At 42.5% G+C, this 542,483-nt stretch overlaps 14 protein-coding genes and 3 long non-coding RNA genes across 44 annotated transcripts; 5 read left to right on the top strand and 12 right to left on the bottom strand.

The window, feature by feature from the left end:
* Positions 1-3,155: 3,155 nt before the first annotated feature.
* slc35d3 (solute carrier family 35 member D3) lies at positions 3,156-7,778 on the bottom strand. Its single transcript, XM_029678836.2, has 2 exons — positions 6,814-7,778; positions 3,156-5,291 (listed from the first exon to the last, which is right to left on the bottom strand). The coding sequence occupies exons 1-2, from the start codon at positions 7,247-7,249 to the stop codon at positions 4,432-4,434; spliced, it is 1,296 nt and encodes a 431-aa protein (XP_029534696.1). The 5' UTR covers positions 7,250-7,778; the 3' UTR covers positions 3,156-4,431.
* Positions 7,779-8,482: 704 nt separating this feature from the next.
* Positions 8,483-38,810, bottom strand: pex7 (peroxisomal biogenesis factor 7). The gene is made up of 10 exons (XM_029676871.2): positions 38,477-38,810; positions 38,122-38,179; positions 37,837-37,990; positions 37,532-37,609; positions 37,305-37,416; positions 28,571-28,677; positions 28,052-28,165; positions 19,672-19,727; positions 14,216-14,318; positions 8,483-9,501 (listed from the first exon to the last, which is right to left on the bottom strand). The coding sequence occupies exons 1-10, from the start codon at positions 38,580-38,582 to the stop codon at positions 9,421-9,423; spliced, it is 969 nt and encodes a 322-aa protein (XP_029532731.1). The 5' UTR covers positions 38,583-38,810; the 3' UTR covers positions 8,483-9,420.
* A 2,274-nt stretch (positions 38,811-41,084) lies between these two features.
* LOC115139458 (hairy/enhancer-of-split related with YRPW motif protein 2-like) lies at positions 41,085-44,224 on the bottom strand. The gene is made up of 5 exons (XM_029676870.2): positions 43,984-44,224; positions 43,549-43,627; positions 43,270-43,353; positions 43,032-43,113; positions 41,085-42,512 (listed from the first exon to the last, which is right to left on the bottom strand). Exons 1-5 carry the CDS (start codon positions 44,064-44,066, stop codon positions 41,839-41,841), a joined length of 1,002 nt encoding a protein of 333 aa, XP_029532730.1. The 5' UTR covers positions 44,067-44,224; the 3' UTR covers positions 41,085-41,838.
* A 6,108-nt stretch (positions 44,225-50,332) lies between these two features.
* Positions 50,333-54,675, bottom strand: LOC115140499 (uncharacterized). Its single transcript, XR_003865240.2, has 3 exons — positions 54,625-54,675; positions 54,384-54,509; positions 50,333-52,092 (listed from the first exon to the last, which is right to left on the bottom strand). It is a non-coding gene; the product is annotated as an uncharacterized LOC115140499 (long non-coding RNA).
* A 39,240-nt stretch (positions 54,676-93,915) lies between these two features.
* Positions 93,916-98,841, top strand: hddc2 (HD domain containing 2). The gene is made up of 6 exons (XM_029678835.1): positions 93,916-94,025; positions 94,223-94,344; positions 94,542-94,644; positions 94,747-94,815; positions 98,089-98,227; positions 98,335-98,841. The coding sequence occupies exons 1-6, from the start codon at positions 93,954-93,956 to the stop codon at positions 98,466-98,468; spliced, it is 639 nt and encodes a 212-aa protein (XP_029534695.1). The 5' UTR covers positions 93,916-93,953; the 3' UTR covers positions 98,469-98,841.
* Positions 98,842-106,881: 8,040 nt separating this feature from the next.
* LOC115139457 (tumor protein D53 homolog) lies at positions 106,882-123,515 on the bottom strand. Of its 20 annotated transcripts, XM_065026370.1 has the most exons (14): positions 123,329-123,515; positions 122,856-122,935; positions 122,486-122,572; positions 121,958-122,017; positions 121,208-121,234; positions 115,286-115,401; positions 114,424-114,572; positions 112,666-112,767; positions 111,884-111,916; positions 111,286-111,300; positions 110,698-110,712; positions 110,466-110,504; positions 108,765-108,825; positions 106,882-108,231 (listed from the first exon to the last, which is right to left on the bottom strand). In XM_065026370.1, exons 3-14 carry the CDS (start codon positions 122,568-122,570, stop codon positions 108,100-108,102), a joined length of 834 nt encoding a protein of 277 aa, XP_064882442.1. In that variant the 5' UTR covers positions 122,571-122,572; positions 122,856-122,935; positions 123,329-123,515; the 3' UTR covers positions 106,882-108,099. The 20 variants fall into 20 exon arrangements, with proteins under 20 accessions (XP_064882442.1, XP_029532726.1, XP_064882441.1 ...); XM_029676866.2 differs by lacking the exons at positions 122,486-122,572; positions 122,856-122,935 and having other exon boundaries at positions 123,329-123,511; XM_065026369.1 differs by lacking the exons at positions 122,856-122,935; positions 123,329-123,515 and having other exon boundaries at positions 122,486-122,751.
* Positions 123,516-128,082: 4,567 nt separating this feature from the next.
* rnf217 (ring finger protein 217) lies at positions 128,083-157,857 on the bottom strand. Its single transcript, XM_029676848.2, has 6 exons — positions 156,820-157,857; positions 136,975-137,196; positions 136,476-136,640; positions 135,320-135,521; positions 134,043-134,114; positions 128,083-132,350 (listed from the first exon to the last, which is right to left on the bottom strand). The coding sequence occupies exons 1-6, from the start codon at positions 157,729-157,731 to the stop codon at positions 132,274-132,276; spliced, it is 1,650 nt and encodes a 549-aa protein (XP_029532708.1). The 5' UTR covers positions 157,732-157,857; the 3' UTR covers positions 128,083-132,273.
* Positions 157,858-160,433: 2,576 nt separating this feature from the next.
* Positions 160,434-339,566, bottom strand: nkain2 (sodium/potassium transporting ATPase interacting 2). Of its 2 annotated transcripts, XM_029676846.2 has the most exons (7): positions 338,353-339,566; positions 256,674-256,811; positions 251,563-251,643; positions 197,251-197,451; positions 176,471-176,531; positions 164,863-164,944; positions 160,434-162,995 (listed from the first exon to the last, which is right to left on the bottom strand). In XM_029676846.2, the coding sequence occupies exons 1-7, from the start codon at positions 338,404-338,406 to the stop codon at positions 162,986-162,988; spliced, it is 627 nt and encodes a 208-aa protein (XP_029532706.1). In that variant the 5' UTR covers positions 338,407-339,566; the 3' UTR covers positions 160,434-162,985. The 2 variants fall into 2 exon arrangements, with proteins under 2 accessions (XP_029532706.1, XP_064882439.1); XM_065026367.1 differs by lacking the exon at positions 160,434-162,995 and having other exon boundaries at positions 164,859-164,944.
* A 35,619-nt stretch (positions 339,567-375,185) lies between these two features.
* On the top strand, positions 375,186-408,525 carry trdn (triadin). Of its 5 annotated transcripts, none has more exons than XM_029676837.2 (19): positions 375,186-375,616; positions 377,357-377,566; positions 380,047-380,085; positions 384,272-384,328; positions 385,513-385,644; positions 388,492-388,518; positions 390,110-390,136; positions 392,413-393,729; positions 403,095-403,133; positions 403,266-403,331; positions 405,350-405,394; positions 405,556-405,597; positions 405,851-405,895; positions 406,200-406,238; positions 406,348-406,401; positions 406,655-406,711; positions 406,894-406,941; positions 407,973-408,237; positions 408,484-408,525. In XM_029676837.2, exons 1-18 carry the CDS (start codon positions 375,598-375,600, stop codon positions 408,173-408,175), a joined length of 2,466 nt encoding a protein of 821 aa, XP_029532697.2. In that variant the 5' UTR covers positions 375,186-375,597; the 3' UTR covers positions 408,176-408,237; positions 408,484-408,525. The 5 variants fall into 5 exon arrangements, with proteins under 5 accessions (XP_029532697.2, XP_029532698.2, XP_064882437.1 ...); XM_029676838.2 differs by having other exon boundaries at positions 375,186-375,639; XM_065026365.1 differs by lacking the exon at positions 380,047-380,085.
* A 1,508-nt stretch (positions 408,526-410,033) lies between these two features.
* LOC135574683 (uncharacterized) lies at positions 410,034-414,316 on the top strand. The gene is made up of 3 exons (XR_010465561.1): positions 410,034-412,130; positions 413,467-413,517; positions 414,280-414,316. It is a non-coding gene; the product is annotated as an uncharacterized LOC135574683 (long non-coding RNA).
* A 19,089-nt stretch (positions 414,317-433,405) lies between these two features.
* Positions 433,406-456,871, bottom strand: clvs2 (clavesin 2). Its single transcript, XM_029676832.2, has 5 exons — positions 456,450-456,871; positions 455,526-455,700; positions 441,179-441,289; positions 440,654-440,874; positions 433,406-436,481 (listed from the first exon to the last, which is right to left on the bottom strand). The coding sequence occupies exons 1-5, from the start codon at positions 456,836-456,838 to the stop codon at positions 436,388-436,390; spliced, it is 990 nt and encodes a 329-aa protein (XP_029532692.1). The 5' UTR covers positions 456,839-456,871; the 3' UTR covers positions 433,406-436,387.
* Positions 456,872-470,489: 13,618 nt separating this feature from the next.
* Positions 470,490-481,230, bottom strand: smpdl3a (sphingomyelin phosphodiesterase acid like 3A). Its single transcript, XM_065026975.1, is given in 5 exon segments — positions 470,490-473,307; positions 474,348-474,472; positions 475,024-475,201; positions 480,990-481,108; positions 481,227-481,230. Coding segments are annotated over 5 exon segments (729 nt in total). The 3' UTR covers positions 470,490-473,004.
* Positions 481,231-483,934: 2,704 nt separating this feature from the next.
* On the top strand, positions 483,935-486,672 carry LOC115140496 (uncharacterized). The gene is made up of 4 exons (XR_003865239.2): positions 483,935-484,038; positions 484,868-484,924; positions 485,504-485,713; positions 485,909-486,672. It is a non-coding gene; the product is annotated as an uncharacterized LOC115140496 (long non-coding RNA).
* A 3,226-nt stretch (positions 486,673-489,898) lies between these two features.
* On the bottom strand, positions 489,899-491,525 carry fabp7b (fatty acid binding protein 7, brain, b). The gene is made up of 4 exons (XM_029676831.2): positions 491,365-491,525; positions 491,062-491,234; positions 490,684-490,785; positions 489,899-490,186 (listed from the first exon to the last, which is right to left on the bottom strand). The coding sequence occupies exons 1-4, from the start codon at positions 491,435-491,437 to the stop codon at positions 490,136-490,138; spliced, it is 399 nt and encodes a 132-aa protein (XP_029532691.1). The 5' UTR covers positions 491,438-491,525; the 3' UTR covers positions 489,899-490,135.
* Positions 491,526-492,928: 1,403 nt separating this feature from the next.
* pkib (protein kinase (cAMP-dependent, catalytic) inhibitor beta) lies at positions 492,929-515,311 on the bottom strand. 3 transcript variants are annotated; one of them, XM_029676828.2, is made up of 3 exons: positions 515,157-515,311; positions 494,945-495,104; positions 492,929-493,736 (listed from the first exon to the last, which is right to left on the bottom strand). In XM_029676828.2, exons 2-3 carry the CDS (start codon positions 495,075-495,077, stop codon positions 493,654-493,656), a joined length of 216 nt encoding a protein of 71 aa, XP_029532688.1. In that variant the 5' UTR covers positions 495,078-495,104; positions 515,157-515,311; the 3' UTR covers positions 492,929-493,653. The 3 variants fall into 3 exon arrangements, with proteins under 3 accessions (XP_029532688.1, XP_029532690.1, XP_029532689.1); XM_029676830.2 differs by lacking the exon at positions 515,157-515,311 and adding an exon at positions 509,374-509,487; XM_029676829.2 differs by lacking the exon at positions 515,157-515,311 and adding an exon at positions 502,645-502,785.
* Positions 515,312-521,909: 6,598 nt separating this feature from the next.
* On the top strand, positions 521,910-532,159 carry serinc1 (serine incorporator 1). The gene is made up of 10 exons (XM_029676827.2): positions 521,910-522,027; positions 523,021-523,182; positions 523,515-523,708; positions 529,438-529,517; positions 529,622-529,759; positions 529,902-530,071; positions 530,185-530,275; positions 530,381-530,525; positions 530,859-531,083; positions 531,217-532,159. Exons 1-10 carry the CDS (start codon positions 521,989-521,991, stop codon positions 531,353-531,355), a joined length of 1,383 nt encoding a protein of 460 aa, XP_029532687.1. The 5' UTR covers positions 521,910-521,988; the 3' UTR covers positions 531,356-532,159.
* hsf2 (heat shock transcription factor 2) lies at positions 531,626-536,161 on the bottom strand. 2 transcript variants are annotated; one of them, XM_065026363.1, is made up of 12 exons: positions 535,964-536,161; positions 535,369-535,477; positions 535,155-535,282; positions 534,915-535,039; positions 534,734-534,809; positions 534,506-534,567; positions 534,332-534,413; positions 533,955-534,064; positions 533,610-533,867; positions 533,332-533,434; positions 533,163-533,219; positions 532,869-532,940 (listed from the first exon to the last, which is right to left on the bottom strand). In XM_065026363.1, exons 1-11 carry the CDS (start codon positions 536,054-536,056, stop codon positions 533,163-533,165), a joined length of 1,203 nt encoding a protein of 400 aa, XP_064882435.1. In that variant the 5' UTR covers positions 536,057-536,161; the 3' UTR covers positions 532,869-532,940. The 2 variants fall into 2 exon arrangements, with proteins under 2 accessions (XP_029532684.2, XP_064882435.1); XM_029676824.2 differs by lacking the exon at positions 533,163-533,219 and having other exon boundaries at positions 531,626-532,940; positions 535,964-536,160.
* Positions 536,162-542,483: the final 6,322 nt, after the last annotated feature.

The following is a 542,483-nucleotide window of genomic DNA, read 5'->3' as shown; positions in this document are numbered from 1 at the left end:
CCGAGTGACTCTGCGCCCGCAACATAGCTCCATGGTCCATTCTCTGCTGAGTCGGAAGCGCCCCCTGGAAGAGGCCCAGCTCTCCTGCAAGGCCGCACGGAACTCAGCAGGGAGGGGGACAGATGGAGAGTCATCACTGTCCACCAGTTTGATGTCCAGTGCAGTGGCTACCCGAGTGAGTAGGCTCCTGATGACCTGTCAGCCCCGCTCATGGTGGGGAACAGTGCCAGCATCATCCCCCAGGAACAGCCTATCACTGGCCAACAGGGAACAGCTGTCGTCGCTATTGAAGCTATCAACCTCCTGACACAGGGCATGCGCCCTCCATTCAAGGGGATTCCAGCGGTCCGACTCCTGCCCCCGTTCAGGACTGGCAGCAGATGGGCGGTGGCTCCAGCCACACTTACTGGTAGGGGTACTGGGCCCAGTAGAGGGACTAACAGCTTGCTGGCACACCACTCCTGAGGGAGGGAGCTCATTCCCAGGTGAGCCCGAGCCTGGCCGACCCACTTGTGCATGGCCTCCAATCACGCCAGGCGCAGGCGTTCTGAGAACACCACACAAAATAGGCATCCAGTAGGGCGCTCCACCGCCCTCTCCACGTGGCTTAAACCCAGGCAGTGCAAACACGAGGTATGCAGATCCCCAGGGGGGATGCCTACATCACACTTGCCACAAAGGGAAGCCATAAGCTCAGCCAAGCCAACAAGGCCATGGAGCAGGGGTCCGATGCCCTGGGAGAGCTTATGAAGTGACCCGCTTGGAGGAATAGGAACCCGGTGAGGGATAAATTACCCAGTACCTCTGCAAAATATGGGACCCGTGTGGGAAAGCAGGCAGACAAACAAACTGCAACCAGGTAATGGATTTGATGTATTTGTTTTACGCCAACTGCAATATTACCTACCGGTTTAATATCCAAGCAGTGAAAAAAGCACCATATGATGGAGTAACTCCGTTAAGGAACTCCAAAGTGAATGTCTCAATGTAGTGGAAAGCCCACCACTCTACTCTTACACTCTGCAGGTGAAAGAACAAGAAAAAAGACCTGCAGGGTAATCAGCAGAGAACAGCATGTTAAAGCAATTCACAACACACACATAGAACAAGTCAGTCGGCAAGTTGTGTAAAATAAATTATAGTTTATGGCAGCAAGAGCCACCATACTAATGGATGCACACAGAGTCGTAGTGTAACGCTAACAAAACCACGGGTGGAAAATACAGATCAACCGGCGCAGAGAGTGGAGCGCTCAAAAGGAGGGGCTGGCCATATGGCCAGTTTCTCCAGACTGCAAACAGCCAGTGAGTATACTTCCACGCAATATATTACACTTACCAGTGACTTACCAAGCAAACTTCAGAAAGTTTGTACCTCAAACCATACGGACGTCCGCCGAGAAAATGAAAGAGAACGTGTGTCGTCGCCATGGGGTCTATATAGGGGCGGACCCCAGCCGTGACACAGGTGTACAGGGAAGTAAATCTGTAAATCCTCACCTTGGATGTATCCCTCCGCTGCGGAGTGATACCAATATATTGGAGTGATCCAATATAGTGAAACAACCAATGGTGCGGGCAAGGTACCAATGGAGGGTACTAGGGATGGCAGGATCATTTTTCCTGCAGGAATGGAAGGGCTGTTGTGGTACAGCTGTATTCTAAGTTGTTTCATCTCCACAGATAACCTCCGCCCTCTCTTATTACTCTGCACACTGCAATGTAGTTTGAAGTAGTCCTTTAGATGTGGAGGTAGTGACTCCATGCCCTCCAACATTGGATCTTATTTTGTTCTACAAATTATAAAGAGTATATATGCATAATGAAATCACCATATAATTGTATAATCAATCCTACTGTTGTCTATTAGAAGTCAAAATGTGTGTTATTCCAATCTTTAAGATGACGACGTACTTGGTTTTGATGGCTCTTAGTCTTGTGGCATGCCTGCTTTGCATTTGGCGGTTGTTTTTGTGTGATTTTAACAGCTTATTTTCCAGGAACTGTATTCTCTTAAAAAAGTAACATCTGTGATATTTTTGTTTCAATGTGGATGTATTATTATTATTATTATACTGTAGACCTCCTTCAATTGGATGAAGGCCCCCTCCTGCATGACAACTGTGGTACATGCTGCTTCCTTTGACACCTGAGCTTCCTGTATGCTCGTGAGGATGCCTTCTACCACCTCTGTCACCTGACAGACCACCTCCTGCAGACCACCTGAACTAAACTCAGCATCTGCTGCTTCTTCTGCTGGAGCTGGGTCTACCCTCTCTTTCTCACCTAAAACTCATATATCTGCTTCCCTGTCCTCTCCTTCAAAAATATACCAATACTTTATACCTGTTCAAGACTTTATACCTACAAACTTTGTAGTTGGCTTACTTCGTTCTAGACTATGCCTTTCTAGATCTGTTGCAGATTGAGGGGGTGGATTCCAGCTATTTATTCTGGTAGGTACTGCCTCTGAGGACAGTGTCTTCCGTGAACCCGTTTGAAAGAGACATTTTTACCAGAAAAGTTCAGTATCATTTCACTGAAATGTATTTTATTGACAAAGATAGACAGTACCTTAATCAGAATAAAACACTCTTCAAAGTGCTCGTCACACACAGCATAATGCCCTTTCTTCAGGTCCTCAAAGGACTTCTGCAGACTGATGTCCCTACGCCTGATGTTTCTCAGCCATATCTTCCTCCTGAATAATTGCAATAGCGTGTAATGTTCAATCTCACATTTATTGAATTCACCAGAAATTGTGTCATTACAGGCTTTGTTTTCCATTTTATGGAAATATGACTCTCTCTCCCCCTCTCTCTCTACCATGGCATTTCTTAGTAAAATACTTCCAGTAAACTTTTTGCTAGCAAAAATGGGAAATGGGAATGAACGTCTCCTAAAAAGATGGCATTTTTATTAAAGTACCTTTTGCTTATCACATAAATGAGGATGAGACAGAGGCTGTGTTGATGGGCAGGCCAACATTAGAAAGTGTAGCTGTATGGTATGGATTGTATGGAGAATCCATGCAGATTTGGTTAATGAGGTGTTTAACTATCACTCTGTGATTGATTCCACAATCAGTGGTCTACATAGAGAAACACCTAGATAACATAATTGAAAGTAGACAATACTGGAGTGCAGCAGACAATCCAATGTTGAATATTGTTTAATTCAAAAACCACTCCGATGTGTGCATGTTGTTTCCTTTCCTGTACATTTGTCTGAATTCATCTCTATTTCCCCCCAAAATGAGAGGATGTGGAAAAAACTCCCCCTTTTCTCAATCAGAATCGCCTATTTATTTATTTTTTTCCCCTGGTCTATCTGTACTTCCAGAGTCCCACTGAAGGATTTCAAAGGCACTTTGGGATGGATTTTCCTGCAGCTAAAGTGCTGACTGCAGGCCTCTTTCTGGTTGGTAAGGGGGACAGATTGCTCACGCTTCTCCCTCTCCTCTCCACTGCAGGTACTCTGGAAGGACACAAACATCCTCTCACTGCATGCATTTAGATAAGGAAGTATTCTAAAACATGCTGGAAAATGCATTAGCTTTCAGATATGTATACAGTATTACTTTGAATCACGACACAGGAATCCTCCTTGGGGGTGATGTGAAATAGCTGTGTTTTCTTCAACAGCTCAGATCTTCTCTACGGGAATTGTTGTGGTTTACTTTGACTAATGAGCCATGTGTTCTGTAGAGACAGAAGTAATTCTCTTTCCAATCTAATATTGACATTAAGGATCGATGTGGTCTACCCATAATGATGTCCTCACAATCTGCCCCTGGGAGACGCTTTCAGTACGCCTATATAGCGTTGATAATAAGTGAACCTTATCACAACAGCTATCTATTGTTGGTAATTCAAAAAGATTCCTCAATGGAAAGGCAATATGGCTAAAACAATTACCATGCATTTCACTCAAATGGTTTTATCCTAAAGAAGAAGCCAACTTCCCAGTGGAACAGTTTCATAAAAATGGTTTAAATTGACTTTGCATTGCTCATGCAAATGGCAGTTGCTATTGCTCTTCACTTGCCAAACATCACAATTCATGGACCATACAGAATCAGGACAGGCAGTAACATTACGTGCAAATAAATTATTCATATTTTTTTATAACATGTCATAACATATCAATTTCAACCTTACACGATGTACTATCAATTATTCACCTGTTATTAATATGACTGATAAAATCAATATAAAACATTTAAACAAATGTATAGTCAGTATTTTTATCCAGTTCATATGAACATTCCATCTTCTTAAAAATATTTTTTGCTTCCATAAGAGCATGTTTGCCCCCCCAAAAAAACGATCTCAAAACATTCATCAGTGTGCAATGTCAAAGCAGTCTTACAAACAAATAGAAACATAAAGGACTGACAAAACATGCATCCTTTGAAAATAGAGATTCCCCATCAAGGGCTCTGCACCTCCATATTATCTATTAAGGTGTCTTTCTTGAAGAACTTCAGGTTACGGATGGACCTCCACACCCCCACGTAACTGTCACTCACAGACGGGCTGGCCCGGTTCTCGCTATGGAAGGCCTCTCTCTGGAGTTCTACAAACTCCATACTGTTGCTGGTGTCTTGAGGTGGGTAGTCACTGAGGCGCTGATCATTGAGTAGGTGCTCCTGTGTGGGGATAGATCCTTCGATCAATCCTCCGTCAGACCCTCTGCGACCATTGGGCAGGGGCTCCAGGTCTCCGTTGGGAGGCTTCTTCTCGATGTAAGGCTGTCCAGGCAGACTCTCGTCCTTGCTTTGCTCCTCCAGGTCCTGGTAGAGGGTCTTCCTCCTGGTCTCAAAGTACTTGACGATACAGTAGGTGATCGAACCCACCGTGTTGACCACCACGCCGGCCACAAACAGCCTGGTGGGCTCCACGTCGCTGAAGGCCACCATGCCCACTGTGATGGTGGCGATGCTCTTTACCACGCCCACGAAGCTGGTGGTGACGGCCGAGTTGATGTAGGTGCACTGCAGCGTGGTAAAGTTCATGGCACAGCCGATGAGGATGCAGATGGAGAAGATGCCAGAGATGAAGGGGTTACTCCAGCCCGTGTAGCTCCACATGTTGATGGAGTCCATGCTGACGATGGAGCAGATTAAGAGAACTGGGGAGGCCATGATAGCGATGGAATACTGGGCCGTGAGGGGGCCATATTCACTGTCTATGCTGGTCTTCTGGATCAGGACCAGGTAGGAGGCGTGGATGATCACAGCCAGGACGCCCGTCACGTAGCCAAACGGGTCACCCGTCACGTCACCAGACCCTGAGTTAACACAGACACCGTGTCACAATAAGAACCGCAGTGGTGAGAGAACAGCAAAAGAAAATACGCGATTACTTTTTTTTCTCAAAACGTTCTTATGTTCAAAAATTATCCCGTGTTTAATCAGCTCTCTGAGTGTTAAATATAACACTTTTTCAGTCTATATGGGTCCACACTTTACTAACACTTTGCTTAGAGCTAATGCTATTACTCTCAGTGTTAGAGAATTAACCCCTGTAGTGTTGTAGTAACTCGTTTTTGGGTGTTGCTTTAACACTGTAGGGTGTAAAGCCGTATTTGCATATTTCCCAGTGTGCCTTTCCATGAATTGTGGAGTTACCAGTACCATCCATGACTGTGTTTGATAGTGACATGGTTATTGCATTCCATGGCATTCAGTCCTGTAGCCTTCATCAAGTCAGTGCCCGTGTGAATATGTTATCATTGAAATTAAACTCTTTATGGCAACACATTACATATATCATAAGACCTTACTTTGACGGCCTAGATTTACCCTAACGCAGTGGTCTGAAACTCCTTGTTTGGAGGCCAAATCAGGCAAGTTTATGCTGGCTTGCAAAGTGATATGTAATTCCTATTGGAATCTATCCACAGTGGTATCCACTTTCTATGACCATGATATCCAACAATTTTAACTTCTAATCACCTGCAATCTGCATTCAGAATGACTGCCAAGGTAAGGAAGATTGCTCAATGAGACTACCTAAACCATCTAAACTGGAATAACCATCTCAGTAACGGGTGTGATAAGTCCAACTCCACAGATAACTCTTGAATCAAGTCTAGACATTTTACACTGAAAACCCAACACTAGGTAACACTGGCCAATTTGCGGTGCGGATGTAATGGCTCTTCTGAAAGTTATTATAAAGTAGTGTGCAGACATCTTTAACACATCCGATCCATATGATGGCGCAATGGGGACAGAGTAAGGTGGCGCATTTTCCTCACAGTATCAGCAACATTTAGAACTTCTGCATCTGTATACTTTACAATGGCACCTTTTTAGAAAACAGGAATCACTTTAACTTGTTTTTTTGTGTAATCCACAGTAGGCAAAAACTGGTTGAATCAAGTTTCCACGTCATTTAAAAAAAAACGATATACATATGTGATGACATTGAATCAACGTAGAAAACTGATTGGATTTGCAAAAAGTAATCAACTGAAAAGGGAATTTTGATTAAATATATATATATATAAATCCAATGACATAGTGACTTGTGTTTTACTTGAACTCAAGTTAGTTGAGAACTCAACCAGACTTAAATCACAACAAAACCTTGAAATGACGTCTGTTCCCAGTGGGCAGGTTGGTGTATTTCTAATATTGGCTCTAGGATGAATTATCGCTTGTATGCAGTAATTTGAAGCCCATACACTCACCACTTTTAACTGCGTAATATGCACCATATGGATAGGCAATTTAGAATAAATCATAATGTTTCGTTCCTACTTAACTTGATGTATAAGTATAATATAATAATACGTGTAATTTTACCAGCTAATGCTGCTCCTCCGGTAGTGATGAGCACCGCCGTTATGACCCCCACTGATGGGGTTCCGTTCTTCAGAATGCACACGCCGATACCCAGGGTGGCCAACGGTAGACAACGTTTGAAAACCACATACATGGGTAGACTCAGTCCTCTGAGAGACCATAATGTCAGAGTGGACTGTAATGTGGACAGAATACAAACACTTCCGAAGACTTTGGCTAGTTGAAGGCTGAACGGGGGTATGTCTACTTTTCCCAGTCTCCTTAGTATCTCAAGTGTAACCGCCGCCAATGTGCTGGTGAGGCACTGGATGAGAGTGAGGTAGTTGAAGTTATAAGTCGTGATGAGAAATTTTAGCAAAATGTTCAACGATCCCGAGAAAAATCCATGAGCAACAGCGACGGAGATACCAAGAAAACGACCTTTACAAACTTCCATGGTTGCCTTGAATTTCCCTTTACGCAAGAGCAAGGAAAATAACGGTGAGTCCTTATTGTGCGCTCAGTCCCTTTGAATAAAGTGTATACTGTACAGCCTTTCTCCTTGAGAGCACAGCTGTAAATGTCCAAGTTATTAATGTCAAGAAAAAAATCGATTGCAAGCAGGACCTTTCAATACAACAGGGTCCGTAAAACAAATAGAGGCTGGTCCCAAAACGTTGAAGATAAAAAAGCTTGGGAATGTTGACGCAAATGTTTGAATATGCGTATTTCATCAATTAAATCACCTTTTCTGTTCGTGAGGTTCTAGCTTACTTACTTTGGTGTCACATGCTGTTGGATACAGCACAGAGACTGCGAGGTGAGCTGTTGTGAAAGAACTAAACTACAGTGCATATGGGTAAACCCGACAGTATATTACCTCTAGAACAGAGCTGCATGAGCGCAACACTTGAGCGCTTAAGTTGCCACGTTGAATAACACATTTGCCGCAACTGTGGTTGGTTGCCTTTTACCCACAATAACGGACGTAGGAACCAGCCTACTTACTTTGAAGGACTTTACCAGTCTGTTTTATTTACATATTGCAGTCCTCGGACCAATTACAACGCTTTGCAAACGCATGAAATCGGCGTAAATTAGACTAAATTGTAGTGCCACGATGAACGGGGACCAGGGCACATGGACCCAGTTAATTTTCTTCAAGGGACATAACGTTTTATATAGTGTTACCTCAACCATGCATTACTGTCTCTGATGTATTTGGAAAAAAAACCTCTTCTCTGTAGATTGATTTTGACCACGACAATTCAGCTTCCAGTGTGAAAAATCCAAATGATGGAGGATCATTAAAATAAAATAGGCATAAAGTTAGTATGTTTCATGATTAAATCGCATTTGAAGCAAAGAAAGGCACACTCTGTTTATATATTTCCCTTGTAAATTTTCCCATGTCGACCAGTAGGAATTATGTGTGATAAGAATGCATCCAGTGTGCTTGCAATTTAGTCCATAGCGCTAAGCAAATCTTGATAAGACAAGCATAAAGAAACCAAAACAAACAAACACTAAAATAAACGTAGCCCTATAGGCAAAATAATAAACCGGTGAAAGACAATGACTTCAGACTATATGCAAAAAAAGAAGCAATAGCAAAGAAGATTGTAAAATACTAATTCCAAGAGGGTTGGAGCCTATTTCAGATTGGTGCAATCAATGCCAGACAGCTCGCCTGTGTGCAGTCACTTTTATTATGAAATGTACTCACACAGAAGAAAAAAAAAAAACGGTCTCCAGAGAACATTTGGTTCAGGCCTCAACAGCCTTTATTTTGTATTTAACCTTTATTTAACTAGGTAAGTCAGTTAAGAACAAATTCTTATTTACAATGAAGGCCAAACTCTAAGGACGCTGTGCGCCACCCAATTGGTCTCCCAATCACGGCCAGCTGTGATACAGCCTGGAATCGAACCAGGGTCTGTAGTGACACCTCTAGCACTGAGATGCAGTGCCTTAGAACGCTGCACCAATCGGCAGCCCAACTCATATGCATAAAGCAGCATAAAGCTGGGATTGATGAGGGCTAAATTAGGGCTCTCTCCCCTCACCTCTCCCACCAGGGCACAGAGAACATTCTGTCAGATTCATGACATTTACTTTGATATCCATAGAATGAACATTTTAATGCAATGGAAAGTCTGACAAGATCATGGATAGAGTTCAAGCCTGTGTGTCGAGTTATATGGCCAGGTTTGTTTCTCCTTGGTCGAGGACGCAGAGAAATTAAGTAAATAATCAAATGCATTTCAACCTCTCACTAAATCAGTACACTATCACTAAATACACCAATATGACCATACATTCTACCAACAATAAGGACAAACAGCAGATCATCAGGCATTTTGTTGGCACGTGTTTGAGTTGAGCAACCTTCATATAAAACTCTCTCTCTCTCTCTCTCAGAGGGGGAGGAATCCCCGCTTCCCCATCTGTATTCAGACTCTGTTGTGTGTGCGGGCTAGGATGACGCGTTCCCACAGCCCCCCTTTTAGTAGAATCATTATTAAAGCCGCAGTGAAGCTTTGGCAAACGCCACGGCCATGATTGAAACCCACTGCCGTCCTAAAAGTCCTCTCTCCTCTTCCTTGCGGCAGGGCAATTATGAGCTCTCTACCGTGCGCTAGGCGGAGGGGCAGCCAGGCATAGAGGTGTGTAGATTTTCACCGTCTCATCCCAGGAGCAGTCCACCACCTGTGGACACAAAGACAGATTGCACGAATCAAAATTAGATTCCACGTGATCCGAGTGATGGAGATGACGTCCTCATGTGATTTCACATGATAAGAAAATGTGTCTTTGTTGGGTTTCAGACTGGAGTCAGACAGAGGACTATGATATATTAGGATGCATGTGACTTGTTGTATGGTCAGTCACATTCATACAATGGGCGGGATTTCAGAGTTGGATGGAGAGTGTCGAGGGTAGTTTTGGTCCATAATTGTCTGCTGTTCCTATAATAGCAGTGAACATTTTATGGTGTCTAGGTGTGTCACTTTTTTGTTGTTCAGACAGAATTGCACATACTGTTTAGACATTTTCAATATTACTCTGTATACTGCGAGTGCAGTATCTGAGTGGAGATTGGCTTTTCAAGCAGTCATTGCATTGACGCCTCAAAAGGCGTTAAAGTGCTTTTTCAACAATGTGAAGACATGTTTTTGAGCCTTAGTGGGGTTCGTTATTAGTTTGAACTCTATCAGAAGTACAGAATGTCATGGTTATCAACTCAATTACACACGGTCCACTTTCATTTAGTCTTTATAAAGACAATAAAAATGCTATTCAATAGCATGGCAAATTGATCAGGGCTTTTTAGCTCCACAGACCGAAAGCTCCGTGGTACGGCAGTCAAAAAAGTCTTCACACACGACAAATTATATACTGGCCTATCTGTCCACATATATTTAAATAAAAGGCTAAGTTTATTTAGCTTTTATGAACAATAAAGTATGGAGGGTCATAAAATAACAAACACGGTGCTATAGATTTCTGCCAGTATGATTTAGCTCTGAAGAAATATGTCTCCAACAGAGCGCCATACTTCATTTAGCTCTTTCCTCTCCTCTCCGTACCTTGGTGGGAGGGGGGGGATTCATTATTCTTGAGTACTACAGAGGAGAATCTGCCTCACTGCCAAGCAGACCAGCCCGTGACTCAGCCATTGAAGGAAAAAAAATGGCCTCCATTAATTACTTTACTGAAAAACAAAGTGAAAGCCACAGAGAGGCCAGCGCTGCAGCAGTCTGGAGGGTAAAAGAGGAAGAGGAGGAGGAATGACCTCTGAGGGGTGTCCCTGTCCCCAGTCCCTGCTGGGTGGCAGAGAACGGAGAGGTCCAATCCTATACTTCAACTTTCTCCAAAACCGGATTTCTCCAAACTATTCTAGGGGAGGAAAACTTTGAGTCTCTCCCTGAATTTCGTCTGGATGTTAGAATATCTGTCATATTCTCCCCTCTGTGATGTATTACCCCTGCCTGGCATCCAAGCAGCTTAACTCCTGCTCCTCTGTAAGGAGCTGTTAACATGTAATTGCTGCAGTTTGGAGGGTCTATGCAGGGGAGGCTGCTGTGCTGTGTGTTGTGGTGCGCTTCACAGCACAACAACAATAGAGCTGGTCAGAGGCTAGCACAACCTGGAGAGAGGGGATCAATCAGACACGTGTGACTGCATGCAGCATTAGTCTGTGGGAGGGTGGGGGACCACTCTGCACATTAGCTGGGGTGAGGGTAAGGGGGTGTGTGCAGTGATGTGCTGTGTGTTGGCAGAGGGAGACAGTTGGGGGCTGTACTGTAGGAGACTTCCAGTCATGTGGAGACTGGAGAGGGTAGTGGGCTGTGTCAAGGCTGTATCTTCTTGGCATGTTGAGATGGAGGTTGTGTGCGTTAGCCTACGGTTTATTCTCTCTACTGGTGGGGGGGCGGGAGAGAAACACTGCTGTAGGAGTTTTCCCCCGCTCCGATACTGCATGCTCCCTCTTCTTGGCACAGGTAACCGTACCCTCCTGCACCCCCGCAGGTTGGCAACAGACAAACCTGTGCCTGAAAAATAAATTAGGAAAAATTGATGCTTGAAAAAATACACTTATCACAACAAATTGGTTGGAGTGCCAAGCAAGCTTTTGTGTAGCTGTGCTGGGTAGGCACGACTTCCATTGGTTTGCAGTAGATGTGCAACTGGCAAACATCTGCCAGAAAGAGATTTTCAGCCCCCAGACGAGTTTGGCTCAGGGGACGTCATCATTCATAATAATTAGAAGCGGGGTATCTGAGTAATTTTGATTGCTGTTCCAAGTTAAGGCATATCCTTAAAAAATGTTTACATTTACAGAACTTTACGGGGGTAACTGAAATTATGTAAAGTACAAGACCTAAATGGATGACTGAGATACCATACCCACTGCATAAAAAGAGAATGTTAAATGCCATCTACTTTTCTACGAAATGTACTTCTGCCAGAAGAAGGGGAAAAAAAGACTTCAAGATCATCCTCAAGGTAATCCAAAAAGGATATGCTGACACAAACATTGAACAAATATAGGATGTCTTAGTCTAATTCCTTTACTAATATATGCACAGTTGAGATATCCTATATTAGTGTGTGATGTAGGTGGAGAAGTGAACTGTGCAGTAGTTGATTGCTGTTATCTGAGTCACAGCCTGGCTGTGATGTCTCACTGACAGTTCTGACCTGCTGTCTTTCATCCATCACTATGTGCTGACGTCAGGCCTGACTGTGGAAACTACCGTTCAGACCCCGCAGACTGCACCACAGGCAGCCCCCTGTGTGTGTGTGTAGGGTTGCAAAGCTGAATGGTCATTTACTAAAGCTACCGGAATCTTCAGGAAATTTGGTAATTAACAGAAAATGTATACATTTTTTATCGTAATCTATCGTAACTATGGTCAAAATATTACACCAATGGTAACACCAATGGTATTCACTAAGTTGATTTTTTTAAAATATTTTTTTTTACAATAATATACGGAACAAAAATATAAACTCAAGATGCAACAATTTCAAAGATTTTACAGAGTTATAGTTCATATAAGGAAATCAGTCAATTTAAATAAATTCATTAGGCCCTAATCTATGGATTTCACATGACTGGGCAGGTGCGCAGCCCCCACAACATGATGCTGCCACCCCCATGCTTCACGGTTGGGATGGTGTTCTTCGGCTTGCAAGCCTCCCCCTTTTTCCTCCAAACATAACAATGGTCATTATGGCCAAACAGTTATATTTTTGATTCATCAGACCGGAGAACATTCTCCAAAAAGTACGATCTTTGTCCACATGTGCAATTGCAAACCGTAGTGTGGCTTTTTTATGGCGGTTTTGGAGCAGTGGCTTCTTCCTTGCTGATCAGCCTTTCAGGTTATAGGTTACGATATAGGACTCATTTTACTGTGGATATAGATACTTTTGTACCTTTACTCCAGCATCTTCACAAGGTCCTTTGCTGTTGTTTAGTGATTGATTTGCACTTTTCGCACCAAAGCTTCGAAAGTCATTTCTTGCATGGAATAGCCTTCATTTCTCCGGACAAGAATAGACTGACAAGTTTCAGAAAAAAGTGCTATTTTTCTTGCCATTTTGAGCCTGTAATCAAAATGCTCCAGATACTCAACTAGTCTAATGGCCAGTTGTATTGCTTCTTTAATCAGGACAACAGTTCTCAGCTGTGCTAACATAATTGCAAACACGTTTTCTAATGATCAATTTGCCTTTTAAAATGATACAACGTGCCATTGGAACACAGGAGTGATGGTCGCTGATAATGGGCCTCTGTACGCCTATGTAGATATTCCATAACAAATCTGCCGTTTCCAGCTACAATAGTCATTTACAACATTAACAATGTCTACACTGTATTTCTGATCCAATTTGATGTTAATTTTAAATGGACTTTTTTGTGTGCTTTTCTTTCAAAAACAATGAAATTTATAAATGACCCCAAACTTTTGAACAGTAGTGTGTGTGTGTGTGTATATATATATATATATATGTTTTACAGCTTTGTCATTCTTTATTTAAATGTTTTCTTATTTAATAGGTGATAAAGCCACACAGAGGACTAGATATTATTCGACACCTGTGATCATCTGAAGTACCCTAAAGGGCCACTAGATGTTGTGTGATAGATTACATCAAATCCTTGAAAGATGCCAACATTCTGGTAGTTTACTGGTCAACTTTGAAAGTTTTCAGGAATGTGGGTGTGTTTGTTCGATGTGTGTATGTGTGTGTAGATCCACAGGCTCCATGGACACTGTATACCCACAGTCGTGTTTATGCCAAATTGTGCGTGACATTTTTTCCCCCAGAGAATAATACAGGAAGGCTATCAGCGTCATATGAAAAATGACAACCCCAGTAATGACTAGTCTTTACAATAGAGCTTATTACATCCTATCAGTCAATTTTCCAGTCCTCTCAGGCTGAACAATGTAAACAGCCATGAGAGACCCAACAGTAGAGGCTAGGTACGGGTTAGGAATAAGAAGAACTGAGAGTGACATTTTCAATTATATGGCTCCTCAGCTAGATTGATAGCTGGACTGATATCAAACACTTTGTGAGGGAGAATGTGATGCTGGCTACTGTAATGCAGACGGATAGATAGATAGATAGAACAGCACTGCAGTGGACTTTATAAGGATACATTTACTCTATGCAACGGTTTTCTTCAGTACAATATATACCTCAGGAAAAGGCAGAAGTAGTGTTTTCTCTAAGTGAACGTGCTGGGCCTGCAGGGGTAAGTGTCCACTGTTGTGTTATGTCGCTGTGTCGGAACCCCTAGAAGCGTTTTTCCCCCACAGAAGTTGGGTCCAATGGCTGAGCTCTGTGGCTGAGATAAATACATGGACCAGTGCGATGATAGTTAGACAATAGTGAGACAGACCTGGTTGGGGATTTGCAGATTGAAGTCCAGGCCACAGACGAACTCTGAGTGGTGCTCCAGGGTCTCCAGCAGCGGCTGCTCGGTTCTGGAGTAGTCCCAGAGCCTGTGGAAGCAGACGCAGCCGAACATGAGGCAATCCCACTAATTGAAACGCCGTTTCTCCCCTTCTGACGCCCGGCGATGGCTCAAAGCCCTGACGCAGCGCGCGCCAGACTGAACCACTTAGCAAATGTAATTAAATGATTTCTTTTGAAAATATTCCGGGCCTATTTATGTGTGCCAGGGGAGTCAGTCATTTAGAGTTATTATAGAAAGAGAGCTGTTAGTGCCAATCAGCAATAGGCCTCTCCCACACTGCAACTGCATTGTGGGTCTGGAGCCCATTGGATGTTAACAGGTAGGATTGCATTCAAGAAAAAATCCACTTAGACCATTAGAGTCAAAAGGAAATAAGAGGTTTGCGGAAGCAATGCGGATGATGAAAACAAACTCGGAAATTAGCCTCGAAAAATAAAATATGTGTTGATTGTTCTCTAGTCTAAATGATACATCGGTGTTCAACAGAAGAATAAAACAAATCCACAAAGAGAACAAGGCTGTTAGTGTCTACAGTATGTACACTATATTTTCAAAAGTATGTGGACATACCTTCAAATTAGTGGATTCGGCTATTTCAGCCACACCCGTTGCTGACAGGTGTATAAAATTGAGCACAGCCATGCAATCTCCATAGAAACATTACTAAAGAGCTTAGTGACTTTCAACATGGCACTGTCATAGGATGCCACTATTCCAAGAAGTCAGTTTGTACAATTTCTGCCCTGCTAGAGCTGCACCGGTCAACTGTAAGTGCTATTATTGTAAAATGGAAAGGTCTAGGAGCAACAACGGCTCAGACGCGAAGTGGTAGGCCACACAAGCTCAAAGAACGGGACCGCCGAGTGCTGAAGAGCGTAATGTGTAAAAATCATCTGTCCTCAGTTGCAACACTTACTACCAAATTCCAAACTGCCTCTGGAAGCAACGTCAGCACAAGAACTGTTCATGAAATGGGTTTCCATGGCCAAGCAGCCGCACACAAGCCTAAGATCACTATGCACAATACCAAGCGTCGGCTGGATTGGAATAAAGCTTGCCGCCATTGGACTCTTGAGTGATGAATCATGCTTCACTATCTGGCAGTCAGACGGACGAATCTGGGTTTGGCGGATGCCAGTAGAATGCTACCTGCCTGAATGCACAGTGCCAACTGTAAAGTTTGGTGGAGAAAGAATAATGGCCTGGGGCTGTTTTTCATGGGTTTGGCTAGGTCCCTTAATTCCAATGAAGGGAAATCTTAACACTAAAGTATACCAGTCATTCTAGACGATTCTATGTTCCCAACTTTGTGGCAACAGTTTGCGGAAGGCCCTTTCCTGTTTCAGCATGACAATGCCCCTGTGCACAAAGCGAGGTCCATACAGAAATGGTTTGTCAAGATCAGTGTGGAGTAACTTGATTGGCCTGCACATAACCCTGACCTTAACCCCATCGAAAACTTTTGGGATGAATTGGAATGCCGACTACGAGCCAGGCCTAATCGCCCAAAATCAGTGCCCGACTTCACTAATGCTCGTGGCTGAAGTGAAGCAAGTCCCTGCAGCAGTGTTCCAACATCTAATGGAAAGCCTTCCCAGTAGAGTGGAGGCTGTTATAGCAGCAGGTAGGGGGCCAACTCCATATTAATGCCCATGATTTTGGAATGAAATGTTTGATGAGCAGGTGTACCACCCCAATCACTTCAAGAGTAGTGTCAGTAGGACTCATCTCCATAACTCACACTCAGTACGTTTCTGTGGGAACAAACAGTCAGATCCAGGCCCAGTGGCGACGCGCTCTAGCTCAGGTACTGTAGATGGCTCTCCTTCTCGTTCCTCCTACAATACCCAGCCAGCGTTCCGGCTAATTGAGGTGAGGCAATATCCTGCTCTAATTAGCCCTACAATAACAGGTGGCAGCGGCCAGCGCATCGTTTACCTTCCGTCCCAACACTCCTGAATGAACAGAGCCCACCATGGCAACACAACCTCACCTAGCGCTGTGAATCAAAGAGGACACCTAATCTCATGTAAACACCAGGACCTGGTAGAATTCTAAAGACACCCAAACGTAACTTGGAGTGAGTAAACAGAGGCCTGGGATGAGGTCTATTTTACAACAGGTGCAATCGCCTCTACCCAGTCCCATGCCTGTAATGAATGGACAGTACATAGGAAAACAAACCTTTTGTTCAGCAGTGCCATGACGATCTAAGGAAAATCATTTCCGTTGATTACCTTTAAAGCATAGGTGATCGATGCAGTGCAGTGCTAGAAATAATTACCTGGTTTCTTCACGTAATATGACACAACCCCATGGCTAAACACGCTCCACATCAAAAACAGTATTGACCTATGAGTTTACCCAGTCATATGTACATAGAGTTAGGCTATTAGCTCTGTAGGCTAACGTGGGCTTGAGTTGCACTGACAATTCTGGTTAAATATCCGTTCAGTAACCAATATCATATATAAACCTGAATGATAACTGCTAATTTCTCCCAAATGTGTACAGGCCAGCACAACATAATTGGGTTGTTACATGAAAACAGTGCCTATGATATTTTAACTAGAAATTGTGCGCCAATATTGAATTTTAAAAGACTGTTATATTAAATGAAGTGCCTTTTAATATAGACCATATGGAAAATTATATAAATCATAAATATAAATAAATATTGGTAAAGTGCCAAAATTCTGCATTTTGACATGTCCCCCAACCATGTGTCACTTCTAGGAATATTTTAAATCCAAAAATGTCTCCAAGTTCCATCATTGTATAGCCTTAGTTTTTTTGTTGCTTTGACAAAGTCATTTCTGAAGATTATTATTTATTTTTATGTGATTAGTGATTCATTTACGTCCCTCAATTGGGAGGCAGGTAGCCTTGTGGTTAAGAGCGTTGGGCCAGTAACCGAAAGGTTGCTGGATGGAATCCCCGAGCTGACAAGGTCAAATGAACAAGGGAGTTAACCCACTGTTCCTAGGCCGTCATTGTAAATAAGAATATGTTCTTAACTGACTTGCCAAGTTAAATTAAATTTAAATTTAAGGGAACTTAAAACATTTGTTTTGTGAAGCTTGCATTCAATTGCCACTTCCCTTTGCACACAATAAGCTTCCATTCCCCCTGTCAAAAGGGGATTTGTGACTGATTTCAGAAGAAATCGTCAACTCTGTTACTATTACTTTATTTGGCACTTAATAGGCACTTTTTTAAAAATAACCTCTTGAGATGGGAGAATGTAAAAATCAAACTTTTTTTTGACCAAGTTACACTTCTCAAAAGTCTTGAGGCTGAAATTCTGTGAGAGACTCATGATCCTGCTCTGTGTGTCTAGGCCTATAAGAGCACAGAGGCACCAGTGTGGGACAAGGGCTTGTAAAATATACAGAGAGGGGCTTTCCCATAGCCACTGACTTTCACATGACATCGGAAACAAAAAGCCAAGTCAAGGGAAGTGAAGAGTGAACAGCAGCTAGAACAGAGATAGATAGTTCAGGTAGGCCTTCAGCAAATAGTATGACAGTAATCCAGTGAAGGCAATGCTGAAGAAAACCTCCCAAAAATGACTCATTCCGATCAGTGGCAAGTGTGTTACTTGCATAACATGGCATAACTTTCTGTCAGACAGATGCAGCCAAGTCGTCAACAAAGAGACCAGGTTCCCCACAGAGTCAGAGAAAAACTGTGTTTATCCAAACACCAAGAATAGAATTTAAAAAAAGAGTGTTTATTTTTTTCACACGAAAGCAATTGACTCGATTTCGGACTTCAAACAACAAGATAAGGCTGGCCTTGGAGGGGCCTGAAGAAGCCTGGTGTCGCATAAAATGTCTCTGTGTAGTCAGCGATAGTTTCTAATGAAATACACCACCACAGTAATCTGCCTGAATTAACCAAGGCAGTCTTGCCCCAGGCCAGATCAATAAAAGTCAGGTTGGCACTGGTCCAAACCTCAGCAGCCAACCAGCCCACTGAACACTGCACTGCATTGCACACTGCACTGTAAACAGCACCAGGTAGCCAAGCAGTTAGAGCGTTGGGCCAGTAACCGAAAGGTTGCTGGTTTGAAAACCTGAGCCGACATGGCCTGTCGATATGCCCTTGAGGAAGGCACTTAACCCTACTTTGCTCCAGGGTGTCACACTACGATTGGTGTCCCTGTAAAACAACACATTTCACTGCATCTATGCAGTGTGTGACAATAGAACTTGTAGAGATACAAGACAATAGCGCTGGGAATTGCCAGGGACCTCACGATACTTAGGTGCTGATACGATATGTATTGTGATTCTCACGATTCTATACGTATTGTGATCCGATACTGTGATTTTATTGCCATTCGACGTTCCAAACACATTGCTCACCATGTCTGCTGCAGAGAGACGAGAGAGAACCATGAGAAAACAAGATTTGATCAGTCATGGAAATAAAAGTGCTGAAAACAAATTGGCTCCATTTTTTTTTTTTTTTTTTAAAGATGGAGAACAAGCTATGAAGGAAATATACTGGTTTTGGTGCAGGTACAGCCAACTAGTGCAAAACAATACGACGTAGCATCAAAAATAAATGTCCCGATATGTAACTGTATCAATTATTTTCCCCCATCACTACAACCTTCCCTCTCTTTGGAGGACCGGCGATACCTAGATCTTAAAGGGCCGATACAGACACATTACCTACAACCCAACTTCCTGCATCAACCTCAACAGGCATCATTAACATTATTCAAATAGATCTAAGGTTGGAAAAAACTGGAGGAATAGAATAGGATCTCAGTACAGGATAGCATAGGACGATTTTTAATTCTGTCTCAAGGAATGATTCTAAAAGACGACAGCATACACAAAAGTGATTTATGGGTCATGTTGTCGCTGCTCTGATTATGTGAGGGGGGGGGGTATGTTGGTGGATGCATGACACTAAACAACACACCCTTGACTGACGGCATTGTTTGGGAATTAGGCTCACATATTCAAACTCTGATATGGAGAATACGCATTGCCAAATAAAAATAAACCAGTCTACCTTGAAATTACAGATTTTATGACCCTACTCAACATAGTACGATTGAGGTTGGTATTTCCATTGCTTGCATGTATATTTTACACATCTTTATACAGACCTCTCAAACACGAGTGTTCCTGGAGGTCAATTCTTTTAAATAATTCAAGGTGATTGCCCTTCTTCCAGGAAACAGTATCATCTAGTGATCACGCTTCACTGACTCCAATGGGTTTTAGTAAAGGTTTCACAAATGAAATCTTGTTTATGGCGTTTGTCTTTAAACATTGTTCATGCACAGTGGGATATTATTGCTCAGTTTGCATTACAAGCTGAACAAGAATGACAGAGTCATGATTAGAATGTCTTACCTGACTGTGAAATCATAGGAACAGGAGGCCAACACGGTCTGGTTGAATGGAGAGAACTGTGGGAAAAGCCACAAGAATACGATATAAACTTTAAACTGTTAAACTTTATTAACAGCTGAGGGATAGGGTGACCACATTTAAAATACCCAAATGCGGGACAACGGAATGATTTTGCAGTACATTCGCCGGACAGTGTAGCCTACATTAATAAAAATACACAAACAAAAATCCCTCTCCCGCTGCACTGAGCAAGCTGATCGAATGACAATTAGCCTACTCTACTGCCGTGCGCAAAATTTGGTTGTGTAGAAACGAAAGATTTTATGAAAATATGGGAATATTTGGCAAAGGAAACATTTCTGGTTGGTCTCTGGGAATGTACAACAGTTAGGAAAGGAGACGTTTAAAAACGACATGAAGTGTTGAATGAGCAACTAATGAGCAGGGAGAGCCTCACAAGTTTAGCTGAACTACCTTATATATTTCAGTCTAAAACAGCTATTTACTTACCTTTGTAGCTCTTCGTTACGAGCATGCTTTTTGTAAGTAGGTAACTGTCCTCTCCAAGTTCAGCTGAAATTTTGCCCGAAAGGATTTGACAAATGTGATTGGCTGACGATATGACATTGGCCTACGTCTTGACTTGCTCTGCGCAGAATATCAGATCTCAACAACGATTGGAGAAGTATTTTACCACATCCTTATGATACAGTTTATTAGGTGCATCACACCGTTCATGAAAATGGTTTGTTCCTACAGACAGTGAGTAACGTGGCTGTGGCTTGCTACACAAAGCAGGCAGACGGGCATCGTGGCATTCAGTTACTGTTCCATTGAACATTAGAAATGGTCCAACGAGTGACCTGAGCGTGGAATGATCGTCGGTGCCAGGCCCGCTGTTTCCAGTATCTCAGAAACGTCCGGCCTCCTGGGCTTTTCACGCACGACTGTCTAGGGTTTACCGAGAATGGTGCGACAAACAAAAAACATCCAGTCAGCGGCAGTCCTGTGGGCGAAAACAGCTTGTTGATGAGAGAGGTCAAAGGAGAATGGCAAGAGTTGTGCAAGCTAACAGGCAGGTCACAAACAGGAAAATAACAGCGCAGTACAACAGTTGCATGCAGAACCGCATCTCGGAAAGCACAACGCCTCGTTCCTTTGCAGCAGACAACCACACAGGGTTCCACTCCTATCAGCTAAAAACAAGAAGAAGTGGCTCCAGTGGGCAGGCGATCACCAACACTGGACAATTGAGGAGTGGAAAAATAAATTATATTTGTTACATGCACCGAATATAACAGGTGTAGACCTAACAGTGAAATGCTTACTTACAAGCCCTTACCAACAATGCAGTTAAGAAAAATAAGTGTTAACTTCTTCGAGATAGGGGGCGCTCTTAATTTTGGGATAAAAAACGTTCCCGTTTTAAACAAGATATTTTGTCACGAAAAGATGCTCGACTATGCATGTAATTGACAGCTTTGGAAAGAAAAAACTCTGACGTTTCCAAAACTGCAAAGATATTATCTGTGAGTGCCCCAGAACTAATGCTACAGGCGAAACCAAGATGAAATTTCATACAGGAAATGGTCCAGATTTTGAATGCGCTGTGTTCCAATGTCTCCTTATATGGCTGTGAATGCGCCAGGAATGAGCCTGCACTTTCTGTCGTTTCCCCAAGGTGTCTGTAGCATTGTGACGTATTTGTAGGCATATCATTGGAAGATTGACCATAAGAGACTACATTTACCAGGTGTCCGCCCGGTGTCCTCCGTCGAAATTATTGCGTAATCTCCAGCTCCATGCGCGTTTCCATTTTCTTCAGAGGAGAAAGTCAACTGCCACGAATGATTGATCATCGATAGATATGTGAAAAACACCTTGAGGATTGATTCTAAACAACGTTTGCCATGTTTCTGTCGATATTATGGAGTTAATTTGGAAAAAAGTTCGCATTGTAATGACTTAATTTTCGTTTTTTTTTCTTACCCAAACGTGATGAACAAAACGGAGCAATTTGTCCTACACAAATAATCTTTTTGGAAAAACTGAACATTTGCTATCTAACTGAGAGTCTCCTCATTGAAAACATCTGAAGTTCTTCAAAGGTAAATGATTTTATTTGAATGCTTTTCTTGTTTTTGTGAAAATGTTGCAAAAGGCTAAGCTTGAGAGCTAATATATTTATTTCATTTCATTTGCGATTTTCATGAATAGTTAACGTTGCGTTATGCTAATGAGCTTGCGGCTATAATTACACTCCTGGATACAGGTTTTTTTCGTAGCCAAACGTGATGAACAAAACGGAGTGATTTCTCCTACACAAATAATCTTTTTGGAAAAACTGAATATTTGCTATCTAACTGAGAGTCTCCTCATTGAAAACATCTGAAGTTCTTCAAAGGTAAATTATTTTATTTGAATGCTTTTCTTGTTTTTGTGAAAATGTTGCATGCTGAATGCTAGGCTTAATGCTATGCTAGCTATCAATACTCTTACACAAATGCTTGTTTAGCTATGGTTCAAAAGCATATTTTGAAAATCTGAGATGACAGTGTTGTTAACAAAAGGCTAAGCTTGAGAGCAAATATATTTATTTCATTTCATTTGCGATTTTCATGAATAGTTAACGTTGCGTTATGATAATGAGCTTGAGGCTATAAATAGGATCCCGGATACGGGATTGCTCGTCGCAACAGGTTAAGCAAAAAATAGATAAATAAAAAATTCAAGTAACAAATAACTAAACAGCAGCAGTAAAATAACAGTAGCGAGGCTATATACAGGTGGTACCGGTAAAGAGTCAATGTGGGGGGGCACCGGTTAGTCGAGGTAATTGAGGTAACATGTACATGTAGGTAGAGTTAAAGTGACTATCCATAGATAATAAACAGAGAGTAGCAGCAGCGTAAAATAGGAGGGCAATGCAAATAGTCTGGGTAGCCATTTGATTAGCTGTTCAGGAGTCTTATGGCTTGCAGGTAGAAGCTGTTAAGAAGTCTTTTGGACGTAGACTTGGCACTCTGGTTCCGCTGGTTCCGTGCGGTAGCAGAGGGAACAGTCTATGACTAGGGTGACTGGAGTCTTTTAGGGCCTTCCTCTGACACCGCCTGGTCCGACGAATCCCAGTTCTTGTTGCGTCATGCTGATGGCAGAGTCAGGATTTGGCGTAAGCTGCATGAATCCATGGACCCATCCAGCCTGGTGTCAATGGTACAGGCTGGTGGTGGTGGTGTAATGGTGTGGAGAATGTTTTCCTGGCACACGTTAGGTCCCTTGATACAAAATGAGCAATGTTTCCATGCCCCAAAGAATTCAGGCTGTTCTAGAGGCAAAGGGGGGTCTGACCCGGTACTAGATAGGTATACCTAATAAACTGACCACTGAGTGTATATCTTGTCATAAGCGCAACATGACTGCAAAAGAAACAGGTTGGAAAGTAAATTCTCATCAAATGAATGGGGAGTCTGACTGAAACAAGGGTCAAATCGGCCTTTCTTTGTAAATTAGTGTTTTAATTTGTTGATAAAATGCAACACATGATTGTTTGGTTGCGGGTCAAAGGGCCAAAATGCGGAACTGTCCCACACAATCCGGGACAGGTGGTCACCCTGGTGAGGGGGAAATTGTGTGTGTGTGTGCCAGCCACACACACAACCATGACAAAACACTTTTACCTTTACACATCTTTCAAGTTTGGGCTTTGATGTTGTTAAATGAAAGCAATCAAATCTCTGCTCGTATCTACAGTATATTACCTTTCCAATATGGAAAAGCACAAGGGATTTGCCAAGCGCTTTTCCATTTACTTTGAGCACTCTTTTCAGTGTCCTTCGCAGACTTTGCTGATATGCTGTATTTGTAACATCACATAGACTTGCAGCCTTAAGAAAATCTATACCTGATGGCAGGGTTCACAAACACACTGGAAATCTCAAGATGAGGTCCACTACGAACACCTTGCATCTATTGATTACCCATGCATGCTAAAAAGCTGTCCTGAAAACACTGGACTTCCTGATGGTGTTGTAGCTAGCTCCAGCTGCTTATGTGATGTTAAATGTGTGTGGCAGGGTGATTCCCCATTGTTAAGAGGAGTGAGAATCACATGGATCATGTGATGAGGGGCCAATGAGGTCTAGAAACCTGCTGGGCCGTCTGTCGGGGGGCTGGGTGAAGTCAATTCTGTTTAATCTAACTAATTGGTGGTTGTTAGACTGGACATGGTAGCTAGGGCCCGTCGACCAACCCATCCAAGCATCCAACCCACCACCTCTCTCTCAAAATCCATTAAAAAGATCTTGGAGGAGAGAAAAAAAAATCTATAGCTGTCACCACAGCAGGACCTGTGAGCAGGGCCAGTGTACTGCAAAGCTGCCAAGGATCCCATCAGACCGTACTGTACTGTGCTTGTTAACTCCATTCAGCTAAGTGCTTTGATCACACCAGAACCATCTTTCCAGAACAGGTTGCTAGGCAGGCAGGTAAGGGAGGGAAGCTGTGCTGTCGAGTATTGCTGAGCTGGTTCCTGCTTCCAACAGCTGGCAATTAGCTAACATCATTTAACACAGTGGAAAAGCCTTTTCTTGGAACTGAGAGGATGGTGTAGGGCTGGATGATATGGCCAAAATATATCGTTTATCTCATTTTTGACGGTATGACGGTATTTCATCTGTTCTAAATATACTTCATAAGTAGTGAGTGACCCTGGGGTGGCAACAAATACATTCTACGTGGTTTCAAGTGGTTCTCTCTTCTGATTGTAAAACAATGTTCAATCAAACTTCAACCACAAATAATTTTTTTGCATTTATCTATTTCTGCATTTCCTTCACTCGTGTGTTATCGTTTCCACACCGTACCACGTCTGTTTCTTCTTTCTATGCCTCTATTTAACGGAAAAAAATCACTTTTCCTTTATCATAATAATTATGGTCCTCTATAGACGAGTTGTCTGACAATGTCACGAAAATGATGCGCATGCGTTGATGGGGACGGAAGCCATGCTTTGTTTACGATTCTGAATCGTAAGCTAGCAACAATGACAAGAAACAGCCATGTGGGGAATCGTAAGTGGCTCGTTTCAGCTAGTTTTATCTTGTTATTGATACCATGTCTTGTTTTGAGGTGTTTTGACTGATGTCATGGCAATGCTTATATGGCTCAAGTTTGCTAGCTAGGTAATCAACAACTGTAACAACGTATTTGAGAGACAACAAGTGCTAATTGTGCAACTGTATTTGTTTTCAATAAACATTTGGAAACAAAATAAAGTTTTATTTATTTATTAACAATCTAAGCCAAACCTGTCTGTTTTGCCCCATAGTTGCGCACGCGTCGGTTTTGTTGCTAAACAAACGACCTATCTATGACCAAGTATTTTCAATGGAGTCGATGGCAGTTTCTTACTTCATCACCAGGAGCATTGTGCCAATTTCTACCGTGCTTTTGGCACCAGCACCAGCACTGCATCACGAGCAAGATTCATGGCAAAAAAAGTGCATTGTGCGCACATTCGGCTAGCAGCTTGTTAGCGGTCTCTTACTGGTGGTAAGAACAGTCTATTGCCATCATTTTTTATGAGTTTCATCACTCAGTTATTACATTCATACATTTAACAGCATCAAGTTCCTCGGTGTCCACACCGAGGAACTTGATGCCCAAATCACTAAAGACTTAAAATGGGCCAAACAATGGCCTCCCGAGTGGCGCAGAGGTCTAAGGCTCTGCATCGCAGACCCGGGTTCCATCCCGGGCTGTGTTGTAGCAGGCCACGACTGGAAGACACATGAGGCGGCACACAATTGGCCCAGCATTGTCCGGGTTAGAGGAGTGTTTGGCCGTCCGGGATGTCCTTATCCCATCGCGCTCTAACAACTCCTTGTGTTGGGCCGGTGACTCGTGTTGCCAGTTGTACGGTGTTTCCTCCGTCAAATTGGTGCGGCTGGCTTCCGGATTAAGCGAGTGTGTCAAGAAGCAGTGTGGCTTGGCAGGGACGTGTTTCGGAGGATGCACGGGTCTCGACCTTCACCTCTCCCAAGTCCGTACGGGAGTTGCAGCGATGGAACAAGACTAACTACCAATTGGATACCACAAAATTGGGGAGGAAAATGGGGTAAAAAATGATGTACAAATTTGTCCAAACATACACAGACATTTGTGAAGAAGGTGTGACAGTTCCTCTTCCCCCTCAGAAGGTTGAAAAAGTTTGGCATGGGCCCTCAAATCCTTAAAAGGTTCTACAGCTGCACCATTGAGAGCATATTGACTGACTGCATCACTGCTTGGTAGGGCAATAGCACCGCCTACGATCGCATGGCTCTACAGAGGGTTGTGCGGACAACCCAGTGAATCACTGGGGCCGAGCTTGAACAGCTTCTATTGAACAGCTTCTATCCCAAAGCAATACAACTGATTTCAATGTTTGCACTGTCTCTATGCACACTCACATGGCCCTACACACCCACACAGTCACTCCAACACACACACTCTGTAACGGCTGTTGGTGGCAGAAGGTGAGGACCAAGGTGCAGCGTGGTACGAGTTCATGTTTGTTTATTGACACTGAACACTAAATACAAAAATAACAAAGGGAATAACCAAAACAGTCCCGAAAGGTGAAAAACACTAAACAGAAATCACCTACCCACAAAAACCCTGTGGGGAAAAGCTTGTTAGCAAACTATAGTTTTGGCAAGTCGGTTAAGACATCTACTTTGTGCATGACACAATACATTTTTCCAACAATTGTTTACAGACAGATTATTTCACCAAGGCCTATATTCAAACTCAGTGCCTCTTTGCTTGACATCATGGGAAAATCAAAAGAAAAAAATTGTAGACCTCCACAAGTCTTGTTCATCCTTGGGAGCATTTTCCAAACGCCTGAAGGTACCACGTTCATCTGTACAAACAATAGTACGCAAGTATAAACACCATGGCACCACGTAGCAGTCATACCACTCAGGAAGGAGACGTGTTCTGTCTCCTAGAGATGAATGTTCTTTGGTGTGAAAAGTGCAAATCAATCCCAGAACAGCAGCAAAGGACCGTGTGAAGATGCTGGAGGAAATGGGTACAAAAGTATCTATATCCACAGTAAAACGAGTCCTATATCGACATAACCTGAAAGGTCGCTCAGCATGGAAGAAGCGACTGCTCCAAAACCACCATTAAAAAGCCAGACTACGCTTTGCAATTGCACATGGGGACAAAGAAAATACTTTTTTGAGAAATGTCCTCTGGTCTGATGAAACAAAAATAGAACTGTTTGGCCATAATGACCTTCGTTATCTTAAGAGGAAAAAGGGGGAGGCTTGCAAGCCGAAGAACCCCATTCCAACCGTGAAGCACGGGGGTGGCAGCATCATGTTGTGGGGGTGCTTTGCTGCAGGAGGGACTGGTGCACTTCATAAAATAGATGGCATCACGAGGTAGGAAAATTATGTGGATATATTGAAGCAACATCTCAAGTGATCAGTCAAGAAGTTGAAGCTCGGTTGCAAATGGGTCTTCCAAATGGACAATGACCCCAAGCATACTTCCAAAGTTGTGGCAAAATGGCTTAAGGACAACAAAGTCAAGGTATTGGAGTGGCCATCACAAAGCCCTGACCTCAATCCTATAAGATGTGTGGGCAGAACTGAAAAAGCGTGTGTGAGCAAGGAGGCCTACAAAACTGACTCAGTTACCCCAGCTCTGTCAGGAGGAATGGGCCAAAATTCACCTAACTTATTGTGGGAAGCTTGTTGAAGGCAAAACAAAACGTTTGACCCAAGTTAAACAATTTAAAGGCAATGCTACCAAATACTAATTGAGTGTATGTAAACTTCTGACCCACTGGGAATGTGATGAAAGAAATAAAAGCTGAAATAAATCATTCTCTCTATTATTCTGACATTTCACATTCTTAAAATAAAGTGGTGATCCTAACTGACCTAGGACAGGACATTTTTACTAGGATTAAATCTTGTCGCCAGGTCACCTTACCCCTATACATATCTACCTCCATCACTCCAGTATCCCTGCACATGTAAATATGGTATTGGATCTGACTTTTTCAACATTTCCTGTATATAGTATGCTTGCTTACTTAATAACTTTGTGTATTTCATATTTCCTATTCTTATTTCTTTTTTTCAAGTAATACATTGTTATTGATTATCCCATTGTTGGGTATTGAGTTTGAAAGAAAGGCATTTCACTGTACTTGTGCATGTGACATTAAAACTTGAAACTAACAAACCAAATATTGAAATACCGTTATGTAAGGTCAATTAAAAATCCAAACCGGTCCGTGCATCAACAACGGTATATAGTAAGATACGGTTTACCGCCCAGCCCTAGTATGGTGTATGGGTGAGAAGGAATGCTTCATTACCTTTACTCTTCGTATGGCGTAGGAATGGCCTCGTAGGCGTGACAGAGGCTGCCGGACATTCCGTAAGTCCCACACACACAGGCTACAGTCCACTGCTCCGGTTACTATCACATTCTGAGGACAGCCCAGACAGAGTGGGTTAAACAAGTATCCCAAACGTACATACTGTACTAACACAGGCATGTTATTAACTGTAATTATAATTAGGGGAGATTCATATTCATCTTTATGGCAAGAAATGCTGAAGACCTTTTACAACCTATAGAGGTCTTCTCACATATAAATATGCAACATCATTCATAACAACGACAGTGAGGCTAGTATATGGCAGAGGTGATTGTACAGTATCTCTGTTCTCAATTCCAGGATGGGTTTTATTCATGGTTGAAGCGTTGGCATTTTAAACCTAAATGTCTTTAGGTCCACTTCATAAACTCCTGCTTCCAAGCGTCAAATTAAATGTTTTGGGTTGAGGTTTTAACAGTGGGGGGGCTGTACTGTAGTAAAGTACCTTGGTACCTGATCGTATTTGCACCAGTCACAGCTGAGGATCTCTGCCTTGTGGGCTGGGATGGCCAGCCTGCACCTCCCTGTCTTCACATCCCACACTCTCAGTGTCCCGTCCCCTGGTGACAAAAGACAAGACTAGATTCAGGGTTGAAAGGGTCACCATGCTGTTCTAGTCATGACTCACACTTCCACAGTTAACTGTACCCACACTCAGCCTCCCTCCCACAATCTACCACAGGGTTTTGGACCATAACGCTCATTTCAAGGGCCACCTCTCCCTCCACAGAGGAAGGAAGGCAGGCAGGCAGCAGCCCCCATTCCCCCTGGCTCATCCTGGATCAGGTACAGGACCAGGGACATGGGAATGTGGCCCTGCCTGCCAAGGGACTGCGACACTCATCGGCACAACGACAGCCAGATGGAAGCATTTTAAGAGGGTCTGGGCAAGATGCTCTCACTATCCACCCACCCTCCCCCTCCATCCCCCTCCATCCATCCATCCATCCTCCCTCTCCTCTTTCTTTAACACACACACACACTCAGACCCAAGCTGGAAGGGGCTTCCTGGTGAGATTGTAACAATGGGTTTTTAGGCCACTCCCTCTGCAGTCTGCAGTGAATGACCTCGGCCGGGTGTTCAGTGTCTATTACAAGTATCAATGGAAACCTGCTGCGTCAGCTCCAAAGCCTAATGCCAACTTCACACCATTTCACCCTATACAATTCTACACTACAGCATAATACTACACTACAGCATACTACAATACAGCAAAATCAAGGTTTACATTTCAATGTTTTTTGCATTTCCCATCTAGTCATAAATCTACAGCTTAAATATGAATCTAGAGGCTTAAATATTATGATTAAATACTTTATACCTGTACATACAGGTATTTTAATTGTACCTTTATTTAACTAGGCAAGTCAATTAAGAACAAATTCTTATTTTCAATGACGGCCTAGGAACAGTGGGTTAACTGCCTGTTCAGGGGCAGAACGACAGATTTGTACCTTGTCAGCTAGGGGATATGAACACTCTAACCACTAGGCTACCCTGCCTCCCCAAAGTATAAAGTGTTCAATACATGTTATTACTGTGTATTCATTTGTGATATTTGAAATTAAGACTTATTTTTCAACTCTGCCATTTCCATTGGAAATATGTTTACATACTGTATCAGCATTGGATTAATGTGGTTTGAAAGAAACCCTCTAGACATTCTATAATGAATAGGTGGTCTATTCAAGCAAAACACTTTTACAGCCCCATGCCATTTCCATGGAACACATATCTTGCAGTAAAGCTGGGACAATAAACCCTCAATTATCGACATTTTGCTGACATTGTTCAGTACGATAAGTAGCCCGTACTAGAGAAATGTGAAGTTTGAAATGAAATACGTTTGCTAATATGGGTGATTGTTAATGTGACAATTGATTTTTTAAATTTAAACTAGGCGAGTCAGTTAAGAACAAATTCTTATTTACAGTGACGGCCTACCCCGGCCAAACCCAGACGACGCTGGGCAAATTGTGCGCCGCCCTATGGGACTCCCAATCACGGCTGGATGTGATGCAGCCTGGATAACTTGATGGCTACAACCATCAAACTAGTAGTAGTAGTTTAAAAGATAATAAAATAAAAACTGTGGAGCATATTAATGTTATAAATATATTGTTCTATTTATAGTTATGTCATCAATTTAGGCGATTTATCGCTATATGGATTTTTGTCCATATCGCCCAGCTCAAGCTTGCAAGTCAACATAAGGTCGGGTAAATGTGGTTTGAAATATGTCCAGTCATTCTGGAATAAAGAGTTGGTCTGTTTGCAGCAAAACACTTCCACTAATTAATCTCATTGATCTGTGGTCATCCACTTGGAAGAGCAACTCATTTCATTGTAAAGCGGTGTGGAGCCGGTTACAAGGCATTGCCTTAACTTCTTTGGCATCTCTTCTGTGAAGTCCATCTAATTCTGTGAAGTCCATCTAATTCTGTGAAGTCCATCTCTTCTGTGAAGTCCATCTAATTCTGTGAAGTCCATCTAAATTTGGAAAAAGTCATCCAAATCTAGGTGAAATACGTGCATGCACTGCATCACAGCATTATGCTAAACCACATCGCTCTCAATGTCATGGAACACTGGTCACTTTAATGTTTACAAACCCACTTCATATGTATATACTGTATTCTAGTCAAGGCCTGTCCTATTTAACTATTGCTGTACATATACCATTCCATCCTACGTATTCTACAGATGTACTAAACTGAACAAAAATATGAACGCAACATGTAAAGTGTTGGTCCCATGTTTCATGAGCTGAAATAAAAGATCCCAGAAATGTTCCATATGCACAAAAAGCTTATTTGTCTCAAATTTTGCACACATTTTTTTTACACCCCTGTTAGTGAGCATTTCTCCTTTGCCAAGATAACCCATCCACCTGACAGGTGTGGCATATCAAGAACTGATCAAACAGCATGATCATTACATAGGTGCACCTTGTGTTGGGGACAATAAAATGTCACCCAACACAATGCCTCAGATGTCTCAAGTTTTGAGGGAGCATGCAATTTGCATGCTGACTGCAGGAATGTCCACCAGCGTTTGCCAGAGAATTGAATGTTAATTACACTACCATAAGCCATCCTGATAGGCTGGGCCTGGCTCCCCAGTGGGTGGCCCTGGCTCTGAAGTGGGTGGGCAGGCTATGCTCTCCCAGGCCCAACCATGGCTGCACCCCTGCCCAGTCATGTGAAATCCATGGAGGCCACTGTGTTTTTGGGGACCTTCAATGCTGCACACATTTTTTGGTACCCTTCCCCAGATCTGTGCCTCGACACAATCCTGTCTCGGAGCTCTACGGACAATTCCTTCGACCTCATGGCTTGGTTTTTGCTCTGATATGCACTTTCAACTGTGGGATCTTACATACAGTGCATTTGGAAAATGTTCAGACCCCTCGACTTTTCCCACATTTTGTTACAAATGTATTTAACATAAAGAACTGAAATATCACATTTACATAAGTATTCAGACCCTTTACTCAGTACTTTGTTGAAGCACCTTTTAGCAGAGATTACAACCTCGAGTCTTCTTGTTATGACGCTACAAGCTTGGCACACATGGATGTGGGGAGTTTCTCCCATTTTTCTCTGCAGATCCTCTCAAGCTCTTTCAGGTTGGATGGGGAGTGTCGCTGCACAGCTATATTCAGGTCTCTGGCTTAATTTTTGCTTTGACATGCACTGTCAACTGTGAGACCTTAAATAGACGGGTGTGTGCCTCCCCAAATCATGTCCAATCAATTGAATTTACCACAGGTGGACTCCAATCATAGCAAAGGGTTTGAATACTTGTGTAAATAAGATATTTCTGTAAGCAAATGATTTAATACATTTTAGAATAAGGCTATAATGTAACAAAATGTGGAAAAGGGAAAGGGGTCTGAATGCTTTCTGAATGCACTGTATACACACACATGGTCAAAAGTCTGGACACACCCACTCATTCAAGGGTTTTTCTTTCTTTTGTAAATAAAGAATTGTAGAATAATATTATTCTACATTGTAGAATAATAGTGAAGACATCAAAACTATGAAATAACACATATGGAATCATGTAGTAACCAAAAACGTGTTAAAAGGGTGGATTCAAAGTAGCCACCCTTTGCCTTGATGACAGCTTTGCATACTCTTGGCATTCTCTCAACCAGCTTTACCTGGAACGCTTTTCCAACAGTCTTGAATGTGTTCCCACATATGCTGAGCACTTGTTGGCTACTTTTCGTTCACGCTGTGGTCCAACTCATTCCAAACCATCTCAATTGGGTTGAGGTTGGGTGATTGTGGAGGCCAGAATATCTGACACAGCACTCCATCACTCTCCTTATTGGTCGAATAGCCCTTACACAGCCTGGAGGTGTGTTGGGTCATTGTCTTCTTGAAAAACAAATGACAGCCCCACTAAGCGCAAACCAAATGGGATGGCAAATCGCTGTGGAATACTGTGGTAGCCATGCTGAAGTACCCAAGTGTGCCTTGAATTCTAAATGAATCTGTCCGCTTTACGTTCCCATTAACGAAGAGAGGCAGCAACTCACAGACTAACTCCCACTGTCACTCCTATTGACTGAAACCACTGCAGAAATGAATTCCTTGATGGCTTTTCAGGACGCAGCGGAACAAAAAAAACGTTGCCAATTACGAAAGTGAATCACGGCGAAAGGGAGGAGATTAATGAAAATTGTTAAAGAGTTTCTGAGCGATTAGTTAGGTCAATATTCAGTGGTTGGGATGACCTAGATGCTGGTGTTTGATAGCAACTTTGCTTTTTTTGGTTCGCTCAGGGCTCGACTCACATTTTTAATTACAGTGAAATGGATCCATGGTGGAGATTGCAGCCTCACAAAGCCACTTGCCTGTAAAGCTCTCCTTCATCCCTGCCAAGATGCTGCAAGCAGGCAGGGCTTGTCGCCGTGGCCCATCTTGGAGGAGCGAGAGAGAGAATATGGGAGTTCCAGATAAGCACTAATCAGCAAGTGTCAGCATTGTGTGCCTCCCACCATCCCATCCCACCCCCCCCCCCGGGGATGTTGAGCAGAGGCTGTGTACGTTTTGGTTCTACAAAGCTGTATTTATATTAACATTCAATAATCAAGGAATTGCATTCAATCTTGCACCATTCGATCAATTATCAGTTATAAACATGTATTTGTCTTCTTGATATGCTGCCTGCAGCCTGATCTATTTTGCCTGTGAGCACATGACAGACAGTTGTTGGTCAGAGCACATGTCCATAGTCAGCGGAAGAGCGCGTACTGTATTAATCCTGCTGTAGAATTCATTACAGCCAGCAGGTGAAACAAACAACCCAAAAAATAACGAGTCACTCAGAAAAACTAGTCATGACTATCGAGTGAGTAAAAAGAGTCATTCAAAAATAACGAATTGTTCGTGAACAGCACATCACTTACCCACGTGTGGCTGCTTTTAAGGAACACAGCTTATATAATATAGAAAACGCAATCATCCATTTATATGGCACTGATATATCCCTAAAAAACCTTGCCAATCCAGAGTTTGCGTAACCGAGTGTGGATTTAAATACTGTGCTTTTGAAAAGCTGTAAGGCAGCTTTGACAATACGCAGTTCTGGATCAAGTGTCTAACTGCAGGTTCTGGCTTCTGCGGGTGTGGGGTTACCACCAGATCTCCCTCACGTCGCATCTATTACTATGTACCCCTGCTGAGGCAGCATCCTGCAAACCTCTCTCTCCCATCTCCTCTCGCATCCCATGGACCAATACAGCTGTGCTGTGGGATCTGTGTGCATGCCTCACAGCCCTCCTATTGATTTTCACCCACTTCTCATTACCTGCTTGGTAACACTTTCAGTGTCAAAGGTTTTAAAAGGAAAACGGGGACCTTCCATCAACACTTCGCTGTGTTATCATAGCTAATGGCTCTCGGGGTAGGCTGCCTTACTGAGCGAGATGCAGAGAGCGAAGGATAAGATAACCTACCAGGGTCTCTGTGTGTGTGTGTGTGTGTGTGTGTGTAGTGGTGGGGTGAGGGGGCTAGCCCCTGAAGCTAGGTAAAAAATGTCTCACACACTAAAACCATTGTCTTCACAATTATTATATTGTTCTACTGTGCCCCCTTCATGGCAGATCATTGGGGGATCATGTGCAGTGTATATTAAGGAAGAAAGACGCAACATCATCGTGGGGTAAAAATCTGGTACATTTGACCAGATGTATCATATTTTGATATCAAACCAGCGGCGATCACCAGAACAGATATGATTATGTGATTTCAGTCAATCTTCACATACACTGAACAAAAATATAAACGCAACATGCAACAATTACAACATGTTTACTGAGTTGCAATTCGTAGAAGGAAATCAACCAATTGATATGAATTCATTAGGCCCTAATCTATGGATTTCACATGATTGGGAATACGGATATGTATCTGTTGGTCACAGATACCTTAAAAAAAGGTAGGGGTGTGGATCAGAAAACCAGTCAGTATCTGGTATGACCACTACTTGCCTCATGCAGCACGACACGTGCTTCACATACAGTTGATTGTGGCCTGTGAAATGTTGTCCCATTCCTCGTCAATGGCTGTGCCAAGTTGCTGGATATCGGCAGGAACTGGAACATGCTGTCGTACACGTTGATCCAGAGCATCCCAAACATGCTCAGTGGGTGCCATGTCTGGTGAGTATGCAGGACATGGAAGAACTGGGATATTTTCAGCTTCCAGGAATCGTGTACAAATTGCTATGACATGGGGCTGTGCCTTATCATAGTGAAACATGAGGTGATGCGGAGGATAAATGGCACAACAATTGGCTTCAGGATCTCATCATGGTATCTCTGTGCATTCAAATTGTCATCGATAAAATGCAATTGTGTTCATTGTCCGTAGCTTATGCCTGCCCATACCATAACCCCACCAACACTATGGGGCACTCTGTTCACAACATTGACATCAGCAAACCCTTCGCCCACATGACACCATACACATTGTCTGCCATCTGCCTGGTACAGTTGAAATCGAGATTCATCTGTGAAGAGCACACTTCTCCAGCGTGCCAGTGGCCATCGAAGGTGTGCATTTGCCCACTGAAGTCGGTTATGATGCGAGCACACAGAAGAGCTTCCCCGAGACAGTTTCTGACAGGTTGTGCAGAAATTATTTGGTTGTGCAAACCCAGAGTTTCATCAGCTGTCCAGGTGGTTGGTCTCAGACAATCCCGCAGGTGAAGAAGACGGATGTGGAGGTCCTGGGCTGGCATGGTTACACATGGTCTGTAGTTGTGAGGCCGGTTGGAACGTACTGCCAAATCCACAAAAATTATGTTGGAGGTGACTTACGGTAGAGAAACTAACATTCAATTGTCTGGCAACAGCTCTGGTGGACATTCCTGCAGTCAGCATGCCAATTGCATGCCCCCTCAAAACACAAGACATCTGTTGCATTGTGTTGTGCGACAAAAGTGCCCCTTTTAGAGTGGCCTTCTGTCCCCAGCACAAGGTGCACCTGTGTAATGATCATGCTGTTTAATCAGCTTCTTGATATGCAAAGGAGAAATGCTTGGCAAAGGAGAAATGCTCACTAAAAGGGATGTGCATATGAAAAGCTTTTTGTGTGTATGGAACATTCCTTGGATCTTTTACTTCAACTCATGAAACATGGGAGCAACACATTACATGTTACGTTTATATTTTTGTTCAGTATAATTCCAACTCTTACAAAGGTAAATATACCCTCTATCAAATCATTGTTATTCATGATCTTTTAAACATATTTGACTAGTAATAGGCGTACAGCATTCCCTTATAAAACTACATTTTTCTGATACATCTGTAAAAAGAGAGTAGATTCATAAACCGATAAACACCCTGGTGTTTAACGTTGTGTGTGTTCAATTTCAGTTTCGCACACAGAAAAATGTTAACATTGATACATGAACCCACTCAACCCAGTGAGCATATTTTGGGCAATACTTGAACACTTAAAATTTTTAACAATGTCCTTATGACGTCCCATGACAATTTTTTGCGTGCTGGGATAGTACAATGGATTCACATCTTCTCTTGCGACTACTGAACTTTTCCCTGGCTGAACACTGGAACACAGCCTGTAGGCTATGACAAGACGGCCCCTTATAAAAGAAAGTTATGGCAGAGCAAACAGAGCCTGGTTAATTCTGATATGGTCTCCACAGACAGGCTCTGATACCCATCAGGGCCCAAGACTTATCGGCGGTGACAAACCCTGTTAGCACCCAGCCCTAGAGTGCTGCGACTGGAAACTGACTGAGAGGGAGGACGCTGTAGGCTAAACCGCTCATGTTTAGATGAGATCACAGTGTGGCAACATGTATCTGTTTTCTAATAGAAACAATGTCATGTTCACGAGCAGCACAAGAGCACTGTAGGTCGCATGATCCAGATAATTGATGGAGATAAGCGCTCATGCTAAATGCTAAATGCAGGTTAAGTCCATTGATCTTTTGTTAAAGTCAATTTGTTAAGTTGTAACATACAAAACCTCTTTTCTTTGAATGTTTCAGGAGCACAGAAACTGTGGACAGTGCTTCATTGGCCCTCTAGCATAATATAAACAGCAATAATAATGAATGTAGGCCTTAACCTTTTAGAAGCATAAGTTACTATATTCTACTCTATAATTCAGAATTGAACAATAAGAAAATACTTACTATGAAAGGCTACAGCTGTACTGATTAACAGCAATTGTATACTGCTTCAGAGGCAGCGCGCCAGACCAGTGAATCAGAACTAGAGCTTTAGTGACACCATGTGGTTATGGTGAGGCATTACAAACAATTTCTGGATTAAAAAAAAACCTGATTACAAATCAAATCCATTTTTATTTGTCACATGCGCCGAATACAACAGGCAGACCTTACCGTGAAATGCTTATTACAAGCCTTTAACCAACAATGAAGTTCAATAAATAGTGTTAAGAAAATATTTACTAAATCAACTATAATAAAAATATAATAAAAAAGTAACAATAAAATAACGAGGCTATATACTTGGGGTACCGGTACAGAGTCAATGTGCGGGGGAACAGGTACAGGTTAGTCGAGGTTAATGAAAAAGTCACAAACCTTGTTCGACCTAAAGAATTTAAATTCTACTTTAACTAATGAAATATCCAAAGCATTAGTGACCAAGGGAAGTGTAACTGTACTCACCTGATGCTGAAGCAAAGCACCCTGGGATGTGAGGAGACCACAGTGTGCTGTAGATGACCCCTTCATGACCCTGAAGGGTGCAGAGCGACTGGCCGCCACGGCTGAGATCCCACTGTTGGAATAACAACTTCACTCATAAAACAAAGCCATGCGATTTTTCATCCAATCCAGTTTGACGATCAGTGTGTGTGTGATGCCAATACTACCACCGCCATTTTGAAACACACCACTTTGGCTGTGCGGTCCCATGAGCCTGACACCACCAGGTTCTCCTCCCGGGTCTGACTCCAGTCTACAGAATAGACCTGGGAGAACAGGAAGTCCATCAACTAAAACTAGACTAGCAGCAAATGTGTCACATAGGATAATGCATGGACCAGTCGGCTACAGTGATAACATTGTCCTTTAGTAATTATACTGTACTTACAACAGTATTACAATGACGTATTGTAAGTTGGAACCCTACAATTGTATGCTTATAATAGTTACATTGGTAATATGATGATAAGCTCATGCAAGGTAACAAGCCCACCTCTTGTGTGTGCTCTTTGAGCACCTGCAGTGGCCCGGGCTGGGGGTTGGCTGTGTCCCAGACCTGCAGAGACCCGTCTCCTCCTCCCGTCAACAGGATATGCTCATTACTCTCACTCCACGTCACGTCAAACAGACCATCATTCCAGTCAAAACTGCATGAGACAGAGGTAGCAATACGGGGAGAGGATGCATCAGCGTAGTTGTTTGAGTGACTGCTGAATGTGTGATGCACTGTTGTCAAACTGTGTCAGTATGAGAAATTCAATGTTGGAAAGTAGATTACCTTTTCACGAGAGAGATCCCGGTCTCGGTCTGCTCCAGCACAAGCAGTGTCCCACATCCTTGAGAACACACGCACACTTCATTAGAATGAATGCAAGTAAGCATTGCATTAAAGTGCAACAAATTCTTGGTTTCATGATTACACTATGGAACCTAGCTAAAAACAATGGCTGTCATATTGTAATCGCCGACAGTAACCCACAATAAATACACACTTGCAGTCTCGAAACTCTCAACCCGTCAATCACAATGTGACATTTACCTGAGCCCTGCTCTTCGATTTTGTCGTGACGAGATTAATTTATGAAATAGTCTACACAGATTAATTTATGAAATAGTCTACACCGTTTATTCACCTGCAATCCCATAATACTGGGATGTCGCACACGCCAACCGTGTTGGAATAAACGGTGATATCTCCACTGCATAGCCGTGTCGAGCTGGGAACTTGAACGTCTTCATAACCTCTCAAGTTGTTTGGTGAGTTGTACTATGTCACTGCCTCGTCAAACAGAGCAACACTTGGTTGTAATGTTTAACCTGCCCAAAATAGTTGCGTGCGCGCATAGTTTTATGAAAATACAATAGGCTACACCGTAACAAAGCTTTATTAATCAGGAACGCAAACATATATTGTTAATAAACATTCATCTCTAGTGTATGGTCTCCACACTTCCTCGTTTGCGAGATCACCACGGAAGAACAAAGATCACAAGCCTTCTGATTGGTGAGTGATTTTTTGCAAGCTCCTCATTGGTCGAATGGCTTTGAGCACTGATTTACTGATCCCAAATCAGCCCTTGTGTGATTTTTAAGGGGCTTCGATTAACCTCACCCGGGTGCCCTGAAAGAGTGTTTGCCCGGGTAAAAGTTGATTGTATTTATTTTGGAACCGGTCTGACTCCCAAGCGTGAGCCAGGTGCCCGGTTCGAAGCACTTGGCGAAGTCGGCACAAAACAAAGTGACGTAAGAGCATGTGGAGTAATGAGTAGGATTGCTATTTAGCTTCATCTGCCTTCCCAATGAAAACGAGTTAGACAATTCAAACATGTATTTTATGGAAAAGAGATATAGCCTGTGTTTATGGACGATGCACCATGCTGACGATGCACCATGCTGCCTTGTTGACAAAATGAACAAGCGGCATTGATTACTGTTCGATTTGAGTGGGAGCTCCTCCCTATCGTGTTTCGCCCAATGACATAACGGGTCTTTGCCTGGTACCTCACGGTTCAGCATAATCGATACCCCCCCATTATGAGCAAACGGCTGAACACATACTGAGGCTACAACTTTAATAATTGTATAGAATCTAGTCATATATATTTTTTATTATCTTGGTTCTCTATGGTCCAAATTCATGTCTATGGATTGGATAATGGATATCCAATGGTTGAATTAACTTCATCACAAGGTGGCGACATTGCCGTGGGTGTCTGTAATCACTCACTTGAACGTATCAACCATCTTTTACTTTATGTCATTTAAATAATATTATTTGTCTCCTGTAGTGTACCATTTCAAATGGTTAGGTTTCTTGTTTTTTGCTTGGTAAACTTTATATGGTGTGATAAAACTCACTGAAAATAATCACAATGACTATTTTAATAATTCAAGAAAAGTCACTTGTTTCAACTTGATCACAAATGTTTAAAATGATAATAACAATTGTATGACTTAGATCATTTTGTTGAGTGTTCGGCAATTCAGGTTTGAAGTACAAAGTTAGGTATTTAGGCCTCCTTACCTCGGCTTCATTTGAAGATATTGAAATCCGTTGAGTTATCGATGTGATTTTTATTTTTGGCGCATAAACTGATAAAAATATTGTTATCAGGCTACGCGGCAAAAAAAGGGCACATTGATAACCGAGAGATGATGCGTAGCGTCGGACACATTAAACTGATTCAAACAATTTCACAAAATAACCATAATCATATTGAATCGATAAACATCAGATGTAATACATTCTAAAAGATGATGATGAAGCCTACTAAAAGGTGTGCAGACCAGCCCAGGCTAGCCCACAGCATCCGCCATTTGACGTTTCTGTGGTTCATGTGCGCCTTTGATTTATGACAGGACTTCAAAGCGCTCGCCCCGGCGTGAGAACCAGTCCGGAGCAAAGCATATAACCCGCGGATTTATGACCGAGCGCTGTTCCCATGATTGTCGGTGGGCAGCATGCGCTGTTTGTCGTAATCCCCATTCACTTGGAAATGCTGATACTTTTTCTTTTAAGGAATTGAATGGTGTGACAGTGATTTACTAATGTAAATCTTTCTAACAGACCCAGGATAAAGAGAGTGGATTAGGCCAGCATAAAGATCCATCTTGGGAGGAGTGACCAAAGTTGTTTTGCCTTTATACTTCTGTTCCAAACCAGCGGTTTGTCAGGGCTGTTGATACCCTGTATTCGCGTTGACAAGTTCTTTCTCCAAGGGAGAAATGGAACCAGACTCTTTACAGATTCTATTTTTCCCCCTTTGAATACCATTAAGCATTGCCATAAGCTAACCAATGCAATCAACTAGAGGTGCAGTCTAAAAGTGACACAACAGTCACATGAAATGGATATATTTTAAAACGTCAAGGTCTATATGTCTCTGTAGTAGATATAATTACAGAATAGGGTGAGTTTTTGATGGGAAAGGCTAGAGACATTTTGGTGACTGATTTACAACTCTGTGTATAGGCTACCAGACAGTGCCAGACGGTGCCAGTTATGCAATTATACTTATGTGTGTCTCTCTTAGGGAGTTTTGTTTTGTCTCAAAAACAAATAACAGGAAAGATGAATATTTTCCCTCACCAAAAGACTGAACATATACTTTGTGGTCTTCAATTTGTGACTTGTAAAAAAAAAATAAAAAAAAGCTTTTAATATGGTACTATAGTATTGGCAGTGGCACACACACTGGTTCCATTGATCTGTGGTGAAACAAAGAAGAATATACTCGTGAGTGGCCAAATATAAAATAAAAAAAGTTTAATCAGTGACATCCATAGAGGGCTGTTTGCAAAGAAACGGTTATATAAAAATACAAGTTATACTAGTATCATTCAACTCCAGTTGGAACTGGGATGTGATGTGTTGTTTTTGTACAGTCTAAAGAAAAAAAGCTCCTGTCATGTTTCCAGCAGCAAATTGAAGTGCATCATACCAAATATGTCTTCCTCCATCTTCAATATAGCTTCCAGTTCATCTAATATTCATACATATTTACAAACGTGTTAGTTCATGGATTTGAGTAGATACACACTACATTGATTCATGTGTTGACTTATTATATCCAAAACCTGTGGTTCTTCCTCCAATGTCCTTCATCTGATTGATTGGAGCAACTCCAAACTAAAGACACTGCTTTGTGATTGTTAATCACACTATTTTCCACCAAGAGTTGACATTGAAGCAAAACAAAACTTCTGCTGGATTTCGTTTCCATTTCTCAAATTCTGAAAATATTGCTCATTAACAACGTGAATTAAACAGCCAATGTTGGGGAAACACGTGCTCTAAAGCATTAGTATATTTTAAGTTGATCTAATTATTCTCTCTCTCTCTCTCTCTCTCTCTCTCTCTCAAATGAAATAAGCTGGTGGAATAAAAGTCCATGGACACAAAAAAAAGCCATAGTTAATAAAACAATATCGTTCCTCTATCTGTATGGTGTGGATGGCCTCCAGCCACACTGAGACCTTGTAAAAGTCGAACACTTTAAAAGGCTCCCACTTCTGTTCCCCAAGGTCTGTATGGTTTGCTGCTGCCCTCTCGGTCTCTGCTCTGCTGTGAAGTGGATGTGGTGGAAATGGAGGGGCACACAGCTGAAGCTACCATAGACGCTGTGCTGCTCACACTGTGAGGTGTGAAGATGGGGAATCCTCCGGGAAAGGACAGGGGGAAAGTCTGGGCCGCAGCAGCAGCGGCCGCCGCGTGAACGGTTGCCGAGAGCGACAGGAGGGAGGTGGAGAGTGGGGGGACGCAGGGTGCCACGCTGCCATTAGAGGGCGCCCTGTGAGAAGAGTCAGTGTGGGCGAAGGTGGCTGTTAGTAGGGCCGAGCCGCGCTGGGGCACCTCCACAGACAGTCTGCTGGTGGCGCTGTCTGAGGAGGGCAGTCCACTCTGTTGGAGGAAGGCGGCAGGGAGGGGGTGGAAGGCTGCGGCCCAGTGGTGAGGTGGGAGCACCTGCTGGTGGTGTGCCATGGATGAGGTCATGGCAGCTGCCTCCCTCTGAGACGCGCAGGTGCTGAGGTGGGAGACCAGGCGCACGCGCAGTGGGTCAATGCTGTCTAATCCCTCCACAGAGCTCAGGTACCTGGCTACCTCCGTCAGACACTCCCTGAAGCCCACGCTCATGAAGTCCATAGCCAGGGAATGGGCATCAAAATACCCTAGAGAGACAAACAGACAGAGGAGTGACAGTGAAAATATGAATGCCAAGCAACTATAAATGCTGCTGGTCCCTCTAACAAGCTGTAATGTAGCCAGCAGCTGCTGATGGGATTGAAGACTAAATGGTGTGGGATGGATACACACTGGTCCCCTAGGCTGACCATTAGGGCTCCGGCTGTGCCTCCAGGCATAAGCTTAACAGTCTGGGATTGTGCTGGGATGATTGTATGTTTGTTTTGTCTCCCCAGTGCACCCGTTTTTACACTCGCTGGAAACTCCAAACAAACCACCAACAGGGCAGCCTGTGAATGCAGCCTCCTCTCCTCCCACGGATTTATGAAAGCAAACACAATGCAGGGTCAAGTGCTCCTTTTGTCCCAGCATCGCTTTCCCACGAGTTCAACCCTGCCATTAGCATTGATTTCCACTCCTTTAATCTTGTCAAAGGGGTCTGCTTGCAAGGATTTCACTACACAGTATGGCAGAGAGCAGTTAGAAGCAGCCAATGAACTCCTTACCTTTACCGCCAGTGGTCTGCAGCATCTTTAGGTGATCCACTGTCATCTGCAATATTTCGGCTTTCTCTAATTTGGCAGAACCCTGCAAGGAGCAACAGGATGTATGAAGCTTAAAACTCTCAGAACTTTTGACGAATAAAAGACAGACAAAATGACCTTATCTGTTATTGTTTTGATGAAAATGAAACTTTTGTGTAAGTTCCATTTGGAAATCAGAGCGGATATAATTTAAACTCACTTGTTTTTCAAATGCAGTTGGAACAAGTCGACGTAACTCTGATAAACTATTATTGATTCGATCCCTCCGTCTCTTCTCGATGATCTGGGATAGACAATTATATTATTGCATACTTGAAAATATAACAATTCAAGGCCTAATAATAATACTAATAATGTTAACAATAACGTGACAATAATGAAATACATGTTTAAATAATAAGTAATAAATAATACAGTAATGAATAATAAGCAATACATAATAACAATGATGGTAATAAACTACTCAATAAATAATTACCCCTCTTCGTTTTTTTCTTGCCATAACTTGGGTTGTTGTTGTTGGGGAGCCACATCTAATAAATGATCCATTGCTGTGCCTGTATGGGACAAACATAATCGATATGTTTTACTCAAAATAATATTTTTATTTTGCGAATGAGCAATTATCCAAACCACACAGTTTACTGTGTGTAATGTATGCATAAAACACTCATGTAGCCTGCACTGATCAAGCAAGAGTCTCCTATATATTCAAAATACATTGGAGAGAATTCTCCAAAATTGCCTGGATGTGTTCACGAACCACATATCAAGGTGAGAATTTGCACTTGTCACCTGAAGGTTGACACCAGAATAAAACGTTTTCTCAACTTAAAGTTTCATCAACGTTTCCCATGTGGCGCACAAGCGGAAAATGTGACTAATCTAACCCAAATCATTTTTATGAACTTACCCAGAATAATTATTCTCACTGCCGACATCAATAGTTTCATCCATGTCGCTGTCAGAAGTACTATCATCACAAGGCCTTTTCATGGTGATGGCGAGAGTATGTCTTTACTAACGTCTCAGTGGATCGGTGCGCGGCCAGGTAGACTGATGACTGGTGCCTATACAATTCCCTCTGTACAGCTTTCCCACGAACCGTTGGAGCCTCATTCACTGATGCAGGGCAGCGTAGCCGCCTACGTCCTGCTTGGGAACACCCACAGTAGAAAAAACACGCCCCTAGCCACTGAGCAATGACGAGGGAGAAGTTTGTGCCGCGGCGCTGGACCAAGTTCCCTAGATAATTGGCTCTGCCCAATTTTAGTCGGCCTACTGTTTAAAACACCCGCGGGCTGCGAAAAGCGTGAGAAACTGTTTACAGCAACGCGTACTGTGACAAAACATACACAGGACATAGCGCACTGTGTCAACCATAACAGAACATATATATACGGCAGGGAATATTCAATTAGTCTACAGTAGCAAAACCGTTAAATGAACTTGAAAAAACGAAGCAAAAATAGTGAATGAAAGAAAAATGTAATTCGTCTAAAGAAAGATAACAATAAAAACAAAATATAATATTCATAAATATGTTAATGTTGGTGAAATCCTTAATTTTCAGTGAGAAATGATTTCCTCTGAGAAACTACTCCCACCTCTCCCCACCTGAAACCTATTCACCATGACCATGTCATTCCCCAGTTATAGGCCTATATGGAAAGATATAGTGATATACTTTGGAATAATGTGTTGAATAGTTTTCCAAAATAACCAGAATAAATGTATTTTCATAATTGACCACATTAGTCTATGAACATGGCTGACAAAGGGGTGGTGTGTTTGAGAGAAGTTAGATAATCATAGGAAAGTTTTAAATGGTGAAACTGAACATCCAGACCATCAGCAATCCTAATCTGCCCCCAAGGAGTGAAAGGAAGGAATGTCTATCTGTCTGTAGTGTGTATGACATCATGGACTTGCATGGAGAATGTCAAGAGTCTACACCTGGTCTTGAACTGAAATTGTCTACTCAACATCAAGGACTATAAAAAGAGTCGATTGAGACATGGAGGAGCCAAGAACATCTCATGTGAGCTTTGGGGAAAGAGATTTTCACGCATCTGAATCATCTGTTCAGAGATATGCCACTATGGCTGCGTTTACACAGATAGCCCAATTCTGATCTTTTTTTCCCCACTAATTGGTCTCATGACCAATCACATCAGATCTTTTCACATCATAACTTTTTCAGAGTTGATCTGATTGGTCAAAAGACCAATTAGTGAGAAAAAAAATCTATGCCTAAATCTATGTCTATGCCTAAGCCTATGGTCCAAAGCAGAGATGCAACAGATAGGGAGTGCTGTTTGGAACTGAATAAAATACATTGGGATGAAGATCAAATAAAACACAACTTGAACAAAATAATTACATTGTAAATATAATTGAGGATACACACACACAGTTGGATGCTCAGTTGGATGCTCCAGCTGTAGTTAGTTTCCTGGGTTAAACAGTGAAGACAGTGCATTGTTTGGTGCACAACCCCCCCCCGTCATGTGCCTAACCCCTGGTGGTGGGTAGCACAGACTCCCAGGCAGCCTGCCAGTGTGATGACTCGTTCCCACAACTCACCGCACTGCAGTGAAACCCAATCGTCGTGTGAGATGCAGCCAGGAACACAGGCTGGGCTGGTGTGACAGGGAGGTTACCGCTAGCCAAGCTTCACACCCCCCCCCCCTCACTGCCGACACCGCTGCTCTTAACTCTATTCTTCACATTGTTTGTGTTTGTTGTTTGCCCAATTGAACCCACATGATCTAAAAGCTTATAAATGCACCACTTCCATAATGGACCTGGGCAACTTTTGACCTTTCACACATTCATTTATTTTTCACAACTTTGTTTCAACAAAGAGGTGGTCTCTTTGGTGGGATCTTTAGTGAACAGGTTGTTTTTATTTCTGTTTGTGAAATACATTAATAAATAACTTCAACTTAAGTCAAACCACACTACTAGAAGGAAAGTACTGTATCTTAGTAAAATAGTACAAAAACTGAGCACTCAAAATTATTAAAAACATTTTTCTCCCTTATTTCTTCGTATTTTGTCTCCTTCTATCGCCATCAGTGATTCAAATGCTACAGTGGATTTGCACTGTGACCATGGTGTCCACACTCTTTACCTCTTCTCTCTTCCTCCTGGGTCTGAGAGGCTGGTCTCTACTCCCTCAGCTCACTCATCCACACCCACCTTCCGCTGAAGATAGGCCAATTGACCTGTCAGCACCCTCTCATAGCCCAGTGCCCTGCACAAGCTCTCTCAGGTGTGACCCAGGGAATAGAGGAGTAATTAAAACATGTGCTGTAGTCCCTACTGGGACTTTCCCTACCAATCCCTCCCATGATGAGAGTTATCCGTACAAGGGATTTCAAACCAGTGTGTTACTGGAAATGTATTCCTTTAACATGTTTAATGACTAGTTGTAATCAAACCCACCACATTTATCTAAGGAAATCTATAACATTAGAAGGTCACAAAGACCCTTGCAGATGATTTCAAAGGCAGTTTCGATATTATAATTTGCAACACAGGTGGCAAAGTATTAGACAATTCATTTCACGTGTCCTCCAAATCCTCCAAAACAGGGTAAATTGTTGAACATTTACTTTGCCAAAAGGGGGATAAAACTTCCATCTCCCCCACCTTAATCTGTTTGTTTTCACGTTCCATCCTTGGGAGATAGAAAACAAGAGCCACTGATTAAAACCCAGGACATGACTTGAAAACATTAGTTGAAATATGTCTGCCATCGTCGAGTCTCCTTGACGATGTCTTGAAACAGTATGTCTGGTGTCACCTCTTAGAATAGTCTGAGCATGAGGCTGGTCCAGCCTTGGGCGACTTGCGCAAAGGCATAATGTACTGTGTGTGTGCATGTGCGTGCGAGTTTATGAGAGGGAGAGACTGTGTTTGTGTGTGAAAGAGAGAGAGTGTGTGTGTGTGTGTGGAGACTGTGTGTACATGTGTGTGTCAGTGTGTGAGAGAGAGTGTGTGCATATGTGTGTGTGTGTTGTGTGTGTGTTTTTGTCCTCCATTCCCATGCAGGAAGTAGAATTCTCGTCGTCCCAAACATACTTGCTCCATCCTCCACCCTGCCCCATGCTCCAGCCCCTGCCCTGTGCCATGCGATGGGGCCCCGGTCCCGGCCCGGTGTGCCATGGTATCAGTGGTTCCCAAGGCTGCCCAGCCTGGGAAAGGCTGTGTGGAGTCGTTCCAAAATCAGCATTACATGCATTATTGTTCTTACCCTCCCAGAGTCCCCAGCACACAATGAAAACAACAGCCACAATATCAAGCCCTCCTCCAAACACAAGGCTGCCCCTTAGTCACCTGCGAGCTGCCTTCTTCAAACAAAGTTAACTGCTTCATGGTAACAGACGCCGTTACCGGGGCCTCCACTTCCTGCGCTCTCTTTTCTTGGGCTTAGACAAGGACGGCCCCTCTCGCCACTCCCAATATGAGTGAAAAACAAGTGGATTTCTTACAGAATGTGCAATAGGCTACAGACCTTGGATCTACTGAGTAAATCCATTACGTATTAAGGGAACTTAGAGCTGTGCCTGTATCATTACTTTATTATTATATATTTTTGTATTTAAACTTTATTTAGCTAGGCAAGTCAATTAAGAACAAATTCTTATTTACAATGACGGCCTACCAAAAGGCAAAAGGCCTTGGAGGCTGGGATTAAAAATACAAATAAATATAAGACAAAACACACCACGACGAGAGTAACACAACACTACATAAAGAGAGACCTAAGACAGCAATATTGCATGGCAGCAACACAACACAGCATGGTAGCAACACAACATGACAACAACATAGTAGCAACACAACATGGCAGCAGCACAACATGGTAGCAGTGCAAAACAGGGTACAAACATTGTTGGGCATACAGATTCAGCCCCATAAATGGTCTACTAATATTTAAAGGATTTTATTCTGGGTGTTTAGAACAGTCTGAGACCAATAAATGAATCCGTCACATTTCAAATCAAAACATTAGTGTATATCATTACAACAGGTTTGCTAAAACAACAATCCAGTCCTATCCAAATAATACAGACTCTTCCTTATTGTTGTCTAATTTGTCAGAGACAAACGGCCCTCTGTTTATTTTCCCTGAGAGTGGGAACGAGCAGTCACTGTGACAATGCCCTGGGCGGGCGGACTCCAAACCTCTTGACTCCAGAGTCATATTATAGGCCCATTATTAGTGTTTAAGGTCACAGAGAGACAAGCAAGTGCATCCTATATCAGGAAGCGCTGTGCGTCTCAGGAGTGAAATAGTTGGCTTTTAGCTGGAACGGCGGCCGTGAGTCGGATATCCTGGGAAGCGAGAACATGGCAGACGGGGTCCAGGCGTCGTACAGGCCAACGCTGGAACAAAACGGCACAGAATAATAGGTCCCTTCCTGCCATTCACCCTGTCACGCTGCTGTATTTCTGTCAGGCCTTTTAAAAAGCAACACGTCTGGAGTTCCCCCTCGCAGGCACACGCTCAGAGACTCTGTCCAGCAGCCCACAAATCATCCCCCATTCTAGATTGACATCTCCAGATAAGGTGTGTCCAGAATGCATCCTTCATGCATGTTCATACCCAGAGAAGTCTAATGCTTGAGGACGGGTACATTCACTTATCTGGTGTTATAATGTTTTTTAGCAGTGAGAGAGCTTTGGCATCCTGGTGGAAGAAGTGGTATAGAACATATTTATAGACATATTACAGACAGGTTGCTCCACTCCACTGTTTCTATTTCCTGTCTAGTGACCTGAGTTTCCTGTCGGGATACATGCTTTAGGAAGTATTGGGTCTCCCTACTATGTCTCCAGACCCCATTGTCCATTTCACCTTTGAATTGTAGTGGCATCCCTTGCCAAAATTAAACATTTACGATGTTCTTTCAAACTTAAAAAAATAAGTGTTGTTTTTACCACTAAAAGAAGGGAAGGGACAACAAATGGATTATTTCTGATCAAATAACCTACGACCAGTCCCACTATGCTGTTCAATGTTCCTGGTAAAGGTTGCCCAATGGGGATGCACACACACACACACACACACACACACACTGGAGGGACTCCCGTGGTAAATGTGTAAAACCAATTATCAGCTGGGAGTGAGGAAGTCATCAGCCACACATAAAATGACCTGACCACTGTGAAATTGCGGCAGGATACAGCAGTTGTCTGGCAAAAAGATACACTTTTACCTATGGCTTCAGCCAATGAAACTACCTTCCCAATAGTATTCTAGTCTACTACTGTGGTTCACAGGAGAAAACGAACCAAGAAACCAGTAAGAGTAACAGATACTGCCCCCCTCCAAAAAAACACACACGTGCATACTTTCTTACACTTTGTTTGATCTTCAGAAAGTCAAAAATAACCACGACTGTTAGTGCAGAATATATTAGCTAACTTTTGTTATGCAAGAGGTATAACACAGGCATCCTAGTGAAAACACTGTCTGTGTTCAGGGTCTCCAGACAATTGCCTGACTTCTCCCCTCCAGCGCCCAGTCCCAGCCCTAGACAGACCATCTCTCCTTGGGGTGGGTCTGGGCCCTCTTGACCTGGCCCTGAGGAGCCACAAGGCTGTCCAGGAAGGAGCTCTCAGCCAGACGATATCAGGGCAAGACCTGCTAGAGCCACAACACTGATACAGCCGGTCACTGGCTCCTGATAAACAATGCTAAATATTGTTGTTATGGGCTGTGTCCCCAATGTTCTATCACTGTCTTTTCTTCCACTTTGAAGGATGCCTGTGAAATTACAATAAGCTAGTGTTCACACACTGGCGAGTGCTGCGGGTTTGTGATGAGTGATAAGACACCCGTCTGGTGTTCAACCTTCCCAAGTTCTCTCACGTCACCCCGCTCCTCCGCTCTCTCCACTGGCTTCCAGTTGAAGCTCGCATCCGCTACAAGACCATGGTGCTTGCCTACGGAGCTGTGAGGGGAACGGCACCTCAGTACCTCCAGGCTCTGATCAGGCCCTACACCCAAACAAGGGCACTGCGTTCATCCACCTCTGGCCTGCTCGCCTCCCTACCACTGAGGAAGTACAGTTCCCGCGCAGCCCAGTCAAAACTGTTCGCTGCTCTGGCCCCCCAATGGTGGAACAAACTCCCTCACGACGCCAGGACAGCGGAGTCAATCACCACCTTCCGGAGACACCTGAAACCCCACCTCTTTCAGGAATACCTAGGATAGGATAAAGTAATCCTTCTCACCCCCCCCTTAAAAGATTTAGATGCACTATTGTAAAGTGGCTGTTCCACTGGATGTCTTAAGGTGAACGCACCAATTTGTAAGTCGCTCTGGATAAGAGCGTCTGCTAAATGACTTAAATGTAAATGTATAAGGATGGGCATTGATGTGTCAAAAATAAAAAAGTTTTATTGTCAAATTCACCGGATAGGTGCAGTGAAAAATGATGTTTTACAGGTTCAGCCATAGTAGTACGGCACCCTGGAGCAAATTAGGGTTAAGTGCCTTGCTCAAGGGCACATCAACAGATTTTTCACCTTGTCGGCTTGGGTATTCTAACCAGCAACCTTTCAGTTACTGGCCCAACGCTCAAAGAGGTCTGAAAATTCTAAACCAAAAACATAAAACTTTGTATTGACTGCAAACACACCTGAATACTTTCAGTTGTCTTTTACAAATGTTTTATGAAACATAAAACAAGAATATGATAAATATCATAAGAAGCAATAACAGTTTCCATATGACAGCAAAAAATCTAGAAGTCTAGCTGCATCATGGGAATGGCCATCTATTTCAGGCCAGACTTGAGATGAACTCTATTCTAACTCAAGATGAGTTTTTCACGGTCCCCCATCACTTTGGGAAGACCCTACAGCTCTACACCTTATCTTCTATGGGATCAGTGTTCTGTCCACGGGACGGTTGAGCTAACGTAGGCTAATGCAATTAGCATGAGGTTGTAAGTAACAAGAACATTTCCCAGGACATAGACATATCTGATATTGTCAGAAAGCTTAAATTCTTGTTAATCTAACTGCACTGTCCAATTTACAGTAGCTATTAGAGTGAAAGAATACCATGCTATTGTTTGAGGAGAGTGCACAATTTTGAACATGAAAAGTTGTTAATAAACAAATTAGGCACATTTGGGCAGTCTGATACAACATTTTTGAACAGAAATGCAATGGTTCATTGGAGCAGTCTAAAACTTTGCACATACACTGCTGCCATCTAGTGGCCAAAACCTAAATTGTACCTGGGCTGGAATAATACATTATGGCCTTTCTCTTGCATTTTAAAGATGGTACAAAAAAAATACAAAAGAAAGGTTGGTTTTCTCTTTGTATTGTCTTCTACCAGATCTATTGTGTTATATTCTCCTACATTCCTTTCACATTTCCACAAACCTCAAAGTGTTTCCTTTCAAATGGTACCAAGAATATGCATATCCTTGCTTCAGGGCCTGAGCTACAGGCAGTTAGATTTGGGTATATCATTTTTTTTAAAGCGGCGTATCCTTATTATCAGAGATAGGAGCTGAAGAACATTACTACCATACATGCTTGACCTCTGCCCCTTCTCTCTGGTTCTCTGTTCCCTGGCAGCTCGGTCCAATCTACCCCAACTACTGTGGCTAATCTCTGGGAGAATGTGACAACAGAGGGGTCAGCTCCCTTATCGGGGCGCGTGGGGGCGGCTGGGGGGTGGCCGGGTGCTCGCAAGCCCCGATCACCCACACGTCCAGCGGTTCTTCACACACTCAGCGCGGGAAACACTGGGAGGGGCAGCTGTGGCTGTAGAGGCCCAGGCTTGGAAAATACCTGTCATCAACGGGCCTGTGAATCACCCAGAAGAATCTAAGGCTGTTCACACTGACCACCGCAGAGAGACGCAGGGAGAGGAAGAGGTGTTCATGACGTCTCCCAGATAGCCACTGCTCTTTCCCAATGGGCTGGCAAATAGATATCACGTGCCTGGACTAGGAGGATGTATCACCCTGTATGAGAAAAGTACCTGGAAATGAAAGGAAAGAAAAACAATGATTTAAGGTTTAACTACTTTGACGTCAAGGCCATTTTTGATTATTCAAAAGTCTTTAAAGTTGCTTTAAAAGAGGACTTAGTTCTGTTTTATCATTTAAAAGACCCTAACCCTAGAGCAACACTCACGCAATAATGGCTTGATTGTAGATAGCATGAATGATTTATCTGTTCATTTGTTCCTGTTGAACGTATTGACCAGCAATGCTTACCTCATAAAAGGATATGGGACCAGAAGATTAGTGGCCCCATGGAATAATCTATTTACATGATCTCAGTGAAACTTGGGCAGTGAATGGACCTGGAAGTGGCTGCCCATTGTTAGACCGGGCAACAGGATAAGCTGACAAATCTATGAGGCATAATGGCACACTCTATTCTTCTTATTGACTAAACATCTGTGGAGGGTTAACTGGTAGAGAGAAGTCCATGGGACCCAAGCTGGCTGCCCAGAGGTGTGCTGCAGCCCTGTGTGCCTCCGGCGCCAAGCCAATGGCCGTCGCTGCCATTGTTCGTAACCACGCTCTTTGTTTTCCTGTCGTGGATCTGGTTGCTGGTCTTGGTTCAGGTCCACTGATGAAGACGAAGCCACTGCCCCTCCTCTCTCCCAGACTGTAACCTGACCGGGTCTGACTGCCAAGGGGACAGAGTAAATAACGGGCGGTGACAGAGTGCTGGCACACCACACAGAGGGGCCTCAGTGTGCTCTGAGTCCAGGCCAGGCTCAAGCCAAGGCCTGTAGGGAACGGGACGTGTAGGGTTAAGAGAAGGTCCTCTCTTCACCGGCACTATGGGACCACTCTACTGACCTGGCTGAGAAAAGACTAGAGGCTATCAGCACTCAGCTCTCACTTAGACAGATATTAGCACCGATAATGATAATGTGATCTAATGTACCCACAAGTACAAAAGGGTAGTGTTCAGTTTTTTTTTGTGGCTATTTACCCTCAATTAAACCCTTTCCCTCAGAGATGAGAGTCCAGTAGGGTGGAATGGGGGGGCTTAGTCAAGGTTGTCATATCTACCCACTGCAGTTTGAGATGAATGACAATGGAGGGGAACGGAAGCCGACTCTTGACACGTTTCATGGCTTCTGCACTTCTCAGAACAAGACTGTTTATACTGGGCCCAGAGTGGATGCTTCCACACATTCATGACCTCATATCCTGCATCACATTCAGCTAGTTCTCCTTCACACTTCTTCTTTCTCACCTAGCCTCCTGTTGTGGCTCTGGTTTTGTCTCTGTTTGGAGGCTGTAGTCAAAATGGTTGGTATAATGGTAAAACTGGGCCCCTTCTTGGTTTCAAGCAAAGATCTGGTCCAAAAAGCAGATAATACGTTTTTCCTCTCACAACTTGCCCCTTTGAGATGGAAATTAGGGCTGGTTTCGTGAGAGCCAGTAGTGTTGGCAGAGCAGGTGCCAGTAGCCACCACACACACACCGCCCACACAGCCTGCGCATGGCTTTAATGTTTTAAGATCAGGGGCCCTTGACCAAAACTACCATTTGAAGTAACACTAGAAAATAAGTGTTTGATGTATGAAACAACACTCCTCTCATCTGAAATGCCACTTTTATGTCCCAGCCTACTTATTTGTTCTCCCAATGGACTTTGGTGTTATTGCTGTTTCTCATTTTCTGTGCACAAAGCAAGATAGCCTACTTACTGGATCAGGCCCTAAAAATGACAAAAGGAACTTCTTTTACATTGGCAATGTTGAGAAGTGTGGGAGAAAAATGTCTGAACATGAGGTTACAGACACTTGTTGGTCATTTGATAATTGCTGTGTATTTCCAGTCCTACTTGTTCATGTCACACGGGTCAGACACAGACCAAACGGATTGGTTTGTGCTATTGGTTTGTGCTACTGGAAGACAAACTGTGTGAGAAAGTACAATTGTAGAAGAAACATTGGGGAATTTGTACAAAGATGAGATTTAACATGTGTGTTCAGTTGACCTTTTCAATACTCAACTGCAAACCCAATATGAACAAATTAACATCCCTGAGTGTCAAATAACTCTCCAGTAACACTATACTCAGTTTTGGGATTGTCACCATGATGTGTGTGTAGTGTGTTGTGTGTGTGTTTATTGTGTGTGCCAATCATGACCAAGACTAATATTTCCTGACCCTCAGCGGAGGTCTGAGAGAGAGGACAACGCTCCTGGGGAGAGGAGGGGTCATGCGTGAGTGCGACCCGGATGTGGTAGTGGGGCTCTAGGGTGGAGGTCACAACCCCGGGTCTTTGAAGTGGCTCACCTGGGTCTGTGCCGCACACTCTGACGCCTCTCCTCCCGCCTGTAACCGGGGACAACCTGCCACGCACCGCCACCCACAGGAAACATGGCCTCCCCAGGAGGTGGTCAGGGCAGGGGTCACACGGACCTAACACAGGACACACATAAACACATCCTCTAAGCTGTGACATTTTTATGTCACTGGGAATACTTGTGGGTTACTGGATATTATGCGCTCTGTAACTTTTTTTTATGACTCATACTTCAAATTGCACTCAGGGTACCCACGGAGCCTGCAGTTGATGTCAGACACTGGAGATGGGTAAAAATGAAATAAGTAAGAGAACATAAATTCAAGTTTGGTTATTGTTTTTATGGGACCAATATGTGGTATCACATTTTAAGGTATGACCCAGATGCAGACAGTGTTGAAGAAACAACAGTTTATTCTTTAAACAGGGGCAGGCAAACGACAGGTCAAGGCAGGCAGGGGTCAATAATACAGAGAGGGTGTAAGACACCGGAACAGCAGGTGGGCTCAGGGTCAGGTCAGGCAGAGGTTGGTAATCCAGAGTAGTGGGGCAAAGGTACAGGCAGGCAGGAATGGTCAAAACCGGGAAACTAGAAAACAGGCACTAAAGCACAGACAGGAGCAAGGGAAAAACGCTGGTAGGTATGAACGAACAAAACGAACTGACAGACAAGCGGAGAACACAGGTATAAACACACAGTTGTAAATCTGTTCTATAAATCTTCCTCTGCAAAGTAATTTTCAGATTGTAAATAATTCATTTCCAGTTAATAACCATTACACTGCGTCGAGGCAAATATTTTCAATTGACATTGCACATTAACTTTTGATCAAACCTCTGTCTATGACCCCAGCGCCCTGAGAACAATGCCAGCCAGCTTCAGACATCACAGTGGGCCGTTGAGCCCCGGAGAGACGTGGTGCGGTCGGGAGGAAAGGCATGGAGCGGGGAGGTGGTGGTGGCAGCGGAGCTGTGTCCACGGCAGTAGGGGGGTTATCGTCGCAGGGCCGTTGGGAAAATAATAGCCCCGAGGTAGACCGCGGCAAACAGGAAGGGTGTGGACAGGATCCCAGTGCAGCTGCTGCGCCGAGCGTCGTCTGTTCCCACAGTCTTTGATGTGCGGGCACACAGTGCTCTGTGCCATGAGATAAACACTCTGAGAGAGCTGGTTTGTTTGTGTTACACATAACTCCTTAATGAGATGTGCCCGGGCCAGCCGCTGGCAGCCTGTGAGAACACCAGATGGGGGGAGAGAGGGCGCGTGGGCGGCAGCAGGGCAGTGGGAAACCTGCAGGGATACCGCAGCCGACCTTGTGCTAATTGATCATTGACAAGGATGCCATTGATTGCTACACGCCAATGGTATTTGGGTTTCTATACTGCCATTTCCCACCAGGAATCCGGGTTTCCTCTGTCACATTCCCTTGGTTGTCTGTGAACTGTCTTTCTGTAGGGTGATACTATAAGAAACAGGCCTGCCGCCTACGCCTGCCGCCTATTCCTTGCAGAAGTTATGCATTTTGTAGCCCACAGCTGAGCCTACATTATTCTCCTCACAGCTTGGTCCTCAAAAACTCTACAAGTCAAGGCTACACTGTGCCAAAAATACTTATTACAGGAATAATTATTACACAAAATAATGATTTTTTAAAACTTGTTTATTACCATATTAAATAGATAATATATATAGGATTTAACCAAAGAAGCATCCCAGAAGGGGACAGCTGGCCATGTTGGTAATTTCATGAGCATTTCTATTATTTATCCAGTAGTCATGCACTTCCTTTGATGTCATTATGAGTTTTTCTGAACTACTGTCTAACACTTGAAGGAAAAGCCTCCTCTGTCTTCCAGTGAATGTCATTCCGCTCCTGTTTTAGGAGACAGTGGTTGGAGAGAATCCCTTTCGTCCTTTCAGACACCCCATAAAACATTAGACTCACCTTGGGAATTCTGAGTGCTGAGAAACTCTGTGGTATCAAATGGTCGAGGCAGACATTCCTCTGTGGGCTAAATAAAGTCTGGGACACACTTTCTCAGAGTCAGAGGAGACTTTGAAGTAGCAACAGAGGTCCCAGCGTGTGTGCGTATATATATATATATATATATATATATATATATATATATATATATATCCCATTACACTGTCATTGCCATGTATGGCATTGAACTTAACTCTGATTTGGATATTTCCAAAACATCACAGGTGCCATAAAAATCTCTGCTATATCAGTGTATTTCAAACATAACATTTTCCCAAACTGTGTTCAAGAGGGCATTGGCAGGGGTCAAAGGTTAATTGTAATGGGTGTAAACCTGTGTGTTCAATATGTGCTGAGCTGTGAAGCTTGTATGAGTAAAATAAATGAATACATAATTATTGTCACACACCGGATAGGTGCAGTCAACTGTGTTGTTTTACAGCAGGGGTGTCAAACTCATTTCCATGGAGGGCCTAGTGTCTGCAGGTTTTTGTTTTTTCCTTTCAATTAAGCTCTAGACAACCAGGTGTTGAGAGTTCCTTACTAATTAGTGACATTCATTAATCAATCATGTACAAGGGAGGACCAAAAACCTGCAGACACTTGACCCTCCGTGGAATGAGTTTGACACCTGTGTTTTACAGGGTCATCCATAGTAATACGGCGACCCCGGAGCAAATTAGGGTGAAGTGCCTTGCTCAAGGCCACATCGACAGATATTTCACCCTGTCGGTTACTGGCCCAATGCTCTAACCACCATGCTACCTACCACCCTGAGAGAGGGGAGAAAGGGTAGAGCCGGGAGCATTGAGGGTGGTCAGTCAGACGCCTGGGTCAATCCTCATCAGTCACCTTGTACCTCCGTTCCAGGCTGACAGCCTTCTGAAGGCCCCGCCGTGCCACACTTGTAGTCACATGTGATTGGGGCCCTTGGGGACCGGCTGTTAATAGTGTCAGGGCCAGTACTAATGGAAGCCTGGTCAGCACTGTAACGAGCTGCGTTCCTCCTCACCCAAACTGAAAGGTCAAATGTTCACACCACTCTATGAGCTGGCATTTACCCATCTGTCCACACCTGAACCGACTGCTGCTCCATGAACAGCATACCACCCCACCACACGCCCCCGAACCCATCCCGATTTTAGACTTGTACTCTCATGCCCTTTCTGTCTTTTTCTATATCACTGTCTGACAGAACTTTGGTGGCCTAAATCTCTTACTGTATCTCATTTTAAAGGTAGAAATGAAGTCTGCATTTCTGAAGTCTGTGTCTCTTTCTTTGTCCTTGCCTTCAAAACAACTTTACGGTCGATTTGGCATAAGTTGCTGAATGTGAAGAGGTTTTCGCTTGTGACCCTTTTTGTGGTCTACAAAATAGACAACGTCTTCTGTGAGTCATTGTTCTGATCTATTTATAAAGCGGGAAGGGAGAGAGTGGTGAGAGACAAACAACAACTGTGGTCCCTAAGGTACAGCTGTGACCAACCTTTCAAAAGACTTCTCAAGAGATGCTACATTACCCTGTAATCAAGCTTTGGCACTACTGGGAATAATGTAACACTAACATTTGTTTTGACTATCCATCACAATACAGCAATAGTAAGAGCTCTAATGGTTTTGTTTGCACTTGGTTCAACAAGGTGCCCATCGTTTGAAAGATGTAATATATGAAGATATGCAAGGCAATAGAAACATTGATGAAGGCTACGAGGATGTCATGTTTTCTCATTCAGTGAGACACTGCTTTGAGTATAACAACTATGTGGTTATACAGGATATGGTTATACCTTAGGGCCAATACAGCAGACAGTCACAAAGCAAGACTGTTTTCTCTTGTCTCTGATTTGTTATTATAATGAAATCAGAATTATTCATTACAGATTACCATTGGAATGAAGCTTTTGGCTCGCTTCTCTGCATCTAAATATTTAAATCTTTCAACGGTCGGTGATGGTCAATGATAGAAGTGTGTAATTCTGTCACGTTTAATGAAGAAAAGGTTGATTACCGCAGTTCATGTGACTGCATCACTGTCTTTCAGGCACGTACAAAACATCAGCCTACTTAGTGAATCAGGAGAGGATGGGCACAATAGGCTGAGCTCGTCAGCACAGCTACTGATTATGCAAAGTGAACCAGCTACTTACACGACTCCCCCCTTTATTAGTGCGACCTTTGTCAGAGCACGTATTGTGGCCGCCTAACCCCACACGTTCCAGAGATGGCATCGGAGGGGCGCAGGGTGCGGAATATGAGCTTCAGCACATTCCCCAGAAGAGACAGGGGTGTGGGAAAGACCTTGATGGCTGTGCCCCTCCCTGGATCAGCTGACATCACCCTCCTCTTTGCCATGTTTAATTACTGAATTACTGATACAGTTTCCATTGATACAGGGTCAAGATTTTGGGAAAGTCCCCAAGACAAGAGTTCAGAACGTGACCAGAGCACAGCTCAGACTCTGGGCTGCAATTGCTCTGATTGTGCTCTTTCTAATTTATGCTGCAGAGCAAATAGAAAAGCCTTTGTAGCTCGGAGCCGTGTTTCAAAATCAGGTCCCACAAAACGGGACCACCGTGCAGAGTGAGACATTACTGCAGGGTCTTTTGAAATGGGTCTTATGAAGTGGTTGAAAAGGCTTGATTAACTTCTCCCCCTTGTTTCATTTCTAGTTTCTCCTTTCGTTGGCTCACAATGGCAGAATTAGTGGTAGCGTTTGCATAGTATTCATGAATTTGTAATTGAAGTTGGGTCGGAGCTTCCAATGAGATCTTGTCGACTGACAAAAAAAAACCAACATAAAGTAAATCAAGAGAAGTTTAAACTAAAGTTTTACTTTACAATATCATATTGTACTACCATCTTTGAGACATCATTCCATTTGATTACTTAGTGAGACTGTCTAAGACACTCAAAATGTCAGACACTAAGTCCTTAGTTTTAAGAAAATGAAAAACACAAACAACAATTATAGTTGTGGTGCAGACTGCAGAGTGAATTATTCAATTATTGCATTCATTTAGTTAAACCTACTTACATTGCTATGACTGATACAGAAGAGTTGGCACTCATCTGAAGTGCAGTTATCAGGAGTTGACTGTAGGCTATCACAGAATATGTAGCACAAACCTCCGGGGGAACTAACTTAATGTTGGCCCTATATAGGCTCCAGGTACGCATCTGTTCAGCCACCTGTTGAATATTTAACTATGGGAAGCCCAACGTGAGATGGGCCCCATGTTTTCTGCCTGTTTCCTTGGTGACATGGTTGTGGCAGGTTGTTGGATAGGACAAGGCGCCATTTCCAGCACAACACAATTAGGGTGGCACGCTGAAGCAGATGAGGTCGATAGGAGTGATGGTAATTAAATGTTGATCACACCACCTCCGTCTCAGTCAGCAGCCAGGAACTCTAACATAAATGTATCCCTGTGTTGCTTTGCAGAGTTAGGAAACACAAATGTCCACCCAGTGATGACAGCCAACATGCTGGTATAACCACTGACATTGTTTTCACAGTGCAATCAGCAGGATTATTTTTTTTAGCATGTAAATATTACACTCAAATACAGTATGCAGCTGTACAGTACCTGGTATTGCTGCAAGTACAGTACTGTGAATATCACAGAGATAAAGCAACGTATTAGAGGCTATTTATCCGTTTAAAATGTATCATGTAGCCTGTAGTTCTATACATTTGCCAAGTTACATGTGTCTAATTTGATCAGTTGACCTCCCCAGCTACATTTAGTCAGACAGTTTGCAGTATTTGTACAGTACATCACTATCCCCACAAAGAACAGGTTATTTATAAACTCTTAATGACTTTCGTCCACAGTTATCTGCTGGAAGAGATGTCTGGTCATTCAAATGAAACCCTAAACCTGATGTTTATCCCATCACTCAGGAGGCCTGGGAGTCACAGTTTAAGTCACTGTGCTAATGTATTGCTGGCCCTGCGCAACGCTTACATACTGAACACAGACCTCACATCAACCCTACAGACTTGGACAGCTGCTCCTGCTTACACATTGACATTGTACAATGGCATTTTGAAATAGGGATTTATTTAGCCAAATACACCCCCCCCCCCTCCTTCAAATGTAATTTAATTGTCTGAGAATAATTAAACAAAATTAAGGTCGAGTATGGATCTACTGTATGTTTACTGTTTACATTTAAATTAGGACTTCAGGTTGTTATCCAAGGCCAGAGTTATTTTGTTGTGATGCACTTTACTTCCAGGTCAGTTTTAGTCCCAGACACGCTCTTTTTTCTTCTTAAGATTTAGAAAAGGACTGAGTGAAGTGTGAGATAGTTTCACAGCAGTGTATTTAGAGCAGGCAGCCAAACAGAGTCCGGGCACACTTGAGGATGTCAACGCTTGGCAGAGGAAGAGACGTCTCTTCAGGTGGCTGAGGGGTATACCTGCAGATGAAATCTCATCAGACAAGCACCAGCGAGAGAGGGGTAAGAGGGGGAGAGAGAGAGAGAAAAAAGAGTGAGAGTGTGTGAGAGAAATAGAGACAGAGAAATAGAAAAGAAAAAAGAGAGAGAGAGCTGAGTCTCCCTCCAGGGCAACTCTCCTTTGAACTGGGCCCTGTCTGCGTGCTGACTTCCTATACTGCCCACTCCTTCACTGCCAGTTTGGCAGCACTCTCCTCTCGCACCATGCTCAACATCACCAGCAAATTGATTCTGGCATTGTGTGGAGAGGGCCAACGCCACCTGCGGCCATTCAGACCTGCTCTGTTCTCTTCCCACTGAGGAGTGCTTAAGTGGCTGTCGCTGCTCCGTGACTAATTCCCAGTGTGGACGCAGGAGAAAGTAAGCGAGAGCAGGACGTAAATGTGTGTGTATGCGTGTGCGTGCATGCTACCTAAAGCATGCAGGTCAAAATAAATAGCTCTGATGGCATGAGGTCATTTCAATCAAAAGCACAAGTGTCTTCATCGCTTCAGTTGAAAGCTGACCTCAAGAGTTTGGGACATGGTCATGGACGAGGTTGGAAGATGGACACGCTACTTTTTCGCCAATCCCAGTCCTACAGTCTGGGAAACTGTGTTCACTGTGAAAGGAGACCTTCATAAATGCCATATCTCCACTATTCCCATCACATCTAAAAATAAGTAGCATGAGAAGTTGTGGTTATTGGTGACTTTCATCCACACAGACAATGTTGGATCACTGTATGAGAGACAAGGTTTACTCTTTAATTGAATTACCATCTTGACATTCGTCTTTGGGGTTCTGGGAGTTCAGTACAATGGTTCTGTGGACAGTGGCCAAGTCCTCTGGACATTTTTTTCCACAATAGAAATTCATTGGCACCAATATTGGATTTTTTTTGCACCACAATTCATGTGAAAGTGATGGTCAAATCTAAGCAGAACAGTTAATGTAAGCGCACTACTTTAACACACAATTGTAAATCTTAGTCCTGGCAGTAGTGATATACACTACCGTTCAAAAGTTGAGGGTCACTTAGAAATGTCCTTGTCTTTGAAAGAAAAGCATGTTTTTTGTCCATTAAAATAACATCAAATTAACATCAAATTGATACAGTGTTTTTTCTTGTTTTTCCCCTTTTTATTAGTAGTTATTAGTAGTTACTATCTTGTCTTATCGCTACAACTCCCATACGGGCTCGGGAGAGACGAAGGTCGAAAGTCATGCGTCCTCCGAAACACAACCCAACCAAGCCGCACTGCTTCTTAACACAGCGCGCATCCAACTCGGAAGCCAGCCGCACCAATGTGTCGGAGGAAACACCGTGCATTGTGTCGGCATCGCTGGTGCCCGAACCCAGAGTCTCTGGTGGTACAGCTAGCGCTGCGATGCAGTGCCCTAGACCACTGCGCCACCTGGGAGGCAGTGTAGACATGGTTAATGTTGTAAATGACTATTGTAAGGGCAGATTTTTTTTATAGGCGAACAGAGGCCCATTATCAGCAACCGTTACTCCTGTGTTCCAATGGCACGTTGTGTTGGCTAATCCAAGTTTATAATTTTAAAAGGCTAATTGATCATTAGAAAAATATTTAGCAATTATGTTAGTACAGCTGAAAACTGTTGTCCTGATTAAAAAAGAAATAAAACTGGCCTTTAGATGAATTGATTATCTGGAGCATCAGCATTTGTGGGATCAATTACAGGCTCAAAATGGCCAGAAACAAAGCACTTTCTTCTGAAACTCGTCAATCTCTTCTTGTCCGGAGAAATGAGAGGAACTGAAGAAATTGCAGAGAAACTGAAGATCTTGTACAACACTGTGTACTACTCCCTTCACAGAACAGCGCAAACGAGCAAGAGGACAAGTATATTAGAGTGTCTAGTTTGAGAAACAGACACCTTACAAGTCCTCAACTGGCAGCTTCATGAAATAGTACAGTGCCTTGCGAAAGTATTCGGCCCCCTTGAACTTTGCGACCTTTTGCCACATTTCAGGCTTCAAACATAAAGATATAAAACTGTATTTTTTTGTGAAGAATCAACAACAAGTGGGACACAATCATGAAGTGGAACGACATTTATTGGATATTTCAAACTTTTTTAACAAATCAAAAACTGAAAAATTGGGCGTGCAAAATTATTCAGCCCCCTTAAGTTAATACTTTGTAGCGCCACCTTTTGCTGCGATTACAGCTGTAAGTCGCTTGGGGTATGTCTCTATCAGTTTTGCACATCGAGAGACTGAAATTTTTTCCCATTCCTCCTTGCAAAACAGCTCGAGCTCAGTGAGGTTGGATGGAGAGCATTTGTGAACAGCAGTTTTCAGTTCTTTCCACAGATTCTCGATTGGATTCAGGTCTGGACTTTGACTTGGCCATTCTAACACCTGGATATGTATATTTTTTAACCATTCCATTGTAGATTTTGCTTTATGTTTTGGATCATTGTCTTGTTGGAAGACAAATCTCCGTCCCAGTCTCAGGTCTTTTGCAGACTCCATCAGGTTTTCTTCCAGAATGGTCCTGTATTTGGCTCCATCCATCTTCCCATCAATTTTAACCATCTTGCCTGTCCCTGCTGAAGAAAAGCAGGCCCAAACCATGATGCTGCCACCACCATGTTTGACAGTGGGGATGGTGTGTTCAGGGTGATGAGCTGTGTTGCTTTTACGCCAAACATAACGTTTTGCATTGTTGCCAAAAAGTTCAATTTTGGTTTCATCTGACCAGAGCACCTTCTTCCACATGTTTGGTGTGTCTCCCAGGTGGCTTGTGGCAAACTTTAAACGACACTTTTTATGGATATCTTTAAGAAAGGGCTTTCTTCTTGCCACTCTTCCATAAAGGCCAGATTTGTGCAATATACGACTGATTGTTGTCCTATGGACAGAGTCTCCCACCTCAGCTGTAGATCTCTGCAGTTCATCCAGAGTGATCATGGGCCTCTTGGCTGCATCTCTGATCAGTCTTCTCCTTGTATGAGCTGAAAGTTTAGAGGGACGGCCAGGTCTTGGTAGATTTGCAGTGGTCTGATACTCCTTCCATTTCAATATTATCGCTTGCACAGTGCTCCTTGGGATGTTTAAAGCTTGGGGAATCTTTTTGTATCCAAATCCGGCTTCAAACTTCTTCACAACAGTATCTCGGACCTGCCTGGTGTGTTCCTTGTTCTTCATGATGCTCTCTGCGCTTTTAACGGACCTCTGAGACTATCACAGTGCAGGTGCATTTATACGGAGACTTGATTACACACAGGTGGATTGTATTTATCATCATTAGTCATTTAGGTCAACATTGGATCATTCAGATATCCTCACTGAACTTCTGGAGAGAGATTGCTGCACTGAAAGTAAAGGGGCTGAATAATTTTGCACGCCCAATTTTTCAGTTTTTGATTTGTTAAAAAAGTTAGAAATATCCAATAAATGTTGTTCCACTTCATGATTGTGTCCCACTTGTTGTTGATTCTTCACAAAAAAATACAGTTTTATATCTTTATGTTTGAAGCCTGAAATGTGGTAAAAGGTCGCAAAGTTCAAGGGGGCCGAATACTTTCGCAAGGCACTGTACCCGCAAAACACCAGTCTCAACGTCAACAGTGGAGAGGCGACTCCAGGATGCTGGCCTTCTAGGCAGAGTTGCAAAGAAAAAGCCATATCTGTGACTGACCAATACAAATCAAATCAAATCAAATTTTATTGGTCACATACACATGGTTAGCAGATGTTAATGCTAGTGTAGCGAAATGCTTGTGTTTCTAGGTCCGGCCGTGCAGTAATATCTAACAAGTAATCTAACAATTTCATAACAACTACCTTATACACAAGTGTAAAGGAATGAATAAGAATATGTACATATAAATATATGGATGAGCGATGGCCGTGCGGCATAGGCAAGATGCAGTAGATGGTATAGAGTACAGTATATACATGAGATGAGTAATGTAGGGTATGTAAACAGTGACTCGGGTGGTTGGGGTATGGTGGGGTATGGTAGTAGGTTCCAGTGGCACAAAATTGTGTCAAGAACTGCAACTATGCTGAGTTTCACACTCAACAGTTTCCCCTGTGTATCAATAATGGTCAACCACCCAGCCAACTTGACACAAGCATTGGACTCAACATGGGCCAGCATCCCTGTGGAATGCTTTCGACACCTCGTAGAGTCCACCTTCAGGCATTTGGAAATTGCTCCCAAGGATGAACCAGACTTGTGGAGGTCTACAATTTTTTTACATAATTTGAGTCAATTGGAGGTGTACCTGTGGATGTATTTCAAAGCCCACCTTCAAACTCAGTGCCTCTCTGCTTGACATCATAGGAAAATAAAAAGAAATCAGCCAAGACCTCAGAAAAAAATTGTAGACCTCCACAAGTCTGGTTCATCCTTGGGAGCAATTTCCAAACCCCTGAAGGTACCACATTCATCTGTACAAGCAATAGCACGCACAAGTTTAAACACCATGGGACCATGCAGCCGTCATACCGCTCAGGAAGGAGACGTGTTCTGTCTCCTAGAGATGAACGTACTTTGGTGCGAAAAGTGCAAATCAATCCCAGAACAACACCAACGGACCTTGTGAAGATGCTGGAGGAAACGGGTACAAAAGTATCTATATCCACAGTAAAACGAATCCTATATCGACATAACCTGAAAGGCCGCTCAGCAAGGAAGAAGCCACTGTTCCAAAACCGCCATAAAAAGCCAGACTACAGTTTGCAACTGCACATGGGGACAAAGATCGTACTTTTTGGAGAAATTTCCTCTAATTTGATGAAACAAAAATATAACTGTTTCGCCATAATGACCATCGTTATGTTTGGAGGAAAAAGGGGGAGACTTGCAAGCCAAAGAACACCATCCCAGCCGTGAAGCACGGGGATGGCAGCATCATGTTGTGGGGATGCTTTGCTGCAGGAGGTACAGGTGCACTTCACAAAATAGATGGCATCATGACGAAGGAAAATTATGTGGATATATTGAAGTAACATCTCAAGACATCAGTCATGAAGTTAAAGCTTGGTCACAAATGGGACTTCCAAATGGACAATGACCCCAAGCATACTTCCAAAGTTGTGGCAAAATGGCTTAAGGACACCAAAGTCATGGTATTGGAGTGGCCATCACAAAGCTCTGACCTCAAGCCTATAGAAAATGTGTGGGCAGAACTGAAAAAGCATGTGCTAGCAAGGAGGCCTACAAACCTGATTCAGTTACACCAGCTCTGTCAGGAGGAATGGGACAAAATTCACCCAACTCATTGTGGGAAGCTTGTGGAAGGATACCCGAAACGTTTGACCCAAGTTAAATAATTTAAAGGCAATGCTACCAAATTCAAATTGAGCGTATGTAAACTTCTGACCTACTGAGAATGTGATGAAAGAAATAAAAGCTAAATAAATAATTTGCTCTACTATTATTCTGACATTTCACATTCTTAAATAAAGTGGTGATCCTAACTGACCTAAGACAGGGTATTTTTACTAGGATTAAATGTCAGGAATTGTGAAAAACTGAGTTCAAATGTATATGGCTAAGGTGTATGTAAACGTCTGACTTCAACTGTATAAGGACCACAATGGAAATAAGTCCCCAACATTATTGTGCAATCCTGGCCACTTCTATCAATCTTTGTGTATATACAGTACCAGTCAAAAGTTTGGACACACGTACTCATTCAAGGGTTTTTCTTTATTTTTTACTATTTTCTACATTCTATTTTCTGCACTGTCAACTGTGGGACCTTAAACTGACAAGTGTGTGCCTCCCCAAATCATGTCCAATCAATTGAATTTAACACAGGTGGACTTCAATCATAGCAAAGGGTCTGAATACTTATGTAAATAAGATGTTTCTGTAAACAAATTATTTAATACATTTTAGAATAAGGCTGTAATGTAACAAAATGTGGAAAAGGGAAAGGCGTCTGAATGCTTTCTGAATGCACTGTATACACACACATGGTCAAACGTTTGGACACACCCACTCATTCAAGGGTTTTTCTTTATTTTGTAAATAAAGAATTGTAGAATAATATTATTCTACATTGTAGAATAATATTATTCTACATTGTAGAATAATAGTGAAGACATCAAAACTATGAAATAACAGATGTGGAATCATGTAGTAACCAAAAATGTGCCAAACAAATCTAAATATGTAATATTTGAGATTATTCAAAGCAGCTTCACCTGGAATGCTTTTCCAACAGTCTTGAAGGAGTTCCCACATATTCAGAGCACTTGTTGGCTGCTTTTCCTTCACTCTGCGGTCCAAATCATCCCAAACAATTTCATCTGGGTTGAGGTCGGGTGATTGTGGAGGCCAGTCATCTGATGCAGCACTCCATCACTCTCCTTCTTGGTCAAATAGCTCTTACACAGGCTGGAAGTGTGTTATTGGTCATTGTCCTGTTGAAAAACATATGATAGTCCCACTAAGCGCAAACCAGATGGGATGGCGTATCACTGCAGAATGCGGTGGTAGCCATGCTGGTTAAGTGTACATTGAATTCTAAATAAATCACTGATAGTGTCACCAGCAAAGCACCCCCACACATCACACATCCTCCTCCATGCTTCACGGTGAGAACTACACATGCAGAGATCATCCATTCACCTACTCTGTGTCTCAGAAAGACAAGGCGGTTGGAACCAAAAATCTCACAATTGGATTCATCAGACCAAAGGACATATTTCCACTAAAATCCATTGCTCGTATTTCTTGGCTCAAGCAAGCCTCTTCTTCTTATTGGTGTCCTTTCATAGTGGTTTCTTTGGAGCAATTTGACCGTGAAGGCCTGATTCACGCAATCTTCTCTGAACAGTTGATGTTGAGACGTGTCTGTTATTTGAACTCTGTGAAGCATTTATTTGGGCTGCAATTTCTGAGGCTGGTAACTCTAATGAACTTATCCTCTGCAGCAGAGGTAACTATGGGTCTTCCTTTCCTGTTGCGGTTCTCATGAGCCTGTTTCATCTGGTTTTTGCAATTGCACTTGAAGAAACTTTCAAAGTTCTTGAAATTCTCTAGATTGATTGACCTTCATGTCTTAAAGTAATGATGGACTGTTGTTTCTCTGTGCATAGTTGAGCAGTTCTTGACATAATATGGACTTGGTCTTTTCCCAAATAGGGCTATGGGGGTGGCAGCGTAGCCTAGTGGTTAGAGCGTTGAGCGTTGGATCAAATCCCAGAGCCGACAAGGTACAAATCTGTCGTTCTGCCCCTGAACAAGGCAGTTAACCCACTGTTCCTAGGCCGTCATTGAAAAAAAGAATTTGTTCTTAACTGACTTGCCTAGTTAAATAAAGGTAAATAAAATATATTCTGGATACCACCACTACCATGTCACAACACAACTGATTGGCTCAAATGCATTAAGTTCCACAAATGAACTTTTAACAAGGCACACCTGTTAATTGAAATGCATTCCAGGTGACTACCTCATGAAGCTAGTTGAGATAATGCCAAGAGTGTGCAAAGCTGTCATCAAGGTTACTTTGGCTACTTTGAAGAATCTCAAATTTGTTTAAAACTTTTTTGGTTAATACATGATTCCACATGTGTTATTTCATAGTTTTGATGTCTTCACTATTATTCTACAATGTAGAAAATAGTAAAAAATAAAGAAAATCCCTTGAATGAGTAGGTGTAACCAACCTTTTGACTGGTACTGTATGTATTTTTTTTACTGACAAATAAAATCAATCAATCAATCCAAATTGTGTAGCGGTCAATTGATGAATGCAAATAGACATCTGTTACAAAACACCAAAAAGTTGAATGACATTTGGAGATTGTCAAACCAAGCCTTCGATATTTGGTAAGCCTACAAGGTAGGGAAGGCTGTATTTTCTGTTTGTCCAGATTGACATACTCTTGTTATGTGGGGTATATTTTCTGTATACTGAAGGAGCTAAGGTTCATCATCATCTTAGTGTAATTATACATCTTGAACCAGCAATCCATTTCGAAAAGGACAAAGCAACAATCCTTGAAGAGACAAAGCCAAGTGATATTATTTGTGCTGATACTATATATGACCTGTCCTCATTTAAGACCACACACACATACACATACGTGCGCACAAACTCAAACACACACCCGCGTGCGTGCACACACACACTCACACTTTCCCTCTCCCTCACTACTTTGGTAGTTGGCATTACAAAGGCAGCATAAATCAGGCTCAGTGTGTTCCTAAAGAGCAGCTCTGCAGCAGTAATGGGGCTCTGACAGTGAGGAAGCATAACAACCCAGCTGGCCTTTTCCTCACATGTCAAAGGATCCAGCCGTGTTGGAAGCCAAACCGTCTGCTAGCTGCCTGCGCTGTAAGGCCATTCTAGTCTGTACAGGAATGTAAAAGAGTGTGGATTAATCAGTGGCCGCCACATTGCTTCTTTCACCTTATCTGTTATCAAGCCTGGGCTGGGTCCTTTCCCCTGCACGTTTGCCAGATTAAATAATGTTGGAGAGCAGTTATGATTTTTGGGTGGGGGACTTTGTGACAAATGGATCTCATGGCATACTCAGATCATTCATTGTACGTCTGATCTGGGCACCACCCGTCAAAATATATCCAACATTATGACCCTTAATTAATGGTGGCACGCACCTTCATGCTGAGAAGTGATCGGTCATGGAGTAGAAAACAATGTTACAAAAATATCACTGTTTTACTATATAAGGCATTACATGGGTCCAAATGAGTTTTTCCTGACCACAGGGTTTGACCAGGAAAATCCTGACCCGACAGTATATAAGATACATCATTTTACAGTTAGGATAACCAGGTTCCCCAATGGTTATGGTGAGTTTCTTTCTCCGTGTGGTCGCCAGTCTCTCCCTGTACTGCGTAGTGCGAGTCCTCTAGTACTACAGCAGCTCTTTCCCTGACAATGAAAACATTGAGAAATCTCTGTGGCTTGCTTTCCTTGCTCGTTGGGATAGAGGAGGATAATTGTACGTTACCCAATGAAAGAGAGTTATTCATTTGACAAACCAACAGGAAAAGTGGTGGGATGCCATAATGTAAATCTACAACGCCGTAGTGGCGCGAACATTTCCCCACGAGAATAAATTATCTTCCCGATTCTACTTGGGCTTGTTTAGCTAACATTGCCACCTTTAACCAACATCATCATTATCTTGAAGCCACAATGAAACATAATTAAACATCATTCAGTTAGAATATGGACAAAGTAAATGCAATGTAGAGAAAACGCCAAGTGCTATTTCTCTCATTTGTGCCGATACTGTATATGACCGGTCCTTCTCAAGACCACACACAAGAAGCAATACTCATACCTAGATCACACACACTTTCAACTAGTCTACTGCCAGCTTGACAACATTATAGGTGCACCTAAATTAGGTGCAGCTAAATCCTCACAATGTAAGCCTGCCAATATACAGTATGTTGACAGGTTGTCAAACATAAATCAAACCATTTCAGGTCATAATGGCTGTGTTTACAAATGCAACCCAATTCTGATCTTTTGCCCAATTATTGGCAAAAGATCTGATCTGATTTGTTAAGAGACCAATAATTGGGCAAAATATCAACCAATGTACACTACTCACAAACCCACAGTGCACACTGAACATTAGTGTGAATCCACAATACATCCTCAGTGTCTTTGGTGACATTCCTACAAATGATAACTTGTGGCATCCACTATATTTATTTGAGGGTGATTCCACGCCAGGAAGACCTGAAAGTATTTTTGGGTATGTCAGATTATTCTGACAATTCTTACATCGAAACTTCATTGGGAGGAAGGATGCTTGATATGCTTTCTACATTTGTATCACAAACCGGTTTTGAGAAAGTCATGATGAATGTGACAATTTTAGGCCCTTTTTGACCTATACATACCTCTCTATGATCCGTGAACCACACATGATACAGACAACATCTTGGTATCATTATAGTGTGCTCTAAATGATGGAGTATGTCTAAATTCTGAAATGAAAATATCCACATTATTTTGAATATATCCAAAGTACCCTTTTTGATTTATTGTTTGGAAAAATATACTTTTCAATTCAGTACACTTACATTTTTGAAGACATGACTAATTTTATACATAGAAATAGACATTATAGGTCATTAACCAATCACATTCAGCAAATCACCAGCAGAGTTCCCTTTTAATCAATTTTTGCATTCACTGTGTTGGTGGTGCTCATTTAAAAGATCATAACTTCAAAAGTAGCAGAGCACCCACTCTGGAAATGTGATGTACTTGTAGAGTATATTGTTTTGTTTTTTAAATCACAAAGGGTACTTTTTAGCTATTCATATTAATATTTTTAATGTTGAATAAATGAATGTGAAAAATTGTATTTCAGAATCTAGACATACTTCAAATTTGAGAGAATACAATAAGGAGTATCATGACACCAAGATATTGTCTGTATCACGGTTCACGGATCATAGGGTCTTACAGAGGGGTGGGCAATCATTTTGGCTCGAGGGCCACATCGGTATTTCAAAATTCAGTGGAGGGCAGCACTGATTTGTTTTAGAAACGATTTGTTCGTCAAAAGCAATTTGCACTCGCCATGGGGCGACGCACAAATTGGCCTAGTGTCGGGAGGGTAGGTAGGAGCACTAGCGACTCCTGTGGTGGGCCGGGCGCAGTGCACGCGAACCAGGTCGCCAGGTGCACGGTGTTGGATGCGCGCTGTGTTAAGAAGGAAGCAGTGCGGCTTGGTTTCGGAGGACGCATGGCTTTCGACCTTCGTATCTCCCGAGCCCGTACGGGAGTTGTAGCGATGAGACAAGATAGTAACTGCTAACAATTGGGGAGAAAAAGGGGGCTGAAATTGAATTTTAAAAAATTAAAAGCAATTTGCAGGCAAGAAAAAGGGCAGTTATTTGAAAATATTATAATTTATTTCAATAAATAGGTTCTTTGTCATTTCAAAATAATTTCTATCTAGTTTTAGACATTCAAGATTGGCCTGGAGTATTTTTTTTACCCAAAATAATAATTATTTTTCAACATTTTATATTTTTTACTCAAACCTCCCGCGGGCCGGATTGAATGGGCCCAGACCTGGTTTTACAGGAGACGTGTATACAGTGCCTTCAGAGAGTATTCATACCCCTTGACGTGCCAACACAAAGAGGTTGAATACTTATTGACTCCACATTTTGTTGTTACAGCCTGAAAAAAAACATCTCACCAATCTACACACAATACCCCATAATGATAGTGAAAACATGTTTTTGTAAATGTATTGAAAATTAAATACAGAAAGATCTAATTTACATAACTATTCAATACTTTGTAGAAGCACCTTTCGGTGCGATTACAGCTGTGAGTCTTTCTGGGTAAGTCTCTAAGAGTGTTCCACACCTGGACTGTGCAACATTTACCCATTATTCTTTTCAAAATTATGAAAACTCTGTCAAATTGGTTGTTGATCATTTTTAGACAACCATTTTCAGGTCTAGCCATAGATTTTGATGTAGATTTAAGACAAAACTGTAACTCTGCCACTCAGAAACATTCATTGTCTTCTTGGTAAGCAACTCCAGTGTAGATTTGGCCTTGTGTTTTAGGTTATTGTCCTGCTGAAAGGTGAATTCATCTCCCAGTGTCTGGTGGAATGCAGACTGAACCAGGTTTTTGCCTGTGCTAACCTCCATTCCGTTCATTTTTTATCCTGAAAAACTCCCCAGTCCTTAACGATTTTAAGCATACCCATAACATGATCCAGCGACCACTATGCTTGAAAATATGGAGAGTGGTACTCAGTAATGTGTTGTATTGGATTTGCCCCCAAACATAACACTGTATTTAGGACAACAAGTGAATTGTTGTATTACTTTAGTGCCTTGTTGCAAACAAGATGCATGTTTTGGAAAATGTATTATTCTGTACAGGCTTCGTTCTTTTCACTCTGTCAATCAGGTTAGTAGTGTGGAGTAACTACAATGTTGTTGATCCATCCTCAGTTTTCTTCTATCACAGCCATTAAACTCTGTAAGTGTTTTAAAGTCACCATTGGCCTCCATCCAAAGTGTAAATAATAACAACACCAGGCTCAAAGAGATATTCAATATCTGCTTTTTTTTACCCATCTACCAATAGGTGCCCTTCTTTGCGAGGCATTGGGAAACCTCCTTGATCTTTGTAGTTCAATCTATGTTTGAAATTCATTGCTCGACTGAGGGACCTTACAGATAATTGTATGTGTGGGGTACAGAGATGAGGTAGTCATTCAAAAATCATGTTCAACACTATTATTGCACACAGAGTGAGCCCATGCACACAGAGTATTACACACCGACTGAGTTAGTGCACCGATTGAGTCCACTTGTTCAGCACATTTTGACTCCTGAACTTGCAGTATTTAGGCGTGCCAACACAAAGAGGTTGAATACTTATTGACTCAATACATTTCAGCTTTAAAATGTTTTAATAATTTTGAAAAATGTAGAAGAAGAAACATTTACATTTAATCCATTTTAAATTCAGGCTGTAACACAACAAAATGCAGAAAAACGTCAAGGGGTGTGAATACAAATGTAAAAACCATGTCAAACATCCTTCCTCCCAATGAAGTTTCTATGTGAGAATTGCCAGACAAATCTGAGATACCCCCCCCCCAAAAGAATTGGGGTCTTCCTGGAGTGGAATCGCCCTTTGCACACATATTGAGCCAGTGTGTTTGAGCCCTCTAAGGCAGCTTGCTGACTCCTGTTAGTTTATTCTGACTGCTAGCCAGACAGTGTGTTGCCTTGGCCCCTCAGTGAAGCCCGGCTCCCACTATGGCTTGTGCATAGTCTCTCTTGCTACCCCTTTTTAGTCTCCCTCTTCTATTGTACCACAAACTCAATGTCCTCTATTCTCACCTCTTCCCATGTAATGACATCTGTAGAACAGGTCTTGAGAATGAGAGAGAAAAGAGAGGAGGAGAAGAGAGGGAGGAAATGAAGAACATGAAGAACAGAATGAGAGGGAGGCACAGTGTGAGAAAAGAGGGGGAGTAGAGAGAGGAGAGGTGTGGAGCTGGCAAGGGGTTAAGTGCGATGGGTTGGGAGGAGGAGGAGAGGGGGGGGGGTCATGTGAGAGAGTCTGCCTGTGTTTGCTGTCCTCCAGGACGCCCTCTCCCCCAACTCTCTCCTCTCCCCATGACCATTCTCATGGCTCCCCAGCCTGCGACTCCCAGGGAGCAGGGCCGTCCGTCAGTGACTTAAGCTGCCCCTCCACCCAAATCACAGAGGCCTTTTTGTAACAGGGGCCCACGCCTGTCACTCGCATTCGCTCCCCTCGGACACGGTGCAGCGGCAGCCCACTGAGGTCGTCCCCGGGGCATGGATCAGGTGACATTCCCACTGAAGCTCCCTCCACGGCTTGCTGCGCTCCCTGCACGAACAACAGCATTGTCTCTGGAGACACACTTGCTTTCTCCCACAACACACTCTCTCTTTCTCTCGCTTTTTGAAAAACAGACACACATGCAAGCAGACAGAGACTGGCTTAAACATAAACACACACACACACACAAACACTGCAAGCTCCTTTTCTAAATGAGAAAATAGAAAGTATATTTAGAAAATCTCCTCATCAAAAAGTATATTTTTATTGGAATCTGTGTCTCCAGCCATCCAGATCCTTAATACGTCTGGGAATCTTTCAAAAATGTTTTTAATCTGCTTCTGAATGACAGTAAATGTAGCCAAATTAACTAAATCAGAGACCCAGCTATCTTGATTGACTTCCTATCTATTAAGTTTTTTCTGGCTTCTTATTCTGTGAAATTCTCCCATGTTCATGTGAATGGGTAGTGGCGAGGCGGCCAGGCGCTATCTTAGGGTAAGCCCTTTGAGCCAGGACCCTGGGGGACAAATGGGACGGGTAATGCCATCCCCATGGGCACCCAACCAGAACCAGACCCTCCCTGTACATGAGAACACTGCTCCTTCTCCCTGTAGTGTAGGCTATCAGAATACCTTAGCGTCTGGTGGTTATTACAGGACATGGCCATCAGAGGAGGCTGGTGGGAGGAGCTATAGGAGGACTGGCTCATTGTAATGGCTGGAATGGAATAAATGGAACGGTATCAAACCTATCAAACATATGGAAACCACGTTTGCCTCCGTTCCAATTACTCCATTCCAGCCATTACAATGAGCCCTTCCTCCTATAACTCCTCCCGCCAGCCTCCTGTGATGACCATGCACAATACACAGTGATGTGTGCTTTACAATCAAGTTAAGCATTGCAAATCTTTTATATGATTTCATAAGAGATTTGAAGAAATTCGTATTGCTTTATTACGCAAACCTCTCAATTCGGTAGAGCAATGTTTTTGTGTCCTGGCCTCATGGGGAGCAGAGAGGCTATGAGATGCCCTTTGGTCCAGATGATCATTTATTAGATACAGCTGCCCTCTCACATCTCTATCTGCATTAGTTCCACAGCTGACCGACCTATAGATACAGTAGCTGCACACCGTAGCATTGCTGGAATCCAGGCCAGCAGCACACAAACACCCCTGTAGAATGACTAGACTAGGCCATGGTATTACTACTGTACTCTTCACACCATAGACACTGAACTGTACGACACCAACCCAATGCCCCAACCAGGCCTCTGTCAGGCCTCCAGGTATTCATGGACACATTGACCCTATGGTGAAAAGCATGCATGTCCCATTCACATATGCTGACTCATGGTGTTCCATGCCATTTTGAACGTTTCATAACTTCGCTTTGCACTACATCACTGTTGCCCGTTGCCATGGCACTAGGGCTGAGGCTAGGGCCTGGGGCCGGAGAAGCACAATGGCCCTCTAAGTGAGCACGCTCAGAGCCCTTCCCACTGTTGTGCAGGGTGATCCCCTCGGCTGATACCAGGCGACCCCTCCACCTTCTCTCACCACTATCAAGATCTGGAAGCGTTTCCACGGCACTTCGGTTCCCACATGGCTTTGACACACACTTCCTCTGTTCCACTGAGACCTACGCCCCTACTGCCACCGCATACAGCCACAACATACACAGCATACAGCCACAGGCCAGGCCAGGGAAATGGGGGAATGCCAACCTGACCAGCAGAAAAGGTTGCATGTTTGCAGTACATTTGGGTGCATGTCTATGCTATGGCACGTGGCAGAGGAATTGCCCAAGACATTGCTCTGAGAGAGACTGACTGTCAAGAAGGTCCATAGATTTGTGTTTGCAATTAGTGCAAGAGACAAATCATTCATGAGAGACTGGAGAAAATGAAGCCGTAATCCTATTCATTAGTTTTAGAATATGTCCCTTGATATTGGAAATGGTTTTGTTGTGGAGTTTCAATTCTCATTTCCCATACTAGCAGATTGATTCCTTGTGTGGGTGAGTGGCTGATAGAAGAAACACAATTTGAATGGATCTGAGAGAACTGGTTTGGAGAATCTTGAAAGGAGCATGGTCTTGTGGGTGAGGGAGAGACAGAGAGAATAACATAATATAAAAATGTCTCATTGATGTTGCTTGTTTTGATCTGAAAAAGTATTTCAAAGTGCTACAATAGAGAAATTAAGACATTAATTTTGCCTTTCAAAATGTCAGTGTTGCAATCAAATCTCTAAACATTAAAGTAACTGCCCAACAAAAATAAAAACATTTAAAACCTCATATTCTTGTTGCTCATACCCAAATAATGTTAATGACTCGTCCTTTACTTGTAGTTGTGGCCAAAGCATAAATTAGAGAAAAACCACTCAGTCAAACAAACCCTTTCAAAAAATGCTTGAAATTTGCTTTGATGATGACATCATTCTCTTCGGCCGAGACAAGCCCATGTGTGATTGGTCCAACAGCTTTTTCATTTTTTTTTTCAAATTCTCCGGTGGGGAGGATCCTTCTTGAGACTTGGGAGACATGGTCTCAGTAGGGCACACATAAAAGGAAAATAGAGCTCTTTGGCCAAGCACATATCAAAATCCACAAAGAAATGGTTAATTGGCAACAAAATCAGTCTCCAGACTTGAAACCCATTGAAAACATCTGGTTTGAATTGGAAAGGGCAGGATTCTGTATGGAGGAATGGTCTAAGATCCCTCCCAGTATGTTTTGCAACTCATAAAACATAGACACAACTCCAGAGTGCACAGTCCACTGCACCAAGATCTGCACCCTCGTCAGTCAGCGCCTCGACTAGCAATAGTTAAGGCGACTCTCACTCCAATTGTGGAGCCACACCCAGTTGCTGCCATGGGGCCTGTTCTGGATGCCGTTGCGGAGTCGTCCTAGTGGGGATCCTCTGCTAGTCGAGGCAGACACACGGGTTCGACTGTCTACTGCCTTGGAACCACAAAGTCTCCACCTGCCTCTCCCGCTCCTGGCCTGGAGCCCAATCCAGCGGTGGATGCTTCACCTGCTCCTAAGATGGAGCCACAGACTGCAGCTACTGCAGATGTCAAGTACAGCCAGGACATTGGGGCCTCTCCACCCCTGCCTGCCAGCACCGTGCGAGTTCCAGCCCCGAGGGTCCTGCTACCTCCAGGCCTTTCAGACCTCGCCTCAGGGGACCCGCCAGACATCACCCCGGGTGACCCAGCAGAAGTCCCCCTGATGTTGCCCCTGACCTAGATGTCCAGTTCCCTGCCACCACGATAAGGTCACAGTTCCTTTCCTTTCTGGTAGGGTCAGAGTTCCATTTCCTCCCGGTAGAGTCAGAGTTCCCTTCCTTCCTGGTAGGGTCAGAGTTCCCTTCCTTCCCAGTACAGTCAGAGTTTCAGTTTCCTGGCTACCTGGAAGGTGTAAAGTGTCCAGCCTTTGAGTGTCCTGCCCCTCAAGTAGGTCCAGTGTATCTAGCCCCTGTGGCCTTCAGCCTCCTGCCCTACTAGGTCACAAGTTACCTGCGCTAGGCCCTCAGTCCCTAGCACCAGGTCCTCAGTTGTTCTAGCTGTTCTAGGCCCTCAGTCCCTAGCACCAGGTCCTCAGTTGTTCTAGCTGTTCTAGGTCCACAGTCTCCTTGTAGACCCTAAGTTTGCTGCTCTGACAGGCACTAGGTATCCTACCAAGCTAGGCCACACTTTTTCTTTGCCGTCAGGTCTGCAGTCTCCTGCAGGGGTTGTTTGGAAATTAAATAATGAGACAAGAGTCATTGATGCGAATAACCACTGTTGTTCAGCACATTGCAATACATATGGGTATATCAAGCACACCGGTAAAAACACTGGTGTTGGGAGTAATTAACATTTACCAATGGATCTTACACCAATAACATCTTCCCTTTTATAAAATAGGACAGGAGCTGTCAATTCACTAACAAAACAAACCTAGTAATAATATTCAACATTAACAGTTTTTTCCATGTATAAAATAAACAACACATTTTGATAGTCTGTTCACTTTTTCCATTTTTGTTTCTTATTTTAAATATATATTTTTGTCTCTGTCTGTCAACAATCTATAATAGAAAACCTACAGATTCAATATTTTACGTGGCTGGGACAGTCGCCCACCGCGTGAAAAAACGGGGCTTTCCTGTGAGGACTGCGGGGATCATGCACACGTGTGTCACCTGACTGTCTGAGGGGAGTATTAATGGGCAATGGAGTGTCCACCCTGTGTTCCCTGGCTCTTCGCCCAGTGCCTCAGGCAACCCCTACAACCATCAGGGTTCTGAGTAGGTGCTGGCTCAGCAATCCAAAGGTCAACCCTGTTCCGACAATACAGTGATCCCTTCACTTCGACCAAGTAGGAGTGTGGTCCGAATTTCTGCACACAGGATCTGAGTCTCCAGAGGCCCGTCCAGTCCCCTGGTAGTGGTTTCATCTGCACCGCTTCACCCAACCCTGAGCTCAGGTAAATCCTTTGCTGATTTGTCATTGATAAACGTGGACACCTGTCTTCTGTGATGAAGCTTTTCCAGCACGTCTGTCACCACACAGAGCTCCAGGAGAGTGTTGGCTACTGGCAGAGCTGTTTTTAAGCGCCGTGCCATGAGGCGCTGGGCCAGGCTGCTATTCATGCCTTCCGGTGGGGTATTGCGCCACTGCAGGACTGTTTTTAAGGCATCCTTTCACTCTCACAGAGATTCTTTGCATTGGGTGTCGTGGTGATGAGGCGACGTGCTCAAATTCCCATTCTGCAGCAAATGTACACAACTCAAAGCAGGATTATTGGGGTCCATTATCTGAGATGACCCTTTCTGGATGTCCATGGTGAGCAAACTGAGCCTTGCAGCGATTGATCATTGTCTCTGCTGTGAGGTCGGGGAGGAGGTCAATCTCGTAGAAGTCTGAGTAATGATCGACAAACAGAAGAAATTATTTGCCACTGTGCTGAAAGAGATCTAGACTTACTATCTGACAGGGGTGCATTGGTAGCTCATGGGACATCATTGTTCACTCGCTGTAGCTCAATGGTGTATTAATTGCAGATTGTGCATTTACTGACAAAGTTTTTCATATCACTCTGTATACCTAGCCAATACAGTGTGTCACGTGCTTGTCTGTAACAGGCCTCACCTCCAACGTGACTTGACTGTACACACGCCAACAGTTTAGGGCGCAGGGACCGGGGAATAACGACTCTCTGACCCTTGAATATTACCTCACTTTGAACACTGAGCTCCTCTTTGACTGGCCAATATTCTCTGACGGCTAGCGCAGTTTCTTCCTTGCAGTCGGGCCAGACCATCCGAATCACAGACCTCAATGCCTGGAGGTGCTTGTCCCTGTCTGTGTGCTGTCTGATTTGTACAAGGCACTGGTCCGTAACAGTGAGGTAGTCAGTCTGGTGGATGTGTTCAACATCCACTTGCTCTGTTCGTAAGCTGCACATTGTGTATTGTTCATTCATGGAGCGTGTGTGTGTGCCTGATGCAGAAGCCCTCCTGAGCGTGTCACTCACATACATCTCCAGCCCTGGCTTATGCACAGCCTTGAGGTCGTAGCTTTGTAGAGCCAGTAGCATGCTCTGCAGGTGTTTCAGGGCGTTCAGGAGAGGCTTGCTGAATATAGCAATAAGAGGCTTGTGATCTGTCTCTGTGGTAATGTTGTTGCGGCCGTACAGGTAGTGGTGGAAGCGTTGGCATGCAAACACAATGCCGAGGCACTCCTTCTCTATCTGGGCATAGTTCTGCTGTCTGAGTGAGTGTCCTAGAGGTGAATGCCACGGTCTGGCCCTCCACCATGAGGCAACAGCCCAGTCCATATTGGCTCGCGTGACGCTGAATCGTGGCAGGTTTTGACACCAGCAGTTTGTGCTGCTTTCGCTGATACACCTCTGGAGCCACGGAGACACCAAATGGAAGCTTCAACCACCTCTTCCTGCCCCAGGGTGTCCAAAAGGTGGTCATGTCGCTGCTGGGCTCGTCGAGCTTGCACTGCAGGAAGGCATCTCTGGTGTTCACGAGCGTGAATAACTCTTGTAGAGCTTGTAGAGAACATCCTCCAACGTGGGTATAATGTAATGTTAACGTCGCAGAGACCGGTTGAGTGTTTAGGATAAATGCATTTCCGTAGCTTGTCTGGTTTCTTGACGATAACCATATTACTTATCCAGTCTGTGGGCTCAGTGACGGATGTGATGTGGCCATCTACTTCGTATTTGTCAAGCTGAGTTTTCGCAGCTGCTTTCATGGCCACTGGTACATTGCGGGGTGCACACTATACAGGCTGGATTGCTGCGTCCAACTCAAAGTGGACTTCGCCGGGAACTGACTCGACCGGTGTGTTGAAGACCTCGTGGTATTTGCTCAGCACTGTCTCTTTGCACAGGGGCCCAGCCTGGACTTTTGTCTATAGTGTTAAGGTCTGCTGTGATGGTGAAGTTAATAAGCCCGAGGCTCTCGCATGTGGACCTTGAGAGTAATGGCTGCTGACTAGTCTCAACTATTTCAAACTCAAGGGTGTGTTTCTGGCAACGCACAACACACTCTGTCACAAACAGGCCTAAAGAGATCATCAACTGGGCTGAATAGCTGGCATTGCTTGTAGAGAGACAAACCACTTTTTTCCTTTGGCCCTCACTGCACCTATGCATTCACTGGCATATACATCATTCTCAATGCTGTTGTTCCGTTCATCTGTGTTTGTTTCAATTGAGTGCACTTTACCCTCCTTTCTCTTGCTTTTCATGCAGACCCTCGCAAAGTGATTAGCTGTACCACGGGATTTGCACATTTTCCCATAGGCTGGGCAGTGCTCTTTTCCACATCCATGAGAAATGCCACACTATCTGCACGTATTGGGGCTGTCTATTGCAGAGTTGGCTATAATATTAGCATTAGCAGTGGCAAAGGGGATTTTATTTATTGGCTGCCTGAATGTAGCATTGACATTGTCCATATTTCTAGCTCCATGGACCTTATCCGTATATCAGTAAGCTCTGCTGCATGGTATGTCTCCACTGCCAAGACCAGTCTCAGGTCACGTTCTCTCAGCAAACGTCTGCGCTTGCCCTCATCATCTATACCGAGCACTATCTTATCTCTGATCAGTTCATTTTTTAAAAAGCACCATATTCACATGTAGCTGCCTTTTCCCTTAGCCTGGTGACAAAGCTGTCAATGGACTCCCCGTCCTCCTGTTTGCAACAGCAGAAAACATAATGCTCGTGGATAACATTCTTTGCTCGCTTAAAGTAATGTTCAAGAGCATCAAGAACAGCTTTTGCTGTTACCTTGCTGAGCTGCTGTTAGGTTCAGGTTGTGTTTGTGTACGTGTCGGCATTCAACTATAATTATAGTCCTCAAAGTGGCAGTCACTACATCATTATCGTATTCCAGAAGTCCCGCTAGTGCACAGTCCTCCCATTCACCTCTGAACGTACCCCAGGTGGAGGGGAAATGTTCACTGCCGTGTTTATCCGATGCTAACAACACTGAAGCTAACTGCTAAATAGCAAACTTACTGTAGCTAAGGTTAATTCCGGTTAAAGGAAGCATTTTTTCACCCATAACATGGGTGTCAATAACTTTGACCCCTCAATTTGAGACAAAATATTATTACTTGTTAATACAATCTTTACCTCTGAGCAATCATACCAGTATAAAATAAAACTGAACATACAATATAGTTCAGGATTTGAGTGATTTATTTCATACAGTAATTTTTGCTCATCTTCATCACGGGTGTCAATCATTTCGGACCCCACTGTAGGTAGCAGCACTGGCAAGCTAGCTAGCTAGCTTCACGACTATCTAGCTAGCTAGCTAACAACAACAGTATCAGGAATATAGTGACAAATGACTCACGCTTGTGAAATAATCTGTCTGCATTTTTTTGCTGTCATAGTAAAGTGCCCTAGTAGTTCCATCATGCGCCTCCAAATCCTGACCGACTCCATACTATTTGACCTGACAGGCTTGGGAAGTCTGCCCCGGTGCTCCCACGTGGGAGCTAAACATCCAAGTGTATGCACGTCTAATTGACTGAACTATCAAAATCAGCTGTTTTTGACATGTATACATCCAAAGTATTCCTAACAAGCCAAGCTGGGTCACAGAGAAAAGCAGCTTTTTAACATCCTTAATTCTATTTTTTGGGAACAACATCTATTTAATTATTATTCTAATACATTTTAGGTAATATTTCATGGAAAACCTGAATCACTAGACAAATATTTTACGAGATAAAAAATGTCTGCCAACAAAAAAACATTTGAAGTTAACACAACAAACACTGGTAAAACAAAAGATGGGAATTGACAAAGAGAAAGAGGGAGGGGAGCAGTCAGTGTCATAGGAATACAACCTTATTAGAGAGTGAGAGAAAGCTCACAGAAAAAACGGAGCTCGCTGCTCATGCCAATGATTTAGTGCTATCATTCATCAGGCGAGAGAGGGCAGGCGAGAGGAGGTGGTGGGTGTCTTGAGGGGGATGTAGAGACTTGACATGGAGCTTGAATACGTATTGTGGTCCTGCATGACTCAGTTGGTAGAGCATGGTACTTGGACTGCCAGGGTTGTAGGTTTGATTCCCAGGGCCACCAATACGTAACATGTATGCACGTATGACTATAAGTTGCTTTGGATAAAAACGTCTGCTAAATGGCATACAGTGAGCTCTAAAAGTATTGGGACAGTGACAATTTTTTGTTGTTGTTTTGGCTCTGTATTCCAAACATTGTAATGACTATGAGGTTAAATGCAGACGGTCAGCTTTAATTCGAGGGTATTTTCATCCATATCGGGTGAACCGTTTAGAAATTACAGCACATTGTGTACATAGTACCCCCATTCTAGGGGACCAAAGGTATTTACTTACAAGTTCAATTACATGTGTATTTAAGTAGTATAAAGTTAAGTATTTCATAGAACTGACTACATCAAGCTTGTGACTACAAATTTGTTGGATGCATTTGCTGTTTGTTTCGGTTGTGTTTCAGATTATTCTGTGCTCAATGGAAATGAATGGTAAGGGCGCTATGTATAAAAAGTAATTTCGAAATGGTTGATGAATGATTTGGATGAAAATACCCTCAAATTAAAGCTGATAGTCTGCACTTCAACCTCATAGTCATTGTATCATATCAAATCCAAAGTGCTGGAGTACAGAGCCAAAACAACCACACAAATGTCACTATCCCAATACTTTTGGAGCTCACTGTATATTATTATAATAAATAAAGTGCTGTCGGAAACAGTGATGGGGGCTGAGCAGGCAGGCAGGCTTGGTTGGGAAGTCATGCCGCTGGGCTGCCGGTGCCGGGTGCACGGGGCGGCGAGCAAGCAAGGAAGCGGCGGGTGCTGAGAGCCAAGGGGGAAAGGCTGCATCTGGCCTCTAATGAGCCTTTCAGGACCAGCGACGTTCTCATCAGCTCTGTTTGTTTTCACAGGCTGCTCCGTGTTGACTCACACATTGTTTTCCTTGGTCGGTCTCACCATCATTCTCAGGCTCTAGGCCCTTTTATTTATTAAGTGACTGCCCTTTTTTTCTCGTCTGGGGCGGCGTGGACAGGCCGGGTTCTAAATATAACATATTTTCCTTCTCTATTTCACTGCGACCATGCAGGGCCCCTGGCTCACAGCGGCCGGCGAAGCAGCACAGCACAGAGGGGAGCTGGGGGAGCAGGGGGCCGCTTCCCATTGCTTTAACCTCCCCCTGGCTCCCCTCCAATGAGAGCAACGCCGACAGGATATAGTACACACACTTCCTCCATGTTTTGTGTGTGTGTGTGTGTTTGTGTGAGAGAGAGAGTTTGGCTTCCACAATACAGACAATGCATCATACTGTAATTCTTCTGTTATAAAGGAGACAGCTGATTTACTGTATTTTTGAGAACTATCATACTAAAGATCAGTATTCCTTCCAGAAGGATAAATCTTCATATTATTTTGAAGTATTATTTTTAAACCAGCAATCCATAAAACAATATTTATACTGAAGTGTTACAAGTCAGAGGTGTGGACTCGAGTCACATGACTTGGACTCGAGTCAGACTCGAGTCACAAATATGATGACTTGCAACTCGACTTTGACTTTAACACCAATGACTCGTCACTTGACTTGGACTTGAGTCTTTTGACTCGACCTGACTTGATTCCCTCCCTAAGTCCAAATATGAAAAATTGTGCTATTAAAAACAGTGTGCAGCGCATCAACTCTTCATTTAACGGATTACAGTTTGAATCGGACAGCAGCCAATCAAATTGTGCCAGCTGAAAAAAAGTTGTGCGTGGCAGTGCAGAGGAACGTCGGGGGGTGAATTCAGTTGGAGCCCCTGGAAAGATGATACCCAAAATTATTATTTTCGGATATAAAGAAGACGCTGTATCAACAAAAAATGGATTGCAATTTGCAAAATATGTGGGAAGAAAATTACAGACGGAGGCGCAACAATTTCCAACCTTGTTTCGACATTTGAAGCTGCACAAAGAACAGTAGTCGTGGCTAATATAGCCGACAGCTATAAAATGTATAACTTTGCTAACGTAGCATGTAGGCTAACGTAACTTTAAATCAATGAGCCTCCACACAGTCAGTCAGTGCGGGAACGTGATCATTGCACCAAAGATTGAGCTACAACTGGCTAGGCAGTTGGTAGCCTAAATCCTGCCTGATTCTACTGCTGTTCCTAAAACCATTGACAGTTAGCCTACTGTAACCACACACAGAGTGTGTGTGTGCTAAGGTTGGGCGATTGTGTACAAGCCCACATCGCCTGATTGCGCCCCATAGCGATCTTCGACAGTCGATCACTATTGGGGGGATTCTCATGGCTACCCATGTATTTCCATGGAAATAAAACGTTTGAAAAGTAATAAATATATAGATATATTTTAAATCATTCATGATTTGCGTAAATGTAATACTAACTATTACTCTTGTTAAAAATATAAAATTGTATTATGTTTGGTGAAGAGCACATTATGACTTTATGACTCGAAAGTCAAAGTTTTGTACTTGGGACTTGATACTTGTCAATCTTGACTTGAGACTTGACTCGGACTTGCCTGTCTTGACTTGGGACTTGAGTGCTAAGACTTGAGACTTACAAAACAATGACTTGGTCCCACCTCTGTTACAAATCATACACCACATGTATTTTGGAGGGACTGCATGTCAGCTTATGAAATAAAGCTGAATCTTTTTTCCAAATATGGTATAATTATGACACCTACTTTTATCTCCATGCCTGCTTCCTTTCACAGCAAGCATTGCTGAGATGACTGCAGTACACCTGGTTACTATATGTCATCGGTGGTCCTTTATCGTACAGTTACAATGAATGGCAGGTCCATTATGATCAACAGTTAGCTTCTGAGCAGAGCAAATATAGACAGTTACAGATTAAGACTGTGAACTTTCACCTGGCACATAACTGAAATTCTTGAAATATCTTTATGCCAATCCAAATGTGACTATCGTGTACTTAGTCGACCCTGTCTTTCTTTGATGTCCCCACAGGGTTTTTAAATAGCAAGTTGGCGGAGTTATGATAGTTAGAAAGTTATGTAAGGGGAATTTTCCCACTTCCATTTGATCTCTTATTTAATTAAATACAAAAGGTGGTTACACCCACAGACTGTGAAACGATAACGTGCACAGCAGGGCACCCAAATGAAAAGCTTCGTTATCAATTAAGATAAGTCTTGATCATTTTAATGACCTAATTTGGGTGAATTCAAAGGAAAAGCTGGAGCACGTAGACACACTGACAACAACGTTTTCACAAATATTGTAGAGATGCTTATCTGGAAAACTTTCTCATGACTTTATCCTTTAAATAGCATGTATGGTTTTATGTTCAGTATAATTAACATATTGACAGTGATGACTTGCAACAGTAATTTCCTGTACTAATTCTGACACAAGATGGTTGTCTTTCTGGGGGGTTCTCCCATCTCCACAGAGGAACTTTAGAGCTCTGTCAGAGTGACCATCAGATTCTTGGTCACCACGTTGACCAAGGCCCTTCTCCCTCGATTGCAACTGTTAAATGATCCAGTTTGGTAAAACTCCTGCTTCCAACACTGTTGTCACCTCAGCAGTGGATATTAACTGGGGTCATCTATTTAGCACGGTTTGAAAAAATAACAAGCCTGTGACTTGTGGTCTTTAAATTGTGCTTTTGGTATGACTTTCACTGCCATAACTCCTGAGCAGTGATCCTGAAATGCTAACGCTAGTTGTTTTGTTTTTGTGGCTCACGGCAGGAGCTCCTTTTGATGGTGACAGATGGAACGCCACAACAGTTTGAAAAGATGAAAGTTGTTCCTGCGACCCTATAATACACCCTGAATACCCATTCAGGTTGTCTGCACAGGGGGCTCCGGCGCTGTTCCACACTTTGTTATCCAAGGCTGCTGTTCAAATGTGAGAGAGAGACTTCAGACGGTGTCTGATTCAATGGTTGCAGTCGCCGGCAACAGCGGCCCATTGGGCACACACCATCACATGCTCGTAGGCTAAATCGTCATGACCTGAGATTTCACCCACCCTGACTTCCAGCTCCTTTTCCCAGGCTACTCTGACTGACTGACAGTCCAGTCCCAGCTCTAATACCCAAAGTCCCCACACTGAGTCCCCCTTCTTTTTTCCAATCTCACAAATGTTACCCAAACAGCTTTGTTCTTTTAAAACTACAAAAAGAGCAAGAGAAAACAGTACAAGTAGATAGATTAGCCAGTTACGCAACGGGGCCGGTGGCAGTAGCCAGCCAGCCAGTCAGCCAGCTAAGCAGGCCGTGGGTACCTACGGCAGACAGTGGCGCTCTGTGTGTGCAGCCTGGGAGGAGGCATGGTGGCAAGGGGTGGTGAGGGCTCTCTCTCAGCAATCCAGAGGGCTGGCACTGTGCTTGGAACAGGGTGATCTGGCGGGGCTGGAGCCGTAGGACCAGAAGCCTCCTGGCGCTATGTTCGGCTACCTCTCTGTCCCTTTATCTGAGACGCAGAGTTGAGAAGTGGGTCACCCACGGCCAACAGAGGTAGAGTTAGTTACAGACAGGCCAGCCTATGTTTTTACGTACCTTTGTGGGGGGGGGGGGGGGGGGTTGGTCCTCAGAGTTGAACATCAACATTTAGGTGTAAAGTTTAATACAGTACACAACATCAAATAATTTGCATTTTGTATCCATTTCAAAATGGATAAATCCTCTGGAATTGAAGAGCACTGGATATGCTTAGAGAGACATGAGAATATTGGAAATAAGAATGAACAAGTTTCAAAACAACACATCAACAACAACGGCTGTAAACAAAACATCCATCACACTGTACTGAAGTGCCACAAACAGACTCCGTAAATCCTTTTGTTCTGAGGCCCATTGGTGTGATGGTGTTGGGCTGGGTGTTGCTCCCTCCGAGGTATTCAGTGGCACAGGCACAGCCCACTGTGACGCATCGCACCCCACAGAGCAGCTGAAAGGGCTGCTTCGTAAGACCAAATGCAGGGTTAAACGTCCTGTCACACCGCCAATAAATCTAAAAACAATCACTCTCCCCATTCAGTTACCAGTGAATAACAACTCCTAACTACGCCTGGATAGAAACAACAACTTGTTTTCAGTTTCCGATGGATGATTATACATGTCTATACTCCTTCTTGGAAAATACAGGGTTAAAAAAGATATACAGAGTATTTGGAAAGTATTCAGACACCTTGACATTTTCCACATTTTGTTACGTTACAGCCTTATTCTAAAATGTATTCAAAAAATAAAAATCAACATCAATCTACACACAATAGCCCATAATGACAAAGCGAAAACCATTCTTTAAAAATGTTTGTCAGTTTATAAAAAATTAAATAATTTTAAATAAGTATTCAGACCCTTTGCTATGAGACTCGAAATTGAGCTCAGGTGCATCCTGTTTCCATTGAGATGTTTCTACAACTTGATTGGAGTCCACCTGTGGTAAATGAAATTGATTGGACATGATTTGGAAAGGAACACACCTGTCAAAATAAGGTCCCTGACAGTGCATGTCAGAGCAAAAACCAAGCCATGAGGTTGAAGGAATTGTCCATAGAGGTTTGAGACAGGATTGTGTCGAGGCACAGATCTTGGGAAGGGTTCCAAAACATTTCTGCATCATTGAAGGTCCCCAAGAACACCTCCATCATTCTTCAATGGAAGAAGTTTGGAACCACCAAGACTCTTCATAGAGCTGACCGCTCGGCCAAACTGAGCATTCGGGGGAGAGGGGCCTTGGTCAGGGAGGTGACCAAGAATCCGATGGTCACTCTGACAGTGCTCCAAGAGTTCCTCTGTGGAGATGGGAGAACCTTCCAGACAACCATCTCTGCAGCACTCCACCAATCAGGCCTTCATTGTAAAGTGGCCAGATGGGAGCCACTCCTCAGTAAAAGGCACATGATTTTGTCAAAAGGCACCTAAAAGGACTCTCAGACCATGAGAAACAAGATTATCTGGTCTGATGTAACGAAGGCTGAACTCTCTGGCCTGAATGCCAAGCATCAGATCTGGAGGAAACCTGGCACCATCCTTACGGGGAAGCATGGTGGTGGCAGCATCATGCTGTAAAAATGTTTTTCAGCGACAGGGACTGGGAGACTAGTCAGGATCGAGGGAAAGATGAACAGAGCTTAGTACAGAGCGATCCTTCATGAAAACCTGCTTCAGAGTGTTCAGGACCTCAGACTGGGGCGAAGGTTCACCTTCCAACAGGACAACAACCCTAAGCACACAGACAAGACAACGCAGGAGTGGCTTCGGGAATGTCCCTGAGTGGCCCAGCCAGAGCCCAGACTTGAACCCGATCGAACATCTCTGGAGAGACCTGAAAATAGCTGCGCAGTGATACTCCCCATCCAACTTGACAGAGCTTGAGAGGATCTGGAGAGAAAAAACTCCCCAAATATAGTTGTGCCAAGCTTGTACTGTCATACCTAAGAAACCTTGAGTCTGTAATCGCTGCCAAAGGTGCTTCAACAAAGTACTGAGTAAAGGCTCTGAATACTTAAGTAAATGTTACATTTCAGTTTTTAATTTTTAATAAATGTACAAAAAAAAGTTTTTGCTTTGTCATTATGGGGTATTGTGTGTAGATGGATGAGGGGGAAAAACGATTTAATCCATTTTAGAATAAGGCTGTAATGTAACAAAATGTGGAAAAAGTCAAGGGGTCTGAATACTTTCCTAATGCACTATACGTATCTGTTATCATAACCTTTTGATAATAAACCTATCCTTATTTGCCAACAATGTATTCTCAAATGCATAAATACAACATTTTATGGACATTGCAAGTTCCACCTCCCTCCTCTTTCTGTAAGTGAACTAAGCTGTGCTTTGGGCCTCCTCAATGAGCCTAACATACTCAGCCTCTCAAAGTCTCTAAATCAAAGGAGAGGAGCCATGAATTACAATGTCCCTTTCTTCCTCCTCTCCCAGAGAAGAGAGGAAAGCCATGTGTGAGCCCCCAGTCAGTCCTCTTCTCCTCTCCTCCTCTCCCAGTAAAATACAGATTTCCCCCGTCTTTCCCTGTGAACTCTGTTTATGACCGGCCGAGGTCGCTCACTTCAAGGCAGTGCTTTGCTCTTTTGAGGTGGAGTCAGCAGTGTTGCTGGGTCTCATGTTTCACCTGCCCTGGCCCTAACCTCTCCCCATTCACATGGCCTGCAGGGACACAACCCTCCTCTGTCTTACAGACTCTCCACACAAAGAACTGACAAAGCAGTGCAAGTGATGCTATTTGCCACCATGGTTTTCCACAGCAGCGTTGTTGTTGCTGGTCGCTGACTGGAAGGAAGCTGCGCTCTGGCAAACAGCATGTTCTGACACCCAGAAAGAGCAGTTTGGGGGTTCCAGGGCCTGGGATGTATTACCTGTTGCCGAGGTAACCCAAGCAAAAAGGATGCACACTACTTGATTGAATTCTTCGTGCGGCCCTCCTGGCCAGAAGTCTTGTCTATAGCCTGTTAGTCAGGCATATCTAAGTATGCTTAACATGCCAAATATCACATCAATAGATCGAGACCAGACACAACCTGCATTTCTGACATTCTCTGGTTTAATCAACCTTTAATACCACCTTTAGGTTGTGAGAACAGAAAATAAATAAACACAAATGTAAAATATAAGTTGATCCAAATGGAACTGAAATTCATCACAAAATATGACTAAAATGCCACGATCATAAACTAAAATCAAATAGGAAAAAGATTTGTGAAACTCTGAAGTGTGTTACTAATTGTGTCTTCTCCCTGAGTTTAGGGGCCTGCTCTTTACTATGTCACTCAACAACAGTGGCTAGATCAGTAAGCAGTGATATAGATAGCAGAGTAGCCAGCCAGGGAGGAAGACATGGGGGATACAATAATAGCCTGGTGCATGGAGCAAGTTCTCGGTGGTCTTCAACACGCCCAGCTGAGTGATGCTCACGCGTGCGCTCTTCGTAAACATCCCCCCGCACGCCAAACGCAAGGCGGTACGGCATTCTCACGAGAAACTAGTCTGCTGTGTCCCAACGTCCAGACAGCCTCTACGTCACCACCTCTCTCACCGAGAGGATTCTCAGGATAACCAGAGAGCTGCAAAATCCCCCTAAAGATTTCCCAGACCATTATTAGTGTCAGGTCCTAAATTTAGAGCCACTAGGGTCAAACTGAGGAGTCAAAGGTTAGGAGGATGTCTTAAAAGCCCCAAACCGTAACACAGCCAAAAAGCTCAAAATAGAGGATGGGACAACGCATTAAGAGATAAGCAGTCTGTAGCTAGCCTAGCTGTCCCTCTGGTCAACTGGCTGGGTCTATTTTCTATCCCACAGAATAGAGGATGGATGAGAGGAAGGAAATCCTTGTTTCCTGTAAATAAAGGGAGGAGTGCAGCAGCTATCATTGTTTTGACAACATGATTAGAGTGGATGTTGTTCTTGTCTGACAGTCGTCACATTGACCTATAAAGGTAGTCTTTCTCTACATGCCCTGGGGTAAATTGGAATCAGCCACCCGTTGGTTTATGAGATTCGTAGCAAAACTGTAGGCAGATGAACGGCTTCTTGACTAACAGGAATGCAGGCAATGTTTGAATGATTTCACTGAGAAGGGTTTAGTCTGACCTGAGAACTTGTTCCATCTTGAAGATGAAACCACACTCAGGGGGAACAAATGGCACTCTGTCAGCAGCTTAGAAATCCAACGGCAATGACTCAGAAAGGTGAACAAAATAGTCTGCTTTTTGAAGCATTATTTCTCAGGGTCATCAACCCATTCCAATGTTGGGAACAATTACAGATATGAGCTGACTATAGTCTATCATTTCAAACATAGGCATTACTATACAAGGGAAACAAGAGTTGTCTGATACTTAAATTACTGCTGCGCTACAATCCACATAAAAGCTGACGTTGATGGTCACATCATCCAATAAACCCATTTGACCCTCAGTCGTGCCCCAGAGAGAGCCCCTTCCAGGTCTGTATTGTCTACCATGCCCCCAAATAGGGTGTCTGCCTGGAGGAAACCATGTGGGGAGGAAGTGTGGTGGCACAGGTAGATGAGGAAGTGAGACTGTCCGTGTCTCCCTGACAGGACACACACACCCTGGATATAGCATTTACAACCCAGAAGGGAGGAAAAGACCCATATCCTTTGCCATCATCATGATGAAATATAGGCTCACAGCTGCTTGGTTGTAAAGATCCTGAGAGACACAACTTAAGGAGGGCGACATTTTGTGGGGTATTCTATGTCCAAGTGTCGTGGGTTAAATATTTGGCAACAATTTAGAACACAAAAATCACAATATCCCACCAGATATCTCACCTGTCTCCCCACTCTCTCTTTGTAGCTCTGATATGTAATGTATTGATGTTTGGTTTGGAGTAAGAAGCCAGTGATGTAATGTGAATGGAATCCTAATGTTCCTGTAACAGACATATTGTATGCCTCATCATACGTGCCAAGGCCACAACTTCTAAAGACACAGGGGAAACTAATTTAACAGCTACAGAAGGACAGTCAAAATACTCTACACTTTGTAAATATTTTGAAATGATGAACACACTATCGGTAATTTCTACAAATGAATCTATCAAACAGATAATTCCTTTAGAAACTTTCTTAGTTCTTACACATTTGGGGAAACTGTGTATAGGTCAGACGTCATAATGCAAAGTTAAAGGCATTTCTGATATTTTTATATATTTTTATTTTACCTTTATTTAACCAGCAAGTCAGTTAAGAACACATTCTTATTTTCAATGACGGCCTGGGAACAGTGGGTTAACTGCCTGTTCAGGGGTAGAACGACAGATTTGTACCTTGTCAGCTCGGGGGTTTGAACTCGCAACCTTCCGGTTATTAGTCCAACGCTCTAACCACTAGGCTAGAGATTCCTGATATATTGTTTAGAAGATTCATTTCCTGGGCATTAAGCCAAACTTAATGGGCCAGTGTAGTCAAAAACATGATTTTCCTGTGTTTTATGTCCACATTATGTGAAATTGTGAAAATTATAATAATGCCCTTTTAGTGTAAGAGCTGTTTGAAAAGATGGAGTTTTGGTCTGCCTGATGACATCACCATGCGGTAAATGACATAATCGACCAATAAGAAAGAGTTTCAAACTTCTCTGCCAATAACAGCTAAGAATAAAATGTTGTTGATTTTTGACCATTTTAAGTAGAGAAAGAAAATCATGAAGGTATATATTTATATTTCCACATTATGTGAAATTGTGAAAATGATAATAATGCCCTTTTAGTGTAAGAGCTGTATGAAAAGATGGAGTTTTGGCCTGCCTGATGACATCACCATGCGGTAAATTAGTTAAGTGAATTTTGACCATTTTAAGTAGAGAAAGAATATCATATGAAGGTACTTAATTGTTACCCAGAAATGATTTGATATTGCGATAAAAACTGCTGCATAGAGTACCACGAATGAGTCATAATACCCATAAAACCTAGCGGGAGATTAATTATATTTATAACATATAAAACGCAGGACAATATCAATATATTTGTATTTACCCCCCAAAACGAAATGCGAATTAGCTGCTAATGTGGCTATCATAAAGAACTACAAGTGCCATGATGATCTGGACGAGACTGCCGAAGAGAGGCAAAGGTAAGAATCTCTGGATTGAGCTAAATGTACTAATTAATAAATTGGCTAAATTTCTTTAAATTGACAATTCTGTGACCTGCCTTGATAACATTTTAAATGGACAATTCTGTGAACTGTCTTGATAACATTTTAAATTGACACAATACCTGTTAGCAAAGGTGTCAGCTAGAGATGTCAGCTAGAGGCGTTATATTGTTAACATTTAAAAAACGTTATTATAATTTTGTTTTTTTTCACTTTTATTTAACCAGGTAGGCTAGTTGAGAACAAGTTCTCCATTTACAACTGCGACCTGGCCAAGATAAAGCAAAGCAGTGCGACAGAAACAACAACAACAGTTACACATGGAATAAATAAGCGTACGGGCAATAACACAATAGAAAGAAAAGATCTATATACAATGTGTGCAAATGGCATGATGCCTTTTATGTGTTAAATGTAATTCATATTCAAATAAACAATCTGCACATAATGTCAACTAGTATACTAGGCCTAATAAGACACCAGTTCTGCCAGTGCTGGGTTTATGGTTTGTGCATAGCCTTGTTTATGATGCCATCTATTGGCAAGATTTGAGCATTGCACACATTTCTGGCCATGCTTTTATTTACTACCGGTTCGACAAGATATCAATGGCCGCCTCCATAAACTCCGACAGCATGAAAAATATGTTGCAATTTATGAAACTTATTGGGCAACTGAAAGTAAGCCATTGATTACGATAAGGTTTATTTAACGACACTATTCACGTGATAAAGCACAATTTCAACCCACGTTGGTTTACATGACGTCAATGAATAGTATAACTTACCCTACCTTTTTTTGTCAATGAATAGTATTACTTACCCTACCTTTTTTATGGCTGCTTTTTGTCAACAATTTCTTTACCCCCATCCTGCAGCGCGTGCCACGGACGGGCTGGGTGTACAGGAACGTGAAACAGCCGGAGAGTGTGTCTGACCACATGTACAGAATGTCCATGATGGCTCTGACGATAGCAGATCACAACGTCAATAAAGAAAGGTAAAGTTGTTCTGTACACTAGCTCATGTTCAAACTTCAAACATCGCAGCTGTAATACAATTTGTTATAAACGTTGCATTATTTTCTTAGACTTTTTCACGCTTAATTACTAGGTAAGGCCTACAATGAAGTATTATATTTGATTCAGGTCTTTATGGAATCATTTTTGTAATGAATTACATACATTTCTCTCGTAGGTGCATGAAGTTGGCCTTGGTTCATGACATGGCAGAATGCATTGTGGGTGATATTGCACCTGCAGACAACGTTAGTAAAGCAGAGAAACACAAAAGGGAAGAGGTAGGTTATTCTTATAAATCTTCCATGGTGTCAAAAGGTAGGATATTGTAGATTTGTAAATTCCTCTGTCATTGGCTGATATTTCTATCTGTCCTTTCTCAGGAAGCAATGAGGCACCTCACTGGTCTTCTCCAGGAGGGATTGAGGAAAGAGATCTATGAACTCTGGGAGGTCAGTCACAGCTGTTTTCCACTTTGCTACATTCACCTTTATGTGCCTGTAGTATGTGTTTTTCTTCTCATCTCTCCAATCAACCAGCGGTTAAATTGGTAATTTGAGGTGGTGGAGCGCTATCCCTCCACATCCCTAATGCTAGCCTCTACCCAAATCCTACCCCTACCTTCATGTCCACACCCCAGCGCCACCCTAACTGTAATCTCCACTCTTAGAATTTTTTTTGCTATCTAGAACCTAAAACGGTTCTTTGGCTGTCACCATAGGCAAACCCTTTGAAGAACCATTTTTGGTTCCAGGTAGAACTGTTTTGGGTTCCATGTAGAACCCTTTCCACAGACAGTTCTATATGGAACCCAAAATGGTTCTACCAGGAACCAAAAAGGGTTCTCCAATGGGGACAGCTGAAGAACCCTTTTGGAACCCTTTTTTCTAAGTGTAGTATCAACCACAATGCTATACCTTCATTTCCAGACCACAACCTTTACGCTAATCTCGTTCCCAGACACTTCTGCCCAAATGCGCAAATAGTCTAGTGGACTAACATCAAACTTGGCCTTCGTTATCATTAGTAAATACAGAGAGCCATGAGAATCTCCCGGTGCATAGGCATTGGCGCAATCATCTCCCACAACACCTTCATCATAACCCTTCCTTGTACGTGTCTTGTGCACCTCAGTTTATATTCCGCCTTGGAGACATGTGATTCACTAAAATGAAATGATTATCAACATTTTTCTCAGTAGGTCACGCCCACAGAATTCTATCGTCACTCCCACTAAGGCCGTTGAATTGTTGATAACCCAGGCTTATAAGGGCAATAGGTTACCCTAACCTTAAAGTGGAACTGACAGCATTTTAGCAACATGCAATCATATTTTTGGGAGTTTAAATTTTGTTTTATTTTTAATAATTGTATTTTACCCCTTTTTTCTCCCCAATTTCATGATATCCAATTGCAATCCAATAACGATCTTGTCTCATCGATGCATCTCCCCAACGTGCTCTGGAGAGGTGAATGTCGAGTAATGCGTCCTCCGAAACATGACCCGCCAAACCATGCTTCTTAACACCAGCCCGCTTAACCCGGAAGCCAGCCACATCAATGTGTCGGAGGAAACACTGTTCAACTGATGACTGGAGTCGGCCTGCAGGTGCCCAGCCCGGCACAAGGAGTCGCTAGAGCGCGATCAGCCAAGTAAAGCCCAACCGGCCAAATCCTTCCCTAACTCAGACGATGCTGGGCCAATTGTGCGCCGCTCTATGGAACTTGCAGTTTTGGCCGGTTGAAACGGCCTTTGAACGAACACAGGTTTGTAGTGACGCCTCAAGCACTGAGATGCAGTGCCTTAGACCGCTGCGCTACTCGGGAGGCCCCTCAACATGAAATCGTATTAAAATGTGTTCATATACACCCCCAGGAAATATATGACTCTTTTTCTTTCCTGACAAGCGAGCACTTAGATATGGTCATTTCCACATTTTCATAAATTCTTAGAAAGGTGGGGATACCTAGTCAGTTGTCCAACTGAATGTATTCAACTGAAATGTGTCTTCCGCATTTAACCCAACCCCTCTGATTCAGAGAGGTGCGGGGGGCTGCCTTAATCGATATCTACGTCTTCGGCACCCGGGGAACAGTGGGTTAACTGCCTTGCTCAGGGGCAGAACGGCAGATTTTTTACCTTGTCAGCTCAATATTTGGAAATGACGTATATGAAGACATTTGTGAAAATTCTATAACAATAAATATAGAGTGTGTAAACTGCCATGCGTTTGGGAATGTAATCGTAATTGCAGTAAATAGAACCTAATAAAAACATCTCTCGTCCAGGACAGGAGTCAACGCAGACCGGTGCATCATAGCCAATCTGACCTTCAGAAGGCCTTTATGCAAATAAGCCATTTGCTGTGTGTTTAGTAGCAACAGCGCGACTTTAGATCATTAGAACACATTCGCCAAAAGCCACAAAATACACCTGAAAGGATTTCTGCAAATATGTAAATACTATGGGAGTCCTATTACATTTGGGAACTTTTCAGTCCTTTTGATCAAACAACCATGAAACGGTATGCTCTATCCCTCAGTTATGCACATCAGCAACAACGAGATCAGCAACTAATGCTAGCCAGAGCGAGATTAACTAAAATATAGGGAACATTAGATAAACTCTCTCAAAATGTAAGCTTGTTGGGCATCAAAATTGCACTAATGATGGTGGAATAGTTGCCTGCTCGTCCTTCTGCAACTTGCCTGCCAAATGCGTGCTTATCCCAACCTACTTTTTGCCAACTGAATGGGTACTTGCCTGCCTGCCCATTTGATCAATGCAAAATACATTTGATTGACAAATAGATAAGTGTTCAGAGCGCACACTGCACATTTGACACTGGAGGCTCTGGCCGAGGAGTAAGTAGGGTTGATCCGAGCGTTCCTCACAATGGCAGTCAAGCACCCAAGCTAACTGGCTAAATTTGGCTAGCTTGCTAACTACTTCCAGACACAAATGAGAAAACACCTCTCTGACCCTCGCCTAACCAGTTCGGCACAGTGATGCCGAAACGTTGGTAAATACCCATTCAATTGCTGGGAGTTTATATATGGAGTGTGCAACTTTCTTTATTTTGATAGTTTATGAATTATATTAATCATGCATTGAACTGCATCAATCTATTCTGACAACAATGCCTTAGTGTACGTCATGGAGTCAAATAGAGCCTATTTGGAAAACCTCTTATAAACTTGGTTTTGTAGCATAAACCCGGGAATTTGATATGTTTGACTGATATTATGATTGTCTGTTTGTTTCATATCTGCAAAGTAGTTAAAACGCTGTCAGTTCCACTTTAACCCTAGCTTCATGTCCACAACCTGGCTCAACCCTAACCCTCAACCACAACTCTAATCCTAACTTCCCTACAGTGGAGGCTGATGAGGGGAAGACGGCTCATAATAATGGCTGGAACGGAGTAAATGGAATGGCATCAAACACATCGAAACCATGTGTTTTATGTATTTGATACCATTCCACTCATTCTGCTCCAGCCATTACCGCGAGTCCGTCCTCCCCAATTAAGGTGCTTGCCTAAACCTAGCTTCCATAACCCTTACTCTATTTGGCATAATCCGAACCTTGGTTTATCCTACTTTTATGATTCTACTTTTTATCCTACTTTTCTCTTTAAACGAAGGTGCCTGAGCTGCAGCTCCGGGTAGCTCCAGCTCAGTTAAACCACTGCTCAAACCCCTCCCACACTGTGTGTCCCCAGGAGTACGAGAGCCAGACGAGCGCTGAGGCTAAGCTGGTGAAAGAGTTTGACCTGCTAGAGATGATTCTGCAGGCCCACGAGTACGAGGAGCTGGAGGGGAAACCAGGCAGGCTACAGGAGTTCTTTGATTCCACACAAGGTAGATACTATATCTCATTGAACCTGGTAGTGAGGGCTGATGATCGGCTCTATGGGCTATCTAAAGGTGGTGTAATTTTTGCTTTTTAAAATCTCCATCCACCTCAGGCCGATTCCACCACCCAGAGGTAATCCAGTTTGTGAAGAGTCTAAATGAAGAGAGAGCTGGTCACTTGGCAGCTGGAGGTGATGGGTCGTCTGGGAGCTCAGAGTCCAAGAAACCAAGAACCGACTCCTCCTGACTTCAACATTTCCACTGAATGATGCTACACTCCGCTTGTGTCAATGATGTTGTGGTAGCCACTGTTCTAACTGATCCTCACACGACGTGGTAGAATGTTGTCATGGAAACCTGGTTCTGGTTGGTGAGTTGTAGCCCATCTTTTGCTATCCTTGAAAACAAATGTGTGCCCTGTTTTACTCCCAAAGTGCTAATTTTATTTGACATAGATGGACAAGACTTTGAAAGTAATTTGTCTATATTGAACGTTTCTGGATGTGCACATTTCGTCTGTACAATTCCTGTGATGTATCAGAAGATGCACCTATTTTGTTTTGAGTTGTTTGACCACTTAAGCTGTGAGTCTTCATTAAAACCATTGGTTATAATTATTACGTATGGCTATAACATTATTTATTTGAGAGAATTCCCGTAGGCCTACATGTTCGAATCAATATAAACTGCAAATACCTTGGGCTCTATTTTACCAAACCTAACGGAATGGTCAGTCTAGACACTGGGCGGTTTTATGCATCTCTAAAGCATGGCTAAAATAATGTAGGCCTACCTGCAATACATAGATACACTATATATACAAAAGTATGTGGACATCCCTTCAAATTAGTGGATTTGGCTATTTCAGCCACATCCGTTACTGACAGGTGTATAACATTGAGCACACGGCCATGCAATCTCCATAGGTAACATAGGCAGTAGAATGGCCTTACTGAAGAGCTCAGTGACTTTCAACGTGGCATCGTCATAGGATGCCACCTTTCCAATAAGTCAGTTTGTCAAATTTCTGCACTGGTAGATCTGCCCCGGTCAACTGTAAGTGCTGTTATTGTGAAGTGGAAACGTCTAGGAGCAACAACGGCTCAGCCGCGAAGTGGTAGGCCACACAAGCTCACAGAACAGGACAGGCGAGTGCTGAAGCGTCTCTACTCGGTTGCAACACTCACTACCGAGTTCCAAACTGCCTCTAGAACTGTTCTAATTACATTTTATTAGTCACATGCACCGAATACAACAGGTGAAATGCTTACTAACCAACAATGCAGTTTAAAAAATATATGAATAAAAGTAACAAGTAATTAAAGAGTAGTAGTAAAATAACAATAGCGAGACTATATACAGGGGCTACCGGTACATAGTCAATGTGCGGGGGCACCAGTTGAGGTAATTGAGGAAATATGTAAATGTAGGTAGAGTTATTAAAGTGACTATGCACAGATAATAACAGAGTAGCATCGGCGTAAAAGAGGGGGCGGGCAATGCAAATAGTCTGGGTAGCCATTTGATTAGATGTTCAGGAGTCATATGGCTTGGGGTAGAAGCTGTTTAGAAGCTTCTTGGACCTAGACTTGACGCTCCGGTACCGCTTGCCGTGGGGTAGTAGAGAGAACAGTCTATGACTAGGGTGGCTGGAGTCTTTTACAATTTTTAGGGCCTTCCTCTGACATTTTACATTTACATTTAAGTCATTTAGCAGACGCTCTTATCCAGAGCGACTTACAAATTGGTGCGTTCACCTTAAGACATCCAGTGGAACAGCCACTTTACAATAGTGCATCTAAATCTTTTAAGGGGGGTGAGAAGGATTACTTTATCCTATCCTAGGTATTCCTGAAAGAGGTGGGGTTTCAGGTGGCTCCGGAAGGTGGTGATTGACTCCGCTGTCCTGGCGTCGTGAGGGAGTTTGTTCCACCATTGGGGGGCCAGAGCAGCGAACAGTTTTGACTGGGCTGCGCGGGAACTGTACTTCCTCAGTGGTAGGGAGGCGAGCAGGCCAGAGGTGGATGAACGCAGTGCCCTTGTTTGGGTGTAGGGCCTGATCAGAGCCTGGAGGTACTGAGGTGCCGTTCCCCTCACAGCTCCGTAGGCAAGCACCATGGTCTTGTAGCGGATGCGAGCTTCAACTGGAAGCCAGTGGAGAGAGCGGAGGAGCGGGGTGACGTGAGAGAACTTGGAAAGGTTGAACACCAGACGGGCTGCGGCGTTCTGGATAAGTTGTAGGGGTTTAATGGCACAGGCAGGGAGCCCAGCCAACAGCGAGTTGCAGTAATCCAGACGGGAGATGACAAGTGCCTGGATTAGGACCTGCGCTGCTTCCTGTGTGAGGCAGGGTCGTACTCTGCGGATGTTGTAGAGCATGAACCTACAAGAACGGGCCACCGCCTTGATGTTAGTTGAGAACGACAGGGTGTTGTCCAGGATCACGCCATCACCTGGTATAGAGGTCCTGGATGACAGGAAGCTTGGCCCCAGTGATGTACTGGGCCGTACGCACTACCCTCTGTAGTGTCTTGCGGTTGGAGGCCGAGCAGTTGCTATACCAGGGTGCAGCTGTAAAACCTCCTCCCTATCGGCTGTCTCGTTGTTGTCAGTGATCAGGCTGTTGTGTTGTCTGCAAACTTAATGATGGGTTTGGAGTCGTGCCTGGCCAGTGTGGAGTGGGTATAGGGAAAGGGCAGTGTGGAGTGCAATATAGATCGCATCATCTGTGAATCTGTTAGGGTGGTATGCAAATTGGAGTGGGTATAGGGTTTCTGGTATAATGGTGTTGATGTGAGCCATGACCAGCCTTTCAAAGCACTTAATGGCTACAGACGTGAGTGCTACGGGCCAGTAGTCATTTAGGCAGATTAGTTTAGTGTTCTTGGGCACAGGGACTATGGTAGTCTGCCTGCAACATGTTGGTTTTACAGACTCGGACAGGGAGAGGTTGAAAATGTCAGTGAAGACACCTGCCAGTTGGTCAGCGCATGCTCGTAGTACACATCCTGGTAATCCGTCTGGCCTTGTGAATGTTGACCTGTCTAAAGGTCTTCGACCTGCATGAGAGCACCAGCTGTTCAGACTGTGTGATGTGGAGGATCGGCTGCGGAGAGCGTGATCACACAGTCTGAACAGCTGGTGCTCTCATGCATGTTTCAGTGTTACTTGCCTCGAAGCGAGCATAGAAGTAGTTTAGCTCGTCTGGTAGGCTTGTGTCACTGGGCAGCTCGTGGCTGTGCTTCTCTTTGTAGTCTGTTATGGTTTGCAAGCCCTGCCATGAGTATCTGAGCCGGTGTTGTACAATTCGATCTTAGTCCTGTATTGATGGTTCGTCGGAGGGCATAGCTGGATTTCTTATAAGCTTCTGGGTTAGAGTCCCGCTTCTTGAAAGCGGAAGCTATAGCCTTTAGCTCAGTGCGGATGTTGCCTGTAATCCATGGGTTCTGGTTTGGGTATGTACGTACGGTCACTGTGGAGACAACGTCATCGATGAACTTATTGATGAAGCCGATGACCAATGACTGATGTGGTGTACTCCTCAATGCCATTGGAAGAATCCTGGAACATATTCCAGTCTGTGCTAGCAGAACAGTCCTGTAGCTTAACATCTGCTTCATCTGACCACTTTTTTTATAGACCGAGTCACTGGTGCTTCTTGCTTTAATTTCTGCTTGTGAGCAGGAATCAGGAGGATAGAATTGTGGTCAGATTGACCAAATGGAGGGTGATGGAGAACATTGTACGCATTTCTGTGTGTGGAGTAAAGGTGGTCTAGAGTTTTTCCCCCCTTTGGTTGCACATTTAACATTCTTATTAGAAATGTGGTAAAACGGATTTAAGTTTCCCTGCATTAAAGTCCCCGGCCACTAGGAGCACCACCTCTGGATGAGCGTTTTCCTGTTTGCTTATGGCAGAATACATCCCATTGAGTGCGGTCTTAGTGCCAGCATCGGTCTGTGGTGGTATGTAGACAGCTATGAAAAATACTGATGAAAACTGTCTAGGTAGATAGTATGGTCTACAGCTTATCATGAGATACGCTACCTCAGGTGAGTAAAACCTTGAGACTTAAATATGTACGTTGGGAGCTTCATGAAATGGGTTTCCATTGCCGAGCAGCCACACACAAGCCTAAGATCACCATGTTCAATCCCAAGCGTTGGCTGGAGTGGTGTAAAGCTCATCGCCAATGGACTCTGGAGCAGTGGAAAATATTCTCTGGAGTGATGAATCACGCTTCACCATCTGATGGACGAATCTGGGTTTGGCGGATGACAGGAGAACACTACCTGCCCTAATTAGGGCTGTGGCGGTCATTAAATTTAGTCAGCCGGTGATTGTCAAGCAAATAACTGCCAGTCTCAAGGTAATTGCCGTTAATTAACATTAACACATTTTGCATCTCCTGGATTCCACACACAAGTCACTGATGTAGACCTTTGGAACATCTACAGTCTAATAAATCCATCACAATAAATCCATTATTTATTTTAGACAGGTCTAAAGAAACATGATATCAAGAAAATGTAGTCTGTTTCGGAAGAACAGAATAGCATACTCTCGAGTTGTCCTGATGCTAGGCCCTGATCTGGTATATGCCTGTGGGCTACACTAGTTCATTTAGCCAACAAGATTTGCTTAGATCTCTGTGGCATTATTTTTACATTTTATAGTATGAATAATACAATTAAACAAATAAAACAGAAAGGATATTTTCTCCAAAGTATTTGAGGGAGTTCAACAACAACAACAAGCAGGACTCACATGATATTCTCCAAACACCCCACAGGGCAGACATCCCAATTATTCGCAAAAGGAAGCGACGCAGAGGACGAAGAGCCAGATGCCTCGTCCGGACCGGACCCGCAGAAGGCAACTAGGAAAGCTGCCGTTACCGTCAATATTACTCGCCAACGTGCAATCATTGGACAATAAACTAGACGGAGGTACGATCACGAATATCCTACCAACGGGATATCAAAAACTGTAATATCCTATGTTTTACGGAATCATGGCTGAATGACGAAATGGATATTCAGCTAGCGGGATACACGCTGCACCGGCAGGATAGAACAGCACACCTGTAAGACGAGGGGGGGTCTGTGTATATTTGTAAACAACAGCTGGTGCACAAAATCTAAGGAAGTCTCTAGTAGAAGTCTGAAGTAGAGTATATTGTGATACATTGCAGGCCACACTACTTGCCTAGAGACTTCTCAGCTATACTTTTCGTGGCTGTTTATTTACCACCACAGACGGACGCTGGCACTAAGACCGCACTCAGTCAGCTGTATAAGGAAATACGCAAACAGGAAACCACTCACCCAGAGGCAGCGCTCCTAGTGGCTGTAGACTTTAATGCAGGGAAACTTAAATCAGTTCTACCAAATCTCTATCAACATGTTAAATGTGCAACCAGAGGGAAAGAAATTCTAGATCACCTGTACTCCACACACAGAGACACGTACAAAGCTCTCCCTCGCAATCCATTTGGTAATCCGACCACAACTCTATCCTCCTGATTCCTAAAAAAAGTAAAAAGATTTGGCATGCGTCCTCAGATCCTCAAAAGGTTCTACAGCTGCAACATCGAGAGCTTCCTGACTGGTTGCATCACTGCCCGGTATATGGCAACTGCTCGGTGGAAGGAAGGCCCTAAAAATTGTCAAAGACTCTACTACCATTTACATTTACATTTAAGTCATTTAGCAGACGCTCTTATCCAGAGCGACTTACAAATTGGTGCGTTCACCTTAAGACATCCAGTGGAACAGCCACTTTACAATAGTGCATCTAAATCTTTTAAGGGGGGGGGGTGAGAAAGATTACTTTATCCTATCCTAGGTATTCCTGAAAGAGGTGGGGTTTCAGGTGTCTCCGGAAGGTGGTGATTGACTCCGCTGTCCTGGCGTCGTGAGGGAGTTTGTTCCACCATTGGGGGGCCAGAGCAGCGAACAGTTTTGACTGGGCTGCGCGGGAACTGTACTTCCTCAGTGGTAGGGAGGCGAGCAGGCCAGAGGTGGATGAACGCAGTGCCCTTGTTTGGGTGTAGGGCCTGATCAGAGCCTGGAGGTACTGAGGTGCCGTTCCCCTCACAGCTCCGTAGGCAAGCACCATGGTCTTGTAGCGGATGCGAGCTTCAACTGGAAGCCAGTGGAGAGAGCGGAGGAGCGGGGTGACGTGAGAGAACTTGGGAAGGTTGAACACCAGACGGGCTGCGGCGTTCTGGATGAGTTGTAGGGGTTTAATGGCACAGGCAGGGAGCCCAGCCAACAGCGAGTTGCAGTAATCCAGACGGGAGATGACAAGTGCCTGGATTAGGACCTGCGCTGCTTCCTGTGTGAGGCAGGGTCGTACTCTGCAGATGTTGTAGAGCATGAACCTACAAGAACGGGCCACCGCCTTGATGTTAGTTGAGAACGACAGGGTGTTGTCCAGGATCACGCCAAGGTTCTTAGCGCTCTGGGAGGAGGACACAATGGAGTTGTTAACCGTGATGGCGAGATCATGGAACGGGCAGTCCTTCCCCGGGAGGAAGAGCAGCTCCGTCTTGCCGAGGTTCAGCTTGAGGTGGTGATCCGTCATCCACACTGATATGTCTGCCAGACATGCAGAGATGCGATTCGCCACCTGGTCATCAGAAGGGGGAAAGGAGAAGATTAATTGTGTGTCGTCTGCATAGCAATGATAGGAGAGACCATGTGAGATTATGACAGAGCCAAGTGACTTGGTGTATAGCGAGAATAGGAGAGGGCCTAGAACAGAGCCCTGGGGGACTACTACCACATGGCAAGTGGTACCGGAGTGCCAAGTTTAGGACCAAAAGGCTTCTCAACAGCTTTTACCCAAGCCATAAGACTCCTGAACAGGTAATCAAATGGCTACCTTGACTATTTGCATTGTGTCCCCCCCCCAACCCCTCTTTACACTGCTGCTACACTCTGTTTACCATATACGCATAGTCCCTTTAACTTTACATTCATGTACATAATACCTCCATTAGCCCTACAACCGGTGCCTGCCTATAGCCTCGCTACTGTTATTATTCAGTCTTTTTACTGTTGTGTTTTATTTCCTTACTTATCTATTGTTCACCTAATACCTATTTTTTACTTAAAAATTGCACTGTTGGTTAGGGCCTGTAAGTAAACATTTCACTGTAAGCTCTGTTGTATTCGGAGCACATGACAAATAAAATTTGATTTGAAATGTTGCACAACGTGAAGGGTTTTATTTGATTTTGGATGACATTTGCATTGATGTCAGAGTGATTAGAGTGACAATAGAGTGCTGGCAGTTAGCACGTTTGGTGGGCTACTAATGACCATCAGAGCTTGGAGAAGCCTAATTACTGCGACTAAATGGTCACATGGAATTTGACTGCCATCATGACTCATGATCGCCGGTCTGGCGGTAGTAAAGTGTCAACTATAAAGTTTGGTGGAGTAGGAATAATGGTCTGGGGCTGTTTTTCATGGTTCGACCTAGGCCTCTTAGTTCCAGTGAAGAGGAATCTTAACACTACAGCAGCATACAATTACATTCTAGACAATTCTGTGCTTCCAACTTTGTGGAAACAGTTTGGGGAAAGATCTTTCTTGTTTCAGCATGACAATGCCCCCATGCACAAAGCGAAGTCCATACAGAAATGTTTTGTCGAGATCGGTGTGGAAGAACTTGACTGGCCTGCACAGAGCCTTGAACTCAACCCCATCGAACACCTTTGGGATGAACTGGAATGCCGACTGCGAGCCAGACCTAATCACCCAACATCAGTGCCCGACCTCACTAATGCACTTGTGGCTGAATGGTAGCAAGTCCCTGCAGCAATGTTCTGACATCTAGTGGAAAGTCTTCCCAGAAGAGTGGAGGCTGTTATAGCAGCAAAGGGAGGACCAACTCCATATTAATGCCCTTGATTTGGGAATTAGATGTTTGACGAGCAGGTGTCCACATACTTTTTGTCATGTAGCGTAAAAAGGGAAAGTCAGCTCACTGTTTTGCTCTTATCGAATTTGATAATTTAATAAAGCTTTGGCGATTAAGATTTATTCCAAGCTGTCTCACCAGCCAAACACAGCCTTTTTGGACGGTCTTACTTGTTGACATTGGGCAGGACAAAAAGAAAACAGCCTTCATTGAGAGGGGAGGCTATGCTTTCTTTTTAATAAAAGAAAATGGGGAAAAAACATTAGTGTTTTATGTTTCTAAATATTAAGTATACAGGCACCAAATCACATCTTGTTCCATGCGCATATGGGAAATGTGCGGCACGGCTGGATAGGCTGCGTTTCCGCTGTCAAAATTCATGCCATAACCAACTGTGTTACCGCTAAAACCAGATTTTGGTTGGTCTTAAATAGGTCTGGATAATGCCAGTGGCCAGTTTTTACATGACGACCTAACGTGCGTTTGACACTAGTGCTACCTTAACGCTAGCCGAAAATAGCGTCTCACATGTTCCGTACAAAGGCATTAGTTTAAGTACTTGAGTCAATGGGATGCTATTTGTCAATTACAGTACATTTCAAAATGTGTTTGGGCTGTCTTAATACAATTGATGTGTTCTTGAGTGTTTTGTTTTAGTAGATTAGTACCATGTAATTTAACTTATGGTATTTATTTCAATGTCATAAAATACGACAAACGACCGTAGATTGGTTTGCAACAAATTGTTTAATAGTCATACTGCAAAAAACTGTTTATTCATAGTGTGTTATAATCTTACTGGGATACAGTTTTGTTTAAAAAAAAGCAGAAGTTGCTAGACTACATTTAAGTCATACTTACAGTAGTGAATGCATACATTTTCATACTCCCCCACCCCCCCATACTAGTCCCCCATGAGAATCGAACCCACAACCCTGGCATTGCAACCGCCATGCTCTACCTACCGAGCTACACAGGACTGCACAGGGACTATAACAACTGTTATTAACCTTTGGGTATTACAACAGTCACATTCAGGAGAGGGCAACTCTGCTGTTGACAAAACGTAGTCAAAATGTCTGAAAACATTATCACCTAAATGTCTGACAAACGTCTAGTCACAATTAAGTTAAAAACCACAGCAACCGAGAAAAATCAACTTGAACAATAAACACAAGGAGAAAATCATTGAACAAAAGTTAATTCTGTAAATAGAAAACCAGCTGTTTGGTCCATTATTGAAGATTAGCAGTAATAAACAGAAGAAATAACCACATTTAAAAATAGACATTTAATCCCACAGTGTGTCAAAGCATCTACACTGCCTGACTGCTGTGATAATAAGTATAATTTAGGTCCGGATTTAGGAGACCCCATCAAGGCTCAAGTGCAAACAGTGCACAGTTGGAATAAAGGAGATATTAGTGTGATTCATCGGGATGACAGTGTATTCAGTAGATTTTCAGCACGAGGCCTTACTTTGGTCCCCATTTACAGTGCAGTATAGGCCTACAAATCCAGTACTTGCAATTTCAAGTATTAGTATTATATAATTCCCTCCCCCAATAGTTTTATGTGACTGTCCACTCTTGGAAAGTAGGTGTCATCATGAAAATGTTGTTTTAGTACTGGGAAGAAAGTCACTACTTTTTGTTTATCAAATACATTGATATAAACGGAACACATTTATTTTTTATTAAAATACAAAAGGTAATAGCTGTATTCATAGTAATAAAATATCAAGGGCAGGAGTGCTTTACAGATTGGAAACACAAAGGCTAAGAAGCCATTAGATAATACACATGTGTTGGTACTTGATGTGGCTTTGGATAGATAGGCCTACTGTTTGTCATGCTCTCCTCATCAGGTAATGTAATGTGGCCACTGGGCCAGTGAGGGGCAGTAGAGTGCTAATCCTGGTCTGGGAGGTTGTTTCAGGCTCTGGTCTAGCAGGTCCGCTCATGATCACTGCTCTCAGACAGGTTGTTGCTGGGGGTTTCTTGGGCACTGGCGTGGGCGGCTGAAGACAACACCTCCTCAAAACTCCCTCCACCTCCTTGGCTTCCTACCTTGGTCTGCTCCAAATCCAAAACAACCACAAATGCATTGGCACACAAACGCACACAAAACAACATTTTAATATAGGCTATTGTCGAGAATCTGTTTGAACTTTCAGCAGGGTTGTTAGAAACACCAGAGATTACGACATCAGGCTCAAATGCGCACATTCAAAGTGGAGCAATTGTTCTCCTGAGGGTAGTGTTTAACCTCAATTAGCTGAGCTGTAAAAATAGCCAAAAGTTTTCCTGAGCTAAAGGAAGTGAAGCTTAACAAGAAAGACCTCCATAATGTTTACTCCCTTATATTGAGTTTACTTAGGCCGGGATTCAATCCGATTGTTTTGTCCGCAAACGTGCCATTTAAAGGTCAATTCAGATTGAGCCGAGACATGCAGCGTTTACCGTGAATGTGTTCCTCTGCAAACCCGGGAACATTGCCTTTAATACGCGCATTGCGGACAAAGCACGCTCGGATTGAATCCCGGCCTTACTTCAACATTACTTAAATCTGTCATTGCTTTGACAGCAACATGTGTTATGTCTCACATTACCTTTATGTTGGAAACGGTGCTTTCAACCTTCTCCTCAAAGGACTTGAAACTGGGAGAGTTCCTAATGGGATGAAAAGCAGTTCAGTTTCATGCAATACTATTACTTTAGTATACAACATGTATGTTTATATCTATCTGAGCCACCATACTGTACCTGTACTTTTGTGTACACTTATTAAAGCTTCCTGTATTTACAAGTGCTCTGCTAAAGCGGTCTGTATTTACAGTACTCTATTAAAGCGGTCTGTATTTACAGTGCTCTATTAAAGCGGTCTGTATTTACAGTGCTCTATTAAAGCGGTCTGTATTTACAGTGCTCTGCTAAAGCAGTCTGTATTTACAGTGCTCTATTAAAGCGGTCTGTATTTACAGTGCTCTATTAAAGCGGTCTGTATTTACAGTGCTCTATTAAAGCGGTCTGTATTTACAGTGCTCTGCTAAAGCAGTCTGTATTTACAGTGCTCTATTAAAGCGGTCTGTATTTACAGTGCTCTGCTAAAGCGTTCTGTATTTACAGTGCTCTGCTAAAGCGTTCTGTATTTACAAGTGCTCTGCTAAAGCAGTCTGTATTTACAGTGCTCTATTAAAGCGTTCTGTATTTACAGTGCTCTGCTAAAGCGTTCTGTATTTACAAGTGCTCTGCTAAAGCGTTCTGTATTTACAAGTGCTCTGCTAAAGCGGTCTGTATTTACAAGTGCTCTGCTAAAGCGGTCTGTATTTACAGTGCTCTGCTAAAGCGGTCTGTATTTACAGTGCTCTGCTAAAGCGTTCTGTATTTACAGTGCTCTGCTAAAGCGTTCTGTATTTACAGTGCTCTGCTAAAGCGTTCTGTATTTACAAGTGCTCTGCTAAAGCGGTCTGTATTTACAGTGCTCTGCTAAAGCGGTCTGTATTTACAAGTGCTCTGCTAAAGCGTTCTGTATTTACAGTGCTCTGCTAAAGCGTTCTGTATTTACAGTGCTCTGCTAAAGCGGTCTGTATTTACAAGTGCTCTGCTAAAGCGGTCTGTATTTACAGTGCTCTGCTAAAGCGGTCTGTATTTACAGTGCTCTGCTAAAGCGGTCTGTATTTACAGTGCTCTGCTAAAGCGGTCTGTATTTACAGTGCTCTATTAAAGCGGTCTGTATTTACAGTGCTCTGCTAAAGCGGTCTGTATTTACAGTGCTCTGCTAAAGCGGTCGGTATTTACAGTGCTCTGCTAAAGCGGTCTGTATTTACAGTGCTCTATTAAAGCGGTCTGTATTTACAGTGCTCTGCTAAAGCGGTCTGTATTTACAGTGCTCTGCTAAAGCGGTCTGCATTTACAGTGCTCTGCTAAAGCGGTCTGTATTTACAGTGCTCTGCTAAAGCGGTCTGTATTTACAGTGCTCTGTTAACAAAACACTGGGAGAAGTCCTGTATGCCTATCAGTGTTATAGAAAGGTCACTTTTTCTAGTGTTACGATTCCACACGTTTATCTTTGGATAAACAGGTCAGATAGCTAGAAATGCATGAATCTTCTCCTGATGATTGCAGCAGGATATGCCAATGTTACAATGCAAGCCTGCTTCACCTATAAATTCTGAACCAATACCAATTCTACTCACAATGCTTACAAACGCTCAGCCTTAAGACAACGAGAATGGGTGGGTGGCTAAGGACTGGGATCTAGTGGAGGGTTAAGTCTATCACTACACACAAAGTAGGCTACACACAATTACCTCATAACGGGCATGCTCATTGAGTGGCGGATAGAGTAGCTGTCCCAAGAGAGCATGGCCCAGGTAAGAGAGGAGTTAAATCATTAACATGAATTTCCAGACAACAGAAATCACACACGCAATCACACATGTACGCACTCACACACACACACACACACACAGCAAGCACTCCCTCTAGTCTACAGTAATTCAGCAGGGCAACTTTCTAGGCATTTCTATAATGTAGATTTACCCATCATCTGATTGCCTTAAAAAAAATATAGAGATATTTTAGAGGAATCTAATGGCTTATATTGTAATATGATACATGTTCTTAGACAACTTTTGTCATATCGTATCGATGACTCATTCATGTGTATATGACTAACAACTTCTACAGAGAACTAGCAATGCTACATCCACAGAAGGTACAAAAGAGAAAGACAAATAATCTAAAAACTGTAACTATACTGAGCCGCCCACAAGTAAAACATGCTATGGTCAACAACAGTCAAAGTCATGCATGCCTACTGGTCAGTGTGCTACAGATCTGAGGAGTTCACTGAGGTTTACGTGTATACACATTCACACTAGGTTATGATGTGACTGCACTGGAACTAACTGTGTGTCTGACTAATCAAATCAAGGGATCCCTGGAATTGATCCCATTCAGTTGGTAGTCATCTTCTTACCATTATATCTTAAATCCCACTCATATTTACGTAAGCAATGGCCTTTGTCCATCTTCTGACTAGTTTCAGTGCAGTCACTGCTAACACGCATATCTGACTCTAAATCAGAGGTATAATACAACCAATAACACCAAAACACAATTTCTTACCCAAGTGAATTTGATCTTTGGATGCATAGAAAAGGATGAAGAAACAAAGACATTTAAGACATTTGTCCTGACATTATCGAGTGTCCTACCAACACTTTACATTAGGCTACTTCATTTTGGAATCACGACAGAGTTTAATTGAACTTCTAGTCAAGAAAAGCCAAATTCAAAGATCCAGCGCGGGCACACACTTCAAACACACAGTTAACCAATCATTAAATCATCAAAGCTCTGGTTATCATGCCATATACTGTATATACTGTATCCTTACAGTACTGTATACACTATGCATTAGAATGCAAACAACCTGCAGTCTGTAAGTGTAAGGGAGTCACCCAAGTAAAGCCCACAGCAAACTTCACCCCCAGGCAACATACTGTACCTTGCTTCTCCATGGTTCCTCATAGCTAAATGTTTGGTTTAGCATATTTCAACCAATGCAAGTCAGCCAGGGCACACCTTTTTTATTTCACTGGGCAACATAGTGAACAGGGTTCATGAAAATAACGTGTTCTACTGTATTTTCAATTCACACGAATAGTCCACACAGGGACAAACTCATTTGCATGCACACACACATGCACACTAGGTGGCATACCTTCTGGGATACATTAACTCAAGGCCAAACATGCTGCAATACACAAAGGAATATCTATTTGTCTCTCTGGATCATTGTTCAACGTGATTTTATACATAACGTTGGTTGGTTAATACACTTTTATAAACCTGCGGTGGTGAGTCTTTTGTTATTATCATGCAATAATGATGACGACATTAAAATAACAAAACAAAGACTCTGACACGTCTACAATACACACTAAATGACATGGACAGACATAACAGTAAATCACAGTTTTTCTTTGTCATGGCTAGTCTGAGTATTGTATTACTAGTGAACCCGGGGCCAGCTGTCTATGATATGATAGCTCCCCAGTGGCTGAGTGTGCCCCTGCAAAGCCAGCATACAGGCCAGCAATGGATCTCCATTGTGCCACCCTGCCCAGTCAGAACTCTGGGTCTTCAAGGCAGAGAGTGGTCAGCAGACACCCAGAGGGTTACTGACCCCCCCCCACTCCAGGCCCGCATCCAATCTGGCCTGCAGAAAGCTGCTTACTCTGGGCTTATGCAACATAAACATGCCCCCTGCAACAGACTGTCTGGGTCAACCCCAGCAACAATTAGGATTGGGCACACGACAGACTGGCTGCAGAAAAGTGGAGATGAGGGAGGAGGGTGGTCATTCTGACTGGAGGCCACTTTGTATTCTGTCTCAATAGCTGTAGGCTAAAAGATGTAGTCGTAGTGTAAGGCTTCAGTTGATTGGATATGAAAGATGTTGATGTTGTTGTGTGGTTGCTATAGGCACCAGTGACACTGTACCTCATATCCCCAAACTTCCTGCTGATGGCTGTTCCCAATGTGGTGAAAGCTGCTGACGTTTTCTGCCCTGCCGTGCTCAACGTCTCCGACGTCTTTTTGTACCTGGACAAATGAAAAGACAAGACAGTGATTATCAAAAACAGACATGACACCACAGGACAGCCACACCTGTTCTCTTCTTGTCCCTGTCCGGAGCACTGTTCACTCCACACACACGGATTAGTTTCCATAGTCAGAGCCGGAGCCAGGGTGTAACTGATACTCCAGCTCAGTATCACAATCAGTCAGGGATTCATACATCTATAAAAACAGGATGAGGGGAGCATGGCACAGATAACAAAGACTCAGTGTTTCCCCATGTTTTAACTCCTATTGATGCTGCAAAATCTCTGGGAAACAGAGGAGCGCATCGCTTTGATTATTTGTACAGCTTATACCACTGTTAGGGCACTGGCCTACAAAGAGAAGCCATTGATTTTCCTCTTTATTTTCTAGTTCTAAAAGCCTGCTAGTCTGCAGAGTGCCTGGCTTCCAACCTCTCACATCCCCAGCCCCTAGAGCCCGATTACCTCTCAGTGCATTACACACAGACTGCATGGAAACCTAAGAAACTCCTGCACTTCCCTGAGCACCAGCCCATGCCATCACCTTATTGGATTTGAGTCCTTCTATTTCAAGACAAAGAGCTTACTGCATTTGTGAGATGCATTAAGTGCAATGCGTTAATCTGGCTAACGCTTTTACTGTGGGAGGTAATTCTGAGAAGAATGTGGTCCGCCAGCTCACTTAGGTACTGAGTCTAACTAGTGTGGCGCCTGAAGTGAGAAAGACTAGAGAGAGAGAGGAGAGGGAAAATAAAAGAGAGAAGAAGCCCGAGAGAGAAAGAGAAATATTGTCACCTAACATCAACTGATGCCAACAACAAACCACACTGACAATAGATACAGCTCGGCCGTTATGACGGAGTTGCTCACCTCCTTTACACTTGGCCCTGTTGCCTTGGTTTTGCATTGGTGTCGAGACTGGAGATTGAGGAAGTGTGTCGTGGCATTTACACAGTGGAGGCCCATTCTTCTCCTCTCCCTCCAGCCAATGATCTCTCAGCACCACCAGATCTGCTTGACCCTAGCGGTTTGCAGTTCCCCCTCACCATGGTAACGGTGATTGGAGAAGGGTGCTCTGCCCATTTGAGTGCCTAGTTAAAGCGTGACTCTGGTAACTGAATAGCTAGGGACATACAAGGCCAGTCTGCAGACGCAGGCAGAGACGGAGGACTGAAATCTAGGCATATTGTATAGCTGTTCACTGAAAATGGCTATATACACAGTACTGACCTATATGAGCCTGAAGCTGCTGCTTGTTTTTACTGGCTTTCCCCCATGGATAGATGTGTCCTGGTCCAGGCAGCCAGCACTGTGCTGCTTTAGATGTCACATCACCATTAGGCCGCTTGCTCCCTGTCATTATCTGCCTCAATGAGCCCGATCAGACCGGATCAATACATTCATCACTCTGTGACACCCATAAAGACAATCTCTGGTGACAGGAGCAAAACATCTAGAGGGCGCGAGTGCTATTTCTCGCTTTCCTTCCCAAATGCCAAACGTAGGCACTGTCTCTGAGATAGCCTTTGGATGGCAACAATAGGAGTCTAGTTGAGATTCCCCCTCCCCCCGGCTTTATGCACGCCGGCGTGTAACATATTTGATACCTGCCACTCAAGCGTAATACACACAGCGAACGATGTTGGGTACTCACGCAGTGGAAGTCTGCATGTCATACCAGCTCCTGTTGAAGTTCTGTTTGAGCTCACTGAGTGGTGTTATCCCCAGTTTGGCTTTGAGGTCTGAGTGGTGTTTCTCTTTGGAGGCCAACACTTGCCTCAGGGTGGAGATTTCTTCTTCTAACTAGAGGCATAAACATAGAAAGAGAGGAGAGAGAGAGAAATAAAGACATGAGAGATATAGAGTAAGAGAGTGATGCTAATTTCCCCTAGGGCTTAAGTATTCCAAATTAATTATCCATAAAGCAAATAAGGTAACACATGGACAAAATGTGTTATATCCCACTCCTTATCAGCAAATAAAGTATAATTTCTTGGATGAAGCTTACTATACTACAAATGGCTACAAAAGGCAATTTCAGCTACATATACGGGTTGGTAATATAACTATAATAATAATATGGTGGTAAATTGAGGGAACTGAAGTACAGAACACTGGCTCTTCCTTAAAACACAGTATAGTGCATTTGGCCTGAGGTCAACACCAGGGGAAACAACAGTGATGAAGAGTAACAACTGTCAACCCAAATCCTAATTGATGCCGACTCATATTATGCAAAAAAGCTCTGCTGCAAGAGCTGCCAAGATTTACATAACTCATAATGCCCTCTACTTCCGCTCCTATTTCCAGTTAATATATATCTCTCTCCCGTGGCCCAACACAGTTTCCCTATGTGAGAGAGACCAGTGTACCAACTTCTTAACAATCTGTCCCCTCTAAGGTTGAACAGAATGTATCCATCTCCAAGACAGCGCTTCCTGAATCCAACTCGATCAACATGCTAAAGCTAAACATTGAAAAACAGAGCGGTGAAAAGTGCTGACGAGAGGGACTACCTTAGTGAGTTCACTCAATATTTCCTCCCTCTCCTCATCGGTCACAGTGTTGTAGAGGTCCACTTCTGACACCATTTCTTCATCTACTTCTGTTAGAGGCTCTGGGTCCAGCAAACCTGAGGAGAGATAGACGATTAAACACAAAACAACCCCCAAAAGTCTGAAGTGTTCTTACTTACAGTACCACTCAGTCAAGGGTTATTCTTTATTTTTTACATTGTAGAATAATAGTGAAGAAATCAAAACTATGAAATAACACATATGGAATCATGTAACAACCATTCTCTCCACCAGCTTCATGAGGTAGTCACCTGGAATGCATTTAAATTAACAGGTGTGCCATGTTAAAAGTTAGTTTGAGGATTTTATTTCCTAATTAATGCATTTGAGCCAATCAGTTGTGCTGTGACAAGGAAGGGGTGGTATACAGAAGATAGGACTATTTGGTAAAAGACCAAGTCAATATTATGGCAAGAACAGCTCAAATAAGCAAAGAGAAACAAACGACAGTCCATCATTACTTGAAGACACCTTTTAAAGTTTCTTCAAGTGCAGTCGCAAAAACCATCAAGCGCTCTGATGAAACTGGCTCTCATGTGGACCACCACAGGAAAGGAAGACCCAGAGTTACCTCTGCTGCATAGGATAAGTTCATTAGAGTTACCAGCCTCAGAAATTGCAGCCCAAATAAATGCGTCAGAGTTCAAGTAACAGACACATCTCAACATCAACTGCTCAGAGGAGACTGCGTGAATCAGGCCTTCATGGTCAAATTCCTGCAAAGAAACCAATACTAAAAGGACACCAATAAGAAGGAGACTTGCTTGGGTCAAGAAACACGAGCAAAGGACATTAGAACGGTGGAAATCTGTCCTTAGGTCTGATGAGTCCAAATTTTTGATATTTGGTTCCAACCGCCGTGTATTTGTGAGACGCAGAGTAGGTCAAAGGATGATCTCCGCATGTGTGGTTCCCACCGTGAAGCGTGGAGGAGGTGTGATGGTGCTTTGCTGGTGACTGTCTGTGATTTATTTAGAATTCAAGGCACACTTAACCAGCATGGCTACCACAGCATTCTGCAGCGATACACCACCCTATTTGTTTTTCAACAAGACAATGACCCAACACATCTCCAGGCTGTGTAAGGGCTATTTGACCAAGAAGGAGAGTAATGGAGTGCTGCATCAGATGACCTGGCCTCCATAATCACCTGACCTAAACCCAATTGAGATGGTTTGGGATGAGTTGGACCGCAGAGTGAAGGAAAAGCAGCCAACAAGTGCTCAGCATATGTTGGAACTCCTTCAAGACTGTTGGAAAAGCATTCCAGGTGAAGCTGGTTGAAAGAATACCAAGAGTGTGCAAAGCTGGCATCACAGAAAAGGGTGGCTACATTGAAAAATCTCAAATATAAAATATATTTAGATTTGTTTAACCCTTTTTTGGTTATTACATGATTCCATGTGTTATTTCATAGTTTTGATGTCTTCACTATTATTCTACAATTTAGAAAATAATAAAAATAAAGAAAAAAAACCTTGAATGAGTAGGTGTGTCCAAATCTTTGACTGGTACTGTACATATACACTGAGTGTACAAACATTTTCCTAATATTGAGTTGCACCCCCTTTTGCCCTCAGAAAAACTCCATTTGTCAGGCACGGTCTCGAAAAGTATCCACAGGGATGTTGGCCCATGTTGACTCCATTGCTTCCAACAGTTGTGTTAAGTAGGCTGGATGTCGTTTGGGTGGTGAACCATTCTTAATACACACGGGAAACTGTTAAGTGTGAAAAACCCAGCAGCTCTGCAGTTCTTGACACACTCAAACCGGTGCACCTGGCACCTTCTACCTTACCCAGTTCAAAGGCACTTAAATATTTTGTCTTGGCCATTCACCCTCTGAATGGCACTCATACACAATCCATGTCTCAAAGCTTACAAATCCTTCTTTAACTTGTCTCCTCCTCCCCTTCATCGACACTGATTGAAGTGGATTTAACAAGTGACATCAATAAGGGATTATACCTTCCCCCTGGTCAGTCTGTCATGGAAAGAGGAGGCGTTCCTAATGTTTTGTACACTCACTGTATTAGTGGAGAGACAATCACATAAAGTATGCTTTTGCAAATAACAGAAGAAACTCAGGCACCCATTCAAATCGTCTAACTCGAAGAGATGATTCAGGCTACGGCAAGACATAACCCCCAATCTGTTGCCATCGTAACACGACCACAGTACGGACAGATTTAACCTGAACGCCACCCTCCATCACTGTGACAATGGCAATATTCCCACACGTTTAACGACCACCTTTAGAGACACCGACTGTAATTATCTACACTCGAGCTTCCATTTCCAATCCTCGGTTTATTTTTATGCATGTAAAGCTAAGATATATTCTGGATAGTTTAAAGAAAAGTCATGCTTATCCCCTTCCATAAGGCCACCAGTTGTCTGCTAGAGTAACCGTCCTGTATGTTGTCTCTACTTAAAACATTCATTAATCAATGTGTATGACTAAATAGGAGCACAAATCTATTGCTTATTGTTTTTTTATTACTTTGTTTTCTTTTCTTATATGATTTTATATATATAAAAAAAAATATTCAGGGGGAATATCTATTGCTTATGGAACCTAATGGTGATCTAATTACATGACAATATGTGTGTGTGTATGCGTTTGTGCGTGCATGTTTCCAGTTACAATACAAGCGAAAACAGACAAACAACTTCCTGGTATGTGAAGCACTGAGTGTCTGATCAATATCTGACTGACGAAGTAATGGCCAAAGCCCCGGCATGGTGTACCCTCAGCAGATTAAATCAGCCATTAATAAAGTGAATTCGAACTCAAATTGGGAGTATAGCTTTACCCAATTTCTGCCTAATTTTGTGTAACTTCAAATGTCTGTCCCTACAACCATTAGTCTCTTATAACTGCATAATATAATATTACAGTAAAGAGACTCTGGCTTTAAATTCTATACTAGGCTACAGTAATACAACTGGGTGAAAGGCTCTGAGCTTATGATACTATTTCAATCACCAGCAACATATATCCAGGACATAATAACATATTATAAAGTTGGTGGTTCGAGCCCTGAATGCTGATTGGCTAACACCCGTGGTATATTAGACCGTAATAAACGGGTATAACAAAACATTTACCCCCCCCATTATTGCTTAAATATAACATGACATCTAAACCTAAGAGATGTTACTGAGCAGGGACCAGCGTCCTAAGATGACCGTAGGTAGGGGATGTTTTTGTCAAGACAAAGAGGACAACAAACAAGCAGGAGTCACATCTTTGAGGCCTGGCCTCTCATTACATCAGCAGATGATTGGAGTGGCGTGGCACAGAGCTTGTGATGCAGTTTGGCCACATAACCCAATCACTTTCTCATCAGAAGCCTTTGGAGAGGATCCCTTCGCTTGGAGCCCCACCATGTACACAGTATACATTCTCGCACTCTTCATCACTCTCTTCTCTGTTGTCATCTTGCCAGGCCTCAGTGACTCTAATAGTAGACGTATTTTAATAATAATAATGATAATAATAATAATAGCCTGGACTTGTCTTTTCCTACTTGCACTGTGTTGATAGCTATTTTATTGAGGAAAAATGTACTTACTACGATTGTGATATGTGGTTGTCTCACCTGGCTATCTTAAGATGAATGGACTAATTGTAAGTCACTCTGGATAGGAGCGTCTGCTAAATGACTCAAATGTAAAAGTTAATTACTCTACGACTTTATCCTATTTCTCTAGAATGGGACAAGTTCAGTTTGAACAACTGTTTCTATGTTTTCACTGTGGTGGGTTAAGAGTGCGTTGCCTAGCAACTTCCCATGCAGACGAGCAAGCCCAATCATCATCATTGATTGAATCCTTGTGTTGTCCTTAAGGCACTTCAATCTTTCAACACCGGGCTGACTCATTTTAAATGAGCAAACAATCCCCGTCTTTACCTTAGAGGACCACAGACAGTATACACACACTCGTACAAAAGTGATGTTGTTTGTGTTGCCAATGTGAGGTTCCATCCATCAGCATTGTTCCTGGGGCACTGAAAGAGGTCCCTATGATACATTAACATTGGCTCAGGTTCATTAAAAAATCTATATGGTAATCAATATCAAAGAGCATTAACAGGAAACCATGCAGGCTTGACTGGGGCGGCAGGGTAGCCTCGTGGTTAGACCGTTGGACTAGTAAGGTTGCAAGTTCAAATCCCCGAGCTGACAAGGTACAAATCTGTCGTTCTGCCCCTGAACAGGCAGTTAACCCACTATTCCTAGGCAGTCATTGAAAATAAGAATTTGTTCTTAACTGGCTTGCCTAGTTAAATAAAGGTTAATTTTTTTTATTAAGAGTGGGTTGATGGGCTCGTGACTTTCCTTTTTGACAACATGTCACCTGAACATCATATTATTGGTACACCGATGACTCTAAACCTCACCCCGGCCCCGCCCCTCCCACGCCTCAGTCTGATTCAATTAACCATCACATACATGGCTGAGGGAGAGAGAGAGAGAGAGAGAGAGAGAGACTCTGGCCAAGGAATAAACACAGAACCACACCACAATCAGTAGGGGTTCAGTAACACTACATTAACTCTCAAAAGGACACCCATCCTCGTTTTCTCTCTCTGATTTGGGAATCTATTTCAGATAATCTGAGGCCCCATCCAAAAAATGGTATTGTCACATTCCGAGTCCGGGTCAGCTGGTCTGGGTTGTCTGAAGTCATTTGCCGAGTCTCGCCCACAACGTTGTCCTGAAAGTAGGAGTGACTGTGGCGTGACAACTCATCCGCACCCAATTCACACTCATCATACTCAGCAGCACAGGGGCCAGAGCTGGAGAAATACACTCTTTTTCACATGCTAGGTTCTCAAAGGCATCATTGTTTTTACTCTACAACCCTTATCCACAGATACAGTCGTTAGCAGTGACGGCTAGCCTAGGGTTGTTCACACAAAATCAGTCATCTGCGTGGAGACCTGAGAGTAACCTAAATGCGAACTGAGATGCCTGCCTCTCACACTGTGGCTGCTCTAGCCGTGCTAAAGTCTCTGTCATCCAAGGTAAACTATCTGGCTATAAGTGATGACATCACAGTGGGTGTCTCTCAAAGAAGAAAAGCAGGTTGTCTTCCATTTTGATGACACATTTACTGATCCTCTCTCGCCTTGTACATAGTAGCACTCTCATCTCATTATGGACTATTATCACCCCTCTAACTCGACGATGTTCAATGAGTTGACTCATGCAGTAAAATGACCTGCATTCTGTACTGACTGAGGAAGCAAATCCTATAAGCTTAACAAAGTGTGTCAGACTCAGCAGGCAGCAAACACAACTGGAAATGTTACTGGAAATTATCCCCAGTCCCCTTACCAATAACGAGATCGCTCATAACCATGGTAAATAAAATGTAGCATTTAGTAAATAAACAGATTAAGTTATCTGGAAATTAGTTCCTATTTTTGCTTCCATTTTAGGCCGTCATCTTGGCCTGTTACGTCATTTCTGGCCTGGCTGTAGTAATCAGTGGGATTTTCCCCTCGGATTATCCAACTAGATTTACCAAAGTCCTTCACCTCAGCCACGGCAGAATTAAGCAGTGCGATATCTAGCGAAGTCAAAGATCCCATTTCAGATAGTCCTTTGACTGCAACTTCATCAAATTGTTGCTCTCAAACGCATCGTTGGAATTAACACTGTCAGGGGTGTTTTTGTCCAATTTGTGGAGGGGCCAAAGTGTGGTGAAAGTGAGTCAATCATTCATTTATTCATTCATTCCCTCACAATAAAGAGACATATTTAAACATGAATCAGGGATACTGTATACTTCCACATCACGTGAACATTTCTGTGAAGGGCAGTCAGCTAAACAGAGAAGCAAGCATACCTGTCCTGAGATGTCCTTGTCCTCTCTCTTCATTTGGTAGCAGAAACAAGGGGGAAAGTTTACATTCCTTTAATGAAATGAGTAATAATTGATCAAAATAGATAGGCCTATGCTACTTTGTCCGGGGAAGTCACAAGTTCTAAACATATAGTCTATGCCTATAACATGTTCATACCAAGAGAAGAAATGCTGTAAAACAAATGTCCCAAAACATTTCTATCACATACGCAGATGAAAAAAAAGTTTAAAATCAGAGGCGTTTCATGCTTTGCCTGATGAAGTTGACCCTTGTTAGGCAATTCATTTACAGATCCTTTGAGGTTCTATGCGTACAGGGAACATTTAGTAATTGGAAACACCACAAGACCCAAAACATTCAGCTCAAACACAGCATGCAACTGATTGCAAGAGAACTGGAGTATTCTAAAATGGGAGTCTGTCCATCTACGGAGCCAAGAAACATATCAAGAGGACATTGGCCTATTTTCTGGTTCAAATTAATGGATATAAATCCAAATCATTCTATTTATCGGCACATGCTATTACAATCCTGAAAGTATAAAAAAATATGCAATTGATGCTGCACAGGTTTACTGTTCCAACGTGGGCCAGAAATACTACAGCTACTGTAATACTACCAATAACAGGGGAAGTAGTCTAGTCTACAGATCAAAGGCCTGTCACCTTCAGGTTGCAGATGCACCACAAACCCACTGGGCATAACCCACTCATCTGAATATGAGGTCTTACCCCATTCCCCTGCACCATCGCTCAGTACACTAGAGTCGCTCAGTACACTAGAGTACAACTCTGATGACGATGCATTTGATGTCCATTAGGCAATGAATGGGGTGAAATACAAAATAGTGAGTTACACATAAACACAGGAGCGCACACACACGCACACAATTGGTGTATAGTGTAGGTTACAGTGTTCATTCAGGCTGACTGTAAACCTGATAACCTGAGGTTGATAAAAAACAATGCCTATACCTTGTTTGAACCAGAAAGTTGATTATAATAGCCAGTGTTCAACTGATAATCTAGTGTGCACAAGTTAAGACAGCAATCTTGCTATTTGGATAATAGGGCCAACTACAAAGAAAGGCTCTTCAAAGCAGAATATCTATGGTCACAAGATTTCTATTATTTGGTCAGGTGGTCACGGTGGGAAGGGAAAATAAGTGGCCTTGAGCCAGTCATGGTTTGCAAAATATATTTGAACCTAACAGAAGGACAGAGCAATACTACATCCAAATGAAGATGATGTTTTATTACCATGTTGCAATGATGTTACACATAGAGCTCGCCACCTTGTAGTCCTAAAACCGGAAAATATGTTACCTCTGGTTCTTTCAGCCATTCCTATGGAGAAAATGAACCAGGGAAAGAATAGGGTTGTGGGATAAATGTAGAAAATAAGGTCTGAGGTTAACACAGGCTTAGGAGATGTTATATGTTTTGTTCTATGATATAACAATATCTGTCAGTTAAAATTATCTTTGTGAATTAGTAAGCCTTTATGTGCTTTATTAAATGACATAAATGCTTCAAAAATTTAAAAATAATAAAAAAGTGAAGAAAAATAAAGACCATCTCATTGAAAAAAAAACGTATAAGATCTCCTAAAACTGTGTTTGCCACAGACCTTATTTTCGGCGTTTATCCCAAAACAGCATTCATTTTCCCCATAGGCTTTGTCCAACGAACCATGGCGGAGTTTAGTGCCTACAAAAAGATGGCATTACTAATGCTCTCTATTGGACAGAAATGAAACGTTAACCACGTGCTCCATTAAGTAGATGCGTCATGTGATAACTGGTCGAAAATGGCTACTCTATTGATACACTTTTGTCTTTTGAGGTAGAATTTATTAAAAGTTTACACTTAAATTTCACCTACCAAGACTATCACATATTAAAGTTAAACTGTTTAATAAGGTTATTTATATATATTTTTATTAAGATTAAGGCAATCAACTATGAATTCAGTAACAACAGTTTTCGTTCATCCTGTAAATAACAAATAGGCTAAATATACAATTGAATAAATGCAACAACAAAAATCCATAATGTGTAACATATTATTATACATTTTTCGAGAGCTTGAACGCTCACTCACCCTGTTGTCTGGTCTCCATTCGAAGCAGTGTGATGCAGTTGGCTACTTGAAGTAAATATGAATTGTTCTTCTGAAACAACGCTTTAACGTAGATACAGCAGCTCACTGCTGCACTGTCAGACGCCAATGTTTACGCCAGTTCCTTCACTGTCAATTACGGCACCGCCTCCATTGGCGGGGCTTCCAACATACACCAATGGCGGTGTGCTCAATTACTGAAACAGCGTTGTGACGTCTTCAGAGTTCAAATACTCTTTCGTGTCGAACTAGGCACATGATTTAGACTGATGATGCCAAATATGCAATATGTTGAACTATATTTCTTGACAGAAAAACTCAAATGTAATCTTAAAATACTGTCAGTTTCATGTACACTTAAATACATGATTGCCCAATGTTTCCGGTGGAGTGAAAGTGTAAGGTTTCCAAGTTACTTATTTAGGCTAGTTTGGGTAGTTTCATTACAGAATGCAACGACGCCACCTGCTGATACTTTGTGATTCTAGGCTTTGAGAATATCTGACCAATTTACACCCTCGTCTGTCAGAGCAGAAAAATTATGCTGAATATATTCACTATCTAAGAAGCAAAACATTTGATAGAATGGGGCGGCAGGGTAGCCTAGTGGTTAGAGTGGTTAGAGCAAACTACCTTCCATCCAGGACACCTACACCACCCGATGTTACAGGAAGGGCATAAAGATCATCAAGGACAACAACCACCCGAGCCACTGCCTGTTCACCCCGCTATCATCCAGAAGGCGAGGTCAGTACAGGTGCATCAAAGCTGGGACCGAGAGACTGAAAAACAGCTTCTATCTCAAGGCCATCAGACTGTTAAACAGCCACCACTAAACATTGAGTGGCTGCTGCCAACATACTGACTCAACTCCAGCCACTTTAATAATGGGAATTGATGGGAAATGATGTAAAATATATCACTAGCCACTTTAAACAATGCTACCTTATATAATGTTACATACCCTACATTATTCATCTCATATGCATACGTATATACTGTACTCTATATCATCTACTGCATCCTTATGTAATACATGTATCACTAGCCACTTTAACTATGCCACTTTGTTTACATACTCATCTCATATGTATATACTGTACTCGATACCATCTACTGTATCTTGCCTATGCTGCTCTGTACCATCACTCATTCATATATCTTTATGTACATATTCTTTATCCCCTTACACTGTGTATAAGACAGTAGTTTTGGAATTGTTAGTTAGATTACTTGTTGGTTATTACTGCATTGTCGGAACTAGAAGCACAAGCATTTCGCTACACTCGCATTAACATCTGCTAACCATGTGTATGTGACAAATAACATTTTATTTTATTTTATTTGACTAGTAACCGAAAGGTTGCAAGTTCAAATCCCCGAGCTGACAAGGTACAAAATCTGTCGTTCTGCCCCTGAACAGGCAGTTAACCCACTGTTCCTAGGCCGTCATTGAAAATAAGAATTTGTTCTTAACTGACTTGCCTAGTAAAATAAAGGTAAAATAAAAAAATATATAAAAAAGATAAGACTCAAGATATCAGTCTTTCAGATGCAATGCACCATTCATCTTCAACTGGAACTATTGATCATTCATTCTTTTTTCCATACATTTTTACAATACAGCCAATTTGGACTTTGGCCTGCTAATTTCCTGCAATTCTACATGTTTTGCCATGACTTATGCCAGGTTCATATGATATCTGAGTGAGAGTAACTAACAAAATCAATGGGGGCACCCTAGGGGTCAGGGCCCCTGGGCACGTGCCTTGATTACTATAAGGTTTAGATAGCTGGCTAGACTAACTTACCTAGCAATCTATAAAATGTTTGCTGACATGGGCTAATTGAGTGACTGTCAGTGACTGGCATAGCTGCTGATGCACTACCACATTCTGAAATTGCACGTTGTGTGTTTTATGATCTACACTACATGACCAAAAGTATGTGGACACCTGCTCGTTGAACATCTCATTCCAAAATCATGGGCATTAATATGGAGTTGGTCCCCCTTTGCTGCTATAACAGCCTCCACTCTCCGGAGAAGGTTTTCCACTAGATGTTGGAACATTGATGTGGGGACATGCTTCCATTAAGCCACAACAGGATTAGTGAGGCTGGGCACTGATTAGGCCTGGCTCGCAGTTGGAGATCCAATTCTTCCCAAAGGTGTTCCATGGGGTTGAGGTCAGGGCTTTGTGCAGGCCAGTCAAGTTATTCCACACCGATCTCGAAAAACAATTTCTGTATGGACCTCACTTTGTGCACGGGGGCATTGTCATGCTGTAACAGGAAAGGGCCTTCCCCAAAATTGGAAGAACAGAATTGTCTATAATGTCATTGAACGCTGTCACATTAATATTTCACTGCATTGGAACTAAGGGGCCTAGTCCGAACCATGAAAAATATTCCCAGACCATTATTCCTCCTCCACCAAACTTTACAGTTGGCACTATTCATAAGGGAAGGTAGCTTTCTCCTGGCATCCGTTAAACCCAGATTTGTCCATCGGACTACCAGATGGTGAAGCCTGATTCATCACTCCAGAGAACGCGTTTCAACTGCTCCAGAGTCCAATGGCAGTGAACTTCACACCACTCCAGCCGATGCTTGGGATTGAGCATGGCGATTTTAGGCTTATGTGTGGCTGCTTGGTCATGGAAATCCATTTCATGAAGCTCCCGACGAACAGTTATTGTGCTGACATTGCTTCCTGGAACTCGGTAGTGAGTGTTGCAACCAAGGACAGGCGATTTTTACTCGCTACACACTTCAGCACTCGGCGGTCCCATTCTGTGAGCTTATGTGACCTACCACTTTGTGGCTGAGCCGTTGTTGCTCCTAGACATGTCCACTTCACAGTAACAGCCCTTACAGTTGACCGGGGCAGCTCTAGCAGGCCAGAAATTTGACTAACTGACTTTCTGAACAGTGGCATCCTATGACGGTGCCACATTGAAAGTCACTGAGCTCTTCAGTAAGGCCATTCTACTGCCATTTTTGTCTATGGAGATTGCATGGCTGTGTGCTCGATTTTATACACCTGTCAGCAATGAGTGTGGCTAAAATTGCTGAATCCACTAAATTGAATGGGGTGTCCACATACTTTTGTATATACTGTATAGTGTATCTACAAAGTTGAGACCCCGACTTACTTCCAAAACAAACAAAAAAGCCGATTATACCGCTTATGCCTAGAAACAGCACTGAACACATCTCCCTCAAAGCAGCAGCTGCTCTTTTCAGCTCTGATGTGTTTTTGAAAAACCTTGCATTCTGAAGCCGTAATCTTTCCGTGAAAGTAATTTCAAACGGATTTTAAAGATTAAATGTTTCCCTGTCTTATCAAAACACCATATGAAATTCTGTAATTCACTGGGAGTTTTAATATGGGTGTGCTTTATTTCATGCTGTACCAGGAATCAGTGTGGTATGTACTAGTACTGGTAGCTGAGCTCCCCTCTGCAGCTCTGCCAAGTCTTATTCTGTCTTAGCTCTGTCAACAGGATGTCTGTGTCAGCTAGTATGAAGACAGAGGAGCACAGCCCCACACCATGAGGACATCAAGGCAACATTACAGAATGAAACAGGAGGCAGGATATTCAATTGACTGAATGGAATTTTCATTATGATTAACAATTATTCAGATCACATTGGTTTATTATTGTGAAATGAGGCACTTGCATCGGGCAGAACAGCAACAAAAGCCTATATTACTACTGTATGTAATATTGCTAAAGCATAACCACTAACTACAGGCAATTCTCATTAAATGTGTTGTATATTTCATAGCTTTTTCAGCTCTGCTGAGCCTCTGTGTTGTTGAATTAGTTTGATATGGAGTGCTGTATATTTACACAGCTGTTCACAGCATTCTAATCACACACAATAAATCAGATGATCCCGATTGGAAGGAAGGAACCAGCTGGGAGCTGAGTCCACAGCCACAGAGCTTGGCTGTTTGAAGGCCCTGTTATAACTCCTTCCCCATCCCCCATGAATCCTCCTCTTGACCTGTGGGTCCATAACCAGCTAGAAGTCATGACTCACTTTCTCAGTGGCCACCACAGCTGCAAGGTCAGCTGATCCCAGAGCTATGTATTGCTGAGTAAGCACTGGCCCCGGTTAGGTCACATGACGGTTGGGGAGCTGCATGTGCATCCCAAATGACACCCTATATACTGTAGTGGTCGACTATAGGCCCTGGTCAAAAGTGGTGCACTATAAAGGGAATAGGGTGCCATTTGGGACTTATCCTGTGTCTGTCCATCCAGGGTAGATAGAGTGGACAGGACAGATAACAAAACAGCTTGGCCGGGCTGGTGTGGTGTAGGCTACTCTCCGAGGGGGCAAGCACTAACGGAATTAAAAGGTGATAATGTTTCTGTAAAAACAACTTCTGAATAGGACATCTTTGTGGATGGATGGAATGGGGTTTGGTCAGGGAGGGAAGGGCCAGAGATCTTTTAAAAACTATACATCACAGTTGGTAAGTGCAAGACAGTGTTTTTTGTTGAGCCATCAATTGGTTTACCTGGCTTAATACAGGAAGAAGGTGGATTATTATAACTCTTTTCTTTAGGAGGTAGATCAGCTTTAATATTGCATATCTATAGATCGTAGCTTCCATCAATGTAATTGTCTGCATCGTGTCCAATTCCCCAAGGTTCATTTGTTGATTGTATTGCCTTTGACGTGATCCAATAAAAACAATTGTTCACACAAAAAAAAGGACATATGTTTTTGGCATTTTAACCATCACTTTTTAATGACTCCACAATTACATCTGACACAAACAGCTAAACGTGAATGACATGAACTGTGAAGATAGTGGTGCAGCAGCACAGAAGAACCACAAACAAAAGTAGAATACAAATCTGTGCCTTTGATTTTCATAAACCAACCAATACATGAAAAACGACTATTGGTGTTGTTGTAGCTTTAAACTACTAGATAATTGACATCTACAATGGGTAGATCAGGAGGAATTGACCATTTCAGTTGTGCAAGCTACAGACGTTTTTGGAGCAGAGATGAGACCGTCAAGCCTATATCAATGATCTTTGTAAAGGCACCAGTCATATTGTTATGGTAACCAGGCCACAATGGCACGAATAGGGGCTTCAGCCAGCCGATAAGCCCCCTGGCGAGTTCAGAATGTCAGAGGTGGATCCTCCACCTACCCAATCCGATGTCAGATTAAAACACTAAAAGTGGCATCAAACAATGGCATCTTAATATACAGTTGAAGTTGGAAGTTTACATACACCTTAGCCAACTACATTTAAACTCAGTGTTTCCTAGTAAAAATGCCCCGTCTTAGGTCAGTTAGGATCACCACTTTATTTTAAGAATGTGAAATGTCCGAATAATAGTAGAGAGAATCATTTAATTCAGCTTTTATTTCTTTCATCACATTCCCAGTAGGTCAGAAGTTGACATATATTCAATTAGTATTTGGTAGCATTGCTGTTAAATTGTTTAACTTGGGTCAAACGTTTCAGGTAGCCTTCCACAAGCTTCCCACAATAAATTTATTGTGGGCGAATATTGTCCCATTCCTCCTGACAGAGCTGGTGTAACTGAGTCAGGTTTGTAGGCCTCGTTGCTCGCACATGCTTTTTCAGTTCTGCCCACAAATTTTATAGATGATTGAGGTCAGGGCTTTGTGATGGCCACTCCAATACCTTGACTTTGTTGTCCTTAAGCCATTTTGCCACAACTTTGGAAGTATGTTTGGGGTCATTGTCCATTTGGAAGACCCATTTGCGACCAAGCTTCAACTTCCTGACTGATGTCTTGAGATGTTGCTTCAATATATCCACATAATTTTCCAACCTCATGATGCCATCTATTTTGTGAAGTGCACCAGTCCCTCCTGCAGCAAAGCACCCCCACAACATGATGCTGCCACACCATGCTTCACGGTTGGGATGGTGTTCTTCAGCTTGCAAGCGTCCCCCTTTTTCCTCCAAACATAACGATGGTCATTATGGCCAAACAGTTCTATTTTTGTTTCATCAGACCAGAGGACATTTCTCCAAAAAGTATGATCTTTGTCCCCATGTGCAGTTGTGCAGTTGCAATCCTATTCTGGCTTTTTTATGGCAGTTTTGGAGCAGTGGTTTCTTCCTTGCTGAGCGGCCATTCAGGTTATGTCAATATAGGACTCGTTTTACTGTGGATATAGATACTTTTGTACCTGTTTCCTCCAGCATCTTCACAAGGTCCTTTGCTGTTGTTCTGGGGTTGATTTGCACTTTTCGCACCAAAGTACGTTCATCTCTAGGAGACAGAACGCGTCTCCTTCCTGAGCGGTACGATGGCTGCGTGGTCCCATGGTGTTTATACTTGCGTACTATTGTTTGTACAGATGAACGTGGTACCTTCAGGCGTTTGGAAATTGCTCCCAAGGATGAACCAGACTTGTGGAGGTCTACAAAATCATTTCTGGGGTCTTGGCTGATTTCTTTTGATTTTCCCATGATGTTAAGCAAAGAGGCACTGAGTTTGAAGGTAGGCCTTGAAATACATCCACAGGTACACATCCAATTGACTTAAATTATGTCAATTAGCCTATCAGAAGCTTCTAAAGTCGTGACATCATTTTCTGTAATTTTCCAAGCTATATAAAGGCACAGTCAACTTATTGTATGTAAACTTCTGACCCACTGGAATTGTGATACTGTGAAGTATAAGTGAAATAATCTGTCTGTAAACAATTGTTGGAAAAATTACTTGTGACATTCACAAAGTCCTAACCAACTTGCCAAAACTATAGTTTGTATAGCAATTTGTGGAGTGGTTGAAAAATGAGTTTTAATGACTCCAGCCTAAGTGTATGTAAACTTCCGACTTCAACTGTATTATCCAGGTGATGACTTGGTGAGAAAAATGGTCAAAATGATATCTGGCGTCAGGTAAGATACATCTTTAAAACCATGTAAAAACAAACAATATGTGTGACAGGTTTTGATCACAGAGTACAGTGGCAGCTACAGGAGCATGCAGGGAAAGACAGCCGTGGAGAATGGTAACTGAATGCTCCCTGAGATTAATTACAAAAGCCTAATAGAGTTCAAATTCTGTCCATGACCTTTGACATTGTGGTAACTGACGTCCACACGGTAAGTAGTGACCGAGCATTCATCGATCTCCATCATCATCATCATAGTCTGTGTCATTAATAACACAATAATAATCAATGCAGAGCTGAATGTCTGATATATACAGCGCCCACAGTGAGAAGGTTGGGGATTTGGGGGGATAGGGGGGGAAGATGTTGGACAGGCCCAATGTTGCCAAGTTACATCCTTTTAAGATTCATAAAATCCACCATTCCCCTGGCACAGCTCCAGGTCTATTGTGTGGCTTTCAAAAGGGTACTTACATCAAAGGCCACTTTTTTTTTTTAAGTCTAAGAGATACTTGATTGTCATCTGTGTTACAAACACGACTGTTTTTCCTGTGCTGATGTTGTGCACAAATTGACTTGGTGTTAGGTTAATTACCATTCCCTATTGTAATCAGTGTTTTATATTAAAATGGAGAATGGACGATAGTTAATTATTAATGATGTCAAGACACCGGGATTACAAACCACACATTTGATGTGAACAAAAACCCCTGACATGACTAGTATGAACTTCATGGACACATTCATATACAAATAGCATGTACGACACTTTAACTAGATTTAAATAATGGAAGACTATGGGAAAGTGGTTGTTGCAAGCAATCTAGTGAGTTTGAAAGTGAGTTCCTTAAATAGGCTCCTCAAGGTAAATAACAAAACCATGACTTCTGGATCATTTACGATTCTTACGGTCTGTCTGTCCATTGGTCCGTCCTCCACAGATATGTTTTAAATGTGTTTTTAGATCTATTCTCACAGAAAACATCTGATTTTGACCATTGAAAGAGGCAGAAAATGTATCCAATGTACATTTTCAAAACATATAAATATATTGCGGCACATGAAGCACTTTTCGGTTATTGTCTGTGAACACTCAAGACTTCTCCCATTCGTTAAATTGGACCACATTTGTCTGGATCATTTAGGACAATAGAACACTAAAAACCCTACTTTGCAAGTATGGATGAGATTATTGATAAATGATTACTAGGCATCAAACAGAAGTTATTTCAACAGTGCTGTCCCCATTGTTTTCTACAATGAAAAAGACTTAAATGCATTTGGTTGACGATGCAAATACCAGTGTGTGTGTGTGTGTGTGTGTGGGCACAGCACTCCGAGGTTGGCAGGGGCGGAAGCGGCTGAATGGAGCCGGAATCTCACTTACAGGAAACAGTTAGGGATTGGTCCTTAACAATGAGAAATCAATTGCTTGATGTGATGTAACTATCTATGTATGGACCACAATACAATCCCTGATATTTGCAGGTTCTCAGGGTGCGCAAAAGGCATTCTACTGTACGCGTAACCAATAGAATGGTGATAAACTCACCCACACACCTTGAGGGACTCTTTCCCATTCTATCCAATGTGTTTTTGTTTCACTATCCATGCTATATGAGCCCAGACAAAAAAACAAAACCAAACAACAGTACTAAAAACCATTCAATAAATAACCTCAAACTTTTCTAAAAGAAATTGATACCAGAGGCTGTACCTGCCTGTCAGTTGGCCTCTCCTCAGCAATCCCGGTCACTAATGGGAGGGAACAGTAGTAGACTGCTCTGTGTGCTCTTTGAGCCTTCAGATCCACAGGCTGGAGGAGGAGCCACAGACAGTTTTGTGGTGGACATAAAGCAGAGAGAGGAGCCCACTCTAAAGCATGGTTCTTCTCAGGCTGGGGCTAGAAACTAGTGGGGCATGTTGGAAGGACCCCTCCCCCAACCCTGTGTCCCCTCGCTGGGCCACGCCTCTGGAGCAGGGTCCTGACCACACTGTCATGGTCCTCAGCTCAGAGCCAGCGGCCTGTCCCCTGGGTGCGCTTCCGTCTCTTCTTACAGATGTAGTAGATAGGGAAGGCCACGAGGCCTGAGAAGAGAGCGGAGCAGAGCAGGAGAGAACAGGCAGGTTAATATATAGAGCGAGCAGTAAACTCAGTGAAATGACTGACAGTTAATGCATGCAAATGATGTGACAATTCCCACAAGGAAGTGGCCTTTTATTGTCCCCAGCACAAGGTGCACCTGTGTAATTATCATGCTGTGAAGGGGTGGCAGGTAGTCTGGCGGGTAGGAGCATTGGGACATTAACCCGAAAGGTAGCCGGTATCAAATCCCCAAGCTGACAAGGTAAAAATATGTCGCTCTGCCCTGAGCAAGGAAGTTCAACCACTGTTCCCGGGCGCTGAAGATGTGGATGTTGATTAAGGCAGCCCTCCGCACCTCTCTGATTCAGAGGAGTTGGGTTAAATGCGGAAGACACATTTCATTGCATTCAGTTGTACAACTAACAAGGTATCCCTTTTCCCTTTAATCCACTTCTTGATATGCCACACCTGTCAGGTGGATGGATTATCTTGGCAAAGGTATTTTATTTTTTTATTTTATTTTACCTTTATTTAACTAGGCAAGTCAGTTAAGAACAAATTCTTATTTTCAATGACGGCCTAGGAACAGTGGGTTAACTGCCTGTTCAGGGGCAGAACGACAGATTTGTACCTTGTCAGCACGGGGATTTGAACTTGCAACCTTTCGGTTACTAGTCCAACGCTCTAACCACTAGGCTACCCTGCCGCCGTATGCTCACTAACAAGGATGTAAACTAATTTGTGCACAACATTTGAGGGAAATAAGCTTTTTGGGCGTATGGAACATTTCTGGGATCTTTTATTTCAGCTCCTGAAACATGGGACCAACACTTTACATTTGATATTTTTGTTCAGTGTACAATATTTTTTATCTGGAAGCTTTCTATTTTGATATTGCTACTATGCAAGTAACCATTTCACTGTACCATTTACACCTTCTGTATCCTGTGCATGTGACAAATAAACGTATATTCTATTTTATATAATGTGTGTTTACCAGAGATGGTAATGTGAAGAACAACATGACCTGCACCAAAGTCAGACTAGGATATAGGCCAAGGACTAGATAAAGTTTATTTCCACCTGGAGTTTTTGAAATCTTTGGTTGTTTACTACACCACCTTACTCACTCTGTTTAGCACATGGCCTCACATGAGAATCCTTAAAGAGATGGGTGGGGCTAAGGCTTAAGAGGGTGTGAACGATGCTGAATGGGTGTAGACAAAGGGGAGCTCTCCAGTAGGTGTAGCAAAACATTCAAGGGCCATTTTCTCAAAGGTGGGATAACAAGTTCATCAACTTTCAAAGCAGAACTACTTTCCCATTGTTCCTCAACTGCACTGTGTGATATAGCTTAGAGTGTTGACTTTTATCCAACGTAAATAACGACATTTCAAATTTTTGCCGGATTAACAAGTGACTGTCAGCAGCTTTATATCAGCGTGTCATCCTCCCACCGCCCAGTGTCACAGAGCTATCTGAACAAGCAGACACTTAGCCGCTTCTATCTGTTTACACCAAGACACAGGTGGCCCTCGCCAGCACACCACAGCCACTGAACAAGCCGAGTCACACTACATGTACCTACCTGACCCAAGAGAAAGTAACACATTATAGATTATATCTAAAGCACCACTGGTTATCTAATGTATCAAGTTGTCTTGAGGATTAGAACAGGATGTAACAGTGCTTACCTACGACCAGGGATAAAGCTCCAACCACCATCACCAGGACTATGACAACAGGGGCCACCACCACTTTACTTACTGGAATTGCAGGAAGACAGAAGAGACAACACAGATGTTCATAACGGGTCAGGACAAGTACACACATGAAAATGCATGGGGAGGACAGGGGAGTTTGGAATAGCAGCCTCGTAGACAGCACATCAACATTTTCAACAGGCTATCAAACATTGGTTGAAATAGGATCCTGCACAATTACGGGGGGGGGGGGTTGCGGATGGGGTCTTCCTAATAAAAACAAAGATAGTTGTTTGTAGTATTGCGCCTGCATATGGGGGAAACTGTCAAGGCTGTGAAAACAATAGAATGTGAGTTGTGTGAGCAGTGCCTTAATAGAAGGTGGAGAGGGGTGTTGGAGCCCCTCTGAAGGCCACATTAGCCCACAGTCAACCGTGTGTCAGATGTTTCCATTGGCAACCTGCAGCCTCTGACTAACTTTAGCTAACCCTACTCGGGGAGCAACAGCTGAGGCCCCGCATGTCACTACACGCCACACTGCTTGAGCCCCTGGGGATACGACAGACACCGAGTTGCAGTCAGAACACCTCTTAGAAAGCTACTGCATCTCTCGGGAGAGCTGTTTACTATTCAGAGACGGCAGGCAGGGTCACAGAGACACGCGTAACCTCAGATAAGGACGTTCTGCTGATAAGGGTCATGCAAACCTCTGTGGTTGCTACTATAGTACGCCGGTATTGTTCTGACTTCAGAGCCGTGACAACAATGCAAACTTTTAGCAGAGGCAGTAATTGTATAGTGAAAACGGGTTTATGAAAGAGTCATATCAGCAGCAACAAGCTAGGACATGCCGTTTTGATCGTCTTCATTATTGTGTGAATTATTCATAAGCAGCGGGATTTGATTAAGAGGATGAAAGGCCACCCACATGGTAATTGAAGTTTCCTCGTCGCCCCCGCCTGCCTATCTATCTCTCTGAGTCTGATCACAGAGACAAAGGAGGAAAGTCACAGGAAGTGTCATAACTACATTCAGCAGTCAGGCATAAGGCCAAAAAATTACAATTGCTAATCAGAGCATCTTTTTAAATCAGCACTAGAAGGTCTATATTTTCTATATGCCAGATTTTCAGAGGCTACTGATTGCTTGATCACCTAATAATAATAACCATAAAAGGTAATGGTTAATAACTTAGTGAATCTCAATGTGTCCCTTCTATGAAGGCTTTAAGGGCCTCTGGGGCCCGGGCTGAGGCTGGGTAGACTCACCACACACAGACCCCCGGACCAGCCGGCGGAGGTGGGGCTTCTCAGGAAGGTAGCGGTACTTGCAGCCGAACACGCTGAGGTTGGACGTGTGATCCCCGAAGAATCGCAGGTGGCGGTACTTCTCCCCACAGCGATAGCAGAAGTTGGTGCTGCACTGGGTGCAGTTCATGTGATCGCAGCCCTCCGTCCTCTGGATGTGGATCTGGGGAACGTGACATCATCGGGGAGTGACATATGACTTCATGAATGCTCCATCTATAAAGCCTTTAGAAGTTGTTGTTCGTCTCAAGTGAGATCCTAACTTCTGTACAAATGAATAACTCTTGAGAATATGTAGCAATTACGAGACTATCAGTTAGTTCATCGAAGGTCTTTTCAGAATATAAAACACAGGCTGTAGCCTATACTTCAATCTGTGTGGTGGACAAAGTGTTTTGGCTTGTTTTAAGGAAAAATAATGAAACATTTTGTCCTGATATCTGAGCCTCACTCAACCCCTCTCCCTGACTCATGCCGACTGACAGTACATTGAGAGGAGAGTGCTGCCATGGACAGACAGCCAGCTCACAGCCTACACATCAGTGATGGATCCCAACACCTTGAAGAATCAGCAGTCCTGTGTTGTGTTTGCTGTTGTTGCCCTCCAAAAGGCCCATCACTGTTCATGAAACAAAGAGCTGATGTGGCTCACTAAATCTAATTTGGTATGGACTTTCTGCCCTCAGGCTCAGTCTTATGACTTCCTGGAATGCTTCATTTCTAGCCATCGTTACAAGTGGACTAGGGAGACAAAGACAACAACAATATCTCTCTGTCTCTCTCTTTCCTAACCCTGTGTCTGAAGCTCTGAGAGAGGGAGAACATGCACTGAGGACACTGTCATGGCTGGAGAACACCTGAAAAGCACATCTCTAATCACCTAATGTAGACATAAAGGGCTGGAGAACTGTCGGTCCTCTCTTGAGATTCTTTAAACACAATTAGCAGGTTTTTCTGAGATACAGGGCTTGCTGTGTTTGCTCACTTTAAACACCACCTTCCTAGTCAAGTGAACACCCTTTAAGGACCATTGTTTTGCTGCAAAACTGTCGACCTAAATCTCCCTCAAGGAGCAAGGTTTGCCATTTTTGTAAACTCTCCTGGCCTTGTCACTCACTTTGCAGCGGGGGCACTTCTGGGCGTTCCTCTGGCCGTGCTCGATGACGCTGGCCCAGTGACGCAGCAGCTTGTCCCCCTTCCTGTAGTCCCGGCACTTCAAACCGTCGTGCCATGGGGCTTGGCACTTGAAACACCACACAAACTGACACTTGGTGCACTGGATCTGCGGAGGGCATAGACATGTGATCGGCTAGATGCACGGCATACAGTGCATAGATGTGCCTGTCTGCACAGACTAAAGCCTCCATCGTTAATTATGCACAATGATGCACTTTGTCGATGATTTAAAGAACCCAAGCGTTTCCCAAAGCAGTACACAAGGTCAGATTATATGCATTCTTCAGAAAGACATATGTTATTCAGATATTTTCTTATTATTACTGTATAATATCAGGGTTCGTGCTAGAAACAGCAGAGGCCCTGTACTCACCTTTTACTTGGGCTCAGTCCTTCTGTATAATATCTGATCTCAGAACAGTATAGTCCCTCTCTCTCACCTTGTATTTGTGGTCTGCCTTGCTGGGGGTGCGTCCTTTCAGCGAGGTGAACTGGCTGCACTGGGGACAGGGTTTGGTGCTGGAGTCGACCCGGCTCAACTCCAGGAAGTACTTGTATTTAGCCACTTCCTCGCTACCCAGGTGGGACACCACCAGGCTCTCCTCCAGGTAACCACTGCACTCCGTGATGGGGCACACGATGTCCGCTCTGCCCACCCTGACCTGGGGCAGACATAGACATTACACAGATCAATGAAGAGAGACGTGGTTCATGATCTACTCTAAAGAATGCTGTATGACAAATTAGGATTGTCTACCGAATGGACAGTGGTCATACGTTACATGAAAACACATTGCCATTGGCCTTAGATCCGGTTATCAAATATTGTCAATACATGAAGCTACTGGATTGCGTAATCTGTTATGAAGATGAAGGGTAGACAAAGCAATACAATTACATACAATACAGCAGCGTTGCGGTTCTTGACACACTCAAACCGGTGTACCTGGCACCCACTACAATACCCTGTTCAAAGGCACTTACATTCATTCACCCTCTGAATGATACACAATCCATGTCTCAAGGCTTCAAAATCCTTCTTTACAATCGGTCTCCTTCCCTTCAATCTACACCGACTGGAGTGGATTTAACAGGTGACATCTATAAGGGATCATAGCTTTCACCTGGTCAGTCTGTCATGGAAAGCACAGGTGTACCTAATGTTTTATACACTCATTGTACATGGCCTGGCAGGTACTGTAGGCTAACTGACATAAGGCAAAGTTCATTGTTACCATAATACCCTTATAATATAAATACTGAGTGTGTGAGTGTGTGAATGGGGGGGGTCTTTCTCAATGCTCTCATTCCTCTGTGACCTCCACTGGTTCCCAGAGGCAGGAGTAGAGCAGGGAGCGAGGAGAGATTTCTGGTATCAATAAGGTCTCATTCCGCCCACATTGTTCACGTTGACGTGGTATCAGACTGGGACTTCCTGGGTGAAGCTGGAAGGCTTCCATGAACAACAGTAGTGGCCTACTACTACAGCTGTGGAAAACAACAGAGGAAGAAGGGCCCTAGTACAAGGTCTCAGTGAGAGTCTTAGCCCCCACCCCACTACCACCGAAGGCATGGTACAGACAGAAAGCCAGGCCAGGTCCAGGCCTCCCAGAGGATTAGTACACAGTATTGCTGCTCTGATCTAACTAATCCTCTGCTGGCTAGGCCTGTAGTACATACAGTAGACTAAGCAGACGCTAGAGCAGGGGGTCAGCAACAGGTGGGCCAAAACTGACACACGAGTTTTAAAAACAATGTTTTTTTTTTATGTTTGTCAAAATACACTGTAAAATCACCAGGAATCCAGCGAAAAATTTGCTTAATTTAGGAAATCTGTTCCCAAGTATTCCCACAAATATATATATATTTTAAAAAATGTGATCATGTCTCAATGTAATCAAGTTAGGAAAATATTGTTATTTTCAAATCTCTTTTTGGCCTTATTTGTGGTCAATTTGTAGTGTACAAATTATTATAATTATGCTCCAAGCCCCCCCCGACCATCTGTTCTGACAAAAACCGGTCCACGGCTGAATTTAGTTGCCTACCCCTGGACTAGAGAGTGACACAGCATACCTCTGGTGTAATGCCCAGCAGACTGAGCAGGCTCCTAACACTATGACAGTCTGACCTCTGGCCCTATGGGCTGTTACTGGCCCTGCACTCAGCTCAGTTCCTCAGGGCCAGGCTGTCTACTCTGTTCTGCTCTGGGGTTGCTAAGTGCACCGCAGCAGCAGCTCAGCCATTGTTGCCCAATGAGCTCACATGAGAGGTTGGTGGTCAGAACTAGGTAGGCCTAAAGTGAGAACAAAACACAGACTGTTCTTTAGAGATAGCTGATCGAAAACTCTCCAAGAAAGAGGAGTCACAGTGCAACTGAGATGATAATCTGGTGAAACAGTGGGATATCAATAATACACTCTTCTTTCCCGGAACTATGAAGTCAGCCAACTGCTGTGGAGTGGGGACCTTCATTTGACTTTAGTCCAGCTGACTGGTCTGGTCAAAATAACCTGTATTAGCTAAAAATGTAATACGTGTATTTATTCATTACAGGCTTGGTTCCTCTAATAATATGTCTGGCCTAATGTAACTAACCCTGTATGGGCACCAGCATGATATACGTATCTTCTAGGGCTGAGAATTACCAGGGACCTCACGATACGATATTATAATGATACTTAGATGCCGATACAATATGTATTGTGATTCGATACTACAACTGCCATGGAAATAAAACTTCTGAAAACATGTTGGCTCACTATTTAAAAAAGAAGATGGAGAACGAGCTATAGGATAAAACATACTGGAGTTTTGACCGACTAGCGCTAGCTAACGCTACCTACAGTAGCGTTTTTTGTTTTACAAATCAATACCTTGAGCCAAAGTTAATATAATATTGTTGAAAAATAATATTGAAAAATGTGACTGTATCAATATTTCCCCCCCCCATCACTAATAACTACTGTGTGTGTAAATAAAAGGAAGTGAATATGTGGGAAGTTTGTGTTGTGACTTGCATTGGGAATTCCCAGCTATTGGCTAAACCTGCACAGACAAGGTCACAGGCTTAGGACGAGCTAGGCTGTGATGCTGATGAGACGAGACAGTCAGTAAGAGAGTCGCCACCTGTGAAGGTAGTGCCCAGTGACGAGGGTGTCCCCTGGGCGACCCTGGAGCCCAACTCTACACCCATCAACCAGGCCACAGGACAGTGACCCTGTCAGCCAACATGGCAGGGACACTAGAGCAGTGGCAAGGTGTGAAAAATATATAGGCCTATTACATCTACCTTCCCCTCCAAGAGCAGTGTGCCCCTGGATTTCACCAGGGCATACCATTAGTGGTCTAGTGCTGTTTTTGAGTTTTTATTTGATTGAACCTTTATTAAACTAGGCAAGTCAGTTAAGAACAAAGTATTTTTTACAATGACGGCCTACCCCGGCCAAAAAGCCTAATTTAAATGGCTAAATTCTTCAAATACAGTTGAAGTCGGAAGTTTACATACACCTTAGCCAAATACATCTAAACTCAGTTTTTCACAATTCCTGACATTTAATCGTTGTAAAAATTCCCTGTCTTAGGTCAGTTGGGATCACCACTTCATTTTAAGAATGTGAAATGTCAGAATAATAGTAGAGAGAATGATTATTTCAGCTTTTATTTATTTCATCACATTCCCAGCATTGCCTTTAAATTGTTTAGTGAGTTGGGTGAATTTTGGCCCATTGGCTGGTGTAACTGAGTCAAGTTTGTAGGCCTCCTTGCTCACACACACTTTTTTAGTTCTGCCCACAAATTTTCTATGGGGTTGAGGTCAGGGCTTTGTGATGGCCACTCCAATACCTTGACTTTGTTGTCCTTAAGCCATTTTGCCACAACTTTGGAAGTATGCTTGGGGTCGTTGTCCATTTGGAAGACCCATTTGCGACCAAGCTTTAACTTCCTGACTGATGTCTTGAGATGTTTCTTTAATATATCCACATAATTTTTCTACCTCACGATGCCATTTATTTTGTGAAGTGCACCAGTCCCTCCTGCAACAAAGCCCCACAGCCCCGTGCTTCACGGTTGGGATGCTGTTCTTCGGCTTGCAAGCCTCCCCCTTTTCTTCCAAACATAACAATGGTCATTATGGCCAAACAGTTCTATTTTTGTTTCATCAGACCAGAGGACATTTCTCCAAAAGTACGATCTTTGTCCCACTGTGCAATTGCAAACCGTAGTCTATGGCGGTTTTGGAGCAGTGGCTTCTTCCTTGCTGAGCGGCCTTTCAGGTTATGTCGATATAGGACTTGTTTTACTGTGGATATAGATACTTTTGTACCGGTTACCTCCAGCATCTTCACAAGGTCCTTTGCTGTTGTTCTAGGATTGATTTGCACTTTTCGCACGAAAGTACGTTAATCTCTAGGAGACAGAACGCATCTCCTTCCTGAGTGATATGACGGCTGATTGGTCCCATGGTGTTTATGCTTGCGTACTATTGTTTGTACAGATGAATGTGTTACCTTCAGTTGTTTGGAAATTGCTCCCAAGGATGAATCAGACTTGTGGAGGTCTACAATTTTTTTTCTGAGGTCTTGGCTGATTTCTTTTGATTTTCCCATGATGTCAAGGAAAGAGGCACTGAGTTTGAGGTTAGGCCTTGAAATACATCGACAGGTACACCTCCAATTGACTCAAATGATGTCAATTAGCCTATCAGAAGCTTCTAAAGCCATGACATCTTTTTCTGGAATTTCCCAATCTGTTTAAAGGCACAGTCAACTTAGTGTATGTAAACTTCTGACCCACTGGAATTGTGATACAGGGAATTATGAGTGAAATAATCTGTCTGTAAACAATTGTTGGAAAAATTACTTGTGTAATGCACAAAGTAGATATCCTAACCGACTTGATAAAATGAAAGTTTGTTAATAAGACATTTGTGGAGTGACTCCAAACTAAGTGCATGTAAACTTCCAACTTCCCCTGTAATAGAGCCAGATGCGTGTCCTTAGTTCATCGCTGGGCCAATTGTGCACCGCCCTATAGGACTCCCAATCACGACCGGTTGTGATACAGCCTGGATGCCTCTAGCACTGAGATGCAGTGTCTTAGACCGTTGCGCCACTCGGGAGCCTAGTAAAGCTGCCCTGCTGCTTCAGAGCCAAACACATGTGAGCAGAGGAGAAACTGTAGTCCACCACAGTCTAGCAGGGATAATAATGAGCGATCTCCGGGAGTGCGTTTTCATCCCTTTATTAGGCCTAATTTTAGCCCTGATTTCACTAATGACCAGAGGTGCAGATTAACTTTATTAGGCTTCTGTCCTCAGGCGACCCCCCCGGGCTAGAGGTCTCTTTCTCACTGTCCATTGCTCACTCACACACCCACACACACACGCACACGCACACGCACACACACACACACACACACACACACACACACACACACCTGTCCATGGTGTTCAGCCTGAGCCGGTGGAACCAGCTTTGGTAGAGGAGTGGCACAAGATAAGACTGGTAGCAACGTGACAATGGGCAGCAAGAAGCAACACAATGAATACTACATAGGGTGGCCCCTTCTATACATCCTTATGCTATGTCACACTTCAGCTATGCTCATGAAACGATTTGCGATGCTGACGTGAATCTACAGATACTCAAACGTTCAGCGTCGGTTTGATCAAAGCTTTGGCGAATCAGTCATGTCCCTACCAGTATTATACTGTCCGTGTTCGTCATAATAAGATGTTAGGGATACTATTACGTAACCATGCAGAAAGACAAGCGAATAACAATGTGTCTTGCAGCATCTGCAATACTTTGATATGTACTGAGAGGAAAGTCTTCATATTCTGTGACAGGGATGACAAACCAGTGGTATGCCAAGCTCATGTATGTAACGCCTCTGAGCCAATGTGAGGGACAGGATTGAGACACGTGGCATCACACCAGATCTAGAGGGCAGGATAACGTCCTTCCTGGATCCTGGCAGAAGGTCAGAACATTGCAATCGTCAAAGACTGACCGGCACACAACTACTTATCAGCCTCTTCTCATTGAGATTCATTGAGGCATGTTTATTTAACACAATTAGACAGACTAAGCCTGATAGGAGTTTCCTCTACAGTATAAAGATGGCGAGTCAATAACAACGAGTCCCTTAATCAAAGGAAATAGGAAGTAATAATATGTTGTAATCAACCAAAAGGGGAAAAAACGAGTCGGAAGTAGACAATACATGGCTCGTCTGTGACAGGGCTCAGAAAGCAAGGAGGAACTGAGGATACGTTTGTGGCTCGATTATATGAAGAATTAGCCATTTAAATTAGGCTTTTTAAAATGCAGTGCCTTTTTACACCCAAGACATGGTGAGGAGATTGAACTATTTGTATATTTGTATTTCCATCCCTTTGATCTGGCAGCATCACATTAATTGAGAGCAATTTCGTGGTGTCCAATTGGTAGTTACAGTCTTGTCTCATCGCTGCAACTCCCATACGGACTCGGGAGAGGTGAGGGTCGAGAGCCATGCGTCCTCCGAAACATGACCCAACCAAGCCGCACTGCTTCTTGACACAACGCCCGCTTAACGCGGAAGCCAGCCGCACCAATGTGTCAGAGGAAACAATGTACACCTGGCGACCGTGTTAGCGTGCACTGCGCACGGACCGCCACAGGAGTCGCTAGTGTGCGATGCCGGCCAAACCCTCCCCTAACGTGGACGACCCTGGGACAATTGTGTGCCGCCCCATGGGTTTCCCGGTCTGGACTCGAACCGAGAATCTCTAGTGGCACAGCTAGCACTGCGATGCAGTACCTTAGACCACTGCGCCACTTGGGAGGCCCCTCAAACAGCCTATTATAATCAGACTATAAGACATACAGGCTTTTATCATCAGACCAGACGTCACCCTAACAGGAATACGAATACAGATATTAAAAGCAATGACAGTTTTAATCATTGCAGGCAAAGCAGCTATCAGAACTCCTCCAAAGGGAGAAGAAAAGACACTGTAGGACTCAAGAGCTGGTAGGCGTGTACTTCAAGCCCACATCGGTTGAGACAGAAAACTTTGACCAATTATTGGACAAGTTTTGGAGAGCAACTAGGCCTAAACTGTAGGATAGGATCCATAGAACTCACACAAAGCAAGGAATGCCTAAAACTCTTTGAATCATAGAATGTACTGTCCACAGGTCACTGAAAACGCTTACAAACCAGTGCACAAGTCTGAGAGCATTTGAGCCTAAGAGAGCCAACAGCAAATCCTCTAAATCAAGGTTTAATGCACTGAAAAGCAATAGGCATGACAGACACTGCCACTTTATGAAGCAAGCAGTTGAAGTTACTGTGTTTAATGTGTTAATGTACTGTAACAGACATTACACTTTGTTTGGCGCAGGAGAACCATTTCAACAGGCAGGTTTTACAGGTTAGCACTAGCAGATTCATAACTGCCAAAGCCAAGCCAAAGAACGCAAGACAAACCCTAACAGTAGAACAAAGGGCCCTGTCATTCCCCAATTACATCCATTAGACACAACAATGTCCACACAGTGCCTAATCAATTGGGCACATTTTGAATTATACAGCTATTATAGCATAATAATATCACTGTGAGCAGTAGCAGCAGCAAACCACAAACTATGGTTGGCCAGGATGACTGTGCTGCTGCCCCTGAAACCCTCAGCCTGCTCATTACAGCCTGGAAACAATTGAATTTGCCAATTCATCCCTAAAGAAGCCCATGTGAACATGGAGGAATTCCACGGTAACGGAATTACTCTTTGACCCAGTTTTTTTTTCTTCTCTCAATTAAAATGTATGCCAAACAAAAAAACACAAATTTCTATGTTTAACAAACCATACAACTCCATGCACACGGGACTACTTTGAACAATTTTCACTGAAACATGTACAGAGGCTAATTTGGTGGAAGAATTGTGCAGATGTACACTTTAGTAACGGAATTACTGTAAAATCTCTTTAAGGTTTGTTATGTGACCACGTTTTACAAAAACTCTGTTACAGTGCCTTTAGAAAGTATTCATACCACTTGGACTTTTTGTTAATTTTGTTGAATTACAACCTGAATTCAAAATGTATTACTTTTTTCCCTCATCCATCTACACACAATATCCCATAATGACAAAGGGAAAACATGTTTTGATACATTTTTGCAAATGTATTGAACATGAAATACAGAAATAACTAATTTACCTAAGTATTCACACCCCTGACTCAATACATGCTAGAATCACCTTTGGCAGTGATTACAGCTGTGAGTCTTTCTGGATAAGTCTCTAAGAGCTTTGCACACCTGGATTGTACAATATTTTGCATTATTGTTATTTTTTTAAATCTTCAAGCTCTGTCAAGTTGGCTGTTGATCATTGCTAGACAGCCTTTTTCTTGCCATAGATTTTCACGACGATTTAAGTCAAAACTGTAAGTAAGCAACTCAGGAACATTCAATGTTGTCTTGGTAAGCAACTCCACTATATATTTGGTCTTTTGATTTAGGTTATTGTCCTGCTGAAAGGTGAATGTCTCCCAGTGTCTTTTGGAAAGTAGACTGAACCAGGTTTTCCTCTAGGATTTGGCCTGTGCTTAGCTCTATTCCATTTCTTTTTATCCTAAAAAAGCTCCCTAGTCCTTGTCGATGACAAGCATACCCATAACATGATGCAGCCACTGCCATTCTTGAATATTTGAAGAGTGGTACTCAGTGATGTGTTGTGTTGGCCACAAACATAACACTTTGTATTCAGGACATAATTTATTTGCCACATTTTTTGCAGTTTTACTTTAGAGCCTTATTGCATACAGGATGCACATCTTGGAATATATTTTATTCTGTACAGGCAGCCTTCTTTTCACTCTGTCATTTAGGTTAGTATTAGTATTGTGGAGTATGTTGTTGATCCATCCTCAGTTTTCTCCTATCACAGCCATTAACTGTTGTGAACCATTGGCTTCATGGTGAAATCCATGAGCAGTTTCTGTAACGATCTGAGTGTAGTGGGTGAGGAGTCAAGTGCAGGAAGCAGAGAGTTCAGGTGAGTGCTATTTTAATGCACCGAACAAACGGCGAACATAAGCAAACCCTCACGAACACACAGGGCGTAATGAGCAAACAAATGCCCCCAAACAGCGGGACTTAAACGGTCCAGGGAAAACCCACAAAATGGGAAAAACACAAAACCTATAGACGTGCACACAAGTGCACTAAAACAGATGGTCACAATAATTAATCCCGCACAAGGAACTCTGCGGGCCGGCTGACTAATAAAGCCTACTACCTAATTCAAAACAGGTGCACTCAATCAACACATAAGGAGGGGGAGGAAATAATCAGTAGCAGCTAGTAGGCCGGCGACGACGACCGCAGAGCGCCACCCGAACGGGAAGGGGAGTGTCCTTCGGTCGGAGTCGTGACAGTACCCCCCCTTGACGCGTGGCTCCCGCAGCGCGCCGACACCGGCCTCGAGGTCGACCCGGAGGACGAGGCGCAGGGCGATCCGGATGGAGGCGATGGAAATCCCTCAACATTGACGGATCCAAAATGTCCCTGGTGGGTACCCAGCACCTCTCCTCCGGACCGTACCCCTCCCAGTCCACGAGGTACTGCAGGCCCCTCACCCGGCGTCTCGAGTCCAGAATGGCCCGTATCGTATACGCCGGGGACCCCTCGATGTCCAGAGGGGGAGGAGGGACCTCCAGTACCCCATCGTCCTGTAGGGGACCAGCTACCACCGGCCTGAGGAGAGACACATGAAACGAGGGGTTAATACGATAATAGGAAGGGAGTTGTAATCGATAACACACCTCGTTTATTCTCCTCAGGACTTTGAACGGCCCTACACACTGCGGCCCAAGCTTCCGGCAGGGCACGCGGAGGGGTAGCTTTCGGGTCGAGAGCCAGACCCTGTCCCCTGGTACAAACACGGGGGCCTCACTGCGGTGGCGGTCAGCACTCCTTTTCTGCCGTCCACTAGCCTGTTGAAGGGATTCCTGGACGGCCCTCCAGGTCTCTTTGGAGCGCTGCACCCATTCCTCCACCGCAGGAGCCTCGGTCTGGCTCGGATGCCACGGTGCCAGGACCGGCTGGTACCCCAACACACACTGAAAGGGGGACACATTAGTAGAGGAGTGGCGTAGTGAATTCTGGGCCATTTCAGCCCAGGGGATGTATCTCGCCCACTCCCCTGGCCGGTCCTGGCAGTACGACCGCAGAAACCTACCCACCTCCTGGTTTACTCTCTCCACCTGCCCATTACTTTCGGGGTGATAACCGGAGGTCAGGCTGACCGAGACCCCCAGACGCTCCATGAACGCCCTCCATACCCGGGACGTGAACTGGGGACCCCGATCAGAGACGATGTCCTCCGGCACCCCGTAGTGCCGGAAGACGTGGGTGAATAATGCCTCCGCAGTCTGTAGGGCTGTTGGGATACCGGGCAACGGGAGGAGACGGCAGGACTTAGAGAACCGATCCACAATCACCAGAACCGTGGTGTTACCCTGAGACGGGGGAAGGTCGGTCAGGAAATCTACGGATAGATGTGACCATGGCCGTTGTGGAACGGGGAGGGGTTGTAACTTCCCTCTAGGAAGGTGCCTAGGAGCCTTACTCTGGGCGCATACCGAACAGGAGGAGACATAAACCTTAACGTCCCTAGCCAAGGTAGGCCACCAATACCTCCCCCGAAGGCTCCCCACTGTCCTCCTCACCCCAGGGTGACCCGAGGAGGGTAGGACGTGAGCCCACCGAATCAGTTGGTCCCGAACACCAAGCGGCACGTACCTCCGCCCCGCCGGACACTGAGGAGGCGCGGGTTCAGCCCGTAACGCCCGCTCGATGTCCGAGTCCACCTCCCATACCACCGGTGCCATCAGCTTTGAGGCCGGAAGGATGGGAGTAGGTTCGGTGGACCTATCCTCCGTGTCGTAAAGGCGGGACAGTGCGTCCGCCTTCACGTTCTGGGAGCCCGGTCTATATGATAAAGTGAACCGGAATCGAGTGAAAAACATGGCCCACCTTGCCTGCCGCGGGTTCAGTCTCCTAGCTGCCCGAATATACTCCAGATTTTGGTGGTCGGTCCAGATGAGAAAGGGGTGCTTAGCCCCCTCAAGCCAGTGTCTCCACACTTTCAGAGCCCTGACCACCGCTAACAACTCCCGGTCCCCCACATCATAGTTACGCTCCACTGGGCTGAGCTTACTCGAGAAGAAAGCGCAGGGGCGGAGTTTTGGTGGCGTACCCGAGCGCTGTGATAGCACGGCACCCACCCCAGCCTCGGACGCGTCCACCTCCACTATGAATGCTAGAGAGGGGTCCGGATGCGCCAACACGGGTGCATCCGTGAACAGCGCCCTCAACCTGTTGAAAGCTCTGTCCGCCTCTGCTGACCATAGCAACCGCACCGGGCCCCCCTTTAGCAGTGAGGTAATGGGAGCCGCTACCTGGCCAAAACCCCGGATAAACCTCCGGTAGTAGTTGGCAAAACCCAAAAACCGCTGCACCTCTTTTACCGTGGTTGGAGTCGGCCAATTACGCACGGCCTTACTGCGGTCACCCTCCATCTCCACCCCCGAGGTGGAAATGCGATAACCCAGAAAGGAGACGGCTCGTTTGGAGAACACACACTTCTCAGCCTTGACATATAGGTCATGCTCCAGCAGTCTACCAAGCACCTTGCGTACCAGAGACACATGCGCGGCGTGAGTGGCTGAGTAGATCAGAATGTCATCGATATAAACAACCACTCCCTGCCCGTGCAGGTCCCTGAGAATATCGTCTACAAAGGATTGAAAAATGGCTGGAGCATTTTTTAACCCATACGGCATGACGCAGTACTCATAGTGGCCCGATGTGGTACTAAATGCGGTTTTCCACTCGTCTCCCTTCCGAATACGCACCAGGCTATACACGCTCCTGAGATCCAATTTTGTGAAGAACTGCGCTCCCTGAAAGGATTCCACTGCCGTAGCAATGAGAGGTAGTGGGTAGCTGAACCCCACTGTGATGGCATTTAGACCTCTATAATCAATACACGGACGCAATCCTCCCTCCTTCTTCTTCACAAAAAAGAAACTCGAGGAGACGGGTGAAATGGAGGACCGAATGTACCCCTGTCCCAGAGACTCCGTGATATATGTCTCCATAGCCAACGTCTCCTCTTGGGACAATGGGTACACGTGACTCTTGGGAAGCGCAGCGTTACCCTGGGAGATCTATCGCACAATCCCGTCCCGGTCGATGTGGTGGTAATTTAGTCGCCTTCTTTTTACTAAAAGCGATTGCCAAATCGGCATACTCGGGGGGAATGCACACTGTGGGACCCTGGTCTGGACTTTCCACCGAGGTGGCACCGACGGAAACTCCCAGACACCTTCCAGAACACTCCTCTGACCACCCCTGGAGAACCCCCCTGTTTCCACAAAATGTTAGGATTGTGCCGGGCCAGCCAGGGAATCCCTAACACCACTGGAAACGCAGGCGAATCAATAATATAGAGACTGATACGCTCCCTATGATTCCCCTGCGTTACCATGTCCAGTGGGATCGTGGTCTCCCTGACCATCCCTGACCCTAATGGCCGGCTATCTAGGGAGTGCACGGGAAAGGGAGAATCTATCGGCACAAGCGGAACACCTAATTTAATAGCAAGTCCGCGATCCATAAAGTTCCCAGCTGCGCCTGAATCGACTAGCGCCCTATGCTGGGAAGAGGGAAAAAATTTAAGAAAAAAAATCAAGACAAACATGTGACCAACAGGGGGTTCTGGGTGAGTTTGGTGTGGACTCACCTGGGGTGATCGAGAAATGTTCCGCCTGCCATCTCGACTCCCAGACGGACCCCCCCAGCACCGATCGGCCCTGTGTCCTCTCCGACCACAGTTGGTGCAGAGGGAGCCTCCTCCTCCGGTACCCCTCGGCAAAGCCCCTCCCAACTCCATCGGAACAGGAGTGGAGGTGCTGGGTGGTGGAACACACAGGACCCTCTCCAAACGCCCGCGGGCAGCCAGCAGATTGTCCAGTCGGATGGACATGTCAATTAGCTCATCCAATGAAAGAGCGGTGTCCCGACATGCTAGCTCCCTGCGGACGTCCTCCCGGAGACTACACCTGTAGTGGTTGATAAGGGCCCTGTCGTTCCACCCGGATCCTGCTGCCAAGGTACGGAACTCCAACGCGTAATCCTGGGCGCTCCTTTTCTCCTGCCGAAGATGGAATAGTCGTTCTCCCGCCGCTCGGCCATCTGGAGGATGGTCAAACACGGCGCGGAAGCGGCGAGAAAACTCGGGGTACTGCTCCTTAGCTGAGTCTGGGCCATTCCAAACTGTATTTGCCCACTCCAGAGCACGACCCGTGAGGCAGGAGATGAGGACATTCACCCTCTCCGCTCCCGAGGGAGTAGGTCTGACGGTGGCCAGGTACAGTTCTAGCTGGAGTAAGAACCCTGGCACCCTGCTGCCGCTCCATCATAGACCCTCGGGAGCGTAAGACGGAGGGTGCTGGAGTCGGGAGATGGGGAGTCCTGAGGAGGAGGGGCCAAAGGTGGAGAGAGGAGACCGCTTCTCTCCATCGGTCCATTCTCTCCATCACCAGATCCATCGCCGTTCCGATCCGATGGAGAACGGTGGTGTGATGTAGAACCCTCTCTTCCATCGATGGGAGGGGAGTGGCTGTTGCTCCTGCTGACTCCATTCCTCAGAGGTGCGGGATTCTGTAACGATCTGAGTGTAGTGGGTGAGGGGTCAAGTGCAGGAAGCAGAGAGTTCAGGTGAGTGCTATTTTAATGCACCGAACAAACGGCGAACATAAGCAAACCCTCACGAACACACAGGGCGTAATGAGCAAACAAATGCCCCCAAACAGCGGGACTTAAACGGTCCAGGGAAAACCCACAAAATGGGAAAAACACAAAACCTATAGACGTGCACACAAGTGCACTAAAACAGATGGTCACAATAATTAATCCCGCACAAGGAACTCTGCGGGCCGGCTGACTAATAAAGCCTACTACCTAATTCAAAACAGGTGCACTCAATCAACACATAAGGAGGGGGAGGAAATAATCAGTAGCAGCTAGTAGGCCGGCGACGACGACCGCCGAGCGCCACCCGAACGGGAAGGGGAGTGTCCTTCGGTCGGAGTCGTGACAGTTTCCTTCCTCTCCGGCAACTGAGTTCGGAAGGACGCCTGTATCTTTCTAGTGACTGGGTGTATTGATACACCATCCAAAGTGTAATTAATAACCTCATCATGCTCAAAGGGATATGCATTGTCTGCTTTCTAGTATTTTTACCCATCTACCAATAAGTGCCTTTCTTTGCGAGGCAGTGGAAAAACTCCCTGGTCTTTGCGATTGAATCTGTGTCTGAAATTCACTGCTTGACTGAGGGACCTTACTGATAATTACATGTGTGGGGTACGAGGAAGAGGTAGTCATTCAAAAATCATGTTAAACACTATTATTGCACACAGAGTGAGTCCATGCAACTTATTATGTGACTTGTTGGTGAAATTCTTACTCCTGAACTTCCTTGCCATAACAAAGGGGTTGAATACTTATTGACCCAAGACGATTCCGCTTTCACTTTGAATTAATTAGTAAAAATTTCTAAAACATAATCCCACTTTGACATTGTAGGGTATTGCGTGTTCTAGGCCAATGACACAACATCTCAATTTAATCCATTTTAAAATTCAGCCTGTAACACAACAAAATGTGGAAAAAGTCAAGGGGTGTTGAATCATTTATTGAAGGTACTGTAAATATCTGCTCCGAATTAAGATTGAAAGATGTCTGCAGAAAGAATTGGGTGTCAGCTATGACATACTTGAGTTTACCTTGAGTTTGAACAAAATGTATTTTGGTTATGTTAATGAACTACAGTAAATGAAATGGATTTACACCCGGTAACGGAATTACAGTTTGGACATCACAGCACAGCAAAGCAGAGCACAGAATAGTACAGTAAAGTAGAGTATAGTTCAGTATAGTAGAGTACCACATAGTGTTCTCTACTCTACTTTTCCTTCATGTACTCTATTGTACTGCTGTGCTCTGCTCTGCTCACTGTACTGTACTGTGCTGTACTCAGTAATGTATTGTACTGTCCAAACTTGTGAAACATGGTAGGTTCAGAGAAAGGCAGAGAGAGAGAGATAGAGAGGGGTTGTCCAGACGAAGACACTTAGTTTGACCGCCAGACAAAAGAAAGAAAACAGTTATGAGCTGAACATAACAGTATGCAAGTGGAAGGGACAACAGTAGCAGGTGACCCCACTGTGGTTTGTGACTATTATAATTTCCCATTGAGGCTAATTTAGTTGCAGTATTTCTGTTACCGACGTGGTAACAGAAACGACTTTTAATCTCTTAATAATTCATAAACAAATTTGATATCAGTAAAATCACTATAACTAATTGGTAGGTCTACTATTACTTTTTACTTCTGTGAACTTCATTATCCTCCCTCCTCATGAGGGAGAGAAATTAGAAAATATCTTAAAAGGTGCTACACCTAGAATTTCTCCCCTACAGTATGTGGAAGCTAGGTGAATTGGAATAGCACTAGGCTGCATTAAAAACAAATCTCCCCCGTAACATGGCGGAGACTCGTGCTTGAGCCTTGTTATTGAAAATATATTTCACAGAGATTTAGAAGGTACAATGATTCCCTACCATATTAAGTGTTTGCTTTCTCAAATACACAAAAACTGAACGAACAGTGTAGAATTTGTTCAACATTGGCCGTTTTACCCGATTTCCACCAGATAACCACAAAGTCAAAACAGCTTTCCCATTTTGACAACAGATGCCGCACCAGCAGGAGAAATCAATAGGCGAATATCACAGCTAATCACAACACTTGCGGGTAAGTAATACTGTGAAACACTATCCTCCCACTACTAGTGCAGATATACTGTATCATGAACATTTTCTGAAATTACAATGCAAAAATTTGGTAACAGAATTCAAGGCACAAGGCAACATTTCTTAAAACTTACAGAAGGTAAACAATTTCTCCAAAACTAAATATAAGTGTTGATATTAGTTGGTAGGGTCTTTACGTCAACATCATTGTGTTTTGATGTATTTCTGATACCTTTTAAGACATTTTCTGGAAGACGTTTTCTAAAACCCCCTTTTCCTTCTGTTTATCCAAAAATCGAAGCCTTTGCTTATGCCAACATTTTCTTATGGAAAATGGTTGAAAAATGTATCTATGCTTTCATTTCCCCCAAAATATAGACTCTCAGCTTTCATTTGACACCCAAATTGATATGCTCCTATGAACTTCGTATGTTGGCGCTGATGGGTCTTTTACATGGAAATGCTCTTGTGCTGTATCAGTCCCTATCCTGACCTTGATGAGTCAAGGACTAAATTGGATTTGAGTCAAGGAACAGTCTGCAATCTGATGCTACATAGACGACAATAACAAGATCCGTCTTGGTGGCCAACTGACATTGTCTTCAGAGAGAACAAACAGCAGCACACAGCCTCTCGTGGAAGAGCAACGGGATTTCATTAGGTGCTACAGGGACAGAGCTCTGTGATTAGGCCAGCGTTTTCCAAGCTAGGGGTCGCGGCCACATGTGGGGTCGCCTGATTTGAAACCCTGAAAAAATAAAATAATAATAATAATCACACTTTGTTCATAGAACCAGGGTTACGGCAGTAACCTCCAGTAGCCGCTAGAGGTCTGCTTTCTTCCTACAAATGAGGCTGTATCTTTTGAACGGTTGAAGCTACAAAATATTAGGACCCTATTACTGAAAGATAAGACACTCTGGAACGTGTACGTGTGTCCTGTTTCACTCTACAATGCCAACAAGCACAGGACCCATTAAAACAGAGATCACCCAGCTCAACGTGTAGTTGTGATTTACACTGAACAAAAATATAAATGCAACATGTAAAGTGCTGGTCCCTTACCTCATGAGCTGAAATAAAAGATCCCAGATATTTTTTCTATTATGCACAAAAAAACGTATTTCCCTCATATTGTGTGCACAAATTTATTTACATCCCTTTTAGAGAGCATTTCTCCTTTGCCAAGATAATCCATCAACCTGACAGGTGTGGCATATCAAGAAGCTGATTCAACAGCATGATCATTACACAGGTGCACCTAGTGCTGGGGACAATCAAAGGCCACTCTAAAATGTGCAGTTGTGTCACACAACACAATGCCACAGATGTCTAAAGTGTTGAGAGAGTGTGCAATCGGCATTCTGACTGCAGGAACGTCTTCCAGAGCAGTTCCCCGAGAATTGAATGTTCATTTCTCTACCATAAGCCACCTCCAATGTCATTTCAGAGAATTTGGCAGTACACACAACTGGCCTCACGACCATAACCACGCCAGCACAGAACCTCCACATCTGGTTTCTTACCCTGCGGGATCGTCTGGGGCCACCCACCCAGACAGCTGATGAAACTGAGGAGTATTTCTGTCTGTATTAAAGCCCTTTTGTGGGGAAAAAATACATTCTGCTTCGCTGGGCCTGGTTCCCCAGTGGGTGGGCCTGGCTCCTAAGTGGGTGGGCCTGTGCCCTCCCAGGCCCACCCATGGCTGTCATGTGAAATCCATAAACGATGGCGTAATGAATGTATTTTTGATGTACTGATTTCCTTATATGAACTGTAGGTTAGTAAAATTGTGGAAATTGTTACATGTTGCGTTTGTGATTTTTTTTGTATGCATTTGGTTGAGTTGTCAACTAACAAATTCAATGTGAAATCAACAACAAATGTCACCATGTCATTGGATTTATGTTCAAATTTGGGCTACGCTATTGACTCTTTGCAAATCCAATCAGTTTTTGCACATTGATTCAACGTCATCACAGATGTTTGGGGTTGAAATTAAATCTTTGCCCAATGGGCAGGCACTAAATCAGACTGTGGAAAATGAACATATTTTCTACACAGAAGATCACACAACATTATTGCCTGATTATCTTCTGAACTTCCCAATACCTTTCTGATGCATTCCAGTCACTTCAAACCATACTTTCAGATTGAAATACGGTCAAAAGTACTGTCAGACTGATTTGTAATAGACTCTCATAGCCACAATTATTAAAGTAAACATTGGCCGTTGATCACATCACTTTAATTATTATTATTATTTTTTACATTGCGGGGTTGTGAAAAACGCTGGGGAACCCCTGGATTAGGCTATCAATTACAGCCACATATTACAATCTCTAACCCTACCTCTGCTGCTGCCATCAGCCGTGAGGATAGACAGCACACCCACAGCACTCAGCCAACAAATCCATTTTGCAGGCAGTCAGTCAGTGCCTTCACTGATGTTGCAATTTCTTTAGTCAATTTCTTTACTTGTTTTTTTCTACATCCTCCATATCTGTGCAAACCACCCACAGACACCACACACAGGTTTTCTGTGTTAGCCGTCCATAGAAACTTTGTATACCATAGTCATCCCACACAGTCATCCCACACTTTATTCAAGGATAGACAGGGACACGGATACATTCTCTGGGGAATGCCTAACATATCCCTTCACTTTACACTCAGTAGCACAGAGTTGGGCCTAGTTATCCTGTTGAATTCCATAGCACAGCACTGTCGCAGATTGTTCCTTACATGAGGAGCCAGTAGGTTCAGCAAGCAGGAAGCACATGGCTTCCCTAAACAAGGAAAACAATGGCTGAAGCAGGCAGCACAGTTACAACACAATGGGATATTCCTTCCATCCCTTCTCCCCAAGCAGCCCAGCAAAATACTGACACATAGGCATAACACTAATACTACGATGGAAACTTGTTAAACCTGTTAATTTATCACTATACTAACCTACATCCCAATTACTTGTCTCTCTTCCAGGCTGCAGCGGAGACAGACTATTTTGACTGGGTCTACCTCAGGTAGTTGAGCACATGGTGTACAGTGTAATACTAGACCCCAGCACTCTCCCAGCTGACTGCCCCAGCAGGTGTTCCTCCTCGTGGTAACTAGTCTGAGCACATGGACCATTGGGTATACAGTACGACACAGGCAGCCAAATGTCTACATACCACTACATACTGCACCTGGATAAGCTATTGACATGCCAATGAGCTAGGGAGTGTCTCAAATGATCCCAAAGCTAATCCAATGAGGGTAAACATACATTTGTGTTGTGAAAACCCACAATAATCACAACAGGTAGGCCTCGTTTGAATATGTATAGGCCCTATCTATTTCTGTGTCACTAGCTACATTTCCATCAAATTGGCGACAGATTTTCATGGGAATATTCTAATTTCCGCATGAAGAGAATATGTGCATTTTTCCCACCAGTGGTGTGTTTCTACCAGACTTTATGCAGATAAAAAGCAGTGCGTCATGACGTAGTGCACATAAAATGTAATGCTTCCCTTCCGTTTTCATGTAACGAATAAAAATGTAACGTTTAATGTGTATCTATCGCATTTTCAACTCTACCAATAGTTTTTTTTCACAAAAACTGTTGCGTTAAATAGCAAATGTGCCTACACTGGTCTTGGCTCCTTCGCTCTAGCCAACAGCCCTTGGGCTAAATGGTGTATGATTTCAATAGGTTTCCTATGGGGGATTGACAGTATCATTTAAAACAACATGTTGTGTGGAACTCCAACCGTCTTTGTGGTACGATTTGAATGTTGAAATGTTTATTTTCGGACTATTTGAGTATATTTATCAGCCAAAACATGACACCCACCGTGTACTCAAGAGCATGTTGTGTCTCAACCGATGGCGGGAACGACACAAACACCTTTGACCCTATTTTACATCATCTAAGCTACAATATATACAAATATGAAGAAAACAAATCGCCTTTTATGCGTTTTTAGATAACATTAGATTAGATTACATTAAAAGGTTCAAAAAATGCGTTTCAAAAAAATAAAAAAAAACGTTTTTTTCCAGAAATTATAAAATGTTGACAACACTAAGCTTTTAAATTATGTCAATCTCAACCGTTTATCTTTTCCAGTGAGGAAGACATGGGTGTCTCATGGTTATAGTGGGCTATGCAAAATGGGTCACCTTTGAGCACCTTATCTCTTGAATGTTTTGGCATTCAGGTCCAAAAAATACCTTTCTCTTAGCACGTCTACAATGGGCAACTATGTATGGAAGGTTTCGTTTAAATCAAAAGGGTTGCGGATTTATCCTGTGTCTATTGAACGCACACACACACACACTTCATCCAAACGGCTTGACATAGAAAACATGTGACGCTGGAGACAGCCTTCAGTGAACTGTGATGCCAGGTTTATACCTGTGAACTGATGTATCTCTTCAGGCATTCCTCGCAGACAGCCTTCTTGCAACAATGTAGCGGCTTTATGTGCTTGTCGTCCAGACAGATGCGACAGGTCAAGACAATTGATACATTGTAATCCCCGTTGTAAAAGTTGTTCAGAGTTCTAGGATCAATCAGGTTCGATAGGGTGTATGGCTCCGGGACAGAGGGGTGGCCTAGTTCCAAATCGCTCTGCTGCTGCAAATCCGTGGATGGCTCTCTGGCGACGTTTGATGTTGACGGAGTTATCGCCCCATTATATTGGTGTTCTCCGGCATTGTCAGCCGGTTTCCTGTAGTTATCGTTTGCAATACAGTATACCGTACAGTAAACATGTTCCTTCAACTGTACGACATCGTCGTCAGCCCTGCTACTTTCACAAATTTCGTCAGAATCTGTTACATCGACTTCATCCAAATCGGATGACGTTAATCCCTCTGTGTGATCTGCGATTTGCTCTTCTCCACCCTTCGTTTCACTACCACTTGACTTTTCAAGGTCCACACAATCAGTTCGTTCATTTAAAACAATTTCTACCACGGCATCCTCTGGCTCTTTTTGGTCATCTGCTGAATTGTTATTGGAATTCGGGGGGGATCTCGTCGTCCCGAAATTCCTCAAAATATCCACTGCAGTCGGTTTTCTGAAACTGTATCCTTCAACATTTTCTTTACAAGTCGTTCCCTCAGGTCTGTGTTTGTGCGTCTCCGATGCCCCGTCTTGTACTCGGATCTTTGTTTCCCAGGCATCTTGAATAAAATCTGTGCCTGATGTCTCAACTTTATCAAACACTTCTGATGGATTGCAGACTGTCTCTTCGTCATAACTGCTGACAAAACTAGGCATTGTACACTTGTAAACATTGAGAGAAATGTGTTCATCTTCCATTCCCAAGGTATAACTCCCCGACCATGCACACGTTGTCGCTTCCCCTCCAACTCCAGTCCAGATACTAACAAAACAAAACAAAGCCCAAGTCTGTATTTCTGCTTCCGGGTCTGCGTGTGGGAGAAAATAAATCCGTAACGTGGTAGCTGTTTGACTTCATCCAAACATCCAGCTCTTTAGCTGTGGCAAACGGCAGCGCATTTGTCAATGAAAAATAAGCAAGAAGATTTCATACATATCCACCTATTACGTTTTGGTTTTATATGACTTTGATAGTGCAGTCTGGGGGATCCTTGTCTGCCCAGCGACAGGCTACCTCTAACCAAGGTAGAAACAATCTGGCACTGTATGATCTGTCATTTATACGCAATTGTGCACAAAGGGCGCACCTAATCAATCTATGGACGCACCTGATGCCATAAATCATAAAGGACAACATTTTGATTCCACAAATTGAGGAATACCTCAAAAATTTTAGAAAATTACGGTATTCCAATTATAATATCCATATTTGGTCAGATTATAATACCTTCTACCATGACACTTGCCAATTCAGGCTACTAGAGGCTTTCAATAAAACAATTCAAAATCGGAAAGTGATGGCACTTCATTTCACAATTGAATATATTTATTCCATTTATGTATTTGCCAATGAAATAATCATCAGCAATACATGTGTGGTCCAGTGGCACACTGACAACATCAACAGTCAACAGAAGAGGGTAGTATAGTCTATAACACAACATCACAACTGGGGAATTTGCATTTAGGATATGTAACTGCGACAGAGGAAATCTGGTTTGCAAGTCGATATAGAAAACGTAAAAAAGACAAGCATATGTGCAGACTGTACAGTTTTCTTCAGAAGGGCTTCAGGGCTAAATTACCTTCATATTAGGCCACCAGGGCTAATGGATACGTGCTGAATCAACCCTGTGGTCAAATGAGTCGATTTTTTCCAATGCCAAATGGTACCTTGGGGCTGCGTTTTATATATGCATGATTAATATACAGTGCAGAGAGGGAGAAATTCAGCTAAGACAAACAACTTTCACACATAGAGTTAATATTGTATTTAAGAAGCCAACTGTAAACATGTGGATATGTTAGCTTGGTAGTAAAATGACTAATACCATATTGGTATCAAAACTAGGTTCATCAAGATAACCTCTTGATAGGTAGTATCATGAATATGTGAACATTAAACAGTGTATTGTGTATTAAACTGTTTATAAGCATGCTTGTTAATATTGCAAATACCATTTTTTTAACATGGCATATTTTACATTCAAAATACAGCGGAGATGCTGACTTAGACTCTGAAATCCTCCTCACTGGGAAAAGCAATGAAACAAAGTAATACTGTGATATGGCTCATGATCAGTCATTACTCGCTCTGAGGCTTCCCAACCTCATTATATCATATACACTTCTCCACTACAAATGGTTCCTGTGGCAGGAGACCCAGACGGAATGATTGACGGAGGCAAAGAGGAGACAGACACTAATGGGTAGGAATGCCTATGTCATCAGAAAAAGAGCTCGAAAGATGTCCCTGATGTTCTCAGTACTATTTAGCATAGGAGCCTATATGCTTTTTTCCCCCCGTATTCATCATTTTCTAACACTGGTAGGTCTCACATGACTCTCTGATAAAACAATCTGTCACATGATGGCACCTCTTTCGTCAGCTTGGAGCCCGGCTGCAGTGTGACTCTGATGGAGGCTTTAAAACAGACTACTTTGCATTTTCTCTTGAACAGATGGCTGTGAATATTGGTGAGTCTTTGACATTTCATTTTGTGTGCGAGAGAGTGAGCGTTCAGTGAACTTCCAGCCAGCTCTGTGTGTGTTGGGACCATTGCTCTGTGAGCATTACCGCTGTGGTTTCCAAGTACAGACAGTCTCCTTTCCATAATTGGTGTATATTTAGACACAAACACGCACACACACACACACACAAAGATCAGATAAAAATGCAACAGTGTCAAGGATTGATTTCTCCCCCGACCACAGCTCAGCTCCTGTATCATATCAGGATATTATTCTCTTTCCAATTGCCTCATTGGCTAAAGATCCAATTTCCAGTGAGGAGTTGGCAGAGTATTTCCTCTTCTCCCAGAGGGCAAGCTTTGTTTACTATAGAAAGCTGTATAGGTCTCAGGTAACAATGAATTTCACGCCTTGCTATCTTTCATAAAGGGATATTTCATAGAAAACCCAGGCAGGTGGAAGGTAAACCTGCAGACATATGTATAGGAGAGGAAAATCTTTACATCCACAGGTAGCCACATGTGCTTGCTTCAAAGGTTTTAATCAATAGCCTCCTGCCAGAGCATTATACTTGGCACAGGGCAAGTACATGGGTCTTTTAAACATTGTATACGAGAGTGGAGCATTTAGTAAAATAGAGGAACAAATAAATGATAGATGGCAGCATCAGGTTAGCTTCACACCCTCCCCCGTTATGTCTGCAGTGTTGAGAACGGATGGGCTGAGGCTGGCAACAGTTTGCCTCACATACTGTAGAAAATTGTAATGAATGATACCTTCCGGCTGTACAGGCTGTTGCTAGGCACTCCAAACCATTATTGTATCAGCACATCTCGCTGTTCAGATGAGAGATTAGAAAGTAGGATGTCAGTGATTACATCAGGCATTGCAGGAAGTGAAAGTACTCGGAAATCAAATGAGAAAATTGATTGGACTTTTCCACAGTTAGATTTTATTATATTTACAGTCAATTTGAAAGTAACATAAATATAAATTGCTAAATCTATTGAGAAGTAGAAGTGAGCACTGAACCCAAGCAAAACAACCAATGGTGTGTTCAGGAAAGCCTCTATGATGAGCAATTGAGTGCCTGCAACAGTATTATATACAGCTCCCTTTGAACGTAGGAACTTAGAATACAGTACAGCAAGATGCAATCTAATGATTTTATTTCTAATTCAGATCTATACAACATCTTGTCAAAAACGTTATCCTGGTTGAGAATGTCTGTTATATTTACAACTTTGAATAATCTCTGTAATCAAGGGGTGATGGACAATTGCAGCAGTAAGTAACTATGTTGGTAACCACCAGTGTCACTACAGTACATCCACTATCCAATCATATTAGATCAACTCACTGATAAAACACAACTTACTCTTATCTGGGACTTATAATGAATGGAAGCATTACTAGAGACCATATTGCTTTTATCCAGTTGAATATCAATACCATACTGTCCCAGACACAAATGTTATGAAGAAGAGGATAATGCTTAGCTTTGGAATCTTTGTGTCTTCAGGTTTTCTATTGGCTGTTACCATTTGGTCATGTTCAAACACAAGTAGTAAGTGTATGTTGGAAGCTAAAACTTGCCTGAGTTTAGAACAGCATTTTAGGCATTTATGTATTTCGAGGTGACATTTACAAAATTATCATCATAGATCACAACGGAGGGGGAAATAAAAGCTTCCATTTCAATATTCAGTCACTTGGAAGACCTGTTAGTATTACCTCATTCATTTCCAGAAGAGCCAACAGATTCACACTATTGAAATAGAAAACATAGATAGGTCCCATGATATAGAGTTAAGGTCTACAGAGCAGAAGGATTTATGCATGGTGGGAGATATACAAATTGTTTTGCTCACGGGAAGAAGGCTCCCTCCAGTAGAACAGTTACAGTATGATGAGGCTAAGACGACGATGAAAGAACTGAGGCAGTCCTGGTTGGTTCAGGGGGTTCCCACGCTGTCCACTAGACAAAAGCACAATGTTTCAGCCACAGCACAAACTCTACCACACACCTCCTTCTAGTCCTCACACCACACCACTATCAGCAAGATATTGTTCCCAAGGTTTCCCTTGACACTTTATACAGTTAGGAGTAAAAGAAAGGCCCACTTATACACATAACAAGAGCTTGGGACTACAAGGTTCTATCTGCAAAAAGATTATTCTAAGATAATTGGCTTTATAGTTACGAACCCTCATTGCTTTGAATAGTGTCATCTATTTTGCTATTGTATTCTTTGGAACTTAACAACATGAATTGGGGTATTTATATATTTGTAGAGAACATTGAAGAGAACAAGGCTATGTCAATAACTCAATTTTGATTAAAAAAATGCAGATAAAACCTTCTAGTTCCAAGCTCTCTATAATATATTGTTAGTCAACTATAAAAGAGTAAACACTGTCACATGTTAAAAAAAAATCTAGAATTGAAAGAAGTTATATTTTGTTTTCTCTTTGTCATTAGACTCATGTCTCCACGCTGTCTTAAAAAAAGCACAAAATTCACATAACCTTACAGAGAAAAGACATCTGCAGAAAGGCCAACTGTCACCTCTACCTAGTCTGGGATGAGGTCCAGTGCTTTCAGAGATTAAATATGCAACAGATTTTGACACCTCATGCAAAACAAATATTGTGTTATCCCCGAATGAACTTTTGAACTGATGTCCCCGAGACGAGCTCCAAAAATATGTATCTCTCGATAGCATCCAATACCTTGTCTAACTCATCTTTAACGCTTGTTCTTGGCACATTCAAGGCAAATACATCCATCGTAAGAAACAACAACTGATAGCTTCTTCAATCCGGTCAAAGTTTTGTCCCATTCAATTGCCCAACTCAGATCGAATTCCAACGGCCCAAAGTGTATGTATTGTAAACACATGGTTTCACGTGTACATTGATTCTAATCAACTCTTCATAAGGGAGCTATAAAACTACTTGTGATGACTAAAGCCATAGTGATTAGTTATTGAACATTCCTTAAGCAGAGCGTATTTCTAATCAAGTTAGTCGGAACACAGGCACCACTTAGCTAGTGCTCTCAGAACTTGGCACAAGTCCAACTGTTTCCCTTTGTCCAGAATCTTGGTCCTTTTGAACACTGTCCAGGGGCATCAAAGCAATTTGTTCCCTCAATATAACAGTTATTCAGCTGTCATAAAGAAAGCAAGAACCAGTATGGAGAGATATGCGTCCTGTAAGGTCAACAGAGCCACAGGAGGGCGCTCTTGCACCTGCCTGGCCCCTAGTCCAGACCCAGACTGACTCCACCACTGAGCAGAGAGGCTGAGCAGAGACAAAGAAAACCCAGTTTGTCGGAGTCTTTGAGGTTAAAGTGTCGAATCTCATGTTCTCCACACAGTTTGTAAGACACTGTATTATTTTAAGACATTTACGAAATGAGACAATAAGTTAGAACTGTAGCTCTCTATTTGATTGGTTCATAAGGCAGCTGTCCTTGTTACTTTGACCTGTGAAGAGAAAGAGAAAAATGAGTCAGTGCCAAGAAAGCACATTGCCACAGACAAATTCAAATACAAGTTCATATTGTATGTTCATGCTAAAACAAGCACATCACGAAAAAAAAAGAAGCATGAATCATTGCACCTGCCACTATTCTCTAAAGACCTTGGCAATTCACAGTTGTTACATCCAATAAGAACAACTGTTAACGGGCATCAGCTGTGAAGACTGATTGACTATTGAAGAGGATGTGTAGCACATCTACCATATCATTATCTTGGCGCGAATGATTTATAATCTATGTTGTCTTCCCTATTGGGTGTCATCAAACCACAGAATGGCTCTTAATGACATTTTAGTTTTTTCTCTCCATTCTCCTGTGTTACAAATGAATCCATATGTCCATAATGTGTGCCATATGTGTTAAATGCTGACCTACCGACAGTTACACACTTTCCCTGAGCAATACAGGAAATTATGATCATAAAATGATGGTTCTTGTCTGATGTGATGACGGTAAAGTGATTTACCCTGGAATTAGCCACCTATCTGCCCAGTTATTATAGAGAAGTATAGGCAGAACATTCATGACACAACTGAGTCATGTTGACGAAGGATTGAAGTGTTTCCTTGAGTGCAAGTCTAAACCCTATTCCCTTAAATGACGGAGGACTCCCACCTGAACTCAGCTGAACTTGTACAACCAGCAGCTAATAACAGATGACACAATACTGATTTGAACAATGGGCCAGATACAACACATCCTATTCCATTCACATTAGACAATGGACATGTCCACACACCCTCTGTGCACTTCATTGTCCCCTCCCCTCCCTGTGTTTCCATTCATTGCTGTCTGAGAGTGACAGACAGCAGGTTAAGATTTAGGAGACACTCCATTGTAGTCACCCCTGAATAACCAAATGTAGGCATTGGGCTGGGCAAGAGGCTGTTACCCCCCTCTCTTCCTCCCTACCTATTCCCACCAACCCCCCCTCCTCACTAGTAGACATGTCAGCACCCTGCTCTAAATCCTGGCACTGCTTCACAGTGTTTCTCCCCCTACGATTAGTGTTACTTAGCTGGGCCAGTCAGCTGAGGCCTGTGCTCCACAGAGAGAGGCAGGCAGGGGATACCCAGGCTGTTCTGTTCCTGCCACTGTGGAGCTCATCTGGCACACAAGGCCATGAGCACAGCACAGCATATCCCCAAAAATGTGCTTCATGTGACCCCCCAGAGAAATGTGATTAAAAAAAACATCTGGAAACCATGTGTTTGATGTATTTGTTACCATTCCACTAATTCCTTTCCAGTCATTATCGCGAGCCCGTTCTCCCCAATAAGGTGCCACCAACCTCCTGTGCATTGTATATCCACACTCATGTTCAATGTACCTCTGAGACCCGCTTTCGAGGATAACTCTTTATACTGTAGGAGTGGATTACTGTCTATTTCCCGTGTATTATATGTTGACCAGCATGCACTGTACACAGGATTATAAAACAACATCTCTGATCCATTCAGTGTCAAGTAGGGAAATCCTTTCAACTCTCTCAAAGACTGAACATCCCGTGCTCCTCTCCTCATTTACTCTCAAGACAATCCCAACCTTTCAGGAGTCCAGATACAAACAGTCCCTCCCTCATTGTTGACCCAAGCTATTGCCTAAGCTGTATTGACACTAGCATTATTTATATATGAGACTCCTCTCTGCCTGGCGTTCTAATGTCCTCAGCCTAGTCCTATTCGTCCAGTTTATAGACTGAAGTGTGACAATATAGTGAACTTGGCACCCAGATAAGCCACAGTCAGGGGAAAACATTTCTGAAGGACTGTAATAGGAGGTGTGAAGAGATGTAGCTACAGTGCACTTACATGTACATGGGTTGTAGTTGCAAATGGGATGTCTTCTGAGGCCCTTGATAACCATAGGAGTCGAACCCTCCTATAAAATCAACTGGACACAGAAATAAGAAGAAAAGGAGGACATCTGGTTACTGTGAGATCAAACAAAGGCATGCGTGTGTGTGTGTGTGTGTGTGTGTGTGCGCGCGTCTGTGTCTCTAAATAAGCGTGTGCGTGCTTGTGTCTTTGTGATAATCCCAGGCAGTGGATGATCAGTGTCCGGACCGTCTAAGGGCTGGTTAGGGGCGATATCTGTGGTGGAGCAATGCTCGGGAGCATGGCCTGTTGGATTAGCAGATCACACAGAATAACAAACTGGACAGGATTAAAGCCCAGCCTTCCACAGAGACCGGCCTGCAGGTCTAGGCATCTGGGCCTCAACCAAAAAGACGGAGGTGCTAAAGCGCGATAACGATCCGATGTCTTTATGCATCTGAGTCTTTTAAGACAAATGAAACACTGAGATAAGCCAAATACATTTCCTGATGAGCCCCCCCCCCCCCCCCCCAGCGCCTTGAATAGGAAGAGATGGAAGGTCGGGCATTATCATCATTCTAATGGTACATTTTAGGGGACGTTCACCAAAAGCTCTAAATCCTTGTTGGCCTTTATTGTAGGCATTAACCTCTGTACTGTGATCAGGCTTATCAGAGGACCTGCAGAGGTAAGACAGAACGTGCCCAATTTAAAATCTGGAGATAGACTGGCCACATCTCAATCAGGCAAATTTCAATAAAAGGCTAAGGAACAATAAAGGCTTGCACTACATCCTCTTGGAAAAAAAAGTCCCAGTAAATGTAGCACAGCACTTAAGTATTGTATTGTATCAGTATTGTTCTGCAGAGTAAATGTTCATATATAACCACAGGAAAATGTACAGTTATGAGTATAACTACTATTCCCTGAAGGAGGGAGTCAACGGCCAATCATATTCACTTCATGACCAATGGGCCAATGAATGCCGAGCCCGCCCTTGGAAGCCCCGCCTTCCTGGATATACTAATGGGGCTCGCATTCATTTCCTCAATTCAGTACAGCTTTCAGCGTGCCCAAATCCCCTGACGGCACGGGGCCAAAATATGTTATACCTCGTTCCCTCCTTCAGGGAAGAGTAGTTGTATTCAGAACTGTACGTTCCCTTTCAGTCAATCATTCGGTATAACATACTATGGGGACATACAATCACACCCCAAGCCAGCTCAGAGGGTACCAAACAAGGAGACCCACGGCAGCCCAAGCACACACAGATTACACTAGCTCTAAAAAGGGGTTACAGACAGTGGCGGATTTACCATTAGGCAGAAGAGGCATTAGCCTCAGGCCTCAAATCATCAAGAGGCCCCATAAGCTGGGCATAATTTATTTATTTTTTTACTTCTAATCTTTTACAAAAATATATAACTTCTCCGATTGAGATCCCACCCATGCTCCGTTTCGAGTACCCCAACCCCCGCCAATAATTTATTTATTTATTTATGTGTTTCATATCAATATTAATATTATCCAAGTTTTTATCATAATGGTAGAAACACGTGTCATTAATCACCCACGGACTGGTTCATAACAATGTACTATTCCACCTTGACTGGTTCAAAATAATGGACTACTCCACCCTGTGCATTGTTTCACGCGATACGATTTCAAACGTGACCTTCATTGAAATTAAGTAGCAGCAATGAGGCGCTTCCAGAGCGAGGCAGAGAAAATAAAGAAAGATGACATTTTTACAGAAGAATTGCCGAAGTGAACATATTTCTTTAGTAAAAAGACAGGTGCTGCTGATAATACTGCCATCGTCATCAAGGCAGAGGACATGTACAGTGCCTTCAGAAAGTATTCATACCCCTTGACTTGTGTCACCTTGGTCGTCTTGGTAAGCAACACCCGTGTATATTTGGCCTTGTGTTTAAAGTTATTGTCCTGCAGAAAGGTGAATTTGTCTCCCATTGTCTTTTGGAAAGCAGACTGAACCAGGTTTCCCGTTAGGATTCCGCCTGTGCTTAGCTGTATTCCATTTATTTGTATCATAAACAACTCCCTAGACCTTGCTGATGACAAGCATACCTTTGCCACATTTTTTGCAGTTTTACTTTAGTGGCTTATTGCGAACAGGTTTCTGAGTAAGGAACTGAGTTAGGAAGGACGGCTGTATCTTTGTAGTGACTGGGAGTTTTGATACACCATCAAAAGTGTAATTATTAACTCACCATGCTCAAAGGGATATTCAATGTTTGCTTTTTACAGTTTTACCCATCTACAAATAAGTGCGCTTCTTTGCGAGGCATTAGACAACCTCCCTGGTTTTTGTAGTTGAATATGTTTTTAAATTCACTGCTCGACCGAGGGACCTTACAGATAATTGTACTGTATGTGTGGGGTACAGACATGAGTTAGTCATTCAAAGATCATGTTAAACATTATTATAGCACACAGAACATGCAACTTATTTAGGCTTGCCATAACACAGGGGTTGAATACTTATTGACTCTAAACATTTCAGCTTTTCATTTTTTATTACATTTGTAAAACAAAATAAAAACATAATTCACTGTGACATTATGGGGTGTTGTGTGTAGGCCAGTGACAAAAATCTCATTTGAATCCATTTAAAATTCAGGCTGTAACACACCAAATTTGGAAAAAGTCAAGGGGTATGAATCGTTTCTGAAGGCACTGTATGTGTAGCCCATGTATATTATGCTGTCTGGCCAACAAGAGTACGGCATAGTACGTTTTTTCGTTTGCTTGGATGCTTTCTCCGGTAAGATAGTTTTAGCCACTTGCCAATTGAAGAAAAGTTGGCAGGTGCAATGTGCACTGTTTGGATGCTGTAATTATTTGGGATAAAAGTGCGAAGGTAACCTACTTTTTGATAATCAGATGAAAAAATCATGAGTGGTTGTGTTCATGGCATATTAAAAGGTAATACATTTTCACAGTTAAATTTCATGTCTTTCCTATAAAACCCATAAAACTGGTCTCTGCCTGGGGCCTCCAAATCATTAAGTCCACCACTGGTTACAGAAGCCACCTTTTTACCTAATAGGTACCTGAGAAGCATGAACTGTCAGAGCCTCATGAAGCCTGAACTGTCAGAGCCCTATATAGGGAACCAGAACCAGCTGCAACTTGGCTATGCACAATGACAATCTGCCACTACAGGCCAAGTCCAAAGGGCACACGCGCTGCATAGCATTGATCAGAGCCGATGAACCACGGCAGCCTGAGGCTCAAACACACAGGAAACCTGCAGTAACCTGGAAACTGTGTACTCCCACGCCGCCACGGCAGCCAAAGGCTCAAACACACAGAAAACTATGGTAACCCTGATAATGCGCACTTTACGCTCTGCCGCACCCCAAGGCAGCCCAAGGCTCAAACCCGAAGGGAACTGTGGTAACCCTGATAAATGCGCAACCTGCACACTGCCTAACACCCACTCCCGGACCCAGCCATAAGAACACTATGAGCCACACTGGGAGCAGTTACATCCAAGTGATAAAACCTCACTAAGGTATGTGGGGATGCCCCGGATCAATGCCCTAGAAGCCGCCACACCCCTAGTGGAGTGAGCATGCACATCACTAGGCAATCCTTTTCCCTTGTCCTTTGCTGTCAAATGCCAGGGAGACAATCCAAGAAAGTGCCCTACCCTGAGCTGGATTAGGAAAATAGACAAAAAGCTGGTCACAAACGCGGACATCCAGGGTCCCATCCATATACATGTGTGAAGCGCACCGGACACAGGCCATGCAACCTCCGTTGTTCACTGGGAGCAAATGGAGGAGATGAGAAAGGGAACAGCTCAAAAGCCAGGGACCTGTTAGATATAGCCATAACCTTGGGAGCAAAAGCTGCATTAGGATGTAACACAGCTTTGGAGTCGCCAACCGCAAACTCCAAACAGGACGGGTGTACTGATAGCATGTCAAGATCCCCAACGCGCTTGGCCAACGCCAATGCCATGAGCAGGGCAGTCTTGTAGGAAAGCACCTTCAGGTCCACAGACTCCAATGGTCCAAACGGAGGCCCACACAGAGCATCCAGGATCAAAGCTAGGTCCAAGGTCAATGCCATGGCCTTTACCAGGGGTCTCCAACATGTTCTAGCATGAGAGCTGCTTTAAAAAAAAATGTAATGTTGCAAGCTACAATTTTTTTCCTAGCTTTCAAAGCACCTTTATCTCTTCTCCTCTCCCCTGCAACTCTTCCGAGCCTTAAGTGTACAAGAGAAAGTAGTACACTATGTTTTCTGTCAATATACCTGGTAGAATAATGGTTAATAAACAACTATAAAAAATGTTTGAGTACGAAGCGTTTGCGGTGATCACCCTGCGGGACAATATCCGGCCCATGAGAACCCACTGCAAGGAGTCAACGCCCTTAGGTACGACAGGGATACCTTGAGCCACCGATGGCAATGGCAAGTTGCGTCCAGGCGTGTAGCACTCAGACAGCGCTGAAACAGACGCATCAACAGAAGTCCCAGAGGCACCCCAGCTATCATAGAGGCCATCAGAGCCAATAACTGCAGGCACAAGTGAAAAGGCATCGAGTGCCCCAGCTGAAATCGTGCCAGACCGAGCTGGAATGTGTCCCTCCTCTTTTGGGACAAAAACGTATGATTCAGAACAGAGTCCAGATTGAGACCCAAAAAATGAACGCACTGAGCCAAAGTCAAACAACTTTTCTTGTAATTCACTATGAACCCGAGAGATTGAATATGGGAAACCAGCATGGCAGTGTGGAGCTCCACCTGTTCCCTTGACCCCGCCAAGACCTGCCAATCGTCCAGATAGGCCAATACTCTGATCCCTTGGCACCACACCGGTGCCAAAGCAGCCTCCACCACCATAGAAAAGGTGCGGGGTGATAGGGAGAGCCCGAAAGAGAGCCCACCCTCAAAATGAAACCGCAAGTCCAGGAAGGTTCGCAGCGTTCCATCGGCTGCACCAACCGCTCTGTACTTCTGACACGGGGACCATCCAAATATATGGTTTTGAAGGAGAGAGGAAATCTCCACTCTTAAGGCAGGCGCTAGGACCCCGGGGACCATTGACGTGATGATGCCACGAAAAGGAAGAGGACGCACAGCAAACTGCTGTCCGTAACCCCTAGCCACCGTCCTCATCACCTACTGTGAAACTGCGTAGGCCGCCACTGGACAGAGCACGCTGCCAGTCTCCCATACATTATGTCCTGAAGGGGCAGAGCTCCAGCCTGAGGACTGGGATAATTTGTTTTCGAATCCACCACTCTTGACAACCATGTGTCTGAATGTGGGGAAGGAACTGTTTTTATTATGCCCTCACCTGGATGATACCGCCCTCTCGATACCCCTGAACACCAAGGAACTTTGGGTTGAAACAATGTGCTTTCGTGATACTGCCGTTCTGACATCCAGTGCACACCAGGTTCGGGGACTTTGGCAACTAGTAACTTGCCCTCATTAACCGAGCCACTTGGGAGCACTGTTGCCACTATAAATGCTTGGTGAGGAGGGCCCCATCACCCCTGTGAAGGATTTTCATGGGAAAAGGACACGTAGAGCTGCGTCCTGTTTTCTGTAAGAACGCCATAGTCGAGCCAAACAACCTTGTTTGCGAAACTGGCTCATCCAAATACATCTGCATGTCCCTCTCAGGAATCCTGGACAATGTCAACTGGAGGTGTCGCTGAGCCACCACTGTCACCCCCACACTTCCCCTACAGACAGGATAGTACAACAGGACAGATGTACAAAATTAGCCGTAGCATGCATTTCGACAAAGATCCCTGAAACTGGCTTTCCCGCCTCCATAGTCTTATTCAGCTCTTGCAGCAAATCGATATGATACAGAACATCTGCAGCACTGTGACCACATTCAACAACCGGGCTGCCACACCCTAGGCCTGGTATACTTTGTCCAGCTGATCCCCCGAGAACTGGGACTGTTTATTTGGAAGTACCGTGCTAGGATTAGCCCCTTTGTTAGTCCATGGAGGTAAGTAAGTTGCCAGCTTTGCATCCATCAGCGGAGTGCAAACGTGCCCCGCCTACTCCATACGCTGTACATTCATGAACTCCCCATAACCCGGTAGAGGGGAATCCCGGGTCGCCTTTAGCTCAGGGGTAAGCAGGGGTAAGCGATGCTTCACAGCTGCAGGAACAGGAGGTAGATACCTTCCTCCAAACCTAGAGGAACTCTGCTGTGGGGGAGAAGCCGGCCAATCCACCCCCGGGTGATCTGCCGCCCTACGACACAGCTCCATCAAAGGCGTATTAACCACCAATGGTTCACTCTCACCGGCCGAATCCAAAAGCTTTAGGCTGCCCCAGATTGATGTCATTCGATTCACACTCTGAACACCCTCCAGAACCAGCCAGGGATAGTACAGTATACCATCCCCGGGAATCTGATCAATGACAGAGAAACTGGAATGATCTTCACTTGGCTGTGATGACAGCCCTATCAACTCCGACCACCGCCGCTGCTCTCTCCCGGCCTCAGACAACCCCATTCCCGAGGTCGCTTCACCGGAAACCCTTCATCAGGAGCCCCAATCTTTCTCACAAAGTCAGCCCGATGCCCAATGGAAGTTGAAGCCAGGAGGAGACAATGGTCACACGAACTGGTCCGAGCCAAGACCTCCTGAGCGTGTTTCCACTCCATTTAAACAGGAAAGCACTCATGAGTATCTTTAATTTTCATTGTGAAACCACATGCCCTGGGGCACAGTCGGAGGTTCCAACTCGGCTGGTTAGCCTTTTTGAATTTACTCTCACCACTGGCAATCTTACTAAAGCAAGGAAGAACTGTCTACACAAGCAGTGGAGAAAGTAATGGGTTTTTAACAAAAACAAAAACCGATAAGAAGAGTCAAAATTCGTAACATCTATTGGGACGAGTACTCTCTCCCTACTAACAGACCAAAGTCGGAGCTGAATTTTGTAGTGTTCGTGTGCTTCAAAAGTGAGCAAATTACATGATACGCTCTTCCTCCAGAGGAGCTGAAGAGCGAAGCATTGAGGAAATGAATGTGTGCCCCGGGATTATAGCCAGGAAGCTGGGGCTTCTGAGGGCGGGCTCGGCATCCATTGGCCCATTGGATCATTGGGCGTGATTTCAGTTTTCTTCAGGTGAATATATAAGACTGTTAGAATGTTACACTGAGTGACCGACTGACTGAACCATTATGTGTGTAATGAAAAGCTATTTTAATATTTTCCTTTTGCTGGAGGGAATAATGTTAAATGCCTGCAGCTACTTATATTTACCACGCTAATATGACAAATAGTGCTCACTTGATGACGAAACACACTAAAACAGATGCTAATAGCTAAGGTGGATTATTAGTAGTTCATATCTATACAAAAAGCCCTGAAAGATGCCAGTAAAACACTAGCAGCAGTCAGAGATATACAGGCACCACTTCCCCCAAAGACATAGCCACATATTGATTGGGCTTTATTCAGTAGGCTTTAGCTATAGGGGAAGGTTTAATGGCAGCATTGTTGAGAATTGCAGTCAGCACAACTTGATCTACGTCTCCAAATTGCTTTTGTCTTAAGTACTCACAACAAGTCGTTATGACAAAGCAGTGGCAAATGAAATGCCGCCGAGGGCCAATCAACATGAGGTTCCACCTTTCTGGTACACTGAACCTGATTGCAAATCCCACAGAGGAAGCTGTAACCTAATTTCCTTGTTATTAATGCAAAAAAAAGGTATTTACAGCATCTTGATACCCCCTCTCATCTTTTCTCCCTCTTTCCTCTCTTGGAGGCAAAATAATTGAAAATACCATCCCTTTCTTTTAAATGGACCCTGGGACATTACCCTTGATAGTAGTTGTAATTACGGAGTGAGCGTGTTGATTGGTTTTAGCTGTTCATTACCTTCGCTGAGGTGCTTCATGTACTATATTAATTAGAGCTGTAATGGCCAATACGGCTTCCAGATTAGTGTTTCCTCATGCTTCAGGGATCAAACTATCAATACCATTCTCATTCACTGGAGGATATGAACAATATTATTCCTCTGTGTTTGGCCAAATTAAACACAGCTATATGACTGAAATGATCACCACCACCACTGCAAATGGAGTATTATACTTCATGGGCTTTTCCCAGGTTCTTTAAATTCCAACTCCGGAACACATCAAATACATCAACGAGATTGTCAAGGGTAAATTCCAATTTGAGCTTAATTTCCCCTGAATGGCATGTTTCTCACTGCCATTATTGAGTGGCAAATATAATTGTCTCTTAATTGGGACCAAAATTACTTTTATCATAACAATGCCTGAGGGAATCCTTTACTTATCCAGGATGGGCTATATAATATGCCAGATTGAGGTACTCCCCATTCTGGGCAGTGACATTTGGGCTCTAAAGATGGGAAAGCTATGTCTGGGGATACTCTTTAGAGAGAGAGAGAGACATGGTCTGATAGGCAATCTCAGCTAGCTGAGAGACTCACGTTTGGTTGTGGTCATGGTTTAGTACTCCTACCTGCCTAGTGTTGGCTCCCTGTACAGGGGCTCCAGCAGAGCCAGGATAAATGCTGCATTTTTTTTACACTCAGATACCCATGCTAAATATAGAGGAAATAGCCTACTAAGTGCCACATCACTTATTTGACTCAGTCTTTTTCTGGCTTGAGAGAGCAACCAAACCGCGCGCACTCTTAGTAATATCTCTCATAACAGCTCCCATGTTCAGTGTACTGTGTGCATATTGAAGGTGATCACACAGCTATCAGAGGCAAAGCCTTCTTCTACCACCACTGAAACGTTTTATATGAATCCCTATTGCTGGTGAGCGGTACTGTATGTTGGGTTGCGACAACACTAACCAGCAGTCAGGTATAATGTCAGTACACTAAAAGTGTTGTTAGTGTACTGACCTAGGGGAGGACCTAGGGGAGCCGGGCACTCTTAATAAAGGCATGCTGCATCCAATCTTAAATGAATAACTGTGATTATGAAACTCAAGGTAATATTCACTACTGTTCAAAAGTTTGGGGTCACTTAGAAATGTAATTGGTTTCGGAAGAAAAGCTATTTTTTTGTCCATTAAAATAACGTCAAATTGATCAGAAATACAGTGTAGACATTGTTAATGTTGTAAATGATTATTGTAGCTGGAAACGGGTGATTTCTTTATGGAATATCTACATAGGCGTACAGAGGCCCATTATCAGCGACCATCACTCCTGTGTTCCAATGGCACGTTGTGTTAGCTAATCCAAGTTTAAAAAACCCTTTTGCAATTATGTTAGTACAGCTGAAAACTGTTGTCCTGATTAAAGTAGCATCAGCATTTGTGGGTTCAATTACAGGCTCAAAATGGCCAGAAACAAAGAACTTTCTTCCGAAACTCGTCAGTCTATTCTTGTTCGGAGAAATTAAGGCTATTCCATGCGAGAAATTGCCAAGAAACTGAAGATCTCGTACCATGCTGTGTACTACTCCCTTCACAGAACAGCAGAAACTGGCTTTAACTAGAATAGAAAGAGGAGTGGGAGGCTCCGGTGCACAGCTGAGCAAGAAGACAGGTACATTAGAGTGTCTAGTTTGAGAAACAGACATCTCACAAGTCCTCAACTGGCAGCTTCATTAAATAGTACCCACAAAACACCAGTCTCAACATCAACAGTGGAGAGGCGACTCCGGGATGCTGGCCTTCTAGGCAGAGTTGCAAAGAAAAAGCCATATCTCAGACTGGCCAATAAAAATAAAATATTAAGATGGGCAAAATAACATACACTGGACAGAGGAATTCTGCCTAGAAGGCCAGCATCCCAGAGTCATCTCTCTACTGTTGACGTTGAGACTGGTGTTTTGCGTGTATTTTTTAATGAAGCTGCCACGTGAGTCCTTGTGAGGAGTCTGTTTCTCGAACTAGACACTAATGTACTTGTCCTCTTGCTCAGTTGTGCACCGGGGCCTCCCACTCCTCTTTCTATTCTGGTTAGGGCCAGTTTGTGCTGTTCTGTGAAGGGAGTAGTATACAGCGTTGTACAAGATCTTCAGTTTCTTGGCAATTTCTCGCATGGAATAGCCTTCATTTCTCAGAACAAGAATAGACTGATGAGTTTCAGAAGAAAGTTATTTGTTTCTGGCCATTTTGAGCCTGTAATCGAACCCACAAATGCTGATGCTCCAGATACACAACTAGTCTAAAGAAGGCCAGTTTTATTGCTTCTTTAATCAGGACAACAGTTTTCAGCTGTGCTAACATAATTGCAAAAGTGTTTTCTAATGATCAATTAGCCTTTTAAAATGATAAACTTGGATTAGCTAACACAACATGCCATTGGAACACAGGAGTGATGGTTGCTGATAATGGTCCTCTGTACACCTATGTAGATATTCCATACAACAATTGCCATTTCCAGCTACAATAGTCATTTACCACATTAACAATGTCAACACTGTATTTCTGATCAATTTGACGTTCTTTTAATGGACAAAAAAATGTGCTTTTCTTTCAGAAACAAGGACATTTCTAAGTGACCCCAACATTTTGAACGGTACTGCAGTCAAAAATGTTCTAAAACGATAGAGAAGGCATGTACAGTGTGCAATGATGTACAATCGCCTCATGTGATCCCCCCCCCCCCCTCTCGGACCCCCCCTCTCTCTTTCTCGCTCTCTATCCCCTCTCGTTCCTTCTTTCTCTTTATGGCTGCTGCTTGGTGACAAATGTTGCAAATGGAGAGAATGCAAGAGAGATTGCTAAAAACTAAATGGTATTGATCTAGGATGCCGGGGTGGTTGGCAAATGCATTCTTTCCAGCACATACTATGTTTCCAAATCAAGACGGGTAACAAGGAGAACTAGCACATGTCTTGGCGCAATCAATATTCATTTCTAAATGACCATAACACAAAAAGTAATTCCTGTCCCAATATATGTTTTGCTTTCTAATCTTGTGAAAAAGAGGCAGTGGCCAAAGGAAATAATTCATGCATCTTGGAGCAAGGCAATTGGACTTTTAAATGTAAACGTTTGCTGGAGCATTAAACTTGGCTAAATCTAAAGATCCTACCAGAAGAGTAATGTCCATGCCAATGCTCGGTTATTAGAGTAAATGAAGTACTCTGTCAATGCAGGAATACAGAGAGGTCAGCCTTGAGCCAGACATACTGTATATATTTACCTGGACGTAAAATAACTAGTTATATATTATATCATGGAGCGAGTCCAGGAAAATGGCTCATTAGTACTGTCGTAGCAAAACATCAGTAACTGGAGTTATGTGATTGGTCAGGTAAAGCTTATGCCACATTCAAGTCATGTCGGAAACTCTGAAATGTGCGACTTGATACTCTTTGTAGAAACATGACACCTGAGTTTCCCACTTGGGAATTATCAGAATCAAACAACACACAAATAACTTGTATTCATTTGAGATTTAACTCTGAGTTTCCGACATGACGTGAACGGGGCAACTGAGGCACATGAGGTGAGATGGCACTGAGTCATCATTATAACAAGCAAAGGGAAATTATAATCGCCTTTAAATGTGTGACCGTAGGAATCAGGTATATTTCTCCTAGATCTACAATATTCGTTGAAAGGCAATACTCACAGCTGTCTTCCTCTTCTGAGATGAGCTTCACCACATAACAGGCATAGATGAACCCAACAAGCTGCAAAAGAGAAATGAAGAAAGTTAAGTTAGTCTGCAGTTGTGAGTTGTGACATTTCACAGTGAGAAAGAGACTAATTAGAATACCACAATCAGTGGAGGAAACATAGATTTTTGTGTCCATGCCTTCAAGAGCTGCAGAGAGCTACAAAATAATATTGGTGGGAAGAGATGAGCCACCAGTGATACAAAATGGGAACAAGATAGAGATCAGAAGAGCATCTCCAAGTGGAAAACATTCTGTGCTGAGGAAACAGGTGTTAGCATCTAATCTAATACCATCTAACGCTATCTGTGTTGAGGGAACAGGTGTTAGTACAACATATAATGCATCACTCTGCTCTAGGAAACGGGTCACATAGAGAGGAAGAGAGACGACAACGGAAAAAGAGAGAAAAAATAAACCCTGCATCGCCAATGGAAAAACATAGTTTATAAAGAGACATTCCACCCCCCAAAAAGTTTTTTTAAATGGTCGGGGGCTAATCATGTGGGCTTGGCGGTTCTTAATAAGTCTGTGTTTAAAATGAGTCACCTAATATAATGATTAAGTGGATTAAGTTTAACAATAGAAAGCCAGGCGAACATAGGAAATGTCATTGAAGGCTTAGCCAAAGTACAACACAGTAGTATAGTAGATATCCCTGCTCTTGGCACTAACACACCTCAGAACAACACAACCATATTACTTTCTTTCCCCGCTCTTCCTTAGGCCTGTAATTTCATAGACCAGGAATTGGAGGCCTCTGATTGGATTGCGTGATACAAATGCTGGGGGTCAGGCTGAGGTCAGCGTGTAAGTGGAGAGGAATGGACATTCTCAATGTAACAGAGGATTCAGTTAGACAGGAGGCCATGCACGAGACAGCACTATAGATACCCATGTGGATAATGGGTGTGCCGTCCTCATATTCAGGCGCTGTCTGGAGTCTACCAGCAGTGTGTACATTGAGATTCATCATAGTGGCCCCTACCATGATGGAGAGTTTAGCCAGCATGGTTTTCTTTATAATCTGTGTTTATCGTTTAATCAGATCATTGAACTAAAATGCATAAAGACATAATAAGCTATTTTGTATTTCATTTCTACCCCGCCTTGCCCGATAAACAGACACAGTTATAAATCTGAGCAACCACAGATTTAAAATTCCAGAAATATTTCAAGGTCTTGCCCTCATTTACTCTAAATAATGTGGCGCTCCCTTCCTCCCCCTCTCCCCCTGCTCTGTCTCTGTAGCTGGCTGGGAGCACAGGCCAACACTCACACAGATGCAATACATCTCCAGACTGGGCCATTTGCATAATACTGTGCCCTGATGTGAAGGACACATGCCACACACGATCTGGGCCCCGCCACTCACACAATACACTGCACACTTTACCCATTAGGAGCACTGAGAAGGTGAGACAAAGGAGCTGTTTTTTGTTTGTCGCATGGGCGTTATTATCAGACTGAAACACAAGACACACACACACACACACACACACACACACACACACACACACACACACACACACACACACACACACACACACACACACACACACACACACACACACACACACACAAAGCTCCTCTGATTACCCAATGGCATCTCATTTTGAACCGTGTCACAGGGCGTAAACCTAATTTGTCTCCTGTAAATAGAGAAGGGTATTCTTATGATAAAGGCTCCTTTATACACAAAACGTTCTACTCCGTAGGAAATACCACTGTGACGATGACTCCCGATGATGGTAGGTTAAAATGAGATTCTATACATCTGAATAATACATGCAGAGTTACTGAGGAAACCATTAATAATTGAGAATAAGTCTGGGAGCATGATTGATCTCACCGCAAGTATTATGAAGCCGCGTCTCCTCAGAATAAACACAGACACACAACACCGCCATTCTCTATTGTCTGGGTGGGAGTCAGACACACGTCTCTACTACATAGCTTCATAACCATCACTTTCAAAAAAGCAGCTTTGTCCAGTTGACTTTGAATATGACTGATTGCATTACTGTTCAAAGGCTGATTGAATCAGGAGCCTTATAAATGAATAGTCTCCTATGTTGTGCAGCTGATAGCCACGACACTGAATGTGTGGCATGTTTTGCACGGGTGCGATAGCGATCGCATGTTGGCCTTATTATAGTTGGAGGGTGCTGTTGCATGCATGGATCACATGCACATCACTGCTCAAAGGTCAAGGAGTGTTGAGGCAGAGGACACTTTCAATCTATGTGCAGCACTTGTGAAATCCAACTGGCATGACAATGCAATGTACTGTAATAGGAGAGTGGTTTCAAAACGGTCCCATTCATTCTGAATGCACCAATTCAGCCACGGAGAAATTGACTAGAAACATTCTCCAGCATTAGAAATATTTTGACAGAAAAAAAAGGGTTTCATATTGGTTGTTAGAAATCAAATTCATACTATGGCTATTGCATTTTGGAAACTAGATAAGGCCAGACAAAATTGATTCACTGTTTAACGTATTTTCCCCCCAGAAAAGTGAGGCAAGCGAGCGAAAAAAATTATAAAAAAGGAATAAGGAATAACAGTACTAGGCTATATGGACATGAACAACAGGTGAAATATTCAATTTCAGACTGATTTTCAGATTATTTGTAATGATTATCGTACAATCTTTAATCATAGTACAATCTTTAATCATAAAAAATGTTGTTTATAACATGCACAATAAGAAGCATCAATCTACATTTGAAGTAGGAAGTTCACATACACCTTGGCCAAATACATTTCAACTCAGTTTTTCACAATTCTGACATTTAATCCTAGTAAAAGTTCCCAGTCTTAGGTCAGTTAGGATCACCACTGTATTTTAAGAATGTGATATGTCAGAATAATAGTAGAGCAAATGATTTATTTCAGCTTTTATTTCTTTCATCACATTCCCAGTAGGTCAGAAGTTTACATACGCTCAATGTGAATTTGGTAGCATTGCCTTTAAATAGTTCAACTTGGGTCAAACGTTTCGGGGAGCCTTCCACAAGCTTCCCACAATAAGTTGAGTGAATTTTGGCCCATTCCTCCTGACAGAGCTGGTGTAACTGAGTCAGGTTTGTAGGCCTCCTTGCTCGCACACTCGAGCAAGTTCTGCCCACAAATTTTCTATGGGATTGAGGTCAGGGCTTTGTGATGGCCACTCCAATACCTTGACTTTGTTGTCCTTAAGCCATTTTGCCACAACTTTGGAAGTATGCTTGGGGTCTTGTCCATTTTAAAGTCCCATTTGCGACCAAGCTTTAACTTTCTGACGGATGTCTTGAGATGTTGCTTCAATATATCCACATAATTTGCCTACCTCATGATGCCATTTATTTTGTGAAGTGCACCAGTCCCTCCTGCAGCAAAGCACCCCCACAACCCCGTGCTTCACGGTTGGGATGGTGTTCTTTGGCTTGCAAGCCTACCCCTTTTTTCTCCAAACATAACGATGGTCATTATGGCCAAACAGTTCTATTTTTGCTTCATCAGACCAGAGGACATTTCTCCAAAAAGTTCGATCTTTGTCCGCATGTGCAATTGCAAACCGTAGTCTGGCTTTTTTATGACGGTTTTGTAGCAGTGGCTTCTTCCTTGCTGAGCGGCCTTTCAGGTTATGTCGATATAGGACTCGTTTTTACTGTGGATATAGATACTTTTGTACCTGTTTCCTCCAGCATCTTCACAAGGTCCTTTGCTTCACAAGGTCCTTTGCTTCACAAGGTCCTTTGCTAGGATTGATTTACACTTTTCGCACCAAAGTATGTTCATCTCTAGGAGACAGAACGCGTCTCCTTCCTGAGCGGTATGACGGCTGCGTGGTCCCATGGTGTTTATACTTGCGTACTATTGTTTGTACAGATGAACGTGGTACCTTAAGGCGTTTGGAAATTGCTCCCAAGGATGAACCAGACTTGTGGAGGTCTACAATTTTTTTTCTGAGGTCTTGGCTGATTTCTTTTGAAGCTTCTAACGCCATGACATCATTTTTTTTTTAATTTTCCAAGCTGTTTAAAGGCACAGTTAACTTAGTGTATGTAAACTTCTGACCCACTGGAATTGTGATACAGTGAATTATAAGTGAAATAATCTGTCTGTAAACAATTGTTGGAAAAATCTTATGTATACAGTTGTGTACACAGTTGAATTCAGAAGTTTACATACACTTAGGTTGGAGTCATTAAAACTTGTTTTTCAACCACTCCACAAATTTCTTGTTAACTTGTTATGGCTGGGGGCAGTATTGAGTAGCTTGGATGAATAAGGTGCCCAGAGTAAACTGTCTGCTACTCAGGCCCAGTTGCTAATATATGCATATTATTAGTAGATTTGACACTCTAAATTTTCTAAAACTGTTTGAATGATGTCTGTGTGTATAACAGAACTCATATGGCAGGCAAAAACCTGAGAAAAATCCAACCAGGAAGTGGGAAATCTGAGGTTTGTAGTTTTTCAACTCTTGGCCTATCCAATACACAGTGTCTATGGGGTCATATTGCACTTCCTAAGGCTTCCACTAGATTTCAACAGTCTTTAGAACCTTGTTTGATGCTTCTACTGTGAAGTGGGGGCGAATGAGAGGGGAATGAGTCAGAGGTCTGCCAGAGAGGCATGAGCTGACCACACGCATTCACGTGATAGTTAGCTTGAGTTCCATTGCAATTCTACAGACAAAGGAACATTATTGAAGATTTATGTTAAAAACATCCTAATAATTGATTCTATACATCGTTTGACATGTTTCTACGGACTGTAACGGAACTTTTTGACTTTGGATTATTGGGCTAAACGCGTGAACAAAAAGGAGGTATTTGGACATAAATGATGGACATTATCGAACAAATCAAACATTTATTGTGGAACTGGGATTCCTGGGAGTGCATTCTGATGAAGATCATTCAAGGTAAGTGCATTTTTATAATGCTATTTCTGACTTCTGTTGACTACACAACATGGCGGATATCTGTTTGGGTTGTTTTGGTCTCTGAGTGCTGTACTCAGATTATTGCATGGTGTGCTTTTTCGGTAAAGCTTTTTTGAAATCTGACACAGTGGTTGCATTATTAAGGAGAAGTGTATCTATAATTCCATGCATAATAGTTGTATCTTTTATCAATGTTTATTATGAGTATTTCTGTAAATTGATGTGGCTCTCTGCAAAATCACTGGATGTTTTGGAACTACTGAACATAACGTGTCGATGTATACTGAGTTTCTTTATATAAATATGAACTTTATCAAACAAAACATACATGTATTGTGTAACATGAAGTCCTATGAGTGTCATCTGATGAAGATCATCAAAGGTCAGTGATTCATTTATCTCTATTTCTGCTTTTTGTGACTCCTGTCTTTGGCTGGAAAAATGGCTGTGTTTTTCTGTGACTAGGCACTCACCTAACATAATCATTTGGTTTGTTTTCGTCGTAAAGCCTTTTTGAAATCGGACACTGTGATGGGATTAACAAGAAGTGTTTATTTAAAATGGTGTAAAATACTTATCCCCAGTTAGCGGAATCTCAGCCCAAAGAGGTTTAACAAACTATAGTTTTGGCAAGTCGGTAGGACACAATACATTTTTGTCTGTAAATTGTAAAATTAAAAAGTAAAATTGCCAGGAAACAAGTGTTGGACAATTTTTCCAACAATTTTTCCCTCCCCTCAGCAGCTTCCACTGCTATACAAAGTCTACAGATGTGAGCATGCTACTGCATGTGTTGAAATCCTGGATCTGGGCTTTTCACCTACCCCTGCATCTCACTTCCAACACCTCACATCTGACTATCTATAGTATTATAATCAGATATTTTACTTCACCCAACCATGTTAGAGATCGGCAGGGAAAATACAACTTCAAAGGTCCTTCATACAATTATTGATGTGGAGGACATTTCCCAGCTAACCTATTTCCTCATAAAAAGTGGGCACAATCCTGTAGTTTAATCCATTTTCAGGTGCTGATGTGGCATCACTCAACCTATTTCTGTCTCAGTGTAGACTCCCATTTCAAACTGTGAGCGGCTCACTTTGTGCAAAAGGTAATTCACATGTCCTTGACCCCATCCTCCTGTGTTCCTTGGCTCGCTGCGGGTGACTTTGCTCCTTAGCGTTTATAGACGGGGCAGAGCTGCGTACCATGCCAACAACTGGTTATTTGCAGCCACATCTCACAGCTTGCACCAGCAAACAGACTTTCAGTGGAACCTTAGCTTTTTACTGGGGTTGCATCCCCAGGAAATGGAAGCAAGCTACAACACATCAAGGGCAAACATCTAAGTACATTGACTCCATTAAACCTTTTAAATAGGACAACTGCTGGCATACAGACTCTTGTAAAACCAGACCTGGCTCAGGGAAATGCTGATTGTATATATTTTGGGGCATTTACAGAGTACGCTAAAGGTTCAATGTGTGTTTTATTACTCATCACAATAAAGCCAAATGGCATTTCAGCAGTTCCTATAAAATGGTGCTTTCTGTTGGCTACATATCAGAGCGGTTGGGGGTAGATGCTGTGGATGGCAAGCTGATGCATCACTCTAAATGAGGTACTGCATACACTGTGGGTAATACTGCACAAGCAGGTTGAGGACTTGTGAAAGCCTTGCTGAAATGTTTCCCTAGTATTTAACCCCATACCGAGAAGAAAAAAGACTGGAGAACATTTGGAAAATGGGCCCTGAGCAATGCATTCAGGATTCATGATAATTCAATGATGGCAAAGCATTACCCCTCACACATTCACAACCATCAAAGACAGTTTAATCTGCACAGTATGCAGTAAGAAATGGGCGGCAGGTAGCCTAGTGGTTAGAGCGTTGGGCCACTGAACAAGGCAGTTAATCCACTGTTCCTGGTAGGCTGTCGTTGTAAATAAGAGTTTGTTCTTAACTGACTTGACTAGTTAAATAAAAAAAAGAACCCAGTAATGCTACTGTTATTCTAATGTAAGACTACATTCAATAGTGCATTCCCAAGTGAATGTCTCCTAGTGTAACTTTTTATATATTGACACATCAGTGTATATCATTGTTTGACAGTGAATTTTTGAATCCTTAAAAAATAAGATATCGAAGAATTCATTAGGTTCCATTTAATGTAGACAGAACTTTCAGACTTTCAGCTGTGAGCTGGGCCCATTCTTTGGGTGTAATTAAAATAAACCTCTGTGTCTTCAATAATCTGCTAACCTTAGAGCAGAAAGCAATTCAGTTCTCTTCATTCTAATCCTCCTTGGGCGACCTACCGGGCTCTTCATCTGAATTAGTCTCCCTACAGAAGGAGGAGAGGCTCCACAGCAAAGACCTCCTGAGCTTGTGCTGTGTGAGTTCCACATAGGCGTTGGTCTTGTTAGGTAGCTAAATTAACCGTTTACTTCCTTAATCATGGCCAAGGGCCAAGCTCATTGACTTCTCTATTGAGTCTTCGGCTGGTGGGCATCATTTTGTAAGAGGAGAGGAGGAAAAATGGTCAAAGGAAAGATTTATATACTATAGGCTGTAGTGTAAATCATTGTACATAATGAAGGAGGAGAGCACCCTATTCCATATATAGTGCACTACTTTTGACCAGCCCCTGATCAAAAGTAATGGACTATAGGGAATAGGGTGCCATTTGGGAAACAGACACGCTCCTTTCCTCATTTGTGTGATTAGAAATACATTGTAATCAATACGAGTGGTTTCAATAATCAAACACTTGTAATTGAAAAAGTGAAAATTCAAATGAGGATGCTAAAAATGTCAAACCTCTCCAATAATAAGTGAGACAAATTTTCTTGCTGAATCATTCATGCTCTCTAACGAGTTAACGTCTTGAATCATTGGCCGCAGTTTGCCAGAAAGAAGACGAGAGGATGAATAGAAAAGAAACTGGCCTGAAAGAGTTTTGAGAAATTGAAACATGACATATTTGAAGTAAGAAGATATTTCACAAAGTAAGGAGAGATTCCAAAAAACCCGATCATTCTGTCACAGTGCAAATGTTCCGGAAGCCCTAAAATATTCACCTTTTTACTCTCAAAGAAGCCCGACGGTAAGTACACATGGCTCTATGTGGCAGAAAATGTATCTTGCCCTGTACACCAGACAAAACAATAAGCCAAATGCAAAGCTTTGGAAAACTAGCACAATGCAAATTAAAGTAAAATGACTAAGCAACAGGCAATCAATTTTAAGGCGCTAGATAAAAAAAATACATGAATATGAAGGATTATTCAACATTAGTCTGAATCTCTTGCCCAAACCTGGTAATGTAATTATGAAATATGCACATTTAGCAGAATCACTGAATGTTGAAAGAGTAGGTGGTTTAAACACATCAACTCTACTGAAAGGTCACATGTATTAAGTCATTCCCTGAAGAAATCATTGATAATGATCTTTAACAATATTATATGCCCTGTATGGCTACCCTGATATTTCTAGGGAATCCAAAGAGATAAATCAATGCATTGTACTGAGAGAGCTCTTTTACTCCCGGATAGCTGTTGCATTGTCCCAGTGGTACCAAATGATCAGAAATGAGACAGAAGTCTTCTTTTCCTGTGAGGATACTGTGATTCCTCAACGACATTCATCAGACCCAATTTTCCACTTTCACAATTGAGAAGGCACTTAACCATAGAGGAGAATGAGTCACTTTTTGACATAGCAATGTTACAGCACAATAAACACACGGGTGGTGCTTCCCTCTCACTCTACTCTCTCCTCAAACACACAGAGATGCTTGTGAAGTGTTTGACCATTATTTCCCTCTTACAGTTTCCCATTTCCTTTATACCTCAGAGAGAGAGACATGTTTAAAGTCCCACCAGCCAGGCTAACATGCCATGGCCAGATAGGATTGAATTGAGAAATCGCTTCCATTATCGCATATTTCTATTCACTGTGCACTCCTGTTGACAAAGAGTCAAGATTGAAACGAGAACCCTTCGACTCTGTTCAATAGGCTGGTTACGTGACGTGGATGTTGCACGCATGTTGACTGACAGAAGGTTAAGGTGGAATGACCTTTACTGGGTTTGCACTGCTTGGTAACACTACCCACACAGGAAAGGACTATTTGTTCTCATTGTCACCGGTCAGGGTTACAGGTATGGGTCTCGAGTAGACCGTTAAAGGTACATTCCATATCCTTCTATCTATATTGATGCTGCGTCCACTCATACCCACACACGACTACAGTATTAAATTGATGGAAGTGACCCAAGGTGGGTTAGCTAATGTGTTTTACCGCAGGCAAAGCATCTCAACATAGACAACTCTGCTTAATTGGTTCTGGTCTTATTGGCTAACCTTATTGGCTTTGTAGAGATACTTTCCTTCACTTGATAATCATTCATTATGTGGCCCTTAGCTCCCATATCCATTGTCCAGGGATTGATTGCTTGCTGTAAAAGCCAACTCTGAGCTAGGAGCATAATTGCTCTTTGTTTACTATAATGCATTCAGACATCTCCCCATTGATCTAGGCCAAAATACTGTTTGAATACCAAGCCGAACTAGCCTTTGTAATGTACTGAGCCCTGATAGCCTTGAGTAGATGCTTGCTTTGTATTCTAAGCGTCAACTCTCCAAATTAATGGCAAGCCAGCTAATATCGGTCTGCCAAGAAGATGGTAAAGCTGATGGTAGTTTTGACCTCTATGCAAAGAGGGGAACGCAAACAAATTCTTTGCAAGGTAGTGGGAGATGCTCAATATCGGTATAATTCTAATGGTAAAGTCTGATGCACCCATGTGAAGGTTGATAGATTTTATTTATAGATGTTTTATTTATAGATTTACTCCTAAATATGAGGGTCATGGTGAAAAATTGGGAGGTCATAAGTCACTTGGTGTACGGCCTGCGTGACTTCCTGATAATTGGTTTTGTGACCTCCCGAAGCCCTCACGGAGTGAGTAATGGCCATTTTATAACACGTCAGAGATATTTTCTTTCCCTGACGAGGCATAACGGATTGAAGTGAAAGGTGCTCTCCTGACAAACGCTGTGATAGACAACGGGATTTAAAGATCAACACGGTGGGAAGAGAGGAGAGAAGGGTGGGAAGAGAGGAGATTGAAGAGAGAGCAGGACTTGTGTTAAGCACTGGAGGGATAACACAGGAAGTGTGTGACAGAGGCAGGGTCAAACGCCTTCTTAACACTAGCTGAATATCTCAACATAATTCAACACATTAAGAACATGTGTCAGCACACTGTCGTCGCCATTTTTCATACACCGAAAGCGGAGAGCTTACAATTAATCTGCCCCTTGTCAAGACATACGCGGCTGAGCTGAACGTCTCTACAGTGTATCCTACACGTCACAATGATAGACAGCTATTTCTTATTACTCTGACAATGTTGTTTCGTGACCGAGGCTGTAGGCTGCTACTAACACAGTGTCAGTGTGTCACTACAACGCTGTACCACGGACAAAACTTTAAGATTGAAAAATGGGATGGCAGTTGAGGTCTTTAAGACCAGCGTTTCTACGCATGTGTGTGTGTGTGTGGGGGGGCAGCCCCAGCCCCAGCCCTAGCCCCAGCCCCTGCAGCGTCAGTGCAGTGCTAGCTCGCCTTTTTTGTCCACTGGTAACAATCACCTCAGTGGTGTGGAGGGAGACTGATCATCTCCAGCTCTGTGATATGGGACGTCGTCGGCGTTGGGAGCAAAAGGCTCCCGCAATTAAAGCAGCTGAATGAAACACTGCTCGCAGCTCACAGGGTCTCATCAAGCGGCGTCCCATGTCGTTTCTGACATGTGAAAAATAGGCGCCCGGTTTCGCCCTCCCTCGCCGTTGATCTCGCTCTCGCTCTCTGGCTTATCAGATGAGATGCTCCGACACTTCAGAGATCCCGACAATATCAGCTCCCCTGTCACTCAAGACAGGCCCACGCCGTTACTCATTCAGCCACAACAACAAGCCCATCTCACAGAGAGTGGAGAACGAAGAGACACACAGAGAAACAGGCTTCGAATAAGAAGAGAGACAGACATGGGGAAAGGGGCCTGAGATTGATACTGAAGCCTCTGTGATAACGTTGTGAGCCAGACTGACAGATGTCTCGTGAATGATTTGCCGAGCATGACTCTGTTTCAACACAACAATTAGTCGAAGATCGCAATTCCGTGCGGCCATGGTCTCTGTGTGCCTTTAGGGCCTAACATTTAATGAGGCCAATTGATTCACTTCCCTCAAGGTGTTGGCCACTGTCAAAACTGATCCATTTTATTACAGACATTCACTATTCACAGAACTGATAGATAAAAAAATGTCTTTCTATACATGCACAGGCGTGAAACACGTGTAGTCTTTGGCGAAGAGAAATTGATTGTCGAAAGAAGCGGAAATTGGAGCGAAGCACCTATCCTGGCTTAATGAATTGGATTCATCTATCAATGTGGACTTTGCTTTTTTGTTTAATTTGACATTGAAAGACTTGGATGAGGAAAAGCAAAGTGTTTTTCCATCGTCGGTGCATCAGAGGAGCAGATTCCTTCGCCATAAATGATACCTCCTCCAATCCTCTTAAAATTACTTCTGACCAAATTGGCTTAGTGTTTGCTTCATATTTCCCAGAGAGCCCAGTCACCGGGTCTTCAATAGTGATTTCTCTAAAGATACGCATCTTTCCATTCTGTTATCTTTTTTGAACAATAGCCATTGAAATGAACATTGAAGGCAGTGGGAGAGTGTCACGTTGGTATAAAGGGATCGGGAGACAGGCGCAGGAATGCGTAATAGGGTTTTTTATTGACCCAAATTACAGCGCGCCATGTAAAGGCATGGGGACGAAGACCAAACAAACACGTATACACAACACAGGGTTGAAACCCAAAACAAAAGATCGAGGAGTACCTCGAGTAAATGCACCGGGGCGAGACCCGTAACATACATGCACACAGTGATTCCACACGGGACGAAACCTGTAATCATCTGCACAATACAAATGGCAAGAAAGCCCAAACACAGTACAGGTACTCACACGACCAACGGACATTGTAACAATAAATCGACGAGGCAATGGTGAACAAAGGGCACACTTATACAATTACTAATCAAACAAGGGCACTGCGTTCATCCACCTCTAGCCTGCTCGCCTCCCTACCACTGAGGAAGTACAGTTCCCGCTCAGCCCAGTCAAAACTGTTCGCTGCTCTGGCCCCCCAATGGTGGAACAAACTCCCTCACAACGCCAGGACAGCGGAGTCAATCACCACCTTCCGGAGACACCTGAAACCCCACCTCTTTAAGGAATACCTAGGATAGGATAAAGTAATCCTTCTCACCCCCCTTAAAAGACCTAGATGCACTATTGTAAAGTGGCTGTTCCACTGGATGTCATAAGGTGAAAGCACCAATTTGTAAGTCGCTCTGGATAAGAGCGTCTGCTAAATGACTTAAATGTAATGTAAATGTAATGTAAATGGAATAGGGACCAGGTGTGCGTAATGACAGTTCCGGAGGGATCCGTGACAGTACCCCCCCCCACCCCGAGGACGATCACAGGAACGCAGTGCGGGGCCGATCAGGACCTGACGCAGCTGCCGAAGTTGCGTTGTCGTCGGACGGGGCCAGTTGCAGCTGCTGAAGTTGCGGCGCCTGGACGGACCAGTCACAGGGTCTCCCTTAATGGTCCATTATTCTGTCACGTTGGTATAAAGGGATCGGGAGACAGGTGCAGGAATGTGAAATAGGATTTTTATTTACCCAAATTACAGCGTGCCACGTAAAGGCACGGGAACGAAGACCAAACAAACACGTATACAAAACAATAACTAGCCCAAGCGCACAAACCCGTAATCATCTGCACAATACAAGTGGCACGAAAACCAAAACAACACAGCACAGGTACTCACAGGACCAACTGACATTGTAACAATAATCGACAAACCAATGGAAACCAAAGGGCACATTTAAACAATTACAATCAGTGGGAATGGGGACCATGTGTGCGTAATGACACAGTTCCCAAGGGATCCGTGACAGAGGGGTTCAGGTAGAAAATAGAAATGAATGTCTGAAGACAGAGAGACAGGGAGAGAGAACAATTTTCATCCCATCATGACAGAAATGCCAAACAACAGGAAGATAAATGGAAATTAAAATGGTGGGATCATATGGAGAATAAAACACACAAGGTATTTTCACTACTCCCATAATAGATCACAGCAGCAAAGCAGAGATGACATTGTTTAAACACATAGGGTTTATGATAATTCTCCCACTTCATCAACAGGCTAAATTCAGAGAAGGGTAAATAATATCACGAAGTGCATTTACCATTAACCAGGCAAATACTACACAAAGGGGCTTTCACAGTGCCTGAGTGATAGGTGAAAATAGGAAACTTACGGTTATGCCGTGCGTCCCTTTAATCTTCTAGCTAATGGACCCGGGCCATAGCTCTTCTCTAAACAATTACACTCACATTCAAAGACCCACTCGGAATCCCTAACCAAGGAAAAAGCAATAGTACCATCAGATGTAATTATTATTCATTACAAGTGTCATTGAAAATATTCTCATAAAGCACATCACCATCACTATTAACCGTGTTAATAGTCTCATTTATTAAAGTGTATTCTGGCCCTGGGCACAGGACGCCTGTTGTAGAGGTTGGAGGATGTGATGGAGGAGTGGAGGGGCTGTGGACTCCAACAGCTGTCTCATCCAGTAAGAAAACATTATTCCTCCCAGTGTGTGTGTGTGTGTGTCTTTGTGTGAGTCTATGAAATGTCTTGCTGGATATGGGGGGCCTGGACACAATTGTAAAGCTAAGGGTTGACAGTAAGTGGTGCTAGCCAGGAGTTCAGCCTGCTACATATACTGCAGCCCTATGGCACCTGTCATCGGAGGCACCCGTCAATGGCAAAGTTGGCTCCTTTTCTACAGACCGAGTCCCCTTACGACTCCATAGAGCTGTGACTTTACTGCATATAAATGTGCAACTATTAGTAGCAGCAATACAGTAGCACTGGCACTGACTCTGACAGTTCATATCAGGGTTACTTCAATTACTTTTGCATTAAACCATGTCCTTGTCCAAACACAGTCTGTGCACATGCTTTGAATAGAACAGTTAGTCATACCTTCATCATTCCTCATCAAACAGTTTTGTTAGAATGAACATGGAAGCTATTCTGATTCATGGCTCTCCTCGGGTCGACTGGCTGGCTGTTCTTAGAGAATCTGGCCCCGGGGCTCTGAGGCGTCAGCCATGCTACTGTGTACCGGACACAGCTCATTTAGCCGCTTATCCAGCCATATGAAATGGCCGCCTCTCTCTGCCCCCCCCCCCTCTTCCCCCCGTCCCCCAGGCTCTCCCCTGGACCCTGGTGGCGTGTGCTGTATCTCTGCTCTGTGGCTCTGTGCACCGCCTGGCCCCGACGCCACTGTACTCCTCTCCTCTGCTCTCTCCCAGTGCGAAGGAAGAACAGAGAAATCTGCCTGGCAACACATCAACGTCTTCCTGGCTGCACTCGTCATCTCCCAGAGGTTGACTGCAGATAATAACTGACAAGCAGCCATTCTTATAGACAAAAGAAAAAGCATCACAGTGGCAACACCAGTGAAAAAAAGAGGTTGGATGGCATGAGACCTACACAGTATATGTCAGTGTACTGTACATTTTTATGGTTAACTGCTTCTGTACAGTAACAGTAGGTAGGTGTGAGTGTTATTTTCAACCATGGGAGAGTGCGCTGGGGATCTTCTCATCCAGTGTTGCATTACACTAATAGGTTCATGCAGCAGACGATGGTGCAAAGCAACATGGCTGGACCTCGCCACGGTACGGTGCTGAAGGTGAGACGGAGGACGTTAATCACCTAGAGTGTTAACCATAATCAGTGGTTCAACTCCCACACAGAGCTGTGTGATTACACTCCCAGAGCAACCTTACCTACCACAGCATGGTGCACCGCTGTGCTACCGAGATGAATTTATCCCACAAGGAACCCAATCAAGAATGTCTTGAACTGATATTTTTCCACCGACTAGCTCAGAACATTAACACATTCTCCATAGATAATGACATCCTATGGTGGTGGGAACCGAGTGTAATTGCAGATGGGATGTGGCAAAAGAACAGTGAGACATCACAGTTTCGGGCCGAACGTCGCAACCCTAGAGCTGAAAATACCATATGGTCCCTCAGCTAAGTGCCACCAAGCCCAGCAGTCTCATGTTGACAGTGTCACAGTGACCCCACTGCAAACTGCTTGGGCTGTCTTTATTACACTACTTTGGTAAAGGGTCACTGCGCCAATTAACATCTTATTTATCGGCCGTAGCTACTTGCCCGCCTGTCTGATGTTGACAGCAAAACAAAGACAGCTTCACTCAGACAACAAAGACAGGGAGGACTGGAGGAGAGGGGAGGAGTAACATCAAAAGATCCTCCAGCGATTTCAACCCCTTCCTCAGTCCCATCCAAGGCAGGATTCTTAGTACCACGCACTATTGAATTACTTTGAGACGGAGGCTTCCTTATGGCGTAATGACGCGTACCGCCATACTAATGTCTAGGCCGGTTGTAAATGAACGGATGAGGCCCCTACGTCCATTCTCCGCTTTGAGAGAAACCTCATTAACGGAAGGTGCTGCTCTGTTGCCCTGACGCTATAGAAGAGAGAGCAGCAGAATAACAGTGGGACTTAGCGATCGTCTTCTGTTCGGAGCCAAGGAAGCTGCCTAAAAAAAGAAGTTGGTGGGTGCGTGGATGACAGGGAAAATGCTTCCTCTGTAATCCTTATAATTATCTCTTTATTGTCATCATTGTGGTTCACACAGGGAGGCCCTTTCACTGCGGACCATTTTCATAGATATTACTGAATTAGATTAACCTCCCAGGTTATTTTCATTAATACATATGAGATAAGACATTATTACTTGGGTACTTTGTACCCTATCAAATGACTGCACTTCAATGAAAGAAGAGGGACAACCAAAAGTTGTGGATCAATTGTGTTCTTGTCTGGCAGAGGGGGAAGGAGAGAATAGGAGAGGAGGAGAAGAGAGACGGCGGTTGTCTGCGCAGTTAGCAGATCAAAGAGCCACTCATTCATTTTGGGGGGAAAGATAATGAACCAGTCATTTCTTTCCCTGAGATTCTCACACGAGGAAACAAAAGCCATCCCTTATCCATTAAAGAGGGAAAATTGACATTGTTGCCTCGTGCTGCCAGACACAATTAAACAGTCTTCCATCCACGTCGAACGTCTGAGATAGGAAAAGTGTGTTTGGGATGCAATTGTGCCTCGGAATGTTTCTTAGCCCAATTATGATGTCCGTCGCTAAGACCTCCAGTGCAATGAAAGCTGCTTACAGAGGGTACTCCGCGTGAATGGAGTATCGGAGGTCATTTAGCAAATTGATTCTAGATTCAGCCCAATGTGTTCCACTAAGCTAGTAAAAAGATATGCAAAGACAACAGCAGCTTACAATACAAATGCATTATGGCAGCATGGCACAGTTATTATGGGAATACCGGTATGTGTAATGCTGTGGTCTAGTTTCTAGCTCCATGGTTTGTATAATGTCCAGTAGATACTGGACACTGTGGCCAGGTCTGCAGATTGAATGGCTGTAGACTTTGGCTCACAGCTATCAGCCATAATGACAAAGCACGACACACCACTTCCCAAATGCCTCCACTACAGAAGCTAGTGCTCTGAACCACTCAGGTCCAGGTTTATACTTTATATAACAGTACATAACAGACTTCGGGACAGTAGCTTTGGCATTTGGCAAACTTTTCATGGATTTGGTCTCTCTCCAAGCATATTTTAGCCTTTGAAATGAAAACGGTGCAGCGACTCCCATTTTATCCTAAAACGTGTTTCTAGTCTATGCAAAAGGGATGTCGGCAACATTAAAAGACGGCACCTGAATATCAGAAAGAAGTATCAAACCATTGTATTATTATTGGGCTCCATGCAGGCTGTGTAGTAATGAAGAAGCCCTCTAACCCCCCCCAAAGGTTTTGCTGACACCGACACCCGTCTGGTCCCCTTCCGTGTTTCAGGGAGAACTTAATTCAATCATTGTCATATTGATCCTGACACCCAACATTCTCTTGACACCACGCTACTGAACCAGCTCCTGTGTTTAGGAGACTAAGCGTTATTGAACTTGCAATAATTCCAATCATTTTCTACATAATATCTGACAGGCTCTAAGCATATTTCTCACTGGGGTTTGGGATTGTGTTCATGTATCTATTCTACTGTACTACAAGAGAGACTCGCTCAACATGTGATGGAATATACTGTAGACTCGATGCACAAACCTTGTTTGGTGAGTGCAATAGTCCCTACAGTAGACAGATCATACAAAGGGAACAATGATCATCCACCATCTCACGGTTGTTTTCAATCAAAAACAACTTAAGTGTTCGGTTTATGACTGAAAGGTTTCCATTGTGCAGAGTAAAATACATTGAGATGCGTATAATACCTGAGGAGTATCCCTGAAATCAAATCCAAAATAGGTGGCACAGTGTCTGACAGAGTTTAAGAATAGTTCTAACTCCAGGCAGGTAAAGTATCGGGTGGTTGGCTGGAGAGAATGAGTTCTCCTGGGATCTATCTATGTGGAACCCTCAACATGATCACTGACACAGCAACAACACCCTGCTCTGTTACATCAACATTCCCCTAATTACACGGCGTACATTAAGTCATTCTGAAATATCCTGGTGCATTGTGGGAATCTCCTGCTCACACTGAGAGCCTGAGGACTATAATCACAAGTGGCGGGAGCGAGAGAGGGAAAGAAAGATACACTGGGGACAGTTTTCCCTGCACACACACACACACACACACACACACACACACACACACACACACACACACACACACACACACACACACACACACACACACACACACACACACACACACACACACACACACACACACACACTCTGGAGGGGAATGGAGGGAAAACCAATCGTCAATAAGGGAATTGCGTTTCCTCTGCCACCCCCTGGGATGGCCCAGTGCCAAGCCACTAAAAGCTGCCGCCAGGCCTAAGCCTGCACTTTTAGAAAGATGAAGAGTTGTTTTTCCCTTTGACAATTTTCTGCCTTATAATATTGCTGCAAGGCCATTAGTCACTACAGTAGTAGGCAGCTAGTAATACGAGACAAAATAATGTGTGTTTCACATCCCGTTGGCATGTCTCAGCATTGATGACTGTGCACAGGCATACGATTAACTTCTTCATCCATTACCTCATATCACAGGTAGACAGCCTAACTAAACTGAAAACAATATGAACATTTCTGTGCAAAATATCGTGGTTCACAGGGGTATCATCATCATAGCCCAAATATAAAAGCCTCTTCATGTGAAACAAGGTCAGTGTACAGTCTTCCAACTCCAACAAAAGAGTCCCACATGCCCAGAGCCTAGGCTCCAACCCGTCCCCCTGCTGAGATGAGAGGGAGTGTAGCGGGTAGACTAGCAGCCAGACTAGGTCTACATACAGGTAACTGCCAAAATAAAGGAAACACTTGAGTCGATGAGGGATACTAAGTATTTTTAAAGCAGGTTCTTTCTCACAGGTGTGGTTCCTGAGTTAATTAAGCAATTAACATCCCATCATGCTTAGGGTCATGTATAAAAATGCCCAGTTGCCCATTATTTTGGCTACCATGGCTAGAAGAAGAGATCTCAGTGGCTTTGAAAGGGGGGTCTCAAAAGGAGCATAGGGGGTTTAAAGGGAGTGTGTGTGTGTCTCAGTCACCAGATCTCAACCCAATTGAACACTTATGGGAGATTCTAGAGCCGCGCGGCGTTTTCCACCACCATCAACAAAACACAAAACGATGGAACTTCTCGTGGAAGAATCGTGTGGCATCACTCCAACAGAGTTCCAGACACTTGTAGAATCTATGCCAAGGCACATTGAAGCTGTTCTGGTGGCCTACTATACTTACAGAGGCCTACTATACTTACAGAGGCCTACTATACTTACAGAGGTCTACTATACTTACAGAGGCCTACTATACTTACAGAGACCTACTATACTTACAGAGACCTACTATACTCACAGAGGTCTAATATACTTACAGAGGCCTACAATACTTACAGAGGCCTACTATACTTACAGAGACCTACTATACTTACAGAGACCTACTATACTTACAGAGACCTACTATACTTACAGAGGTCTAATATACTTACAGAGGTCTACTATACTTACAGAGGTCTACTATACTTACAGAGGCCTACTATACTTACAGAGACCTACTATACTTACAGAGGTCTACTATACTTACAGAGGTCTACTATACTTACAGAGGTCTAATATACTTACAGAGGTCTACTATACTTACAGAGGTCTACTATACTTACAGAGACCTACTATACTTACAGAGACCTACTATACTTACAGAGGTCTACTATACTTACAGAGGCCTGCAATACTTACAGAGGCCTACTATACTTACAGAGAGCTTCTATACTTACAGAGGCCTACTATACTTACAGAGGCCTATAATACTTACAGAGGTCTACTATACTTACAGAGAGCTTCTATACTTACAGAGGCCTACTATACTTATAGAGGTCTACTATACCTGCAGAGGTCTACTATACTTACAGAGGTTTACTATACTTACAGAGACCTACTATACTTACAGAGGCCTACTATACTTACAGAGACCTACTATACTTACAGAGACCTACTATACTTACAGAGGTCTAATATACTTACAGAGACCTACTATACTTACAGAGACCTACTATACTTACAGAGACCTACTATACTTACAGAGACCTACTATACTTACAGAGGTCTACTATACTTACAGAGGCCTACTATACTTACAGAGACCTACTATACTTACAGAGACCTACTATACTTACAGAGGCCTACTATACTTACAGAGGCCTACTATACTTACAGAGGCCTACTATACTTACAGAGGTCTAATATACTTACAGAGACCTACTATACTTACAGAGGTCTACTATACTTACAGAGGTCTACTATACTTACAGAGGTCTACTATACTTACAGAGGTCTAATATACTTACAGAGGCCTACTATACTTACAGAGAGCTACTATACTTACAGAGACCTACTATACTTACAGAGGCCTACTATACTTACAGAGACCTACTATACTTACAGAGGCCTACTATACTTACAGAGGCCTACTATACTTACAGAGACCTACTATACTTACAGAGGCCTACTATACTTACAGAGACCTACTATACTTACAGAGGTCTACTATACTTACAGAGGCCTACTATACTTACAGAGGCCTACTATACTTACAGAGACCTACTATACTTACAGAGGTCTACTATACTTACAGAGGCCTACTATACTTACAGAGACCTACTATACTTACAGAGACCTACTATACTTACAGAGACCTACTATACTTACAGAGGTCTACTATACTTACAGAGGCCTACTATACTTACAGAGACCTACTATACTTACAGAGACCTACTATACTTACAGAGGCCTACTATACTTACAGAGGTCTAATATACTTACAGAGGCCTACTATACTTACAGAGGCCTATAATACTTACAGAGGTCTACTATACTTACAGAGAGCTTCTATACTTACAGAGGCCTACTATACTTATAGAGGTCTACTATACCTACAGAGGTCTACTATACTTACAGAGGTTTACTATACTTACAGAGGTCTACTATACTTACAGAGGTTTACTATACTTACAGAGGGCTACTATACTTACAGCCAGAAGGATCTGCAGGGAGCTATGGGCCACCTCCACATACTGGTACTCCAGCAGACAACCTGCGATGCTGATGTAGCGGTGGTCCTCCGGGGCCCAGGATGGAGGAGGGGTGACCGGGGTCACCCTGCAGCCTGGACCATTCTCCATCCACCAGGACCGGTGCATGGACATGTTGAAGGTCATGATCAGGTCACTGTCCTGCTGGCAGAAAGGAGAGGGGGGGTTGAAATACCGTATATATGGGTACTACTGTACTGTAGATCAGGTGTTTATGTGGAAAGGGCACAACATTAATATTGAGGTGACATTCATATTGAGCTATTTTAAGTAGAAATGCTAGATAGTCGAGTACGTTTTGAGTATATCTACAATGGATTTTCTGTTGTAGGTGTTCAGCTACTACCGATGCCTTCCCCAGCCATAGTGGAGTCAGTGCAATTACGTGCTCAAGCTTAAGCACGATTACACCTCAGTCAGTCTGGCAGTGATTTAACAACGTAGGTCAAACACCCAGCGCTCCACAATATTCTAATCAAGCTAAAATGTGTTCGTTGGCATGGAACAATGGCTAAAAGGGTGAAAAACCTCCCCTCTGTGACTTCTCTACGCTACCACTTCCCAACTCTTTAAAAAGGCTGCATTGCCTACAGGGGATTGAGATTCTAATTTAATGCAATGTGTATTTTACTTTCATTAATAAGCCTATTACGAAATTTGTTTTAAAGAATCATCTAACCATTCTAGAGTGGAAAAAGCATTGAGCTAGTGCTGCTTTGGTAATGTTTTCGGTTAAGTTAAAAGCTTTGCTTAACATTTTGCAACACAATTATTTATTCTGCCTCTTTCCCGGCATCTCGGGAAGGCTATTAATTCTGAGCAGAACAAGAGTGTACAGAGGGTAAAACTGAGCCAACATGCATTCAGCTTTTGCATGCCATTAATTCTACAATCAAGTGACGGAAGAAATGGCTATTAGGGATCGGGTTTTTCTGTGCCATTTCCAGTGCTAGCGACCCAAACTCCGGTATACAAAAAGTAATTGTGAAACCCCGGGTCATTTGAGTCATCAAGCAGAGGATAATTCGAGTTGGTACTGAGAGGGAAGTGTGCGTGCACACATCCTTAAGCTGGAGCGAATGAAGAGAGAACAAAACGTCGAACAAAATCCATCCCAGAAATGGTCCTACTAGCTCTCAAGCCTCTACCCTGTTCTCACACCTACGAACACATGACACATTATCAGCCTGTGCTAAACTCTCCCTAAAGACCTGCATTTTGACATTTGAACTCACATTTAAGAGCACTGCTTAAATCAGACAAGTGTGCCTTCCAGCCTTAGCTGTAGTATTGCCCGCACTGCAGTGTATCAGTTATTTTAGCATAAAACCTTGGTATTTGGCATGGAGACAAACATTCCCTCTCACTTACAAAACCAAGTAACACCACCCAATTCATCCTACCAACACTTGTCAACCAGCTCCTACTTTTCTTCTCTCCTGCAGAAGGGAATGAGTCATCTGGGGGATTGGTGTCAGTGGCATTATTGCCTGTTGTTTAAAGGCCATATCAAGATCTATCACTCCTCTGCCTCAACAAATGGCGCCAGTGTTTGTCCACAGCAGGATGTGGGTGTTGTGGTAAACTGCTTTTAATTCATCTTGAAATACGCATCAGTGGGAGACGTTTGGCTGGAGCCTTGCCAAACAACAAACCCACAGTTTGTTTCATTGAGGAGTGGGTATTGATGCAACAGGCTCTCTAATACAATCAGAAACTCAAGGCCTTATCTGGTAGGTCTAGTGCCAGACTGCTCAACTATTTCAGATTGTAATTACCTGAAAACCCACATAAAGGACAAACAAACACATGAAAGAAATGCTTGTAACTTACAGAGTATCTGACCTGTGATAGAACAACAGCCTGCTCTAACGTGCAATCTTATGTACAGTCGTCCTAAGCACGCTAGCTGGACTAGCACACCTCTGCCTGTCCCCTAGCACCGAGAGCGGACCGGCTCGGTGCCTCATGCCGTACGACAGGTGTGGTCTCATGCCTCCTCGTATGGAGACAGACAAGTGGAACATAAAGACTGCTAGACGTGAATAGAAAGAGATGGGGGGGGGTTGCAGCTGTCTACCTCTCTGTGTCTCCCTGCCTCTGTATCTGCTGTAATGAACGTCAGTCGTGTGGCTGAACAGCATCCATCATCAGTCAAGTTGCGGGATAGAATGAGTGGCGAGTGTTCAGCTCAGCTCATCACTGTTCCATATGCAGTAGTACAGGGCTGCCTTCCTTACTACCAGCCAAACACCTCTCCACTACCCTCTGACTGACTGGCAGTGTGGTTCAGCATCATCTGGAACCAGTACAAGGACAGCGTGAGAGTTGGGTGTCACTGAGAGTCGACTGATTGTTATTACTCCTCCTAAATAGTAAGGTGATGATGACTGGGCTTTCCCCAACGGTTGTTGTTCATACTTGACGACTGCAAAAGGATAGGCTAACACATCCCTGACAACAAAGTAGAAGAAACTAAGTCGCCAGAGAAAAAGGTGCAATAATTGAGAATCAGCCATATGCAGTATCTGTCTCACATCTGAAGGGAACGAAGAGGAGTATTACAGGAGTTGCACGGAGGCTTTACTTTGCTCTCTACGTCCCCGTGGGTTCCATTTTTAGGGCTTTGTACTCTCTTGCTGTTTCATCAGCCAGAGAATCCTTCGAAAAACAGAATGAATTCAATTCAAATTGGCGACAACCTTTCGAATATTACATTGATTGAGCATTAAAAAGCAGTGACACTACAAAGGCCTACAAATTGGATGGGTACACTTTTATGAGAGTGGCATTTGAGTGAGTTATTCTGTAGATATATTTTAGACACCACCAGTACATTCCTGCAACACTACTTTCAAGGTCTAAAAAAAATATATGCTTAACTAGCCCTGGTTGGGGGGGATTTGGTTGTTTGAACACAAAAGAGGGACAGTCACACTGTTAAGCACAACAGCCAGCTATGAAAGACACCCAGATGTTCCACTTTAAAGGAGTAGGAGCATTTATCATTCTTCCCATGGTATCAGGGGTGCAACATTCCCTGCGGTGCACAGGAAGAGATCAAGAGAGCAGCTTTTCTGTATTTAAAGACTTCAATCCAAGTTCTAGAGGAGTTTAACTGGAAGACTGTCCTGACAACACTAACAGGAAGGAAGAGTGTCCTGACAACACTAACAGGAAGGAAGAGTGTCCTGACAACACTAACAGGAAGGAAGAGTGTCCTCTCTCTCCTTTCACGATATGCTGATTTACAGTTGAATGCCTATCGAAGTGTTCATTCAAATACCACTAAACAATCCTGGGTGTGTCTTTGAATTGAATTCCTTGCACTCGTGGAAGTATGTAGACGCAAGTGCTGCACAGAGCTTAGTATGCTTTCTGTAGGAATGTTCGAGGAGTGACTGTAATCAGAACTGGAGAATGACATTGAGAGAAAGCAATCTGAAGGTATTTGGAAAGGATCAAGATCAATACCTATCATCAGCGAACGAGTTGAAGTACTCAGAAGGGTATTTCCAGTATTTTCTTGGAATTTCCTTTGACAAGTACATGCTGAACCAATGGCTGATTACTACGACTAGGCTGATTGTGCAAGTGTATGTGGTACAAGGAGAACCAACAGAATACACTGAATTAGATTGGGAAATAATTGTCTTGCTTAAGCAACAGAACACGTGTGTTTCCTGCCGATTAAAATGAGTCATATTCAGAGAAAGTTGATATTTAAAACAAAGACTCTTAGTAGGTGTCAAGTGGCTTTCACGCAACATTAATTGCACCATGGGAAAGACGCATTAGTTCAGTGTGAACTTTAAAAATACTGAGGCTTGGTGGCTAATGAGGATGGAATAGTGAAGTGTACTGTGTCCACAGATACACTTAAAGAGAGCTACACACACACACACTGTCAAACATCTTACATTATTATAAACACTATTCAAGGAATCCAGTTATCCTTTCATATCCTCCCATATCACAAAATGAAGGAGACCACACTAACATGCAGTTACATTACTTGACATATAATTTAGTGGGGTGGAAGGTAGCCTAGTAGTTAAAGCGTTGGGCCAGTAACTGAAAGGTTGCTGGATTAAATCCCTGAGCTGACAAGGTAAAATTCTGTTGTTCTGCCCCTGAACCAGGCAGTTAAGCTACTGTTCCCCAGTTGGCCATCATTGTAAATAAGAATTTGTTCTTAACTGACTTGCCTAGTTAAATAATGATTCAATTAAAAAATAATGGTGGCTGGTGATTTTAATGCAGGAAAACGGAAATCCATTTCACCTCATTTCTACCACACACAGAGACGCATACAAAGCTCTCCCCCGCCCTCCATTTGGCAAATCGGACCATAACTCTGATTCCTGCTTACAAGCAAAGACTCAAACAGGAAGTACCAGTGGCACGCTCAATATGGAAGTGGTCCGATGAAACGGATGTTTCGCTAGCACAGACTGTTCCGGGATTAATCCGATGGCAGTGAGGAGTTGTCCCCACAGTGACCATAGGTACATATCCCAACCAGAAGCTGTGGATTACAGGCAACATCCGCACTAATCCGAATGCTTATATGAAATCATGCAACCCCCCCCCACCCCCCCCACCGGACGAACAATCAGACAGGCAAAGCGTCAATACGACGCGTTCCGGACGACTGTATGATCGCTCTCCGTAGCCGATGTGAGAACTTTAAACAGGTTAACATTCACAGAAGGATTACCAGAACGAGTACTCAGAGCATGCGCTGACAAGCTGGCCTCTCTGACTCAGTCTGTAATACCTACAGTACATGTTTAAGCAAACCACCATAGTCCATGTGCCTAAGAACACCAAAGTAACCTGTCTAAATGACATGAAATGCTGGTTATGGCTCACATCAACACCATCATCCCAGAAACCCTGGAAACACTCCAATTCACATTTCGCCTCAACAGATCCACAGATGGCGCAATCTCTATTGCACTTCATACTACCCTTTCCCACATGTCTAAAAGGAACACCTACGTGAGAATGCTGTTCATTGACTACAGTTCAGCATTTAACTCCATAGTGCCCTCCAAGCTCATCACTAAGCTAAGGACACTGGGACTGAATACCTCCCTCTGCAACTGGATCCTGGACTTCCTGACAGGCCGGCCCCCAGGTGGTGAGGGTAGGCAACAACACATCTGCAACGCTGACCCTCAACATGGGGGCCCCTCAGGGGTGTGTGCTCAGTCCCCTCTTGTACACCCTGTTGCTGACAACACAACGGTGGTAGGCCTGATCACCAACGAAGTTCCTCAGTGTCCACATCACTAAGGACTTGTCATGGTTCTAACACACCAATACAGTCGTGAAGAGGGCACGACAACAACTCTTCCCCCTCAGGAGGCTGAATAGATTTGTCATGGGCCCTCAGATCCTCAAAAAGTTCTACAGCTGCAGCATTAAGAGCATCTTGACTGGCTGCATGACCGCTTGCTATGACAACTGCTCAGCATCCACAAGCGCCACAAGGCGCTACAGAGGGTAGTGGGTACGGCCCAGTACATCACTGGTGTCGAACTCCCTGCCATCCAGGACCTCTATATGAGGCACGTCAGAAGAAGACCCTAAAAATTGCTGAAGACTCCTGCCAGTTGGCATTCTCACTGCATTCTCACTGCTGGTTGGGTCGGTAACTGAAAGGTTACTGGTTCGAAACCCCAAGCCGGCAAGGGGAAAAAAATCCGCTGTTCTATCCGATGGCGTGGATGTCGATTAAGGCAGCCCCCCGCACCTCTCTGATTCAGATGGGTTGGGTAAAATGCAGAAGACACATTTTGGTTAAATGCATTCAGTTGTGCAACTGACTAGGTATCCCTTTTCCCAAAAGGCACCTGAATAGCTTCTAGCCATACGACTGATGAACAGTTAATCAAATGGCTACCAGGATTATTTACATTGACCCTTTATTATCATTTATTTAACTTAGTTGTTTTGCACTGACTCCATTGCACTGGCTGTATGCACACTCACTAGACTCTACCTACACACTCACACATACTACAGATGCATATAGACGCCATACACACACACACTTTCACACACAGTGCATTCGGAAAGTTTTCAGACCCCCTGACTTTTTCCACATTTTGTTACGTTACAGCCAAATTCTAAAATCAGATCACTGACCATTTTGAATCGCACCGTACCTTCTCCGCTGTGCAATCCGGTTTCCGAGCTGATCACGGGTGCACCCCAGCCAGGTTCAAGGTACTAAACGATATCATAACCGTCATCGATAAAAGACAGTCCTGTGCAGCCGTCTTCATCAACCTGGCCAAGGCTTTTGACTCTGTCAATCACCGTATTTTTATCGGCAGACTCAACAGCCTTGGTTTCTCAAATGACTGCTTCGCCTGGTTCACCTACTTCTCAGATAGAGTTCAGTGTGTCAAATCGGAGGGCCTGTTGTCCGGACCTCTGGCAGTTTCTATGGGGGTGCCACAGGGTTCAATTCTTGGGCCGACTCTTTTCTCTGTATATATCAACGATGTCACTCTTGCTGCGGGTGATTCCCTGATCCACCTCTACGCAGACGACACCATTCTGTATACATCTGTCCCTTCTTTGGACACTGTTAACAAACCTCCAAACAAGCTTCATTGCCATACAACATTCTTTCCCTGGCGTCCAACTGCTCTTAAACGCTAGTAAAACTAAATGCATGCTTTTCAACCGATCGCTGCCTGCATCCACACGCCTGACTAGCATCACTACTCTGGACGGTTATGACCTAGAATATGTGGACAACTACAAATACCTAGGTGTCTGGCTAGACTGTAAACTTTCCTTCCAGACTCATATTAAACATCTCCAATCCAAAATTAAATCTAGAATTGGCTTCCTATTTCGCAAAAAAACCAACTTCACTCACGCTGCCAAACATATCATTTTAAAACTGACTATCCTACCGATCCTCGACTTCGGCGATGTCATTTACAAAACAGCCTCCAACACTCTACTCAGCAAACTGGATGCAGTCTATCACAGTGCCATCCGTTTTGTCACCAAAGCCCCATATAACACCCACCACTGCAACCTGTATGCTCTCGTCAGCTGGCCCTCGCTACATATTCGTCGCCAGACCCACTGGCTCCAGGTCATTTATAAGTCTAGGTAAAGCTAGGTAAAGCTCCGCCTTATCTCAGCTCACTGGTCACCATAACAACACCCAGCTGTACCACGTGCTCCAGCAGGTCATGTCACTGGTCATCCCCAAAGCCAACACCTTTTTGGTCGCCTTTCCTTCCAGTTCTCCAGTTCGCTGCCAATGACTGGAACGAATTGCAAAAATAGCTGAAGTTGGAGACATATCTCCCTCACTAACTTTAAGCATCAGCTATCTAAGCAGCTTACCAATTATAGCCCATCCAATCTACCTACCCCATCCCCATATTGTTTTTATTTACTTTTTTCTCTTTTGCACACCAGTATTTCTACTTGCACATCTATCACTCCAGTGTTAATTTGCTAAATTGTAATTACTTCTCTACTATGGCCTATTTATTGCCTTACGTCCTCACGCCATTTGCACACACTGTATATAGACTTTTTCTATTGTGCTATTGACTGTACTTTTGTTTATTCCATGTGTAACTCTGTGTTGTTGTTTGTGTCGCAATGCTTTGCTTTATCTTGGCAAGGTCGCAGTTGTAAATGAGAACTTGTTCTCAACTGGCCTACCTGGTTAAATAAAGGTGAAATAAAAAATATAAATACAAATTTGGAAAGGCAAACAACTGTCTATATAAGGTTGACAGTGCACTTCAGAGCAAAAACCAGGCCATGAGGTCGAAGGACCTGTCCTTAAAGCTCAGAGACAGGATTTTGTCGAGGCAAAGATCTTTGGAAGGGTACCAAAAAATGTCTGCAGCATTGAAGGTCCCCAAGAACACAGTGGCCTCCATCATTCTTAAATCAATTAATTTTGGAACTACCAAGACCCTTCCTAGTGCAAAATGAGCAATCGGGGGAGAAGGGCCTGGGTCAGGGAGGTGACCTTGAACCCGATGGTCACTCTGACAGAGCTCCAGAGTTTGTCTGTGGAGATGGGAGAACCTTCCAGAAGTACAACCATCTCTGCAGCTCTCCACCAATCAGGCCTTTATGGTGGAGTGGCCCCACAGATGCCACTCCTCAATAAAAGGTACATGACAGCCCACTTGGAGTTTGGCAAAAGGCACCTAAAGGACTCAATCCAGAGAAACAAGATTATCTTCCCTACGCTGAAGCATGGTGGTGACGGCATCATGTTCTGGGGATGTGTTTCAGTGGCAGGGACTGGGAGACTAGTCAGGACAAGGGAAAGATGAATGGAGCAAAGTACAGAGAGAAAACCTACTCCAGAGCGCTCAGGACTTCAGAATGTGGCAAAGGTTCACCTTCCAACAGGACAACAACCCTAAGCACACAGCCATGACAATGCAAGAGTGGCTTCGGGACAAGCCTCTAATGTCCTTGAGTGGCCCAGCCAGAGCCTCGAACATCTCTGGAGAGACCTGAAAATAGCTGTGCAGCTACGCTCCCCATCCAACTTGACAGAGACTTGACAGAGAGGATCTTCAGAGAAGAATGGGAGAAACTTCCCAAATACAAGTGTGCCAAGCTTGTAGCATCATACCCAAGAAGACTCAAGGCTGTAATCGCTGCCAAAGTTGCTTCAACAAAGTACTGAGTAAAGGGTCTGAATACTTATGTAAATGTGATATTCTATATTTTTTTCTAATACATTTCAAAAATGTCTAAAAACCTGTTTTTGCTTTGTCATTATGGGGTATTGTAGATTGATGAGGGAAAAAAATATTGAATCCATTTTAGAATTAAGGCTGGTAACATAACAAAATGTGGAAAAAATCATGGGGTATTTACTGAATGCACTTTAAGCTGCTGCTACTTGGTTTATTATATATCCTGATTGCCCAGTCACTTTTACCCCTACCCACGTGTATACTGTATGTCCTAAATTACCTCAACTACCTCGTACCCCTGCACGTTGACTCGGTACTGGTATCCTTATTGTTTTCATCTGGTTACTTTTTAACCCTGCCCTGTTAGGAATCGGCTCCTAAGTAAGCATTTCACTCTAAAGTATACACCACTTGTATTCGGCGCATTTGACCAATACAATTGGATTTAATTGGATTTGAATTTGTCTACGCTAATTAGAACAGAATGATACACCCCTGGCTGTCTCAGTCATGACAGATGTTGAACTGGACATTGGTCCTAATCTTCCAAAGTTATTTCATTTGGCATTTCAGATGGTGTCTAGCAATTACTGCTGCAGAGGCCATGGAGGGGGCAGGGAGAGGCTGGTAAGAGGCAGAAGTGCAGCTGGTCCCCTGTCTAAAGGCCAGTGTCTCTAATTGCCTGTTGAGGAATGTGTCAGAACAAACACATCAGGGGGTCAGCACTCAGCATCTATACTGAACAATAACCATCTATACTGAACAATAACTCTCTATACCGAACAATAACCATCTACACTGAACAATAACCATCTATACTGAACAATAACTCTCTATACCGAACAATAACCATCTACACTGAACAATAACCATCTATACTGAACAATAACCATCTATACTGAACAATAACCATCTATACTGAACAATAACCATCTATACTGAACAATAACCATCTATACTGAACAATAACCATCTACACTGAACAATAACCATCTACACTGAACAATAACCATCTATACCGAACAATAACCATCTATACTGAACAATAACCATCTATACTGAACAATAACTATTTATACTGAACAATAACCATCTATACTGAACAAGAACCATCTATACTGAACAATAAACATCTATACCGAACAATAACCATCTACACTGAACAATAACCATCTATACTGAACAATAACTCTCTATACCGAACAATAACCATCTACACTGAACAATAACCATCTATACTGAACAATAACTCTCTATACCGAACAATAACCATCTACACTGAACAATAACCATCTATACTGAACAATAACCATCTATACTGAACAATAACCATCTATACTGAACAATAACCATCTATACTGAACAATAACCATCTATACTGAACAATAACCATCTACACTGAACAATAACCATCTACACTGAACAATAACCATCTATACCGAACAATGAACAATAACCATCTATACTGAACAATAACTATTTATACTGAACAATAACCATCTATACTGAACAAGAACCATCTATACTGAACAATAAACATCTATAACCATCTATACTGAACAATAACCATCTATACTGAACAATAACCATCTATACTCTCTATACCGAACAATAACCATCTACACTGAACAATAACCATCTATACAATAACCATCTAAACAATAACCATCTATACTAACAACAATAACCATCTACACTGAACAATAACCATCTATTCAATAACCATCTATACTGAACAATAACCATCTATACTGAACAATAACCATCTATACTGAACAATAACCATCTATACTGAACAATAACCATCTACACTGAACAATAACCATCTATACTGAACAATAACCATCTATACTGAACAATAACCATCTATACTGAACAATAACCATCTACACTGAACAATAACCATCTATACTGAACAATAACCATCTAAACCATCTATACTGAACAATAACCATCTATACTGAACAATAACCATCTATACTGAACAATAACCATCTATACTGAACAATAACTATTTATACAACAATAACCATCTATACTGAACAATAACCTATCAATAAACATCTATACTGAACAATAACCATCTATACACTGAACAATAACCATCTATACTGAACAATAACCATCTACATCTAACCATCTATACTGAACAATAACCATCTATACTGAACAATAACCATCTATACTGAACAATAACCATCTATACTGAACAATAACCATCTATACTGAACAATAACCATCTATACTGAACAATAACCATCATCTAACAATAACCATCTACACTGAACAATAACTCTATACTGAACAATAACTCTACAATAACCATCAACTGAACAATAACCATCTATACTGAACAATAACCATCTATACTGAACAATAACCATCTACACTGAACAATAACCATCTATACTGAACAATAACCATCTATACTGAACAATAACCATCTATACTGAACAATAACCATCTATACTGAACAATAACCATCTATACTGAACAATAACCATCTACACTGAACAATAACCATCTACACTGAACAATACCGAACAATAACCATCTATACTGAACAATAACCATCTATACTGAACAATAACCATTTATCTATAACCATCTATACTGAACAAGAACAATAACAATAAACATCTATCTACACTGAACAATAACCATCTATACTGAACAATAACCATCTATACCGAACAATAACCATCTACACTGAACAATAACCATCTATACTGAACAATAACTCTCTATACCGAACAATAACCATCTACACTGAACAATAACCATCTATTCTGAACAATAACCATCTATACTGAACAATAACCATCTATACTGAACATATACTGAACAATAACCATCTATACTGAACAATAACCATCTATACTGAACAATAACCATCTACACTGAACAATAACCATCTACACTGAACAATAACCATCTATACCGAACAATAACCATCTATACTGAACAATAACCATCTATACTGAACAATAACCATCTATACTGAACAATAACTATTTATACTGAACAATAACCATCTATACTGAACAAGAACCATCTATACTGAACAATAAACATCTATACCGAACAATAACCATCTACACTGAACAATAACCATCTACACTGAACAATAACCATCTATACCGAACAATAACCATCTACACTGAACAATAACCATCTATACTGAACAATAACCATCTATACTGAACAATAACCATCTATACTGAACAATAACCATCTATACTGAACAATAACCATCTATACTAACCATCTACACTGAACAATAACCATCTATACTGAACAATAACCATCTACACTGAACAATAACCATCTATACTGAACAATAACCATCTATACTGAACAATAACCATCTATACCGAACAATCTAACCATCCATCTATACTGAACAATAACTATTTATACTGAACAATAACCATCTATACTGAACAAGAACCATCTATACTGAACAATAAACATCTATACCGAACAATAACCATCTACACTGAACAATAACCATCTATACCGAACAATAACCATCTATACTGAACAACAACCATCTATACTGAACAATAATTCTCTATACTGAACAATAACCATCTATACTGAACAATAACCATCTATACTGAACAATAACCATCTATACTGAACAATAACCATCTATACTGAACAATAACTATTTATACTGAACAATAACCATCTATACTGAACAATAACCATCTATACTGAACAATAACTCTCTATACTGAACAATAACCATCTATACTGAACAATATCCATCTATACTGAACAATAACCATCTATACTGAACAATAACTCTCTATACTGAACAATAACCTTAAATGTAAATGTAAATGTATACTGAACAATAACTCTCTATACCGAACAATAACCATCTATACTGAACAATAACCATCTATACTGAACAATAACATCTGTACTGAACAATAACCATCTTTTCGAAACAATAAGTATCTTTACCAAACAATAACCATCTATACTGAACAATAACCATCTATACTGAACAATAACTATCTATACTGAACAATAACTACCTATACTGAACAATAACCATCTATACTGAACAATAACTACCTATACTGAACAATAACCATCTATACTGAACAATAACATCTATACTGAACAATAACATCTATACTGAACAATAACATCTATACTGAACAATAAGCATCTATACTGGACAATGTTGTGACTTTACTTTAATTAATCTGACAACTGTTATTTTTTTAATCCACTTACTATGTTTAATTGTTACCCAATTAAATTAATCATGTAACAATTAACTCATTAGGATTTGGGGCACCACGGAAGAAGTTGTTTAGAGAGTTACCATCTTCCGAATTAAACTCTATTTCATCGATAAACAGTAATCATTACCTCTTTTCAAATCATCATTCTGACCAGTCGTAACCTTCTTGGATCTGCGAAAACCCCAGCCCTGCTCATTATTCAGTGCAACAATTATTTATTTATTTACTAGCTAACTAAATAATAACACCCCCCCCCACACACACACACACACACACACACACACACACACAAACACACACATACATGAGACAAAGGTCCCTAGTGGACTGACAAAATATGGTGGCTTATACACAACAAATTAAGAGGGGTTAGGAAAAGAGAGAGATGGAGGAAAAGGGACACTTATCTTGGACACATTTTATAACTATTCTACCATTAATCATATACTTTGCACACGAACCGCCATCCGTTTGGAGTAAGAAATCATGAATGCATTTATGTGTGAAATGCCTTCGTTCGTTGTTTATCTTTGTCAGAACCAAGCCTTCTTGGAAAGGGTTTTGGTGGGGTCTCCTGTGGGTGTAAGGCTTTAATTGTCCACAAGAGGTCACAATGTCCTTCTTCATAGTTATCTGGTCTCTATGGGTATTCATTCCTCAGATCAGCTACTTAGCTGTACCAGTGATTGTCTGAGCTGAGCTTCTCGCCTCTTCCTCCTCGTGTTGGCATTCAGGATTCGGACCACGATGGACATGAGCTGCAGCTCTTCGTCTCTCTGGTCCAAAGGAAGGTGAGTTTATTTATTCACCTCGTGTTCAGTTCAAAGTGTCAACCATTCCAAACGTGCAGCTCTCTGCTTCATGTTTCCTGGTCCTGGCTCTTCCAAGCCTTTATGCACTCTTGGTCAAAATGGGTGTTCCATCATGCTGACAAGCTCTCTGACTTCACTCAGGGTGTAGCTACTTAATGTGCAAAGGATATGATTAGAAGATATCTCTTATGACTCCTAAAATCCCATTCCTATCTTAACAAAAATACTTTCATAATGTTTCCTTTCCTATGCACAATGTATTGGATGAAAACTTACAGTGCTTACAGTATTTTGTCCATACAGCTTTTTTAATGACATCACAAAATTAAAAACAATATGACATTAGTTTTCTATATCGCCCCACTGACCATTCCCCACATTCTTTATGTTAGAGTTATTGTTCCATTATCCACTTTTTGGACGTTAGAGTTTTGTGCGGGCAAAAGTCTCTGGAGACAAAGGGACATTCCTTTATCCTTTGACACTGTTCATTACAAGGGGATCGCATTGCATTACTTCCGGCGCCAACAGAGATGGCCGCCTCGCTTCGCATTCCTAGGAAACTATGCAGTTTTTTGTTTTTTTACGTGTTATTTCTTACATTAGTACCCCAGGTCATCTTAGGTTTCATTACATACAGTCGAGAAGAACTACTGAATATAAGATCAGCGTCAACTCACCATCAGTACGACCAAGAATATGATTTTCGCGACGCGGATCCTGTGTTCTGCCTTTCAACCAGGACAACGGAATGGATCCCATGCGGCGACCCCAAAAAACGACTCCGTAAAAGAGGGAAAGAGGCGGTCTTCTGGTCAGACTCCGGAGACGGGCACATCGTGCACCACTCCCTAGCATTCTTCTCGCCAATGTCCAGTCTCTTGACAACAAGGTTGATGAAATCCGAGCAAGGGTAGCATTCCAGAGGGACATCAGAGACTGTAACGTTCTTTGCTTCACGGAAACATGGCTCACTGGAGAGACGCTATCGGAGGCGGTGCAGCCAGCGGGTTTCTCCCGCTGAAACAAACATCTTTCTGGTAAGAAGAGGGGCGGGGGCGTATGCCTTATGGCTAACGAGACACGGTGTGATGAAAGAAACATACAGGAACTCAAATCCTTCTGTTTACCTGATTTAGAATTCCTCACAATCAAATGTCGACCGCATTATGTACCAAGAGAATTCTCTTCGATTATAATCACAGCCGTATATATTCCCCCCCAAGCAGACACATCGATGGCTCTGAACGAACTTTATTTGACTCTTTGCAAACTGGAATCCATTTATCCGGAGGCTGCATTCATTGTAGCTGGGGATTTTAACAAGGCTAATCTGAAAACAAGACTCCCTAAATTTTATCAGCATATCGATTGCGCAACCAGGGGTGGAAAAACCTTGGATCATTGTTACTCTAACTTCCGCGACGCATATAAGGTCCTGCCCCTCCCTCCTTTCGGAAAAGCTGACCACCGCATTCGCGTGAAACTGAAAGTGCGAACCACTGCTTTTAATCAGGGCAAGGTGACTGGTAACATGACCGAATACAAACAGTGCAGCTATTCCCTCCGCAAGGCTATCAAACAAGCTAAGCGTCAGTATAGAGACAAAGTAGAATCTCAATTCAACGGCTCAGACACAAGAGGTATGTGGCAGGGTCTACAGTCAATCACGGACTACAAGAAGAAAACCAGCCCAGTCACGGACCAGGATGTCTTGCTCCCAGGCAGACTAAATAACTTTTTTGCCCGCTTTGAGGACAATACAGTGCCACTGACACGGCCGGCAACGAAAACATGGGGACTCTCCTTCACTGCAGCCGAGGTGAGTAAGACATTTAAACGTGTTAACCCTCGCAAGGCTGCAGGGCCAGACGGCATCCCCAGCCGCGCCCTCAGAGCATGCGCAGACCAGCTGGCCGGTGTGTTTACGGACATATTCAATCAATCCCTATACCAGTCTGCTGTTCCCACATGCTTCAAGAGGGCCACCATTGTTCCTGTTCCCAAGAAAGCTAAGGTAACTGAGCTAAACGACTACCGCCCCGTAGCACTCACTTCCGTCATCATGAAGTGCTTTGAGAGACTAGTCAAGGACCATATCACCTCCACCCTACCTGACACCCTAGACCCACTCCAATTTGCTTACCGCCCAAATAGGTCCACAGACGATGCAATCTCAACCACATGCACACTGCCCTAACCCATCTGGACAAGAGGAATACCTATGTGAGAATGCTGTTCATCGACTACAGCTTGACATTCAACACCATAGTACCCTCCAAGCTCGTCATCAAGCTCGAGACCCTGGGTCTCGACCCCGCCCTGTGCAACTGGGTACTGGACTTGCTGACGGGCCGCCCCCAGGTGGTGAGGGTAGGTAACAACATCTCCACCCCGCTGATCCTCAACACTGGGGCCCCACAAGGGTGCGCTCTGAGCCCTCTCCTGTACTCCCTGTTCACCCACGACTGCGTGGCCACGCACGCCTCCAACTCAATCATCAAGTTTGCGGACGACACAACAGTGGTAGGCTTGATTACCAACAACGACGAGACGGCCTACAGGGAGGAGGTGAGGGCCCTCGGAGTGTGGTGTCAGGAAAATAACCTCACACTCAACGTCAACAAAACTAAGGAGATGATTGTGGACTTCAGGAAACAGCAGAGGGAACACCCCCCTATCCACATCGATGGAACAGTAGTGGAGAGGGTAGTAAGTTTTAAGTTCCTCGGCATACACATCACAGACAAACTGAATTGGTCCACTCACACAGACAGCATCGTGAAGAAGGCGCAGCAGCGCCTCTTCAACCTCAGGAGGCTGAAGAAATTCGGCTTGTCACCAAAAGCACTCACAAACTTCTACAAATGCACAATCGAGAGCATCCTGGCGGGCTGTATCACCGCCTGGTACGGCAACTGCTCCGCCCACAACCGTAAGGCTCTCCAGAGGGTAGTGAGGTCTGCACAACGCATCACAGGGGGCAAACTACCTGCCCTCCAGGACACCTACACCACCCGATGTTACAGGAATGCCATAAAGATCATCAAGGACAACAACCACCCGAGCCACTGCCTGTTCACCCCGCTATCATCCAGAAGGCGAGGTCAGTACAGGTGCATCAAAGCTGGGACCGAGAGACTGAAAAACAGCTTCTATCTCAAGGCCATCAGACTGTTAAACAGCCACCACTAACATTGAGTGGCTGCTGCCAACACACTGACTCAACTCCAGCCACTTTAATAATGGGAATTGATGGTAAATGATGTAAAATATATCACTAGCCACTTTAAACAATGCTACCTAATATAATGTTACATACCCTACATTATTCATCTCATATGCATACGTATATACTGTACTCTATATCATCTACTGCATCCTTACGTAATACATGTATCACTAGCCACTTTAACTATGCCACTTTGTTTACATACTCATCTCATATGTATATACTGTACTCGATACCATCTACTGTATCTTGCCTATGCTGCTCTGTACCATCACTCATTCATGTATCTTTATGTACATATTCTTTATCCCCTTACACTGTGTATAAGACAGTAGTTTTGGAATTGTTAGTTAGATTACTTGTTGGTTATTACTGCATTGTCGGAACTAGAAGCACAAGCATTTCGCTACACTCGCATTAACATCTGCTAACCATGTGTATGTGACAAATAAAATTTGATTTGATATCAAACACCAGCCTAGAAGCTAGCTAAATAGTTTGTTGCTAGCAAACCTGCCAATATGACAAGCAAATAAAAAAATATCAGTTGCTGAAAATAGCAGGTCAGACTAGAAACTTGTGGGAGGATTTGACAGCATAGCGCCACTTGCGTCATGACGGCAACAGTAGGGAGAAGAGAAATTCATGTTCATCACTCACCACGTTAGGTCATCAGATGCTCCAAAGAAATATGTCTCTGCAAAAACAAATCAATGCTAACTAGCTAGCTACGTTTTTTCCCTTGTTGAACCTGCATTTCCAATGTATCCAATTTCTGATTCTGTGGTTGTTGTTTTAACTCTCTGTAACTTTGTAGCAAGTACAGTCTGCATGTGTAGAAGCTTATTGCGTCATGATTACAAGGTGTCCCGATATATTTCCCAACTGTCCATATATCTTTTCCAACTGTCCCGTTATCTGGTTTTACCATTCTAGAATGTATTTCTAACCAATCAGAAACGAGTATTCAACAATGCTATGGTATAATGAACACTATAAACTGGGTGGTTCGAGCCCTGAATACTGATTGGTTGACAGACGTGGTATATCAGACCACATACCATGTGTATGACAAAACATTTATTTTAATTACGTTGGTCACCAGTTTAAAATAGCAATAAGGCACCTCAGGGGTTTGTGGTATATGGCCAATATACCATGGCTAAGGGCTGTGTTCAGGCACTCCATGTTGCGTCGTGCTAAGAACAGCCCTTAGCCGTGGTATACTGGCCATATACCACACCCCCTCTTGCATTTGTGCTTAAATAACTATCTATACTGAACACTAACCATCTATACTGAACACTAACCATCTATACTGAACACTAACAATCTATACTGAACTGTCTAACTGTCAACCACTAAACCAGAGATCCAAACTCAACACAAAACCTCTGATACTAAAGCTTCTGGCTCCATCCGGAGCAGTCCTGCCTCCAAACCCCAGATTAATAAAAGAGGGTTTGGCGTACATAAAGAGAGGCTGCGGATATGGATGTGCTCAGTCCGAGGGAGAGAGGAATATAAGTAACAACCACAGCCATGGGCGTTGTTCATTTTTGACACCCAGAGTTCCCGAGGATTATGCTAATTGCGCAGTGGAGTGTGACAGCGCCACTGTGCGTCTGAGCCGTTGCTAAGTGTGACTGAGATGAAGTCACTGAGTAATCTCAGAGCTGGGCTGTAGGAGTCCAGTATAGGCTAGCATCAGCCCAGCCACGGTTAACAAACCACTGACTAGGAAAGGTAGTAAAACTTAATGAACCCACTCGAATGTCTGCATGGCTCATACTGACCAGAGTTTAATATGAGCCCTCCTGTAAACATCGTCTACGTCATAGGGTCTCTATTGTGATCCGTCTCCAGCTGCTGCACAACAGACAATTCCTGCCAGTTGAGGAGTTTTGTCTGTTCACAGGACCATGAAATTAGCTCATTTAGCACAGAAGTGAATTAATTTGGTGCGATTAAAATAATGGCAGACGCTGCCATACTGTTCCAAAGACACCAAGGCTAATCACCAGACCTCTATCCCATCCTGTTTATCCGCTGCAGTGAAATTCCTCCTTTGTATGAGCGATGTACGGCAGAACATGGCTTCCATTAACAAATGGACGATTGTTAACATGAGTGAATACTGCAAACGCAGTCCTTTGAGTGTTTGGCATCACACGGACACATGCCTTCTCACCATAACATCAATGTGAATGAAAGCAGAGAGGATAGAGAAGACAGGACAAGCAGCTCTTTCTTCTTCCAGATGAAGCTATCCTCCTGCAGCACGGCTGGCTACACCACGTGACCATTAAATAACACAGGGGGGAATAGCCGAGCATAGCAGAGGAGGCCTCTGGACCAGCCCAGGCGCTAGGTAGCTGTTCATCAGCCCCTCTGGCATCTTATTGATCTGCTCACCGGCCTGGATATTAGAGTGGTAATTCACTTCTTATACATAACGCATCGGGGTTGTGTGTCTCCTCCATTTATTACCCGGGTTGGGGAAATCATTGATATTCCCAGGCAGACTCCTCTGGCTCTGCAGTGCTCAGAAGATCTCCTTTTGAGCAGGTTGAGCTTGATGTAGTGGTTTGCTCTGTGACAGGGATGCGCTGGCTGGCACAGTCAGGGGGTTTGGGGGGTTGGAGCTTGCCTGCCTGCTTTAACTTCCACTAGAATTCCTGTTAAATGAGCCGGGGCTTTCTAACCCCTGTCGCTATGCTTTAGGAAGTGACTGTGAGCAGATAAATCATATTGCTCCCATCTATGCCTCACGATTGAACTCTTTATGTGAAGTCTATGTAAGGATTAGTCAAATGTTTCTTCATTCTTCACAATCATTTGCTGTTGAAAATGTTAAATCGTTATGAAAAAAATTCTATACTAGAAGGAATAGTGTATCCGGGTTGTATCACAACCAGCCTTGATTGGGACTCCCATAGGGCGGCGCACAATTGGCCCAGCGTCGTCTGGGTTTGGCCGGTGTAGGCCGTCATTGTAAATAAATTAACTGGCTTGCCGAGTTAAATAAAGGTTAAATAAAAAAAAGAATAATTAAAATGTTGTAACTGAACGCCTCTCGTATTCATATAAAAAATATCAAATCGATGCCCACACTATGCAAGAGTCCCTCTATTCTAAAAATCCAATTACAACCACTTTTCACAGGCACAAAGTCTACATAATGAATTACTATATTTCGATAAGAGGACCAGAAAGGGTGTGGAATTGCTGCTCCAATGTCTGAATCAGATTGTTTCACTACAATTTGATTTCTTCACTGAACAGGGAGGGAGGTTTAAAAGCAATTTACTGACTGTAGCACAACAATAAGATATTTCATCACAATGGGGTTGTGTGCTAAACTCTTGACCGTATTCAATGTGGAGGGAAAATACACTGGAGGGAGAATTAAAGTAATGGTTCATGCGGCTCAATGTGATAGAAACATTTCTTTGAGAGGCCATGGCTATACAAGACCTGTAATCAATATACTGGTAACCCATTCAGGAAAGTTGAAATCGAACTTCTAACAGGAAATGTATTTGGCAATGGTTCATATAGCCTTTCTGAATGAAATGTGGGCGAGACAGGGCCACATTATGTGTGACACAACCCCTCCCTTTATATCCATAGAGAGACGGAGTCAGGATCTAAACAAAGGAGAGGAGAAGGAGAGGAGAAGATCAAAGGTAGCAGCCAATCAAGCGGCAATGGAGCGGCACCTTCACTCACGGGAAAATAGGACGAGTTCCCCCGAAACTTCACGTCTATATGCCTTTCTACAGAGGTGACTCACACACTACACTCAGGGAGAGAGAGAGAGAGAGAGAGAGAGAGAGAGAGAGAGAGAGAGAGAGAGAGAGAGAGAGAGAGAGAGAGAGAGAGAGGGAGAGAGAGAGAGAGAGAGAGAGAGAGAGAAAGAGAGAGAGAGAGAGAGAGAGAGAGAGAGAGAGAGAGAGAGAGAGAGAGAGAGAGAGGGAGAGGGAGAGGGAGAGAGAGGAGAGGGAGAGAAGGACAGAGACAGAGAGATAGAGAGGGAGAGGGAGAGAGAGGGAGAGGGAGAGGGAGAGAAGGACAGAGACAGAGAGATAGAGAGGGATAGAGGGAGATGGAGAGAGAGAGAGAGAGAGAGAGAGGGAGGGAGAGAGGGAGAGAGAGAGAGAGAGAGAGAGAGAGCGAGAGAGCGAGAGGGAGAGAGAGAGAGGGGAGAGGGAGAGGGAGAGAAGGACAGAGACAGAGAGATAGAGAGGGAGAGGGAGAGAGAGGGAGAGGGAGAGGGAGAGGGAGAGAAGGACAGAGACAGAGAGATAGAGAGGGATAGAGGGAGAGGGAGAGAGAGAGAGAGAGAGAGAGAGAGAGAGAGAGGGAGAGGAGAGAGAGAGAGAGAGAGAGAGAGGGAGGGAGGGAGGGAGAGGGAGAGGGAGAGAAGGACAGAGACAGAGAGATAGAGAGGGATAGAGGGAGAGAGAGAGAGAGAGACATAGAGAGTGAAAGGGAGAGAGAAAGAGTGAGAGGGTGTGAGAGAGAGAGAGAGAGAGACAGTGAGAGACAGTGAGTGAGAGGGAGAGTGGGAGTGAGAGGGAGAGTGGGAGTGAGAGGGAGAGACAGACTGTGAGAGAGAGAGAGGATGAGGAGAATGAGATCAGATAAATAAAGAGAGAGAGAGAGAGAGAGATTATGAAGCGTTTGAGAGAGATGGATTAAGGAGAGAGGAGCAGAATGAGACAAAGACAGTGATGAGGGGATAAGTGTGCAGAAGGTGGATTGGTGTAAGAACCTGGCCGTCATCCTTCAGTTGAAAGTCTGTTTCCCATTCTAGTCGTCTGCTACTGTAACCTGGGCGACACATGGAGTCTGTGTCCTCACAGAGGAGGGGGTGGCAAGCGGGGGACGGATTGCTCCATGACATCAAAGACTGCCGTCATCACACACAGTCACAGATGAGCCATGCCATGTGTGCGGCGCGAGTGTGTCACATGTGACTAGCCACCATCGGGAGGAGGTGTGGACAGCACCTTCTGTGCAGAGGATGGAGGAGGCACGCGCAACAAATTAGATTGTTCAGTTCTATCAAATGATGTATGCACCACCTCTCACAAACAGCCCATATGGCCAACAGAGAAAAAGGCCTCTGAGACATGCACGTGCTTATCTGAAAAGACAAGAGCAATATGCAGTTGTTGTAATAACACTACAGCTCCACAACGTGTGCTAACAGCTACAAAAACAGATGTTGAAAAACAGCGGAAGAACAAGAGGAAGAATCGTTATTCACAGATACCTTGTCAACTCAAATGATGACACAGCACACACTATTGGCAGCAAACACCTCATAAAAATCATAGGATCCTTTTTTCATCTTCGAGGTCTGAAGTCCCATATCCTTGGAATCTGGTGATTCAGGCATTCAGGGAAAAAGGAGAGCAAATGGATCATTAAAGGTAATGGAGAAACTCCACAGAGACAAATAACAGAATCATTTTAGACAGAAGGCAATCAAGCAAACAGCAGAGAGAGAGGGATAGAGAGAGAGAAGAGAGAGAGAGAGAGAGAGAGAGGGAGAGAGAGAGAGAGAGAAGAGAGAGAGAGAGAGAAAGAGAGAGAGAGAGAGAGAGAGAGAGAGAGAGAGAGAGAGAGAGAGAGAGAGAGAGAGAGAGAGAGAGAGAGAGAGAGAAGAATATATAGAGGGGGAGAGAGAGCGAGGGAGAGAGAGAAGAAGAGAACGAGGGAGAGAGAGAGAGAGAGAAAGAGAGAGAGAGATGGGGAAGGGGAGGTTTTGCAGTTTTGCTACAGCAGGTTAAATTGGCAGTCCAGTGGGGATTTCTTTAAGCAATGCTTCCCTGGTGCTGTCATTACTGCTGTAGCTGAGCTCAGTCTGGGCCTGCTGCCTCCTGTCATATATAATAATCAGGTGCACAGAGTGAGTTCCTCATGGTTTAGAGACCCCAGAACATTCACATCGCGACAAGATCTGCTGGCATCTCCTGTACTCTGATAGCTTTTAGTTGACCACCAGCAGATCTGGGTCAAATAGATACTTGAGCTGCATAATTACATTTTCCCTGTACAATGGAGCCAATAGAATAGTCCCAAAAGTGCAAGTGGCAAGCTATAACAGTGCATTGGCAATAGAGTGGGTCATACAAAAAAGTCAAACAGAGATTGAAAGCCAAATGGCAGTGTTCTCCTACCTGCCTGAAAGCGCTGATTGCAGAGAGAACTGCAACTAACACGGCATATGACAACAGAGTGCCCAACCAACAACAGGCTGTGCCAAAGCCAATGTTTGTGGTGTAACAGCTGAAATTTGGAGAGAAGGAAAACATTGAAAAGTCACGGCATACATCGCTGTGACAACCAAATACACCTCGGCAAGAAGGAAATAAGACAATTTGGACTCATTCTGTGGCTTATTCCGCGTCACACAGCAAATTATCTTCAGACGAGAGTCCATTTCAATATAATGGGACACATGGCAATCACCTTCAGATGCCTTTCCTCCATCTTATAACTGACCATTGGAAGATTAAATTGAAAATGCCAGAACCCCAGTGTCGTAAAACCATTCAGATGATAGGATGAACTCTGGAATAGCTTTTGTTTGGGTAGGCTCTAGACATTAGTCTCTGGTTCTCTGCAGGGTCCACTATACCTTTCTGTTGGCTGGCTGCAGGACCCTCATACTGAATGGTTGCCAGAGGTGGAGGAGGTATGGCTGTTCAATAAGACACGCTCCATTTGAAACGCACCTGCAGATGGTTGCCACACTGGCAGCAGAGAAAAGCATTCGGACGTGTGTGTGTGTGTGTGTGGAGAGGAAAACCCAACAGAGATAAACAACCCGTTGATTTCTGAGACACATTTTCTTTTCACATACCACAAACCAGTGCTCTATAAATATACAAGGACACTGCTGGGAGACAATGGGACTCTTCCGTTCAGTTCGGAATGAGATGTTGTGCTGCCTCAACGTGGCCAGTCATACTTGAGAGAACGAGCAGTGTACTATGTTATCGGCTTGTGTCCTTTAGCGAGAGTGTCCTTTATCTCCTCTACAACAATCAGAGACTGTTGGCTTGGCTGGAACGAGTGTTAGACAGAAGGGTTCTCTCTTCTAGAGAGCTTGTTCCTGTCACGCCCTGGCCTTAGTTATCTTTGTTTTCTTTATTATTTTGGTTAGGTCAGGGTGTGACATGGGGGTTTTATGTGTTTGTCTTGTCTAGGGGTTTGTATGTTTATGGGGCTGTTTCCTGTCTAGGTCAATTGTATATCTATGGTTGTCTAGATTGGTTCTCAATTAGCGGCAGCTGTCTATCGTTGTCTCTGATTGGGAACCATATTTAGGCAGTCATATTCTTTGGGTATTTTGTGGTTGTTTCCTGTGTCAGTGTTTGTGCCACACAGGACTGTTTCATTGCCAGTTCACGTTATTATTTTGTATTCTGTGTTCATGTTTAGTTTTTCTTATTAAAAACCATGGACACCTACCACGCTGCGTATTGGTCCGATCCTTGTTTCACCTCTTCGGAGGAAATCTGCCGTGACAGTTCCAGTGTCAGCAGCTGCCAGGGCCAGAGTCAAGGGGCAACAGGGGGAGGGTCAGGGGTCAGTGGGCCCTCGTCTCCCTCTGCCTGGCACCAGTTCAAATAACATGACCCCTGGACCACTAGACCATCCACTTTGGACATGCAGAACAAAGAACAATCACAAAGGGGGAAGATAGGCGCGGCTTTCATCCAGAGAGAGATGGAGAAAATGATATCCATCCACATTAGAGTTTAGTTGTAGAAAACCTCATCAAATTCAAGAAGGGGCCCTTAAGCTCCTAACTTAGCGGATTTCTTCACCAGAAAGATTAATTAGACATGGAACCTGGCTCAAGTGGATATCACATCACATCTGGGGGGTTTGTGACAAACGCCAGTTCCTCCTTCCTTTATTGGTCCTGGGACGATCTGGTGGTGCACTGAAGGCTTTGCCTCCCTGATTTAGGGCCCTGGGCAGATTGACGAGGGCAGAACAACTCAACTGGGCCCTGGTTTCACTGGAGTGTGATGGGACACCTTGGCTGGGGGAAGCAGCCACACTTCACTGGGCTCAAGCTGGCACCCAGATGGATGGCAGCCTGGGGCCTATGGCCCTCCAGACAGAATGAGTCTATGGATAGCCTTGGATAGGTTATGTGGGTGGAGGGATATGACAAGAAACATGCACTGAGTTTACAAAACATTAGGAATACCTTCCAACTATTGAGTTGCACCCCCTTTTGTCCTTAGAGCAGCTTCAATTTGTCGGGGCATGGGACTACAAGGTGTCGAAAGTGTTCCACAGGGATGCTGGCCCATGTTGACTCCAATGCTTCCCACAGTTGTGTCAAGTTGGCCGGATGCCCATCCACCCTCTGAATGGCACACCTACACAATCCATGTCTCAATGAACCTCAAAGGTTTCAAAATTATTCTCCTCCCCTACACCAGGGTAACCAACCTTTTCTGAGTCAAAATGAAAGTCGGGATCTTTTAACATGACTTTAAAAACACAAGCCTATGCAACATGAACCTGTTTAAAAACAGTATTTCGGTCAGTGAAACACATTGTGACGTTTTAAATGAATAAACAGTACACTCTGCAACTAACGCTGCCATAATCCATGGAGCTCAGTGTAGTCTCAGTGTAGTCTCAGTGTAGTCTCAGTGTAGTCTAGAAGGTGACTGTTGCCATGGCAGGCCACAGGCCCATTGTTGTGAAAGATTGTTTGGCTGTCTAGTGTCGATTCTGCTCACAGTTGCATCAACCAATCAGTAAATTAGATCTCTACTACTGATGATGCTCCACCTATAGACTGAAGACAGAGGCAGGACTCTGAGTCGATCTCTGCTGCTGGAGATGGCGATGGGGAAATTATGTAAATGATCATGATGGAAGATAGGCATCTCATCAAGACAATCACAAGTGTTGATTAGAGGGCGTGCTTCATTAGCTTGATTAAGTTTGGGCCAAATAAAAGCAATTAAAAGATGAATGTTGATTCTACGCAACACTGTCGTAATGGCATGTTGGGTGACGACATGTGATGGCCGAAACACACTCATTCTATTGGACATTCTAAAGGACCCATCTATCTACCATTTCTCCAGACGCCTTTTTGATCTTCTCAACCAAGCAGTGCTACTGCCTTTAGCACCCCAAGATACCTCTTTCCATATCTAAAAGTACTGTACATTCATCAATGGGAAGTTGCATGTTGTTAAGAAGAGAAGGAGAAACGCTTAGCATATTATGCTTTATTAGTGTAGGTGTGAACGTGAAATAAAATCATATGTTTTGATATCTCTGTTTTTTTTGTACTTTCAACCGGGTTAGCAATTGAGAAAGATCGGCCCACCGTGTTCGTTTAATTATTCAGACCCTCTCATCTTATAACCACCAAAGATGCTATCATTCCTTGAGCCATTAGGCCTTTACCTTCATCTATGACGGACACAACCAATACACATGAACGCAAACAACACACTGCAAGATGCTCCAGGACTGACAACTGAATAATACACTGAGTGTACAAAACATTAGGAACACCGGCACTTTCCATGACATAGACTAACCAGGGGACCAAGTAATCAGTAATCAGAGGGTAGTGCGTACGGCCCAGTACATCACTGGTGCCAAGCGTTCTGCCATCCAGTACATACAGTGCCTTGCGAAAGTATTCGGCCCCCTTGAACTTTGCAACCTTTTGCCACATTTCAGGCTTCAAACATAAAGATAGAAAACTGTATTTTTTTGTGAAGAATCAACAACAAGTGGGACACAATCATGAAGTGGAACGACATTTATTGGATATTTCAAACTTTTTTAACAAATCAAAAACTGAAAAATTAGCTTGGGGTATGTCTCTATCAGTTTTGCACATCGAGAGACTGAAATTTTTTCCCATTCCTCCTTGCAAAAAGGCTCGAGCTCAGTGAGGTTGGATGGAGAGCATTTGTGAACAGCAGTTTTCAGTTCTTTCCACAGATTCTCGATTGGATTCAGGTCTGGACTTTGACTTGGCCATTCTAACACCTGGATATGTTTATTTTTGAACCATTCCATTGTAGATTTTGCTTTATGTTTTGGATCATTGTCTTGTTGGAAGACAAATCTCCGTCCCAGTCTCAGGTCTTTTGCAGACTCCATCAGGTTTTCTTCCAGAATGGTCCTGTATTTGGCTCCATCCATCTTCCCATCAATTTTAAACATCTTCCCTGTCCCTGCTGAAGAAAAGCAGGCTCAAACCATGATGCTGCCACCACCATGTTTGACAGTGGGGATGGTGTGTTCAGGGTGATGAGCTGTGTTGCTTTTACGCCAAACATAACGTTTTGCATTGTTGCCAAAAAGTTCAATTTTGGTTTCATCTGACCAGAGCACCTTCTTCCACATGTTTGGTGTGTCTCCCAGGTGGCTTGTGGCAAACTTTAAACAACACTTTTTATGGATATCTTTAAGAAATGGCTTTCTTCTTGCCACTCTTCCATAAAGGCCAGATTTGTGCAATATACGACTGATTGTTGTCCTATGGACAGAGTCTCCCACCTCAGCTGTAGATCTCTGCAGTTCATCCAGAGTGATCATGGGCCTCTTGGCTGCATCTCTGATCAGTCTTCTCCTTGTATGAGCTGAAAGTTTAGAGGGACGGCCAGGTCTTGGTAGATTTGCAGTGGTCTGATACTCCTTCCATTTCAATATTATCGCTTGCACAGGGCTCCTTGGGATGTTTAAAGCTTGGGAAATCTTTTTGTATCCAAATCCGGCTTTAAACTTCTTCACAACAGTATCTTGGACCTGCCTGGTGTGTTCCTTGTTCTTCATGATGCTCTCTGCGTTTTTAACGGACCTCTGAGACTATCACAGTGCAGGTGCATTTATACGGAGACTTGATTACACACAGGTGGATTGTATTTATCATCATTAGTCATTTAGGTCAACATTGGATCATTCAGAGATCCTCACTGAACTTCTGGAGAGAGTTTGCTGCACTGAAAGTAAAGGGGGCTGAATAATTTTGCACGCCCAATTTTTCAGTTTTTGATTTGTTAAAAAAGTTTGAAATATCCAATAAATGTCGTTCCACTTCATGATTGTGTCCCACTTGTTGTTGATTCTTCACAAAAAAATACAGTTTTCTATCTTTATGTTTGAAGCCTGAAATGTGGCAAAAGGTCGCAAAGTTCAAGGGGGCCGAATACTTTCGCAAGGCACTGTATATACTAGGCGATGTCAGAGGAAAGCCCCCAAAAAATGTCTCTCTGTTCTCTCTGCTACCGCACGGCAAGTGGTACCGGAGCGCCAAGTCTGGGCCCAAAAGGCTCCTTAACAGCGTCTACCCCCAAGCCATAAGACTGCTGAACAATTCATCAAATGGCCACCCGGACTATACACCCCCTTTGTGTTGTACACTGCTGCTACTGGCTGTTTATTATCTATACATAGTCACTTTACCCCTACCTACATGTACAAATGACCTGGACTAACCTGTACCCCAGCACATTGACTCGGTACCGGTACCCCCTGTATAAAGCCTTGTTATTGTTCTTTTATTGTGTTACTTTCATTTTTGTATCTTTTTCGTATTTTTTATTTAATAAATATTTTCTTAACTCTATTTCTTGAACTGCATTGTTGGTTAAGGGCTCGTAGCTAATAATTTCACGGTAAGGTGTTGTATTCGGCGCATGTGACAAATACAATGTGAAATCTATGATCCCTTAATGATGTCAACTGTTAAATCCACTTCACTCAGTGTAGATGAAGGGGAGGAGACAGGTTAAAGAAGGATTTTTAAGCCTTGAGACAATTGAGGCATGGGTTGTGTTGGTGTGCCATTCAGAGGGTGAACGGGCAAGACAAAATATTTAAGTGCCTTTAAACCGCGAATGGTAGTAGGTGCCAGGCGCACAGATTTGAGTGTGTCAAGAACTGCAATGACGCTGGGGTTTTCATACTCAACAGTTTCCCGTGTGTATCAAGAATGGTGCACCACCCAAAGAACATCCAGCCAACTTGACACAACTGTAGGAAGCAATGGAGTCAACATGGGCCAGCATGCCTGTGGAATACTTTTGACACTTTGTAGAGTCCATGCCCAGACCAATTGAGGCTGTTCTGAGGGCAAAAGGGGGTGCAACTCAATATTAGGAAGGTGTTCCTAATGTTTTGTACACTCAGTGTATTGCCGTTGCTTATTAATATAAGCACTCATTAAAATACATGATTCACATAGTTTAAATGACAATAATCTTATTGAGCATACAATGCAACTAGGAACCTGTAAGTAAATGGGGAACATTCCTCCCTGAAGTGACAATGAGCAGCTGGATGATTGAAGGTCAACAATGGTCAACAACATTTGACCATATACTGTGTTGTACTGCATTGTATTCATACAATACTGTATGATGAGTCAAATCAGCTAGCATAGGATGCTATGCTGTGGTTTGTAACTGTTTGCATGTCAATTATAGACATTAACCACTAGATTGGAGTCTGGCAGCCATGGCTTTTGTTATGCACCTTTGGTGGAAACTTAATTTGACTAATGTTGGCAATTATTTTCTCAGTATAATGGGTCTGCTTCAGCAAGAGATATATAATGAAATAAAACCACAACTATCAAGTCTGGCATCATCATTTGTTAAACTGCATTAATCAAAAGCTGCCTTATTCAATTGAGGTAAAAGCTTTTCTATTCCCCGTTTGGACCCGAGCCCAATTCATGAGTGGTGTTTTCAAAGAGATGATGGATCGATGAATGACTATGAACCTGACTTGGACCCTCACATCTCCGGTGTGCACACAAAGCAAAAAACAGCCCCACCCTGAGAGAAATGAACAACTCCTCATTACAGTAGTACAATTACAAATACTGTTTGTGGCACACACTGTGGTGTAGCATTTCTCTCATCACACATGCCATGCACATACATGCAGAAACAACTGCATATGAAAGCCATCCAATTGATGTATGCAGCATGTGTTCATTTCAAATGGAGCAGAGAGAATGGAACAGTCAGAGATGAATTGTGCGTGTGTGTGTACTGCATGTGTGTGTGTATGTGTGGGTGGGTGTGTGTGTATGTGTGCAGTGTGTGCATTTGCATGTGTGCGTTTGCATGTGTGTGTGTGTGTGTGTGTGTGTGTGTGTTTGTGTGTGTGTGTGTGTGTGTACAGCCGCCCCTGGTCCACAGTTCATTAAGTGGAAAAGGATAACTCATAGAGAGATGATTCTCAGGGCATCTGCTCCTCTCACTGCTGTTTGGAGCCACATTACTTAAAAGTAATGTTGGGTTTCAGATTGGTGGAATGAAATCCATTTACTCTGAAGGCATGTAGCACATTCCCCATTAAAACGGTGAAGTTAGATATGCAAAATAAGTAATTCTTAGCCAGCTCTTAAATTAAGAAATGTGATCTTTATATAGTAGCCTATAGCCACTAGCATAATGGAAGCAAATGGAGAGTAGAACTACAGAATGTTTCACCTTCAATCACTACACACACACCACTCATAACCATCCCAATCTACATCAAAATTACAATACTGAGGAAAAGACCTTTGGAAAATTGTTATGAAATGGGTCTACTATCACTATAATAACATTTTTGACCTATACGTAATGGGATCGAGTTGTATGGTAGCTAGGGTAAGGCTCCAGGGCCAGAGAAGCCTGGGGCTAGTATTGTCTAGCTACTTCCCCAATTCTCTCCCATAGAGCAGGTGCAGGGGCTGCTGGGGGAAGAGAATGGGAACACCCCCAGCAGGCTGACAGCCCAACAGCACAAAACCCCCATACACCCAAATTCATCCATCCATCCATACACCCGACTCCCTCCCTACAAGGACACAAATGAATGAGCAAGATCAAATGTGAGAGAGGGGAGTGGATATCTGCTGGGTAAGCGTATTGGGGAATGGGAAGCGGCTGCTGGATTGTGGGGTGGTGTTGGGGCTAACGTGAGCCCCCACAGTGGAGCCTGGCCCTGGCAGCCAGCAGGTCAGAGCTGCTGCATTGGGAGGCAGGGGAGTGTGGTAGGACCATTTGCACCCCAGCCAAAGTGACAGGAGCCCAGGCTCATCAAACAAAGCCAACCGGCTGGAAATAACACAATGACAAACAATTCTGTTTGCTGCTTGAAGCAAACAGAGGAGCATTGGACTGTGCGGCCACTTTCAGGGCATCAGCTCCCCAAAAATATAAACGCATCATGTAAAGTGTTGGTCCTATGTTTCACAAGCTGAAATAAAAGATCCCAGAAATCTTCCATATGGACAATAAATCTCGGGACAATAAAAGGCCACTGTAAAATGTGCAGTTTTGTCACACAACACAATGCCAGATTTTTTTGAGGGAGTGTGCAATTGGCATGCTGACTGCAGGAATGTCCACTAGAGCGGTTGCCAGAGACTTGAATGTTCATTTCTCTACCAGAAGCTGCCTCCAACGTATCGTTTTAGAGAATTTGGCAGTACGTCCAACCGGCCTCACAACGTGTAACCAAGCCAGCCCACAACCTCCACATTTGGCTTCTTCACCTGCGGGATTGTCTGGAACCAGCCACCCACACAGCTGATGAAACTGAGAAGTACTTCTGTCTGTAATAAAGATCTTTTGTGGGGAAAAAATCTTTCTGATTGGCTGTGCCTGGCTCTCCAGTGGGTGGGCCTATGCTACCCTACAGTGCTAAGCTACAGTGCTACGCTTCAGCACTACCCTACAGCGCTATGCTACAGTGCTACGCTTCAGCGCTACCCTACAGTGCTAAGCTACAGTGCTACGCATCGGCGCTACCCTACAGCGCTATGCTACAGTGCTACGCTTTGTTATGGAAAACCTAAATAAGTTCAGGAGTAGAAATGTGCTTAACAAGTCACATAATAAGATGCATGGACTCGTGGATAAAAGCAGACACTGAATATCCCTTCGAGCATGGTGAAGTTATTAATTACACTTGAATGGTGTATCAATACACCCAGTCACTACAGAGATACAGGTGTCCTTCCTAACACAATTACTGCTGAGGAAGGAAACCACTCAGGGATTTCACTTATGAAGCCAATGATGACTTTAAACCGAAACAGAGTTGAATGGTTGTGATATGAGAAAACTGAGGATGGATCAACAACATTGTAGGTACTCCACAATACCGACCTAAATTACAGAGTGAACAGAAAGAATCCTGTACAGGAAACAAATATTCCAAAACCTGTATCCTGTTTTTCAACAAGGCACAAAAATAATCATGTGAAATCCATTTTTTCAATTGACTGATTTCCTAACAATGAACTGTAACTCAGTAGAATCATTGATCATAGAATCACTGCCCCGTTGATCCTCAACACTGGGGCCCCACAAGGGTGCGTTGTCAGCCCTCTCCTGTACTCCCTGTTTACCCATGACTGCGTGGCCATGCACGCCTCCCACTCAATCATCCAGTTTGCAGACGACACTACAGTGGTAGGCTTGATTACCAACAACAACGAGACGGCCTACAGGGAGGTGAGGGCCCTCGGAGTGTGGTGTCAGGAAAATAGCCTCACACTCAACGTCAACAAAACAAAGGAGATGATCGTGGACTTCGGGAAACAGCAGAGGGAGAACCCCCCTATCCACATCGACGGGACAGTAGTGGAGAAGGTGGAAAATGTTAAGTTCCTCGGTGTACACATCACGGACAAACTGAAATGGTCCACAGACAGCGTGGTGAAGAAGGTGCAACAGCGCCTCTTCAACCTTAGGAGGCTGAAGAAATTTGGCTTGTCACCAAAAACACTCACAAACTTTTACAGATGCACAATCGAGAGCATCCTGTCGGGCTGTATCACCGCCTGGTACGGCAACTGCTCCGCCCACAACCGCAAGGCTTTCCAGAGGGTAGCCAACGCATCACTGGGGGCAAACTACCTGCCCTCCACGACACCTACACCACCAGATGTCACAGGAAGGCCAAAAAGATCATAAAGGACAACAACCACCCGAGCTACTGCATGTTCACCCCGCTATCATCCAGAAGGCGAGTCAGTACAGGTGCATCAAATCTGGGGCCGAGAGGCTGAAAAACAGCTTCTATCTCAAGACCATCAGACTGTTAGACAGTCATCACTAACATTGAGTGGCTGCTGCCAACATACTGACTCAAATCTCTAGCCCCTTTAATCATAAAAAATTGGATGTAATACATGTATCACTAGTCACTTTCAACAATGCCACTTTATATCATGTTTACATACCCTACATTACTCATCTCATATGTATATACTTTACTCTATACCATCTACTGCATCTTGCCTATGCCGTTCGGCCATCACTCATCCGTATATTTATATGTACATATTCTTATTCATTCCTTTACACTTGTGTGTATAAGGTAGTTGTTGTGAAATTGTTAGATTACATGTTAGATATTACTGCATGCTCGGAAATAGAAGCACAAGCATTTCGCTACACTCACATTATCATCTCCTAACCATGTGAATGTGACCAATACAATTTTATTTTATTTCAAATTGTTGCATGTTGCATTTATATTTTTGTCCAGTATAACTATCAGAAACAGTTTGTTTAGAGATATACAGGTAACTGACAAAATAAAGGAAACACTTGAGTAGATGAGGGATAAAAAGTATATTGAAAGCAGGTGCTTCCACACAGGTGTGGTTCCTGAGTTAACTAAGCAATGAACATCCCATCATGCCTAGGGTCATGTATAAAAATGCCCAGTTGCACATTATTTTGGCTACCATGGCTAGAAGAAGAGATCTCAGTGACTTTGAAAGAGGAGTCTCAAAGGAACATAGGGGGTTTAAAGGGTGTGTGTGTGTGTGTGTGTGTGTGTGTGTGTGTGTGTGTGTGTGTGTGTGTGTGTGTGTGTGTGTGTGTGTGTGTGTGTGTGTGTGTGTGTGTGTGGAACACTTATAGGAGATTCTGGAGTGGAGTCTGAGACAGTGTTTTCCACCACCATCAACAAAACACCAAAGAATTGTGGAAGAATGGTGTCGCATCCCCCCCAATAGAGTTCCAGACACTTGAATCTATGCCAAGGTGCATTGAAGCCCTATTAGCACACTTCATGTTGGTGTTTCCTTTATTTTGCCAGTTACCTGTAGATACTCATGACCTGGTTTCTGTGGATGAACAGGGTTCTTATTGTAAGCTGTAAAGAGATGATATCAATTTATCTTACTCAAACAGTAGTGTTACAAAGGTGGTGCTGAATTCTAATGTCGTCCATTGAGCAATTCCAGTCCACACGCCAAGAGCCCTGTAATCTAAGTTAAGCCAGTGCTAATTCATTCATATTTATCAGAGCATGTGAGTTTAATTAATAGCTTCATGAATTTCACAAGAGGGTAAACATCTGGTAACAAATATCCCAGACTAATCCCAGATCTTTGGATGTGTCTGAGCAGCACACGTTTAGCTAAGGGTCTGCCGAGCCGAGCAGAGCCAAGCACCAAACCTGTACCATGATCAGACAGTCATGGACCGTCTTGCTTTGCTGTCTCTTTCATTTCCCATGTGTCCCCCTTTGCCAGTATTCTACAATGCTTAAAGGAGTTTTTTTTCTTTAAAGTGATACAAAGGCAGTCGTATAAAGAAACAATAATAATAGGAGGTGCTCTGACCAAGGCTGCTGGCTGGCCACTTTTTTGGAGGGGAATTAAAAGCTGATCACAGAGAGTGAACTGAGACATCATGCAGCTCCTCCCCACAGCAAGGTCATTTACATTTCATTGGAATTCCAAATCCTGTAAATCCTCCAGCACCTCCTGGAACACTCCTGGACAGGCTTAGCATACTGAGGTGTCATTATGCCAGAATGTGTGTGTGGTTACTGCGTGTGCGCGCGCGTGTGTGTGTGTGTGTGTGTGTGTGTGTGTGTGTGTGTGTGTGTGTGTGTACACACCTTCCAGAAAAAGGGAAGAAGAAGACTGGCATTCAAAAAAATGTTTTTTTACATTTTCCTGTTCCATCTGTCAGTTTCAATACTGTACCCTTCTATTCAGGGAAGATATGGAAAATGGAGACAATAACATTTGAATGGTTGCATCTTGGGCATGTGTGAGTCAAGTGACTAATAGTGACAAACAAATTGCAATAGATGTCTTTGCAGGAGATCCCCTTGTGTCATGAGAGCATGTGATTCCCACGTGTCTCCTTTGCAAATGGTTTGACCCCTCTAAAATACTATATGGGGATGCTATCATGAGAATGGCTCAGGGAGAAACATGCTATAACTATGTATGAGGAAAGAGAGCTCTTTATCAGGCATCTAGCACACACAACTAATGCCCCATTCCATTAAGGAGGACGACATCTTACTCGTGTACAAGTCTCTTGAAAATCTTGGAGCTGCCAAGCGCCTTATTCAGTTTCAGAACCTCCATAATCGTGTGTTTGTGTCTGAGATGGGCTGTATATATTTACCTGGTTTTTTCTAAAAGGCAAACAGGGGGGCACCGACATATCCAAGTCCTTCACCATTGTGATGACGTACACCAAATCAGACATTTAGGTGGTGGTGTTGACATTTCAGTCAGGGGGAGGGAGCCATGAGATAAGGCATAACTGATCCAGCTCGCCCATCTCTCATATGGGACCATATGGCCATTACATAAGAATCCATAGGAGGTAGAGAGGTGTAGATCTCGCACACAGCCAGCTAGCACGGAGAGGAGGAATAGGTGCTCCCTCTCTTGTTCATGTCGGTCCACTCCCTTGACGGGGGAGAGGCGAGGCGAAGGGAGAGGAGGAGAGAGGGAGGCAGCCGGGTTCCACCACACCCGCGGGAGGTTAATTGTTCCTCGGAATGAGGGGAATGGATGAGTGAAGGGAGGAGGAGAGAGGAAGGGTAGGATATATAGTAGTAAAACAATAGACAGAGAGAGGGAGACAGAGAGAGTAATGGAAACTGAACAAAGCTATCATATTGACGACAGGTTGTGTCTTCATGTGTCTTTGTTCGTTTGTGTAGCCAGCCGCGGCAGCAGCAACATCAGAGCCTTGAAACCAACAGCACGACAGCCACATATGGATAAAAAAAATGCATTCTGTACAGGCCAACAACTGACAGGCTTTTCAGGATTCTTATTTGTGTGGCAGTCTGCGGTAGGGCTGCGATGCCTACCCAAGCTTGATTCCTAAAGTGATGAAGAGAGTGAGGAGGATGGGGGCGTGGGGATGTATTCTGAGAAAGAAGAGGTACAATCATCTGACTGCGAGTTCTCCAAGAAAGGGATCTGGGGATTCTCATTACCTTTGACTCAGGCCGTTCTATTGTGCATCCATTCTTGTTTAAAGAGATGTGGACAGTTGGCACAAGCTACTTTATGGTCAGCCATCTTGGTATACACCGCAACATCAATGAGGACTGTTCACCTATTTAGACCTAACTGATGTAACTAAGAAAACAAACTAGGTTAATGGCCCCCTGGTGAATCCAACAGTCTCTACTGCGCTGCTGTGTCTGTGACTCAGTGACTGTGTCAATAAGAAATTAGCAGCTGATCTTCTCCAAATGTCAGACTGATTCTCATCCATAATCGGACCGACACGGCTAATTACAGAACATCAAAATAACAACACTAATCAATCTCCAAGGACAGAGGGTTGATGGTGAGAGTAGTTTCACTTCATTACTACTGGAGCTTGATCATACCAAGCTGTCGTTACAGGAACATGGAGTCCCTGCCTATCTTTAGGAACCATTACAGTAACTACAAGGTACAGCTGATTTCTAGGAAGCTAAAAGCCCAAGCCCACACACTGATAGTGTTTATCTCGGACTGGCAGTACATTTTACAGCAGCACAGAAAGGACCTCTCCCCTCACGAACCTGATCAACCGTTAAATGCAGTTAAATACTATTTATTATTCAACTCAGTGGGTGTGTTCCTTTTTAAAATGTAAGACTTTTGGATAGTGGATATTGAAGAGCCTAACAGGGAGCAGTATTGCCTCAGATCCTTTCCACATGATACACCGCTGCCTCCGGAATGACTGTTTCTCATCATTAGCCGCTTCATTTCCAATGCCTGCTATATTCCACTCCCTGTTTGGGAATTACAGGGTGATTATTTTCCATCCTTGAGTTTAAATGCAGAGGATCCACAGCTGAGCCACAATGCCATACCTTGTGTGTGCACAGTGACGAGGCTATGCTAATGAACGACACATCCATTTCGTTGTTGGCTGTCTCTCATTTGCGCAGACTATGGTAACTTTGGAAAACAGGCAAGGAGACTAACAACAGAAATACATACAATACCCACCTCCGAGTATGATTATTACAAGCCTCATTATAATAGATAAAACATGGTCTTCCTTGTGCCCTGTGTGTAGCTGGGAACAGACAGGTGAGCCCTCACTGACCCTGGGTTAGTTCCTACATGCTTATCAGAGCAGTTGAGACCCTTTTGATTTCGGTCCTAGCTGCAATTATATGTACAGGAGAGAGCAGGTCTGGGTTCAGGAGAGCTCCTGGCTCAGCTGGCTCACTGATCTTTAACGGCTGTCATCCCCATGACAATACCTGCTCAGGTCCCCTCCAGAAATACGCATTCCCTGCTATTCTTGGCCAGGAGGCAACTAGGAGCATGGTCCTCAGACAGGCCTGAGAGGCAGCCCTGAGAGCCCCTGGCTAACACAGTTAGTAGTCACACAAAGGCTCTCTTAGACAAAAGCCTCAGATTGACCCGTGAAATAAGCAATCTCTCAATGACCCCCCCCACCCCCCCCTTGCTTCCCCTGCTTCTGACCCCCTGATGTCACAGTACTCTGATGAAGCCTGACATGACAGGAGGTGCGTGGTAACCCAATGGACAATCACCCTTGACCTTCATCAACACAAGCACCCGCAACAGCTGGGGAAAATAAAGGCAGAATCCTTTCAGTTTAGTATTCTCTATTATAAGCTAATTCTAAACATATGCCAGGAGCAGGGAATCAAAGGGAGTTCTGAGACACGCCGCGCCGGGGGAGAGCTCAGTGTCATTAAGCCTTTCATTAAATCTATGGAGACAAAAGCCCAGGCAGTGATGAAAAGGGAGTGCTATACAACACAAAATAAATACATAATTATTCGTAAGGCGGCACTGGGTGCAGGGGAAAAAATAATAACTGAAAAACGCAGCTTGGCTTATTATGTCTCAGACTACATTTCATGGAATGAATGACTCGGCTAGCTAACGAAAAAAAAATATGCGATTACACAATATCTTGGAATCTGTGTCGCAGCACAGAAGAGACCTAAAGAATAGCCTATTGCACTAGGATACATGTGTGTTAGTGGAGGCTGCTGAGGGGAGGACAGCTCATAATAATGGCTGGAACGGTACGAATGGAACGGCATGAAACCATGTGTTTGATACCATTCCACTCATTCCCCTCCAGCCAATACCACAAGCCCGTCCTCCCCAATTAAGATGCCACCAACCATGGTTAAGAGTATGTAGGTCGATAAACAATAACCACAGCCCGGTTAACACATCTTATCTAAATGACAGGAGACAGTGCCAACCTCCAGCACCGCCAAGGACTGCTGTGAAACCAGGCTACCTAAGTATGGTTCTTAATCAGGGACAACGATTGACAGCTGCCTCTGATTGAGAACCATACCAGGCCAAACACAGAAATCCCAAATCATAGAAAAAATAACATAGACAACCCACCCAACTCACGCCCTGACCATACTTAAAACAAAGACATAACAAAAGACTTAAGGTCAGAATGTGACAGTCCCCCCTAAAGTTGCGGACTCCGGCCGCAAAACCTGAACCTAGAGGGGAGGGTCAGGGTGGGTGTCTGTCCGCGGTGGCTGCTCTGGCGCGGGACATGGACCCCACTCCACCATAGTCTTTGTCCGCCTTTTACCCCGCCTCCGTGGCCTCTTTAACGCGGCGAACCTCGGACTGGGGACCCTTGCAATGGTTCCCGAATGGACGGGAGATTCCGGCAGCACCCGACAGGCGGGAGACTCCGGCAGCTCCAGAGTGACGGACGGCTCTGGCAGCTCAGGACAGACGGGAGACTCTGGCAGCTCAGGACAGACGGGAGACTCTGGCAGCTCAGGACAGACGGGAGACTCTGGCAGCTCAGGACAGGCGGGAGCACCTGTAGGGAGGAGACGGAGAGACAGCCTGGTGTGGGGGGGCTGCCACCGGAGGGCTGGTGCGTGGAGGTGGCACCGGATAGACCGGACCGTGAAGGCGCACTGGAGTTCTCGAGCACCGAGCCTGCCCAACCCTACCTGGCTGAATGCTCCCCGTAGCCAGGCCAGTGCGGCGAGGTGGAATAGCCCGCACTGGACACTGGAGACCAGATGCGCTGAGCCGGCTTCATTGCACCTGGCTCGATGCCCACTCTAGCCCGGCCAATACGAGGCGCTGCTATGTACCGCACCGGGCTATGCCTGCGCACCGGGGACACCGTGCGCCTCACGGCATAAAACGGTGCCTGCCCGGTCCCTCTCTCTCCATGGTAAGCACGGGGAGTTGGCTCAGGTCTCCTACCTGACTTAGCCACACCCCCCCCAAGAAAGTTTTGGGGCTGCCTCTCGGGCTTCCAACCGCGCTGCCGTGCTGCCTCCTCATACCACCGCCTCTCGGCTTTCGCTGCCTCCAGCTCTGCCTTTGGGCGGCGATATTCTCCAGCCTGTGCCCAGGGTCCCTTGCCGTCCAGGATCTCCTCCTATGTCCAGGAGTCCTGAGATCGCTGCTGCTGCTGCTTGTTACCATGCTGCTTGGTCCTTTGGTGGTGGGTGCTTCTATAACGGTTTTCCTCTTCCTCTTCTGAGAAGGAGTATCAAGGATCGGGGCAATACGCAGGTGTGGTAAGTGTTCATCCAGTTTTTTTAATAAGAATAATGAACACTGAACAAAACAATAAACAACCACGTGAAAAAACAAAACCGAAACAGGTCCGTGTGGAACAAAACACTGATACGGAAAATAAGCACCCACAACTCAAAAGTGAAACCAGGCTACCTAAGTATGGTTCTCAATCAGGGACAACAATTGACAGCTGCCTCTGATTTAGAACCATACCAGGCCAAACACAGAAATCCCAAATCATAGAAAAAAGAACATAGACAACCCACCCAATTCACGCCCTGACCATACTAAAACAAAGACATAACAAAAGAACTAAAGTCAGAATGTGACAACTGCGCTGTATCAGAATCTCTCACAAACCCAATTTCCGACAGACGTCTCAATGAAATGCTACTGACACAGATCAGTAGACGGAACCAGCCAGACACACCAATGTCTATTTCTGACTGACCTACTTCCGGATAGTAAGAAGCTATCAAACAAGAAAATATCATCAGACAGACATCAAATTAACATGAGCATGATGCAAATATATGGGCTGTCTGCGCTTACAGCCATGATTATTATCCCTAGGACTCTCACAATAGGTATGGCAACTGTCATGACTAGTAATATTCATGCACGCTGTCCATACTGTAGATGCAAAACCTTTCCCTATGTCTATGATCAGCGAATGAGGGGGACTTCACACCAATTCATTGGAATGTTGGCCAGTGTCTCCTGGGGATTGAGATGACTGATGAAGGACACTGCGTTTGAGGGCAGAGGCAGAACACTGTAAAAGACATAGACATGTGTGAAATAGGAAGGAGGAAATGAACACTTTCACTGTTCATCCCTCTCAAATTGCTCTTTTACCAATCCATTCCCCTCACAGACAATGGCGATATTGTCATATTCTCACTTCAATTCGAATATCCCAAATTATTTGTCTAAAGGTTCAATTTGACGTGTTCAATTTCCCTCTTCGGGAACACAGGCTGGAAGTGATCTTTAAATAAGGCGTAAGCAGTCACATTTAAATGGGTCTGTGTTACACTCCTCCTCACTTCTCTCCAGTAGGCCCCCAGTGTTCAGAACCGAACACTCTTACAGAGAATGTGCTAAGGTAGATTTATGAGCGGGATATGAACAGCTGAAAGAGGTTTAATTTATTTTGTGTCCGTTTGGTTTTGTTGTTTGTTCATGCATTCCCGCGCAATCGTTCTCTGGAACAGTAGCCGCAGGCGCTGTCTTTACAATGTGCTGTCCACTTGAGGATAGAGAATTGTATTTACGGTGAAGGTCATTCATTCAGGGAGAATGATACATGCAGCCGAGTCAAGGCAGCTTTAGAAATGATATCTATTATTATGATATAGTTGAACCGTAGGAAATGCTATGCATACTGTGCACTACACATTATCAAAAGCTTTTATAGTTTCATGTATTATTCAATTTGAGAAACTGTGGTGCAAAATGATCAAACAGGCTCACAGAATAACAACTACATGTTCCCTATTGCTACAGGATGCAGGGTGTCCAATACAAAATGCATCTTTTGAGCGATGGGTAAAATAATAGGTTCATTATGTAATCCTCGAAGAAAACCAATGGTCCAAACCATGTGTCATAATACGTTCAAAAGTATATTGGAGTTTTTATCCTTTGTAGGACGGCCAGAAAGAGAGTGACTAAATCAATGGTGGCCAGAGAAGGAAAAAATTTAAAAGTGGCCAAATATCAGGGAAGATTGTATTGTGCAAGAATTAAGGCTCACTTTCCTGTTGAACTCGTCATCTTTCTTCTCAAGTCTGCAGGACAAGAAAAAACAATATAGCGGTAACATGGACATCGATTTGGAGACATATAGTATTTAGTAGACTTGTGCACAATATGACTTTTCATATTCATTCGAAATTCTTTCTGTTGTTGTTGAGGATTTCTCACAAAAACAACTGTCTGTGAAATGTCAACGGAGCACTGAGTGTGTGTACCAAGCTTTTCATTTTCAAAACCGTTTACATGTAATTCAGCTCGTGTCATGCTAATTTTGCTGTTTGCTACCCGTGGAGACAACTTTTGAGACGACGACAACAAAATGTAAAACCTTCCCCTCTAATGTATGTCAACAGAGCTCAGTGCTTATTATCGTATGTATTAGGTCCAGAAATCCAACGTTTGTGATATAATGTTAATGATATGTTAGAGAAAGACCCTTTACACAATTTAGAATGTGAATTATATTATTTGTCTCGGTAAATATATATTTTATAACATAAGAAAGAGAAATTTCATCACCAAAGCGTGTGGACACCCTATAGAATCGCACACCAATGCAAAGCTAAGGAACAAACAGGGGGTACAGTAGATCAGATGTAATAATGCACATGGATTGTAGCTTCATTCAATGTAATTGTCTGCATTCCTTCAATGTAATTGTCTGCATTCCTTCAATGTAATTGTCTGCATCATTTCCATTCCCCTATATATTCTATTGTATGCAGTGGGGCAAAAAAGTATTTAGTCAGCCACCAATTGTGCAAGTTCTCCCACTTAAAAAGATAAGAGAGGCCTGTAATTTTCATCATAGGTACATTTCAACAATGACAGACAAAATGAGAAAAAAATTCCAGAAAATCACATTGTAGGATTTTTTATTAATTTATTTGCAAATTATGGTGGAAAATAAGTATTTGGTCAATAAAGGTTTATCTCAATACTTTGTTATACACCCTTTGTTGGCAATGACAGAGGTCAAACATTTTCTCTAAGTCTTCACAAGGTTTTCACACACTGTTGCTGGTATTTTGGCCCATTCCTCCATGCAGATCTCCTCTAGAGCAGTGATGTTTTGGGGCTGTTGCTGGGCAACACGGACTTTCAACTCCCTCCAAAGATTTTCTATGGGGTTGAGATCTGGAGACTGGCTAAGCTACTCCAGGGCCTTGAAATGCTTCTAACGAAGGCACTCCTTCGTTGCCCGGGTGGTGTGTTTGGGATCATTGTCATGCTGAAAGACCCAGCCACGTTTCATCTTCAATGCCCTTGCTGATGGAAGGAGGTTTTCACTCAAAATCTCCCGATACATGGCCCCATTCATTCTTTCCTTTACACGGATCAGTCGTCTTGGTCCCTTTGCAGAAAAACAGCCCCAAAGCATGATGTTTCCACCCCATGATTCACAGTAGGTATGGTGTTCTTTGGATGCAACTCAGCATTCTTTGTCCTCCAAACACGATGAGTTGAGTTTTTACCAAAAACTTCTATTTTGGTTTCATCTGACCATATGCCATTCTCCCAATCTTCTTCTGGATCATCCAAATGCTCTCTAGCAAACTTCAGACGGGCCTGGACATGTACTGGCTTAAGCAGGGGGACACGTCTGGCACTGCAGGATTTGAGTCCTTGGCGGCGTAGTGCGTTACTGATGGTAGGCTTTGTTACTTTGGTCCCAGCTCTCTGCAGGTCATTCACTAGGTCCCCCCGTGTGGTTCTGGGATTTTTGCCCACCGTTCTTGTGATCAATTTGACCCTACGAGGTGAGATCTTGCCTGGAGCCCCAGATCGAGGGAGATTATCAGTGGTCTTGTATGTCTTCCATTTCCTAATAATTGCTCCCACAGTTGATTTCTTCAAACCAAGCTGTTTACCTATTGCAGATTCAGTCTTCCCAGCCTGGTGCAGGTCTACACTTTTGTTTCTGGTGTCCTTTGACAGCTCTTTGGTCTTGGTCATAGTGGAGTTTGTAGTGTGACTGTTTGAGGTTGTGGACAGGTGTCTTTAATACTGATAACAAGTTCAAACAGGTGCCATTAATACAGGTAACGAGTGGAAGACAGAGGAGCCTCTTAAAGAAGAAATTACAGGTCTGTGAGAGCCAGAAATCTTGCTTGTTTGTAGGTGACCAAATACTTATTTTCCACCATAATTTGCAAATTAATTTATAAAAAATCCTACAATGTGATTTTCTGGATTTTTTTCTCATTTTGTCTGGCATAGTTGAAGTGTACCTATGATGAAAATTACAGGCCTCTCTCATCTTTTTAAGTGGGAGAACTTGCACAATTGGTGGCTGACTAAATACTTTTTTGCCCGACTGTATATATGTATTTCTTTCTTTGATTAAAGTAATTTGATGGTGTCTTGGGTGAGTGGGTGAGAAAAAAGTGCAATTTTCTTCAGAGCAATTAGCAATAAAGATTGACCTTTGGAATAAGCCCTGATGTTACAACAGAACAGGCAGTGAACTAATTGCTATTTGTGTAATGGTGCTGAGAGAGAGAGAGAGAGAGAGAGAGAGAGAGAGAGAGAGAGAGAGAGAGAGAGATGCAACTCAGAGAGAGAGAGAGAATGAGAGAGATGCAACTCAGAGAGAGAGAGAGAGAGAGAGAGAGAGAGAGGATACCCGCTAATGATCAAAATCCAGAAAAGAGCCGTTAAATTCTACAACCACCTTAAAGGAAGCGATTCCCAAACCTTCCATAACAAAGCCATCACCTACAGAGAAATGAACCTGGAGAAGAGCCCCCTAAGCAAGCTGGTCCTGGGGCTCTGTTCACAAACACAAACAGACCCCCACCGAGCCTCAAGACAGTAACACAATTAGACCCAACCAAACCATGATAAAACAGAAAGATAATTACTTGACACATTGGAAAGAATTTACAAAAAAATAGAGCAAACTAGAATGCTATTGACTATGTACAGACTCAGTGAGCATACGTAGCCTTGCTATTGAGAAAGGCCGCCAAAGGCAGACCTGGCTCTCAATAGAGCTATGTGCAGACCACAAAATTAGGTGGAAACTGAGCTGCACTTCCTGCCAAATGTATGACCATATTAGAGACACATATTTCCCTCAGATTACACAGACCCACAAAGAATTTGAAAACAAATCCAATTTTGATAAACTCCGATACATATTGGGTGAAATACCAGCATGCCGTCACAGCAGAAAGATTTGTGACTTGCCACAAGAAAAGGTCAACCAGTGAAGAACAAATACAATATTTATGTTGATTTATTTTCCCTTTTGTACTTTAACAATTTGCACATCACTACAACACTGTATATAGACATAATATGACATGTAAACATATGTTTGCCATGCCAATAAGAAAGAAAGAGAGAAAGAGAGAGAGAGAGAGAGAGAGAGAGAGAGAGAAAAAAAGATATGACAGCAACAAAGTCCTCTATCTCTCTTTTCCTGACACACACTTACTCTGATCCACATACTGCTTGATACATCAAGTCATCAAGCTACAGTAGCATGGATACTACAGATACTCTTTCACTATTACCTCCAGCACAGTTTGGCGATAATGACCAACATAAGGCACCAATGAGGTGTGACAAACTATCGGCTTCACAGTGTTTGATGAGGTTGACTGTTGTAGTGAACCTTGTGTAAGTGTTCCTACTAGCGGCCGTCTTTGCTCATCTGTGACGGAGAGAGTGTGGACATTCAGTAAGAAGGAACCGTCTGTTCTAAATCATGTCTGAGCTTGCAGGTTACCTGTGTCCCTGACTCGGTCATCTAACTACAGTACTCTCTCTCTCATTATGTCTGAATTATCCCCCTTGGTTCGTCTGTTACTCCTCCACTTGTTGACCTTCAAATGGAAGGGTCATCATAATTCAAGAGCTCTGATTGTAAATTCTAAAAGCTTGTGTTTAATTATGTTTGTACTAACACGGCATCGGAACGGCTCATGATTTTCAACCTCTAGGTGAGATTAAAAGGTCAGGTGCTTTTAATTAGATTTGAATATTTGATATGTCCCTTCGGTGTTCAGGTCACCGCCATCAGACAGATGTCAATACAAAGGAATTAAAGATGGCTGCGCTGGGCGTCTCTGGGTTGCCGTCGTGTTTATTTCGACCATAAGATATCATAAGGACACATTTTCGAAGCAGACTATTGAAGGCTGCTATGGTACCAAGGGACTGAAAAAGCCTGTTGACACTTCATATAGCTTTAGGTAGTACTGATCTCATATCACCATGCCAAATTCCAAATCGTTTTTTTGATCCTCATGGCACTATTGGACAGGTTACTGCTTATGCTTTTTGCCGTTTTCTTCCGGAGATTAAAAAGACGGTTAAGGGATGAAAACGTTTTTTCTCCCAGCATGCAACATTTAAGAGCACTATTACCTCAGAGCCCTATATCACTGCTTTTAGCAAGTCATTGGCCTTGACGCTGGATACTCGACCCAGTCACTCAATGACCGGTTGAAGACAACGTGGCTGTTTTAGGCTGGGTAGATATTTAACGCGTCAGATATCAGACCTGAACATTGCAAACATATCAACAACGATACCCATACAGGCTATGTATTCTCCCAACAGAAGCACCCTACTTTAAATGCTCCCCCATCATCCACGAAGGTCCCAGACCCGTAAGTGAAGTGATGTATTGTGGGATGCTGCAGCGCTATTCGCCCCATCTTGGCTTTGAGTGAAGCCTGTAGGCTTGTTCCTGCTCTGCATTATCTCTACCGAGACGGCAATCTCCTGGTCCCTGCCTGTGCTGCGATGCCGTTGGATATGACTAGTTTCTTCCCACCTGACCTGCTGGTCAAGCCCTGCCAATCGCGGCACTTTGGACAAATCACCCCTTTCCCTGCCGGCACCACACCACGCTGATCAGCACATTTATCTCTCTAACCTCTCTCACCCAGATGATGGCTCCTTCTCTCAGGTGAATGGGAAAAGTATTATGTTTCTGATTGTCCCTGCATCCATTACACACTGGCACATCATTTTTCATTAAGGTGACCACTTGCAGACAGCTGACAATAGTCTATTTCTATTCCATGGGATCTGTATCATATGTGTCATATCTACAGTTCTATCTATGTCTTTTCTACAGTCATATGAATCCATGTGAGTGCGTCACAGACTGTACAACCATAGGCATTAAAAGAGAGAGTGTGACATTTTGAGTGTGTCTGTCTGTTTGCTTGTTTGTTTCCACTGACTGACATTGCTGGTGACACATTCCCTCACAGATGGAGCAGTGGGACAAACACACTGGCCTCCCGTGGAGAAATGATTGATGGGAGAAACTTCTTGCTTGTTGAAAGGGAATTTTAACTCAGGTAAATCCCCTGGATTATAGCAAAACAATGTACTGGCAAAATTACAGTTTTAATGTCCATTTTTTTTTGACACACAAGCTCAAGTATTCACTTTTGTCACATGACTGAAATGTGAAAATTGATTTAGGGGCAGTTTGTGCGGTTTATTTCTTAACATTAATTCATATACAGTGCCTTGCAAAAGTATTCATCCCCCTTGGTGTTTTTCCTATTTTGTTGTATTACAACCTGTAATTTAAATGTTTTTTTATTTGGATTTCATGTAATGGACATACACAAAATAGTCCAAATTGGTGAAGTAAAATGAAAGAAATAACTTGTTTAAAAAAGAAAATCTAAATTAAAAACTGAAAAGTGGTGTGTGCATATGTATTCACCCCCTTTGCTATGAAACCCCTAAATAATATATGGTGCAACCAATTACCTTCAGAAGTCACAAAATTAAGTCCACAATTAATTACGTCAATAATTAAGTCCACCATAATTAAGTCCATAATTAAGTTCACCTGTGTGCAATCTAAGCGTCACATGATCTCAGCATATATACATCTGTTCTGAAAGGAACCAGAGTCTGCAACACCACTAAGCACAGGGCATCACCAAGCAAGCGGCACCATGAAGACCAAGGAGCTCTCCAAACAGGTCAGGGATAAAGTTGTGGAGAAGTACAGATCAGGGTTGAGTTATAAAAAAATATCAGAAACTTTGAACATCCCACAGAGCACCATTAAATCCATTATTAAAAAATGGAAAGAATATGGCACCACAACAAACCTGCCAAGAGAGGGCCGCCCACCAAAATTCACTAGGCAAGGAGACCAAAGGCAAGGCAAGGAGGGCATTAATCAGAGAGGCAACAAAGAGACCAAAGATAACCCAGAAGGAGCAGCAAAGCTCCAAAGAGGAGATTGGAGTATCTGTCCATAGGACCACTTTAAGCAGTACACTCCACAGAGCTGGGCGTTACGGAAGAGTGGCCAGAAAAAAAGCCATTGCTTAAAGAAAAAAATAAGCAAACACGTTTGGTGTTCGCCAAAAGGCATGTGGGAGAAGGTACTCTGGTCAGATGAGACTAAAATTGAGCTTTTTGGCCATCAAGGAAAACTCTATGTCTGACGCAAACCGAACACCTCTCCTCACCCCGAGAACACCATCCCCCCCAGTGAAACATGGAGGTGGCAGCATCATCCTGTGGGGATGTTTTTCAACTGCAGGGACTGGGAAACTGGTCAGAATTGAAGGGATGATGGATGGCGCTAAATACAGGGAAATTCTTGAGGGAAACCTGTTTCAGTCTTCAAGAGATTTGAGACTGGGAGGTTCACCTTCCAGCAGGACAATGACCCTAAACAAACTGCTAAAGCAACACTTGAGTGGTTTAAGAGGAAACATTTAAATGTCTTGGAATGGCAGAGTCAAAGCCCAGACCTCAATCCAATTGAGAATCTGTGGTATGACTTAAAGATTGCTGTACACTAGCAGAACCCATCCAACTTGAAGGAGCTGGAGCAGTTTTGTCTTGAAGAATGGGCAAAATTCCAGTGGCTAGATGTGCCAAGCTTATATAGCGATACCCCAAGAGACTTGCAGCTGTAATTTCTGCAAAAGGTGGCTCTACAAAGTATTGACTTTGGGGGGTGAATAGTTATGCCCACTCAAGTATTCTGTTTAATGTCTTATTTCACGATAAAAAACTATTTTGCATCTTCAAAATGGTAGGCATGTTGTTGTGTAAATCAAATGATACAAACCCCTAACAAATCAATTTTAATTCCAGGTTGTAAGGCAACAAAATAGGAAAAATGCCTAGCGGGGTGAATACTTTCGCAAGCCACTGTATACTATGGCATATTGGCTAGTGGCAGAGGTGGGGTGGAGAATGAAACATTTACATACAGTCAAGTCAGTGGCAAAGCATCTACAAGCCTCTCCAAGCACCCTCATGGTCGGAGCACTGCATTAGTGTCATTCTAATCTGAATAGCACACTGGAGGGGGGACTTTTATTGTCATCTTTAATGACACTGAGAGCACTCTGCAGACTTCAGCATTCATCAGGGAGGCATCTGGAGCATGCCTTGCCTTTTACTCTGCATTTAGTCCGGTTATTAACTTTGTGGCTAGTTCCCAGTCTGTCTTCGAACGCATTGATCCGGTAATGGTCAATACAATCAACACATTCTGACATCTTCACGTCTGCTATGCCTTTGTGTACGTACATGCTAGATTGGTCCAAATATATTTCCGAATGTTTCACCAAATTGAATCAATGAGTCTCAGTGAAATCAAGGAGTGGATCAAATTCATTTGAGCTCAATCAAGTGACGTCCATGTCGTTGGTTTGGCCTTTAATCACCCAGGAGAAGACACGTTTGTTAAATGGTTTGAGGTTTGTTAAATGATTCCGACACTGAGTTGAGAACTCTTAACAGCAGCACATTAAACCCTGACAGGGCCATGACGGCACCCCAACTATAAACAGCTCAATAAGAGGCAGGCTTCGGGTACTTTTAATAACTTATTCAGCCTAGGCCAGATCGATTCAAATAATAGGAAAGCCAATATATAGATATAACCCTTAAAAGGCTATAAAACCCTGTGTATACAGCCAAGTTATCGTTACTCATTGTGTATTCATTATGACTTTTATTATTATGTGTTATTACTTTTCTACTATTTCTCGATTTTCGTTCTCTCTGCATTGTTGGGAAGGGCCCGCAAGTAAGCATTTCACTGTTAGCCTCTTGAAATAGACTCGGGTTCTATCAAGGGTCTATGAGACAGAAGCATGGCTCATAATAACCTAATACATAGTCACCAATGTTATGTGTGCTGGAAATTGGAGTGCTCGGACTGCTCCAGCGGGTTCAGTTAATATTTTAAGTTGGGTGATTCGGGGTCAGTGCACTGCCAAAGGGTATAACATGAGTAATTACCTATCTAGGACTAAAGCAAACAGTTTCTGGTGACAGGCCTGCATTACATCACCTGTAACTATTAACACCCTTTTCTAACTTCCCTTTATTTTATAACAACATAGTTCCCTTATGTTGTGTGAGAAGTTCAAAGGTAGTAAGGGATGTAGGCTACTCTATGGGAGTGTCCGTAATTCATGCAGCGTCTGGAGTTCTAGTGTCCGGCTCCCCTGTCAAGCTCCTCCGGCCAGCCTATTCCTAAACTAGACGGCTCTCAGAGTCTGTGATAGGTGGTGATGGGAAATAATAGCCTTATTGAGCTAGCACAAGCACTGTAACTCATTTGTTCTGAGGGCCCGGTGCTGACAGGCCAGCCTTGTCCCTCCTCTCCAGTGAAATTGACTATAAATCACTATTCCTCCCAGACCTGACACTTTATCAGAATACCAGCATTTTCCTGTATATGAAGACTATGAAGAGTGTGCAGACAGAAAGTAGGCCAGTTGCATGCTTTTAAAGTTGCTCCAAGGAAAAAGACACAGATAACCTGCCAATGTAAGGATTTACTGAGGCTCTGCCATTCCACTTACAACCATAGCAATATTTCATAGGGCTGCAAATATATCAACATCATGACATAGCACAATAGGAACTTCTTACAAACAGTAAAAAGGTATCATTAATTCAACTGAACTGGGAAGACATCGGTGCCAAATCTATCATACATTCTCCATTTAACCTTTGCTTTGATTTGAACCTTGAACCATTGCTTAGCACTGTGCATAATGTAGCCAGCAATATTGTTCAGGCCTTAAGGCTAAAATACAGAGGTCATGATCAGTGTTGATATGGAGAACTTTGGCACACAATATTTGGCATAAATCCCATACTAAGATGTCAGAAAGCTCCATTTCAATGGAGTTATTTGTTTATGCAAATGTCAGGTTGTTCCAGCCTGGATTAGATTCCTGGCTGACAGGAGACGTTATCCGTTTTTGGGCCAGGTGGGCCAGGTGTATCTGTCTGTCCCAGATTGGGAGGGACGTTTGTGAGCAGCTCTTATTGCATCAGCTCTCATCCTCCTCTCTGCCAGACTGTGACTATTTGCCTTGAAGCTAGAAGGCTGTCGGCTGCCATGGCTGGGACACCGTTTTATTTACTGTGCCTGGGCTCAGGTTGAGGCTCAGACTGGAGCTCCATGGCTCTCTACGCCCACTCTACCCACTCTCCCATGCTCTACCCTGTCACTTCTTGTCAGTGCCAACAGTCCTCTGCCAATGGCCTCCACATTCAATTCCCAGAATATCTCTGGGCATACCAATGGAATTGGTGAACAGGCCAAAGATTTTGCCGCTTTTAACCCATTCACATATTAAAGCACAAAAACAATCCAGAAAGGGAGCACTCTTAAGAGTGCCCAGTTTGCCGTTTGAGACATTTGACATGAATGTAAAAGAAACATGGTGACACTTCCTCTCTACAGGCCCAAACCCGAGCTACAAAAAATACTGTTGTTGTTTATTCTCTCTCAAGTCACGTAATATTTCTATGTCAATCCCTCTCCTGATAGACGATTGGCTTTCTCCTAGACAAGTCCCCCTTCGCTGATTGAGCGACTTGACACCTGTAAGGAGGATTGCGCCACGTAATGAAAAGAATACGCAGGGATTTGTACCATTTATTTATCTTAATTTGTTTTCTGTGTGTGATCTTCCTGCCTTGGCGGGTCTCAGTGGATTCTCTCCTGGTTAAACACATTACACCTACATTAATAAATCACGAGGCGCCTAAACGTGAGCCAAATAAATCACACTAACTAACACACTATCACTTTACTGTTACTAATTAAAGTACCTGAAAAGAACCACCCTGTAGAACATGCAGTGGAATCACACTCAGAACTACAAAGCCGCAGATGCCCTTTGCGTCAGTCAGGCAAAACGATGAGGAGCGATGACTTGATGCCTCAGTGCCTCTTCTCCCTAGGAATAAAAGTGACAAGGCCACTCGTGGGAACTGACGCTGGTGAATTGTGGAGGAAGCCAATGAACATTCTCTCTTTAAGAGATTTATTTCAGGCAAGTTGGAAGACATAAAAAAGCAGTGCTGAAATGCAGCAGGGAGAACTCACTGAGAAAAAGGCAAATGTGCTATGCAGATATACCGGGACTGAGTTTGTCAAAGTGTATGTAGCCCCAAACCCATGTCATTTTCCAGCTGTTAATGACATTGACTGTTAATAAAACTATAATGCAACAGATGCCATTCCCTGATGCTTTTCAAACGTGCTAAGATATCTCTGAGGTGAAACTGTCAAATCCTCCAAAGGCAATTGAGGAGGAAGGAAGCCATTTTGGCACAGGCTATAGGAGAGTGAAGACTGTGAGACTAAGTGAGAGCTCCATCTGTTGCCATAGATCCCAGATAAGATTAAACAGTAACGACAGAGCAACAAGGAAGCACGATCGACTAAGAAATGTACAGACATTTCCAAGAGACTTCCTCACAGATAAACACAATCCAAATGGTGTGACAAAATACCCACACCTGTTCTCTTTCCTTTCTATGGGGATATATACTGAACTACAACTACCTTACCGGCAAATTAGCTTGACCAATAACACTACAATAATCCTTATCAATGGTGATACAACAATGGCATGTAATGTGGCCACATTTGTGACCAAAAACTACAGCAATATAATCTTCACGTCTCTACTTGACTCATGTCCACAGCTCTGATAATATCTGGTCATGAGAAGCGCTCAGAGTCAGTGGTCAACATTAAGGGATTAGTCATTTCAGTTTCATTTTCCAAATGAAAACATAGTAGATGAAAGCACTTGATGAAATGTCATAATCAAGGTACACGGCTGGTTTGCCTTTTAATTGGGTACAATATTAAACATTTTGACATTTTAATTACATCTTCTCCAATTTTCTCATACAAACATGAACAGACGACAGATTATGGAATAAATTCCCAGTTGAAACTAGAAAGTTTGAGCATGGGGACCGAAGAGATTGAGAGGGAGAGAGAGAGAGAGAGAGGGACCGAGAGGTGGAGGGAGAGAGAGAAGACACATTTGCATCTATATTGCGGTATTACCTTATTTCTTTGAAACAGGGGTGAAAGTAGATGTATTTGTTTTCCCTGTACGGGACCTCGTGTATGAACTTTTTGGATGGGCCTAATCATAGAATTACATATAGAATCGCTATTAATTTAATAGGATCTCTTGTGGGCCTAGTAGTAAAGATGTATCTGAACTTAACTCAAATGTATTACCTTATACTGTGGAATAAACACAACCAGTCATGATCTTTCATCTGATTGTCAAAACGCACGTTTGTCTACTCACAAATGAATTCCAGCAGCCAAACATTGTTCTATGCACCCGCCATTTGATTAATAAAAATAAACATCTGTTCAAGAACTGAAAAGTGTAAGGACATTTGGCGATTGTCATTATGTCTACACTTATACACATTATGCATGAATGGATGCATCCACAGCTGTCAGTCTCGGGCCGGGTATATCTGCCTTGGAAAAATGTCAGCGTTCTCGTCAAACCACACCGTATTTTCAAGGCCTTCAGAAATTATTCACACCTCTTGACTTTTTCCACATTTTATTGTGTTACAGCCCACATTTTTGCATTGATTAAATTACATATAGTCCTTCCTAACTCAGTTGACGGAGAGGAAGGAAACCTCTCAGGGATTTCACCATTGAGGCCAATGGTGACTTTAAAACAGTTTAATGGCTGTGAAAACTGAGGATAGATCAACAACATTGTAGTTACTCCTCAATACTAACCTAAATGACAGAGTGAAAAGAAGGAAGCCAGTACATAATACAAATATTCCAAAACATATATTCTGTTTGCAACACGGCACTAAAGTAATACTGTGGCAAAGTAATTAATATTTTGTACTGAATACAAAGTGTTATGTTTGGGGCAAATCCAATACAACTCACTAAGTACCACTCTCCATATTTTCAAGCATGGTGGTGGCTTCATCATGTTACGGGTATGCTTGTTGCAGTTAAGGACTGGGGAGTTTTTCAGGAAAGAAATTTGCGCAATGGGGCTAAGCACAGGCAAAATCCTAGACCTTGAAGAATTTTGAAAATAATAATGGGCAAATGTTGCACAATCCAGGTGTGGAAAGCTCTTAAGAGACTTACCCAGAAAGACTCGCAACTATCTCTTTCAGAAACAGCTAATTAATGTGTAACGCGTGATTAAATGGCATGCGAAAAAGACCATTAAAGACATATTATCCATGGCCTCTGTCGTCTGGCAGGTAATAATACAAGTCTCTCCAGCTCTGTAGAGCTCTCAGCAGGTCACATTACCTTGGAGAGGTCCCCCACTTCCAGGTAGAAACAGATGATGAAGATGTTCCAGGTCACCCAGAGAACCAGCCACACTGCATACTATGGGAGAGGAGAGCGAGCGTGAGAGAGAGAGGAGGGGGAGAGAAGAAGCACACACCACTGAACAAACAGTATCACAGTATTAGAACACCACAAGCAATGTCAAGCTCAGAATAACACGCCAAAAACAAATGCATATTTTGATTCTCCTTAGTATCTGGGTTTCCACAGCCAGGATCATAGTGTTTCTTTGTAATTAATTATCTGCTGGGTATGTCTTCACACAGAATCTGCCTCCACACATCTGAATCATGCCAGAGCCAAACATTTAGTACCTCTTCTCGGTATTGAAGGTGTGTGTGTGTTTGTGTGTGTTGCGTGTGTGTGTGTTGTGTGTTGTGTTGTGTGTTGTGTGTTGTGTGTGTGTGTGTGTGTGTGTGTGTGTGTGTGTGTGTGTGTGTGTGTGTGTGTGTGTGTGTGTGTGTGTGTTGTGTGTGGGAGGGCTGAGGCGTAGAGGCTCCTTAGAGATAGAGATGGAGGCTTATCAAAGCGTTTTGAAATGTGTCAAAATGAAACAACTCAATGTCCAATTGGCACTGAAGAACACAAAACATGATGTTACAGTTCAGTATGTCCTCATTTAGCTCCCAGTACTGTCCAAATGTCTGAAAGGACACTCCAAGAAAGTTGGGGACAAAATGAGTTTGACACCCCTGATCTAAGACACGGCGCATCTATCGACATATCATGTACTTTTTTCCGAAGCAGGCTATTTTGAAGCATGGGAAATCATTATCACAACACATGTTTTTTCCCCCCCGATTAAAATGGGAGAAGCGACTTTCTGGGAGAAGAAGAACTGTGAAGTCTGATAAGCAGAGCAGAGGAGAGATCTTCAGATAAAAGGATGCTTATCTGATCCTATTTTAAAGCAGACAGGTGATCCAGAATAAAATACTGGGCCATTGGAAATGGGAACTCAATTTCATTACATGTAGAAAGCTCATCCAACTATACAGTGGTGGAAAAAGTACCCGATTGTCATACTTGAGTAAAAGTATAGATACCTTAGTAGAAAGTTACTCAAGTAAAAGTAAAAGTTACCCAGTAAAAACAAAAAGTCTAAAAGTATTTGGTTCTATATATACTTAAGTATCAAAAGTAAATGTAATTGATCAAATATACTTAAGACATAATTTACAAATTATGCATTTGTGTTTGGTGAGTCCGCCAGATCAGAGGTGCGTGAATTGGATGATTTTCCTGTCCTGCTATGCATTCAAAATTTAACAAGCTCTTTTGGGTGACAAGGAAAATGTACAGTGTAAAAAGTACATTATTTTCCTTAGGAATGTAGTGAAGTAAAAGTAAAAGTTGTCAAAATATAAATAGTAAAGTAAAGTACAGATACTCCCAAAAACGACTTAAGTAGTACTTTAAAGTATGAATAATTAAGCACTTTACGCCACCGCAAATATATGCATCCACTTATCTGTTAAATGCACATGATCGAGGACAAATATCACTACAGGAGCCATAGCTGACACAAGTGGGGTGGCAGGTAGCCTAGTGGTTAGAGTGTTGGACCAGTAACCGAAAAGTTGCTAGATCGAATCCCGAGCTGACAAGGTAAAAATCTGTCGTTCTGCCACTGAACAAGGCAGTTAACCCACTGTTCCTAGGCCATCATTGTAAATAAGAATGTGTTCTTATTAACTGTCTTGACTAGTTAAGAAAATGTGTATTTTATGACTGTAAGATCAAATATCTTTGTAGATATCATGCAGGTTTCTGTGATTTCAGTGAAAGGGCATCACAATCATCATGAATGTACAACCTGATGGATCAAGGAGGTATGGATATATGCAATATTATGGATAGAGCACTGTAGCTAAAGAGGAACATTTACAGAAAGGGATACAGTATGGCAGTGTTTCCCAAACTAGGGGTCGTGACCCCATATGGGGTCGCCTGATTTGAAAATGGGGTCGCAAGATAAAATTTCCGCTTCATAGAACCGGGGTTAAGTCATTAACCTCCGGTAGCTGCTAGATGCAGTTTCTTCCTACAACGTGGCACTATCTTTTGAATGGTTTAAGCTCCAAAATATTATGACCCCCATCACTGAAAAGACAAGACTTCTGTTTCCCACTGCAATACCCACAAGCCATGCAGGACTCATTAGAACAGAGTGGACAAGACCAGGCACTAAATCAGACTGGGGGGAAATAACATCATCAATGATGATCGTTTCTACACAGAAAATCATACAAAATTATTGTCGGATGATCTTCTGAACAATATATTTTCTAATGCATTTCAGTCACTTCAAACCATACTTCCTTCAGATTGAAATACTGTCAAAAGTACTGTCGGACTGATTTGTAATAGACTGCAATAGACCCATTTAAAAAAGTTAACATTGACCGGTGATGACTTTTTTTTTTTTTTTTTACACTGATCACTTTTTTTTACATGGTGGGGTCACAAACATTCTTTGAAATCAAAATGGGGTTGTGGGGCCCAGAACGGTTTGGGAACCCCTGTAGTATGGGGACTGTCCCAACATTGGACCAGGCCTCAGTAGATGGGAGGGGGGGTCTATTCTCTCCCGTAGTCATGGGGACTCCTTGGTAATGTGTTGGGAATGACTGACTCTCACCCAAGATGGCCTCAGAGGGGGAGAGGATGAGAGAGGGGGAGATACCACTGCAAGCTGTCACAGGTAATGTCGGCCGGCACATGCTGTACGTACAATTTATACAGTGAATCAGCTGAAACGCCCGAGGGGAGGGTTGAAGGTCAATACTACATGCCTTCCTCCCAACTTGAGTGCGGCTGTCTGGCTGACACGTCTCTCGAAGTAGACGTGTGGCGGCATAATGATTCTCCCACGTCTGTGAGGTGGAGCAGGACTAGGCCAAGCCATTGACTTCAATTAGGGCCATAATCCAAACTGGTACGTGAGCTGGTGATGGTCTCTAAACCCAGGGGGGTGGAGGTTGGAGGGAGCAGTAGGGGGCAAATCTATGAATGTGTTAGGGCACAAGTGTATATGTTTCCAGGCCTAATTCACCAGACCATTGACAGAGGGGGAGAGCCGCCACGGAGGAAGGTTTTACCGCCTCTATAATCTGACATGTTGTCAAGACATTAGATCCAGAAAATGGGTGAGTGTAGTGGAACCTAATTTGGCCTTTCTCCAGCTACTGGCAAGAGCCATGTTAAATTAGAATAAAAATTCATCTGCTCTGACAGCATTACCAAAACGGATATAAGCAAGAGTAATATTGGACAGTAAGCCATTTATCTTTACAGGCATAGACTTTGATAGCTGAGGCTGATAGTGGGTTGAGGCTCCATTTCCTCAGGGGAGGAGTGGGTGAGGAGGAGGGGCTGTCAAGGTAATCTATCTGCTGTATGACAGCAGCTCTCTGACAGCTGACGGACAAGTCAAAATGTCTGGGTTTTAAGTCTCCATAATATAAACTCAGCAAAAAAGAAACGTCCCTTTCTCAGGACCCTGTCTTTCAAAGATCATTTGTACAAATCCAAATAACTTCACAGATCTTAATTTTAAATGGTTTAAACACTCTTTCCCATGCTTGTTCAATGAACCATAAACATTTAATGAACATGCACCTGTGGAACGGTCGTTAAGACACTAACAGCTTACAGACGGTAGGCAATTAAGGTCACAGTTATGAAAACTTAGGACACTTAAGAGGCCTTTCTACTGACTCTGAAAAACACCAAAAGAAAGATGCCCAGGGTCCCTGCTCATCTGAGTGAACGTGTCTTAGGCATTCTGCAAGGAGGCATGAGGACTGCAGATGTGACCAGGGCAATAAATTGCAATGTCCGTACCGTGAGACGCCTAAGACAGCGCTACAGGGAGACAGGACGGACATCTGATCATCCTCACAGTGCCAGACGTCGTATAACAACACCTGCACAGGATCGGTACATCCGAACATCACACCTGCGGGACAGGTACAGGATGGCAATAACAACTGCCCGAGTTACACCAGGAATGCACAATCCTTCCTTCAGGGCTCAGACTGTCCGCAATATGCTGAGAGAGGCTGGACTGAGGGCTTGTAGGCCTGTTGTAAGGCAGGTCCTCAGCAGACATCACTGGCAACAACGTCGCCTATGGGCACAAACCCACTGTCGCTGGATCAGACAGGACTGGCAAAAAGTGCTCTTCACTGACGAGTCGCAGTGATTGAATTGGAGCTGGAGAGTCCATCATGGCCTGGGGTGGTGTGTCAAAGCATCATCGGACTGAGCTTGTTGCGTTACAGGGAAGACATCCTCCTCCCTCATGTGGTACCCTTCCTGCAGGATCATCCTGACATGACCCTCCAGCAAGACAATGCCACCAGACATACTGCTCGTTCTGTGCATGATTTCCTGCAAGACAGGAATGGTCAGCGAAGAGCCCGGATCTCAATCCCATTGGAAGAACTGGCAAATCTGGTGCAGTCCATGAGGAGGAGATGCACTGCAGTACTTAATGCAGCTGGTGGCCACACCAGTTACTGACTGTTACTTTTGATTTTGACCCCCCCTTTGTTCAGGGACACATTATTCAATTTCTGTTAGACACATGTTCAGTTTTTGTCTCAGTTGTTAAATCTTGTTATGTTCATACAAATATTTACACATGTTAAGTTTTCTGAAAATAAATGCAGTTGACAGTGCAAGGACTTTTCTTTTTTTTTGCTGAGTTTACATGTATGGTTTGATTGAAAGATTGTCAAGATGAGAGACTTATTTCAGGTAGGAGAGTCTTGAATTAATATATATTCCTGCTCTCTTTATTTGTATACTGTGTAGGTCAAAGTTCATAGGCCTTGACATCATATCAGTTATAAGACTATGTACAGTATTATTGTTCACTATAAATATAAATGCAATCAATAAATATGAACATGTAATATTACCTTTTGTCAATCAAATAGGTAACATGTAAGATATATGAATTGCTTCATAACACCACTTTCCATAAAACCACTTATCCCAAGATTAATATCCCAAGATATTAATGTATGACTCCATAGGAAATCAAGGAAGATATAACTCACCCCGGTCACGTATCTTGGTCTGAACTGTACAGTCCCAAAGAGGCCCAAGATGACTGTGATGATGTGCACAAAGTTTGTGAGGATGGGAGCCCACTGGTACCCAAGGAAGTCAAATATTTGTCGTTCCAATATGCTGATCTGTAAGGGAAATGGAGAGAAATGAAATTAACTTTAGTATCAGACAAAATCGATAAAATCATCTTTGCATGAGGTTTGCTACAAGATTTGGGGCTGCAGGTAGTCTAGTGGTTAGCATCTTGGCCCAGTAAACTAAAGGTTGCTTGATCGAATCCCAGAGGTGACAAGGTAAAAATCTGTCATTCTGCCCCTGAACATGGCAGTTAACCCACTGTTCCTAGGCTGTCATTGTAAATAAGAATTTGTTCTGAACTGACTTGCCTAGTGAAATAAAGGTACACAAAGAAAAATGCCTGTGTACAGTTGTGGGCCATGTCAACTTTTTATTGCTGATCTGCTGGAGGCTATCAGAGCCCTGAGAGATGTGCTGGAGTGATATATTTCAACATTTGTGCTGGAAGGGAGGGAGGACAGGGAAATCTGCTTGAACACCACACCAAGGGGTCGTGACACCGGCATCTTCTCTCTCCTCCTCCCCATCACGCAGCTGTCTCGAATTGCCCGAGAGGGGCAGAGTTCCTCAGGGTCGTGTCCCCACCCACCTCGATGTTGGCCTCTGCGGGAAATTGAAGCTGGCAAGGCTAGACCCCTCTGCCCAGACCGTTTGGGTCTCAGTGTCTGATTGGACATGACACCAGTGTTGATACGACTATCAGCCATGGCACTTCAAAGGGCTGCGGTAAGGGGAAGGATAACAGTGTGTCCCAACAGTGTCAGAGCTAGATAGCGCTTCATAGCACTGACGCTAATGGTTCCCAAATCCCAACAACTACAGGAAGCTTTAAACTCAACTTCATATCTGCAACTAACGATCTTCTTATTTTATAGTCCTTACTAATAAAGCTATGTCTGCGCACTCCAATTTTTTACAGTTGGTGGAGTAAAACAAAATGCCTGTGGGATAATTGGATTGCCCTCGCTGTAAATTCCATGTGAACGGATAGAAAATGGCCTTTAAATATTTGTGAGATCTCAGTTTAACGAACCACCGCCTGTATTAAAGAACTCCGTGCACTTGCACAGGCAGTATTTTCCTGACTGGAATTCCTCGCTAGTGTTCCTTCGACTGACTGTTGATGAGCTTTGACTATCACAACAGATGCCACAACTAAATTAACTTCCCCTGTGGGTGCTCAGTTATACATTCCCCATGCCGCTAGGCAATACTTCATAAATGTACTTTCAAGTCGTCAAAACACCAAGTTTCTCTCTATTAAATCCAGTCTGTCCATGGCTCAGTCCAGCCCAGGGCTGACCAGCTCACAACGCTGCTCCTGCCCCATTCTGTCTGTGTGTCTGTCGGTCTCTGGCAACCTAGCTAGTCACTATACATCTGGGTACTGTATGAGTACGGCTCATAGATCATACATTCATCCGAATGCACAGTTGGGTCCAAATGACAGGATTCGAATGTCATTCCAGGTACAAACAATAACTCACAAACTCACTGCTCCCAGAAGAGTTCGTAAATAAATGATAGTATTTTCAGGGAACTTGCCTGCTAAACAGAGGCTAAGCTTGGCATTGTTTTATATATATTTTTTTTTACATTTTATTGAAATGATTCCCTATGCATGCCAGCTATAACTATAGAGCTCAGCCTACCTTGTTCCATTGTATGACACGTAATGATCCTCTTTAATGCTTTGTTTATGAGAACTATTGCTCAGGGAATGACATGTCTCTCCATGTACAGGACCTTTATTGAAATAGTGCCGGCACAACTGTTACTCATCCAGCAGGAACTGATAAATTATGCACATTTTGTTTTGAAAATATAACCAAACGAAGTGCATGTATTCCACCACTGTTAGGTGAGGCGGCAGGTAGCCTAGTGGTTAGTGCGTTGGGCCAGTAACTGGAAGGCTGGATCGAATCCCGAGCTGACAAGGTTCAAATCTGCCGTTCTGCCCCTGAGCAAGGCAGTTAACCCACTGTTCCCTGGGTGCTGAAGACGTGGATGTCGATTAAGGCAGCCCCCTGCACCTCTCTGATTCAGAGGGGTTGGGTTAAATGCGGAAGACACATCTCAGTTGAATACATTCAGTTGCACAACTGACTAGGTATCCCCCTTTCCCTTTCAATCGTGTGGTATGCCAAACGGTTCCTGACACCTACTGTATGTTTATCTGGGCCAGCCTCCATAATTACTATACCGTCATTTCATGTATCAGTGGAATGAAAGGAAAACTTGTATTTTTCCATCTGTTTCCCCAGTAAATTAGTTCCCTAATCCAAAACCACACAACATACAGTCAGAACAAAGCGAGTCAGAGTCAGGGAGCCACGCTATCTCCTCCACGCCACTACCACCCTGCAACAATAGCTCCTCCACACCACTACCACCCTGCAACACTAGCTCCTCCACGTCACTAATACCCTGCAACGCTGTCTCCTCCACACCACTACCACCCTACAACACTAGCCTCTCCACACCACTACCACCCTGCAACACTAGCTCCTCCACACCACTACCACCCTACAACACTAGCCTCTCCACACCACTACCACACTGCAACGCTGTCTCCTCCAAGCCCCTACCACCCTGCAACGCTAGCTCCTCCATACCGCTACCACCCTGCAACGCTAACTCCTCCACACCACTACCACCCTGCAACACCAGCTCCTCCACACCACTACCAGCCTGCAACACTAGCTCCTCCACACCACTACCACCCTGCAAAGCTAGCTCCTCCACACCACTACCACCCTGCAACGCTATCTCCTCCATGCCCCTACCACCCTGCAATGCTAGCTCCTCCACACCACTACCACCCTGCAACGCTATCTCCTCCATGCCCCTAACACCCTGCAACGCTATCTCCTCCACGCCCCTACCACCCTGCAATGCTAGCTCCTCCACACCACTACCACCCTGCAACGCTATCTCCTCCACGCCCCTAACACCCTGCAACGCTATCTCCTCCACGCCCCTACCACCCTGCAACGCTATCTCCTCCACCCTGCTACCACCCTGCCAAGCCCTCTTATCAAAGATCCTTCCTGTCTAACATTACACACATCAGGTCCTCCTCTCAGAGGCATTGTTAACATGTTTCTGCTGAACAGAAAAAGGCACAAAGAAAATAAATGGTGTTAATTAGCAGCACTCCATGGCATTTCCATGGCATTGGAGAATGAGAAGCCCTCCTGAAAAGCTGCTTGCACCTCACCATATCCGCAACTAAAGCAGGGAGCCCAGAGAGTCCTGAAGGGAGCCCATATGGCAGCTCAAAAGCATCCTGCCGCCTGGATTAGAAGGGTAAACAACAAGGAAACATGGTATATAGCCTGCAATTAAACATGCCGTGCTTCCACAGCGCATTCATAGGCCTCAACACAAATAACAGCCATTGGTGAATCGTAACCCCTAGCATTAGTTACCTGATAATGTCTCAATGTCAAAGCTGCCTGATAAAGGCTGTTCTCTGACTATGCAGTTGGGAGTGCCTGGTATTATTGGAGGAACTCCAAAAGACCCAGAGAGCTCAGCTGTCTCAGTATCACAGGCCCTGTCCAATGGTGAGAGAGAAGCTGTAGGGTTTTGCTTACTGCCTGACACAGAGAGACACACCTCAGGCTATTGTTGAAGTCAGAGGGCCTCTCTAGTCATTAATGTTGTAACTGAGCCTCCTTTTATCATCACACATGTAAACAGCTCTCTCAAGCAGCTGTGCACAGAGTGAAATATTTATCAAGCAATTATCCATACATGAGTAATTATAAACATACATTTGGGGGAACCAATTATTGAGCGGGGCAGAAGAATGACCCTATTCACCAAATAACATGTCAGATCTCAAGAGAAGGAATTTCTCAGTAAGTTATAACCCTTTATCGAACTAAAAACGTCTGCAAGGGCAATCTGTAGGCCCTACAACAGTAATACGACTTTGAAAAATGCAATTAGTAAACCATTAAACTGTACAGATCTGTCATTATACTGCTATTGGGGTTTCTTCACTCATGGTAAAATAGTTTTTTTTTTCTTTACTGCCGGGAAAGGTCAGCTCCTCCTACACAGAGAATTCAGTTGATAATTCTGTTTGGTGAGGCTGTTTTACATAACACCTTCATTTTACCCTCCTGAAAAGAGTTGGAGAGAACCTCATTACTGAGGTACAACACAAGGATGATTACGGTAAAAGAAGTGCACACTCCAACTCTACAACTGCTGATTGAAATGGAAGTTTATCCTCCTGGCTTTGTCAAAGCATAGGGTTTTTCTTTTTTTCCCTCCTTATGTGGAGGAGACATGAGCTGCCTCTAATCACTGAGAGAGAGAGAGAAAAAAGCCTATCAATCAGTGGTGGCAGCATGAATAGAGATGCAGCCTCATGTTGCATTCAGACAAGGCTCGGGAGGCTGTACGACACACAGCGGCTCTGACCAGAGCACATTAGCCCCGGAGTGTGGGGAGGTAATGTGAAGCCTGGGCTAGGGGCTCCCTCTCATGCAGAATCACAGATGAGGGCGTCACCATTGTCCGTCACTACGGCTACAAATCCACCTACAAATGCTCAGGTGTTTAGAACCTGGGGGAGTGAAACTCATTTGATTTGTTCATAGCATATCGATGGCACGATGGGCGTTCTGCTACGCAGCAATTGATAAACAAGCAGAGATATTATAAGGTTATTTACCTTTCGATTAATGTACAGTAGGAGTCAGAGGCTCTAATAATAATCTTAGTCTGAAATGGAAAATTGTGCTGTAGCACACACTACGTGTACAAAAAATGAAGAACACCTTCTTAATATTGAGTTTCAGTCCAGGCTTAAAAATCCATCTCTAACCTGTCTCTTCCCCTTTATCTACACTGATTGTAGTAGATTTAATACGTGACATCAATAAGAGATCATAGCTTAAACCTGGATTCACCTGGTCAGTCTATGTCATGGAAAGAGCAGGTGTCCTTAATGTTTTGTACACTCATTGTATACATGTCAGTTCATTTATGTCCCTGCAGTCAGTAGGCTACTGGATACATCTCTTCCTTCTGTATATCAACCCAATCCCATGCTTGAGATGATTTCATAATTTATTCACTGTGAAAGTGAGAAAAGAAATGTATTCAAAATATATTCAGGCTAGATCATTTAAAAAGGTTTGAAACAAGTCGCTCACATCTGCAGTGGGTAGGGCTGCCTCTCAAAACACTCTTGGATGGAAAGAAAACACTTATGAGAATTGTATGATCAAAATGAATATGCAGATTTCTCAGCGATAGGCTACACCACTTGTGCATAAACAGTTAGACATGATATTCATGAGACGATCTTAACGCTATATCTAATCTGATAAATAATGAATCAGAACACCCTTTGCCAATATAAACAAGTAAAAAATATATATACGTTTTATTTTATTTGACTAGATAAAATATCAAACAATAGCAACATACTTCATAAATGCTGACATTTTGGTGTGAATTTATTATCGCTCCCCGTTTAATTTTTGTTTTTATTAAATGGAAAAAACAACTAATAATATATGCAAAAGTTTCATGAAATATTCACCAACATCATGTGCATGTGTCAGATGACAGAATAATTGTGAAATCATAAGTCATGAAAAATGTATGCATTATCACAACTTCCTTCAGGGAAGAGGGAAGAGATAAAAGACGCAGCTTTGGTGGAAGTGGAATCACTAAATATGAAGCACCCAGAGATGGTAGAGGGATATATATGGGGTGATGAAAGCATTCTGACAATAAAGGTGTACCCAGTACAACTCCTTGGGGAACACCATCCTTCTCTGCTGAATACAATGACAAGCATTCAGAGCCTGAGATATGCACATATTAATTCAGCTGCCTTTGTTCTGCCGTAGCAGTAGTCACCTTCTGCACGGTTACACTTGATGAGAAGATCTACCATTCTAACACAGTTGAACTTGAGGAACAACAAGACTTCAACTGAGAGGAACATATCAGAGAATCAATCAATACGCCCATGATGATTTTGTTTCTTCTTTTCCTGTGGTTTTATGAACTGTACCTTTGCGAGTACATGAAAAGTGATGATGCTGATGAAGTCGGTGTAAAGTTAAAGTTTCATATACACAACAAAAGGCTTTTAGAGGCTTGGAAGATCCTACCACGGAAAAGACTGAACAACTATGCATTGTCAAATCAAACTAAGAACACAACAAGCCGTAGACGTGTTTGTATTCACACGTGCTGGCATAATCATATACTGTTTGGATCACCACAACTTTTTATATGTTCCATGGGGAAAAGCATTCTGCCACTACAGAATATACATACAGTATATCCCAGTGATACAGACTAATGATATCCCTGAAAAACAACTCACTGACACAGATAAAGCTGAGATGTCCCCCAACTTCATAGACCATTAAGCTTACAGCATCGTCTGTACAATGGGAGCATATTGACAGTCCTTCATTTGTACCTTTCAGGCAACTAGATGTCAGTGGCGAAGAGCAGCCATTTAGTTTGTGTGTGCTTCAAAATGACTTGATCATTAAATTAGCCTACGTATTTTCATACCTTCATGAAAAGGTATGCAGTAGTGAGAGAAAATGCACATGGCCATTAATAATTCGTCAAAAGCACATCACTGGATTTTTTTTTTAATGCATTTTATTATTTGGGGTATTTTTACCAGTTCGTGATGGTGAGAAATAAGGCTGATAATTACCAAAAATACATTCAAAACGTACACTACATGGCCAAAAGTATGTGGACAACATCTTGTCAAACATCTAATTCCAAAATCATGGGTATTCATATGGAGTTGGTCCCCATTTTGCTGCTATGACAGCCTCCACTCTTCTTGGAAGGTTTTCCACTAGATGTTGGAACATTGCTGCAGGGACTTGCTTCCATTCAGCCAAAAGAGCATTAGTGAGGTCGGGCACTGATGCTGGGAGATTAGGCCTGGCTTGCAATCGGCGTCCCAATTCATCCCAAAGGTTTTCAATGTGGTTGAGGTCAGGGCTCTGTGCAGGCCAGTCAAGTTCTTCCACACCGATCTCGACAATCCCTTTCTGTATGTACCATGCTTTGTGCACAGGGGCATTGTCATGCTGAAACAGGAAAGGGTCTTCCCCAAACTGTTTCCACAATGTTGGAATCACATAATCGTTGTAGCATTAAGATTTCCCTTCACTGGAACTAAGGTTCCTAGCTTGAACCATGAAAAACAGCCTCAGACCATTATTCCTCCTCCAGTAAACTTTGCAGTTGGCACTATGCATTGGGGCAGGTAGCAGTGTCCTAGCATCCACCAAACCCAGATTCGTCCGTCGGACTGCCAGATGGTGAAGCGTGAATCATCACTCCAGAGAACGGGTTTCCACTGCTCCAGAGTCCAATGGTGGTAAGCTTTACACCACTCCAGCAGACGCTTTGCATTGCACATGGCGATATTAGGCTTGTGTGCTGCTGCTTGGCCATGAAAACCCATTTCATGAAGCTCCCGACTAACAGTTCTTGTGCTGATCATGCTTTCAGAGGCAGTTTGGAACTCAGTATTGAGTGTTGCAACCGAGGACAGACGATTTTTACGCTCTTCGCTCTTTGGCATTCAGCAGTCCTATTTTGTGATCTTGTGTGCCCTACCACTTCGCTGCTGAGACGTTATTGCTCCTAGACGTTTCCACTTCACAATAACAGCACTTACAGTTGACCGGGGCAGTTCTAGCAGGGCAGAAACTTGACAAACTGACTTGTTGGAAAGGTGGCATCCTGTGACAGTGCCACGTTGAAAGTCACTGAGCTCTTCAGTAAGGCCATTCTACTGCCAATGTTTGTCTATGGAGAATGCATGGCTGTGTGCTCGATTTTATACACCTGTCAGCAACGGGTGTGGCTGAAATAGCCGAATCCACTAATTTGAAGGGGTGTCCACATACTTTTGTATATATGGTGTATGATATTGTTCTACAAAAAAATACAAATAAAATAAAGGGCAAATAAGACACACATTAGGGTATTTTGTGCGTTCTAATCTACAGATATATGTGCCAGTCATCGTACTCTAGTCATGTGCGGTATGTTCCCATTGAAGACGCCTCTGTGAATGTAGGCTACATGTAGAGTCTTCAATGATAGAAGACTCAGATCTATAGGGGCTGTAAAAGTGACAAATGCAGGCCCTTAGACATATGACAGGCCACATGGAGATGGGGAGGAGGGTATTGACACAGGACAGTGAGGAATGCAGTGATGTGAAACTAGCCTACACATTCAACTGAGTACAAAAAGTGTCTCCTGAACAGCTTGCGACACTATGGATAATGAAATATGAACCAATACTTGCGGAGATACACTGAGTTTACAAGACATTAATGACACTGTCCTAATATTGAATATGCCCTCAGAACAACCTAAATTCATTGGGGGTGTCGAAGGCGTTCCACAGGGATGCTGGCCCATGTTGACGCCAATACTTCCCACAGTTGTGTCAAGTTGACTGGATGTCCTTTGAGTGGTGGACTATTCTTGATACACACAGAAACTGTTGAGAGTGAAAAACCCAGCAGCGTTGCAGTTCTTGACACAAACCGGTGCACATGGCACGTACTAAAATACTCCGTTCAAAGGCACTAAAATATTTTGTCTTGCCTATTCGCCCTCTGAATGGCACACATACACACTCCATGTCTATATTATCTCAAGGCTTAAGAATCATTCTTTAACCTGTCTTCTCCCCTTCAATCTACACTGATTGAAGTGGATTTAACAGGTGACATCAATAAGGAATCCCAGATTTCACCTGGATTCACCTGGTCAGTCTATGTCATGGAAAAAGCAGATGTCCTTAGTGTTTTGTACACTCAGTGTACACGGGAACATTACAATGAGTAAGTAATTAGAGACATACAATGCTGTTGTGATTGAACCAACAAGCAATTAAACAAAAGGGACTCAAATATATAATTGAATTCATTCTGCATTACATAATATAAATGATACAAATAACAGTCATTCAAAATGCATCAGCTCCATCAACACTAAATGCTCCTCTGTGCTGACTGAAGTAAGCATTTAAACAACACGACAGCCATCTCAAACTGAATGTGCTGCTTGTCAGTAAGGAAACAAATGCAGCTAATGTCCTACAGGACATACCGTACCGTATTGTTTACAGAACTGTTATACATGCTTAAGTGGGCCGAACAGCTCCATATGACATCAAACAGACATTTAGCTATGGAACGAGAGGAAGCAGCAGCTCTCTTTCTTCCCTCTTCCCACCTCTGTAACCTTTCTATTGTAACAACAATGGATATCACGTCGACAACTTCTAGGGTAAGGGCCCTCCACCAGTCCACAAACTATATCACTTAACCATTACTAAGAAGAACTGTAACCAACATACTGAGAATCAGAAGCGACATACAAACGTACATATACCGGACGTTTTTCTCTCCGCTAGAGGTGATGGGAATATATGTACGATCCCTAAAACCCATGCCAGGTTTTTGTGCTCTATTGTGCTCTCTGGCCATAAATTCACTTTAATTTTCCCCTTTATGATTTTGGCACCAAATAGAAATGATTGGAGGAGCTATGATCCTTGAGTCCCTAATGATCTGGCAGGGCCAGAGAATCATTGTGAGGGTATTTCATTCCAAACTGTGCCTGCCTGAGAGCCTTATTAATAATATCAGCCATTGAGGAGCCCCTGAGGACTGATGACTAGCACTCATTTGCCACACTGGGCTTCTTGAGAACCATTGGGGAGAGCATTAATGACATGAGCGAGAATAGCTTCGGGAGGAAGGGGACAGAGTCGGAATAAAACTCATCAGGATGTGGATAAGTGTTAATGAGGATAATTCATTTCAATATTAATTTGCATTTTAAGGAGCCATGGTGAAGTGTCAGTGGGCCTGAATAGACCAGGAATAGACCTCAGTGTTGCCAACATGGCTGGAAGGTGCGACTTGACACTCTATGCAGCAAGTGGCTACTATCAACTTCCATAGACACTGAGTGAGGAGGAGGGAAATATTGTAGGCAATAACTGGCTGGCAAGGTCACCAATTCGATGCACAATTACTATGACAGAAGTTGAAATGATTCATGGTGAATTTCTGCTTCTTGAAAAAACATTACACACAGCTACAGAATGCTAAATAATCAGAAAAACTCTGGAGAGCAAAACGAAATCATGTGGTCTGGTTTAATAGCTTTAAAGTTATATTCCTCATAACAAGATATTAATAGGGTTTTACAGAAATTGGATGACCTTAAACTGTCATCTTGGTTTTTATACGTAGTAATTGGCCGTTTTTATTTATTTATCTGGCTGGAGAGCATTTTGGGGAATACGGTATTCTCAAACTCATTAAAAGCTTTCGGAGGACATCTGCTCTGATGACTGCATTACTACTTGGAGCATGCAGGTGCACAGATAGGAATCTACTTGTGCCAAACACATGCCCCTTTGCCCTCCCGCTCGCTCAGTTCCCTTTTGGGTGATGGTGTTCTAAACCCAATGCCTGCAAGTTGCCGTGACGTTGTCAAGTTAGCCACCCTCACCCGTCCGTTGTGCCTGTTGGTCTGCCCTATACGGAGCTTGCGAGCGCCCGGGTACCAGTCTGCCCTGTACGGAGCTTGCGAGCGCCCGGATACCAGTCTGCCCTGTACGGAGAGTGCGAGCGCCCGGGTACCAGTCTGCCCTGTACGGAGCTTGCGAGCGCCCGGGTCCCAGTCTGCCCTGTACGGAGCTTGCGAGCGCCCGGGTCCCAGTCTGCCCTGTACGGAGCTTGCGAGCGCCCGGGTCCCAGTCTGCCCTGTACGGAGAGTGCGAACACTCGGTATCCAAATATGCATGGCTTGAGATGCGGTCACGGGTCGAATGTGTGTAGCTAGCTACCTAGTTTGAATATCAGCAGGACAGCCACAGCAGAATAACATTTGAGAAGCACTTGAAAACACTTGATTTTCATCATCATCAATATTCAGTCTGGTTGGCTGATACACGAGGCTGATACACGCAGCAGAGAGACAGAAAGACATAGAGAGGAGGGTTCTGCATCAACGACCCTCTGACCCAACTCGATCCCTTCTTCAGGCGGGAGTTGCACATGGGCGTCAGGGCAGCAGCAACACAGGTTGTCTACTCTCTAGCTAACCACCATATACTAAAATATCCACACAAGCCACTAGCCAGTCAACCATATATCATGAGTTGGAGCACCTGCACCCTGAAAGATCTTTTGCGGCCATCCAGAGATATTTCTGCTTGTTGACAGTTTTACCCTCTGTGGCAGGGCTGTATCGGTGTCCTGGTATCCCAAACACCTGCAACATACTGGCTGAAAGACTCCAAAATCCTCTCAAGGAATTTAATGGGAAATATTACACGCTCAAGAAACCTGTTAACTAGAAGTCTCAGTGTGAGAGATACTGGGTCTGCCATGACTTACTCTCAAGACACCGATTCAGAGACAAGTTCAGATTGAGAGGCTGTTTGCAAAAAAAAGCTCATTTTTATTTGAATAAAATATAGTAATATACTGTACAAAAAAAAGGATACACCATGTGTTGAATTGCATCAAAATACACACAAAAATGCATACAAATCAATGGGGGGGCAGACACTAGACAATACTAATGTGTGCCCCATATAAGCCCTGGAAACCCAAAATGCATTTGTTGATTAAAGTGCAGTGGACTTGAACAGCTGGAGATATGAATTTCATTGATAAAGTCATCCCAGACAACCTAGCCTATTCGTTCTGCTCTTCATTTCCACAGGCTCTGAGGAGAAAGGCTAGATGTACCTGATCCAAGGCCTAGGAATATAGTCACATTGTACCCGCCAGGCGCATTCAAATGAATTCCATCAGTCTGGAAGCACTCGTGCATGCTGTCTGGTATTGTTCCTCTCATTGCTTTTGTAACTAAAGCAGCATCAACAATCAGGCCCCGAGACCCCTCTGAAATGTTTTCTTTCATAAACAACCTGCTGTGTGGCTACTGGCAAGGTGCTGACACTAACCTTAGGTTCACTATTGGGTTTGAATATATATGGTTTGGAGTAAGGTATTCACTTCATTTTATAGCATATGTTGTCATGTGGGAACAGGGGTGTCATGCACCCATTATTTTAGAGGGGGCACAAAGATTATGAGGATTGATGGGGGTGATGCCCCCCCCACTGCCCTCCATCCTCAAGTACATTGTGCTCCCTCTAAAATGATGGCTGCATGACTGGCACTCATGGCATCATAATTAATACACACAACTCATTATATTATCATAAAATGCCAGATTACATTTAAGCCGAGTATTTTTAATCATATTTTAAGCATTTCCCTTCCAAGGGACGGTGGAGCTAAAGTGGGCTAATGCGATTAGCATGAGGGTGTAAGTAACAAGAAAATTTCCCAGGACATGGACATATCTGATATTGGCAGAAAGCTTAAATTCTTATTAATCTAACTGCACTGTCCAATTTACAGTATATATTACAGTGAAAGAATACCATGCTATTGTTTGAGGAGAGTGCACAATTTTGAACATGAAAAGTTATTAATAAACAAATTAGGCACATTTGGGCAGTCTTGATACACATTTTTTAACCAAAATGAAATGGTTCATTAGATCAGTCTAAAACTTTGCACATACACTGATGCCATCTAGTGGCCAACATCTAAATTGCACCTGGGCTAGATAATACATTATGGCCTTTCTCTTGTATTTCAAAGATGATGGTACAAAAAAATACAAAAGAACGGTTGGTTGTTCCTTTGTATTATCTTTAACCAGATCTATTGTGTTATATTCTCCTACATTCCTTTCACATTTCCATAAACCTCAAAGTATTTCCTTTCAAATGGTACCAAGAATATGCATATCCGTGCTTTAGGGCCTGAGTTAAAGGCAGTTCGATTTGGGTATGTAATTCTAGGAGAAAATTGAAAAAAAGCAGCTAATCCTTAAGATGTTTTAAGCACACCTCTTGAGCTGTCTGTATCCTAATGACTAGAGGTTTTTTTTTTTAAGAAAATACATATGCTTCTCTGCATCTCTGCTAAAATCTGTGTAAAAGATTAGTAGGATGATTATTCAGTACATTTAGTAATTGTTTGCTTTTCTAAAGTCTAGCAACCGTGCCAGCAGACATGCCAGCTAAGATAATTAGACAAGCTAAGTCATGAGGTTGGGAGATTGGGAACCTATCTAGCTGGCTAGCTAAAGCCAACTTCATTAAATGGGTAGGTGGCTAGTATTACAAAGAAATAAAATATGTTGTTGTTTTTTGCATCAAGAAGGAATCAATAGGCTACATAGCTTGATCAAATTAATTTACAAACATACCTCCTGTGAGTCCTGCCCATCACCGGCAGCTATGATGAAATCAAATGCTGTGTGTCACTCTACACTCATCCACCACAGCAGCGGTTCCCAAAATTTTTATAGTCCCATACCCCTTCAAACATTCAACCGCCAGCTGCTCTTGCCCTCTAGCACCAGGGTCAGCACACTCCCAAATGTTTATTTTTGCCATCCTTGTAAGCCTGCCACAAACACACTATACAAATATATTTATTGTGAGTTATTGTCACAACCTCGGCATGTGGGAAGTGACAAAGAGCTTTTATAGGACCCGTGCACAAATAATAATGTAATAATAATCAATACTTCTGCTCTTTATTTAGCCATGTTAGATATGAAACCTTATTTGTTCATCAAACATCGTGAATAACTCACCACAGGTTAATGAGAAGGGTGTGCTTGAAAGGAAAATAACTCTGCAATGCTGAATTGTATTGGAGAGAGTCTCAGTCTTAAATAATTTCAAATCAAATCAAATGTTATTGGTCACATACACGTGATGAGCAGATGTTATTGCGGGTGTAGTGAAATGCTTGTGCTTCTTGCTCCGACAGTGCAGTAATGTCTAACATGTAATATCTAACAAAGATAAGATGGCGCCGGAGAAGGCAGACGTTTTACATTCCCCCAACAGATTGTGGTTTTTTGTTAGTTTATAACTTATAACTTATTTTTGTTTGTTTGTAACTTGTTTTTTTACTTCTGAGAATTCGTAGGCTATCGAATAAACCCCCACTTGCTTCCATTCTGCTAGCAAACGTGCAATCTTTGGGCAAAAAAATAGATGACCTACACGGAAGATTAAACTACCAATGGGACATTCAAAACTAATATCTTATGCTTCACAGAGAACTGGCTGAACGACACTACCAACATACAGCTGGCTGGTAATACGCTGCACCGGCAGGATGCCGGTTTTAGCAAATTTCTATCAGCATGTTAAACGTGCAACCAGAGGGGAAAAAAACTCCGGACCACCATTACTCCATACACAAAGACACATACAAAGCTCTCCCTCGCCCTCCATTCGGCAAATCTGATCATAATTATATCCTTCTGATTCCTGCTTACATGCGAAAATTAAAGCAGAAAGCACCAGTGACTAGATCAATAAAAAAGTGGTCAGATGAAGCAGATGTTAAGCTACAGGACTGTTTTGCTAACACAGAATGAAATATGTTCTGGAATTCCCCCGATGGCATTGAGGAGAACACCACATCAGTCATTGGCTTCATCAATAAGTGCATCAATAACGTCGTACTCACAGTGACCGTACATACCACAACCAGGAGCCATGGACTACAGGCAACATCCGCATTTTGCTAAAGGCTAGAGTTGCTGCTTTCAAGGAGCGGGTCTCTAACCCGCAAGCTTATAATAAATACCACTATGCCCTCAGACGAACCATCAAACAGGTAAAGCGTCAAAAGAGGACTAAGATCGAATCGTACTACAACAGCTCTGACGCTCGTCGGATGTGTCAGGGCTTGCAAACCATTACAGGGAAGCACAGCCGAGAGCTGCCCAGTGACACGAGCCTACCAGACGAGCTAAATAACTTCTATGCTCGCTTCGAGGCTAATAACACTGAAACATGCATGAGAGCACCAGCTGTTCTGGAAGACTGTGTGATCATGCTCTCAGCAGCCGATGTGAGTAAGACCTTTAAACAGGTCATCATTCACAAGGCCGAGGGCCAAATGGATTACCAGGACCTGTACTGCGAGCATGCACTGACCAACTGGCAAGTGTCTTCACTGACCTTTTCAACCTCTCCCTGTCCGAGTCTGTAATACCAACATGTTTTAAGCAGACCACCATAGTGCATGTGCCCAAGAACACTAAGATAATCTGCCTAAATGACGACCGACCAGTAGCACTCACGTCTGTAGCCATGAAAATCTTCAAAAGGCTGGTCTTGGCTCACATCAACACCATTATCCCAGAAACCCTGGACCCACTCCAATTTGCATACCGCCCCTACAGATCCACAGATGATGCAATCTCTGTTGCACTCCACACTGCCCTTTCCCACCTGGACAAAAGGAACACCTATGTGAGAATGCTATTCATTGACTAGAGCTCAACGTTCAACACCATAGTGGCCTCAAAGCTCATCAATAAGCTAAGGACCCTGGGATTGAACACCTCCCTCTGCAACTGGGTCCTGGACTTCCTGATGGGCCACCCCCAGGTGGTAAGGGTAGGTAACAGCACATCCGCCATGCTGATCCTCAACACAGCGGCACCTCTACCCCCAAGCCATAAGACTCTTGAACACTTAATTAAATGGCTACCCAGAACAAGCCATAAGACCCCCCCTCTTTTACACCACTGCTACTCTCTGTTGTTATCATTTATGCATAGTCACTTTAATAACCGTACCTACATGTACATATTACCTCAACTAACCGGTGCCCCCACACATTGACTCTGTACCGGTACCCCCCTATATATAGTATCGCTATTGTTATTTTACTGCTGCTCTTTAATTACTTGTTAATTTATTTCTTATTCTTATCCAAATTTTTAAAAAACGGCATTATTGGTTAGGGGCTCGTTAGAAAGCATTGTAGAAAGCACTATAAGGTCTACACCTGTTGTATTTGGCGCATGTGACTAATACAATTTGATGTGATTTGAAATTACACAACATATACCCAATACACACAAATCTAAGTAGGAATGAATTAAGACTATATACGAGCGATGTCAGAGCGGAACGGACTAAGATACAGTAGAATAGTATAGAATACAGTATATACTTATGAGATGAGTAATGCAAGATATGTAAACATTATTAAAGTGACTAGTGTTCCATTCCTTAAAGTATCCAGATATTTCTAGTCTATGCCTATTGGCAGCAGTCTCTAGTGGTGGCTGTTTAAATGTCTGATGGCCTTGAGATAGAAGCTGTTTTCCAGAATAGGGGGGGCTTTGATGCACCTGTGCTGACCTCGCCTTATGGATGATAGCGGGGTGAACCGGCAGTGGCTCGAGTGGTTGATGTCCTTGATGATGTTTTTGGCCTTCCTGTGACATCGGGTGCTGTAGGTGTCCTGGAGGGCGGGTAGTTTGCCCCTGGTAATGCATTGGGCAGACAGCACCACCCTCTGGAGAGCCTTGCGGTTGCGGGCGGTGCAGTTGCCGTACCAGGAGGCGATACAGCCCGACAGGATGCTTTCAATTATGCATCTGTAACGGTTTGTGAGGGTTTTGGTGACAAGCCAATTTTCTTTAGCCTTCTGAGGTCTGTTGCACCTTTTTCACCACACTGTCTGTGTGGGTGGTTCATTTCAGTTTGTCAGTGATGTGTACGCCAAGGAACTTGAAGGTTTCCACCTCCACTGCACCCTGTCGATGTAGATATTTGGGTGCACACTCTGCTGTTTCATGACGTCCACGACCATCTCCTTTGTTTTGTCTTACTCCTTATACATGTCTTACTACTCGAAAGTCGTCTTAATTCTCGCTCAAAAAAGTCCCTTGGCATATTTTTCAAATTGGCATGTTTGTTTCTAAATGTCTGCACAAGAGTGAAGGTTTCATCAAGTTGTGAGATAGTACTTTTGCACATATAACACACTGTGGCTGAGGAAAGGCACTACTCCCAATATAAGTGAACCCCAAATCAATGTAGTTCTCATCATATTTGCTCCTCTTCGATGGTCCAACGTCCCAGTCTTCGGCTGCATCAGATTCACAACTCTCAGTGCCCATGCTAGCTGGGCTAGCAACAAATTTAGAATTACTGATGATAGTATTGGATGTGCTCGTGGAAGCAGAACAACTTGTGTCGTCGACACTAGTAGCAGTACTACTAAATCCCCTTCCCAACTCCTACCCCTCATTGGTTTATATGTGCCATCTCCTCATTGGTTATACCCACATGGGTGATTGAAAGACGAACTGTTTTGCCGGTTGTCGTGGTAATACTATGAAAGTGTAGATGCCAATAACCATATAAGTTCAAAGATGAAAAAGCCTGGGAGGAGGAGAGATGACTAGAAACGATTTGGTTGACCGTTTTAGGTGTGGATTAATTGTCAGAGTAGAGGACCTTGTGCATTTCAGGTAAAATAACAACTCAATGTTTATATCCCAGGACAAATTAGCTAGCAACAGCAAGCTAGCTAAATAGGACAAATTAGCTAGCAAGTGAAAGCTAACTTGCTAAATTGCCATACATGTTTAATGCTTTTCGACCTGTCCCCAAATTAATGTCATTGGTTCAGAGTTTGTTTTGATATTTTAACCTGCGTGTCATGATCACGTTTGGTGTAGGGGGACAAAGTAAATGTATGCACGTTAGTGCACGATGGCGCACATGCGCAGCTGGTTTGGGTTCTGTGTAACGCTTAATGTTACTTGATGTTAATTATTTGACTAGGCACCTGTATTTGACATTGTGTTGTTATTTCTCTGAATACTAGATGGTTTAATTTTACTTTTGGAAGTGAAATGAAACTACTCAGGCGAGAAAAACCTCATCCATATGTATAGCTCTCCCTAGAAGGTCAGCATTCCAGAGTCGTCGCTTCACTGTTGATGTTGAGACTGGTGTTTTGCGGGTACTATTTAATGAAGCTGCCAGTTGAGGACTTGTGAGGTGTCTGTTTCTCAAACTAGACACTCTAATGTACTTGTCCTCTTGTTCAGTTGTGCACCGGATTCTCCCACTCCTCTTTCTATTCTGGTTAGAGCTAGTTTGCTCTGTTCTGTGAAGGGAGTAGTACACAGCGTTGTACGAGATCTTCAGTTTCTTGCCAATTTCTCACATGAAATAGCCTTCATTTCTCAGAACCAGAATAGACTGACGAGTTTCAGAAGAAAGTCCTTTGTTTCTGGTCCTTTTGAGCCTGTAATCAAACCCACAAATGATGTTGCTCCAGATACTCAACTAGTCTAAAGAAGGCCAGTTTGATTTCTTCTTTAATCGGGACAACAGTTCTCAGCTGTGCTAACATAATTACTAATGTTTACTAATTACTAATCAATTTGCCTTTTAAAATGATAAACTTGGATTAGCTAACACAACGTGCCATTGGAACACAGGAGTGATGGTTGCTGATAATGGGCCTCTGTATGCTTATGTATGATTTCCATAAAAAAGCTGACGTTTCCAGCTACAACAGTCATTTACAACATTAACAATGTCTACACTGTATTTCTGACCAATTTGATGATATTTTAATGGACCAAAAATGTGCTTTTCTTTGAAAAACAAGGACATTTATAAGTGACGCCAAACTGTTGAACGGTAGAGTATATATATATTTTAAAATGTGAATCACATTTTTATTTGGCGTACCCCTGACGGCATTTTGCGTACGTACCCCAGTTTGGGAATACCTGCACTAGAGTATCTAGCGTCCTGCCTATTATATATTTTCTCTGTGGTGCACCTTGGAAGGAACCACTTACTAGGGAGAATAGGAATAGGGGGGTGATCCAGTCAGTGGGTCCCCTCCATAAAATACCGCTGACAGATATTTTTACAAACAATTATTATAAAACATGAAGTTTAGTAATTAATTTAACATCTGATTTTTTTTAACAGGACAAATCTGAGGTAGCACATGCCATTGTGTCCCCTATGGGCATGAGGCTTCGGTGTGGGAAGTTTAAACATATATTTTAATTAATTATAGGATGACTGGTGCAACAACAAAGGATATTCAGATTTCTATGTTAAACTTTGCTCAATGTCACTTCATACTCTGTGTGTTAAATTGATCGAAGTAAACATGATTCAACACAACACTCCAGCCAAACAAAGAGATTGAATTCTTCGAAGCCTGATTACTCTATATGAATTTCTTTTGGGTCACTGAGATGAGTGCAGCGGGGACAAAGGCTTGAATATTCATTAGGTTCTGTTCTACTTCTTATGTAAATCTCTCCTCTCCAACCCAAACATGTTGAACAGAGCCAGTATTACCGAGGTCAAGCTGTCACAATCCCCAGTGACAGCCAGGCCCCCTCTGGAGAGGAACATGTGTTGATCGGACCAGCACCATCCATTCATTCCATTCACAGCAGGGGGGCGAGGGGGAGGGTAAAATCCCCTTCCCAACTCCTACCCAGCCGTCAAGGCTAGGTAGTCAGGGGGAGCCATGGTGGTGGTGATGCAGGCAGCCATGCAACGACAGGCCCTAGAGAGGCAGGATACGCATCAGTGTTCCAGACCTCCTGGCTGTCTATGGCCATTACCAAGAGACAAACCCAGCCAGACCATAAGGAGACCAAGACCATTAGAGGCCCTGGCCAAAGTTAGTGGGCGACTCTGACTCTGTGGCTAGTTATCATTTACATTTACTTAAGAGCTTGCCTCTCTCCCCTGACACATTAATATACAGAGTGGTATAAAAGCTATGAGTCATGACATGCACTTCTGGAAAGGGAAACTGGTAGTTTCTTTCCTGATGAAGAGAATGACAGACGGAAAGTTAATTTCAAATAATTCGGATGGAATTGCACCAGGATGTGCTCACAACTGGATGCAGAGTGTTTGTCCATTACTCAGGAGAGCTATGCCACTCACAGATCTCTTTGATCCTGAAAATGACAGAGGGCACTGGCAGTCACTCTGAGAGGAGTGGGAATTAAAAGAAAGAGCTCCAATTCTGACTGAGGGGGTAGAGACCAGCTTTTCTGACACGTTTCATGCTGTTACATACAACGATATATCCAATTACTGAGACTGTGGGGGGAAAAGTCGGATTCAACTATTCTGCAGAGTTTCCGTAAGTGTTTGAACCTGACTCATAGGGTTCTCTCATTGAAATATCTGTAAAGACGCAGTCTTACAAAGAGCAGTAGGTTTACACTTGCTCTGGGAGCATGGACCCCAGGAGAGGAGCTAAGCCATTATAAGTCACACGTTGATAGCAGCAACACACAAAGGGCAACAACAGTCTGATATCTATCCAGCCAACGTTCTTCGTCATAAAGGAGTGGATACTATGTCTGCTCAGCTCCCAGCACAGCCAGCCAAAGGGATTTACTGCAATTTCCCAATGATTCTGTGACCTTTTAAAAGCCAGTGATCAAATTCTGCTGCACAATGGATTAAGGAGGGACGAGAAAAGATGAGAAAAATTGCGTTCATCTTTAATTATCAAAATACTTGGAGTTTGGTGCCTTTAATTTTAAAAAAGAAGGGTTTTCTGGGCCTGAGAGCTGGGAAATGTAATACTCTGTCCCTGAGCTTCCATAAAACAGCCTTTATATCTTGACTTTAGCAGAGTTAACTGGCCATTCCTAGGTCAAATATATATCCTATCTAGGCTGTGAACCGGGCAGGAGGATCCAGCAGGGGCTGTTATTGAAACTTCCTGAGCCTTAATGATATCTGTCCACTGGAAGGAGAATTGATCGACTGCATCGTCCTGCAGTCCACAGCAGAGGACAGCTGATTGCCTGATCCATCAATCAATTATCTGCCCACGTCATCGATCAGATACAGTATTAAGCCCCGGCAAATGTAGAGGCAATTTTAGCCTCTCAGGGCAGGGCAAGAGGGAAGATAGTTTACTAGCGGTAGCACACATCAGGGATATCTATTTCTGACTATTTGTTTTACTGTTGTTTTTTTTTCTCCCAATTACTGAAATGATTACTGATTCAAGTGTCCAAGTCTTTTACTTAGTCTCCAATATGAAAATAGATCAAATCGTTTTGAACTGATCTCTTCCATCTACCTATGCTGTATCACTCTAATGGCCAACATTCATTCAGAGCAATTTACCGTTGAATATAATGGTCATGTACCAAGTCATAATAGTAGCTATTCTAAGTACCTCCCTAGGAAATGATACTTCCCCCAAAGGCTTATGAACATAGACGTGTTCAGATCTCTTCCAAAGATGCTTACTGTGTAAAGTACACCTGGAGAATATATACATAATTCCATTAGTGTCAGATGATGTAAAGAAACTAAGGAAAGTCAGGTCGGAACTGTCAAATGAAGCCATGTAATAGGCTACCTTCTAGAATAAGAACACAAAGTCCGGGCTCTGGTTTCATTTGAATTAATTACAGCTGGCCTAGCAGAACCCAGAAAAGTGCCAGTCTGCTTGTGCTAATCATGTAATTCAAACCAGTAACTCATGATATCATTTATCAACATTACAGCTACTGTATCTCCAGACTGCTTTTATTTGACTCCATGAGGTTAACGTCTTCAACCCATCTACTATCCCTGGTCCTCGTTGTGAATAAGAATGTGTAGTCAATCAACTTATTTTATACAATAAACGTGAGTCAACGCAGACGAATGTCAAACCTCATATTTAGTTCAAATGCACCAGGAGGCCCAGAATCAACAAATTGCATTCAAGCAAATCACAATGTCCCCATTTAAACATCCGTTGGCTCGGCTTATCAAGGTGGAGGACTGCATTATCATCATTACCCCCGTAATATCATGGACGAGGAGACTTTTATCGAGGCTCTGAGATGATGTCACAATGACAGCAACACATCACTTGTGGCTCCGTTTTCCTTGGCTGAGTGGGTATCGGGGCCAATGAAGCACCAGGAACAGACCTATAGTCCCTCACGTCTCATCCCCTATGCATCCCCTTTAATCAGCTAAAAAGCTTTGTGTTTGGCACCAAGGTTTCTTCACCACACAATACCCTCATTCTTCTATTACAAAAAACCCCGCCTGCATTCCCCATCTAATTTCAACCCAACTGTTTAATATTCAGAGAAAGCTTTTTTTCACTTCCCTAAAACCCTGGCATTTAAATGTCACAAATATAATCTAATCATCTTAAGAACTGGCATTTCCCCCTGATTTCATTGCTGTTTACCTCCTTCCTATCTGGTGCGTGTAAAAGTAGTCCATAATGGAGAGGCGTTGTGGTGTTCAGTCGAAGCAAGCTCTGTCATCTTTCTAATTAAGTCACAAGAGGGGGTACGGCATGGGGACGATGGAGGGAGCTCACATTGATCCCCATGACTAATTTGAATGGTTATTCTTTTTCAAAGCAGGTGGAAAATGAGTATGACGGAGCAGGTGCTCGAGAAACACTCTACTCATGATCATAGGAGGTGTTTATAATGAGAGCACACACTACAGGATGAATGGTGCTTCTGCCAAATTCCTTTTTCCATTCAAATCAACAGCGTACAGCAAAGAAGACACTAAACCTGACTGCCATGGAGTGGGAAGAAGTTTCTCCTTCCTCTATCCTCCTCTCCTCTATCCTTCCCTTTGCCCTACGGGGAAGGACATGTGGTAGCTTCTTATCTGCCTTTACTCAGAGCGCTGCTTTGACTACAGACATCGGACTTCTGAGGCAATGAGAATCCAAATGAGATTGGAGACAGAGAGATGATTATGCATCAAAATAAAAACAAAAAGACAGTAATAAAACCCGGTTTGTTTTCCAACTGATTAGACAGTCTCAGGAGGCGTAACGGAATAGGCTCTTAACAGGCACAGATGCACACGCAGACACACACACAAACTCTCTAATGCAACAGGCAAGATGCCAACATTAAAAAGCCTGTAATAAATACACTGGAAATGCTGCACAATTTTTTTTTTATCGATTAATAAATTAAACGGTCCCGAAGCAGATGCAAGAACTAAGTAAACAGTGAACCTTTCTTTACCTTGAGTGACATTGATTGTAATGACTGTGTGTGGAGTGACCTTCCTAATTGTGCTGACACTGTAGCCAGGCATTGAACCACAGGGAGAAGAAAACAGGGGGGTGAGCTCACCTAGCTGTCTGCGGAAGAGTGGTGGAAACCACTTCTGTTGTGTTGCTGCAGCTAGAGCAAATAGCGCCGCGCTGACATTACACATTTATAATCCAGATAGACACCTGACTACTGATAGCCAGGAATGTGCCAGACCAATCAGCAGTGAGACTGACAGCGCAGAAAACAACTTCAAACCGTATAACTTCAATTTGGGAATTTCACCGCCTGGCAAAGAATATGGATATGTTAAATAGCTCCACTGCACTTTCCCTGCCTCTCTATTGTACCCAAGCACCAGATCTGACAGGAGAAATGACTATGGAATCAAATACACTATTCGAATTCATCAAAAATATCCATGGTTATTCTTTACAAGGCGTAGAAAATGCATCTAAGACAAACTGCAGAGCTCAATTCGTTTTGGCACGACTCTATTAGATCATATTAACTTTCTTGGCATTCAAACAAATCTGTGGCTTTGTCAAAGTCAGACTTTGCAGAAGAAATCTATATTAACTAGCACCAGGGAGACTGCATTCCAGAAGTAGTGCTACTAGCATTGAACCCAGCTCAATTAATTACTGTCAAACATACGCGAAACAGACCTTGACGAGGCCACATGCTTGGCCTCACCAGCTGGAGTCTACCTCAACACATATATGCACCCCCAGCACCAGAGTCTACCCCAACACATGTGGGTGTGTCCCAGTCCTGGGCGACATGGAAACGAGGGAACCGCAGCATATTGGAGAGTACTGTACTAGACCAGTATGGGCCGCACCCAAAGGGAAAGAAATGCAGGATACTATAAAAACATTGGGCTGGGGGAGGTGGGGGGGTTGATGTGACCCTCCATCTGATCTGGGGTTCTGTGCGTGTTCATCATGGAACAGTAAGTGAAGGGGTCTGGAGGTCACGCCTCTCAGCAGTGCTGGGAGACTACGGTAACAACGCTGCTCATTATAAATACTAGTGTCAAACAAACTGAAGTACGAATAGAATTGAAGAAAAAAAATGTTTGACTGATGTAATGTGGGGCAAGGATAGGATAAAGGATTGATAGAGGTGGAGGATTAATAACCTGTCTAGGTTCTCTGCTGGAGTAGACCTATCCCGTATCAATTGGTTTCATGATCTTTTTAACACCATTTACACCATAAATCTCTTTCAAAAATGCAAAGGACATATTATTGTTCCCATACACACCGGTAAAGGAGTTAGGTGTTGGTCAACAGGGTCTGTTGACTCAGCTAGCGCTGGGTTGTCAAGTTAACACTGTGTTAAACTGATTATAGCCGAATTCATCAGTGTACCGCCGTCCAATCTGCAAAACTGCGTGATGCCACCTCATCAGCATGGACCAACATCCCTGTGGAATATTTCTGACAGCTTGTAGACTGCCCCGAAGAATTCAGGCTGTTTTGAAGGCAAAAGAGAGTCTGACCCGGTACTAGAAGGGTGTACCTTATAAACATACCTTAAAATATGTGAGTGTGGAGAAAAGATAGGTGTACATGTTTACTAGGATAGGATAAAGTAATCCCTCTCACCCCCCCCCCCCCCCTTAAAAGATTTAGATGCACTACTGTTCCACTGGATGTCATAAGGTGAATGCACCAATTTGTAAGTCGCTCTGGATAAGAGCGTCTGCTAAATGACTTAAATGTTAAATGTTAAATGTTACTTGCACTAGATAGAACTGTGTCAGGGTTGATTACAAGTTAAACTTATGTTATAAGTTCAACTTTTCTTCATGGGTAGCGTGATGTGTAAGATGGATATCTGCTCGCAGTCATTAGCGGCTATTCAAATTGTAGAGGACATAACAAGGACTACATGAGATATGTCTCTGCCAATAGGCAAAGCGCATGTAAGGGACATTAGGAACTGTTCTTGTGATATTATGTAGCCCATAATAATGGTTCTCATTTTCAATTTCTTTCTTTCCTTTTGCGAACAATTGGATCCAATGAACTAAACCGACTAGGCTGACAGCCTTACAGCTTTTGCTGTGATTATCTTAATGTGAACATCATATCAAATCAAATGTTATTTGTCACATGTGCCGAATACAACAGGTGTAGACCTTAGAGTGAAATGCTTACTTACAACCCCTCAACAAACAGTTTTATCAAAAATAAATGTTAAGTAAAAAATAAAAGTAACAAATAATTCAACAGCAGCAGTAAAATAACAACAGAGAGGCTAAATACAGGGGATACCGGTACAGATTCAACGTAAGGAGAGGTAATTGAGGTAATATGTACATGTAGGTAGAGTTAAAGTGACTATGCATAGATAATAAACAGAGAGTAGCAGCGTCAAAGAGGGGTCTGGGTAGCCCTGTGACTAGGTGTTCAGGAGTCTTATGGCTTGGGGGTAGAAGTTTTTAAGAAGCCTTTTGGACCTAGACTTGGCACTCAGGTACCGCTTGCCGTGCGGTCTATGACTAGGGTGTCTATGACTAGGGTGGCTGGAGTCTTTGACAATTATTAGGGCCTTCCTCTGACACCGCCTGGTATTGAGGTCCTGGATGGCAAGAAGCTTGGCCCCATTGATGTACTGGGCCGTACACACCTACCCTTTGTTGTGCCTTGAGATCAGAGGCCAAGCAGTTGCCATACCAAGCAGTGATGCTCTCGATGTTGGAGCTGTAGAAACTTTTGAGTATCTGGAGGACCCATGCCAAATTTTTTCAGTCTCCTGAGGGGGAATAGGCATTGTCGTGCCCTCTTCACGACTGTCTTAGTGTGTTTGGACCATGATAGTTTGTTGGTGATGTGGGCACTAAGGAACTTGAAGCTCTCCACCTTCTCCACTACAGTCCCGTTGATGAGAATGGGGATGTGCTCGGTCCTCCGTTTCCTGTGGTCCACAATCATCTCCTTTGTCTTGATCATGTTGAGGGAGAGGTTGTTGTAATGGCACCACATGGCCAGGTCTCTGACCTCCTCCCTATCTCATCATTGCCGGTGATTGGCCCTACCACTGTTGTGTCATCAGCAAACTTTATGATGGTGGTGGAGTTGTGCCTGGCCATGCAGTCATGAGTGAACAGGGAGTCATGAGTGAACAAGCATCCATGATGAGGGGCCCCCGTGTTGAGGATCAGCGTGGAAGATGTGTTGTTACCTACCCTTAACACCTTGGGACAGCCCGTCAGGAAGTCCAGGATCCAGTTGCAGAGGGAGGGGTTTAGTCCGAGGGTCCTTAGCTTAGTGATGACCTTTGGGGGCACTACGGTGTTGAACGCTGAGCTGTAGTCAATGAATAGCATTTTCACATGTTTCTTTTGTACAGGTGGGAAAGGGTAGTGTTGAGTGCAACAGAGATTGCGTCATATGTGGATCTGTTGGGGCAGTATACAAATCAGAGTGGGTCTAGGGTTTCTGGGATAATGATGTTGATGTGAGCCATAACCAGCCTTTCAAAGCACTTCATGGCTACAGACATGAGTGCTACGGGTCGGTAGTCATTTAGGCAGGTTACCTTAGTGTTCTTGGACACAGGGACTATGGTGGTCTGCTTGAAACATGTTGGTATTACAGACTCAGTCCGGGACAGGTTGAAAATATCAGTGAAGACACCTACCAATTGGTCAGCGCATGTTCGGAGTATATGTCCTGGTAATCCGTCTGACCCTGGAGCCTTGTGAATGTTGACCTGTTTAAAGGTCTTACTCACATCCGCTGCGGAGAGCATGATCATACAGTCGTCCGGAACAGCTGATGCTCTCATGCATGTTTCAGTGTTACTTGCCTCGAAGCGAGCAGAGAAGTTATTTAGCTCGTCTGGTAGGCTCATGTCACTGGGCAGCTCTCGGCTGTGCTTCTCTTTGTAGCCTGTAATAGTTTGCATGCCCTGACACATCCAACGAGCATCAGGGCCGGTGTAGTACGAATCCATCTTTGTCATGTATTGATGCTTTACCTGTTTGATGGTTCGTCTAAGGGCATAGTGGGATTTCTTATAAGCTTCTGGGTTAGAGTCCCGTTCCTTGAAAGCGGAAGCTCTAGCCTTTAGCACAGTGCGAATGTTGCCTGTAATCCATGGCTTCTGGTTTGGGTATGTACGTACAGTCACTGTGGGGACGACGTCCTCAATGCACTTATTGATAAAGCTGGTGACAGAGGTGGTGTACTCTTCAATGCAATCAGAAGAATCCCGGAACAAATTCCAGTGTGTGCTAGCAAAACAGTCCTGTAGCTTAGTATCTGCTTCATCTGACCACTTTTCTATTGACCGAGTCACTGGTGCTTCCTGCTTTAGTTTTTGCTTGTAAGCAGGAATCAGGAGGATATAATTATGGTCAGATTTGCCAAATGGAGGGCGAAGGAGAGCTTTGAATGCATCTTCGTGTGTGGAGTAAAGGTGGTCTAGAGATTTTCCCCCTCTGGTTGCACATGTAACATGCTGGTAGAAATGAGGTAAAACTGATTTAAGTTTCCCTGCATTAAAGCCGCCTCTGGATGAGTGTTTTTCTGTTTGCTTATGGCTGTAAACAGCTCATTGAGTTTGGCCTTAGTGCCAGCATCGGTTTGTGGTGGTAGAAAGACCGATATGAAGAATATAGATGAAAACTCTCTTCGTAAATAGTATGGTCTACAGCTTATTATGAGATACTTTACCTCAGGCAAGCAAAACCACTTAGACTTCCTTAGATTTCATGCACCATGCACAGTTGAAGAAGGATGTTTACATACACCTTAGCCAAATACATTTAAGCTCAGTTTTTCACAATTCTTGACATTTAATCCTAGTAAAAATACCCTGTCTTAGGTCAGTTAGGATCACCACTTTATTTTAAGAATGTAAAATGTCAGAATAATAGTAGAGATAATGATTTATGATTTATTTGCCTTTAAATTGTTTAACTTGGGTCAAACGTTTCAGGTTGCCTTCCACAAGCTTCACACAATAAGTTGAGTGAATTTTGTCCCATTCCTTTTGACAGAGCTGGTGTAACTGAGTCAGGTTTGTAGGCCTCCTTGCTTCCTTTTTCAGTTCTGCCCACAAAGTTTCTATAGGATTGAGGTCAGGGCTTTGTGATGGCCACTCCAATACCTTGACTTTGTTGTCCTTTAACACAACTTTGGAAGTATGCTTGGGGTCATTGTCCATTTGGAAGACCCATTTGAGACTGATGTCTTGAGAAGTTGCTTCAATATATCCACATACTTTTCCTACCTCATGATGCCATCTATTTTGTGAAGTGCACCAGTCCCTCCTGCAGCAAAGCTGGTTGGGATGATGTTCTTCGGCTTGCAAGCATCCCCCTTTGTCCTCCAAACATAACGATGGTCATTATAGCCAAACAGTTCTATTTTTGTTTCATCAGACCAGAGGACATTTCTCCAAAAAGTACGATCTTTGTCCCCATGTGCAGTTGCAAAGCGTAGTCTGGCTTTTTTATGGCGGTTTTGGAGCAGTGGCTTCTTCCTTATTGAGCGGCCTTTCAGGTTATGTCGATATAGGACTCGTTTTACTGTGGATATAGATACTTTTGTACTGGTTTCCTCCCGCATCTTCACAAGGTCCTTTGCTGTTGTTCTAGGATTGATTTGCACTTTCCACACCAAGGTACGTTCATCTCCAGGAGACTTCCTGAGTGGTATGACGGCTGCGTGGTCCCATGTTGTTTATACTTGCGTACCATTGTTTGTACAGATGAACGTGGTACCTTCAGGCGTTTGGAAATTGCTCCCAAGGATGAACCAGACTTGTGGAGGTCTACAATTTTTTTTCTGGTTCTTGGCTGATTTCTTTTGATTTTCCCATGATGTCAAGCAAAGAGGCACTGAGTTTGAAGACAGGCCTTGAAATACATCCACAGGTACACCTCCAACTGACTCAAATGATGTCAATTAGCCTTTCAGAATATTCTAAAGCCATGACAAAATTTTCTGGAATTTTCCAAACTGTTTAAAGGCACAGTCAACTTAATGTATGTAAACCTGACCCAATTGTGATACAGTGAATTATGAGTGAAATAATCTGTCTGTAAACAATTGTTGGAAAAATTACTTGTGTCATGCACAAAGTAGATGTCCTAACCGACTTGCCAAAACTATAGTTTGTTAATAATTAACCAGAAATTTGTGGAGTGGTTGAAAAACGAGTTTTAATGACTCCAACCTCAGTGTATGTAAACTTCTGACTTCAACTGTAAATCCTTCCCGTCTGACTCGTTAAAGAAAAAGTATTCCTCCCGTACGGGTTGAGTAATCGCTGTGCTGATGTCGAGAAGCTCTTTTTAGTTATAAGACATGGTGGCAGAAACATTATGTACAAAATACACGCAATAGCACAATTGATTAGGGCAGCCATCTCCTCCGGCGCCAATATGAGTCTATAATATTGTGCTGTACCCTTTTTCTTACTGGCTAAAGGATCCAAAGATTCGATCAATGTGCTCTGACGTTAGCATTATGTTGGCCGCAGTACTACTTTACTCTTTCTGGTGTTTCTTTTTTCTTTTTTCTTATTTTCATATTTTCTCATTTCAATTTTCTTTTTTGTTTGTTTTTTTCTCCCGTTTTTATCTGTTATATGGCTAGTTATTATTTCAAAAGCCCCCTCATAGACAAGCAATAGACCTATTTGCCTTTGAATGGGCGAGTGAAGGGTGGCAGTAATGAATTAGGTTGTCCTGGGACAGCCCATGTTTCCCTCTGGGCTACGCCAATCGGGGGTCAAAGGTGTGCTTAGGACGCAAAATCACGTCATGGGTCAGGGAGGTTGTCTGATGGTATCAAGGACAACAGTCCTCCCAGATATGAGGGGAGGTTTTAGCAGGTGGAGGACAATTGGAGGTTTTCACAAGTTGCTTAGTGTGCTTAACAGTGCAAATATTATGGTGCAGCTATATTGACATTTAATCATCAATGGCGGCCAAAATACAAGTCGACAAACATATATTATGGTAAGTATAACTGAAACTTGTGTATTATTATGATAAGTGTGGAAATAGGTATCACGAGTTGTAATTGTAATGGCTTAGCAGATCACTGTTTACAGATCACTTTTTTTTACCTGGCTAAAAGAGAAAAAATATAATATCCATTGTATTGTGGAAAAAGGACTGGGAGGAAGGAATATATTTATGTCATGTCAAATCAAATATAGAATCGGCTTTCTATTTCGCAACAAAGCCTCCTTCACTCAAGCCGCCAAACTTACCCTAGTAAAACTGACTATTCTACCAATCCTCGACTTCGGTGATGTCATCTACAAAATAGCTTCCAATACTCTACTCAGCAAATTGGATGTAGTCTATCACAGTGCCATCCATTTTGTTACCAAAGCACCTTATACCACCCACTATTGCGACCTGTATGCTCTAGTCGGCTGGCCCTCGCTACATATTCATCGCCAGACCCACTGACTCCAGGTGATCTATAAGTCTATGCTAGGTAAAGCTCCACCTTATCTCAGCTCACTGGTCACGATAACAACACCCACCCGTAGCACGCGCTCCAGCAGGTATATCTCACTGGTCATCCCCAAAGTCAACACCTCATTTGGCCGCCTTTCCTTTCAGTTCTCTGCTGCCAATGACTGGAACAAATTGCAAAAATCGCTGAAGCTGGAGGCTTACATTTCCCTCTCTAACTTTAAACATCAGCTATCTGAGCAGCTAACCGATCGCTGCAGCTGTACATAGTCCATCTGTAAATAGCTCATCATCATCTGCTCATCTATCACTCCAGTGTTAATCTGCTAAATTGTAATTACTTTGCTACTATGGCCTATTTATTGCCTTACCTCCTCATGCCATTTGCACATACTGTATATAGACTTTCTTTTTTTTCTATTGTGTTATTGACTGTACGCTTGTTTATTCCATGTGTAACTCTGTGTTGTTGTTTCTGTCGCACTGCTTTGCTTCATCTTGGCAAGGTCGCAGTTGTAAATGAGAACTTGTTCTCAACTGGCCTACCTGGTTAAATAAAGGTGAAAAAAAATACAAATACAAATAAATGGCAAAAGAAACTCAAAATGGGTGATATTAATAGTATAAAGTTTGATCCAAATATTCAAACTGTCCAAACAGATCCTTAAGGAAGGTGGATCCATTTAAATATGCTTTTGGACCATAAACATATTTGACTCATTAATCTACACAGTCCAAATAATGATGATTCACAATATATATATAATAATCTACCGAGCTCACAAACCAAAAAATGAATCTTCATATAGTGGGAGATTATAATATGTACCCCAATTGACAGCAAAGAAAATCACACTACAAATGATCACCCTCGTGCACTTAGGGTATTTCTGAATATCAAGGACACATTAGAACTACTGAACATATGGAGGCTTAAAATCCTGACCTTGTGAGATCAGTGGAGGCTCCTCGGAGGAGGATGGGGAGGACCATCCTCCTCAGGGAATTTCATTTATTTTGTATTTTTATTGTTAAACATTTAAAAAAGTTATCCTAAACTATACTAAATATATTCCCATGTCACCAAATAATTAATTAAAACATGTATACAATTGCCTCAGCAGCACTCTGTAGGATAGCACCATGGTGTATCCAGAGGACAGCTAGCTTCCATCCTCCTCTGGGTACATTGACAAAATCTAGGAGGCTCATGCTTCTCACCTCTTCCACCAACTTACAGAGTAGTTATGACAACCTCTGGAGGACGTCCTCCAATCTATCAGCGCCCTTACAGCAAGAACTGACATGTTGTCCAACCAGTCAATTTACAGAAACTTGCTACAAATGACGGAGTCATCCATAATTAAGAAAAGTGTTTTTTGAAAGAGGAAGCAAAATACTTTAAGCGTATGTTCTCTTTTCAGTCCATTTCCACTAACTAAAGTTAACTGTAAGGATTTTTTTCCTAATAATAAAGTAAAATGAACAGCTATACAGAAATATTTGTATGATGGAAAGATTGCAGAGGAGGAACAACTTGATGCAATTAAAGCCTTTAAGCCAGGGAAAACTCCAGGGCTGGAATGGCATACCAGTTGAGCTATATCAAACCTTTTTCAATATACTCAGTGTTATGTACTCAGTGTGCATACAATTAAAACTATGTTGTCTGATATAATTCATCCTGATCAGACAGGCTTTTTAAAAATGGATGATACATTGGAGACAATATAAGACAAGTACTTGAACCAATAATTTTTAAAGAGCCACTGAAAACGCCGATTGGCAAGTGTGTTTTTCTGTTGCTCATTAGAAGAACGAGATTTCAGTCTTGGAAGTGTGTTTCCTGACCGATTCCATGTTTGGTTAATACTGTTTGTCCCCCACGAGACACTGTAGACATGGAAGCCTATTTTACTTCCTCACAATCCCCAGAATGAATCTACGATAACTTAAGAAATCTGTAATTAATTTGGACGTTTTTGCCGGGGATGTTTTTGTTGCAGAATTGTACATCTAACTAAGGTGCTTGGTGCAGTATTTGTCAAGTAAAAAAATGCACAACGTCTTGTCTTATGTAAACAAAGTCGGAGCTGCCGGCCAAATTGCAACCTCTCACTTTGTAAATTATAAAATGGAACCATTTTCAAAATATCGTCCTTTACTAAAATAAACCATACAATGCCAGTTGCATTTACAGTTTCATCTCCCATAAAAGACAGAACAAACATTACAACAAATATCACGGTTAAACTCAAGAATACTAATTGATAAAAAAGGAATTCTCTTTGTTAATGATATTATGAATAGGAAAGGTGGAGTTACTGTCACGTTCTGACCTTTATTTCCTTTGTTTTGTCATTATTTAGTATGGTCAGGGCGTGAGTTGGGGTGGGCAGTCTATGTTTGTTTTTCTATGATTTGGGGATTTCTATGTTTCGGCCTAGTATGGTTCTCAATCAGAGGCAGGTGTCATTAGTTGTCTCTGATTGAGAATCATACTTAGGTAGCCTGGGTTGCACTGTTTGTTTGTGGGTGATTGTCTATGTTGATTGCTTGTTTCGGCGCAGTTCGCATTAGCTTCACGGTTGTTATTTCGTTTATTGTTTTTGTATAGGGTTTCAGTGTTCAGTGTTTTCTTTATTAAAATTAATGATGAACACATACCACGCCGCATTTTGGTCCTCCGATCCATCTCGCCTCTCCTCTTCAGATGAAGAGGAGAACGTCCGTGACAGTTATTGTACGTCGCGTGCACTTAACAAAGATATATGCCAATGTTTGCTCTATCCAAGATTACATCCAACTGATTGCATCATTACCACAAAAATGGAGGCACGTGGAAGGGAGAGCAGATAGGGAATTTGTTTGTCTTCTCTTTATAAAAAAGATTATTGTAATAAATAGAAAAACATACCAATTTCATTTGAGGACCAGAAATGTTCACAGCGGCGCCATACAGGTTGCAAAACAGTTGAAGAGATTTGTAATGTGCTGATTCCATGGCACATGGTTTATGAACTGATTCAAAACTTTCATTTTACATTTAAATGATTATGAAAAATTCTTGCCACCAACCGAATGTTATATGGGGCACACAACCATCTCAGAGACAGAATCATTAGATCATTTATTCTGGAATTGGCCCTATGTACGTAGCTTGTTTCTGGTCAAAGGTTCAGGAGTGGCTGAAAAAAATCACAACATTTACCAAAAATGAACCCTGCAAATAGCACTGTTGGGAGATTTGGAAAGCCATAGTCAATCAATCAATCAATAATACTTTTAGTAGAAATATACGAGAAAGGTTAGAAAGGTTCCGAATGTATGTGAACCATCACAGCAAAGTTGAAAAATACAATTATTAGGTACACCCATCTAGTACTTGGTCAGACCCCCTTTACCTCCAGAACAGCCTGAATTATTCAGCGTATTCTACAAGGTGTCAGAAACATTCCACAGGGATGTTGGTCCATGCTGTCCCGATGGCATCACGCAGTTGCTGCAGATTGGAATGCTGTACATTCATGCTGCAAACAGACCCTTCAATCTCATCCCAAAGATGCTCTATTGGGTTGAGGTCTGGGGACAGGCCACGCAGGCCACGCAAGTAAATTGAACACACTGTCATGTTCCAGGCAATGTTTATCCACTCCTCAGTTGTCCAGTGTTGGTGATCGTGTGTCCATTGTTGTTGCTTCTTCTTGTTTTTAGCTGATAGGAGTGGAACCCAGTGTGGTCGTCTGCTGCAATAGCCCATCCAAGACAAGGACCGACGAGTTGTGCATTCGGAAATGCCGTTCTGCACACCACCGTTGTACTGCGATGTTATTTGTCTGTTTGTGGCCCGCCTGTTAGCTTGCACGATTCTTGCCCCTCTCCTTTGACCTCTCATCAATGAGCTGTTTTTGCCCACAGCACTGCCGCTGACTGGATGTTTTTTGTTTGTCGCACAGTTCTTGGTAAACCCTAGACACTGTTGAGCGGGAAAAACCCAGGAGGGCATTTGTTTCTTAGATACTGGATCCGGCGCGCCTGGCACCGACGATCATACCACGCTCAAAGTCGCTTAGGTCACCCGTTTGGCCCATTCTAACTTTCAATTGAAGAGTAACTGAATGCCTTGATGTCTGTCTGCCTACTTTACATAGCAAGCCACGTGACTCGCTGTGGGTAGGAGCGATACATTTTCATGAATGGGGGGGGTGTACCTAATGCACTGGCCGGTGAGTGGTCATGGTACATGGATATCATAAGAGGGGGGTTTACGGAGATAGGTGAGATAGACTGAGAATAGCTGAGGGGGGGTTTAAAAGCTCATGTTCTATATAATGCATACTGTATGTGTTTAAGTATCTATCCAGATGTAATGTATATCAAAAAACTATATTATTGCTATGTAACTACTGTAGACATAGAACATTTAAAAAGTGCCATGTATGTAGAATGTGTGTAGAATTTACAAAGCTGTATGGGTAAATGGGTAAAAAAACTAAAACTAAAACTGAAGTAAAACACAAACCAGGGAAATGTGGAGACATGGAGGAAATGACAAATCCCTTCTCCTCATAGGGCGACTATTTGTTAGTGATCATTACCCAGTGTAAGGCTGGTGAATCCCGATGTGGCTGTGGCGGTGTGTGTGTGTGGGGGGGGGGGGGGGGGGTAGAACAGGGGGGGGGAACAGACAACAAGGCTGTGGTGTGATGGTTTGATTGAGCATATGTCTCATTTGTTGTAATTGGCAGTTTGTTAACAGCGGTCTGGTTTTAGGCTTAAATGATGAAGCATGAACAAGTTATTATTAAAGCAAATGTAAAGCATGAAGCATATGCCCTTTCTTCCCTCGTACACATGGCACAAAGGAATACTAATACACCCATTGCAGGAATAATAGGAGACAAACTGCTTCTTGTGCAGCACTAACTGGGTTTCTTGTCTTGCCCTGGCTATTTTTTCTCACTCGTTAATCAGTTTTCGTGCTATTTCTCACCCCAAACCACTGGCAGAACCCCTCCCAATAAATAAAATGCACACAAATGATTTCCCGCTCATGAAAACAGACAACTAAATGGTTGATATATGGATTGGAAACTCTTTTATGAGGAGAATCGCAGGGCCGAAATTGAATTTCTGCATGATAAATAGCAGGTATTGTCTCCATTCTGCCCGAGGAAGCCATTGGAGCTACTTAAACAGAGTGGTGATGACACTGGAAAAATGCTCACAGATGGACACCCAGAAGGCTAAAAACATTAGCCCAGTCCACTCCATCAATAAACCTCTCCCATACTGGGAAGGAAATTGGCCGCTCTTGGCTTATCTCCCCCTTTTAGAAATCATGGCAACACGGCAGAATGAAGTGGCTGATACCATGGTGCTCTGTATTCCAGGGGCAGGGGCTGAGGGGCAACCTGAAACTATCAGCCATTTACATCTGGAGCATTAATAAAAATGATGGTGGGGGTAAAGTGGTCACTGGATGGTTTTGAACTTTTGAAGTCCACGTGTTTGATTTGTATCTGTGGTGAGCAAGGTGGCAAAGATAGCTTTCCGTCTAAAAGACCTTGACAGCCTAGTCATGGAGTTGGGGTATGAGAGACAGATAGAGAGCAGAATAGAGTAGTTGAGAGAGAGTCAGAAGGTAGTTTTAACCATTCATGTTTGAAGTAGAACAAATAACACAATTTAAATCCCCTTAAAACTACCACACATGCTATGTAATTGTTGTCTTTCAATGTCAACAATTTCCTGTTGTTGATACTTGGATTTCCAACTGGTTGAATGTTCTCTGTGTGTAATTACAACTAATTGGTGCTTTTAAAGCCTAAAAGCCAGCACTCTGACTTGTCTTCTTAATAATGGTGTTGAGACTTGTCTCCACAACAGTGACACGGACAAACAGACAGTCTAGCCACCACAGAACAAAAGAACATAGCCTAATGAAGTCTTGCAGAGCCAATGTTTATTCCAAGGTCATCCATTTTGTCTCACGACACTCGTTTGACGTTGTTGGTTTCTCTGCTCAAAGGATATTTGTGGGCACAAACGTCCTGGTTATAACATTTTTAAAAATGTGTGTTTCGCCTGTTCTCAGTGTGAGAGAATTGTCTTCAGACAATTTAATATCTGAGCAGTGGAAGGGGGGAGAGTTGTTATATGGGTGATTGTGTGTTATGTAAACAAGCCATAATGATAAGAGCCAATGGAGGAGAGGTCAGAGAGTGGTCCCACGATGCAAACTATTCGTCATTGTAAAACCGCTTCCTAGCAAGCAGAAATGCTAGAGAGAAAGTGATAAATGGAGAGAAAGGCCATCCACCTGGTGTTCTTCCTTCCAACTCAATCTGAGCTGACCTAAAGGGACTGAGTCCATGTATTTCAATTTGCTCCTCTAACCCTGACAGATCTGCCGGCTTTTCTCTGATCATTTCTGAAATGGATGTAGAAATTGGGTGTTCAGTCCGCGTGCTGCCTTTATCAGCGTAATTTCCCGCTGATTGTCAGCGACAATGCCGTGGTGAAACTAAGGACAGCTAATACAAGTCATAGCCTACTGCTCCTTTCAAGAGGAAACAACTTTTGATTACTTTTCATTTTAGTTGATGTGTGACCTCGGTAGCCAGTCTATTTCCTCAGCCTGATGCCTAATAATTGTTATTTTAGAAGATAAGGGAGAAAAGGGGAAGAAAGCGACTGTCTGTTGTGTTATCTACAATTCAAAAGTCCTTTTAAAGTAATGACAAGCTAGTCATTTAACATAACAATTTCAGAGAAATGAAAAGCTGATTTATTTGATCCACGCACGGACAGTCATAACCAACGGATATCTTTCAAAAACTGTAAAGAAAACTTCCAGGAACTTGGTTCAGAGAAGGAATGGATTTTCCCAGGATGCTTATATGCATAAATCCAGGCAAAACCGACTGTAGCGTTTGTGACCCTCTAAGCTCAAATGACATCTGGCACAATCCCTCTATGTGCTTTTGCACTAATGCAATTTATGAGCCACTTTCATCCATCTCGGAGAGAGAAAGCTCGACCACTTCAAGTCTCACACTACTTAAGATATTGCTCCCGCACAAAAAGAGAAACTTCAGCATCGTCTTCCAGAGTCAGACAGAATCACTCAGACTTCCCCTCCTCCCCCACACACCTCCCTACGTAAACAAATAAATAAATAATAAGGAATTTCTTAGAACATTTCATTATTTTAAATTGGAGACTGTGCTGAGCTAAGCTGACATTTTGTTGTTTTTTGTTGTTGGGGGGGGGGTGTCTCTCATTGATTAATGCATTTTTAATACAGCGATCAAACTTGGGCTGTTGTCAGTTAATTCCACACTCCTGCCCTGTTTGGGGCACTTAACATTAGAGTGGTGGCCGATTAAACACTGTTGGATCTGATCTTACTGAAGATGTTGCTATTTGTTAACGTCAGCTATCTGCAGTGGTGTTGTGGGCTGTGTAGAGGAGTAGGGAGGCCATTGTCAGACAGTGTGACATGGCAGATCTTTTTCAAAGCGATCGATCGGGGTCTTTGCTAACACTCCCCCCCTTTTACAGAGAAGACCAGACATATTAATCTGGAACTGAGACGCACCGTAGTGTCTGCCAACTATCTCCCCTTTGCAGCTTAAGGAAAGAATGACCCCCCTCCCCTCAAAACACAGTCAGCCAGACCCCCATACACCCAAACAGAGACAGAAGAATACACACACCCACACACACATACACATACAGGCCTGGTGAGAAATAAATTGCAAGAAGAGATAACAGATCAATCAGGGTTGAAGGCCTGACAGCGAGGGACAGTTTGTCTTATTTCCAGCCACCCTCCAGCAGTCAAGTGTCGTCAATACCTGAGCTGTGCTGGGCTTATCCTGACTCTCAGTCGCCTCCACACCCCCGTTCTTCCCCTTCTCATTCTCCCTTAACACCACTTCACCGTCGCTCTTTCTCTCCCTCACCAACCCTCTTTCTAATTCTTTCTTGCTTTCTCCTTCCTCCACTGGCACTCTCCCCCCTTCTCTCATGCTTGACCTCCACGTCCCTCCATCCCCAGCTCCCATTCTGTCTCAATCTCCTCCCTTACAGCAACACGTTCTCCTCTCCCCTCTCTTCCTCTGTCAGCCAATATCTCCTGCCACACGTCACCTCTCACACTTTCATTTCCAGAGTTCCAGTGCATCTTGACAGGCTCTACTGTCGGCGGTGGCTGAGGGAGCAGTGAACTATCTGGGCCCCATTGGGCTTGAACTGTGGTAGGATGGAGGACGGTGGTGGGCAGATGGATGGGGGGTTGCAGTGGCATATATTCAAGGAGGCCAAGGGAAGCCAGGCTTCTCCCCAAAAATGTACAATATATTTCTTAAAGAAAACGTCTTAAATAATTTATCTTTCGTTTCTCTGTTGTATCATTTTCCTTCAATTTGCAAGTGGCTGAATGTATCTCGCCAGAGAAAGCATCAGAGCGAGTGAAAAGCAACCCTCTGTCTCAGTATGTATAGCCCATGTATCTGATGCTGTCTGGACAAAATAGTATGACATGGTTTCCGCATGTAGCATTGAATTCAAAAGCAAGGGAAGCCAGCAAGCGTTTGGCCTCCCTTGATAAAAAAGAACAGCCAATCAGAGTTGAGCTAAACTGATTTAGCTCAACTGTGAATGGTCCTGGTGCCCCCCAAAAAAGTTTCAAGGGAAACCAGTTTGGATTTGGATTCACACCAATCACATCAAAAGCTAAACGTAATTTACAGAAAAAACATGAACTGTTGCATCTCGTTGTGTCCTTGTCGTCCAGTGGCTAGGTAGCTAGCTAGCTAAAATTGTCCCTTTCCTACATTAGCCATGGATGGAGAAGGGATTTGGACTCATAGTTTTACTTAATTCTTCGTACTGGCCAATAACAGCGATTCTGATCCAACATACATTGTGGTCAGTTTGTTTTAGATGCATGCCAGCAATGCCACTACACAACACAACACTAACACTAAACAATACATTAATTGCACTATAACGGTGACAAACGGTGCCCACAAACTGTTAGGGCCTACATCAAGCTGTCCCAATAGCAGAGCTTTCTTTTCAGCACCATAGAGTGAATCCTTACCTTACCACTTCCACACCTGGCTATCAGCAGAGCCTTGCCTGGCGAAACAGTTCCTTCAGCCTCATTTGCTGCCTTTAAAAAAACATATCTTATATGGCTGGCTTGCTTAAACAAATGTGGTTTCTACTGACAATTGAGATGGGGACGATGAGGCAATCCATAATTTTGATTCAGACAATGAGCGAGCTAGGACAGACGTAGTCAATATAACTATTTGTTCAACACTTTTGAAATGTACAGCGACAGAATTCAGAACATAGGTCATTCTTACAGTATTCTCCCTGTACACCAAGAACTGTAGGATAAATAAAGGGGGCGTATAAGCAGACAATGAAAGTTCTTACAATATTCAATGATTATATTTGTGTCACGTTCTGACCTTAGTTCCTTTGTTTTGTCTTTGTTTTAATATGGTCAGGGCGTGAGTTGGGGTGGGCAGTCTATGTGTGTTTTTCTAGGTTGGTTTTTGAGTTTGGCCTGCTATGGTTCTCAATCAGAGGCAGGTGTCGTTAGTTGTCTCTGATTGAGAATCATACTTAGGTGGCCTTTTTCCACTTGTGTTTCATGGGGGTTTATTTTCTGTTTTGTGTGTCATCACTAGACAGGACTGTTTCGTTTCTTCGTTCTTCCTAGTTGTTATTTTGTTTAGTGTTCAGTTTTGATTATATTAAAAATCATGAACACTTACCACGCTGCACCTTGGTCCTCACCTTCTTCCACCGACGACAGCCGTTACAACTTGGCTAAAACAGGCTATAGGCTACATGTGCACCACCAAGTCAGAACAGTAGGCTAAGTTATGAGGGGAAAAGGGACCAAATTATTAGCTGGTGATTATCAAGCAAATATCGGTCGGTCTCACGGTAATTGACCGTTAATTAACATAAACACATTTAGCATCTCCTGGCTTCCACACATAGCCTACAAGCCATTTTAAAAAGTCGAATAAATCCATGTAATATAGCCTACACCTTCACAATAAATGTATTGTTTATTTTAGACAGGTCTAAAGAAGCATGATACTGTATGAAGAAAATAATAGCATACTCTGAGTTGTCCTTAAGTTAGATCCTGATGTGGCTATGCCAAATGGCAGTGGGCTACACTAGTTCATTTAGCAGACAAAATTTGCTTATAATTCCGTGGCATTATTTTATATTATTTTATAGTATGAAGAATACAATTGAACAGAGCTGAATAAAATCAAAATATTTTCTCCAAAAGATTTGAGGGAGTGCGTACATGCGGCTATTCTGTGTTGAGTGGTTAATAGGTACTCCTAAATGCTTAATTTAGAGGTATTAATGGAACTTTAGTTGTTGTACAAATGTTGGGCTATATGTTTTGATTTTTAATACATTGAAAGGCTGCATGATGAGATCTAATGATGATTTGAAAAAAGTTGCTTGAAAGGCATGAGCTCTGTTTAGCTTTTTTTGAGCAGAATGTACACACTCGAATAGTCTCTCATTCACAATTTGACAAGCACTTGATAATGCCTCAAATTACACGGCGGCATCCCCTGTGTGGCCGTAATGCACCCTAAAAAAACATGCATTATGTGGCCCGGAGTGCTGCATTGTGGCCTTCTACCTGAGTGTGCTGCACAATCCGAAGCGTCTATCACTCACATGGTTCTCTGTCATGTGATCAGGTCTTTCTCACAGGCCACAAGTGAAGACAGACACATCGGGGACGCAACTGCATGTGTCCTTATCCAAATTCTATGTGCATATTAAAGATATTGGAAGAACTGTCCACATTTACGGCAAAAGCATATGTCAATCTACTATCCCCCATAGTATAAAAGTCAACCTATTCTATAGTGTGCGAGAAATAAATATTCCAAACATAGCCTGGGACAGTTATGGGATGTGATAGATCCCAAATTAATACAGCCACTGGCATTAAAAATGTTTTTATGTAATGTGGCTGCCGCAACAGATCAGAACATTTAGCTTAAAATGTTGACTATTAGGCTATTTGCTCACATTATAAGCGCAGCAATGCGCACATGGTAGTAGGCTATAAGCGCAAATGTTCCATTAGCGGAAAACCCCATTATCAAAAGTGACCGCAAATGCAATTATGCATGTAATGCTTTTATTATAAATGTGCATTTTTATGGTGAAAATGATCTTCCCCAAACTTTAAACTCACACGCTGCTTATATATGCCAGTTAGGCTCTACACCCCTTGTAAAGCGGATTAATGTGCTTCATTTTAATAGGTTATTTGGTCACTTAAGTTGTGATACAAACCTTTGTAAAACATATGGGCCTATGGGCTAGGCGACATGAGGTGTGCGACTATGATTTGAAAAAAGTTTTTTCTTCTTTGCTTCTTATACTGGGCATCATTCACAAGGGATAATAAATAATTCACAAGTGATAGGCTAATATTGTCCCCCATTAATCTTGTCTATAAATATACTAAATAATATGTGTGACATTTGTTTTGATTTAGAATGGACCATTATCATGCACCTGTATCGTCATCTATGCACTTAAATAGCCAAAGGAGGGGGCCTCCTGAGTGGCGCAGTGATTTAAGGCACTGCATTGCAGTGCTAGCTGTGCCACTAGAGATCCTGGTTGAAGTTCAGTCTCTGTCACAGCCGACCGCTACCGGGAGACCCATGGGGCGCAGCACAATTGGACGAGCATCGCCTGGGTTAGGGGAGGGTTTGACTGGCTGGGATGTACTTGTCCCATCGTGCTCTAGCAAATCCTGTGGCAGGCTGGGTGCATGCACGCTGACACGGTCACCAGGTGTACGGGTTAAGTGGGCATTTTGTCAAGAAGCAGTCCGGCTTGGCTGGGTCGTGTTTCGGAGGATGCACGGCTCTCGACCTTTGCCTCTCCCAAGTCCGTACAGGAGTTGCAGCGATGAGACAAGACTGTAACTACCAATTGGGTAGAAAAAGTGGTAAAAATAAATACAAACAATAGTGAATGAAGGAAAATAGTGAACGCTTTTCCCCATGGTTTATTTTCATGCCAGCAAGGTAGGCTATACTCCAGTTGTAAAAATAAGCAATGTGCTTAATACTAGGAAAGTTGAGAAATCAATATAGTAGGCCTAGCCTATAGAAAGCTGATGGGATCCTAGTATTTTTATTAGCAGCCATCACTCTGTTTTCTCCCGCAATTGCATAGCCTATAGAAATGTTGCACAACATGAGCTCAAGTGTTTGATTAGATTTTTGAATACATTTGAATTGACGTCAGAGTGATTAGATGGACATCAGAGTGCTGAGTACCAGGCAGCTGCCGCTTTCAAGGAGCAGGACAATAATCCAGACGCTTATAAGAAATCGTGCTATGCCCTCAGACAAACCATCAAATAGGCAAAGCGTCAATACAGGACTAAGTTTTAATCCTACTACACCGGCTTTGATGGTCATCGGATGTGGCAAGGCTTGAAAACTATTATGGAATACAAAGGGAAACCAAGCTGTGAGCTGCCCAGTGACGTGAGCCGTTCCGGCCGACAGTGTGATCACGCTCTCCATAGCTGATGTGAGCAAGACCTTTAAACAGGTCAACATTCACAAAACCGCGGGGCCAGTCGGATTACCAGAACGTGTACTCAAAGCATGTGCGTATCAACTGGCAAGTGTCTTCACTGACATTTTCAACCTCTCCCTGATCGAGTCTGTAATACCTACATGTTTCAAACAGACCACCACAGTCCCTGTGCCCAAGAAAGCAAAGGTAACCTGCCTAAATGATTACCGCCCCGTAGCACTCACGTCGGTAGCCATGGTCATGGCTCACATCAACACCACCATTCCAGAAACCCTAGACCCACTCCAATTCGCATACCATCCCAACAGATCCACAGATAACGCAATCTCAAGCGGGTCGAGAGTTTCAAGTTCCTTGGTGTCCACATCACCAATGAACTATCATGGTCCAAACACACCAAAACAGTTTTGAAGAGGGCACGACAACACCTTTCCCCCTCGGGAGACAAAAAAGACTTGGCATGGGTCCCCAGATCCTCAAAAAGTTCTACAGCTTCTCCATTGAGAGCATCCTGACCGGTTGCATCACCGCCTTATGGCATCTGGCCATAAGGACCAACAGAGGGTAGTGCGTACGGCCCAGTACATCACTGGGGCCAAGCTTCCTGACATCCAGGACCTATATAGTAGGCAGAGGAAGGTCCTAAAAAATTGTCAAAGACTCCAGTCAACCCCACATAGATTCGGTACCCGTACCCCCTGTATATAGACTCGTTATTTATTCTGTTACTTTTATATTTGATTTTTTTACTTTAGATTATTTAGGAAATATTTTCTTAACTCTATTTCTTGAACTGCATTGTTGGTTAAGGGCTCGTAAGTACGCATTTCACGGTAAGGTCTACTACACCTGTTGTATTCGACGTATGTGACAAATATCATTTGATTTGAGTTAACAAGTGTGGTAGGCAACTAATAACCAGCAGCAGCATCAGAGCTTTCATGACTTGTGACTGCCGGTGGGTCGGTAATACGGTCACCGCAACAGACGTAGGTGAGGCGCATGTCCTACAAACAGCTTACTTCACAAAATACACTTAGTATTACTTTCTTAGCTACAGTATACTGTACATACAGTTGAAGTCGGAAGTTTACATACACCTCGGTTGGAGTCATTAAAACTAATTTTTCATCCACTCCAAACATTTCTTGTTAATATTTCTTGTTAAAACCTCTTGGAGCTAGGGGGCAGAATTTTCACTTTTGGATAAATAGCGTGCCCAATTTCAACTTCCTGCTACTCATGCCAAGAATATAAGATATGCATATTATTCGTAGATATGCATAGAAAACACTCTGAAGTTTCTAAAACTGTTTGAATCATGTCTGTTAGTATAACAGAACTTCTGTAGCAGGCAAAACCCCAAGGACTAACTGTTTGCCTCTCTCTGTTCCCTGATTTGTCATCGCCAAGGGATATTTCTTTCTATTTTCAGTTCCTTCCGCTTTCACTGGATGTCACCAGTCTTTGGAATTTGGTTTAGGTTATTCCTCTGTGCAATGAAGAAGTAGGCCAACTAGGACCTGGGTAACACTTTTGTGAGTTGCGCAAGACGTGAAAAGTAGCGCTGGTTTGTTTTCATTCCTGTATTGAACACAGATTGCCCAGTCTACAATTTGATCGATTATTAACGTTTAAAAATACCTACAGTTGTATTACAAAAGTAGTTTGAAATATTTTGGCAAGTTTATAGGCAACTTTTGAAATATTTTGTAGTGACGTTGTTTTTTTCTGGATCAAATGCGCTTTATAAATGGACATTTTGGATATATATGGACAGAATTGATCAAACAAAAGGGCCACTTGTGATTTTTATGGGACATATTGGAGTGCCAACAAAAGTAGCTCGTCAAAGGTAATGCATGTTTTATATTTTATTTCAGCGTCTTGTGTAGCGCCTGCAGGGTTGAAATATGCTAACAAACTATAGTTCGGTTAGGACATCTACTTTGTGCATGACACAAGTAATTTTTCCAACAATTGTTTACAGACAGATTGTTACACTTAGAATTCACTGTATCACAATTTCAGTGGTTCAGAAGTTTACATACACTAAGTTGACTATGCCTTTAAATGGGTCTTCCGAGTTGTGGCAAAATTGCTTAAGGACAACAAAGTCAAGGTATTGGAGTGGCCATCACAAAGCCCCGACCTCAATTCTATAGAAAATGTGTGGGCAGAACTGAAAAAGTGTGTGCGAGCAAGGAGGCCTACAAACCTGACCCAGTTACACCAGCTCTGTCAGGAGGAATGGGCCAAAATTCACCCAACTTATTGTGGGAAGCTTGTGGAAGGCTACCCAAAACGTTTGACCCAAGTTAAACTATTTAAAGGCAATGCTACTAAATACTAATTGAGTGTATGTAAACTTCTGACCCACTGGGAATGTGATGAAAGAAATAGAAGATGAAATAAATCATTCTCTCGGCTATTATTCTGACATGTCACATTCTTAAAATAAAGTGGTGATCCTAACTGACCTAAAACGGGGAATTTTTACTTGGATTAAATGTCAGGAATTGTGAAAAACTGAGTATAAATGTATTTGGCTAAGGTGTATGTAAACTTCCGATTTCAACTGTATCTCCCAGGCATATTACATAATTTATGCAGCAGCATTTACATTTACATTTAAGTCATTTAGCAGACGCTCTTATCCAGAGCGACTTACAAATTGGTGCTTTCACCTTATGACATCCAGTGGAACAGCCACTTTACAATAGTGCATCTAGGTCTTTTAAGGGGGGGGGTTTACTTTATCCTATCCTAGGTATTCCTTAAAGAGGTGGGGTTTCAGGTGTCTCCGGAAGGTGGTGATTGACTCCGCTGTCCTGGCGTCGTGAGGGAGTTTGTTCCACCATTGGGGGGCCAGAGCAGCGAACAGTTTTGACTGGGCTGAGCGGGAACTGTACTTCCTCAGTGGTAGGGAGGCGAGCAGGCCAGAGGTGGATGAACGCAGTGCCCTTGTTTGGGTGTAGGGCCTGATCAGAGCCTGGAGGTACTGAGGTGCCGTTCCCCTCACAGCTCCGAAGGCAAGCACCATGGTCTTGTAGCGGATGCGAGCTTCAACTGGAAGCCAGTGGAGAGAGCGGAGGAGCGGGGTGACGTGAGAGAACTTGGGAAGGTTGAACACCAGACGGGCTGCGGCGTTCTGGATGAGTTGTAGGGGTTTAATGGCACAGGCAGGGAGCCCAGCCAACAGCGAGTTGCAGTAATCCAGACGGGAGATGACAAGTGCCTGGATTAGGACCTGCGCCGCTTCCTGTGTGAGGCAGGGTCGTACTCTGCGGATGTTGTAGAGCATGAACCTACAGGAACGGGCCACCGCCTTGATGTTATTTGAGAACGACAGGGTGTTGTCCAGGATCACGCCAAGGTTCTTAGCGCTCTGGGACGAGGACACAATGGAGTTGTCAACCGTGATGGCGAGATCATGGAACGGGCAGTCCTTCCCCGGGAGGAAGAGCAGCTCCGTCTTGCCGAGGTTCAGCTTGAGGTGATGATCCGTCATCCACACTGATATGTCTGCCAGACAAGCAGAGATGCGATTCGCCACCTGGTCGTCAGAAGGGGGAAATGAGAAGATTAATTGTGTGTCGTCTGCATAGCAATGATAGGAGAGACCATGTGAGGTTATGACAGAGCCAAGTGACTTGGTGTATAGCGAGAATAGGAGAGGGCCTAGAACAGAGCCCTGGGGGACACCAGTGGTCAGAGTACGTGGTGAGGAGACGGATTCTCGCCACGCCACCTGGTAGGAGCGACCTGTCAGGTAGGACGCAATCCAAGCGTGGGCCGCGCCGGAGATGCCCAACTCGGAGAGGGTGGAGAGGAGGATCTGATGGTTCACAGTATCGAAGGCAGCCGATAGGTCTAGAAGGATGAGAGCAGAGGAGAGAGAGTTAGCTTTAGCAGTGCGGAGCGCCTCCGTGATACAGAGAAGAGCAGTCTCAGTTGAATGACTAGTCTTGAAACCTGACTGATTTGGATCAAGAAGGTCATTCTGAGAGAGATAGCGGGAGAGCTGGCCAAGGACGGCACGTTCGAGAGTTTTGGAGAGAAAAGAAAGAAGGGATACTGGTCTGTAGTTGTTGACATCGGAGGGATCGAGTGTAGGTTTTTTCAGAAGGGGTGCAACTCTCGTTCTCTTGAAGACGGGAGGGACGTAGCCAGCGGTCAGGGATGAGTTGATGAGCGAGGTGAGGTAAGGGAGAAGGTCACCGGAGATGGTCTGGAGAAGAGAGGAGGGGATAGGGTCAAGCGGGCAGGTTGTTGGGCGGCCGGCCGTCACAAGACGCGAGATGTCATCTGGAGAGAGAGGGAGAAAGAGGTCAGAGCACAGGGTAGGGCAGTGTGAGCAGAACCAGCGGTGTCGTTTGACTTAGCAAACGAGGATCGGATGTCGTCGACCTTCTTTTCAAAATGGTTGACGAAGTCATCTGCAGAGAGGGAGGAGGGGGGAGGGGGAGGAGGATTCAAGAGGGAGGAGAAGGTGGCAAAGAGCTTCCTAGGGTTAGAGGCAGATGCTTGGAATTTAGAGTGGTAGAAAGTGGCTTTAGCAGCAGAGACAGAGGAGGAAAATGTAGAGAGGAGGGAGTGAAAGGATGCCAGGTCCGCAGGGAGGCGAGTTTTCCTCCATTTCCGCTCGGCTGCCCGGAGCCCTGTTCTGTGAGCTCGCAATGAGTCGTCGAGCCACGGAGCGGGAGGGGAGGACCGAGCCGGCCTGGAGGATAGGGGACATAGAGAGTCAAAGGATGCAGAAAGGGAGGAGAGGAGGGTTGAGGAGGCAGAATCAGGAGATAGGTTGGAGAAGGTTTGAGCAGAGGGAAGAGATGATAGGATGGAAGAGGAGAGAGTAGCGGGGAGAGAGAGCGAAGGTTGGGACGGCGCGATACCATCCGAGTAGGGGCAGTGTGGGAAGTGTTGGATGAGAGCGAGAGGGAAAAGGATACAAGGTAGTGGTCGGAGACTTGGAGGGGAGTTGCAATGAGGTTAGTGGAGGAACAGCATCTAGTAAAGATGAGGTCGAGCGTATTGCCTGCCTTGTGAGTAGGGGGGAAGGTGAGAGGGTGAGGTCAAAAGAGGAGAGGAGTGGAAAGAAGGAGGCAGAGAGGAATGAGTCAAAGGTAGACGTGGGGAGGTTAAAGTCGCCCAGAACTGTGAGAGGTGAGGCGTCCTCAGGAAAGGAGCTTATCAAGGCATCAAGCTCATTGATGAACTCTCCGAGGGAACCTGGAGGGCGATAAATGATAAGGATGTTAAGCTTGAAAGGGCTGGTAACTGTGACAGCATGGAATTCAAAGGAGGCGATAGACAGATGGGTAAGGGGAGAAAGAGAGAATGACCACTTGGGAGAGATGAGGATCCCGGTGCCACCACCCCGCTGACCAGAAGCTCTCGGGGTGTGCGAGAGCACGTGGGCGGACGAAGAGAGAGCAGTAGGAGTAGCGGTGTTGTCTGTGGTGATCCATGTTTCCGTCAGAGCCAAGAAGTCGAGGACTGGAGGGAGGCATAGGCTGAGATGAACTCTGCCTTGTTGGCCGCAGATCGGCAGTTCCAGAGGCTACCGGAGACCTGGAACTCCACGTGGGTCGTGCGCGCTGGGACCACCAGATTAGGGTGGCCGCGGCCATGCGGTGTGGAGCGTTTGTATGGTCTGTGCAGAGAGGAGAGAACAGGGATAGACAGACACATAGTTGACAGGCTAGAGAAGAGGCTACACTAATGCAGAGGAGATTGGAATGACAAGTGGACTACACGTCTCGAATGTTCAGAAAGTTAAGCTTACGTAGCAAGAATCTAATTGACTAAAATGATTAAAATGATACAGTACTGCTGAGGTAGGCTAGCTGCGTTGTTGACACTACCCTAATCAAGTCGTTCCGTTGAGTGTGAAGTTTCTACAATGCTGCTTTTCGGGGGCTAGCTGGCAGTGTTGGTTACGTTACGTTGCGTTAGGAGAACGACAATAGCTGGCTAGCTAACCTAGAAAATCGCTCTAGACTACACAATTATCTTGGATACGAAGACAGCAAAGACAACTATGTAGCTAGCTAACACTACACTAATCAAGTCGTTCAGTTGAGTGTGATAGTTACTACAGTGCTACGGTAGACGGTGAACGTGTTGGGCAGATAGGAGACGACGAAATACGATAATTACGCAATTATCTTTGATACAACGACGACTATGTAGCTAGCTAAGAAGAAATTGCTAAGATTAGACAAATCAGACCGTTGTACTATAATGAAATGTAATGAAATGTAATGAAAAAGTTATACAACCTGCAGACCGAAGCGCGGATGCGACCGGCTCGCTCCAACCCGGAAGACACAGCATACAATACATTTTTGGACTCACCTTGATGTGCTGTGCCCACTTGAACAGGAAGGTGGCACAGCGGTCCTTATGGACACATTTTGGCATCAAACTTTGTCATCAACGTCTGGCATTTTCTGGATTTATGGTGCTTTCAAGACAACTGAGAACTCGGGAAAAAAATAGGTTGAGTTCCCAACTTGGAAATCCGAGTTGGATGACCGTACAAAACTTGTTTTCCCAGTTGGAGCTACTTCACTGAATAGCAGGCTAGTGATTGCTTTGCAATGCTTGCAGTTAGCCACTGATTCCTTCCAAACCACCCATTGTTGAATTTGCAATTTCCAACTTTTTGTGTAATGTTTATGTCCAACGGTCGATGAGCACCGATACGTTTTCTCTATAATTTATTTTCATATGAAATGGATTTTCCAGTAGATTGTCAACGTGATTCATGATGATGACTACTTGTCTAGCTTGTTAGCTAAGATTTTGAAAGTATGATGTTGACATGATCAGTCCAATCAAAGCTGCGGTAGATATAACGTGATTTGACGTCATTTTATCTGTGGCCAATGACCTTGAGCCTTCTTGGGTGGGCACTTCTAATGTAACTCTATGGCAACACCCAAGGGGCTTGCATTTTCAAGCTCTCCCCGTAGATGTTTTGGTGGCGTAGTGTCCCCATGAGTGACAGTACGCCGAACCAATCACGGCGCAACTATAGAACATTACCAACCCCTACTCTCCGTTTTTCCCGCTGGCTTCCTCACCACCACAGAAAGCACTGAGCTAGGCTGAAACGCCTGCCTTTTGGAGCTGCTTTACTCAAGAAAGCAATAAAGAGACCATGCTTGTATGTGGCTTTATTAACTCAAAGATTTTTTTTTACATGGTTTGCAAACTGATATGTGATACGTATTAACAAAAAATTACCTGCCCTGAATGACGAGTCGCCACTGATTGTGGTCCTGGCCAGTCAGAGACTAGGGAACTTCCATATGTAGCTAGCTAACATTATATGTAGTACCATAGGCTAACCTTAACTAGCTGGCTCATCGTTGCCAATGAAAGGAAGTTAGCCAAGCAAGTATTTTAACCAGGTAGCCTAGTCTAGGACAATAAAAACTAAAAGGGTGTAAACTGTATGATTGGCAACATAAGAGAGAGAAGGATGGCATGGTGTTGCTCTACGAGTATGTTGAGTCAACACGTTTTTTTTCTACATACGCACGCACGCACGCACACGCACACACACACGCACATACACACACACACACACACACACACACACACACACACACATCTTACACACATAAATCAGTACCATGGACAGCCACATGATATTTATCTTACACTGATTAGACTAAATCGTTTTTTGGTAACTTTAATTTGTTACTGTAAGCATAGCTGATTTGATCATGTTGAAGTAGTAATGGTGCTGAAATAGGGGAGGTAGCTCCTGTTTTCTTTGCAGATTGCTGTAACTCTCTGTGGTTCTATATCAATTTGCTTTCTATAACTATAACAAAGCAAAGCTCTCTGGTTTTGTGATTAAACAAAAGTGTGGTTGAATTTATTCTGCTCACTGTGTGACTGTTGTCTTCTTGTTGTCTAAGCCTTCTATATATATCACTGTTGTATGAACTAACGGGTTATAGAGAAAACAATGCATTTATCAAAACACAGGTTGTAATGTGGCTTTTTTCCTGGCTTGGCTTCCCCATTGATTTTATCCATAAACCTCTAATGGTGGGGTTGACAGTCAGCTGATGTCTCGGGCCAACACAGTTCACAAAGGTTTAATGTTCAGCGTGTTTGCTCTTTGTCAACTGTGTACCACACAGATTGACATCAGAGACGGATATGTTTCACAGCCAGCCGTGACCGGGAGACCCATGAGGCGGCATACAATTGGCCCAGCGTCATCCGGGTTAGTGGAGGGTTTGGCCGGCCGGGATTTCCTTGTCCTATTGCGCTCTCGCGACTCCTTGTGCCAGGCCGGGCGCCTGCAAGCTGACTTCGGTCGACAGCTGGACGGTGTTTCCTCTGACACATTGGTGTGGCTAGCTTGAGTTCGCAGGGGAGTTGCAGTAATGGGACAGGACTGTAACTACCAATTGGATATCAAAAAATTAGGGAGAAAAAGGGGGTAAAAAAGTAAAATTAATAATAATAATGTTTTGAAATTGTTAACACAGAGTGTTGGATGCATGGCTAAGTTCGAATATGATATGACGTATGTTTCGATGTACTGCCAGGCTCAACAAGGAGCAACATGTCTTCATTGATAGCTTAACAGATGAAGAGACTGATACAGATGCTCTTGGTCTGTATCTCAGTACTACTTATGTCATATCAAGAGCACTGATTTAAACAAAAATACTTCAACCAATCAACTAACTAAAGGGACATTATAACCTCCATTATACTCTCATATAGAAATGCCAAACCTCAAGCAACCCTTGGAAATTATTTGAGTAAACCACAGTAATATACACTAAATATACAGTAAATACATTTACTAGAAAAATAGGCATACTGCAATAGTCCCATTAATCATGAGCAGCGTTTTCTACTCAGGAGAAATTTCGGCACTCTCTAGCTTGGAAAATGACAAACGCTACCCCCCCAGTAGAATGTTTCAAACGCAACCTGCATTCTGCCACTGTTGGGTCTCCGTGGTCTTTAAATAAGTCATTTTAACAACACAATAATTTCCTCACATCACAGTTTTTTTCTGACAGTATGACAGCCGTCTGAATCTATAAAATGCTTCTCACCGTGACCTATGCTGCTCAATAATGAATACCTCTAGATTTTACAACTTAATCACCAGTCATGGATGACTGGGGGAAATCAGCTGAATTCCTCTGAACCTGGATTTTAGGCTGGTTAGCCAGGAGGACGTGCATTGATTATTGAACAGCCTGCTAATAATTCACAAGGTGAATGGAGTTTTGTCAGGGGGAGAGGACGCTGAAGAATAACATCCCCTGATTCGCTTTACCAGCACATTATAGCCTTGGACTGGATTCCTCCAATCACAGGTTGGCTCATTGAGGTCCTGAGATGGACTATGGATTAACGTAAAATGACCGCATTGTGCCTTTCCTTTTGAGAGGTCAGGGGTCTAGAAAAGAACAAAGGTCAATACTAGGAGGTCCTGTATCTACCCACAGTATAAACAAAGGCAGCCTATAGGCAACACTATTCTGATTAATTGGACAGGTTTTTGAGGGAAATCCTGTACTGAAGTGCAGTAATGTCACTTAAAACAGATCAAGGGCTATGCGTGAAGTATTAGTATTTTATCAGTATAGCCACATATCATTTAGGGTGCCTTAAAGTTATAGACGAGAGAGAAAAGTCCCATTTCACGATGAAAAGTTATTCCAGGTTTCCTCACCCCAGAATACAAATGAAGGTCCTGAGACAGTCATTTATCATTCTGATAAAATAAAAAATAAATTCTAACTCTTGAGTCATCTGCACTATGCATTCTTCACAATTGCCATTGTTTCATGAAATGTGTCTGATCCACTGCCATTGAATACAATGCTAATAAATGACAGTCTCATTGTAAATACATCACCTGCATATTCAAGCAGAAATCAAGTCCAATTTTCATTCAAAGACTGAAATGAAGCCAAATTATAACCATTTCATTTCTCATCGTCATTCAAAGTTTTGTTCCATCATTTTCCTATTCAGCCCTTTTTATAGTAGCTAATAGTGCATATCGGTCTCACTGTAATGTTATACATCTCAACCACAACCGTTGTCCTATACAAGTCAAGTCCCAGGTAATTCACACAGTATCATTACTCCTTCCTGTTGACCTGTAAGTTAACCTGAACAGGCCATGATTTTTCAAAAGCCCAATTTAGCTGAGCCTGTTGATAGTTACCTACAAGGTGCAGTAGTACCATCAGAGATACATGTAGCATGTGGCTATTTGCATCTATACATATTTATGAATGAAGTACAGCATGCAGCGATGTATAAAACACACTTCACATGCATATGTATGACGAAGCACACCCAAGGAACATGGAGCAATTAGCATCGGAAACAAACACAGCGAGGGTGGGATTTTACGTTACGTCTCATCAACATAATGTAATACTAGGGTGACACGCTGCATAATTAGAGACAACCTTAGGTAAGATCAATGGCCACACGGAGGCATCGATCACTTCAATAGTCACACTCGGGAAACTATTGTTGCAGGTCTCAAAGGCCATTACCCAACATCAGTATGTCATCTCTCTGTTTTTGGTATATATATATATATATATATATCCATTGTGTTGGAGTGCAACAGCTATATCTGCTGAAAGGATGTGTAACTCCTGCACTGATCCCAAGGGCACCAGGATGGGAGGATGGCAGGGGACAAAATGAATTACAGTTGCTAGCGTTGTGAAGCACTCTCTGAGGCATGGAGAGTTGGAGACATGGCGTGGCATTGTGAAGCACCTACACTTAGGATAGGTGTCACAGGAGATGTTGCTACTCCTGTGAAGAATACATGACATCTCCAACGTCCTCCTCCAGCAGGATGTGATGAGTCTTGCATAACCAGCATATTAAATATCATTCACCTCTCATTTGCATTAGCTGGCAGTAAATAAGATGGATGGGGTTCTGTCAGATCATAAAAAATGCACAGCCTATGATTGTAATAGGAGACAGAAGGTGTGTGGGTGTATGTGGGCGTGCATGTGTGCGTGAGTGAGAGGTTCCTTTTCTTAAAAATGTAGTCGGTTAAAGACAAACTTTTTAATGGCTGTTTTTTTAGAAATCCATCTATGAAATACGGTATATCAATCCACTTTGCAGGAAATTAAACCGTCCTCGTCAGATATCCCCTTTATACCGAGACAAAAACCTGCCATCTTTACCATGCCATCTTCTTTATCTCGCCCTTTCTTTATATCTGAAAGGTCTAGCCGGTAACAGACGCAGGACATTTATTTCCACCATAATGTTATTTTCTGTATTTTCTTTCAAGTTTTTGCCTACGCCTCAGTGTAAACATTGCCTTTCATCTCACCAGCTTTAGACGACATTAAATCATGAACATTCTATTGTGGCCCGACGTCAAATGTCTTACCGTGAAACGGTATGAACACAAAAACGTCAGTCTGCATGACATGGCATCAGCCTGGTCCAAATAGCAACGTTTATTGCTGTTTATTGCACAAAAAAAAAAAACATCTGTTTGAAGATGTATTTAGGATATGTCAGTTTAGTAAGCCAGGCAACTAAAAAAAACTTTCTAGACAATGTTTTGGTTCATTGCTAGCTTGTTAGCTAGCTATCTAGCTGCCCTGCCAGCTCAGATAATTACCAGAACATATCTGACAACATTTTGATGACTGTAGCCAACTTTTTATTAATCATAACAGGAAAATAAGCACATTACAAGGTAATTACTTACAAGTGATTTACAAGTATGGTGAGCAAAAAATAGCTTATTACGGTGTACCTGCTTTTAAAAAATGTATTCATTTTACTAGGTAAGTCAGTTATGAACTAATTCTTATTTTCAATGACAGCCTTGGAACAGTGGGTTAACTGCCTTGTTCAGGGGCAGAACAACAGATTTTACCATGTCAGCTTGGGGATTCGATCTTGGAACCTTTCAGTTACTAGTCCAACACTCTATCCACTGGGCTACTTGATGCTTTAACATCTGCTAATCTGTGTACATGACAAATACATTTAGATTTGAAACAGGTTTTTCGCCACCTGTGCCTATTCCATTTAGCCTAGATTTACAGAGTTATTACTTCTAAACAAAAACACTTTTAGGGGGTTCTCATAAGGTTAAAATGTTGTTTTGATTACTGCTTGAGCGGTCGATAAGTTTATATTTTGTTGTAATTGTTGCAAAATACCTATTCTGAATGCAGCAGTTGTTAGCTAGAATGCTAACGCTCATTCACATGGACTGCAGCAAAGCTAGCCATTCTACTGGTTGAAGTTGAAGTGTTTTTTAAGTATCATGTAGTTGATTTGCAACGATGACACAAACATTATATTAAGCAGGACATTCATTCCAGCCTTACGATCCAATTATAATCCAAAAGTAGTGTGAAATGTACTCATAAGCAACTCGTAAATGGAGACTTTTTCTGCTGGTGGTCTATGAGAACTCCCCAATTTTCCCCTAAGGTGGGAAAATTTCATTTATTTTTTATTTTATTTGATCTTTATTTAACTAGGCAAGTCAGTTAAGAACAAATTCTTATTTTCAATGATGGCCTAGGGACAGTGGGTTAACTGCCTTGTTCAGGTGCAGAACGACAGATCTTGCAACCTTTCAATTACTAGTCCAACGCTCCAACCACTAGGCTACCTGTCAAAGTTAAATGTTTCTTACTCCCACCACTCCCCGGTGCCAGCTACACATTGGATGCACGTATATAAGTGGCAAGAAAGTGGCAAAAATGTATTGTTTGAAAGAAGATCATATAAACGTTGCCTAATTTTCTTTACAAGCAACATACCACAAATGATGTCTGAATTAGTTAGGAGAGACACCAATAAATAACAAGAGAAAAAAGACCCAGAAATATTTGAATACAGGATCATGGTCTTCACACACATTACAGGGCTCATCCCAAGCCAAGTTATTTGCTGCCTGGGATTCCATTCCCACAGCATCCTGTGACCACAGGATAGGAGAGGAGCTGAGCCTTTCAGCAGCATGGCCACAGCTCTAAACTCCCTCCCTCAGCCCCCACAGGACGGATGAAGCTTAAGGAGCGATCGCTGGCTCCATTACACTTTCCAATCCATGTGGAACTCCTGCCCCAACTCTCCCCAGCCAGATCCATCCTAGGTTCCTCGTAAGCCAGAGTGTCTCTAAAAACTCCATGCACTGTGTGCTTATCGATCGGCTCCTCGTGACTTCTCAGTGGGCAACAATGCCCTTTATGACTCTGACAGTGAAGCATGGGGGAAAGGTTCGGTGGGTTTAATAAACCCCATCCTAATGCTAAGGCTATTAGCATGTTGAGATTTCTATTCCTCTTTTCCTGTAGACTGGCAGCAGATAGCATGGAGCTAGCTCAGGGAAAAATAATTCTAGCCAATACCACTGGCCTTTCCTATTAAAACAGAATGGCTGTTTAATCCAGACTGCCTCCACATCTCATTAGCCTCTTCAGCACCTTAAGCACCACAATGCTCCGCTGCTGGACTCCATCCTCAACCCAGACACACTAATTAATTCTCCTCCATTATATGCCAATGGTTGTGGTTGGGTTTGTGGGGTGTGTGCATGTGTGGGGTGGGGTTAATGGGAACAAAGACAATACTGTGGTTTATGGGTGAATCGAAGAGCTCAGGCAGTACATAACTGAAATGCATGAATAAGAATGGCATTACATTTTCCTCAGATCAAAATCCTTTGATTATTTTGTCCAAGCACCAGCTTCTACTCTGGGTATTTTCCTCTGGGGATAAAATATGATAGAGAAAGAGATGGAGAGAAAGAGAGAGTGATCGAGAGAGAGAGAGACAGAGTGCGAGTGTGCATGAGCGTTCCTGTGCATGTGTTTGTGCATGTGCGCGCGAGTGGGTGTTTGTGTGTCGTAGGCATGAGGAAATCCATCATTCCTGACCATCAGACAGCTCCTTTTCTCCCAAGGTCACCACCGTGATCCAGATAGCCATGTGATGCAGGCGGTCGTTGGAGAGTCTCATTCACTTCCAACGCAATCAGCCTACCACACATGCAGCAAATGGTAACCCAAAGGCATTCAGGAAATTATATTTATGGATCAACAGCAATCACTTCACCACTGGGCTTGCTTTGCTTGCAGCCACAGAAAAACTGCCATCACAAAAGACTGAAGTCAGCCTGGAACATAGGGGAGGTGTTTGTCAGGTGCATTTGTGTTGCCGATATACACTGAGTGTACAAAACATTACAGAGTGACCAGGCGAAAGCTACAGTATGATCCCTTAAGGATGTCACCTGTTAAATCCACTTCAATCTGTGTAGATGAAGGGGACGAGACTGGTTAAAGAAGGATTTTTAAGCCTTGAGACTCTTGAGACATGGATTGTGTATGTGTGTCATTCAGAGGGTGAACAGGCAAAACAAAAGATTTGAGTGCCTTTGAACAGGGTATGGTAGTAGGTGCCAGGTGCACAGGTTTGAGTGCGTCAAGAACTGCAACGCTGATGGGTTTTTCACGCTCAACAGTTTCCCGTGTGTATCATAAATGGTCCACCACCCAAAGGACATCCAGCCAACTTGACACAACTGTGGGAGGAATTAGAGTCAACATGGGCCAGCATCTCTGTGGAACGCTCCAGACACCTTTAGGCTGTTCTGCGGGGAAAGGGGGGGGGGGTTCTTAATGTTTTGGACAGTCAGTGTACAGCCACAGTGAGCTAAGGCTCTCAGCCACACATGTTAGAAAATGCCTCAGGAGCCCACAGCAGGAGGGGGTTTGAGCAAGAGCATGACAGGAACACTAAACACATGACCACTTTGGCCACAGGACACAGAACTGGGTGATGTGACAGAAACACAGCCTCTGGCCCAAGGGGGCTGTATTGAGTTGGAGTGGAAATTGCTTATTTTTACTGGTTCAAGAAAGTCTAAAGGTCCGATGGGATCATAAAACAAAATAAAAGGAGGTTGGAACAAGACCAAAATACTGACAATTATAAAGTACGTGTCTTTATAAATCTGTTTTATATTCACAACTCCCTAGTCATCCGGTATTTATTGTTTCGCCACTGTCCCTCGCATTTCTGCCTCTCCGAAACAATAACAATCAATTTGTAACTCTTACCTCTGTCGGAGCCCAAAGACAGTTGCTTGGTTCAAATTAATTTCATTTGCTTGGGTGAAAAGTGTATCTAATGCCGTTAATATATTCAGAGGAAGATTTCCGTCCTGTGCTCTAAAATATAATCACATTTTCTCCCTGCGATAACGAGGCCTCCTGGCAATGGCCTAAAGCACATTTAGCATATGATCAGTGACAGTGAGCACGGAGTAACCAATCCTCCAATCCCCATAACCCCTGCATAAAAATAACCTCACATCACAATGACAGCTAGGCCTGACTCTGCAGCTCTTTGATGGACTTCTGGGCAGAAATATAGCCAAATCCCTGTCAATGAAATCTGCTTTGATGGAACCCTGTAGATTTATTTTGGAAGACTTGGCATGATCAAATCAAATCAAAATCAAATCAAACTTTGTTTGCCACATGTGCCGAATACAACAAGTGTAGACTTTACTGTGAAATGCTTACTTACAAGCCCTTAACCAACAGTTCACGAAGAAGAAAATATTTACCAAGTAGGCTAAAATAAAAAGTAATAATAAGAAGTAACACAATAAGAATAACAGTAACGAGGCTATATACAGGGGGCACCGGTACCGAGTCAGTGTGTAGGGGTACAGGTTAGTTGAGGTAGTCTGTACATTTAGGTGACTATGCGATGTGACTATACATAGGTAACAAACAAACACCGAGTAGCAGCAGTGTACAAGTGGGGTTCAAAGTAAATTGTCCAGTGGCGAAATTTCTGAATTGTTCAGCAGTCTAATGGCTTGGGGATAGAATAGAAGCTGTTGAGGAGCCTGTTGGTCCTAGACTTGGCGCTCCGGTACCGCTTACTGTGCGGTAGCAGAGAAAACCGTCCATAACTTGGGTGACTGGAGTCTCTGACAATTTTGTGGACTTTCCTCTGACACCGCCTATTACATAGGTCCAGGATGGCAGAAAGCTTGGCCCCAGTGATGTACTGGGCCGTTCGCATGACCCTCTGCAGCACCTTACGGTCAGATGCCGAGCAGTTGCCATACCAGGCGGTGATGCAACCGGTCAGGATGCTCTCGATGGTGCAGCTGTAGAACCTTATGAGGATCTGGGGACCAATGCCAAGTCTTTTCAGTCTCCTGACGGGGAAAAAGGTTTTGTCGTTCCCTCTTCACGACTGTCTTGATATGTTTGGACCATGATAGTTCGTTGGTGATGTGGACACCAAGGAACTTGAAACTCTCGACCCGCTCCACTACAGCCCCGTCGATGTTAATGAGGGCCTGTACGGCCCGCCTTGTCCTGTAGTCCACGATAAGCTCCTTTGTCTTGCTCACATTGAGGGAGAGGTTGTTGTCCTGGCACCACACTGCCAGTTCTCTGACCTCCTCCATATAGCCCATCTCATCGTTGTCGGTGATCAGGCCTACCGCTGTTGTGTCGTCAGGAAACTTAATGATGCTGTTGGAGACGTGTTTGGCCAGGCAGTCGTGGATGAACAGGGAATACAGGAGGGGACTAAGTACACACCCCTGTGGGGCCCCAGTGTGAAGGATCAGTGTGGCAGACGTGTTGTTGCCTACTCTTACCACCTGGGGGCGGACCGTCAAAAAGTCCAGGATCCAATTGCAGAGAGAGGTGTTTAGTCCCAGAGTCCTTAGCTTAGTGATGAGCTTTGTGGGCACTATGGTGTTGAACGCTGAGCTGTAGTCAATGAACAGCATTCTCACATAGGTGTTCCTTTTGTCCAGATGAGAAAGGGCATTGTGGAGTGCGATTGAGATTATGTCATCTGTGAATCTGTTGGGGCGGTATGCGAATTGGAGTGGATCGAGGGTGTCCAGGAGGATGCTGTTGATGTGAGCCATCACCAGCCTTTCTAAGCACTTCATGGCAACTGACGTGAGTGCCACGGGGCAGTAATCATTTAAAATCAAATCAAATCAAATTTTATTTGTCACATACACATGGTTAGCAGATGTTAATGCGAGTGTAGCGAAATGCTTGTGCTTCTAGTTCCGACAATGCAGTAATAACCAACAAGTAATCTAACTAACAATTCCAAAACGACTGTCTTATACACACAAGTGTAAGGGGATAAAGAATATGTAAATAAAGATATATGAATGAGTGATGGTACAGAGCGGCATAGGCAAGATGCAGTAGATGGTATCGAGTACAGTATATACATATGAGATGAGTATGTAAACAAAGTGGCATAGTTAAAGTGGCTAGTGATACATGTATTACATAAAGATGCAGTAGATGATATAGAGTACAGTATATACGTATACTTATGAGATGAATAATGTAGGGTATGTAAACATTATATTAGGTAGCATTGTTTAAAGTGGCTAGTGATATATTCTACATCATTTCCCATCAATTCCCATTATTAAAGTGGCTGGAGTTGAGTCAGTGTGTTGGCAGCAGCCACTCAATGTTAGTGGTGGCTGTTTAACAGTCTGATGGCCGTGAGATAGAAGCTGTTTTTCAGTCTCTCGGTCCCAGCTTTGATGCACCTGTACTGACCTCGCCTTCTGGATGATAGCGGGGTGAACAGACAGTGGCTCGGGTGGTTGTTGTCCTTGATGATCTTTATGGCCTTCCTGTAACATCGGGTGGTGTAGGTGTCCTGGAGGGCAGGTAGTTTGCCCCCGGTGATGCGTTGTGCAGACCTCACTACCCTCTGGAGAGCCTTACGGTTGTGGGCGGAGCAGTTGCCGTACCAGGCGGTGCTCTCATGCATGCTTTAGGCAGGTTACCTTCGCTTCCTTGGGTACAGGGACTATGGTGGTCTAATTGAAACATGTAGGTATTACTGACTTGGTCAGGGAGAGGTTGAACATGTGAGTGAAGACACTTGATAGTTGCTTTGAGCACACGTCCTGGTCATCCGTCTGGCTTTGTGAATGTTGACCTGTTTAAAGGTTTTGTTCACATCAGCTACCGAGAGAGTTATCACACAGTCATCCAGAACAGCTAGTGCTCTCATGCATGCTTCAGTGTTGCGTGCCTCGAAGCAAGCATAAAAGGCATTTCTGTGTCCCCTTTTCCAGTGTCTTTTCTTCACGCAAAAGGCGTGGATCTGGGCCTGTTCCAGTGAAAGCAGGATATCCTTCTCATCGGACTTGTTAACTTCTTTGGGACTGGGGGGCAGTATTGAGTAGCTTGGATGAATAAGGTGCCCAGAGTAAACTGCCTGCTACTCAGGACCAGTTGCTAATATATGCATATTATTAGTAGATTTGGGTAGAAAACACCCTGAAGTTTCTAAAACTGTTTGAATGATGTCTGTGAGTATAGCGGAACTCATATGGCAGGCAAAAACCTGAGAAAAAATCCAACCAGGAAGTGGGAAATCTGAGGTTTGTAGTTTTTCAATTGCGTCATATTGCACTTCCTAAGGCTTCCACTAGATGCCAGCAGTCTTTAGAACCTTGTTTGATGCTTCTACTGTGAAGGAGGGGGGAATGAGAGCTGAATGAGTCAGGGCTCTGGCAGAGTGCCATGAGCTGATCACGCAATGGACCTGCGTTCAATTGCATTTCTACAGACAAAGTCATTCTACGGTTGAAACATTATTGAAGATTTATGATAAAAACATCCTAAAGATTGATTCTATACTTCGTTTGACATGTTTCTACGAACTGTAATATGTCTTTTCGTCTGAACTTTCGCCTGGACTTGCCCACGCCTTGTGAGTTTGGATTGTGTATTAAACTCGCGAACAAAAAGGAGGTATTTTGACATAAATGATGGACTTTATCGAGTGTCATCTGATGAAGATCATCAAAGGTTAGTGATGAATTTTATCTCTATTTCTGCTTTTTGTGACTCCTCTCTTTGGCTGTCCCACATATCCCAGAGAGGTTAAAGGAAAAAGTTTATTCCACTCTGCGGTGAGTAATCGCTTTTCTGATGTCCAGAAGTTTTTTCCAGTCAGAGGCTGGTCAGGATTCCGGGGCTTCATTAATGCCCTCAAAGCAGCCAAGCACTGAAACCATTTCATCATTCCTCCACATACTGTAATGCTGGGAAAGAGCACCTAACATTATTTGTAATTGAAGGGGACACTTCCAGGTAAGCTCATGAAATTATAAAATGAACATCTGACATTTCATTTACAAAGTAATGTCAAAGCAGAGTGGCATTATGTGAGACATATGTGAGACATTGGGTCCAGACACGACCAGCACTAGGACCTCAGGGCTACAGTGAAGCCAACTCAGGATCTGACCCAGGTGACTGGCAGATAAACTGGTATGATGGCTGACCCTGATTAACTGACCCCATCCCAGACCCTAGCCCTGCATCTGGGCCAGGGGTCATTGACAGGTGTGACAGTGCCCAGTTGGCCCACTCTTTACTGCCACTTCCATCATTCATAAAAATATGGTATGGGGATTGGACATCTGAACAAAAATATAAACACAACATGTAAAACTTTGTACCCATGTTTCATGAGCTGAAATAAAATAAATGTTCCGTACGAACAAAAGGCTTAATTCTCAGTTATGTCACACAACACTATGTCACAGATGTCTCAAGTTTTGAGAGAGTGTGCAATTGGCATGCAGATTGCAGGAATGTCTACCAGAGCTGTTTCCAGAGAATTGAATGTTCATTTCTCTACCATAAGCCTTGGCAGTGCGTCCAACCGGCCTCACAACCGCAGACCGTGTGGAACCACGCCAGCCCAGGACCTCCGCATCCTGCCTCTTCACCTGTGGGATCGTCTAAGACCAACCACCCGGGCAGCTGATGAAACAGCTGTGGGTTTGTAAAACCAAAGAATTTCAGCACAAACTGTCAGAAACCGTCTCAGGGCAGCTCATTTGCGTGCCGTCGTCCTCACCAGGGTTTTGACCTGACTGCAGTTCTGCGTCGTAACTGACTCCGGTGGGCAATTCCTGGAAGATAGAAATGTCCAAGTTCTTCCATGACCTGCACAGTCACCAGACATGTCATCAATTGAGCACGTTTGGGATGCTCTGGATCGATGTGTACGACAGTGTGTTCCAGTTCCCGCCAATGTCCGGCAACTATGGACAGCCATTGAAAAGGAGTGGGACAACATTCCACAGGTCACAATCAACAACCTGATTAAGTTTTCTGATCCATGCCCTTACCTTTCTTTTAAGGTATCTGTGACCAGATGCATGTCTGTATTCCCAGTCATTTGAAATCCAAATATTAGGGTCCAATTCATTTAGAAATGATTGACTGATTTCCTTATATGAACTGTAGCTCAGTAAAATCTTTGAAATTGTTCCGTGTTGTATTTATATTTTTGTTTAGTGTAGTTGCTGGCTGAAATTGTACACTGTATGTGGTGTGTAGGTCAGCCCCAGTGTTAAAACAATTCAACAGCAGGAAAAAGAACAGAATCAGATTACAGAGGGACTAGCAATAGAGGGCAGGTGTAACATAATAAGGCTAAATAAATAAATTCATACAGTACAGTACATAATCTGCTTGCTGCGCAGGAGAACAGATCGCAGCTAAAACGATATAGAAGAAGGAAGCCAATGTGCTGGAAAACACATAATAATTGGCAGGCTACAGTACAGAGCCAACCACTCCACCACCATATTGACAGAATTTCCACAGCATACGTTATGAGGGCCACATGACACAAAGAGCCCTGCTTCTGTTCTGGGGCACAGTAAGGACACAGAGGCAGTCATGGGGCCTTGGGCTTCCTCATCTCCAGCTGGAGATTGGCTGTCATACATCAGTTTTAAACAACCACAGAGGTGCACAAGAGGAAGACTAATCTAGCTTGGTACTGTCACAGACAGACAGACATTATCTGTAATCTTAGTGAGAGGAGCAGGATAACAAGACTACATCCCCAGGCTGTCTGGGGCTGTTGTTTGTGAATGTCATCACCATGTGTCATTATAATATCTTGGTAGTAAGTGACAACTCTCACAAGCCAAGTTCCAGCAAGCAACGCCTTGAGTTATACTAGTGATTTCACTCATACAAAGAACGCAGAGTACTATTCCCTCTTGCGCGCGCACACACACAGAAAATGGTGCAACAATAAAAAGTTACAGGTACATGGTTTGATTCTTCCTCATCTCCCCCAACATGTCTTGTTTCATATAAGCATCTTTGTTTTCGTCTCAGTGGGATTGTACACTCAGTGTTTTACCGCTGCAGTCAGAGAGAACAACTCCTTCCCTCCCAACTAGGGATTTAACATAGACAGCTTAGGCAGAGGCATTATGGGTACAAGTATTCATATTTCATGGTGACCAAGCTGTTTATTATTAGATTGTAAAGTTTGGAAACACTGCTTTCTGGAGAAAATTCATAGGCAACAATTTGAGCTTGAAGCTGTGAAAATAAAATAATAGTCTAATAATTACGTTAACTTTTTGTCACCAAATAACAGCTTTCTGTCAGAATAACAATGAAAAGTATCAATCGAAGACATTGTTTTACATGTCAACCTGGTACAGACTCCTCATCTCTTAAACAGTCAGTTGTCGTTGTTCTTAAGCATCACTGAACCAATCACCACAAAACTGTGAACCTATCAAATCCAGCCCTGTCATTTTATACAGGCAGGCGGGTCCTCACAGAGACATGGCGACTGCCATACATCCCTGCATTCATGGCTCATCGCTGAGGTTAAACCCCCTTTAAAGCGAGCTGCCCTCAGAGCCGTGGACGTGCCCATCCACATCGCCATGTTTACTGATCTCAGCCTGGCCTTAATCAGTCGTCCACTTGCCTAGCATTCCCATTCAGCGGCTAGCTCTGTTGACCCCCCCCCCCCCCCAGGCCTTCCATAATTAACCCGCAGAATGCCTCTGATGTGCCTTCAGACCTGTGGCCACTCAGGCCTACCCTCATATCTCTACAACTGCCTCTCACATGCCTCGTGGCCTCATATCCACTCTACTGAGCTACATGTTTTCATTGCGTTTTACAGGGTTCTGACAAATGGCTGACAAATTGCTGGAAAGAGATTGAGCAGGAGACAAAAAAACCCTGAGTAACATCTTCGGTTGGCAGACTGCATTTAGTTTATTCAAAAGTTATTATCCAACTCGCACTGTTATTGTCAGACAAAGCTGGACGTTTTAGAAATGTAGCGTGTCGAGGTGTCAGAAGTTTGGAGTCCAATTTAAATACCTCTGCAGTTATACACATTGTACTTCCTGCAATTCTTACCTGGTACCTTCTGTTGCTAAGCTACACTGTCATTTTTTATACTTCAGCTCAATGGACAATTACCCAAACAAACAGACAGCAGCAATGGGTTCATCTCAGTGTCCTTGTATGTACTGAAGGCATACCTCCTGTCAAAAAGATAGACAGGGCTAAGAGGAGAGGTTAATGGAATACTGGGGGTTAAAAGCAATGGGCATAAACTTTCTAGAGTAAAGAGATTTCCCCCACACACCTTCACAGCACTCATATGTATTGGTCTTGTTAAAAAGGTAGACTCAGCGATATGACATACAGGTAGGTGCAGAAAGTAAACAGTAGAGTGGGTCAATTTCCGCAACGACTAAGAGCTTTGAAGCGCAAGGCTAAACTCCCCCACTGTTTTGGTCCCGATTCCAAGCTCTAACATTGTAAAGCAAACCCATGCACACGAGCGGATACTGTGTGTGACTGTGTGGGAGCGAAGTCTTGCATCTCACTCGTCGCAATATCTGCGGTGCCGCTAGTGGCAACGTCATTTCATTAAGTCTACCTTTTAAGATTTGAATGATTTATAACATGTTGAAGAGTCATTAAATGTTTCTGCCTTATAAGATATCCGTGGCAATACAGGGAGATAATTAATTTTTCTCTTCCCCACGTCAAGGAATTTCCTTACTAGACAGGCAGCTTTCTGTGACACGTACCTGCCATCACTCAAGCTACAAACAATATTTTACCTTCATCTTTATGATTGTATATACAGCTATCTGACAATTCCCTCAGTCACTAGAGAGGCTGAAAACCAATGCTGAGAAACAAGCCACCGCTCCGCTAACATTATATAATCTCTATCATTTGTGCAGAAGGGATGGATTCAATCAAATCAGAACAGGTAGTTCTGTGTAATAGTTTCCCTCAGCAATATGAGTGTAAAAGGATGAGTAGATGTGTCTGGATCTGATAAGACTGCATGGAGGAAAATAATGCATTGCAATAACCTGTGTTAGAATCTAATCAAGGTTTGTTATTGCATTATATTATGGTTTGTGGTGGTACTACTTATAGCATCAGGATACAGTTTAGTAGTCTCATAAGACAATAAAACCTAATAAAACATATGGCACCACTCTGCAGTTACTCACATATATTTCTACATAAATAAATTATCCTTCGATCTGCTAAGAAGCATATTGGTTCACTTGGAACAATAGGTTTTTCACCTTCAGGGATAAACAATAAAAAACAAAACCAGGCAAAACAGAAATCTCCATTTGGATAAATGCAGGGGGTTTTGCAAGCTAAGGCAGTAAATATTGAGAGAGAATTTGGCCCAACAACTTATTCCGCCATCTGTCAATGCTGGAAACCTAAAGTCATGTTCCAAACCAGTTGATGGCAACTTTTTAGCTGTTGACAGATTTTTGCTAGTGAAAATGCTGTCGCACAACATGCTTATTTCCACAATTGGAACCAGCAAAGCTTTGTTGTCAGGGCCTAATTTAAAGCCTTACTGTGTTGGAAGCCAAATGCATAAATCCAGCTAGCCTACCATGTTACAATTGGGAGAAAAACAACCAGAAAAACATGACAGCAACCACCTACTGTACTGTACCAGTGGATAGATTTAGCAGGTGCTATCCCTAAAGACATGAAAGACATTCAAACAGAAATGCAGAGAAAAACACATCCTAACAGTGAACCTTGCTTGGCTAAACTCCATGACAGGTTTGAATGTATAAAATGGATTACAGGGCAAACTTATCAGATACACAATGCAATGATTCATGTGCAGCCACTGCAGCGCCATATTCCTTAATATCATATAAGTGTACTGTTGGCAGGACTGGGACTGCAGAGCAGAAGACAGATATGGACCCTGAGGTGAGGAATTTGGACCATTTATGCCAGTCATTCCACAGACGTTTTCCCCATCTCTAGAGTGAATCGGCAATCTGATTTTGAAATTCAACGACACTCTACACTAAACCTGTTATGTTTGAGGCCGTGCCCATTTTGTACTGTAGATGCATCTCCTCTCTGCTCTGTAGTGATACCACCTGATGTTTGCTTTTGGATCACGTTGTCAAGATGAACGTTTTATGGTAATCGCTGAAAGTGGGCATACTCTTAACAAAAATATGACATTTTGACTAGTGGCAGAAACCTTTTGTGCCAGATTAGCATAGCATACGTTTACTAAATCGGTAGTGCAGAGGATGTGGAGGTAAGTGACATCACATAGCTTATCCTGTGGTCTTTGAGTCGTGGATAGAGTAGTGATACCCTTACAGAGCATCAACACGATGAGTTCACTACATATGATGTGAAGTGCATACATTTCTCCAGATTAATTATTCAGAGGTGTACATGTGTTGACAGGGGAATAAATACATGTCAATTTACTATTTTCCCAAACAATTAGTTCACAATATCAGTCTAAATACATATTCCCAATTGTTTCCCTGTCCTGCTTCAATGATCCACAGCAAACTGCCCAGAACTAACTAACTACAGCTCATTCAGAAATGCAATTTAAACCTGGTCAATAACACTCTAATTGTTCTCTGGAATCATAACCACTTGGGACATAATTCAAGAAGAAAAAAATGTAATGGGTAGCATTTAAACGTTTTTTTTTGTCCTTGTTTTTGTACCTCTAGGCTTTTTAGTCTGGATTCAATTAGCCTATTGTTGGTTCTTTCCCTTCCTTACTTTGACTTAGTGTCAGTTTAATTAGAACATCATTCCCTAAGGAAAATACGATAATACCTAAATACTGTAGTAATGATGCACTGATATGAAAGATATAAATTGTTTTACATAATACGTGGAAACATAGTGTACTTACGATGTACAGTGCATTAATGTAATTGGAGAGTATGTAAATGAGCAGGTCTCCTGCTCACCATCTCCTCCACCGAGAGCAACGGCTCCGTCAAGAGCAGAGGTTCAGACCTCCCACATCTAGCAGCCACACGGAACCCAGCTGCAAGCAGCCAACATCAGTCAGGAAATTACATCTTATTACTACAAACATAGCCCAGCTTTCATGTCCGCTATACCAGAGTGCTCTGGACAGTTTGCAGCTTTCAATACAAATGTATTTATAGTGTTTTGATTCATGACACTCACAGCCTACCCAGCTGTCTTTGTTCAGCCTGCAGGCTTCTCTAGGGGTGGGGCACACAGTTAACATTCACTGATATAAAAGCTGGACCCAAAGAACATAGGGCCAATTATCTTTATAAAGGTCCAAAGCCGCAACCAGCAGGTCAGCAGACTGCTTCTCCCAGCAGCCACCGCACCACCGATGCACACTGCTGTTTTAACAACATACAACAATGAGACCATCAGAAGCAACACAAACGAGGGGGATGAGTTGTTGTGTTCTCGTGTATTGGTTCCATGCCTAACACAGAAGCTTGACTTCCAATGGTTAATGCCTAGCCTTCCTGACACCGACGCTGATGAGCCATGGCAGTGCTTAGCTACCACTCTCAGATAACAATGGTACAATAAGAGCTGGGGAACCTGGCTGACTTACCCCAGTGAGGAACCCTATTCAAATTGATCGGCTGTCTCTGCTCCTACAGAAACCTGGCAACACCACTAGGGGGTAGGATGAGGAGCTAGCATATTTCACATTTTAACATTTATTTACATTTTATTTTTATTTGACCTTTATTTAACTAGGCAAGTCAGTTAAGAACTAATTCTGATTTACAATGATGGCCTACCAAAAGGCAAAAGGCCTCTTGTGGGGATGGGGCCTGGGATTAAAAATGACAAATAAATACAATATAAATATAGGAGTCTTTGAATGAAGAGAGTTTGAGTGTTTGTTGCAGCTCGTTCCAGTTGCTAGCTGCAGCAAACTGAAAAGACGAGCGACCCAGGGATGTGTGTGCTTTGGGGACCTTTCACATAATGTGACTGGCAGAACAGGTGTTGTATGTGAAGGATGAGGGCTGCAGTAGATATCTCAGATAGGTGGGAGTGAGGCCTAAGAGGGTTTTATAAATAAGAATCCACCTGTGGGTCTTGTGACGGGTATACAGAGATGACCAGTTTACAGAGGAGTATAGGGTGCAGTGATGTGTCCTATAAGGAGCATTGGTGGCAAATCTGATGGTCGAATGGTAAAGACCATCTAGCCGCTTGAGAGCACCCTTACCTGCCGATCTATAAAGTGTATCTCCGTAATCTAGTATGGGTAGGATGGTCATCTGAATCAGGGTTAGTTTGGCAGCTGGGGTGAAAGAGAAGCGATTACAATAGAAGAAACCAAGTCTAGATTTAACTTTAGCCTGCAGCTTTGATATGTGCTGAGAGAAGGACAGTCATACTCCCAAGTACTTGTATGAGGTGACTACCTCAAGCTCTAAACCCTCAGAGGCAGTAATAACACCTGAGGGATGAGGGGCATTCTTCTTACCAAACCACATGACCTTTGTTTTGGAGGTGTTCAGAACAAGGTTAGGGGTAGAGAAAGCTTGTTGGACACTAAGAAAGCTTTGCTGTAGAGCATTTAACACAAAACCCGGGGAGGGGCCAGCCGAGTGTAAGACTGTATCATCAGCATATAAATGAATGAGAGAGCTTCCTACTGCCTGAGCTATGTTGCTGATGTAAATTGAGAAGAGCGTAGGGCCTAGGATCGAGCCTTGGGGTACTCCTTTGCTGACAGGCAGTGTCTGAGACAGCAGATTTTCTGACTTCATACACTGCACTCTTTGAGAGGCAGTTAGCGAACCAGCCCAAAGACCCCTCAGAGACACCAATACTCCTTAGCCGGCCAACAAGAATGGAATGGTCTACCGTATCAAAACCTTTGGACAAGTCAATAAAAATAGCAGCACAATATTGCTTAGAATCAAGGGCAATGGCGACGTCATTGAGGACCTTTAAGGTTGCAGTGACACATCCATAACCTGAGCAGAAACCAGATTGCATACCCAAGAGAATACTATAGACTACAAGAAAGCCAGTCAGTTGATTATTGACAAGTTTTTCCAACACTTGATAAACAGGGCAAAATAGAAACAGGCCTATAACAGTTAGGATCAGCTTTATCTCCCCCTTTAAATAAAGGACGAACCGTGGCTGCTTTCCAAGCAATGGGAAACTCCCCAGAAAGGAGAGACAGGTTAAAAAGGTTGGAGATAGGCTTGGCGATGATAGGGGCAGCAACCTTAAAGAAGGAAGGGATGTTTATTGGGGTCAAGTTTCAGGAGCTCCTTTAGCACTTCAAAGTCAGTGACTGTCTGCAGGGAGAAACTTTGTAGCGGGGCAGGGGAAAAAGAGGGAGAGGCATCGGAGATAGTCGCTTAGAAGGGGCAGGAGATGAGGAGATGTTGGACGGGAAAGGAGGCATGGCTGAGTCAAATTGGAATCCTGACTTAACGAAGTGGTGATTAAAGAGCATTAAGGGACATGGGCAGCTGTGGGGAGGATTGGTTTATTCTCCGGGTCTTTAACTGTTTTCCAGAACTTTGTGGGGTTAAACCCACAGAGAGAGAACTGCTCCTTAAAGTAAATAACTTTGGCCTTACAGATAGCCAAAGAGTGCACTTATTTCTCATTTACTTGAACGAAATGTCCTCAAACAAGCAAAGCCTCAATACAGGAATTTGATTGAATCCTACTACACCGGCTCTGCCTCTCGTCGGATGTGGCAGGGCGAGCTGCCGAGTGACGCGAGCCTACCAGATGAGCTAAATGCCTTTTATGTTCTCTTCGATGCAAGCAACACTGAAGCATGCACAAGAGCACCAGCTCTTCTGGATGACTGTGCCATAACGCTCTCGGTAGCCGATGTGAACAAAACCTTTAAACAGGTCAACATTCACAAACATTCACTGCACACTTCCATTTCCCACCTGGACAAAAAGAACACCTATGTGAGAATGCTGTTCATTGACTACAGCTCAACGTTCAAAAAACATAGTGCCCACGAAGCTCATCACTCCCCTGGGACTAAACACCTCCCTCTGCAACTGGATCCTGGACTTCCTGACAGGCCGCCCCCAGGTGGTAAGAGTAGGCAACAATATGTCTGCCATGCTGATCCTTAACACTGAGGCCCCTCAGGGGTTGTACTTAGTCCCCTCATGTATTCCCTGTTCACCCACGATTGTGTGGCCAAACAAGACTCCAACACCATCATTAAGTTTGCTGACGACACAACAGTGGTAGGCTTGATCACTGACAACGATGAGACGGCCAATAGGGAGGAAGTCAGAGAACTTGCAGTGTGGTGCCAGGACAACAACCTCTCCCTCAATGTGAGCAAGACAAAGGAGCTGATCATGGACTACAGGAAAAGGCAGGCCGAACAGGCACCCATTAACATCAACAGGGCTGTTGTGGAGCGGGTCAATAGTTTCAAGTTCCTTGGTGTCCACATCACCAACAAACTATCATGGTCCAAACATATCAAGACAATCGTGAAGAGGGAACGACAAAATCTTTTTCCCCGTCAAGAGACTGAAAAGACTTGGCATGGGTCCCCAGATCCTCATAAGGTTCTACAGCTGCACCATCGAAAGCATACTGACCGGTTGCATCACCGCCTGGTATGTAAACTGCTCGGCTTCGGTAAGACGCAACAGAGGGTCGTGCGAACGGCCCAGTACATCACTGGGGCCAAGCTTCCTGCCATCCAGGACCTATATAATAGGCGGTGTCAGAGGAAAGCCCATAACATTGTCAGAGACTCCAGTCAAGTTATAGACTGTTTTCTGTGCTACGGCATGGCAAGCGGTACCGGAGCGCCAAGTCTAGGACTAACAGGCTCCTCAACAGCTTCTAACTCCAAGCCAAGCGGTAAGGCGCTGCTGAACATTTCATAAAATTAGTCTCCGGACAATTTTCATTGACACCCCACTTGTACACTGCTGTTACTCTCTGTTTGTTTGTTACCTATGCATAGTCACTTCGCCCCCATCTACATGTACAGATGACCTCAACTAGCCTGTACCCCTGCACACTGACTCGGTACCGGTGCCCCCTGTATATAGCCTCATTATTGTTATTCTTATTGTGCTACTTTTTATTGTTACTTTTTATTTTAGTCTACTTGGTAAATATGTTCTTCTTCTTGAACTGCACTGTTGGTTAAGGGCTGCACTGTTGGTTAAGGGCTAAGTAAGCATTACACGGTAAAGTCTACACTTGTTGTATTCGGCGCATGTGGCAAATACAGTTTGATTTGATTTAAAAGCCAGTCAGCCTGAGTATGCGTGTGTCGAGCCATTCGCCAAATGCAATTCTTGAGGTGGTGTAATTCTTCAAGATCATGGTCAAACCAGGGGCTGAACCTGTTTTTAATTCTAATTTTCTTTATGGGGGCGTGTTTGTTAACAATACCACTGAAAATAAGGCCCAAGCGTCTTCGACAGAGGGGATCAAGCTGAATTTATACCATTTACATCTAGTCATATGTTCAAGCAGGGACGCAACTTTGGTTTTAGAAGTGGGGGAACATAATATATATCTATGTATTTTTATCTAGCCGGATAAATATTCCAAACAGCCTACCCGACTGCTTGGAGGCGTCCGCATGGTCCTGAAGCACATCGTTGCCTCGTTTTGTATCTCATACCAATGATAAAACTGGGCGGGGGAGGACAAAAAATATATTTCAGAATGTGGGGGAGACATGTCCCCCCCTCGTCCCCAGTGAAAGTTACGCCCCTGTGTTCAAGCACTATCACATATGAAAACAAACTAATGCGAAGTTATTTTCAGTGGAACATACCAGCAATGTGACATTAATAGTGATAACTGATGTAGTGTGAAGCCAACTTGAGTGCTCTCAAAAATAGCCTCGTGGTAGAGGAAATATCCCGTAAACTATATGGCAATTCAATGTGCACACGATGGGGTAGTGAATGAAAAATGAATCATATCTGAGAGGATCAAAGGCAGGATCAAAAGAGGTAAATAATCTCTGCATTATGTCATGATTAGAAAAAACATGAACAGGTCTTCTTCGTTTTTCATAAATTGGTAAATGTCATACACTTGAACAGCACAATCTCTTTTTAATCCTTGCTCAGTCTTCTGTGGGAATTAGCATCAAATTAACATCCATTCTGAAACACGGTTTGAAGCACAAACAAAATGAAAAACGCAGCTGAGTTTATTAACACTTTTAAAAGATTTTCGTCATGGTTATTTAGCATGGATCATATTGTTGGGTGACACATTGTCCATTTGAAGTCACTTTGAGAGCACGAGAGCATTTGTTCTGGGTTGTTTGAGTGTTGTGTTTCCAAATCTACTAAGTGAGAGGTAATGCTTGAAAGACCGAGTATGATAAACTGTTACGTTCAAATGGTCTAATCAAGGCGCATGCATAAATATTGCAATACTTACATAGCCTACTGTTTTGGTGCATAATTCCTATTCTAAATCAATACACATAAAATGGTTTACAAAACTGTTTACAAGTTCTGACATCAGCCAAGGTCAAGCAGTCAGCTCAAGGTAAAGGGAAAAGCACAGATGATGAAATAAGCCTAACAGGGCTTTCCTAACGACTGGAAGAAACATTTTCTGGGAGGAAATTAGAGAGCATGCCCACAAGTGTTTAAAAATTCCAGCTGCTGCTTCAGAGCATTAACGAAACACTAAATGTAGCCGCTGCTAAAAAGCGGCCCAGTGGATGAGGATGCATTCCTACTCCAGCTTTATGACACCGCAGCCGTGCTTTGAAATACTGATGGATCCGTGTTGGGGAGCAAGCAGGGCTGTAGATAGGCTACACATGACAGGAGGAGTGTCTGGCTGGATGCAGTCAGGGGGATTGGGAAAGGTTATCTCCAGCGCTGTGTGCATGAGAGCTCATTGATCACAGGGGTATCTGTGGGTGAGGCTGGACATGGTGTCCATGCGATCAGAACAACTCCAGCGTGGGCTCTCAGACACAGCTGTCCTGTGGTACCTTCTCAAACTATCTCCTTCTTCAAACACCAATCATTGTGCAGAACAGTGTCTGTGGGGCCTACTGCCTACATTATTCTTCAGAACATGCGAAAAGTATAAATAATCTTTAAGTTACACATAGGCAGACTTTTTCCGCTACAACCAACATAGTCAGTGCTAAGAGAAGCCTAAAAGCCTTTTTTGAAAGGAGGTGGCTTATCATGTTCTGTAAAAGTACAGCCGTCTGCTAACAATGTGACCAGAGCGGACCGAATGCTAGGTCTCCAGCTAGGAAGACTGGGAGTTGTAATTAACAGACTTCAGGGGGTGGCTTCGCCCACTGCGCCTCGGCTGAGTCTCTCTAACAGCCGCCCGGCTATAAGACATGTACACTACTGCTCGGGTCGGCTGTTTGTTCACCCGCCCACAATTGCTAATAACCCATCCTCAGATGAAAATCTGAGGCACGCACCCAACCATAACCAGCTAATATAGAAAATGGGATGTGGACTACAGTCAGAGACGGCGGAATAATGTTTGCCTGATTTCTATATGTTTCTGCCTATAATTTTTGGGGGGCAACTTGTCTATAATTAGATACATGCAGTTTCTTTTCAGTCATTATATGTTGCCGTAGAAGACCAAATAAACCCTTGCTCACCAGAATAATGTTATAAATCAATAGAATGTATTCTTCAACCTAGTTAACATCAGTAATGTTCTCTGTCATCTCTGCTTCTTTCAGGGACCGGGGATAAAATGCAATAACAAAAAAAAACTGAGAAGATTTTCAGTGCAAAATTTCCAAATGACATCAGTTGCAAATGACTGGTTGAAAGGAAATAGAAAGCTGTTAAAACGACCAAACACGTTTCTGATAAGATTTCAGTTTGGCTTGGATGCATATTTTGTGGTTGAAATACAATCAGCTTTTATGATGTTGATAAAGACAGCGCCTCTACAGATGGTATCTAATTGCATGTTCACATTCTCCCAAGATGCTAAAAGAAATCAATTATATTTTTCCACTCTTGTCCCTGTTATAATTTAACTGCAAAAAAATATTAATTCTGCAGGAGTTAATATTAAGGCTACTTGAGAGGTTATAGACCTACAGTCAGTGTCCAGAGTTCAGTTTCCATTCAACCCATCTGAACAGTAGGCTACAGTTCCCTTGACGTGCCATGGGCTTACAGTATTTGATAGGCTTACAGTATTTGAAGTCCCCTTCTTGTGACTGTCAAAGTTGTATAGCGGCTCAAATAATAACATAGAACATATCCTGCTGCTATCATCCTATTTTAGCACTTCACCAAATCTTTCCCAAACATGACTTTCCTGTCCCCCCTTTCTCTTTATTTTCAACTCTCCATTTCACAGCTTTTCTCTTATCGAATTAAACTCCGACATCGTTCTTTTTGCCTCCGTGGATCGAACATGAACTTTTTCTACCCTTCCCAAAAGCATTTGGCAATTGGTGTGTAGGCTATTTGGCACGCATACAGTTATGCCTTAAAGCTTAGGCTTACACACTAATGCCAGATAGCTTAACATAATTTAAGAAAATTGTTTTAAAAAAAGATAAATTGCACAAGAATGATACATTTATGGATATTTTAAAGGTATTGTTTTCTCTTTATTCAACCCACCCCCCCATCATGACTCTAAAAATGCCTGCCCTGCGGAAATAACCACGGGGGCTGCGGTATATGAGTCAACTCATGCATCACTAATGTGTACACACACACACACATACTGTACACACAAAATAGCCATCTGCACATTCTTAAGGGGTGTGCTGAACATGACTTGGCAAATGTCATGTGACCCATCACGCAAGGGTGATTCATCATATGTACCAGCTGGTGGATGGTGTTGACATGGTCACCACCATCTACTATCAGTTAAGTGACAGTGAGTCACTGTAGTCTATAGGACACATTGTGACATACATGGAATGAGAGATAGTAGCCTACTCATGCAACACCTTGTTATAATAGGGTCTATAGGTTCATATGGAGGCTGATCTCCAAAATAATGACAATGGACCATGAAGCTCAAAGGAGCTTGCCTTGACCATGAATATAATCTGATTCCTTGAAATCTAACCTGCATTTGGCTGAGTAGGCTATAGTATAGCAATGAGTGTTTTAATGAAAACTATCAGGCAGATACTATTTAATGTTGTTGTCAAGGGCTATGTTTGAAAGTGAACAATTAACCATTTTTAATTGAAGAGACATCCTCATAAGAGTAGTGAAACAAGAGGCCAAGGGCGGACTGGCCATCTGGCATTTCGGGCAAATACCAAATGGACTGATCCATTCATAGCTGAGTCGGCATGTCTAACTTGTGTTTTTCACTCAAAATGATCCAACCTACTATCACAAATTATCGTGAAATAGACACAAATTACATATGCGAAATTCGTGACAGATACACACAAAACAATATTCCCCTCCACCACACGATTTTTTTGTGTTCCCGGCATTTCAATCACAGATGAAGGCATTAGGTTACTTTAAAAACCCTAGAGTCGATTGATGCACCCATGTGTCAATCTAATTAAAATAATAAAAACATCCCGATCAAAAGCCGTCTGTTTAAGCTAGAGATATCTGCTTGGGCTGTGTCTCAAATCCACCGGACCCGCCTATGTCTGCGGTGGAAAGTGGCAGAGCTACAGCACTGTTTGTCAGACTAGGAGACATCCCAAAAATCGGTCTTCTCATGAAAAAAGTCTGAACGGTTTGGGATACAAACTAATATGACCCCACTATGGAAAGGGGTAGTGTTCTCTGTTTTGTTCTACGACCCCCAAGTGTCACAGGACCAACAAAAAAAAGGGATTAAATATTATTTCCTGAGCTTTCTGATAACTCCTAGATACAGGACAGTCATTTCAAAACCTTGTTCCTCATGATTTATTTTTTGGTCTGTTTGTTTTGCCATTTTTTAATGTGTTATTCAATGTGTTTTTATTGGGCTGTAGCAGTAAAGGTACAATTCTATGTTTGATCAAATATATACAGTACCAGTCAAAAGTTTGGACACACCTAAACATGCCAGATATAAAAAATAAAAAACTATTTTCTACATTGTAGAAAAATAGTGATGACATCAAAGCTATGAAATAACACATGGAATCATGTAATAAACAAAAATTGTTAAAATATATTTTGATTTGTTTATATTTGAGATTCTTCAAAGTAGCCACCCCTTTGCCTTGATGACAGCTTTGCACACTCTTGGCATTCTCTCAACCAGCTTCATGAGGAATGCTTTTCCAACAGTTTTGAAGGAGTTCCCACTTATGCTGAGCACTTGTTGGCTGCTTTTCCTTCACTCTGCGGTCCAAACCATCTCAATCGGGTTGAGATCAGGGGATTGCGGACACCAGGTCATCTGATGCAGCACACCATCACTCACCTTGGTCAAATAACCCTTATACAACCTGGAGGTGTGTTGGATCAGTGTGCTGTTGAAAAATGATAGTCCCACTAAGCGCAAACCAAATGGGATGGAGTATCGCTGCAGAATGCAGTGGTAGTAATGCTAGTTAAGTGTGCCTTGAATTCTAAATAAATTACAGACATTGTGACCAGCAAAGCATCCCCACACCATCACACTTTCTCCTCCATGCTTCATGGTGGGAACCACAAATGCGTAGATCATCCGTTCACCTACTCTGCATATCACAAAGACATGGCGGTTGGAACCAAAAATCTCACATTTGGACAAATCAGACCAAAGGACAGATTTCCACTGGTCTAATGTCCATTGCTTGTGTTTCTTGGCCCAAGCAAGTCTCTTCTTCTTATTAGTACCTTTAGCAGTGATGTCTTTTAAACAATTCGACCATGAAGGCCTGATTCACACAGTCTCCTCTGAGGTGCAGTTAACTCTAATTAACTTATCCTCTGCAGCAGAGGTAACTATGGGTCTTCCTCTCCTGTGGCGGTCCTCATGAGAGCCAGTTTCATCATAACACTGATGGTTTTTGAGACTGCACTTGAAGAAACTCTAAAAGTTCTTGAAATGTTCTGACCTTCATTTACTGACCTTCATGTCTTAAAGTAATGCTGGACCGTCGTTTCTCTTTGTTATTTGAGCTGTTCTTGCCATAATATGGACTTGGTCTTTTACCAAATAAGGCTATCTTCTGTATACCACCCCTGCCTTCCATCACAGCACAACTGATTGACTCAAACACATTAAGAAGGAATGAAATTCCACAAATGAACTTTTAACAAGGCGCACACCTGTTAATTGAAATGCAATCCAGGTGACTACCTCATGAAGCTGGTTGAGAGAATGCCAAGAGTGTGCAAAGCTGTCAACAAGGCAAAGGGTGGCTACTGTGACGAATCTCAAATATATTTTGATTTGTTTAACACTTTTTTGGTTACTACCTGACTCCATATGTGTTATTCCATAGTTTTGATGTCTTCACTATTATTCTACAATGTAGGAAATAGTACAAATAAATAAAAACCCTGCAATGAGTAGGTGTGTCCAAACTTTGACTGGTACTGTATGTTTGCAACTACTTACATTGGTGGCGGATGAGTCATTTCCAGTCAACGCTAGTTGGAATTGGCTCGCAAAACTACCTTTAACTTCCTTCATACTGGACACAGAGATATAAAAAATGGTGTCCATGAGTTCATCTGACTCTGGTTGAGTAGATAAAGGGCCTCATTGCCAAAATCCCAAAGTATCCCTTTAACCAAATAGCTACCTGGACATTGACCCTTTTTGCACTAACTTTTTTCTGTCGTCACATACACAACTGTTACTGTTTATTATCTGTCACTTTATTCCTAGTTATATGTACATATCTACCTCAATTACCTCGTACACTTGCACATCAACTTACGTACTGGTACCCTGTGTATAAAGCCAAGTTATCGTTACTCATTGTGTATTTATTATCCGTTTTATTATTACACGTTTTACTTTTACATTCTTTTTCTGTTCTTTCTCTCTACATTGTTGGGAAAGGCCTGTGAGTAAGCATTTCACTGTTTGTCTACATCTGTTGTTTACGAAGCATGTGATGAATAACATTTTATTTTATCCCCTAGCTCTAACATTAACCCTAACCTTAACCCTTAGCCTAGTTAACGTTAACCACCTCAATTGAATTTGTAACATATCATACATATCATGTATACTTCGTACCATTTTGTATGAATTGTAATGCATAACATATCATACGGAATTTACGATGGACATCCACATATTAATACCAACTTAACATATTTTACTAATTTGAGAGTCCTGAATTTTCGTTTACTATGTTACGCTACCCCTGAGTCCAGGTTGCTTTTGGGAGATGCATGAGGGTACTAGCTGGTCACTTCACTACAGCCTACGGCAGGGTATGCCACCCTAAAAGTCAAGTCCTCTGTGCTAAATCAATAACTGGAAAAATCGCCAGTGGCCTAGTACGACCGAATCCACAATTCAGAGTTCAAGCGGATCATTTGATCATCACAACTCAGAGGAGAGTGGGAATAGGATCATTTGGAGTGTTGAATTACACAAAGGTTTGCGCTCACACTGCTCCTCCCGGTGCTCACTGACTACACGCACAAGAGGCTCCTTACCAGCTGTACCACTGGGGGCTGATGCCAGGGAAGCATGGTGAAATGGAGGGGCTGGGGTGTTTTTGTAAATGGCTCCCTTCCATAGTCACATTTAGAAATGCCTAACGCCTTGAGTCATGTTGAGGTTTTATTACAGAAGGCTGCAGGAATAATGTGGAATTAGATGGGATGCAGCTGATAATGCTGTCATCAACAACTCAAATGTAGCCTACTGGAATGGATGCTATATTCTGCTTTGCCAGTTACCTGGAGAATTTAATCAGATTCAGTGGCTGATGTCAAGTGAAGTGGACTATTGAGGGTGTGGCTGTATTTTTTTGGAGAGGGAAATAGCCGAGTATATGCCTCTTGCCGGGGTCGAACTGGGACCAAGAAACAGCCATGGCATTTTTTTCCTTGAGACTGTCACGCCCTGGTCGAAGTATTTTGTGTTTTTCTTTATGTTTTGGTCAGGCCAGGGTGTGACATGTGTTTTTGTATGTGGTGTGTAGCTTAGTGGGATTGTAGCTTAGTGGGGTGTTCTGGGAGAGTCTATGGCTGTCTGAAGTGGTTCTCAATCAGAGGCAGGTGTTTACCGTTGTCTCTGATTGGGAACCATATTTAGGCAGCCATATTCTTTGGTTGTATTGTGGGTGATTGTCCTGTGTGTCTTGATGTCCTTGTTAGAGGTTTGTAGACACATGTATAGGCTGTTTTCGGTTTTCGTTTCGTTTATTGTTTTGTTGAGTTTGTGTGTTGATTCGTGTTAAGTTGTTTTATTAAACATGGATCGAAATCTACACGCTGCAGTTTGGTCCGACTCTCCTTCACCAGTAGAAAGCCGTTACAGAGACTCCCACGCTGGACCATTTTCTCTCCTTGATAGTGTGTTGAAATGATCACGATCACAGATTATCGTGAAATAAACAGAAATGACTTATTCGAAATTCATGTCAGGCACACAAATAAAATAAAAATGTTGTGTCCACCTAATGATTTTCTTCATAATGTATGTGCCCAGTACACAATTTTCTTCAAAAACAATTCCAATGTATTGTGGCTAATGTTAGCTAGGGGGATAACGTTAGCTAGGCTAGGGGTTAGGGTTAGGAGTTAGGTTAAAGGGCTGATAATGGTTAGCTAACATGCTAAGTAGTTGAAAAAGTAGCTAAAAAGTCATAAGCAGCTGCAAAGTTGCAAATTAGCTAAAATGCTAAAGTTGTCTGTGATGAAATTCAAACATGCAACCTTTGGATTGCTAGACAATAGTGTTATATACTTACCCATCCACCCTGACAAACCACTCTCCTTTCGTTTTTGCCTTAATAAAGTGATACCCATACACTTCAAGTCATTGCGCTAATGCAAGTTATTATTAGCTTGTGAAACTACCTCTAACTTCCTTCATACCGGACGCAGAAATATACAAATTGTATCCACTAGTTCATCTGACTCTGGGGAAGTAGATAAAGGGCCTCGTTGCCAAAATCCCAAAGTATTCCTTTAAGTAACCCTCTGCCTTATGTAACTATACCATAGGTAACATATCATAATTATATGAGTCTCCCGTATACTATGTTACGTCGAGTCTATGAGACCAGCCTGCCCTAAGAGAAATCCATTATGCATGAAATCATTAAGATCATGAACTCACCAATTGCATGCCACATATAAAGGCCAGCGTGCATCTGCCACTGCAACAACCCATGGTGTACTGTCCACTTTGGATCTCTGCTCCACGTGGGTCACTGTAACTCTCAAATCCCCAAATATCTGCGCTGTTGGCCTGGGCAGTTGCAATGACGCGACCGCACTTTACAGCAGAGTACGTTTCAGGAGGTCCAATTCCACAATTCCAGATGGTTTTCAGTCAAAACTGTAGTCTTGTTGACATACCCATTAACTCCCCTCCGTATTTACTCCTGTCTATATTACAATCGACGGGTATCCAAGCAGAAATAGATGAAGACAATTATGATTGGTTCAACAATTTGGTAATCCTATTTCAACAAATACTGGAACAGTTTGAATTACATGTCCGGATGTTCAAAATTCAGAAAATCGGTCAGTTCTTAATTAGTAGCATTTTGATCTGGTTATTATACGTCTGAATGATCAGTCCATGGATAATCCATAAACTAGAATTAAAGAATCTGAAAAACGTTTACAATTAATGTTCGATCATACTGTACATGGTCCAGAATAAAGTGCCAGTCGGCATTAGGCAAACACAGTGCCACTTGAAGAAATTAACAGTATCAGCCTATTTCTGAAAGGGTCCTTTGCTGAGAAACAAAGCAAGCCAGTGTTGTATACGGCGATGGGGTTCTTCTCATCGCTCCTCCCTCCACTATCGGGTTGTTCGGGTACTAGTGTGCAACTAACTAGCACCATTTACTTTTCACACAGAAAGTCAAAGGGACAGTGTAGAATCCAATGTGGTCAGACGTTATTTTCTTTCCCTGCTTTACTCTCTCTCAATAGGAGGCATACCGCGAATATGAGAATTCCCGTCGTTGTCTGAAATCGGTGGAGCTGAACAGAGTCCTACTACTATCCTCCTCACAAGCGCTGTGCATCCTCAGTTGCCTGGATTTCAAAACCGATAATTGTCCCCTGTTGGAAATAAAACATTTTTCGCTTACACACAGAGCATGACTGTCCTATACTGGATATATGGTCGGTAGCACAGACAGCCCATTAAAAAGAGAGACGAGAGAGAGACGCGGTGCAAGTTGCACGGTCGCCAGCCCCACCATCTGACGCTCCAGAATGAATGAACCGCACGCAGTGTTATTCACCACAGGGAAGAGGCTGGTTTCCTTTCTCACGATGAGCCAGAGAGATGCGATATAGAGCGCAGCTGACGGCTTGGCCATCACTGAATACACTGGATTAGCCCTCTGCTCCGATTCGCAGTGGGAGTCAATGGCAGGGAGTTGAGGTGATTATAATTTGAATCATCACCTGTAAATCATAGGTGGATTGGATTTAGAGCCACAATGATGGACAGTCAGTCATCCAGAACGAAAAGTCAATTAAATTAAAAGGTCATTGACGAAGCCAAATAAATGGCATAGGCATATGCCACCCTTCATTTGTGATAATATAGGCGATAATAATAGGCCAACTTATTTTCTCAGACACTTTCATCCAAGGACATGCTGTTCCAACCAACTGAGCCATCACATATAATCCAAAGTGGCCTTTGATAACATGCACAAAGGAGTAAACTGTACTAAAAATGTCCTGTTCTTCCCCCATATTGTGTACTCTCCCCCCAGCATGTCTTTACATTGGCAAGGACAGCCATCCTGACATATATTTCTCTCTCTCACACACACACACACACACAGTGTTTATGACATGGCTTAATTATCTTGGTAATCTTGACTGACAGTATCATGTATTTACTGCCTGATATCCTGGGGGTAATGACTAGTGGCATCCATACATCCCCCTTGGAATGATTTTTAGAGAGAAATGGAAGACTGGCATATCTCGTCCAGTGTAATCTCAAAATCGTTGTCCTTGAATAACCCCTGAAACTGATACATACAGAGATATAGAGAAGGATGGGAATGTGTTTACTACTTATCTGTCTCAGCCAGATGGCTGCTGCTGGTACACTTCGGCTCTGTCACTGAAACACTGTGACATGAAATGCTGTGAATGGTTGTCATAAACAATTTGAGACAACCCGATGGGAAAGAGAAATAGTGTTGTAAGGTATACAAAGAGGCCAACAAAAATGGAGATAGCTGAGCTTGGATTGGCTTTTCAAATCAATTTTATTCATCACATCCTTCGTAAACAACAGGTGTGGACTAACAGTGGAATGCTTATTTGCAGGCCCTTCCCAACAATGCAGAAAGAAAGAAAATAGAGAAATAATAGAAAAGTAAAACATGTAGTAATACAAATAATAACAGATACATAATGAGTAATGATATACTGGCTATTACAAGGGGTACCCGTACCGAGTTGATGTGCAGGGTCATGAGGTAATTGAGGTAGATACTGTATGTACATATAACTAGGAATAAAGGGACAGATAATAAACAGTAGCAGCAGCGTATGTGATGAGTCAAAAAACGTTAGAGCAAAAACGGTCAATGCATATAGCTAGTTGTTTAACTATTTAAATAACTATTTAAGAATATATGGATTGGGGGTAGAAGCTGTTCAGGGTCCTGTTGGTTCCAGACTTGGTGCACTGGTACCGCTGACCGTACAGTTGCAGATATGACTTGGGTGGCTGGAGTCTGACAAGTATTAGGGCCTTCCCATGACACCGCCTGGTATAGAGGTCCTGGATGGCAGGGAGTTTGGCCCCAGTGATGTACTGGGCCTCATTGTCGTCTGAGATTAGGACCACCACCGTCGTGTCGTCTGCAAACATAATGACGGTGTTGTTGTCATGCATGGGTGAACAGGGAGTATAGAAGGGGACTAAGCACACACCCCTGAGGGGCACCCGTGTTGAGGGTCAGCGTGACAGATTTGTTATTGCCCACCCTCACCACCTAGAGGTGTCCCGGTAGGAAGTCCAGGATACAATTGCAGAGGGAGGTGTTCATTTCCAGGATCCTTAGTTTAGTGATAAGCTTGGAGGGCACTATGATGTTGAACGCTGAGATGTAGTCAATGAACAGCATTCTCATGTAGGCGTTCCTTTTTTCCAAGTGGGAAACGGCAGTGTGGAGTGCAATAGAGATTTATAATCAACATGCGGCATCTCATTATCCTCAATGCCCTTTCTATGTAACAGATCATCATATCTTGTTTGGTCAGTCTAATGAAGCAGTCCGTGTCTCCAGAGAAGTGTTAATGGCTACATTAACTGGCAGTAAAGCATGTGACTGTCCACCTTTGTAAAGCCTCACTAAGCCCAGACAGCATTGATTGAACTTTTTGACTTTGACTTAATTTAGAGGTGCGATAAAGCTATCTACCTTTCAACATTGAGGTTTTCACCTTCAGTGAACTTGAGATTCAGGGAGAGTGACACAGACCCAGCTGTCACTCAGAACGATGCCAGGTACTATGTGTGGATACTTGACAATCAGCTGCAGTGTTGCTGGAAATCAGGCTCCACCTGGTCGCATGATTGATTTCATTATTTCAGTGTCTTACAGAGAATACATACACACAAAGGTACCCAGTCCATATGGGCTCATGGTATGTGTATTGTATGTTTTGTCCTCGGTGTCGTCCTTCGAAAAGAGAAATACACGTCTTAAACGCCCTAAAGTCATAATACAATGAAAAATAAAACAGTAAATGAAATCAAATATCAGTTTTAAATTATCCTTGAATCCACTGCATTAAAATCAATCTATTACCATGGGCAAAAATACTGTTTAACTCTCTGACTTTGTTCATGACTTTAAAGTTATTTGAGGTCTGTGGAATCATCTCCTCCTTTGTTTTTTACATTTACATTACATTTAAGTCATTTAGCAGACGCTCTTATCCAGAGCGACTTACAAATTGGTGCGTTCACCTTAAGACATCCAGTGGAACAGCCACTTTACAATAGTGCATCTAAATCTTTTAAGGGGGGTGAGAAGGATTACTTTATCCTATCCTAGGTATTCCTGAAAGAGGTGGGGTTTCAGGTGTCTCCGGAAGGTGGTGATTGACTCCGCTGTCCTGGCGTCGTGAGGGAGTTTGTTCCACCATTGGGGGGCCAGAGCAGCGAACAGTTTTGACTGGGCTGCGCGGGAACTGTACTTCCTCAGTGGTAGGGAGGCGAGCAGGCCAGAGGTGGATGAACGCAGTGCCCTTGTTTGGGTGTAGGGCCTGATCAGAGCCTGGAGGTACTGAGGTGCCGTTCCCCTCACAGCTCCGTAGGCAAGCACCATGGTCTTGTAGCGGATGCGAGCTTCAACTGGAAGCCAGTGGAGAGAGCGGAGGAGCGGGGTGACGTGAGAGAACTTGGGAAGGTTGAACACCAGACGGGCTGCGGCGTTCTGGATGAGTTGTAGGGGTTTAATGGCACAGGCAGGGAGCCCAGCCAACAGCGAGTTGCAGTAATCCAGACGGGAGATGACAAGTGCCTGGATTAGGACCTGCGCTGCTTCCTGTGTGAGGCAGGGTCGTACTCTGCGGATGTTGTAGAGCATGAACCTACAAGAACGGGCCACCGCCTTGATGTTAGTTGAGAACGACAGGGTGTTGTCCAGGATCACGCCAAGGTTCTTAGCGCTCTGGGAGGAGGACACAATGGAGTTGTCAACCGTGATGGCGAGATCATGGAATGGGCAGTCCTTCCCCGGGAGGAAGAGCAGCTCCGTCTTGCCGAGGTTCAGCTTGAGGTGGTGATCCGTCATCCACACTGATATGTCTGCCAGACATGCAGAGATGCGATTCGCCACCTGGTCATCAGAAGGGGGAAAGGAGAAGATTAATTGTGTGTCGTCTGCATAGCAATGATAGGAGAGACCATGTGAGGTTATGACAGAGCCAAGTGACTTGGTGTATAGCGAGAATAGGAGAGGGCCTAGAACAGAGCCCTGGGGGACGCCAGTGGTGAGAGCGCGTGGTGAGGAGACGGATTCTCGCCACGCCACCTGGTAGGAGCGACCTGTCAGGTAGGACGCAATCCAAGCGTGGGCCGCGCCGGAGATGCCCAACTCGGAGAGGGTGGAGAGGAGGATCTGATGGTTCACAGTATCGAAGGCAGCCGATAGGTCTAGAAGGATGAGAGCAGAGGAGAGAGAGTTAGCTTTAGCAGTGCGGAGGGCCTCCGTGATACAGAGAAGAGCAGTCTCAGTTGAATGACTAGTCTTGAAACCTGACTGATTTGGATCAAGAAGGTCATTCTGAGAGAGATAGCGGGAGAGCTGGCCAAGGACGGCACGTTCGAGAGTTTTGGAGAGAAAATATATGTGATATGTGGCTAAAGTGCAGTTTGTATCAAATATTGCTTTCTTGTTTTAATTCTGCTTTTGTGTTCTTGTGCCAACCGTTTCAGTGTTTGAAATGAACGATGAGCGGGCATCTGAAAGTGCTGTACATAGAAATATTGATCATTTAAAAAATGAATGAAGTGCTCCAGCAAAGCACTAAACACATGCTCTCCTCCCTCTTTCATGCATTCAACTTTGGGCTCTTTCAGATGCTTCACGTGACCTGATAGGCCTATATTGCATTTTGTCTGAAATGAAATCACTTCTTTTCAATATATATAAAAAATGAAAATGTCTGACATACCACGTCTAATCTCTTCTAGGAAAAGGTCGATCTGGGATGCATATAAACTAGCCTAGTGCATTTCAAACAGGCCAGAGGATGTAGGCTACCACATCACACCACCTTTAAGGTTTATGGTGTGTAGTCGAATTCCATATAGGGGCTAGGGATCCTATTGTTGGTACGGGTACGCGCAACGCCATCGGGGGTACGCAAAAATTGGGGCAGCAGGTAGCCTAGTTGTTAGAGCATTGGACTAGTAACAGGAAGGTTGCTAGATCGAATCACCGAGCTGACAAGGTAAATATCTGTTGTTCTGCCCCTGAACAAGGCAGTTAACCCAGTTTTCCCAGGCCGTCATTGTAAATAAGAATTTGTTCTTAACTGACTTGCCTAGTTAAATAAAGGTTCAATACAATTTTTAAATGTGATTCGAATTAAAATAAATCCTCATTTATTACATTAATAGATATTAGATAGATATTATATATATATATATTTTTATCTTCACATTTTCAAACAATCCATTTATATTTTCCAACGAGGCTATACATTTGGGTGAGGTGTTTTTCTCACCTGAGTAGCCACATTTTACTCCCAAAAATAAAATGAAACCATCTAGAGTTCAGCGAAATACAGGTAGCCTAGTCGAATAATTACCATCCAATCACATTAACCGTTACTCTCTCGCGGGAATTCCACTAACGGTCCGTATGTAGCCAAACGTAGCTGCTGCTCATTCCGTTTGCGCAAAAATTGATAAATGGTTAAAAAAAGTAAGGCCCACGTCCATAGAGACACATACCAGCTCTACTGGTAGTACTGCTACTACCAGCAGTACTATACCTGCACCTGTCGACGACACAAGTTGTTCTGCTTCCACGAGCAAATCCAATGCTAGCATCAGCAATTCTACATTTGTTGTTAGCCCAGCTAGCATGGACACTGACCGTTGTGAATCTGATGCAGCCGAAGAGCTACTGCACCCATATCCGAGCGACTGCACCCATACCCGGGAAAGCACCGAACAACAGACAGGGATGTTGGACCATCGAAGAGGCGCAAATATGATGAGCACTACATTGATTTGCGGTTCACTTATATTGGTAGTAGTGCCTTTCCTCGGCCTCTGTGGTATATGTGCAAAAGTACTATCTCACAACTTGATGAAACCTTCACTCTTGCGTAGACATTTAGAGACAAAACCTGCCAATTTGAAAAATGAGCCACAATACTTTTTTGAGCGAGAATTAAGACAAATGTAGAGTAGTAAGACATGTATAAAAGTAACAGATACCATTAGTAAGAAGGGGCTAGAAGCGTCTTATATTGTGAGCTACCGAGTGGCTAGGACAGGCAAGCCCTATACTATTGTGGAGGACTTAATTCTTCCTGTTGCCGCGGATATGGCTGGGACAATGCTGGGAGAAAAGCTAAAAAAACTATACAGACATGAACTTCATCAAACAATACCGTTTCACGACGCAAGCACGTAAGCAGTTGCTCCCAACGCCACTTGGGTACACTGCCGTATCCACCGAGAGGCTCTTGCTGCCTGACAGCTTGAAAGACATTTTGGACACTACAGTGAAAATGGTTAACTTTGTTAAAGCAAGGCCCCTGAACTCTCATGTATTTTCTGCACTATGCAATGATATGTGCAGCGACCATGTAACGCTTTTACAACATGTGCTGTGGTTATCAAGGGGCAAAGTATTGACACATTTTTTTGAATTGAGAGACAAGCTTAAAGTTTTCTTTACTAACCATAGTTTTCACTTGTCTGACCACTTGCATGATGACGGGTTTCTCACATGACTGGCCGATCTGTGTGATGTTTTTTCTCGCCTGAATGTTCTGAATCTAGGATTACAGGGACTCTCCTATATTAAATGTGCGGAACAAAATTGAGGCTATGATTAAGAAGTTGGAGCTCTTCTCTTTCTACATTAACAAGGACAATACACAGGTCTTTCCATCATTGTATTATTTTTTGTGTGCAAATGAACTCAAGTTTATGGACAATGTCAAATCAAATGTTATTTGTCACATACACATGGTTAGCAGATGTTAATGCGAGTGTAGCGAAATGCTTGTGCTTCTAGTTCCGACAATGCAGTAATAACCAACAAGTAATCTATCTAACAATTTCAAAACTACTACCTTATAGACACAAGTGTAAGGGGATAAAGAATATGTACATAAAGATATATGAATGAGTGATGGTACAGAGCGGCATAGGCAAGATACAGTAGATGGTATCGAGTACAGTATATACATATGAGATGAGTATGTAAACAAAGTGGCATAGTTAAAGTGGCTAGTGATACATGTATTACATAAAGATGCAGTAGATTATATAGAGTACAGTATATACGTAGACATATGAGATGAATAATGTAGGGTATGTAAACAATATATTAGGTAGCATTGTTTAAAGTGGCTAGTGATATATTTGACATAATTTCCCATCAATTCCCATTATTAAAGTGGCTGGAGTTGAGTCAGTGTGTTGGCAGCAGCCACTCAATGTTAGTGGTGGCTGTTTAACAGTCTGATGGCCTTGAGATAGAAGCTGTTTTTCAGTCTCTCGGTCCCAGCTTTGATGCACCTGTACTGACCTCGACTTCTGGATGGTAGCGGGGTGAACAGGCAGTGGCCCGGGTGGTTGTTGTCCTTGATGATCTTTATGGCCTTCCTGTGACATCGGGTGGTGTAGGTGTCCTGGAGGGCAGGTAGTTTGCCCCCGGTGATGCGTTGTGCAGACCTCACTACCCTCTGGAGAGCCTTACGGTTGTGGGCGGAGCAGTTGTCGTACCAGGCGGTGATACAGCCCGCCAGGATGCTCTTGATTGTGCATCTGTAGAATGTGATATAGCGAAGTACTTGAGTGAGTTGGGTGCGCAATTACGCAAGTACTTTCCCGAAACGGACACAAACAACATGATTCATTATCCCTTTCATGCCCTCCAGTCCTTACCGATATCTGAACAAGTGAGCCTCATCGAAATTGCAACAAGCAGTTCTGTGAAAATGTAATTTAATCAGAAGCCACTGCCAGATTTCTGGATTGGGCTGCGCTCAGAGTATCCTGCCTTGGCAAACTGGCTGTTAAGACACTGATGCCCTTTGCAACCACGTACCTATGTGAGAGTGGATTCTCAGCCCTTACTAGCATGAAAACTAAATACAGGCACAGACTGTGTGTAAGACAGACCCTCTCCAATACAACCCAACATTGCAGAGTTATGTGCATCCTTTCAAGCACACCCTTCTCATTAACCTGTGGTGAGGTATTCACAATTTTTGCTGAACAAATAAAGTTTTATATGTAAGATGGCAAAATAAAGAGCAAAATTATTGATTATTATTATATTATTATTTGTGCCCTGGTACTATAAGAGCTCTTTGTCACTTCCCACGAGCCGAGTTGTGAAAAAAAACGAATTCTTGTGTTTAATAAATGTATCGTATAGTGTGTGTGTGGCAGGTTTACAATGATGGCAAAAAAACAACATTCGAGAGTAAGCTGACCCTAGTGCTAGAGGGGGTACGCAGCTGGAGGTTGAATGTTTGAAGGGGTACTGGACTATAAAAAGTTTGGGAACCACTGTAGAGTATTACCTATTCTAAACATGTTACTTACTTAATAGTATTTCTTCCTATGTGGACCATAAGGCTTCCTTTTCATGTATCCATCTGTAATAGAACACATAAGCACAATGTTAGCTGTGTATTCCAATATCCTGAGAGCAAATAAATGCTTTAAGAAAAGTATCCAGTACAAGCTTTGCATAGCAAATCAGCCGCCTGGCAATCAGATTGTTTTCCAATGCTGTGTGAGTATCACTGATGCTTGCAGTGCTGGTTTAATTGTCAAACCTGAAGGTGTCAGTTGAATTTGCATAATCTCTTAACATTTGCACAACACCTTATGTCTATGTTTTGCGTGCCAGTAAACGGTTGCTGGTTCATTATAATTGACAATACCAAATCATTATGGTGTGGGATATATCTGCTATCTGCTCTTCATAGAGTGCCTAAAATTATTTTTGAAAGAGCAAACTGGAAGGAAAACTTCCAATCACCTAATTATGGGAAGTAGCCTGTTATTTGGGAAGGCTTACCATCACACTTTAGGCCAGGGGACCCCTATTACCCTCAGTCATAGGCCGATTTTTCCTTGAGTGGATGGTCAGGGGGCCAGAACTAGTTATAAATAATCTGTTGACCTCGAATTGACCGCAAGAATCCCGAACAGATACACACCACCGGTCAAAAGTTTTAGAACACCTACTCATTCAAGGATTTTTATTTATTTGTACTATTTTCTACATTGTAGAATAATAGTGAAGACATCAAAACTATTAAATAACACATAGGAAATCATGTAGTAACCAAAAAAGTGTTAAACAAATCAAAATATATTTTATATTTGAGATTCTTCAAGTAGCCATCCTTTGACTTGATGACAGCTTTGCACACTCTTGGCATTCTCTCAAGCAGCTTCATGAGGTAGTCACCTGGAATGCATTTCAATTAACAGGTGTGCCTTCTTAAAAGTTAATTTGTGGAATTTCTTTCCTTCTTAATGCATTTGAGCCAATCAGTTGTGTTGTGACAAGGTAGGGGGCTATACAGAATTTCCTGGTGATTTTATGGTCTTTAATGTCCAAGACGGAAAATTCTTCATTTATTAATTGAGGGGCTGCCTCCTGCGGAGACCGGCTTTAGACTATGGTAAAACAAACATGGACAACTACCAAAATCTTTGTCCATAAATAACTGACAGAAAGAAAATGGTTGGACCACAATTTCTAGGCAAAGAATAGAGCAGTGGGCTACCCACATTTTCTTTCCATCCATTACTTTCACTTTCATACAGACATCAAACCAAAAAGTAGATGAGTTACAGAGTTAATAATAACCTTGGGCAACTTAGGATAACTCCTGTATATGGGTGACCTACATTGGCTTCATGCATGGATTTGGCATCAGCGGCATAATAATGCTATACTCTGCCTACCTGTGATTCCATTAGGAGCAATGCTGTGGGCTGATTATAGACACTCACATAATGAACCAATTAAATTCAATAACAATGCCTTCGGTGGGGTGGCGCAATAATTCATATTTGAATAAGAAAGCGCCTCATTGGGTGGCCGAGTGCCCCCTTGTGGTTTAGGCGTATCTAATCCATCCAGTTCTTTCCATCACAGTTTTTTCCATCTCAATTAGCTACAGTGTATTAAAAAATATTGCCTAGTCAGACCATTACTTCTGTTCCAGCTGGCTGATAGGCGTTATTACCTAGGTACTGTAAAGCTGTAGCGCAGAACATTTGACCAAACTTCACTTGTTAATACCCAACAATTATTTTAAACTTAATTTAACTAGGCAAGTCAGTTCAGAACAAATTCTTATTTACAATGACAGCCTAGGAACAGTGGGTTAACCGCCTTGTTCAGGGGGAGAACGACAGATTCGTACCTTTTTAACTCTTGGATTTGATCTTGCAACCTTTCAGTTACTGGCCCAAAGCTCTAACAACTAGGCTACCTGCCATCCCAGAAAATGACTGTCTTCAAAACTTATATGGCTAGTTGCAGGTGCTTTGTTTGAATTGAGAAAATGCTCCATTATTAAATGTACATTTTTTTATAAAAAGACATGCTCCATAAAGTAATCCAACAATTTTTACGCCGCCATTTTGCCTATTTCAAATCTTCTCATTGATCGAGACAGGTGTGTCATTCAAGGTTTATATCTGAGTTGAGTTCATTGATGCTACATTAAGTGCCTATTCTGGACGGGGGTGTTTTGTTAAGAGCCCAACACTTGCTCTAAACATGAACATGCATTGCTTGCGATAACATAAGGAACATATCTTTAAATTCAGCGAGAGAGAATTTTGTTACAGAAAACAAACGGAAGACAGAGTCGACTATCTGTGCTAATTAGCTATCTTCTGCTCAAAACACCTGCGTGTGAACTGAAGATGGACACCGCAAATGTGTTGTTAACTGTGTACAGTGTATGGCCCTAACTACATACTGTATGAAGTCAGCGAGGTCCAGACCTAGGTATTTTTTATGTATCTTTCTTTAAATATATACACAGTAGTACACAATAAAGAAAATCAATTACGGGTCAACATCTAAATATTAGGCTACTCCCAGCGTTGATCAAAGCTCAGAACCCTTTATATTCTCGATCCGACTAAGTTCTGATGGATCCAACATTTAATTAAATGGAATGAAACATACAGAAAACCTCTACCCAGCTAACAATTCTAGTGAGAGAGAAGGTCTTCTGGAGCCTACCAACTTGCCCACTATCTAAGGGGACCAATCTAATTGCACACGTAAAAGGATGCAAACTGGGTCACAATACCGTAATATATCATTGCTAATTTAAAGCATTCATAAACTAGGCCTACTCATAACGACAATATTCACAAATTAGCAGCACTTGGGCCTAATTCTAAACAAAACCGACGAGTGGAGCGCGCAGCTAGCTAGTACACCATGTCCTTCGCCCCAGCTTGTCCTTCCTGTAAAGTTAACAGATCTGCATGACAGTCAATCAATCAATCAATCAATCAATCAAATGTATTTCTAAAGCCATTTTTTACATCAGCCGATGTCTTAAAGTGCTGTACAGAAACCCAGCCTAAAACCCCAAACAGCAAGCAATGCAGATGTAGAAGCATGGTGGCTAGGAAAAACTCCATAGAAAAGCCGGAACCTAGGAAGAAACCTAGAGAGGAACCAGGCTCTGAGGGGTGGCCAGTCTTCTTCTGGCTGTGCTGGGTGGAGATTATAACAGTACATGGCCAAGATGTTCAAATGTTCATAGATGACCAGCAGGGTCAGATAATAATAATCACAATGGTTGTAGAGGGTGCAACAGGTCAGCACCTCAGGAGTAAATGTCAGTTGGCTTTTCATAGCCGATCATTCAGAGTTAGAAACAGCAGGTGTGGTAGAGTGAGAGTCCAAAACAGCAGGTCCGGAACAAGGTAGCACATCCAGTGAACAGGTCAGGGTTCCATAGCCGCAGGCAGAACAGTTGAAACTGGAGCAGCAGCATGACCAGGTGGACTGGGGATAGCAGGGAGTCATCAGGCCAGGTAGTCCTGAGGCATGGTCCTAGGGCTCAGGTCCTCCGAGAAAAGAGAGAGAGAGAAGGAGAAAGAGAGATAAAGAGAGAGAATTAGAGGGAGCATACTTAAATTCACACAGGACACCGGATGAGACAGGAGAAATAACCCCACCTACTTTACCGAAGCACAGCGTAGCCTAGTGGTTGGAGTGTTGGACTAGTAACCGAAAGGTTGCAAGTTCAAATCCCCGAGCTGACAAGGTACAAAACTGGCGTTCGGCCCCTGAACAAGGCAGTTAACATATAAATTCTCCCTTAGATTAATGCCCATTGCTTGAAATAAAGGAAAGTGATTATTGCATGAGTGAGCCCATAGGTTAATCAGCAAGTGTGGTAAAATTGCCTGTCATGCTGATAGGATGAAGTTAACAGGCAAATGACATTTTGCATGCTTGCTAATAGTAAAGGAAGAGGAGAGACATGATGCTGTGCTCACAACGTTACCTCATCAGTATTTATAGGGTGGTGTTTATAATGTGATAACGGAAGGCTAACTTAGTAGCGTACAGTCCTAGCTTCAAAATGGACCAATAGAAGCATAAAGAGTTTGAACACCCCCTATGCAGGAACGCACGAATTGCGGGCTGCAATATCACCTTTGTCACTAATACTGGCTCATTCGGGTGCACTTTGGGACCCACCGCGGAGCACATGACTGGCCAGTGGAATCACGAGAAGAACACAAACAAAAGAAACAACTATATTAAATTAAATTAAACATAAAGCAACCTCTACCTCGCTAACAATTCTAGGGAGAGAGAACACTTTCGTAATGTTAGCCGAAATGTTCACCTAATGTTTGAGTGACCAGTTTTTCCGTTGGTTAGGGGAACATTCTATTTAGCATAAACCTTCTGAGAACCTTTCTAGCATGTTTTGGTGTTAGTTAGGTGAACAATCTCTTAATGTCAAACAAAACATACCAAGAACATGGTTACCACGTTCTCAGAATATACCATATTCATGTTCTCGACATGTTTCATGGAACGCTGCATGAACATGAATGTTTCCAGTTTTCTGTGGGTTGGGAGAATATTTGATCAACATCCCACCAAACATACACAGAACATGGTTGCCGTGTTTTCAGAATGTAAGATATGAATGTTCTACACACATTTCATCAGTTGTCAGGACAACGCTTGAAGGGACAAAAGGAATGTTCCAGAAACCAAAAAGGGTTTCACTACAAATCACGCCTTTCTACTGTTGCAGAGTGAATCAAAGCCCTGCTTCGTGAACCACTGATCCATTCCAAGCTTTTTGTCTGTCGGCAAGGTTAGGGATACTTGCACACAGTGCTTTTAAAATAGTGTTTTCATTGTACATATTTTACACACTTTGACATACATGACTACAGTGTGCATGCTAATTTATACAGTAATTAGTATTCAACAGTCCTCACCTGGGATTTTAATGCGCCACCATGTCCGTGTTATGTATCAGTTAGTCTGGCCATTTCCATAATTGATTTGAATTGATTGACTTATTTCAGGGATCTAAGGGCATTCAGTATAGCTGTCTAATGTTGGTTGGGCATGTTAACCCGTTTGAATGATACTCCTGAATCACTATTATCAATAGAAGTGTTTCTTGAGTGTACTTTCAACAGATCTGAGATTTACTTCAAGGTGCATTCACCCTATTGCTTACAGCCTTCCACCTATCAAGTTGTTTCAGATCTACTCAAATGCCCAAGGAGGAGGGGCTACATTTTCTCTGGTTAGGGCATTCGTCATTGGCGCTAGTGGCCTGTCCAAATAAAGGATATCTCTAAGACTTGCTTATTGGGCCATTCTAGTTAGGCCCTGTCCATAAAAATCCTAACGTCTCCACCTTTGGCACATGTTTTTTTGTTGTTGTTGAGGGCCTCTCAAGTTGTGCAGCGGTCTAAGTCACCGCATCACACTGCTAGGGTTGTTACTACAGACCCGGGTTCAATCCCGGACTGTATCACAACCAGCCATGATCAGGAGTCCCATAGGGTGGCGCACAATTGGCCCAGCGTCGTCTGGGTACGGGGAGGGTTTGGCTGGGGTAGGCTGTCATTTTAAATATACATTTGTTCTTATCTCACTTACCTAGTTAAATAAAGGTTAAATAAAATAAAATAATAATATTCAGGGATTCCCAATTTGAGACCAGGGTCTCATTCTCAATCGCGTCCTGAGAACAAACAATTCACAAATCAGCATGATGATTCAATAAAACAGCAACAACAAAAAGGAAACTAATACAATACATTTCAACAACACAAATAAATTATTGCAATCAACCAAAACGCTCACAAACCTAAGTGAATTCATTCCTCATCAGCATTCTAAACTGCCAAATTGGCACCGGGGAATCAAGATGTAATAAGGATGGTAAATTATTCAGAACATGGGGGGGGCGTTAAAACTAAAGGCTGATTTACCTAGCTTGGTAGAGACATGAGGGACCTGTGAGTTAATCAACCCTGTGAGCAGGAATAGTGCCTCAAATATTTATACTTTAACAGAGAAGTGAGACATATTGGAAGCTTGTGCAGGAGAACTTTGTAAACAAAAAGGGAGAAATGAAGTGATCTATGGGAATTCAGAAAGGTCCAGCCGACCTTCTGATAAAGGATACAGTGATGAGTATTAAAGCTGTCACCTGTGATAAAGCGAAGCACGCTAATGTCAACTGCATCCACGGGTTTTAGAGTAGTGGCTGCTGCATTCTAATAAATGGTGCCACCATAATCAAGAGCTGGCAGGAACGTTGCCTGTACAACCTGTTTCCTGCTGTTCAGGGAGAGGCTTGATGTAGTTCTATAAAAGAAGCCTCCTTTAAATCTCAACTTCTTAACTAGCTCATCCATATGTCTTTTTTTTTGTCAATCCAAAAGCCCAGATATTTATAGGCAAGAATGCGCTCGACGAGAGAACCATCCAATGCATAAATGTGTATAACTATCTGAAATACTTCTACGAGATTTAGAAAACATACATTTAGTTTGTCCTGCATTTAGTACCAATTTTAAATCAACAAGGGCTTTCTGCAAAGCAGCAAAATCTGATTGCAGCCCTGGCATACCCTGGTCAGCAGTAGGGGAATAGTGTACATAAGTGTCCGGTTTTTGCAGATAGACCATTATTACCTATATAAATAGTAAAGAGGACAGGTCCCAAAATCGACCCCTCTGGGACACCTTTAGTAATAGGACGTAACTTAACACCATCAGAAAGCACAACTTGTGCACTGTCTGAGAGATAGTTCCCAAACCACTTGCAAGACGCCTGGTCGAGGCCCGTTTCAGACAACCTTTGAATGAGTAGGGGATGGTCGACAGTATCAAAGGCCTTGGCTAGGTCTATAAATATGGCAGCACAGTGATTCCTACGATCTAAGCAATTTAACACATTCTTTAAGACAAGCGTAGCTGCTTAAACCGTGCTATGTCTAGGTCTAAAACTAGACTGGTGCACATTAAGAATATACAGTAATTTTACGTTTTAAAAGTTCTTAGCTGAGCATTTGCCAGTGATTTTAATATTTTTGCAAGGCAAGATAGTTTAGAAATTGAGCGATTGTTATCTAGGTCAGAAGGATCCCTGGAGGAGGAGGAGGACATGCGCCGCCGTCCAGATCTTAGAGATAGCACCAGAAGCAATTGTTAAATGAAAATGTGGTTCAAAGTTTCAACAATGAGAGGGGCAGAAAGCTGATTCAAATTAGAAAAAAAAGAGTGAGTTCCTGGAAGTGAATCATTCTCTACTATCTGTTTAGAGGTGAATAAATGACTCTCTCTAGTAGAACTATAGGTATTTTCAGAAAGTATTCTTTCAAACAGGTGATAAAAAAAATGGTTATTAAAAGCACCACAAATTTCATTTGTGTGTTATGGGACCTGAGGCTATGTATATAAAACAACAGCTAATCAAATGGATACCCAAACTATTTGCATAGGGGTGGGGGGGGACATATTGAATATACTGTATAAATGAACATGCACAAAATAATAATCTATTCTATGTCAATGTGTAGATTAGTGAAAATCCACTTTGACTGAGGATAATAGAGAATTAGTGTGAAAGGAATTTGACAATACATTTTCAATCTGATTCCATTATCATGTATTATGGTCAATTTAGACTGAGAATAGTATCTAGTTATAGTAAGTATAGCCAGTTATAATTGTAACAGCTTAGCATATTATTTAAAAAAGAAGATCAGTCTTTATATGGCTAAAATTGTAATGCGTCTGCGTGTAGCTGGTGAGGTGAGTCAGGTGCAGGAAAGCAGATATGAGTAATGAAAGCAATTTTACTCAATAATATAACAATACACGTCGTATAAATACAAGGCCACAAATACGGACCGCAATACAATAAACAATTACTCACAAACAAACATGGGGGAACAGAAGGTTAAATAATGAACAAGTAATTGGGGTATTTAAACCAGGTGTGTAAGACAAAGACAAAACAAATGGAAAATGAAAAGTGGATCGGTGATGGTTAGAAGGCCCTGACGTCGACCGCCGAAAGCCGCCTGAACGAGGAGAGGGATCAACTTCGGCGGAAGTCGTGACAAAAATAAAAAGGAATATAACATATGCTGTTTACAGGAAACTCACGGAAAAAGTAATGGGGTGGTGAAATAATTTTCTGTCATGGACAAAGGAACTGAAAAGGTGTGATGATATTAATTAACAAGAATGTTGATCTATCAGGATCCTTTTGAAAATTAAAGTGGATGAAAAACAGATTTGGCTCATTAATCTATATGGTCCAGGTCAAATATTAATACCAATATATTGAACTTAGAGGCAACAAACGATCAAATCATTATGGTGGGAGACTATAACAGAAGTACACTACCGTACACTACCGGTCACTTAGACATTTCCTTGTTTTTGAAAGAAAAGCACATTTTTTCTCCGTTAAAATAACCTAAACATGTTCAGAATGTTGTAAATGACTATTGTAGCAGGAAACAGCTGATTTTTAATGGAATATCTACATACTGTAGGCATACAGAGACCCATTATCAGCAACCATCACTCCTGTGTTTCAATGGCACATTGTGTGAGCTAATCCAAGTTTATCATTTTAAAAGGCTAATTGATCATTAGAAAACCCCTTTGCAATTATGTTAGTACAGCTGAAAACTGTTGTTCTGATTAAAGAAGCAATAAAACTAGACTTCTTTAGACTAGTTGAGGATCTGGAGTATCAGAACTCTACGCACCTTGGTCCACTCATTTCAACAATCGTGACATTCCCTAAGTGAAATCACATAGAAGAGCAGCAGAAGGGTTCTGGAAACATTGGTTTACAATCGGTCTCAAAATCTTAAGTTAAAAAAAACCTCACAAATCCCTCTCTCCTGTATTCTGCAAATTACAAAAACTAGAAGAACAAAATTTACTCACCTGCTTCGGATATCAAAATACATATTTTATTAACAAATTCCAAGAATCCTTAAATAATATAAAGTCAACTTGGAAAATCATCAATCGACTGTTGAATAAGAAAAAGGTATCTACAAGTATCCCATCTCAATGTATTGTTTGTTGAAAATAAGATCTATAGCAATCCTGATGTTATTTCACATGAATTTAATAACTTTTTTGCGAATGTGGGTTCCTCTGTCAAATAAATATTTAAGAAAACCTGATTGACATTTCCCTTCTCTGCTTCAGTTTGATCCTTCTGAATTAATGGAGGTGATGGAGGTACAGTGGGGAGAACAAGTATTTATCAGGGATAAAATTGTAGACCTGCACAAGGCTGGGATGGGCTACAGGACAATAGGCAAGCAGCTTGGTGAGAAGGCAACAACTGTTGGCGCAATTATTAGAAACTCGACTTCCGGGTTGGAGCGAGCAGTCGCATCCGCACTTCGGTCTGCACTTCGGTCTGCAGGTAGTATAACTTTTCATTACATTTCATTATAGTACAACGGTTTGATTTGTCTAATCTTAGCAATTTCTTCTTAGCTAGCTACATAGCCGTCTTTGTATCAAAGATAATTGCGTAATTATCGTATTTCGTCGTCCTAACGTATCTGCCCAGCAGCTAGCCAGCTAGCTAACGCCCACCGTCTACATAGCTAGCTACATAGCCGTCTCTGTATCAAAGATAATTGTGTAGATAATTGTGTAGTCTAGAGCGATTTTCTAGGTTACCTAGCCAGCTATTGTCGTTCTTTTAACGCAACGTAACGTAATCAACACTGCTAGCTAGCTAGCCAGCTAGCCCCTGAATCAACAACGCAGCCAGCTATTTGTCGTCCTTAACGTAGGAGACACTGCTAGCTAGCCAACAGCTAGTCAACGTCTACCGATTAGGACTCAACAACCCGGTCGCATTCTGCCTCGCTCCACAGGTAGTATCACATTTTCATTTCATTTCATTACAGTACAACGGTTTGATTTGTTTGATCGTAGCTAGCTACATAGCTACATAGCCGTCTCTGTATCAAAGATAATTGTGTAGTCTAGAGCGATTTTCTAGGTTACCTAGCCAGCTATTGTCGTTCTTTTAACGCAACGTAACGTAATCAACACTGCTAGCTAGCCAGCTAGCCCCGAATCAACAACGCAGCCACTGCCAGCTAGCCTACAAAGTCAACAACGCAGCCACTGCCAGCTAGCCTACTTCAGCAGTACTGTATCATTTTTAATCATTTTAGTCAATAAGATTCTTGCTACGTAAGCTCAACTTTCTGAACATTCGAGACGTGTAGTCCACTTGTCATTCCAATCTCCTTTGCATTAGCGTAGCCTCTTCTGTAGCCTGTCAACTATGTGTCTGTCTATCCCTGTTCTCTCCTCTCTGCACAGACCATACAAACGCTCCACACCGCGTGGCCGCGGCCACCCTAATCTGGTGGTCCCAGCGCGCACGACCCACGTGGAGTTCCAGGTCTCCGGTAGCCTCTGGAACTGCCGATCTGCGGCCAACAAGGCAGAGTTCATCTCAGCCTATGCCTCCCTCCAGTCCCTCGACTTCTTGGCACTGACAGAAACATGGATCACCACAGATAACACTGCTACTCCTACTGCTCTCTCTTCGTCCGCCCACGTGTTCTCGCACACCCCGAGAGCTTCTGGTCAGCGGGGTGGTGGCACCGGGATCCTCATCTCTCCCAAGTGGTCATTCTCTCTTTCTCCCCTTACCCATCTGTCTATCGCCTCCTTTGAATTCCATGCTGTCACAGTTACCAGCCCTTTCAAGCTTAACATCCTTATCATTTATCGCCCTCCAGGTTCCCTCGGAGAGTTCATCAATGAGCTTGATGCCTTGATAAGCTCCTTTCCTGAGGACGGCTCACCTCTCACAGTTCTGGGCGACTTTAACCTCCCCACGTCTACCTTTGACTCATTCCTCTCTGCCTCCTTCTTTCCACTCCTCTCCTCTTTTGACCTCTCCCTCTCACCTTCCCCCTACTCACAAGGCAGGCAATACGCTCGACCTCATCTTTACTAGATGCTGTTCTTCCACTAACCTCATTGCAACTCCCTCCAAGTCTCCGACCACTACCTTGTATCCTTTTCCCTCTCGCTCTCATCCAACACTTCCCACACTGCCCCTACTCGGATGGTATCGCGCCGTCCCAACCTTCGCTCTCTCTCCCCCGCTACTCTCTCCTCTTCCATCCTATCATCTCTTCCCTCTGCTCAAACCTTCTCCAACCTATCTCCTGATTCTGCCTCCTCAACCCTCCTCTCCTCCCTTTCTGCATCCTTTGACTCTCTATGTCCCCTATCCTCCAGGCCGGCTCGGTCCTCCCCTCCCGCTCCGTGGCTCGACGACTCATTGCGAGCTCACAGAACAGGGCTCCGGGCAGCCGAGCGGAAATGGAGGAAAACTCGCCTCCCTGCGGACCTGGCATCCTTTCACTCCCTCCTCTCTACATTTTCCTCTTCTGTCGCTGCTGCTAAAGCCACTTTCTACCACTCTAAATTCCAAGCATCTGCCTCTAACCCTAGGAAGCTCTTTGCCACCTTCTCCTCCCTCCTGAATCCCCCTCCCCCTCTTCCCTCTCTGCAGATGACTTCGTCAACCATTTTGAAAAGAAGGTCGACGACATCCGATCCTCGTTTGCTAAGTCAAACGACACCGCTGGTTCTGCTCACACTGCCCTACCCTGTGCTCTGACCTCTTTCTCCCTCTCTCTCCAGATGAAATCTCGCGTCTTGTGACGGCCGGCCGCCCAACAACCTGCCCGCTTGACCCTATCCCCTCCTCTCTTCTCCAGACCATTTCCGGAGACCTTCTCCCTTACCTCACCTCGCTCATCAACTCATCCCTGACCGCTGGCTACGTCCCTTCCGTCTTCAAGAGAGCGAGAGTTGCACCCCTTCTGAAAAAACCTACACTCGATCCCTCCGATGTCAACAACTACAGACCAGTATCCCTTCTTTCTTTTCTCTCCAAAACCCTTGAACGTGCCATCCTTGGCCAACTCTCCCGCTATCTCTCTCAGAATGACCTTCTTGATCCAAATCAGTCAGGTTTCAAGACTAGTCATTCAACTGAGACTGCTCTTCTCTGTATCACGGAGGCGCTCCGCACTGCTAAAGCTAACTCTCTCTCCTCTGCTCTCATCCTTCTAGACCTATCGGCTGCCTTCGATACTGTGAACCATCAGATCCTCCTCTCCACCCTCTTCGAGTTGGGCATCTCCGGCGCGGCCCACGCTTGGATTGCGTCCTACCTGACAGGTCGCTCCTACCAGGTGGCGTGGCGAGAATCCGTCTCCTCACCACGTGCTCTCACCACTGGTGTCCCCCAGGGCTCTGTTCTAGGCCCTCTCCTATTCTCGCTATACACCAAGTCACTTGGCTCTGTCATAACCTCACATGGTCTCTCCTATCATTGCTATGCAGACGACACACAATTAATCTTCTCCTTTCCCCCTTCTGATGACCAGGTGGCGAATCGCATCTCTGCATGTCTGGCAGACATATCAGTGTGGATGACGGATCACCACCTCAAGCTGAACCTCGGCAAGACGGAGCTGCTCTTCCTCCCGGGAAGGACTGCCCGTCTCCATGATCTCGCCATCACGGTTGACAACTCCACTGTGTCCTCCTCCCAGAGCGCTAAGAACCTTGGCGTGATCCTGGACAACACCCTGTCGTTCTCAACTAACATCAAGGCGGTGGCCCGTTCCTGTAGGTTCATGCTCTACAACATCCGCAGAGTACGACACTGCCTCACACAGGAAGCGGCGCAGGTCCTAATCCAGGCACTTGTCATCTCCCGTCTGGATTACTGCAACTCGCTGTTGGCTGGGCTCCCTGTCTGTGCCATTAAACCCCTACAACTCATCCAGAACGCCGCAGCCCGTCTGGTGTTCAACCTTCCCAAGTTCTCTCACGTCACCCCGCTCCTCCGCTCTCTCCACTGGCTTCCAGTTGAAGCTCGCATCCGCTACAAGACCATGGTGCTTGCCTACGGAGCTGTGAGGGGAACGGCACCTCAGTACCTCCAGGCTCTGATCAGGCCCTACACCCAAACAAGGGCACTGCGTTCATCCACCTCTGGCCTGCTCGCCTCCCTACCACTGAGGAAGTACAGTTCCCGCTCAGCCCAGTCAAAACTGTTCGCTGCTCTGGCCCCCCAATGGTGGAACAAACTCCCTCACGACGCCAGGACAGCGGAGTCAATCACCACCTTCCGGAGACACCTGAAACCCCACCTCTTTAAAGAATACCTAGGATAGGATAAAGTAATCCTTCTCACCCCCCCCCCCCTTAAAAGATGTAGATGCACTATTGTAAAGTGGCTGCTCCACTGGATGTCATAAGGTGAATGCACCAATTTGTAAGTCGCTCTGGATAAGAGCGTCTGCTAAATGACTTAAATGTAAATGTAAATGTAAAATGGAAGAAGTTCAAGATGACGGTCAATCACCCTCGGTCTGGGGCTCTATGCAAGATCTCACCTCGTGGGGCATCAATGATCATGAGGAAGGTGAGGGATCAGCCCAGAACTACACGGCAGGACCTGGTCAATGACCTGAAGAGAGCTGGGACCACAGTCTCAAAGAAAACCATTAGTAACACACTACGCCGTCATGGATTAAAATCCTGCAGTGCACGCAAGGTCCCCCTGCTCAAGCCAGTGCATGTCCAGGCCCATCTGAAGTTTGCCAATGACCATCTGGATGATCCAGAGGAGGAATGGGAGAAGGTCATGTGGTCTGATGAGACAAAAATATAGTTTTTTGGTCTAAACTCCACTCGCCATATTTGGAGGAAGAAGAATGATGAGTACAACCCTAAGAACACCATCTTTTGCAACTTGTGGATCAAATCTCTACAGCCCTGAACAACAATGATTACACTCTTGGCATTTTTATTTATTTATCCAAAGTGTTTGATATGGTTGATCATTAAATATGATTTTCTAAACTAAATTACGTTTTTCATGATTATACATACGTATAATTGGTTATATAGTGATGTTTATGATAGAGAACAATTTGTTCATGCAAATGGCTGTGCATCTACCAGGGCCAAAATATCCTGTGACGTGCCACAGGGTTTGATAATTGGACGTTTGTTATCTCTAACTTATATCACTTACATTGCTGCTGTGTCTTCCACTGTACAGTACTTCCCATTATTTTAGCTGATGTTAACAATTAGATTTTAATCACCAAAAAATGTTTTAATAAAGACAACTCAGGCATGGGCAAATTTTCTGACTGGTTCCGGATAAACAAATTCTTCTAAATGTTTTTAAAAAAAATGCAACTTTGTTTTCACTAGTAAGAATAAGTAATGAATATTAAATATTGTAAAAGAAAAGAGGCAGAATCTCAATTGGTGGGAATGAAATGGAACAAGTCACAACCATTAGATTCCTCAGAATTTTTATTGAGGAAAAGTTATCCTGGAAAGATGATATCAATTTGCCTGAAGCAAAGTTATGAAATCTGTTGGTATCAGAAAGATTTGTGGTTTGGTTCATCAGGCTTGCTTCCTAACTATATACACTATAGCTACATTTACTGTAATATTGTCTGGACAAGTACATATGCCTCCTATCTACACAAATGACTCCTTATACAAAATAAATGTACAAGACACGCTACCTCCTCTAATTACCTAGCTCCAGCTGCATCTTTGTTTAAGAAACTCAATACCTTGTCTATTTATGACATTTATGTACACTAATTACGCACCTTCGTCTATTAATACTCATACCTTCCAGACAGTTGACCTAAGCCCTTCAATGGAATTTTTCAGTTTCATTCTGAAATACAGCTATACAACTCAAGACACTGCAATAACATTCACCCTCCCCAATGCCACACCTCACATAGTCAATTCTCTATCAGATAAAGAGGTACCATACTCTGTAATTCTTATCTTCACATTGCCAGAATATCATCCCTCAGTGACTTCAAGCAAAGACTGGGGGTCAGCCTGATGAACAAAACTACTCAGTAATCTCTTCCATATAGCCCAACTCTCACATGCACAAACACATTTTTATTTACTGATCAATTCATTTATTAAGATACTAGCCATCCCGGATCTGGGATCGTAAATACAGCCTCAAGCTCATTACCATAACGCAACGTTAACTATTCATGAAAATCGCAAATGAAATAAATATGCTAGCTCTCAAGCTTAGCCTTTTGTTAACAACACTGTCATCTCAGATTTTAAAAATATGCTTTTCAACCATAGCAAAACAAGCATTTGTGTAAGAGTAGTGATAGCTAGCATAGCATTAAGCCTAGCATTCAGCGGGCAACATTTTCACAAAAACAAGAAAAGCATTCAAATAAAATAATTTACCTTTGAAGAACTTCGGATGTTTTCAATGAGGAGACTCTCAGTTAGATAGCAAATGTTCAGTTTTTCCAAAAAGATTCTTTGTGTAGGAGAAATCGCTCCGTTTTGTTCATCACGTTTGGCTACCAAAAAAAACAGAAAATTCAGTCATCAAAACGCCGAACTTTTTTCCAAATTAACTCCATAATATCGACTGAAACATGGCAAACGTTGTTTAGAATCAATCCTCAAGGTGTTTTTCACATATCTCTTCGATGATATATCGTTCGTGGAAGTTTGGTTTCTCCTCTGAATCACATGGAAGAATACTTGCAGCTGAAGATTACGCACCAATTTCGACGCAGGACACCAGGCGGACACCTGGTAAATGTAGTCTCTTATGATCAATCTTCCAATGATATGCCTACAAATACGTCACAATGCTGCAGACACCTTGGGGAAACGGCAGAAAGTGTAGGCTCGTTCCGGGCGCATTCACAGCCATATAAGGAGACATTGGAAAACAGCGCCTCAAAAATTTTGCTCACTTCCTGTTTGAAGTTTCATCTTGGTTTCGCCTGTAGCATCAGTTCTGTGGCACTCACAGATAATATCTTTGCAGTTTTGGAAACGTCAGAGTGTTTTCTTTCCAAAGCTGTCAATTATATGCATAGTCGAGCATCTTTTCGTGACAAAATATCTTGTTTAAAACGGGAATGTTTTTCATCCAAAAATTAAATACTGCCCCTAGAGTCTCAAGGTTTTGTTCTATATTTCACCCCCTTTTTCATGATATTCAATTGCAATCTTGTCTCATCACTACAACTCCCCAACGGGCTCAGTAGAGGCGAAGGTCGAGTCATGCGTCCTCCCGAAACATGACCCGCCAGACCGAGCTTCTCAACTCCCGCCCGCTTAACCCAGAAGCACCAATGTGTCGGAGGAAACAGCGTTCAACTGACATCCGCAAGTCAGCCTGCAGGCGCCTGGCCTGCCACAAGGAGTCACTAGAGCGCAATGAGCCAAGTAAAGCCCCCCCAGGCCAAACCCTCCCCTAACCTGGACAACGCTGGGCCAATTGTGCGCTACCCTATAGGACTCCCGGGCACGGCTGGTTGTGACACAGCCTGGGATCGAACCCGGGTCTGTAGTGACGCCTCAAGCACTGCAATGCCTTAAACCACTGCACCACTCGGAAGGGCAGGTCAAGATAATTGATCAACATGATTGCCATACAGTGATAGTATTTGTCTCAGATGGGAATGGAAACATTGGCGAGGCGATGAAACCAGATTTAGTTATGAACAGTGGATCGGATAGAAAGGCATGTTGAGATTGTCTGAGCTGTAAGTCGCTCTGGATAAGAGCGTCTGCTAAATGACTTAAATGTCATGTAAATGTCTGTAGGAAGTAGGTGAGTGGTTGGTAAGGGCTGAGGTTAGATAGCTGGAACCGGTAGACTTGTGATTCTGCTAAACTGATCAGTGTACTGTGTTTGATGGTGAAGATATATTTGTCGAGGATAGTAATATCTGACATAATGAAAAGGGATGTAGGTAGAAAATGAGGATCAGCAGTGGTCACATGGCCAGCGGGATTTTATTGGCCGTAATGGTGAAGCGAGGAAGAGAATAGACGTGAAGTGGAGGGTGTTGGGTGAAAGAAGAGCCAGGGTGGCCGTCGAGAGGAAATGGTGAGCCGGAGGCCAGGGCGGGCAGTGAAAACTGGAACATTGAGGCAATTGGCTCACTGAACTGAGAGGTCACAGCTGTGAGGAACAGGGGCAGAGCCACAGTTGGAGGAGCAGCAGCTTCACCGTAGGCGAAGATGGAGTTTGTCACTGGTGGAGGGGATGAGCCACTGCTGTAATGGATGCTGGCCCGATTGTGTGCCATCCTATGAGACTCCCGGCCACGGCCGGTTTTGATACAGCCCATGAATGAACACAGGTCTGTCGTAACACCTCCAGCACTACAGTGCAGTGCCTTAGACCGCTGCACCACTCGGGAGGCCCCAAAAATAAAGTTTTAATGAAAATATGTAAATCATTATTTGAATATGTTGGTAACCGGTTGTGTAAACGTGATAATGCCCTCAAAGACTGTGTTTGGAGAATATAATGGCACGTGCCAATAAATCCTCAAAACACCAGCTCCGAGGCCATTAGGGAGCTGCGTTCAAGGCAACTATTGCATTCAAGTCTGGTCCTCTCTCCTGAATTTTTGTTAATTCTTAACACCAAAAAGACTTTAAATCACTACACACCTTTTATAGGGTTATGGTTCTCATACAGCCATATTTCCATGTTACAGTGCTTGTTTACGGGAAACAGACAGAAGACAGAGGCTAATCGGCTCTCTGTGTCTCTCGAACACTTGTGTGTAAACGGAAGACGAATGCCACAAACATGTCACTGAAAAATACTGTCAGCAGCAACGGTGTTAAAACCAATTAAAACATTAACACTGTACATTGGTGATTTAAAAAAAATTGATATGAAAGTAGAGGGCTTTGTGTATCTAGAACCATACCGCAATTGAGAATCGAGTCACATTTAGATGGAGTATTCGGCTGTTTTTGCTGCCTGTTACGTTCCCTGGCAATAAGAACAAAAAATGTCGCTCAACCAGAAGGGGGAACTAACAAAGAGTCACTGACACACGAGGTTGGTGGCACCTTAATTGAGAATGGGCTCTCGGTAATGGCTGGAATGTAATGAGTAGAATGACATCAAACACATCAAACATGGATTCCATGTGTTAGATGCCATTCCATTTTCTCCTTTCCAGCCATTATTATGAGCCGTCCTCCCCTCAGCAGCTTCTACTGCAATGAGAACCAAAACGAAACAGGCTGGGCTTTAGGAGGGGTTCTGGAAGACACTCATGGGGGTGCCCACTGAAAGTTGACTAGCAACAACAACTGGTACCTAAAAGACACCCACCATTAATTTTCTCAAGATAAAGCAAACAAAAGAAAAACCCACACCAATCTTAAAGACAGGAAGCAAACCAAAAATAAATAGGGAAGATCATCAGATTGTTCTTCTAGAACTCAAATAGGGAGCCGTAACTAAAGGTGTTAACCCTCCACATCTCTGAAGACAACTGGAGCACTGGGCCAGCCACTCTTAAATATCACCTAGGTCAGCACAGGTGAAACACCTTCCAACTAACGAGATGGACAAGCCAGCACTGGTGTAACACATACTGACTAACAAGGTGACACCAATCGGTGCGCCCCACGTGCTCCCGTCCAACCTCAAAATATAAATGGAAAAACCAAAGCCTGTAAAACTGCCAAAGCTAATTCGCCTTTCAACAGAACATGTAAGGTCCTTTGGACTCTAAGGTGTAACGTTAGGCTCTTTTGGTCCATTATTGGGCTAGCTGCACTCATGCCGATAATTGAAGTGCCTTTTAAATGGTGGCCTACCTGGATCAAGTCCTTGGCAGAAATGGTCAATTAGGCCTACACAGATACACTGTGTTTATATTGCATGCATGCGTTTGTGTGTGGGTCTGCATGTGTGAATGTATGTTTACTTTGCCACTCTCGACAGTCACACTATCACCCACTCAGTGAGAATCTGGATGGTAAGCAGGTGTTATAGGAAAGCTGGGTTTGGTTTGACTTCAGCAGCCATAAACCCTTGGGACATGCAGGCTGATGGCCAAATGGAAGCAGCCCACAGACAGAACGTGGTGACTGTGGAAACCAGCCTAACATGGCCTTATTATTCCCAGCCTGTGTGTTGTTGCAGGCAGCAGCAGCAGCAATATTGAGGGCAGTGTGAGATGAGATCAGCATACTCCATCTCCTTAACAACACCACCCTGATGTTCTGTCTCAAGGTGATGAGGCTGATGAACATGGAGGAGACACACACCACACATGAAGCGATGAATGGGGAAATCGGTTTGTTTTCACCCCCAAATGACATTCCTCATCCGGTGGGATATGAGAACAGCCTGGTACTACACCTGGTTTGACAGCTTGGTTACTACTCACATATCTGTGGTTCTGTTTCTCTCTCTCTCTCTCCTCTCGTCATCACCAGCTTGTGACGTCATTAATAACACTGTGTCACACCCTCAGCAATTAGCCCAGAGTTGTCACGTCTGCACATCTCAGGAATAATAACCTTGTTTACTTTGCGACTGTAGTGTATTTCATGCAACTGGATGTTTTGAGCAGGATCTCCCTGCCCTGAGGGAAACCTTCCTCCCCCATTGAAAGCTCCCAAAGAGATGGAAGGCGGGTAGCCAAGTACCTCATCTCCTCCACGGAGTTGAGCAGAGACTAGAGTTTTTTTTAAAGGACTCCTTTGAGTCGCTATGCGTCGCTACTTAAACATTGGCATTTAAATCCTTACTGTGTATATACGTTTGTCTTCTGTTGTTGCGTGCCTTTCTATGTGTACTGAAATCCATACTTTTTAATAAAACGTTAATCAAATACATCCACCCGACTGTTTCCTTGTCGAGATTCAATTGACACATGTGCATTCGTGCCGAGTTGCCATCTTAGAGTAACAGCAATAAGGAAACAGTCAATAGTCGTATTTGATTAACGTTTTATAAAAAAGTACGGATCTCTGCAAACAAAGAAAGGCACGCACAAACAGAGGGCAAACATAGGTACACGGTAAGGGTTTAAGAACGTACATTTTTAAAGTTAATTTAAAAAAAATCTCGTCTGCTCTCAACTCCGTGGAGAAGTTGTGGTACTTGCCATGAAGGAGGGTGAAAACCGGCAGCGTTTTACATCCTGACATCGTTTATATGGCTCCTTTGAACTGCTGGTTTTTATAATAAAGAAAAGGGTGCAGGTGCCGTACAATGTACTATCATGTACTAAATGTACTATCACTAGTAATGTAGAGGTCCTTAATTGACGGTGTACCATCTCAACACAGGGACACATAAAGACTGTTACTAAGCATGTTGGAGTGTAACTATAACGTTATGTGGCTGACATCAGCAGTCTTTTGGGGTGTCCACTGCCTGTAAATTAGCCCAACCCTGGGTCACCTTTCTCAGTACTGGTCAGGAGGAGAGGGAGAGTGAGAGAGATGGTGTACCATGCCGGCCAGATAGTTGTATTCATGCGTAATTATCACTGACCATAGATTTTTGGCCTTCGAAAGGGGTCTTTTTGCCAAATCGAGAGCTCGGGACTACGTTTCCATCTGCAAATCGAGAGCTTGGAACTTTTCGTTTCTATATGCAAAAAGCTTTAAAGTTCCAAACCCTCATTCTTTTGAATTATGTCAGCAATTTGAGCTTGTATTCCTTTTAAAACAACACAAATGGGGTATTTAGTGTACAATATAGGTAGAGAACATTGAAGAGAACAAGGCTATGTCAATAACTACACTTTGACAAAAATGCAAATAGAACCTTATGATCCCAATCTCTTGAATTGTATTTGGAGTTGCTGTTTTATTGTAGCCTTTAGTGTGATGGACTGGCTGTGATCGAGCAGGCAGCACCCGAGGGGGCTATGGTTGAAATCCCAGTTGAGTCACTATTGATATTCCCTTGGCTCCGAGGACAGGATTTTATGGATTACTCCTGTGAACGAGACCTGCATAGCGAGGTAACAACATTAGAGTGAGACAAGCATGAGGCACATGAATTATTCTGGGTAAGCGTCACCTGAGGAACAAGAATAAAGAATTACATCAAACCAAAGAATAGATCGTCGCACTCACCCATTTGAATGTGATCTGAGCTTAGTCTTTCTACCTGTAGCCGTTAGAAACCATATTCTGTCAGGCGTACATCAAGTGAATGTGCACTTTGTATTCTGAGCATGACTTGATAAAAGCCCCTGCCGTGGACATAATACACTGCACGGCCAGTCAGCTATCCAATTCATCCCAAGGTGTTTGATGGGGTTGAGGTTAGGACTCTGTGTAGGTCAGTCAAGTTCTTACACACAAATCTTGACAAACCATTTCTGTATGGACCTTGCTTTGTGCATGGGGCACTGTCATGCCAGGAAAGGGCCTTCCCCAAATTGTTGCCACAAAGTTGGAAGCACAGAATGTCATTTAACAGTTATAGTGCTGACATTGCTTCCAGAGGCAGTTTGGAACTCAGTAGTGAGTATTGCAATCGAGGACAGATGATTTTTACGTGCTACGCGCTTCAGCACTCGGTGGTTCCGTTCTGTGAGCTTGTGTGGCCTACCACTTTGCGGCTGAGCCATTGTTGTTCCTAGAGGTTTCTACTCCAGTGATAATGCCCTCGAAGCTGGTATTGTTAGGCAAACCATGCCAATATATCCTACAAACACCGGTTTCGCGGCCATTATCACTTTTATACAACGGGTTACCAACATATTTAAATAATGATTTACATATTAATTTATTCATACTATTTCCTCCTTCCACAAGATATAGTCCCGACACAAATCTAGGGTTGTTACCCAAGCCGGCTGGTTGTTCGTTCTATAGGTTGCCAGAGACGCGACCCAGTCATTCAGTCTCTTTGTTTTGTATCTATGGATGCGACCCAGTTGTTAATTCTAAATGCTCTTATCCATTGCTTGCTAGCTAGCCAACTATCGCTAACTTACAGTCACATTAAAAAGCCAGAATAACAGCAAATGAGTTGTATTTCCATTTGTTTAAGCTGTTTTCTAGTGACATTTATTTGGATACTTCCATAACAATGAGCTAATGAGGCACGATCTTGCCTGGCATAGAAAATGTGCTCACTCGTCAGGACACTGTTGTTCAGAGGAGCTAGCCAACAACACATCTAACAACACAATTCAAACTGAAGCTGGAAAGACTGCAAACTAGCTGCACTTCGTTTAGTTTGACCTTTTTTGAATTGACATTTCTTTATATATCTCCAAAAAAATGATGCCAGCTGATTCATGATTTCGACTGTCTGAGAAACGCTGCCTGCTTGTCTGTCTCGTCCCAACTCGTTCATTACTATGGGACAGCTGGAGATTGAATTTGAATATTGAAACAATGTTGCAAATGTCGGAGAGACAGACAGCAAAGTTTATACAAATCTCCACTGTTGAAAAATAAATGTTAGTCTATAGAAATGTGAGATAATGTCTAGAATAAATTTTTATAGTGGAAATCAAGTTTATAAATTGCCTGGCTGGGCTGATGAGACAGTGGATTGCGCAGTCAGATGAAACAGAGTAAATAGGGATTTTAACATCATAGATTTAGCCTGTGGTAGCTTGTGGAATAGACACCGGCTGGAATGTGGTTTTAACCAATCAGCATTCAGGATTAGACCCAACCGTTGTATAATTCACAATAACAGCACTTACAGTTGACCGTGGTAGGTTTAGTAGGGCAGAAATTTGATGAACTGACTTGTCGGAAAGGTGGCATCCTATGATGGTGCCACTTTCAAAGTCTCCAAGCTCTTCAGTAAGGCCATTCTACTGACAATGTTTGTCTATGGAGATTGCATGACTGTGTGCCTTATTTTGTCAGCAAAGGGTGTGGCTGAAATAGCCGAATGACCTAATTTGAAAAGTGTCCACATACTTTTGTATATATGGTGTCTGTTTACCATATGTTGAGCCTGAGGACCTGTAGGGCACAGTCTTCAAAAAGGCCTGTACATTGAAAGATATTGGAAAGAATTGTCATAAAGCTGAAAATGCATCAGCCCACATTTTATAACCCTCTCAATCTGATTGTTGAAAGTGTTTATATTCTGGCAAACTCCATCAAATCAGCTTGCTTTTCAAACAAAGGCCTACTTCCCCTTGGTTTTATTTGCAGAGTGTTATGTGATACACAGTCATTTCTACAGAATGATTACAGTAGATCCATAGCATTATTGTTGTCTGAGAGCGCAGTTGGCCCTTTGTGTTTTCAGATATTATCCCTGTAGCGCTAAGCTTGGTTGTTGCTTTCTTGCAGCGTGAATCCAGATGGCCACTTAAAGCTGACAGGACAAAATAATGATTTGGTTTGACATAGCCAAACTGTGGCCCAACACATTTGGAGCATTTTTTTGTGTGTCTGCTATGCTAATGCACAACAACATAATTAGATGTCATTGTGGTGTCAATTGTAAATCAACAGTTGCTTTTGTATCACCTTGTCTTCACCCCTTTCTCTATAATGGTCATTTAACGTGAGTAGTTCCTGCACTTGAGGCCTGCTGCCATTAAGTATTAATGACTACATTAGCAGCAGAGCTCCAGATGCCATTTTACTTGATCAGTTAGGTGTGTCTAACATTATGCTTCATCCACACAAACTCACAAAAGCGAATGAATGTGGAAGTAAACAGTGCTTACAATTTAAACAGCAGTAGAAGGTAATGTGTCTCTTTCTAGCTGCCATTAGATGTAGTTTTCTTTCCCTTGAAGACTTGTGAGTATCTCATTGCTGGGGCTTCGCACAATGCTAGGTTAGTAATAACACGCTGATCAACAGAAGGACTTTTAGTGCCTTACATATTTATGGTACGATGGCAAGCTCTTTGCTTTGTCCTTTAACGATCGCATCTCAGAGTAAATTCCATGCATCTTGACAGAAAGCACTGAAATGATGCAATGTCTTTATTGTACCGTCCAGATCTAAACACATCTCAGTGCCTTTCGATACTTGTATTCGCTTGATCTCAAATGTTCAGGTAGCCTATTGGTTCTGTCGCTCATCAGTCATTGAGGGGTTTGCTTGTAAAGTAGCTTCGGGCTAATATAATTCTCAGTTCTATATTATTAGCCTGATATGCCACTCAAAATCATTCATTGAGAGGTTTGCTCGTAAAGTAATTTCAAGATTAGTTCATACACCATGTTATTATTAGCCTCACTTCTAGCTTTTCATTTTTTTGGTGGGGTTTACTGCTATCTTTCCATGTTTGCAATGTTTGCATCTGTCACACCCTGACCTGAGTATTCTTTGTTTTTTTAAATATATTTTGGTTAGGTCAGGGTGTGACGAGGGTGGTATGTGTTTTTTTTGTCTCATCTAGGGTTTTGTATGTCTAGCTGTGTGTTTCTAGTCTAGGCATATTGTAGGTCTATGGTGGCCTGGATTGGTTCCCAATCAGAGGCAGCTGTTTATCGTTGTCTCTGATTGGGGAACCTATTTAGGTTGCCATTTGCCAGTTTGGGTTTGTGGGTTATTGTCTATGTGATGTTGCATGTTTGCAGTCAATTGTGATAGCGGTTATTTTGTTTGTTTAGTGTACTTTGTGTTTTTTCGTCTTTCATTAAAAAGATGTATTCACATCACGCTGCGCTTTGGTCTCCTCACTACGACGATCGTGACAACATCATCCATATCTTTCATGAATTTCTTTAAAATTCCAGCTTCTATAAAACTCATGTATGGCAGCAATGGAGACAGAGTTTATATTATATTATGCTCTAACACTGATTGAGCTGTGAAAATAATGACCTAGATAGACTTGCGTGATCTCTGTAGGCATGAAGTCATACCAAAAGGCTATACAGTTGGGGTCTATCACTACCAGTACATGATTTATAGTTCTCAAATGTTTTTTTAACACTTTTGAGGTTTTGTGTTGTAATGATGCCCTAAAGGTGTCATAGTAGATCTGTAAGAAAGGCAGGGACTGTGAACGTCTGCGTGTGCCACACACACCAGTGTGTGGCACGCGCTGCAGGGTGAGGGTTTTTCCCCCTGATTGCACACAATTTCATCAGCAGCCCTCTCTGTTTTATCCCACTGGAAGCTGCCTGTGCTGTGCTGCCAATGTAATGACTGTTACTAGTTATGGAGGGAAAACAACATTCTGTTTTATTTGTCTCGTTTGAAAGCCTGCACATCCTAATCAAAAGATAGAATGTCGTGAAGATCACAAAAGTAGATATATTTCCATCTCTTTGTATAAAGCTCATAGGATATTCATGGTTGGGTAGGTTACTTTCTAAATGCAATCCGTTACAGTTACTACACTGTACGAAAATATAAACGCAACATGTGAAGTGTTGGTTTCATGAGCTGAAATAAAAGATCCCAGAAATGTGCACAAATTTGTTTACATCCCTGTTAGTGAGCATTTCTCCTTTGCCTAGATAACACCTGCCATCCACCTGACAGGTGTGGAATATCAAGAAGCTGATGATAAATTATGATCATTACACAGGTGCACCTTGTACTGGGGACAATAAAAGGTCACTCTAAAATGTGCAGTTTTGTCACAGAACACAATGCCACAGATATCTCAAGTTTCGGGGGTACATGCAATTGGCATGCTGACTACAGGAATGTCTACCAGAGCTGTTGCCAGAACATTGTATGTTAATTTCTCTACCATAAGCCAACTCCAATGTCATTTTAGAGAATTTGGCAGTACATCCAACCTGCCTCACAGATGCAGACCACGTGTATAGCGCCATGTGAGTGGTTTGCTTTTGTTAACATTGTTTACTGAGTGACCCATGGTGGCGGTGGGGTTATGGTATGGGCAGGCATAAGATAAGGGCAACAAACACAATTGCACAGAGATACTGTGATGAGGTCCTGAGGCCTATTGTCGTGCCATTTATCTGCCACCATCACCTCATATTTCAGCATGATAATTCACAGCTCCATGTCGCAAGGATCTGTTCACAATTCCTGAAAGCTCAAAATGTCCCAGTTCTTCCATGGCCTGCATACTCACCAGACATGTCACCCTTTGAGCGCGTTCGGGATGCTCTGGATTAACGTGTATGACAGTGTGCTCCAGTTCCCGCCAATATCCAGCAATTTCACAAAGCCTTGGAAGAGAAGTGGGACAATATTCCATAGGCCACAATCAACAGCCTGATCAACTCTATGCGAAGGAGATGTGTCACGAGGATTTGTAGAAAATGCATCAACCTACATTTTATAACCCTCTCATTCTGATTGTTGAAAGTGTTTATATTCTGGCAAACTCATACTCAAACATCCAATCAGCTTGCATTTCAAACAAAGGCCTACTGGTCATATTTGCAGAGTGTTGTGTGATGCACAGTCATTTCTGCTGAATGAATGATTAGATCCATAGCCAGAAATGAGACGAACTGACTTGTTGGAAAGGTGAGGTCCTACGACTGTGCCACGTTGAATGTCACTGAGCTCTTCAGTGAGGCCATTCTACTGCTAACATTTGTCTATGGAGATTGCATGGCGATGTGCTCAATTTTATACACCTGCAATAGCCGAATCCATGAATTTGAAGGCGTGTACACATACTTTTGTATAAATAGTATAAAATGGGATCAAATCTAATCTTTGTATATATAGTGTATCTGTGACCAACATATGCATATCTGTATTCACAGTCATATGAAATCCATAGATTAGAGCATCATTTATTTATTTCAATTGACTGATTTCTTTATATGAACTGTAACTCAGTAAAAAAATTGAAATTGTTGCATGATGCATTTATATTTTTGTTTAGTATAGTAACCTGTCAACTTGTTTGCAGCAACGTAACTTTTGGATGACCTAAACTCAGTACTGTAGGCTACTAATATCCTCAGATGAAATGTGTCTTTTCAGCCCTTTATGTGGGTTCAGGGATTAGTCAGCAGTCCAACTGCTTTAGCTTGTCAGAAAGGCTTCTCAGCAGAGGTGTGTGGTTTCCGAGAAAGGAGGGTGGTAAAAATGCATTGAATTTCTTCCACTGAGGTCAACTGCATTACATTTTAAACATGCAATATTCTTCCTTGTGGGGGATTTAAAGGACAAAATCAAACAGCGGGCATCAATTTTCATGGATTTCTGTGGTGATTTTGATTCATGTTTTGAGAGGTTGAATCTGAGATTCATACAATGTAGGTGGTTATATTCCAGCAATCACATCAGATATGCTTTGGCTTTACAGTTGTAAAGATAATCCAGGAATAATTGGAATAACCATGCCAAAGGCAGGCCTTGGTGGCTGCCAGGTGCCAGTCTGTTGACTAGGTACCTAGTAAGTGGGCAGTGACTGACCAGATTGGCTGGCACCCAGATAAGAATATGGGCACAGCTCTTGACAGGTAATGCTGGGAAGCAGTGGTGGTCTTTATCTTGTATTCCATGTTCACAAAGGTAAACACAAGGTAAACATGGCACTTTGGCTGCATCCACTTTGGCTGCTATCAGTCTGGCACCAAGGCCAGGCTAATAGAGGTCTGTAGGCCAGATGAACAGCTCCTGCCTGTGGCCATTTTCCTCCACTGTCAGTGACGTGACGTCTCTGTCTGCCAGTCCCAGTCCCAGGCCAGCAGATGGATACGGCAGTGCAGGAGAGCAGTGCTGATGCCCCCTCTGCTACCCTACTCGATGACAGCACAGGTCTGTTGGAGGGGGTCACGCCCCCAGCCTAAAAAGGCAAAGCAGAATGCAGCTGGTGCGGCTAACTCTAAGAATAACCCAGGCAGGCAGGGCAGAATAGCCTGGGTTAAGGTTACCTTGAAGCCTCTGTCCCGTCCTAAGCTTCCTGATATACACCAATCATGGGCAGGGGAAACTTTTAGGCTGGATCCCGAACTCTCCACTGGCCGGCCCTGGAACTTTTCCCCTCGACTTTTTGCTCTCTTCCTGGACATTAACTGAACCTCTTCAGAGACCCTGAGACTGTGACCCTTTGAATGATTTTCAATTGTGATTCTTTAGGGGGGATTAAACATCCAGTCCAGACACCAGGTGTAATATATTTAGGGTCTCTTTGCATGGTCCCATCCTCTCCTTGACGATCAGGACTCAAACAGGATTAGCCCTGAGGCGCTGCATGTATTTTTTTCCACACAACTCTGTTGCTGAAATTACATTTTCAAAACTGCCATGACTGAGGGAGTCGAAGGTACAGTATCTACACAAGTCTAAGTATGTCTTTACATTTTACTTCCTTATTATAGGTCATTTCATTTGTCATTTTAAATGTTTAAAAAACGTGACATAGTTCCGCAGACGATTTAGAAGCTTCTGAGAAATAGTGGATATCATGATAGCATAATTGGCTACTTGCTATGCAGCCTTGAGACACTTGTGACGTCAGCACGGCTTGAGGTATCTAGCACTTCACCTGCACAATCCACGTCCATCATCACTGTTACAACCGAGAAAAGTTGACGTTATCTTACTTTTGGGAATCAAACTTAATGATTCTGTCTGATGTACCTTGTTTTGCCTCAGTCTTACACGTCAGTTCCAATAAGAAGGGCCTGATTTGAACCAACTTGAGCCTGGGTGTAAAACTTCTATTCAACAGAAATTCAAATAGAAGTGATATCAGAGTATCTATTGAGGGCACCCAGGAGAGGATAAGATCATATCAGTGTTTTGTTGGCTGACTCTATCAGACTGTATTACTGGCTCTCAATTTACTGTCCTGAGATTAGTTGTCATGGAGAACTACTTAGGGTTCCCATGACAGGGACGTCAACTTCGGGCAGCAAGAGGTCAGGAGAGAGGTAAAGTAGATGTGTTGAAGCGTACATTCTTTTTTTCTCTCTTTTTTTTACAGCACATTTGCGTGATGTATTCCATCACTATCCCCACTCCACTACTCCTGGATTCCAGGATAATACAACTCTGTAAATGCCATTACTGTAACCCTGGCAAACACACTCAAATGCACATACAATAACACCACACACACACACACACACACACACACACACACACACACACACACACCGTGCTAGTTGCAATATGACAGTATGTCATATTGTATTTTGTTGAATCAAAGTGAGAAGAAGCAGGGCATATGGTGTTTGTCTGCAGAGCCTCTTGAGTCAGCATATTGAGGGGACATGGGGGCCCATAATCCCCCATTGCTGACAACAGGGTGCAGGCCATGGCGAAGAGATCCAACAGGTGGCCTGAGCCATGCTGGGCGAATACACACATGCATTTATTCTCTTTCTGTCTTTCTTTTTTCTCTCTCTTTCACACTCACGACATTCATACGTTCATAAACATGCAACACACAAAAATCAAGGGGGCTGGAACAGCATTTCAGTCGGATACTATCTCTGTCAGGGGCCGACTAAGAAAACACACCAGAGACCCGTGCCACCAGCAACAGCTTCTGTCTGGTTTGCACCGACCTGATTTCACAGTATAAAAGCAGCAGATAACGTTTTAGAGACTGAACACTGCATTCTAACTATTGCACCTTCACAAGAATCAATGGCTTATTCTGACCTAGTCTGCCACATTCTGGTAAATCGATGAGCAGCCTTGTAAAATGAATTTCGCATATAAAGGTCATATGCTGTGTTTGTAAGGAAGCATGGCCAGCCCATCTCTCTCCATTTAACATCAAATCAAATTGCCACGCTACAGAGATTTATATTCATTTAGAGAGAGAGCTCTTTGATGGCCAAGTCAAAAGATCACAGAGACAACACAATCCACACAAAAAAGTATATGGATTCCTTTGACACTGTGTACCATACAGTGTAGTACCTTCAGTGTATAGCTATTCCCCTGTCAAAAACTTGTCTCAGTGCAGTCTATTCATGAACTAACCCTTCACTGGACCTTTATGGTTGGTTCAGCATCAGGCCAACAACCTATCCTTTGTCCTTTCTTCCAGCGCAATCCTTCACCACAACCATGGTCATTGAGAGCAAAAATGGAGAGGCAGGACACCCCCCAGCCAGGGTGACCAAGAGGACCGCGACTGACGACCTGTACACCACCTTCAGTTCCCCTATGGCCTGGATCCTGGTCGTAGCCCTGGTCGTCACTTGGTCTTGTGTGGCCATCATCATGTTTGACCTGATGGACTACAAGGGCCTCACAGGTAAGTCCTAAACCTTTCCTTTCCTCCTATACTGTTCCTACCACCATGCATTGGGATGTTACTTATCTGTGTTAGGGTTTCGTTTTTGCTTTTTACCTGACACATCATAGGCCTCTCTCTGTAGGTTAGAGCTAGGCTTCCTTTTTACTTGTTTGGGCTCATTAGAATGCAAAGGGGCAGTAGTTTATATGATGCCTCATGCGTTGAGTAATCTTGGTCGTTTAGAATCTGGTTTTTAATGATGTGGATATAGACTTGATCCCATTTTATACTATTTATACAAAAGTATGTGGACACCCCTTCGAATGAGTGGATTCGGCTATTTCAGCCATACCCGTTGCTGACAGGTGTATAAAATCGAGCACACAGCCATGCAATCTCCATAGACAAGCATTGGCAGTAGAATGGCCTTTACTGAAGAGATCAGAGACTTTCAACTTGGCACCATCATAGGATGCCACCTTTCCAACAAGTCAGTTCGTCAAATTTCTGCCCTGCTAGAGCTGACCCGGTCAACTGTAAGTGCTGTTATTGTGAAGTGGAAAGGTATAGGAGCAACTATGGCTCAGCCGCAAAGTGGTAGGCCACACAAGCTCACAGAATGGGACCACAGAGTGCTAAAAATCGTCTGTCCTCGGTTGCAACACTCACTACCGAGTTCCAAACTGCCTCTGCAAGCAATGTCAGCACACAAACAGTTTGTTGGGAGCTTCATGAAATGGGTTTCCATGGCCGAGCAGCCGCACACATGCGTAAGATCACCATGCGCAATGCCAAACGTCAGCTGGAGTGGTGTAAAGCTGGCCGCCATTGGACTCTGGAGCAGTGGAAACACGTTCTCTGGAGTGATGAATCACGCTTCACCATCTGGCAGTCCAACAGACAAATCTGGGTTTGGCGGATGCCAGGAGAATGCTACCTGCCCCAATGCATAGTGTCCACTGTAAAGTTTGGTGGAGTAGGAATTATGGTCTGCGGCTGTTTTTCATGGTTCACGCTAGTTCGAGTGAAGGAAAATCACTACAGCATACAATGACATTCCAGACGATTCTGTGCTTCCAACTTTGTGGCAACAGTTTGAGGAAGGCCCTTTCCTGTTTCAACATGACAATGCCCGAGTACACAAACCGAGGTCCATACAGAAATGGTTCATCGAGATTGGTGTGGGAATACTTGACTGGCCTGCACAGAGCCCTGACCTCAACCCCATCGAACCCCTTTAGAATGAATTAGAACACCGACTGCGAGCCAGGCCTAATCGCCCAACATCAGTTCCTAACCTCACTAATGCTCTTGTGACTGAATGGAAGCAAGTCCCTGCAGCAATGTTCCAACATCTAGTGCAAAGCTTTCCCATAAGAGTGGAGGCTGTTATAGCAGCAAAGGAGGGAGGCCAACTCCTTAATAATGCCCATGATTCTAAAATAAGATGTTCGATGAGCTGGTGTCCACATACTTTTTGTCATATAGTGTAAATAGTTCCTCTTCTAAGGTTTGTTTAATAATTTAGCCTTAACCTTTAGCTTGGGTGAAACAAGTTCATAGATAATGGCTAAAACAGGCGACAAAGGAATGCAGTGAGCTCAGTGAAAGCGATAAGGCCCAGTAGCTTGTTGTTTTCAGGCTGACACTACTTTATCCAACGACGTGTGGGCTCTCAGGGTAGCCAGGAGCTCATTGTCTGGTTACTAATAGTACTGACAGTGACAAAGATAGATAGGGCATAGCATTGCAGTTTACTGGGCCTGGGCCTTATCTGCAGCAGTTGCTGAGAGGGTTTGGCAGAATTAGCCATGCCTCTCTCCCAGTCAAACAGCTTTGAGTCAAATAGCCAAATAGATTTACTGGTAGATTAGTTTTGAGATGCATTGCTTCAGTCATTAGAGATGTTATTGTATCACAGAATTATGATTGATATAGTTCATTACAACTGTTGCAGACGCAATGGTGAAAATCTCTGTAGAGGGAATGTGTAATGTATTGTATTCTTTAAAGTTGTTTTCAGTGTGATTTTGTGGTTTAAAAATAAAGTTGTACAATGACAATTTTCAGTGTTTGAGAGTTTGCTGTTTGCCGATCAGTACGTGCGAGAAATTGTCATTGGTGTACATGGATTCTTTCTCCATTTTCATGTCATATGCCATTCACATTTCATTTCATGTCAAAGGTCTTCCATGTGAGACCTTGCACATGCATTTTTGAAGCAAACTTCAAAAGTGGGCCACCATTGTCACGTACTGTAGATCCGATGAACTCACAAGTCACGATAGTAGTTGAAGGTTGACGTACTCTGGGGGCGTGGAGTCTAGTCCACCAACCCAAAGCCATTCTAGCCTTCACTGAAATCACGTGCACCTCACTCCCTTTATTTATTCACTAGAGTTCCGTAGTGACGTTCACTCTCTCATTTCTAATCTAGTTTCCTCCTCTTTTCACCCTGTCCATCCCCATGTGCCATCCTGTTCCCATCCAATAAAAAGATCATACATTATACTGTGACGACCCCTGTTTGCCACCTGGTAAAGACTCTCTGCCTGCAGTGTAGTGCTCATACCCATCTGTGTGTACGCTTCCGCTCTGCTACTAACAACCTGCATGCTTTAATTGCTGACAGGGAGCAATTGTCACACACTCCAGTCAGTGTTGTGGTGGCTTGATGCTACGCAATAATGGATTCATGTACACATGGTCCATCAAGTGTTGATTCTGGTTCATTCAAGGCTGCACAGGTTACATCTGGTACTAAATGAGTCTGTACACCTTTTTCACACGAGTAGATTATCGCTATTTTGCCTAATAAAACTCACGGTAATACAGAGATAGTGTCTCCGTACTGTTAGTAACTCTGATGCCAACCATAATTGTACATACGTTCATAAAGTCAACCATAATCTTGACATAATAATATTCACATAATAATGTGAATAGTTTAGGGCTATAGCTTCCATGAGAAATCATTCACTGAACTGACTCATTTCTGCTTTGTGATTGGAAAGGTATACAGCCTATTTAGTAGTCACTTGATGTGTCATTTAACTAGCTACTATTTACCTTTTTTTGTTTGTTTGTAGTTTAACAAAACATACTATAATAACGCTGTAGTGTGTAACGCCGTAGTGTGTAACATTAAACTAACATTCATTACAACAAATGTATTTATATGTGTGTGCGTGTGTGTGTGTCCATGTGTGTCTTCAGTCATTACTTGATGTCCAGTGAAATAGTGTATGAAGAGCTCATTTGTGAGGAATGTGCTGTAGCTGACTGTACTATTTTAAGTTGGCTGTAGCATTTCCTGCAGCAGCCAATTTCATTTGACCAATTATTACATAACCAGATAGCTTTAGAATGTATTGAGGCTGCATCACAGTAGGTACTAGAAGGTTTTGTGCCAGGTTAAGCTGTAAGGAATGGCGCAACAATTTGAGTGTTGCATGTTTTTTGTTCCCTTTACATAATTGAGCAAAATAGGCCACCACGATTATAGGAAAAATAACCATTACATTCACCTGAAATCAGTGCTTGACTTGGAATGAAATAGGTGCCGGTACCGTTTATATTTAGTTGCAAGAATTCCTCAGTATTTTTGAGATGATATTCGATAAGAGGTGCAAGAACTCAAGCAGAAGAACATTTGAGGTGCCAGTACTCAGTTCAGTTGAGCTTCTGCCCAAGTCAAGTACTGCCTGAAATCACTATTATATTACTGTCAAGTGGTCAGGCGTGAGCTTTTTAGTCTGATTTATTTGACAGTGTTATTTAACCTTATTCCCTGGCAACATGATCCCAATTAATTGTGTGCCAATCGCTCCCATGCATCCGGCCTATGTTAACTTTAGTTGCCTTTCCCGTCTCAATTTATACACAATTGCCTTGATGCTAACATCAATAATGGCACATTGAGAGCATATCAGCTTGTGTTGGTGTTATTAACTGTGTGGTATTGAGTAATAACTCCTTCTGGCCATGGAGAATGCCTTTCTCTTTGATTGAGTTCTGCTTTTGAGAAGGATACACCAATCTGATGTGCTTTAATATTTATAATTGAATATTCTATGTTGCAGATAAGCCTGCAAGGAGAGATATAGATTTCCTCTACAATGCATACTACTGAGCATTGAATGTGGCCAATACCGAAGGTCATCTACGGAGGAATGACCTCCTGACCTCCTGAACCATTCCACATGGAATCATGAGAAGGAATTGACGCTGTGGCCATTTCTATCAAAGCCTCTCAGCCGAGTCATAACAATACAAGAGTCTTTATTAGGTGTAGAAGTCAGACTGTAGCTAAACTATACCCTTTAACCAATGTATTAAACAGTTGACGTATTAATTGATAGCAAAAATACTGGGGTCACGCATCCCTAAATTAGATTAGGGAAAGGGGGGTTATGGTTAGCTAAGAATATACCAGGGGATACTGTATGGCACCAGGACAACACATGTGGAATGGGAGGGTGAATCACCACACAAAACCATGGCACCATGGATAAACCCTTGAAAGGAAAAACAGGAGCTATGTACATATTAATAAATTACTAGATTTCCAAACTAGAACAAGCACGTACAGTATAATGTAAATACCCATATGATATAAATCTTATATACGGAAATGGCCCTTGAAGCCACAATCTTTGAGGACAATGTGTAATCTGCACCACAGTAAATGTATGTAGCCAACATGTATCTTAAAAATAAGTAAATTATCTATCAGGTATCAATCTGTTCCAATCGAAAGGGTTGGTAAAATTGGTTTGTAAGACCACACAGTAATAGCGAAAGGAAGTCTCATGTTCTTGCTTTTTAAGAATCGGGTAGCTATGTATAGCACTAGGTCCTCTGTAGGATACCTGAGCGGTGTCACTCTGTCTCTCTCTATGAGGGATGGCTGTGGGGCTGGACGCCCTTTCTTAGACTGGTCCTCTCTGTTCGTTTGAACCCCTCACTGTCAGAGAGGAGACTGCCAGAGACAGTGGAATTTACGGGAATAGCTAGAGTACCTGTCAGTCACCATTTCAAATATTTATAGTACTGGACCCAAGTGGATATACAACATGGAGTTTTGGAATTTGTATTATTAAATGTTTTGTATTTTTGTAGACAGTGGTTAGTGACAGCAGAGGTCTTATTTCATCCCCATTTCATCCCCACGCCCATTAAATACTTTACTTTTTGAACACATAAAGAGGTACAGTAACAGGGAAAATGCTAAATTATTTCACCAAGGTCACAAACTAATAGATGTGTGAAGCAAAAGGCTGTCTGGCCTGAGAAATTGGAAAATTAGAAATTACGAACCTGCCCATTACACAACCATTTAGTTGGACAGCAAATGGGTATTAAAATTGCACTTTTAATAAGATGCAATTTTTCCCACCATGACATTTCAATAAAGGGCGACACTGTGAAAATTAAATACTAAACCAACATTTTGGAACAATGGGCAAGAGTCCTGGCTGTGAGGAAATGGAATTCCCCTTGATGTGCACTGCATAGCCTGGGAGGCGTCCAATTGGAGTTGAATCAATTCTATTGCCATGCCTCCATTGCTTCCCGTTAGAGAGAGGGGGGTAGAGGGAGAGGGGGAGAGAGAGGCAGGGGAGGATAGGGAGCGTGAAAGGGAGGAGAATGAGAGAGAGAGGGAGGAGAGAGAGCGAGAGCGAGGGAAAACAGTGCTTTCATTAGCTCCTTCAACTTCCTGCTAAAGAGGGACACCTGCAAACTGGAGCCTGACGGACGTAGTGTCAGAGACCTCCTGAATACAGGAATGAATGTGTTGCCAGGTGACATGGTGCTAGTTATACTGCCACCCACACTTCACCGGTTTCTCTAAACTAAACCCTCCAAAGTGTTTTGGAACAATCCACATAGCCTTTCCGTAATGAGGGACTTAGTTTGGAGGGTTGATTCCATTTCCACTCCCAAGTCCCTTGCCTTCTTTACCACTTCTTTCAGGTTAATATGTCATTTATTTCTGTGGATTTAGTTGCAGTCTCCATGCCAGGAATCAGTGTAGATAGACTACAATGTGAGGGGTTCAAATGCACAAGCATTGAGGGATATATTTTTTCTGCTTTATGACGTAGGTTGAAGTGCCAATCAAACAAATGCCACTGAATTAATCAGTATTCATTAGTATTCCTAGTTGGAGTCAATTTCACATTGTTACTCAATGCCATGAATTTTGATGTACTACTTCAAATCACAGCATTATGTTATTGCACGTCATTTTTTGGAACAAATTAATCAAGTCAATGAGAATACATTTAAAATAAAAACAGGCCAAGCACAGAGGAAGAACTGTTGTTATAGCAGATTCAATAAAGAGTGAAAGACATACTGTGTTTCCTATGGTTACAGCACAGCATGTTGCTGTTCTGTCCTGTTTCTCACTCCTATTGCACTATGGGTGTTTACTGTTCGTATGTTGATGTGTTCTCCACACTGCGGCCGATCTTTGTTTCCATTGTGATGAACGTCTATGTGATGACGTTGAATTCTTCTGTCACCATACGGTGGTTGTGAATCGTGAGTAAATTGTGTCTCTGTGCCATTGTTTCTTGTGGTAAGACTGTCCAGTACTTCCTCCCAGAATGCATCACTCTGGAGTCTGTTCTCCCCGCATTGATCATGTGCATGTGATGGAGACTGTTCACTGTCCCTGTCCCTGTGCCACTGCTTATGTACCTCTCCTCCTAACAGGGGTCTCCCCACCTCCCGCTGTCAGGAAAGTAATTAAGGATGCAGGAAGGTCTAGAGGCAAGCCATTATATTATGCTTTTAACTTTGTCGTGCCGATTAGAGGCCTCTGAGGCCCTTAGTGAGTTTGGGTTGACATACTGTAGCAACTAACTTTAAAGGAGAAGATACAACTAATGAATTTAATAAAATGAAAGATAATACAATTGATTATAAGCGACTAATATAGCAAGTAATCAGTCCATTAACTCATGTTATGACAAATACCTTTGGATACATTTGAAACAAGCCTTTAGATATTGTCTTTAGCTGAAACATCTATTTGTTTCCGAATTGCATAGACAATTAATTCCCACGTGAATATTTTCAATTCCGGGAACCAAAATGTTCCTTTTGTTGAATTTGGCTGCATCAACCGTGTTTCCTTAACCCACTCAGTCTGATTCAACACGACTATGGATTAAATAACTAACAATCACTCTCTTCTGAATATCAGTAATACTGCTTTGATAAATCATCACTGAAGAGCACTAAAGAGTCTAAAGTGCAATCTCTAAAGACCAGTCAGTCATATTCTGCTGAGAGTTGTCACTAACGCGGTGCTGGGCTACACTCCGCTGGCAGTGGTGTCTGACATGTCCTGTAGTGTGTTGCATGTTTACCTGTCATGAATGCCTATTGCCTTCTGTATGTCTCTGCCTCCGACGAAATGGAAATGTCTGTCTCACGCCGTTTGCCTGCACTGCACTGCAGAAAGCCGTAAAGAATGGCGCAACAGATGGTGGTCTACACCGTATACTCCAGCAGACATTTGAAGTTACCCATTGGACCATGGATGGACAGAGGATATGTTATACTACGTCACATTGGTTCTAGTTGATTAGTTCCAAGCTATAGTTAATAGCCATGTACACATTCATCTTCATATCTGTAGTCTATATTGCTGAATTTGTTTCTGGGTATACATTCATTTGCTGTGATCTGCCTTTGTTCTCATATTGTTCTCTATGTGCAGAACATTTGAACGGTGTACAGTATGATTGCATTTGAAAGATTAAGGACAGCATATTGTCAAATGACTGTTTTTATCGTGTATAATGTAATGCGGTGGTAATTAATGAGGTATTCCTTAAGTCTTTTAGTCCAGGTTTAAGTGTGTGTAGAGAAAGGGTGTGTATAAATGCATGCTGGCTATATTATGCTATTAAATCTTGGCTCACACAGCCTGTTCACCACACTCTCAGGAAGCATTCAGCATATCAGCTCGGACCCCATGAAAATGGTGAACGAGGCGGTGGAGGAGTCCACTGACTGGGGCAAACTGCTTCTGACCTTTGTCTCCAGCCTGGTAGCACCTGAGGAGGAGGAAATCGAAGGTATATTTCACAAGTTTTCTCTTGAGCTACCCTAATAATAGAGGAAACAACAGCAACAACAGTAACATAACAAACGAACCACCATGGTATTTCAAAAAGAGAAAAAGGGCTGACCCGCTGTGACTTGACCGGTCACCTGGCAGGTCATGCCACATTCATCGTCAAGCCGTTTGATTTGTACCATTTCACTTCCACCATTTCACCTCTATAGGTTCACATATTCAGTTAATGGCTCGGCTGTAACAATTCAGCCCTTAAGTCTGTATGGCTTAGGGTGCGATGCAGGATAAGTCTGGCAGATTGAGAACCTGTGAACCATAGCCGAGCTTCTTTCCAAGGCTAGCTTGTGGTTTAATAAACACTCAACACACGACTGTGTGTACCACACATATCAACCCGACACTGTTTATCATATCTCATAGTAGATGATGTATTGCAATATTAAATACAGCACCACGTCCATCTGTACAAGCTTAGAACAGAAACGTAGGAGGTGACATTCATTCCCAAACCCGAACTCCAAAACTAAAGAACGGGACACTGTTTTCCAGCCTTTCACGCGGAAGAATTTTGAAGCGGAAGAACAAGGCTCTCGACCTGCAGCGGGATACTTTTAACTCCTGTACCACATTTGTGTGTGACTGTTCTATCTATAAAAAATAAAGCCATCCAAAGAAAGCAGAAATCACCTCTCTCTCTCTCATCAATCCCTTGCTTGTGTCTTTTCACCACCCACTGTGCTCGCCACGCTCACTTTAATGTGCACATCTCATCTCCAAGCTTGCTCCAAACCATCATTATCAACATTATACTCAGCAGTTCATGTTACGTGTCTTTCACAACAGCATCAGCTCATGCAGTTTACACCGTGTTAGCGAAAGGATATCTGATATAACCAAGGTGCTAATCTCAATTCCTTAGTTTAGCCTAAGATTCTGCTGGGTATTAAATGCATTTTTACCAGCCCTATTGAAACAGGAAGGCAACTTGACGTCAGGTATTCAATCTCAACGACAACCTAGCAATTGACTTTTATAAGAGGAGCTCGAAGCATACCACAGTGTGGAGGACAACTACTGTACGACAGTCCAGGGACAAACCTCCTGCTAAACAGTAATGATTTGTGGCAGAGGAATGAACGCACAACAGTGTGATTTGACAGAGCAAATGTTTTCAGTCAGTTAAGCAGCAGCACCACACATACAGTAGGCCTACAGCAGCCATAACTGAATCACAGTACAGAATATTAAAATAGGCAAACAAATGTAACTTACATTTGTTGTGCAGTAAAGGGAACACATCATTTAGGCACTGATTTGAGTCCCAATGAAGAAACCAGTGTAGTTCTAACATGAACACACGCATGAAGTTAGAGCTGGAGTGAATCAATTAGAACCTACACAGACGGACTCACTTTATACAGGCATCTGCTGCATTATTGTTGTTTTTATCAATCATACCATATGCCATTCATTACCAGGATGCACACACACTGTTATTAGGTCACTTCTATAAGGACGTTATTTCAGATGGTAGTATTATGCCGTCTGGGGATCAACAGTACCTCTGGCCTTAGAGCAGTGACCTTCTGCCTAGGCCAATAGAGTGCGTTAAAATGTAAAAGGTACATGTAGGTATTGGGTAAAAACATGCATTAGGAAACAGGCACATAATGCACATTTGAGTTCATTAACAATACAAAATGAACATACTGTATTGTATACATTCAGTATGACAGTAGCTCATCATCCAATGGTGTCTGTCAGACAGACTAAAGATTCTGCGTGTCTTAACTGACCACTCTGCATCCCTCCTTGCCTCGGTCATATCGCAATCACACACACGCACGCAAACACACACACACGTAACTGTGACCTCTGCTCCCTGTTACATGATGGAGAGAATGAGTCTGTGGAGGGGTGGAGGTGCAAGACAAAGGGAGATAATAGAGAAAGAGAGAAAGCAAGAGGGAAAGGTCGTCCCCACAATGGCTATGCATAGCTCAGTGGACTAATGCAGAAAGATGCTGACCTGCCTGGCGGTTTGACAGCTGTCTGTGAGTTACGACTCAAAGGGCAGAGACTATTTCGGTCTCATTTTAGAGTAGCTACTCTAAAACAGGCACACTATCTCACTGTAGCCTAGCCACTCTAACCACTCTCAGGGCACAGTATAGTTTCCAGGTCATGACACCAAAGCAATGCCAACTTCCTAATAGAGAGTCATAGCACTAAATAACAAATTATTAAATACATTTCATCCCTGGCCTCAGGATAAGCTTTAAAATATTATTTGTTGCATTAATTTATTTACACAACCTGGAAACTTTATCCCTCAGGCTAATGTGCTTTGAAAGGAGCTATATCTCAAACACATCCCCAAAACATCAAACACACCCTGGAGAACGAACATTTTCCTCTCACCCAACTTCTGAGGGGGAAAAAATTCATCATAGTGTGAATATCTGCTATTCATAGCTCGTGCCGGTTTAGCACAAATGAGGTTGGTGTATTTTCAAATCTCCTTTGAAGAATGGCTGACTAGTCCAATCATTTCACTAAATCCACCTTTGCTCTGAGATGCATAGTAAACCAAATGTAGCCTACTAGCTGTTGTTGCTGTTGTTGTGTAGCCTACAGTACCGCCTTTCATTGAGTTGACTTGTACTCTTTACTGATGTTTAGTGATTTTTAAGAGTGGAGAATAAGCTGCCTGCAGCTGAAGAAAAGCCTTTCTTCCACTCTGATCCACATTCATAATTTATTCTGCCTTCATCAATGTTTTATTAGATCTATTTGGTTGGTTCCTTTCTTAAGCTGACATCTTTTTCGCCCATCTGCTATTTAGGTGAGCTACATCCAGTTAAGAAAAAAGGTTTGTATTCATGCATCTATTCATTTTGCTGTTTACTTATTCATCAATGTATTATAAAAGCCGTCTCCTTCGTGCTCTTTATGCCACAGCTGTTAGGGAAAGGAAAACTCCTCTTTGTCGAGAAACGCTTCCTGGCTATAGTGCTATTGTCAGTCAATATGAACGCTAACTCTTCTGCCTGCTACTCTACATCCTGTTTCCTTAATTAAAGGACTGACACAAAGCTACAGGTTATTGTGAGGATGTGGGCTTGGCTTTAGAGTTTAGCAGGCGTCCGCATGACCTGAGATAACAAAATTCACTTATCCGGGCCACTAATGACGCTTTGGAAGTGAAAGCCTTGTTTCTTTCAGCAAGAGCTTACACGTGCTGCGCGATTAGTCACTCCAAACCTGCTGCTGAAATGCAGGGTCACTGCATGGAGTCAGACTGACAAGACCTACTCCATTTGTAATCTTCTGTACAGATGTAGGATCTTAATTTGATCGCCCAGTTGCAGGAGAACTTTCCTGCAATGCAGGACATTTTAAAACTTGTAGTGTATTTGTGGTTTAAAAAGGCTTCTGAAGTTTGTCATTTCCACTTGGAAATTTCAGACTTGGTTTTCAACCCCTACAAAAAAGTCCATGAATTATAATCCACATAATAATTCACATTTCTGGTTGCTGCAGGATCCTGCTATAGCAAGCTGGCTCGTATTAAGATCCTACATCTGTAAGATATGCTTTACATGCTTGGCTGTGCCAGAGACCCTAACAGAATGTAGGCCTAAATCTCTCTTAACACACTGCTGTCTAATACCTAAGGATTCTGCCCTTCTATCCTTCTCTATGGTATTTTGAAACCATTCCATGCTTATTTTCCCACCACTTATCTACACTATGCCATTCCCCTCACACTCTTTAGAAGCTCTCACATCATTGACAAAACGCACAAGCAAAAAAATAAAAGATTGTCTAATGAAATTATGCTTGTTTTTGTTTTTTATGACCTCATCAAATTGGAACATTTCAACATTGATTAATGTAGGTTAGCTGTTCCAAGTTTTAGGACTTGAACAGGTGATACAGGCTGAGGTTAATGGGATAGATTTTGTGGAGTGTGATATTTTATGGATGTTCACCTTGGCACTTAACTGTAAAACCGTCCCAAAAGATATACGATGGTTCTTTGAAGAGGAACAAGCTGAGGCTGAAGGTACCATGGCCTTGCTTTCCATGTTTATAGGTAAACATACACGTAGATGTTTACTATATGTAAACTACATTAGCTCTAATGTAGTTCAACTAGAATGACAACGTAGCAAATACACAAACCGGTAAGCACACTCAATGGTTATTTACTCTAATCATGCTATTCAATGGTTATTTACTCTAATCATGCTATTGCGCAGTGCTCTAACAAATGGTTTTGTTGTTTTGTGGCTTTTCTAAAATGCTTACTTTTCCTCAGCATAACCATCGTATTAACTTGGTTACTTCCATCCATAGTCACACGTTGTGTACTTGTCAAGGAAGGTGGATAGTGTTTTAATAATTGTTTTGTGTTCTAAACTCTTGCTGTTGGAATCCCCTTCCGTCCTACCTCATAGCTGCATTCCTACCGTCCAGAAAACAAGGTCTGTGCCCTCCTGTTCTTTATATGATGCTCATATTGAAAAGTCATTTTTCAGGAAATAACATCAGGCATGTGATGATGATTGATACATCTTTTTGATGGGATTGAGGCATTTTGCTGCGTGATGTATGTGGTCATTTGCGCTGTCGCCAGAGCAACTTTTGGAAAATGGGTGCTATCCTGTCAGTAATTGCGATGTAATGTGATATACTAACTAGCCTGTACCGGTGTGTAACTGCTGGCTCTATTTGTTCCCAGACACCGTAATTATGCTCCCAGAAGCTACTCTAGACAACTTGTCCAATAGCCTTAATTCATGATCACTGTAATATATGGTCAGTACATGTCTTCTAGGTGTTGATTTTGTTGTAGGAAAAATCTAATAGTACAATAAAATTCAGGGAATACACATTTCAACTGTCGTAGTCGATTGCAGTTGTTAAATAGACCACTACAGTTTCTCTCGGTGTATCTTATTATTTGGTAGTACTATGGTACAAATATTATTAGTTAAGAACACAACTCATTTGTGTGAGCATGAATTCACCAATACTGCATCTTGTAAACACATGTTTCAATGTGAATACTGCCCTGCAAACAATAACGAGTATTTAGGACGTCCCTGGGAGAATATGAAATGGCCGTCTAAAGTCTTCACGGCGTTGTGTCATGGTCCTGTGGAGGTTTTGTCTAGTTCCTTGGCTTGTTCGAGGACGTCCCCAATGATGTTTATAGGACGTTCTTAGAACATTTTGTCATGGTCCCCTGGATGTTTTTATCTACTACCTGGTTGGTTCCGGGGATGTCCTCAAGGACATTTATAGGATTCTCTATAGGATTCTCGTTCTGTCATGGTCCCCGGGAGGTTTTGTGTAGTTCCCGGCTTGATCCGGGGACGTCACCTGATTCTTGCAAAGAAACGCTCACACCTTGTTACTGTTTTGACTGTTTTTACTGTTACGCCAATGTTTGTAAACAATGACAATGTCAAGAAAACACTATAAATGTCCACAAATACTATATAGCCTCAAAACATCGTTAAAACCCCCCAAAGTTTGATGTCCGTGCCCCTGCGGAAATTAGCATTAGCATTAATTAGCTTCTTTTAAAAAAAATCCCCATAACAATCCAACAGCTAAAGCTAGAGATATCTGTTTAGTGCAAAAAAATATATCTGATATTTCTTATACCTCTCAGATATAGGACAGACACTTCAGAACAAACGTCCTTTTCATATTCTTTGGGGACTATCTGGTGTTCCATGTAGTGAATCGGTTATTCAATGCATTTGTATGGGCTAAAAGCAGTAAGGCCATAATATTTATTTTTTGATTCTTCAAGAAGTAAGGCCATAATATTTATTTTTTGATTCTTCAAGCAGTAAGGCCATAATATTTATTTTTTGATTCTTCAAGCAGTAAGGCCATAATATTTCTTTTTGATACTTAAAATTCTAAATGAAATATCAAAATGATCCTTGGCACGACCTTCTTAAAACAATTCTGTATAGCTTAGTAGAACCCCCACCATGGATGGTCAGTCCTTGCGTACATAGCTCTGTCTATGAATTTGAAAGTGATGACATTTCTCCAGCCCCAACCCTCAGTTCTTTACTAAAACGGGGTTACTGCTGATTGCTGTTTTAATTGTTGACTGGACTTTGTATTGTTTGGTTTTTGTTCTGTTCTGTTTGTTTTTTTTGGTCTGTGGTTTTATATGTTTTGGATTGCTTTTCATACCCAACATCAGCATCATAACCATGAGTGTATTCTCCCTCACTACCACAGAAAATAACAACTCTTCACTGACAGAATTACCCTTTATGAATTGACCATTTCTGAACTATTATTTTCCTCAAACAAGTTAACATCTGCAAGTATATCTATATATGCATTTGTCATTTTGTATGGAGGCAGTATTTGACGTGTCCTGCATGGAACACTGTCATTATGTTTACGCCACTGCTGCAATGTACAGTAATGCAGAGAAAGCATTACATTGGCCATGTTTATGATATGAAATAATGATAACGGTAGCACAGCACATACACACTGAGATATTCATGTTGTGTAAACTCACGACTAGGTGTATATGGCTCAGGTGAGCAGAGAGCAGCTTGTCAGGTGTAAGCATTATGAGTACACAATAAAGATATTGTGTTAATTGTGTTGCAGTGTGTTGTGTTGTCTTGAAAACAATGAATTATGGGCATTATTGTTATCTTTTTGGTTACGGCCCACTGCACTGAATGTCACTTTTACGCTGTCAATTCTGTAGTTGCAGGGATGTTTACCGAGGAAAAGGAACCAGTTGCGGAAGTAGAGGAGGAGGAGGAGGAGGAGGAAGAGGAAGATGATGTAGATGAAGTGGAAGATGAGGAAGAGGATGGAGAGGATGAGGATATGGAAGAAGAGGATGAAGATGAGGAAGAAGTTGATGAGGATGAGGAAGAGGAGGAAGAAGATGAAGAAGAGGAGGAAGAGGATGAGGAAGCAGCAGCTGAGGCCGAGGTAGATGGGGATGATGATGATGATGATGATGGTGAAGCAGATGAAGAGGACTCTGCTGCAGCGACTGAAGAAGATGATGATGAGGACGAAGAGGTGGCTTCAGAGGCTGATGATGAGGAGGGTGATGATGAGGAGGAGGATGATGAGGAGGAAGAGGCTGCTCCACATGCTGATTATGAGGATGATGAGGAGGAGGAAGAGGCTGCTCCAGAGGTGGCTGCTGCCGAGGCTGATGATGAGGAAGAGGAGGAGGAAGAAGCAGCTGCAGCTGATGAGGTGGCAGAGGAAAATGAAGGTGAAGATGAAGCTGCTGCAGAGGTCATTGCTGAGATTGATGAGGATGAGGGCCCCATTCTGATTGATGTTGATGACACAGACACAGACACTTCTGTTGGAGATGATGGAGAGGAGGATGACACCATAGCTGAAGCTGAAACTGAAGCAATTACAGATGAGGATGCCAGTGATGCTGCTGCTGCTGCTTCCACTTATGATGATGATGGTGATAATGAAGAGGATGAAAATGCTGTAGCTGGTCCTGCTGCTGCTGCCAGTGATGAAGCCACAGATGATGCTCCTGTTTCGACTGCAGATGATGATGATGATGATGATGTTGATGAGGAAGATCATAGCATATATGTTGACCAAACAGATGATGATACTAAACCCATTGACCTAGAAGATGACGATGATAATCTTGCTGACAGTGAGGATATGGATATCTCAGACACATTAGCTGAGGATACAACTGATGACTCTACAGATTTAGAGGACACTGATGATGACGATGATGGCAAAGTCAGTGAGGACAGTGGTGCCGTCGTTGATGACGATGACAATGACAAAACAGTCGAGGATTCAGGAGAGACTGTTAGAGATGTCGCAGACATTTCTGATGACACAGAAGACGATGATGATGATGATGATGAGGTGAAGGATTCAGCTGAAGAGATCGGCAAAGAAGATGACGATGAGGATAATGAAATCATAACCGAAGCCTTTGATAGCTCAGCACCTGAAGAAGATGATCTATCCAAGGATGATGACGATGATGATGATGACATTGATGACCTTCTTTTGACAGGTACTGACCAATAACTTTCATTACACTGATGTTTCACCATCATGCATAACCCTTATACCTGTGTAGTAAATGAGAAAGATAATATCATTAATACATTGTTATCAACTAACTGGAATTAAAACGAGCTGTCTTTTTCACAGGGTACATTATTGATATTACCATTCATGATTAGTACCGGACTGAAATCTGATATACAATATCGATAAGCGTACAAATGTGTCTGAATATTACACACTTTTTACTGATCCATAATATAACAATATGTCTTAAAACAAAAGCTTTCTTAGAGTTACTGTCACATTATACAGCATCGCAAAAATATATAATTTTTTTTATCCATGAGTGATGGCTGGTGATTTATCATGGTGTTAGTTCAATAATGAATACATATTGTTCCTGGTATCAAGGCCTTCAATCATATTGATATATTTAGCATTAATTGTTACCTAAAGACTGCCCATGATATTTAAAATGATATTAAATGGTGATATTTGACACAGATAATATAAAGAGTGTAAGGAAGCCTCATGATGGAGGGATGGAAGACACATGAATACAGTGATACAATAGTACAATTAATAAGTATAATCATTTTGTTATTGTCAACCACAGTGGCACAGGTAGATGCAGTACAAACAAAATATGATCTTCTGTTCCTCAGTACATAATGACATTTTACATGTCAATGGCAACCACCAAAGAGGATGGTGGTTGCCTGGGTAATCAGATTATTTCTCTCTCTGTAACAGGGCCTGTGTAGATTGTATTTTTCCCAATATCGGGCTGATTAGCTACCACAACAAAACAGGAAAAATTATAACACATGATTGTTTTCGTGACCAGTGGTGTAAAGTACTTAAGTAAAAATACTTCAAAGTACTACTTAAGTCGTTTTTGGGGTATCTTTATTTTACTATTCATATTTTGAAGAAAATAATGTACTTTTTACTCCATACATTTTTCCTAAGACCCAAAAGTTCTCTTTATATTTTGAGTGCTTAGCAGGACAGGAAAATGGTCTAGTTCACCCACTTATCAAGAGAACATCCCTGGTCATCCCTTCTTTCTCTGATCTGGTGGACTCACTAAACAAACACAAATGTTTCATTTGTAAATTATGTCTCAGTGTTGGAGTGTGCCCCTGGCTAACCGTAAAAAAATGTACAGCATAAAAAATAGTGGCGTCTGGTTTGCTTGATATAAGGAATTTGAAATGAGTTCTACTTTTGATACTTAAGTATATTTTAGCAATTACATTTACTTTGACACTTAAAACCAAATACTTTTAGACTCTTACTCAAGTAGTATGTTACTGGGAGACTTTTACTTGAGTCATGTTCTATTAAGGTATCTTTACTTTTACTCAAGTATGACAATGGGTACTTTTCCACCACTGTTCGTGGCACACGTTTTTTTAATGTTCTGGTTTAGATAAATCGAAAAGAGTCTTATTTGCACGTATTTCAAGATGATACACCGGTTAGGTTTGGCAGCGAACCCACCAAGACATGAGTATTAATTACATCAGGTGAGGAGATGTGTGTGGCCATGCATGTTCTGGGGGTTCTGATAGAAATCCCTGTATTCATGCTGTGTAGATCAGAGGATAGCAGCTGCTGTTGCTCTGTAGGGTTGCCAGCCTACTATCCCTTTTAAGGCAGGGGGTACCAGAGTCAGCTTTCATGTGTGAACTTGCCACTTACCAAACTACTGTGGCTAGCTATTTTTTACTCCAGCAGTTGAAGTTGGCGGTGTATTGTAGTAGGTGTTGTAGAAACAATAGTATTTTACTCATGATTTTTGAAATGGATTATAATTCATTATCTTATATCATATTTGTTTATCATAATTACTCACCACAGGCACATATTTTACTAATATGTCCCCGTAGTCTAGCTTTAATTGTTAGTAATAGTGTAATAGTTAGTAATGGTTTAATAGTGTAATAGTTAGTAATAGTTTAATAGTTAGTAATAGTGTAATAGTTAGTAATGGTTTAATAGTTTAATAGTTAGTAATAGTGTAATAGTTAGTAATAGTGTAATAGTTAGTAATAGTGTAATAGTTAGAAATAGTGTAATAGTGTAATAGTGTAATAGTTAGTAATGGTTTAATAGTTTAATAGTTAGTAATAGTGTAATAGTTAGTAATAGTGTAATAGTTAGTAATAGTTTAATAGTTAGTAATAGTGTAATAGTTAGTAATGGTTTAATAGTTTAATAGTTAGTAGTAGTGTAATAGTTAGAAATAGTGTAATAGTGTAATAGTTAGTAATAGTTTAATAATTAGTAATGGTTTAATAGTTAGTAAAAGTGTAATAGTTAGTAATAGTTTAATAGTTAGTAATAGTGTAATAGTTTAATAATTAGTAATAGTCTAATAGTTACTAATAGTGTAAATATTTGTAGTACTATAGCAGGAGTATATTACTAATGACGCTGGCTTGAGTAAAGATACTTCATTTCTTCCCTCTTTGTAAAACTGTTGAACCTCAAATTTGCTATCTAAATACTTTTGGCTATACTTAAACGTTATCATGCAATGTACCAGTGCTCATAGATTAGTCTATTCATATTGAAGCCATCATGATATTTATTGCCAAAAGATGCCATGAAATGCGCCACTTGAGAGGCCCCTGATTAGATTTTCTAATATGACTTATTGCATGCATTACAGTAACACCGCCCATTGAAGAAAAGTAACCACACCTTCTGAAGAGGCTAAAGAGAGAGAAGTATAGGAGGAAAAGACAGAGGAGATCGCAGATGCAAATGAACCATCGTTTCATGCTTTTCTCACTCGTGGAGGTCAAATGTGTACCAAGTGTTATGTAACCTACTGATGTTAGTAGCATATTATTCCATTGAAAGTCGACATGACCCTTACAAAAGCTGGATAATATCCCCTAATGTTAAGTTTGGTTCTGCATTGAGGTATTGAATCCTGGCAAAACTATTTAGCTCCAGCTGTGAATATATTCTCAGAGATCATCCTTTCAGAAGCACCGGAGGAGGAGGAGGAGGAGGAGACTGAGGAACCATCTGCTGAACCAGAGCTGACAATAGAGGAAGCTCTGGAAGAGAAGGTAGTGGAGGAAGGGACAGCAGAGCCCAAACCTGAGGAGGAGGTAGAACCCATCACTGAACGAGAGGGGTTAGCACCAGTGCCCAAGAGGGTATTACCTAAACCCGAGGAGGTAGAACCAACAGCCGAAGGTAAATAAAAAGAGAGGGTTGATGTTAGACACGGGATGAGAAGAGATAAGAAATAGGTTGAAGAAGAGAAAAGTGTCATGTTCCATAGCAATGTATCTATGTCGTGTTCAATTAATTTCTGTACAGATGTTGAACAGAGTTGACAGCGTACAGTCGGCGTGCTTGAATAGAGGGAACGAGGGAGTAGAGTAGGAGGAGCAGGGGGGTGGGAGTGGAGAGAAAGGCTTTAGGCCACTTCTTTGATCTCTCTCCATCTTCTACATTACTCATTCTCCCATCTGTTCTCTTCTATCAATATGAAATATATGTCTGGTGGTTGGCATGTCTGCACAGAAGACTGTGTCACAGGCTGTGCCACTAACTACCTCAGAGACCTGATCAATAACAGTGGTCTGGCTTTGAATTTTTTTTTACTTTACCCTTACGGCTTTAGTTCAGCACTCCATCTCTATTCCTGAATCATCTTATGGAGAAAGAAATGCATGGAGAAGGATGTTTACTCTTTTGGTACCTTTACTTTAACAGATTTGCAAAATGGTCAACAACATTCAAATGGGCTAATTAAAATATGACCAAAAAATTATCCCACTCACAAAGACTTCAATCAAACCTTTATCAGAATGATATAGAAGCTATGCATTCCGTTGAGGTACCTCAGCTTGAAATTCCATATTATCTGACCTGGTAGCAGTGAGAACGATAATAATTTGATATGGTTGAGTTGTGATCAAAGGAATAGTTCTGCTGCTTGATGTGCCATGCTTACACTAAGAGGCTTGGCAGATGTTTTCCCCTCCAGTGATATCGGACCCCATATAGAATGGCCACGGTCACATTTAAACAGAACAGCTGAACCATCCACATCTGCTACAACATATTTGTTTCATTGTGATTTGACATTCAGGACACTCATCACACAGCCAAGATATAATTCCATTCTCAATGTTTGGGGATTGCCATTCCCATTTCTGTTTACATTTGGAGACACGCTGTGAATGAACTGATCTGCAATCGGAGGGAAATGTGATGTGACTGGAATGGAAATGTATAGATTTCTCTGGGTTTCAAGAGTAAAAGAGATGCCCAGATTACCTCGGGTAGCATACGGGAGTGCAACTGGAAATGACAGTGTAGCTCCCACAAAGCTAAGGGTTGTCGTGGCTCTGAGGTACACATCTAAACATCAAATAGGCTGGAGACAATTTCATATGATTGTACAGGAGCCATCGTCATCTAATGGCGATGAACAAGTGTTTGCATGAAAGACCATCATCTTCACTCTCCTATAGTCCCTATCGGAAGGAGGTACACTCTGCACAGCCAGAGTCCCTGTGGAGAGGCAGGACAGGATCGTCTACAGTATGAGAGGGAAATCATGATGGCCTTTGATGCGAACCCTTGTTCATCGCTATTAGATGATGATATAATGCCATGCCTCTCATTATATTGCAGGTCAATGGTATTGCTTCCTAGAGCTATTTTGAGTGATATAGTCAAGTAGGACGTGTAAGGATGTCGAATTCTGACATTTGATGAAGATATTTTTTTGTTTTCAATAGAGCTTGCTAGCAGACTTCTGTGTTAGTATGACCACATTTGCATTCAGCCAAGCATCTGAATAATTGAAAAGTCATAGAACGTCATCCATACCACCACAGTGTGTGTTATTGTCCGTGAGTCACAACCACAAGGCCATTCCACAGCAAAACGAGCAATTCCACGATAACAGAATGACGCTATGACAGACGAATGACTTAGCTTTATCACTTTTGAATGTATGCCAAACAAAAAAACAATGATTGCAAAGTTAAACAAAACCATTACAACTCGAGGACGACGTTTGAGAAATTCCACATAAAATTGGACACATTTACTTGGAAGCACAGTGCAGATGAACCGTTTTGTAACAGAAGGACAGCACAAACAGCATGACCCTGTCCTTCTGTTCACAAACTTTGTGTCTGCACTGCTCTTCAAGTAAATATGTTTTTGTAACCTTGTCAGTAGAGTTGTATAGTCTGGGCAATCATTGGTTTTTGTTTGACATACATTTGAAAGCGAAGAATCGGAGTATCAGCATCATTCTGTTACCGTGGAATTGTCCATACGCTATTTTAGTGGTTCCCAGACTTGGGATCGGGAACCTATGTGGGGTTCCCTGATATTGAAATGGGGCCCCTTGAGAAAATGTTTTATAATTCTTAAACAAATTAAGAACATAGGTATATCCAACCAAGTCCACTAACTGTGTTTTACACTGTTAGACTACACCTGGATGGCAGTATTATGTGTTGAAGCAGCCTGGGGTAGACTAGTATTGAGTAAATATAAACACACAGGGATAACAGGCAAGATAACATATTAATTGGGGTCCCATGATTCTTTTTTACATTAATTTGTAGAGCAGAAAAAGATGGTGAACCCCTGTCCTATTTCCTCCAAAATGCAGTAGATGGGAATCTAGGTTCTGAATCCATACAGTGGACTTACAGGAGCGCCTGTAGGCTAGCCTGAGAGGAACAACTCCCCTTTGCCCCTGCAACTGTCTTAGAAACATGATATCATAAAACTGGTATGGATTCACTGTCCATTCTGATATGGCAGACATGGGGCTTTGTAAATATGTATTTATTGAATACTGTTCTGTTTATGCACTTGTTGACTTTGTCAGCTGTAGTGTTTGCCTGCACAAAGTTATCTTACATGCATTCCATACATTTAGATCATTTTGTAAACCAATCACTCCGATAGGCTACACAATACTCTTCTAAACTAAGTACAGATGTCCACTTACAGTGTACTGTATGAGTAATTAATTCTCTTCAGAATACGAGGACACCTTGCCACGACAAAAAGTATTATGTTAAAGGGGAGTGGACACACTAGGATTCAGAACGCCAGCTAACATGTTTAGTATTTCTGGATTGAATACATCTCTTGCTTAGATTTACTTCCGGAAGTGTTTCCATTCCCCTTTAATGTCTGTGGAACTTTCAATTTTTCTTCTGTCTCGTGAAGTGGTTTGACCTTAAGCTTCGAAACAGCATTTGTTGATAACTGTTTATTTTTGTCATGTCTTGCAAAAAGCTCTACATAAACTGGAATGGAAAACAGTTTCCATCAAATGAGCGTCTATGTAACGGCTGTCGTAGGCGGAAGAAGGAGAGGTCCAAGGTGCAGCGTTGTACGTGTTCATGATCTTTTAATTACACTGAACACTAGAACAAAAATAACAAAACAGAACAAACGACACAGTCCTGTTTGGTACAGAGACAGAGACAGAAAACAACTACCCCCAACTCAAGGGCGAAAACAGGCTGCCTAAGTATGGTTCTCAATCAGAGACAACGATTGACAGCTGCCTCTGATTGGGAACCATACCAGGCCAAACACATAGAAATACAAACATAGAACAAAACATAGAATGCCCACCCCAACTCACGCCCTGACCAACCTAAAATAGAGACATAAAAAAGGAACTAAGGTCAGGACGTGACAGTCTATTGTACACTAGATGTTCTGTTGTGTTTGTAGCTGGTTGAGAAAGAAGGACAATTTTCCGAACTACAGTTTGTGTAATAACATATATTGTAATATGATAGAAAGGGAAACTAGTATATATAAAAAATAAACAGCAAACAGATACATGAGCATATAGTGTAACGGATCAGTGATCGTGACATGATCTTATAGTTTCATTTGTCCTGTTTTGTCCTACAGCTATTAAGCATTACCTGTTGATGATGAGGACGTACGCAGTATCTTCTCTAGCACGCCTGTTCAAACTACGAAAGTATAGTTCACAGAAGACAGAAACAAGACCACATGGTTGAGTAGTATTGTTTTGGGGCTAAAATCTTTCCAATGAGATCAGTCTCAATGTCCCCCGAAAGCATCTGAGAAGCAGCTCCAGATTTGATTTCTGTAGCATGATATTTGGATTTACACAAACGGGAAGTATTGCGTTATCCTGAAATTGTATCTCCCAAATGAAACATATGGCCTCAAACGCTATGGTAACCACCATTCTTTTCTCTGTTATCTGCAGCTACAGTGGGGAGAACAAGTATTTGATACACTGCCGATCTTGCAGGTTTCCTTACTTACAAAGCATGTAGAGGTCTCTAATTTTTATCATAGGTACACTTCAACTGTGAGAGACGGAATCTAAAACAAAAATCCAGAAAATCACATTGTATGATTTTTAAGTAATGAATTTGCATTTTATTGCATGACATAAGTATTTGATACATCAGAAAAGCAGAACTTAATATTTGGTACAGAAACCTTTGTTTGCAATTACAGAGATCATACGTTCCCTGTAGTTCTTGACCAGGTTTGCACACACTGCAGCAGGGATTTTGGCCCACTCCTCCATACAGACCTTCTCCAGATCCTTCAGGTTTCTGGGCTGTCGCTGGGCAATATTGACTTTCAGCTCCCTCCAAAGATGTTCTATTGGGTTCAGGTCTGGAGACTGGCTAGGACCTTGAGATGCTACTTACGGAGCCACTCTTAGTTGCCCTGGCTGTGTGTTTCGGGTCGTTGTCATGCTGGAAGACCCAGCCACGACCCATCTTCAATGCTCTTACTGAGGGAAGGAGGTTGTTGGCCAAGATCTTGCGATACATGGCCCCATCCATCCTCCCCTCAATACGGTGCAGTCGTCCTGTCCTCTTTGCAGAAAAGCATCCCCAAAGAATGATGTTTCCACCTCCATGCTTCACGGTTGGGATGGTGTTCTTGGGGTTGTACTCATCCTTATTCTTCCTCCAAACACGGCGAGTGGAGTTTAGACCAAAAAGCTCTATTTTTGTCTCATCAGACCACATTACCTTCTCCCATTCCTCATGCATGGTCATTGGCAAACTTCAGACGGGCCTGGACATGCGCTGGCTTGAGCAGGGGGACCTTGCGTGCGCTGCAGGATTTTAATCCATGACGGCGTAGTGTGTTACTAATGGTTTTCTTTGAGACTGTGGTCCCAGCTCTCTTCAGGTCATTGACCAGGTCCTGCCATGAAGTCCTGGGCTGATCCGTCACCTTCCTCATGATCATTGATGCCCCACGAGGTGAGATCTTGCATAGAGCCCCAGACCGAGGTTGATTGACCGTCATCTTGAACTTCTTCCTTTTTCTAATAATTGCGCCCACAGTTGTTGCCTTCTCACCAAGCTGCTTGCCTATTGTCCTGTAGCCCATCCCAGCCTTGTGCAGGTCTACAATTTTATCCCTGATGTCCTTACACAGCTCTCTGGTCTTGGCCATTGTGGAGAGGTTGGAGTCTGTTTGATTGAGTGTGTGGACAGGTGTCTTTTATACAGGTAACGAGTTCAAACAGGTGCAGGTCTGTGAGAGCTGGAATTCTTACTGGTTGGTAGGTGATCAAATACTTATGCCATGCAATAAAATGCAAATTAATTACTTAAAAATCATACAATGTGATTTTCTGGATTTTTGTTTTAGATTCCGTCTCTCACAGTTGAAGTGTACCTATGATAAAAATTACAGACCTCTACATGCTTTGTAAGTAGGGAAACCTGCAAAATCGACAGTGTACCAAATACTTGTTCTCCCCACTGTATGTCATGTGCCACTCTTTTCAGCCAGATAGGTTTGCTGTGAAGATCTCATCTCTCCAGTGAAAGGTTGCCGTTTAATCAAAATGTGTCACATTAATTCTGACAAATTCAAGCAATCCAGATTTCTAATAAAGCTGTCATATTCGCATCCTGTGACTTACTGTCTCCACTTTTCAAATTAATTCCAGTCATAACCTTTTGATTTATGAATGCATAATGTAAACGCTACAGGAGCTCTGACTTTTACAGAAGGAAGCATGCTTATTGTTAGCTCTGAAAAGCACTTGTTTTGGATGCATATTGATTTTCCAAGGAGAAAAGAATCTCCCTCTTGGTTGAATAATTCATTCTATTAATTGTCTGTGATTCACCTACATTTTCTTTCCCCCTGTTCTTGGAGCGTAGTACGACAGGTCTTTTATGAGGTGATATCTGTGTGACATCAAAGAAAAAGAGCTCCAACTTACGTTTACATTGATTGATTATTTCGAAGAGGATTTAGTATACTAGACCATTTTGCTGTTTATATATTTATTAGTATTGATCAGTAAATCTACTTCTTTTTCAGAACTAAAGGTCAAGCAAGCTACTCCTCCAGCAGAACAAGGTATATCAGAGCAGCCTGGTCTGCAATGATCTGAACATAAGTGAAAAAGAAACAATTATAAATAGGGAATTGCACATTTCAATGATCTATTCCGCTCTATGTAGTCTTAAAGCTATGCATTCCATTTTACAGCAGTGTGCCCTTGTATGCATTCGTCCAAGCCCAAAGAGGTCAAAAGTGAGCCAACGGAGGAGAAAGGTATTTATATACCGATAATAGATCAATATCATGCATGGTTGTGGAGAAGTGAGAGCCATTCATTACTAACCCCTTTTTATCTTTACCATACCTTTGGCTGACATTATTTCTCATAGTAAGGGCTGTGTTCCCCTATGGACCAGATGCATTTGTATGACAAAATATTGGAGTGATTCTTTCTGCATTGCTTTAGTCTTGAATTCATCATTGAATGTAGAACTGGCTGTAGAGAGAAGCTTTATAAATGTCAAGAAGTATCCTCTGACATTGAGAGGATCTTATGTGTAGTAGACTCCACGTCTGTTTCTGTTTCTGACTTATCAGTCTATTGGCAATACTTAACACTTTGGTTTGGCGATATCCGTGATGTAAGTTCCATTTGTGGCTTAAATGGTGTTGTTGACATACTAACTCTCAAGTAATGCGAAGTCCATTGTTACAACTTGCAGTGTTTCTTCCAAACATTCATTTCAAGTTCAGTAATGACAATCCTCAGTGACTTCATATTGCGTTATGGTTGGTGTTTCCTTGGTTTTGCTTCTCAAAGTCGCCATCTAGTGGAAAAGTTTAGATAAGCCATGCATTAGGATGCATTTCACTAACTGACGGTATATCTGTGACATATAGCTAAAAGTGTCAAGAGGGAATTAGCCAGGGAAGGTATGTTCGAGTCACTTTATCCTTCGTGTGGTTAGGAATAGCAGCACAGTAGTGTATCTCTTCTTGCTCCCTACGGAGGGTGTTGGTGCCTGTTGAAGTAAGAGCTTATATAGAAGTAGAGGAACAGGAATGCAAAGCCATTAACAGGCCCAGAGCAGCACTCTCAATATATAACTCTCAATGTGTAACAATGTGTAGAGCGGCTGGTAGCCTAGCGGTTAGAGCGTTGGACCAGTAACTAAAAGATCGCTCGAATGCCCTATGGAAAGTACTGTAAACTGTGATGCATCCATGTATGCTGTAAATTATATGCGGCAGTAACGCTGGTCTCACGTTTTGCATGTTTTTGTAAGCTTTCACTTGGAAGTGTTCAAGTGGAGTGTGTTTTTGTCTTAATAACATGTTTGTAACTGGAAGTACGTTGAGACCTCAGAGAGCATGGCAGTATTGAAGCTTGCTGCAATAGGCACAATGCTGGCCCCTGCTGTTTGAAAAGAGGCACATCTACATTGGTGATGAATACAGTATGTCTATATCTATACACTGCGTCGATGTGTGTTCTGTTTGATAGCGCTATGCTAGCTAGATAGGCACATTATATGAGCATTGCATGATAAAGTATGCACTCTGAGTTGTTGACTTTGTAGGATCTCAAGTGTCCTATTGCTTGTCTGAAACTACCTTTTTCAGAGTAGATAAAAAGTTAAAGACAATCAAAATTTAACACTGGTCTGTAAACACATTCATATTATATGTGTTAGCTGAGTCTGAGCCTAATTTAAAATGTATTAATAATATTATTTTTCAAAACTGAACTTTGTGACATGTTTGACTATACCAATTTTGTTGTCCACAGTTAAAATGGCCACTCCCGAGAGGAAGAGCATGTGTTGTGAAGCTGAGATGTCATGTTGCTTTGAAAGTAGCTTTGAAAGTAGCATAGAGACTAGAGGGGACGGATGAACCAATTCAATCTTAGTGCAAATCTGTTGATCTTTATACTAGTGGAGGGTCTTGAATTCTCTTCCGGTTTGATCAGTTATCTTTTCAAAGTTAAAGATGGAACAAAGATCGAATTGTATATTCTTGATGGTTTATCCGCTTCACCTCTTTGCTACATTTGACATAAGTAGTTAGCGGTTCAATATAATAATGCCAATGATGATCTAAGCTATTTAAATGTTCACACATTTTTCATTTTCATACATTTTCTAAATATAATATGGTTTTATTATAAAACAGCAATACATGCCTGAACGTGTTCTCAAAAAGCTTGCTTCCATCTTTGGCATGCAACTACAGTGCTAAGCAAGAATGTGGATTGAATGTTCCCTTATGTATTCTGCGTTCATTTTCAGAGGCAGAGCCCCCTAAAAAGGAACCAGTAGTGAGAGCTAAGAGAGGTACTATGTGTTTTCTGTACTTTGACTGTGTATTTCAATTGTTGATCATACAGAATATTAGGTAAGGAAGAAACATGATGAATGTAATAGTTGCTCGATATATGAGAAAGAACACCAATGACACGTATTCATGATTGTTTTTCCCCTTTTCTGTCATAAAGTGCGTGACATGTGCAGGCCAGTTGACAAGCCAAAAAGGAGAGGTAGGAATCATCACTGTTTGCAGCTCATTATCACATTTCTGAAATAGCAGATGAAAAATGTCTATAAGATGAACGGCAAGTGATCTTGTGCAGTAGCCTACCATATTGCTGCATTTCAAACTGAATAACAGGGAAAAGCTGTTTGCAAGTTGTTTGAATAAAACAAAACAAAATGAAACAATGAATACATGTAAATATTCTAAGATCACTTTGTGGCTGAATCTCTGTATCTCCAACGATGTCATTTAACCAGAGGCTGCAAGGAAATTGGAATTAGAAGCGGCGATCAGGAAGAGAGGTAGGACATTCTGAAATACAGTACAAGCCCAAGATGAATGACTTAGCCGTGTATATGTAAACATCTATTCAAATCTTCCTCAATGTCCTTTACACTTGCAGAACAGTACATGCTTCTGTGTAGTTAGATGGAGGGAAAAGTCTATTCGATGATTAAAAGGTATTCTTTCTCAGTGCCTCCCACCATTCATCAGTTCTAGTGGGGAGATGAAGGTCTTTAGAGCGGCGGAGGTGGGAAAAGACTTCAAAGTCACCCATCAGATGTAACCTCACTGTACCGTACCGTTTCCCTTCCCCTCCTTTAGAACTAAGACTTAAAAAGGAAGCGAAGGCCACAAAGGAAGGTAACTCAGTCATGCAATAATCACACCGTGGTTGTAACAGTCCTTCTGTAAAGGTACTTGGTGTTATGTTTGTCCAACACCTCTTTCTTTTTTTTTTATCACATTGCAGAGTCTCATCATGTAGATGCTGGGGTGCCTGCACCTGCACCTGCACCTGCGCCAGGTACATTTGTAGAGATAAAACGTTTAGATGCTGTAGCACTGTGTCATCTTAGGACACATTGCAGCAGTACAAGAGAACATGCAAGAATGAGAGAGAACATACAGTAGATACGAATCGGACCACCTTTTGAGCATGTTGTTTTTCTAACATGTACTTTGATAAAGCATTCTTTCAAGCAAAAGGTTATTGGATACATTAAACATATCGCAACGTATGTAGGTTCTGTACGAATGTGCGTTGTTGTATGTTGCAGTTCCCGCCTGTCAACCCACACCAGTCTACTGGCCATCATCATCTCCTGGCTGGTATTGTAAGTATACACGTATGCTCTAAAGCACCTCCTGAATATACTGTACAATATCAGTGGTATTTGTTTTTCTGTATACTGTATGTCACTCTTCTATTGCAGTATAATACAGTCCTGTACATGTCCAGGGTAATATATCCTTCTCAAACTTGACTGAAAAGGTGTTGATTCCATTTATCTTCCAGTGCATCATATATTCACAGACAATCCATTTCCACCTACAACTATGACAGGTATTTGGTATTATTTTAATTCCTGCCAATCAGGCATTTAATGTCAACATTAACGATATTTATATGTGCCTGACATTTTGTTTCCAGAGCTCTGTGTTGTTATTTGGGCGAGGAGTTTCTCTTGACCATGTGACTAGACCAGGAAAACTTCCAGGCCCTAGTTACTAGGGCTGAGTGTTATTTGGGCGAGGAGTTTCTCTTGACCATGTGACTAGACCAGGAAAACTTCCAGGCCCTAGTTACTAGGGCTGAGTGTTATTTGGGCGAGGAGTTTCTCTTGACCATGTGACTAGACCAGGAAAACTTCCAGGCCCTAGTTACTAGGGCTGAGTGTTATTTGGGGCGAGGAGTTTCTCTTGACCATGTGACTAGACCAGGAAAACTTCCAGGCCCTAGTTACTAGGGCTGAGTGTTATTTGCGTCACAGCCTCTGTTTACTGTATGTCCTTACGTCCTTATGGCCTTGTATAGGTTTCTAATGATTATCTCTGGGTGAACATTTGAGTAGTGATACTAAAGATTTACATCTTTAAACTGTTCTGTACTATGTTCCTTTATTGGTCTGTCAGCTCCTCGAGTTGCAGTGGCTTTTCCCAGCAGTCTCTTGGTGTTTCCTGGTGCTTCTCACCTCAAAGATCTTGTGTTTACAAAAAAAGAAATACATGTAAAAGCCCTTTATTATTTTCAATTACATTCTGTCACATGAATTATTTTTCGTGCACCATATTTTATAACTTCAGTACCATTTAAGTATAGTAAATGGTTACCAAGTATGCAATGAAAAGGCATTGTACATAGAAGTCTAACTCATCTGTTTTCTTGCTGTTTAACATTATCTAACGTCCCTGGTTTAGTCCCTAGTTGCTCACCACCTCAGCTACTTTTTTTCTCCTTGTCATCACATACAATTTTAACTAGCTAACCTGTTTGATTTTATCTAGAGTTGTACGTAATACATGATGAGATATGTCATCTGGGTTCCATTTGAATTTACAACTTCTTTCCATCATCTCCACTGCCCATTCCAACAGCTCATCCAGCTCAGCCATTTTACCAAGCTCCTCCCTTACCAAGCTCCTCCAGCTTACCAAGCTCCTCCAGCTTATCAAGCTCCTCCAGCTTATCAAGTTTATCAAGCTCCTCCAGTTTATCAAGCTCATCCAGCTCAACCAGCACCAGCTCAACCAGCACCAGCTCAACCAGCTCAACCAACAGCTCCAGTTCTACCGGCTGAACCAGCACCTGCAACAGCACCTGGACCAGCACCTGGACCTGCACCAGCTCCATCGACTCAAGGTAATTATTACCTCAGAACGTAAACTCTAACTTAGTAGCTGATATTGGAACTAGGTCATCTTTCTCTAAAGGGACAGAGTGCTTGCAAATAATATGAATATTACTTTTCCACAAAGATAGAAACAATGCTTATATTCCCTCCATGTAAATTAAAATTCTCATATTCAATTCAATATTTTATTTATTTATTGACCCTTTATACTGTGCTTGAAAGGAAACTCTTAACAGACTGTTTTTCCATTGAAGAACCACAGGCTCCCAAAGAAAAGGCTGCCTCCACAAAGAAGGGTACGAACATATTGTGTTGATTCAAAAGGAGAACACTTCTATAACTTGTTCATGTCTGATCGGAACACATTCTTCTTCACTCTTAGTTCCAAAGGAAAATACCAAGGCGGCTGCCTCAAAGACAGGTAAGAGTCTCTCTACATACCAAATCATCCTTCACACTAACTGAAAACTGTATATGTTCCGTACTTGTTATGTAAATGAACTCAATGGTAAGAGTTTCAGTGTTAGAAGTTACTTCAGGCAAAGGTAAGATAGCTGCTTATAAGTATTACACCATAGCAGACACACATCGATCAGATTTTCTACTTCAATCATTCATTTTTTCCGCCCAGAGTCTCCTAAAGGAAAAGTTAAGACGCAAGGTAAGTGTTTGTACAATTGAACGGGATCATTGCTTTCTGTATTTAAATACAGTCAGATAGTTTCTATTTCTTTCTTTCCTTCTAGAACTTGCGGTGTCCAAAGGGAAGTTCAAACCAGCTGTTGTGAAGAAAGGTACAGTTTTTGCTCCGTACATTATTAATAACATGCTGAGTACTTGACTTTTATTTGAAAATGTTGACCATGATATTTTCATTCCAGGAGCTGTTGTCTCTGAAGAAAAGACAAAACCTTCCACGATAAAGAAAGGTACTTCAGCGTAGGTTGTAATATGTATACACAGGCATTTTATATATGTCTACCTTTTAGAGTTGTTCACTGTGTGAATTTACGTTTTTTTGGTCTGTGTTCTGAGTTTCAGAGGCTGTTGTTTCCAAAGATAAAGCTAAAACAACAACTGCCAAGAAAGGTAACAAATATATTTAGTTGCCATGGGATTCTCAGAGCAACATTGAGTTGTATGAATACTGTATTTTGAATGATGAAGCATATATTTTATTTATTTTCCTTTGTCTCAGATCCTGTGGAAAAGGACAAGGACAAAATAACTCCTACAAAGAAAGGTAACATCAACTTAGATCAAGTTATTCCAGTCAACAAATTACCATATGTTCTAAGTGTGGATATATATATATATTTTTTAGAGCCTGCAATCTCCAAAGAAAAAGTCAAGGCAACCACTAGCCAGACAACCACACCCTCTACCAAGAAAGGTAATACTGTATTTCACAAATGTTAACTTGAGTAAATGCTCACCATGGATTGTAGTTAGACACGTATAACATGTATGGTTTCTATCAGAACCGTCTGCTGCAAAAGCCAAAGCCAAATGGTCGCTTGTAAAGAATGGAATAGCGCTTCCTACATCCTGCTTGGCTTAATTAACTTGTTCAATCAGGAGCCTTATTATCTTTTTGTTTTATTAGTATGTAATGTGATAAATAATAGAATCTCTGCCCTAGTTGTTTTCGAACCCGAGGAGGCCCCTAAAGAGAAAGCCACTCCAAGAGTCCCCACTGTGAGAAAAGGTAACCACACAAATGTAGTGGTGCCAATGGCAAAAGCCACCGGAAGAGTTGTCGCTATAAGACCCACGTCTACGAGAAAAGGTAGCCACACAGCAATTGAAATGTTTTTCACACTAAATACAGATTCTTTTCAGTTAGATACAATGAAAATTGGAATCAGGCTGTCTAACTGTGCTCACACTTTTAGGCCCCTGCAATGAAGGAGAAGCTAACTCACGCACCTGAAGCAGGCACAGTAAAGTGCATCAGTCCCATCTATTAGTGTGCAGAGCAGAAACTGAGTATTATGTCTTTCACTGTTTTCCCTTTGCATTTTTACTACATGGTACATGAATAGAAACGTCTTCCCATCAGCAAAAGAGAAACCGAAAGTGGCAGAGAGAAAAAGTAAGAATGAGTTGACTTATGCTTCGAGTGGACTTTTGAGGTTTTTGTTTGGAAACAAACAGGTTAACACTTCAAGAGAAGTTACAGGTAGTTGCGAGCAGATACCCATTTACTTCCAGTCACGGCGCTAATGTTGGTTAGCATTGGCTGGCGAACTTCCTTCATTCTGGACACAGAGACATAAGAATGGTACCCACTAATTCGTCTGACTCTGGGGAAGTTGTCAAAAATCCTGAAGTATCCATTTTTCAACAGCTGAAACACCTAATGGTTATGAAACCTACAGGATGACCCCTATTAGCAGAGTGGGAGCTTGGTTTTTTACACAATATATAATAATATGTCACTTGCAGAAAATCCTTCAGAAGGATGCTGCAACATCTCTAATACATCCAGTTTTTCCTCCAGTTATCTCTCGATGTTAATAAGATTGTGCTATTCCATTTCCTCTGTTGGTGAATACCGTCATCGCGTGCTCAACCCTCCATCACATTACTATGGCAACCCTTCCCCGAGGCCCACAACATGGATGAGTTTATTTCCTCTCTGAATTATTGTATTGGCTAAACAAGTATGAACAACCTCGGAAATGCAGCATACCGAATATCTGAATACATGTTCTGCGGAGCATGGAGCGATCAGGTCATGTATGTAGGTTTGAGTCTCTCATACAGGCATCCTGATTGTCTCCACACTCTCCTGAGCAGTTAAATGTAGGGTTCAAATGTTTACCTGTTTTGTCTACCCTCGGCATATGTTCTGCTCCTTCCACCCAATGCCTAATTTCCTCCCTGTATCTAGACCATTACCATAGGATCCCTCTCTGAATTACCTCCCTGTATACTGCCTGCGGTTTGTCTGCATGGTATAGCAAAGTGCCGATTTACTGACCTGGGTAATGGGTTTGGAAGAACTTCACTCCAGATGTACAGTAATTCCCTTCAAGGACTTGAACTCTAAAATCAAACACAAACAGTGGGACATCTGTGAAAACAAAACAAACATGGTTAACTCTATATGGCTTTGCTGTGTTTTGACTACATTGATGATAGGCATACAGTAGGGTGAAACCGGGTGTCATCTGGGTATTACATATCCTTTTGCATAACTGATGAATCTATTTTCATTAGAATGAAGGAAGTGATTTCAATGGTTTTTAACTCCCTTGTCTAATTCCAAAGAAAGAACCTGGTAGCTTTGTGAGATTCTCAAAAGCTTGCCTTTAACCCTATAAAAAACACTATTCCGTGCGATTTACCCTGGCTTTACCCTGAGGCTGTTTACACCAGCCAAAGATTAATTTAAAAAGTCCCCTTTGCATTGTTTTATAGAGCTTTGTGCTGAAACGTATCTTGTAAAGGGTCGCATGTTGGTGTTGTTGTAGAATGTTGTGTAGGCAAAACAGGTAGCTAATGAAGGAACATTTTATCTGTGGTGTTTCTTAGATTGGATGCTTATTGTGGTCAAAACCCAGACTCCTGTTGTATGTCTTGCTGCACTGCAGGCAATCCATTGTACAGCACTGAACCCGATTTATACGTTCCCACACAAGGTTAGGGAAAGAGTATGCGTAGAGTATGTGTAATGTAACATCTTCAAACAGTTTTTTTTATAAAAGACGGGAATCTCTTTGGATTTGTGATATAGATGGACCCGATGACTGCGAAGACCGGCATGTTTCTACTGTTTGACATTTTCACAGCTAGATTAGAATGCATGTGTTTGATTAGAATGCATGTCACTCATATACATCTTTCCTCCTTGCATAAGAAGAAGACAAGGTGAAGGATGTGAAGACATCAGGCTGTGGGTTCTGTTCATATAAAAGTATATAAATGCTAGGATCTAGTTTGAATAGATTAGATCCATTAGGGGGATGTTCTATTGAGTGAACCAGTGGATTCTTGATATTCTAGTCCCATCCCTTCCTGACCCATCTTCCAAGTCACTCTCTCCTCACGTCCTGTGTGATTTGCCTCACACCGTACCCTGAACCTTAAGCAATACTTCATCCTTATTGTCAGTTTGATAGCTATCTACATGTAATGCATGTATAATATTAAAGCAAAACGGACTGATTTACATGTATTTTAAGACCTGATTGAGCAGCGGTTACTTTCTTTTAAACGGGTTGGAGTCATGTTTGTGTTCACTGCCATGTCCTTCCCACTCTCTGCACTTAGGGTATGGTAAACGAGCATACAGTACATTATATATACTGTACCATATACTCTAACACTGTTGGTAATGCACAGCTCCAGTGTTTCCCCTATATTCATTTAGCAACGGTGGGCCACTCCCAAAAATGTAATGACATTTTTTTTTGGGGGGGGGGCATTTTTTAATACATTTTCGGGATGGTAAAAATTGTTTTCAGTGCAAATGTATGCTGCTGTTGAATTTTTAAAAAGGATTAGATGTTATCAAACCTAGCTACCATAGCAATGTCTACGCCGTGTATCTGTTTACACAACTACAAACAGCATCTCCTTTCATCTTCCAATAGAGCGATCAGACATTACAGTCCTTGTTTGACTAAGCCTCATCCTCTAGCTATGGGATATTTGGGATGGGCTGCAGCCTTTCATTGCCAGGCCAAAAACACTGGATTCCAGTAATGAACTGAGCTGAGGAAAAGTGGAAATCCGGTATTGACCATGTGAAATGCAGCCTATATCAAAGTGCGGCTGCCAAGACTTTTAATCAATAAACCTGAGGCAAATGGCTCAATTTAATGAATGACCTCAGGTCAACTAGAGTGATCAATCAATAGATTGTGATGCGGCATTGAGTTCCTCCATGCCATTTCAGTCCCTCCACGACATAAATACGTAAAAGACTAGAATTGTTTACTGCGTGCATAGTTAATTCTCCAAGTTTTATTGACGGTCACGTGTCAACGCAAGGTGCACAGATTGACTTATAGTTGTCATGAAACGCTTTGAACGCTGTTCGTGAATGACTTGTTCACGTTTCAACTAATTCAAACGCTGTTTGCATAATTACAGTTAAATAAGACATTGTCGCTGAATAGTGTACATGGTGCAAAACCTTTATCTGATCCCGGCATACACCAAAATGCTTGTAAATGTGTCATTGTATTGTTATTGTAAATGTACTTAATTAACTTGTTTTCTTTCAGGCAAAGCTAAAGCCACACACTCTGTGACGACGGCCCAGCCCACTAAACCACGTAAGTAAATGTTCAATCCCGAAGCAAGACATCTCCTTTCTTTCGATAAGCAGGTCACTTCCTGTCTTTTGTTTGTTTACCACGTGAATCCATGTAGGACTTAATGCATTCCCTCTCTTGCCTAAAAGTGGAGCAGCCACAGAGGAGGGGTTTCAAGGGTTGGAATACATCTATCATGCTAAATAGCACCATCAAATGTTTTTTTATTTTTTATTATTCATTATTTTATTGAGGAGCTCCTTGTCCATGGATCAACCTTGTAAATGTCATATTCTAATCACTGAATGCCCTCTTTTTCTCTATTATAGTGTTTTGTAAAGCGGCACATTTTTTATTGAATAGCTTGCCACGCATAATGGTATAGCATTATAGTGATAGGTTAACTACATGCCAGCATCAGTTAACTTTCTCATGCTTATTAAACACAAAACACTAGTTGACAAGAAGAAATTGGATCTGTCAAACGCCATGACTTTAGACAAAGGCCCGGCAGAATTACTTTGGGTACTCGACAGCGCAGATCTGTTTTGAATAAGCGTTGCATGATTCTCTTTCACATCAATCATTATGTACATTTTCCCGGAACAAACAACACATGAAAAATAAAACCAGTCTCTCGTCACTTGATTAGAGAGGACGTTTATGCGTGGCAAAACTGCAATTACAGCCATGTCACTTTGTGTTACAGTTTGAAGAGAAAATGTTTGAGATTATAAGCAGAGTTTGAAGAACAGGTTAACTGGCATTTGTATCTTCTCATAGATAAAGCTGAGAAGACTAAAAAGACTGAGAAGGCTGAGAAGACTAAGAAGACTGAGAAGGCTGAGAAGACTGAGACGGCTGAGAAGACTAAAAAGACTGAGAATACTGAGGAGACTGAGAAGACTAAAAAGTCTGAGAAGGTTGAGAATACTGAGGAGACTGAGAAGGCTGAGGAGACTGAGAAGGCTGAGAAGAAAGCTGTGAAAGAGGCTCGAGGTATGTTGGCTCAAAGTATCAAATGATACCTTTCCTCAAACAGTTCATACATTATTGATGTCTTTTGATTATTTATGCTTGATTCTTTTTTCCTATGATTTCAGAAAAAGAAGTAAAGACCCCTGGTAAAGCAAGTGAGTAAATACCAATGCCTTGTGCCTGTGCTTGATTCAAATGAGAGATACGGATGTAGCATGGTGGTGCTCTGTCTAACCGAATTATTACTATTTTTACGTCTGATGCATTTACTATTTAGGATTATCTCAGTGTTTGGTCTCAGACTAGTAAAATCCAAATGTTATGCGTAAAACATTTACTGCTACGGTAGTCTGGAAGTGGGAATCATATACATGTGATTTTTTTATGATTTCATATTTACACACCATTTATACAATTGATGTGATGTTGATCATATGCAAATATGATTTTTATTAGTTAGCTACTGTAGCAACAGTTTCCCTTGCGATTTCACATTACAATGATCATATGTTTACCATTTCTAGAGATTGGGGCAGAATCTTCTTTAGCTTCTACTCAGGACTAAGGTAGTAGCTATATCTTCCACTCCACTGGTCAACTCAAAGAGAACTGTTAATTGCTCTGTGGTGATTTATTGGGAGTAAATTAATCGTGTTGATGATGTGCTATTAAACACTGTTCAGGGAGCCAGCATTTAGTTATTGAGAGAGATTATGCCTAGTGATAAATGGTAATAACACTTACTGGATTTTAAACCAAATGCATTAAAGACATTAGGGGGATGTTCTATTGAGTGAACCAGTGGATTCTTGATATTCTAGTCCCATCCCTTCCTGACCCATCTTCCAAGTCACTCTCTACTCACGTCCTGTGTGATTTGCCTCACACCGTACCCCGAACCTTAAGCAATACTACATGTACTGTATGTATAATATTATAGCAAAACGGACTGATTAATATATATTTTAAGACCTGCAGCAGTTGCTTTCTTTTAAATAAGGGTTGTAGTCATGCTTGTGCTCCCTGCATGACCTTCCCTCTCTCTACACTTAGGTTATGTTAAACAAACATACAGTACCGGATATGTACCATGTATATTTCTTATATGTTTTATATGGGCATACTGTATATGGTGGAAATATATATGCCCATATATGCTTATATATGTATATAAGTGGCAGCTTCATTAAATAGTACCCACAAAACACCAGTCTCAACGTCAACAGTGAAGAGGCGACTGCGGGATGCTGGCCTTCTAGGCAGTTCCTCTGTCCAGTGTCTGTATTCTTTTGCCCGTCTTAATCTTTTATTTTTATTGGCCAGTCTGAGATATGGCTTTTTCTTTGCAACTCTACCTAAAAGGCCAGCATCCCGGAGTCGTCTCTTCACTGTTGACGTTGAGACTGGTGTTTTGCGGGTACTATTTAATGAAGCTGCCAATTGAGGACTTGTGAGGTGTCTTTTCCAGCTACAATAGTCATTTACAACATTAACAATGTCTACACTGTATTTCTGATCAATTTGATGTTATTGTAATGGACAAAAAATGTGACCCTAAACTTTTGAACGGTAGTGTATGTCTCATACAGTATATGTTGAAATATACAAGAATTGGCCCTTTTCATACTATATGTGACATATATTTCTTTATATTGACTATTTTCTACATTGTAGAATAATAGTGACAACATCAAAACTATGAAATAAAACCTATGGAATCATGTATTAACCAAAAAGGGTTAAACAAATCAAAAATCTAAATTATATTTGAGATTCTTCAAAGTAGCCACCCTTGGCCTTGGTGAGAGCTTTGCACACTCTTGACATTCTCTCAACCAGCTTCATGAGGTAGTCATCTGGAATGTATTTCAATGAACAGGTGTGCCTTGTTAAAACTTAATTTGTGGAGAAGAAACACATGTAAGATAAAGAGAACATAGAACAGTTAGGGGTTGGGTTTGGGCTCGGGCTCATACATCAATGTGAAAAGATTCAGTTTAATAAGAAATCCTTGACCATTAATGCCCTATTTACAATGATTGACTTGTAAATTCAATTAAGGGATAGTTCACTTGTTTACACCTTATAGCCAGTCAGATGGTTCCTTACCCTGAAAGCAGTCTATGGGCCAGTAGGAACTGTAATCCATAATTCAAAGTTGTTTAAATAGTCACTATTAACTTGAGGGGATTTAGCCACAAACATGTAACTTAGTCAAATTTGTGTTTTTTTGTTAGCCAACTGACTATTTGGTGTAAAAAAGTTAATTATCCTTTTAACATCTTCACTTATATTAAATAGAAATTGACCCCAACCTGTTATGGGGTATTAATTTTTAAAGGGATACTGACAGATTTCGAGATTTAGGTCTCTTTTTTTTTTACTTACCCAGAGATTAACTCATGAATACCAATATAATCTCTGAATGCAGTTTGGAGATGATTGAAGTTAGCATGCCATGAGTGATGTCATAGTCTTTTAAAAATACCATGACTATACCCGCACACTGTCAAATGCTCATTTGAAATTGATGAACAAAAAAACTGCTCGGCCGTTATTGCAGTACTTTTTTCACTTTTTCTCCCAGTCTTCTCCCCTTTCAGCTTTGCCACCTAGAATTTTTTCAAATTAAATAAGTGTGTCATAAATAATTCTCCAAAGTCATAATGACACAGCCAGATATTCAAATGTGAGTTAGTGCTGAAGATAATGTTGTTGTTTTTTCACCTTTATTTAACCAGGTAGGCCAGTTGAGAACAAGCTCTCATTTACAACTGCGACCTGGACAAGATAAAGCAAAACAGCGCGACACAAACAACAACACAGAGTTACTGTCACAATCGTTTGAAGCACACTCGGACCAACGTGCAGCGTGATCTGGGTTCCACATCTTTATTTCGTGAAACACACAAAAACAATAAAGAAATACGAAATGTGACGACAATGGAGTGCTAACATACAACTAACCGTAAACAATATCCCACAAAACACAGGTTGAAACAAGCTACCTAAATATGATCCCCAATTAGAGACAACGATTACCAGCTGCCTCTAATTGGGAATCATACAAAATCACCAACATAGAAAAACAAAACTAGAACCCCACATAGAAAATATAAACTCGCCTAACCCCAAGTCACGCCCTGACCTACTCATCCATAGAAAATAAGGGCTCTATGGTCAGGATGTGACAGTTACACATGGAATAAACTAACGTACAGTCAATAACACAATAGAAAAGTCTATATAGTCTATATATACAGTGTGTGCAAATGAAGTAAGATTAGGGAATGACACTGGCCTATCTGTACTACAGATAATACATACTTAGACATACTGTACCACAGCCATTGTCGCATAGAATTGGAATGAGTAAAATGGACATTCTCATCTGAAACAGTGTTGGTTTGGGTGAACCTAGCCTCTTTCTAGTAGCCTCTTTTCACAGGCAATGTATCTCAGACACAACGCCTGTTATCCGTATATGAGCAGAATGTCGGGCCAGTTCCACCTAGTTCCATCCTGTCCCACTACCCGCAACTGGACTTCCTCTCACTACCATATTTGGGGGTGAGAAAACATTCTAAACTGATGCTTCAGCTTTATAGATCCTGTGATGTGTCTGGGTTCGCCCTACTGTCGGTGACCACATAAAGTGCATTTGGAAAGTATTCAGACCTCTTGACTTTTTCCACATTTTGTTAGTCTTACAGTCTTATTCTAAAATTCATTAAATAAAAAAATTCTACACACAACAACCCATAATGACAAAGCGAAAACAGGTTTTAGACATTTTTGCACATTTATTAAATTGAGCAATCGGGGGAGAAATCCTTGACCATTAATGCCTGACCCAGTGGTCAGGGAGGTGACCAAGAACCTGATGGTCACTCTGACAGAGCTTCAGAGTTCCTCTGTGGAGATGGGAGAACTTTCCAGAAGGACAACCATTTTGGCAGCACTCCACTAATCAGGTCTTCTTGGTAGGGTGGCCAGACGGAAGCCACTCAGTAAAAGGAACATGACAGCCCGCTTGGAGTTTCCCAAAAGGCACCTAAAGGACTCTCAGACCATGAGAAACAAGATTCTCTGCTCTGATAAAACCAAGATTGAACTCTTTGGCCTGAATGCCAAGCTTCACATCTGGAGGAAACCTGGCACCATCCCTATGGTGCAGCATGGTGGTGACAGCATCATGCTGTGTGGATGTTTTTCAGTGGAAGGGACTGGGAGACAAGTCAGGATCGAGGGAAATATGAACGTAGCAAAGTGCAGAGAGATTCTTGATGAAAACCTGCTCCAGAGCACTCAGGACCTCAGGCTGGGACGAAGGTTAATCTTCCAACGACCCTAAGCACACAGCCAAAACTATGCAGGAGTGGCTTTGGAACAAGTCTCTGAATGTCCTTGAGTGGCCCAGCCAGAGCCCGGACTTGAACCCAGATCGAACATCTCTGGAGTGACCTGAAAATAGCTGTGCAGCAACGCTCCCCGTCCAACCTGACAGAGCTTGAGAGGATCTGCAGAGAAAAATGGGAAACTCCCCAAATACAGATGTGCCATACCCAAGAAGACTTGAGGCTGTAATCGCTGCCAAAAGTGTGTCAACAAAGTACTGAGTAAAGGGTCTGAATACTTATGTAAATGTCATATTTCAATTTTTTTTATGTGCAAAATAACTGTTTTTGCTTTGTCATTATGGGGTATTGTGTGTAGATTGATGAAGGGGAAAAACTTTGTAATCCATTTTAGAATAAGGCTATAATGTAACAAAAATGTGAAAAAAGTAAAGGGGTCTGAATACTTTCCGAATGCACTGTATCTGTTTAAGAGAACAAAGAAAAAGAGTCAGGAAGAGAAACGGTTAGTTGTCACTTCTTCGAGTGTTGTTGAGGGGAGGGGGGACACAAACCACTGTGCTCCCCCGCCCCCTGCTGGTGGCAAAAGGCATGAACAATACCCAAAGGAAATCCTTGGAGGACTCAGGCCCAAATAAACGTGGATTTCAACGATATACCGTCATGGATTAAAACAACAACATCTAAACCATGTTTAATAAATACAATGTGATTCCATAACTTGTGGGCAGCCACAACTATAGTGTACAAAAATTAACATTCATTCTTAGATAGGTTTTTGTGTGTTTTTAAAACTTATACATCAAAAATCATAAACCTACAATAAACTACGCCATCCCAATCTAATCTCAAAATGATTTGGCAAGTATCATATACAGTAGATACAAGAAACAACAAAGTAATAATATGTTTGCTTAACACTAAATGCAATTAGAAAATAATTTATTCCTACATGTAAAAAACTCAAATGTTTCTGGAATAGATTTCAAAGCAATAAATGCATTTAACAAGGGGGGGTGACTTATATATGTTATTAAAATATAAGATCATATATTTTAAAATGTATGTCACGTTTATCTATGGGTTTTAAATATATGATGAAATATTTACAAAATAATATGTCATGTTCTTTGATATGCAGTGCCAGTCAAAAGTTTGGAGACACCTACTCATTCAAGGGTTTTTCTTTCATTTTACTATGGTAACAGCTCTCCTTCCTGCTTCACGATGTTAATGCATTCATCTTATTAGTTAAGAGTATCCAAGGTTCCAGCATTTAGCCACATTTTCCTTATTTAGCAACCGGTATTGCACTTTGGATTTAATGCTGTGGATTCTCTGTTTTTCTCCCTAAGGACCAAGCAAAAAACCTGTGTCATATTTGATTCGATTAAAAACATTAAAAACATCTCTTTATTATGGGGAAATGATTCTACTTTCTTCATCCATCACAGTAGTTTTTAAGGTCATTTGTATCATTGAAATTCACAGTCCATATTTCCCAGTGGTCTGCTATAGACTTTCTGATCAGAATTCCCCAGGAGAGTGAGCCTCTCTCATGTCAGCACAGCCACACACATTCCCTGCATCCCTGTAGTCTCCACAGGGCTGGATAAGTCCCATTGGGGTTGAAAGGGTCTGCTTTGAAATTCCCTTAATATTCTCTGTAATGGATATATTAAATCTACAGTAGGGGGAAGAGAGACCCATCACATTGTGTATTTATACAAGGAGAATATATACATTGGGTACCTTGAGATAGTCTTTGTCCTCTCACTCTCAATACATGTTCCATCTCTGATTCTCTGTGTTCTTATCCCACGTCAGAAGATTCTCCGACTGAGGAGAGTGCCCCGGACAAGAAGAAGACGTCGGGTAAGATGACTGATGGAGAAAGTTCTGTCCATCATAAAGGGAAACTCCACTCAAAAACGGTCTTTTGGTATTTGTTTCATTAGTCCACTGTTGATACAGTCCCAAAATGTCAGCAGTTTTCAAGATATTGGCCACAGCATCATGCTTCTTCTTCCTGTTAGCAAACACATGCAAAAATAACAAATCCTTAACTTATTCCTTATTTTTCCTCATTATACCTTACAGGTCAAACATTCTTGCAGTGTGTTTTTATTGGTGGAAAGAGTGCCCACTACCCTTTGCTACCTTCCACCCCTGGTGTGACCCCTGTGTCGATGAGCCCAGCCATGCAGTCCATGATGATGCAGCAGGTGCAGCAGCAGAAAGCCCGAGCAGTGGGACAGTAGACGAGCTCCTCACCCCTATGCTGCTCCCTCATCTCAGTCTGCACTTCAACCTTAACCAGCAGGTGGCGCTGCTTGTATTTACTGCTGGCCCACTGGCTTCTCATTGAAAACGGAGGACAATCAGGAACTAAAAGGGAAGGATGGATGGACAGTACAGTATTATTTATTTTTCTATGACTGGTCGAGCTCCCGTGAGTTTCTAAGCCCCTAATTTCCTTTCCTTTAGTTGTGGCTTTGCTGCTTTTTCAACACTCTTAGAAAAACGGTTACAAAAGGGATCTTTGGCTGTCCCAATAGGAGAACCCTTTTTGGTTCCAGGTAAAACCGTTTTTGGTTCCAAGTAGAACCATTTTGGGTTCCATGTAGGACCCTCTGTGGACAGTGTTCTACATGGAACCCAAAAGGGTTATACTTGGAACCAAAATGGTTCTACCTGGAACCAACAAGGGTTCTTCAAAGGGTTATTCTATGGGGACAGCCGAATAACCCTTTTAGGTTCTAGATTACACCATTTTTTCTAAGAGTGTAGCGCTCAGTGTTGAATTCTTTGTGATCTATGTTTTTCTGTATTTCTCTGTGTTCTGATATATTTATTATGAAAGGAGTGTAGGTTATGGATACATCACCTTCAGCAGCAAATGGAATTGATCATTTCTGTACATTTCAACCAAATGCAAAGTACACATGCATATCATTTGTAATTTAGCTGAAGTTCAATGTACTGTATATAATGTACATCTTGATGTTACATCTTGTCGTTTACATTTGTCGAATGGTTACTTCACACCATTATTTTTGTTACATCACAACATTCATCAAGTTAATGATTTCAAAGTTAATGATTTTTGGGCCATACATGTATGGCACTCGGGTATAAATGGAGTTAGGAGTTTCATTTCATGTTTTGATTCTATTTTGTTGAAGGAAACTCACTGAAAATGCTGTGCAATAACAAATGAACAATGTTACTCGCTTTGGCCGAACATGTCCATGTTTGTAGGTTTCTGTTGATGTGTGTCATACCCTGCTAATATTGCACTCTGCCTGACCTGTGTCAGAAAATCCTAAACCATATTTTGAGACACTATTGTAGAAGTTGCGCATCAAATCCAGAGTACAAACGAACAATGGGCAAAAACAGGTTGAATGAACGTTGTTTCCACGTAATTTCAACCCCCCCCCCAAAAAAATCGACGTGAAGATTGTGGAATCGACGTGGGAAACTGATTCGATTAAGTCGTCAACGTAATTTCATATTCTTTTCACCCAACTTTAAACCTAAGTCTAATGACATGGAGCCATTTGTCGTTGATTTCAAGTTGAATTCACGTTAGTTGACAATTCAACCAAATGTAAATCAAAACTAGACGTTGAACTGACGTCTGTGCCCAGTGGGGAAGATCTTCAGAAAATATATTGGTTTAATTGTGTGGCTTTGTGCATCATAGTTTGGTCAAGAAAGAGGATAGATATTTTGTTTTTGCCTAAAAATGGCCCTAATATATATTTTAGATTCAGACATAATATCATTAGTTAATGAAAAAAAGTTCAAATGTAGTCCCCCTTACAAAGATGACCAGGAGTTTTCACCTACAGTAAACGTGTCCGCTCATTGTCAGACGTTATAAAATATGGTTCACAGGCATGCTAACACCTACTGTATACATCTGCCCAGATCTACATACACACATGAACATGGCCCTATCACTCATCACTTACACTGTGATGTTGTTTTATGGATTGTATGTTTAACGTATTGCTTCCATGTAAATAACTGCATCAGCTTGTATTTTGCTGCTTGGCATGTCGGTAAAGGATTGTGGGATATTGAGTATGGTAGAATTACTCATGGGAGCTCCCGTTGTTAACCAGAAGAACCTCTCACTCTCGCTCTAACTCTCTCTCTTCCTCTGAGGAGTGTGTGTAATGAGAACAACACATTATAATGAGAGCAACACTAGAGGAGGTCAAGTCAATGACTGTCCACACGTTTTTTTTTATGACCAACAATGATTATCGTGAGATGGCGTTATGATGTTATCCTGTGATATATAGGTGTGGGTGACTTCATCATCCTATCATGGCGCTTGCTTCTATGTGCAGCAGCCAACTGCTGAAATACAGTGCCCTCCATAATTATTGGGACAGTGAAGCATTTGTTTCTTATTTTGGCTCTGTACTACAAAAGTTTGGATTTTAAATCAAACAGTGACAATGAGGTTAAAGTGCTGACTGAGAGGTTTAATTTGAGGGTATTTTCATCCATATCGGTTGAACCGTTAAAAAATTACAGCACTTTTTGTGTATAGTCCCCCCCATTTTAGGGGACCAAAAGTATTGGGACAAAGTAGTACAAATGTAAGTATTTGGTCCTATATTCATAGCACGCAAAGACTACATCAAGCTTGTGACTCTACAAACTTGTTGGATGCATTTGCTGTTTGTTTGGTTGTGGTTGTGCAGTCCCTTTTACTGTAAATAAGAATAGAAAACACTTATACATCAATGTAAATGGTACCATATGATTACGGATACTTTTTTAATGAATCGTGAAATTGTGCGTGAGTTACAGACAAAAAGTTACAAACACAAGAATATCACACCCCCAAGACATGCTAACCTCTCACCATTACCATAACAGTGGAGGTTATAATTTGTGTGCGTCTGTAACTTTCTCACTCATCATTATTCACGATTCATTCAGGGTTATCCGTAATATGGCAGCATCCACATATTCTCATTCATAATAAAAGTGACTCCAAAATGACACAATACATTATTTACCATTAATGTCTATTGGGTACGAAATAATCTGAAACACAACCAAAAAGAAAAGCAAATGCATCCAATAAATGTGTAGAGTTACAAACATGATGTAGTCACTGCGTGCTGTGAATATGGGACCAGATAATTAACTACTTGCAAGTACTTGCTTTACTGTCTCATAAAGGAGGGCACTGCATTTTCAAGTAGGTGTGCCCTTTTCTGATAATGGTGTTGCTGAGCTGAGTCCAGCATTTAACTGGGCTCAGCTCAGTACGAGACTTGATGTCAGGAGTCCATGTTTCAAGACCATGTGAAAGAAAATATTGGATCTGAGCTTAGATTTCCTCGCTACAACAGAAGGGACGATAAGTACAGTTGACGTCGGAAGTTTACATACACTTAGGTTGGAGTCATTAAAACTTGTTTTTCAACCACTCCAAAAATGTCTTGTTAACAAACTATAGTTTTGGCAAGTCGGTTAGGACATCTACGTTGTGCATGTGCAAGTTTTCCAACAATTGTTTACAGACAGATTATTTCACTTATAATTCACTGTATCACATTTCCAGTGGGTCAGAAGTTAACATACAATAAGTTGACTGCCTTTAAACAGCATGGAAAATTCCAGAAAATTATGTCATGGCTTTAGAAGCTTCTGATAGGCAAACATCATTTGAGTCAATTGTAGGTTTACCTGTGGATGTAATTTCAAGGCCTACCTTCAAACTCAGTGGCTCTTTGCTTGACATCATGGGAAAATCAAAAGACCTCAGAAAAACAATTGTAGACCTCCACAAGTCTGGTTCATCCTTGGGAGCAATTTACAAATGCCTGAAAATACCACGTTCATCGGTACAAACAATAGTACGCAAGTATAAACACAATGGGACCATGCAGCCGTCATACTGCTCAGGAGGGAGACACGTTCTGTCTCCTAGAGATGAACGTACTTTGGTGTGAAAAGTGCAAATCAATCCCAGAACAACAGCAAAGAACGTTGTGAAGATGCTGGAGGAAACAGGTACAAAAGTATCTATATCCACAGTAAAACGAGTCCTATATTGACATAACCTGAAAGGCCGCTCAGCAAGGAAGAAGCCACTGCTCCAAAACTGCCGTAAAAAAGCCAGACTACGGTTCTAAACTGCACATGGGGACAAAGATCATACTTTTTGGAGAAATGTCCTCTGGTCTGATGAAACAAAAATAGAACTGTTTGGCCAAAATGACCATCGTTATGTTTGGAGGAAAAAGGGGGACGCTTGCAAGCCGAAGATCACCATCCCAACCGTGAAGCACGGTGGTGGCAGCATCATGTTGTGGGGTTGCTTTGCTGCAGGAGGGATTGATGCACTTCACAAAATAGATGGCTTCATGAGGAAGGCAAATTATGTGGATATATTGAAGCAACATCTCAAGACATCAGTCAGGAGGTTAAAGCTTGATCGCAAATGGGCCTTCCAAATGGACAATGACCCCAAGCATACTTCCAAAGTTGTGGCAAAATGGCGTAAGGACAACAAGTCAAGGTATTGGAGTAGCCATCACAAAGCCCTGACCTCAATCCCATAGAAACTCTGTGGGCAGAACTGAAAAAGCATGTGCGAGCAAGGAGGCCTACAAACCTGACTCAGTTCCACTAGCTCTCAGGAGGAATGGGAAAAATTCACCCAACTTATTGTGGGAAGCTTATGGAAGGCTACCCGAAACGTTTGACCCAAGTTAAACAATTTAAAGGCCAGGCTACCAAATACTAATTGAGTGTATGTAAACTTCTGACCAACTGGGAATGTGATGAAAGAAACAAAAGGTGAAATAAATCATTCTTTCTACTATTATTCTGACATTTCACATTCTTAAAATATAATGGTGATTGTAACTGACCTAAAACAGGGAATTTTAACTAGGATTAAATGTCAGGAATTGTGAAAAACTGAGGTGAAATGCATTTGGCTAAACTTCCAACTTAAACTGTATAGACAATACATGGTGACTTGAGAGCCCATACTGTGAATCCCTGAGCGTAAAGGCTGAGCAATGACTTTGTTTTGACTGTAGCTGTCTCAGCCTGCTGTATGGTATCTTTCTACTATCTATCCATACATTTTGCAGCGGTACAGTAAACTGTCTTTTTCCAAGGACACGTGCATCCACAGTCAGCAACAACAGCTCGACAAAGTGTTGAGAAGTAGGCCAAGAGAATAAAAGAAACTTGACTTTGAAGTTCCAGAGCTCCATTTCCTGTTCCACCAGAGGAAATGCTGCTGTGTGCTGTGTGTTGTTTTCTGTGGATCTGACTAATGGCTGGGGGCAGAGTCCCCCCCCACCATGAGATACACTCATCAACGATAAACATCAACAACAACAGCAGTGAGTAATATTTTTTCATAATTATAACTATGTCTTACCTTTCTATTCTTGTATTTGTTTTGTCAGTGAAACTTGTTTACTGGTGGTGGAAAGTACTTGTTGGTTAACTGCTCTTCATTATGAGCTTGGTCATATCATCATACCTTTCCCAGTCACTAGGTATAACAAAGCATCGACAAAGACAACCATACCGTGCGAGGTTTTAATACCTTAAGTTTACTTGATTTACACCAGTGCTGCTGGCACATTTCAGTGAATTTATTCACTTGTGGAATGTCTTGACAGAGTACAGACCTCAGATATACATGATTCATAAGCACTGAGTATGTGCCGATTATGTGAGCTGTAACAATGTCATTTCAAAAACATTATTCAGAATTGAAATATTTGTTTTGGGTTGTTTTGTTCTTTAAGACGATTCGGTTTTGTTAATTGCCTGTATTATGCATGACTGTTATTTGAACAAAGGCAACTCTTTTTGCAGTTGTTGTCCCTTGTTTTCAGCAACACTCTGGTGCACTACTGTAGGACTTGAAATATTAGCTATTAACAGACCTGTCAGACATCAGTTGAGATACATGTAATGGGTGGATACAGATTGCACTGCTATGAGATGTGAACGCTCTGTTGATTTCCTGACATGCACGGAGGAAAACAAACGCTCCACCTTATGTAACAGCAACAATATTAGATATGTTCCCAAATACTCATTTCAATGTAGATACATTTTCTTGCCAAATATACACAAGGGACATTTTTTTATTTGGGGCTATTCCTTTTTTTATAGCCCTTTACCCTGGGTTACCTTGTCAGTGCTCTATTCCTACTTTGTGAGACTATTGCTCAACTTTCTCCCTGCTCTGCTGTAGCTCTGTCCTGCAATGAATCACAACAGGATGTCACTGATGTGTTTAATGATACTGTCCTTATGTTGTAGTTTTAGTTTTTGAACCGTTTTAATAAAGTCCAAACTCTTATTTAAACAACAGCACATTATTTATTTTAAATCCCCCCAAAAATATATTTTCAAAGTATGTTGTACATGGAGCATAAACCAACTGGTAATACAGTACTTATATAGCTTTGCAGTATTTATATGAATTCTTATTTTTTCGTTTCTTTGTTTTGTTTTCAGAACAATGTTCTCTTGGCGGCTTTTTCTGTCAACCTTGTTAAGTTTTTAGTATACAGTACTTTAAGCAAAACGTGGCTCTGGACAATGCAATGTAAGCATTACGAATTGAGTAAACAAACATGTTAACATTTAAAGGTCTTTGTGTTTTATTTTGGTATGGGCTAACTTCATATTATAGATATATATGTCTTTAATATCTTCTAGTCATGGAAGGGATAGTTCGGGATTTTGGCAATGAGGCCCCTTTTATCTACTTCCCCAGAGTCAGATGAACTCATGGATACATTTTTTGTGTATCTGTGTTCAGTTTGAAGGAAGCTGCTAACTAGCGTTAGCACTGTTACTAACTAGCGTCAGCACAGTTTCTAACTAGCGTTTAGCAAATCTTCAGTAATCTGTCCTTAAACTGTTGTATTCTGCACAGCACATTGTCATGCCACCCAACCACAAAGTTATCTGAACCTTGGGCACAACAGTGACTATAAAGACAGTTGTTTAGGCCCAATCCTCTTATGTCCATCTTCCCCTGTGTAACAGCAGTCCTTATAGACAGGGAATAAAACAGCAACGATAATACTGTTTCTGCAACAGAGGGATAATCCTATCTGACATTTTTATAGCTTTTTATTTTACCCCAGTTATGAAGCAGGCAACCTTATGTGCTGCTGTAGAGTGCTTCCATCAATTGCCGCTGTGTTTTTATGACACTTTACCAGCTAGAGAGCCTTTAAGACTCCCAGGACGGTGTATATTCCATTCCCAGGCCTGAGCGGGGAACTACAAATAACACAGAGTACTTGAGGTGTGTTTGCCTAAATATCATGCAGTGCAGAGAAGTGCTGTTCTTAACATTGAGTCAGTTCCACAGATACTGTATGAGTGGAGGCTACTGTATGCCAAAGGACCTTAGTGGCACTGTATAATTTGATTATTGGGTCCGTCCTTTCTATTTTCTCTCAAGGCTCCTCCCAAACTGGCCCAACAAGAGGAGTCAGTCAGCCCAGCCCACGCCTGGGCCATTCATAAATCTAATGGAATCGAATCAGCTCAGGACAGGGCAGGGAACAAAAATAGAATCCAGTGAGTCAATCTCTCTCTTACATTGGTTTCCTGCCAAAACCATGTTATTTTAATGCATGTTTTCTGTCCCCTAAAAGCAGGGCACTATTTATTGTAAATGCTTAATTCTCCATGGTTCTTCAGCTGCAAAATAAATCAAATCCAAGCAGAGGAAAGATGTTGGTCCTGAGGTCCCTATGTTCCCTGAGCTACAGTAACAGGGTACCACAAAGAGAGAGAGCCACGCTAGGCCTCATCATCAGCTGATGAGCCAGGAGATCTGGGTCAGCCAGAGCACTAAATTAGTACAATGTGCCTCATGCTCGGCAATGCCATCTCTTGCAATAAATAATACAAGGGACTTTCCAAAAAAAACAACCGCTTGTTGTTTTAGGTTTAGAGCTACCGTGGAGTTTTGGGTGAAAACAGAGTGAAATCAAGGATGCTGTGGGGGTTGTTAGAATTCCTGATATAACCACTGTGCAGACAGATACATTAAAGAGAATATTGCTCCTTGCCACGTAGTCAGAGCGGGTGAGTCTCATGCGTGTGATGGTGAGTAAGAGACCTGAGGTAAAGAGGTGTGATTCATCTCTGCCTATTTGGCCACAGCATCCTCCACAAAACAACTCCCTCCAGCATCAACAGCCTAAACACGAAGGCGGCAGGCAGGCAGCTCACAGAGGCCACCTCAGGCCAGGATTAGACCTCCAATCTCCATAAGAGACTGTCTGGGAGTGAACCAGGGCAAGGTAAGGCAATATGGAAGCTGTTGGTTCTACCTCTGGCTCCTCACGCTCTCAGCAGAGCGACACAGCTATAGAACAAAGTGCTACATTGATACATTGAAGTCAACGGGGAAGACCAGTAGACTCAGTCAAGGTGGAAAAAGCCATGTGAAATCATAAATCACACCACGTCTGTTGTCTCAGTCAGTATGGGCCTCCTCTGACTGGGTGAACCAACTAGCCAAACAGACTGCACCGTGATGGTCTTGTCGGAGGGAATAACGATGGCTTTCTCAATGAATAATTCAAAAAGCTGATGGGTTTGCTGCTGTGTGTGTTCAGTAAGGGATTGAGGTGTGTTCTCTTCTTCACACACACACTGCAGTAAACCCAGGGTGGCTCAGTATGGCTCAACCTCAGGAGGCTGAAAAATTAGTCTTGTCACCCAACACCCTGACAAACTTTTACAGATACACAATCGAGAGCATCCTGTCGGGCTGTATCACCGCCTGGTACAGAAACTGCACCGCCCGCATCCGCAGGTCTCTCCAGAGGGTGGTGCATCACCGGGGGCAAACTACCTGCCGTCCAGGACACCTACAGCACCCGATATCACAGGAAGGCTGAAGAAGAAAAATAATAATCCAGGACATTAACCACTCGAGCCACAGCCTGTTCACCCCACTATCATCAAGATGGCGTGGTCAGTACAGGTGCATCAAAGCTGGGACTGAGAGACTGAAAAACGGCTTCTATCTTAACCTCTTGCTTCTACCCTCTACTTTTTTGAACATTCTGTTAAAAATCGCGCAACATTTCAGCGCCCTGCTACTCATGCCAGGAATATAGTATATGCATTTGCTTAGTCTGTGTGGATAGAAAACACTCAGACGTTTATAAAACTGGTTAAATCACTGCTGTGGCTTTACCAGAACGGCATTTACATCGAAAAGCACAGGAAAAACTGATCACTGAAAATGGAAAAATATATTGCTGCGCTACTTGAACCCATTGATAAAGGTGAACCACAATTAATTGGCTGAGGTTGCAGTACCTACAGCTTCCACACGGTGTCTAGAGTCTTGTCATTTGCCTACGAGTTTTTTCTTGGTCAAACACATGCAAGGCAGCGCATTTCTTTAGGTCTAGGACCGGATATTTTGGTTGAGTTTCTAGCCGGACATTTTTCCAGACGGACAGCTAATGATTTTTACATCGCCTCCTGATGAATTTTATCGCTTATTAACGTTTACTAATACCTAAAGTTGCATTACAAAAGTATTTGGAAGTGTTTTGTGAAAGTTTATCGTCGACTTTTTGAATTTTAAAAAATGACGTTACGTTTTGAAACGCTGTTTTTTTCGTTTATCACACAGTCTACATATAACGATATCTAGGCTTTATATGGACCGATTTAATCGAAATAAAGACCCAATAGTGTTTATGGAACATCTAGGAGTGCCAACAAAGAAGATGGTGAAAGGTAATGAATGTTTTCTATTTTATTGTGCTGCACTGTTTTATTGTGCTGCACTTTTATATTACTGCACTGTTAGATACCACCGCACTGTTAGATATTACTGCACTGTTAGATACCACCGCACTGTTAGATACTACTGCACTGTTAGATACCATCGCACTGTTAGATATTACTGCACTGTTAGATACTACTGCACTGTTAGATACCATCGCACTGTTAGATACTACTGCACTGTTAGATACTACTGCACTGTTAGATACCATCGCACTGTTAGATACTACTGCACTGTTAGATACTACTGCACTGTTAGATACCATCGCACTGTTAGATACTACTGCACTGTTAGATACCACCGCACTGTTAGATACCACCGCACTGTTAGATACTACTGCATTGTTAGATACTACCGCACTGTTAGATACTACTGCACTGTTAGATACTACTGCACTGTTAGATACCACCGCACTGTTAGATACTACTGCACTGTTAGATACTACTGCACTGTTAGATACTACTGCACTGTTACATTTACATTACATTTACATTTAAGTCATTTAGCAGACGCTCTTATCCAGAGCGACTTACAAATTGGTGCGTTCACCTTAAGACATCCAGTGGAACAGCCACTTTACAATAGTGCATCTAAATCTTTTAAGGGGGGTGAGAAGGATTACTTTATCCTATCCTAGGTATTCCTGAAAGAGGTGGGGTTTCAGGTGTCTCCGGAAGGTGGTGATTGACTCCACTGTCCTGGCGTCGTGAGGGAGTTTGTTCCACCATTGGGGGGCCAGAGCAGCGAACAGTTTTGACTGGGATACTATTATTATTATTATATGATGTTAGATACTACTGCACTGTTAGATACCACGCACTGTTAGATACTACTGCACTGTTAGATACTACTGCACTGTTAGATACTACTGCACTGTTAGATACCACCGCACTGTTAGATACCACCGCACTGTTAGATACTACCGCACTGTTAGATACTACCGCACTGTTAGATACTACTGCACTGTTAGATACTACTGCACTGTTAGATACCACCGCACTGTTAGATATTACTGCACTGTTAGATACTACTGCACTGTTAGATACCACCACACTGTTAGATACTACTGCACTGTTAGATACCACCGCACTGTTAGATACTACTGCACTGTTAGATACTACTGCACTGTTAGATACCACCGCACTGTTAGATACTACTGCACTGTTAGATACCACCGCACTGTTAGATACCACCGCACTGTTAGATACTACTGCACTGTTAGATACTACCGCACTGTTAGATACTACTGCACTGTTAGATACTACTGCACTGTTAGATACCACCGCACTGTTAGATACTACTGCACTGTTAGATACCACCGCACTGTTAGATACTACTGCACTGTTAGATACTACTGCACTGTTAGATACTACTGCACTGTTAGATACTACTGCACTGTTAGATACCACCGCACTGTTAGATACTACTGCACTGTTAGATACTACCGCACTGTTAGATACTACTGCACTGTTAGATACTACTGCACTGTTAGATACCACCGCACTGTTAGATACTACTGCACTGTTAGATACCACCGCACTGTTAGATACTACTGCACTGTTAGATACCACCGCACTGTTAGATACTACCGCACTGTTAGATACTACTGCACTGTTAGATACTACTGCACTGTTAGATACCACCGCACTGTTAGATACTACTGCACTGTTAGATACTACTGCACTGTTAGATACCACCGCACTGTTAGATACCACCGCACTGTTAGATACTACTGCACTGTTAGATACTACTGCACTGTTAGATACTACTGCACTGTTAGATACCACCGCACTGTTAGATACTACTGCACTGTTAGATACCACCGCACTGTTAGATACTACTGCACTGTTAGATACTACTGCACTGTTAGATACTACTGCACTGTTAGATACCACCACACTGTTAGATACTACTGCACTGTTAGATACTACTGCACTGTTAGATACTACTGCACTGTTAGATACTACTGCACTGTTAGATACCACCGCACTGTTAGATACCACCGCACTGTTAGATACTACTGCACTGTTAGATACTACTGCACTGTTAGATACTGCTTCACTGTTAGATACTACTGCACTGATGGAGCTAGGAACACAAGTGTTTCGCTACACGCGCAATAACCTCTGCTAAATATGTGTATCTGTCCAATACAATTGATTTGATTTATAGGCAAGGTTGGAAAAATCCTTCTGCTGCGACAATTCCTCATGTTAGCTCTCTACAAAGACACCAGCCGCTTGCATTTTGCTGAAACACGGCCTAGAGGTATTCTGGGGGTAATTTTCCACCCGACCAATTACCCTGATCCCACAGCTTTTGATATCTTTCAGAGCTTTTCATGTATTCATCTGCAAATTTGCCAATACACGTGTTTAGTGGAGGTGCTCTCATTTGAATGGGACCTGCTTACTGAATGCTTTGAAGGTCTCTCAATAACCTGCTGTTATCCTAATGTATCCCGTTCAGTGGTCTGCAACTCATACTTCAACAGCAGAGGTCCGTCTAACAAAAGTGCCCATAAATACAAGGTCAGTTTATCCTTCAGCATAACGTTGGTCTTGACACGGTTTGGCTCACACTCTTATGCCTTACTGCCAAGCTGGAATTGGTGTCAGTCAGGAGTATGGCTTTCCATTATCGGATATTCATTCGATATAAACGTAGTATGCAGTATACAGGAGTGCAAAACAGGTAAATAAGAGAGCAGAGTGATACCAACCTGTGTGTCCATATTTATTGGTTGCTCATGTTTGATTAATTTACATAATTTAATTCAGCAAGTTGTTTTCAAGGACTTTTAAACATTAAACACTCTTCCCAACACGTCTGCTTTGAATAATCGGTGATTTGACGAGACCTCTAATTTGAGTTTCTCTCTTATCTGTCCCTACATGTGCACTACCGTTCAAAAGTTTGGGGTCACTTAGAAATGTCCTTGTTTTTGAAAGAAAATCACTATTTTTTTCTGTACAGTAAAATAACATCAAATTAATCCAAAATACATTGTAGACATTGTTCATGTTGTAAATTACTATTGTAGCTGGAAACGGCAGATTTTTGGGGGAATATCTACATAGGCGTACAGAGGCCCATTATCAGCAACCGTCACTCCTGTGTTCCAATGACACGTTGTGTTAGCTAATCCAAGTTCCTCTGTCCAGTGTCTGTTTTCTTTTACCCATCTTAAAATTGTATTATTATTGGCCAGTCTGGCTTTTTCTTTGCAACTCTGCCTAGAAGGCCAGCATCCAGGAGTTGCCTTTTCACTGTTGACGTTGAGACTTGTGTTTTGGGGGTACTATTTAATGAAGTTGCCAGTTGAGGACTTGTGAGGCGTCTGTTTCTCAAACTAGACACTCTAATGTACTTGTTCTCTTGCTCAGTTGTGCACTGGGGCCTCCCACTCCTCTTTCTATTCTGGGTAGATCCAGTTTGCTCTGTTCTGTGAAGGGAGTAATACACAGTGTTGTACGAGATATTCAGTTTCTTGGTAATTTCTTGCATGGAATAGCCTTCCTTTCTCGGGACAAGACTGACGAGTTTCAGAAGAAAGTGCTTCTTTAATCAGCACAACAGTTTTCAGCTGTGCTAACATCATTGCAAAATGTTTTGCTAATGATTAATTAGCCCTTTAAAATGATAAACTTGGATTAGCTAACACAACATGCCATTGGAACACAGGAGTGATGGTTGCTGATAATGGGCCTCTGTACGCCTATGTAGATATTCCATAACAAATCTGCCATTTCCAGCTACAACAGTCATTTACAACATTAACAATGTCTACACTGTATTTCGGATCAATTTGAAGTCATTTTAATTTCAAAAAGAAGGACATTTCTAAGTGACCCCAAACTTTTGAACGGTAGTGTACAGTATATACAATCAAATTGACTTGGAAACATGAAACCAAAGGATTAACTCGAAGCAATAACATGCATTCATTTCATGAACAATTATTAACTGTCATAAGAAGTCGCTACTGTACCTTGAAGTCATGGATGAAGTAAAGCATTACACAATAAAGACGCTGTTTTGTCAAAGGGGGGCTTTGGTTGAAATGGCAAGTCTGCATACATGAAAACAGTCTTATATTACAGATGCTTAACATATTCAATTCTCAAACGTGTGTTCCAGCTTCAAAAAAGCTGCTGCTGTTGTTGCATCATCATCCTGTAATGTAGGATGATCTGAATAGTGCACAGGCCAAACGAGTCATGGATGCCTTCAAATACTGACGAACATCACACAAAAACATGAAATACTTTAAACCTGGGTGAAACACACAGACAGCAGCATCCGATCAATGAGGCTTCGGACAACAATACCATTGTTCAGCTATCGGGTTATTGCAACGCCTCTAACACATCGCTACCTGACGGTCACTACAGACAGACTGGGTGACACTGACAAGTTGTTACGGCGCCCTCCCTTAACCAAAGAAACCAAAGAGGTTCCTGGGTCTGCAGCAGCTGAGAGCATAAGTTCCTCGGTTATCGAGCTGGAGATGATATTGCCAGGACCGTGTGATCACTGGGTATTAGGACTGTCGATCTGTCTGGCCTAGTTCTGGGCAGCCAGGCAGACACGCCAGAGTGAATCCATGTTAGTGGCATAGCAGGAAGGCAGCACTGTGTCAGGGCTCAGAGGCTGCAGAGCTGAACACTGCCTCGAGGTTCACCGTCATGCAGGGAGAAACAAAGGAGCTAGCAACGGAAGATCACACAGTGGCATAAACTGACTGTACCCCTGCAGACATCACAAAAGCTTGATATCATATGTATACATTATACTGCATCTTAACTTCCAGCATCCTAAAATAAGATATGAGGTATTCTAATAATAATAATATCTATATATTTTAAATAGTGTATCTAAATTGATTTTCAAGTAGGTGTGTGCAGTAGTGGGCAACATCTCCTATGGAAACAGATCGTTTCAAGATCATCCTTGAACAGGAACACATTTTTGGAATCACATGACACAGTGACAACACTGTTACCTCTTCTGAGCTGAACCAATAGCTGATACTAAATCATTTCAAAATATGAGACATTTGTCATGTTTTCATGGTTACTGGCAGTTAACCCATGGTTACTGGCAGGCCATCATTGTAAATAAGAATATGTTCTTAACTGACTTGCCTAGTTAAATAAAGGTTAAATGTAAAAAATAAAATAAAAAACAAACGTTATTAGAACAAATCCCGAGCTGCACTTGCCGGTTTGGAAATGTTAAATACTGTACCAAAAGCCCCCAGCTTTCAATCCCCTTTAAGCGTGATTTCCCATCAACCTCCTATGGTACCACTTTTATCACAAAATATTTCACGAGAAGCACATACAGAATATTAACAGCAGTCTTTGCATGTTTTCCTGTCACAATGACTCCCCCATCCTCCTAGTGGTTAGATCGGAAGTGTATTTACAGTTTTGAATTGGCACTTGACAATAACATTTGGACCTCCGCCATTAGCTTCTCTTCCCTTTTTGTTTTTAGAAATATCTCTCAAAATGCCGGCGTTGCTCGTCTTTATGATGCCAGAAGAGGTTCTCCTCATGCTCCGATCTCTTCCCTCGCATCGTTACGTCTCGGTGTTCTTTTTTTGTTGTTGGAGGGAGCATGGGGATTGTCTCCCCTCCGTCTGTCTTTCTGTCTGAGGGCGATGTTTCCTGGTCTGCTTGTGTTGTCGCGCTGTACTTTAGTCCAGCGAGAGCAGCGGCTGCATGTTCTCCTCCTCGCTCTTCACTTTTTCTGGCCGTTTAAGCACTCCGGGCTCCACCACCGACTGGGACCTGTGGATATGAATAAAAGATGACTGGCATCAGAGAGGCCTGTGTTCATTGAAGCACTATCACTGAGGACTTCTCACCTAGTACAAGGGAGTGGGATGAAAAGGTGCGCTTGCACCAGAAAACCCTTGCATCCTGCAGAGCAGGTAGCACACAAAGGAATCATACAAGGTCATAGACGATTGGTTTCATAAATGCATCCCAAAATCCCCCCAGCATGAATTGTTTAAGGAGGCCTCGGGTCACGTGCAATACCCCAAAAACTCAAAAACGTACACACACGTGCAAACGAAGCATTATAAATTATCTTCCCCTAGAGGCGTCCCGGGTGGCGCAGTGGTTAAGGGCGCTGTACTGCAGCGCCAGCTGTGCCATCAGAGTCCCTGGGTTCGCGCCCAGGCTCTGTCGTAACCGGCCGTGACCGGGAGGTCTGTGGGGCGATGCACAATTGGCCTAGCGTCGCCCGGGTTAGGGAGGGCTTGGTCGGTAGGGGTGTCCTTGTCTCATCGCGCACCAGCGACTCCTGTGGCGGGCTGGGTGCAGTGTGCGCTAGCCAAGGTGGCCGGGTGCACGGTGTTTCCTCCGGCGCATTGGTGCGGCTGGCTTCCGGGTTGGATGCGCACTGTGTTAAGAAGCAGTGCGGCTTGGTTGGGTTGTGTATCGGAGGACGCATGACTTTCAACCTTCGTCTCTCCCGAGCCCGTACGGGAGTTGTAGCAATGAGACAAGATAGTAGCTACTACAACAATTGGATACCACGAAAAAGGGGTAAAAATTATTTTTATCTTCCCCTAGAAATGTTGTTGTCTTAGTACATGAGCCCGAAAAGGTCATTTGATCACAAAATGTCACCCTCAGACACTGCTCTAACCTATTTCTGATGTATTTCTCCGATAGAAACCTAAGCTGCTTTTGGGGGAACGGGAGCGATCATTCGTCATGCAGACGTCTGGTACACTGTGTCTGCCGTGACGGATAAACATTCATATGACTGATGAGGATTACTAAGAAAACAACCAGAGCTTCAACAACCAATCACCTGTGTGGCAACAACAACAAAAACACCCACAAACAAAATAAAAGAGATGATTGTACAGTATTTACACAGGGGCTCAAATGGCCTTTGGAATAGTAACTAGTAGGATCCTGTCAGCCTCAGTGAGCTTAACATTTACACGTTCATAAAGCTACTGCTGCTACCAGGGACCTATGCAATCACTGCAGCAGTGAACAGTGACGTAAAACAGATCTGCCTCGGAGTCAGTCCACCACTCACACAGACACATCACAGTCATACAGCTCAGTATGGCTGTGTCATTATGGGGTGGCCATGATACAGCGGCTCATCATTCAGAGCATATGGTTCTCCAACAGTGACTCATAACCAATTTTGCCATTTTTTTTTTCAAATCAATTAATGGATAAGGCAAATGTTGGCTTGACCTTTGTGGAGCGTATACATCGCAGCGTAAAGTGGGGAGCTGAAAGCCCCTGACTAAAATAAGTCACTTCAGATCATATGGCTGCAGGTGATTTACAGCATTACGTTCGCCATATATCAAGCCCCTGGCCAAGATGCTATGATACACCAATCAAATGCTTCTGTCACAGATACAGGCCAGATCAGGGTAAAAGAGGGCTTAGATAACAATGGGAATAAAGACATTATTAAATGCTTTTATGTCCTTCATGAATCAATGAAAATCCCATACAGTACCTTATCTCTCATTGCTTCGACTGCTGCGTCAGTGTATTGTCTTGGTAAGCAGAAATGTAATTCACAGTACATTTCACTGATGAAAATCTGCTGAACCAAAACATTTTTTTTTTTTACTAAGGATACTGTGCTGTGCGTGGGGGAAGTACAAGTTCAGTCAGAGGGTTGTGTGGGGCAGCAGGATTGGAACTGAGCTTATTGCCGAAGGTAAAACTCCATCACTTCTGTTCATGCTCCAAAAGGTAGCTGGCGCACTCCATTGAGTGCAGATCAGAGCATCATATTCATCTATTTTGCCTAATGCTAATTTCATGAGCCAGTAAGTGGAGAGAGACAGCCCTGAAGAAACTCACCGAGACAAGGGACTGTCACTAAAACATACTAACGTCACCATGCCTAATTTATTATTTCTATAAAACCTACAAAAATATCCGCTATGGAGGATTTCAGAAACTAAACCACTTGCCTAAATTAAACACTGAGATCGATTTCTCTGAATAAGTTTCGCATTTTGAATGGTGAATACATATTATAATATCCAAGTATACCATTTCCTATGATTATGTCTAGGAGCTACCCCACTGAATAATGTTGGTGAGAGGCCTTCAGTACACAACACACAAAACATCATGTTTTTCGTGCTCTGTGCTCCCGTGTTGTGCAATTTAATGAAGGATTACTCCTACTGTAGAAAATCAATCATGTGTTTTCCATGTATCTTATAGGTCTCGGAATCCCTAGTTACGTCCAATTTCTGCTCTATTTCTGTGGTTATTACATGAGCCATATACAGTTGAAGTCAGAGGTTTACATACACCTTAGGCAAATACATTTCAGCTCAGTTTTTCACAATACCTGACATTTAATCCTAGTAAAAAATCCCTGTCTTAGGTCAGTTAGGATCACCACTTTATTTTAAGAATGTGAAATGTCAAAATAATAGTGGAGAGAATGATTTATTTCAGCTTTTATTTCTTTCATCACGTTCCCAGTGGGTCAGAAGTTTACATACACTCAATTAGTATTTGGTAGCATTGCCTTTCAATTGTTTAACTTGGGTCAAACATTTCGGGTAGCCTTCCACAAGCTTCCCACAATAAGTTGGGTGGATTCTGGCCCATTCCTCCTGGCAGAGCTGGTGGAACTGAGTCAGGTTTGTGGGACTCCTTGCTCGCACACGCTTTTCAGTTCTGCCCACACATTTTCTATAGGATTGAGGTCAGGGCTTTGTGATGGCCACTCCAATACCTTGACTTTGTTGTCCTTAAGCCATTTTGCCACAACTTTGGAAGTATGCTTGGGGTCATTGTCCATTTGGAAGACCCATTGGCGACCAAGCTTTAACCTGACTGATGTCTTAAGATGTTGCTTCAATATATCCACATAATTTGCCTTCCTCATGATGCCATTTATTTTGTGATGTGCACCAGTTCCTCCTGCAGAAAAGCACCCTCACAACATGATGCTGCCACCCTTGTGCTTCATGGTCGGGATGGTATTCTTCGGCTTGCAAGCATCCCCCTTTTTCCTCCAAACATAACGATGGTTCTATTTTTGTTTCATCAGACCAGAGGACATTTCTACAAAAAGTATAATCTTTGTCCCCATGTGCAGTTACAAAGCGTAGTCTGGCTTTTTTATGGCGGTTTTGGAGCAGTGGCTTCTTCCATGCTGAGCAGCCTTTCAAGTTATGTCGATATAGGACTCGTTTTACTGTGGATATAGATACTTTTGTACCTGTTTCCTCCAGCATCTTCACAAGGTCCTTTGCTGTTGTTCTGGGATTGATTTGCACTTTTCACACCAAAGTACGTTCATCTCTAGGAGACAGAACGTGTCTCCCTCCTGAGCAGTATGACGGCTGCATGGTCCTATTGTGTTTATACTTGCGTACTATTGTTTGTACCGATGAACGTGGTATTTTCAGGCATTTGTAAATTGCTCCCAAGGATGAACCAGACTTGTGGAGGTCTACAAGTGTTTTTCTGAGGTCTTGGCTGATTTCTTTTGATTTTCCCATGATGTCAAGCAAACAGGCACTGAGTTTGATGGTAGGCCTTGAAATACATCCACAGGTACACCTCCAATTGACTCAAATGATGTCAATTAGCCTATCAGAAGCTTCTAAAGCCATGATATCATTTTCTGGAATTTTCCAAGCTGTTTAAAGGCACAGTCATCTTAGTGTATGTTAACTTCTGACCCACGGGAACTGTGATACAGTGAATTATAAGTGAAATAATCTGTCTGTAAACAATTGTTGGACAAATTACTTGTGTCATGCACAAAGTAGATGTCCTAACCGACTTGCCAAAACTATAGTTTGTTAACAAGAAATTTGTGGAGTGGTTGAAAAACAATTTTTAATGACTCCAACCTAAGTGTATGTAAACTTCCGACTTCAACTGTACTTTATGATATACCTGGAAGAAAATGCATAACATGAGTCTAGACGGACCTCTTCATGGTTTTAGGAGACAGGTCTTTCTCAAGGTCTTTGACAGACAGGGTGTAGGACTCGGGGCAGTACTCGGTCTCCTCATCATAGGCGTGGTCCAGAAGGGTGCGGGCCCAGGTGCCCATGTCGTAGGGGGGCATCATCCCACCCAGTTCAGAGGGCAGGATCTCAGGGTGCATGAGCTGGTGAAGGCTGTTCAAGTTGTTCCCATGCATGAAGATCTGCAGAGGGATGGACAAAACAACAACACAACATTGACACCAATAGATAAATGAGCATATACAGTCTAACAGCATGCAAAAGTCTACAGTATGTCAGAGAGTATAGGTTCGCCATTGTGAAAAGCTGATCTGAACACTGTTTATATGAGCACAGCTCTTCAGAAGGTTACCATAAATGATGTTGAACACAATGAACATACATTCATTGGTTATACTGTACAGCAACACAGTTGACCCGGTGGTCTCTGTCGAAAAGATTTTTCATTATATCTCTCCATCCCTCAACAACAAACTCTCCTCCTACCCGTTTTCTCGTCTTGTCCTTCAGAAAGGGGCGTATGACGGTGTACAGGGCGTGGATGTACCACGGCTGGTTCACAAAATGGATTCCTCCGAACCTGGCAGGGAAGCTGTCCTGTGGGCAACAAAGAGCACAAATACACTCACTATTCTGCCTGTTGGTATGGTTACTAACTTTTAATCCTATTTTGCTTTGTTCATTTTATTCTATTCAAATGACAGTATGTCAGAGGAGAGTATGTTTTAATGAGAGTGGAGTTGAACATTGTTGTGTAGAATGTAAATTGAACATCATTAAGTGATTTTTCCATTCCCTTTTCCATCATCTTGATGGGTTTGCATGTTGGGTTTATGTTAATGATGCTCATCGAAAATCACCCAGTCCGTTTATTTTACTAGCTACTGTATACTGAATTAACATTGAATTGTTCAGTGCTGTTGTCTTCTGGGCAATGTTGCATTGCCATGCAGGTTGGAGACTGGCAGCCAGGGAATTTCTCATAGGTTGGACACTATTCTCATAATGGTCTAATATCTATGTCATAATTTGGACACGGGGAGTATGCTGAGATTGTATCCTGATATAACAGGGTTGGCTGGCGAGCACCAGAACTGGATCCCTGGGGAAACATTTATGTAAATGAGTAATCTGATGATTTATGGGATTGTCTGTGAGGTGGACACAGGAGGAACACCCAGAGTGCACCATGTAACCTAGTGACACAGCCTGGGGGAAACTCAATAGTCTCACATAACATTTAACGAGTTGGTAATGCCTCAGTTTCATATGTAAGTGTGGTTTCCATCTGTTCTGAAGACTTTACTGAGGTTTAAGACCGGTGTAATGGTGACCTGTATCATTTGAATTAGCTAATGATGGTGTCGCTAGCTTACTGCAGCTCTCCCTCTTAAATCTGTCCGTTATTCATCGATATTCATCAGGCTCGACATTTAAGATCACGGACATGACTGTCATTATGGAGTTTTCCCCTCCCACGCTGTTAATTCTTCATTAACGCAAGCCGTGCTGTACCTTTCTACCGAGCAAGAACGTACACCTCCACTGACTAAGCATGGCAATCAACTCATATCACAATACAGATACAGGGGATACTAATTCTTTCTATCACACTTTCAGACAACAAGTTGAAGTGCCAGAGGGTGTTCTTGCCGTGGGAGATAGCTCTTGCCTCTTGGCTATGCAGATGGATTTTTAGAATGTTTGCAGATAAGCAGATGGCTGTTCTTTTTTAAAAACAGGACAGTAATGGCTTCATGTGCACATGTAGTCCTGGAAACCCGAACAGAAGGATCCTTACACCTTAATCCTTTTACACACAGTTACTGTGATCACAGGGACCAGGGTGTTAAGAGTCTATTGTTTGTTCAGGATACTCGTCATCACCTTCAGTGGGGCTAGCATGTGTCTGAGAGAGAAAAGAGTCATGTACTTTGATGGCAAAGATGACAGAACTGAGCTTTAAGGCCGCTTTCCGTCTCAGAAATGGACAGCCTCTGTCGCCATGGTGATGCTGAACAGCTGGGTTAGCGTCCCTTGGCCTGGCTGCAAGGACACTGGGCGGTCCAGAGTCTGGCACCAGCGGAGCCGCTCACAGTTTTCTGGCACAAGATCTGACACCAACGAACAGAGACAGCTGACAGTGGACAGGAAGAGGGCAGAGGTCCGAGTCGCCTCACCCGGCCAAATCTCCCAGGCTGCCACAGCATGTATGTTCCTGAGAGCAGCATCAGCCTGCCTAATATTTGTCCCTCCTGCTTTGTGATCCATCCGACAGCTTTGACTTGGATGCATTATACATGAAACACAAATCAGAATACATGATGGACGCTCTGTCTTCCTCCTCTGGTTGTTGGTAGTGGAAGTGGATTGATCTGTACCCCTAGTGTGATGTCGAGAAAGTGAGGAAGGGGGAAGGGGGAAGAATAGAAACCAACTCTGCCCTCATGTATTTATTTATTCAAACTACAAGATACTTCTGCTGCTGCTTAATTTGGGGAGGACAACCTCCAAAAATGTGAGAGCATGAAGCTCAACTGTGATCATCTGTTCATGTTCCATGCTGTTGGTCTCAGACGTTTGGATGTCATCTGCTTTTTTCAGCTGATCCGTTTCAAGTGACATTAGCCACCTAAGATGGATGTCCGCATACCTGGGAATCTTTTTTTTCACCTTTATTTAACCAGATAGGCTAGTGGAGAACAAGTTCTCATCTGAAACTGCGACCTGGCCAAGATAAAGCAAAGCAGTTCGACACATACAACAACACAGTTACACATGGAATAAACAAACATACAGTCAAAAATGCAGTAGAAAAATATATATACAGCATGTGCAAATGAGGTAGGAAAAGAAAGGTAAGGCAATAAATAGGTCGTGAAGTAATTACAATATAGCAATTAAACACTGGAATGGTAGGATGTACAGAAGACGAATGTGCAAGTAGAGATACTGGGGTGCAAAGGAGCAAGATAAATAAATACATACAGTATGGGGATGAGGTAGATTGGATGGGCTACTTACAGATGAGCTATGTACAGGTGCAGTGATCTGTGAGCTGCTCTGACAGCTGGTGCTTAACTTCTTTGGGACTGGGGGGCAGTATTGAGTAGCTTGGATGAATAAGGTGCCCAGAGTAAACTACCTGCTACTCAGGCCTAGTTGCAAATATATGCATATTATTAGTATATTTGGATAGAACACACTCTGAAGTTTCTAAAACTGTTTGAATGATGTCTGTGAGTATAACAGAACTCATATGGCAGGCAAAAATCCTGAGAAAAAATCCAACCAGGAAGTGGGAAATCTGAGGTTGTAGTTTTTCAAGTCATTGCCTATCGAATATACAGTGTCTATGGGGTCAAATTGCACTTCCTAAGGCTTCCACTAGATGTCAACAGTCTTTAGAACGTTGTTTGATGCTTCTACTGTGAAGAAGGGGGAATGAGAGCTGATTGAGTCAGGGGTCTGGCAGTGTGCCATGAGCTGATCACGCGCACTCACGTTTGAGTTAGCTGCATTCCATTGCATTTCTACAGACAAAGGAATTTTCCGGTTGAAACATTATTGAAGATTTTTTATAAAAACATCCTAAAGATTGATTCTATACTTCGTTTGACATGTTTCTACGAACTGTAATATGACTTTTCATCTGAACTTTCGCCTGGAGTTTGGATTGTGTACTAAACACGCAAATAAAAAGGAGGTATTTGGACATAAATAATATAATTTATCGAACAAAACAAACATTTATTGTGGAACTGGGATTCCTGGGAGTGCATTCTGATGAAGATCATCAAAGGTAAGTGAATATTTATAATGCAATTTCTGACCTCTGTGGCTCCACAACATGGCGGTATCTGTTTGGCTTGTTTTGATGTCTGAGCGCTGTACTCAGATTATTGCATGGTGTGCTTTTTCCGTAAAGTTTTTTTGAAATCTGAAACAGCGTTGCATTAAGGAGAAGTGGATCTAAAATTCCATGCATAACAGTTGTATCTTTTATCAATGTTTAATATGAGTATTTCTGTAAATTGATGTGGCTCTCTGCAAAATCACCGGATGTTTTGGAACTACTGAACATAACGAGCCAATGTAAACTGTGATTTTTGGATATAAATATGAACTTTATCAAACAAAACATACATGTATTGTGTAACATGAAGTCCTATGAGTGTCATCTGATGAAGATCATCAAAGGTTAGTGATTAATTTTATCTCTATTTCTGTTTTTTGTGACTCCTCTCTTTGGCTGGAAAAATGGCTGTGTTTTTCTGTGACTAGGTACTGACCTAACATAATCGTTTGGTGTGCTTTCGTCATAAAGCCTTTTTTAAATCTGACACTGTGGCTGGATTTACAACAGGTTTTTCTTTACAATGGTGTAAAGTACTTGTACGTTTGAGGAATTTTTATTATGGATTTTCTGTTGTTTTGAATTTGGCGCCCTGTAATTTCACTGGCTGTTGGCGAGGCATATCCCAGAGAGGTTAAAGCTAGTGAGGGAGGTAAGAGTCTTCAGCTTCAGAGATTTTTGCAGTTCGTTCCAGTCATTGGCAGCAGAGAACTGGAAAGGGAGGCGGCCAAAGGAGGAATTGGCTTTGGGGGTGACCAGTGAGATATACCTGCTGGAGTGCGTGCTACGGGTGGGTGCTGCTATCGTGACCAGTGAGCTGAGATAAGGCGGGACTTTGCCTATCAGAGACTTGTAGATGACCTGGACCTGGCGACGAGTATGAAGCGATGGCCAGCCAACGAGAGCGTACAGGTCACAGTGGTGGGTAATATATGGGGCTTTGGTGACAAAATGGATGGCACTGTGATAAACTGCATCCAATTTGTTGAGTAGAGTGTTGGAGGCTATTTTATAGATGACATCGCCAAAGTCGAAGATCGGTAGGACGGTCAGTTTTACGAGTGTATGTTTGGCTGCATGAGTGAAGGATGCTTTGTTGCGAAATAGGAAGTTGATTCTAGATTTAATTTTGGATTGGAGATGCTTAATGTGAGTCTGGAAGGAGAGTTTACTGTCTTGCCAGACACCTAGGTATTTGTAATTGTCCACATATTCTAGGTCAGAACCGTCCAGAGTAGTGATGCTGGACGGGCGGGCAGGTGCAGGCAGTGATCGGTTGAAGAGCATGCACTTAGTTCTTCTTGCATTTAAGAGCAGTTGGAGGCCACGGAATAAGAGTTGTATGGCATTGAAACTCGTCTGGAGGTTAGTTAACACAGTGTCCAAGGAAGGGCCAGAGGTATACAGAATGGTGTAGTCTGCGTAGAGGTGAATCAGAGAATCACCAGCAGCGAGAGCGACATCATTGATGTATACAGAGAAGAGAGTCGGTCCGAGACTTTAACCCTGTGGCACCCCATAGAGACTGCAAGAGGTCCGGACAACAGGCCCTCCGATTTGACAACCTGAACTCTATCAGAGAAGTAGTTGGTGAACCAGGCGAGGCAATCATTTGAAAAACCAAGGCTGTTGAGTCTGCCAATAAGAATGTGGTGATTGACAGAGTCAAAAGCCTTGGCCAGGTCGATGAATACGGCTGCTGTCATGCCCTGACCATAGAAAGCCCTCGGTTCTCTATGGTGTTTAGGTCAGAGCGTGACAAGGGGGGTGTTCTAGTCATTGATTTTCTATGTGGCTGGGTTGTATGGTTCCCAATTAGAGGCAGCTGGTAATCGTTGCCTCTAATTGGGGATTATACTTAGGAAGCCCTTTCTCCCACCTGCTTTGTGGGATATCGTTTTGTGTAGGTGCATGTAGCACTACGTTACTTCACGGGCGTTGGTTGTTTATTGTTTTGTTTAAAGTTTCACTAAATAAAATATGTGGAACTCTAATCACGCGGCACCTTGGTCCGTCTCTCATAACAACTGTGACAGCTGCACAGCAATGTCTCTTATCGATGGCGGTTATGATATCGTTTAGGACCTTGAGTGTGGCTGAGGTGCACCCATGACCAGCTCTGAAACCAGATTGCATAGTGGAAAAGGTACGGTGGGATTCGAAGTGGTCGGTAATCTGTTTGTTTACTTGGCTTTCGAAGACCTTAGAAAGGTAGGGTAGGATAGATATAGGTCTGTAGCAATCTAATTGGCATAATAAAAAAACATCCCCTAAACATCCATCAGTTTAAGCTAGAGATATCTGCATTGGATGCATCTCAATCCACCACATCTGCCGACGTCGCACTTCCGCATCTGCGGTGAAAGGTGACAGAGCTAGAGAGGTGTTTGTCAGACTATGAGACATCCCGAAAATCGGTCTTCTCACAAGATTGTCTGTAGCATCCTAACAGTTTGGCCTACAAAACTATTATGGCCCCTCGAAGAAAGATGAGACTCTCCCAAACACGATGGTATTCTCCATTTTGCTCTATGACCACCACAAGCTTCTGGAGAATTGGCTGAAGTCAGTACAGGCAATCTGCCAACTTCTGTCTGTAGCGTCCAAACAGTTTGGGCAACATACTAATATGACCCCTCTGTGGAAAGGTGAGACTCTCACAAACATGTACAGTACCAGTCGAAAGTTTGGACACACCTACTCATTCAAGGGTTTTTCTTTATTTTTACTATTTTCTACTTTGTAGAATAATAGTGAAGACATCAAAACTACGAAATAACACATGGAATCAAGTAGTAACCAAAAAAGTGTTAAACAAATCAAAATAAACAAAACAAAATATATATTATACTTGAGATTCTTCAAAGTAGACACCCTTTGCCTTGATGACAGCTTTGCATACTCTTGGCATTCTCTCAACCAGCTTCATAAAGTAGTCACCAGGAATTCATTTCAATTAACAGGTGTGCCTTTTTAAAAGTTTCAATTGAGGATTTTCTTTTCTTCCTTAATGAGCCAATCAGTTGTGTTGTGACAAGGTATACGGAAAATGTCAAGAACTCTGAAAATTTCTTCAAAAACCATCAAGGGCAATGATGAAACTGGCTTTCATGAGGACTACCACAGAAAAAGAAAACCCAGAGTTACCTCTGCTGCAGAGGATAAGTTCTTTACCAGCCTCAGAAATTGTTTTCTGTGAAAACATACACAAATTGGGTTGCAAAATGAATAGGAAATATAGTCAAGACGTTGACAAGGTTAGAAATAATTACTTTTAATTGAAATAATAATTGTGTCTTTGCTTTCTTCAAATAATCCTCCATTTGCAGCAATTACAGCCTTGTAGACCTTTGGCATTCTAGTTGTCAATTTGTTGAGGTAATCTGAAGAGATTTCACCCCATGCTTCCTGAAGCACCTCCCACAAGCTGGATTGACTTGATGGGCACTTCTTACACTCAATAGTGTTGAGATCTATTAGAGACAGCATACCAGCTGACTGCTTCTTCCCTAAATAGTTATTGCATAGTTTGGAGCTGTGCTTTGGGTCATTGTCCTGTTGTAGGAGGAAATTGGCTCCAATTAAGCGCCGTCCACAGGGTATGGCATAGCGTTGTAAAATGGAGTGATAGCCTTCCTTCTTCAAGATCCCTTTTACCCTGTACAAATCTCCCACTTCACCACCACCAAAGCAACCCCAGACCATCACATCGCCTTCACCATGCTTGACAGATGGCATCAAGCACTCACTCCTCCAGCATCTTTTCATTTTTTCTGCGTCTCACGATTGTTCTTCTTTGTGATTCGAACACGTCGAACTTAGATTTGTCTGTCCATTACACTTATTTCCAATCTTCCTATGTCCACTGTCTGTGTTATTTTGCCCATCTTAATCTTTTCTTTATATTGGTCAGTCTGAGATATGGCTTTTTCTTTGCAACTCTGCCAAGAAGGCCAGCATCCCGGATTCGCCTCTTCATTGTTGACGTTGAGACTGGTTTTTTGCGGGTACCATTTATTGAAGCTGCCAGTTGAGGACTTGTGAGGCGTCTGTTTCTCAAACTAGACACTCTAATGTACGTGTCCTCTTGCTCAGTTGAGCAACTCCTCTTTCTATCCTGGTTAGAGCCAGTTTGCGCTGTTCTGTGAAGGGAGTAGTAAACAGCGTTGTACAAGATCTTTAGTTTCTAGACAATTTCTTGCATGGAATAGCCTTAATTTCTCAGAACAAGAATAGACTGACGAGTTTCAGAAGAAAGGTCTTTGTTTCGGAACATTTTGAGCCTGTAATTGAACCCACAAATGCTGATGCTCCAGATACTCAACTATTCTAAAGAAGGCATGTTTTATTGCTTTTTTAAACAACAGTTTTCAGCTGTGCTAATATAATTGCAAAAGGGTTTTCTAATGATCATTTAGCCTTTTAAAACTTGGATTAGCTAACACAACATGCTATTGGAACACAGGAGTGATGGTTGCTGATAATGGGCCTCTGTATGCATATGTAGATATTACATTTTTAAAAATCAATAGTCATTTACAACTTTAACCATATCTACACTGTATTTCTGATCAATTTGGTGTTATTTTAATGGACAGAAACAAGAACATTTCTATGTGACACTTCTTTGGTTACTACATGATTCCATATGTGTTATTTCATATCTGTTGTTCCATGTAGTGAATCTGTTATTCAATGTGATTGTATGGGCTAATTGCAGTAAGGTCAAAAATATTTTGGGGATCAAATACATTGAAAAATATATATATATATATATACTTCAAGGGGTCTTAAAATTCTTAATCAAATAGCTTAAATGATCCTTGGTATGACTTTCTTAAAACAATTCATTATTGCTTAGTAGAAACATCTTCCCCTGGCTCAGACAGGGCTTAGACTCCTATAGGTTAAAACTTGAATCTGATGAGCTAAAAAGGCAGATGACATCCAAACATCATCTGAGGCCAGCAGCGAGGAACATGAACAGATGGATATTGGCGTACATGGGCCATTTTGCATGGCTCCAAAGCTCTTTTATCACAAGATCATTTCAATTGATTTATTAGCTTATTAGCTTATGTTTGGACATATTAGTTAATAGACACATGTCATTGCTTTGATCTCTTGGTGGCTGTGATGTCACAGCTTAGCCTCCTGATGTCCTTTTGTTGGATATCTAGAAGTTTCCTGATGTTACATCGCAGATTTTCCCAAGCAACTAAAGCTAGAGACTAGAGCTGAGGTTCAAGGGGAGTCCATCTAACCAGGCATCGATTGTTGATGGGACATTCCCTTGCATTGCAAAGAGCCATTTATGGCAATAGAAGCCTATAAAGCCAAACTGTCAAACTCATCAGTGAACACTGACGAACACATACTGGCAATATCCCAGAATGAGGAGCTTACTAACTGTGTTGTTCCACAAGGAGTCAACGGTATACACTGATGACATGTTATTTGTCTACCAAAACATGCTGATAATCCGATTACAACAGTGACTATCATTTGATCTTGGCAGAGCCCCACCTGTTTTGAGCCCCCCCAAAAAAACAAGATTTACATGCTAAAATCGCCACTGATAGCCTATAATATGTAAGTAAATATTATTTGATTCTTCAATCTGGGCTTCTTCCACTACTGTCGATGTTGAACATTATGGCATGCGGCTCTCATGTCTCCCCGTTCTTTTTTTAGAAGCTGATGAGCCCATCTTTTCCTGGCTTGACGAGCTCTCTAAATTCTGCTCTGCTCCTGTCAGGAGTCATTGATAAAGGATGAGTGAACTCATCCTGCGGTGAAAATGAAAAAAATAATACGTACATATAGCAGAGCCCTTTTTAAAAAGGAAACGTAGCCTGGAGTGAAGATGCTACTTTGTTATCTCTTCACTGGAATCAGACCTCTTCGTGTGCACTAGTTTAAAAGCAGATTACAGTAAGCAGCAGCATTATCCTCGGGGAAGGCTTTTGATTGAGAGCCACGTTAAGTACATTTAAAATGACAACACCATTGCACATTCTCTGTTTTCTTTGAAGAGATACACCCTGGAATTAACACATTCAGCCGGGGTAATTAGAGAGGAGAAAGGAGAGACAGAAGAGAGACACAGTCACAAACGATAGGTCACGTCAATAACAGGAGACACTTTATCTTCACAAGCCAGATACGGCCTGCTTTACTTAGCAGTTCGAGTGAGGGGTGAAGCTCCACTCATTGGCTCGTCCAATCCTGTTGCAGACCAGACCAGCACAGTTCTGCTGCAGGAGAAACAACAACACAACTCCAGAGTGAATCAGAATCTGAGGCAAGCAGACTAACAATTAGTTTTCCTCTGCCTTGGTCCCAGGTATGTCTGCTGCTGTTTCCTCAGCCAGCCGAGAGTCTGGATGGGGCTGTGGGATAGGAGCCAGTGGAGCTGAACATCCAGATGGGAGATTCACAGTCAGACAGCCAGATGGAGGGAGTACTTTGTTTGGACTTGTTACAAGTGTGTAATGCACTGTTGATCACAGCATTGAATAATCCCTGACCTCTCATGAGGAAAGGTTCTCTTCTTCTGAATCACACTAAATGTGTTAACGGAGCAAATCTGTGAATATTCTACAGACTTCTTGCCCTCGATAAAAGTACAGACTTGACTGAGGGAGGGTAAAATCCATTTTTCACCGATTTTGGGGACACTTTGACTGTGGGGATAAACGCATTGGAAAAGGCTCTAGTTCATGACTGGATTCATACGACATAAATACAATAGAGCGAGATCCCCACGTTATCCACAAGCTTGTCGAGCGGTTTACTGCTTTCAACTCATCCATCCTGTGGGTGGGCCTAATAAAACATGCAATCGACGGGATGCAGTACATCAGAGCTCAATGAGGTATTCATAGAATGGCATTCGGGATCCAGTCAGTGTCCTTCTTTCTGCTGGCCTTTTCACCACTTCAGTAGAAAAGGACGGACACTTTGTGTTTAACCCCTTCAAAGCTCAGTGGGTATTTTATCGATCTGTAATGACATTACTTCCCATGGATGAATCAAACCTTCATAGTTCCCATCCAAACAATACAGAAACACTGAGTTGGCTAAAGGATACTGACCAATAAGAAAACGTGTCTTCTTTCTTTTTCTCTGTGGATTGTAAAAGAAGCCTTTGTCTAGGAAAACGTTTTTCTCCCTGCGGTACTACCTACACGTAATGTGCACAGTAGCTACAGTATGTAGAAGAGAGACTCTGACTGGTACAGCTAATAGATATGCAGTCCGAGGGATATGGATGCTAGATAACAAGGGGAAAAGGCAGATACAGAGATAACATGTTTTTATAAATCGAACAAGTCTCAAAGGCATTCAAAGATCAGGCAAAGCCCAAGTTAAATCACAGCAACAACAAACCCAAAAAATTGAATAAACCGTGTAGTCAAAATAGTCCATCAAATTATCCAGCACTTTCATTCTCAAGCATAAAGCCATAAAACCTATTTATACTACATCACTTCACAAAAGTACTTTGCTAATCCCAAGCCTCAGACAGAACAGCATATAATGTCGGGCCTCAATGCACAAAACAGCCTTGTCTGCTGCTACTGAAACAAGTCTATTAGCCATATGCAGAAAAAAACACATTTGTGAAATTCATCTTTCCAGGTATTAGAAAGAAATGTCAGTGCGATATGAATACTTTATAGAGTGTTAATAAACTGAGCTCTGAAGAAAGCTCCAAGCATGAACCTCTCGCAGTTCCAATTATTTCACTGACAATGTCCTACTATCATTATTAAAAGTAATGAGAATTTGGCCACATTAAATCTTGTTGCACAAGAGCTTTTGAAAAATGTGTTGCCCTCATGTATAATTAAAACTGATGGATTGAGCCTGGCTAAATGGTTATAAGCTGTCACCTTTTAAGATGTGAATTAGCACCATTGCACCATGTTACATAATTATGGAGAAACAGGCCAAATCGACAGAGGGACTGACTACAGCCCTACATCTGCAGAATTAGGTTAAAGGCTCAGCGCAGTCAAAAACTTGATTTCCCTGTGTGTTATATATATTTGCACACTATGCGGTTTGAATAATACTGTGAAATTGTGAAAATTATGATGTCATTTTAGTGTAAGAGCTGTTTGAAAAGAATGCCTGAAATGACAGCCTGTTTTGGTGGGATTGAGTTTTGGCCTAACGTGACATCACCAGGTGGTAAATTAGTTAATTGACCAACCAGAAAGACAGTTCCAAACCTCTCTGTCAATAACAGCTAGAAATTGCTATTTGCTAAAAAGCTATTTTTTTTCCTTCTTTTTAACCATTTTAATTGAACTCAATCACACTAAGTTACTTAATTGTTACCCTGATATGATTTGATATTGAGATATATAAAAATAAAAAAAACAGCTGCATTGAACCTTTAATGTAAACAGGTTGAAAAATAGATGATCCCCCACTCTGTCTAAAACCCACAGAAACAATGTACACATCATCACCCACATCGAGGGAGAATGGCAGAAGTGTTTTTCTCTCATCTAGCAGCACAACCCATCTGGAGAGTACATAGCATGGCGGATGGATAGGTTGCCACGGAAACTCAGTGTGGGGTGGGATGGGGAGGACTGGTCTGTTGTGATTGGCTGCTGAACACAAGTTATTTCTCTAGACTGATAGGGACTAAAGGCATCGGTAAGACAGAGAGAGAGGGAGCAAAAGGAAACATCAGAGACTCTGAGATAACAAAGTATAGCTTGGGGAAACCAAGGCCAGCATGATGTGTTCTACTCATTCCAAGCATTTTTTTTTCTTGGAATTGATTTGCCAAGAATATCTGCACTCTGAACAAGTATTCATTTCTTTCGCCTCTTTTGCCAATACACAATGACATCTCTACTGGAGTTTGTGCTCTCTGTATTAGCCATTCCAACAACAATAGATGTGACTGTCAGTTCGGGAATAAGGAACTCAATTACCACACAGTTGAAATATCCTTATGGGCTATCTTCAGATTTTCTTTGAATTTCCATTTTTCTGTTCAGCCTCAGAATATTCCAAAGTCTCTGTAAAAAAACTGCCAGCAGAGTGTTGTTATGGTTGCCCGTAGTAATGTTCAACAGTTTTCATTGTTGTCAGTAGTATTGAAATTCTTCATGGTTTTCTGAACACACCACCCAAGTGCAATGACAAATGTACTGGCAGGAAATGATAAACAACCTGAACCAAGATCCCGAAGATCACACATGTACGCACACACGCATGCAAATACACACACACGCACACACACACTGGTGGGCAGCGAACAGTGAGCTGCACCTGGTACAAGTACCAATGATATGTAAGATGGATAGATCATCAGCTACTACATGTCCTTCACAACATAATATGAAAAAACAACATCTTGACATGTCTTGGTATTTTCAAAAATCAATAACCATACAGGCAACGAGTGTTAACCTCAGCTGAGGGTGAAACCCTTTTGTTGAAAGTGCTTCTGCCCTTAATGACAGGCATAGTGACACATGAGGTGTGCTGGCACACACGAGACCCTTAATGTCATTACAAAACCCACCAGGGGGCCGCAACACCCAGAGATAGTCGCAGTGCTCAGTGTCAAGTGGGCTCACAGATAGGATGTCACCACTATTGATTACAATAGGAGAAGCTTTTCTCTCTGGCGTTAGCATTATGAGGAGAGGGGTCACATGGTGTCTGAGGTGGAAAATCCATAGTGGTATACCATACCATGTAATAATATCCTATATACCTTATGAAGTACCTACTATTGTAGAGCTGATGAACATATATGAATTACTGTAGATAAAGTATAAACTCGATCGAATGGAAACAGATTCAGTTGGGGCTTTTCAGTCTCCGACTCAGACAGGGAGGAAAATGTGGCTGATTCCATTAATTTTACAATGTTTCTGTGTGTTTTCTTTTGTTTCCCATTCAAGTGTGTTCCCGTATGATTTGGTAGCGGGCACATTGGGAGACTGAGATACTAATAGCAGTGATCAATTATTCACAGTCTATTCTGTGTCTGGAGAAGCAATGGAATGTGCAACGGCCTCGTCATGGTCCTCTGTTGATATTCAGTCAACAAACCTCTCTGATGGTAACTGCCTATGCTCTACATGGTACATTATACACAGCTACACGGCTAGCCTATCTAAACTTGTCATACACTGGAATTTGAATAATGGGTTACAAGAGGAATTGGCTGACATTCACAAGGACAATCAGAAAAAATGTCTGTATGCATGTTGTTATTAGGCTATAGGCTTAGGCTACACATCATATTTATATTTTAGTTGGCCAGCTACCAAAGGATGCACTTGGCCAGAGATATTGTATTTTTTTTTATCTTCCATTAGAAGTGATTGAACAGGGTCAAAGGAATGCTGTTCAAATGTGAGTCTCTATCACAGGCCTACACTGCCGGCAATCAAAATATGAATATCATTATTTACTTCTTATGCAAGTCTTTTTTATTGTAATGTCGTTTCTGAGAGTACAGAAGAGTGATTATCGAGTGAAAGTGCTTTTACATTTGAACAGTTTGTCACATAACCAAGAGATTGATAAGATAGTTGATCCGAAACAGTTTCTCATGAAGATTCCGAGACGTTTTCCACCTTCTCCAGTAGGTACGCAGGACCATGTGTGGTAAGCGGGTTGAAATAGAGCCTGTCTCTAATGCTCAACGCATATAAACTAGCAACAGTAGTGCTATACTTCCGTAAGAACAACGGAGATCTGCACTTAAAAAATGCAGCACCTGACAAGTGTCTGGTGTATTCAAAATCCCAAGAGGACAAGATCCCTGTGGCAGGCTTGACTAAGATGATTAAATGTAGCAAACCCCATGTGAATTAGGAGTGATCTGGGTAATCTCAGTAAATGGAGACAAGTGTCAAAAGTAGCTAAGAACTTCATCTGAGTGATGCGGAGCCCAGCAATGAGAAAGGTTAGAGAAATGTTGAGACTTACCTGTAGGCCTTCTATGGCCAGTCTCAGCATACTCGGTGTTAGTTTGGAGGCTTGCTTGAATGTGAAGTTGCTCCAGTCGATGATCAGGACAAATCCATTCACCTGTAACTCTGGATCTTCTATCATGGACTCCAGCGACAACAGGATAGCTCGAAGTATGTCCACAAATGTATACCTATAGATGTGATAAAAAGCATTAGGGGACTTTTCTAAGTAGCCTAGATTACAAAAATAAGACAAAGTAGTGATTAAGTGATTGTTGTGTAATTATTACGTAATAACAAATGTACCAAATAATCTTAGTACTGTAATTCCAGTTCAAATTAAATGTAACCAGCATACCCTTGTTTGGCATTATATACAGAAAGTATATATAAACCATTTTCATTCAGGAGAGTAATACAAAGAATCAGATTGGAGAGACAATTTGACTTGTGTGAGTGCTGTTATTGATTAAGTTGATGGCCATTCCTGATGGCATTTAGCTTGTTCATCACATCCTGCTATTGCATGAGGTCTGAAAAGGCTGTTTTAAATGACTCATGTAATTGTCATTGTGACTATGGAGATCACATGAGTAGGCCCCTAAAGTCAAATCTCTGCAATATAGTAATTTGACTGTATCTGATTTAGTCCTTAAATTCAACATTCACTAGTGGGGTGATGATATCATTTCTACTGGCCTGTGCAGCCTAAACTTTTCTAATTTCCTGGCCTACATCCATGATACTGACAGGGATTGCCTTTGGGTTCATAGTTCAGTTTGTGGGGATTATGTTTCGGTTATGTTCATAAGACTAGGCTCTAACAAATCCAATTACACAGATTTGTGAAAAATAAATAGAGGGTCGACAGCAAGCAAACTGTCAAGTGGTGTTAGAGTAGTTCTGAAAAGACAGCTCCCTAATATCAGACGGACATTACCTGCTCTGGTCCCAGTTAGCAGCGAAGAGAATCAGTATTTTCCTGCCATATCTGTCCAAGTTGGTCAACACCCCCGGAAATCCGTCTTTGAGAGCTTGCTTGATGCCCGGATCGGTTGCTTTGAGGTTCTTGAACATGTCCAGATTTTGCTGACGATACTCAAAATACTGGGCCAAGAGGCGGAACGCCTCGAAATGGTTAAATTTCCGAGCTCTGAGAAAGCGTAGGATGAAAGCATCGTCTGTCCTAAGAAAGCCAATGTCTGGACGCGTGATAATCATGTCCCTCACCTCCTGAATGTCCTGATGTGCAGTGTCGGGGTTCTCCTTTAACTCCACCTTGGCTTTCTCCAGTGTTTCTGGGGACAAGCCGGATTGTAAGTGAGTCATCGTTCTTGCTTCAACGTCCACGGCCAATTTTGAATGGTAGGTAGAAATGTTACCGTAGATAGAGCCAAAAAGTCGTCAACAATGAATGCGTCACGTACAGGTCTATTGGACCTTCTCAACCAGGACCCTAAAATCAACGCCTGACTTCAGATATCGTCCTGCTTCCCTGAGTATGATGGAAGGTGCTAGCAACATTGACTGTGTTCACTTTTTGGACAGCTCCATTTGGTTTCCACCTGTACGGTACATTTGACTTCTGTTTCCAAGTTTATTTTCATACGTCGACATTTGTAGCTCTCAATTCAGTCACAATACTGGCTGTGGCTGACTTCCCAAATAGGTCTAAATATGTTGCTGGCTATGTTGAAAGCCTAAGCACACAATTGTAAGACAGCCATTATCGTCCATCCCCACCCAAAATGCCAATAATACAATTACCATAAAAGCGTTACACTATCCAAGCGGGCAGGCAATGCGGCACCCTGCAGCAACTCTTGTCATAACTCTCCTTACCGAAAGCATTTCAATTCAAAATCAGAGAGATGCTGTCACCGACTGCTAGAAATTACAGTCGAAGAATCAAGGCGACATATTCCGTCGACATTCTCACTCCATCCAGCCTGCTGTCTATTTCCATTCTGTGTGTTTGGTACCAAAATTGTTTGGATGTGGGACCAACTTCATGTCCCGTTGTTCTGAGCGCCGTGCTGCTCCGGTTCTGTGGTGGAGGCTTTACGTCAAGTGCTACTGTTGCCGTTTTGTTGCTGTTGAAAGTGACTAAAACCATCGCTCCGGTGATACAGTCAGTCTGACCGTCATCACATGGTGGAGGGGGGAGAATCACCCACTCTCCTCTCTCTATTCATCGCACCCAAACACCTGCTCACTGGCTGCTACCAGACCGCATATGGGCTCCTCACTCTGATTTTACATCCGAATTTATGCTGATTTCTACTCTATCCTCGTCTCAATCTGTCTCTCATAATTTTGTATGGCGTGCATTATTCATTTTATTTCAGGCTGTTCTGGTGCTGTCGCTTATGAAATACATTTTTGAAACGACCGCCAACCTATGCAGTCCCATCATGTTGATGCCATTTAGCATTTGCATTGGGGGACCAATTCTGCATGAGGCTATACATTTTCATATGGCTATGGCCTACAATTAGAACGGAAAAATAAGTGTCCTTATGACTTATTGGTTAATTGTCTTTCTCTTTACATGTTCCCTCAACTAACGCGAATTCAACGTGAAATCAACGAAAAGTCGGGTGAAATAAAATACAAAACTCTTACATTGATTACTTTTCCCCGGGTTGTTTCATTATTGTTACACTTCGCATCAAAATGCATACAATGTTGCTACAAATAGACGACACAATTGGTTTGATAGATATATTTAACTGATTGCAGCAACATCCCGATATGGCCTTTGTTTCAATAAGGCAAATTCATTGTCTTTGTGGTGCCCGCTGAACTGAATACACCAACCCGTCCAGTCCAACATTTGATGCGTTTGTTGCTCTCTCCCCCTGGACAAAAAAAAATGATCACAAGATGTGCTACACGGTTGCCCACATTCTGCCAAGCTCTGAGAGCGAAACTCAACGGTGAACACTGATGAGGAAGACTTTGACATGCGCACAGGTGCACACACACACACACACACACACACACACACACACACACACACACACACACACAGGGACCCCGTGGCTTAGTTGACAGAGGTCCAGTCGATATGATTGTTTTAGCTAACATCCGCGTCATGGCTGCTGATTTGAGCCCTTACAATGATGCGTAAACCTCCCACTGGGCACAGACGTCATTTCAACGTCTATTCCACTTTCAACGAGATTTCCAGTGAGCTCCGTGTGTAGATCTGTAGGCTATTCTAATTGCCAACCTGGAGAATAATCATAGGTCCTGCATGTTGTTTGAACAAATGTTCTCCTATTCACTAAAACTGGAACCAGTTATGCATTGCACCTTGTGTATTTTCTTCAGATTCAGTCACACATTCTTCAAAGCTTGTGTGAGGTTTATTAATTGGTTATTTCGTTGAGTGAATCACAGTGTTAGTTAGCAATCAGGTATGCGGGACCGTCACTCAGTTGCTCCCAAGCTCGAGCCGCCACTGGTGAGTCAGTGGCGGGAGATAAGGCGGCAGCGCGTGGATCATAATGTCATGTAGCGTAAGGGGCCAGAGAGAGCAGGGGTCTGACTGACAGCTGAGCATCGTGAAAGGAAGGAAAAACAGACTCCCGCGGGAGGTGGAAATGGGCAGCCGATAATTACATTCTGTTCTGACGGGTGTGTGGAGGAAATCAAATGAATGGACGGACCTGCATAGGAAATTACCTTTGTTGCGAAGGTGCAGCTGTCATTTTGAGGAGCTCGCTCACGCTCTGTGAAAATGTCATTTGATCTTTCGATGGTTGATTCCTTGATTAAAAAATGGGTAGCCTAAAATGACCTTAAACTCAGTTTGCAGTATTTGTATTGATGCATGGTATTTAGAATGACATTAGGCTATGCTTGAAGAAAATTATCCCCATCTCCCCCCAAAAAATATATTTGTCTTGAGGAGTTCTCAGTTAAAACAAGTTAGATATTTACAAAATTCTTAATGGGGAAAAAGACATGTTACAGAGCGTGATCGCAAAGGTGTCATTAAATTAGTCACCACAGCGACCGAACTCCTATGCTGCCCGTGGCCGTTTCAGCACCATGTGAGTGGACAGCGCCTGGTTGACTCAGCACTAGCGCTGCCGGGTACTTTGAAACTACTGGTTTCACTGGTATAAATGAGGGCGATGTAAGATAACTCACACATTATTTTAGATGTTTACGTTGGGGTGTAGATGAAAAGATCAAAACATCCCAAATATATAGTAGTGAGACGAAACAGGCTACTTACTAAACAGCATAGCACCATTAGGCCCGAACACGGTCAGATTTTGACAATAGACGCTCTTTGGCATTCTGTGAACTCTCCATACCTAAATGTACGTGTGAGTGAAGCAAATCCACCCCTGCATGGCAAGATGCCATGAGTTGCAAACTAGCCTATTTTGTGAACTACATGATTTAAACAAATAAATAGTGTAAGGCTGTTCACCTCGAACATCAAGTGGTGGCGTGATTCAATTGCATATCTGCATGCAAAGACAGTGCTCTCAGATTGAGTTGTGATTTTTTTACAGTCCAGCTAATGAATTACATAAATTCATCATAGGCCCGGGGCTTCAGCCTCTGACCTTGGCTGGTCCACAAGCGTGTTTGTGTGAAAACCACTGGTCTAGTGCTGCTTCAATATTAGACCGGGTGAGCGCCCACCAAGGCAATGCCCAGGAGCTTATCTCAATAGCCAGATGTTGGAGGGAAAACTATCTCTGAACAAGTCATGGGAGCACGTAGCCTGTTATGCCTTCAACTGAAAATGGAGCAAATGATCAGAAGTGCCGTTTAAAGAATCTCGATAATTGTCATGAATTATTTTCATTAAAACATGTTTTTATTCTTAGCCTTCCAGTTCCCTGTTCCAGCAAGTTCAGAGAAATGGGTAAGTGGGTTCAACATGGCTGGCTCCCAGTGCTGAGTAGTGTCAGTGCTGCCAGGCCGGATGTGCTCGCTCGTCCAGACAGACAGTGATTCAGATGGCACTTAATGGACTCGTGTTGTTGGTTTATCGGAGGCTTGCCCAGGGGCGTCGCTAATATGGTCGTTGCGTGTGCACTAATGTTCAGATGGAGCAATATGCTTGAACTGCTGTATAAGTCATGATAAATTACACGCCATATGCGGAGCCGGCGCGTGGTTTAGGACTGACCCAATCTCACTATTTTACATCTGGTCAAACGCAGCCTTCATGGTGTTATCAGTGGCGACAGACAGGTTCAATTAATAATCCGGGAATTGAGGGATTTTGTCATAACTGGGCTCAGGTCCAGGAGACCAATAATGTTATGTTCACTGATTATGTTACAACATATAGGCCCAAAAATCTGTTTGTACACCATGGTTATCTCTGTGGAACATTATGATTATATTTTTTTTAGGTTATATGTCAGTATATCTACATTTATCTCGTAATGTACATATACTATTGTATACTATTGTTACTATGTTCTATACTATGTTCTATACTATGTTCACACACACACACACACACACACACACACACACACACACACACACACACACTAGGTTGGAGAGGCTGGAGCAGAGGGCTGCCACAGTGCAGAGCCCAATGAGCAGATCAGAGGGGTTAAATTCCTTGCTGGAGGGAACATCGCCATTAGGTATGATATGAGGAATGACATTCAATTCCATCAAGCTATACACATACCATCCTGACATGTTTATTGTTCTTATAATTCATTTAAAATGTCAGTCTGGTCACATCACACGTTTCCAATGGCAAATTGTGTAGTTAAGTAAAAAGCACACCACCACCATATAAACAGATTACCCATGCACTCCACAATCAGTGCAACATTTTGGCAGGATTTTCTTCAGAAGGGTGCAATGCACATACAATGCCAGAGGATGGCACTGTTGTAGCAGTTAATCTTACAGTATACCACACTTTGCCATAGTTGCATATCCTATTGCATTTTGGGTCAGAAGCTATGGATAGTTTGCATTGTTTGAATGATAATATGATAACACTGAAGATGATCATAATGAAGGTTTTAATAGCCAGTTTAAAACTAAACCTAGCCTGTGGGTTAATTGTCGAAAACTACATGAATCTTAGTTTTGTTGGCCGGTATCTGTAATATGTGCAGTCAATACAGTGGTCAAATGACTGTAAGGTCATAGTCACATCATATTGATTGTCTGTGTCAAAACTGAGGTGTCAGCAGACATCCATTTTCCACATGAGCAGAATGCATGGGCCAGGTCTGATTGTGTTAAAGTATGCCCTGGTAACCTTCACACATCACTTCCTCTCCAATAAACAGCACAATCCCATATTCAAGATTTAGCTCATCATGCCATAGCAATGAAGATGGCAATATACTGTATCATGCATCCAACAGTGTAAAGTAAGTGTGGGGTAAAAAAGTATCTTGGGAATTGAAAGTCAACCTGATAATATTGAGGTTATCAGAATAGTATTTCTACCAGTGGAGGCTCCCCAGATGAGGAAGTGGAGGACCATCCTCCTCAGTTAATTTCCTAAAAATGAAAAATGTTAAAACATTTAAGAACTTATAATTATTAGATACAATTATACTAAATATAATAACATCACCAAATAATTGATTAAAACACACTCTTTTGCAAAGAAGGTCTACAGTAGCCTTAACAGCACTCTGTAGGGTAGCACCATGATGTAGCCGGAGGACAACTAGCTTTCATCCTCCTCTAGATTAATTGACTCCAATGCAAAACCTATGAGGCTCATGGTTCTCACATCCTTCCATGGACTTACACAGTAATTATGACAATGTCCAGAACACATTCTCCAACCTATTAGAGCTCTTGCAGCATGAACTGACATGTTGTCCACCCAATAAAATGATCAGAGAATTAATCTAGTACTGAAAGCAAATGCCGCTAGCTAGTTTATCCTACTGAAACACCCTGCTCAAACAGAGGGATGCTATGTTAGCTAGCTGGCTATGACTATCCAACACAACACTGGAACTCTTCCAAGTCAAGGTAAGCTTTTGGTTCAACTAGTTTAATGCCACTGGGGCCCGCCGGTGTAACTGCTTACTGACTGTACATTGTAACGTTACTACATCACCGTAACATTACTGCATAATGCATTAGTTCTATTAGCTATGCTGACTATGACGTTACTTTACTAGCTAATATGGTGACAATGATGTAGGGTGTGTGCAGCGGTTTGGCTTGGAAAGTTTTTTTTCGCCTGGTCACATACAGCTGAAGTCCACAAGCAAAGGGAATAGGTGAAAGGAGGAGAGTGCATAACGTACTGTAGATGCGAGAAGGAATACAACGTGGCTGCTATGAAACTGTGAACTGTGTTTACGCGTGATCAGGGGTGTATTCATTCCGCCGATTCTGTTGAAAAGTGTTTCTTAAACAGAAGCAAATGGAACACAATGGGGATAAACATACCATTATTTGTCCAATAGAAACTCTCGTTTGAACTGTTGGACTAATGATTTTACCCAATATCAGCTAGATGCAGCCAAGAGTGTGCAAGGCGGTATTGAATGTCCCGGTCTGTCCATGTGTCATTGTCTGTCACATCAAATTTGTCTCTCAACCTGTGTGCACCTACGTTGTAAACTTTCATTCCTTGGCTAGGTTGCAGCAACCTCATGATGGGTATAGGGAAAATTTGAGTATCATATAGTACCCTAAACCTATCACTGTTACATTTATCTGGGTGAATGGAATATGAATGACAGTCATCCAATATGCTGTAATAGAAATAAGGTCAAGCAAAAAAATCATCCTCCCTCGTCTGAAACGGAACTGACAGCCACTGATTTCTACTGTGAATTATTTCAAGGACTATTTGTACACTGTTTCTCAGAGCAATGGTTCATATCCATATCGAACTAGCCTGGTTAATGCATGTAACAAAGGTGAACATCAAGAATTCAAAAGGCAGTTAGCAGGGCCTAAATGCAATGAGCAAACCTGCCTTTAGAAATTAACCAGCACTGTGCCCGACAGTGCACTAAGCTGCGGGAAGGGGCATCTGTTGGCCTATGGGTGTTTCCAAATGGCACCCTATTCCCTACATAGTGCACTGCTGTGTGTCCTGGTTAAAAGTAGTGCACATATTAGGAAATAGGCTACCATTTGGGATACATTCATAGTATCATGGGTCAGTACCGTTGTCATCATGTGGAATAAAAGGGGCCATGACCCCCAGGCTCCACTATGATCAAAGACCTTGGCCAACCTGTTCCATCCTGGGCAAACCCATTGACCCTGAACTAATCTGCCTACTGAGGCCCAGCACAAACCAAGAATAAACCCCAAGGGAGAAAACGTGCAGCAAAGACACAATTGGCTTCGGGCTGTCTTTAGGAAATCATTATTGACTGTCCTTCAATCAATCAGAAATTTCCTTCTGTTCACATATTTAGACGAAGCCACAGGGCGGTAGATGGAACGTGATCCTAAGATTTTAGTCTGTTATTTATGAACGGAAACATTGGATGCCAGACGGATGCAAATCCCAAGAAGACAATATTCCTTCATCAAGGATTTGGTCATTTCTACTATGGTTTGTAGGTCATTATTCATTATTATCAATCATCTTGTTCACAGCTACTGTCCATAGTCTCACAAAATGTTTGGGGAAAATTCTAAGTGTGATGATCACATCGTGTCAGTTCTTCACTTTTGTCTAAATCCGTTGAAGCAATAACAATGCACAAATTGGTTCAATAACTATCCACACTCTCTGTCAAGCAAAAATACTGTCAGTTGGATTCTTTCCAAATGACGACTTAATTCACATTATTTTCGTTTTGTATATTTCTGCTGACCACTGTCTCTTGCACGCATACAGTACACTTCCCACTTCCACAATCAGAGCTCTGTGTCTGCAGACAATACGTTAACCCTAGTGTAACATGAGAATCTCCAGCCCCAGCACAGTGGGGTACATTTTAATTGGCAGTAGTCACCATAATGGTGATTTCCCCTGTATTTTTGGCCCACTTCTAAACACTCCCTCATTCACTACTACAAGCCACTTTGTAAAATATGTCCCTGCAGAAATGGGTCTTTTGTTCTCTCTACACTTTGTTGTGTATTCCTAGAGAGAAGTTCTCATGGAAGGCCCGATGGAGTTCCATTCTTTTCCCAGAGTGCCTTTCTTCCTCTCAAATGGGAAAAGAGGGAGTTTTTAGTGTGCTTGCCATAGACATCATCTGACTGTGAGGTAATAGCCTAGCTGCATCCCCATTGGCTGATGGGGATCAGGCTATGCTCGGCCCACAAAGGACAGGGTACAATCAGATCTGAACCCCGACTTCATAAAGGTGGCCATTCATGCTGGCTGACAAATTGCCACTGAAGCATGAGACGAAAGGACCCCCCCCCCCCCTCCTTTCCCCCTTCAAGACACCCTCTCCTACCACCATATTGGGGAAACAGGCTGAATTGCACAATCACCAAGCCTCCCTCAATGGCTGTCTGTGCTATGTTTGGCTTTGAAAATCTGTGCCACTCACTCTCTTTATATTCTGTATGAGAAGGAGTAGGGTGTGAGAGCTAGCACCACACGAGGCTAGCTCTATGACTAGAACATTGTGTTTGTCTACAAGGGAATCTGGCCATGCCAAAAAGTGATATTAAACTTCATACCGGGTTTTTGATTTACTAAGTGCTTGATGAAGTAGCAATGGCTATCTTTAATTTCACCACATATAAACAATGCAAAACACTCGCCGTTCCTGTGAATCTACAACGCTGAGTATTTGAATTTAAATGTCTAATCTCCTGTAATGTAAAAAAAAAGGACCGTATGCCCATGCGTCTCTTCGTTTCACCTCTCTGTGAGTTAAGTTACAAAGGGATTCATCAAAGTCCCTACTTGATGAAGGAAAAACAGCATTGAGCCTTGTTGTAAAGCCAACAATATTAGTCTCAATAACATTCTGGGGTGGAAACAAAACACAAAGCTGGGAGTGAGACAGAGTGAACTGGCCAGTCAGCAGAAGTTACAGTAAGCAATATTTACAGACCAAGGACATTTCCCCCAGGACGATTACAGGGATAGGTTAGGGAGATAGGTTACTAGAAGTAACAGACCAGACCACTCCTCTCCTTGTTGACGCAGATTCAGCACCAAGGCCTTGCATTGACGAAGAAGAACCTAAAGATGACCCACAATTGAGAGGTGTGACTGAAAAGTATCGTTCGTATAGGTCTTGCCCAGCCCTGCAGCCATACTAGCTATAACAGGATCCTATAGGCCTACTGCACAGTTAAATGGAAGTAGCTGTATTTTAGCTGAGTCTGCAATGTACCCTGCCTGACATCATCCAAAATGTTGCATCATTCATTGTCTACAAGCACAAATTACTTGTTGCATGAATAGACCCACTGGTATTTTGGCTATTCTGTGCTGTAAATGGCATCCTTTTAGGTTTTAGTTGCTGCATCAAAAGTCCTTTTAAAAGTAGGTAAGGCCCCGATGTCAGATATTCTGACATTAAAATCAAGTGACAGAGAGGACAGGTATCACTGATACGCACTACTCTTCACCAAAATGGCTGACGACTTGTCTCTTCATTAGACTGAAGGTGTGAAATATAGACCTGGGGTATGAGACTCGTTCACACAACATCTCCACATAATTATCATGCACACTACAACCATGCACCACAACTGTTACTAGACCGTTTTATATATATAAATACAGTACCAGTCAAAAGATAACACACCTACCTTGGGTTGTGCCGTGGCGGAGATCTTTGTGGGCTATACCTGGCCTTGTCTCAGGATGGTAAGTTGGTGGTTGAAGATATCCCTCTAGTGGTGTGGGGGCTGTGCTTTGGCAAAGTGTGTGGGGTTATATCCTTCCTGTTTGGCCCTGTCCGGGGGTGTCCTCGGATGGGGCCACAGTGTCTCCTGACCCCTCCTGTCTCAGCCTCCAGTATTTATGCTGCAGTAGTTTATGTGTCGGGGGGCTAGGGTCAGTTTGTTATATCTGGAGTACTTCTCCTGTCCTATTCGGTGTCCTGTGTGAATCTAAATGTGCGTTCTCTAATTCTCTCCTTCTCTCTTTCTTTCCCTCTCTCGGAGGACCTGAGCCCTAGGACCATGCCCCAGGACTACCTGACATGATGACTCCTTGCTGTCCCCAGTCCACCTGGCCATGCTGCTGCTCCAGTTTCAACTGGCCTGGGCCCTAGGACCATGTCCCAGGACTACCTGACATGATGACTCCTTGCTGTCCCCAGTCCACCTGGCCATGCTGCTGCTCCAGTTTCAACTGTTCTGCCTTACTATTATTCAACCATGCTGGTCATTTATGAACATTTGAACATCTTGGCCACGTTCTGTTATAATCTCCACCCGGCACAGCCAGAAGAGGACTGGCCACCCCACATATGCTCTCTCTAATTCTCTCTTTCTTTCTCTCTCTCGGAGGACCTGAGCCCTAGGACCGTGCCCCAGGACTACCTGACATGATGACTCCTTGCTGTCCCCAGTCCACCTGACTGTGCTGCTGTTCCAGTTTCAACTGTTCTGCCTTATTATTATTCGACCATGCTGGTCATTTATGAACATTTGAACATCTTGGTCATGTTCTGTTATAATCTCTACCCGGCACAGCCAGAAGAGGACTGGCCACCCCACATAGCCTGGTTCCTCTCTAGGTTTCTTCCTAGGTTTTGGCCTTTCTAGGGAGTTTTTCCTAGCCACCGTGCTTTTACACCTGCATTGTTTGCTGTTTGGGGTTTTAGGCTGGGTTTCTGTACAGCACTTTGAGATATCAGCTGATGTACGAAGGGCTATATAAATAAATTTGATTTGATTTGATTTGATTACTCATTCAAGGGTTTTTCTTTATTTGTACTATTTTCTACATTGTAGAATAATAGTGAAGACATCAAAACTATGAAACAACACATATGGAATCATGTAGTAACCAAAAAAGTGTTAAACAAATTCAAATATATTTTATATATGAGATTCTTCAAAGTAGCCACCCTTTGCCTTGACAGCTTTGCACACTCTTGGCATTCTCTCAACCAGCTTCACGAGGTAGTCACCTGGAATGCATTTAAATGAACATATGTGCCTTTTAAAAGTTAATTTGGGGAATTTCTTTCCTTCTTAATGCGTTTGAGCCAATCAGTTGTGTTGTGACAAGGTAGGGTTGATAAACAGAAGATAGCCCTATATGGTGAAAGACCAAGTCCATATTAGTGCAAGAACAGCTCAAATAAGCAAAGAGAAATGACAGTCCATCATTAATTTAAGACATGAAGATCAGTCAATGCGGAAAATTTCATGAACTTTCAAAGTTTATTCAAGTGCAGTCGCAAAAACCATCAAGCACTATGATGAAACTGGCTCTCATGAGGACAGCCACAGGAATGGAAGACCCAGAGTTACCTCTGCTGCAGAGGATAAGTTCATGAGAGTTACAAGCTTCAGAAATTGTCAAGTAACTGCACCACAGACTGCAGCTCAAATAAATGCTTCACAGAGTTCAAGTAACAGACACATCTCAACATCAACTGCTCAGAGGAAACTGTGTGAATCAGGCCTTCATGGTCGAATTGCTCCAAAGAAACCACTACTAAAAGACACCAATAAGAAGAAGAGACTTGCTTGGGCCAAGAAACACAAGAAATGGACATTAGAGCGGTGGAAATCTGTTCTTTGGTCTGATGAGTCCAAATTTGAGATTTTTGGTTCCAACCGCCGTGTTTAGAATTCAAGGCACACTTAACCAGCATGGCTACCACAGCAAGCTGCATCGATATGCCATCCCATCTGTTTTGCGCTTAGTGGAACTATCATTTGTTTTTCAACAGGACAATGACCCAAAACACACCTCCAGGCTGTGTAAGGCCCATTTGACAAAGAAGGAGAGTGATGGAGTGCTGCATCAGATGACCTGGCCTCCACAATCACCCGACCTCAACCCAATTGAGATGGTTTGGGATGAGTTGGACCGCAGAGTGAAGGAAAAGCAGCCAACCTCATGAAGCTGGTTGAGAGAATGCCACTTGAATGAGTATGTGTGTCCAAACTTTTGACTGGTATTGTGTATATATATATACACACACACATGTATATATAATTCATATGCCATTTAGCAGATGCTTTTATCTAAAGTGACTTACAGTCAGGCTTGCAAACATTTTACGTAGGGGTTGTCCCAGGAGTCAAACCCACTCTCCTAGCATTACAAGTGTCATGCTCTACCATCTGAGCTAAAGGACCCTTTTTAATGTCTGAACACGTTCATTACTGGTTACTGCCCCTCTTTTCCTGAACAACGCAACCCTGTAGTGTCTTAGAGACACAGCCAAGATAAACGGGACAACAAAACATTGCACAGCTGCCTCTAACACATAACACCATGGCCATAGACGGAAAGACTGTGTGGGCACGGTGAAGTAATTTAAGAGACGTAAATTTGTAAGTCGCTCTGGATAAGAGCGTCTGCTAAATGACTTAAATGTAAATGAAATGTAAATGTAAAAGAGGATGTTTGGCTGTTAAAAACGTTTTAAACAGAGCCTTTGGATATGACTCGGATAATCCAAGTAACTGAACAGATGCTCTAAGTTTAGGGATAGTAAGACTAGGTATCACTCCCTTATTAACTAACATCGTGTCCTTGCTCTCCATGTTGAATAAAAGCCTCCCTGATCAAAGTAAGACATTGTAATCTCTACTTTTGCTGTGCCGTGTGTGTGTGTGTTCTCTGCTCTGCCGCCATCCCTTGAATTTAACAGTCCTATTCCACAGATTCCAGTTCCCCAGGGGCCTGCCCAGTTACAGAATCTTGACAGTAATCCACAGATTGAGTGTTTTGCGGCATCAGCCCAGCCAGCAGGAACAAAAGCGCTGTGAGGAGCGGCGACTGATCACAGTCTGCTTGACCATAATGAGGCCCGGTGTTTAGCGTAGACTTGACCTACTGGGGTCCCTCACATTGACCTCATAACTACAGCTCTTAAGGTTTTCAGGAAGCATAGAGGGCCTAAGCATACGTGACAGCATTGGCCGTGCCGTATTGCCCACTTAATTGGCTACAGTTCAGTACAGATAAAAGGAATTCAACAAAATCCTATTCAGACAGTGAAACATGGACATGTCGAGCTTGTGTTCTGAGTTTTTACATCTTTAAAACATAGATCACTGATATCACAAAGACATATAGCAATACTCTCCATTACATAAGCAAGGCAGGCTGTTGAGTTCTTAGTATTGCCCTAGTTCACTCTGTGAGGCGATACAAAAGGGCAAAGGGGGTATATAATGGCATTAAGTCCACTACGGCTTAAGAGCTTGGCCTTCTGTCATTATTGTCTGTGTGGATTATTGGTTTGAAATGTAGAGGCTTGGTGTCTCTCTGAGAAAATGTGCCTTGCTTCTCATAAGATGCCTAGAATACTGCTGATATTTAGGAAAGTGTCTTTAATGGGCTTTGCCACATCCCTCTCTCATCTCAGTTCCACCCTACCCAAAACATATTTCAGAGGGTCTACAGTGCCTTCCGAAATAATTCACACCCCTTGACTTTTTCCACGTATTGTTGGGTTACAGCCTGAATTGAAAAATAACTAAATTGAGATTTATTTTGTTGTCACTGGCCTACACACAATACCTCATAATGTCAAAGCAGAATTCTGTTTATTTTTCAACCCCTTTATTATGGCAATCCTAAATAAGTTCAGGAGTAGAAATTGACTTAACAAGTCACATAATAACATATATAGACTCACTCTTTGTACAATAATAGTGTTTAACATGATTTTTGAATGACTACCTAATCTCTGTATGTACCCCACACATACAATTATCTGTAAGGTCCCTCAGTCAAGCAGTGAATTTCAAACACAGATTCAACCACAAAGACCAGGGAGGTTTTCCAATCATTGGAAAACCTCCCTGGTCTTTGTGGTTGAATCTGTGTTTGAAATTCACTGCTTGACTGAGGGACCTTACAGAGGAAGAGAACCAATAGGTAGATGGGTAAAAATAAAAAGCAGACATTGAATATCATGGAGCATGGTGAAGTTATTAATTACACTTTGGATGGTGTATCAATACACCCAGTCACTTAAAAAGATACAGGCGTCCTTCCTAACTCAGTTGTTGGAGAGGAAGGAACCGCTCAGGGATTTCACCATGAGCCCAATGGTGACTTTAAAACAGTTACAGAGTTGAATGGCTGTGATAGGAGAAAACTGAGGATGGATCAACAGCATTGTAGTTACTCCACAATACTAACCCAATTGATAGAGTGGGTATTCTTGTCATCAGCAAGGACTAGGGAGTTTGTTAGGGGAAACAATTTATGGAATAGAGCTAAGCACAGGCAAAATCCTAGGGGAAAACCTGGTTCTGTCTGCTTTCCAACAGACACTGGGAGACAAATTCACCTTTCAGCAGGACAACAACCTAAAACACAAGGCCAAACATACACTGAAGTTGATTACCAAGTCGACATGAAATATTTCTGAGTGGCCTAGTTACAGTTTTGACTTAAATCGTCTTGAAAAACGTTTGCCAAGACTTGAAAATGGCTGTTTAGCAATTATCAACAACCAACTTGACAGAGCTTGAATTTTTTTTTAAAGAATAATGGGCAAATGTTGCACAATCCAGGTGTGGAATGCTTTTAAGAGACTTACCCCAAAAGACTCACAGCTGTAATTGCTGCCAAACGTGTTACTGACATGTATTGACATAGGGGGTTGAATACCTACGTAATCAAGATAGGTTTAAAAAACAAAACAATTGTTTTGTTTTTTACAAATGTTAGAATTTTTCTTCCACTTTGACATTGGAGTATTTTGTGTAGTTCATTGACAATTATTTTTTTTTAATCAATTTTAATCCCACATTGTAACAACAAAATGTTGAAAAGATCAAGTGGGGTGAATACTTTCTGAAGGCCATGTATAAGAAGTGGTGTGGAGGAGGCCAATCCAGGCATTCACTTTTTCTTCCCACTGCAGGAGGATCACAGTCTCCTGCTAGATTTATACTGTTGTTTAAAGCCTGGCCTGAACCCAGGACAACTCAGGGAGGCTTGCGGGTAGTGAAGACTGAAGAGCAAGAGACCCATTCTAGTCTCAAACAGAGTCACATCGACAGGGCAAATATTGACCCATCTCTCTCTCGCTCGCTCCATCAGTGGCTGGTCCTTTGAGGGGAACCAGCCCATCTGACTGGCAGTCCAGTGATTCACGCTTATTAGTGCATCACAGAGTCATTAGTGAGGCCTGCCAGAGTTCTGCTGCAGTTACCCCGGAGTCGTCTTTATCACCATGCCAACCACTAACCTCATTTCCACAGTCCCTTCCACCAGGCATTGTGACTCTCCCAGACTCTCTCAGCCCCTGAATGCTAATGTTAAACCCAGTTGAGGGCATATGAGTGAAAAGATTTCGTCCCCAAATCCAAAAGGCAAGGGCAGATAGTCCTTCTGGACTGTGGGGAGAGGGGGAGAGAAGTGGGGAACAAGGGGAGAGGAGGAGAGGGTTGAATAGGGTTGGGGCTGTCTGATCCCCCCGCCCCCGCAGAGCAGTTTGGTCTAGTGTGGCATTTGCTAGCTTTTCATTTTCTCCAGCGAGGTCATGAGTTAACCTCTCTCACAGTACAGCTATAGAGGGGACTGGGGAGCAGGTGAAGAGGATAACTGTAGCATGACAGCTGGGAAAACAATCTCCAAACTAGGGCCACTTTGATCCAGAGAGTTTGATCTCTGCACATGAGAAACTGATGGTGTCTCAGAGAAAAAAATATCACAACTTACAAAATGCTGAGAAAATTGTCGTGCCATCTTTAATTTTGGGGAAATAAAACAAGTGCATTGATTTTTTAATTTTTTAAAATGTTTTTCTCATGAATGCCCTCCCCTTTTGTGCAACAGTACCACTTAGAGGCCATTTGCTTTATACTGCAAGCAAAGCAATTCACAGTTTACAGTTTATTCAATAACTGTCAGACATTTTAAAAGCAATAACCATACAGTGTACTTAGCAGTTAGCGATTGATTTCTCTTTGATTTCAACATGTCCAAAAAAAGTTGGACACAATATTTGGCCTTTTGCGATTATATAATCATCAACATTCTCATCTGGTATCGTGTCCTTATTTCGACCTCAGAGATGCTTAAATTTTCACCATTAAATTGAAAGTATTACATTATACATTTATATTTCATGGTCATGTGAAAACATATTGGGGCGGCAGGGTAGCCTACTGGTTAGAGCTGTTGGACTAGTAACTGGAAGAGTGCAAGTTCAAACCCCTGAGCTGACAAGGTACAAATCTGTTGTTCTTCCCCTGAACAGGCAGTTAACCCACTGACTCAAGGCTGTCATTAAAAATAAGAATTTGTTCTTAACTGACTTGCCTAGTTAAATAATGGTAAAAAAATATGAAATATCTGTACAGCATTAATAAAATCCCTGAGTTTTTACATTACAGTAGTTCACAATAAAAATATCCCTGTTTTAGTGTCCCTTTTCAATATCTTTGATATAGGAGGTATAGTCCAAGGACTGCACCGCAAAGACCTGAGTCAGCTTGCAGGCCCCATCACACACAATGGTATCATCATAGCTCACCATAAAATGGCAAAAATACTTCTGAAACGTTTCACTTTGCCCCAACTCAAAACTCAGGGCAAGTTGAAACAAGCTGTGTGGTTGAATATCCTTTCATCCAAGTGGTTCAGTGATTACGTATTCAAGTTTCCAGTCAGATCTTATTTCTTGGTTTGCTTCGATGAGATTCAAGTAGTACTGCCAAATATCCTTCAGAGAGAGAAAAATACTATTTCAAAACCATGAAAAGCCATGTAAAAAACCTTGCTCTGAGAGAGTACCTTGATTATAATTAGATTTGTTATGAATGACAGCAACATTAATCATGAAGGAACAGCATTGCTGTGGGTCTAGGGCAGGGATCATCAACTAGATTCAGCTGCGGGCCGATTTTTTCTTGAGCGGATGGTAGGGGGGCTGGAACATAATTACAAATCATTTGTAGGCAGCAAATTGACAGCAAGAAGCCCAAACCAATATAATATTTGACTAAAACATAATGATTTTCCACCTTGCTTGTATTTATATAGATCAAGTGTTTCTCCTCTCTATTATGCGTGGAAATACTAGGGAATAGACTTCCAAAATGTATAATCATTTGGAGCTGATTTCCAGGGCTTTTTACAGTCTTTTATGTCCAACAATGAAAATCCCCTCGCTCCCTCCCCCCAAAATGACCGACAGTTGGGGAACCCTGGTCTAGGGATTTGTTAAGCTGTTGAGACTGAATGCGCCCCGTTTGAAAAAGTGTTGTCAAGATGTTTCTGATTCGTTCTTATTTTCCACATTGCTTTTCTTAACAGATTACCCCAGGAAGTAGAGCTACAAAGAGTCTAACAGTGATTTTCAAAGGCTGGGCCCTCCCCACTGTCGACTGTGGCGGTTACATGTTTGAGCTCCCGTCTTTGGGGCATGCTGAAATCACATGTAAGCTAGTCTGAGCTCTATGCTGTATGAGCGAGAATCACAGTGGGATTGCTCTGTTGAAACTGTACTTTATTAAACCAAGCCAAGGACAGATCAGTGCTGACCTTATGAAAATAATCGGAGGGAAAGTGACAAAGCAGAATTGAAATCAGCCTCTGCATGGTAATCATGAAATAAGTTCAGCTTAACTACATCACCTTGAGAGGGTTAATGTTAGACATGAGGAGGATAATACACCATGAATGGATATTTCCAAATGAAAGTAGATTGTCCCAAACCCCTGGATAATGGTGGTTCACAAGTTAACTGAGTTCCCTACTTACCAGCAGCCCGTAGTCCTATGGGTCATAATGCTACATGTGGAAGGCTCTATTGTTGGAGTACGGCTCTTCTGCCTTTTTGATTGGAGTAACAGCCGGTGTGACAAACAGGGAACTAACCGGCTCCCCTTCAAAGCAAACAAATGATAATTTGGGTAAATAAATACATGGCTAAAGGCATTCATTCCTTAGTTCCTCCTCCATTGCATTAAGCTAGCTAATTATGCAAACAAGCATTTTTGTGGCTGTGGGGATTCTAGCCAACACTGACAGTCAGGATAACACTGAACCCACAGGAGGTGAATGGGTCACATTGGTGGATGTCGATTGTCTGAGTAATTTGAGGTGGAGATGAACACGATCTAAACGCGTCATTATAGTTGGAAAGGTACAAAAGGTCACTTAGCGTATGATGCCTCGTTCACACAATGATACTGTATGTAGGAAGTAGAGTTCAGAATTTGATGACAGATACAAATAATGTCCAAACCTCATCCTGACCCAGGCACTTACCAGACAAAAAATGTACTTTTACAAAAGAGTCTATGATTAAGTTAACAGCATATGATCTATGGAATACTATCGAATGCTATCAATACTATAAGTTAATCAATACTAGTTACTCCTTGATGACAGTCACTTCTCCAACGCAGAGCCTTGACGCTATCCAGTGACTCACCTTGCTGATCCTGCAAGAACATTATGCTGTCTCTGTGAGTGTGGCCATAAAAATGCCCTGAGATGATCTCCCTGTAGTTGCGAATTATCTTCACAAGTCTCTCACTGTAGAGTTCTCTGACGGCCTTGGTGTTCCTGGCATAGGGCAAGTAACCCACTGGAACATGAGCAATGACAACCTACAGAGGGATGACAGGAGAAATAGCATGCTTAGGCATGATAGGACTGGTTTGGAGTCAAACCTTGCTTTAAAAAAACACGTATCAGTCTTCCATGTTATATCCTGTATAAGCAGTCTTCTGGTGCTTAGAATCCATGCAGGACAGAAGCCCTCCGCACCTTCATACTCGTCGCCAAACCCACTGGCTACAGGTTATCTACAAGTCTCTGCTAGGTAAAGCCCCGCCTTATCTCAGCTCACTGGTCACCATAGCAGCACCCACTCGTAGCACGCGCTCCAGCAGGTATGTCTCACTGGTCACCCCCAAAGCCAATTCCTCATTTGGTCGTCTTTCCTTTCAGTTCTCTGCTGCCCATGACTGGAACGAATTGCAAAAATCTCTGAAGCTGGAGACTCACATCTCCCTCACTAGCTTTAAGCACCAGCTGTCAGAGCAGTTTACAGATCACTGCACCTGTACATAGCCCATCTGTAAACAGCCCATCTATCCACCTACCTCATCCCCATACTGGTATTTATTCATTTATTTTGCTCCTTTGCACCCCAGTATCTCTACCTGCACATTCATCTTCTGCCGACCTACCATTCCAGTGTTTAATTGCTATATTGTAATTACTTCGCCACCATGGCCTATTTATTTCCTTAACTTACCTCATTTGCACTCACTGTATATAGACTTTTTGTTTTATTTTGTTCTACTGTATAATTGACTGTATGTTTTGTTTATTCCATGTGTAACTCTGTGTTGTTGTATGTGTCGAATTGCTACGCTTTATCTTGGCCAGGTCGCAATTGTAAATGAGAACTTGTTCTCAACTAGCCTACCTGGTTAAATAAAGGTGAAATAAAAAAAGTAAACATTTTTAAAAACCTGGCTAGATATTTTCTATTCTTTAACCTTTATTTAACCAGGAAGGGCTCATTGAGAGTAAAATCTCTTTTTTCAAGAGCGCCCTGGCCAAGATAGGCAGCACCAAGTCATTACAAAAAAATTACAGACAGACAACATGAAAAACTACAAGTAATCTAGTAAAAACCATTGAATTCACAAGAGTATAAAACAGCAAATTAAAAACATTTGCAGGTCAGGGAATCAGCCTCAAAATCCTTCATCAGTGATTTAAAAACACCAATCGGGACAAGTTCTTCCAGTTTAAAAGTATTTTGTAAGGTGTTCCAAGACGATGGCGCAGAGTACATAAAAGCCCTTTTTACCAAATTCAGTTTGGATATATATTCCTTCTACTAAGTAATGTAGCTATTGTGCCTTCAGAAGGTATTCGCGACCCTTGAGTGTTTCCACATTTTATTGTGTTACAAAGTGGGATTAAAATTGATTTGTCATTCTTCGGTCAACAATCTACAGTACTCAAAATACTCTAATGTCAAAGCGGAAGATAAATTCTAACATTTGTAAAAAAAAAAGTCATGAAAAATAAAACACATATATCTTGATTAGATAACATGGGAGAACTCATTTTAGGCCTGCTGATCAGGCCTCTTGGTACTTTGCAATTATTTTTTGCATTGTTTTTAATGTCCATAAACATTATATATTGATAACCATTGTAAAACTCACAATAACTTGACCCAGCACACAATAACCTTACCTGACCGTCAATTTATTGTCCTGTGTGGCTCAGTTGGTAGAGCATGGCACTTTCAACACCAGGGTTGTGTGTTCAGTTCCCACGGGGGACCAGTACAAACAAATATGTATACACTCACTTCTTGAAGTTGCTCTAGATAAGAGCATCTGCTAAATGACTATAATATACCTTTTGTGAAGGAGGATTTTACTCTCAGTTGGTGCAGCCCAAGCTGTGATTGATAAGCCTGAACACAATCCTATACTATATCCCCAATAAAGTGACAGTGAATTTGAGTAACCCTGCAGAACACCCTGGAAATATCCTCATAGAGAATGGAGAAGGTCAAGAGGTCAAACAGTGCATTCAGAGAGTATTCACACCCCTTGACTTTTTTCCAAATTTTGTTGTGTTACAGCCCGAATGTAAAAATTATTAGATTGAGATTTTTTTTGTCACTGGCCTACACACAATACCCCTTAATGTCAAAGTGTAATTATGTTTTTAATTTTTTATAATTTTTTATTATAATAAAATGAAAAGCTGAAAATGTCTTGAGTCAATAAGTATTCAACCCCTTTGTTATGACAAGCCTAAATAAGTTCATGAGTAAAAAATGTGCTTAACAAGTCACGTAATAAGTTGCATGGACTCACTCTGTGTGCAATAATAGTGTTTAATATGATCTTTGATTGACTAACTCATCTCTGTACCCCACACATGCAAGGTCCCTCAGTCGAGCAGTGAATTTCAAACACAGATTCAACAACAAAGACCAGGGAGGTTTTCCAATGCCTCTCAAAAAGGGTACCTATTGGTAGATGGGTAAAAAATGTAAAAGCAGACATTGAATATCCCTTTGGTCATGGTGAAGTTATTAATTACACTTTGAATGGTGTATCAATACACCCAGTCACTACAAAAATACAGGCGTCTTTCCTAACTCAGTTGCTGGAGAGGAACGAAACCGCTCAGGGATTTCACCATGAGGCCAATGGTTACTTTTAAACAGTTTGAGTTTAAAAGCTGTGATAGGAGAAAACTGTGAATGGATCAACAACATTGTAGTAAGTCCACAATACTCACCTAATATCCAAGATGGCGTAGCACCCAATGTGGTGTGGACCTGCTTTTTCTCTAACATATTTTTCTTTGCCTCTTACTGGAATCTCTCCAACATAAACTAGCCAGCTAACTTGCCAGCTAACGGTCATCAGCTAACCTTAGCTAGGAAAGCTCTCGCCAGTTTGTACAACGCGATTCAGCCTATTTTTTTTCTCTCCATATCCCTGGATTCCTATCGCAAGTTCTGAGCCTTCTCACCTTCCAACCTTCGCAGCTAACGTCCCCTGAATGCTAGCTGTCTAGAGCACAACGGACTGTTGGCTTACGAGGCCCATCGAATACATTCCGAAGCCACTAGCTAGCAGTCAGCTATCCTTTGCTAGCGGTCATCAGCTACCTTTATCCCGGACAACTCTCGCCAGTCTGTACAGCGTGACTCAAACCAGAGCTTGTCTGACTTATTCTTCTCGATATCTCCGGATTCCTACCGCAAGCTCTGAACCTATTTTTATTTTATTTATTTTTAAACATTTTTATTATGATTATTATTATTTTTTTCACCTGGAATTATAGCAGCTAACGACCCCTGAACGCACAGCCGCTAATCTGCGGCCTGCTAGCTATCTTAAGCACATTGGACTGCTGATTTAAGAGGCTCTTCAGACATATTTCTTCGGCCACTAAACATATTTTGCCAATTGGCCCGGATTACCACACGGAACCCTGCTGATCCGTCCGTTTCTGTTAGCCTGCTAGCCCCGTGCCGCTAGCTGCTTGAAGCCACGCACTGGACTTGTATGATCACCTGGCTATGCATGCCTTTCCCTAACGTCACCATGCCGTGTTGATTGCTGTTTTGGTTTGCAACTATTGTTTAACTTCCCTGTAGAGCCTCTAGCACTGCTCAACCTCCCTCGGCTAACAATTTAGTTCCACCCCCCACACACGCAGTGACATCACCTGGTTTAAATGCTATTTCTAGAGACAATATCTCGTTCATTATCACTATATGCACAGGTTTACCCCCACTGTATTCACATCCTACTATACCTTTGTCTGTACATTATGCCTTTAATATATTCTACCGTGCCCAGAAATCTGCTCCTTTTACTCTCTGTTCTGAACGTACTACGTAGGTGTCCAGTTCTGTTAGCCTTTAGCCGTACCCTTATCCTTCTCCTCCTCTGTTCCTCCGGTGATGTAGAGGTTAATCCCTGCAGTGTCTACCTCCACTCCCACCCCCCAGGCTCTCTCATTTGTTGACTTCTGCAACCGTAAAAGCCTTGGTTTCATGCATGTTAACATTAGAAGCCTCCTCCCTAAGTTATTCACTGCCCTAGCACACTCCACCAATCCGGATGTCCTAGCCGTGTCTGAATCCTAGCTTAGGAAGACCACCAAAAACCTTGAAATTTCCATTCCTAACTATAACATTTTCCGACAAGATAGAACTGCCAAAGGGGGCAGTGTTGCAATTTACTGCAAAGATAACCTGCAGAGTTCTGTCTTACTATCCAGGTCTGTACCCAAACAATTTGAGCTTCTACTTCTAAAAATTAACCTTGCCAGAAACAAGTCTCTCACCGTTGCCGCTTGCTATAGACCACCCTCTGCCCCCAGCTGTGCCCTCGACACCATATGTGATTTGATTGTCCCCCATCTATCTTCTGAGCTCGTGCTGCTAGGTGACCTATACTGGGACATGCTTAACTCCCCGGCCATCCTACAATCTAAGCTTGATGCCCTCAATCTCACACAACTATTCAATGAACCTACCAGATATAACCCCAAATCCATAAACACGGGCACCCTCATAGATATCATCCTAACTAACTCACCCTCCAAATACACCTCTGCTGTTTTCAACCAAGATCTCAGCGATCACTGCCTCGTTGCCTGCATCCGTAATGGGTCTGCGAGCAAACGACCACTCCTCATCACTGTCAAACACTCCCTAAAACACTTCTGCGAGCAGGCCTTTCTAATCGACCTGGCCGGGGTATCCTGGAACGACATTGACCTCACCCCGACAGTAGAGGATGCCTGGTTATTCTTTAAAAGTGCCTTCCTCACCATCTTAAATAGGCATGCCCCATTCAAAAAATGTAGAACCAGGAATAGATATAGCCCTTGGTTCACTCCAGACCTGTCTGCCCTTGACCAGCACAAAAACATCCTGTGGCATTCTGCATTAGCATCGAATAGCCCCCGTGATATGCAACTTTTCAGGGAAGTTAGGAACCAATATACACAGGCAGTTAGGAAAGCTAAGGCTAGCTTTTTTACACAGAAATGTGCATCCTGCAGTACAAACTAAAAAAAGTTCTGGGACACTGTAAAGTCCATGGAGAATAAGAGCACCTCATCCCAGCTACCCACTGCTCTGAGGCTAGGAACCACTGTTACAACCGACAAATCCACTATAATTGAGAATTTCAATAAGCATTTCTCTACGGCTGGCCATGCTTTCCACCTGGCTGCCCCTACCCCGGTCAACTGCCCAGCACCCTCCACAGCAACCCGCCCAAACCCCCACCATTTCTCCTTCACCCATATCCAGATAGCTGATGTTCTGAAATAGCTGCAAAATCTGGACCCCTACAAATCAGCCGGGCTAGACAATCTGGACCCTCTCTTTCTTAAATTATCTGCCGAAATTGTTGCAACCCCTATTACTAGCCTGTTCAACCTCTCTTTTGTATCGTCTGAGATTCTCAAAAATTGGAAAGCTGCCGCGGTCATCCCCCTCTTCAAAGGGGGAGACACTCTAGACCCAAACTGCTACAGACCTATATCTATCCTACCATGCATCTCTAAGGTCTTAGAATGCCAAGTTAACAAACATATTACTGACCACTTTGAATCACATCGTACCTTCTCCGCTATGCAATCTGGTTTCCGAGCTGGTCATGGGTGCACCTTCGCCACACTCAAGGTCCTTAACGATATCATAACCGCCATCGATAAGAGACATTACTGTGTAGCTGTATTCATCGACCTGGCCAAGGCTTTCGACTCTGTCAATCACCACATTCTTATTGGCAGACTCAACAGCCTTGGTTTCTCAAATGATTGCCTCGCCTGGTTCACCAACTACTTCTCTGATAGAGTTCAGTGTAATAGATAGAATACCTGGGGACAGTAGTCGTGGTTCCCGAGGGCGGGGTACACCGGCATGTCTAGGAGGAACTCCCTGATGGTTTGAGTCATGTTGCTGATGACTTGGATCAACACGTCTGTGGACAGCTCCCCTGATGGGACATGTGGAGGGCTGTCTCTGGTGAGAGGAATAAGCTCATTCAAATAACTTATTAGAGAGAGCCCAGGGCAGAATTAATGAAATAAAACAAAGATCTGCTAATGTGTTACCCATAAATCCCTTTAATCCAGGAGTAGTCTTTTTTCACATTTGAATCTAGGTGCAGTGGCAGGGCCTTTCACCAAAGCATCTTAATTATGCTTAACAAGCATTATACATGCCAATAAAATGTCAGGCTTAACCGATTAACTGAAGATTTGTGAAATGAACTAGCTTAGCACCATACACATGCAGTACAAGTCCTTTCGTGTTATGTGTGATTAAAATGTTCAGGCCTTAGCATAGCATTTAGTGCATTTTTAGTAGCCTTTGCTATGCATGGCTCTTTATTCATATGCACACCTATCTGATGCGGAGTTGTCCCCACTGGTTGAACGTTGGCATAATGACTTTATAGCACTTGGTTTTAATATCAGCAGAAGTTATTGTATGGATGATTTATGGCCTATTAGGCTGCTGTGGAAATTACTTATTACATTTTGGTTCGAGACAAAGCCTAGAGCTGTTTCAAAACGATACACTATACAGACATTGTTCATGCTTCAGTGAGCAAATCACTGATTGGTTGCTTATTTTACAACGATTCCATCAGTAACAATATCATTGTTAGTTATCCAATGACAGGAAGGAGGAAGCAATATGCTTTTGTTAGTTGTTTAACCTCTCAAAAGGTGCACAGGCTACTTCTCCATTAACGTTGTATATGAAACAGGAAAAAACGAATCCACATTAACACCACATGTTGTTTTCCATACCATATAAAGCTACAAACCTTGTCCAGATCATAAACTCTGGCTGTGGAGCAACTTGTTTCATGTGCTGGAAGCTGACAGGATGAGCTGGTAGAGTCACACATGAAGTTTCCAAAAAGACCAGGGTTTGAGGCTGGGACACCCTTAGAGGAGAACACACTTTGGTGTATTCATCAGTCACATGGTAGGGGGGGTCAAAATGCAGGTCAGAGATGTGCCAGAATCTCCCTGAAATTGAAATATTATTTGGGCATGTTATATCAATCTATTTTATTACATGTAGGGGATTATGTAATTCATGCTAGTCAGGATTTATTAATTATAGGTAACACAACTCAGTGGCCAGTTTATTAGGTAAACCCATCAAGTACCGGGTCAGACCCCCCATTGACTCCATAACATCCTGAATTATTTGGGGCATGGATTCTACAAGGCATGGCATTCAAACATTGCTTAATTGGTATCAAGGGACCTAACTTGTGCCAGAAACATTCCCCACACCATTACACCACCGCCACCAGCTTGTACCGTTGACACCAGGCAGGATGGGGACATGCGACTCCTGCTGCTTAAGCCAAATACACAAATTCTAAATCACACTCTCAGTGTCATACCATGTACAATACATGGATAGATCTAGGCAATGGGGACTGTCTCATTTTGTTATGATGTTTTACAATATTGCGGACAGGCAAAGATGTAGAGAATGAAGTTGGGTTAGTCCTAAATCATTATCTTCAACATTGTTACCTTCCATTACAGAACTTTGCTTGTGTGTGGATTGAGGCTTATACATTCAAATCATTGGTTTCTCCATTGTATTGACATTTCCTTATTTATATTGTGGATGGGGTTTCTGTGGACCAAAGGAAAGTCTACAAAACTATAAGCAAACCAGCATTTGTATTGGATACATGAAATTGTGATGACACTGATTAATTAATCTTGCACACTGTCTATTAGATTTTTTTTTAAATCCCCTTATTTTACCAGCTAAGAACACATTCTCATTTACAGCAACAACCTGGGGAATAGTTACAGGTGATGAATGAGCCAATTGTAAACTGGGGTTGATTAGGTGACCGTGATGGTATGAGGGCCAGATTGGGAATTTAGCCAGTACACCTGGGTTAACAAACCTACTCTTACAATAAGTGCCATGGGATCATTAGTGACCACAGAGAGTCAGGACACCCGTTTAAGTCCCATCTGAAAGACAGCACCCTACACAGGGCAATGTCCCCAATCACTGCACTGGGGCATTGGGAAATTAATTATTTTTAGACCAGAGAAAAGGGTGCCTCCTAACTGGCCCTCCAAAACCCCTTCCAGCAGCATCTGTTCTCCCACCCAGGGACTGACCAGGACAAAACCTACTTGGCTTCAGAAGCAAGCCCACAGTGGGATGCAGGGTGGTATGCTGCTGGAATGTATATTAAATTGTTTGGTAAAATATGCTTAACCTTTTTAGTAATTACCCATAATTCTACACATTTGAATACTTGTACTTCCAATTTTGATCATCATGATTTAGCGACTGTAAATGAAATGTGTTGATCTACCGGGATTTGTTTTTTAAACGTTCTGTTCTGTCTGCTTGGATTCAAGAGATTAGTAGCCTATGGTTGCCTTAATCTTTCGCAGGCTGTTCTTTTGTTAAAGTATTTGCAATTTTGATGGTATAATATAGTTTTGATAAATATAAACTCAGCAAAAAAAAGAAACGTCCTCTCACTGTCAACTGCGTTTATTAAAGGCAAACTTAACACGTATAAATATTTGTACACGGGCTTAGTAAATATTGCAAAAGAAAATCAATGATTTTTACTTAAAATAATAGGTTTCTGGTTTTACTTACATTTTTGAATATAGTACTTAATTTATATGTGTTGTAAAAGACTGGCATTTGCAAATAAAAATCCAAGGTAATATGCTGCTAAATTTGAACGAATATTTCTAAGTAACAACCATCAATTTAAAAATATGATATTCAAAATATCATTATTATGTTGGACTAACATGCTAGATCAAGTTCTGAACTTATATTGTGCTTGGACCAGCTCAATGGACCTCCTCTTGATCTTTCTCCTCTGGAAATGCCATGCAGCAGGTAAGGACCAAATTATAACTTGGAATGTAGTTTGGATCTCTCTACACATATTTTCGACGAAATGTCGAAAATATTTGTGGAAAACTTTAACTAATATTCTTCAAGTACGAAAAGCTTCTAGCTGGCTATATTGGCAGAGCACGTTATATATTTGCAAGTTGATAAGCTAGGTAGTTAATGGGCGTGATGTCTGTATAGTTAGCTAGTGGTGGGCATGCTACTAGCTAGTTAACGGCCGTGATGTCTGTATAGTTAGCTAGTGGTGGGCATGCTACTAGCTAGTTAACGGCCGTGATGTCTGTATAGTTAGCTAGTGGTGGGCATGCTACTAGCTAGTAAGTTAGCAGGGCATTTACTCGCCTCGGCGCTGTTTCTAACCTTTGTCATTTTTGTGTACGTTATATATTGACCGAAATCGCTATGTAACATAATAGCTACCTAGCGTACCAAAAAGTGCATCGTTAGCAAACATTACAGTAGAACTGAACACATGGTTCCCCTGCAATGTAATATTTGCCTGATAGTCAAGTTAGCCAGGCAGACAGGAACGAACCATACGTAGCTAGCTAACTACACTATCTAGCTACACCTGTCCTTGCGGAAACCTTGTTCATATTTTCACAACATGTTCAAGGCAGCACTGCAAACGTTGACCTTGTGAGGTAGTTATCTAGCTAAATGAAATAACTGGGCTAGTAAGATGGATAACACGCAGCTCTTCCAAGTCAGCTAGGATTGCGATGTTTCTGCTAGCTATCTAAAGCTGAAGTCATTCGAGTTTTATTTTCCTGACATTGTCATAGATTTTAATACAACTCCTCTTCTTTAGAGTATAGGTATTCCGACGGTACTGGACAGACCATCTTTTCCAGAATACATTGACATGGTATGTAAATATTGTAATGAAACAGCAGGAAGCATGTCTCGAATCCTCGACTGTGCTGCAAAAGCATGCTCGTGCGGCCGGGTCGATTTCCGCGCTTATAAACCCAGGGTCGTTACAATATATTTGTGTTGTCATTGTAGCTCATATAAGGGCTTGTAAGGGCTCTGATTTCCGCAATGCCGAAAACTCCGACGGAATCCAGAAATCTAAACAGAATACACGGTACCCCTCGGACAGGATACACAGGATATTTTTATTACAGTAACCCAACATTAGTGTGAAGAATAGGTATTAGATATATATACTGTATACTGTTTATCACCCAAATGGATTGAACACATTAGGCAACAAAAAGTTAACATGGAATTCCGGAAAATAAAACGGTATTTGGGAAACAAAAAGAAGAAGGATTTTATAGGGCCCTATTAGTGTTTTACACAATGTGATGTCACCCAGGCAGGTATTGACAATGTGTGTCTTCCTTATTTTAAAAGGAGATAGCATATGGGATGTGTAAGTAATAATGTTTTAAGCTTATGTATACACAAAAAAATCATTTATTTTATTTTAATTCTGTAGGAATCCGGCGGCACATGCAATGTAAGATCTGCAGTTTTGCTGCATTCAAGTACAAATACGTGACAACCACAACATTGTGAGTGTTCAAATGGCAAAGACCTTCTCATATCGAAGACTAAATGTTGTTCCGGCCGGTCCCTTCAATGAAAGATGGCCAACCCTGTTTGAACCCACTCAGTTACAAAATACAGCCGAAGGAAAATAGTCAATGTAGGTATAATTCTTTATTTATTTAAATATTTTGTTGTCTTGACCTACTATTATAATCTACAATTCAATATGCATTAAAGATTAGTCTGAACATTCTCACTCTACACAAGCTTTGGGAGGGGTTTCCCAATAGCATTCTGGCTCTAGGATCATCTTTTGTACTTATCAGTTCAGAAGATGTTTTCTCTCTCTCAGATTAAGGAAGAGTTCAGAAGAATTACAACTGTTTCTCTTGAGTCCACCTTTATGCAGAAGCTGGACGAATATACACCAACATGTTTTGACTTGTTTAAGTCAAAAGGAGGTGCTATAAAGGCGGTTTGTAACAGTATAGACTTTACGTCCGTCCCCTCGCCCCGACCTGGGCGCCTACCAGGGACGCTCTGCACACGTCAACAGTCACCCTCGAAGCATCGTTACCCATCACTCCACAAAAGCCTGTCAAAATAATATGTGCATATGGAGTCAGGTTTAAGGGAGAATTTTGCATATATTTTGTAACAAATGTGCAATGTATGTTTTGAAACCCCATGTTTTGATTAATCTAAAACAGTTTGAATGAGGTTGTATTTGAGCTAAGGTTCATATTGTGCTTTGTGTAAAGTCTATTTAGACAAATCGTTAATTTATGTTTCTGTTAAAATATTGCTTTGTTGTTAAGGGGCACACAGACCACCAGAAAATCTTTGCCAATCTGTACATGATGTGCGGTCAAAGTGCTAATCCCAAACTATCACATATAACTGTATGCAGTTGTGAAGATCTATAATTATTTGTAGTCAGGTGCAAGCTATCTGGATGTAACTTTACCTAAGGAGGCAAGGTGTAGTTATACCCAGAATGCTTACAGATGACAATATATGAATGCCTAAGGAGTAAGGTTTAAAGGGCAATTTGAGATTGAAGTTTGAAGAAATGATAACATTTATTTTATTAAAATAAAGATGTGGAACACTGTTGTTTTTGCATATTCCCTTGTATAGAAATAATCATTTGTAGTCAATTATCCCAAGTATATTGAGGTAACTATTTGCATCAGCTTTTTAAGTATAATTGTGAATACAGTTGAAGTCAGAAGTTTACTTACATCTTAGCCAAATACAGTTAAACTCAGTTTTTCACAATTCCTGACATTTAATCCTAGTAAAAATGGTGATACAGTGAATTATAAGTGAAATAATCTGTCTTTAAACAATTGTTGGACAAATTACTTGTGTCATGCACAAAGTAGATGTCCTAACCGACTTGCCAAAACTATAGTTTGTTAACAAGACATTTGTGGAGTGGTTGAAAAACAAGTTTTAATGACTCCAACCTTAGTGTATGTAAATGTCCTACTTCAACTGTACATATTTGAGTAGTAGGAACCCAATTAAAATACATTTGACTAACCTGAGTACCATAAGTAACTCAGCAAAAAACATTTGTAGATAAAACAGAATATAAATTACTATACTGAGTAAATTCAGCAAATGAAACGTACAATATTAGCTCTGTAATGGATTATATTAAGTATATCAAACTTATAACATTAGTTCTGGGACTTAAGCAGGTCAAACAAACAAAAACTGTTCTGAACCTGATAAAATGAAGTTGAATGAAAGGAATTTTTGAGATCCAGTTGTTTGCACTTCACATATTTGAGTTCGTAATACACTAAAAGTAAAGTATATTATACTTTAAAGATCCTCCTTGTTGGATTTACTTAAAAAGCTGATGCAAAAAGTTACCTACAGTTTTTAAAGTAAAAGGGGCAAAATATTTTGTACAGTGTGTGAACATAAGATTCAAAAACTGAACAAATTTCACAGACGTGTGACTAACAGAAATTGAATAATGTGTCCCTGAACAAAGGGGGGTTCAAAAGTAACAGTCACTATGTAGTATGGCCACCAGCTGCATTAAGTACTGCAGGGCATCTTCTCATGGTCTGCACCAGATTTGCCAGTTCTTGCTGTGAGATGTTACCCCACTCTTCCACCAAGGCACCTGCAAGTTCCCGGACATTTCTGGGGGGGAATGGCCCTAGCCCTCACCCTGAGATCCAGGCTCTTCGCTGGCCATGGCAGAACACTGACATTCCTGTCTTGCAGGAAATCACGCACAGAACAAGCAGTATGGCTGGTGGCATTGTCATGCTGGAGGGTCATGTCAGGATGAGCCTGCAGGAAGGGTACCACATGAGGGAGGAAGATGTCTTCCCCGTGACGCACAGTGTTGAGGTTGCCTGCAATGACAACAAGCTCAGTCCGATGATGCTGTGACACACCGCCCCAGACCATAACGGACCCTCCACCTCCAAATCGATCCCTCCCCAGAGTACAGGCCTCGGTGTAATGCTCATTCCTTCAACGATAAACTTGAATCCGACCATCACCCCTGGTGAGACAAAACCGTGACTCATCAGTGAATAGCACTTTTTGCCAGTCCTGTCTGGTCCAGCGACATTGGGTTTGTGTCCATAGTCTACGTTGTTGCCAGTGATGTCTGGTGTAACTCTGGCAGTTGTTGCCATCCTGTACCTGTCACACAGCTGTGATGTTCAGATGTACCGATCCTGTGCAGGTGTTGTTACACGTGGTCTGCCACTGTGAGGATGATCAGCTGTCTGTCCTGTCTCCCTGTAGCGCTGTCTTAGGCGTCTCACAGTACAGACATTGGAATTTATTGCCCTGGCCACATCTGCAGTCCTCATGTTTTCTTGCAGAATGCCTCCTCTGCACATTCACGGAGATGAGCAGGGACCCTGGGCATATTTATTTTGATGTTTTTCAGAGTCAGTAAAAAGGCCTCTTTAGTGTCCTAAGTTTTCATAACTGTGACTTTAATTGCCTACCATCTGTAAACTGGTAGTGTCTTAACGACCATTCCACAGGTGCATGTTCATTAATTGTTTATGGATCATTGAACAAGCATGGGAAACAGTGTTTAAACCCTTTACAATGAAGATCTGTGAAGTTATTTGGATTTTTAAGAATTATCTTTGAATGAAAGGGTCCTGAAAAAGAGACGTTTCTTGTTTTGCTGAGTTTATTTATGTTTTGAGAAGGCAACCACATTTTGAAAACGCATTTACTGTTTTTCAAAAGGTCACAGGGTTGTGAGCATCGACAAAATTGTAAAATAATTAATTTTTAAAAAGGCTGTACATGATTCAGAAAAACTGTACAAACAGAGTAGAATATAAAGGCAAATATCAGCATGCGCTTTTATTTTACATGCAAAAATGGTTGACAGCTCAACAATCAGGTTAAAATATTAATTGGTGCAATCAACGCATATAAACAATCCACCTATGCTTGGCAGGTAAATGATATTTACAGGTGCAAGAGGCGCCGCGTAAATCAGCAGCCCAACCAGAAGGGACACGACGCCCATACTCTCACATGAAGCTCATAAAATGTGAGCGAAAATGCGTCCGTATAAGTTTTCTCAGCAAACACAAACAGGAAGTATGGCGGTCATGTGACTCCTTTAACCGCTCCTTGGTTGTGAAAACTTTGCGGTCACGGGAGCACTTTAGTTTAGTTTACATTTCAGAGAGAGTCGAGAGAGAGCTGAGGTCGCTCGGCGCAGTTCTACTAAAATTATATTTGACTTTGGCGCAGGCATACACACGCCAAAGCCCGTTTTGCAACATTGTTTCAACATGGACTTCCAAGGGATGTGAGCTTGATTTCTGCTGATACATTGTATCGAATGGTCATAAAATGAATACATTGGGACAGACACGACATAGGATCTTACCTACGAGAACAACATCTTGCAATGCAGGAAGATCCTACATATTAAGGCTACGCACTGTTTCAATCTCAATGCAAGTTTGGAACACCATTATAATGGGTTGATTAGGTCATATTTTGTTACATAACAGTTAATAACACTACATGTGTGAACTAATATATAACCTATTATTGTTTTGTATGACTACAGATAGGTAGCCTACAAAAGCCTCAAAATGACAAATATTGGTTTGAGGGTTTTACTCTCTGTGAGATATATACCAAACCAGCCTCTACACACGTGATAACTTGACAGTCTCCCAGACAGACTTGCTCAATCCATGAGTGAGTGAATATGTTGACTGAGTGAATATGTTGAGATTGTGCAGTCAATGGGTATCAAACAGTCATTTAAATAACAATAATAATAATATAATAATAATAATAATAAGTAAAAAATATATACTTTTTGAGTTAATTTTTTTATTTCAGCATGTTTCACACATGTTTACAAAGGATGATCTATCATGAAAGAAATGTATATAAAAATGTCTTTTAAAAAAAAGATTTCCAGCCCATGTCATAAAACATTTGGAAGGATGAAGTGCAACGGTCAGCATACAGTAAAACAAAAGAAGTAAACATTGGCTGTCTCCCAGTAAAATGGACTCAAATGATTTAAATAGTTATGTCTCCCAGCTCATGCCTTCTCATAGGTACGCACTGCCACAATGTCTTCAAATGTGAGAGTCTGTGGATCAGATAAAATAACAAATAAATCACTGAAAGGAGCAAATCAAACATGAAATACAGTGTAAATAAACATTCATCATTATTAAAAGGAAGATATTGTTTGTTTTATGGCGATACAAATAAGACTCCAGTTTATATTAGCTAAATACATCCCACCAGGTCACACCAGAAATGACCATTTAATATGATAATTGTATAATATGATAAATGCATAATATGGACAATTAGAGGTAAGCCTGCAAACTTGCATTAAAAAAAATAGATATATAACTGCAGTCATCATGCTGAACTGATGACAATGAACATTTTCTATACTAATTTTCACATCTCTACATTGACAACTATACTACTATACTTCAGAATAAAGGCTTTCAAGCATAGAAATACCCTCTTCACCAGTAGTATTACTAGTGGGCTTTCTGCGCCACCGCCTTGTTTCAGCATCCATATTACCCAGGAATTCACATTTCATAATTAACTCAGTAAGGCTCTTACCATGACCAATTTTCCATCCTTGATTTCTCTCACAAACTTGGTCTCCTTGCCGTCCCACTTCTGAACGTGCGCAAGCTTATCGCCATCCAAGTTCACAGTGGACTACAAACAGACGGGCAAAATAGGTCAAAATATTGCTCTCACCAACTAGTTACATATAACTACAATGTTATTGTAACTTCTATCAAGCAAGGGATACAACATCCAAAACATAATTCAGATCATATTACTCTTACAAATTTGGACTGGGCACTGTAACAGGTTTCTCAAACCCAGTGAAAATTATGAGCGGTTCCAACTGCCCAAAGCCTATAGCTGAGTAGTGTCCAGTGCATATATCCCCAATTTTGACCATAAATCCCACATTGTAGCACATACTTTACAGTTTCTGTCATCGGCAGTGGCTTCGTCAAACTCCTCCCCCAGGTTGAATGATATTTCAGTGTTCTTGAAAGTACTCTGGGTTTTTACGACCACTTTGTCCCCCTCTTTTGAGATGATAACCGTTGGTTTGGTCACATTTCCGACCTGCCTTGTAGCAAAACCAACACCTGCGAAATTAAGGAAAAAATGTAATAAGAGGTGTGATCATGCGAACGACCATACATCATGTAATGTATCAAATATAAGTCATAAATAAACGTATTATTAGGTTATACTTTTAAAGTTATAAAAACTCACCAAGTGCTTTCATGTACTCATCGAAGTTTTCACTGTCGACCAGTTTCCAGGTGGCACAGAAGGCATCAACCATGATGAAGAGTTAGAGGACCGTGCAATAAGAGAACTGAGGTAAAGTTAATACTGATGAGTCTGTGAGCGTTTTCCCGTACACCTACGTTATTTGTTTGGGGCTTATTAATATGCATCCTATAAGGGGCGGAGAGTTACTTCCCATTGGCTTAGGAGATACTCTCTATCTTCTGATTGGCGTTGAGCGCTTCTAAAGCTATATTTCGCTTTTTACTTTACAAAGATTTGACTCAGCGTACTCATTGCAAATTACAACTATTATTTATCAACTGCTCGTGTATATTGGCTTAGGAGATACTCTCTATCTTCTGATTGGCGTTGAGCGCTTCTAAAGCTATATTTCGCTTTTTACTTTACAAAGATTTGACTCAGTGTACTCATTGCAAATTACAACTATTATTTATCAACTGCTCGTGCATCGATTGCAGTTGCAGATCCGTCTTGTGACTTACTAGAGGAATGTTCTGCACAACACTAACTACTCTCCTTGCCCTCTGCAAGACAGACTGTAAAATGAATGTCATATCTAGGTGTGTGAAAATACTCAGCCGGAATCAGAGCTTGTTTGATAATTATTTGTCGTTAGTGGATTAATCCACTCAAACAGTCGCATGGGCATTCTGCATTGAGGACAGCCATTATGCACTCTGTGTGCATTCGACTAGGTCATATGTTTCAGGCAGAGAAAGCTATTCATTTTCAGTATCATATATCTGAAGGAAAGTAAAAATGGAACATTCGTGTAATTTCATTATTGAGTAGGCTATGGTTACAGTAATTATTTCATAGCATGACATCGGGTTCTGACTATACTGATTAAATATGTGATGAATGTGTATGCATGTGCATGTATGAATACTATTAGGAGACAATCGTATTTTTTACTTGGCCCTCTTAAAGATGTTCAGTGCTTTGTTTCCAAGCGCTTTGACATTTGATACAGAGTGAGTTAACATGGGTAGCCTAATTCATAGCATGGAGATTTGTTGCTACAGTAACATTCATAATCCATATTTGAACAAATATTTATCCTTCATTTAATTGTTTCGATATCTATATTCAGTTAACAATTTGCTGTATATTTAATGTCAATAAAGGTCTAATAAAGAGAATGTACTGTGTATTTGCCAGTTTATTCTGAACGATCCATTAATGTCGGAGTGAAATACATGTTTGGTGCCCTCCTCTGGCCAGATACAGTATAAGACATAAAAAATTAAAAAATACATATTTTTTCAATGGTGACAAACACAACAATATTCTGGTTTCATGGCTAAGAAAAGCTCTACTGACATACTGTATCATTGCAGCTGACTAAGGAAAAGGTGGATAGACAATGTAATCACCATTTTACTGCCAATTACAAATATTGTAATTGGCAGCAACATTGGATTCAATTTCACTGTGTAATGCCTCCCCTATACAAAGACAACAAACAAACATATATTTTTTAATTATAGCATCTGAAAAATATTCACAACATTGCCGTACGTAGAGGATAATCTTTATTAGCTGCAGTGGACATTGAAATGCATCTTTACAAGGAAGCAAATATAATGTAAAACTATATTTACAGACCGAAAATACATATCTTTTTTTTACTTCTAATAACTCAGTTGATAATAATGTTGATTTTAACAGTAAAAAACACACAGTAGAGGTTTGTACTGTAGCACACTAATAAATCACAATTCTAAGATAAAAATTGTACTTACATCACCAAATGGAATGTTTATACTTTTGTTGTGCAAAGGGACATTCCTGCAACTACATGTTAACATTCTGAGAAAATGCTTTCATTGGAACACCTCTGTACAAGTCCCTCTCGCTCAAATATGAAATGACATTTTTCAGAGTCATGCCCAACTGTCAGCCACTTCACCAGTTCACTGCATATGCTAAGATGAACAAGACATAAATGCAGGCTCATTCACCGTGCATGTAATGAATTATGGGTAATCTTGAATGAATACCCCCTTAAAGCTACAAAGAAACAACCACTTCATTCCTAGCGACAGAGCTCTCCCTTCCCTTCATCATCCAACAGCTCTTTAAGTTTTCATCATAGGTGTCCTGATGTTGCATAGCACGGTGCATGGCGATTACAGTTGTCTGGTCAATGGGGTTTGTTTGAGGAGAAGTGGTCCATGTTAGAGACAGTCTCTCTCTTGTTCTCCATCTTCTCTCGTAGTCAGTTAGCCAGAGACCAAGGCCCAATTACGTCCCCTCTGCCTTCTCCTCGCCCTCTGTGGGACTCTTCGGTGGGCTTCCAGAGGACGAGCCCTCTCCTCCTTCATCATCTGAGAAACACACAGAACAGCATTCATTATTTTTGTCAGAAACATATAATTGAAAATGCCTCAAGGCCCATGTAGTGGAAAATGGCTGCATTCCAATTATAATCCAAGCTGTGTACTCTCCCCTCTTTTGTGTTGCTTTGTAAGATATGGGTGATATGTTGCATTCGCAAGATAAAAGGAATATGAGATTACCAACCTCAGCACATAACGTATAGCTCGCTAGCTGACACCTTGAATATCAACAGAGACTAATCATAGCATAGATCCTCAACTCAACCGCTTTGTTCATATCCAGCATTTTAATACTGTTTCGAACACTGACAAAGTGCAATACGCCACATAGAGATGAGAATCTTCTGAGGAAATGGGCCAATACCGACTGCTTCCAGCCAGACACTTACAGTATTTTATTCTACCGATCAAACACTACTCTGCTTTGATCCTCATAGGGCAAGGCCTAGGGGATTTATACTGCAAATTGCAGGCAACTATGTTATATCTGGTTCATGCCCTCTATAACATGAGGACCTATGGACCCCGACATTGCACTGTAGCCACTAAGTGAAAAGAAGCAGCGCTGAGTAATACAGTTATATACTGTATCTACAGGCCTCCAACTAACAATTACTTCCCCACCCCTATGAACCAATGCATTGATTGGCTTCCCCTCACTGATAGATAGCCCTTTCCAAATTACCCTCACAGCCATTGAGCTATTAGTAAAAAGAGAGAGATGGCTGTTCCCTTCTTTAGTTTCCATTTAAACGGTTAAAGCTGTGGTACATTTTCCATACTGTTAACTTCCAGATGCCCTTTCCACTAAACCCGGCTTGATTAATGGAAAGCTGGCTATCCAGACAGACACTTGCTAATGGTGATGGGTACTGGGCTGGCCGGTCCTAACAAAAGCACTCAACCATCTATTAATGACAGAGTGCTTTGTTCTCTGTTCAGTGATGCTCTGCCATGCTTTTCCCTTATATTTAGGTTTGGATTGTATCATTTATGGAAAGGTGCAATACTACATCTAAAGTAAACAGGTAAAATTGTTCATCTAAATGTTGAGATGAAAATACCTTCAATTGTGCAATTCAGCCTAACCATTAACAGAGTGAAAGCATGGAGGCCTATGTATATTATTGTAAATATTGCTGAAAGTATGCAGTCAAGTACTGTATGTAATTTAAAAAATACATTTCACTACCCACCTACAACTGAAAGCTCTGCTAGTTTGTCTGACAGGTCAGCAGGCCCCGCCTCAACGATATCAGGTACAGCGTTCCTCCGGCCTGTCCTCCCCGTGGCTGCAAAGTCGGTGACAACAGGCTCCACATCAGTCATCGCTGGGCCCTGTCCTCATAGCATAGTCTGGAGGGAAAGGAACACAACACCATAGTGTATTTTATGTCTAAACATATTGTGACTGGTTGATAAACACTGCGTTATAAATCATTGCACAAGCTCTCAGTCACACATCCCAGTACAACAGAATATCTGCAGTGCATATTACAGAGGTAATCACTCACAGGAGGCTGGTGGCACCTTCATTGGGGAGGGCGGACTCGTGGTAACGGCTGGAGCGGAATAGGTGGAATGGTATCAAATATATCAAACGGATGGTTTCCATGTGTTTGATGCCATTCCATTGACTCGGTTCCAGCCATTATTATGAGTCGTCCTCCCCTCAGCAGCTTCCACTGTAATTAATGTATTGGGAACGCTGCACTTGTAACAATAAGCAGTAACAGGTCTGGAAAAAATATTCTATATATTTCTTCGTCTGGTAAAGTGTCATGCTTTTAACTCCAACTATCTGGTAAGGTATTGTACAGTGTAGTAAAGCTCTACAGACAGAAACCTGATATGAGCAATATTACAGATCATAGTGCTTTCACTAAGAGCACTGCTTCAATACCCTGCTCTAATGCCAGTTGGTCCTTTAGCTCTAGTCTAAATATCCAGGACCTTTGTTAACTTGACCTAAAGGCCATTGATTGGTATTACTACAGGGACATATACATCTGATCAATATTGTGATCAATACTCAACTATGTGTTACACAACCTTTCCTGCAGCTCCATTTCCCCTTTGAATAAACAACCCTGCGTTTTACATTATGAGACCAAATGTAGTAAGGCGAAATACCATGCAATGCAGTGTACAACTTGACCAGCAGGGGGCGCATTTCACATCAATACAGTATTGTAGGTCTAATAATAATCTGCTGTGCATGTTAAACAGGGAGTAAACCATTCCCTCTTGTTTTGTTTTGTTAACGCTAAGTAAAGATACTCAGACATTGGATTACAGTCTCTCCTGGACTATTCACTATTTTATATTTTTAACACCAGCGATAACATTTAGACAGTCTATACATTTCCAAAGGCAATATGTCCTACCTCCAAGAACACAGCACACACACAGATAGTGCCTAAAAAACCCATCTAGCCATCCTTCAACAGATGGTGCATCGCCTCCAGTGGGTGTAGATGAAGGCCGTAGGTGATAAGCACCCACTGGATGTCACAAGATTTAGAATTTAATCAAAACCCCCTAAATCAACACAGGCTATTCTTGGATTAGCTTTGTCGCTATTTTAAATAGGGCTCCAGCTTAACACCTGGGGCACCGGTGAGGCAGGTCAGACGGAAGCAGGGAGACGTTAGCCAGAATCAGGGCCCAGCAGGGAGACGTTAGTCAGAATCAGGGCCCAGCAGGGAGACGTTAGCCAGAATCAGGGCCTAGCAGGGAGACGTTAGTCAGAGTCAGGGCCCAGCAGGGAGACGTTAGTCAGAATCAGGGCCCAGCAGGGAGACGTTAGCCAGAATCAGGGCCCAGCAGGGAGACGTTAGTCAGAATCAGGGCCAAGCAGGGAGAAGTTAGTCAGAATCAGGGCCAAGCAGGGAGACATTAGTCAGAATCAGGGCCAAGCAGGGAGATGTTAATCAGAGTCTGGTCCAAGCAGAGAGATGTTAATCAGAATCAAGGCCAAGCAGGGAGACATTAGTCAGAATCAGGGCCAAGCAGGGAGACATTAGTCAGAATCAGGGCCAAGCAGGGAGACGTTAATCAGAGTCTGGTCCAAGCAGAGAGATGTTAATCAGAGTCAGGGCCACGCAGGGCCATTTGGACTAGAAATGTAATTGTTTTGACTTAGGGCGGTGAGTGACTAACGGTGTTTTGCAGTGGTGTAAAGTACTTAAGTACAATCACTTTAACATACTACTTAAGTAATTTTTGGGGTACTGTACTTTACTATTTATATTTTTGACAACTTTTACTTCACTACATTCCTAAAGAAAATATTGTTACATGTTGGATGCTTAGCAGGACAGGAAAATGATCCAATTCACACACTTATCAAGAGAACATCCCTGGTCATCCCTAATGCCTTTGATCTGGTAGACTCACTAAACACAAATGCTTTGTTTATAAATTATGTCTGAATGTTAGGATGTGACCCTGGCTATTCGTAAATAAATAGAAAAACAAGAAAATTGTGCCCTCTGATTTGCTTAAAATATATAAGGATTTTGAAATGATTTATACTTTTACTTTTGATACCAAAGTCTATTTAAAACCAAATACTTTTACTCAAGTAGTATTTTACTGGGTGACTTTTCTATTAAAGTGTTTTTACTTTGACTTAAGTATGACAATTGGGTACTTTTTTTCACCACCGGTGTTATGTATGGCCAGCTTCATCTGTGGCCAGCTTCATCTGTGGCCAGCTTCATCTGTGGCCAGCTTTAGAAGACAGAATGCTGGTTAAGCAGCATGGCCCATATAAAGGCCCTGTGTGCGCTGAGAGTGAGACCCTCGGAGGGAGTGATCCTGCATGTTTAAAGGCCCACTGCTAAACACATGCATCCATAACTGTCTTGAGCCTACAGAGAGACTGCTGTATTTGGACTTGGGTCCCATCCAATAGAGGGCTCTGGGAAGCAGTGGAACCAACAGTGCCCTCACAGAGTGGGAGCAGCAGGAACTGGTGTTGGCATTCTCCTCAGTGCAGCCATTCAATCATCCACGTCCACTGGAATAAAAGGAGCTGGCTGCGTTGCCAGCAGGCCCCTGTGCCAAGCAGCCAACGAGAGCCCAGTGCCAGGAGACAGGAGGGAGGCAGCAGCTTGTGTATGTTTGACTGAGAACATCACTGCCCACTGTTGTTAGAAACACAAGCTTGTCTCCGTATGGTTGAGCTCACTCACACACTGCAGCAAGGAGGGCGTCGTAAAGCATCCTATGCATATGTGGGATGAACGGTGTCGGTGTGTAAAGGCCTATTGTTGTCAGAATCAGAAAGGATAGAATCTGACTACAGGCTAGACCACTAAAGACTGACTATAAGAGCCTTGCCAATCAGCAAACATGTTTCCCTTGAAAGGTCTCCCGAGTGGCGGAGTGGTCTAAGGCACTGCTTCGCAGTGCTAGCTGTACCACTAGAGATTCTGGGTTCGAGTCCAGGCTCTGTCGCAGAAGGCCGTGACCGGGACCCATGGGGCGGCTCACTTAACCCGGAAGCCAGCCGCACCAATGTGTCGGCGGAAACACTGTGCACCTGGCAATCGTGTCAGCGCGCACGGCACCCGGCCGCCTCAGGAGTCGCTAGTGCGTGATGGGACAAGGACATCCCTGCCAGCCAAACCCTCCCCTAACCCGGATGACGCTGGTTGGGTTGTGTTTCGGAGGATGCACGGCTCTCGACCTTCGCCTCTCCTGAGTCTGTACGGGAGTTGCAGTGATGAGACAAGACTGTAACTACCAATTGGGGAGAAAATGGGTTAAAAAAAAATGTTTCCCTTGAATGTATGCAAGGAAGTCAAATATCTTGAAGTCAGCACTTGAGCAACACTAGCCTGGTAGAACCAGCCTGATTGCTGCATTCACCATTCTGATTCACAAGTGTAATAGAATGATGAACACAACTGGTTCTACTTCAACACATGCATTATCTAATAACAAACCCTTCCAAAACAAAGACTGCTAATCCAGTCTTAATCCTTAACAGTATTGGAGCAGCACAACATCTTATCTCCTTCTAATTCTTTACAACTTTCCAGCTACAGTACAGTATGACAACAATAATTTGTTAATGGAGAGAAATCTCCTCATTCCTGAATGTGTTTCCTTTCATGTCTATTTATGATAATGCTCAATGACTACCCAGCTAGGACATTTGGTTCCTTGGAAGTTGTGGGAATGTAGGTTTTGGTTTCCCATTGGTTCTGGGAACGAAGCCATACGTTTTTTGACTGGAATGTTTTTTTAAACGTTCTGAAAACGGAAGTGAACATTTCGTCTGTTCTGGGAATGTTCATTTTTAGGTTGCAGGGAGGTTCTGAGAATGTTTTACTATGGTTCCCTAAAAATTCCTGGGAGGTTTTATTTATGTTCCGAGAACGGAAATTATAGGTTATCTGTTCTGCAATTAAATTGGGGATTGGATTGAAGGGACAAATATAGGAAAAATATGCTAACCGAGCACAGCACAGATGACTGACATCTCTCCGTCAGATGAAGATTGACAATCTTGACAAAAACATGAAACCCAGATAACAGTTCCAAAATGCAAACATAAATCTGGAATATCTCCAAAACATTTGCAATTATTATTGTCAACAACAGAGGAGGTAGAGCCGTCTTTCATTTCAGGCACGTCAAAGCTAAATATAGAAGGTAACACTACTTGTGAAGTACACACATATGTCCATAAATATGCAAAAATAGGTCTAAACAGCTGACCTAGGAGTGGACCCTGGGAGATGAGTGATTCATGCTAAAAACTCAGATTATGTTCCAACTCATCAAAATATCAAATCAGTTGTAATGGACTTAATATTTGAAAATGGACACTCATTTGAAAAACAAGCCCATTTTATTGACTTTAATGAGCCATCCCTTTAAAACGTAGGATTGGTTATAGGGACAACAGGACTATACAGATACTTATATATGCAGCAAGCTCTCATGCATACGATGAACAATGTATGACGTGTGACCACTCCACGTTACGTTTTATGAAGCATGAAAAGAAACACAGCGTGTAAAAAAAACTGTGGGAACATAACGATCAGGTCAAAAACGTATTGGACATGTAACCCTCAGGTCGTTTGGGTTCTATTTACGTTCCAACAAACAAGATAAGCAAAACATGTTTGAGTTCAGTGAATCATCGCTGCTCTACGGAGTGGGGATAAGATGTGCACAGCCACTGTGCCGCAATGCCATTCCATTCACATGGCATTTCCCAGGAGACACTGTACAGACTAAAACTAACTCGGCACAAAGTCGTAAACACACTTAACTCGGCTCTGCTGCTCTACTACTGAGAATGTTTCACTGCAGAACTCTTTGTGGAAAATATCTGTCCTTAGTTGTAAATGGAAACTTCTTATGTCATGTGGCCTGTCCTCCCAACCTGTCAAAGTGTCGTTATTTTAGTGGCTTGAATTGTCTCACCAAACTAATGGCTGAACTGTAAACCATCTCCCTCTGTCCACCAGTGCTGGTTGGACCAATGTGGAGTGATGACCTAGAGCAGCTTGGCTGAGTGTGGTAAGGGTAACGGCCATTGGAAGTTCCTACTCCTGTGTCAGAACAGGAAACAACAAGTGGAGCCCCATTTCATTTACTTAGTGACAATGGCTTGAAAGATAACCATTACTCTGGGCTAGGCTGACCTTCAAGCTCAGACACCACCACCACTCATCACTAGCGCTGCACACCCTGCCAGCCACAAGGTTTCTTGATCCTCCTCATATTAAATGGAGAATATAGCACACTTTCAATAGCCCCACCGCCTCTTAATCTACATGGAAATAAGCTTTCGATTGAGGTAAGAGGATTAATAGGTGAGGGAAAGTGGAGCAGTTACAACAGCTGAGATGTGACACAGGGTGCAGAGTCAACATGCCAATTAGCTCATAAGGGAACGAAAAGAACTTCAGTGCACGTTTCTATTTCAACCAACTGTTTCCAGAGCCTTCTATAGTATTTCATCTCTAGGTGATAAATACAATTTGTAACCAAATCATGCACCATAAACTACATTCAACCAGCTGTCATAAAGGCCATTGTTGTGATAAGGTTAGCCGACAGTACCCGTATGTCCGATTGCCAGGAGGCTTACATGGACAGATATATGTGATCCTCTGTGGCTCAGTTGGTAGAGCAAGGTGCTTGCAATAGTAGGATATTCAGTTCAATTCCCAGGACCACCCATACTTAAAATGTATGCAAACGACTGACAAAGCATCTTTGAATAAAAGCATCTGCTAAATGGCATATACAGTAATAGGTGGATGAACTGCATGCAGAATGAAAAACACCTGAGACTCCACCATGGCAGGACCTTGTCCCTGGGTTCCCCCTCTTCTTTCCACTCCACTGAGAGAAGAGAGAGCTCCCAACGTCTGATAATGAGCCGTGTTCAGTGGGAAACTTAAGGGAATGAAGTCACTGTGAATAAACAGTTGGCTGTTCATTATTCAGGTGGGTCAGGGACTCTCATTACTGTAGCCCCAAACAAACAAAAGAGTCCTGCTCACAGAGAATAGTGAACAGCCTGCCTCTCCACTCCCACTGTTTACTCCCACTGTTACCCGGTCATATAGCAGCGCAAAGCATAACATGACATCATTGATCTGGCACCATTGTCTAATTGTCCACTGAGGTATTATTGAAAACAAAGATTTTCCACAGATGGAAGATACTCTACAAGGAAGAGAAATGTGACATTGTCCTATTTATATCTGAGAGATGTCCATCCAAGAGTGTTGTATCCTGCCCCTATGGGCTCTTTACCCAACCCAGTGGTAGCTGTGTTGATCCCGCTGTGAATGACAGCGTGGAAGGCCGGCCCGTCCTCGGTCTGTCCCTCTCAGCAGGCTCACAGGCTTTTCCCAGCAACCCTCTGTCCAAAAGGGCAGCATGTGACCGAGCGAGCGGTCAGATAACACGGCCAACACAGAGCGACTCAAGCAAGGCAATGGGGATGACTGCCAAACATAACCTAGAAATACTGTGACAACATTTGATCAAGGCACAGCAGATCAGAAATAAAAAAAACAAGCGCGCACATAACAGCCATTAGGCTAAGGAAGAAAATTAGTCATCTCTTTGAATGTTGTAGGAGCTGATGTAACTGATAAGAAACCACATTACATTGCGAAAACATGCAATTAAATGAATCACAGGCATCACGGCTACAGTACAGTGTGTCTCTGCACAATGTTATTTCAGCATTACTATAAAGCCTTGACAGCAGATGCCCATTTGATCATGTTACACTGCTCATTGGACCTCTTCTACCCAGAAATAAATCCTAGTTGGGGAGCCCACAATATCTCCTCTCAACTACTAATATTTGTCATTTTGCTATGGAAAGATGTAATTTGAAACAAAGCCTACAGAAGTTGCCTCCATGTTTTGCAGCATAGAGAGGGTAATTAAGTAAATGTCTCCCATAGCAGCCGGGAAGAGAAGAGGGCCCTCCACCTCCATATAGGGCTATATTTGGACAGGCGATCTCCTGATGGGATTTAGAGGACACAGCTCCCAGGGCTGCACATTCTCTGTCACTCATATGTAAGAGCACCAAACTGACAAGTGACTTTAATGCACTGAAAAGCTTATCTTTTTCAAATCACTGAGTAGGGCTCCTCCATGGTATTTCCAATCGAGAGATTCATAAGCCTGATTGAGCATCTCTTCAGTTCATACCATCTGCAAATTCTAGTTGCCATTTCTCATAAACATCCTACATTATTGTAGCTAGTGTCACATCTGGTCAGACAGAGTCATTCTTAAAGCCACTGATGAGCTCATAAAACGTCTTTATAAACACCCCCAGTGCTCAAAGAATACATATTACAAGCAATGGAGAGAGAAAAAACCCGAAACATACTTAGCAGGCGAGTTGAAGATGCTGCGCAGGTAAGCCGGATGAGAGCTTTTAATCTTTCCCTATTTATAGCCAAGTGAGTTGGCCTGAGCAGCAGCAGCGAGGAGAGATGGAGACGAGGCAGAGCAGAGAGGCAATGTGATTCATCTTCTACTGACCACTGTAGAGGCGGGACCATGGTCGTTCTCCCATTCCAGACGGAGGGAGAGAGGCCGTCCCTGGAGGATGCCTGTCCTGTTGGCCACCTGCCTCCTCAAACAAATATGAAACATTCTCCCGATAGGCTTTATATGGGCTGTTTCCCAAATGGCACACTATCCACTGTATCGTGCACTATGTTTGACCAGGGCGCATAGGTCAGCGTAATAGGTTTTGGGTTGGCATTTGGGACACAAATATGATCAAATCCCTCCAAGATTTACTAAAATCCTTTGAACTTGATAGTCAATTGGACATCTTACATTCTTTGAAGTGAAGAAAGCCAGTACCTGATCTTGAAATAAGCCACAACAGAGCTTTGGAAAACAGCTGCCCGTGGCTGAGTTGGCAATTTACAGAACACAACACATTGAGGTCTTATTGAAGTTGAGCATTTGAGGAACAAAATGCATTTTTCACTTAATATTTCTGTGAAAGTCCTAACTAAGTCATAATAAGAAAATCACCCAGATGCCTAAAATAGTCCCACAAAAAATACAATACCGAAACAAACATTTCTATCACACCAGTGTGTTAAACTGATCAAGGCTATATTGAAGAAATAAGGCCGGGGGGGTGTGGTATATGGCTAATATACTGTGCCACAGCACGACGCAACACCGTGGGATAGGTACAATGCAACGCCGTGGTATATTGGCCATATACCACAAACCCCCGAGGTGCCTTATTGCTATTATAAACTGGTTACAAACGTAATTAGAACAGTGAACAATACATTTTGTGTCATATCTGTGGTATACCATGGCTTTCAGCCAATCAGCATTCAGAGATCAAACGACCCCGTTTATCATCACAATTCATGCATATCTTAGATGCTGGTTTCAAAGCTTGATGCTGTGACCCGTCGTGTTGCCAAGGGCATCTTCGAGACTCACTGTCAAGTCATGGCCCTCTCCCCCAGGAAGCAGCCTGTGACTTTGAAAAGGCTTCCTCCCTTTGCACTTTGTTGAAAAATCACCTTGAGAAGATTTATGAGGAGTTTAATGTCGGGGAGAACAAGAGTCAGGGAGCGGAAATGCTGAAAGCCGATTCATTACACACACCTGCCAGAAGAGGCAGGCACCCCAACACTGTAACTCCTCTCTCTGGTAGGTCTGATGGCCTCACCATTATGTGCCCGAGTGACAGTGACCCTATAAAATAAAAACAGCTCTCTCTGCTCAATTGAATACAATTGCATAATTGATGATATAAGCGGATTTGAATAAAATATTCATATTTTGTACTGTGTATATGCACACACATGCACTGGAAATCTCTACAAATAGATCTTTATGGGGACTCATCTATTTGGCTACATGTGAAATAACACATTTTCAATAGGCCCAAAGACCCTCCTATATAATCAGTCAATCGATTCATTCAGAAAGTATTTACACCCCTTTACCTTTTCCCACATTTGTTGTGTTACAGCCTGAACGTAAAATTATTTTATCACTGGCTTATACATAATACCACATAATGTCAAAGTGGAATAATGTTTTTAGACATTTTTACAAATGTATTAAAAATGAAAAGCTGAAATGTCTTGAGTCAATAAGTATTCAACTCCTTTATTAGGGCAAACCTAAATAAGTTCAGGAGTAAAGTCACATAATCACATAATACGTTTCATGGACTCACCCTGTGTGCAATAATAGTGTTTAACATAATTTTTTAATGACTGTTTCATCTCTGTACCCCACACATACAATTATCAGCAAGGTCCCTCAGTCAAGCAGTGAATTTCAGATACAGATTCAACCACAAAGACCAGGGAGGTTTTCCAATGCCTCGCAAAGAAGAGAACCAATTGGTAGATGGGTAAAAATGAAATAAAAAGCAGACATTGAATATCTCTTTGAGCATCGTGAAGTTATTAATTACACTTTGTATAGTGTATCAATACACCCAGTCACTACAAAGATACAGGCGTCCTTCCTAACTCAGTTGCCGGAGAGGAAGGAGACCGCTCAGGGATTTCACCATGATGACATTAAAACAGTTACAGAGTTTAAAAGCTGTGATAGGAGAAAACTGAGGACGGATCAACAACATTGTATTTACTCCACAACACTCACCTAATTGACCTAAGCGAAAAGAAGGAACCCTAACAGAATAAAAAATATTCCAAAACATGCATCCTGTTTGCAACAAAGCACTAAAGTAATAGTGAAATACATTTGGCAAAATAATTAACTTCTTGTCCTGAATACAAAGTGTTATGGTTTGTGGCAAATCTAATGCAACACATTACTGAGTATCACTCTCCATATTTTCAAGCATAGCGGTGGCTGCATCATGTTATGGGTATGCTTGTAATCATTTAGGACTGGAGAGTTTTTCAGGATTAAAAATAAAACGTAATGGAGTTAAGCACAGGCAAAATCCTAGAGGAAAACCTTGTTCAATCTGCATTCCACCAGACCATGGGAGATGAATTCACCTTTCAGCAGGACAATAACCTAAAACACAAGGCCATATCTATACTGGTGTGGCTTAGAAAGACAGTGAATGTTCCTTAATGGCAGAGTTACAGTTTTGACTTAAATCTGCTTGAAATCCTGTGGCAAGACCTGAAAATTGTTGTCTAGCAATGACCAACAACCAATTTGACAGAGCTTGAAGAATGTTGAAAAGAAAACTGAGAAAATGTTACACAATCCAGGTGTGGAAAGCTCTTAGAGACTTACCCAGAAAGACTCACAACTGTAATCGCTGCCAGAGGTGATTCTAACATGTATTGATTCAGGGGGTTGAATACATATGTTAGTGTTTTATTTTTCATACATTTTTCATCTACTTTGACATTTGAGTATTTTGTGTAGATTGTTGACAAAAAAAAGTACAATTAAATCAATTTTAATACCACTTTGTAACAGCAAAATGTGGGTGTGATTAAATGTGGGTGTCAAGGGGTGTGTCAAGGGGTGTGATTACTTTCTGAAGGCAGTGTATCTGTACAATTTCCACAGCAATTTATCTTAAAACAATCCAGATTAACAAGGTTTATTACACATGAAAGGAAAAACAATCATCCAAGACTCTTGGATAACATGGTGCCTCTTGGGCAATTCAAAAGACTGATTGAGGACCTTTTACCTGAATAATGTGTTTTTCTATGATTGTGTTTTGCTTTTCTAGTATTGATATGAATATTGATATGTACTGCTGTATATACAGGGCTAATCAGTCAAATAAACCTTGGTCTCAGCATAACTCCCTGTCAAAATGGTTGCGGATAGTTCACCCAAATGACACATTGGTTTCCTTACCCTGTAAGCCAGGGGTGTCAAAGTCAAATGGACGGAGGGCCAAATAAAAAAATCAGCTACAAGACGAGGGCCGGACTGTTCGAATGTTCATTGAAAAATTTTTAAATGACGCATATAGTCTAGTGAACCTAATTGAACCTACTGAAAACCTAACAAATATATTACAATATGATCAGATAAATAAAGCAATATTTTCTTATGGCTCTGTCAGTAATCTTTAATTTTCAACAGACACAAAAGACAAATTTCCTTTATATAAATATCCCCATAACATGAACATTAAATTGGTATTCAAGGCACCATCAGTAGACTATATTTTCTATTTTAGCAAAAGTGGGCTAAATTTACTTCAAAGAAAAAACAATAATAGCAATTTTCTATCATCCACTCAACTGAAATATTTTTAAAATATAATTGGATTGAAATACAAAAAAATAAAGTGCAAAAATCTATTAATCAAAAACAACACTTTGTTTAAGGAGAAGTAACATGCAGTGAAAACAAATATTAAATATTAACTTTTAAACTTGAACTGAGTAAAAACTCTAAATATGTGATTGCACAGTAATGTTCACTTGTTTGAGGTTGAGGGTGATACTTGGTGGTGTCCCATCTTTTCCACAAGTTCATCAATGTTCGGGGTAAGGCTCTGAGCTGAAGAAATCCTCAGAATTGAGTGGAGGTGTTCAGCAGTAAGTCGACTTCTGTGTGATGTTTTGTTCAGGTTCATCAAAGAAAACAGTTGTTCACACAGGTATGTGCTGCCAAACATAGACAACGTTTGAGCAGCCTGGATGCGCAGCTGGGGCATTGTGCCGGGGAGGAAACGGGCGAACTCCGCAGCACCCACTGCCGCATATTTTGCCCTCAGTGCATCATTGCATTGGAGGTCAATCAACTCCATTTGGAGGTTTGGTGGTGAGCTTTCCACGTCAACAGCAAATGGGTTAACTGCTTTTTGTGCTTCAAAGTCAAAATCGGGATTTCAGCGGCAAGCATACCTATTTTATCAGCCAACTGTGTGCTCAACGCACTGGTAGAGAGCTTCTCTTTCATGGTCTGGCAGCTGGGAAAGTGGCTCAAATTTTCTTTCCGCATCTGCGTCTCCCACAGAGTCAGTTTGGTTTTAAATGCCTTCACTGTACTGTACATATCAGAGATGACACGATCCCGACCCTGCAGCTGCAAGTTTATTGCATTCAGATGACTCGTAATGTCACACAGAAAAGCCATTTCACACAGAAACATTTCGTCTCGGAGTTGTGTTGTGTCTTTCCTTTGCTGTCCAAGAACAGACAAATCTCCTCAAAGCTCTTGAAGCACCTTTCCCTGGCTTATTCGCACCTCTGTGTGATAAGGCAAATCACCATGCTCCGTTTCTAACTCCGTCATGCCTTGAACTGGCGGTGATTCAAACCTTTGGCTCTGATAAAGTTAACTGTGCGCGTGATGATGCTCATTACATGCTCCATTTTCAAGGCTTTACCGCATTCCTGGTGTATGATACAATGATAAGCTGTCAGCTCACCTGTCGCGTTTTCCTCTTGCATCTTTTCCCGTATCTTCGCCACCAGTCCGCTCCTGTGTCCACACATCGCAGGTGCTCCGTCGGTTGTCAAACCCACGAGTTTTTCCCAAGGCAGCTCCATCTCATTTACACATCTTGACACCTCTTCATACAAATCATGCCCCGTAGTTGTGCCATGCATAGGACGTAAAGCCAAAAACTCCTCTGTCACGCTTAGGTTGGAGTCCACTCCGCGGATGAAAATTGACAACTGGGCAATGTCAGAAATGTCGGTGCTCTCATCCACAGCCAAGGAATATGCAATAAAATCTTTTCCCTTTTTCACAAGCTGCTCTTTTAGATTGATGGACAACTGGTCTACTCTCGGCAATGGTGTTTCTGCTCAGACTCATTTAAAAAGAGTTGCCTTTTTCTGAATGGCAAACTTCGTCACAAACTTTAATCATGCAGTTTTTGATGAAATCCCCCTCCGTAAATGGCCGGGCTGATTTAGTCTCTTCTGCCAAAATAAAACTGGCCTTGACAGCAGCCTGGCCTTGTGATTTGGCTTTTTTGAACAGAGCCTGTCGAGATTTGAGGCCTCGTTTTAATTCCTCTGCCTTTTGTAGCCTTTGTTCCATGTCCATATTCTTGTTTTTGTCCGCGTGTTTCGTTTCATAATGTCGTCTCAGATTATACTCTTTCAGTACCGCCACACTTTCTCCACACAGAAGACACACAGGTTTTCCAGCTACCTTCGTGAACATATACTCCGACTCCCACCTTGTTTGAAACCCCCGGTTCTCAGTATCCACCTTCCGTTTTGCCATTTTTGATGGGTATCTGAAAGTTAATTTTACTGTGATGCTGACGACTGCTGTGCCAATAAATATTGAAATGAAGCAGCCTACTGCTCGGTGCGTCACCTTTGCATTGTGGGAAATGTAGTATTGGTGCGTGTAAAAGATCTGCGGGCTGCCGGCTTGCTGCGGGCCGGTTCTAATAATAAATCAAGATCATCCCAGGGGCCGTAAAAAACCTTCTTGCGGGCCGGATGTGGCCCGCGGGCCTTGACTCTGACATATGTGCTGTAAGCAGTCTATGGACAAGGTATGAAAGCAATCCATTCTTTGGTTTAGATTCCCTGGCACGGTTTCCACATGCTAACGTTTTAGCATTTTTGGCACAAATTCCATTCAAGTCATGGGACTGATATTAGAATTTTTCACACATCATGTCCAAATAATTCAAAAGTATCTCAAATGGATTGTGAAGCTCAACAAAGTCACCTAGCTGCATTGAACATGATGCGCGACAAATGCTAATATCAGTCCCATGACTTGAATGGGATTTGTGCTACAAATGCTAAAATGTTAGCATGTGGAAAAAGTTCCAGGGAAACTAAACCAAAGCATGGATTGCTGTCATAACTTGTCCATAGACTGCTTACAGGTTAAGGAAACTAATATGTAATTTTGTAATTTATTTGCAAACTATTGCTTGTAAATAAAAAATAAAAACTTTAATCATCAATGGCTTTAATAAATAATGAATTTCCTCACATTCGAGATAATTCCTGCCAGAGGTTAATAAAACACTTTGTGAATGAAACCCTTGTCTTTATATCGGCCCATATATCATGCGTGACTTCATGAGCAGACAGGTGGTTTGTCTAGCAGTAAATGAGAGTACCATTTCATCAAATCACATAGGGCAGTCTACAATAAACAACCGGCTTGCTGAAGACCTTACCAGGCAGTTGTGCGGTCTGCTGGGGCCAAACAATCACAGCTAGGTGGTCTATTTCAGATTTGTTATTCCTCGTACAGTATCTCGTTCGACCACAGCTTCATCAACAGAGTGCAACGCAGGATATAAAGCAGGGTGACGAGTACAGCCTAGATTGCTTGTGGTTTATCTTTAGCCTCTGTGATGACTCGGCTCAAATCCAGTGATTTAAGATTACACAATCCTGGTTGTTTTATTGCCCCAAGTCTCTAGACTTTACACAAGGCTGGATAAAGACAAGGATTAGGCTTCAGAGCTGTGTGACTGTGGGGCTCTTCAACTACTGTGTGCACTCTGTGAAATATAACGTGTATGGTTATAATTTATGCAGATGGACACTACCGGTGAAAAGTTTTAGAACACTTATTCATTCATGGGTTTTTATTTATTTGTACTATTTTCTACATTGTAGAATAATAGTGAATACATCAAAACTATGAAATAACACATATGGAATCATGTAGTAACCAAAACAGTGTTAAAAAAATCTAAATATATTTTATATTTGAGATTCTTCAAATAGCCACAATTTTCCTTGATGACAGCTTTGCACACTCTTGGCAGTCTCTCAACCAGCATTTCAATTAACAGGTGTGCCATCTTAAAAGGTCATTTGTGGAATTTCTGTCCTTCTTAATGTGTTTGAGCCAATCAGTTGTGTTGTGACAAGGTAGATAGCCCTATTTGGTAAAATACTGCCCATATTATGGCAAGAACAGCTCAAATAAGCAAAGAGAAACAACAGTCCATCATTACTTTAAGACATGAAGGTCAGTCAATACGGAAAATGTCAAGAACTTTGAAAGTTTCTTCAAGTGCAGTTGCAAAAACCATCAAGTGCTATGATGAAACTGTCTCTCATGAGGACCGCAACAGGAATGGAAGACCCAGAGTTACCTCTGCAGCAGAGGATAAGTTTATTAGATTCAAGTAACAGACACATCTCAACATCAACTCTTCAGAGGAGACTGTGTGAATCAGGCCTTCATGGTAGAAGTGCTGCAAAGAAACAACTAGTAAAGGACACCAATAATAAGAAGATACTTCAATGAAGTATCTAGAAACACGATCAATGGACATTAGACCGGTGGACATCTGTTCTTGGTCTGATGAGTCCAAATTTGAGATTATTGGTGAACGGATTATCTCCGCATGTGTGGTTCTCAGCATGGAGGAGGAGCTGTTATTGTGTGGGGGTGCTTTGCTGGTGACACAGTCCATGATTTATTTAGAATTCAAGACACACTTAACCAGAATGGCTACCACAGCATTCTGCAGCGATGCGCCATCCAATCTGGTTTGGGCTTAGTGGGACTATCATTTGTTTTTCAACAACCAAATTGAGATGGTTTGGGATGAGTCGGACCGCAGAGTGAAGGGAAAGTAGCCAACAAGTGCTCAGCATATGTGGGAACTCCTTCAAGACTGTTGAAAAAGCATTTCAGGTGATGCTGGTTGAGAGAATGCCAAGCGTGTGCAAAGCTATCAAGGCAAAGGGTGGCTATTTGAAGAATCTCAAATATAAAATATATTTTGACTTGTTTAACACGTTTTTGGCTACTACATGATTCCATATGTTATTTCATAGTTTTGATATCTTCGCTCTTATTCTACAATGTAAAAATAAAATAGTACAAATAAAGAAAACCCCTTGAATGAGTAGGTGTTCTAAAAACTTTTGACCGGTAGTGTACAATGTGGTTTATTTGTGTTTTAAAGTGAATCTATGTCTGTGGTATGAATTACCATCTGTGGCCCTGGGAACAAGGAACCCAACCTGTGTTGTGGTCTTAAAATGACTTCTGCTGGTACGCACCGGTGCACTGTGTAGACTAGAATAACATAATTGCACATGCTCCCAGTGAAAGCTAAGTACTCTCATGGGGTTGCTGCATGTGTGTCATGTAAGACTGGCACTGCAACATATAGTAAGCTCCACTGTCCACTTTTCAGTGACTGGCAGCTGGTGACCCAAAGGGACCAAGACAGAGAAGGATGGACAAAGACAAACCAAGACGGTAGGAACCTCGGAGGAATACCACTGTTCACTCTGGGTCAATGGGCCAATAAGCACATTTGGATTGAAATCCAGTGTGGCAACAACAGGGAAGTGGAGATTTCATCCCCAAAATGTTTATTTACATTTACATTTAAGTCATTTAGCAGACGCTCTTATCCAGAGCGACTTACAGCCTCCCAGGTGGCGCATTGGTCTAAGGCTAGCTGTGCCACCAGAGAATCTGGGTTCGAGCCCAGGCTCTGTCGCAGCCGGCCACGACCGGGAGGTCCATGGGGAGACGCACAATTGGTCTAGCGTCGTCCAGGTTAGGGAGGGTTTGGCCGGTAGGGATGTCCTTGTCTCATTGCACACTAGCGACTCCTGTGGCAGGCTGGGCGCAGTGCACGCTAACCACGTCACCAGGTGCATGGTGTTTCCTCTGACACATTGGTGTGGCTGGCTTCCGGGTTGGATGTGCGCTGTGTTAAGAAGCAGTGTGGCTTGGTAGGGTTGTGTTTCGGAGGACACATGGCTTTCAACCATCGTCTCTCCCGAGCCCGTACGGGAGTTGTAGCGATGAGACAAGATAGTAACTACTAACAATTGGATACCATGACATTTGGGAGAAAAAGGGGGTAAAATTCAAATAAATATATATATTTATTTTTTTACTCCAAAAACATGATCCACTTAACACTCCACTACAGTACACAACATAAGAATAATGTAGTATGGATAAAGCATTAGCAGTACATCCAAAACTAGTTTCCTCGTATTCAATATTTCAGAAAAAGGACGTGTGTGTGTGCAGCAGCCTCTGGAGGCTGTTCTGACACTGGCAGAGCAGTCCAGAATGACAATGTTAGACTCCCACAATGGGCCAGATTTGTGATCATTTTATTGACTCAATAGTGAGAGGAGCGAGAGCATGCTTGGCTAAGTGCTAAAACTGATGCGGTTTCACAAGAGCCAATAGAGAGAAATATTAACGGCGTCTTTTTGTAGGCACTAACTCTGCCATGGTTCGTTGGACAAAGCCTATGGGAAAGTTAATTTAGTTTTTTTTTTTTTTTTTTGATAAACACAGAAAACAGAGAATGTGGTAAACAAAGGTTTAGGAGATTTGATACGTTTTGTTCTATGAGATAATCTTCATCAGCTAAAGTCACGTTCTGTGCAATTTAAAAAACACATAAATGCTTCCTAATTCATAAAGATCATGTTAACTGACTGGTATTACAATCATAGAACAAAAATGTATAAAATCTCCTAAACCTGTGTTGACCTTATTTTCCACCTTTATCCCACAACCATATTCTTTCCTCATTCATTTTCTCCATAGGAATGGCTGAACAAACCAGAGGTAACTCCGTTCCGTTTTTTAGGACTACAAGTTGACGAGGTCTATTAATTACCGTAGGGCAGACTGAGCTGAGAGGGAGCGAGGCAGAAGAGAGGAATGATGGGAAAGAGGAGCCCTCCTGGGGCATTGCTAGTGAAATACCAGCACAGAAACTGTCAAAGGCAGAAACAGATGCCTTGATGACACTCACTGAAGCAGAAAAAAAAACTTCAAACAGCATGAGCCACAACAAAACCGCTTTCCTGTAGCAGGCAGACTGTAGTTAAAGATGGCCAAATTGAAATGCCACCTATTGTCAGCGTTTACCTGACTAAGCCTTAATCCTTTCAGACGCCATCTTTAAAAGACAGTTGGTCTCTGGGGATTTAAGGTAGAGGTGTCTTCGATCAAACTCCTGATGAGTCTCTAATCAGGTTACAGCTTACCCTCCTTGTTTGATACAATAAAAAGCACAGTTTCTCTCTGCATTTGTTTTATCAGACATTCCTGAGAAAAACGTTTGATGTGTAGATACGACACAACGTGATAACAGGGAAATAAGTGGTACCAAACTGCCCTTTTCATTCCCATCATGTGTGCAATTACACACACTAGTAGGCAGACGACAGTACTAATTCTCTGTCATCAACTCAGCCAATGAACAGGATTATACAAATGGGAGGCACCTAAACTCATTACCTGAATACATGTTTTTAAAGTACAGTCAATACTGACCAATTTGGAATGATCTACTGTGACATAAGATCCTTAGTGACAGGCAGATGATGGTCACTGGTCCACAAGAATGATGAATAGTTATATTTGCATATCTAACACCGGACAACCTCCAGATAGCAGGAATATAAGCCTATAGGCAGCTACCAGCTCGGGACATACAAACCCCACCTCTAAGGTGAAAAGGGTAACAGCGTTCTTCCCATTTCTCTTTACCTTTCCAGAGAGTCATAACAATGGTATAGCATTGCGAGGTGAAGGAGCGCTGAGTCTATTTGACAAAGTGCTGACCAGAGGAAGCAGAGGGGGGGGTGTAAACGCCACGTCCCCATGCAACTTCAGCTGTCCCTCTGGATATACGTTAAACAACACTTCTACTTTTAGTATCCTCTTTAGAAAACACAGCAGTCCGTTGACAACAACAGCCTGGTCCAAGCTGAGTGGCACTGTTTGGGCGGTAATCTGACACCTACACTACAGTCATTCTAAACGTATACAATAATTATGGTGGAGAAGGTCAGACAGATTGTGCGATGGGGTCTGGAAATGACATGTTACACAGGATTCTAAAGACTAGAGCAGGCAGTCAACAGATTTAAGACTGGAATGTGTCTGCAATCTCTTCCCTCCCCGCGTCATAATCAACACATTTCCCCAGGCTGGCTCATTATTCTGCCAGTCATGTAGTCTCTCAGGGCAGGTGTTGACTGGTGGATGTGTTGATGGTGGGAGTGAAAGGAATAGCATGGTGCTTACCCTCTACTCAGCAGGAGCTAGGGAGTCGAACACTGGAATGGAATGCATGCTGTAATCAGGAATAAACCCAGTGCTTGGAGATCACCATAAATACAACATCCTACTGCATGATGCACGTAGAGCAAACACTGTTTCAAACCATAGGTTTGAGTTGTCATCGGAAAGGTTTTAGCTGAGTGTCACCTTCCTCAAACAGCTTATTCAAAAGATAAGAGCCATATAAATGTGACCATGCTTTATTTGATCAGTGGGAATAATATAATATAATATATCATATAAAATAAATGAGGAAACACTGATTGATAGAATCAGTATTGTTCCTCGTGATTGCACTGCTAAGCTAATTGAAACATTTATGGCATTAAATCAAATCAGCTAGGTGTTCAGACAGAGGGACAAACAATTGAATTAGAGATAGGTGAGCTTTGTTTCAAGTATTGAATAGCCTTCAAAGGCTAATGTCATTTGGAATGAGAGGAGGATTTGTCCTTAAAATACAACGACCGTATGAACAATTAATAATAACCCTGATTATCAATCAATCCAAGTAGCATGATATTCGTCGATATTATTCTGCTTGACAAACAACATGATTGTTCAATAACAATGGAATGAATGTAGCCTACAACGGATAGATCGATTGACAAAAAGGTTGCTCCAACATCTGCACATTGTAGTCTATAGTGGGTATGACATTGCATATACGGCATTGTCATGTGTGGAATTTACATGACTGAAATCCTCTGGATGCAGATTTCTACCGCAAGTAATGACAACAATAACCAGCTGAATTAAGAACCGTATAACTTGCGCATAAATTAGGCTTCAGCAGCCTGTAGGTTACTTGTCGGCATTGGGCAACAACCTGACGACGAGTAACCTTCCAAAACACGACATATTGTGACACTTACTTACCCAATGTGTAGAACAAATGGTTGTTACAATAATGTGCTTTAAATGCGCTCCCCCGAAATATATATTTCACCATCGACAACCCATGGATAGGACGCGTTGCGCACAGTCCATCCTCATCGTGATTTCCTCTACTCTCTTTATTCTAGTGAGAGGAACTATATCCCCGACACGGTGACATCACACAGACATACTTCGCACGGGAACGCGCAGAGGCCAGTGCGGGTTTAACTTGAGCACGTTTGTTTCGTCCTCTATCACAGTATCTTTGAAGTCTATTATAATGTAATTACGACCCTATATCACCAGTTTGATGGACATTCAGATTGACATATGCTCTGATAAGGAACTGATGTAGTATTGGCATTTGCATTGCATCAGTTTGAATTGAACTGTCATGCAATGAAAAACAAAGCCTTTGGCCTACAATGTCATTATAGCAATTCCAGTCATTGCATATTTCTGATGGATAAAGACAGTTTACCAAATGAATGCTTGAATTCCTTACTTGTCTAGTGGTTCATTTATTTGTATAATAAATATGCATCATTGAACACATGTATGCCTCTACATTATTGCTCTGTTTCCAGAAATAAAATGAGCAATGAGGTTTTCTGTACATTGTGAAATGTAACATTAAATTCCAGAGTAGACAGGCAGCCACAGAGAAAAATTAGTTTTCAAAGATATAATTGTGCATATCTGCATGGAAGGACAGGGAACACTCTTTTTTAGCTGGAGAATGAACGGGGACAATGCCAAACACAGCACAGTTGTGTGTAATGAACTGCATGTATCAGACGCAGTTCCATTTCAAGAGTTTCAAATCGTCGGGGTCTCTTGTGATGTTGAGATTTGTTGTACTTCTTGTGAATTGCATTCATTTCCCCCAGACCTTCCTGTTCTATTAAATCATCAGGCATATGCGGTAGTAAGTAGCTTGGAGAGGTAAAACAAACTAACTCTAATATAAGTATGCATACTGCATATCTGCAAATGTGATTTCACTTATCATTGCATTCAAACAACTATCATGAGAATGTATGAAGTCCCTTTGGTGAATTAGGCTGCTTCCTATCAATGCAATTTGTTTTATGTACTGTCTGAACAAGCAGTAGCTGTTGCAAAGCCACTGCTTTGACTTAGATTAAATGTGATTTAAAACCATCTGTCACTCTTCTTATTGTATAGAGTAGGCCTATGTCAGGCTTTCATGCAAACTAAACAGGTTAAGAATATATAATTAGATAAGGGAGGAAATATATCTTCTAATTCTAACTAAAGCAATTAAAATGGCAACATGATCAGACTGTGCTCCCCTTCCACAGCCAAAATTAGGGCAAGGTACCTGGCTTATAAACTGATGCCCATGTGAAACCCATGGAACCCATGAAACCCATGAAACCCACAAGCCAAGGCTCGTGTAAGACTACTTACATACTTACTAATTTACATGTGAAACCCAAGGTACTCATGAATGACTTCCTAATACTCCATAGCCAGAATATGTGATTATCCAAATTAGCCTAATCTGATATGTTGAAGGTGACAAAGCTACCAAAGCTATCTGACTGTGAATTTGAACAGTAGCCCTTTGTACTGTTGCTCACTGCAAAAAGCCATGAATGACTCATTTACATACTTATTTTCCACACATTATCTTTTTTCCCTATCTTAATGTCTCCCACTGCTGAGGCCATTAGTGAATGATTCAGAGCAGCGTTTTGTGCTCGGGGGGAATGCAATTGGGATGCATTTTTCTTCTCAAAATAAAGTGATGGTGATGGAATCCACGAGAGAGATTTAAATGAGTCCATTTGACCCCCTTGATTGATAAATATATTTATTTCCATTAACATGATTCCAGAATTAACTCTGCTTGTCCCTTTGAAAACAGCCCAGGGTCTATTAATAGAGGTTTCCTAGAGATGACCTTGTTGTGACAAGGTGTCTGAGCTCACTCCTCGCCAGAGCTGTCTGCTGTCTCCAACAGCTGGGCATTTTGGGTAGAGAAAAGCTCTAATGTCTGTCTTGTAGAATGTGTCTTGCTGTATAACCCCTTCTAATCTGTTGGGTTCATGCTAAATCATTGCTACTATGGGTTTTTATTGGTTGGGTGGGTTGTAGTAGCTACAAGTATAAGGTGAGACACATGGTTGAGCAGGAAATTTGGCATCTACTGTTCAAGAAGTGAATGACTTCACTTGAATAGGAAATTTACTGAATACAAATATAAATGCAACATGCAACGATTTCAACAATTTCACTGAGTTACAGTTCATATAAGGAAATCAGTCAATTGAAATAAATTCATTAGGCCCTAATTTATGGAGTTCACATGACTGGGCAGGGGCACAGCCATGGGTGAGCCTGGGAGGGCATAGGCCCACCCACTGGGGAGCTAGGCCGAGCCAATTAGATTAAGTTTTCCCCCACTAAAGGGCTTTATTACAGACAGAAATACTCCTGTTTCATCAGCTGTCTGGGTGGCTGGTCTCAGATGTCCCTGCAGGTGATGAAGCCAGATGTGGAGGTCCTGGGCTGGCATGGTTACACGTGGTCTGTAGTTGCCAAATTCTCTAAAGCAACGTTGGAGACGGCTTATGGTAGAGAAATCAACAATCAATTATCTAGCAGCAGCTCTGATTCCTGCAGCCATCTGTGGCGTTGTGTTGTGTTATAAAACATTTGAGAGTGGCCTTTTATTTTCCCAGCACAAGGTGCACCTGTGTAATGATAATTCAGTTTAATCACCTTCTTGATATGTAACACCTGTGAGGTGGATAGATTATCTTGGTAAAGGAGAAATTTTCACTAACAGGGTTGTAAACAAATTTGTGAGATTTTTGAGAAATAAGCTTTTTTATGGGTATGGAACATTGCTGGGATCTTTTATTTCAGCTCATGAAACATGGGACCAACACTTTACATGTTACATTCATATTTTTGCTCAGTATAGAACTATCAACTGACAAGGAACAGGTTGAGCCATCCAGCAAAGAGGGAGCTGAATTTCAGATACTTCCTTTGTCTGGAGTGAAATTGAACGGAATAGGTGCCAATGAATTTGAATATTTCCACCCCTGGATACTGTTGCCTTCCTTCATTGTATTACAATGTTCATTCAACAACAATGAGGGCATTGTTTTTAGAACAAACAAACAGAATCAAAGCAACAAATGTGCCAATTTTCTGAGTATGCTGCATTTATTCACACTTGTGCATGATCACATCTCTGAACACACACACCGGAAATGAGTCATAGATGGGGGTGTTTCCCATGTTAAAGAAACGGGAAAGTCAGTGAGTTCGTAAACAGATGATGAGCGGGTAAGAAAAATGGCAAACACAAGATGTACAGTATGTCAGGAGAAGTGCAGTATTCTACTAAGGAGATGTATACCTGGAATGCGGAGGAGGAATAGAGGGAAAAAGAGAGGCAGAGGAGGTCAAAGAGAGAGAGAGGGAGGAAAAGGGTGAGCTTGAATTGGTTTAAAATGGTGGCGAAAGGGAAATGGTTTGTTAAAGCAGAATGGTAGAACGTGTAAGCAGAGTGAGCTGTACATTGGATCGAAGACATGAGGAAAAATGGATTGAGGGAGGGCGAAGCATCAGAGGGGGTAGGTGTGGTGAAGTTCTCGGAGCCAGAGGCTTGCACCAAGGGTCAGGATAAAGATGAGACTTGAAGGTAGGAGTGACATTTTTGGAAAAAGTGTACCCTTGCTTTTTGGCTGATCCATTTGTGGTTTCAGGGTGGGTGAAAAAGGAGCTGGGTGCTGTGGAATCGGTGAAGGTTGTTGATAATTGTTTGTGTTTCTGCTGGTCAGAGGAAGCAGGCCATCCGCATTTAAACGAATGGGGACAAGAGACGTGAATTTTTTATTAATTTTTTTGCTCTCAAGATAAGGGCGCCATTGAAAGGAGTGATTACTGGGGTAGCGGTAAACATGAAGTTGACCAACTGAAGGGGAAGATTCCAGGTGCTTGTGATGCTTGTCGTTTGGTGCGATGCAGACAGGGTGGCGTTGTCAGTTCTTTTGAGTTTTGATGTTGAGTCTTGGCCTGACAAAGTGATGGTAGAATATATAAGTTATCCTGTGTGTCAAACACATTACGCGGTTACAGGTGTCAAGCTTATGGGCATGTGGCAGCAGTGTGTAGGAGGGAGGTTCCTAGGTGTGAGACGTGTGAAGGGCATGAGACAAAGGAATGTGTAGCATTGGGGAAAGTAGTGGTATGTGTTAATTGTAGGGATGCCCATGGGGCTGCGGATCAGAAATGCCTGGAGGAAAGAGGCAGGTTGAGGTTTCAACGTTTAGAGTAGTGCAGAAGTTGTCATATGCTGAGGCAGTAAAGAAAGAAGAGGAAGATGAGTCAAGGGGGAGGGATTCTGAGAGGAGTGGTGTGAGTAGTAGATCTGTACCAGTACAGAGGGATAAGCCAACAAGTAATATATGCTTCAGTAAGATTGGATTTTTAGCGTTTATAACAATGGTTATCAATTGTACTGCAGGGATGGAACATAAGTTGCAGAAAAATGAGGTTATGGTGGCAGCTGCAGAGAGGTATTTGGATGTACGAGACCTGACGTCAGAAGAGTTACAAGGTGTGTTGAGTGGTGGTGTCCCGTCCTTTCAGGCTGTTGGCCTGAGATAGGACTAGATAGATGCAAATAGTGGAGTTTTTAGTGAGCGTAGGATTAGATGGTAGGGTATTTGTTGATTTTTTATTTATATACAGCACCAGTCAAAAGTTGGGACACACCTACTCATTCTAGGGTTTTTCTTTATTTGTACTATTTTCTACATTGTATAATAATAGCGAAGACATAAAAACTATGAAATAACACATATGGAATTATGTAGTAACCAAAAAAGTGTTAAACAAATCAAAATATATTTTATATTTGAGATTCTTCAAAGTAGCCATCCTTTGCCTTGATAACAGCTTTGCACACTCTTGGCATTCACTCAACCAGCTTCATTTCAATTAACAGGTGTTCCATGTTAAAATAGAAGGTAGGGCTATTTGATAAAAGACCAAAGACCATATTATGGCAAGAACAGCTGAAATGACAGTCCATCATTACTTTAAGACATGAAGGGCAGTCAATACGGAATGTCAAGAACTTTCAAAGTTTCTTCAAGTGCAGTTGCAAAAACCATCAAGGACTGTGATGTAACTGGCTCTCATGAGGACCGCCACAGGAAAGGAAGACCCAGAGAAACCTCTGCTAGAGAGGATAAGTTCATTAGAGTTACCCACCTCAAAAATTGCAGCCCAAATAAATGCTTCACAGAGTTCAAGTAACAGACACATCTCAACATCAACTGTTCAGATGAAACTGTGTGAATCAGGCCATCATGGTCAAATTGCTGCAAAGAAACCACTACTAAAGGACACCAATAAGAAGAGACTTGCTTGAGACCAGAAACACGAGCAATGGACATTAGACCAGTAGATATCTGTCCTTTGGTCTCATGAGTCCAAATGTAAGATTTTTGGTTCCAACCTCCATGTCTTTTGTATGACGCAGAGTAGGTGAACGGATGGTCTCCGCATGTGTGGTTCCCACCATGAAGCATGGAGGAGGAGGTGTGATGGTGTGGGGGTGCTTTGCTGGTGACATTGTCTGTGATTTATTTGGAATTCAAGGCACATTTAACCAGCATGGCTACCACAGCATTCTGCAGCTAAACGCAATCCCATCTAGTTTGCGCTTAGCGGGACTATCATTTGCTTTTACATTTACATTTACATTTACATTTAAGTCATTTAGCAGACGCTCTTATCCAGAGCGACTTACAAATTGGTGCATTCAACGTATGACATCCAGTGGAGCAGCCACTTTACAATAGTGCATCTAAATCTTTTAAGGGGGGTGAGAAGGATTACTTTATCCTATCCTAGGTATTCCTTAAAGAGGTGGGGTTTCAGGTGTCTCCGGAAGGTGGTGATTGACTTTTCAACAGGACAATGACTCAACACACCTCCAGGCTCTGTAAGGGTTTTTGACCAAGAAGGAGAGTGATGGAGTGCTGCATCAGATGACCTGGCCTCCACAATCACCCGACCTCAACCCAATTGAGATGGTTTGGGATGAGTTGGACCACTGAGTAAAGGAAAAGTAGCCAACAAGTGCTCAGCATATGTGGGAACTCCTTCAAGCATGTTGGAAAATGATTCCAGGTGAAGCTGGATGAGAGAATGCCAAGTGTGTGCAAAGCTGTCATCAAGGCAAAGGGTGGCTACTTTGAATCATCTAAAATTAAATATATTTTTATTTTATTAACACTTTTTTGTTTACTGAATGATACCATGGGTTTACTACATGATACCATGTGGCGGCAGATAGCCTCGTGGTTAGAGTGTTGGACTAGTAACCGAAAGGTTGCAAGATTGAATCCCTGAGCTGACAAGGAAAAATCTGTCGTTCTGCTCCTGAACAAGGCAATTAACCCACTATTCCTAGGCTGTCATTGAAAATAAGAATTTGTTCTTAACTGACTTGCCTAGTTAAATAAAGGTAAAATAAAAATACCATATGTTTTATTTCATCGTTTTTATGTCTTCACTATTATTCTACAATGCAGAAAATAGTCAAATAAGAAAAACCCTTGAATGAGTAGGTGTGTCCAAATTTTTGACCGGTACTGTATATTTATTTGTTTTTAAGCTAAGTGTAAGGGAGTTATACTCCAGTCTAGTAGGTGGCGGTAATGCATCATTTATTGGATGCCAACCGCGGTTAAACCTCATTGAAGAAGAAGAGATCGTAAACAGACGAGAAGCATCCATATTTTTTCACGGAGAAGTCGTATTTCAGCAAAACACCATGGGGGCCGTTCTTGGACTGTGCTCCATGGCGAGTTGGGTAAGTATTTTCTTAATTAAAATAAAAGTCGACATCATATCCAGTTATAAAAAACAAAAGGGCCGAATCAACCATTTCTTCCGAGATAGCTTCGCTAGCTCAGTTGCTAACCTTCTGTAGCAAATGCGCAACAACGAAGGCAAGCCAGGGTGGTTCCTCCCTGTTCAGTTGTCGGGATTTGCGCATTGCCTTTTTAATGAAATAAATTGGCCTGTGATAATATTTCCAACACTTGAACACAAATGATTGAAAAGTATTATTTTATTTGGAAAACAACCGTCATAACTATGTGGGGTTTGACAGTTCGAACCCGACCATGTTTTATTCAAATTAACGATCGCTCTCTCTCTCTACGGTATACGTTTTACATTTTCGATACTACACAGCAATGTAGCCTTACGTGAAATAGCCACTTTGTCATTGATAGCTAAGCTAACGTTTAGCTACCGGTACTTGGAAATATTGCAACACCGTCGCAGTCAAAGCAGAGTCAAATGTCAGATAACAGCTACAGCTATGACGTCTCCACGTAACGTTAGCCTAGTAGTGACTTGCGAAATGTGCGTCCTGAAAATACACTAAGTTCATGTAGAGACAATAACAGGCATAGGTCTGTTTTTTTCCTATTTGGTTATACTAATACTATTCCTGAAACCGTTTAAGCTGAAAGTGTAACGTTAGCTGTTTGGACGTTCTCTTCCACATTGGTATCCACTTGATTAGGTTTGACACCAGCCATGGCCAGATCTCTATTCTTGGCAGGGATTTGGTTTCCATAATAGTTAGCAACTTGTCAAAAACAACTGTGTTGGTGTTATGTTAACCCTAGGTGGATTGATTAACTTTGATCAATGAATGAATAACCTGTTAACTTGGTACCATTATTCTATTTGTTCAACCATTCAGTGGTAGCTAGGCAGATGCATGATTGTGTCACCATCAGTTCAATGCTTATTATTAGCTAATTGATTAATAATGTTGTCTTCACTGTAGATCCCCTGCCTGTGTGGCACTGCTCCCTGCCTGCTGTGCAGATGCTGCCCCAGTGGGAATAACTCCACTGTCACCCGACTTATCTATGCCTTCTTCCTCCTTCTGGGTGTGGGCATCGCATGCATCATGCTAATGCCAGGGATGGAAGAGCAACTCAAGAAGGTACCAAACTATGTTATGTGTTTGATGTACAACATGTACACTCGAACCGATGCTCCTGGCACCTACTACCATACCCCGTTCAAAGGCACGTAAATCTTGTCTCGAGGCTTAAAACTCCTTCTTTAATCTGTCTCCTCCACTTCATGTACACTGATTTGAAGTGGATTTAACAAGTGACCTCAATAAGGGATCATAGCTTTAACCTGGATTCACCTGGTCAGTGTGTCATGGAAAGGGCATGTGTTCATAATGTTTTGTGCGCTCAGTGACCTCTAATTCTATACATTTTTCTATTTGCCTGACTAATTACCTGTGCATCTTGGCTCTTGCAGATTCCAGGATTCTGTGATGGGGGAATGGGTACATCAATCCCAGGTGTGGAGGGTCATGTCAACTGTGATGTCTTGGTCGGCTACAAGGCTGTGTACCGTGTCTGCTTCGGCATGTCCATGTTCTTCCTGCTCTTCTCCCTCCTTATGGTCAAGGTCAAGAGTAGCCAGGATCCTAGAGCTGCAGTACACAACGGGTAAAAATGACACAGCGAGTCTTATTTATTATTATTTATAATTAGAATAGGTAATGATGATATCAGTAAGCTTGTACACTGCAAGGCATGAATATCAAATCAAATCAAATCAAATCAAATTTATTTATATAGCCCTTCGTACATCAGCTGATATCTCAAAGTGCTGTACAGAAACCCAGCCTAAAACCCCAAACAGCAAACAATGCAGGTGTAAAAGCACGGTGGCTAGGAAAAACTCCCTAGAAAGGCCAAAACCTAGGAAGAAACCTAGAGAGGAACCAGGCTATGTGGGGTGGCCAGTCCTCTTCTGGCTGTGCCGGGTAGAGATTATAACAGAACATGACCAAGATGTTCAAATGTTCATAAATGACCAGCATGGTCGAATAATAATAAGGCAGAACAGTTGAAACTGGAGCAGCAGCACAGTCAGGTGGACTGGGGACAGCAAGGAGTCATCATGTCAGGTAGTCCTGGGGCACGGTCCTAGGGCTCAGGTCCTCCGAGAGAGAGAGAAAGAAAGAGAGAATTAGAGAGAGCATATGTGGGGTGGCCAGTCCTCTTCTGGCTGTGCCGGGTGGAGATTATAACAGAACGTGGCCAAGATGTTCAAATGTTCATAAATGACCAGCATGGTTGAATAATAGTAAGGCAGAACAGTTGAAACTGGAGCAGCAGCATGGCCAGGTGGACTGGGGACAGCAAGGAGTCATCATGTCAGGTAGTCCTGGGACATGGTCCTAGGGCCCAGGCCAGTTGAAACTGGAGCAGCAGCATGGCCAGGTGGACTGGGGACAGCAAGGAGTCATCATGTCAGGTAGTCCTGGGGCATGGTCCTAGGGCTCAGGTCCTCCGAGAGAGAGAAAGAAAGAGAGAAGGAGAGAATTAGAGAACGCACACTTAGATTCACACAGGACACCGAATAGGACAGGAGAAGTACTCCAGATATAACAAACTGACCCTAGCCCCCCGACACATAAACTAATGCAGCATAAATACTGGAGGCTGAGACAGGAGGGGTCAGGAGACACTGTGGCCCCAACCCGAGGACACCCCCGGACAGGGCCAAACAGGAAGGATATAACCCCACCCACTTTGCCAAAGCACAGCCCCCACACCACTAGAGGGATATCTTCAACCACCAACTTACCATCCTGAGACAAGGCCGAGTATAGCCCACAAAGATCTCCGCCACGGCACAACCCAAGGGGGAGGCGCCAACCCAGACAGGCCGACCACAACAGTGAATCAACCCACCCAGGTGACGCACCCCCCAGGGACGGCATGAGAGAGCCCCAGTAAGCCAGTGACTCAGCCCCGTAACAGGGTAGAGGCAGAGAATCCCAGTGGAAAGAGGGGAATCGGCCAGGCAGAGACAGCAAGGGCGGTTCGTTGCTCCAGAGCCTTTCCGTTCACCTTCCCACTCCTGGGCCAGACTACACTCAATCATATGACCCACTGAAGAGATGAGTCTTCAGTAAAGACTTAAAGGTTGAGACCGAGTTTGCGTCTCTGACATGGGTAGGCAGACCGTTCCATAAAAATGGAGCTCTATAGGAGAAAGCCCTGCCTCCAGCTGTTTGCTTAGAAATTCTAGGGACAATTAGGAGGCCTGCGTCTTGTGACCGTAGCGTACGTGTAGGTATGTACGGCAGGACCAAATCAGAGAGATAGGTAGGAGCAAGCCCATGTAATGCTTTGTAGGTTAGCAGTAAAACCTTGAAATCAGCCCTTGCTTTGACAGGAAGCCAGTGTAGAGAGGCTAGCACTGGAGTAATATGATCAAGTTTTTTGGTTCTAGTCAGGATTCTAGCAGCCGTATTCAGCACTAACTGAAGTTTATTTAGTGCTTTATCCGGGTAGCCGGAAAATAGAGCATTGCAGTAGTCTAACCTAGAAGTGACAAAAGCATGGATTAATTTTTCTGCATCATTTTTGGACAGAAAGTTTCTGATTTTTGCAATGTTACGTAGATGGAAAAAAGCTGTCCTCGAAATGGTCTTGATATGTTCTTCAAAAGAGAGATCAGGGTCCAGAGTAACGCCGAGGTCCTTCACAGTTTTATTTGAGACGACTGTACAACCATTAAGATTAATTGTCAGATTCAACAGAAGATCTCTTTGTTTCTGGGACCTAGAACAAGCATCTCTGTTTTGTCCGAGTTTAATAGTAGAAAGTTTGCAGCCATCCACTTCCTTATGTCTGAAACACATGCTTCTAGCGAGGGCAATTTTGGGGCTTCACCATGTTTCATTGAAATGTACAGCTGTGTGTCATCCGCATAGCAGTGAAAGTTTACATTATGTTTTCGAATAACATCCCCAAGAGGTAAAATATATAGTGAAAACAATAGTGGTCCTAAAACAGAACCTTGAGGAACACCGAAATTTACAGTTGATTTGTCAGAGGACAAACCATTCACAGAGACAAACTGATATCTTTCCGACAGATAAGATCTAAACCAGGCCAGAACATGTCCGTGTAGACCAATTTGGGTTTCCAATCTCTCCAAAAGAATGTGGTGATCGATGGTATCAAAAGCAGCACTAAGGTCTAGGAGCACGAGGACAGATGCAGAGCCTCGGTCCGTTGCCATTAAAATGTCATTTACCACCTTCACAAGTGCCGTCTCAGTGCTATGATGGGGTCTAAAACCAGACTGAAGCATTTCGTATACATTGTTTGTCTTCAGGAAGGCAGTGAGTTGCTGCGCAACAGCCTTCTCTAAAATTTTTGAGAGGAATGGAAGATTCGATATAGGCCGATAGTTTTTTATATTTTCTGGGTCAAGGTTTGGCTTTTTCAAGAGAGGCTTTATTACTGCCACTTTTAGTGAGTTTGGTACACATCCAGTGGATAGAGAGCCGTTTATTATGTTCAACATAGGAGGGCCAAGCACAGGAAGCAGCTCTTTCAGTAGTTTAGTTGGAATAGGGTCCAGTATGCAGCTTGAAGGTTTAGAGGCCATGATTATTTTCATCATTGTGTCAAGAGATATAGTACTAAAAGACTTGAGCGTCTCTCTTGATCCTAGGTCCTGGCAGAGTTGTGCAGACTCAGGACAACTGAGGTTTGGAGGAATACGCAGGTTTAAAGAGGAGTCCGTAATTTGCTTTCTAATAATCATAATCTTTTCCTCAAAGAAGTTCATGAATTTATCACTGCTAAAGTGAAAGTCATCCTCTCTTGGGGAATGCTGCTTTTTAGTTAGCTTTGCGACAGTATCAAAAAGGAATTTCGGATTGTTCTTATTTTCCTCAATTAAGTTAGAAAAATAGGATGATCGAGCAGCAGTAAGGGCTCTTCGGTACTGCACGGTACTGTCCTTCCAAGCTAGTCGGAAGACTTCCAGTTTGGTGTGGCGCCATTTCCGTTCCAATTTTCTGGAAGCTTGCTTCAGAGCTCGGGTATTTTCTGTGTACCAGGGAGCTAGTTTCTTATGAGACATTTTTTTAGTTTTTAGGGGTGCAACTGCATCTAGGGTATTGCGCAAGGTTAAATTGAGATACTCAGTTAGGTGGTTAACGGATTTTTGTCCTCTGGCGTCCTTGGGTAGGCAGAGGGAGTCTGAAGGGCATCAAGGAATCTTTGTGTTGTCTGTGAATTTATAGCACGACTTTTGATGTTCCTTGGTTGGGGTCTGAGCAGATTATTTGTTGCAATTGCAAATGTAATAAAATGGTGGTCCGATAGTCCAGGATTATGAGGAAAACATTAAGATCCACAACATTTATTCCATGGGACAAAACTAGGTCCAGCGTATGACTGTGACAGTGAGTGGGTCCAGAGACATGTTGGACAAAACCCACTGAGTCGATGATGGCTCCGAAAGCCTTTTGGAGTGGGTCTGTGGACTTTTCCATGTGAATATTAAAGTCACCAAAGATTAGAATATTATCTGCAATGACTACAAGGTCCGATAGGAATTCAGGGAACTCAGTGAGAAACGCTGTATATGGCCCAGGAGGCCTGTAAACAGTAGCTATAAAAAGTGATTGAGTAGGCTGCATAGATTTCATGACTAGAAGCTCAAAAGACGAAAACGTCATTTTTTTTTTTGTAAATTGAAATTTGCTATCGTAAATGTTAGCAACACCTCCGCCTTTGCGGGATGCACGGGGATATGCTCACTAGTGTAGCCAGGAGGTGAGGCCTCATTTAACACAGTAAATTCATCAGGCTTAAGCCATGTTTCAGTCAGGCCAATCACATCAAGATTATGATCAGTGATTAGTTCATTGACTATAATTGCCTTTGAAGTAAGGGATCTAACATTAAGTAGCCCTATTTTGAGAAGTGAGGTATCATGATCTCTTTCAGTAATGACAGGAATGGAGGTGGTCTTTATCCTAGTGAGATTGCTAAGGCGAACACCGCCATGTTTAGTTTTGCCCAACCTAGGTCGAGGCACAGACACGGTCTCAATGGTGATAGCTGAGCTGACTACACTGACTGTGCTAGTGGCAGACTCCACTATGCTGGCAGGCTGGCTAATAGCCTGCTGCCTGGCCTGCACCCTATTTCATTGTGGAGCTAGAGGAGTTAGAGCCCTGTCTATGTTGGTAGATAAGATGAGAGCACCCTCCAGCTAGGATGGAGTCCGTCACTCCTCAGCAGGTCAGGCTTGGTCCTGTTTGTGGGTGAGTCCCAGAAAGAGGGCCAATTATCTACAAATTCTATCTTTGGGAGGGGCAGAAAACAGTTTTCAACCAGCGATTGAGTTGTGAGACTCTGCTGTAGAGCTCATCACTCCCCTAACTGGGAGGGGGCCAGAGACAATTACTCGATGCCGACACATCTTTCTAGCTGATATGCACGCAGAAGCTATGTTGCGCTTGGTGATCTCTGACTGTTTCATCCTAACATCGTTGGTGCCGACGTGGATAACAATATCTCTATACTCTCTACACTCGCCAGTTTTAGCTTTAGCCAGCACCATCTTCAGATTAGCCTTAACGTCGGTAGCCCTGCCCCGGGTAAACAGTGTATGATCGCTGGATGATTCGCTTTAAGTCTAATACTGCGGGTAATGGAGTCGCCAATGACTAGAGTTTTCAATTTGTCAGAGCTAATGGTGGGAAGCTTCGGCGTCTCAGACCCCGTAACGGGAGGAGTAGAGACCAGAGAAGACTCGGCCTCTGACACCGACCCGCTGCTTAATGGGGAAAACCGGTTGAAAGTTTCTGTCGGCTGAATGAGCGACACCGGTTGAGCGTTCCTACAGCATTTCCTTCCAGAAACCGTGAGAAAATTGTCCGGCTGCGGGGACTGTGCCAGGGGATTTATACTACTATCTGTACTTACTGGTGGCACAGACGCTGTTTCATCCTTTCCTACACTAAAATTACCCTTGCCTAACGATTGCGTCTGAAGCTGGGCTTGCAGTACAGCTATCCTCGCCGAAAGGCGAGCACAGCGGCTGCAATTAGAAGGCATCATGTTAATGTTACTACTTAGCTTCGGCTGTTGGAGGTCCTGACGAATCGTGTCCAGATAAAGCGTCCGGGGTGAAAAAGTTGAGGAAAAAATAAATAAATATATGAACGGTAATTAAAAAGTGAAAACCGTAAAGTTGTCAGGTAGCAAAATAGGCAAAATAGGTTGGCAACAAAACGCACAGCAACTCGAAAACAAGCCTGCAAGTTGTGATATAATTCATAAATAAGGGTATCTGTTTATAAGGAAGTTAAAACAAAAGGTCACACAGTTAAAATACTTATGCTATCTTTTAGGTTTTGGTTCTTCAAGTTTGCTGCTGCGACTGCCATTACCATCGGTGCATTCTTCATTCCAGAGGGTGCCTTCACAACTGGTAACGCTCCTTTTCATTCAAATATATTTTTCTGTCTCATGGAAATATTAGCATATCCTGCAGCTCTTTGAAAGTAGTTCACACATTGCCCTTCTCTCCCATAGTTTGGTTCTACATAGGAATGGCTGGAGCTTTTTGCTTCATCCTGATCCAGCTGGTCCTGCTGATTGACTTTGCCCACTCCTGGAATGAGTCCTGGGTGGAGAAAATGGAGGAGGGCAACTCTCGCTGCTGGTATGCAGGTATGGGACGTGAGCTTCTCTTTGAGAATACCTTGTGGAAATGGTGACTGGTTGAGTTAAAGCAGTCTTCAGCGTCTACTCTCCTCTAACCTCTGTCCCCATTGTCCAGAAATAACCATCAAGTGTCATTCCTCCCTTGCAGCTCTGCTGTCTGCTACAACCATCAACTACATCCTGTCCCTTGTGTCTCTGGTCATGTTCTACGTCTACTACACCCACACTGACGGCTGCACTGAAAACAAGGCCTTCATCACTGTCAACATGCTGCTGTGTGTGGGAGCCTCAGTCATGTCCATCCTGCCACAGATTCAGGTAAGGAAGTGCATTGGACCAGCATGTCACCTACACTCCATGTTGTATCCCTAAAACCTTCATCATGTTATATAATAAACATGTCATTGTGTTCTCACCCCTTTTCTCAACAGGAGTCCCAGCCAAGGTCCGGGTTGCTGCAGTCTTCCATTGTGACTTTGTACACTATGTATCTCACCTGGTCTGCCATGACCAATGAGCCAGGTGAGGATTTTAATGAGCCAATGTCTCCCTTTTCAATACACCAATCAGTGGCTAGCTCTTCATCAAGACAACTTGAGTGAATGTATTGGTCTTTGCCATCCACAGACAGGAAATGCAACCCAAGCTTGCTGGGTATCATTGGCCTCAACAACACCACCCCAGCTGGCAAGGACCATCCTGTTGTTCAGTGGTGGGATGCCCAGGGCATTGTGGGGCTGGTCCTGTTCCTGATGTGTGTTCTATACTCAAGGTAGAAAACAGGTCAAACTCTAACTGTCTGCAGTTTCCTATAAGAAGGAACTGCTAATGTTATTTTATCACCAGGTAGCCTAGTGGTTAGAGCGTTGGGACTAGTAACCGAAAGGTTGCAAGATCGAATCCCCGAGCTGACAAGGTAAAAATGTTGTTCTGCCCCTGAACAAGGCAGTTAACACACTGTTTCTAGGCCGTCATTGAAAATAAGAATTGGTTCTTAACTGACTTGCCTAGTTAAATAAAGGTAAAATAAATGTAAATTTTTTTACCAGCTTTGTGTAGTTGCCATTGACCCTAACAATAACAAGTTATCCATTCATTCCTCTAGCATCCGAAACTCCTCCAACACCCAAGTGAACAAACTGACTCTGACCAGTGACGAGTCTGCACTGATCGAGGATGGCCCCCACCCTGAGAACTTTGACGTGGAAGATGGCGAGAACCGGGCCTTGGACAACGAGAAGGACGGAGTCACCTACAGCTACTCCTTCTTCCACTTCATGCTCTTCCTGGCCTCCCTCTACATCATGATGACCCTCACCAACTGGTACAGGTGTGTATCTCTCTCTCCCTGGTTGATCTGGTTTTATACATGAGAATTAGGCAATGAGTCTGCTTAAGTATTGAATATGGTGAACATATACACAGGTCACTCATTTTAAAAGGTCTCTTTTTGATTTCCCCAGCCCCGACTCCAGCTATGAGACAATGACCAGCAAGTGGCCCTCTGTGTGGGTGAAGATCTCCTCCAGCTGGATCTGCATTGCCCTGTATGTGTGGACCCTGGCTGCCCCACTGGTCCTGGTCAATCGAGACTTCGACTGATGAGTTAAAGAATTAGAGGGGGGCGCAATCATTTGCTCAAAATTGTATAAGGTGAACAAGCTCTGTGTGTGTATTCCCCGTGGATAACCCACCCACCCTTTTTGTTTTTAACAAACGGCATGCATGCAAGTATTATCCACTGTGTTTTATCCTATTGCACAATTTAAAGAATGAGGATTACTTTTGCAGAGTTGGGGTTGTAAAGGTTGCTTGGGGAGATGGTCAGTGGACATGTGTTCAGTTAAAGAAGGGAGGACTTTTCCTCAACTGTTAATCGGTTCTGGATAGGACATTCGGAAAGAACTGTTAATTTGTTACAAAATGGGTAAGACTGCTTTGTTTATGCTACACTTTCCTTCACTTTAAGTTAGGCATATGTAGAGGAAGTGCAGGGTTCCAGATATTAGCTAACATTGTTATCCTAGGTTCATTTCCATCAGTAAGCATGATTAACCATTTGCATGATATTATAGGCTAATCTACCATCATGTAAATCTTAATGTTGCTGTGGTTTCCTTTTCAGAATATCCGCCCCAATTGCTAACCTGCAGCTTTACCTTTTGGGCAACTTGCACATCTTGTAATAAGACCCTCAGTTTTATGTACCTTGTGTTACTTATGATTTGCACTAGTTATCTTTTAAAGGTAAAATACTGATGTTCAAACAGTGGATAAGTTATTTTGTAGATGCTTTAGCATAATTTAAGGTATTAAGTGTTTTTAGCAGACAAGATACATGTCAACTCCCATTTCTCCTGAATAGTTTTTGCCTTTCGATATGTATTAAAGTGCATTGTAACCCAAGGCAAACTATGCTTTTTCTTGAATTTTGCCACTTCATACCGCATTCAGAATGAAAATACAATTGATTTGAATGTCATTGTGAAGCTTAACAGTGAATCTCGCAAAATCAGTCTTATAACACGACACTTTATGATACACACCAGACCGCAGTATTTGAAATGCTGAGCACTGTAGTTCTAGGACAAGGAAATGCGCAGGCACTTGTATTTTTTCATTTAAAGATTGATGTGATCATTGACCTATCAATACAGGAATCAATAACAGTGAAACAAAATTGCAGCCTTTTCTTTAATCAGGGTTTACCTTCAACTGCTAGTGGAGAAACCATATCAACAGCTACATTATGGAATGTCTTACTTCTGACCTAAATGTACCAAAAGATACAAGGAAATAAATACAGTAAATCATTGAGTTTTTTTCTGCTCCTTGGTTAAATATCCAGCTGTGTCGAGTCAGTGGCGCTCCCTTCTGGGTTGAGTTCACACAGGTAGAAAAGCGTGGCCTCTGCCTCAGTCAGGGGCTCTAGGCGGATCAGGGAGCTCCGTGGAGGCTCCTCATCTGGCTCCAGGAGGTCTGTGGGTACCTCAGTGCTGGGCTGCAGCAGGCTGTCTCCCAGCTCTGTGGCTATGCTGCTGTCTGGCTCTGGGGCCAAAGCGGTGCAGCCATCCAGGAAGGCCAGCAGAGGGCAGGACGTGTACTGGACCAGCTGCTTGTCTGCAGAGATGCCAGACTTGCCTCCTTTGGATAGCAGCCCTGCATTTCCTTTGGAACCACCACTCTCCTAAAGATGACATAATTGAGTGAAATGAATTCCCTAACAAAATAATTCAGACAGGAAGGCTTGATGTTGTGTAAAGAGAGGGGAAGCAGGTAGTGGATGTCATAAGGTGAAAGCACCAATTTGTAAGTCGCTCTGGATAAGAGCGTCTGCTAAATGACTTAAATGTAATGTAAAATGTAGCCTCACTATAGACTTGTGTATTGCCTGTTTGACAGGACTCACTTAAGCTGTGCAGATGCTGAAATCTTGCAAGTTCACAGGGCAATTTGAACTGAACAACTGAAGAGGAATCATAAAACTGAGTAAAAATATCATTTTGTATGAAATGTCATTAACATAAACCTATGTGGCCTATCAACTTCCCAATTACATTTAAAAATGAAAAGCATACCTCTAAAATATCTGGATCAATGCTGAACTGCTTCCCGTACAACATAGCCTGAAAGTCTTCCAAACTGCAGTCAATGCTGTCCAAGTAGTCCATCAGCTCAACCCTGTTAAAACATATGGATGCTTCTTATTAACTGTAAGCTGAAACATATTCCATAGGCCTATATATCCTTAGTATTGCAAAAATGCTACCCAGTAATATGGGACATATTGTGAGAGCCTTTTAAAGTTCTTCAGGAACTACAGACCACGAAGATAAAGCAAGTCAAGTCCACTTACTTGCCGAGGAGGTTGATATTCTGAGAAATAGCTCCACTCTCATTGAGGATTGAGTCCATCATCTTCATGGGATCCTCCAGGCTCAGGCCTGATGGTTTGTTGAGTTGCAAGACGCTGCTGGTTGGAAGGCTATCATATGTGCTTATGGTGGTCTCTTCAGGTTCAAATACCAAAGAGTTGGTCTGGCCTGGATTGTCAGCGCCATCTGTCGGTGACACAGTATTGCTGTCGAAGACCTCAACAATTTCTACATCCCCCCTAAGAATGAAGGAGAGGAGAACAGGCATGAGGATAGATGGCACAGACGGAAATATACTTGAAACAAAAATGTAGATGTTGACTTACGATTGATCCATTATTGAGGGGCCCTCTGTGATCTCTGCATCGTCGTCAGTTACGTCACAGATGACAACATCATCAGTAAGATCAGCGTTCTTCAAACCACTGACAGAGGGCTGGGAGAGGGCTCACAATATACATTTTTAGAATGCTTTTCATTGAAATAACATTATAAACTCATATTGGAAAATTCCCCCCTGACAATGTCAAGTTTCATTGACTCACAATTGAAGCAATTTTCCTGGGCAATGATCCGGCCTTAATCTTGTCAAGAAAAAAATATATAGTGTATTTGCTAGTATCATTAGTGTGATGTCAATGGATGGACATCCCCGTGTATACCTTACATAAGGAGGTAAATCCCTTCAGACCTCTACACATACTTTGTTGTGCTCCAGAGGAGGTTCATCGTAGATTTCATGGATGTATTTAGGCTTCTTTCCATTGTTGTTCAGTAGAATAGGTCTGAAAAATGGAGATTGAGAAGTAAAATGTATTAATAATGTTTTGTAATCGATGATGTCATTCGGTGGAATTGTTATACTACGAAGGCTTACCGTTTGCGTTTTAAACCCATAATCCGGTTCTTCTGTACGAATGTGACAATGAATTGTATCAACTGCAATGAACAAAGACCACAACAAGCAAAGTTAGATTAAACTTTTATAGCCTTAAGGCCAATTATGCATTCAATGGTTAAGCTGTTTTATTGTAAGACAATTGTTTCCAATTCAACTTCCACTGAATATGTGAAGTAATTTGGGGTGAAGAACATTTTACTGTACCTTCTTAATGATTTGCTGCTGTTGGGAGTGCTTCTGTCTCAGGTCTGATATTTCCCTCCATAGACCTTCATTATCTCTGTAAACAGAAACTCAAGCATCAGCATAGTACCATCTCCAAACCAACACATCACTACTACTTTTATACCCCCATTTAATTGCCAGGGCATAGTCGTTTGCATACCTTTTCAATGTGTTGAGTCGGGAATCAATGCTTTCTTGTTTTCCATGAACATTCTGAACACTGGCCAAAATATTGGACAGGTCTTCCTGTTTGATCTTAGTATCCTCTGGTCTTGCATTAGAAACCTGAAGAAAAAAAATGCCCATTACACAATTTCTACCTTATTCAGTTTGACCACTTATTGATATAGGTAATTTATGTGTTTACCATTATATGTTTGTTTCCCCATGATGGTCTCACCTTTCTTTTGATGTTTTCCAGCAAGTCATCCTGTCCATGTTTAAAGTAAGGATGCTGGAATTCAACTGGTCCATCACGCTCTTGCTTCACTATGCCTGTGTCAATGTGCATCACTTTGCGAAATCCATCTGCAGAGAGACCACCCATTAGACAGCTGTACAGGGGGCATTCCACTAGAACAGCTGAGCAGCTGTTTATAGAATAGCTGACTTACACATATTTAGCTGTCTGACAAAGCTAGTCATGTTGTTGTGTTTGAAGAACTTGGGAAGGATCTCCTTGGCAAATCGCTGTTCGTTCATGACGAGGAAACTGTTCCCCTCCTAGAAAACAAAGCATTATTATAGTTATGAGACTGCAATGTCAACAACTACTTCCACTAAAGGGAATGTATTTGTGTTACATTTCAGGAACTAAACAGTGCATGGACTTTCTTGCCTGACGGAATGCTTATTGATGTGCTCTTATTAGGGCACTAGCCAACATTCAAACAGATATTTCAAATAGCACTCGCTAGCTATAACGTCAGCTTCTGGGGGAGGGTTGTGGCGGAGGCTACTATGTAAGCTTTAGCAAGCACGGACAACAATAGCAAATTCGTCTTTGACATCAGTAGCTAAACAAAATGATGCTTCTTGAAGCCTACCAGTGACACCTGCATTTAAGACTAGGAAGAAATACTATAACTCGGTCTATGAGGCAACAGATGATAAATCGCTAGCTGGCTAAATCGTTCGTTTCACACCCTGCAGCGCTAGCGCTTACTCGCTAGCTAGCTCTGGTACGCTTAGCGGGGCAATTTCATTTACCTGACTCCAACAAATAAATTCATTCGTATCAGAATCCTCCACAAGAGTCCAAAGCTTGGTGAGGAAAGCTGGAACATTTGAATTTTGTTTCATTTTGCAAACTGAAGGTGGAAAGATGCCTTTTTGGGATGAAAAAAGCAAGTCGCTGAGAAGAAAATAACGTCGTAAACATGCACACAACTTCCTGTTTGAAGAGCAGAAGCTGATTGGTTGAATCTTGATTTGACGTAACTTTTATCACGTGTAACGTAGAAGCATGGCTCAATTAGCAATCTGCAAATTATTGCTGAAATGTGTTAGCTATTTATTTTTCTGTGAAATGCTTTCAGGTAACTGGAAATGTTTTCACATATATATTGATAGCTCTCGAGTCAGCTGGCATGGGAGGATGCTCATAACTAGGTAACGTACGTACCTAGGTTTGTTTACGTTCGATTGATGAGTCATTCTATTTATTGCCACTAGGTGTCAGCCTTAGATTATGTAAATTCCAGCCTAATGTGAATAATGGCACCGTAGTCCTTAGGATAACATTGTCACCCCTCAAATTTAGTCACTACAGGTAGCATGTAACATTTTTAGGATAGTTTTCTACTTCAGATATTTCTCACATTTCTGCTCCTATGTGTTAGTTTTCATCTTACAGTTTGGTTTCATTTACCTATTTACTGCATAAGGGTCTAACACAGATACAAGTTTAACAATTATCAAAGTACTGAAGTGAAATGAAGATTACATTTTCAATTGATCTGAATCATTCATTACATTTCTGGAATATCTTTAATATTTGCAATGTTCAGGACAAATATCATGAAAAGAATGGAAAGAAAAAAACGTTTAGCTTTAATAGCCATCTCAGTGGAAAAAGCCACAAAGGATAGTTTAGGGGTTAAGTAAAACCGTTTCCCTCCACAGGTTGAGAGGACTACTGTTGACTACCTACCTGCTAGAGTGCAGCTAGAGAACAGCAGAAACCATGTGTGGGGGTTGGTTGGCCATAACTCCCTGCTTTGTGAAACAGATAAGTAAGGATGTAATTTATTCCCAATAGAGGGCATTTCTCATTTGACATTAAAAGTACACTATTGTGATCTAGGTAACTTTTCATTCGATTGGTATTTTTTGCATTCTTCAGAGGGATTCATGCAAATGTTTAAGAATCACCAAACGCTGCACAAGATTTAATGATATTATACTGTATTTATCAAACACACATACATACACTTAATTTCTGTGGCTTAACAACATACACTAAGTAGGCTAACATACTACACAGAGAGGGGCACGTTTCGCAGAAAGATCTATGTTGCCAACAGTGCATGCCTCTTCTACTGAGACATCATAACAAAATTAGGTTGACAAGTGCACAGCTAATTGGGACAGACAGTAATATTACATCAAAAGACGTCATGAAGTCCTTTTAAATGGCACTAATTAGGACATTCTTTGATTCTGAGACAGCGAGATTATCGGAAAGGCAAAAATCACAGCACATTTAAAGTAAGACAGGTGACATTCTGCCTTTCATTGTATAGTACAGGGAAGTAAGCTCAGTGCCATATTTACAATTGTTCTGGATAGAAGTAAAATACTGCTTGAGCCTTGAACATTAATATATATAAACAGTATGGTGGTGCTGTAATGTAAGTTGCTTATTATTATATTTGACAATAGTCATGCCACAGTTGAAAAACTTCCAAATGCTGGAGAGTAGGGTTAGCAACAGCAAATAAAGTATGTATTGCTAAATCTGAAGGGGACTTACAGTATGTCTCACTTGGTGGCAGCATTGTTAAAGGGCTAATTCAGAAGATTAATTTGGTTTGACTTTGTGTTTGGTGAATGTCATGAAAGTCTTTGACATACTGGCCAATCAGAAGTGACACCCTTCTTATCTGACCCTTCCTATCTGACTTGTAAGGTGTTAATGCCATAGGAAAATATAGAATTGGCTGTGAACTGATCCATGTAGGGCTGCTTACAGTGTTCCAAGAATAGTTGGCTAATGTATATGACTTGGCCTACATTAATATTTTTTACAGCAACTTTTATTTAGGCCTGTGTTAATATGAAGAGTTTCATTCCAAAATGCTATATATCAATTTTCAGAAAGGTTGGTAAATTAGCTTTTATTGTTTAAAGACATTTTGAAAGAGATTGGTGAGTTTTTTTCAAGATACAGTATAATCATGGCATGGGGTTGTTCAATGACAGAAATGTATTTGTTTAAAATCTATAACTTGATGGTTTCATTTCAGAAAGACAAATAATCATGTTTTTTTGCAAAATTCTATATATTCACCTCATTCTCAGAGAAATAAGTAGTACTGCTAGGTTTTACACAGTCAAATGTAACAAATAACTACATATTTAATAAAGACATTTACAAATGCTACATTTGTGACATCGACATTTATTTTATAAAAAATACAAATCCATAAATTAATTTGAAATGTACATTTGACATTTTAGTCATTCATCAAATCCTCTTATCGAGAGCGATTTACAGTAAGTGCATTCAACTTGAGAAGATGGCTAGGTGAGACAACCACATATCAAAGTTAAATATACAGGAATACGAACATTCCATTCCAACTAAACAATGGATGTATAGCATTTTGTTTAAAAAAAATCATAAACATCTAAAATCTATTAAGAAAAAGTCTGAGAACAGTAAACACGTGAACAATTTGTGGAAGTAGCGTTTTGGAAAGAAAATCTTCATCTGTAACCTTGTGGAGGACAAAAGAAGTGTTAAGGTTAAAGTTTTACCAAAGCATTACTTAATCATGCCCATTCGTTGGACCAGGCTCAGGGTGTTCAGGTAGTGGTTGTGAAGCTGCATACTCACTCTCCCTCTTTTTGCAGCTGCAGAGTTGGAACAAAAACTTTGGAATGAATTGACATTTTCCATTGGATGTAGAACTTGGGCCCGCGTTTTATAGTTGTTGTTCTCATTATTCGATTAATCTTGAAGCCTTAACAGAAAAGAACCAAAGAAAAATATATTAGTGCTGATCCCAGCAGATTTATTTTTTACTTAATGAATACATACGTTTGGAGTTTGCCATGCAGGTATTAGACTTCCTTCAGACTGCCAAACGAGTGGTTTACATCTTTGATTCAGTGTTACCGAGCGGGAATGCCTCTGTATATTAGTTAATGCTGCATTTCCAAATTCCACCACACAAATTGAATGATCTCACCAAATAAATAGTTATTTTTAAGACCTATGTATTAAAGAGCAAAAATAAAACACACCTTCTCAGTTGGATGTTGGAGACAAACATTAAAATGGTTTTCTTTACTTTGAGGAAGTTCTTTGTAAAAAAGAGTATTACATCCATTTATTTAATTTTAGTTGAGTGAGACTTGGAAATGATATGGCTACTTACAAGCCAAAACCCATAAAAGACATGCATGCACATTTCACGTTAGTGTTAAGTCCTGGGTCAAAAATACATGGCTTACAGCATGGAGGGGACATTTAGGTCAATAGGGGCTGGGATGTGGAACATCCTAGGCACTTAATTTAATGAATTTGTTTTAATGAACTTTGTTCTCAGATTGATGACATACCATATAGGCCTAGTAAAATTGTTGACAGAATTTAGATACCTGGCCATTACTTACCCATCAGCCTGTGTAGATCTCCCTCATTTTCTTAAGGGAACAATGATGTCTTTATACTTTATTTTTATATAACTAGGCAAGTCAGTTAAGAACAAACTCTTATTTACAATGATGGCCTAGGAACAGTGGGTTAACTGCCTTGTTCAGGGGCAGAATGACAAGTGTCAGCTCGGGGATTCAAACTAGCAACCTTTCGGTTACTGGTCCAATGCTCTAACCACTAGGCTACCTGCTGAAATCTAAAATCTTTTGCTTTGTCCAAATGGTCTTATTTCGTATTTTCCCTCCATCCTCCACCAGCTGATGCCAGTGACATTCACTAGATCACTAGACTCTGAAAAAAAAAGTTGAAACAGGGACATTTGATTGGTTGAATTCGAAAATCTCAACAATCATGGGACTATTTTGAAGGGGAAGAAAACATTACATTTCGGAAAAGGCTGTTTGAAACATAAACTGACATAACTTGTCATAACATGGTCATAACACTGCCATGACCGATATATTTACACCTGTTGTGACATCTATTGCATTACTTTATGGCTGGTTATGACACCTACATAAGAGTGTCAAAACCCACATTTCTTCAAATGTGTTTTTTCCCTGCCAAGAAGTTTCCTTTCTTTTGAAAGTTTGTTTCTTAAGTCCTTTGTTGTTGTGGTAGCAATTCATTCTGTTTACATATTTTAAATAACTTGAAGAAAATACACTTTATGACACTGTCATGAAGCATTATGACCATCCTGTGTCACTTTACTTGGACTAAGAAAATGCACCTTATGATACTGTCAAGAAGCATTATGACCATCATAATCATATTAGCCAGATAGGCCTATCACGTACATGCCCTTATGCCATTCATCAATCAAAAGTGAGTGACTTGTCCTTCTCCTGAAATCTGCTCCTACATTCGTCCCTGTCATCATCAACAGAGCGTTGGGGTAGGGGCATGTCTGACGTCAATTTATGCGCAATTACAATGATCATTTAATATGGTCAATTTTAGAATCTGATATTTTTATATTTTTATTTATATAACATAAACATACTGTTGACATGTAGACTATGGTGTAACGGAATGTTTTGCCTTGTGTGGTAGGTTTTGACACGCTTATGTAGGTGTCATAACCAGCCTTAAAATAATACAATAGATGTCACAACAGTTCTAAATATATGTGTCATGACAGTGTTATGACCAAATTATGACATGTTATAACACAATGTCAGCTGTTATGACATATTATGACATGGTTATGTCCAAGTCATAAAATGTTATGACACCGGGTGTCAAGTAAAGTGTTACCAGACAGGTATTCTCCAGTGAATTTGATAGCTAGTACTGACGTTAATTACAGTAAAGTTAAACTAGTGTCCCGGGTAGCTATTAAGATGAACAGTTAAACTTTCAGCAGCCTTTACTAGTCCCATTTGCTCATTTGACGTACGTTTTGTTTCATCATACAAACAATTCTAGGTTGTACTTGTCTTTTACTTGTGGATGGAAGAACAAACTGCCTGTTTTGGCCTCCCAACCGGTTCGTAACCAACCTGGGTGAAAGTGATGCTCAGGAAGTTTTGTATAATTTGAAAGTGGTGCTCACATGCAAAAACGTGCCTCCCCCCCCCGCTTTTTGTGTACTATGTCATCCATTTGTGTACTATGTCATCCATTTGTGTACTATGTCATCCATTTGTGTACTACGTTATCCATTTCATATGATATGTTACGTCCAACATTTTTTTTTTATATACAGTACCATTCAATGGTTTGGACACACCTACTTATTCCAAGGTTTTTCTTTATTTTTACTATTTTCTACATTGTAGGATAATAGTGAAGACATCAAAACTATGAAAAAACACAAATTGAATCATGTAGTAATCAAAAAAGTGTTAAACAAATCAAAATATATTTTAGAGTTTAGATTCTTCAAAGTAGCCACCCTTTTCCTTGATGATATCTTTGCACACTCTTGGCATTCTCTCAACCAGCTTCAACTGGAATGCTTTTCCAACAGTCTTGAAGGAGTTCCCACATATGCTGAGCACTTGTTGGATGCTTTTCCTTCACTCTGCGGTCCAACTCATCCCAAACCATCTCAATTGGGTTGAGGTCGGGTGATTGTGGAGGCCAGGTCATCTGATGCAGCACTCCTGTCGATGACAATAGGGGCGTGATCCCCTCCCCTGTTTCCTGTATTCCACGATCAGCTTCTTGATTTTGATGACGTTGAGGGAGAGGCAGTTTTTTGTTTACCCCTGCACAACGTCTGTTTGAGTCTTTAACGGATGGAAACTACAAGTGTAATGGCACTTATAAATGTAGATTCTTCAAACACCCCCAAACAGGGAAACAGATCCCAATCAAATGTGTTATCACGTGCTGGAAGTGAACCACTCGATTTCGTCCCTACGTTATATCGGCATCAAACACGTCACCTTCCCTAGGAGAGGGGGTGACCTTGACAATATATTGTTAAAACGAGAGGCTACCTGTATCTTTAATTTAAAGACCCTTGCTCCCTCCCTTTGGTCTCAACGTAGACTTTGATCTGAAGCCTATGTAGCCAAATTGTATCTATGATTGTATGCTATCCTTTCATGTTTTTAAATGTTCTATTTATATCTGTAAATTAACAAATGATATCAAGCCACCCCTGGCCATGATTACAGACACCTGTGTGTATCCTTTGACACTATATAAACTAGTGACCTGCAGTGTTGGTCATTATACCCTGATGAAAACAGCTTCTCTGTTGAAACGTTTGTTATTAGGTAATTCAATTATTGCATCTGAGTGTGCGGCTCTCCTTGTCTTTTTCAAGAGGCTGTTTTCCTAGCACCACTCTGCCAGGGCTCTAACCTCCTCCCTGAAGGCTGTCTCATC

Source organism: Oncorhynchus nerka, linkage group LG13, assembly GCF_034236695.1.
Source record: "Oncorhynchus nerka isolate Pitt River linkage group LG13, Oner_Uvic_2.0, whole genome shotgun sequence".
Lineage (NCBI taxonomy): Eukaryota > Metazoa > Chordata > Actinopteri > Salmoniformes > Salmonidae > Oncorhynchus > Oncorhynchus nerka.
Note: the sequence above shows the minus strand (reverse complement) of the source record. Positions and strands in the feature narration are given on the sequence as shown.

What these genes read in the sequence shown, in the direction of transcription:
- slc35d3 (XM_029678836.2), bottom strand. Translation starts at nt 7,249, where the DNA reads ATGGAAGTTTGTAAAGGTCGTTTTCTTGGTATCTCCGTCGCTGTTGCT. An exon ending in CGGAGGAGCAGCATTAGCTG is followed by an intron (nt 5,292 to 6,813) that starts GTAAAATTACAC and finishes GTGTTAACTCAG; the next exon opens with GGTCTGGTGACGTGACGGGT.
- pex7 (XM_029676871.2), bottom strand. Translation starts at nt 38,582, where the DNA reads ATGAAGACGTTCAAGTTCCCAGCTCGACACGGCTATGCAGTGGAGATA. An exon ending in GGGATCTCTCTCGTGAAAAG is followed by an intron (nt 37,991 to 38,121) that starts GTAATCTACTTT and finishes TGTCTCATGCAG; the next exon opens with TTTTGACTGGAATGATGGTC. An exon ending in GGGACCGCACAGCCAAAGTG is followed by an intron (nt 37,417 to 37,531) that starts GTGTGTTTCAAA and finishes TTATTCCAACAG; the next exon opens with TGGGATCTCAGCCGTGGCGG.
- LOC115139458 (XM_029676870.2), bottom strand. Translation starts at nt 44,066, where the DNA reads ATGAAAAGGCCTTGTGATGATAGTACTTCTGACAGCGACATGGATGAA. An exon ending in CAACTGCATTTGAAAAACAA is followed by an intron (nt 43,114 to 43,269) that starts GTGAGTTTAAAT and finishes TGCTCCTTGCAG; the next exon opens with GGTTCTGCCAAATTAGAGAA. An exon ending in GCAGACCACTGGCGGTAAAG is followed by an intron (nt 42,513 to 43,031) that starts GTAAGGAGTTCA and finishes TTGTCTCTCTAG; the next exon opens with GGTATTTTGATGCCCATTCC.
- hddc2 (XM_029678835.1), top strand. Translation starts at nt 93,954, where the DNA reads ATGGCCGCCTCCATAAACTCCGACAGCATGAAAAATATGTTGCAATTT. An exon ending in AGATCTATGAACTCTGGGAG is followed by an intron (nt 94,816 to 98,088) that starts GTCAGTCACAGC and finishes GTGTGTCCCCAG; the next exon opens with GAGTACGAGAGCCAGACGAG. An exon ending in GTTCTTTGATTCCACACAAG is followed by an intron (nt 98,228 to 98,334) that starts GTAGATACTATA and finishes CATCCACCTCAG; the next exon opens with GCCGATTCCACCACCCAGAG.
- LOC115139457 (XM_065026370.1), bottom strand. Translation starts at nt 122,570, where the DNA reads ATGGCTGAAAGAACCAGAGGTAACATATTTTCCGGTTTTAGGACTACA. An exon ending in TATTGAGTGAACTCACTAAG is followed by an intron (nt 114,573 to 115,285) that starts GTAGTCCCTCTC and finishes TTATGCCTCTAG; the next exon opens with TTAGAAGAAGAAATCTCCAC. An exon ending in ATGAGCATGCCCGTTATGAG is followed by an intron (nt 108,826 to 110,465) that starts GTAATTGTGTGT and finishes TCATCCCATTAG; the next exon opens with GAACTCTCCCAGTTTCAAGT.
- rnf217 (XM_029676848.2), bottom strand. Translation starts at nt 157,731, where the DNA reads ATGGAAGATGAACACATTTCTCTCAATGTTTACAAGTGTACAATGCCT. An exon ending in AGAGATACATCAGTTCACAG is followed by an intron (nt 137,197 to 156,819) that starts GTATAAACCTGG and finishes TGTCTGCCCCAG; the next exon opens with GTCAGGGTGGGCAGAGCGGA. An exon ending in GGTCCGGGGGTCTGTGTGTG is followed by an intron (nt 134,115 to 135,319) that starts GTGAGTCTACCC and finishes CTGCAATTCCAG; the next exon opens with TAAGTAAAGTGGTGGTGGCC.
- nkain2 (XM_029676846.2), bottom strand. Translation starts at nt 338,406, where the DNA reads ATGGGTTGTTGCAGTGGCAGATGCACGCTGGCCTTTATATGTGGCATG. An exon ending in GACCAAGATACGTGACCGGG is followed by an intron (nt 251,644 to 256,673) that starts GTGAGTTATATC and finishes CCTCTCCCATAG; the next exon opens with TATGCAGTGTGGCTGGTTCT. An exon ending in AAGTGGGGGACCTCTCCAAG is followed by an intron (nt 197,452 to 251,562) that starts GTAATGTGACCT and finishes TTCTGCCAGCAG; the next exon opens with GACAGTGACCTGATCATGAC.
- trdn (XM_029676837.2), top strand. An exon ending in TACTCCTCCAGCAGAACAAG is followed by an intron (nt 403,134 to 403,265) that starts GTATATCAGAGC and finishes TCCATTTTACAG; the next exon opens with CAGTGTGCCCTTGTATGCAT. An exon ending in AGCGGCGATCAGGAAGAGAG is followed by an intron (nt 405,896 to 406,199) that starts GTAGGACATTCT and finishes CCCCTCCTTTAG; the next exon opens with AACTAAGACTTAAAAAGGAA.
- clvs2 (XM_029676832.2), bottom strand. Translation starts at nt 456,838, where the DNA reads ATGACTCACTTACAATCCGGCTTGTCCCCAGAAACACTGGAGAAAGCC. An exon ending in AGGACAAGACGAGAAAACGG is followed by an intron (nt 440,875 to 441,178) that starts GTAGGAGGAGAG and finishes ATCCCTCTGCAG; the next exon opens with ATCTTCATGCATGGGAACAA. An exon ending in TCTCCTAAAACCATGAAGAG is followed by an intron (nt 436,482 to 440,653) that starts GTCCGTCTAGAC and finishes TCATATCCACAG; the next exon opens with GTCCCAGTCGGTGGTGGAGC.
- fabp7b (XM_029676831.2), bottom strand. Translation starts at nt 491,437, where the DNA reads ATGGTTGATGCCTTCTGTGCCACCTGGAAACTGGTCGACAGTGAAAAC. An exon ending in CCGATGACAGAAACTGTAAA is followed by an intron (nt 490,786 to 491,061) that starts GTATGTGCTACA and finishes GTCTGTTTGTAG; the next exon opens with TCCACTGTGAACTTGGATGG. An exon ending in AGGATGGAAAATTGGTCATG is followed by an intron (nt 490,187 to 490,683) that starts GTAAGAGCCTTA and finishes TCTGATCCACAG; the next exon opens with ACTCTCACATTTGAAGACAT.
- pkib (XM_029676828.2), bottom strand. Translation starts at nt 495,077, where the DNA reads ATGACTGATGTGGAGCCTGTTGTCACCGACTTTGCAGCCACGGGGAGG. An exon ending in AGCAGAGCTTTCAGTTGTAG is followed by an intron (nt 493,737 to 494,944) that starts GTGGGTAGTGAA and finishes TGTGTTTCTCAG; the next exon opens with ATGATGAAGGAGGAGAGGGC.
- serinc1 (XM_029676827.2), top strand. Translation starts at nt 521,989, where the DNA reads ATGGGGGCCGTTCTTGGACTGTGCTCCATGGCGAGTTGG. An exon ending in AGAGGGTGCCTTCACAACTG is followed by an intron (nt 529,518 to 529,621) that starts GTAACGCTCCTT and finishes TCTCTCCCATAG; the next exon opens with TTTGGTTCTACATAGGAATG. An exon ending in CCATCCTGCCACAGATTCAG is followed by an intron (nt 530,072 to 530,184) that starts GTAAGGAAGTGC and finishes TTTTCTCAACAG; the next exon opens with GAGTCCCAGCCAAGGTCCGG.
- hsf2 (XM_029676824.2), bottom strand. Translation starts at nt 536,056, where the DNA reads ATGAAACAAAATTCAAATGTTCCAGCTTTCCTCACCAAGCTTTGGACT. An exon ending in AATTTATTTGTTGGAGTCAG is followed by an intron (nt 535,478 to 535,963) that starts GTAAATGAAATT and finishes TTTGTTTTCTAG; the next exon opens with GAGGGGAACAGTTTCCTCGT. An exon ending in CCCTCAATAATGGATCAATC is followed by an intron (nt 533,868 to 533,954) that starts GTAAGTCAACAT and finishes CTTCATTCTTAG; the next exon opens with GGGGGATGTAGAAATTGTTG.